This window comes from Bufo bufo, chromosome 2, assembly GCF_905171765.1.
Source record: "Bufo bufo chromosome 2, aBufBuf1.1, whole genome shotgun sequence".
In the NCBI taxonomy this organism is placed as follows: domain Eukaryota; kingdom Metazoa; phylum Chordata; class Amphibia; order Anura; family Bufonidae; genus Bufo; species Bufo bufo.
In genome coordinates this window covers 114,185,482-114,762,197 of record NC_053390.1, presented here as the reverse complement: position 1 = coordinate 114,762,197, position 576,716 = coordinate 114,185,482, and positions in this window count along the sequence as shown.

The window sequence follows — 576,716 nt, the reverse complement described above, 5'->3', positions numbered from 1 at the left end:
TTTGGCTGGTACTACAGTGAAGACACTCAGCCAATCACTTATTGAAAACACATTTGATTCTATCAAAACTGAGCTTTGCATTATTTATTACTCTTTCTGTTATTTTTAAACTTTACATTTACCATTATGCCAGTGGTTCTCAACCTTTCTAAAGCCGTGACCCCTTAATACAGTTCCTCCTGTTGTGGTGACCCCCAACCATTACATTTTTTTCCTTGCTACGTCATAACTAATTTTGCTACTGTTATGATGACCCACCAAAAACACGCACAGACACCAATACATCAAATGTTAATTCAAATACACAAGTATTCATTCATAACCACAGAACTTTAGCATAAATACAAAATATTTGTAAACCAAATAAATAACTTTAAAATAATAAACAACAAATACCCCCTAAAAAATAAATCAGTGGTGCGCACAGTACCCCCCCAAAAAATATAAAAATAAATCAGTGGTGCTCAGGGTACCCCTCAAATAAATAAATCAGTGGTGCTTCAAGTCCCCCCCAAATAAACAAATCAGAAGTGCTCAGGGTCCCCCAAATAAATAAATCAGCGGTGCTTCATGTCCCCCAAATAAATTAAGCCTTGCTCAGCCAAATAATTAAAATAAAATTAGCCAGGCTCAGTCAGGCTCAATTAAATCATTGGTGGCAGTGGTGCTCAGCGGCGGTGTCATTAACGAAAAAACTCGGACCTCAGCAGACAGGCGGGCCGACTTACCCGTCCAGACGTCAGGCTCCTTCAAGCACAGGCAGTGATAGGACATCACTTCCTGTGCACGAGGATAAGGGGCCGTTGTGCGGGCGACCCACAATAGGAAGCCTCAGGCGACCCCCCGGAAAGGGCCGATCGACCCCCAAAGCGGTCGCGACCCCTAGGTTGAGAACCGCTGCATTATGCAGATGACATCTAGGTGTAAACAGCCAGGTTCTCACCCTGCCCCCAATTAAAGGGGTGTCTCAGTTCAGCAAATTGCATCTGTCATGTATAGAAAGTTAATACAAGGCACTTACTAATGACCACCCTGCAATCCATTATTGTTGTCCATGCTTGCACACTATAGGAAAAGCTCTGGCCCTTCTGGTGGCTGGGACCGTGGGAGTACGCACAGGCCGGCATTTTTTCCTATAGCATGCAAGCATGGCCACCACTTCTGGATTACAGGGTGGTCATAACCATGGAACCAAGAAGTGTAGATTGAGATTAAAAAATTAATCAAGACAGCAAAGGAAGCCATATGGATAATAACAATACATTAGGAAGAGCCTTGTATTAACGTTATCTATTCTACATGATCAATTTTGGAAACTTGCTTGGAGCTTGTTATTACACTAAATGGTCTTTGTAGTGTCTTTCTTTACAACGAGGCAAGCAAACAGTATTAAGAGATTAGCTTCTGGATGCTGAAGCCGGAAGTCACTAATTAAACTACTGTAGGTGATGATGCAAATAAGAAATTATGAGTTATGAGTTGTTTCCCAAGAAGAATTAAACTTACAGATATATCAATGACGTTACTTAAGAAAATATTATGTACCGGTAAGCTTATTTGCTTTGTTGTACAGTACCTTTACTATCAGAAAATCTATCATTTATATTACAGAAAACTGTACAGCACCTGAAGGGTTTGACTGAGGTCATAAAATTGCTAGTCTATCCTTGGGATACATCAATATCTGATCAGCAGGGGTTTGGCTTTCGGCATCTCCACCGATCATCTGTGCGAAGAGCTCCCTGCAGTTGTGCCAGTGCTGCAGCCTCTTCGATGTTTACTTTTGGTCCATACACCAGAACTCCGTATCCTACGTAGCAGATGTTCTATGTACTTCAGAGTTGTCCCATTCAGGTTAATAGGATGCAGGGTGTTTTTGTGTAAGGACCAGGGGCATTACTAAGTTAAAGCATTCGGGGCCTGGGCCTCTGCCGTTTTGTCCCAGGCCCTGTGATGTCATGTGACCAGTAAAACAAGCAGTGGTTAAGAAGATGATGTCACCATCATGTGACCAGTGCAGGAGAGGAGGGCAGTGAAGAGGAGAAGTCCTGGGGGAGGAAGCTGTGGTGATGTCTGTACATGAGAAGAGGTAAGTGAAGGGAGAGACAGAGCAATGCTGGGAGTTGTGGTTATATAACTTGGACTGTATGTTAGGGCTGAAGGGAGGGAAGTTATTTACATGGGACTGAATGTTGGAGAGGGCTGGGGAGGGGGTAATGTTATTTACATGAGAATGTATGTTGATGGCAGCTGTGGGAGGGAGTGATGTTATTTACATGGGACTGAATGTTCGAGGGGGCTGGGGAGGGGGTAGTGTTATTTACATGGGACTGTATATTGGAGGGGGCTATAGACAGAGAGGGATGATATTTACATGGGACTGTATATTGGAGGTCTTGGTTATAGTCTATTAGCATTTCATTTCCATTGTGCTATTAAACTGTCTTTTGTGTCACTGAAAATGCACATATTTTATTCTGTTTTATTCTGTGCATTGATATTCATAACCAAATCCCACAGAAGCCCTCAGATGTAGAAATATTATCATTGCTCTCAGCATGGCGTCTATGTACTGTACAACTTACTTTGCCAAATGAAGTCTACACATGGTGACAGTTGGGAACGAGAATGTAATCAATGAGCGGTGGCAGAGTTTCAGAGAGAGTCATGCCTAGCACATGATAGCCTCCGAGGGAACGAGTATCTGAGAGACAGATCTGTCCACAGTGATCAAGTTCTGCCAGAATAAAAAGCGCAGCAACAGATGCCTCAGCAGAAGTGATAGGGCCAGGGAGAATCAATTACATGTCCTGTGGAGAGCTTGTCATGTATATTAGATAAAGCTTTAAATGGCTCTGCACAGGGAAAAGGTCACTATATTAAAGGCCTTTTGTAACCTTGTCTTAATGACGCGGGTGTTTGTTTTTAGATGAAAAGCGATATTCTTGCTGATGATGCTGGTTGACGGCTTTTATAATTCATTGAAAAACGAGAAAAGGATTAAACAGATAGGTACTTCTTAAATAATATGTAAATGAATGAAGTAATTATTGGCGGACAATAAGCATTTCTTTTATGCCATTTTCTCTGCAAGCTCATGGGTCCAAAATAGAGTCAACAGAATATAGGGGGTCATTTATTAAAGGGGTTATGTCTCTTCAGCAAATAGCATGTATCCTATAGAGATAGTTAATACAAGCCACCTACTAATGTATTGTGATTGTCCATATTGTCTCCTTTGCTGGCTAGATTCATTTTCCCATCACATTTATGCACTCCTTGTTTCTATGGTTATGACCACCCTGCAATCCAGCAGTGGTGGTCGTGTTTGCACACTGTAGAAAAAAGAGCCAGTCTATGCACACTCCCATGGTCCCGGCCACGAGAGAGGCCTCGCTGTTTTACATTTAGACCATTTTCTATGCCTAAACCAGGCGTAGAAAATGGTAAATGAGACGCCCACTTTTTTAGACCGTGGGTGAGCGGGGAAAAGTTGCAGAACCTTTGCGCCGCAATCTGTGCCAGAAATACGCCTAATGTAGGCGGATTTCTGGTTTGTAAATGGACTTCATAGTTAGAGATGAGCAAATTTCATATTTTTAAATTCGTTCACACTTCGTTTGTTGGTTAAAAGTTGAATTGCGTTATGGATTCCGTTACCGCGGACCATAACGCAATTCTATGATGGAATGCATAATGGAATGCATTTAGAGGCATTCCGTTATTCATTACGTCATAATAGAAGTTTATGGGCTGCAAAACGTATTCATCCCATTTCCGTTATGCAGGGGTGTTGGACCCCCATTGGTTTTGGCACCAACTTCCAGCACCGGAACTACTTTGAAACTGCTGATTGGTGGGAGAGCAGGGTGTCAGACATTCACAGATCAAATATTGATGACCTATCCTAAGGATATAGCTACAGAGTGGACACTCTCTTTAAGGCCACAATTAGGTATCCTAAAAGGGTGTTCAAAAGCCTTTAGAAAGCAAGCAAGCCATAGATACAGATAATGAAGTGTCAGGGATAGACTTAAGGGCCGTTTACACAGGCCGAGAATCATATAGATAATCGCTAATGATCGTTCATTGTAACACTCGTTAGCAATGATCTGGCGGTTTAAATGTACCGCCAATTACTGAATGAAAGAGTGATACGCTAATTCGTTGGATAATTGGATCGTCTGTGTGAAAACACAAATTCTCATTTCTCGACAGCAGATCGTGCTGTGTAAACATGATCTGCTGCTGGAAAACAACGAGTCGTTATGGGGAAGAGCGATGGCATTAGCAATCAGTCCTCCCCATCTCTGATGGAGATCGCTGCATGTAAATGCAGCAGCCTCCTATACTAGCGAGCAGCAGATTGTCAGGAAGATACGCTTCCCTCCCAACAATCTGCTGGTGCATTGTCCAGTGTAAAGGGACCTTAAGACTAGTGTTGAGCACTAATATTCAAAAAGGTAATTTTTACCTCGAACATCGCAACTTTGAGAATTCGCGAATATTTAGAATATAGTGCTATATATTCGTTATATTGAATATTTGTCATTTTTTCCATCTAAACACATGAGTTCTCTCTGCTTCTTGCTTTTGGGCCAATGAGTCATTGGAAAAAAACACAGAAATATAGTGGCAATTCTGGAGGAGCTGCTTAACCCCTAACACTGTAGCGTGTTTTTCATTGGGGGAGCACCCCTACCGCATGTGGACCACAGCAAACGACTATCCCCAGCAAAAAAATGCATACAATGGAGGATGTCGGCGCGGTCCATATGCACCACAAAGGCATCCTACACAAAACGGAGCATTGTGCGGATAAAAATATAATCATATAAATCACAGAAAAAATGCACCAAACGGATATGCCACTGACTATACTGGCTAGTCATAAATGCAGATATTAAAAGCTGAGACTTTTGCCAATATATTCCGCACAATGCTCCGTTTTGTGTAGGATGCCTTTGTGGTGCATATGGACCGCGCCGACATCCTCCATTGTATGCATTTTTTGCTGGGGATAGTCGTTTGCTGCGGTCCACATGCGGTGGAGCTGCTCCCCCAATGAAAAACACGCTACAGTGTTAGGGGTTGAGCAGCTCCTCCAGAATTGCCACTATATTTCTGTGTTTTTGTCTTGTTTTATATGTAGTGTATGTGCCTTTACCTGGCATTCAAACACTCTTTTGCACCTGGTAACCTCCATCACATGGTCTGATATGGGTGTGGCTTACAGTCTGGCTTTGTTCACATTGCACTAGTTGTCCTGCTATGCGGTTGTGTGGAAGCTTGGCTGTGAGCTGGATTACATCACCTTCAGACCTTTTTCACACCATAGTTAGCGTAGTGGTAGGAACCTTTGCCATGCTGAGTGACCGTGACGTGGTGCATGATGGGCTCCGATATTTTCCTGACAGGAATATATTGGCAAAAGTCTCAGCTTTTAATATCTGCATTTATGACTAGCCAGTATAGTCAGTGGCATATCCGTTTGGTGCAATGAGTCATTGGCCCACAAGCAACTTAAGCAGGGAGGAATCATGACTTCAGATGGAAAAAAATGACGAATATTCTGAAAAACAAATATATAGCACTATATTCAATATAGTGCTATATATTAGTTTTTTAGAATATTCGTAATTTTTTTCTCCATATGAAGTGAACAGTGTTCACTCCAGATGGAAAATTATTAAGAATATTCAAAAAAACTAATATATAGCACAATATTGAATATAGTGCTATATATTTGTTTTCTAGAATTTTCTTAATTTTTTTTCCCATCTGAAGTGAACAGTGTTTAGTGTTCCCTTCAAATGGTAAAAAATTAAGAATATTCAAAAAAACTAATATATAGCACTATATTCAATATAGTGCTAAATATTTGTTTTTGACCCACGTCTTGCCAATTTTTGAGTAAAAAAAAAGAATGTAGAATATAACAAATATTCAAATTTGTGAATATTCGACAAATATTCTACAAAATATTCGCAAAATATCACGAATTCGAATATGACCCCTGCCGCTCACTACTTAAGACTAAAGTCCACCCTATTACCATAATTCACGTAACATTTGAATGACACGGTCCTTGATACACTGGGTACACTGGGTCTTTTTCACTAGTTTTAAGCCAAGAATAAAGTTTGAGATCTAATAGCTCTTCTTTGCATTTTTATTCTGCAACATATGCTCAAACAGTTTTTTCTAATTTTACTTCATATGCCAGAAATAATATGAAAGGCCCACTGCTAAGGCCAGTAATTGGAGTATTCTTTTCCTATTGATTCTGGCATGTCGAGACAGGAAGTGCAGAGCAGCAGGGACCGCAGCAGCACCGGAATCCAATGTCAGGGAATGGGTAGAAGTGAGTATAGCTTCTGGCCCAATTTATTTTTTTAAATCTCCGCAGAACACCCTTTAAGAAATTGTTTTTCGAAAGTTACAAAATTTGTAAACTCATGTAAGATACTAAAAAAGATGTTGAATAATGACCCCTTTAATGTACATACTGTAAATGTATTTCCTGTAGCTGCTAGTGATTGTGCAGAGATGGAGATTGATACCATACTCCTTTCCTACAAATGATGTGAAGTTTTGCTGGCCTCACCACTAAAATAAGAAAATGGAAACTATTGCTATGATAGCCTCAGATCCTTCAGAGGCACCAAGGCTACCACAGAGAATAAACAGCTCCCCTGATCTCTGCGCAGAGATGCTGAAAGCTGCCTCAGATGCCATGGGGAAAACTGAGGAGTTAAATGTCTGCAATCGGGATTATGACTGATCGCACACAGTAGCTTCCAGTGTCTGCTGTATGGTGTCTGATAGCAGAATGTGTTGTTCACTTTCGGGGAGCCTTTCTGGGAGACCCCACACACACATCTCTGGAACACACATACCTACCTCACTCCAGTCTCTGCATGTCACTGGTTCATGTATTGCATAGGGTACACATCACTGCTAAGGCCAGTAATTGGCAGCAGCCATGTGACCTGCATCTGACAAAAAAAGGGGGGGGGGGGGGTGTCTGGCAGAAAGTTCCCCTTTCTCCCCCTGAAGGTGATCAACCCCTTTAATACAGATTGAAATTTCTAACCACCCAGATATTTGCAACACATATGTATTTCTCAGTGCAGGGCTGGATTACTACCTTACAGCTCATCCACTATCTCCTGCATCTCCTTGCTCCAATGTTCAAATATCTTATATAATATATCGAGGTAAGAGGTGGTAGTGCAGTGACCCACTAAGCCACTGCTAGTGATTGGATATGTCATATTAATGTTTTCTACAGTTTTCTACTTTGTTATAATCTGTAGGGTGAATAGGAGGGATAATTCCTGCCCCTTAGTTCCTGGGGAACTTAGTTTCTACGGAAGTGCGAAGCCTAACCCCTTGGGCTTGGTCTCTCCAGTAGAAATCCAGTTAGTCTAGGGTAGTTCAGTCTAAGGAAGGAGTGAGTGCAGAAGCAGCTAACTCCAGTCCTGCAAGCACCTTTAGGCAAGTTTGGGACACAGGATGAACTCCAGATAAATGCCAGAGTTGGTTTGCTGATAAGAACCTTTAAGAAGGCCGAGCAGCCAAAAAGCAGGGCATGCATGCATCAGACTGTAAGGGTAAATCATGTACAACCCAATTGCAAACAAGATCGGCCCCCATGTAAAATGTAAATAAATGTAAACAAAAACAAAATGCAATGATTTGCAACTCTCATAGACCCATATTTTATTCACAATGGATCATAATGTAGAACACATATGAGATGTTGAAAGTAAGACATTTTACCATTTGATGAAAAAAGTTACTCTTTTAGAACTTGATGGCAGCAACACATCTTAATGAAGTTGGGACAGGGCCATGTGTACCATTGTGTAGCACCCCCTTTTTTTATTAACAGTCTGTAAACGTCTAGGAAGTGAGGAGATCAATTGCTGGAGTTTTGACAGAGAAATGTCCCATTGTTGTCTGATATATGATTCTAGCTGTTTAACAGTCCTAGAGCTTCTTTGCACCAAATTTTTTCTATTGGTAAAAGGTCTGGACTGCAGGCGGGACAGTTCAGCACCCGGGCTCTTCTTCTGTGAAGCCATGTGCATCATCTTGCTGAAGTGTGCAAGGCCTTCCCTGAAAGAGACGTTGTCTAGATGGGAGCATAGGTTGTCCTAAAATTTCAAAAAATTTTGATTCATCTGACCGCAGGACAGTTCAGTTTTTTTCTTTCAAGTCCATTTTAAATTAGTTTTGACCCAGAGAAGGCAACAGCGTTTCTGGATCGTGTTGGTATATGGCTTCATATTTGCATGATATACAGTGGATCTAAAAAGTCTACACACCCCTGTTAAAATGTCAGGTTTCTGTGATTTAAAAAAATGAGACAAAGATAAATCATTTCAGAACTTTTTCCACCTTTAGTGTGACCTATAAACTGTACAACTCAATTGAAAAACAAACTGAAATCTTCTAGGTAGAGGGAATAAAAAATATAAAAATAAAATAATATGGTTGCATAAGTGTGCACACCCATAAACTAATACTTTGTTGAAGCACCTTTTGATTTGATTACAGCACTCCATCTTTTTGGGTATGAGTCTATCAGCATGGCACATTTTGACTTGGCAAGATTTGACCCACTCTTCTTTGCAAAAACACTCCAAATCTATCAGATTGTGAGGGCATCTCCTGTGCACAACCCTCTATAGATCACCCCACAGATTTTCAATCGGATTCAGGTCTGGGCTCTGGCTGGGCCATTCCAAAACTTTAATCTTCTTCTGGTGAAGCCATTCCTTTGTTGATTTGGATGTATGCTTTGGGTCGTTGTCCTGCTGAAAGATGAAGCGCCTTTTCATGTTCAGCTTTCTAGTAGAAGCCTAAAGGTTTTGTGCCAATATTGACTGGTATATGGAACTGTTCATAATTCCCTCTAGCTTAACTAAGGCCCCAGTTCCAGCTGAAGAAATACAGCCCCAAAGCATGATGCTGCCACCACCATGCTTCACTGTGGGTATGGTGTTCTTTTGGTAATGTGCAGTGTTGTTTTTGCGCCAAACATATCTTTTGGAATTATAGCCTTGGTTTCATCAGACCATAACACCTTTTCCCACATGCGTTTTGGGAGACTTCAGGTGTGTTTTTGCTAAATGTAGCCTGGCTTGGATGTTTTTCTTCGTAAGAAAAGGCTTTCGTCTTGCCACTCTACCCCATAGCCCAGACATATGAAGAATACGGGAGATTGTTGTCACATATACCACACAGCCAGTACTTGCCAGATATTCCTGCAGCTTCTTTAATGTTGCTGTAGGCCTCTTGGTAGCCTCCTAGACCAGTTTTCTTCTCGTCTTTTCATCAATTTTGGAGGGACGTCCAGTCTTTGGTAATGTCACTGTTGTGCCATATTTTCTCCACTTGATGATGACTGTCTTCACTGTGTTCCATGGTATATCTAATGCCTTGGAAATTCTTTTGTACCCTTCTCCTGACTGATACCTTTTAACAATGAGATTCCTCTGATGCTTTGGAAGCTCTCGGGGGACCATGGCTTTTGCTGTGGGATGCGACTAAGAAAATTTCAGGAAAGACCAACTAGAGCAGCTGAACTTTATTTGGGGTTAATCAGAGGCAGGTGTATGCTGACTCTTATTTAACATGATTTTAATGTGATTGCTTAATTCTGAACCCAGCTACCAACACAGTTATAAGAGGGTGCGCACACTTATGCAACCACCTTATTTTAGTTTTTTTTGTTTTCTTCCCTCCACCTAAAAGATTTCAGTTTGTTTTTCAATTGAGTTGTACAGTTTATAGGTCACATTAAAGGTAGAAAAAGTAGAATTTTTATATCCACTGCAACTTGAATTTATCTGTGTTCACATTTGTTATAGTGTTTCTGAGCCCACGCAGTAATTTCCAGTACAGAATCATTCCTGTTTTTAATACAGTGCCGCCTGACGGCCCATATATCACAAGCATCCAATATTGACTGCTGGTCTGCTCCCTTGTGCACATGGATTTCTCCAGATTCTCTGATGAATCTTTTGATGATATTATGTACTGTCAATGGTAGGATATTCAAAGTCTTCACAATTTTACGTTGAGGAACATTTTTCTGAAATTGTTCCACAATTTTTAGATGCAGATTTTTGCACCTTGGTGAACTTCTGCACATCTTTGCTTGTGAGAGACTACCTCTCTAACATGATCTTTTTATACCAAGTAATGTGACTTAGGCTACTTTCACTCTCGCGTTTTGGGCGGATCCGTCATGGATCTGCAAAAACTGATCTGTTACAATTATACAACCGCATGCATCCATCATGAATGGATCCGTTTGTATTATCTGTAAGGCTACTTTCACACTAGCGCTCGGGGCTCCGCTTGTGAGTTCCGTTTGAAGGGTCTCACAAGCGGCCCCGAACGGATATTATCTGTAAAGCTACTTTCACACCTGCGTTAGGTGCGGATCCGTCTGGTATCTGCACAGACGGATCCGCACCTATAATGCAAACGGTTAGATCCGTTCAGAACGGATCCGTTTGCATTACCATGAACAAAAAAAAAATTTTTTTTTTTTTTGTTCATGATAATGCAAACGGATCAGTTTTGACTTTGCATTGAAAGTCAATGGGGGACGGATCCGTTTGAAAATTGAGCCATATTGTGTCATCTTCAAACGGATCCGTCCCCATTGACTTAGGCTACTTTCACACTAGCGTTCGGGGCTCCGCTTGTGAGTTCCGTTTGAAGGCTCTCACAAGCGGCCCCGAACGGATCCGTCCAGCCCTAATGCATTCTGAGTGGATGCGGATCCGCTCTGAATGCATCAGTTTGGCACCGTTTGTCCTCCGCTCCGCTCAGCAGGCGGACACCTGAACACAGCTTGCAGCGTTCGGGTGTCCGCCTGGCCGTGCGGAGGCAAACGGATCCGTCCAGACTTACAATGTAAGTCAATGGGGACGGATCCGTTTGAAGTTGACACAATATGGCTCAATTTTCAAACGGATCCGTCCCCCATTGACTTTCAATGTAAAGTCAAAACGGATCCGTTTGCATTATCATGAACAAAAAAAAATAATTTTTTTTTTTTTTTTCGTTCATGGTAATGCAAACGGATCCGTTCTGAACGGATCTAAGCGTTTGCATTATAGGTGCGGATCCGTCTGTGCAGATACCAGACGGATCCGCACCTAACGCAGGTGTGAAAGTAGCCTTAGGCTACTTTCACACTAGCGTTCGGGTGTCCGCTCGTGTGCACCGTTTGAAGGGGCTCACGAGCGGCCCCGAACGCATCCGTCTGGCCCCAATGCATTCTCAGTGGAGGCGGATCCACTGAGAATGCATCCGCCTGCCAGCGCTCAGCCTCCGCTCCGCTCAGTGAGCGGACACCTGAACGCTGCTTGCAGCGTTCGGGTGTCCGCCTGGCCGTGCGGAGGCAAACGGATCCGTCCAGACTTACAATGTAAGTCAATGGGGGCGGATCTGCTTGAAGATGACACCATATGGCTCAATCTTCAAGCGGATCCGTTCCCCATTGACTTTCAATGTAAAGTCTGAACGGATCCGCTCAGACAACTTTCACACTTAGAAAATTTTCTAAGTTTTAATGCAGACGCATCCGTTCTGAACGGATGCGAACGTCTGCATTATCGGAGCGGATCCGTCTGATGAAACATCAGACGGATCCGCTCCGAACGCTAGTGTGAAAGTAGCCTTACATTGTAAGTCTGGACGGATCCGTTTGCCTCTGCACGGCCAGGCGGACACCCGAACGCTGCAAGCTGCGTTCAGGTGTCCGCCTGCTGAGCGGAGCGGAGGACAAACGGTGCCAAACTGATGCATTCTGAGCGGATCCGCATCCACTCAGAATACATTAGGGCTGGACGGATCCGTTCGGGGCCGCTTGTGAGAGCCTTCAAACGGAACTCACAAGCGGAGCCCCGAACGGTAGTGTGAAAGTAGCCTAAGTCAATGGGGACGGATCCGTTTGAAGTTGACACAGTATGGCTCAATTTTCAAATGGATCCGTCCCCCATTGACTTTCAATGTAAAGTCAAAACTGATCCGTTTGCATTATCATGAACAAAAAAAAAAAAAAAAAATTTTTTTTTTTGTTTTTGTTCATGGTAATGCAAACGGATCCGTTCTGAACGGATCTAAGCGTTTGCATAATAGATGCGGATCCGTCTGTGCAGATACCAGACGGATCCGCACCTAACGCAAGTGTGAAAGTAGCCTAACATAGCCAAGATGGATCCGTCATGAACTCTATTGAAAGTTTACTATTGAACTCTATTGAATGGATCCGTTTTCTATTGTGCCAGAGAAAACTGTTTGGCTCAGTTTCGTCAAGCGGTCAGCAAAACGCTGCAGGCAAAGTTTTGGTGTCCGCCTCCAGAGCGGAATGGAGATGGATCGGAGGCAAAGTGATGCATTCTGAGCGGATCCTTTTACATTCAGAATGCATTAGGGCAAAACTGATCCGTTTTAGACCGCTTGTCAGAGCCCATGATGGATCTCACAAACGGAAAGCCAAAACGAGAGTGTGAAAGTAGCCTTAGTTGCAAATTCCTCCTGCAGCTGTTTTTTATTAATACCACTTACTTCTCCAGCCTTGTGTTGCCCCTAACCCAGCTTTTTTTGAGATGTGTTACTGCCATAAAGCTCTAAATGAGTTTTTTTCATGGTAAAATATTTCACTTTTAACATCTGATCTGTGTTCTATGATCTATTGTGAATAAAATATGGGTCTATTAGATTTGCATGTCACTGCATTCTGTTTTTATCTACATTTATTTATATTTTACTTAGCGTACCAACTTTGTGTGAATTGGGGTTGTATAAGGCTTTGGACTTCACAGATGAAAGGCTTTGATTGGGATGAAAGGCTTCCACCCCCCAGTCATATTACTGTGGCAGCTTGCAAGTGTTGCTTTTGGGTTTGCAATTCACAGTAGGAATTACAAACATGCACTTTTATAAGTAAGTGCATCTCTAAAGAGAGCTCTGAAGATAAGCCATTATTCAGCCCAAAACCTACTGGAACTGTTAAAGGGGTTGTCCAGGTTCAGAGCTGAACCCAGACATAACCCCTTCTTCACCCCTCCAGCCCATTCGAGTTGAGCATCTGAGCGTTTCATGCTCCGATGCTCTGCCTTGCCCTGCATTGCGCAGGACAAGTGCTTTTTGTTTACATTTTTACATTGCTAGGTGAAGGCTTCCGCCTAGCAGTGTTTCCGGAGCAGAGCCTACCCATTAGTGCCGGTGACGTCACTGGAAACACTGCTAGGTGGAATCTTCCACCTAGCAGATCCTGGTATGCCACCAGATCTATACAGAGCAGGGCAAGGTAGAGCAATGGAGTATGAAATTCTCAGATGCTCAACTCATAGGGGCTGACTGGGTGAAGAAGGGGTTCATCTCTGAACCCAGACAACCCCTTTAAGGTTTGTGCATTATGACTAAGGATGCGCCAAGCATCTGAAATGCCTAACTGTGGTTTTCCTGTGTGTCTGTTTGTACCATGAAGATGTTGTAGAGCTCCAATAGAAACTCAAGAATTTTTATTCTACTTTTCTGGCTGTGATTTCTGTTTCTGCTCTTGCCTCTGTCTTGTTCCACACCATCCTGTGCTGGATCTGCACCCGATAGTGTATATTTTTGCTGTTAAGGTTTGTGCCTCCATCTTGCGAAAAATTGTCTGAACATTTTCTGTTTAGTAAAGACTTTAGCCCAGGTTTACTAATGTTTTGTGCACCAGAAATTTGTCTAAAAGTGCTGTAAAATGGTGCAATTTGGCACATCTAGGGCTTTACAGGAAAGGTGTGAGCGTAAGATACACCTTTTTGCACCAAAATTGTGCCATATTTTTGGCATAAAATCTGTCTCTGCACCAGATTTATCAACCTGAGCCACTGTTATAAATCTGGTCCAGGCCTAGACAGCCTGTCTAAGCTACCGCCATCTACAGGATTAGTAAATCCTTTGTGTCTATATTAAACTGTAACCTTTATCCTGTCTGTCTTCTATCTTTGTACCGCACCACTGAAACACCAAGGGTACTCCACCTTCCATCATACTGGATACTACAACCAGGGTGTGCCCTTGGGGGAAATGACAACCAGGTGCCTTCCCTCTTTACTGCACTGCCCTGGAAGTAAAGGAGAAGGACATTGCTACTGTGAGTCCCACCAACACCACTACCACTCCCATCCTCATCCCTCCACCCTCCACTGTGGCTTGTTACAGTACCCACCTGCTGTACTCTGCCTACCTTTATTAGAAAGTATTATTTTTTTTCCCACAGCTTTGTGAGTTTAATGACTGTCTCAAAACTGATCAACATCTTGTGTGGTATCCGAAAATACAACTTCTTGCCTTCACATGCCAAAAACTGAGAGCCAGGTACCAGATTTCTGTATTGTAGCTGTATCTCCCACACTTTCGCAACTGAGAACATACATTTTAATATTTCCTTTGCAGCTGTAACGCTCTATTAATTGCTAGTTTGGGCACAATACTTTCAGTTATGAGTATTTCCTTACATCTTACCACATTCCCATAACTGCTATGTATGAGCTTGGGAAAAATATGATAAGGAAGTAATTTATCATGCATATGATTCTATTCACTGAAATATGGATCATGTATGCCAAATCAAGCATGAACCAACCTGAACAGAATTACACAGAGAATTTAGCGCACTGAGACAAACACAGGTTTTTAGAGATGAGCTTAGGTGGAGCTTAACATAACATTAATCTTTAGTCTTTGACACTTCCCTTCACATTCTATTCTAAAAGTGACAAACCTTTACAGCAGACTGACATTGAGCTGTAAGAATCCTGTTCTCTAAAACAACCATTTTTGTAGTTCAGCCAAAATAATTATTTTTTAGCAATTATTTTAATTTTTTTGTGGCTCATTGGTTAGCACTTGACGTCTTCCAGCCCTTTCACCCTGGGTTCAAATCAGACAATATCTGCATGAGGTTTGCATTTTTCCTTCTGTTTTGCATGGTTCTCCACAGGTTCTCCTTTTCCCTCCAACACTAGTCTGAGGATAATCTATGTGTGATGTGTATGTTTTAAATAGGGGATATACACTCACCTAAAGAACTATTAGGAACACCTGTTCTATTTCTCATTAATGCAATTATCTAGTCAACCAATCACATGGCAGTTGCTTCAATGCATTTAGGGGGGTGGACCTGGTCAAGACAATCTCCTGAACTCCAAACTGAATGTCAGAATGGGAAAGAAAGGTGATTTAAGCAATTTTGAGCGTGGCATGGTTGTTGGTGCCAGACGGGCCGGTCTGAGTATTTCACAATCTGCTCAGTTACTGGGATTTTCACGCACAACCATTTCTAGGGTTTACAAAGAATGGTGTGAAAAGGGAAAAACATCCAGTATGCGGCAGTCCTGTGGGCAAAAATGCCTTGTGGATGCTAGAGGTCAGAGGGGAATGGGCCGACTGATTCAAGCTGATAGAAGAGCAACGTTGACTGAAATAACCACTCGTTACAACCAAGGTATGCAGCAAAGCTTTTGTGAAGCCACAACATGCACAACCTTAAGGCGGATGGGCTACAACAGCAGAAGACCCCACCGGGTACCACTCATCTCCACTACAAATAGGAAAAAGAGGCTACAATTTGCACGAGCTCACCAAAATTGGACTGCTGAAGACTGGAAAAATGTTGCCTGGTCTGATGAGTCTCGATTTCTGTTGAGACATTCAAATGGTAGAGTCCGAATTTGGCGTAAACAGAATGAGAACATGTATCCATCATGCCTTGTTACCACTGTGCAGGCTGGTGGTGGTGGTGTAATGGTGTGGGGGATGTTTTCTGGGTACACTTTAGGCCCCTTAGTGCCAATTGGGCATCGTTTAAATGCCACGGGCTACCTGAGCATTGTTTCTGACCATGTCCATCTCTTCATGACCACCATGTATCCATCCTCTGATGGCTACTTCCAGCAGGATAATGCACCATGTCACAAAGCTTGAATCATTTCAAATAGGTTTCTTGAACATGACAATGAGTTCACTGTACTAAAATGGCCCCCACAGTCACCAGATCTCAACCCAATAGAGCATCTTTGGGATGTGGTGGAACGGGAGCTTCGTGCCCTGGATGTGCATCCCTCAAATCTCCATCAACTGCAAGATGCTATCCTATCAATATGGACCAACATTTCTAAAGAATGCTATCAGCACCTTGTTGAATCAATGCCATGTAGAATTAAGACAGTTCTGAAGGCAAAAGGGGGTCCAACACCGTATTAGTATGGTGTTCCTAATAATTCTTTAGGTGAGTGTAGATTGAAACTGTGGAAACACTAAACTACAACATAAACTTTAGTTTGTAAAATATTTTATTGCAGAAAGAATAAAAAGTGGTTTTCTGAAAGTTTAATGTTGATGGCCTATGGTAAAGATTGGTCATCAATATCTGATCGATGGGCATCCCACTTCTCACCGCCACACCGATCACTTGTTTGAAAAGCGACATCACATTTATTGCTCACATGGTCTGGGCGCAGCTTAGCCATCAATATTTTCTACCCGGAAAACACCTTTAATAGATACATAATAAACTTACACAAACTGAAGCAATATAGTCTTAGAGTCTATAGTATTACAAGCACTATCAGACGTAACACAGAACATGCCAACATCACCAACATAAGGTCAGAATAATGTGTACAATGCACATTAGATCTACGTTGGCCGAATGTGCCGATTTAAGTGGGTTCGACTGATTATTTAATTTGTATGGGGTTTACCAACTTGACCTCAGCAGCAAGTGTCAGGGGATATATTGATTAGGCAAGTTAGATTTTAACTACCTGATTCTTTTTGTTTTCAGGGAATAAGTTGCTGCCTGAAGTCTGACAGCTTCTTTCACCTCTCTTCCCATTCACTCCATATCCATGCTTGGCCAAGCGTGCTTATGTATGGGAGAATCAGGAGTGATAGCAGTTGACTGAATAATGCCTCATTCACGCGTCAGTGTTTTGGTCAGTGATTTCCATCAGTGATTTTGAGCCAAAGCCAAGCGGAACAGGTGAAGATCTTTCCCTTATACCTTATGTCTGTGGAAGCTCCAATCCTGGTTTTGGCTCACCATCACTGATGGAAATCACTGACCAATTCACTGATGTGTGAATGAGGCTTAAGTGTTTAGCTGACAATTATCTTAAGTGTATGGCCTGCTTTATTATCCATCTGTTACAGGTTATGGTTTATTTTAGTGATACCACAATTTCAGTGATATGTTGATTTATTGATATGGTCATGATTTGCTGTTTTTAATATGTTTTAATCTGTGATGGTGATGTAGATTATGAGCCCTTTCAGAAACAGGGACTTTAGGGTATTTTCACACTAGCGTTATTCTTTTCCGGTATTGAAATCCGGTAAAGGGTCTCAATACCAGAAAAAAACGCATCAGTTTTGTCCTAATGCATTCTGAATGGAAAGCAATCAGTTTAGTATGCGTCAGGATCTCTTCCGTTCCGTCCCTTGTACGGTATTTGACCGGACAAAATCCTGGAAGAATACCGCACTTGCCGGATCCGGCAATAATTTCCATAGAGATGTATTAATGCTGGATCCGGTACCAAGTGTTCCGGAAATTGCCGCATCGCTGGATCCGGTTTTGCAGGGCTTTTGATCTTTGAAAAATTTAAATACCAGATCCGTTATTCCGGATGATACCGGATGAGGCGGATCCGGTATTTCACCCTTCCCGTTTGTATACAGCTTGCCGGAACTGCCTGCCAGAATCAAAAAACGCTAGTGTGAAAGTACCCTAAGTCAGTCTCTGTACAGCATTACAGAATGTGTTGGCACTATGTAAGCAGCAGGAAATGTATAAATTATATCTCAGATTTTTCCTCCCTTTACCACTCATGGAGTACTTCTTCATTTTGTCAAAATATTTGTCTATATTAGAGATGAGTGAGTTTCTTGAAATTCGCTTAGGGTCCAATTCGTTGAATCAGTCAAAAAATGTCATATGTTTATGAATCGATTCTACCCTAAACAAAAGTGTTCCAATTGGCTTTAAAATTTGCAAGTGACACTCTGAGGTCTTCTAGGACTCATATTATTTTCTCTTTAGTCTTGTTTTTTTTTTTGCTCGCCCCCCCCATTGACACCATGACAGCAATAGTAAATAATGTCAGAGTGACAATAACATATAGCTATGAGTAAACGCATGTTAGACGGAGTTAAGAAACAGTCTGTTTAAAAAAAAAACACGTCCTAGCATTTGTTATGCTTTTTAAAATTATAAACGTTCTGAAAATTGTTACTTATTGGGGGCAGATGCATGCCAGTGTTTAGACACACACGGTAGTATCAGAAAAAACTTTTCAAGTGCCCAAAAATTCTCCCTTTTTTTGGGAGCAGCAGAAGTGCAGTGCGGAACCTCACAAACAAGGCAGAAGATGTGCAGCCATTTAGAGATAGTAGTAGAAGCAGCATCAGCAGCAGCTACAGTCCCGTATGGAACTTCATAGACAGACAGTGGTGGTTACATTATTGGTATGGCAATAAATAGACACTGTCAACAATGGCAGATCTATTCATTGTCGTTAGTCTGAGATTTATGGAAATCATCAATGGATCCATGTGTCTACCGTATTTTGGGGGGAAAGTGCCCCTGCGTCTTATGGGGCGAATGCTGGCAATTTACATTGCAGTCTGCGATTGTATTAGTGAGGAGGGAGGAGGGGCTGTAGTAGGCGGGAAGGGCGGCGGGCAGTGCAGGCACTGTACTCTGTCCCCGCCGCTCAGTATGTACTGTATTATACGTAGTGTTAATCATTATATCTAAACGGAATAATGATGCGCTCCTCCTGCTCCCCCTGTGCTTACCGGTACACATGTCACGCTCCTGTAGTAAGCACTAGCAGCTAGCAGGCAGGCCTTTATTCATAAAGTAGGCGGAGCAGGCACGTGACCTCAGTGAGTTACGGCCGCCCGGCCTGCCTGCTAGCTGCTAGTGCTTACTACAGGAGCTTGACATGTGTACCGGTAAGCACAGGGGGAGCGCATCATTATTCAGTTTAGATATTATGATTAACACTACAAATAATACAGTACATACTGAGCGGCGGGGACAGAGTACAGTGCCTGCACTGCCCGCCGCTCTCCCCGCCTACTACAGTCCCTCCCTAGGAATCTGTGGATGGGATAATGATGATGGGGGGGGGGGTCTGTGGATGACATTATGATGGTGGGGGGATCTGTGGATGGCATTATGATGGTGGGGGGGTCTGTGGATGGCATTATAATGGGGGGATCTGTGGATGGGACTGTTATGGGGGGATCTGTGGATGACACATATAGCAGTGCCATCCACAGATCCACCACCCTATAACAGTGCCATCCACAGATCCCCCCCATCATAATGCCATCCACAGATCCCCCCACCATCATAATTCCATCCACAGACCCCCCATCATAATGCCATCCACAGCTCCCCCATAACAGTGCCATCCACAGATCCGCCACATAACAGTGCCATCCACAAATTCCCCACCCCATAACAGTGCATCATCCACAGATCCCCCATAATAGTGTCATGCACAGACCGCCATTAGTTCAAACCCACCAAAAGAACACCTTTTGGTTAAAAATAATTTTTTTTTTCCTCCTCAAAAACCTAGGTGCGTCTTATGGGCCGGTGCATCTTATAGGGCGAAAAATACGGTAATTCATTTTGACACTTTAATGTTTTGGACACTTGCACGGGATAAATTTGCCCGCTTGGGTGTGAAGATGCCACCTGCCTCACTGAATACCCTCTTTGACAGTATGCCAAAGGCTGGACAAGAGAGTACTTCAGTAGCAAAGTGGGCCAGTTCCAGCCAATCTGTGACCCAAGAAGTCCATGGGGTCATTTTTCTAAGACAACTAAAGATGCCCTTTTCGGAAAAAGAATTTGTTACCACGAAGCGCGAGGAAATTCGGCATTGTTTGGAATTACATTTTTCCAAAAATTCGGGCCGAATTCTACTTTGGATGCTTCGCTTCACTCAACATTGATGATGACAATGACAAGGACACTGTACTGGTTGTGGATGTGGCCTGGCTGCCACAAAGAAGTCCGTGAGAAGGAAGACAGTCTTGTTCCAAATGCTGGCCAGTTCCATTTTCCCACAGGATCCAGTGATTCCACCTCATGTGCTCCAATAGAGTCCTGGCATCTATGTTTGTAGGTTAATGCCCACTGCTTATTTTTATCCTGCCGATCTTACACACAACAGTGGCTTTGTCCTTTGGGCTCTTGGAGAAAAACCCACCATACGAAAGATACTTGCACAGAGCTAGCCTAGGTCTGGCACGTTTTGAGCCTGCGCCCACAGTATCAGCTGCATCACCAGTTCTCAAGCTGACCACAACAGAAGCAGATCTGGCCCTGACAGGTTCTGGCCGTATGTTGTATCCACTCTTAATTGCTGCTGCAGCCACTGCCCTCCTCCTCTGATGCCACGTGCACCCTGATCTGGCCCCAGGTCCTGTCCAACACACAGTCATCATCACCACTTTTGTTATTGTGGCCTCCTTGGATGCCTCTTGATTCTCTTCTCTGTATTAATCTCAATTGCCACTGTTGCCATGGCTGCCACTGCCCCTACCACCACCACTGTGTCTACAAGTGCCACTACTACTACCATGAACACAACTATGCATCAGGTTCAGGTCCCCCACTTCCGCCTAAACCTCCTCCTCATGGCAGTCCAAACGCTGATGCTTCTCACACAAGTGATCAACAGGAAGACTGGAGTATCTACCATAGCACTTGTTGCCTCTTCTTAGGAAAAAAAGGCATCTCTGTAGCATGGGGCACTGAAAACAGAGATGATGTAAGTAAAAAGCTTCTCTGGGGCTACAAGATGGAGACACAGGAGTAATGTGCTGAGCCCTAATTCACAGACATGGGTGTCAGACTCAGAGGTGACATCAACATCATCCTGCTGTGACTGGGATGGGAAGTGAGCCATCCAGTCCACAATATCATTAACTTTATCCTCAATAATAATATGTCACCTACCAGAAACGAGTGAGAATTATGGCCTGCTGCTGCTGCTACTACTACTACTACTACTACTAGCTGGACGGCTGGTGCTGCTACTGCTGCTTTTACTACTACAGCCATCCACATTCTGACACTCGGAAGGCATAGGTTTTTCAATTAAAAATCTCCCTCCCTTTCTACGAACACACTACACACTGGTATTGATAATTTACAGTGGGACCTTGAGTCCAATGCATTAAATTTAACGGCTATGTACACTGTTGGGGGCAATTTTGCAGAGCTGAGATGCTCTATTAGCAGGATCTGAATTTTCTGCCTCTTCCATCAGGCAGGGAGCTGATGGGCTCCTTATCTCTGCTCTCAGACTTTATAAACATTCATTAAAGCTCAATCCTTATCTTATTGATACGAATGTGGTTTAAATATGTGTTTAGAGGTAAGGGTTATTAGATGACTAGCGCAAAGTAAAAGTGAAAGTAGGATTCACGCAGCTAGGAAAACAGTTAACCCTTTCTGACAATTACCTCCAAATGTGTACATAGCCTTTAATGGGTATATTAACACAACAGTATAATGCTTTGAAATTAAATGCTTTATTAACCCAATAGTAGAATGCATTAAATGTATCTGGTATATTAATGCAACAGTATAATGTGTTACATTTATGTGGTATATTAACGCAACAATGTAATGTGTTAAATCTGCTACTTATGCAACCAGTATAACGCATTACACTTATATGGTATATTAACGCAACAGTATAATGCATTAAATTTAACAGGCATATTTACGCAATAGCATAATGCGTTGAACTTGTATATTAACTCAGCAGTACAATGCTGTGAGTTAAAGTAATACATTAGCGCTGTAATACAAGGTGTTGAACTCTGCACAATTTTAAATGGTAGCAAAATGGCAGCTTGTTCTTAGAAAAAAGGAGCATTTGCGCAGTGTAGCCAGGTAAATGTGTGGAGTGCCTGGGAGTGGAGAAGAAAAGGACGGGAGTAGTGGTAGTCGCAATGATGTGGCAGTAGTACTCACAGTAGCAGTCCTCACTCTGACACTCCTTGGGTCATGCAGTGATGAAAGGGACACATCCTGGGTTTGGAGGGGTCTCCTGTCTGCTCATGGTTGGGAGTTAGCATCGCTAATGTCAGTCAGCTACATAACGGTATTTCTGGTGGTAGAAACCCTTTAAATAGGGCGCTAGTGGAGTCATGTGACGTGGCCAGCATCACATGACTCCTGAGTTCCAATACAGCCGAGCGCCGAGTGATCAGCTCGGCACTCAGCCCAAGTGTGGTTACCACGGGAACGGGCGACACCATGCGTGCTGATGACACGAACACTCCTCGGCCGTCCCCGCCTCCTGGAACCACGCACAGAGCGCATCATGACAGTACCCCCCTTCCACGCGGGGCCATCTGACCCAAGGCCCCAAGCGACAGCTTCTCAGGATGTTCCACATGGAATTTCTTAACAAGTCTAGAGGCATGAACATCCTTAGAACGTTTCTTATTTGATTGTTTGATTGTTTTGAGCTTTTTCTAGGTTCGACTGAACCCGAGCCCAAACTGTGCACAGTTGTGACGAGACCTTATCCGCCTCGGGGTTAGATGAGGAGACGGATGACCCAGAATGAAAATGAGGATGGAAACCGTAATTACAAAAGAATGGGGAGACACCAGCGGAGGAATTAACATGGTTGTTTATCGCAAATTCTGCCAAAGGAAGGTACTTAAACCATAATTGTTGATCATCGGAGACGTATGACCTGAGAAACTGTTCCACAGACTGATTAAGTCGTTCCATATGCCCGTTACTCTCAGGATGATAGGCAGACGATGAGATTTGGCACCTCTGACAGAAGGCTCTCCAAAATCTAGACACAAACTGGACACCCCTATCAGATACAATGTTCTCGGGAATACCATGCAAACGTACGATTTGTTCTACAAATACAGAGGCCAGAGTCTTAGCATTAGGAAGCTTAGCAAGAGGAACAAAATGTACCATCTTGCTGAACCTATCGACCACTACCCAAACCACAGTTTTAACTTCCGCAGGTGGAAGATCCGTGATGAAATCCATAGAAATATGAGACTAGGGTCTACTGGAAATGGGTATGGGTCGCAGGGCCAGTTCTAGGGGTTTTAGACTTGGCACACACTTCGCTGGCCAACATATAGGACTTGACATCCTTGAATAGGGTGGGCCACCAGTAAGACCTTGATACCAGCTCTTTAGTACACTCGATACCAGGATGTCCACACAAAACAGAATCATGACACTCACTCAACAGCCGGAGATGGAATTGTTCGGGGACAAACAACTTATCTGTTGGTGTGGGTGCCGGGGCCAGATGTTGTTCTGCCTTAATAAGAGCCGTAAGATCTTGGGACACGGCTGCTAAAAATACATTAGCTGGCAATATGGTTTTAGGCGGTGCGTCCGTAGGCTGAAACGCACAAAAACTCTGAGATAGAGCATCTGCCTTCACGTTCTTACTTCCTGGCCTGAAAGTGATGGAGAAATTAAAATGTGTATAAAACAATGCCCATCTGGATTGACAGGAATTCAACCTCTTAGCAGACTCAAGAAACCCCCGTCTTGGTTGATTTACCGGAAGGTTTCTTGGAGCACTGGTTAATCCAATGGTCTGAGTCTCCACAATAGAAACAAGCCCCCCGTCGGTGACGCTGATCTCTACAAGTCATCCCGACCTGCATGGGTTCCTCAGAAGAGATATCGGCTCTGCTCATAGGACAGACCTCTGGCTGGACCACCTCCTGGGGAAAAAGCAAACTTTCCTGCAGTCTCTCCCTAACACGTCTGTCAAGTTGAACAGCGAGTATCATAGTCTCCTCCAATGTCTCAGAAAGCTGGTAGTTTACTAACAGGTCTTTAAGATTCTCGGACAAACGTGACCTGAACTAGCTTTTAAGGGCTGGTTCATTCCAGCCAGAGGGAACACACCATCTTCTGAACTGGGTGCAATACTCTTCTGCAGGTTGATCTCCCTGTACTAAAGCTTTAAGAGCGGTTTCAGCTACCATGGCCCTGTCAGGTTCATCATACAAGATTCCCAGAGCCTGAAAGAACCCCTCGACTGAACTGATAGCACTAGCGTCGGAAGGCAAGGAAAAAGCCCAATACTGGGGGTCCCCCTGTAATCGGGAGATAACTATGCCCACTCGTTGGCTCTCAGAGCCGGATGACAAAGAGTGTAATCTGAAATAAAGCTTACAGTTCTCTTTGAAAGAAAGAAAGAAACTTTTTACGGTCACCAGAAAATGGTTACGGAAGCTTAATCTGAGGCTCCATATGATGACTAGATGAATGCAGGGTGGAGGCACTCTGTCCTGACTCATGTAAATAGAGTTTCTCCCCCAATTCCTGAACCATCTGAGTCAAATTAGAAACATGCTCCGTCAGGGTAACCTAAGGATTCATGGTAACAGTGGTAATTTGGCCTGTTATTATGTCACACACACAGGGGGTGGGGAAGTGACCACTGAGCTCAACCCGCGCCCCTGTCCCTGCCTACTTGCCTCGTAAGTCCTAGTGACAAGGGACAACTGGTCGACAAGCCCTTAGCTAGGATAAGTGCAGGGAAGACAGACAAAAAATGCAACAGAAAGGTCAAACGAGCCGAGTCAGAAACTAAGTGAGCAGCAAGGTAGCAGAGGAGCAAGCGGAGGATCGTCAGGAGAAGCCAAAGTCAAAACCAGGAGGGAACACCAAGACCAAGGGATGAGACAGACGGGTAGTTCAACACGAGCAGGAGACAAACAAACCAGGTAAGCATAATCGCAGGAAGGACCTCAATAACAGGCAATCAGATTGTCTGTTTAAATAGGGCGCTAGTGGAGTCATGTGACGTGGCCAGCATCACATGACTCCTGAGTTCCAATACAGCTGAGCGCTGAGTGATCAGCTCGGTACTCAGCCCCAGTGTGGTTGCAGCATATAGCAGGAGGTGTGGTGGCCTCCTTATCATGCTATCAGAAATGTGATTTGAAGCTTCTAGGCCTTGAAGCAAAATCAGTTTTGGGGCCTTAGAAGTATTATGTAATTTATTTACTTGGTCTCATACTCCTCATATAGGGCAGAGATGTCTTTTGGGACCTTTTGAGGGCTCAGGTCAGACCACAATCTTTCCACCTCCTATAGTTACACCCCTGCCAGAACTTCACTAAGCATGGCATTTTATCATTCCCCATATCGTTTTAATATGTCCCTTATTTCATTTAGTTAAAGGGGTTTTCTGGGATTTTAATATTGATGATCTATCCTCTGGCACCCCTACCGATCAGCTAGTTGAAGAGAAGGCCGTGCTCCGTGCGATCGCTGCCTTCTCCAGGGGTGCACCACCAATGAGGCGAGGTTAGGCGATTGCTTCAGGCAGCACCAGGTAGGGACAAAAGGGGGGCAGCAGAAGGGCGGATTATCTGTTTCTGCAGTATAGTATTGGGAAGCACAGTGGGCACAGTATGTGATGCTGTATTAACCTGTATGTTTTGTAGTGCTGTATGTAATGTTTTCCAAGTATGTCTTTAACAGTAGGACTGGAGAGAAGAGGTTAGGTTGAGAACTTGGCATTGGGAGATTGGGATGCCATTTCGGTTTTTGCCTCAGGCAGTAGACAGGCTAGGTGCACCCCTGGCCTTCTCGTAATTCTTTAACTGCTCGCAGTCGACAAAAGCCATCCATTCCACTTCAATGGGATGGCTCCTTCCTATTCAAGTGAATGTGGTGGCTTATAATTACACATAATCACTGCTGCAATGTCGATGGTGAGCAGGTAAACAATGAAGGGAAGGCCGTGCTCACACAGAGTGCGGCCTTTTCTTCAACAAGCTGATCAGCGGGGGTGTGGGGTGTCGGACCCCTGCCAATCTTATATTGATGACCTATCTTGAGGATAGGTCATCAATATTAATATCCTGGAAAACCCCCTTAAATTAGAGCTCAGCTACTGTATACAAAAGTGTTGTTTTTGTGTTATTTGTGGCATATCAGCAAAAGCAAATTTTGCCCTGCTGTTACATGCACGCCTGATTTAGCTTACAAAGGAAAATGTCATTGTATCAGTGCCCCATATGGGAAAAGGTTGAGGCCAGTAAACTGCGTGTTATGTGCATCAATCTTGTATCCTGATTTTCACATGTTTGTATTTGTATCTCCATTTGCAAAACATCCTTCTGCCCTTTTTTTTTTACATATATGTACAAGTTCCACCACTTGGTGATCGTTTTCACGGGTGGTAACTAAGTTCACATCACGTTCATGTCACAAGAACAGAAAAATAAAGAAAAAAACAGATCTTGTAAAAAAAAAACTGATCCTGAGCATCAGTTATGCACATTTTGCATCCGTTTGAACCATTTCTGTCTGAGATTTGTTTTTTTAGACGACAAAAGTCCTTCTAAAATAACTGATTTTACACAGACATGGCTCAAACAGATGCAAAACGTGCATAATGGATGCCTACAATACAAGATACATTATTTTTCTGCTCTTCTGACGGATCAGAAGAATGGAAAACAAAACAGTGATGTGAAACCAGCCTAAGAAGGGTTTACTTCTTCTCAAGCACAACCACCCACTGACTTTGAAATGAATGAAAATAATAGAATCTTTATGCAGAACTACACACATACATTATAATTAGTAGCTCCATGGGGAAAGGAAACAGAATACTAATTGGGGCCTGTGCATTTACAATTAAGTAGAATGAGGAGCACCATGTAAGGAACCAGGTTTGCAATAGATGAAACTTTGTAGCCACCATTGAGGGACTGTTAAAGGGGATATTAATTATTGATATTTATGCAAATCTCACTAATTAATATTCATAAATAGGCGAGAGTCGTCTAGTGACGACTCCGCCTATTTATACCTAAATAAACATAAAACACTACTGATTGCCTTACACTAATCACTAATCTAGCTGCATGCGCCTTACTATCACTATACTACGGCGGCGACTACTAAAAACACCATACACTGCATTATGAACAATAAGGAATATTTATTACACAATACAATTATACACGTCTAGCAATACGCTAATATCTATACATATTCATGGATCAATGGATATGAATATATATACATATAGACGTACACACCGCAGTACAGAAACAGTACTACCATAAACACAATACAAGCCTAACTACACTACACAACACAATCCCACATTCCACCCCACACACTATCTATACAATACAATAATACATTCGCATACACACAAATATCAGTAACAACCCCACCCGTCTGTACTCACTGTCCCTACAGGGTAACAAGAGGGTTAATTACACAATATTGTTTGCAGAGCAGAAGCATGCTCTACAGAGACACCCAAGGCAGGGAACCAGGGTAACCACCAGGGGTTAATCAGGGCCACCAGGGTAAAGAGGTTAATGCAGGCAGGACAGGGGAACAGGGCACGGACATCAGGTGTACAAAGTGTCCGGGGACCAGGGGAGAGATACCAGGGGTAATGCCTGGCAGGGAAAGGGTTAATCAGGGGAGAGTAAGGGAACAGGGCACTGAAGGGGTTAACAGGGGACTGCTGGGGATGTTGGGACAACATGGGACAGGCAGTGTAGGGGTTACTGCTGGAGGTCTGCCAGGGTCTCAGCAGGGGTTAATGTGTGGCATAACAGGGGTACAGGGCCTCAGGGGTTAAGGAGGAAGCAGGACAGGGGAAATCGATACTTAGCCAGCAGCTGCTCCGTCCTTCTGCTTTCCTCCTCTGGGCTCAACTGCTCTGGGCTCAACTGCTCTGGGCTCTCTTCTCTTGTTCCGGGTGCGGGGCTCAGTGTGCCTGCGCTCTCTCTCTGGCTGGTCATTTCTTCAGAGCGCAGCACATCGCTGCCTGCGCTCTCCTGTCTGGAGGGGTCCCGTTCTGAGCACAGGATCCGCTCATCTTCAGGGGGGGGGAATCTGCCAGAGCGCAGTGCTGCTGGGGTATTTAAACCCTGCAGCGCTCGCGCCCGTTTTGCCGCCCTGCGCCAGCCCGCTCTCCCAGGCAGGGGATCCTTTGATCCTCCCGCCTGTGGAGATATCGCACATCTCTGGCGCTGTAATTACAGCGCCGGAGGTGAGCGGCACAGAGGGGCATGGGAACTCTGTTCCCATGTCCCTGTTAGGCATACCATCTCCAGTGCTGCCGGAGATGGTGACAAAGGGCAGAGGATCTTTTTGATCCTCTGTCCTTTGTAGAGGCCGACGCTGGACATAATTGTCCAACTGTCGGTCTCCTCCACCCACCCAGCAGGCGCATGTGAGCGGGATTCCGGCCATATATGCCCATAGATGCTTGGGGCACATCTATAAGCATATATGAACGGACATTATTCACATAGGGGCAGGAATAAGCCTTCCTATATAACTGTATAGGGGCACATATATATATGATAAGGGGGCATATATTAAGGGGGATTATCTAAGGGGCCACATTCATATATAAGGGGGCACAGATAAGGGGGCACAAGCCCCTACAATATAAGAGGGCACAAGCCCCTACAATATAAGAGGGCACAAGCCCCTACAATATAAGAGGGCACAAGCCCCTACAATATAAGGGGGCACATATTTCCCACAGGGGCCACCATGAGCCCCTGGGGATCACCATGGGCAGACGTGCGCAGATGCTGGGCACATCTGCGCACATCGTCCCATGATGCTATGGCTAATGTATGCACATATATACCATACATGCTTGCACGTGTTTGCAGGCATGCATGGATATATATGCATATGTCTCAACCGTTCCTCAACAATCCCCCTGTTGTCGGACTATATAATACGACAATATAATGGGGGAACGGGTTGAGATATATTTGCCCTCCTTCAACCCCATCTTTGGTGGAAGTTCAGGAAGAACTGTAGTGCACACAGATCTTTAGGTACTTAGACATCCCTCTTCCTCCGACCTGCCCTTCACCGTAACCTACTCCTCCGTGCACAGGATACACCGTCTTCTTCTTGACATCTTTAGAATACCACACACCCACAGTCTCTTTAACAGTCTTTTCGTGTCGGCCACCCCCACTTTGGAGTGACCACACCCCCACAGTCTCTCGGTAATTGCCGATCTTCAGGTGTCGTCCCCCCCCCCCAAATCTGGAGCGGGTTCACTCTTTGCAGTCTTTAACTGGCCTTTCTTTAACAGTCTCTTGGTGTCGGCCACCCCCACTTTGGAGTGACCACACCCCCACAGTCTCGGTAGTTCTGCCGATCTTCAGGTATGGCCCGCCTCCAAGGAATCTGGAGCGGGTTCACCCTCACAACCTCAGTCCCAACTTTCTTCAATCACCACTTTCGTCCAACATCTGTTTCCATCTTGATGGGTGCGGTTCTCCCGTGGACAGATTAATAGGTCTTTACAAGGCAGGTCAGAAGCGGCGATGTCACAGTACCTAAATTCTACTGCGGAGAACACCTCCGCCACACTACACATCCAGCCCTTCCCTTAAGAACTTCACCGTTCCAGGGTTCAAGGTGGCAAATGAATGATGCCTGTCCCTATCGTGACCTAACCTTATCCCCATTCACACAAAATACATGTCACATCCCTCCCAACACCACCAAATTCCATTAAATGTGTGTGTACCCATAGAGACTCATGCAACCTGGCATATCTCTACACCTCCAAAGACACAGGTAGGTCGCAGACCCCCGTGTCCATGGGAAACGACTATAGGATGCAAATGTGTACAGCCCAATTATATAGGCTGTCAAACATTTGTACCTAGAGTGTCTATAGGTACACAATCAACCAACAAACATAATCAATATATATACACAATACAATGTGCTATGGGGTTTCAGGGTAGTACAAGTTATACGTCCCAAACCCTCATAGGAAACAAAGTGTCCATCAAATATTTGGCTACAGGACAAAGTTGGAGTTATGTCCTAAGCCTCCTCCTCCGGATAGTTCTGTAAAGTTCTGTCTGGTTCTGGTGTATTTGGTCAATAAGTCCCTTGACCCTCCGACGATGACCAGAACCAGAAGAAGTTTCACTGGGTGAAACAAGTGATAAGTTCTTCCACCCGAACGTCTCCCAAGTCTTCCTCCAGAGCCTTAAATAATGCTCCCGCTGGATTGTGGCACAGTCTTCTCTAGAACACCTCTAGGCAGAGGTCGCTTAGTTGCCAAAATCCAGTGGGATCCTCTGGAGCTTCACAACAGTGTCAGGGGGAATAGCTGGTCTCTTCTGTGGCATCTCCTGAGTTTTTCTTCCGCTCCATATAAAATCACACCTATGGCAGAAGAAAATACCAGGCGCTCCCAGGGGAATTTCTCCTCTAACTGTGCAATTAAATGTGAAAATTCCCAGCACCAATACCTTTGACCCATGGGTAGAGAAAGGTATTGGGCTGCCCTTTATCTCACAGGACCCCTCGTTATCCCAACACTGGTGTCTGAACACCCTACCTTCAGAGGATAGCGTCCTCTGCTGCACATCCCTCTGCACCAACAGATAAGGATGGCCGCCCTACTAGGTTAGGATAACTGGAGTTCTGTGGACAAAGCACCATCTTGTTATTGATGGCACCGCATCCCTGTCCACTCATGTGTACCCAGGCCGATTTCCCCCTGTGATCCCATCTTGTGGAGGCCCGCAGAACCAATGGCATAGGCATGCCCTGGCTCCCCAGGACCCCACAACACAAGAACACAGTCCACATTCTGCTGCCAAACACTCTGCGTCCAATCCCTATCAGAGCTGTGCTACCTGACCGGACTAGAATTAAGTGCGCAGCACAACATTACACCAATGTTGTCTGTCCGCCCCAGTCCCCAGCGCAACACAGCCCTACCGAAAACCTTGAGCACAACAGCGCTATCTGTATCGATCCGAGACCCTGGCTGCCCAGAATAAAATCACATCATCCTTTGTGTAGGATTTCCCGTGTGAAATTATCTGCTCGCAAGCCTATACGTTCTCGATCCACAGTATAACACTGTTCCACTGCAAGGGGACACAGAATGAAACAGACAGCAGATGGGACTTACACCACTACATGAATCAGCATGGTGGAACACACTTGTAGACAAGGACTACCACCATCAACATCAAGAAAAACTTACAAACAGATAACAAAAACACACAACATGGACATACACAGGGAACAAACGGTGTAACAAATAGTACAGGGGTGTCAAATGTTGCCTAGCCTAGCTTGGCCATTCTGACCCCTCAGCAGCTGGTGATGCTGCCGAGAGGTAACCCCGTTATGGCCAGGCTGACTAGACCCTACTGCACAATTTGTTACCTGGCTGATACTGTTGGACACATTGCAATTACCTGCACAAGGGCAATTCCTTGCAATGTGTCCTTTGTTCCCACACCTGAAACACGTGACTTGGTTTCCTGTCCTGTGTGTTATGTTCCTATCTGTTTCGCAGTGTCTCGCTATGTGACCTAGGCCACCACATGCAAAACATCTGATGCTTGCTCTGCATGGCCCAGGTCCATCTACACTGCAGCCGTGCTCCCTTCTCCTGAATTGTTCCATCCTCAGGGACGCACTCTTCACCACAGTTGTTTTTCCCAAAGTCAGGGAAAAATCTCTGTTAGTCTGGACCAGCTTGACCTGATGATTAGACCGGTCACAGACTACTCTCCCCCCTTGTGGCCCTGCACAGGGCAACATTTTGGGAGATTCCGACCCTGGCTTTATGGAAAAAGAAAGGGCCGGCACCAACTTGGTGATAACCTGTTGCATGCCAGACATTAGCTGGGACCTTACAGCAACCTGAGCCTTCAATTTGGCTACCGTCACGTCAGTAGAGGCAGTCCGCTCCTTGGAGGCCTTGAGCTCAGTATAAGACTGAGTCAACTTAGCCTCAATTTCCTCCTTCTGCCTCTGCAGCTCTACTAACTGTGACTCTATCCTAGCCACCTGCGCTTCTCGGTCAACAGTAGACTGCACATTCTCCGCCAGCTGTGCCCGCAATGCCGAAACCTGGTCCGAATTACTGGTACAGCACTGGCAGTGAATGGCCGGAGGAATTGTCTCCGTTGACCGAGACACCAGCGCCACTTCCTTTGGCTTACAGGTGCTAGCCTCAAACGTATGAACGAGTTTGGCGAGCATCCGAAGCCGTTTGGTGGACTTATTCAACACCGTCCGTTTATTAACACATAGCTTGTCGTAACTACAAGCCTGTGCTAACAAATCGGACCACAGCATTTCTGCTGACTTGTAAGTGGTGGGGAGGATGGGGTTAAATGTGCTGTGTTTAGCTAGCTGGTGTAGTGTGGAGAAGTTCATACTCACGTTTTGATGAGAGGCCATCTTCCTTGGTGTTGTCCTTTGTTGTCCCTTGTATGCTGCGTGGAGGAGGTCCTGTAGTATCAGGAACGTCTTCTCCCGCTCAGCCGGACTTCTCTGTTCAGCTCCAACGGCGATGGTCCTCTCTTCAGTGACGTATGCGACGACTTCTCTCCAGTGTTCAGTGGGCGTGCAAGGCAATCAGAAAATCGTTAATACACAAATCAGAAAGATTTAAATTCTCTGCTGTAGAGATTGCTCTGTGTTTGGTTCTGATTGAACAAACCGCTTTACCTGTACGAACTATCAGGCAATGGACGCTCAGAATCCACTGACCGCGTCCCTCCTGTCTGACTAGTTCACAGGGTAAACGATTTATTTATTTTTTATTTTTTTTTTTCTCACCAAAATCAAACACAGAAAACAAATTCCTAGCAGTGGGCCTGGCTCGCCAATGTTAAAGGGGATATTAATTATTGATATTTATGCAAATCTCACTAATTAATATTCATAAATAGGCGAGAGTCGTCTAGTGACGACTCCGCCTATTTATACCTAAATAAACATAAAACACTACTGATTGCCTTACACTAATCACTAATCTAGCTGCATGCGCCTTACTATCACTATACTACGGCGGCGACTACTAAAAACACCATACACTGCATTATGAACAATAAGGAATATTTATTACACAATACAATTATACACGTCTAGCAATACGCTAATATCTATACATATTCATGGATCAATGGATATGAATATATATACATATAGACGTACACACCGCAGTACAGAAACAGTACTACCATAAACACAATACAAGCCTAACTACACTACACAACACAATCCCACATTCCACCCCACACACTATCTATACAATACAATAATACATTCGCATACACACAAATATCAGTAACAACCCCACCCGTCTGTACTCACTGTCCCTACAGGGTAACAAGAGGGTTAATTACACAATATTGTTTGCAGAGCAGAAGCATGCTCTACAGAGACACCCAAGGCAGGGAACCAGGGTAACCACCAGGGGTTAATCAGGGCCACCAGGGTAAAGAGGTTAATGCAGGCAGGACAGGGGAACAGGGCACGGACATCAGGTGTACAAAGTGTCCGGGGACCAGGGGAGAGATACCAGGGGTAATGCCTGGCAGGGAAAGGGTTAATCAGGGGAGAGTAAGGGAACAGGGCACTGAAGGGGTTAACAGGGGACTGCTGGGGATGTTGGGACAACATGGGACAGGCAGTGTAGGGGTTACTGCTGGAGGTCTGCCAGGGTCTCAGCAGGGGTTAATGTGTGGCATAACAGGGGTACAGGGCCTCAGGGGTTAAGGAGGAAGCAGGACAGGGGAAATCGATACTTAGCCAGCAGCTGCTCCGTCCTTCTGCTTTCCTCCTCTGGGCTCAACTGCTCTGGGCTCAACTGCTCTGGGCTCTCTTCTCTTGTTCCGGGTGCGGGGCTCAGTGTGCCTGCGCTCTCTCTCTGGCTGGTCATTTCTTCAGAGCGCAGCACATCGCTGCCTGCGCTCTCCTGTCTGGAGGGGTCCCGTTCTGAGCACAGGATCCGCTCATCTTCAGGGGGGGGGAATCTGCCAGAGCGCAGTGCTGCTGGGGTATTTAAACCCTGCAGCGCTCGCGCCCGTTTTGCCGCCCTGCGCCAGCCCGCTCTCCCAGGCAGGGGATCCTTTGATCCTCCCGCCTGTGGAGATATCGCACATCTCTGGCGCTGTAATTACAGCGCCGGAGGTGAGCGGCACAGAGGGGCATGGGAACTCTGTTCCCATGTCCCTGTTAGGCATACCATCTCCAGTGCTGCCGGAGATGGTGACAAAGGGCAGAGGATCTTTTTGATCCTCTGTCCTTTGTAGAGGCCGACGCTGGACATAATTGTCCAACTGTCGGTCTCCTCCACCCACCCAGCAGGCGCATGTGAGCGGGATTCCGGCCATATATGCCCATAGATGCTTGGGGCACATCTATAAGCATATATGAACGGACATTATTCACATAGGGGCAGGAATAAGCCTTCCTATATAACTGTATAGGGGCACATATATATATGATAAGGGGGCATATATTAAGGGGGATTATCTAAGGGGCCACATTCATATATAAGGGGGCACAGATAAGGGGGCACAAGCCCCTACAATATAAGAGGGCACAAGCCCCTACAATATAAGAGGGCACAAGCCCCTACAATATAAGAGGGCACAAGCCCCTACAATATAAGGGGGCACATATTTCCCACAGGGGCCACCATGAGCCCCTGGGGATCACCATGGGCAGACGTGCGCAGATGCTGGGCACATCTGCGCACATCGTCCCATGATGCTATGGCTAATGTATGCACATATATACCATACATGCTTGCACGTGTTTGCAGGCATGCATGGATATATATGCATATGTCTCAACCGTTCCTCAACAGGGACTAATTGGAGTTAAAGAGCATCTGTCAGCATGATCAACCCTAGTAAAGCCAGCATACTGCCTGGGAGGGTTGACTACACTGAGTGCAATGACTCCTCTATGGCAGCAATCCAATGTGTAGTTTTTGAGAACTTTGTACTTTTTATTTTATGCTTATGAAGTGCTTGGAGTACAAAGGGACCAGCCTAGCCCTTCAAAAAAAAACGCTACACCTCTGCTTTCACCCTTTGCCACTTCCTCTCCCCCACTGATTGGAGGTGCTGAGCTGCGATACCATGCATAGCCGCTGTACAATATACAGTGCTGTGCTTAGTGAGCTAAGAGAAGGCTGTGGCGGTACTGTGAGTGTTAGTGCCTTCTGAAACAGCTCATCGGCAGGAGTCCCGGGTGTCGGACCCTTACTGATAAGATACTGATGACCTATTCAGGGGATAGGTCATCAGTAGAAAAGTAGAGATGTCGCGAACATAAAATTTTCCGTTCGCGAACGGCAAACGCGAATTTCGCGAACGGGCGAACCGCAATGCGATTGATATAATCTGTATTAATCGCATTGCGATTACAACTTAGAACTGAGTTCCTAATGGTTGTATTGCTAGAATTGACGAATATAACGAATATAGCACTATATTCTCAATCTTCGTTATATTCTAGCAATACAACCATTAGGAACCCAGCTCTAAGTTGAATTCGCAATGCGATTGATATAACCTGCATTAATCGCATTGCGATTACAACTTAGTCAAATTTGTGACACTGCAGCTTCAGAATGAATCTAAGATGGATGCTGTCCTTGCTTTTTGATAGGAGGTGGGAGGGTCTGGGAGGGAGGGTATGCTGATTGGCTGGAATGTGTCTGCTGACTGTGAGGTACAGGGTCAAAGTTTGCTCGATGATGACGTATAGGGTGCGGACCGAACATTGCATATGTTCGCCCGCCGCGGCGAACGCAAACAAGCTATGTTCGCCCGGAACTGTTCGCCGGCGAATAGTTCGGGACATCTCTATAGAAAAGTCTCGGAAAACCTCTTCAATTGATTATAAAAAATAGAATATATTATGTCATTAAAAATATTTAAAAAAATATAAATAATAATAAGCAGTTATTTTTCATAAAATATATTTCATTGCACATACTTTACATAAAAGCAAAAAATTAATTAAAAGAAAAATCACTGAATAAAGTGGCCTTAATGGGAGGAAATGCTCAACCCCAAAAACTGTAGCGTGTTTATTAGCAGGGGAGCAATTTATCCTTAAAGGGAACCTGTCGACGGGATTTTGTGTATAGAGCTGAGGACATGGGTTGCCAGATGGCCACTAGCACATCCGCAATACCCAGTCCCCATAGCTCTGTGTGCTTTTATTGTGTAAATTAAACGATTTGATACATATGCCAATTGACCTGAAATGAGTCCTGTACGTGAGATGAGTTGGGGACAGGACTCATCTCAGGTTAATTTGCATATGTATCAAATCGTTTAATTTACACAATAAAAGCACACAGAGCTATGGGGACTGGGTATTGCGGATGTGCTAGCGGCAATCTAGCATCCCATGTCCTCAGCTCTATACCCAAAATCCCGGTGACAGGTTCCCTTTAAGTGATCCGTTACTAACTGCAATCCCCAGCAAAAATGCATACAATGGAGGATGCCGGCAGCGGACCACATGCACCACAAAAACATCCTACACAAGATGAAATAATGTGTGGATGAAAATATAAAAATACATAAATCACTGAAAAAAGGTGCACCACAATAATATGCGACTGTCCATACTGGCTAGAGTCATGCCCTGCTGTAGGCTGATAGCTGTAGGCATACTGGGAGTTGAGTTTTACAACAGCTGGAGAGCCGCAGTTTGCCCATCCCTGGGCTAGACCCTCACACTGATGTTAAAACCTGAGGCTTTATACAATATCTTCCAGTCAGGAACATATCGGAGCTCTGCGCACCCCGTCAAGGTATCTCAGTGTGGCGTGGGTCCTACCGCTAAACTACCTATCGTGTGTGAACACAGTCTGATAGGTGCTAAGGACCGACTCACAGCCAAGCTCCTACATACCTCCATATTAAGATCCCTAATACAATGGGAGGGAGGAGGAGGCTGCGAGCCCCACTTATAACAGGCCATGTGACACAGGCTACCAGGTGCACCAGAATGTAACCAATGACAAGCATTAGCACATTCAATACACGTAAAGAAAAATCACTGAATACAGTGGCCAAAATAGAAGGAAATGCTCAACCCCAAACACTGTAGGGTGTTTATAATCAGGGGAGCAATTCCTCCGCAAGTGATCCATTGCTAACGGCAATCCACAGCAAAAATGCATACAATGGAGGATGCCGGCAGCGGACCACATGCACCACAAAGGCATCCTACACAACATGGAATAATGTGTGGATGAGAATATAAAAATACATAAATCACTGATAAAAGGTGCACCACAATAATATGCGACTGACCATACTGGCTAGACCCTCACGCTGATGTTAAAACCTGAGGCTTTAGCCAATATCTTCCAGTCAGGAACACACCTTTTGCTGCACTGTACCCCTATGCTGTATTGTGCCCCCTGCCCTGTACTGTACACTCTATGCTGCACTGTGTGCCCCCTGCCCGTGAACTGTGCCCGCTATGCTGCAACGTGCCCCCTACCTTGTACTGTGTCGCCCTATGCTGCTCTGTGTCCCCCCTGCCCTGTACTGTTTCCCCTATGCTATATTGTGCCCCCGTCCTATACTGTACCTCCTATTCTGTATTGTGCCCCCTGCCCTATACTGTACCGCCTATGCTGTATTGTGCCCCCTGCCCTGTACTGTGCCCCCTATGCTGTACTGTGCCGCCTGCCCTGTACTGTGCCCCCTGTCCTATACTGTGCCCTATGCTCTGCCTCTATGCTCCATTATAATACCGTGTATGAGGCACATTACAGGAGCATAAGGGGATACCCCTGTACTATGCCTCCTAACCTCTACTATGCCCTCTTATAACCTATACTGTGCCTACTAACTGGTACTATGCCCTCATACCCTGCATTGTGCCCCCTTACCATAGCCTGTACAGTGCCCCTAATATTACCATGTACTGTGCCCTCTTATACTCTATACTATGCCCCTGGTCACATACTGTACTGTGTTCCCTTATACTATGTTATCCAGTCACTGTATGGCGGAGTTATCCAGTCACTGTATGGCGGCGTTATCCAGTCACTGTATGGCGGCATTATCCAGTCATTGTATGGCGGTGTTATCCAGTCACTGTATGGCGGTGCTATCCAGTCACTGTATGGCACTGTTATCCAGTCACTGCATGGCGGTGATATCCATTCATTGTGTGGTGGTGTTATCCAGTCACTGTATGGCACTGTTATCCAGTCACTGTACGGCGGTGTTATTCAGTCATTGTATGGCGGTTATCAAGTCACTGTATGGCGGTTATTTAGTCGCTGTATGGTGGTGTTATCCAGTCATGATGTGGAGCTATAAAGTTTGTGTTTTATCCAGTCATGGTATGAGTTATTATCCAATATGGTGGTATTATTTTGTCTCTATATGTTGGTGATTATATAGTCACTAAATCTATTATTATTCGGGGGCAGGGCTAATATCTTTACAGTATTTACTGTAGATTCCAGTACATGATACTGTGGAGTGAGCCATGTAGAATACAGTCCACACCACTGATCACCAGGACCAGGCTGTGCGCTCTGCCAGTACATTGCAGCCTCCCTTCTCTGCCTCTAGTGCTTGGCACTATCATGGCACACTAAGGCCGGTTTCACATCACATTTTGCCATTCGTATAATGTATACATAAAATGTATATGTTAACAAATGCCTCAGACTGACACCATACAGTGGCATCCGTCACCATAGAGTCCCATTGTAACAAAAAGTAATATTTATTATACGTTAACGTATAAAAAAAATTTTTTTAACAGACTTTGCAGGATACAAAAGCAAAGTGTGCTGCGCTTTGTATCCCTTTTTTCCAACGTATACATCAAACGGAATGCAAAAATGTGATGTGAACCCTCCCTTACATATGCACACATACGATGCCAGGATAGTCATGGAGGGGGAACATACAAAATTTTGCTGTGGGGCCCAGTCAGTTCTTGCTACGCCCCTGATATCTTTGGTAATGACTTGAACAATATAATATTCAGTAACTCCCTGTGTATTCTTGTTTTTACTTCCACTTCATTATTCCTTTTATCCTTTTAGCACTTTCCGTTCAGTTCATCCTTCACAGTCATATCTTTTACAACTTTCCAGAACTGTAAATAACCTATAATTAAGACTGATAATTGTAGTAAAGACTTTGAACACAACATAAGTTGCTTATCAGTTATATTGAAAGAAGATGGAACCAGGACCCAGACCTTGCACCTTCATGTGGAAATTTTAGACATCACTGTGACACATGTTTGGATAGAAAATCCACAAGGCATTGATTTAGCTGAAGTAAGGGAGTCTACCTTTGTTTCAGCTTGAAACCTGATCCTGTATATCTTGAAGATTACCTGCCATTTCACTTTTTTTTATCATAATTTAACATAACAGCATTCCTTTTGTTTCAAGTTTGCAGAAACTGATCTGTAACTGTACGTGCAGTGCCAACAGTTCAGGTGCGTGTAATCCATACCTTGGAATGTTCTCCTAAAGCTTTGTCCGTAGCATTCACATTGGTAAGGCCTAGGGCAACTAGACTTCACAACCTTACAGTACAATAAAGCATTACTGACAGATGCACCTAATATATAAAAGACTGAGAAATATACTCCAGATCAGCTATAACATTAAAACCAAGTGCATAACATTGCTGGTACCAGTTACCTGGTATACAGTGATTAGTACCTACTAAAAGTGGTCTATGGAAGTACAAGTATAATCCTGATAGGGTCATGGCCTCCCATGGCTCATTTATACATTTGGAGAACAAAGTCTAGTCCGTCTAGTCAAATCCCATAGAAAAGGTACTGTAGCATAAATTGCTTGGTTAATTCTGGCTCTCAAAGAAAGGTGTCAGAACATATAGTTCATCATACAGTAGTTGGCTTCTAATTCAGTCTGGTCATAGTGCTCATGATGAGCCTCATCCAAAAGTGCCTACACCGGGCACATGAGCATCAAAATTGGACCATAGAAAAATGGAAGAAGGTGGCCTGGTCTGAAGATTAAAATTTTCTATATTATGTGGATGACCAGGTGTGTGTGCATCACTCACCCGGGGAAGATAGGGCTCTAGGATGCACTATGGGTAGGTGGCAAGTAGTGTGATGCTCAGGGCAATGTTCTGCTGGGAAACCTTGGGTCCTGGTCATCATTTGAATGTACAGTATATAAACCAAGAAATCTCTAATAGGAAGATAGATAGATAGATAGATAGATAGATACCGTATTTTTCGCCCTATAAGACGCACCGGCCCATAAGACGCACCTAGGTTTTTGAGGAGGAAAATAAGAAAAAAAATTTTTTGAACCAATAGGTGTGCTTTTGGTGGGTTTTGAACTAATTGTGGTCTGTGGATGGCGCACTGTTATGGGGGATCTGTGGATGGCGAACTGTTATGGGGGATCTGTGGATGGCGAACTGTTATGGGGGATCTGTGGGTGACACTTATGGGGGATCTGTGGGTGACACTTATGGGGGATCTGTGGGTGACACTTATGGGGGATCTGTGGGTGACACTTATGGGGATCTGTGGGTGGCTCTTATTGGGGTCTCTGGATGGCACTGTTATGGGGATCTGTGTATGACACAGTTATGAGGGGATCTGTGGATGACACATATATAGCATCTTATGCTATGTGTCATCCACAGATCCCCTCCATAACAGTGTCCCTGTAGTGAATGACCCTCAATACAAGGGGTGGGGGTCGCATCTGCTTTTATAATGACAGCGGGGCCCGTGCAGTGACTGTATTCTACTACACGGGCCCCGCTCACTGTATAATCGTATCTGTATTCTGTAATAGTTAATTGTGTATATAATGTAATCGCATAATCAGCGCTACTTACAACTACAAGCGCTCGGTAGGTAGCAGAGAGGGGGGAGGAGGCAGGCCGGGAGGACGGGCGCTGGAAGTGAGTCACTATGTCATGCGCCCACTCCGCCTGCTTCATTCATAAAGTGGGCGGCGCAGGCGTGTGACGTAGTGAGTGACGCGCCGCCCGCCCGTCCTCCCGGCCTGCCTCCTCTCTGCTACCTACCGAGCGCTTGTAGTTGTAAGTAGCGCTGATTATGCGATTACATTATATACACAATTAACTATTACAGAATACAGATACGATTATACAGTGAGCGGGGCCCGTGTAGTAGAATACAGTCACTGCACGGGCCCCGCTGTCATTATAAATGCAGATGCCAGCCCCCAGCCCCTCCTCCCTCACAGCTGATACACCCGCCGCACGGCATCGCGGCGGGTGTATCCTTGAAAATATGGCAAAATCAGCAGCATTCGCCCCATAAGACGCACTGCTATTTCCCCCCCACTTTTGGGGGGGGGGGAAGTGCGTCTTATATGGCAAAAAATATGGTAGATAGAGTGGCATGGAATGGTTTGGACACCCCTGGTCAAAATTACTGTTTCTGTGAACAGTTAAGTAAGTTGAAGATTAAATGATGTCCAAAATGTATAAAGTTGGTTTTGTACAATTTTGCAAGGAACTCCTTTACGTTTTTCACTCTAAAAGTATTGGAACCTAAGAAAATTTGAGTCCTTCCATAATTTTGACCGAGTTAAATAGCCTTTTAGGGTAAAGGCTTATTCACTGTCATCATTAGGAAAGGCCAGGTGATGCAAATTTCAAAGATTTATAAATACCCAGACTCCTCTTACCTTGTCCCAAGAAACTGCAGCCATGGGTTATTTTTAGCAGCTGTCTAACACTCTGAAAATGAAAATGGTTGAGGCCCACAAATCAGAAGAAGGCAATAAGATAGCAAAGTGTTTTCAGGTTGCCATTTCTTCAGTCTGTAAGGTAATTACTTTTTGCTAGAAAGGCAAATCAGAACCACTGCTTGACTGCAAAAGACCTTCAGGAAAATTTAGCCACTCTGGTTGTGGTACATTGTTTTACTGTTCAGTGACACCTACACAAATATGGCCTTCATGGAACAATCATCAGAAGAAAACATATCCTGCATTCTCATGACAAATTCAGTGACAGAAGTTTGCAAAAGTAAATTTTAAAAACATGTCCTGTGGGCCGATGAGGATAAAATAGAACTCTTTGGCTACAATGAACAATGGTATGTTTGGAGAATAATGGGCGCAGAATTTCATGAAAAGAACACCTTTTCAACCATTAAGCATGGGGGTGGATCGATCATGCTTTTAGAATGTGTTGCAGCCAATGGCACGGGGGGACATTTCACAAGTAGAAATAGGAATGGATTCAATGAAATTCTAGCAAATTCTGGAAGTAAACATAACACCAACTATAAAAAAGTCTGAAAGAGAATGACTTCAACAAATGGATCCTACGCAGACTTCAAAATTCACAATAGACTATCTCAAAAGGCGCAAGCTGAAGGTTTTACCATAGCCGTAACAGTCCCCTGATCAGAACATCATTGAAAATCTGTGGATTTACCTCAAAATAGTAGTGCATGCAAGATGGCCCAGGAATCACACAGAACTGAAGCCTTTTGCAATGAAGAATGGATGGAAATCCCTCAAACAAGAACTGAAATACTTTTGGCTGGCTACCAAAAAGTGTTTACAAGCTGTGATACTTCCCAAATGAGGCACTACTAGGTACTAATCATGCATGGTGCCCAGAGTTTTGCTCCAAGCTCTTTTTATTTTTTTGTTATTTTTGAAAATGTAAAAGATGAAAATAAAAATTATTTTTGCTTAAAATACAAAGAGTATGTGTCATCTTTAACTTTATGCCTTTTAGAGATCATTTCATCTTTAACTTGCTTAACTGTTCGCAGCAACAGTAATTTTGACCAGGGGCGCCCAAAATTTTGCATGCCACTGTAGATAGATTGATTGATAATTCAGAATTATATACAGTTGCAAGAAAAAGTATGTGAACCCTTTGGAATGATTTCTGCACAAATTTGTCATAAAATGTGATCTGATCTTCATCTAAGTCAAAACAATAGACAATCACAGTCTGCTTAAACTAATAACACACAAAGAATTAAATGTTACCATGTTTTTATTAAAGCCAGCTGGATTTATCATAACTTACTCCAGAAACTGCAGCCATTTCATGGACAGTACCTCCGGGTGGACAGCACAAAAGACTTGGTCAACAAAGGGGCATTCTTTCTGAAATATAGAAAATGGGGCAGAATGCCATATAGCCATCTTAGAAAACACACTGATCAACATTAACCCCTTTAAGTAAATATCTTCTGCTACAAATATGGTTTGTGCTCTGTAATAAAAGCCCTACAATATACAATACATGTACATCAAGTTTCATACACTATTTTAGTCATGTACAATACCTATTTTCAAACATGATTGACTATACATGACTAATATATTAAGATACATACAGTCCTGATCAAAAGTTTAAGACCACTTGAAAAATGGCAAAAAATCATATTTAGCATGGCTGGATCTTAACAAGGTTCCAAGTAGAGCTTCAACATGCAACAAGAAGAGATGGGAGTGAGACAAAACATTTTTTGAGCATTTAATTTAATGAAAACAATTAATAAACTGAAACAGGCTGTTTTTCAGCTGATCAAAAGTTTAGGACCACACCTCCCAAAAATAACTAAACCCCCCCCCCCCCAAAAACAGAAATCCAACTTCCTAACATGAACTCAGTAATGAGTAGCTCCGCCGTTATTGTTTATCACTTCAAAAATTTGTTTCGGCATGCTTGATGCAAGCGTTTCCATGAGGTCAGTGGGAACATTTCTCCAAGTGGTGAAGACGGCTGCACGAAGGCCATCTACTGTCTGGAACTGTTGTCCATTTTTGTAAACTTCCCTTGCCATCCATCCCCAAAGGTTTTCAATTGGATTTAGATCAGGGGAACACACAGGATGGGCCAAAAGAGTGATGTGATTCTCCTGGAAGAAGTCCCTTATCCTGAGGGCATTGTTTACTGTAGCGTTGTCCTGTTGAAAAACCCAGTCGTTACCACACAGACGAGGGCCCTCAGTCATAAGGAATGCTCTCTGCAACATCTGGACATAGCCAGCGGACGTTTTACGCCCCTGCACTTCCTGAAGCTCCATTGTTCCACTGAAAGGAAAAAGCACTCCAGACCATTATGGCGCCCCCTCCACTGTGGCGCGTAGAAAACATCTCAGGTGGGATCTGCTTGTCATGCAAGTAACGTTGGAAACCATCAGGACCATCAAGGTAAAAAAAATTCTCATCAGAGAATAAAACTTTCTTCTACCTTTGAATGTCCCATGTTTGGTGCTCTCTTGCAAAGTCCAAACGAGCAGTTCTGTGGTGTTCAAGGAGACGAGGTCTTTGAAGACGCTTTTTGTTTTTGAAGCCCTTCAGTCTCAGATGCCGTCTGATGGTTATGAGGCTGCAGTCAGCACCAGTAAGGGCCTTAATTTGGGTCGAGGATCGTCCAGTGTCTTGACGGACAGCCAATTGGATCCTCCGACTCAGTGCTGATGAAATTTTTTTGGGTCTTCCACTTGACTTTTTTGTTCCATAACCCTCAGGATCATTTAAGAAATTCCAAATGACTATCTTACTGCGTCCCACCTCAGCAGCGATGGCGCGCTGTGAGAGACCCTTTGCCATCACAACGTGTGACTACCTGACAGAAAATGACAATCAATCCACATCTTTGACCAGATTTGGCCTTTTAAAGGCATGTGGTCCTAAAATTTGGATCAGCTGAAAAACAGCTTGTTTCAGTTTAATCGTTATTTTCAATTAATTGAATGCTCAAAAAATGTTTAGTCTCACTCTCATTTCTTCTTGTTGCATGTTGAAGCTCTACTTGGAACCTTGTTAAGATCCAACAATGTAAAATATGATTTTTTGCCATTTTTCAAATGGTCCTAAACTTTTAATCAGGACTGTATTAGACTTTATTTCTTAATATTTTTTATTTCTACAGATTACGTTGTGTTCTACTCTTAAGGCTGTATTACACCTGCAGATTTTTCTGTAGATAACCGCTGCAGATGATCGTTACCAATCATCTTGCAGTGTAATACTGCTGCTGATTTCCTGATGAACGAGCAAATGCTCGTTCATCAGCAATTGTGATTTTTAAGCACACTTAAAAATCATTGTTTGCAGGCGGCAGATCGTGCTCTCTAACTATGATCTGCCGCCGGCAAACTACTAGACAGAATGGGGACAAGCGATGGCATAGCAATTGCTCCTCCCATCAGTGCCATCTTAAGAGCATTATAGGCCCCCGGGCAATACAGTGCACTGGGGCCCTGTCTACACAATCACGCACTAGAATAAAAATGCAAATTATCAATAAGGCGATATTTATTGGGCATTTCCTCTTGTGGATTTTCCCCAGCAGTAGGATCAGGTAATGATACCATTGGTATTTCTGCTGGAATTGGAGTGCATGTAGATGTGGATGCTACATCTGGAGGAGCAGAACTACTGGCTGACGTTGCACCTGGATTGAGCCAAGATGTTAGTTTTGGAAGTTTGCACATTTTCTCTTTCTCCTCTGCAGCCTTTTTCCTCTTCTGTGCTCCACTCAAAACATTACGTTTCATTTCTGCACTAAAGGTTATTTTCACCAACACGTAATAAACTTTATTTTTCCTCACCTTTTTTACACTTCCTCGAACGAGTGGCAACTCTAAGATTGCTATATAAGGGGGACACATAAGATATTACAGTCAAAACTTGAGGGGCACTAATAACTTAAAGTGGATGTAAACCCAAACATTTTTTTTTTTTGTGATGTCACAATGTAGAGTACCCAGGCAGTACACACGCCACTCCAACATTAATACCCACCAGCACCAGCAGTACCCACACCAGCATTACCCACCAGCACCAGAGTGTGTGTACATTTATATATATATCTATATTTATTTCGTTTTTTTAGTTGTATGATTAAAGTGGATGTAAACCCCCAAGTATGCAGTATAGCACCCTATAGTATACAGCACCACACAGTATGCAGTATAGCACCCTATAGTATACAGCACCACACAGTATGCAGTATAGCACCCTATAGTATACAGCACCACACAGTATGCAGTATAGCACCCTATAGTATACAGCACCACACAGTATGCAGTATAGCACCCTATAGTATACAGCACCACACAGTATGCAGTATAGCACCCTATAGTATACAGCACCACACAGTATGCAGTATAGCACCCTATAGTATACAGCACCACACAGTATGCAGTATAGCACCCTATAGTATACAGCACCACACAGTATGCAGTATAGCACCCTATAGTATACAGCACCACACAGTATGCAGTATAGCACCCTATAGTATACAGCACCACACAGTATGCAGTATAGCACCCTATAGTATACAGCACCACACAGTATGCAGTATAGCACCCTATAGTATACAGCACCACACAGTATGCAGTATAGCACCCTATAGTATACAGCACCACACAGTATGCAGTATAGCACCCTATAGTATACAGCACCACACAGTATGCAGTTTAGCACCCCACACTATACAGTACCCCACAGTATATAGTAGAGCAGTATAGACCCCCACACTATACAGCACCTCACTGTATACAGCACCCCAAACTATACACGATACAGCCCCCCACACTATACAGTACAGCACTCTACACTATACCGCACCCACAGTATACAGCCCCCCACACTATACAGTACAGCAGTATAGCACTCCCCCCACTATACAGCCCCCCCCCCCCACACTATACAGGCCCCCCACACTATACAGGCCCCCCACACTATACAGCCCACCACACAGTATACAGGCCACCCCCCCCCCCCCACACACAGTATACAGCCCACCACACAATATACAGCCCATTACACAATATATAGCCCACCACACAATATACAGCCCACCACACAGTATACAGGCCCCCACACAGTATACAGCCCCCCACACAGTACACAGCACCCCACTATACAGTAGTTTACAGTATATTAAAATAACAACCCCATGTCACCTTTTTCTGATGTAATCTTTACACAGAAAAGCTCCACAGTTAACTTCTGCAACACTCCTGATAGGACCTGTGATGACTTCATAGCCATGTGACCAGTAATTGCTAGGTTACTGGTCACATGGTAATGATGTCATTAAGGTCCTAGATCAAAACTCATTAAGGTCCTAGAATTAAGATCATTAACACAGTACGATCATGATGCCTGTGTAGCCGACAGCCTGACACCCGGGGCAGTAGCTAGCAGGGCTCAAGAGGCAGCTGCCTTGGGCCCCCCCAGGAGCAACTGGGCCCAGGGCAGCTGCCCCTTTTGCCCCTTGGTAAAGACGGCCCTGGCGGCAACGCTGCTAAATGACGGTTGGGAAGTTGGCTGGTGGGTTCACTGGGCAGGCGGGCCCCCAGGCAAGTGGGGCCCCCGGGCAACTGCCCAGCGTGCCCATTCGAAAAGACGGCCCTGCCTCCCATGCAGCAGTCTCCTCCACTAGAGAGCGGGCGATTGCCTGGAGAGAATGCTTCCCTCACGACAATCGTTTGTTACATTGGGCTGTGTAATACAGGCTTTACTCCACGTGTTAAAAGAAACGTTTCCTTTGAATAAAGCTTTGGTGGAACATTTTCTGCTGTGTGTGATTTACCAGATGTGGGTCATTTAAACAGTACATAATTGATGTGATGTGTACCTGATGTATAGAATCAGTGAGAACCACATTTGAACAAGTATTAATAATTTTATTGTGAGAATTATATATTGCCTAATTAGAATAAGTAAGACTGGGAACTGATGTTGGTGAGAAGGCTAGCCTTGTACTTAAAGAGCTACTGTAATTCATGTCAGTGAGGTGTCTTTACAGGCCAGTCAGGTTCTATATGACACAAATCTCAGCCTGCCATATTTTATGGACTGTGCCTTTTGCGTAGTTTCCAAAAAGTTAGAAACACACACTGTTCTAGAATGTGATGAATGATTTGAGATTTTTTCACATAGTTGCCAAAAAAATCAATGTAAAGCATTACTATTATACAGTGGGATGCGAAAGTTTGGGCAACCTTGTTAATTGTCATGATTTTCCTGTATAAATCATTGGTTGTTACAATTAAAAATGTCAGTTAAATATATCCTATAGGAGACACACACAGTGATATTTGAGAAGTGAAATGAAGTTTATTGGATTTACAGAAAGTGTGCTATAATTGTTTAAACAAAATTAGGCAGGTGCATAAATTTGGGCACTGTTGTCATTTTATTGATTCCAAAACCTTTTGAACTAATTATTGGAACTCAAATTGGCTTGGTAAGCTCAGTGACCCCTGACCTACATACACAGGTGAATCCAATTATGAGAAAGAGTATTTAAGGGGGTCAATTGTAAGTTTCCCTCCTCTTTTAATTTTCTCTGAAGAGTAGCAACATGGGGGTCTCAAAACAACTCTCAAATGACATTAAGACAAAGATTGTTCACCATCAAGGTTTAGGGGAAGGATACAGAAAGCTGTCTCAGAGATTTCAGCTGTCTGTTTCCACAGTTAGGAACATATTGAGGAAATGGAAGACCACAGGCTCAGTTCAAGTTAAGGCTCGAAGTGGCAGACCAAGAAAAATCTCGGATAGACAGAAGCCACGAATGGTGAGAACAGTCAGAGTCAACCCACAGACCAGCACCAAAGACCTACAACATCATCTTGCTGCAGATGGAGTCACTGTGCATCGTTCAACCATTCGGCGCACTTTACACAAGGAGATGCTGTATGCGAGAGTGATGCAGAGGAAGCCTTTTCTCCGCCCACAGCACAAAAAGTGCCGCTTGAGGTGGGCTAAAGCACATTTGGACAAGCCAGCTTCATTTTGGAATAAGGTGCTTAGCACTTGTTGGCCCTTTTGCCTTCACTCTGCGCTCCAGCTCACCCCAAACCATCTCGATTGGGTTCAGGTCCAGTGACTGTGGAGGCCAGGTCATCTGGCGCAGCACCCCATCACTCTCCTTCATGGTCAAATAGCCCTTACTTTCAAAGTTTTCCCAATTTTTCGGCTGACTGACTGACCTTCATTTCTTAAAGTAATGATGGCCACTCGTTTTTCTTTACTTAGCTGCTTTTTTCTTGCCATAATACAAATTCTAACAGTCTATTCAGTAGGACTATCAGCTGTGTATCCACCTGACTTCTCCTCAACGCCACTGATGGTCCCAACCCCATTTATAAGGCAAGAAATCCCACTTATTAAACCTGACAGAGCACACCTATGAAGTGAAAACCATTTCAGGGGACTACCTCTTGAAGCTCATCAAGAGAATGCCAAGAGTGTGCAAAGCAGTAATCAAAGCAAAAGGTGGCTACTTTGAAGAACCTAGAATATGACATATTTTCAGTTGTTTCACACTTGTTTGTTATGTATATAATTCCACATGTGTTAATTCATAGTTTTGATGCCTTCAGTGTGAATCTACAATTTTCATAGTCATGAAAATAAAGAAAACTCTTTGAATGAGAAGGTGTGTCCAAACTTTTGGTCTGTACTGTATATGTTGCACTACAGAGGGCTTCATTATCTACCAAGGGCACTAAGAAAGGAATGGGAGCATACATATATACCTGGTACTACAGAGGGGGTATTATCTTCTGGGGGAATAATATATACCTGGTACTACAGGGAGATGGCATTATCTACTGGGGGCACCAAGGGGGAGACCATTATATATAGCTGGCACTAAAGAGGGTGGGCATTATCTACTGGGGGCACCAAGGAAGTGAGAGTAGTATTATTTATACTTGGCACTACAGAGAGGGACATCTGTTGGTGTCACGGATGTACTGAGACATACGAACATCCCCGTGACAGTGAGTGGCAGGAGACCTTTGAGACTGGCAACAAGTGGTTTGGTTTGACATGTTTACCTTGTGGATCAATAGACCTCTGTGTTGTTGTTGGTACTGGCCACCCCCTGAACTTCCTGGTGTTGTTATTGTGGTCATTTAACCATCCCTATTTATAGTTGTCTCTCCCACAATGCTGTGCAGTTTATTGCTTCAGTTGGACCTGTGGATAGCTGATGTTTGGATCTTGGCTGAGTTCCTGGTGCTTCCATAGCTTCTTGGAAGTTAAGTGTTACCTTTCCCTTTGTATTTTGGCTTTTCTGTGTGTTACATTTCTTTGTTGTTTTGTATTAGGCCTTAGGGAGACTCCTGTTCATCCTTCCTTTTGGAGGAACAGGATTCCTGTCATTAGTACCAGGGTCCTTTAGGGTTAGATAGGACTTTAGGTATTCCTGTGTATGAACTAACCTACATCTGGGGTCTGTTCATACTGGTAGTCAGTCAGGGCTTTGATAAGGGTTTTTACTAGGAGGTGTCCATCTTCCTTCCCTAGTTTTCAGGCCTTATTTCCTTTTCCCTTTCCCTCCTATGGTGGGTGTGGGGGTTTCCCTCCCACACTAGAGTGTGACAACTGGAGGCACTAAGGAAGGAGGGAGATTTATATATACCTGGAACTAAAGAAGGAGGCATTATATACTGGTACTAGGGGTGGCACTACAGGGGGCATTTTATTTATATATATATATATATATATATATATATATATATAAATAAAGAAGAAAAAAGTAAAACAGCAGCACATTTTCCAGGTTGCCAGGTGCAAATCCCACTCAAATTCCCGGACCAGGAACAGCAGAACAAAATCGATGAAATGAGGGCAGCACTCCGGTCTTGTAGTGAAAAAAGGTGAATTTTATTACACCCAACAGCAATGCAGCATTTCAGCTCTGTCAATGGAGCCTTTGTCAAGCTTGACAAAGGCTCCATTGAGAGAGCTGAAATGATGCATTGCTGTTGGGTGTAATAAAATTCACCTTTTTTTCACCACAAGACCGGAGTGCTGCCCTCATTTCATCGATTATATATATATACAGCCAGGTCCATAAATATTGGGACATCGACACAAGTCTAACAGTTTTGTCTCTATACACCACCACATGGGATTTGAAATGAAACAAACAAGATGTGCTTTAACTGCAGACTGTCAGCTTTAATTTGAGGGTATTTACATCCAAATCAGGTGAACGGTGTAGGAATTAGGAACAGTTTGCATATGTGCCTCCCACTTGTAATGGGACATAATAATAATCATAAATCAAACTTTCACTTTTTAATACTTGGTTGCAAATCCTTTGCAGTCAATTACAGCCTGAAGTCTGGAACGCATAGACATCACCAGACGCTGGGTTTCATCCCTGGTGATGCTCTGCCGGGCCTCTACTGCAACTGTCTTCAGTTTCTGCTTGTTCTTGGGACATTTTCTCCTCAATTTTGTCTTCAGCAAGTGAAATCCATGCTCAATCGGATTCAGGTCAGGTGATTGACTTGGCCATTGCATAACATTCCACTCCTTTCCCTTTAAAAAACTCTTTGGTTTCTTTTGCAGTATGCTTTGGGTCATTGTCCATCTGCACTGTGAAGCGCTGTCCAATGAGTTCTAAAGCATTTGGCTGAATATGAGCAGATAATATTGCCCGAAACACTTCAGAATTCATCCTGCTACTTTTGTCAGCAGTCACATCATCAATAAATACAAGAGAACCAGTTCCTTTGGCAGCCATACATGCCCACGCCATGACACTACCACCACCATGCTTCACTGATGAGGTGGTATGCTTAGGATCATGAGCAGTTCCTTTCCTTCTCCATACTCTTCTCTTCCCATGACTCTGATCTTGGTCTCATCTGTCCATAGGTGTCACGACTGTGACTGATCCAGACAGGTCTGGGAGGAGAAGGTCGCAGTGACTTGCTACTCGCGATAGCTTGTGAGTTTGCTCCGTGGTTCAGGGTATGTCATCTGGGTTTTGCCTTGTGAACCTTTTTGTCCTGACTGGGAGTTTGTAGGCATCCTTCTCAGGTGAGTCCTGTCTGCCACTCCCAGCTACTATATTAGTTTCACTTTCACTTGCAGTCATTGCCAGATATAGTCCTTACTTCCAGTTCTATTCTGACCTTTGAAGGAGATCGTTTGATGGTGTTGCTGTGGAGCTCTTGTCCGGCGTGGACTGTCGTGATTGGGATCGCCTTCTCTGCTCGTGACTGGATAAGTCTATCTCTGTTATAGTTTGTTTGTTGCTGTCTTCCCCTGCTGTTCTCCTAGACATGAGTGATGGTGACTAGTGCTCCCATCGGCCTTTCCCCACTCTAGGCTTTAGGGTGACTGAGGGTTTAGGCATCCTGCTCGCCGCACGGGTTCACACCCCGTCTAGGGTATCAGGGCAGACAGGTGCCAGCTTAGGGTTAGTCAGGGGTGGCCATTCTATTTCCCATCCGTAGATAAGGGTCCCCCTTCCCCTCCGTCTGGTGCGACACGACTGCTGCTGGGACATTTTTTTATTTTTTTTGCTTGCTGTTTTGCTTTGTATTTTTCTGTTCCACTATGGATCCGGTTACGGTTTTGGCGAAACAATTACATGGATTATCCCTTGAAGTGGCAGGATTAAAAGCAACAGTGCTGCAGCAGCAGCAGCCATCCTTGGGTTCCACCGTTGCTACGGGAAACCAAGGTACTCCTGAGCCAAAAGTGGCTTTACCTGATAGGTTCTCAGGAGGGAGAGACCAATTTGTAACCTTCAGAGAAGCTTGCAAATTGTTCTTCAGGTTACGCCCTAGATCCTCCGGCGGTGAGGAACAACGGGTGGGCATTGTAATTTCTCTCCTGCAAGGAGATCCGCAGGCTTGGGCTTTCTCCCTACCATCAGACTCTCTGGCCTTACGATCAGTGGAGGAGTTTTTTGAAGCCCTGGGTCTCGTATATGATGACCCGGACAGGGTCTCACTGGCTGAGTCTAAGCTACGTGGACTTCGGCAGGAGAACCGGTCTGCGGAACTATATTGTTCCGAATTCCGTAGGTGGTCTACTGATACGTTATGGAACGACTCGGCCCTTAGGAGTCAGTTCTGCCAGGGGTTGTCTGAAAAATTAAAAGACGCGCTGGCGGTATACGAGGTCCCTGGGTCTCTGGAGGCTGCTATGTCTCTGTCCATAAGAATAGACAGACGACTCAGGGAGAGACTATTAAATTTTACGGAGGCCTCTATAGGGCAGGGATCGGTTTGTTATGATCCAGTCGAACCAATACAAATAGGGGGCGCCACTAGACGGGTGAATCCTCCTAAGTTCCGCTGTAGGTCAGAGGTTTGTTTTCGTTGTGGGGGGAGGGGTCATTTTGTAAAGGTTTGTCCCTCAGAACCCAAGAGACCACAAACAAAGGAGCCGCCGGGAAAACTAGAGTCCCCAGATTGTGCGGAGGATAACAGTCTGGGCGTATTCGTTTCCTCCATACGCATGTCTCAGTTTTTGTTGTCCGCTACCGTTGAGGCGGGCAATAAGACTGAGATCTGTTCCGTCTTTTTGGACAGTGGGGCGGGGGTCAACTTGGTGGATTCACGGTTTGCTCAGGCTCTGGGTTTTACTCCAGAACCGATACGCAGAACTATTCCTGTTTTTGCCATCGACTCCTCCCCTCTTACTCAGAAAGAGTTAACTCAGATCATTCATAATATCCATCTGCAGGTAGGGGACTTCCATAAAGAGCATATCTCGTGTTATGTCCTGGACGGTCTTCCGGCTCCTATGGTATTGGGGCTTCCCTGGCTGGTGACTCACAATCCAGTGGTGGATTGGCAGGCCAGGGAGATTGTGGAGTGGAGTGAACATTGTAAGGACAACTGCTTGAGTAGTAGGTGCTCTACACTCTCTGTAACATCTTTACCTGCCTTTCTGTCAGATTTTATGGATGTGTTCTCTGAGAAGGGTTGTCAGGGGTTACCACCTCATCGTCCATATGATTGCCCGATTAATCTACTACCTGGGGCCAAACTACCTAAAACCCGGTTATACAATCTTTCCGGCCCGGAGAGGAAGGCTATGAAAGATTATATTTCGGAGAGTTTGGCTAAGGGACACATCAGACCCTCTTCTTCACCTGTGGCTGCAGGGTTCTTTTTCGTTAAAAAGAAAAATGGGGGCCTATGTCCTTGCCTGGATTTCCGGGAATTAAACCGGATAACTATCCGAGATCCCTATCCTCTTCCTCTCATTCCCGACCTCTTTAATCAGGTTGCTGGTGCTAAATGGTTCTCCAAAATGGATCTCAGAGGAGCCTATAACCTGGTTCGCATCAAAGAGGGGGATGAGTGGAAGACGGCTTTTAATACTCCGGAAGGGCATTATGAAAATCTGGTCATGCCATTTGGTCTTACTAATGCGCCTGCGGTATTCCAACATTTTGTCAACGATATTTTTAGTCACCTTATCGGGAGATTTGTTGTGATATATCTTGATGACATCCTGGTCTATTCCCCGGATCTGGATACACATAAGATCTATGCGAGCCAAGTGCTGCAGATATTAAGGGCCAACAAATTGTTTGCTAAGTTAGAAAAATGTGTGTTCGCCGTAAAAGAACTGCCATTTCTGGGGTATGTGTTGTCAGATTCAGGTTTCCGCATGGATCCAGAGAAAGTCCGGACGATTATAGACTGGGATCTGCCTGAGAACCTGAAGGCATTGCAACGCTTCCTGGGGTTTGCCAATTTTTATAGAAAGTTTATAAAAAACTATTCCTTGGTGGTCAAACCACTGACAGACATGACCCGAAAGGGATCCGATTTTTCCAAATGGTCACATGCAGCCAAAACTGCCTTTGCATCTCTGAAGGAGAGATTCACCTCGGCCCCTATTCTCGTACAGCCAGATGTCTCGCTTCCTTTTATTGTAGAGGTTGACGCATCAGAGGTGGGGGTGGGAGCGGTACTATCTCAGGGCCCGTCCCCTGGTGAATGGCGTCCGTGTGCTTTCTTTTCGAAGAAATTGTCTACTGCAGAAAGGAACTATGATATTGGCAACAGGGAACTTTTGGCTATTAAGTTCCCGTCATCCCGTCACGGTGATTACTGATCACAAAAACTTATTATATCTGGAGTCTGCTAAACGTCTCACCCCTAGACAGGCTCGGTGGTCGTTATTTTTTACTAGGTTTAATTTTGTAATAACCTATCGCCCGGGGGCAAAAAATACTAAGGCGGATGCATTGTCTCGAAGTTTTCCTGGAGGGGGTGATGTTGAGGTACCAGAGCCCATTTTGCAAAAGGGGTTGGTGGTCTCTGCATTACACTCAGGTTTGGAGGGGAGGGTGTTGGAAGCTCAGGGGGACGCCCCGGCCTCCTGCCCCTCGGGTAAACTGTTTGTGCCAGAAAATTTACGACTGGAGATACTAAAAGAACACCATAACTCCACACTGGCAGGACACCCAGGTAGTAGGGCAACCTCTGAGTTAGTGTCTCGTCGGTTCTGGTGGCCTAAATGGCGCCAGGAGGTGTTGAATTTTGTGTCTGCATGTGCTACCTGTGCTCGTTCTAAGGTAGATCATACTCGTCCGGCAGGGCGTCTTTTACCTCTGGCCATCCCTATCAGGCCTTGGACGCACCTGTCAATGGATTTCATTACGGATCTACCAGTATCAGCGGGGAAGACTGTTATCCTTGTAGTTGTTGACAGATTCAGTAAAATGGTGCACTTTATTGCTCTTGCCGCATTGCCTAATGCTAACACACTGGCTCAGGTTTTTATTGACCACATCGTGAAGCTTCACGGGGTCCCTTCCGATATTGTTTCGGATCGTGGTACCCAATTTGTTTCTAAATTTTGGAAAGCATTTTGTTCTCGTTTAGGGGTTCATCTGTCGTTTTCTTCATCTTTCCATCCACAGTCCAACGGTCAGACTGAACGTACCAATCAAAACCTAGAGACATATTTGAGATGCTTTGTTTCCGAAAATCAGGAGGAATGGTCATCTTATTTACCGTTAGCCGAGTTTGCCATTAATAATCGTCGTCAAGAATCCACCGATAAGTCACAATTTTTTGGTGCGTATGTTTTCCATCCTCAGTTTTGTACGTTTAGTGAGGGGGGGCCGTCTAGGATTCCCGAGGAGGAACGATTTGCGTCTTCACTTTCTTCAGTGTGGCAGAGTGTGCAAGAAAGTTTGAAGAGAATTGGTGGTAGATACAAACGTGCGGCTGATAGGAAGCGTTCTGAAGGTCCGGACCTTGGGGTGAATGACTTGGTGTGGTTGTCTACCAGAAATATCAAGTTGAAGGTTCCCTCGTGGAAATTAGGTCCGAGATTTATTGGTCCTTATAGGGTAATTAAGATCATTAACCCGGTGGCTTTTCGTCTGGAGCTACCTCAGACTCTAAGGATCCATAATGTCTTCCACAGATCTCTGCTTAAGAGATATGTAGAACCTCCTGAACCATTGCCACTACCGCCTCCACCGGTGGTTGTTGATGGCAGTCTTGAGTTTCAGGTAGAAAAGATTGTTGATTCACGATATGTTCGCCGCTCTCTTCAGTACCTGGTGCACTGAAAAGGTTATGGTTCCGAAGAGAGAATGTGGGTTCCAGCATCAGAGATAAAAGTGGACAGACTCATTCGGGCTTTTCATAGCTCCCATCCGGAGAGGCCTGGTCTTGAGGGTCCTGGGGCCCCTCGTAGAAAGGGGGGTACTGTCACGACTGTGACTGATCCAGACAGGTCTGGGAGGAGAAGGTCGCAGCGACTTGCTACTCGCGATAGCTTGTGAGTTTGCTCCGTGGTTCAGGGTATGTCATCTGGGTTTTGCCTTGTGAACCTTTTTTCTGAGGTGAGTCCTGTCTGCCACTCCCAGCTACTATATTAGTTTCACTTTCACTTGCAGTCATTGCCAGATATAGTCCTTACTTCCAGTTCTATTCTGACCTTTGAAGGAGATCGTTTGATGGTGTTGCTGTGGAGCTCTTGTCCGGCGTGGACTGTCGTGATTGGTATCGCCTTCTCTGCTCGTGACTGGATAAGTCTATCTCTGTTATAGTTTGTTTGTTGCTGTCTTCCCCTGATGTTCTCCTAGACATGAGTGATGGTGACTAGTGCTCCCATCGGCCTTTCCCCACTCTAGGCTTTAGGGTGACTGAGGGTTTAGGCATCCTGCTCGCCGCACGGGTTCACACCCCGTCTAGGGTATCAGGGCAGACAGGTGCCAGCTTAGGGTTAGTCAGGGGTGGCCATTCTATTTCCCATCCGTAGATAAGGGTCCCCCTTCCCCTCCGTCTGGTGCGACACGACTGCTGCTGGGGTAGCGGTCGTGACAATAGGATGTTGTTCCAGAACTCTGAAGGCTTTTTTAGATGTTGTTTGGCAAACTGTAATCTGGCCTTCCTGTTTTTGAGGCTCACCAATGGTTTACATCTTGTGGTGAACCCTCTGTATTCACTCTGGTGAAGTCTTCTCTTGATTTTTGACTTTGACACACATACACCTACCTCCTGGAGAGTGTTCTTGATCTGGCTAACTGTTGTGAAGGGTGTTTTCTTCAACAGGGAAATAATTCTTCAGTCATCCACCACAGTTGTTTTCCGTGGTCTTCTGGGTCTTTTGGTGTTCCTGAGCTCACCGTTGCATTCCTAATGCACAGGGGCGTCTTATGGGGCGAAAAATACGCTATATACACTCACCTAAAGAATTATTAGGAACACCATACTAATACGGTGTTGGACCCCCTTTTGCCTTCAGAACTGCCTTAATTCTACGTGGCATTGATTCAACAAGGTGCTTATAGCATTCTTTAGAAATGTTGGCCCATATTGATATAGCATAGGATAGCATCTTGCAGTTGATGGAGATTTGAGGGATGCACATCCAGGGCACGAAGCTCCTGTTCCTCCACATCCCAAAGATGATCTATTGGGTTGAGATGTGGTGACTGTGGGGGCCATTTTAGTACAGTGAACTCATTGTCATGTTCAAGAAACCAATTTGAAATGATTCGAGCTTTGTGACATGGTGCATTATCCTGCTGGAAGTAGCCATCAGAGGATGGATACATGTTCTCATTCTGTTTACGCCAAATTCGGACTCTACCATTTAAATGTCTCAACAGAAGTCGAGACTCATCAGACCAGGCAACATTTTTCCAGTCTTCAACAGTCCAATTTTGGTGAGCTCGTGCAAATTGTAGCCTCTTTTTCCTATTTGTAGTGGAGATGAGTGGTACCCGGTGGGGTCTTCTGCTGTTGTAGCCAATCCGCCTCAAGGTTGTGCATGTTGTAGCTTCACAAATGCTTTGCTGCATACCTCGGTTGTAACGAGTGGTTATTTCAGTCAACATTGCTCTTCTATTAGCTTGAATCAGTCGGCCCATTCTCCTCTGACCTCTAGCATCCACAAGGCATTTTTGCCCACAGGACTGCCGCATACTGGATGTTTTTCCCTTTTTACACCATTCTTTGTAAACCCTAGAAATGGTTGTGCGCGAAAATCCCAGTAACTGAGCAGATTGTGAAATACTCAGACCGGCCCGTCTGGCACCAACAACCATGCCAAGCTCAAAATTGCTTAAATTACCTTTCTTTCCCATTCTGACATTCAGTTTGGAGTTCAGGAGATTGTCTTGACCAGGACCACCCCCTAAATGCATTGAAGCAACTGCCATGTGATTGGTTGACTAGATAATTGCATTAATGAGAAATAGAACAGGTGTTCCTAATAATTCTTTAGGTGAGTGTATATCCTGGCACTACAGGAGGAGCATGGAGGAGCATTATGAACTGCCACTACAGAGAGCAATATATTTACACACACTACAGGAGGCATGAAGGAGCATTATAAACTAGCAATATAGTGGGGCATTCTATATACTGGCACTACTGGTGGAGTAATATATATATACTGGCACTACATGGGGGATTATATATATATTGGCACTACAGGAGGGCATGGAGTAACATTATATACTTGCACTATGGAGGGCATTATATACTGGCACTATGGGGGGGCATTATCTACTGGCATTACAGAAGGAGCATTATATATTGGAACTATGGAGGAAACATTATATATTGGCACTACACAGGGCATTATTATACAGGGTGCACTACAGTGGAGTTATAACTGCAGAGGAGCATTAGAACTACAGGGGGGCTGCAGGAGTGGCTTTCTAAATACTGGGGGCACTATGGTTATATTATTACTGCTAGAGGAACTTTAGGGGCATTATTATTATTATTACTGGGCACAATATGTATATGTAAGCATTGCTACTAGTAGCACTATTACTAACGATGGCAGTCTGAGAGCACTATTATTATGAGGGTACTATATGTAGTGAAACTCAAAAACACAAATGCAATAGCACTCTGCAACCAACACTCTGCCCTGCCTCTATGCTGGATGCTGAATGAGGCATTGGTGTACATTTTGGCCTCTGAGTGGTCCCTAACACTAGTTCCTACCTGTTTATGGGCCATGATAGCCACACAAAGTCCAGGGAGCGCAGGCACAGCATGCACGCCAGGCACAGGAACTAGTGTTAGGGACCACTCATAAAGGCGACCTTGACGTGGTGAGTGGCTTATTACGCTTTGGCCAAAATGTACACCAATGCCTCATTCAGCATCCAGCATAGAGGCAGGGCAGAGTGCTGGTTGCAGAGTGCTATTGCATTTGTGTTTTTTAGTTTGTATATGTATTTCGCCATAGCGATGTGCACCTGCATACAGGGTTGTGCTGACTGAATCCCCCACATTTTTTCTTTGTACTATATGTATGGCACTGTTATTTCTGACAGTATAATGTTTGTGGGCATGAGAGAGCACAGTGGGCACAGTATTAAGAGTTGCAGCAGGATGACAGTGACCTGTATAAATACTGGAGGAAAAAGCTTCAGTTTTGTCCCCATTCATTGTCAATGGGGACAAAACTGAGCTGAATGGAACAGAGTGCACCAGAATGCATTCCGTTTCGTTTGGTTGCGTTCCCATGCCAAACAGAAAAACGCTGCAAGCAACGTATTTTGAGTGCATCATGGGATGCGGAGCAAGACGGATCCGGCATGAAACACAATGTAAGTCACTGGTGCCAGATGCGTTTTCTCAGACAAAAGAAAACGGATGCTGCTGGTTGTATTTTCTTAACGGAAGCGTATTTTCTGATCCATGATGGATCCAGAAAAAACGCAGATGTGAAAGTAGCCTAATTAGTAAATACAGAGTCCTGGGTTTGTACAGTAACTGACCTAAGATAACATCTGCATGGAACTTGAATGTTCCCTCTGTGTTTGAGTGTACAGCTCTGCAGAATATGTTGGCACTATATCAATGAATGTAATAATCTTCTTTCCATGTTACAGAGAGAGAGAACCAATTCATGGTTCAGAACTTGCAGTATGCAATTTAAAGATAATTGGAGAAATCTTTTAACTTTGCAGCCCTGGTGTTTTATATTATTGTTTAGGGACCAAATTGGAACAGATCATACAGCAAATCTAGACTTAGACATATTTATGAAAAAAATATAGAATTCAGAAAACTATAAAACAAAACTGATGTTAAATTAAATGCGGCTAGGGCTGCTCAGATCATGCAGGCAGTCAGATAGTGTCCAGGAGTCCCACAGCCCCAGTCTGCCCATAGTCCTTCTGTCAGTCCTGCAGGAAATGCAAATAAAAATAGCCACAGATGTATAGCCACAGATGTAATGTATCTGTATAACACCACCTGCTATTTGTTATTTTTCTTATTTCTTTGGACCCCTAGCTGAGGTGGATGCACATGCTCAGTTCCATCTGCAACGTGTGCCTTCCCCCAGGGCCCTCTATCGCTTCCCAGGTTTGGTAGGAATGCCGAGTGGTGTAGTGCAGCCTAAATGTCTCTTTATGTGTCACGGTGCTCCTACTTGGATACTGCTGGACCCCAGGCTTTGGCTCTGAAGCAATAGAAAGGGGGAATAATTGAGGAATTTGAAAAAGATAGATTGAATCCAGACCTTGTATGTAGTTGAACAGCAGCTTTACCTGAATAAAACGTTCATCAAAACAATCTTCAAGCTTTGTCTTGGTCCCAGCAGGCTTTGGCATAAATTGGCAGGCTTCTCAATAACTCTGCTTGTTTTCTGTCTCTCTGCTGTACTGACAGGCTTGCTTAATAATCTGCTGTACTTCTTTTAGGGTACTTTCACACTAGCGGCAAGGAACTCCAGCAGCCTTTTCCGGCAGGTAAACAGCCTGTCGGATCCGTGCTGCCACTAGTGCACGCGTGCCCCCGGACTACCGCTCCGGCCCCATTTACTATAATGGGGGCGGGCTGGAGTTCGGCGGCAGCACGGCAAACATGCCAATAGGCTGGTGAAATAAAACTACGACATGTGGTAGTTTTATTCCGGTCGCCTCTCGGCATCTTTGCTGTGCTGCTGCCAGAATTCCGGCCCGCCCCTATTATAGTCAATGGTGCAGGAGTGGTAGCCAGGGGGCACGCGTCCACTAGCAGCAGCACGGATCCGATAGGCTGTTCACCCGCTGAAACAGCCTGACGGAGTTCCTTGCCGCTAGTGTGAAACTAGCCTAAGCTGCACTAAATTCTGCTTCTCTTGCTACTGTACTTTAGAACTGTCCTGGTATCTTTGGATGGGGTGCCGTCGGCTGTTATTCCCCTTCTGACACTCAGTAAAAACTCTGTAGGACTCTTCCTCTTGCTGATTTCTCTTATTGTGGCCGAAGAAGTATTCCTCTGGCCCCTATGACTTCCAGGCATCTTTCTTCATGGACAGCAGAGCTTAGGGTGCCCTGGCTGGCGTAGGCACACCTGAGCGTGCCCCTGTTCACACTCCTTGTGTCTCTCGAACTAGAACTAACTGGAAACTTGTGCCCCACCCTACTGGCAGGAAGCAGGACTAGCCCGCTTCTGCCCAAAGGCGGGAGAATAGAATGGTGAGTTCCATTCTCTCTAACCATAGCTCTGCCATTTGGTTTCACCTGCTGGTGAACCAGACACATTACATGAACATAACAGTTGCATAGCAATAATAACATTGCATGTAGAGGACCCGGACAGAAATACACAGGTGACATTCAGGTTAGCCCATTAGAGATAGTAGCAGGGTGCAGGAGTGGTAACACAACTCTGGGGTGTTACACATCCATCAACTGCCTCCTGAGCTGTGATTAGGAGAGAGCTGCAGAAGAAAGGACACGCCCCCTGAACTGCTGCAGAACCGGCTCAACCTCTGAGCTGCCAGCCTGATATACTGTAAATCTAGCTGAGAAATTGGAGCAATGAATGTGGAGATCTCTGGATCCATGTGAGGTACAGGGCTGGTTCTAGCTTTTTTAGAAAGAGATTGTTATGCACTATATGATGTCTGATTTTCATTTTTTTACATTAACCATGGGGGAACCCCTTTAATAGCAAATGTGTTACCTGGCCTACGTGGTAAAGTCCGGAGCCTCTACATAACTTAGGCGGATGAACTGCAAGTGTCTTCGTAAATGTCCCCTGTAGTTTCTAGTACTCTCACCTGGTGCTCCTCTCTTTATTTCACTAGTCACATCTGCGGCAGGGAACTGGTATTTCATAGATTTATAGACCAATGAAATGGCCTTTATACTACAGCTATGCAGCATGTCAGGCTGATTCTTGAGGCTGATCAAAGAGATTATATGTAAATCCATATGAGTTCATAGTTCACAGCAGCAAAAGATATTGTTCATTATCCATTGTTGTATTCCGTAATATTGTGACACCCATCAGAATGTATTCTATATTCCTCTACTGCTGCATAATCACACTGTTTACATACTGCTTAGAAGATTAAGTGCTCAGGTCAGGATTTCTTACATTTCCACTAAAATAAGAAGACGGTTTATCTCCAACTACAGTCATAAGAGTTGTATTAAATGCTCTGTCACACCTCTGCATAAATGTTTATTCTGTGACCGGTTTAGGATGTCAGCAACGCCATGGATTAGGATAATTAAATATTTTTCTGAGAAGAGGATTATTAAATGCATACAGTATTGACAATACGTGTGTATGTGTGTGCAACTAGATGATGAGACGGCATGGAATTATGCATACAGAATATACAGTTTTTTTTAAATGTAAGTTCGGTGACGTATGACTTATACAATATATATAACATGTACAATATTTTAGTCATTTGCCTGTGTGATACCCCCAAAGCATGGCATCTACCGTAGTATCCCGACTAACCACTCTCTCATGACCACAGTCAATAGTTAGCACAGGGGGCTGGGAGAAAATAGGGTAGGGTGGCTCCATTCATAAAGCATGATACATTTATGAAAGATTGCTCCTGGGCTTAGATGGAAGGGCACATGCTTGAACCAGCAATGGAATGTAGATAAGTAGAAAAACTGCTGGTAATGGCATAGAGCTAGGAGTTGTGCTACATTGGCCTTAATTACACATAACTCAGTTGTAAGGAGAAGGTTTTAATCTACACACTGTTCCAAATTTGCCTGGATCGTCTTCTCTAGCATTTGCACACCTATGGCCATTTGGAAGCGTTAGCAGCAGCCCTTACAAGTTAGGGACATAGTCATTGAGCGCAATAGAGTTGCAAAAAGAGCTGGGAAGCTAGAGTGGAGGTGGCAGCCCATCTCCTATGAAGTCATTCAGCAGTAGTGTTGATCATGAATATTCGAATTGCAAATTTTAATCGCGAATATTGGCACTTCGAGAATTCGCGAATATTTAGAATATCGCAAAATATATTCATAATCGCGAATATTAGATTTTTGAAAAAATACCAGTTCATGCGAATTTTTATGCAAATATTTTAGGCGAATTTTATGCGAATCAAGAAAATAATGCCTGGAGATCATGAATTCGCGAATTCTCAAATATATGGCGAATATTCGCCCAAATATTCGCGAAATATTCGCGAATTCGAATATTGCCCCTGCCACTCATCACTATTCAGCAGCACAATCCTCAGATACCAGTGTTCAAGGTAAAGCCTGAAAGCACCGAGGGACCAATACAGACTATGAACCAAAATATGCCGAGACTATGCCTACAGGGACCAGAAACAGAGACACTAGAGAGAAGACTCCCTTATCAGGAATGGAGAGGTAGGAGGTTCAACCTGGGGATTAGACAACTTCTGAAGTGCAACACTCACAGCTACAATTTTGGCAGGTTGCCCTCCAGATTAAAAAACAATATGGGCTATGCTCAGGTTGCTGGGACAGCAACTCTAAAAATGGGGGGAAAGTGTCTGCCAGCGTGTCTAAGTGCTGTATGTCAGCAAGATGGAGGTGGAACCAAAAATCAAGAGACAGTTGGCGGAGGACTCATTTGTGTGTCCTAGTCCTGTCCAAACCACAGACCCCTGTAAAATTAAACCGAGGTAGACCGAGGATTCACTGGAAGAAGCAGAGGCTCCACATTGGCAACTATGCCGGCCTGACGGGCCCCACAACAACAGTCTGGTCAAGAGACTAGGCTCCTACTTCTTGCTGGCTCATGATCTGCCAGAGTTGGAGCTGCAGGAACTTTGATCCGATGACAATTGGGACCACCATCAGGAAGGCCTGGAAAGCCTATATTGCCAGCTCTACCTGGAAGACCTGAAATCCTGCAGCTCTGCACCTGCTACGATCAGAAGCTCTACATGAGGAATGCGACTGCATGTGGGACCCAGCACAATGCATAGAATCTGGGACCAAGGTCGCAACTACTTGTGGGTCCATAACAGGCTGCTGAATCAATTGTAACAGGGCAACAGAGGCATAGAAGTGGAAAGGTCTAGAAAGTCATTGCTACACCAAGCCTGCTCAGACATTACAGGCTGGGGCTGAGTGGGAGGGGAGTTGAAGGCTCCTCAGGAGAGGAGGAAGTAGCATGCTGATTTGGACAGGGGAGCATAAGGCTGCAGACACAGAAGTTACTTGGCGTATATGCAACTCCAGGCTGGGAGCATGGGTTACTAGGCCCAAGGCAGCTGGGGGAAGAACCACAGTATGTGCAGCTGGAAGCACAGCACCCCCCCCCCCCCCCCCCACACACACACACAAACACCCCATACTCTGTTAGCTGCTGGCTCTACACTTGTGGAAAGAAGATGGTAGACTAGGATGGATTGTGAGTGGGGGCAAATGTACTATATGGTCCTCTGACCTCCTGCCATCACTGGAGGAGGGAGTGTACCACCAGGGAGAGAAGGCTCATGGAGCCCTGACAACAGGCGAGAGAGTATCATACACCTTCTGCCTGCACCGTAGAGCAGATTGTAGTAAAAGCACTTTCGTCAGCCGTATCTAGCAGGAAACCGGTGGGAGTCCTGATGAGGCACCAGAGAAAGAAGTTGAAGACTCAGTACCAGCCCCTTATATCAAGTTACTGGAGGAAGGGCGAATCTACCATTTAATCTTAATAAGAAAGGGGGAGGAGGTGGGGCTAACCAGCAGGATACACAAAACCAATAAAGGGATGGTGATTCTCATGCAAAGAGTCCTTTGCTACACAATGGTGTAAATCAAAAAAAGACACAATTCAGTCTTTGTTGTTAATAATAATGTTAATGATAATAATTTGTTCTTTGGGTTTTGTTGTTATAGCGTTAATAGTGTAGTAAACATGATGTTTTACTACTTTTAAAAAATGTAAACTTTTAAAATTTCTTTAAAGAGTTGTCTCACGTTGGCAAATGGCAAAGGCACTTACTAATGTATTTTTTAAAAAAAATGGGATGATGGCATGAGAAACGCAGTGATTCTGCATTGGTTTTTTGGTTTTGTTTTTATAGCATTGACCTGCAGTAAGTGACATAACTTTATTGTTTGAAGATCAGTACAATTATGCCAATATCATATTTATATATATTTTTTTTAATACATACCTATTTGTTTTTCAAATTTTGTACAATTTTTTTTGTGCTGCTGCATTCAAAGACCCCTAGCATTTTTATTTTTCCATCGTTGGAGCTGTGTGCATTGAAGTTTTTATTGGGATCATTTTTGACCACATTCTGTCCTTTTTTTTTTTTTTACTCTATTCACTACGTAGAATTTAAACAGTGATCAACATCTATAAACAAATCAACAAATAAACATGTAAGCAAATAAACCACTGTTTTATTACTTTACTTTTTTTCTATATCACTTTTCCTAACTTTATTTTTCTCACTAAAGAACATGAACATGTTATCCTCTGATCGCTCATATAATACACAGCAATTCACTCTATTCCACTAGATCACATGTATCAATTACTGTAAGGCCTCTTTCACACGAACGATACAGATTAGGTCCGGATGCGTTCAGGGAAACTATTTTGCAAGCAAGTTCAGTCAGTTTTGTCTGCGATTAAGTTCAGTTGTTGAGTTTTTTCCACGCGGGTGCAATGCGTTTTGATGCGTTTTTCACGCACGTGATAAAAAACTGCAGGTTTACAATCATCATCTCTTAGCAACCATCAGTGAAAAACGCAATACATTTGCACCTGCTTGCGGATGCAATGCGTTTTTCACGCAGCCCCATTCACTTCTATGGGGTCAGGGCTACGTGAAAAACGCTGAATATAGAACATGCTGCGAAATTTACGCAACGCAGAAGTGATGCGTCAAAAACAACGCTCATGTACACAGACCCATTGAAATGAATGGGTCAGGATTCAGTGCGGGTGCAATGCGTTCACTTCACGCATTGTACCCGCTCGGAGAACTCGCTCGTGTGAAAGGGGCATAAAACTGACATAATGTCTATTTGGCCATACATGGCAGGCTTTAGGGCCATAGTTAGGCCCATGGCTGTCATAGAAACCCCTCAGCATCCAGTGATCGTAATTGCAATGGGTTGGGGGTGTAGCTGGCCAGCTAGGACCTGTCCTAGGTTGCTAATATAGCTTATATGTTTATACAGCTAGACCTGCCAATAACCTTAATACAATTCCTATGTTTATGTGTTAAAGACAAAAGCAGAGTTATTTACAGTGATTTCATGTTTGGATGTCATTTAGTAGTTATATTTTGTTCTCACAGAAGCAGAAAAAGATAATATGCCTTTAAGAACATTATATAAAAGTAAGGTAAGCTCAATGACACAGCAGACACAACAGAAAGCATATAGCAAAACTGTTGTTGCTAAGCAGGAGTCTTGACCAATCCTAGCCAGTCCCATACTGCCCAGGAGTTTTGACCAATTACAGCCAGCCTCACATACAGCCTGTGTGGGAAATCCCCTAGCTGGAATCATTATTCACCAGAGAGAGGAGCTCAACAGACACCTAGTTCCAGTCAGAGTCCAGTTTTATGGAAGCAGAGAGGCCAAAATAGGTATTTAAAACAGTTATATAATGTTCCTACTGTTAATATAGTGATTAAAACTGTATACTGAACCAGTTATATGTGTGTTTTCTTACAGTTCCACCAATTGCAAACTACAAAGTTCCCAATCCAAATTTAAATTCCATATTGCAATACAAATTGCATACAACCATACCAGATCATACTCAACCAATCTGCAAATAGTTACTGCTAACTGCATACTGCAAATTGCTTAAATAACTTAAAGTGAGAGACAGATACTCAAGAGAGAAATATATCCACCATTTTATGTTGAACAACAAGATTGAACAGTTGAACCACTATCTTATGCATACCGCCATTTTATGATACTTTATTCAACACGTGTTTTGTACATGGGCTATCTGCTGCGGAGGCAGTAGTGTTATATATGAAGAAAAGTTGAAGTTAATAAAGAAGTTATTTCAAGCATTTGGTGTGCTCTTTAAACCTACCGTACTGTTTCCATAGAACTGCGCTGGAGGAATTACAGAGTACTAGACAGTCTGGTTAGACTAAAAGTCAGAGATATCAAAATTCTTATAATGCCACAGCACAAAAGGCCCTTCATAGTGCTGCGCCTGCCACAGTTGAACTATTACCCTCAGAGGGTGAAGTGATAGCGCTCCTCAACTTGCACAGTAAAGAGCGCATTAGAGCAGTGGATCGTCAGCATATACCGGCGCTCAGCAATTGTTCCCTGAGTGACCAAGCAAAGACACCTCAGCGGAGCTAGCATAGAGGCCATAGAACGTGTGCATTAGTCAAACTGCAGCCGACTCTTAAAGTGGCAGAACGGCAAAGGCAAAATAGTCAGAGAAAGAGCGCCAACCCTCCTGCGATCCCTAGAGAGAGAAAGAGACGCATGGTGGGAGGCCAAATTCCAGAGCTAGAGTGCCTGCACCGCTATCCACGGAGAGACCATGTACTGCAGCCAGCTAGTTTCCCGCCACTAGGCCCAAAGCCTGCAGCAGCGTATCCAAGTCAGCACATCGCAATCATCTCAAGTCATCACAGTGCATCGCAAGTCTGCACAGAGCATCTCAAGTCATCGCAGAGCATCGCAAGTCAGCGCAAGCATTGCAAAACATCAAGAAAAGACACATGTCCTTTATGACATTTGTTTCTGCTCTTCAGAATAAGGTCAAAGCTTTCCTTTTATTACTTATCATTGCACATAGGTTTTGGTATAAAGTGACATTTTCGTGTTCAGGAATAAAATACAAAGGACAGTTTGTAATACACAGACTCTATTGCATTTAAAGTGAAAGTCATTTATTGCCTGCATTTATCGCTGTTACATTTAAAATGAACGTTATTTATTTCTGCATTTGTCAGTATTGCATTTAAAGTGAAATGATTTGGATTATTAGTATTGATTGTTATAGCATTTAAAGTAAAATGTCTGAGCCTAGTATTACAATGCCACTGTTAGAGGATACAAAGAAGAGCAAGGGAACCTTTCTGAGGTAGAAGAGTCTGATGCAGCATTAGTCTTGCCTCAAGCAAATATAGCCTAAACAGATGAACTAAGAAATTCATAATGTGCCAGAAAACCGACCCCAAAGATGCTGGAAAATTTGGATCAAGAAGCAGCATTAAAAGAGAAAAAGTTCACCCGAATGTATGATAAGTGGAAATTATACATTAAAGAAATTCGTAAAAAGCTAAAGCAAGAAAGTATGAAAGAAAACTTGAGTGATATAGTAGAGACGGTAGAAGAATCTGAATCAGAGCTTATGGCAGCATATGTCAACCTGCAGTCGTTTACAACACCTTCCCAGGATATTGTAAGGGACATGGACACGTACTGCAGTCACTAAAGATTTAGTAAAGCTAATTAAAATGAAGTTAAAGCAAGAAGTAGAATGAACAAGCTTTTTAAGAGAGACTATGCAAGGTTCTTAGGTGGTACCGCAATCTTAAGTGTGACTTCCTTTGCTAGCAGAAGTGCCACCCACATATCAGAGTAGTCAAATACTTCAGCCAAAAGAAAGTAATTAGCTGAACAACTTGCTGTCAAGAGAGCAGAAATTGAAATGGAAGCTGCCATCGATGTGCAGAGGCAACTAATGGCTGAAAAGGATACACAACGCCATCAGATGGAAGCTGAAAAGCATGCACAACGCAATCAGATGGAATATGAAAAGGAGGCACAGCGCCATCAAATGGAAGCTGAAATGGAAGCACAGCGCCAACAGATGAAAAGTCTGGAAAGGCAGAAAGAAGTTAAGATTATAGAAGCCAGACTCAGAGTACACGAAAAGGATATGAGTCGGAGTAGTCATAGGTTCAAATCTGTACTAAGTGAAACAAACAGACTACTACTTTCCTTCATACGCCCAGGAGAATGGAAGGAAATCTCCAGCACTTAGTGAGGAAATAAGTCATTATCCTTCCATTCCTGCTCAGAAAGACAGAGAGGCCTAGTCCAGTGTTAGGAAAAAGGTGTGTGGATTTACCCTCTATCTCTACCAGAAAAGATAAAGAAAGGGACTCACCTAATTCAGAACTAAGCAAGAAAATAGAACCGGATAATTCTATTCCTAGATGCCACGGCAATGCTCAGGAGAATGTTACAACCATTGTCCCAGCAAGACCACAGAGAACAGTCCTAGCTAGACTTCCAGTTCCGGAACCCACTGTATATTCGGAAGAAGTACTGAAGTTCATAGAGTGGAAGGCAAGCTTTGAAATGATCATTGAGCATCATTGCTTCAGTCCAGTTGACAAGTTATTCTACCTTCAGAGATATGTTGGTGGAGAAGCCAAGGAAGTTCTTGAAGGTAACTTCTATAGAAAAGACGAAGACTACAAGCAAGCTTGGGAAAAATTGAAGGCAAGATATGGTCATCCTTTCTTAGTACAAAGAGCCTTTAGAGAGAAATTTAATAACTGGCTTAAAATAGGTCCTAAAGAATACTTCAGACTCCAAAAGTATGGTGACTTCCTGCAAGCATTCAGCAATGCCATCCCACATGTTCAAGGACTAGAAGTACTGAATGACTATCTAGAAAACCACAGAATGCTAACTAAGCTACCTGAAGAAGTGGCATCTAGATGGAATCGCTGTGTGACTGAACAGTTAGATCTAGGCAAGAAATTCCCAAGTTTTAAAGAGTTCTCTGAGTTCGTCAACATCATCTTACGTCTTAAAATCCTTAGAAGTAAGGTCTGCAAGAGAGATAAGACGTGCAAGAGCCACTAGCTTTGCAACCAACACAGCAGCTAAAGGTCCAGATACCTTAGAGACCAAGTTCAAAGTCACTATTGGGATCAGTAGAGAGACAGAACCGACAAATCTTCAGACTACCTTCAAGCATATTTTCTGTGGAGAGAACCACTCAATACACAAGTGCCAACAATTAACTACCTCCGCACCGCCTAACGCAGGATCGCGTTCCGGAGGTGGCAGCCCTGCGCAGAGTCACGCATATATGCGTCATCTCGCGAGACGCGAGAATTCCTGTGAACGCGCGGACACAGGCGCGCGCATTCACAGGATCGGAAGGTAAGCGAGTGGATCTCCAGCCTGCCAGCGGCGATCGTTCGCTGGCAGGCTGGAGATGTGATTTTTTTCAACCCCTAACAGGTATATTAGACGCTGTTTTGATAACAGCGTCTAATATACCTGCTACCTGGTCCTCTGGTGGTCCCTTTTGTTTGGATCGACCACCAGAGGACACAGGTAGCTCAGTAATAAGTAGCACCAAGCACCACACTACACTGCACCCCCCCGTCACTTATTAACCCCTTATTCACCCCTGATCACCCCATATAGACTCCCTGATCACCCCCCTGTCATTGATCACCCCCCTGTCATTGATCACCCTCCTGTAAGGCTCCATTCAGACGTCCGTATGATTTTTACGGATCCACTGATACATGGATCGGATCCGCAAAACACATACGGACGTCTGAATGGAGCCTTACAGGGGGGTGATCAATGACGGGGGTGATCACCCCATATAGACTCCCTGATCACCCCCCTGTCATTGATCACCCCCCTGTCATTGATCACCCCCCTGTAAGGCTGCATTCAGATGTCCGTATGTTTTTTACGGATCCACGGATACATGGATCGGATCCGCAAAACACATACAGACGTCTGAATGGAGCCTTACAGGGGGGTGATCACCCCATATAGACTCCCTGATCACCCCCCTGTCATTGATCACCCCCTTGTAAGGCTCCATTCAGACGTCCGTATGATTTTTATGGATCCGCGGATACATGGATCGGATCCGCAAAACACATACGGACGTCTGAATGGAGCCTTACAGGGGGGTGATCAATGACAGGGGGTGATCACCCCATATAGACTCCCTGATCACCCCCCTGTCATTGATCACCCCCCTGTCATTGATCACCCCCCTGTAAGGCTGCATTCAGATGTCCGTATGTTTTTTACGGATCCACGGATACATGGATAGGATCTGCAAAACACATACGGACATCTGAATGGAGCCTTATAGGGGGGTAAACAATGACAGGGGGGTGATCACCCCATATAAACTCCCTGATCACCCCCCTGTCATTGATCACCCCCTGTCATTGATCACCCCCCTGTAAGGCTGCATTCAGATGTCCGTATGTTTTTTACGGATCCACGGATACATGAATCGGATACGCAAAACACATACGGACATCTGAATGGAGCCTGGCAGGGGGGTGATCAATGACAGGGGGGTGATCACCCCATATAGACTCCCTGATCACCCCCCTGTCATTGATCACCCCCCTGTCATTGATCACCCCCCTGTCATTGATCATCCCCCTGTAAGGCTGCATTCAGATGTCCGTATGTTTTTTACGGATCCACGGATACATGGATCGGATCCGCAAAACACATACGGACATCTGAATGGAGCCTTATAGGGGGGTGATCAATGACAGGGGGGTGATCACCCCATATAGACTCCCTAATCACCCCCCTGTCATTGATCACCCCCCTGTAAGGCTGCATTCAGATGTCCGTATGTTTTTTACGGATCCACGGATACATGGATAGGATCTGCAAAACACATACGGACATCTGAATGGAGCCTTATAGGGGGGTAAACAATGACAGGGGGGTGATCACCCCATATAAACTCCCTGATCACCCCCCTGTCATTGATCACCCCCTGTCATTGATCACCCCCCTGTAAGGCTACATTCAGATGTCCGTATGTTTTTTACGGATCCACGGATACATGAATCGGATACGCAAAACACATACGGACATCTGAATGGAGCCTGGCAGGGGGGTGATCAATGACAGGGGGGTGATCACCCCATATAGACTCCCTGATCACCCCCCTGTCATTGATCACCCCCCTGTCATTGATCACCCCCCTGTCATTGATCATCCCCCTGTAAGGCTGCATTCAGATGTCCGTATGTTTTTTACGGATCCACGGATACATGGATCGGATACGCAAAACACATACGGACATCTGAATGGAGCCTGGCAGGGGGGTGATCAATGACAGGGGGGTGATCACCCCATATAGACTCCCTGATCACCCCCCTGTCATTGATCACCCCCCTGTCATTGATCACCCCCCTGTAAGGCTCCATTCAGACATTTTTTTTAGCCAAAGTTAGCGGACATTTTTTTTTTTCTTGCAAAGTTTTATATTCCACTAACTTGTGTCAAAAAATAAAATCTCACATGAACTCACCATACCCCTCACGGAATCCAAATGCGTAAAATTTTTTAGACATTTATATTCCAGACTTCTTCTCACGCTTTAGGGCCCCTAGAATGCCAGGGCAGTATAAATACCCCACATGTGACCCCATTTCGGAAAGAAGACACCCCAAGGTATTCGCTGAGAGGCATATTGAGTCCATGAAAGATTGAAATTTTTGTCCCAAGTTAGCGGACAGGGAGACTTTGTGAGAAAAAAAAAATTAATCAATTTCCGCTAACTTGTGCCAAAAAAAAAATAATTCTATGAACTCGCCATGCCCCTCATTGAATACCTTGGGGTGTCTTCTTTCAAAAATGGGGTCACATGTGGGGTATTTATACTGCCCTGGCATTTTAGGGGCCCTAATGCGTGAGAAGAAGTCTGGGATCCAAATGTCTAAAAATGCCCTCATAAAAGGAATGTGGGCCCCTTTGCGCATCTAGGCTGCAAAAAAGTGTCACACATCTGGTATCGCGGTACTCAGGAGAAGTTGGGCAATGTGTTTTGGGGTGTCATTTTACATATACCCATGCTGGGTGAGATAAATATCTTGGTCAAATGCCAACTTTGTATAAAAAATGGGAAAAGTTGTCTTTTGCCGAGATATTTATCTCACCGAGCATGAGTATATGTAAAAAGACACCCTAAAACACATTGTCCAACTTCTCCTGAATACGGCGATACCACATGTGTGACACTTTTTTTTCAGCCTAGGTGGGCAAAGGGGCCCACATTCCAAAGAGCACTTTTCGGATTTCACCGGCCATTTTTTACAGATTTTGATTTCAAACTACTTACCACACATTAGGGCCCCTAGAATGCCAGGGCAGTATAACTACCCCACAAGTGACCCCATTTTGGAAAGAAGACACCCCAAGGTATTCGCTGATGGGCATAGTGAGTTCATAGAAGTTTTTATTTTTTGTCACAAGTTAGTGGAATATGAGACTTTGTAAGAAAAAAAAATAAAAATCATCATTTTCCGCTAACTTGTGACAAAAAATAAAAAGTTCTGTGAACTCACTATGCCCATCAGCAAATACCTTGGGGTCATTTGTGGGGTGTTTGTACTGTCTGGCCATTGTAGAACCTCAGGAAACATGCAGGTGCTCAGAAAGTCAGAGCTGCTTCAAAAAGCGGAAATTCACATTTTTGTACCATAGTTTGTAAACGCTATAACTTTTACCCAAACCATTTTTTTTTTTTTACCCAAACATTTTTTTTTATCAAAGACATGTAGAACAATAAATTCAGAGAAAAATTTATATATGGATGTCGTTTTTTTTGCAAAATTTTACAACTGAAAGTGAAAAATGACATTATTTTGCAAAAAAAAATTAAATTTCGATTAATAACAAAAAAAGTAAAAATGTCAGCAGCAATGAAATACCACCAAATGAAAGCTCTATTAGTGAGAAGAAAAGGAGGTAAAATTCATTTGGGTGGTAAGTTGCATGACCGAGCAAGTAGGGTAGGTCAGAAGTGTAAAAAGTGGCCTGGTCATTAAGGGTGTTTAAGCTAGGCGGGGCTGAAGTGGTTAAAGGAGAAGTCCCCAGATGAAAAAAAAAGGTTTGTACTTGAGAACCAACTGTGTTTTGGTTGTCTAAGAAAAGGCCATGTTACTAAGGACTGTAAGAAAAAGGCCACATGCAGCATTTGCAAAGGACGCCATCCTACACCACTACATGAAGAACGTCCAAATAAAGATAAATCCTCAATACCTAAAGATACTAATGAAGGAAAGAAAGTATCAGTATTCTCTTGCAGAGTGAGGGAAGGAGAAAGCAACGGCACATCAATGGTTGTACCAGTTTGCATTTCAAATCCTAAAAGGAGGAACAAGGAGGTATACGCCTATGCGCAACTGAATGCCCAGAGTGACATCACCTTTATTGATCAAGGAATCTGCAAGAAATTACAAGTGACTACAGAACCAGTGAAGCTCAAACTGACCACAATGACGGGGAGAGACACATTAGTGAACAGTCAAAGGACTGAGAGTTAGAGGACTTCATTCAAACTTTACATTAGATCTACCTCCAGCTTATACAAATGACGATATACCTCTAGATCGAGATCGCATACCTACCTGTGAAAGGGAGCACCTATATGTCATATCTCATTAAATATCCCCGCTGAAGGAGTTTGGTGTTGGACTGTTAATTGGCTACTATTGTCCCGAAGCCTTGGTACCATGAAAGGTAATCACTGAAGGAAAGGGTGAACCCTAAGCTGTTCAAACTAATCTAGGATGGGGTGTTGGAGAAAAACAGCAAATCACAAACTCAAGACAGGTGACAGGATTGTGTCATAGAATATCTGTCCAAGAGTTACCAACTGTAAGTCCAGCAAAAGTAATCAAGATCCTTGAATCCAACTTTGCGGATATAAGTTCTAAAGAAAAGAGTGTATCCCAAGAAGACATAACGTTTGTACACACTCTAGAAGAAAGTATTAAGCAGAATCAACAAGGTTATCTTGAAATGCCCTTACCTTTTAGAGAACGACCTCGTCTGCTAAATAACAGAAATCTTGCCCTAGCAAGATTGAAATGTTTGAAGAAAAGGATGGGAAGAGATACCAAACTCAAGAATGATTATTTTAAATTCATGAAAGGTATCCTCGAAGAAGGACATGCAGAGAATGTTAATAACCAACCTAAAAAATGAGAAGTGTGGTACATCCCACATCAAGGTGTTTACCACTCAAGGAAACTAGATAAGATTAGAGTAGTATTTGATTGCTCAGCAAAGTACGATGGTGTTGCATTGAATGATCATCTACTAAAAGGACTAGATCTTACAAACACTCTGCCTGGAGTACTCTGTAGATTCAGAAAGTATCCCGTAGCGGTCATGTGTGATGTTGAAAAGATGTTCTACCAGTTTCATGTGAAGAATGAAGATAGAGACTTCCTGAGGTTTCTATGGTGGGAGGATGGAGATACAGATACAGAGCCAGCAATATACAGAATGAAAGTACACTTGTTTGGAGTAGCATTGTCTCCAGGTTGCGCCAATTATGGTATGAAGTACCTGGCCAATCATAATGAAAAGGATTGCCTATCAACAGCAAATTTTCAGAAGAAAAACTTTTATGTGGATGATGGTCTCATAAGCTTAGAGTCCACAGAATCTGCAATCAAACTAGTGAAAGAAAGCCAAGAGTTATGAGCAAGAAGAAACCTGTGCCTTCATAAATTCATCTCAAACAACAGAGAAGTACTGGAATCCATCAATGACTCTGAACATGCATCATCAATTAAGAATGTAGATCTCAATTATGATCATCTTCCAGGTTAGAACGTACTTGGATTGGGATGGAATGTATATAATGACAAGTTCTTCTTTAAAGTATCTATTGAAGAGAAAATTGCAACTAGACATACCATTCTTTCCACAGTGGCTTCTATATTTGATCCATTGGGATTCTTGGCCCTAGTTATCCTCAGAGCAAAATAAATACTACAAGAATTATGCAGACAGAAGTTAGGATGGGATGAACCCATACCTGAAAATTTGAGGCCAAGGTGGGAGAGTTGGATAAGAGACTTGCAAAACTTGAGAGAAGTTCGGATACCCAAATGTTTTGTACCTCATGATTTCGGAAAGTACAAGAAAATAGAACTTCATCACTTTTCTAGTTATGGTTATGGTCAGTGCTCCTACATCAGAGTAATAGGAGAAGAAAAGATATACTGTGCCCTGGTTATGGGAAAGGCCAGGGTTGCACCTACCAGTATTCAGACAATACCAAGACTTGAACTGACAGCAGCCATAGCTTCAGCATCAGTAAGCAAGTTTCTGAAGAAAAGAAGAATTGGAATTGAAAATAGATGAAGAATATTTTTGGACAGACTCACAAGTTGTCCGAGGATACATAAACAACGAAGCTCGAAGATTCCATATCTTCGTCGCCAACAGAGTTGAGAAAATTCGGGAAATAACAAATCCAGAACATTGGTATCACATTGACACAATGCATAACCCAGCAGATCATGCTTCAAGAGGCCTGAATGTAGCAGAATTGAAAAATTCAAATTGGTTCACAGGCCCAGAGTTTCTTTGAAAAAGGAAATAAAGCCCAGTAAAGGTTACACAGAATTGTATATGGGCGATTCAGAAGTAAAAGTTGTACAAACATGGAGAACTGCTGCCAAGTGTCAAGATAACATACTTGAAAGACTAGCCAGATATTCAAAATGGACTACGGTCATAAACGTAGTAGCTCAAATTCAACATTTGGCAAAGGGAATCAGAAAGAAGGAATCATTGAATGTAGAAGTAAAAATGAAAGCTGAAGAAAGTCATGACTCATTCAACAGAGATTCTACAGTGAAAAGTTGAGACTTAGTCAAGAACCTAAAAGGATTCCAAACAACCACCCATTGTACAAGCTTAATATTGTTCTGCAGGATGGTATACTGAAGGTGGGAGGGAGACTGGAAAATGCATAGTTACCTAGCAGAGTGAAGCATCCAGCAATTCTACCCAAAAACTCTACCTTCACAAGATTGACTACTGATCACTACCACAACAAATCCTTGCATTAAGGAAGTAGCTTTACCCAAAGCTGTTTGAGAGAAGGTGGTTACCAGATAGTGAAAGGAAGCAAAGTTATAGCAAAGTAGATAAGTAAATGTGTAGTCTGCAGAAAGGCACGTAGACCTACCGAAGTGCAAAGAATAGCAGATTTGTATAAACCCATCACCACCATTTCTTTATAGCGGAATGGATTGTTTTGGCCCATTCATCACCAAATAGAACCGCAAGGAGTACAAGAGATATGGACTAATATTTACATGTCTAAGTTCCAGAGCGATTCACCTGGAAATGTTAGAGGGTATGTCAACTGACACATTCATCAATGCCTTGAGATGTTTCATAGCCATTACAGGTACTGTCAGAGAGCTTAGATCTGACCAAGGATCTAATTTTGTCAGAGCAAAGAATGAATTGAAGAAAGCTCTAAAAGAGATCGATTAAGAAAAAGTAACTGAGTATTTGTTAGAGAAACAGTGTGATTTTCAAATGAATGCTCCACATGCAAGCCATACAGAAGGAGTTTGGGAAAGACAAATCAGAACTGTAAAAAAATTGTTAAGTTCAGTGTTAAAAAAGAATGCCGGAAGAATAGATGATGTTTCACTTAGGACCTTAGGACCCTGTTCTATGAAGTAATGTCTATTGTTAACAGTCGTCCACTTACAGTTGATAACATCAACGATCCAACAAGTTTGGACCCTTTAACTCCCAGCCTTCTACTTCACCTTAAGTCTGATTACATACAGCCACCATCTGGCAAGTTCACCGAAGAGGATTTATATGCCAAAAGGAGATGGCGAAGAGTTCAATATCTATCAGAACAGTTTTGGAATAGATGGAGGAAAGAGACAATCTGATGCTAAGAAGTAAACGGCAAACACCCAGAAGAAATGTCCAAGTTGGTGACATAGTGTTAGTGAAAGAAGAAGATTTACCTAGGAGTCAATGGAAATTGGCCAAAGTTCTAGTTCAAAAGGATGAAGACAAACTTGTAAGAAGAGTGTTGTTGCAAATAGGAGACTCAAAACTTGACAAAAAAGGAAAACGTCTCACTACGCCACTCAAGTTGGAACGTCCTATACAGAAGTTAGTTGTTCTACTTGAGAGTGATAAAAGACACTTGGAAGTTGAGAACCTGTTGGAAAATTCCTCAAATTCATGTTCAAGTCTTACCACTGAGAACATAGAATTATTGGTAATTTTGCTGGGAGTGTAGCTGGTCAGCTAAGACCTGTCCTAGGTTGCTAATATAGCTTATATGTTTATACAGCTAGACCTGCCAATAACCTAATACAATTCCGATGTTTGTGTATTAAAGACAAAAGCAGAGTTATTTACTGTGACTTCATGTTTGGATGTCATATAATAGTTATATTTTGTGTTCACAGAAGCAGAAAAAAATAATAGGCCTTTAAGAACATTATATAAAAGTAAGGTAAGCTCAATGACACAGCAGACACAACAGAAAGCATAGAGTTAAACTGTTGTTGCTAAGCAGGAGTCTTGACCAATCCTAGCCAGCCTCACACTGCCCAGGAGTTTTGGCCAATTACAGCCAGCCTCACACACAGCCTGTGTGGAAAATCCCCTAGCTGGAATCATTATTCACCACAGAGAGGAGCTGAACAGACACCCAGTTCCAGTCAGAGTCCAGTTTTATGGAAGCAGAGAGGCCAAAATAGGTATTTAAAACAGTTATATAATGTTCCTACTGTTAATATAGTGATTAAAACTGTATACTGAACCAGTTATATGTGTGTTTACTTACAGTTCCACCAATTGCAAACTACAAAGTTCACGATTCAAATTCCATATTGCAATCCAAATTGCATACAACCGTACAAGATCATACTAGTATTAGTTAGACCCCAGATATACCTCTCAGAGAGATTATAAAGTGCTTAAATAACTTAAAGTGAGAGTACAGATACTCAAGAGAGAAATATATCCACTATTTTATGTTGAATGACAAGTTTGAACAGTTGAACCACCATCTTATGCATACCGCCATTTTATGATACTTTATTCAACACGTGTTTTGTACATGGACTAGCTGCTGCGGAGGCGGCAGTGCTTTATATGAAGAAAGTTACAGTATATTAAGAAAGTTAATAAAGGAGTTATTTCAAGCATTTGGTGTGCTCTTTAAACCTACTGTTTCCATAGAACGGTGCAAAGGAATTACAGAGTACTAGACAGTCTGGTTAGACTAAAAGTCAGAGATATCAAAATTCTTCTAATGCTACAGCGCAAAAGGCACTTCATAGTGCTGCTACTGCCACAGGGGGAACATAGGGTAAGAGAGCCAGCCCCCTACCTCTCTCTAAATACTACAGCACGGATTATTAACTTATTGCATTTAGCAACATAACAGATAAAATGCTTTTTTGTTGCCTTATTCTGACACATGTAACTTTTATGGTAAGTGGGAAATTTTTTTTTTTTCTTTCTTTTAGCATTTTTTTATATCATGCCCCTAGTAGATTTTAACCAAGTATTGCAGTATATAGTGATTTTGCAGACAATCTATTACACCTTATAAGAGAGGCAGTAAGATGACACAGGCCTAGAATGCCTTCAATAGGCCCCCTGCTATCATGACAACCTTTGGGGTGGGAGCAATTGGGAGGCAGAGGGTTTTAATCAGGGACGGATTGGCCATAGACCTTACAGGGAAATTTCCCAGTGGGCCGTTGCCCATGGGACCACCCAAGCCCTCTTCTCTGCTGCTGGCCAGGTACATAATGAGCTCTCAGCAGTAATTAACCCTGTGAGAATCAGAAACTCATGTACCCCACCAGTGACCGCACATGCACTCTGAATTCAACTGCTGTGGCTCACATCTCACCTCCTAAACCCCCTGCTCCATATCTTAATCAGAGACAACTGGAGGAGGACAGAAAATGGCATCTAATGATGGTCATAACATAATGTCAGGAAAGGGAATTTTCATTATTTTCATTATGCAGTTCCATAAGAAATAAAAAAAACTGAGCATAATAAATTAAAGTGCTTTAGTATTGTCTTGGTTATCCCAGGGTGAGTTCAATCAATAGGCCCCATAACTGGTTGATGTTGACCCTCCGGAGAAGAAATAAGTGTTGCAGTAGCCAGGGCCATTAGAGCAACAACTTGTCTGGGCCACCTTTTGGAATAAAATTGTTTTCAATTTGAGCAAAAACTGATTCAGTGTGAACTACCGTAACCGTCCTGACTAAGCCGCTGAGGTGAAATGTGCGTCGAGGTCCTGCGCTTAGGGCTACTATATCTATCTGGGCTTGGTCATGTCTTCAGCTACGTCCCAGGACAGATGTGTCTATTAGGACACTATTATATACACTGTCATATACAGCATCCATATTAGGTCTATGTTTTTGATTAGGTCGCATATTTACCATCGTGTGTTGTGTTAAGATTAGGCTGTGGATATACTGCTACCACGCACTATATATACATGTTGTCTATGGTTACCAAGGACGTAGGCTGTGGATCTCACTAACATCCTGGAAATATTCCTTGATATAATTGTATTATATTATACAATCCCTCATTGGGGTGGCTATATATTATATATAATCTCTATGGCATACCGTATGTATATTGGGTGTTTGTGAGACACAGCATTTGACCTGGTACCCGGTTAGTGCTTATTAGCCTTGTGAGGATACATGACAGTCTAGTGGAATAATGCCCTTCTCTTTTCTGTATACTTTTTTCCATCTTGCCCTTTTTCTCTATATTTTTTTATATATAATAAAGTTGATATGAATTTGGATATACCATCTCCACTGGCTTTTTTGTTATGAACTACCGTAACCCCAAAACTGGCCATACATAATAAGACATTTTCTGGTTCTATAGATAAACAATACGTAACAAGGTGCATCAAGAAAAACAACTCAATATGGTTCAGTCCAGTAATTGCAGATTAAATAAATAGCAATACTGCAGGTCACATTGTATTATCACTTTCTAATGTGCGGTTAAGGATAAGCTGTGTTACCTCTGTTTTGTAATTTCTGGCTGGAACATTGAGAGTTAACCCATGGCCTTTTTGCCATCACTAGTTAGAGGCGTGCCACCACTAGGCAGGGGCGGGCCCAACCCTTTGGACTTGGCTTCTTTTGGTGAGTTACTTGAAGTGTGAACCTGAAGATGTGAGCAATAGGAGCAGCCTGCAGGAGACTAAATCCTGTGTGGAATTCCAGACAAGAGTTGGGGGCCTAAGAAAAACTTCAGGGATTTCTTCCAGAGTGAGTGCAGCTGATTTATATGCAAAAAGTTAAAAAGCCACACTTGCTGGTGTGTGGAAGACGCCTGTGGATGGAAGACTGTCTGTGGTAGCCAAACACACATTTTTGGCCTATAGACTTTAGGCTAGGTGAAAAGCCCTCAGGTCTCTAGTCATATGAGAGAGACAGATTATAAATGTGTTAAGGGACTACACCCCGCAGTGTAGAACCCCTTTTTTGGAAGAAAATGACACCAGCAGGCTGGATTAGAGTGAAGCATAGCAATATATAAACTGCACATCTGGAAGTGGCACCTGGAATGAATTCTCCTTGTTCAGCCAGGAATTTATTAAGACTGTTAAAGAAACTGTGCCTACACTTACTAGATAATGTATGTAGAAAAATGTATGTGTCCTGGATCCCTGCCCTGCATCCCATAACGGACTCAACACCAAGGGCAGGCTATCTTTCATTGGGCTGGAGACCTTCCCTAAGGTGTGCCACAAGGTATCTAGGTGTGCCCCTTCTCACTGCACAGCCCCAGGGGAGAGTGGAAGTAGGACCATCACCACTGTGGGTAATCCTCATCGTCTGCTACTGCTACCACTCCTGTTGCCCCATGCCCCTCCACCATGCACTTTCTTGCTCTGGGCCTGTTTCACATAGACCTCTGAGGAGGACTGAAGTGGTGGCGCCGGAAGCGGAGGAGGATGAAATTGATGAGGATAGCTAGTTCTTTAATTATTATAACTTATTTCCTGCCTTTAGGGAGCAGTACGATGCACTGCAAAAAGCACCTCATGCATATGGGAATCCAATGTGCCTAGGCCCATTTTGCGATATACAAAGGCGGAAATTTATCTAGACTGGTGCTTTATAAGCCAGTCTTGATCTTGTTTGCACTGGCGTAAGATACACCAAATTTATTTAGTGGTGCACACCACTTAAAAATATTGGCACATCTTAGGTGGCCCTTGATCCAGAAACTGAAATCTATCCTAGCTAGAAGATAAGCGAAGGTAGAAAATCGTCCCAAAGTCCTTGTGTATGAACTCTAAGCAAGACAGAAATTATCTTTTGTTGCCAAAGAAAAATAAATAAAACTTAGCTGAAATATTGCCAAATAAAAGAGAAAAAAAAAACCATGAGAACGTCTTTGTGATTTGGTGTCATTTTCTATAGAAAATTAACACTTTTATGGATTAGCACCACTCCCTACAGCATGTCTAGTATGTTCGGTGTTGACATATGTTCTCTTTGAACTGTCCTCGTCTTTCCTTGTGTGATTTTTACACTATTCATTTTGCATTTGTATTAACTGCTGCCTTCTCTAAAAACTTCCTGACATTTGTTTTGATAAAAGAAAACCCGTCTGTATGAGTCTACATTAATAATAAGCAGTATACAATTCCCATGCAATTATAGGCTTGGCACACAGCACTGAGAAATTGGCTGACACTGATAAATATTATATGTAAAAATTGCATAGCCTGGAGTTATTCAGAACTCTGTTGTTTATTATGCATTCAACGAGAAACGCCTAATGAAAAAAGATTCAATTTGTCAGCTCTACAAGTGAGTTGGTGTCAGGACAGTTGTTCTTGCTGATTCTGAGTAATATTTCTGTAATACGGGATTGTGTAGATCTATTTCAGTAACCTTTTTATTCTTCTCAGAGAAACAGAGTACAATTGCTTTCCATCAGTGTGTGGGCGTGATGTTTATAAGGTTTCAGATGACTTGCTAAAACTGAAAACTGGAAAGCAGCAATGCAGGAAAGGGAAAATAATATATGTTGTTTAGAAGACGCAATGTAAGCTGGTGGGTTTCATGCAATTCACATACACAAATAAAAATAGACATAATTTATACAAATATCTGGCAAAAATCTCTCTATTGTATACATTTGATATCATTTTATCTTATGATGTTTTCAGTTTTATAACATTATATGGAGTTTGTGAGGCTCCTTTTTAATTCACAAAAGCAAAGATTTGTTGGATTGATTATATCCATACTTTCAAACAGATAATTGATTTCTTTATCATTTACTAACAAGGCCTTAAAGTGGTTGTCTGGGGATATATCATTTCTAACAATCATACTTATCTGCTTCTGTCCTCCATCTTCCGGTCTGGGGTTTGTTTTTTCCTCCCTGGTATTGGCATGATCACCTGATTCTCTTCAGCCAACCTCTGATGTGTCTCTTGTGTATGCTCCGTTAACAGTGGGAGCTTTAGTTAGCTAGTGGAGTCGTAGTTGAGCAGATCTACACACAAGACCTACATGTGCAAGCTCCTGCAGACTAGGTCCAAGTCCAGAGAACCTTCTCTCTGAGATTTTAGTTGCCAGAGATGATACTTTATCATCTGAGTGCCCCTGAAAGAAAGTGACCAGCCATCTTAGAAAGTCCAGAACCATCAAGGCCATGCAAGATAACGTCTGCTTGTTTATGGCAAGCACTTTTTAGCCGGACTGGCCATCCAGATCTAGACCTGCACCCCGCAGCTCGGGAATTGCAGAAAGAGTTAACAAAAACAGAATAGCATAATGGAACATTCAGCAAATAGAATGGTTATTTGGAGAGACTACAACGTGTCCTTAGAAAGAGAGTCAAGGAGAACTACTAGTATCATCATTGTTGCTGCCCATACACAACTATTGGGAGAAGACTATGCTGTGATTTACTTTGGAACTGTGCCTTTTGCTGTTATGTGGACAACTACTCCCATTGTCGATTTAGTAAAGAAAGACTTTATTTATTGCAATCAACAGACTGATTATTGAATCCATTATCTGTCCGCTGGCCCCTCCTGCCTTGCACCCTGACAACTATCATCTAGGGCAGTGTGCCTCAACTTTAGTCATCTTTAACCTATTAAGCATGTTATATAATTTGTGTCAATGCATCAGGACTTATCAAAGGTATTCACTCTGTGGGATATTCTCAAATCATGATCGACAGGTGGGCCCTGAGGACTGAAGTTGAGGAACACAGATCTAGGGCACCCCAACTATCACTAGGCAGGAGCCCCAGAAGGTCAGGGAGTGCCCGAGGGAAGAAAGGGTGCACCCTCCATCTACCGTGCATGGCCCAGGGATAGCCAGGGTGAAGATTGCCATAATAAACGGTGAATACTACTACCACCATCATAGTCACTACTCCTCCCATCCTCGCCTCCACTCCGGGTCGCTGCTCATAGTGTTTATTGAGCATTATGCACTGAACAGGGGAGAAGGCAGAATCGGTAATAATGGTGTTCTGGATTAAAGTCCAGCACCAAGCAGTGTACATGTACAGCTCTTGGACATTATATAGTCAAAGGAATTGTTTATTTTGGACAATTCCTTTTTGTTAGAAAGGTTAACTGACAATACATTGTTCACAGAGTAAACTTAGCTAGAATTTGTAGCGGAAACTGGCAGCAAGTGTTCACTTTCCCTGCAGTGCCCCCACAGTGAAAAGTAGTATTACACTGTTCACACTGAACTCAATAGCAGTCTTGTTCATCTCATCATGAATGTTCTGTGGATTTTCTCTACAAAATACTGTGCTTAATAGTATTACTGTTGTGATGTTCTTTGAAATCAATAAAAAGGAATTGGAAAATAAATCAATGGCAGTCCATGTACTGTTTGAACATGTTGAGTCCTCCAGACAGATGGGTGATTATTTTTATAGGCCTTCCCTACTGTGGTTTATAGTTATGTTATATATTGCAATTAAGCCTTTGACCACCTTACTATTAAGCCTTTGGCCACCAAAAATATTGACATGAACCATGGTCACCACACAAGACTAACAGGGATATCACACCATTCACCAGTATATATGTACCATCACAGATATTAAGTTTTTATGACAGAGGCAACCGGTACTCTGTACACCACCCAGCAACCAAGTAATATGCTTTGCCTGCCACTCTAGCTTTGCTTCTGATTAGGGATGAGCGAACCCGTGGAAGTTAAGGTTCACAGGGTTCATCCGAACTTCAGGTCAAAGTTCGGGTTCAGGACCCGAACTTGACCCGAACTTGACCACGGACCCCATTAAAGTCAATGGGGACCCAAACTTCACTTTATTATTTTCCGTTATAACAGGGTTATAATGTAAAATAATAGCATTCTTAAGGCAGAATGCTAAATAAAATGGCCATTGAGGGGTTAAAAATAATAAAAAAAAACTCACCTCATCCACTTGATATCCTCTTCTTTCTTCTTTCTGCAGGACCTGCAAAAGGACCTGCGATAATGTCACCACGATCAAGTGGATGAGGTGAGTATTTTTTATTATTTTTAACCCCTCAATGGCCATTTTATTTAGCATTATGTCTTAAGAATGCTATTATTTTCCGTTATAACCGTGTTATAATGGAAAATAATAAAATCACGCGAACACCAAACCCGAACCCGAACTTCAGTGATAAAGTCCAGGTTCGGGTCCGGGTACCCGAACTCCCAAAGTTTGGTACAAACCTAAACTTTGCAGTTTGGGTTAGCTCAACCCTACTTCTGATCCCTGAACCATAGAGCACCAGCATTTAACTTTTAATCCAAAAACCAAAATTAACCACCAACACTATATAACTATTAAGCCATTTACAAGTCTAGACCCCAGGGATTTTACCATTGACCACTAAATCATTCTAAAATGAATCTCTCAAATGTCCTAGAAAATGATGGATATTATAAATAACCTACTATACTGTGTAATATTATTTATTTTATGCACTTATATAGCGCTACTATATTCCACAGCGCTTTATAGACATTAGCAACCAACTGTCCCCAATGGGGCTCACAATCTAAGGTCCCTATCAGTATGTCTTTGGAGTGTTGTACTTGGTCGTATTCGACCCTAGGACCCTAGCGCTGCAAGGCACCAGTGCTAACCACTGAGCCACCGTACTGCCCACTATATATATATGGCATTTTTTTATTGGCTGGTTATTATATGCGCACTGTATGGTAATGTTATGTTAACACTGTATGAGAAGACAGTGTGCGTCCGTGGGCTTCCCTGCCCATGCCTCCGAAACGCAAAAGATAGAACATGTCCTATCTTTTGCCATATGTTGCGGATCACAGACTCATTCAAATTAATGGGTACGTGCCACAATGCAGAGTTCACACGGCAGGTGCTCATGTTTGTGGTCTGCAACACGGGCACGGTGGCCATACAGTCTTGTGAATGGGGCCTAACTCTTTAGCCACATTTACAGGCCAGTCTACCGCTATGCATCCCCATAAGCATTCCCTTGTTCTGCACGGCCTTGACTTTAAACATAAACATAGTGACCTTGCAAGATACTATTTGGAGCACGCCTGCACTTTTCATTGGCAACAAACTATGTTAACTTAACATAGCTTTCATTTAGAAATCAAAGTTTGTTGTAAACATTTCTGCAACTGTCTCAATCACCTGATTGTAGTTTGCATAAATCCATGCACATGCTACAGAAAGAAACCTTGAATCAGTACATATTTTTAAGCCTATTTAGGGTTAGAATATAAAAAAGTGCGCATTTCATATTTTAAATAAAAATGCAAAAGGAATAATACAATTACAGTTTATTTTAAATAATTATAAAAATAACTTAAATAAAAGTAAATCATTTAGAAAACATCTTAAAAAATATGTAAAATGTAGCTACTGTATTACCCCTTAATCCAATATTCTACCATCAATACTGAATGTTAGCTATAACATAGAAGAAGCTAAAATGTATTTATTAATTTTACGGACTTATATAGCATTAATATATTCCGCAGTGCTTTACTGACGTCAGTGTGACATAATTTATTACATTTAACCCACTGTCTCCCTAGAATATCCTTAATCCCCATCATATGTTGACATATATTTTTTATGCTTTCATGCTTTTATGCTTTCAGGACTTTAATAAGAGCTTAGGCAAAACAGAGGATTTGGATAGTGCAAATGATGGGAAGGGCAAGATGAGGAAGACCAAACATTAGATCAAGTGGACTTTTGTGTTGTGCAGAAGGGTTGGTTGCATGGAGAAGTAGAGATTGGAATATAATAAGAGATTAGACAAAAGAGATTAGCGGGAAAGTGGAAATGATGGGAAGGGCAAGATAAGGTAGTTCAGACATTAAATGTGCAAGAATTTGGCTAGGAGTGTAGCAATATTTTCTGGCTATTATTGGGACCCAAAAATGTCAAGTCACTCTTCTGAAACAAAGATATATGTGATACAAAAAGGGTAGACTGGGTGGAAGTGTAAGGGCTAGGTGTGACATGGTCATGCTTTCTGTACTCTATTACCAACCCCCACTGAGTTTGCTGTGAAAGAATGAAAAGGGGAGACAGATAAGAGATAAGATAAGATAAGATGCCTTTATTGTCACTGTACAATACAATGTAATACAATGTACAATACAATGAAATTGTATTGGAGCAATCCTAGATGCCATGGACAGAGGAACAAGAACTGACATTTAAACTAAAGCATTACACTAGAAAAAAACAAAACATTGCACTAGAAAGCATTACTATTCACAGTGCACAGCATATACACTCACCTAAAGAATTATTAGGAACACCATACTAATACGGTGTTGGACCCCTTTTGCCTTCAGAACTGCCTTAATTCTACGTGGCATTGATTCCACAAGGTGCTGATAGCATTCTTTAGAAATGTTGGCCCATATTGATAGGATAGCATCTTGCAGTTGATGGAGATTTGAGGGATGCACATCCAGGGCACGAAGCTCCCGTTCCACCACATCCCAAAGATGCTCTATTGGGTTGAGATCTGGTGACTGTGGGGGCCATTTTAGTACAGTGAACTCATTGTCATGTTCAAGAAACCAATTTGAAATGATTAGAGCTCTGCGACATGGTGCATTATCCTGCTGGAAGTAGCCATCAGAGGATGGATACATGTTCTCATTCTGTTTACGCCAAATTCGGTGGCAAGCTGGCAGCATGCAATAATTTAAAGGTCATAGATATTCCTTCAATGCCAAGAGCTAAGTGCTGGTGTTACTACAGGTCCTTTGTGGCTAGACTTTGCCAGGTGAAGTCCATAACTTTTTTGTCTTGTCCTTTTGTGTCTGAATTGTTGGAAGCTGGTGTAACTGGAAACATTTTTTTTTTATATATACAATTATATTGCAAAAAGACCTCATCCGTAGTTTCAGCTGCTTCACATCTCGTATCTTCACAGCATAGACGATTGCCTTCAGATGTAACGAGATGTGCAGCACCTGAAACTACGGATACTGGAAGCCTGTGCTATTATTTCTCCTGCGGTGTTGCTATCAGTGTGTGAAGAGTGGGAGAAGAGGGTTGCATTGACAATCCAACACAATAGGCAGCACATTGAACACATTTTATAAGTGGTCAGAAACTTGTAAATAACTCATGAAAGAATAAAGTTACGTTAAAACCAAGCACACCATTGTTTTTCTTGTGAAATTCCCAATAAGTTTGATGTGTCACATGACCCTCTTCCTATTGAAAAAACAAAAGTTGGATTCAAAATGGCCAAATTCAAAATGGCCGCCATGGTCACCACCCATCTTGAAAAGTTTCCCCCCTCACATATACTAATGTGCCACAAACAGGAAGTTAATATCACCAACCATTCCCATTTTATTAAGGTGTATCCATATAACTGGCCCACCCTGTATAACAAATGTTCACAAGTTGTTATCACTCACTACCCTTTACCCCATGAGCCCAATTTTTTAAGAAGCCAATTGATATATTAATATTTTTGGATCTGAAAATGTTTTTACTGTCATTATGGAGAGCGCAGAGAAGGAATCCTTCCCAATCTGCTACATATGTAATACATTTACCTTCCCAAATGCAATGAGTCCCTGGGAAGTAATTTGAAATCATGCATAAGTAATTGTGGGTTAACTATAATAATCAGGTCTTAAAATATGTTCCACCTAGTAACATGTACTGTATCTCATCATTGGTATTGATTTTGTAAGATTATACATTTAGTTTTTATAGTCAGCGTTGGATGATAATCTAAAAATAGATTATTTTAGGGAAGTTTAAAGTCGTTATCTCCCTCAAATAATCTCCTTTTGTTATAAGGTTTTTCTGACATAAAGCTGTTCCTAGGGTGCCCTGCTGCTGCAATCTGTAGTGATCAGCGGAGATCTATGTAGAAACTCAGGAGTAGGTCTTCTATGTAACTGCATTGATCTCACAGGACAAATGAGGTATTACATCTTATTCATTGAAAGCAGACGTGAAGAGGCCTCCATAGTATAAAATACTTCTTTTACTCACCTTTATCTCTGGCTAATGAATGTCCTAAAGGGACACGTTCCTCTATTAGTAACATAGTAATATAGTTTGTAAGGCTGAAATAAAGATGTACATCCATCCAGTTAAGCCTGTTATCCAGTTATCCTGTTGATCCAGAGGAAGGCAAAAAGACCTCATGAAGTACAAGCCAATTTTCCTCATCTTAGGGAAAAATCTTCCTTCCCAACTTCAATTAAGCAATCAAAAAAACTTCCTGGATCAACGACCCCTGTCCAGAAAACTAAGAGCTATAATATTATTACCCTCCAGAAATACATCCAGGCCCCTCTTGAATTCCTTTATTGTACTCACCATCACCACCTCCTCAGGCAGAGAGTTCCATAGCCTCACTGCTCTTACCGTAAAGAATCCTCTTCTATGTTTGTGTACAAACCTTCTTTCCTCCAGATGCAGAGGATGTCCCCTCGTCATAGTCACAGTCCTGGGGATAAATAGATGATAGGATAGATCTCTGTACTGCCCCCTGATATATTTATACATAGTAATTAGATCTCCTCTCAGTCGTCTTTTTTCTAAAGTGAATAACCCTAATTTTGATAATCTTTCAGGGTACTGTAGTTGCCCCATTACAGTTATTACTTTAGTTGCCCTCCTCTGAACACTCTCCAGCTCTGCTATGTCTGCCTTGTTCACAGGAGCCCAGAACTGTACACAGTACTCCATGTGTGGTCTGACTAGTGATTTGTAAAGTGGCAGGACTATGTTCTCATCACGGGCATCTATGCCCCTTTTGATGCAACCCATTATCTTATTGGCCTTGGCAGCAGCTGCCTGACACTGGTTTCTACAGCTTAGTTTGCTGTAAACTAAAATTGCTAGGTCCTTTTTCATGTCAGTGTTAGGGCTCATGCACATGAACGTATTTCCTTTCCGCTTTCGTTCCATTTTTTTGGTGGACCGTATACGGAACCATTTTGTTTCCGTTTGTCCGCATGGCCGTTCCGCAAAAAAGTGGTGCATGTCCTATTATTGTCCGCAAATCACGGTCCGAGGCTCCATTCAAGTCAATGGGTCTGCAAAAAATACGGAACGTACACAGAACACATCGTTTCTGTATATGATCCGCAAAAAAAAGGGATCAAATACAGAAACTATATGGATATGTTTTGTGCAATAACGGAACGGAAGAGGACTTAAATCAGAGAAAAAAAACTCAGATATGGAACAACGGATCAGTGAAAAATGGACCGCAAAACAATAACTGTCGTGTGAATAAGCCCTTAAACAGTGTTTAGTATGTACGAACGACTTGTATTTAGCATTCCCATGTGCATAACCTTACATTTTTCAGTGTTAAACCTCATCTGCCACTTCTCTGCCCAAGCCTCCAATCTATCCAGATCTCTCTGTAGAAGTTTACTGTCCTCTTCCGTGTTAATAACTTTAGAAAGTTTAGTGTTGTCTGCAAAAATGTATATTTTACTGTGCAAGCCTTCTACAAGATCATTAATAAATCTATTGAAGAGAATAGGGCCCAATACTAACCCCTGAGGTACCCCACTAGTGACAGTGACCCAATCTGAGTGTGTACCGCTAATAACCACCCTCTGTTTTCTATCACTGAGCCAGTTACTTACCCACATAGACATTTTCCCCCAGTCCAAGCATTTTCAATTTATGTACTAACCTTTTATGTGGCACAGCATCAAAAGCTTTGGAGAAGTCAAGATAAATTACATCCATTGACTCACCCCGGTCAGGTCTAGAACTTATCGCCTCATAGAAACTGATTAAATTAGTTTGACAGGGCCGATCCCTCATGAAGCCATACACTTATTTTCATTCAGATACTCCAGGATGTTTGACCTTACAGCCTATAGTTTCCCGGCTCTGTTTTTGACACTTTTTTGAATATTAGCAGGGCGGGGATGACGGGTAGACCAGTGGAATCCACCTTGTTACCCATAAGAGGGGGAGCAATCATGGCTGCATCTGCCTTATAAGCTTCGTTTTCATCATAGTGACCTCGTGTACCGGGTCTCTCATGATCACGTCATCACGAGAGACCCGCTGCAGGAAAGGGCATGTCATGTGGACCACCTACACAGGTATGCGGAAAATCAGGCTACAGATCTAAAGAGGTCTGCGGCCTGCAGCACAGACTGCGGTGGGGAATGATAGTAAGGTAGTTATTTTTTTTTTTTTTTTTTGACTAAGCAATGGTATACTGGGGCACCAAGGAAGAGGGAGGAAGTATTATATACTGGCACTGGGGGGGGGGCAGCATTATATACTGGCACTAGAAGGAGGAGCATTATATACTGGCATTGGGGGGTCAGCATTATACAGTTGCAAGAAAAAGTATGTGAACCCTTTGGAATGATATAGATTTCTGCACAAATTGGTCATAAAATGTGATCTGATCTTCATCTAAGTCACAACAATAGACAATTACAGTCTGCTTAAACTAATAACACACAAAGAATTAAATGTTACCATGTTTTTATTGAACACACCATGTAAACATTCACAGTGCAGGTGGAAAAAGTATGTGAACCCTTGGATTTAATAACTGGTTGAACCTCCTTTGGCAGCAATAACTTCAACCAAACGTTTCCTGTAGTTGCAGATCAGATGTGCACAACGGTCAGGAGTAATTCTTGACCATTCCTCTTTACAGAACTGTTTCAGTTCAGCAATATTCTTGGGATGTCTGGTGTGAATCGCTTTCTTGAGGTCATGCCACAGCATCTCAATCGGGTTGAGGTCAGGACTCTGACTGGGCCACTCCAGAAGGCGTATTTTCTTCTGTTTAAGCCATTCTGTTGTTGATTTACTTCTATGGTTTGGGTCATTGTCCTGTTGCAACACCCATCTTCTGTTGAGCTTCAGCTGGTGGACAGATGGCCTTAAGTTCTCCTGCAAAATGTCTTGATAATTCATTTTTCCTTTGATGATAGCAATCCGTCCAGGCCCTGACGCAGCAAAGCAGCCCCAAACCATTATGCCCCCACCACCATACTTCACAGTTGGGATGAGGTTTTGATGTTGGTGTGCTGTGCCTCTTTTTCTCCACACATAGTTCTTCCAAACAACTCAACTTTGGTTTCATCTGTCCACAGAATATTTTGCCAGTAATGCTGTGGAACATCCAGATGCTCTTGTGCAAACTGTAAACGTGCAGCAATGTTTTTTTGGACAGCAGTGGCTTCCTCTGTGGTATCCTCCCATTAAATCCATTCTTGTTTTAGTGTTTTACGTATCGTAGATTCGCTAACAGGGATGTTAGCATATGCCAGAGACTTTTGTAAGTCTTTAGCTGACACTCTAGAATTCTTCTTCACCTCATTGAAATGTCTGAGCTGTGCTCTTGCAGTCATCTTTATAGGACGGCCACTCCTAGGGAGAGTAGCAGCAGTGCTGAACTTTCTCCATTTATAGACAATTTGTCTTACCGTGGACTGATGAACAGCAAGGCTTTTGGAGATACTTTTATAACCCTTTCCAGCTTTATGCAAGTCAACAATTCTTAATCATAGGTCTTCTGAGAGCTCTTTTGTGTGAGGCATTATTCACATCAGGCAATGCTTCTTGTGAAAAGCAAACCCAGAACTGGTGTGTGTTTTTTATAGGGCAGGGCAGCTGTAACCAACACCTCCAATCTCATCTCATTGATTGGACTCCAGTTGGCTGAAACCTCACTCCAATTAGCTCTTGGAGATGTCATTAGTCTAGGGGTCCACATACTTTTTCCACCTGCACTGTGAATGTTTACATGGTGTGTTCAATAAAAATATGGTAACATTTAAATCTTTGTGTGTTATTTGTTTAAGCAAACTGTGATTGTCTATTGTTGTGACTTAGATGAAGATCAGATCACATTTTATGACCAATTTGTGCAGAAATCCATATCATTCCAAAGGGTTCACATACTTTTTCTTGCAACTGTATACTGGCACTTGGGGGGGGGATTATATACTGGTACTTAGGGGCACTGTGCCAGAATATAATGCTGCCCCCACCCCCCGTGCCAGTATTAAATGCTGCCTCTCTAGTGGCAGCATTTTATACTGGCACTAAAGGGCAGCATTATATTAAGGCACTAAGGGGGAGAATGATATACTGTAACTAAGGGGGACAGCATTATATATTGGCACTTGGGGGGCATTATATACTGGTACTGGGGGGTGCACTGTATACTGGCTGTAGGGGGCATTATATATACTGGCTTTACAAGGGTACATTATACATACTGGCTTTACAAGGGTGCATTATATACTGACTGTACATGGGGTAGCATTATATACTGGCACTTGGGTGCAGCATTATACACTGGCTGTAGGAGGGGCATTATATACTGGCTATATGGGGGAAGCATTATATACTGGAACTACAAGGGGGATAGAGGAGTATTAGGTACTGGTGGCGGTACAGGGGGAGCATTATATATACTGGCTGTACATTGGGGAGCATTATATACTGGCTTTACAGGGGGCATGGAGGATAATTATATACTGGCTGCACAGGAAGGAGCATTATATATATTCCATCACTATGGGGGGGCCTATACATAATGGTAATATGGGGTAAGGAGGAAAATTATATACTGGCACTATAGGGGGTACACATACAGTATATTGGGGGGTGGAGGAACATTACATAATTGAACTACGGAGGGGAGCAATATATATACTACAGAGGAGTTATAACTGATGCATTATAAATTTTGGGGGCACTTTGGTGGAATTATTACTAGGGGGAACTGTGGTGGCATTATTATTATTATTATTATTGGGCACAATATGTAAGCATTGCTACTAATGGGAGCACTTTTAGGGAGTATTATCACTATTGGGGCACTATTACTAAAGAGGACAGTCTGGGAACACTGTTATTATAGGGGGACTATCTTTATGGAACTGTTATTTCTGACAGTATAGTGTTTGTTAGCATGGGAGAGCACAGCGGGTACAGTATTAAGAGTAGCAGCAGGATGACAGTGGTCTGTATAAATTTGGGGGCTGATTTGCAAACTCTATAACAGTCCCCCATGTGCCATATATTAATACTGTCTTCTTATGTGGCAAAGGGGGCAGCACACCCCTAACCAAAGATATCTGCCAGTGATGGTCTGGACCAAATGGAAAAGAAAAGGGAAGTGGAGAACTCAAATGCTTCTTTTAAATGTGTTTCAATCTATTTATTAGGAAGTAAGGTCACTTTTAATTGATTTGGGAGGGGGTGGCTCAATTTGCCTTCTCCACCTAGGACGCCTTGTCCGGGCCCTTAATATTGGTATCACATTTGCGCCAATCCTATGGAACACTCCCTGTCATTATAAAGTCCTTAAATATCATAAATAAGGGTCTGTCTATGACAGTACTTAATTCTCTTAGGATACAGGAGTGTATGCCATCTGGACCCAGTAATTTGTCTATTGTATTCTTGCTGCACTTCGTCTTGGGTCAGAGAGGCCACTTTTTAATTGGGAATTTACTTTGACACTTTGCATTTAACCTGACAGTTCATTTTCCTCAGTATACAGTGGATAAAAAATAATTTAATAGATTTGCTCTCATCGCTCTCAACAACTTCTCACTCAGCACTGTTTAAGGGACCCAAGCTTTCAGGTTTAAACTTTTTACCATTTACAGTATATAATTGAAGAACATTTTAGGGGTTAGTTTTACCCTCTTTGGCAATAAGTCTCTCTATCTCCAGCTTGGCTGCTTTTATCAGTTTTTTTTATATATTCTATTTTTTGCCTTATAGCTTTTCAATGCTTCCTTGCTATCTTCCTGTATTAGTTATTGAAATGCTTTATTTTTGTAATTTATTGCTCTCATTACATTTCTAACTAGCCACAGTGTTTTTCTTGTTCCTCACCCTTTTATTCCTATAAGGTATGTATCTCTCACAATGAGAGTTTATGTAACACTTGTAGGTAGAGAAATACAAGGACAGTGAACCCTAGCCTAGAACCGAACTCTCTTCCCCTACCTACTTGCAGTATAAGACCTACTTGGCAGAACCGCAACTGGATGACGGTCCCTACTCTAAATAAGTGCAAAGACGAACAAACACCAACAGACAAACAAACATCAAAGCAAAGTCATATGGAAATGGGTCACAACCAGATGGGCTACGCAGTAACAAACAAGAGACAGAGGATGCTCAGAACAAAAGCCAGGGTCAGAAGCAGAGAGGAATCAATAATGCATTAACAGGGAACAAGGAACCTAGCTAGTGAGCAAAACAAGACTGTCACTGGAAATGGTGTATGGCCAGGAAGGGATTTAAATAGGGTGCCTAGTCCCTGAATCAGAACCTGATAGGTCCATTGACTCAGTGCTCCATTAGTCAGAAACACTAGTACACAGTAATAGAGCAGCAGAGCTAATCAGCCCACTGTTAATCTCCCCAGAACACACCCGCTGCAGGGAGAAACAGAGCATTTCATACTGTAACTAAAGATGCAGTCGTGTCACCAGGGGGCGTTGCTCAGCAATGCGTCTTTCCAGGCGCATCCAGGCTGAGGCTGAGGATCACACCAATGGAGCCGACAGGTAACTTTATTATATTACTCCTTCCTTAGGAGGGGCCACCGGATCCTTAACTTAAGGAGCAGGTTTAGATGGAAACGCGAGATGAAAGTTCCTCTTTAAATTTGGGAAGTTAACATCCCGAGCAACAACCCATGTCCTTTTTTCAGCACCATATCCCTTCCAGTGGATAAGGTACTAAACAGAACCCTGAACTCTTCAAAAGTCAAGATTTTTTTTTACCTCGTACTCTAAATCGCCTTGAATTACAACTGGATCAAGAGGTTTAGTTGGAGGAATCACAGGAGCAATGTACTTCTTAAACAAAGATTTGTGGAACACATTATGTACCCTGAATGAAGAGGGTAGTTGAAGACGGAACAATACAGGGTTTATTATAGAGGTGATCGTATATATACCAATAAACTTATAAGTTTATACCCTGAGACGCAAAATTTTTGTAGAAAGTCAGACAATTTCTCCCAAAACAAAGTTCGGACCCAAAAACACTATTTATTGTCTTATTTATACTGGATGCTTTAATATTTTTCCAGGTTCCACTGAGCCTGGGCCCAAACTGTGCACAGATCATTAACAGTAGCATCCATCGCAGGACTCATGGAGCTTAACCCTTTCATGACCAAGGGTCATTGATGCCCCAGTGTCCAGGTCAAAATTTACAAATCTGACATGCGTTACTTTATGTGGTAATAGCTTTGGAACACTTTTACTTATCCACGCCATTCTGAGATTGTTTTCTCCTGACACATTGTACTTCATGATAGTCATATATTTGAGTCAATATATTTCACCTTTATTTATGAAAAAATCCCAAATTTACCAAAAATTTAGAAAAATTCACAATTTTCCAAATTTCAATTTCTCTGCTTCTAAAACAGAAAGTGATACCTAATAAAATATTTATTACTTAACATTCCCCATATGTCTACTTTATGTTGGCATCATTTTGGAAAAGTCATTTTATTTTTTTAGTACGTTAGAAGGCTTAGAAGTTTAGAAGCAATTCTTAGAATTTTCAAGAAAATTTCCAAAACCCACTTTTTAAGAACCAGTTCAGGTCTGAAGTCACTTTGTGGGGCTTACATAGTGGTAACCCCCATAAATGACCCCATTGTAGAAACTACACCCCTCAAGTTACTCAAAACTGATTTTACAAACTTTGTTAACCCTTTAGGCGTTCCACAAGAATTAAAGGAAAATGGAGATGAAATTTCTAAATTTCACTTTTTTGGCAGATTTTCCATTTTATATTTTTTTTCTTTAACACATTGAGGGTTAACAGCCAAACAAAACTCAATATTTATTACCCTGATTCCGCGGTTTACAGAAACACCCCACATGTGGTCGTAAACTGCTGTACGGGCACACGGCAGGGCGCAGAAAGAAAGGAATGCCATACGGTTTTTGGAAGGTAGATTGTGCTGGATTGGTTTTCTGAACGCCATATGTTTTTTATTTTTCTGCCGATCGTCTTGCGCAGGGGCTCGTTTTTTGCAGAAAGTGTTGAGGTTTTTATTGGTACCATTTTTGGGTACATAGGATTTTTTGATCATTCATTATTACACTTTATGGGGCAAGGTTTTGGAACAGTTTTCATTTATTTATTTTTACAGCGTTCATCTGATAAGTTAGGTCATGTGATAGTTTTATAGAAAAGATCGTTACGGACGTGGCAATACCTAATATGTATACTTTTTCTTATTTATTTAAGTTTTACACAATAATAGCATTTCTGAAACCCAAAAAATGATGTTTTAGTGTCTCTATAGTCTGAGAGCCATAGCTTTTTTATTTTTTGGGCGATTGTCTTAAATAGGGTATCATTTTTTGCGGAACGAGGTGACGGTTTGATTGGTACTGTTTTGGGGGTCATAAACCTTTTTGATCGCTTGCTGTTGCACTTTTTGTGATGTAAGGTGACAAAAATAGCTTTTTTGACACTTTTTTTAATTTTTATGGTGTTTATCGGACGGGGTCTATCATGTGATATATTTATAGAGACGGTTGTTACGGACGCGGTGACACCTAATATGTGTAGTTTATTTCATTCTTTCATTTTTTTTTATAGAAAAAGGCAATTTATTTTTTTAACCGGAAAATGCAAATGTGATCGCACACTACATCCAGCACTCTGCCCTCCATGCTGGACGAGACATTGGTTTATATTTTGGCCAAAGCATAGTAAGCCACTCACCGCGTCAAGGCTGTCTCATGAGTGGTCCCTAACTCTTGTTCCTACCTGTTCATGGGCCATGACAGCCACATAAAATCCAGGGAATGCAGGTCAGCATGCAAGCCAAGTACACTTTGCTTGTAACCCCGTCCGGTGCCATTACAGCTTTCATCGGATCCAGGGATGCAAGTACCAACATGCATGCTGAACCCACCATATACTTCTCCTGGAGCCAAATGGCTAATGGTAGGTTCTATACAAGCAGACTCAGTTTTATACTGACTTTAAAACCAGCCTCAAGGACAGATTAACTGGTCAGGTGTGCAATGACTCCAAGGAGATCGCCACGCCTCCAATATATACTACAAAGAAAAAAATAAGGGGTTGGGTCAGCACAACCTGCTGCAGGTGCAGATCACTATGGCGAAATACATATACAAACGGAAAATGCAAATGTGATCGCACACTACATCCAGCACTCTGCCCTCCATGCTGGACGAGACATTGGTTTATATTTTGGCCAAAGCATAGTAAGCCACTCACCGCGTCAAGGCTGTCTCATGAGTGGTCCCTAACTCTTGTTCCTACCTGTTCATGGGCCATGACAGCCACATAAAATCCAGGGAATGCAGGTCAGCATGCAAGCCAAGTACACTTTGCTTGTAACCCCGTCCGGTGCCATTACAGCTTTCATCGGATCCAGGGATGCAAGTACCAACATGCATGCTGAACCCACCATATACTTCTCCTGGAGCCAAATGGCTAATGGTAGGTTCTATACAAGCAGACTCAGTTTTATACTGACTTTAAAACCAGCCTCAAGGACAGATTAACTGGTCAGGTGTGCAATGACTCCAAGGAGATCGCCACGCCTCCAATATATACTACAAAGAAAAAAATAAGGGGTTGGGTCAGCACAACCTGCTGCAGGTGCAGATCACTATGGCGAAATACATATACAAACGGAAAATGCAAATGTGATCGCACACTACATCCAGCACTCTGCCCTCCATGCTGGACGAGACATTGGTTTATATTTTGGCCAAAGCATAGTAAGCCACTCACCGCGTCAAGGCTGTCTCATGAGTGGTCCCTAACTCTTGTTCCTACCTGTTCATGGGCCATGACAGCCACATAAAATCCAGGGAATGCAAGTCAGCATGCAAGCCAAGTACACTTTGCTTGTAACCCCGTCCGGTGCCATTACAGCTTTCATCGGATCCAGGGATGCAAGTACCAACATGCATGCTGAACCCACCATATACTTCTCCTGGAGCCAAATGGCTAATGGTAGGTTCTATACAAGCAGACTCAGTTTTATACTGACTTTAAAACCAGCCTCAAGGACAGATTAACTGGTCAGGTGTGCAATGACTCCAAGGAGATCGCCACGCCTCCAATATATACTACAAAGAAAAAAATAAGGGGTTGGGTCAGCACAACCTGCTGCAGGTGCAGATCACTATGGCGAAATACATATACAAACGGAAAATGCAAATGTGATCGCACACTACATCCAGCACTCTGCCCTCCATGCTGGACGAGACATTGGTTTATATTTTGGCCAAAGCATAGTAAGCCACTCACCGCGTCAAGGCTGTCTCATGAGTGGTCCCTAACTCTTGTTCCTACCTGTTCATGGGCCATGACAGCCACATAAAATCCAGGGAATGCAGGTCAGCATGCAAGCCAAGTACACTTTGCTTGTAACCCCGTCCGGTGCCATTACAGCTTTCATCGGATCCAGGGATGCAAGTACCAACATGCATGCTGAACCCACCATATACTTCTCCTGGAGCCAAATGGCTAATGGTAGGTTCTATACAAGCAGACTCAGTTTTATACTGACTTTAAAACCAGCCTCAAGGACAGATTAACTGGTCAGGTGTGCAATGACTCCAAGGAGATCGCCACGCCTCCAATATATACTACAAAGAAAAAAATAAGGGGTGGGTCAGCACAACCTGCTGCAGGTGCAGATCACTATGGCGAAATACATATACAAACGGAAAATGCAAATGTGATCGCACACTACATCCAGCACTCTGCCCTCCATGCTGGATGAGACATTGGTTTATATTTTGGCCAAAGCATAGTAAGCCACTCACCGCGTCAAGGCTGTCTCATGAGTGGTCCCTAACTCTTGTTCCTACCTGTTCATGGGCCATGACAGCCACATAAAATCCAGGGAATGCAGGTCAGCATGCAAGCCAAGTACACTTTGCTTGTAACCCCGTCCGGTGCCATTACAGCTTTCATCGGATCCAGGGATGCAAGTACCAACATGCATGCTGAACCCACCATATACTTCTCCTGGAGCCAAATGGCTAATGGTAGGTTCTATACAAGCAGACTCAGTTTTATACTGACTTTAAAACCAGCCTCAAGGACAGATTAACTGGTCAGGTGTGCAATGACTCCAAGGAGATCGCCACGCCTCCAATATATACTACAAAGAAAAAAATAAGGGGTTGGGTCAGCACAACCTGCTGCAGGTGCAGATCACTATGGCGAAATACATATACAAACGGAAAATGCAAATGTGATCGCACACTACATCCAGCACTCTGCCCTCCATGCTGGACGAGACATTGGTTTATATTTTGGCCAAAGCATAGTAAGCCACTCACCGCGTCAAGGCTGTCTCATGAGTGGTCCCTAACTCTTGTTCCTACCTGTTCATGGGCCATGACAGCCACATAAAATCCAGGGAATGCAGGTCAGCATGCAAGCCAAGTACACTTTGCTTGTAACCCCGTCCGGTGCCATTACAGCTTTCATCGGATCCAGGGATGCAAGTACCAACATGCATGCTGAACCCACCATATACTTCTCCTGGAGCCAAATGGCTAATGGTAGGTTCTATACAAGCAGACTCAGTTTTATACTGACTTTAAAACCAGCCTCAAGGACAGATTAACTGGTCAGGTGTGCATGACTCCAAGGAGATCGCCACGCCTCCAATATATACTACAAAGAAAAAAATAAGGGGTTGGGTCAGCACAACCTGCTGCAGGTGCAGATCACTATGGCGAAATACATATACAAACGGAAAATGCAAATGTGATCGCACACTACATCCAGCACTCTGCCCTCCATGCTGGACGAGACATTGGTTTATATTTTGGCCAAAGCATAGTAAGCCACTCACCGCGTCAAGGCTGTCTCATGAGTGGTCCCTAACTCTTGTTCCTACCTGTTCATGGGCCATGACAGCCACATAAAATCCAGGGAATGCAGGTCAGCATGCAAGCCAAGTACACTTTGCTTGTAACCCCGTCCGGTGCCATTACAGCTTTCATCGGATCCAGGGATGCAAGTACCAACATGCATGCTGAACCCACCATATACTTCTCCTGGAGCCAAATGGCTAATGGTAGGTTCTATACAAGCAGACTCAGTTTTATACTGACTTTAAAACCAGCCTCAAGGACAGATTAACTGGTCAGGTGTGCAATGACTCCAAGGAGATCGCCACGCCTCCAATATATACTACAAAGAAAAAAATGAGGGGTTGGGTCAGCACAACCTGCTGCAGGTGCAGATCACTATGGCGAAATACATATACAAACGGAAAATGCAAATGTGATCGCACACTACATCCAGCACTCTGCCCTCCATGCTGGATGAGACATTGGTTTATATTTTGGCCAAAGCATAGTAAGCCACTCACCGCGTCAAGGCTGTCTCATGAGTGGTCCCTAACTCTTGTTCCTACCTGTTCATGGGCCATGACAGCCACATAAAATCCAGGGAATGCAGGTCAGCATGCAAGCCAAGTACACTTTGCTTGTAACCCCGTCCGGTGCCATTACAGCTTTCATCGGATCCAGGGATGCAAGTACCAACATGCATGCTGAACCCACCATATACTTCTCCTGGAGCCAAATGGCTAATGGTAGGTTCTATACAAGCAGACTCAGTTTTATACTGACTTTAAAACCAGCCTCAAGGACAGATTAACTGGTCAGGTGTGCAATGACTCCAAGGAGATCGCCACGCCTCCAATATATACTACAAAGAAAAAAATAAGGCCCATGAACAGGTAGGAACAAGAGTTAGGGACCACTCATGAGACAGCCTTGACGCGGTGAGTGGCTTACTATGCTTTGGCCAAAATATAAACCAATGTCTCGTCCAGCATGGAGGGCAGAGTGCTGGATGTAGTGTGCGATCACATTTGCATTTTCCGTTTGTATATGTATTTCGCCATAGTGATGTGCACCTGCAGCAGGTTGTGCTGACCCAACCCCTTATTTTTTTCTTTGTAGTATATATTGGAGGCGTGGCGATCTCCTTGGAGTCATTGCACACCTGACCAGTTAATCTGTCCTTGAGGCTGGTTTTAAAGTCAGTATAAAACTGAGTCTGCTTGTATAGAACCTACCATTAGCCATTTGGCTCCAGGAGAAGTATATGGTGGGTTCAGCATGCATGTTGGTACTTGCATCCCTGGATCCGATGAAAGCTGTAATGGCACCGGACGGGGTTACAAGCAAAGTGTACTTGGCTTGCATGCTGACCTGCATTCCCTGGATTTTATGTGGCTGTCATGGCCCATGAACATTATTTTTTTAATTTACATTTTTTTTTTCATTTTTATTATTTTCACTTTCTTTTTTTATCAAGTCCCACTTGGATCATGAAGATCCAGTGAAGCTGATGGCTGTACTATACTTTGCAATGCTCTTGCATTGCAAAGTATAATACTATTAGATGCCCTGTAATGCCCTGTAGGTGGCAACAGCGGACGCTTTGCAAAAGGGCATGGCAACCATCGGGTGCCGCAATCACAGCGCTGCAGCCCCGATGGTTGAGAGAGGGAGCTCCCTCCCTCTATTAACCCCATAAATGCCGCAATCGCGGCATCTATGGGGTTACAGGAGAGTGTCAGCATAGAGCTGACACTCTCTGCAGATGGCGGCGGCTCAGTAATGTAGCCGCCGCGATCACAAACAGCAGGGGGATCGGGGGGTTCGGGGGCAGCGCTGGAAAGGGGGTGGGGGGATCGGGGGGGTATGGCCGCCAATATTGAGGGAGGCTGGGGCAGGAGGGGCGGGTGAGAATGAATGCATGGGGCGGGGAGGGGGCGGACCGCATCAGGGCAGCTGCCTGCCTCTAGAAGATGATCTGCAGACGGACACAAGGGGGGGGCTTGGAGGGGCACAGCCACAGATCGGGGGCACAGATGGGGGGGTATTATGAGGACCCTACCTGATTTCATGCTCTGATCTGCAGAGCGCAGATCAGAGCATGAAACCGGCATTTTTTTCACTGCCGCGATCCGATTGGTTAGTCTGCACAGACTAACCAATCGGATCGATTGTCGGCAAGGGGCCACTCTGATTGGTCCCTTGCCGGCATTACTGCACTGTATGCTGTCCGTGACAGCAGCAGGGCTCGGGCAGAAGCTTTAATCCAAGCGCTTTGCAGTGCTTGGATTAAAGAGCTGGTTTGACGTTTATACACGTGGTAGCTGCACGGGGTATGTGCAGCTATCACGTATATATACAGATTGCGGTCGGGAAGAAGTTAACCCAGAAACTGATGAAAAATGTGGATTAAATCTATAATTACAATAAAAAGGTGAGATGCCACTAGAGGAGCTGACATGAATGTTGATGGCAAACTCTGCTAGAGACAAAATCCTCTTGCACTTGTTTATCTTAAAATCTGCTCCAGTACCTGGTTGACTCTATCCGTTTGTCCATTTGTCTCAGAAAATAATGTGGATGAGAAGTACAGTTGGATTCCCAGTCGCTTACTAAATTCTCTCCAGAATCTCGAGACAAACTGAACTCCTCTATCTGAGACAATGGAGCTGGGTATCCCATATCATTTGAGAATATTGTTGACAAACAAGGTAGCTAATTTTTTAGCGTCAGGCAGTTTCTTTAACAAAATTAGGTGACACATTTTAGAGAACCTATCAATGACCACCCAATGACCTTCCAACCTTCTAGCCATCTTCTCCCCCAACAGCTTCACCTTTCCCATTGATAAACCGTAAAGACCACAGAAAAATCAGTCCTCTTCTCCAGGAACCCAAACCCCTCCTTCCTACACCAGCTCTTGAGCCATTTGTTAATCTCCCTAATCTCCCGCTGCCTTTCTTGAGTGGCTCATGGTACAGGTAGTATTTCAGAAAATACTTCCTTTGAGATCCTTGCCCTGAGCTTGCAACATTTTTAAATACACTCCACCTACCAGTGGCGTAGGGATCGCTATAGCAGCCATAGCAATGGCTATGGGGCCCTACGCCACTGGGGGCCAGGGCTGCCGGCTGAGGATTTAAAAAAATGTATGTGGCGAGTGGGTGGCGTTACGATCCCCCATCCCCCCCATCATTGGTGGCAGCGGCAGTTCTGATCGGAGTCCCAGCAGTGTAATGCTGGGGCTCCGATCGGTTACCATGGCAGCCAGGACGCTACTGAAGTCCTGTCTGCCATGGCCAGTTACTCTGCAGCAATATACTTACATGCGCTGTGGCCACCCGGCGCTTCTTCTTGTAACTCATCACAGGTCTGTGCGGCGCATTGCTATAAGACCTGTGAGTTACAAGAAGAAGGAGCGTCGGGCGGCACTGGGGGCTGATGGAGAGGGTACTGGGGGCTGGTGAGAGGCACTGGAGGCTGATGGAGATGCACTGACTGGGGGCTGATGGAGAGGCACTGGGGGGCCACTGGTGAGAGGCACTGGGAACTGATGGAGAGGCACTGGGGGCTGGTGAGAGGCACTGGGGGCTGGTGAGAGGCACTGGGGGCTGATAGAGAGGCACTGAGGGCTAATGGAGAGGCACTAGGGGCTGGTGAGAGGCACTGGGGGCTGATGGAGAGGCTACTGGGGGCTGCTATGAGGCTACTGGGGGCTGCTATAAGGCTACTGGGGGTTGCTATAAGGCTACTGGGGGTTGCTATAAGGCATGGGGCTCTTATCTGAGGTCTGATTGGGGGTCATTCATATTGGGGTCTGAGCTGAGGTGTTATCTGAGGTCTTATTGGGGTCTTATTAACATTGTGGATCTTATTGGAGCTGTTAGCTGAGGTCTGATTAACATTTGGGGCATGATTGGTGGTCTGACCTGAGGTATAATGAATTTTTTTTTTCCGGAGCAGCTTGGAGAAAAAAGGCCTCACAGCACCCCTGAGGCCAAGCCTGTCAGCACCCCTGAGGCCAAGCCTGCCAGCACCCCTGAGGCCAAGCCAGCCAGCACCCCTGAGGCCAAGCCACCCAGCACCCCTGAGGCCAAGCCACCCAGCACCCCTGAGGGCAAGCCAGCCAGCACCCCTGAAGCCAAGCCAGCCAGCACCCCTGAGGCTAAGCCAGCCAGCACCCCTGAGGCTAAGCCAGCCAGCACCCCTGAGTCTTCAGAACTGTAAGTAAATTATATATAAGGGGAGCTTATAATGTGAAAGAGACTAATTATGTCTGAACAGACATATAGCGCAAATTCCAGTTTTTGTTTATCTTTTATGTTGCACTGAATTTTCTGCAAAATATATATATATATACAGTACAGACCAAAAGTTTGGACACACCTTCTCATTTAAAGAGTTTTCTTTATTTTCATGACTATGAAGGCATCAAAACTATGAATTAACACATGTGGAATTATATACATAACAAACAAGTGTGAAACAACTGAAAATATGTCATATTCTAGGTTCTTCAAAGTAGCCACCTTTTACTTTGATTACTGCTTTGCACACTCTTGGCATTCTCTTGATGAGCTTCAAGAGGTAGTCCCCTGAAATGGTCTTCCAACAGTCTTGAAGGAGTTCCCAGAGATGCTTAGCACTTGTTGGCCCTTTTGCCTTCACTCTGCGGTCCAGCTCACCCCAAACCATCTCGATTGGGTTCAGGTCCGGTGACTGTGGAGGCCAGGTCATCTGGCGCAGCACCCCATCACTCTCCTTCATGGTCAAATAGCCCTTACTTTCAAAGTTTTCCCAATTTTTCGGCTGACTGACTGACCTTCATTTCTTAAAGTAATGATGGCCACTCGTTTTTCTTTACTTAGCTGCTTTTTTCTTGCCATAATACAAATTCTAACAGTCTATTCAGTAGGACTATCAGCTGTGTATCCACCTGACTTCTCCTCAACGCAACTGATGGTCCCAACCCCATTTATAAGGCAAGAAATACCACTTATTAAACCTGACAGGGCACACCTGTGAAGTGAAAACCATTGAAGCTCATCAAGAGAATGCCGAGAGTGTGCAAAGCAGTAATCAAAGCAAAAGGTGGCTACTTTGAAGAACCTAGAATATGACATATTTTCAGTTGTTTCACACTTGTATATAATTCCACATGTGTTAATTCATAGTTTTGATGCCTTCGGTGTGAATGTACAATTTTCATAGTCATGAAAATAAAGAAAACTCTTTGAATGAGAAGGTGTGTCCAAACTTTTGGTCTGTACTGTATATATATATATTTTTTTTTGGGGGGGGGGGGGGGGGTCGGGGTGGCAGTGGATATTAGGTGAGTTCCCACACTTTTTTTCCAAGGACTTGACCCCTGGAGTGGTCCTGCAGTCTGGGCGGCAGTTCTGACTAGTCCTACTTTAGTACACAGACATTTAGATTCATACATTTCCTACACTGGCACAAATGCATTGCCAGTGACCAACTGTCTGTGCTCAGTCCTACACGTAACTGTCGCAAGTGCATGAGGAGCTGCGGATGTGGCAGCGAGGTCCGAGAGGTATGTGGGGGTGGGAGATCCGGGGGGGGGGGGCATACATTTTTTTTGCTATGGGGCCCAGTCATTTATAGCTACGCCCCTGCCACCTACCTCTAACTTTGTCATTGGTTCCAATGTCGACCATAACCCTTGGGTTTTCGTCAACCCCTCCCAGTAATCTGTCAACCCGATCCGTGATATGTCGAACTCGAGTGACAGGAAGACAACACACCATTCATTGATCCCGGTCTTTGTGACAGATCGCCCTATCTGTATCCCTAATGATTGAGTCTCCCACTACCATCACCTCTCTGGCCTGCCAGCTATCCTGGTCCCCTGCTTATTGGAGCTGACATTCCCCGGGCTCGCAGAGGTATTGCTCTCCCTGAACTGACCCCCCCCCCCCCCTCATCTGCCAACCTTCCAAACTTGTTGGGGTGTATCAAATCATGGCTAGCCTCCCTGGTTCTATTCCCTCTACCCTGCTTTCTGACTGTTACCCAGCTAGCTACCTCACTTTCATTATCCTCCATACTGCCACCCTCCCCTTTTCTACCCCATAGAGTATCTGATCAGTGAGCAGAAAACTCTTTTCCATATTGTCAACGAATCTCAGTCTTGAAATTAGCTTATTTACATAGAGTTGGGATTCCAAACATGCAATTTGCTCACATTTTGTTCAAAAATATTCTCCCTTCACTGTTCCAGTACTGCTTACATTTCACAAGATGTGCACTTGCCTGCCTTGTCAATGATGGAGCACATACTTGGGGATTTCTGGGGATTACACCAGAAAAGAGAAAAAAGAAAAAAAAATAGAATAATACAGTGCAATGAGAATGATAGACAACTGAATTAATATACTCCCCTCCTAAAGTCTCTGAATCTAAAGTGACTTATCATAAAGGGGTATTCTCATCTGAGATATGCCTCATTGTTTGATAGGTGCGGGTCCCACCTACACCAAGAACGGAGACGGGAAGGTGGTGGCTGGAGGACCCCAGGTTATCCTGTGTCCAGCCACCACCAAGCGTTCCCCCCATAGTAATGAATAGGAGCGCACTTCACTTGTGCAGCCACTGCTCCCATTCATTTCTATAGGGCCGACGGAAATAGCCGAGCCATCACTCAGCTATTTTCGGCAGCCTCACAGAAATTAATGGAGGGAGGCTGCGCATGCGCGGTGCGCCCCCTACACAACTTTTGGGACTTCCGTTCTTGGTGTAGTTGCGCGGCTTCCAGATTAAAAAAAAACTTTAAGTCACACACTTAAAATAAACCCACACTTGCGAACAAACACTCGCACGCTCCTAAGCTCCCGTTTTCAGACTACTCCAAGCCAGACTGCTAATTTTTTTCTTCTCTAAATTCAAAGGTAGATTTTTCCACTTTTACTTTTAAGAATATGTTTTCATGAATCAGAAACCCTTTGATTGACCCTCTTTAAACATCTGATGCTAAAATGTGAGTTCTGAATAAAATATAATACAGTACCCTAACATACACTGCTCAAAAAAATAAAGGGAACACTTAAACAACACAATGTAACTCCAAGTCAATCACACTTCTGTGAAATCAAACTGTCCACTTAGGAAGCAACACTGAGTGACAATCAATTTCACATGCTGTTGTGCAAATAGATAGACAACAGGTGGAAATTATAGGCAATTAGCAAGACACCCCCAATAAAGGAGTGGTTCTGCAGGTGGTGACCACAGACCATTCCTCAGTTTCTATGCTTCCTGGCAGATGTTTTGGTCACTTTTGAATGCTGGCAGTGCTTTCACTCTAGTGGTAGCATGAGACGGAGTCTACAACCCACACAAGTGGCTCAGGTAGTGCAGCTTATCCAGGAAGGCACATCAATGCGAGCTGTGGCAAGAAGGTTTGCTGTGTCTGTCAGCGTAGTGTCCAGAGCATGGAGGCGCTACCAGGAGACAGGCCAGTACATCAGGAGACGTGGAGGAGGCCGTAAGAGGGGAACAACCCAGCAGCAGGACCGCTACCTCCGCCTTTGTGCAAGGACGAACAGGAGGAGCACTGCCAGAGCCCTGCAAAATGACCTCCAGCAGGCCACAAATGTGCATGTGTCTGCTCAAACGGTCAGAAACAGACTCCATGAGGGTGATATGAGGGCTCAATGTCCACAGGTGGGGGTTGTGCTTACAGCCCAACACTGTGCAGGACGTTTGGCATTTGCCAGAGAACACCAAGATTGGCAAATTTGCCACTGGCGCCCTGTGCTCTTCACAGATGAAAGCAGGTTAACACTGAGCACATGTGACAGACGTGACAGAGTCTGGAGACGCCGTGGAGAACGTTCTGCTGCCTGCAACATCCTCCAGCATGACCGGTGTGGCATTGGGTCAGTAATGGTGTGGGGTGGCATTTCTTTGGAGGGCCGCACAGCCCTCCATGTGCTCGCCAGAGGTAGCCTGTCTGCCATTAGGTACCGAGATGAGATCCTCAGACCCCTTGTGAGACCATATGCTGGTGCGGTTGGCCCTGGGTTCCTCCTAATGCAAGACAATGCTAGAACTCATGTGGCTGGAGTGTGTCAGCAGTTCCTGCAAGACGAAGGCATTGATGCTATGGACTGGCCCGCTCGTTCCCCAGACCTGAATCCAATTGAGCACATCTAGGACATCATGTCTCGCTCTATCCACCAACGTCACGTTGAACCACAGACTGTCCAGGAGTTGGCAGATGCTTTAGTCCAGGTCTGGGAGGAGATCCCTCAGGAGATCGTCCGCCACCTCATTAGGAGCATGCACAGGCGTTGTAGGGAGGTCATACAGGCACGTGGAGGCCACACACACTACTGAGCCTCATTTTGACTTGTTTTAAGGACATTACATCAAAGTTGGATCAGCCTGTAGTGTGTTTTTTCACTTTAATTTTAAGTGTGACTCCAAATCCAGACCTCCATGGGTTGAAAAATTTGATTTCCATTTTTTTATTTTTGTGTGATTTTGTTGTCAGCACATTCAACTATGTAAAGAACAAAGTATTTCAGAAGAATATTTAATTAATTCAGATATAGGATGTGTTATTTTTGTGTTCCATTTATTTTTTTGAGCAGTGTATTTCACAATGATTCTCAGTCTTCAGTATTGCATATGTAGAATAAAACAGGGGGTTTCTCTAAATAATTAGAGATCAGTTTAAATAAATTGTACTAAATGCCCCTTTGTGTTCTTATTATGGTTCTGTACGTGTGTGAAGAAATGCTTTTATTGTGGTTTACTGCACCTAAAGAAAATCAGTGCAAACAAGCTGGTATAGTCTTAGTACGGGGCGCCAGGGCAGTCTTGTACACACAATGATGGCCATTTATTAACATATAGATTATATTACAGTTTTCATTTTACCTCCAGTAAAGCCTCTCCAGGAATAAAATGTGTAAAAAGGAAAATGTTAACTTATTTAACCCTTCCTTTCACACTGCAATGTGGAAAGTTTCTAGACTCCCTTGTAAACAGGTAATAGGAACACTACGTAAGAACCAGACATAGGGTTCCTTCATAGATACTATTTTCACAAAAACTTTAAAAGCTGGTAAGCAGCACCATGCATTTCACATATTTTTTTACGATGTTTTCATGACTTTTCATAATGTTTTTGATGACTTTTTTATTCTGCAACTTTTAAACTTGTACTACAGAGAAGCTGTCGAAAATACATCACAAACCCAAATGCTGGGTGTATAGTGTTATGTCGTCTACAGTATATATTTAACTATAGACTTTAAAGTAAAATCTGGCAGTCGAATTTGTCACAAAATGAGTTGTGAAAAATGCCATTTTAATATTTTGTATTCCAAATTAATATCATATTATATTCCATTTGCACCAGAATGTATCAGTATTTGTGCATGGAAGTGAAAAGCGAATGTGGCTTGCTATACCGTATTTATGAATTCTCTAGAGCCCTACACAAACCCTGGTTTAGATAATGTGCCTTACTATAAACCATTGCTAATTGTAGGATAATATAGTTATTAGAGATGAGCGAATTTCATATTTTGGAATTCGTTCACGCTTCGTTTGGTGGTAAAAGCAGAATTGCGTTATGGATTTCGTTACCACGGGACATAGTGCAATTCTATGACGGAATGCTTAACGGAATTCCATTAGAGGCATTCCGTTATTCATTTTGTCATAATAGAAGTCTATGGGCTGCAAAACGGATCCGTCCCATTTTCGTTATGCAGCGGAGTCCTCTTCCGTCATAGAATTGCGTTATGGTCTGTGGTAACGGAATCCATACCGCAATTCTGCTTTTATCACCAAATGAAGCGTGAACGAATTTCAAAATATGAAATTCGTTCATTTCTAATAATTATGTATGTTGCATTAAATGACAAACGTACAGTATGCCAGTAAATTTGTTAGAACATGCTCCACCTTGCTATAGCACATGCTCATGCTCCAACACAAGATACAATTATGCAGTTTTTTATATATGTGACCATAGATTGCATCATCCAACATTAAAAGCGTTTTACAAGCTATTCAAAAATGTTCCTAAGTATGCTCCGTTGACGCTTCCAGCACCTGGCTCTCTGTCAGTCTTTGTTTACACGACTGCAGTGGGGAAGCGCCATAAACCTCATGTGATAGCAGCTAATCACTGGCCTCAGGGATCTTGTGTCGTATATTACCCAGACCAGTGATTGGCTGCAGCAGTCACATGAGGTATACAGGCACGTTACCTCTGCAGTAATCTTACATGGTTTTCAAGCGACAGTGGAGGCTACACTGTTCTCGACAGCAGTATACTTGTTATACTATGGGTACTTTCACACTTGGGTTAAAGTTTTCCGGTATTGAGTTCCGTCCTCGGGGCTCAATACCGGGAAAAAAAGGATCAGTTTTATCCTAATGCATTCTGAATGGAACGCATTCCATCCAGGATGCATCAGTTCAGTCCCTCTTACGTTTTTTGGATTGAGAAAATACCGCAGCATGCTGCAGTTTTCTCCCTGGCCAAAAATTATGATCACTTAGGCCTCATGCACACGGCCGTGTTCCGTGGCCGAGAGCGGTCCGTGGTAGCACGGCCAGGATTCCAGTTGAGAGCAGGAGCTCATGCCGCCTCTGCACTACAGTAATACACTCGTATAGTGTATTACTGTAGTGCAGCGGCGGCATGAAGCGCACGGCGTCATAGCAACCAATGATGCCGTGCGCTCCTGCTCTCAACAGGAATCCTGGCCGTGTTACCACGGACCGCTCTCGGCCGCGGAACACGGCCGTGTGCATGAGGCCTTACAGGAATGCCGTATCTGGCATTAATTTACATTGAAGTGTATTGGTGCCGGAACCTGCATTAAGTGTTCCAGAAAAACGGATCCGGTTTTCCGGTCTGCGCGCGCGCAGACTTTTAAAGATGCAAAAAAAAATTATACTGGATCCGTTTTTTCAGGATGACACCGGAAAGACGGATCCGGTATTGCAATGCATTTGCGTCCGGATTGCCGGATTCGGCAGGCAGTTCCGGTGACGGAACTGCCTGCTGGAATCCTCTGCTGCAAGTGTAAAAGTACGCTATCTTTTTGACTTTGGAGGTGGAATTGAAGTAGAACAATTGGTTCAATTATATGATATTTTTTAAGATGAAAAAAGATTGAGATTCCTCAGTGGTTGATGATAGTTTAAAAAATGTACAGAATCCTTTCACATCGTTAGTGAACGGTTATGGTGGAAGAATATGTCAATGAGGCTCTGGGCTGAGCAATCTCCCTGCCCTATATGCTGCTCATTGCCGAATACATGATAGATGGTTACTTTAAACTATAAACTTATGAGGTTTGTTTTTTGCTGTGTTGAAGTCTGGAGGAGCTGTAGATTAATGACATCTCCAAGTGTCATTATTTCGGGCTGTCAGTTCAGCTGACGTGTGTCAGTGACCCTATCACAGCATTTGTCTCATGCAACAATGAAACCATCACGCTTCTATGAGCCTGCGCTTTGCCTTACCATATGTGCTAGTGAAACATTGCCATCTGGATTACATAGGTTAAGCCCAAGGAAAACAAATGCATTCAGCAATTTATGCAAAGACAATGAAAAGCGATCCAAGGGCAAAGGATTGTGTGCAGAAGCTTCTATCACATTCAAATGTATCTATGAAGCCACTTTTTTTTTCGAGTTCTTCCACATCTCTCCTGTTTCCCCATGATAGACACATCAGAAGCTTCTCTTTCTACAATATAGTCCTTTCATGTTTGATTCTCCATCACTTTAGGCATACCATTCACAATGCAATATTTATTAGAAAGCATCCTTTCTTAAAAGGCTTGCAAAATCCGCATATAGTTACTGGAACATAGCAATACTACATACTACTTACATTTACATATTAAATCAAATAACTAACCATTTGAATAGTTGGGTTGAAGCATAAGTATCATGATAGCATAGCACATGATAGTTCCTGGAGCAAAGGGAGACAGAAAATAATGGCAGCTCTGAGCTGCCACAGGTTTCTGTTTGGGCGGGCAGACTGTCGGAGGATGAGGGATGCATAATATATGATGAGGGATGCATCTTCTGGCAGCACAGGGACTATCAAGTCCGGCGCAGAAAGCTCCAGTACTGATGTCTCCCCCTATATATCAATCTGCTTAGCTCCTCCTGTTCTATAACATGCTGCCAGCAGATTAGCCTGCATTTTCAATGTGAAACTTTAAAGGGGTTGTGCCATCTGGAAATGTATGGCATGTCCACAAGATAGGCAAAACATGTCTGATAGGTGCAGGACAGGTCCAAACTCTGGAACCTACTTCTAACTCAAGAACAAGACCCCATATATTGTGAATATGCCGTACATGTCCACAAAGGAATACCCTTTCAACGGGGTTCTCCAGGATTTAACAATTGATGATCAATAATTAGTATAGATTATCAATATTGTTGTTGCAAACGTTTAGGAAAAGTCCCCTTAAGTCAGGACTTCACCTCAAGTTATCTGTGAGTTCTGAAACATGAAGTAAGTTGTCCTCTAAGGAAACTGAGATTTTCTATCTGGGAAGAGACATTTACAGGGAGAGTGTTTAAGGATAGTGCCTGCTGTGCTCACAAGCGCCAGCTTTCAGATGTTTTAAACAGCAGAGGCCCAGGACTATTGTCTGCGATCAGCGGTAATGCCAATCGCAGATATTTAATCTCTCAGATGTCATATTCAAATGTGACCTTTAGGCTTGAGCAAATTGAGCTTCGGATGATAGATCCGAAGTCGATCCGCTCAAACACTTTGTTTAATACTGTACGAAGACCTGTCTCCTTACAGCATTAAATTGTATTGCCTTTGTGGAGACAGGACTCCAAACAGCATTAAAACTATGTGTTTGAACGAAACAACTTTGGATATAAGATCCGAAACTCGATTCGCTCAACACTAGTGACCTTGCCATCTGAGTCCCACCATACAGGCTCTGTAAACAAGGCCATCTGCTTAAAGGAGTTCTCTTTGAATGTTATCAACATGGCCTCCATGAGCCCTTCATAGAAAGTGAGTAGGATGGGTTTCCTACACTTCTACACCTCCCCATTCCTATTAGGCTGCTCAGCCATAACGGAAGATGTATTGTAGAGCAGAGTTCCTGCTCTATGATATGTAGCACTGGAGAAAAAGTACATAAGATATGCTGTCAGGTTGAACATTCGGGGAGCACATCTCATCAGTGTGAAATTACTGCAGCTCCCAGTGCAGTATTGTGATGTCCAGCCACCCTCAAACCTCCCTAAGCAGCTGTAGAAGGGGAGGCAATCCATCCTAGTCACATACCAAGACAGGTTGCTTGAGGACATTTGATAACACTCCTCGAGAACCCCTTTAAGGCCTCATGCAAATAAATCAGACTAGGATACATATGTTACAAATCTCATCGTGACTCAATCCTGTCGCGAATTTCAGCATTCATGTTAAACTGCATTAATGCCAATGAGAGATCCTTAGATAGATTTGCCTGCAGAATATATTTATACTGTATGCACAGAGAACAGAACTACAGCATCACGGGCTATTCTTTTATTTCTACTTCCTCGCACTAATTTAGGTATGTGGCTCAAGTTATCTTTGTACTAACACAAGATCCAGAAAAACCTTTCTTAATTACATTAATTTGAAAGCAATTACAAATCTACCATGTCAGAATCATGTTTTCAAGTAGAGAAGTAGGAAACATGAGTCACCAATCTAGGAGCTGCGGTGGTAAAGGAAGGAAACCTGCCCAGCAAGATAAAGTGATTAGCAATCAAATCCTATTAAGAGAATTACCTTCAAGACTTCCTGAACCCTCCCGCACTGCCTGAAACTTCCTTCTACCATTAAAGAAGAATACTTTGCTAAGTCAGAGATGGAGAATATTTTATTTGTATTTTGATACTAACAAATTCCTGGTTTCCTGATGGTCTGGTTTTTATAAAAATAGAAAAAAAGGCATCTGCAGCTGTCTTTCTTTAGACACCATTTTGGATGGGGGAAACATCAGACCACTTGTTTTTAATATGACATTTTAATTTTTAACGTGACTGTCAATGAATGAACTTATTCCAAGTTGTATTTTAATGTGTATCAAAGCTAAGGGCTTATTAGCATATTGACCAAGATTCATAATGAATTAATCTCCAGGAACTTTAGTTGGACACATCGCTGGACAAATAGCCCAATAGACACAAGAATACATTATTAAGGAACTAGATGCATATAAGACGAACGCCAACTTTTTTCTATTATTTTAGTTTTTAGAAGAACGAGGCAACCAATAAAATGGGATGGTTATGAGTAATGTTTTAAAATCATGTCAACCAAGTCTATATTACACATGGGCAGATATCAGCTGATTATCATCAGGATGCCCTCACCCAGGGAGATACAGTAATTAGTATGCAAAGGTCTACAAGAGACGGATTGTCAACTCTATCTCACATACTGTTCTGGAGAATGCTGGGAATTGTAGTTTCACAACAGCTGGAGTGCCGAAGGTTGCCCGCCTATACACAAGAAGCATTCTAGTGTAGAATATTTCCTTAATATGATGCAGGACTTAGGCCTCAATTTGGCTACTTGAGATGCCTAAAGCTCCATAGTATGGAGTGATAGGGACTGCTGTGAGGCTTTGTGCACATAGGACTAAAGCAGGCCACTCATTAGGGATATCAAGATATAAATTTTTATGAATGATTCGTCATTCATGGTTGGTCTGTAAGGGTTGTTGGATGAGAAAAAGATAATTTGCAATGACAAAATCATGAATCAATCTGTGATACGTGGTAAATGTCATGTCGCCTGGTCTGGGTTTCAATTGATAGGACTAAAGTTGAGCAAGCTTCGAAATACTCATTCCCCCAATGATTTGGTCGATTAGCAGCCAATTTCGAATCAGTCCAAAACCTGAATTGAAAAGGCCCCAATTTCATTGAAATTCATGTATGAAACTTGGGTTTTCCTAGATTTGTATCCAACCATTTTCAAGGTCTTTAATGTCAAGGCAGCAGTAGCAATGTCAAAGTGACAGTAACAAATAAGGCTAAGGCTAAATGGAAGGTAGCCAATGCTAACAAACAGCTTGTTACTGCACTGTCAGATTTTTTTAAAATAAATTACTTGCCTACTGCCCCATTGACTTTATACAATATGTCATGGCAGTAGGCTGTTAAATTTAATCTGACTTATAAAAGAATCAGATTACATTACACGTGGTAGTATACAGCTATGGTGACAGTGAAGACAACTGGCCTAAATACATTGATAAATCTCCTGCTTTGCATCTATTACAAAGCTGGGATGGAGAGGGGGAACATTATGCAGTTACCATTAGCTGTAATTATTTGTTTGCACTGAATTCTCCCTAAGGCTGGATGCATGCAATGCTTTACCTAGGGAAGAGAAAACGGAGTTCAGCTTTGGGTCCCCCTTTCCCTGGCCCTTGTAGCCGCCGCTTCGTCTGCATTCCATTGAAGGTACACCGCTGGCCATCAATATTTGATTAGCTGGGTACAACTCTCACTACTGTTTTGTCTCATTCAAGTGAGTTAGACTAAGATGAAATAATAGGCACAGACAATACCTAAAGTCATGAGTTGTGGCAAGAAAACAATACTTGCTGGAGCTCCAACAGCTAGTAATGGGAATGCTAAGAGTTGGACCTCCAACGATCTAATTTTGACGGTCCATCCTAAGGATAAGCCATCAATTTTGGTAATAATGTACACTATAGGGAGCCCATTATTTTCACCACGTGAACAAAGGTCATATTATTATCTCTTATTCATTATACACATTATTATGACCACTTCCTACTTTTGACTTCGGCAGCTCATGAAGGAAGACGTGTGGTGAGCTGGCTTGGTGGGTATATAAGGTGTGTGATAGGCTGTCTGCATACATATTTCTCGTTGCTGTCATGGGTGAAAGGAGTGATTTATAAGAGTTTCAGAAAGGCATGAATATTGGCTTTGGGGCCAAAGGTGGCAGTATTTATGAAATTGCGCTGTGGTAAAAGTGTATCTTGAGTGGACAAATGGCACAATTGTAAATAAGTAAGGTGGAAATTTCGGAGCTCCATATGCCACTGATGTGAAAGGCTATAGTGTTGCAGCTCACAGCCAAAATGAACCAGGGATCTAACAAACATGTGTCTTCAACAACAGTTCAGTAAAACCTACTGTGTCTGGGGATTTGAAGCAGAAGGATGGTCACTGCACCTCTGCTAACAAAGTTGCTTGGGAACAAAAAGGCTTTGATTTTCATGGCTATATCAGAGTTGGACCTCCACCGATTGGCGTGTCAAGTGAGAAAAAATAAGAGAAAAAACTCCCTGCAACCATTGTTGGAAGAACACTAGTGATGAGCGGCAGGGGTCATATTCGAATTTGCGATATTTCGCTAATATTTTGTAGAATATTCAGCGAATATTCGCAAATTTGAATATTCGTTATATTCTACATTATTTTACTTAAAAATTTGGCAATGTAATGATCGCGTAATAAGCGAATATTACGCAATCAATACAGGCGTGGGTCAAAAAGGAATATATAGCACTATATTCGATATAGTGCTATACAGTATATTCATTTTTTAGAATATTCGTCATTTTTTTCCATCTGAAGTTATGATTCCTCCCTGCTTAAGTTGCTTGTCAAGCAATTTAAGCAGGGAGGAATCATGACTTCAGATGGAAAAAAATTACAAATATTCTAAAAAACTAATATATAGAACTATATTGAATATAGTGCTATATATTCCTTTTGGACCCACGCCTCTATTGATTGCGTAATATTCACATATTATGCGATCATTACATTGCCGATTTTTCGAGTAAAAGAAAATGACGAATATTTAAAAAAACGAATATATAGCACTATATTCTAAATATTTGCAAATTCTCGAAGTTGCGATAAATATTTGGATTTCGAATATTCGCGCTCAACACTTAAGAACACAAGCTGGTGGTGACAGTGTTCTGGTCTAGGGAATGTTTTTGTGGCATTCTCTGGGACCACTCATCCATGTGGAAGACACCCTCAACCGATTTATGTAGGAGGGAATCTATCCTTGCACATCCAATGTACAGAGACCATGTACGGAGTCCACAAGCTTACCTATCGTTACACTGAAAACTGTTACGCCTCTGACCATTAAAGGGGTTGGCCCATTTGGGACATTGACAGCATATCCTAATGATATGACATCAATGTCCCAGATGGGCCAACCCCTTTGAAAGTTGGCTCCATATTAATTAATGTGTGCCTAGAATTTAAGATTTATTTGCACATATTTTTCAGCATAAATAGAAAATCACATGTGAAAAATATGGCTGATAATCTTGAGACAACTGATTTAAGTAACTATGTATTAATATACAGCATTTGCATCAGTGAGCTTGTGTCGCCCCATTACTACTACTTGTATATTCTGTCTGTAAGCTGAAACAGCAGTGAGAAAATGAGCAGCAGTCTAATAAGGCCACCAATAGCCCAAACAGCTGTTAGACTTCTGCCAGAGAATGAAAAAACCTGTTGCTTTAATTTAATTCTACTATACTTAAAAGAAACACGATTGTGTCTTGCTTATATATTTTTTCTGTACAGAAAGTCCTGCGTTTCACATTACCATGAAAAGATCCATTATTTTGCATGGCCCAATACTTTATGCGCTTCCTGGTAATATCCAGCGGCATTGTGAGAACACTTTAATGTTCTTAGTGTTAGATTACAAATCAACAATGATCTTCATACAGAATCACCCGCTCTTTGATATGTGTGCTCCAGATTACTCTTTAATATAATGGATAATATTGCATCTCTTAAAGGGGCATTGTACTAACTGTGTACATGAGTTTAATGGAAAAAAAATTCTTCTGATTATTCATGATTCTTCGTTTAGTAAAATAATGTAGATTTGTAGTGGTGCTAGGATGTAAAAAAGTGGCATATTTTCTTCAGATATTCTAGGTAATGCAGCATCTAATTGCACAATATCTTCCATTATGAGTTCCATTTTATATCCCATTTTTTGTTAATGTTATACTCGGTGTCCACTCTGTCATGTATCCGCTATTTTTGTCTGCAGAACTTTTCTTTATGCCCAAAATAATCGACACATGAAAGGATACAATATGTTCCTATCATATCTGTCATTTGATTCACATAGGATAAATAGATTTTTATTTTAATAGTCAGGTACTTTTGGATGTGGCAATGCTAATCATTTTTTTTTATTATTGTTTATTTTTAATATGGAAAAGGGGGTTTGTATTTTTAGATGTTTTTATATTTAGATTTTTTTTTTACCTTTTTAAAGTCCCCCTAGGGGACTTGAGCATGGGATTTGAAGCAGAAGGATGGTCACTGCACCTCTGCTAACAAAGTTGCTTGGGAACAAAAAGGCTTTGATTTTCATGGCTATATCAGAGTTGGCTTCTCCCATAGATTGCAATGATTTAACATTGCAGCCTACTGGAAATTCAAATGTTTCTGTGGAGACCTGCCGCATCACTCAGATCCTTTGGAGAACCCGAGACTTCCAAAGCATCCAAACAGCTGCCTCAATTACAGCACGGGGAGCCATTCAGGCCCCAGGAGCACTGTGCTTCCAGGATTTCATGGTCACAACTGGCCACTGCATTTAAGGGGTTAAAAGTCCATGATCAGCTTTATCGCTGATCATGGACAATGCCTGTTGATTAGGGATGAGCGAACCCGAACTGTATAGTTCGGGTTCGTACCGAATTTTGGGGTGTCCGTGACACGGACCCGAACATTTTCGTAAAAGTCCGGGTTCGGGTTCGGTGTTCGGCGCTTTCTTGGCGCTTTTTAAAAGGCTGCAAAGCAGCCAATCAACAAGCGTCATACTACTTGCCCCAAGAGGCCGTCACAGCCATGCCTACTATTGGCATGGCTGTGATTGGCCAGTGCAGCATGTGACCCAGCCTCTATATAAGCTTGGGTCACGTAGCGCTGCACGTCACTCTGCTGTTACAAGTGTAGGAAGAGGTTGCAGCTGCGACGTTAGGGCGAGATTAGGCAGTGATTAACTCCTCCAAAAGACTTCATTCAGTGATCGATCTACAGCTGTGGATCATTGAACTGCTGCTATTCAATTGTTCACTGTTTTTAGGCTGCCCAGAGCGTTTTTCATTCACTTTTTTCTGGGTTGATCGGCGGCCGTTTTGTGTCTTGTGGTGCGCCAGCACAAGCTGCCACCAAGTACATTTAACCATCAATAGTGTGGTTATTTTTTGGCTATATCCTACATCAGGGTCAAGCTGAGCCTGTCACGAAGTGCATTTAACCATCAATAGTGTGGTTATTTTTTGGCCATATACTACATCAGGGGCAAGCTGAGCCTGTCACAAAGTGCATTTAACCATCAATAGTGTGGTTGTTTTTTGGCCATATACTACATCAGGGGCAAGCTGAGCCTGTCACGAAGTGCATTTAACCATCAATAGTGTGGTTATTTTTTGGCTATATCCTACATCAGGGTCAAGCTGAGCCTGTCACAAAGTTATTCTCAATAACTTCACACACACGCTACTGTGCAATTCCAAGTCTAATTCTGTGTGTAAACGTATACCTGTCACCCAGCGCCTAAAAAATAGGCCTCAAATTTATATTCATTCAAATCTGTCATTATTGCTTTAGCTGTTCAAGTTATTTAGTGTCCGTCAAAGCACAGTTTTTGTTCTGGGTTGAAATACAATTCCCAATCTCTGTTATGGGACCTCTCTCCTCTGTCTGGGTGCCGGGGCCTAAAAATATCTGACAGTGGCCTGTTCCAGTGGTGGGTGACATGAAGCCTGATTCTCTGCTATGACATGAAGACTGATTCTCTGCTGACATGAAGCCTGAATCTCTGTTATGGGACCTCTCTCCTCTGTCTGGGTGTTGGGGCCTAAAAATATCTGACAGTGGCCTGTTCCAGTGGTGGGTGACATGAAGCCTGATTCTCTGCTATGACATGATGACTGATTCTCTGCTGAGTCGCTGACATGAAGCCTGAATCTCTGTTATGGGACCTCTCTCCTCTGTCTGGGTGCCGGGGCCTAAAAATATCTGACAGTGGCCTGTTCCAGTGGTGGGTGACATGAAGCCTGATTCTCTGCAATGACATGAAGACTGATTCTCTGCTGACATGAAGCCAGATTCTATGTTATGGGACCTCTCTACTCTGTCTGGGTGCGGGGCCTAAATTATATGACAATGGACTGTTCCAATGTTGGGTGACGTGAAGCATGATTCTCTGCTATGACATGAAGCCTGAATCTCTGCTATGGGACCTCTCTCCTCTGCCTGGGTGCCTGGGCCTAAATATCTGACAATGGACTGTTCCAGTGGTGGGTGACGTGAAGCCTGATTCTCTGCTATGACATGAAGCCTGATTCTCTGCTATGACATGAAGACTGATTCTCTGCTGACATGAAGCCAGATTCTATGTTATGGGACCTCTCTCCTCTGCCTGGGTTCCGGGGCCTAAATATCTGACAATGGACTGTTCCAGTTTTGGGTGACGTGAAGCCTGATTCTCTGCTATGACATGAAGACTGATTCTCTGCTGACATGAAGCCAGATTCTATGTTATGGGACCTCTCTACTCTGTCTGGGTGCGGGGCCTAAATTATATGACAATGGACTGTTCCAATGTTGGGTGACGTGAAGCATGATTCTCTGCTATGACATGAAGCCTGAATCTCTGCTATGGGACCTCTCTCCTCTGCCTGGGTGCCTGGGCCTAAATATCTGACAATGGACTGTTCCAGTGGTGGGTGACGTGAAGCCTGATTCTCTGCTATGACATGAAGCCTGATTCTCTGCTATGACATGAAGACTGATTCTCTGCTGACATGAAGCCAGATTCTATGTTATGGGACCTCTCTCCTCTGCCTGGGTTCCGGGGCCTAAATATCTGACAATGGACTGTTCCAGTTTTGGGTGACGTGAAGCCTGATTCTCTGCTATGACATGAAGACTGATTCTCTGCTGACATGAAGCCTGATTCTCTGCTATGGGACCTCTCTCCAATTGATATTGGTTAATTTGTATTTATTTTATTTTTATTTTTATTCATTTCCCTATCCACATTTGTTTGCAGGGGATTTAACTACATTTTGCTGCCTTTTGCAGTCCTCTAGCCCTTTCCTGGGCTGTTTTACAGCCTTTTTAGTGCCGAAAAGTTCGGGTCCCCATTGACTTCAATGGGGTTCGGGTTCGGGACGAAGTTCGGGTCGGGTTCGGATCCCGAACCCGAACATTTCCGGGAAGTTCGGCCGAACTTCTCGAACCCGAACATCCAGGTGTTCGCTCAACTCTACTGTTGATATCTGCTCTGTAAAACAGCAAAAACCCATCAGCTATGGCACACGCTTGGCTCCTGGGAAGGCGGGAACTAGAGATGAGCGAAAATATTTTACAAAATCAATCTGCCCAATGAGCACGCCTTCTCTATTTGCATAAGTCCTTCTGATTGGACAAATCGATAAATCTATAGAATCGTTTCGCTCATTTCTAGCAGGCGCCATCTTTTAAACCCAAATTTCTGCCATACATGTACAACGCTCTTCCTGAAGGAGTACAGCAGCACGTCACCTCAAGAAATCTGTATTATGGATAGTTCAGACAGTGCAGAACTGTGTCATGCATTTTTAAATCCATGTTATGTGTATAAGGCTAAATGCACACAACCGTATGTGTTTTGCGGTCCGCAAATTGCGGATCTGCAAAAAAAAACTAATGACATCCGTATGCCATCCGTTTTTTTGGTGTGGATCCATTGTAACAATGCCTAAAACGGACAAGAATAGGACATGTTCGATTTTTTTTGCGTTGCGGCGCTACGGAACGGACATAGTGATGCGGACAGCACACGGTGTGCTGTCCGCATTTTTTGCAGACCCATTGAAATGAATGGGTCCCCATCCTATCCGCAGAAAATACGGAACGGACACGGAAACAAACATGTTTAGAAAATTGTGTTGATTTTCACTGCTTTGCAAAATATTAAATCCACAGCACAATCCACATATAACACATATGGTACAGAACATATCTGGCCTCAACCGTAAGGACTGCTGCTGATAAATTAAGAATAAGAAACATGGTTAAATTCTGAATTGCATGGGAGTGCCCAGCTCGTGATTATCATACAGTAAGTCAAAAACATACACAAGTTAGTGGAGCTGAGCTGCAATACCCATGTTAAAGCGGTTGCAACCTTTGGCCTAATAAGTTTTTTTAAAGAGTCCCGAGAAAATAAGCAAATAACAGGGTATCCAGCAATCAGCTGTAATCTGTGGGGAGCAAGTGTCCTATACCCCTGAGGTGCCACCAGAGAGCAAACAAAGCATCACATACAGCCAATTGTAATGGATCGCTCTCTCAAGCAGGGCGGCAATGACAGATTCCTTCTTAGACAATGGGGTTCAAGTCCAAATGGCACTTCAGCACCAGCACAAACATAAACATAAACAAAACAAAAACTGCCCATCTGGGCTCTACCTTACATACAGTATGTTGTCTCTACCTCACCTTTAGAGCGCAGTTTACAAACAGGGTATCAGGTTCCAACACTCAGCAGGTAAGCTCATCAGGCACAGTCCCACACAGGGGAAAGATCCGACTTCACAAAGCATCGTGATCCCTCAGCCCTCCTGGCTGAGACCACACAGAGCCTCACAGGATTCCCCCTCTCTAGGGTCACTTCCTCTCCCTCAGACTCATACACTGAGAGTTGGTTTATCCCTCATTGATTACAGCCCACCTGACCTCACCTGTGTTCTCCTCAGCTAAAGGCAATACATGTACTGGAAGGGTGTGGACTAGCAGATCCCACTACCAAACCTACCCACCAGTCCAAATAAAATCCAGCCCAGAACCGAATCTGGGTGGGATATACATGCCTTCCAGCACTATACTGTACACATTACCACACAATATGGAGCAATTGTGTGTCCTAGTAATGCCCAGGTCGAGTGATGCTCCCTATAAGTGTTGTCTGCTCTAATCGATTAATGAAGATTCTAATTGAAGGGCTTCCCTCTCTTATGATAGTTGTGTTCTCACTAAAAAAACTTTTCCACTATCCACAAGATAGGTGTCCTCTATATGAATACAATGACGGTGCGCAAGTGTGACCAACACACCATTCTCTTCTATCGGAGTGCTAATGACAGTGCTCGCCTATGCATGGCAATCCCATAAAAGTAAATGGTGCATTGGTAATACATGCACATCATCAGTCTGGTCAAATAAGTGACTCTGAAACCCTTGTTCTTGTGATTGATGGAGATCCATCCATTGGGACCCCGATATGACACTCATTCCCTATCTTGTGGCTAAAGAATAAATGTTGTTAGCGGGAAACTTTAGCTGCCACAATAAGGTTTTTGAAAAAGAGTTTTCTAAATCAAGCAATCCTGTATTTGCAGGTACTTTCTAATTTTCAGAGAAACTTCCAGCAAATTTGATCTATCCAGGGAAGAAAATGGGCAGGGAAGTGGGCATTCCACCTCTGGTTGGGTGGGTCCCGACTTTACAAACAAGAATTTTGGCAACTATGGACAAGCATACCATTTTTGCAATTTGTGAAATTTAATTATTAGCAATTAAAATATTAGCATTTACAGTCTTCGCATTCACTACATGTTTTTCTAAACAGATATACTCTATCACCAGCTTTTTTAGCTTTTGTGCACTAAAGTATGTGATGAAATGTTCCGGTCAGCTGCTCCGTGTATGATACTGAAGACTTCTTACAGCTGTCATGTGGACCTGCAGAACATCTGATTTCCTGTTTAAGAGGAGGATATTGTACTGTACACAGTCACACACTATCTCCATGGTGGACGGTCTGCTGTACCTCCAGGATGTTCTCACAGACTGTCTACATTACTGTCTAGGGTCCATACATTAAACCAACGACATGACCATGTGACTGCTATGATGTAATAGCCTCTCCAGCTTCGATGAATCCAGGCATTATGTCTGTGGGAATGTTTTTCCTTTCTTATTAAACGAGTCTTTGTGTATGGCAGATTTGATGACAAAGTATTCGCAGACACACTTACGACAGTTAGAAATAAGACTTGTGCTCCTGCCTCTAATGAGGCTTGTAAATCAGGCTTCTATTTTATTCTTTTATTCATTAATGGTTACTACAATAAAGAAACAAAGGGAAGAAAATAAGACGGAAGGCACAAGATGTGAGCACATGTTAAGCTGATTCTTGCTCAGCGAGCTTTATAAGATGGTGATAAAGTTTGAAGCCTTGCATGACAAAATTAATGAGCATGGAGAGCGACTGCTTCCTGCCAGATGCTTCCTGGAATGAGGGCAATAGAGCTTAGAGATGTTAACATGTCTACAATTAACAGATCTTCTGAAAAGAAGAATGGCAGAGCCACAGCCATGTTTACTTCTGGGCAATTATATTTCAGAAGACATGACACCTTGAAGCCTAGGCTGGAAATTGTTAGTGATGATCGAGCATGCTCGGCCGAACACCAGTTAGGCTCGAGCATCTCGATGCTCGGCACATGGCGGTATTCGGCTGAATACCGCATGTGCTCGAGCACAATGCTCGAGTCACCTCCCCGCATGTTTCTTGGCTGCTATGCAGCCAATAAACGTGCAGGTAAGTACCACCCTTACTGTAATGCCGTAGCCATGTTGGCTGCTGGCATTACAGAGATTGGCTGGCCGGAAGGCGTCATCGGGTGCTATATAGCACCCAATGCTGCATGTTCGGCTCGTTCTTAGTCAGGGAAAGCTTTTCAGAGACCCAAAAGTCCTTTTAAGGACTATTGTGTATGGCAGCAGCAATCTATATTTTTAGCGCAACCTTCGCTAAATTTCTAAAACTTTACAGACCCAAAAGTCCTTCTAAGGACTATTGTGTGTGGCAGCAATATCTATTTTTAGCGAAAAAAATAAGGGGTTGGGTCAGCACAACCTGCCTGTAGGTGCACATCACTATGGCGAAATACATATACAAACGGAAAATGCAAATGTGATCGCACACTACATCCAGCACTCTGCCCTCCATGCTGGACGAGACATTGGTTTATATTTTGGCCTGCATCCTGCACTAAATAGCATACAATAGGCTGCTGCAGACAGCAACATTAGCTGCGCCACATATGCTGTGTAAAGTGTGCGCATCCAAAAAAAATCGGTGACATCCAGTGTAGTTTTTCCGTAGACAGTGTCCGCTGCTGACAGTGACATTAGCTGCGCCACATCTCCAGTGTAAAGTGTGCGCATCCCAAACATATCTGTGACATCCAGTGTCCTTTTTACGTAGACGGTGTCCGCTGCGGACAGTGACGTTAGGTGCGCCACATCTCCAGTGTAAAGTGTGCGCATCCAAAAAATATCTGTGACATTTAGTATACTTTTTCCGTAGACGGTGTCCGCTGCGGACAGGGACATTAGCCACATCTCCTGTGTAAAGAGTACGCATCCAAAAAATATCTGTGACATACAGTGTACTTTTTCAATAGACAGTGTCCACTTCTGACAGTGACATTACCAGGCACATCTGCAGTGTGCGCATTTAAAAAATATCTGTGACATCCAGTGTACTTTTTCCGTAGACGGCGTCCGCTGCGGACAGTGACATTAGCTGCACCACATCTCCAGTGTAAAGTGTGCGCTCTACGCCTTGGAGGTGCTGGCCTGCCCTGCCGCCAGCGTTTTGTCTATGCGGGTATTTAGTGCTGCTGGTGGCATAATAACAGATAAGCGTATCCGCCTGTCAACTGAAAATGCTGACAGGTTGACTCTTATAAAAATGAACAAGGCCTGGATTGGCGATGACTTCTCGACTCCACCAGAGGAAAGCTGATGAACATAAAGGCACTTTAAATGTGTTGTTTATAATGTACCGAATACACTGTTTTCAATGCACCCCTTCCACCACAAACAAGGGTATATGGTTGAATCTTCCTTTTCTCATCCTCCTCCTCCTCTTCCATCATATCAACATGCTTATTTGTCACATATATGCCCTCGCATATAATTTTTTTGAGGATAAGCTCACCAACAGGCCCTCACCTACAATGTTTTATAGGGTCAGCTCACTAGCAGGCTCTCGCAAATAATTTTTTAGAGGGTCAGCTCACCAGCAGGCCCGCACCTAAAATATTTTACAGGGTCAGCTCACCTGCAGGCACACACCATAAATATTTTACAGGGTCAGCTCACCAGCAAGCCCTCGCATATAATTTTTTACAGTGTCAGCTCACCAGCAGGCCTTCACCTACAATCTTTTACAGGGTCAGCTCACCTGAAGGCCCTCACATATAATTTTTTTGAGGGTTATTTTACCTGCAGGCCCTCACCTACAACTTTTTAGAGGGTCAGCTCACCAACAGGCCCTCACCTACAATCTTTTACATGGTCAGCTCACCAGCAGGCCCACAACTAAAATCTTTTACAGGGTCAGCTCACCAGCAGGCCCTCGCATATCATTTTTTAGAGGGTCAGCTCACCAGCAAGCCTTTACCTACAATCTTTTACAGGGTCAGCTCACCTGAAGGCCCTCGCATATAATGTTTTAGAGGGTCAGCTCACCTGCAGGCTCTCACCTACAGCATTTTAGAGGGTCAGCTCACCAGCAGGCTCTCACCTACAATCTTTTACAGGGTCAGCTCACCAGCAGGCCCTCACCTACAATCTTTTACAGTGTCAGCTCACCTGCAGGCCCTCGCATATAATTTTTTAGAGGGTCAGCTCACCAGCAGGCCCTCACCTTCAAGTCCATTCTCACTATCCAAGAGTCTGGTCAACACAATCCTCACCACCAGGGGTCGTGTAACTAGTTATCACGGAGGTGTCTCGTTCGTTATCGGAATTAACCAGACAAATTCGCTCCACCAACTAAGAACGTCCATGCACAACCACCCACAGAATCGAGAAAGAGCTATCAATCTGTCAATCCTTTCCATGTCCGGGCCGGGTGAGGTTTCCCGCGTTGAGTCAAATTAAGCCGCAGGCTCCACTCCTGGCTGTGCCCTTCCATCAATTCAAAGTTTTAGCTTTGCAACCATACTCCCCCCGGAACCCAAAGACTTTGGTTTCCCGGAAGCTGCTCGTCTGGTCATGGAAATAACGCCGCCGGATCGCCGGTCATCATCGTTTATGGTCGGAACTACGACAGTATCTGATCGTCTTCGAACCTCCAACTTTCGTTTTGATTAATGAAAACATTTTTGGCAAATGTTTTCGCTTTGGTTCGTTTTGCACCAGTCCAAGAATTCCATCTCTAGAGGCACAATACGGATGCCGCCGGCCGTCCCTCTTAACCATGGCCCCATTTCCAAAAACCAACAAATTAGAACCGGAGTCCTATTCCATTATTCCTAGCTGAAGTATTCAGGCGACCTGGCCTGCTTTGAACACTGTAAATTTTTTCAATGGTCAGCTAAGCAGCAGGCACTCTCCCATAATTTTTTAAATGTTCAGCTCAGCAGCAGGCCCTCAACCATAATGTTTTAGAGGGTCAGCTCAGCAGCAGACCCTCGCCTCTAAGGCTTTAGATGGTCAGATTAGCAGGCCCTTGCTACAAATGTTTTTGAGGGTCACCAGCAGGCCATCAATCATAATTTTCCAAGGGTGTGTATGATGCCCTCCTTTATGTGTAACAAAGGGTGTTTTGGAGTGCCGGTTCCTTGTAAGTTTTGGCAGCCCTTTCACTTAGTGCATAGGCTTTATGAGTGTTGGAGTCCCAATACATGAACAATTGTACCACAATGTGAATGAGGCCCTCCTATATGTGATATACAGGTTGTATCGGAGTGCCTGTTGCTTGTAATTTTTGGCACTTTATATACAAGTAAATATACAGGAAAGAATGTTTCATAACAATTTTTCCTCTAAAATCGACTCGGACAACATCATTTCCAGCAGCAACCTGGGAGTTCAAGATGCATCCAGACATCCTCCCCCATGCTGTTCCTGAACCATTTCTGTGGTGTTTCCATCAATTTCTGACCTTTTCATGTGAACCAGGCACCCTCCCCTCTTCAGAGTAGGGGGTGCCTGGTTTAATGCTCAGGTTCTGCCATTGACTTCCATTATACTTTGGTGCTCGATCAACACTAGAAATTGTCTTACTACAATTGTCTTACTACACAAGCCCACATCTCCGCAGCTATCTATTTATTTTTGAAGAATTATACTGGAAAATAGAGGAACTATAATATTGTTAGTGGCTTGTCCAATAGTTACTTCTAGGCAAATAGAAAGAAGCAAAAACTTTATTGGAGTGTAGAGATTTAGAATAACATAGAAACTGTGGTGATACGGCTCGCCTGGATCCTAAGGCTTGGCTGATATATAATCTACAAGGTAAGTATGTAGAAATCCAGTATGGAGTTTGAAATATTAAAAAAACAACACATGGGTAAACCCTTCTGGCTTACACTTTTCGAGTAGTCTATGCTGTTATTCAAAGTGTTGGCCTAAAAAGGTTGTCTCATCTCAGACAGTCACAGTATGCCCCTATTGTCTTATAGGTGGGTGTCACCGCCGGGACTTGCACCTATATCGAGAACAGAGCCCCAAAAGTGGTGGAGGGTGCACTGCGCATGCACAGCCGCCCTCCATTAATTTCTATAGGGCTGCCGAAAATAGCCGAGCGCTGGCTCGGCTATTTTCGTCGGGCCCATAGAAGTGAATGGGAGCGGTGGACGGTCATGTGCGGTGCACTCCCATTCAGTTCTATGGGGAGAGAGCTTGGTGGTGGCTGGACTACAGTGCTCTAGCCACCACCTTGCGGGGCTCCGTTCCTGATGTAAGTTGTACCCGCACCTATAAGACAATGGGGGCATACCCTAGCGATATGCCCCCATTGTCTGAGATGAGAATACCCCATTTAAGTTTTTTAATATTTACCACCAATAAAGTTTGAACATGTTTAACAGCAGAGTGCTTGATTTTTACATACTTACTATCCACATGGCTGTAATATGGCTTTGTACAACTCTTGAGACATATGGAGCCTTAATACAGTATCCGTAGACTTCTCTGAGGCCTTAGAGTATTTTTACATGGACAGATTTTCTGACCATGGCAAGAGCCAGTCAATAATATGCAGATTGATTGGCATTCTTCACTTTCACTTTCTAATGATTGTGAGAAGGGTGAACGAGTTATTATTAAAGGCAAACTGTAAACTGTTACATCAAAATCCGTATGTCTGCCTTTCCTGCCCCCCAGCTTTGAGTGACAGGTCCAGGCAGGGAACATGTAATCTTGCCTAGCCCTGTGGTCGAGCATATGAACTGCTGCTTCAGGAATCAGCGCATGCACAGTACAGCCCTGATGCTTGCAAGGAAGGGTGTTGTCTGTTCTACGCAACCCTGGCAAGCATCAGGGCTGTACTGTGAATGCTCTGATGCAAGTGTGACAACAAAAAGCAGCGATAAGGAGTGGGACTGTTGGTGCAACAGCAATGCTCTTGTGCACCAAGCAGCTAATTTGCATAGAACAAGTTCAAGGATTTCTCAAGAATGTGGGCACTGATTGTAATGGAGGAGCTAGCGTTTGAATCAAAAGACCTGGACACATCTGCGCTTGGGTTACTATGGAGTTATGTGGTGACAGATTCCCTTTAATATTCTTGCTCATATCCCTCTCCTCTCATACCCTTAAAGGGACAGTTCCTTCAAAATTTTTATTGCATAGTAGCAACTTGTATGTGACTATTCTATGTTATGTTTTTGTAAAAGATAGGTGTATGGTTTTCTGGAAATAATTTTTCTGGATGGTTTTCTGCATATAATTTTTGAAGTCACTCCGTGTATTTTATTTCCTGCTCTGGTTTTTAAACTTCCTTTTTGTTTGGACTTTTAGCACAGCAGACAGTCTTTTTTAACTTTTATTCAGACCAGCACTTCAACCGTAGAAAGCATCTGTAAACTGACAATAGACTACTGGTCTTGACTGTTGCAGAAGAACAGTATTTTGTATTTAATTTTTAATTAATTTTCAAAAGAAAAACAACAAAAAATTCTAAAATGTAAGTGATGTATGTGTCCCTTTAAGGCCTGTTTCCAACAGAAGATGTCAATACTGCAATTTAACTGATCCGTTTTGATTTTGCACATCAGGATGCATCCGTTCCATTAGGATGCGGTTGTGTGAAATGAAAATGGAAAATAACGGATCCGTCACTAAATACATTGAAATACATTTTTGGTTGCTCATTGCAATGATCAAGAACATAAATTATTACAAAAAGTTGTTTGGCATATGATCAGCCCTTATACAGGTTCTTCTCAAAAAATTAGCATATTGTGATAAAGTTCATTATTTTCTGTAATGTACTGATAAACATTAGACTTTCATATATTTTAGATTCATTACACACAACTGAAGTAGTTCAAGCCTTTTCTTGTTTTAATATTGATGATTTTGGCATACAGCTCATGAAAACCCAAAATTCCTATCTCAAAAAATTAGCATATCATGAAAAGGTTCTCTAAACGAGCTATTAACCTAATCATCTGAATCAACTAATTAACTCTAAACACCTGCAAAAGATTCCTGAGGCGTTTAAAAACTCCCAGCCTGGTTCATTACTCAAAACCGCAATCATGGGTAAGACTTCCAACCTGACTGCTGTCCAGAAGGCCATCATTGACACCCTCAAGCAAGAGGGTAAGACACAGAAATAAATTTCTGAACGAATAGGCTGTTCCCAGAGTGCTGTATCAAGGCACCTCAGTGGGAAGTCTGTGGGAAGGAAAAAGTGTGGCAGAAAACGCTGCACAACGAGAAGAGGTGACCGGACCCTGAGGAAGATTGTGGAGAAGGACCGATTCCAGACCTTGGGGGACCTGCGGAAGCAGTGGACTGAGTCTGGAGTAGAAACATCCAGAGTCACCGTGTACAGGCGTGTGCAGGAAATGGGCTACAGGTGCCGCATTTCCCAGGTCAAGCCACTTTTGAACCAGAAACAGCGGCAGAAGCGCCTGACCTGGGCTACAGAGAAGCAGCACTGGACTGTAGCTCAGTGGTCCAAAGTACTTTCTTCGGATGAAAGCATATTTTGCATGTCATTCGGAAATCAAGGTGCCAGAGTCTGGAGGAAGACTGGGGAGAGGGAAATGCCAAAATGCCTGAAGTCCAGTGTCAAGTACCCACAGTCAGTGATGGTCTGGGGTGCCATGTCAGCTGCTGGTGTTGGTCCACTGTGTTTTATCAAGGGCAGGGTCAATGCAGCTAGCTATCAGGAGATTTTGGAGCACTTCATGCTTCCATCTGCTGAAAAGCTTTATGGAGATGAAGATTTCATTTTTCAGCACGACCTGGCACCTGCTCACAGTGCCAAAACCACTGGTAAATGGTTTACTGACCATGGTATTACTGTGCTCAATTGGCCTGCCAACTCTCCTGACCTGAACCCCATAGAGAATCTGTGAGATATTGGGAAGAGAAAGTTGAGAGACGCAAGACCCAACACTCTGGATGAGCTTAAGGCCGCTATCGAAGCATCCTGGGCCTCCATAACACCTCAGCAGTGCCACAGGCTGATTGCCTCCATGCCACGCCGCATTGAAGCAGTCATTTCTGCAAAAGGATTCCCGACCAAGTATTGAGTGCATAACTGAACTTAATTATTTGAAGGTTGACTTTTTTTGTATTAAAAACACTTTTCTTTTATTGGTCGGATGAAATATGCTAATTTTTTGAGATAGGAATTTGGGGTTTTCATGAGCTGTATGCCAAAATCATCAATATTAAAACAAGAAAAGGCTTGAACTACTTCAGTTGTGTGTAATGAATCAAAAATATATGAAAGTCTAATGTTTATCAGTACATTACAGAAAATAATGAACTTTATCACAATATGCTAATTTTTTGAGAAGAACCTGTACTGTAATTTCACACAGGGTTTAGGCCTCTTGCCGTTTACGTTCTGTTTTTTGCGTTCCGTATACGGTCCGTATACGGTCCGTATACGGAAACAGTCATTTCAATGGGTCCACAAAAAAAACGGAATGTACTCCGTATGCATTACATTTCCGTATTTCCGTTTTTCCGTTCCTTTCAAAGATAGAACATGTCCTATTATTGTCCGCATAACAGACAAGGATAGTGCTGTTCTATCAGGGGCCAACTGTTCAGTTAAGGAAAAAACGGAATGCACACGGATGTCATCTGTATTTTTTGCGGATCCTTTTTTTGCAGACTGTAAAACACTGAAAAAGCCATACAGTCGTGTGCAATAGACCTTATACAAATTTTATTTCTATCTCATGCTAAATATGAGTCTGTCAGAAACAATGTATGCAATGACGCCCTTTCACGATAAATAACCTTTTAATACTGTGCCACATGAACCACCATATGATGCCCCATTTTCTATCCCATAGCCACCTGCTCACCGCTCCACCATGTGCATGAGGCCAAAGTTTGAAACAAAAAGTTGAATCCACACATTGCTAGCTGAAATACATCTCAGACTTCTGTTGATCCATGTTATGCAATCCTTGCTTTAAAAATGCCAGAATAATTATCTTAACTGGATATTGTCCATGTCATGTGTCTTTTGCTTCCTAGTTATCTTCCTTTACATTAACCACTGCAGCCCCAGGCAATGTAGCAACTGGCAAATAGTCCAATTTTGCTGCATAAGTGATGCAGAAACACTGAAATGTCCTGCAGCCCCCATAAATAATCCCTTTTGAATTAAAATGATTACTATTAGGGTGTAATATATTTGTGACGTGTGTCGAGTCCACAAGTGTGTATTTAGCTTTTACATTGGAAATGTTGCATAAGCTTTCATTTTACAGTAAGTTTAATGATAAGACATCATGATGATTATTATTTTAAAAATCTGAGCTTAATCTTCACAAAATACATTTTCTGAGAGGACACCCTAAATACCTCTTGTCTGCACACCCTGCTGAGTTTCCGTTCCGCAAAAAAAATAGAATAGGATAGGACTGTTCTATTAGGGGCCAGCTGTTCCGTTCTGCAAAATACGGAATGCACACGGACATCATCCATATTTTTTGCAGGTCCGTTTTTTGCAGACTGAAAAATACATACAGTCGTGTGCATGAGGCCTTAAGAGAATCGAAGTCTGCAAAGTGGACTTCAATCCGAATTTCAGGATAAATTTTATTCGCATCGAAGCCAAATTTCCTCGTGCTTCGTGGTAGTGATTTGATTTAACCCTAAATAGTTTAAAAAAATTTAAAATACTTACCTGATCCGTTTGCTCGCAAAGGGCCGGCCGCTGTCTTGCTTGAAGATCTCGCACAAAAACCTGTATATGTGCTAGATCTTCAAGCAAGATGGCGGCGTCTGGCCCGTTGCGAGCAAATGGATCAGGTATGATTTTAGTTTTATTTTATTTTATACTCTGTTATTTACAGCAGATGCCGCGGTCATATATGAACACAGCATCTGACTGGTACAATTACGGCGAGCAGCGCAATCGCCGTTCCCTGTCATTGCACGAAGCTATTTTTTAAAATAAAATTCAGCGAGGCAGCCAAATTGAATAATAACTGAAATGCGAACTCAGCCTTAGGGCTCATGTACATGACGGTATATATTTTTCGGTCTGCAAAAAACAGATCTGCAAAATATACGGATGACATCCATGTGCATTCCGTATTTTGCGGAAAGGAATGGATGGCCCCTAATAGAACAATACTATGCTTCTCCGTAATGCGGACAATAATAGGACGTGTTATATTTTTTTGCAAAACAGACATATGGAAATGGAATGCACACGGAGTAACTTTTGCTTTTTTTGCAGACCCATTGAAATGAATGGTTCCGCATATGGTCCGCAAAAAAAACGGAATGGACACGGAAAGAAAATATGTTCGTGTACATGAGCCCTTGAGAAGAGCATATAGGCTAGGTAGTTATAAGCCAAAGACTTAATACAGAGAATTACAGTGTGTTCCCAATAATTGCCTGCTCGTTACAGGTCGTGAGAGCTGCACTTACATGCTAGAGTCCAAAATAGGAGAGGATAATAAGGCGGCACTCACCCAGCAGTAGTATATAAGATAATCCTTCATTTCATCTGGGATGCGAGTTACAATTTGCTAGCAGAGTAGACAGGGGCAGACAGCGAATCTTCCATACATAGCGGCGACGGTCGTTTCGCGCAACAATGCGCCTTTTCAGGTCGCTGACGTAAGCGCGTGCAAACACGCTGCCTTTTAATAACCCACGGGAAGGTTGTCATGACGACGCATGACGTCCTATCACCCTTCTGGTGGACAATACAATAAAAGACGAATCGTCTATCATAAAAACAAACAATGCAACAGTAGGAACATCACAGAAAGACACTAAGATCATTGCGGTCATTCAATCCAAGTTCACCTAGGGCATTCATGCGCAGAATCCACCTAGCTTCTTTCTGTAATAATAATCTGTGCCTATCTCCTCCTGCAGGGGGATTGGGAACTAGTTCAATGCCAGCAAATTCAAGAGTTCTACAATTACCATTGTGTGTCTCCCTCATATGCTTTATAAATCTAGGGCAGCCCTTACCTGAGTATATGGAATTTATATGTTCTCTAATTCTCTCAAAGAGGCATCTGATAGTCTTACCTATATAGAAATGGCCGCAGTAACATGAGATCACATGCACTACAAAGGTGCTTCTGCAGGTAATAAAATCTATGATCCTATGTTGCATACCTCCAATATTGAGGATGGTCTTCTGGGAATTATACCTGCAAAAAGAGCAGTTACTACATTTATAATTGCCTTTGGGTCTTCTCTCATGTAACCAACTGTGGTTTGTGTCCTGAATGAAGCGGCTTCTCACCAATCTGTCCTGAATAGTGTGGCTCTTTCTAAAAAATCGAGTTCAGATCCTCTGAAGTTCAAAGTAAAAAACATACCCATATCATTACTAGCATTAAGGAAGGCAACAAACTCGGTGCATTGTTCTCTGGTACTAGACCAAACCATAAAGATGTCATCGACAAATCTTAAAAACTGTTTGATATTGCATAAATAGGGATTAGTGGTGGTAAACACACATCTGTCCTCCAATCTAGAAAGATAAAAATTTGCAAAAGTGCACGAGATGGTAAAACAAGGAGAGACCCGTGTGACACCTAACCCCTTTTCCTTTAACATATCTACCAACTTTAGTGATATAGAAGTGTCCTGTCTGGAATTTCTCACCAATAGTGACCTTACTGAAGTGTCCCAGTTTGAAGGAAGTGATATGAGATTTGAAGGTGTTGTTAAATCTACGTTCTGTCCCCCTATGCCTACTGGCAGTTCCGTCGAAATTTATTTTCATGTCCTCAGAGACGTAAAGGCTCTCATTTACCCTGTGGTTCCTGAGAACATTACCAGGGAGGAGAAATAAGCGTTAAGCTGGCTCAGGTCTCGGAGTGACATGGTGGTGAAACCTGCCGACAAAGGGGGCAATGTGGTACTCATGACTAAGGAGTACTACGTATCTGAAGCCCTCTGGCAACTGCAAGATGAAACAGTGTATGTGCTTTTGCGAGATAATCCCTTACCTACCATACAACAACAACTTTGGTCACTAGTGGGTACCACCACATTATGGGTGTCAGGTCCGAGCATTCCTAGATGAACAGGTTCCTGGAAAGTGGATTGGTCGTCGTGGGCCAGTTGAATGGCCCCCAAGGTCTCCATATCTGACTCCCTTAGACTTTTATCTTTGGGGTCATCTGAAGGCAATTGTCTATGCTGTGAAGATACGAGATGTGCAGCACCTGAAACTACGGATACTGGAAGTCTGTGCTAGTATTTCTCCTGCGGTGTTGCTATCAGTGTGTGAAGAGTGGGAGAAGAGGGTTGCATTGACAATCCAACACAGTGGGCAGCACATTGAACACATTTTATAAGTGGTCAGAAACTTGTAAATAACTCATGAAAGAATAAAGTTACGTTAAAACCAAGCACACCATTGTTTTTCTTGTGAAATTCCCAATAAGTTTGATGTGTCACATGACCCTCTTCCTATTGAAAAAACAAAAGTTGGATTTAAAATGGCCGACTTCAAAATGGCCACCATGGTCACCACCCATCTTGAAAAGTTTCCCCCCTCACATATACTAATGTGCCACAAACAGGAAGTTAATATCACCAACATTTCCCATTTTATTAAGGTGTATCCATATAAATGGCCCACCCTGTACACTGTGGTCTTAAGCTGTAAGTAAGGCTAAAGCTAACGGTCCTATGGGATCCACATTGAATATTAGATCCTGTTATAGACAAAACTTTGCTAATGTTGCAGCAGCAGTGATGCCAGCAGGGCTCCATATGACTAGCGTCACCATTGATTTTAGTCGTTTCTATTCTGTTCTATGTTTGCCGTTATACACCATATGCCATGAACAAAGAGTATTATTGTTTGTGGCTTTCCATAGGACTACATCTATACTGAGTTATCTGAGCTATCACCATGAGTGAAAGAAACAGTTACTATATTGTATGTGACAAATCCAGCTCTGAGTTATTCCTTTGAAGGTCAGCATTTTTAGTAGTTATTTAATGATTTGGGCTTTTAAATTCAGAACGTCACATTTCATTTGGTCTCAACTGTAAAATTGCTAATGGAAAATAAGTTCAGGACTCAAGTTTTTACGCTTTTATTCTTTTTAACACAGCATAGCAGATATTTCTTTATCGGTCAGTCATCTCAATGGTACAACCCTTTTTTAAAAGCACTGTTGAAGATGTTTTTTATGGGTGAAGCATGGTGGGTTGTGGGGAGAAGTGGAGTTGCTCAGTTTTGACTAGGAACCTTCTGAGAGAGCATTATAGAGGTTCTCTGGGCTCTTTAATATTGATGACCTACACTCAGAATAGGTCATCGATATATCAGATCGGCGGGGGTCCAACACCTGGCACCCCCTGCCAATCAGCTGTTTGAGGAGACAGCGCGTGCACGCGCCATCTCCCTTCTCTCTTCCTGCTCGCTGCTGTATGTCTATGGGACAGCAGCAGAATAGCAGAAAGATAGAAGAAAGGCGGCACGTGCACACTGCGCATGCCGTCTCCTCAAAAAGCTGATCGGCGGGGGTGTCGGGTGACAGACCCCCACCGATCTGATATTGGTTACCTATCCTGAGGATAGGTCATTATTACGAAAAAGCCCAGACAATACCTTGAAAGGGTTTGTACAGTATTAGAAAAATATGACTGTGTTCGTCTAGAAACCTGTCCATGGGATGTATCTAATATTGCAGCTCAGCTCCATTTAAGGGGATGTATTTATTGTGAGCTGCAATACCACACACAATCTAAGGACAATTATTGGGTTTGTTTTAGGAAAAAAACTGCCATATTTTTATAATTCTGTATGGTTTCTGTACTAACATTTCTAGTGGCAGATAGGCAGAAGCTGTATTAGCAGGGTCCGTGGCTGATCCTACTTTATAAATCAGTGGGATACTGTTAAATACTATAGGTAGAAGGTAAGGGGGTATCAATCCCTGCACTCCAGAATTCTGTTTTCAAAAAGTTACAAAAGGGGGCTTTTGCAACTTTTTTGGGGTCATTGGTGCAAAAACTTGCATTTTTACACCACTCACTGCAGTTTTGAGAGGTAGGTGAAAAGTGGGCATGGTGAACCACGTTAATGCATTTCACTACGGATTTATCATTTAAACTTTTTTGTAAAGTCCAAAAAAAATACTTCAGTAGGGTTTGGTACAGAAAACCAGGGTGGCATTTCTAGACAAAAGTGCCATTTGAAAAATGTGATGCAAAGTGCACCAGTGTAGGCTCAAAGAAAACTCATGAGGAATTCTCCCATATGTGTATTAGTTTTATAATAATGAGTAGTGTTGAGTGAATCGAAGCATACCATGTGTCACGACCATGGTATGGCCTTGACTCCTGAACTGCATGCAGTTGCCTGTGGTCTGGAGTTGTTGTCAATCACAGGTGAGGGCTGAAGTATTTTGCCTCACCTGTGGTTGCCGCTGGCAACATTAGGTTTGTGGCAGTAGAGCAGCTGGAGCTGGTTGCTAGGCTGCTCGCTGTCATTGCATGCGGTTGCACCTGGCAACCTGTCTTTTAGGTGTGCCTTGTGTTTGTTTGTTGTGCACAGGGTTTTTGTATGTGTGCACGTCCTCTTTAAGTGGCTGTCTTCCCTTCCCTGGTGTGAGAAGGGTTAATTCCCTTCCTAGTATGTGAGCACTGGGTGTGTCTATGTGGGTGTGGCCACTTTGGGCTATTTAGCCTCATTTGAGACCTGATGTCTGAGGGGTACTCCAGCCTTGTTTGTAAGCTGGAGGCACCCTCCTGGTCCCTTATACCAGCTGCCAGTGAGGGCCACCCTTGTGGTCATAAATGTTGTTATGTGATACACGATGTTATGAAGATGTGTTTGTGTTATGCTTATTTATTGCAGCGTATGGTTTCCTGGGTTCCTGTGTGGTGTGTGTTCTGTCTCTTGTATTGTTGTGGACAGCAGCACTTATACTTGGGTTCCAGGCTCTGTGTCTGTGGCAGGTAGGTGTGGTACTAGTTGCACTTACCTGCCATTGCCATATGTCTGTTTCTGTTCCCCTTTCTTTATAGCTTGGCCACTTTAGACTCCTGTTACTCTGTGTTCAGGAGGAACGGGCTGTCTACCCAGCTCCTAGCGCAGGGATCGGCGGAGGGTCAGTAGGGATCCGAGATTCCTGAGCATGAGCCCTCCTACCTTCAAGGGCGGCGCAGGCAGCTAGGAGTCAGGGTCAGATTAGGGAAGCTCTAGGAGGTGACCTGCTCCCTAATTCTGTGGTACTGGCCAAGTAGCGACCTTCCATCTTCTGATACCGCACGGCTGAGGGTTTTCCCCATCCTCAGCCGTAACACGATGTGGATTTTGATCCGAAGTTTAGGAAAAATTGGTTTGCTGCGAAGCCGAATTTCCTTGCGCTTCTTGGTAACAAATCAATTTTTCCTAAAATGGTGGCTAAAAATAAAAAAATTATACTCACCTCATCCACTTGGTCAAGGATAGGCCATTCAATCCATCTTGATGAAGAAAACCCGCCAAAGGATCTGCGGTGAGCGTGAAGACATCCCGTTGTGATTACTGATTACGTCACCACGCACCAGCATGATCACATGGTGACATCATCACGCTGGCCGCAGGTCCTTTGGTGGTTTTTCTTCATTAAAGATGGGAGTGGATGGCCTCTCTGATGCACTGCTGTTGCACAAAATGGCCACCGACGCCCGCCTAACTAACAGACGGATTAAAACTTTTTTTTCAGTCTCACTGGGCTCAGGGCAGGGCACAAAAATGTTGCATTGCACCCCCAAACTAAAAATGCTGTAGATTGCAGACTTCACACCAAGTGCAGATATCAGAGTATTTCCTAATCTCTCCCTCACAGCAGCAGCATCCTATCCCTACAACTAGTAAGAGCAGATTAACGTGCGGTGCTATGTGACTCCAGCTTATATAGAGGCTGGGTCACATGCTGCACTTGGCGATTCAAAGCCATGCCATTAGTAGGCATGGCTGTGATGGCTTCTAAGGGTACACAAGTTAAATCGCCGAACACTGAACCCAAACTTTTACAAAAATGTTCGGGCCTAGTTCTTAGGGATATTGGTAATGTATGACTATAAACATTCCCATACCTATGTCTTCATGTAATTTTTGTGAAACATCTTAAACCAGTGTCAGTGAACATTTGTGTTTAGTTGTGTATTCTACTAAAATAGTTCTAATCTTGACTGTTCCAGCTAAGAAATTTTCTATTATCTCATTGTGTGAATACAGGTTTACCAATTTGTGACCTGACCATGCATCTTGGTCCACAAAGCTGGATAGGTGGGGCAAAAAGTGCACAAGAATGCTACTCCCCAGATAATAGGACCGTATTCACACTTGAAGGTGCCACTCCTTCAAGCACATAAATTTCTGCCCTGCTGTGCATCAGAAACTGAAGTCTACGCCAGCTACAGGCTGGAGTAGACTTCAGACATAACTTCCACTTATCCCACATGCGACTTTGATTAGGTGGTACATATAGGTGTGCGTGCTCTTCCTCTCGTTTGTTGCTTGGTGCACACAGAGATACCTAGGAGCAGCACAATCTATGTGCAGGGTCTGCTCTCCTGAATGTAAATGCCCATATCAGAATAATGGCTAAGTCCATATATAATGTTAGCATCTATTGTGTTAGTGCATTATGTTGCGTGATTTTTTTCCTTATAAATGTAACCATGCACATCCACATATTTAGTTATCATTATGTGCAGGATGTTTTGTATTTATTTTTTTCTGTGAATTTTTATCCTCAGGATAGGCCATCAAAATCTCATCGCTATGGTGTAGAACACCCCTCCGCCCACCAATCAGTTGTTTTAGGATAGCAAGCTGGATATTGGTGCCAAAACTGCATAGTGCCGTTCATAGCTCCAGTAACCAGCTCTGTCCACTACACAATGGACTGTGGAGCTGTGTAAATCTGGCAAAGACTTCTAGCACAGGAGTTACCCCAAAGCAGCTGATTGTTGGGGGTACAGGTTATCAGACCTTTGTCAATCAGATATTGGTGGTCTATCCTGAACACATACTGGAATACCCCTTTAATAGAAAAAAGTAATAAAACAAATATACAGATAACTCTAGTGTGTGCAAATGTGCTTGCTATATGCCTTTGTAGACATACCATGCCACATTTCTAAGGTTGTGTTGAAATAATGCATTTTCTAGATGTACGAAGATTTCTAGTATTAGCTAGGCAAGTTACAATAAATCCACTGTGCATAGGCTATGGTGGATGCCTAGGTAGCAGTGCCAGTCCCATAGCATGTCCTATTCTTTTCATTATGTACAAGAACAGTCCTCTCTATTGATGTAAGAGAGAAAAATGTGAAGGTATCCGTATTTGTTAGGGTGAAGAGGACATGATGAAAAACATCAGACCCATGATTTCATGCATACATGGTTTTGCTGTTGTATCTCTGCCTGTGTGGGTTGTGTTTGTTGTTTTGATGTGGTTTATGCTCTTAGTTTTTATCTTATACTTAAATGCATAAAACAAGAACATGAGGTTGTGTGGAATGGTTTAGATTGAATTAGATAAATAAGAGTTAGCGTGCAGTTATCTTTAGTAATGTTAATGATGACTCTGTAGCTTGCAGCAATTTTCTGTTTGAATTACATAAATATGTGGCGTCATGTTGTATTGATTTGGTTAAATTGGATAAATATGGAGTAATGCACTGGTATTTATTTTGGCTGAATTCAATAAAGTTGGGATGTTAGTTTCTCTTAGTTGGTGGATGAGAAAGTAAGCAGTTGAAGAAGTCTTCAAGTGGAAAAAATCGTGTAAATTGATATCCACAATAAGTAAAATAACAAATACAGTCCAAAAAATTCAGTTATAGAGATAGGAGGATCATGCCTCACCTGTCATCATATGGAAGATTTCTACACACAGCCTCAGAGAAGACAGTAAGGCCTTTACAAGGATTTCCACGATGTCTATTGTACATGTGAACAATGTTATCAAGAAACAGATACTAACATAACGTTAGACACTCAGTTATAACACAAAAGCACTACCATCCTAGCTATTACTTTTAGCCTACGTTCATATCTTTGGCAGGTGATTCCAGTAGTTTGTTCTGGCAGAGGAACAGACTACCAGAGTTAATCAAAACAGTAGAAAAATCCAGCAGCAGGCTTAGGATAAAATCCAATTTCTTTATTTCTTCATTATAAAATCCATAGGCTGACCAGACAGACTGCTGGTATCCAGGGTAACAGGGGGGGGGGATACCACCTTTAACTCACCCTTGGCCCCTTTACCCAACCTTGACCCATAACAAAAGACACGACAACTGTATCACTTTATTGCTGGATGGTGATCGGCCACAGCTTCTTTATTAAAGCGGCAAACCTTAATAAACCATAATATCGGAACGGTATGCCAAAGGCTGGACTCCCAGCGGGCAAGTTAAACCGTAATCATCCGAGCTGTCTGCCAACCGCTGGACTCCCAGCGGGCAGTTACTCCATCTGCAACCACCATATCTCCGCTGTACTCAAATGCCGCCAGCTGTGACTTCTTTTTTTTTTTTTTTCACTTTATTGATAAACTCGACCAAAATTCGCAGCTCTCCAAAGCCGTAATCATCGGAGCAACATCCAAAACCGCTGGACTCCCAGCAGGGTCTCTTAAAAATAGAAAAACAAAACAGAATAACCAAGTACCCATAACTGAACAGAACCGTGCACTTCGACCCGCCTCCCAAGAATAACCGCAAAGGGAGGGAGGGAGGGCCAATCTGCTTCCACTTGCAAGAGGAAGTGACCAGGAGAGAGAGGAGGTATATGTGACCTTCAGGATTTCCTGCACCGCCCTCATCCTGTCTAAGGAGGTTCCCCAGTGATTAACCCTCAATGACCCTAATCTGCAACCTACTTAACCATTACTGAGACGGGGCCAGATTCCTAAATGCCCCTAAGGGGAAAAGGGGGGGGGGGGACCATCAGTCCCTAAGCACCCTCCCTATACAGTCAGGCGCTTTCCAGACTGCTGGTATCCAGGGTAACAGGGGGGGGGGGATACCACCTTTAACTCACCCTTGGCCCCTTTACCCAACCTTGACCCATAACAAAAGACACGACAACTGTATCACTTTATTGCTGGATGGTGATCGGCCACAGCTTCTTTATTAAAGCGGCAAACCTTAATAAACCATAATATCGGAACGGTATGCCAAAGGCTGGACTCCCAGCGGGCAAGTTAAACCGTGATCATCCGAGCTGTCTGCCAACCGCTGGACTCCCAGCGGGCAGTTACTCCATCTGCAACCACCATATCTCCGCTGTACTCAAATGCCGCCACGGAGGAGGCCCGTTCTCCCAACGGGGCTCCGACCACCACCCAGCATAACCGAGTCTGTTTTAGCTCACGTACAGGCCAGAAAAGGAATTGTCCAAATTAACACCCAAAAGGAAGACACCATCAGGTCCCATTAAAAACCAAGGCCAATAAGGCCCGTGATGAGAGCATAGTCCAACCACTTTTAAAATCAATAGTCAGACCCCACATAGAGTACTGTGTACAGCTCTGGGCTCAGAGGAGGGCAACTAAAGTAATGACTGGAATGGGGCAACTACAGTACCCTGGAAGATTGGCAAAATAAGGTTTATTCACTGTAGAAAAAAGACGACTAAGGCGAGATCTAATAACTGTGTATAAATATATCAGGGGTCAGTACAGAGATCACTCCCCTCATCTATTTATCCCCAGGACTGTGACAAGGGGAACATTCTCTGTGTCTGGAGGTAAGAATGTATTTTCACAACATAGAAGAGGATTATTTACGGTAAGAGCAGTGAGACTATGGGACACTCTGCCTGAGGAGGTGGGTGAGAAAGGGATAATCATATGTCAGGACACATGAGGTCCAGAGCTCTGGAATAGACAAAGGCGCATTACCACAGCGCGGGTCACCAGCATCACCGCGCCTCCGGCGGAACTCTATACCAACCACCTCTGGATGGAGTTATGACCACCAGAATTCCAGGATCCTTGTCCAAAAGACTTCCACCTCTCGAAAAACCAAAGTGCGCCCACCAGCCACTGTTCCTCTCTCCGCACCGCACAGAAGGTATACGAAAGCCAGCCATCGAACCGCTAAACGCCCCAAATCTGAAAGAAAAAACAATTAGCCCGAGCCACAACACGCAAAAGAGGATTGCACAACTAGACACAGAATAGTTATATTTCATCCAAAAAGTATTTTCTTTTTTGTTATTATTATTATTTTTATATTTATTTATTTTTTTTTTAAAAAAAACCAAGGTAAATTGTCAAACCATAGTGCACTTGGAAAGAGTAAACGGATGGCTCACTGTGAGTGATCACGCTAGGTGCTTTGGACGAAGAGAGCCACCCCTTGCTCTGGAGAAGGTAAGATACATGCATAAAATTAAAAAGCAACTAACAAAACAATATCCTTAATCGATGAATACTCGATTTTCCTGGAGACCTAGATGTTTCTCACAATTAAAGTCCCAGTGTAATAAGCCCATATCATATGGGTGAGTCCCAGTGGAGATGATAAAAGCTGTGTCCCAGTAGGAGTAATCAGAATTGTATCCTCAAAGCTCTATATAGAGAACAGGGTTGTGCCTATGCAGACTGGCATAGATAATAAATGCAACCAGATTTATTTTATTTTACCGTACCCGAACAAACCAGTCCGGGTACACACCCCCCCGGGCGCCACGAGCGCCAGCCCAAATCACCCACAAATTGTCAAATCGCCTGGGGAAAACCAAACCTAAAGGGAAAAACAATTGGAGCCCCACCATGCGTTAAGTCATTACAGAATACCAAACGAACCGAACAGCCGGATCGAAACCAGGCGGAGGGGAGGTACACACCCCTAATATTAACTGGATCGACAGGTATAGACGGACCCCAATCCCGAGTACTATTACCCCATACAAAAATTCTGGAATAACAACCCCCCGCGCAGTGCGGCCTTGAATGAAGAGACAAACACCTTGGAGAAAATATCAATCAGCCAGAACAGAAGGCTGAAGGTGACGGGACGTGACTATCCAAACTAAATACTCCCTAACTATACCGGTATCGCCTACCATACAATGAAACGATACATGCAAATAATGCTTGGAGGGTCACCATGCCGACCTGTGAAGTCCTGTCAAGAGGACCAGTCAGTGGGTCTGACCCGCATCACAACCTAGATCCGAACGGGGAATGAAAGGCTGCAGTTTAACAGTGTAACTCCATGAATGGTGTTATATCAAGGCTCCACCTGAGCGATGTCTACGAACGGACCTGGTTATCCGCTACTGGCTTACCATCTAGTTATACCTGCGACTACTGATTTCGCCATATCCACTCAACAAGGGGCAGCACTGCTTCGTACAAACCATGCGGCACCAGTATACTAATACCGCCCTAACGGCAACCAACCCAGCTGGACTAGAAGAAAGTCTCATGTACGGCTAACATCGTGTACATCTCCCCTGGATCCGACCCAACTGGATCCCACCGCACTGTAACTCCTGTAACACTGGACATGAGGAAAGTGCATCACCACCAAGCTGCCCGCCTGCACAGACATGTTAGAAGCTCAGCAGCAGTGCCCAGGTATCAACCATACCAACGGAACCTTGGGCCGGTGACCCGTACCGTAGACTGCAGAAAGAGAAAACCGTAATTGCGGCTGTGATGATATGAACTCACAACCATTTACATTAAAGGAAGGTCCATAGCCACAGGCTATAGAGCTGAATGCTAGAGGGACTACTACTACTGCGTCTCGCCTCCGTATATATGTACTAACCATGTCCTGTATGTCAATGTTGAAAGGCCAAATAAAACGCTTATATATATATATATATTTTTTTTTTTTTTATATATACACACGACCTAGTGCCCGCAGATAGGAGCATAACAGGCAGTACTACTTTTTATTTTATTTTATTTTATTTTCTAAATACTACACTCCATGCTGAAAGGGAAATTGGGAGAACACCCGGCAGGACTGATCTATCCTGAAAAACCTCCGCAAAAAAGGCCAGCCAATAAACAAGACACAAGATAGAAGCAAGGCTTCTCATGCAGGAGAATATAAACATACATAATAAATATATACATCGATCAAACCTGTTTAGTTATTTATATATGTATTTTTTTTTTTTTATTTTTTTTATTTTTTATACCTTTATCGTAATATATATATTCCATATTTTTTTTTTTTTTATCCATAAAATTACATTGTTAAATCATTTATTATTAGTATCATTTCATTCTTTTTAATCACGTTTTATTTTAATTTTATTTTTTTTATTTTTTTTTAATACCTATATATATATATACTCAGTTCCATTATTTTTTTTATTTTTTTTTTATAATACCCTTTGTTATTCATTTATATATTTTAATGCCTATAATACATTAATTCGGTTAGTAATTTTTTTTTTTTTATTTTTTTTTTAAAAACGTATAGACAGAAAAAACCTCCATATATGCTAATGATATCCCGTTGCTCAGGGCTGCACCTGAGTTGCCCAATTTCCAGGAAAATATGTGCGGGTAACCTACAGGCTCTGTAAATCCACCCTGAAGCCATTAAACGACCATCGAGATTGTTTTTTTTTTTGTATTTTAAATTTTTTATTTATTAAGGCAGGGACACCGCCTCTACCAGTGATTCTAACTCTGCACAAGAACCATCCTCCCCGCAGTACTCACCAGTCACAGAGAGGGACGGAACCTCCAAAGGAGCGGGTATGGGCTGCAGCGACCAGGCCGAGCCCTGGAGTGACGGTCAGGCAACAGCCTCGATACGGTGATTGTATAACCAGACTCCTCCGATGCGCCTGACATCCGTCCTAAAGACAATGATAAGCGCCACCTGAGGATCTGGAGCGCCCATTTCTCCCTGAAACCCAGGAACGGCGACAGGACTGGCGCATGTGGAATCCATTACGGCCATGCCTCCAGGCAACCTAAGGGAAGAGAAAACCGCACCTGTGCCTGCGTGAAGGGGAGGAAGGAGGGACGGGGGTGTCGCCATAATGGCTGCAAATAAGACCCAGAGAGCCTCATTGTACGGAAGGGGCTCTGATCGCAAAGCTGGGACAGTAGGAATACCCCTTAGAAGCTATAGGCACAGGTGCACCGAAATCGGACATGGCAAGCACGAGGGGTTAATCTATAATACTGGACAGGAGACTGGGGGAAGCTAAAACAAGCAGCACATATGAAAACTCGCCTGCCCAGCGGTGCCCAGTACGGGACCCGGTAAACGCTGCAGGGGAAGGGGGGCGGGGGTTAGGCGAAGCGACCTAGCTTGCGCCATGGGAGCTAAAGGAGGCCGTCCAAAGCAGCAGGGGGGGGGGTGAGGACCCCATATTGCCCTACATTACCGGGGAGACCAACAATCCCGCCCGGCTTGCTTAGCCCTAACGCCATGGAACAGAAGCTGGGAAGGGGGGGGGGGCGTTGACACAGCGCAGCACCACAGACATCACAGGATGGGTCGAAAGAAACGGCGCACACACGCGGGAAGCTGGGGGATAATAAAAGTCGGGGGGGGGGGGTTAGGAGGAACGGCGAGCAGACCGCCGGACCTTCGCTGAAGCGCTGGAGCTGCATGTATACCGCAGCAGCAGCTGCACAAAGCCCCAGAAGTAGGCACAGGGGAGGAGGATGGCAAGGTAGAGCTCAAGCTGCTCTAACAGAGCACAGCTAACCCTCCCCTCCTCATGTAACTCACCAGGAAGCAGCCAAAGGGCAGAACCACCTGTGGACTCCTGGTGTGGACAGAGCAAAGGGGTATGTACATACCAATCTGCTTCCACTTGCAAGAGGAAGTGACCAGGAGAGAGAGGAGGTATATGTGACCTTCAGGATTTCCTGCACCGCCCTCATCCTGTCTAAGGAGGTTCCCCAGTGATTAACCCTCAATGACCCTAATCTGCAACCTACTTAACCATTACTGAGACGGGGCCAGATTCCTAAATGCCCCTAAGGGGAAAAGGGGGGGGGGGACCATCAGTCCCTAAGCACCCTCCCTATACAGTCAGGCGCTTTCCAGGCAAGGTCTACGTGTTTCGACTGTATGTGTTAATCATGACGACATTGTATTATCACATACTCTGGTTTAAAAATTCTCTCTTACCATGAGGCAAGCCCCCAGCCAGGTGCCGAATAAAAATCAGCTCCAAGCTAGAGCTGCCTCCAATGGCTTTCTTAAAATGCATGTAAAATGCTACTCAATTATAACACAACAAAAAACAAAACGGGAGCGAGTCAGTACTCATAAATGAAATCATATCGATTATTCGTGTTCAGTGTAAAAATCCAAAAGGATTCCCTATTAAGCAGTCGCCTATTTATGGGGTGTTTTAATTTCCCACCAGCTGTTGCAAAACTACAACTCCCAACATTCTCTGACAGCCTACAGCTATCATCCTACAGAAGGGCATCGTGGGATTTGTAGTTTTACAACAGCTGGAGGGCAGCAGGATTAGAATCCCTGATTTATTTGTTCTAACAGTATGTCAGACAAGCCCTGCACAGGGGAGTGGCAGAGGCCTAAATGTTTCTGGTGCAGGCACAGGTCACAGCAGAGTAAGGGGGGCGTGGCAGCAGGAGTCGCAGCAAGAGGCCTGAGCTCCTGATGTCATTTAGCGGTCGTGTCTCTACCAGCAACCCAGCGGTTCTTGAATGGTTGACTCGGTCATTCACTTCGTCCCAAGTGACATCAGACAACCCCAGCCAAGAGTCGGTGGGTTCGTCAGACACAACCCTTAGTTGGCATGGCCCGGAAGCAGGCCCTGTGCCCTCACCTGTCCTCAACCTGCCTCTGCCCTTTTCTGTTCCCTCAGCCAAAGAAGTATTATATGCTGTGGGCTCAGCTCCACTATACAGCGAGGGTGAGCTACTAGAAGACAGTCAGAAGCTACTGGCCAGCCAAGATGTGGAGGAGACATCCTCCGCTTCCTCCGGTAGGCGGGCAAGTAGTGATGAGAAGAGCAGCGTGGGAGCTTGTGTTGCGAGCGGTCAGGCTCCTGACCCAGAGACCGTTCAGGAGGACATCAGTGACTTGCAGACAGTACTCGATGATGATGATGTAGCTGATCGCACTTGGGAGCCGAGTTACATCGGGAGAAGAGGGTGGCAGCTTGCCCGTGAGGCAGCGGTGGAGCCAGTAAGTCGCTAGTGTGGCTGGGAGTCAGCAGGGTGGCAGCAATGGGAGGTCGGTAGCCAAACGTGCCTGGGGTAGACCACCCACTTCACAGAAGCCTACCTGCCTGGAAAGTAGTGGAGCAGGGGTTCACGGAAGCAGCAGCGGTAGCAGTCAGTCAGTGCGGAATGTTGGGGGTAAAATCACCTACTCGGCGGTGTGGCACTCTTTTGCTAAGCCGCCGGAGGAGGTGAACATGGCCATTTGTAGAATCTGTGGGCAGAAGGTGAAACGTGGCCAGTGTGCCAATGTTGACACCACGGCCCTGCGTCAACATATGCAGCGTCACCATGAAGTGGCCTGGGAGAACCATGGCTCCCATGTGGTGGTCCAGCCTACCGCAGAAACCAGTGCCATGCACCCAGTTTCAGGCAGTCAAGGCTCCACCACCTCAGCTTAAGGGAGCTGTCTGTCCTTCCTATCATCTGCTGGTCCTGATTCTCCTTCTCCTACTCCTCGTCAATCATTCCATCAGCAATCGATCACTCAAGTGATTGCCAAGAGACAACAGTATGCGTGCACTTATCTGATGGTGCAGAAGTTGAATGTGCTCCTGGCCAATTTGCTGGTACTGCAGTCCCTCCCTTTCGAAGTGGTGGACTCTGCACCTTTCAGAGAACTGATGGCTTGTGCCAAGCTGAGGTGGAGACTCCCAAGCCGTCATTTATTTGCCAAAAAGGCAGTACCAGCCCTGCACACGTATGTAGAACAGAAGGTGGGCCAGTCCTTGAGCCTGTCGGTGTCTGCCAAAGTGCATGGCAGCACCGACGTGTGGAGCTGTAGCTACGGTCAGGGACAATACATGTCCTTTACGGCCCACTCGGTAAATGTGGTTCCAGCACAGTCACACCAGCAACTTGGCCAGGTGATGCCATTTCCGCCTCCATGTTCTCATGCCATTGGTCCTGCGACAATGTCCGCCTCTGCATCCTCATCCTCCACCTTGTCCTCAGCCTCCACTGCAGAAACAATTCACAGTGCCCCTCCAGCATACCACATGTGCAGGGCCTGGGTGAACAGAGTCACACAGAGGAGGAACTGCTTTGTGTCCTTCATCAAGAAATCGAATCCTGGCTTTCTCCTCAACAACTCAAAATCGGAACCATGGTGATCGACAACAGGAAGAATGTGGTGTCGGTGCTGTGTCAAGGAGGGTTGAGCCATGCGCTCTGCATGGCACATGTGTTCAATCTGGTTGTCAAGTCGTTCCTAAAGTCTTCCACCCATCTGCAAAAATCCTAAAAATGGCCAGGAAACCTTGCATGCACTTCAGCCACTCGTACATCACAAAGCAAACCCTCCTTGAGCTTCAGCAGCAGAACGGCATCCCCCAACATCGGCTGATATGCGACATTTCCACCCGTTGGAATTCCACCCTCCATATGTTGGACCGACTATACGAACAGAGAAAGGCCAAAAATGATTTTTTGATGATCCAAGTGGACAGGAGGACTCACCTGTGTAACTTCGATGTCAGTCAGTGGCAGCTCATACGTGACACCTGCCGTATGCTCAGGCCCTTTGAGGAGGCCACATTATTTGTCAGTTGCCAGGACTACGGGATGAACAATGTCATTCCACTGCTTCATGTCCTGGAACAGATGCTGTTAAATCTGGCTTGTCAGGGGACTGGAGACGTGGCACCTAGATCTTATAGCCACATGAGTCCTGTGGGGGCTGAACTAGAGGAGGAGGATATTGGAGCACAAGCAATGTGTAGTGAAATGGGTGGTTTTTCTACACAGGTGACAGGAGAGGAGGAGCAGGAGCAGCCAGAGGAGCTACAGGGTGATGAGGAAGACGAGGCAGAGGACCCAGACACACCATGGCAGTTTGCAGTGGAGATGGAGGCAGGGAGTCCCTCCGAGTCACTTGCACAAATGGCCTGATGCATGCTCACTTGCTTGCACAGTGACAGCTGAATTGTCACCATTTTGCAGAGGGATGACTTTTGGCTCTCCACCTTGTTGAACCCTCGCTACCAGTCCAAAATAGGGGCCTTTTTTACACCCACTGAGAGGGAGGACAAACTGAACTACTATAGAGACATCCTATGTAGTCAGTTGGCCGCTGCCTATCTGCGCCATCGTCCATCCTCTCGCATGTCTGACCGAGGGGGCTTTTGGCGCTCAGGTTCCTCTGCCATGGCTGCTGTGGCAGGTTGTAGGGGGGGGGGGGGGGGTAGGAGCAGTTCCAATTCCATCAGCAGCAACTTGATTCTAGAGTCGCTGATGAGCAGCTTTCTTCATCCGCCTAGGGAAGAAACTACTCACCAGCAGCAGCTAGACCTGGGGCAGGGCCTAAACCAGCAGGTGGTGGCATACTTGAACAGCACCCTGCCACCCCACATTGAAGATCCACTGGACTACTAGGCAGTCAAACTGGATTTGTGGCCGCAACTGGCAGAGTTTGCCCTTGAAAAGCTGTCCTGCCCGGGAAGTAATGTAGCATCAGAGCGGGTGTTTAGTGCAGCGAGGGCCATAGTTACCCCAAGAAGAACTCGCCTGTCCACCCAAAATATGGTGAGACTGAACTTTGTCAAGATGAATCAGGCGTGGATCAGCCAGGGTTTCCACCCACCAATGTCTAATGCATCAGACTAGATCATCCATGGTGCCACATCAACACTTTGACAAAAGAGACCAGTTTCTTTTGGCTATCTGCCTCAGTTACTGCTCTGATGCTGCCACCCACCTGATGACACACATCTGATGCCAAGTGCTCCTTATTTCATCCACCATCTTCAGCTGGTACTGGTATTGATACCCTCCTCCCCATTCTGTCACGGGGTCACTCTGTGGTCACCTGATGCTGCTGCCACCTCCACACTGTGTCATCTTGCCACTCTCTGGTCTCCTGATGATGCTGCTACCTCAACACTATGTCATATTGCCACTCGGTGGCCTGCTGATGCTGCTGCCACCTCCACACTGTCATTGTGCCACCCTGTGGCCTCCTCCTGATGCTGCAACTGCTCCCACCTCCACAGTTTGTTATTGTGCCACTCTGTGGTCTCCTCATGTTGCTGCTGCTGCCACCTTCACACTGTCATTGTGCCATCCTGTGGCCTCCTCCTGATGCTGCTGCTGCTTCCACACTCTGTAATTGTGCCACTCTGTGGCCTCCTGATGCTGCTTCCACCTCCACACTGTCATTGTGCCACCGTGTGGCCTCCTCCTGATGCTGCTGCTGCCACCTCCACACCCTGTCATTGTGCCACTCTGTGGTCTCATCATGGTGCTGCTGCTGCCACCCCCACACTATCATTGTGCCTGCCTGTGGCCTCCTGCTGATGCTGCTGCCACCTCCACACTCTGTCATTGTGCCACTCTGTGGTCTCCTCCTGATGCTGACACCACCTCCACACTGTCATTGTGCCACCCTTTGGCCTCCTCTTGATGTTGCTGCTGCCGCCGCCTATACGCTCTGTCATTGTGCCACTCTGTGGCCTCCTAATGCTGCCGCCACATGCACACTGTCATTGTGCCACCATGTGGCCTCCTCCTGATGCTGCTTCCGCCACCTCCACAATATGTAATTTTGCCACTCTGTGGCTTCCTGATGCTGCTGCTTCCACTTCCAAACTGTCATTGTGCTACCCTGTGCCCTCCTCCTGATGCTGCTGCCACCTCCACACTTTGTCATTGTGCCACTCTGTGGTCTCCTCCTGCTGCTGCTGCTTCCACCTCCACACTGTCATTATGCCACCCTGTGGCCTCCTCCTGATGCTGCTGCCACCTCTACACTCTGTAATTTTGCCACTCTGTGGCCTCCTGATGCTGCTGCTTCCGCCTCCACACTGTCATTTTTCCACCCTGTGGCCTCCTCCTGATGCTGCTGCTTCCATCTCCAGACTCTGTCATTGTGCCACTCTGTGGTCTCCTCCTGATGCTGCTTCTACTATTATACTGTCATTGTGCCACCCTTTGTCCTCATCCTGATGTTGCTGCTGCTGCCTATACACTCTGTATTTGTGCCAATCTGTGGCCTCCTGATGCTGCTGCTGCCACCACCGCACTCTGTGATTGTGCCACTCTGTGTTCTCCTCATGCTGCTGCTGCCACCTCTACACTGTCATTGTGCCCGCCTGTGGCCTCCTCCTGATGCTTCCGCCACCTCCACACTCTATCATTGTGCCACTCTGTGGCCTCCTGATGCTGCCGACACCTCCACACTGTCATTATGCCACCCTGTGGCCTTCTCCTGATGCTGCTGCCACCTCCACACTCTGTAATTTTGCCACTCTGTGGCCTCCTGATGCTGCTGCTTCCGCCTCCACACTGTCATTGTGCCACCCTGTGGCCTCCTCCTGATGTTTCTGCTTCCACCTCCAGACTCTGTCATTGTGCCACTCTGTGGTTTCCTCCTGATGCTGCTTCTACCTTTATACTGTCATTGTGCCACCCTTTGGCCTCATCCAGATGCTGCTGCTGCCACCTCCACACTCTGTCATTGTGCCACTCTGTGTTCTCCTCATGCTGCTGCTGCCACCTCCACACTGTCATTGTGCCCGCCTGTGGCCTCCTGCTAATGCTGCCTCCACCTCCACACTCTGTCATTGTGCCACTCTGTGGCCTCCTGATGCTTCCAACACCTCCACACTGTCATTATGCCTCCTGTGGCCTTCTCTTGATGATGCTGCTGCCACCACCGCCTCCACACTCTGTTTATTGTGCCACTGTGTGGCCTCCTGATACTGCTGCTTCCACCTCCACACTGTCTCTGTGCTACTCTGTGGCCTCCTCCTGATGTTGCTGCTGCCGCCGCCTCCACACTCGGTCATTGTGCCTTTCTGTGGCCTCCTGATGCGGCCGCCACCTTCACACTTTGTCATTGTGCGACCCTGTGGCATCCTCCTGATGCTGCTGCTGCCACCACCTCCACTGTAATTGTGCCACTCTGTGGGCTACTGATGCTGCTGCTTCTGCCTCCACACTGTCATTGTACCACCCTGTGGCCTACTCTTAATGCTGCTGCCGCCACATCCACACTCTGTCATTGTGCCACTCTGTGGCCTCCTGATGCTGTTTCTTCCACCTCCACACTGTCATTGTACCACCCTGTGGCCTCCTCCTGATGCTGCCGCCACCTCCACACTCTGTAATTGTGCCACTCTGTGGCCTCCTGATAGTGCTTCTTCCACCTCCACATTGTCATTGTGCCACTCTGTGGTCTCCTAATGTCACGGCGGACGTGCACAGTATAAAAGATAACACACCAACCAGGCTCTGGACGAGAGACAGGGGAAGGGTCACCTCCTAGTTTATCCCTGACCTCTTTCCCTGCACTGCTCAGCCCACAGGCAGACCTTGAAGGTAGGTGTGCTGTGTTCTCCAGCCTGGACTGACAAAACCCTGAATTCCCTGAGATCGTGAAGTGGGGAGATAGGAGCAGCCTGCTCGCACAGAACCTGGATGGGATAGATGACACCAACAACCAAACTAGTAACATAGTAACATAGTAACATAGTACATAAGGCCGAAAAAAGACATTTGTCCATCCAGTTCGGCCTGTCATCCTACAAGTTGATCCAGAGGAAGGCAAAAAAACCCTGTGAGGTAGAAGCCAATTTTCCTCACTTTAGGGGAATAAAAAATTCCTTCCCGACTCCAATCAGGCAATCAGAATAACTCCCTGGATCAACGACCCCTCTCTAGTAGCTATAGCCTGTAATATTATTACACTCCAGAAATACATCCAGGCCCCTCTTGAATTCCTTTATTGTACTCACCATCACCACCTCCTCAGGCAGAGAGTTCCATAGTCTCACTGCTCTTACCGTAAAGAACCCTTTTCTATGTTTGTGTACAAACCTTCTTTCCTCCAAACGCAGAGAATGTCCCCTCGTCACAGTCACAGTCCTGGGGATAAATAGATGATGGGATAGATCTCTGTACTGCCCCCTGATATATTTATACATAGTAATTAGATCTCCCCTCAGTCGTCTTTTTTCTAACGTGAATAACCCTAATTTTGATAATCTTTCAGGGTACTGTAGTTGCCCCATTCCAGTTATTACTTTAGTTGCCCTCCTCTGGACCCTCTCCAGCTCTGCTATGTCTGCCTTGTTTACAGGAGCCCAGAACTGTACACAGTACTCCATGTGTGGTCTGACCAGTGATTTGTAAAGTAGTAGGAATATGTTCTCATCACGGGCATCTATGCCCCTTTTGATGCAACCCATTATCTTATTGGCCTTGGCAGCAGCTGCCTGACACTGGTTTTTGCAGCTTAGTTTGCTGTTTATTAAAATTCCTAGATCCTTTTCCATGTCAGTGTTACCGAGTGTTTTACCATTTAGTATGTATGGGTGACTTGCATTATTCCTTCCCATGTGCATAACTTTACATTTCTCAGTGTTAAACCTCATCTGCCACTTATCTGCCCAAGCCTCCAATCTATCCAGATCCCTCTGTAGCAGTATACTGTCCTCTTCAGTGTTAACTAGAAATGAAACATCTTCTGAGAGCAGGAACTGACAGCCAACCTTCCCTCCAAACTTCTCAGACCAAAATGATCAGTATAATCCACTCAGAGCACTTAGCTGGAGACCATTTAAACTAATGACTCCACCCAGTGCACCTGATGAGAGGCGGATCCAGAACGGCACCAAAACAAATACTAAACTCGTGCTGCTATCCTGGCCGACCTCCGCACATCGTCAGAGTGGGGCATGACACCTCCTGGAGCTGCTTCCACCTTCACACTGTCCTGATGTTGCTGCTGCCGCCGCCTATGCACTCTGTCTTTGTGCCACTGTGTGGCCTCCTGATGCTGCTGCCACCTCCACATTGTCTTTGTGCCACCCTGTGGCCTCCTCCTGATGCTGCTGTTGCCGTGACCTCCACACTCTGTAATTTTGCCACTCTGTGGCCTCCTGATGCTGCTGCTTCTGCCTCCATACTGTCATTGTGCCACCCTGTGGCCTCCTCCCGATGCTGCTTCCGCCACATCCACACTCTGTCATTGTGCCACCCTGTAGCCTCCTGATGATGCTTCTGCCACCTCCACACTTTGTCATTGTGCCACTCTGTGGACTCTTCATGCTGCTGCTGCCACCTCCACACTGTAATTGTGCCACCCTGTGGCCTCTTCCTGATGCTGCTGCCCCCGCCACCTCCGCACTCTGTAATTGTGCCACTCTGTGGCCTCCTGATGCTGCTGCTTTGACCTCCATACTGTCAATGTGTCACTCTGTGGCCTCCTCCTGATGCTGCTTCCACCTCCAGACTCATTGGCTCACTCTGTGATATCCTCATGCTGCTTCCACCTCACCACTATGTCATAGGGCTACTCTGTGGACTTCTCATGCTGTTCCCACCCTCCCCACTTCATTACTGGACCACTATTTTGCCTTTCGTCCTGGCTGACATAATTCTTTATTTAACCTTTCTTCTGATCTGTCAGAAAGAAGGAAAAATGAGACGCACACATGAGCCTGTCTATGTAACAGCTGTAAGGCCTGCATGACATGGTTGCATCAGAATTGGCTTATGATTTGGTAGCCAAAAGCAGGAGTGGGTACAAAACACAGAAGACATGCAAATATTCCATTCACGTGTCATCTGTTTTGGATCAACTCCAGTTTTTTTGGGCTGTAGCAATACAGATGGATTACTGACAAAATGCTGACCGAGTGAAGGCGGATGCTCCACAGACAGGATCCGTTTTTTTGTGGGTTATTGTCCTGACGGATCAGAGGAAGGGCAAAATAATCAGTGACGTCCACACAAACTTACTGCTGGCACCATCTCCACTCTGTCGTGGGGGCTCTACTTGTATAAGCTTTTAATAGAACAGTCTTTGTTTCTAGTACACAGGCGCTTGCACCCTTGGTTTCTAACGCTGCTGTACCGCAGCGGTATCGCCACCGCTGCTAATCAAAAGTAACATGTATAATCTCTATTCAGGTGCTGCGCGATGCAGTCCCTGTACACCTTCACTATCTGTCAGTGCCCAAGAACACACAGTATACAGTAACTAAACACCTTCAGATTGGTAATTACCTGTATCTGAGTCTTTGTCTGTTCGACTGTATGTCCTGTGTCTTCTTTTTCTTTCGCTCTCACATCAAGGATGAAGGGGATTCGGGAGGCTGGACCCTATTGTTTTTACTAATACTGAGCTTGCCCAGGCCGGTGGCACAGCTCAGTTTGAAAAGTCTGCTTACTCGCGCTCACACGGAGCGCTGCGTGACGTCACAGTAAGAGCTACGGGTGGCTAGGAGAACCAAAGTTACTCCAACGCGTTTCGAATAATATGTTATTCTTTGAAGAGGCTGTGGCCCAGGGCGCGGTGAAACTGTGCCTGCTGCCAGAGCACAAGAAACACACTCATCCATGATACCTAGCTTCATGTCCCAGTTTGCAGGCAGCGCAGTGCATCACTCTCGAAGTCAGACCAGTGCGACCAGGTGGTCGGTTGGATTGCAGCAGATAATGCTGCCAGTCGGTTAAGCACCACCCTGTCTTCCACAAATTCCAGTCTCAGTAGCCAAGAGTGTGGTTAACAGAATCCTCACCCTGATCCTCCTTCCTCCCACCATGGAGAGTATTGGCAAACAAGTGATTCCACTCTCGGATATTCCGAGGTGCTCTTTTCATCGCCATTCCTTGATTTGGGCCTCTCAACAAGCCTGCTTGAAGAGGGACATGAGGAGATATTGTGCCCTGATTCCCAAACTCTTAAGCATCCACAGTCACAAGAAGATGACTGTGGGGTACGGCAATTAGTGTTTCACGAGGTGGATGATGATGATGAGACATAGTTGCCAATAAGTCAACCACAATTAGTGTCTCAAGAGGTTCATGATGAGGATGAGACACAGTTGTCAATAACTGAGGTTGTTGTTAGAGCATCAAATCAGGAGGATAACCAGAGTGAGGAAGTGGAAGACGATGTGGTGGACGATGAAGTCACTGACCCAACCTGGGAAGGTGGCAAGCTGAGCGAGGACAGCAGTACAGAGGGGGAGGGATCAGCAGCACCGCAACAGGCTGGAAGAGGCAGTGGGGTGGCAAAAGGGAGAAGGCGGGCCACACCAAACAGGCCCACAACTGTTCCCCGGAGCACCCCCTTGTGGCATTCTCCCTTGCCAAGGGGTAGGTGTTCCGCAGTCTGGCGCTTTTTTGAGGAAAGTGCAGACCCCATGACCCTCGCGTTGTACGCTTTTTGGCCAACACCTATTACTGGTTGTTCACCCTTCTTGACCCCTGCTACAAAGAGAACTTCTCATCTCTCTTTCCTGTGGTGGTGAGGACGAGCAAAATGGTGCAATACCAGAAGGTCCTTGGGGAAAAATTGCTCCAAAAATTTCCAGCTGACAACGCTGGTGGCAGAGTACGTAGTTCCTTGGCCAACCGAGGAGGGGAACACACAGCAGTTCCAACAGAGGCAGGGCAACACTCTCCAAGGCCTGGTACTGTTTTATGACACCCCGCCAGCACCCTCAATCTGATGTGTGGCCTAGTGTCACAAGGAGGGAAAAATTTTGGAAGATGGTGAAGGAGTACCTAGCAGACCGTGTCAACGTCCTCAGTGATCCCTCTGTGCCTTACAACTATTGGGTGTCCAAGTTGGACACGTGGCACGAACTGGCGCTCTACGCCTTGGAGGTGCTGGCCTGCTCCAACGCTAGCGTTTTGTCAGAGTATGTATTTAGTGCTGCTGGGGGCATAATAACTGATAAGTGCATCAACTGAAAATGCTGACCAGTTGACTCTTATAAAAATGAACAAGGCAAAACTAAGAAAACTTCTCACCTCTTTTACTGTGGTAGGAGTAGGCTAATTCCAGACTACAGCTATCTTTTCTGGGTCTGGCTTGACACCTTCAGAACAGACAACATGTCTCAGGTACTTGACTTCTGATTTTAGTAAGTAGCACTTAGATGGTTTGATTTTGAGTCCATGCTTGATGAGGACTTGGAAAACGTCTGCAAGATATTTTAAGTGATCTTCATAGGATTTCGAAAAGATGATTACATCATCCAGGTATAGCAAGACAGTTTCAAAGTTTTTGTGGCCTAAACATTGTTCCATTAGTCTTTGGAAAGTTCCAGGGGCATTGCAAAGTCCAAAGTGCATGTAGTTAAATTCAAATAGACCCATTGGGGTAGTAAATGCTGTTTTTTCACGATCTTCAGGAGCCATAGGTACCTGCCAGTACCCACTGGTTATTTCCAGGGTAGAAAAGTAAGCTGAGGATCCTAATGCCGTCAAGAACTCCTCGATTCTTGGTAAAGGATAGGCATCCTTGTGGGTGATTTGGTTAATCTTCCTTGTAGTCCACACAGAATCGAATGTTACCATCTTTCTTTTGGACAAGAACTAGAAGTGCAGCCCATGGACTATGGCTGTCTTTGATGATGTTTGAATCTTTCATCTCTTGGATCATCTGTTTCACAGATTGGTACATTGTCGGTGGTATAGGCCGGTAACTTTCCTTGATTGGGGGGTGTGAACCGCTAGAGATGGTGTGCTTGATTACACTGACTGCACCATAATCTGTAAGATGTTTACTGAAGGCATGATGATGCTCTTTCACAACTTTTAAGACTCCTTCAATTTGTTCCCCAACTGTAAGAGTATCTCCCATGTTAAGGTCTTTCCACCATAATGTATCTGAGGTATGGTTTTGTGGATTTAGCTTCTGAGCAGACTGTTCAGTGGTAGCTGCAGGTACACTGATAACATCTTGGAAAGTGACTTGTAGCAACTGAGCCACAGGGCAGTGCTTAGTCAAAGTTATACTGTTATCACTTAAATTTAGAAGACGAATAGGCACTTTACCTTGAGATACAGTAACTAGGCTTCTTGCAGCTCAGACTAAATGATGGTCTTCTAGGGTGATGGGTTCTACCAGGGCCTGGTAGTCTTGACCTTGAATCCCAAGAGCAGCTCGGCACCACAGGAGTGTTTCAGTATTTGGTTTAAGGATTACTGGTTGGTTACCTTGGATGTGGGCACAGCAAATCTCTCCTTTCTCATTGGCAAATTTCTGTTGTGCACTTAACACACGGATAGTCTGTTGTATAACCTTTTTGGAAGCAGGTGAAGGGTTAGGCATAGATTTGTGCAAAGCTTTCAGCATTTCAGTATAACAGTTCCTAAGGACGTTCATTCCTAGGACTACCAGAGGGTTGTTGTCTTCCCTGATCTTCACAACAATGATACCTTGTTGGGGTAGTGTAGTTCCTCCCATTAGGAGCGTTGGCTCCCAGTACCCATGCACTGGCATGGGTTTCCCGTTGCTGGCTATAAGACTCAGCCAGGATTCTGGTGGTTGTGTCAACTAGTTCTGGTCCTAGTATTTCTCAAATGCAGTCTGTTGAATAGTTGTAACTTGAGTCCAATAAGGCAACAAAGGGAACCCCATTTATTCAGAGAACCACTTCTGGATGGGATCCTACATATATGGGCATCCAGCAGGGATCTTCTGGACCTACTGGTTTACGTCCCGAGGTGCGGTCCTTGGCCTCGAGGGTCACCCTTCTAACTGCCAGCACATCATTTCTGTATGGCCTGGCTTATGACAGTATGTGCAAGTGAGTCGCCTCTGAGCATTGAAGCGGTCAGGAGGGCGTCCACCAGAATTTCTGGGATATGTGTCTTTATAATCAGGAGGGAAAAGCTTACTTGGTAATGGTGTCTCATCCTCCAGCACTAATGGTTTCTCCAGACTTTTGGTCAGGAAGTTGACTTGCTCTGTCAAGGCAGCAACTGCATCAAGACCGGAGCTTGAGTTGCTTGACTGACTATAGGATAACATTTTGAAGATGCAACTGGCTTATCCGTAGATATTTCAGCAGGCCTAGTAGGCTCTGATTGTGGGTTTCTTCCCAGAATACTGATGGCTAACTCTTTGAAGTCTAGGAAAGTAGAACTTGGTGTATGAGGTGGAGGTCCATATGGAGTAGGAGGTTGAGGAGGCGGTGGACTTAGCGCTGTAAGTGGAAGCGGTGGAGGAGGACGAGGTAGCCAACACTGGTTTTAATTTTTTAATTTTAATTTTTTAAATTAGGGTACATCCTAAAAGAGTGGGAAATATCAAAAATACAACAATGAGCAATTGCGCTGTAGTATAACAATGGTTGGGCAAGGCCGGTATACATCTCTATTCTGCACAAGGTACGGACAAGTCCTGTGGGATCCATGCCTGGTTTATTTTAACGAACATGAGCTTGTCCACATTGCCTGTGTACAGACGGCTGCGCTTGTCTGTGATAACGTTCCCTGCCCGATTTGGAGACCCAGAAGTTGAAGGGGATAGACCTGTCATTCAATATGTGTAGGCGTGTGAACACACACTGCTCCAGCATGTTGCTGAAATGCTGCCTCCTGCTAAGACGTTCAATGTCAGCTGGTGGTGCTGGTTGTTGTGGCGTGCTGACAAAGCTTTTCCACATTTTGGCCATGCTAACCCTGCCTTCTGAGGTACTAGTGGTGCCCCAGCTGCGTTGGCAACCTCTTCCTCCTCCTCTGCCTTCACCTTGTGCTTCCACTGTGGCCCCACTGTCAGGTGGGAATGCCACCAGCAGGGCGTCTACCAGCGTGCACTTGTACTCGAGCATCTTACGATCACACTCCAGTGACAGAATTAAGGACGGTACGTTGTCCTTGTAAAAGGGATCTAGCAGCGTGGCCACCCTGTAATCAGCACAAGTTAGAATGTGGGCAACTCGACGGTCTTTGCGGAGACACTACAGCAGGCATCCTCAAACTGCGGCCCTCCCGCTGTTCTAAAACTACAACTCCCACAATGTCCTGCTGTAGGCTGATACCTGTAGGCTGTTCTGGCATTCTGGGAGTTGTAGTTTTGCAACAGCTGGAGGGCCGGAGTTTGAGGATGCCTGCACTACAGCATGTAATCACTCATGTGTGCCAGGCTGCCCACAGGCAACGACAAGCTGTCCTCTGTGGGAGGTGTATCGTCTGTGTCCTCTGTATCCCCCCAGCCATGCACCAGTGATGGCCATGAGCTGGTTTGGGTGCCACACTGCTGTGAACACGGTTCCTCCTCCTCCATCTCCTCCTCCTCATCCTCCACCTCATCATCCTCCAGAACTGTGCCCTGGCTGGACGATTGTGTACCTGGCGTTTGTGGGTGCAGGAAACCACCCTCGGAGCCACTTGAAAATGACTTGCCTGAAACCCTATGAAATGATCCCTCTTCCTCCTCCTCCTGCTGTACCACATCCTTTTCCTTCATCGCCAGCAGCGTTTTTTCAAGGAAGCATAGAAGTGGGATAGTAACGCTGAGAACGGCGTTATCGGCACTGGCCATGTTGGTGGAGTACTCGAAACAGCGCAACAAGGAACACAGGTCTTGCATGGAGGCCCAGTCATTGGTGGTGAAGTGGTGCTGTTCCGCAGAGCGACTCACCCGTGCGTGCTGCAGCTGAAACTCCACTATCGCCTGCTGCTGCTTGCACAGTCTGGCTAGCATGTGCAAGGTGGAGTTCCACCTTGTGGGCATGTCGCATATGAGGCGGTAAGCGGTAAGGCCGAAGTTACGCTGCAGCGCTGACAGGCGAGCAGCAGCAGGGTGAGAACGCAGTAGCTCTGACATATCGGGGTAATTTTTAAGGAACCTTTGCACCACCAAATTCAGCACATGCGCCAGGCAAGGGATGTGCATCAAACCAGCTAGGGGACAGAGCTGCTACGAGATTTCGCCCATTATCGCACACCACCAGGCACCAACCACTCACTGAGGCTCACTGGCACCAACCACTCATCGGTCTGTTGTTCAAGGCCCGTCCACAGCTCCTGCGCGGTGTGGGGTTTGTCCCACAAACAGATAAGTTTTAAAACTGCCTGCTGTCGTTTACCCCTGGCTGTGCTGAAGTTGGTGGTGAAGGTGTTACGCTAACTGGATGAGGAGGTGGAAGAGGATGAGGAAGCAGAGTAGGAGGAGGAAGCAACAGGAGGCAAAGAGAAGCGCCCTGCAATCCTCGGTGGTGGAAGGACATGCTCCAAACTGCTATCCGCCTCAGGCCCAGCTGCCACTGCATTTACCCAGTGTGCTGTTAGGGAGATATAACGTCCCTGAACATGCTTACTGGTCCACGTATCCGTAGTTAGGTGCGCCTTGCCACAGGTGGCGTTGCGCAGTGCACACCTGATTTTGTCCCCCACTTGGTTGTGCAGGGAAGGGATGGCTTGCCTGGAAAAGTAGTGGCGGCTGGGTACGATGTACTGTGGGACAGCTAAGGCTTTTAATAACAGAATAGAACACCAGTATCTCACGCGTGTATTTCACACTGACAGATGCAGCAAAGGCTGCAAATTTAGTATTTTGCCCAAAATGGGTGTTTTATTAATATCAGAATAGAACACCAGTATCTAACGCATGTATTTCACACTGACAGATGCAGCCAAGGCCGCAAATTTTGTATTTTGCCCAACATGGGTGTTTTTTTAAACCCAGAATATTATTGCAGTATTTCAAGCTTGTATCTCACACTGACAGATGCAGCCAAGGCCGCAAATTTAGTATTTGGCCCAAAATGGGTGTTTTTTTTAACCCAGAATATTATTGCAGTATTTCTAGCTTGTATGTCACACTAACAAATGCAGCATAGGCCCCAGATCTAGGGTATTGCCCAAAATGGGTGCATTTTTAAACCCAGAATATTATTGCAGTATTTCTAGCTTGTATGTCACACTAACAAATGCAGCATAGGCCCCAGATGTAGGATATTGCCAAAAATTGGTGTTTTTTTTAACCCAGAAAATTATTGAAGTATTTCAAGCTTGTCTTTCACACTGACAGATGCTGCAATGGCACCAGATGTAGGATATTGCCAAAATGGGTGTTTTTTAAACCCAGAAAATAATTGAAGTATTTCAAGCTTGTCTTTCACACTGACAAATGCTGCAAAGGCACCAGATGTAGGGTATTGCCAAAAATGGGTGTTTTTTTTAAACCCAGAATATTATTGCAGTATTTTAAGCTTGTATCTCACACTGACAGATGCAGTCAAGGCCGCAAATTTAGTATTTGGCCCAAAATGGGTCTTGCAAAAAATTGGGTGTTTTTTTAAACCCAGATTATTATTGCAGTATTTCAAGCTTGTATTTGAATGTTACAAAAGCACATATGCTGTGCTGGTGCACTGAGCTTGCATAATATGGCCGCCGCCGCCCCCCTAACTAACAGACAGATAAAAGTTTATTTTTCTCTGTCACTGGGCTCAGAGCAGGGTAAAAAGATTGTGCACTGCACCCACAAAACTAAATCTATGTAGATCGCTGAGTTAACAAGCACTTCAGATTAAAGATTCTTTGCTATTCTCTCCCTTACAGCAGCATCATCCTATCCCTACACTAATCAGAGCAGAGTGACATGCAACGCTACGTGACTCTAGTTATATAGAGGCTGGGTCACATGCTGCACTGGCCAATCACAGCCAATCACATTAGTAGGCATGGGTTAGATGGCTTCTAAGGGCACAAGAGTAAAACGCTTGTTGATTGGCTGCTCTGCAGCCTTTCAAAAAGCGCCATTAAATTGCCGAACACCAAACTCGAACCCGAACTTTTACTGAAAAGTTCGGGTTCGGGTCAGCGGTCCAAAAATCCTAAAGTTCGGTATGAACCCGACCTTTACAGTTCGGGTTTGCTCAAACCTACCTGTAAACCGTTTTGGAGAACATTTATGTAAAGTAAAGCTGCCATTGAACTTCATCTCAAGGTCTCAAGTTATTCTTTTATCCCTCAATTATTCCCCCTATTTATTGCTTCGGAGCCAAAGCCTGGGGTCCAGCCGTATCCAGGTAGGAGCACCATGACACACATAAAGAGACATTTTAGGCCGCTCTATATCACTCGGCATTCCTACGTCTGGGTCGAGTTATAGAGGGCCTTAGGGGGAGGCGCCCGTTGCAGGCTCACACAATTTGATGTAAATGTGTGCTGAGAGCATCACAAGTAAAGTGTAGAAAAAAACTGCAATAATGCAATAAAAAACAATGCAATAAAAAATTCTATATTTGCCTTTTTTAGTGGTTGCAGAGTGCTGATTCATCTATGTTTACCTACAATCTGCTTACCATGATAATTCTTGCATCCAAGTATCTCTAGACAATTCCCTTACCTCGGTACATGCAAGACAGTTACCGCATACTTGCCTTCCTGGAGAGTGTCTGTTCATATGCAGAGGCCAATGTGAACAATCAGAGCTGCAGTGTAATAAATACTGAACAAACGGAGCAGCAGTCTTGGCTTCTCATGAGACAGGAGCTGGATCTCAGACTACCTCAGGCTGCCATTAGACAATGAGCTAAGCTGGAGGCACTGATCTACGGTATAACTTTGTTCTAATGTACAGCCAAACAACCATCACTGAAGAAAATACAATAAGTAGCTGTAGTAAAAATAGCTTTGGCTCAGTACGTTTATAGTTCTTTTTGTGCCCGTTGACATCTCTGCTGGTAGCTAATATGTATAAAGCTGAATAATTTCTTGACATTGTGAACAGGATCATTTATTCTGCTGGTAATTGTTCTGCTGTACAGTGAAGATCTGTAATAAATATATTCGGCATCATTTCATAGAGGCAGGATGATAATTTGATCTGCATCAGACATCAGCATTAGTGTCATTAGTGTACAGCAAACAAGATAGTTTATCTGATTTATAGAAGAGAAAACATCATTAGTGCATGCTTATCTTGTCCAACATCTGCTTGGAAATCATCAGTCATTGACATTTAACCTGAAAAAAATCTAATCAAATTTCATTTTAAAATGATCTCCTAAATTGAGTCTAGTTGTCTGGAGCAACTGTGGCAAACACGTAACCAGACTGTACAGGGTGGAGACTAGACCTGATTCAAATAAAATGGTAATTAATAAGAATTGTCCTTAATAATATAAAAAAAAGTTAGAAAATCACTTTACTGTGTTGCATCCTTTCCCTTTCCCTAACACCATAGATTTCTGGTGTTCTAGTTAGAGATGAGCGAAGTGTTGAAAAATTTTATTCCGCTGATTCGTCGAACTTCGACAAGAAATTCGAATCGTTAGGAATTAATCTGTCACGAATTGCAATAAATCAGGTATAGCCAGGCCCCACTACCTAATCATATTCATCCCAGTTGGTGGCCCAATCTCAGTGTGAAGGCTTGGAACTTAAACTGCAGGGAGAGTTTATCGCCGTGTGCATTACGTTCTAGTTCACCCACATTGATAGTAATCCATCCTGTAGGTACTGTGCCGTCAGTATTACAGGCGTAATTTATGTCCGTCTACATCAGTGTGCAGTGCACTAAGATTCATAGCTAATCCCTTCTGTTAAACTCTCACGGCTGAGGATGGGGAAAACCCTCAGCCGTGCGATGCCAGGAGATGGTAGGTCGCTACTTGGCCAGGACCACAGAATTAGGGAGCAGGTCACCTCCTATCGCATCCCTAATCTGACTCCTAGCTGCATGAGCCGACCTTGATGGTAGGAGGACTCATGCTCCGCAACCTTGAAGTCCCTGCTAGCCCTAAACTAAGAGCAGGGTAAGACGACCTGTTCCTTCTGGATATGGAGGAACAGGAGTGTCACTGGCCAAGCTGCATGCAAGGAGGAACACATACAACTTATGGCAATGGCAGGTACATGCCACAAACAGCTTGGGCAGATAAACCACTTAGTTGTGTATAAAATTCCTGGATGTTTATGTCCTCCTGCTTTGCCAGTTTATCCTTCTTGGGGCTCAGGTGGCCGTGAAATAGAGGTGCCATGTCTTCTCCCCCCTCGCTAATCAGATTTGTCAGCATCCACTCCAAAACATGAAGGAGGGGAATGACATAATTCATCCCGTAGTTCTGCCAACTGACAAATAAAGTAACCTCCTCAAAGGGCCTGAGCAAATGGCACATGTCACGCATTGGCTGCCACTGGCTAATGTGAAAGTTGCATCAGGGAGTAGACCCTTGCAGGGAGGTGGAAACGGCATTTTGCCTTTGCAGATCAAGGAGAGCGTGTCTGTAATTCAATCTAGGATGTGAATTTTTCCACAGAAATTTAGAGAACAGCCTTCTAACTGTATGAAAAAAAGAGACTGTAGATGTATCCGGGCCACTTGTATCAAATATAAGAACTTAGGTAGTATATAAGTCGTGAAGTATTGTTTCCTGCCAATCCAAGAAAAAAGAGTAATTTAGTAGTGACTAGCTGTGCGCATATTGAATTGAGTAACGGGCGATAATTCAGGTCGTATACCTTTGAGAGTTCATCCGATACCTTCATGCCCAGATATGTAATTGAAGTGGTTTGCCAGGGGAAGGGAGTTGAGACTTTCAGACTCTCCACCTCTTCAGTGTCTAATGTAATATTAAGAACCTCAGATTTCCCAAAATTAATCTTAAAGTTAGATAACCGACCAAATTCCTGGAAAAGATCTTATATATGAGGAAAAACTATAGTGGGATTAGTGAGGAATATTAAAAGATCATCCGCGTAAGCAGCTACTGTGTGGGTTCCCGACTGGGCTTTTAAACCTTTTATGTGTGGATGTTGTCTTATAGCCTGTATTAGGGTTTCCATACACAGAAAAAATAAGCTTGGCGACAGAGGGCAGTCTTGTCGAGTGCCATTCACTATAGTAAAGGTAGGCGACAGCGAGTTATTAACCTTGACCCTTGCCGAGGGGAGGGAGTATAGCGAAAAAATAGCGTTAATAAAGGGAGAGGGAAATCCAAAGTTAAGTAAGGCTTCTTTCATGAAAGTCCAATCAATTCTGTCAAAAGTCTTCTCGGCTTCTGTACCGAGAAGAATCATGTGAATTCCATTGGACTTGGCATAATGCATAGCATTTAAAACCCTATTGGCATTGTCCTTGCCTTCCCTGGAGGGAACAAAAGAATATGCAACCTCTGCGCTGGTCATGAGCCAGCTAAATAGGCTCTGAGGGCCTTAAGTCCTTCCCGACTGTGCAATGGATTAAACAAAGGCACACATCTACACCAGTCAGAAATTAGTGAGGACCACATCCAGTTAGAGAAAGAGATGCCCATCAGACAACTGATCAAGCGATCTAAGCAGGCAACCACTCCCTCAGAGAAAATAAAAGTAGGGTCCCTATAGACCAAAGAATATTTGCACAAGTTGTATGTTTACAGCACGCTCAGCTTATTTGGGTCTTGGGCAGATTTTTTTCAACGGCTGTACTGGCTACTTCTCCCCTGTAGTTGACCAAGTACCCGGAGGCATAGGCAATGCCGAAAGGCTATCCTCCATCGGAACCGGCATCCAGGAGAGCACTTACACACTGCCTGTAGGTCCTCTGGTGTCCGGATGACCAGTTGTTTGTTGTTTTTTAGGATTGAAATCCCAAACGGATAAAGCCATCTGTATAGTAAACCATGAGCTTTAAGGTGTTCCAATAAAGGTTTAAGGGTCCTTCTCTTAGCTAAGGTCGTAGGAGAAAGATCCTGATAAAGATGGATCGGGGCCGATTCCAGCAAGTTTTCACCTTTTTCCTGCGCTTGGTGGAGAATTGCAGATGTGTCTGCAAAGTTCAACAATTTGCAGATAATGTCCCTGGGAGGGTCAGATGGACCCGGTTTGGGGCGTTATGCTCTATGGATACGTTTAATCACAATAGCAGCAGCTCTATCTTGACCCAGGATGTCAGCAAAAATGGAGGCAGATATTCAGGGAAGATCTTCCGCTACATGTTTCTCAGGTAATCCCTTAAAACTCAGGTTATTCCAGCGGTTGCAGTTTTCTAGATCCTCTATTTGATTAAAGGCTTTGTTCAGCTAACGCTGTTGTTCCATAAACTTAGACCTTAATGAGCCGCCAAATGTCAGCAGTGCCGAGCTCTGATCCTCCAAAGCCTCTACACGGCCCCCAAGATGGCGGATGTCCGCCCCTATATCTTTCAGCTCTTTCATAATGGGCCGCATTGCTAATGTAATGGTTTGCTTTAAAAAGGCCCGGGTGATGGGCTCTACATCTCTCACCCCTCATGATGCGCTGTCCACATCAGACTCCTCTGCAGCGTCTGAGTCCAAAGCGTCAGTGTCTGGCGCCATCTTGGACGTCATAGGGCCAGCCGTGAGATCCTTCTTTGTCAAATACTTTTCCATTTCCACTTGCTGCTTCAGAGGTCTTGGTGTTCCAGCAGGCTCCTTGCTCCTATCCCTGCCGACTTTCCCCATGGCAGAAGCGATGAAAGCTGATAAAAAGCCAGGTAAGGCGCCAAGTGAGAGAGGAGCTCTGGACTAAGCTTCCTCCTCCATGTGCTCACAGACTCCACCCCCAACTTTTTGTACTTAAGGATGTATGGACAGATAATAAAGCCTCCAGATTTATATGTTCCCAGTGGCTTATGATCCAGCCAGGTACCCTCCATCGTTGGTTTTTGATACATACTGTGTACAAAGCGGTCTCTCAAAGATCTGCCCTTTCTGAAAGTTACTGCGGGGTATGGGCCTATTACTTCTTCTAAATCTTGATCCATGAGAAGAATTCCCCACTGTTTTCATAAGATGTTCATGACCCATTCATTTTGATGTATTCCCTATCATTCAAATAATTCCACTCCCTTCATGCCCCTCTCTCCCTAGATTGTAACAGAGAGTCCCTATCATGTGAAAGTGAGTGTTTATATGCTCCTCTCAGAACCTCCTCATGATATCCCGTCTCTAGGATTCTGGCTTTTAGGTCCTTAACCTGGTTGATAAATCTGGGAACACTGTAACAGTACCTCCTCAGTCTCATATATTGTCCCTTTGGGATCCCCCTCTTGAGTGGCAATGGGTGATGGCTTTCCCACCGTAAGAAGCTGTTTGTCGCCATGGGTTTGCCATACACTTTACTCTGCAAACCACCTTCCTGTTTGTTAATTACCACATCAAGTAAGGGGATCATCATCTCATCTGCCTCCAATGGGAATTTGAGTACCACCTCATTCTTATTCAGGGACTCCAAAAATTCTCTGAATGACTCCTTTGTCCCATTCTACAGCACCAAGATGTCATCAATAAATCGACCCCAAAAGGAGATTTTAGATGTTCAACTGGTCTCCCCTTTCTGGAATACCATTGAATCTTGTACTCTTGGGTTTCAGATGACTAAAGGGGTCCTGTCCCCACTATTTCTCCCCTCCCTTTAGCTTGGATTCTAGAGTCCTAATACCCATGAGTAGAGATGGCCTTGCGGTCTGCCCGGCGGTCGTTTCGCGGCGAACTTCGCTCGTTCGCAGTTCGCCGAATGGGCAAACATATGGCGATCTCCGCCGGCACCATATTCTTTTACATTGTAAAGAACTTTGACCCATGACACATCCATCAGGTGGTACAAGACAGCCAATTGAGTTGTTTCGGCACATGGACACACCCCCTACCTATCTACCATTTTACATTCAGTGTTTTGCCAGTGTAGGGAGAGGTTGCTGTGTGGAGCAGGGACAGACTGTTAAAGACACCAAACAATAGCTAATAGTGCTACAAAAGTCCTTTAAAGGACTGGTATAGGTGTGCTATCGATAGGTGTGACTTACTGAGAGATGTGATATACTTCTAATATACTTTATAACATAGAAAGTATATTATAGTGCATTTATATTGTGCAGCAGTTGTGTGCGGTTCTGCAGCGATACTGCAGCTATACAGAGGGGCAAACCCTCTTGGAACAAATAATTTCAACTGGTGTAATATAACAAGTTGCCACCCCAAAAAACTGATTGAGGCAGGGGTGTGATATACCAATAATATACTTTCCATATAGTGCATTTGGGTAGTGCAGCATTTGTGTGCGGTTCTGCTGCATTACCGCAGCTACACAGAGTGACAAACGCTATTGGAACAAATAATTTCAACTGGTGTGATATACCAGTTGCCCCCCAAAAAAACTGATTGAGGCAGGGGTATGATATACCTATAATATACTTTCTATATAGTGCATTTGAGTAGTGCAGCATTTGCGTGCGCTTCTGCTGCGTTAATGCAGCTACACAGAGTGACAAACGCTATTGGAACAAATAATTTCAACTGGTGTGATATACCAGTTGCCCCCCAAAAAACTGATTATAGCAGGGGTGTGATATACCAATATTATATTTTCTATATAGTGCATTTGGGAAGTGTAGCATTTGTTTGCGGTTCTGCTGTGTTACCGAAGCTACACAGGCCTGCTCTGCTAACTCCGTGTGGTTTTGCGCAGCCTTCTTTGCCTCAGGTTCTGAGGTTGTGCGCAGCCACACACGATGCAGCGCATGCGCAGTGCATCAGGAAACAGCTGTTGTGCTCTAAGTGTTCGCGCAGGTATTTCCAGCACAGCGCGATCATGATGACATGCATAGCAGGCGACAGCGTCATGCGCTCCAATGAACTGGTGGGCGTATTTATTTTGATACCATTGGTTGGCGGAGCGTCTTGCCCTGAAACTGATAGGACGGCAACACCTGTTAATCGGTACATTCTGTATTTAAACCTCCAGGTGGCAGAGGTCACTCATGGCTGCCCATTTACCCCTGAAGAAGCCAGAATAGTGGCGAAACATGTCGGGGGGCAGTTCTAGTTTTTAAATGCTGCGCACTACTCCACTGTTATTAGGCAATTAGTAGTCCGGCTGGATCACTTTGCTAGTTTGTTGTAACAATCAGTTAGACACAGTATTCACTGCTGTGTGTCAAGTCCGTATGCAGTGTTAGTTGCCAAACAATACGTTTAGCACTGTAGTGGGATGACACACCAAGTCCCCCACCACGCTATATGGTTGTCTTACAACCCCATTTATTTGACGATAACACCGCAGACAGGGTACGGCAGGATTCTGCCCCTCTAGTCATAAGGGTGAGAGATTGTGCACATCTCTTCGCCCCTTATAACTGACCAACAGATACACTCACCAGTGGAGTGGTGACTGTGTTTTTAACATTTTTTGTTTTTGTCTGTGATTAATTAAATAGTGCACCACGCACACATGTGGTGTTAGGTTTTATCATTTATTATAATAAAAGTGAAGTATTAATTTTCACCTGGGTCAAGAAAGGTTCTATTGCCTGTTTAGGCATTTGTAAATAAACATATACCAGTTGCCCCCCAAAAAAACTGATTGAGGCAGGGGTATGATATACCTATAATATACTTTCTATATAGTGCATTTGGGTAGTGCAGCATTTGTGTGCGCTTCTGCTGCCTTACCGCAACTACAGAGTGACAAACGCTATTGGAACAAATAATTTCAACTGGTGTGATATACCAGTTGCCCCCCCAAAAAACTGATTAAAGCAGGGGTGTGATATACCAATAATATACTTTCTATATAGTGCATTTAGGTAGTACAGCATTAGTTTGCTGTTCTGCTGCGTTACCGCAGCTACACAGAGTGACAAATGCTATTGGAACAAATAATTTCAACTGGTGTGATATACCAGTTGCCCCCCAAAAAACTGATTGAGGCAGGGGTGTAATATACCAATAATATATTTTCTATATAGGGCATTTGGGTAGTGCAGCATTTGTGTGTGCTTCTGCTGCGTTACCGCAACTACACAGTGTGACAAACGCTATTGGAGCAAAAAATTTCAACTGGTGTGATATATCAGTTGCCCCCCAAAAAAGTTATTGAGGCAGGGGTGTGATATACCAATAATATATTTTCTATATAGTGCATTTGGGTAGTGCAGCATTTGTTTGCGGTGCTGCTGCGTTACTGCAGCTACACAGAGTGGCAAACGCTATTGGAACAAATAATTTCAACTGGTGTGATATACCAGTTTCCCCCCAAAAAAATGATTAAAGCAGGGGTGTGATATACCAATAATATATTTTCTATATAGTGCATTTGGGTAGTGCAGCATTTGTTTGCGGTTCTGCTGCGTTACCGCAGCTACACTGAATGACAAACGCTATTGGAACAAATAATTTCAACTGGTGTGATATACCAGTTGCCCCCCAAAAAAACTGATTGAGGCAGGGGTGTGATATACCAATAATATACTTTCTATACAGTGCATTGGGGTATTGCAATATTTGTTTGCGTTTCTGCTGCGTTACTGCAGCTACACAGAGTGACAAAACGTTATTGGAACAAATAATTTCAACTGGTGTAATATACCAGTTGCCCCCCAAAAAAACAGATTAAAGCAGGGGTGTGATATACCAATAATATACTTTCTAGATAGTGCATTTGGGTAGTGCAGCATTTGTTTGCGGTGCTGCTGCGTTACTGCAGCTACACTGAGTGGCAAACGCTATTGGAACAAATAATTTCAACTGGTGTGATATACCAGTTGCCCCTCAAAAAAACTGATTGAGGCAGGGGTGTGATATACCAATAATATACTTTCAATATAGTGCATTTGGGTAGTGCAGCATTTGTGTGCGCCTTTTCTCCGTTATTGCAGCTACACTAAGTGACAAATGCTATTGGAACAAATCATTTCAACTGGTGTGATATACCAGTTTCCCTCCAAAAAACTGATTAAAGCAGGGGTGTGATAAACCAATAATATATTTTCTATATAGTGCATTTGGGTAGTGCAGCATTTGTTTGCGGTTCTGCTGCGTTACCGCAGCTACACTGAGTAACAAACGCCATTGGAACAAATAATTTCAACTGGTGTGATATATCAGTTGCCCCCCAAAAAAGTTATTGAGGCAGGGGTGTGATATACCAATAATATATTTTCTATATAGTGCATTTGGGTAGTGCAGCATTTGTTTGCGGTGCTGCTGCGTTACTGCAGCTACACAGAGTGGCAAACGCTATTGGAACAAATAATTTCAACTGGTGTGATATACCAGTTTCCCCCCAAAAAAATGATTAAAGCAGGGGTGTGATATACCAATAATATATTTTCTATATAGTGCATTTGGGTAGTGCAGCATTTGTTTGCGGTTCTGCTGCGTTACCGCAGCTACACTGAATGACAAACGCTATTGGAACAAATAATTTCAACTGGTGTGATATACCAGTTGCCCCCCAAAAAAACTGATTGAGGCAGGGGTGTGATATACCAATAATATACTTTCTATACAGTGCATTGGGGTATTGCAATATTTGTTTGCGTTTCTGCTGCGTTACTGCAGCTACACAGAGTGACAAAACGTTATTGGAACAAATAATTTCAACTGGTGTAATATACCAGTTGCCCCCCAAAAAAACAGATTAAAGCAGGGGTGTGATATACCAATAATATACTTTCTAGATAGTGCATTTGGGTAGTGCAGCATTTGTTTGCGGTGCTGCTGCGTTACTGCAGCTACACTGAGTGGCAAACGCTATTGGAACAAATAATTTCAACTGGTGTGATATACCAGTTGCCCCTCAAAAAAACTGATTGAGGCAGGGGTGTGATATACCAATAATATACTTTCAATATAGTGCATTTGGGTAGTGCAGCATTTGTGTGCGCCTTTTCTCCGTTATTGCAGCTACACTAAGTGACAAATGCTATTGGAACAAATCATTTCAACTGGTGTGATATACCAGTTTCCCTCCAAAAAACTGATTAAAGCAGGGGTGTGATAAACCAATAATATATTTTCTATATAGTGCATTTGGGTAGTGCAGCATTTGTTTGCGGTTCTGCTGCGTTACCGCAGCTACACTGAGTAACAAACGCCATTGGAACAAATAATTTCAACTGGTGTGATATACCAGTTGCCCCCCAAAAAAACTGATTGAGGCAGGGGTGTGATATACCTTCTTTCACACATACTGCTCTTCTATAGGGACATTGTCACAGGGTCATTTTGAAAATGACAGGCAGAGGAAGAGGCAGGCCATTTGCAGGGGTGGTAGAGGTCGGGCAGGTTCTCAAGGCCGGAGCCTAAGAGGGAAGTTGCAGAAGGTGCGTGCGATTAAGTCAAAGGACGCACCAGACTTGGTTGAGTGGCTCACTCAGCCTTCCGCTTCTGCACCCTCCTCATCCTCTCTATCTGCACCCTATTCACTCTCTGCTGTGTGCAACCCCAAAGACACCACTACCACTACCATATCCCCTCCGCTTGAGTCAGAGGAATTATTTTCCCATTCATTCCAAGACCTTACCGATGTGCAGCCATTCTTGGCATCGGATCAGGAAGAGGAGGTATCAATGGTCGCCACCCAGCAGTCTGACAACAGTACCCAGATCTGCCCAAGGAGGGTGGTCCCCGCTGTTGCTGCCTACTCCGAGATCTCTAATGTCAGTGGTAGTGAAGGTGACAATGATGACGTGTCAATGGACGTCACGTGGGTGCCCACAAGAGAGGAAGAGGAGGGAAGTTCATAGGAAGAGACAGAGCAGCAGATAGGGAGGAGAAAGAGGAGAAGCAGGCAGAACTTACAGTGCACAGGAGGCAAAAAGCAGACTGCTAATGTATCTGGAATGAGCCATACACCATGCACAGTCACATCTGGCGCTCCCAGGACTCCGGCACATGGCTCCTCAGTGTGGGATTTTTTTAACGTGTCCGCTGCTGACAATAGTGTTGACATCTGCAGCCTGTGCTGTCAAAGCATAAGTCGCGGTAAGCCCAACACTCACCTAGGGACGACCGCCTTAAGAAGGCACCTGGCCTTCCATCACAGAGCCCAGTGGGAGCAACACCGTCAGAACCCACAAAGCCACACTCCCATTTCTCCACGTCCTGCATCTTCTCCTTCTCCTCTCTCCTCCCATTTGTCCTCCACTCCACTTTCCACGGTGCCGTTGTCACGATCATCTGTCAAAAAGCAGGCTTCCATAGTCCAAATGTTTGAGCTTAAAAAGATAATGACACCAGGTAACCCTCTTGCCCAACGGCTGACTGCTGGCTTGTCGGAACTGCTAGCCTGCCAACTACTGCCATATAAACTGGTGGACTCAGAGGCCGTTAGAAAATTTGTGGCCATTGGCACAATGCAATGGAAGGTCCCTGGAAGGAAATATTTCTCCCAGAAGGACATCCCGGAGCTATATGGCCACGTTCAGCGACAAGTGAATGTATCTCTGACACACAGTGTCGGTGCCAAGATACATCTGACCACAGACACGTGGTCTAGCAAACACGGGCAGGGAAGGTACATAACTTTTACTGCCCACTGTATGAACCCTCTGACAGCCGTCAAGCATGTAACCCGTTGCACCCGTGTGGATTTGGTGTTACCGCCACAGATTGCATGCAGGTCTGCCTTTTCTTCTCCTCCTCCTACTCCATCCTCCGTCTCCTCCTCGGCTGACTCGTCCTTTTCCACTGCTACCGCCTCTTCCGCTGCACCCTCCAAGCTCCCCAGAACCTATTCGACGCGCCACTTGAGATGTTGTCATGCTGTTTTGCGGCTGTTATGCCTGGAAGCCAAGAGCCACACCGGTCCTGCACTCCTTTCAACTCTGCGGTCACAGGTGATCAGTGGCTAACCCCGCTCAATTTGACAGTTGGTAAAGTGGTGTGGGACAACGGTGCCAATCTGTGGGGCGCGCTGAAATAGGGCAAAATGACATACATGCCGTGCATGGCACACGTCCTGAACTTAGTCATGCAGCGATTCGTTGCCAAATACCCCGGGTCCAGGACACCTTGCCGAAAATTTTTGGCCATTTTAGAAGATCTTACACGCCCATGTCTCGCCTTGCTGATGTTCTGCGGCGACACCACCTGCCCGTCAGACGTCTGATTTGTTACTGCCCGACGCTCTGGAACTCCACCTTGTATATGCTTGATAGGCTGCTCCAGCAGAAATGTGCAGTTAACGACTACCTGTGCAAACTCTGTGGCAGGACAGGTTCTGGGGAGCTTGGTTTCTTTTCACCACGCCAGTGGCTGCTCATGGGCGACGCATACAGACTTCTGCGGCCATTTGATAAGATCACCAAACTGGTCAGTCGCAGCCAGGGCGCCATCAGTGACATTGTACCTTACGCCTTCTTTCTGGAGCGTGCATTGCATTGTGTCATTGATCAAGCCATCGAGGAGCAGGAAGATGAGGAAGTCGCAATGCTGGATGAATTCCCAGGGGGGGTTACTCCATCTGAGACAAGTCAGTAGGAGTCTGAAGAGGAGTCAGAAGAGGATGATGGCTGGGGGGAGGAGTAGGAGCAAGAAGAGCAGGCTTTGAGGGGGACTTTAAACTTTTCGGGGATCCCTGGTATTGTCCATGGCTGGGGGGAGGAGACCAAGGACGACATTCTCCTGGGCGATGAGTAGGAGCCAGAGCGCTCCACCGCTTCCAATTTAGTGCAAATTAGGGCCTTCATGCTCCAGTGTTTGAAGAGGGACCCCTGTATAAAAAGCATAAAGGGCAAGGACCAGTACTGGGTGACAACGTACTTAGACCCCCGGTACAAACACAAAATGGCAGACACATGTTACCAGCATCACAGAGGGCTGTCAAAATGCAGCATTTCCAGGCCTTGCTGCGAGAGATGCTGCATTCTGCTGTTGCGGGCGCTGGCAGAGAAATTTTCACCCACAGCAAAAGAGTTGCGGGAACCAATCCTACTGCTCCTGCAATAAGAGGGAGGTTTGAAGATGTGTTGGTCACTTCGGATATGAAATCATTCTTGCAGCTAACCCATCGAGAGCCGCCCTCCGGATCCAGCCTCAGGGAACACCTAGACCGACAGGTGTCTGACTACATCGGGTTAACGGCCGATGTGGACTCTCTAAGAAGCGAGGAACCCCTGGACTACTGGGTGTGCAGGCTTGTCCTGTGGCCAGAGCTGGCAAAATTTCCCATGGAACTCTTGGCTTGCCCCTCATCGAGTGTCCTGTCCGAAAGGACGTTCAGCGCAGCAGGGGGGATCGTGACCATTAAGCGCACTCACCTAGCTCACGACCTGTGACAACCACGTGTAATTGAATTTCCTCATGCCAGCCCACACATATCCGCCACCATTCAGAACAAAGAATGGTCCTTGTCTTATGTATATACAGCGGCATAAAAGGCCTTTTCTGTCAGGTGAATGCCTAATTTTTGGGGCCTCTACTCCAGTGGACTACAGTAACATTTTTATCCAGTGACCGCCTAATGTACCTCCAGACACATCATCGCAAGTTCTTTTCTGTCAGGTGAATGCATAATTTTGGGGGCCTGTACTCCACTGGCCTACAGTAAAATTGTTATTCAGTGAACGCCTAATGTACCTCCAGCCACATAATCACTTGTTCTTTTCTGTACGGTGAATGCCTAATGTTTGGGGCTTGTACTCCACTGGCCTGTAGCAAAATTGTTATGCACTGAACGCCTAATATACCTCCAGCCACATAATCACTTGTTCTTTTCTGTCAAGTGAATGCCTAATTTTTGAGGCCCGTACTTCCGTGGCCTAAAATAAAAATTTTCTACGCTCCAACAGGGCACATTTCTGAGAATTTCCCTTTAAGACGCATAAAAATGGCCCCTGATTAAAATACATATTTTTGGGGGGAATTTTGCCATTGATCCCCCTCTGGTATGTCACTGTCCATGTTGTGGGACTATTTCTGCACTTCTAGCAAATATGGCTGCAAATATGACCTTAAGGTTTTTCAGGTTCGCCTGCCATTAAAGTCAATGGGACCCGCGGCGAACGCGCGGTTCGCGAGCATTTGATCGTGAACTCGCGGTTGCGAAATGTCCTGGTCGATGTTCGTCCATCACTACACTTCTGCATTATTCCTCAGAAACAGATATTTTTTTATTCAACAGTAATTTCTTATCTGTCACAAATACATATACGAATACTTGGCTAGGTCACTGGCTCATGCAGCTTTGTGTATATGTTGTGTTTTTCCCCCATAAGGGCCCCTACACACATAAATTTGGTCTGGTGTGTTTTGACCAGGAAAAAATAAAATAGAAACTGCTTGTGTTTTTTTTTTCCATACCGCATGCGGTTTTTATGGCATTTTTTGCAAAACAAATGTGTGAATGGCATTTTTTGTTCAGGTGATCACATGCACTCTCTGCTTTACATATTGTCCATATAGTTTCAGCTAACACCGAGAGCTGGTGTTTTTGAGCAAAAACGCCACTAAACCACAAAAATGCAGAAAGATGCTATAAAATAAAAATAAAATTTCAGCCTAAAGGATGGCTGGACCATTGTACAAAACAAGCTGGAGCTGTGGCAGAGAAAGGAGAAGTGCATCATGAGTTTGGTTGGATACAGGAAGTGCTACATACAGGATGGAAAGAAACCAGAGTGATATGTGAACAACTACATCAGTATATATGTTTAAAACCCCGATAATCCTGGAAAACCATTTTAAGCTTCAATACAAGGGAAAAAAGACGCTTCAACTAGTTTTAGATATATTTAGAAATGCCAGTAAAGCCTCCTAACAAATATTCGGAATATCAAGACCCAATGTACAGTACGTAGCTCTATACCATACAGTTGCTTATATTATCCATTGGCTACTACTGTAAAAAAAATAAAGTATGCTGTATGATATGCAATTTTTTTGTAGCCAACCTTATAGGAAGATGCAGCAGGCTACACTTTCCTATGCAGTAAAAAAGGTATTTTGGCATTTGTCTGGCTGATACATCTGGCAGCACCCACATCAGTATCAATCTAAGTTCCCTATCTCAGAGACACACAAGGGCTGATTACATGGGAATACAATTAACCCATTCGTATATTTTTGAGAGGTAAAAGAAAACCAGAGACCCTGGAGGAAAGCAATGCAAACATGTAATTAACATATTTACTGGAATACACGCCCAATGGTATCTCAAATAAAAAAACAAAAACAAAATCAGCATTTTCATGTTCTGGAAATTATACTGTACTATTATATGGTGCAAGGAGTCTATGCAGGTTTTGTAAAAGCAATTAGGGAATTGCTGCTCTTTCTGAGGCTTGCTCTACTAAGTGGCTTCTTATTAAGTGGAGTTAAAAAATAAGGAGTTCTAGAGCTGTGTGTGGTTTTGTGGGAGTGATTGCAGGTGGCTGAGTGTGGATTGCAGCAGAGATCATTGAAAGTTAAGTGTTTGTATTTTTGTACTTGCATTTAAAATCGTTTTTTTTTTTTTCTCTGCTTAATTAAGGCGAGTGCCTGGGGCAACCAGGTGCTATAAATTGAGCCACTTATACTCTTCAGAGCCTGCTCTTTCTGAGGCTTGCTCTACTAAGTGGCTTCTTATTAAGTGGAGTTAAAAAATAAGGAGTTCTAGAGCTGTGTGTGGTTTTGTGGGAGTGATTGCAGGTGGCTGAGTGTGGATTGCAGCAGAGATCATTGAAAGTTAAGTGTTTGTATTTTTGTACTTGCATTTAAAATCGTTTTTTTTTTTTTTTCTCTGCTTAATTAAGGCGAGTGCCTGGGGCAACCAGGTGCTATAAATTGAGCCACTTATACTCTTCAGAGCCTGCTCTTTCTGAGGCTTGCTCTACTAAGTGGCTTCTTATTAAGTGGAGTTAAAAAATAAGGAGTTCTAGAGCTGTGTGTGGTTTTGTGGGAGTGATGGCAGGTGGCTGAGTGTGGATTGCAGCAGAGATCATTGAAAGTTAAGTGTTTGTATTTTTGTACTTGCATTTAAAATCGTTTTTTTTTTTTTTCTCTGCTTAATTAAGGCGAGTGCCTGGGGCAACCAGGTGCTATAAATTGAGCCACTTATACTCTTCAGAGCCTGCTCTTTCTGAGGCTTGCTCTACTAAGTGGCTTCTTATTAAGTGGAGTTAAAAAATAAGGAGTTCTAGAGCTGTGTGTGGTTTTGTGGGAGTGATGGCAGGTGGCTGAGTGTGGATTGCAGCAGAGATCATTGAAAGTTAAGTGTTTGTATTTTTGTACTTGCATTTAAAATCGTTTTTTTTTTTTTCTCTGCTTAATTAAGGCGAGTGCCTGGGGCAACCAGGTGCTATAAATTGAGCCACTTATACTCTTCAGAGCCTGCTCTTTCTGAGGCTTGCTCTACTAAGTGGCTTCTTATTAAGTGGAGTTAAAAAATAAGGAGTTTAAGAAAAGGAGTTTGGAAACTAAGGTTGGATATAATTTCCTTGTGTGTTGTTGGCTTAATTTTACGTGGTCCTTCAACTACAGCAGACAGGGTCTAAATCTAAATCATTTATACTGTTTTACTTTTTTACTGTTGTAATCCCCATTTAGTATGTGTTGCACAATTTACAACGCAGTCCAGTGCACATCTTGCATGATGTATGCAGTCCTGGAACAGCCGTTCGAGGGTGTATATCTTTGTTGATGTGAGCAAATTACCCGTTTGATGTGAGCAAATTACCCGTTTGGAATCGCAGATCGAGTCTCTAAATGGGCAAGTTGCAACACTGAGAGGCATTGATAATTTGCAAAAGAGTTTGCTTCTCACCGAGCAAGCACTCTTTGGGGTAGATGAGGGGGAGGGTGACAGAGAGGAGGCTGAGGAAAGTGAGGTAGCTAGCTGGGTAAAAGTTAGAAAGCGGGGTAGAGGGAAGAGTGCCAGGGAGGCTAGCCCTGATCTGACACACCCCAACAAGTTTGCACGTTTGGCAGATGAGGGGGATGTCAGTCCGGGGACGGCACTGCTGCAGCCAGACACTTCCTCTGCCAGTCAGGGGAATGTCAGCTCCAGTAAGCAGGGAACCAGGAGAGCAGGGCAGGCCAGACAGGTGCTGGTAGTGGGAGACTCCATTATTAGGGGAACAGATAGGGAAATCTGTCACAAAGACCGTGATCGCCGAACAGTGTGCTGTCTTCCTGGCGCTAGAGTTCGACACATCGCGGATCGGGTTGACAGATTACTGGGAGGGGCTGGAGACGATCCAGCGGTCATGGTCCATATCGGAACCAATGACAAAGTTAGAGGTAGGTGGAGAGTCCTTAAAAATGATTTCAGGGATTTAGGTCAAAAGCTGAGGGCAAGGACCTCTAAGGTAGTATTTTCCGAAATACTGCCTGTACCACGAGCCACACAAGAAAGGCAATGGGAGATTAGGGAGATTAACAAGTGGCTCAAGAACTGGTGTAGGATGGAGGGGTTTGGGTTCCTGGAGAACTGGGCCGATTTTTCTATCTGCAACAGGCTCTATCGTAGGGACGGGCTGCACCTCAATGGGGAAGGGGCAGCTGTGCTGGGGAGAAAGATGGCTAGAAGGTTGGAGGAGTGTTTAAACTAGGGACTGGGGGGGAGGGTAATTACGTTATAGGAGGGGAAGATAGTGCAGATAGAGACCGGGGGCAAGGTAATAAGAATGGGGGAGGAATGGAAGGAGGGACTAGAACAATTCAGAAGGAAAGGTGTAGGGTAAAAAATATACATAAACCTCTCAAATGTATGTATACTAATGCCAGAAGCCTGACTAATAAAACTGGTGAACTGGAATTAGTGATGTGTGAGGAGGACTATGACATAGTGGGAATAACTGAGACATGGCTGGATGATAGCTATGACTGGGCGGTTAATGTACAGGGTTACAGTCTGTTTAGAAAGGATCATCAAAACCGGAGAGGGGGAGGGGTCTGCCTTTATATAAAGTCCTGTCTAAAGCCCACAGTCCGAGAAGATATAAGTGAGGGACATGAACATGTGGAGTCACTATGGGTAGAGATACATGGAGCTAAAAACAACAATAAATTACTAATAGGAGTTTACTATAAACCACCTAATATACCAGAGTCCACAGAAAATCTACTACTAAACGAGATAGACGAGGCGGCAAATCATAATGAGGTGGTTATTATGGGGGACTTCAACTACCCAGATATAGACTGGGAAACTGAAACTTGTATATCTCATAAGGGAAACAGGTTCGTGGCTATAACCAAAGACAATTACCTCTCCCAACTGGTTCAGGACCTGACTAGAGGGACGGCCATACTGGACTTAGTATTAACCAATAGACCTGACAGAACAACAGACGTGCAGGTCGGGGGACACCTGGGAAATAGTGACCATAAAGTAATAACCTTCCAATTATCATTCAAAAGAGCGTTTCTACAGGGAGGAACAAAAATACCAAACTTCAAAAAAGCTAAATTTAGCCAACTAAGAGAGGCCATAGGCCAAACTAACTGGGACAAAGTCCTCACAAATACAGACACAAAATGGGATATCTTTAAAAACATCCTAAAAACTCATTGTCAGAGGTACATACCGTATGGTAATAAAAGGTTAAGGAACAAAAAGAAACCAATGTGGATAAATAGAACTGTAAAGAAAGCAATAAATGACAAAAAGAAAGCATATAAAACACTAAAACAGGAGGGTTGCACGGAAGCACTGAAAAACTATAAGGAAAAAAATAGAACATGTAAAAAACAAATAAAAGCGGCCAAACTAGAGACCGAGAGATTAATTGCCAAAGAGAGTAAAACCAACCCTAAAATGTTCTTCAATTATATAAATGTTAAAAAGTATAAAGCTGAAGGTGTTGGCCCTTTAAAGAGTAATGAGGGGGGAGTCGCAGAGAGCGACGAGGAGAAAGCAAAGCTGTTAAATATTTGTTTCTCCAATGTATTCACTGAGGAAAATAAATTGTCAGATGACATGCAGAATGCAAAAATAAATTCCCCATTAAAAGTGTCCTGTCTGACCCAGGAAGAAGTACATCAGCGGCTTAAAAAGATTAAAATAGACAAATCGCCAGGACCGGATGGCATACACCCCCGTATCCTAAAGGAATTAAGTAATGTCATAGCCAGACCCTTATTTCTGATATTTGCAGACTCTATACTGACAGGGAATGTCCCACAGGATTGGCGCGTGGCATATGTGGTGCCAATATTCAAAAAGGGGCCAAAAACAGAGCCTGGAAACTATAGGCCGGTAAGTTTAACATCTGTTGTGGGTAAACTGTTTGAAGGTTTTCTGAGAGATGCTATATTAGAGCATCTCAACGGAAATAAGCAAATAACGCCATATCAGCATGGCTTCGTGAGGGATCGGTCATGTCAAACTAATTTAATCAGTTTCTATGAGGAGGTAAGTTCTAGACTTGACAGCGGCGAATCAATGGATGTCGTATATCTGGACTTCTCCAAAGCATTTGACACTGTACCGCATAAAAGGTTAGTATATAAAATGAGAATGCTCGGACTCGGAGAAAACATCTGTATGTGGGTAAGTAACTGGCTGAGTGATAGAAAACAGAGGGTGGTTATTAACGGTACACATTCAGATTGGGTCACTGTCACTAGTGGGGTACCTCAGGGGTCAGTATTGGGCCCTATTCTCTTCAATATATTTATTAATGATCTTGTAGAAGGCTTGCATAGTAAAGTATCAATTTTCGCAGATGACACTAAACTGTGTAAAGTAATTTACACTGAAGAGGACAGTATACTACTACAGAGGGATCTGGATAGATTGGAGGCTTGGGCAGATAAGTGGCAGATGAGGTTTAACACTGATAAATGTAAGGTTATGCACATGGGAAGGAAAAATGCAAGTCACCCGTACATACTAAATGGTAAAACACTCGGTAACACTGACATGGAAAAGGATCTAGGAATTTTAATAAACAGCAAACTAAACAGCAAAAACCAGTGTCAGGCAGCTGCTGCCAAGGCCAACAAGATAATGGGTTGCATCAAAAGGGGCATAGATTCCCGTGATATGAACATAGTCCTACCACTTTACAAATCGCTAGTCAGACCACACATGGAGTACTGTGTACAGTTCTGGGCTCCTGTAAACAAGGCAGACATAGCAGAGCTAGAGAGGGTTCAGAGGAGGGCAACTAAAGTAATAACTGGAATGGGGCAACTACAGTACCCTGAAAGATTATCAAAATTAGGGTTATTCACTTTAGAAAAAAGATGACTGAGGGGAGATCTAATTAATATGTATAAATATATCAGGGGTCAGTACAGAGATCTATCCCATCAGCTATTTATCCCCAGGACTGTGACGAGGGGACATCCTCTGCGTCTGGAGGAAAGAAGGTTTGTACACAAACATAGAAGAGGATTCTTTACGGTAAGAGCAGTGAGACTATGGAACTCTCTGCCTGAGGAGGTGGTGATGGTGAGTACAATAAAGGAATTCAAGAGGGGCCTGGATGTGTTTCTAGAGCGTAATAATATTACAGGCTATAGCTACTAGAGAGGGGTCGTTGATCCAGGGAGTTATTCTGATTGGAGTCGGGAAGAAATTTTTTATTCCCCTAACGTGGAGAAAATTGGCTTCTACCTCACAGGGTTTTTTGCCTTCCTCTGGATCAACTTGCAGGATAACAGGCCGAACTGGATGGACAAATGTCTTTTTTCGGCCTTATGTACTATGTTACTATGTTACTATGTTACTATGTAATAGTTCTATATCAGTTTTCTGGAGTAGAAAAGTTGCAAATTTTTACATTTCCAATCCAATTCCCATTTTATACAAAAATTTGGCACGTATCTGCCTTATCCACACCATTGTGTAACGGGGTGCCGAAGTCGCACTCTGTCTCCCATCAGCCGCAGGCCTGCTACTTAGCTTCGGGAGCGAGGATCTGTGTTTGACCTCGTTCTCAGGGCGGCTTTGCTAGCTGGGAGGCTCCCTGCTCCTAGGTCTGCCTTGAGCGCCGAACTGATCACTCGGTGTTTGACTGGTCGGTCTGTCGGTCATGTGACGCTGGCCACGTCACATGACCCTCACTCCTCACTATAAATACAGGCAGCCTGTTGGCCACAGGTTGCCTGTTAATTTAGGTTCCTGGCAGTTGTTGGATACCTGTGTACTTACCTGATCCTGTTCCCTGACGATCCTTTGCCTGCTCCTCCTGTACTGCGCATCCTTCCTGGTATATTGACCTCGGCTTCCACCTGACTATTCTTTGCGGACTCCTTTGGTACTTCTCGACTCTCCTGGTATTTATGACCCCGGCTTCTCCTGACCTTTCTTTGCTTATCCCTCTGTACTGCGTTGTCCTCTTGGTTTTGACCTGGTCCGTTCACTATCCGTTATTTGTCTTGTCTGTCCTTCCCGCACGTATCCTAAGTTATGGACTGCCGTCCAGTTGTCCCCTGTCATCAGGACTCGTGAGGCAAGTAGGCAGGGCCAGGGGTGAGGGTGGAGCGCAGTGGTCACTATCCTCCCCCCTGTGTGTGTGTGTACATGACCGTTACACATTGCCAATGTTCTAAAAATAATGGGCAGAGGCTAGGCCGTGGGAGCTCTCTGCCAACACATTTACCAATATGTGTGTCAGCAAACTGGCCCACATTACACCACATTTTTATATCAGTCTCTTGTTGGCGTAAATTCCATTTTCTGTCAAATGGACTTCGCAAATATGCACCAAGATGATTGTGAGGTCTTTAAGACTCCTATAAGAAATGCTAGTCTTAATAAATTCCCCCAGTTGACTCATGTTTGATGTATGATCGCTATGTAGCAAAGCGTTGGATTTGTTTAAATGCAAATGTCATCAAAAAACTTTATTAACCATGTTAAAAGTAAGTGCCCTCCTAAACTTAGCAACTTGCAACAATAGCATATACTTAATTTGGTATTGGTTCAGTTTGATCAATATTTTTTGGAAGGAGAACATCTAGAAGGGGATAAAAACTTTTTCACATTAAAAACACCTAACAATTCTGTTCCACAAGCAAATGTATCCAAAGCCTCAGATGCTGCAGAGATTATCTCTTCCCTCCTTTGGAATTATGGTATATACGTTAACAAATCTGGGATTGATGGATCTATATGGGTTCTCAGTCAGGTTAGAATTATTTTTGATGCACTGAAAAGATAGTATGGTAAATAACTCAAAATATTAGTTGTATGGTAAATAACTCAACATCTCAACATTTTATGCCACTGTAGCCAATTAGAAATATTAAACTTTTAAAAGTTTTAAAAAGAAGCCTCCATATAACTTTTAATTACATTAAATACACTTAAAACTTCATTTGTTTAGTTTAATTAAGCTAAAGAAATGCTGAATCATTCTCAAAACAGCAAGAGAACACTTTTCAAAGAAAACAGTCTTCTCTCTTGCTAAGCACTGGGATACTTAAAGTCCTCAGCAAGGAAATGAAGCATGCAAGTTTCTGATTACAATTGATAGTTCTGCTTCTATGAAGCTGAGCCTAAGGTCAGTATCAGCAGTAAGAAAACAGATCAATTAGATTTTCTGAATCTGAATGAAACTACAATTTAAATACAAAATCCGAATATGAAACAAAATGTTATAAAATATCCACACTTTTAAATTCAAAATGATATGCAAAGCATACAACATTCTATGCCTCTAGATATAATAATTTACATATATTGTACCCAGAAATCCAACTATTTTCTAGTCAACAATAGTTGTCACATGTATCAACTGGTCTCCATAATACATTTTATTTTTTTTTTTAATGAAGGTGTTTGTCTTGAAAGAATTTCTTGCAGCTGTGTTGTTGCGTTAGCTGTTTACTTGCTTTGCTACATAAGCATGTTTAAAGTGCCAGAATAGATAGGATAGCCCCTCTTTTCTTTTTTTGTCAGGCAAGCTCATTTGCATATCTTTGGCTTTCTGGGAAAGATGTTCAAATTAGCTTTTCTTCTAAAACAGAAATGAATGCAAATTTTTTTTCATGCCATCTGTATTAACATATTTGATTTGCATATACTCTTCCTAGAAACCAAGAGTAGTGTCACCTGGCATACTCATGCTTATATTTTCATTTCTATAATGATAAAAAGCACCCCAAAGAATATCCCACATGGCAACTCAACAAATAAGACAAATCTCTGTTGAAACAATCTTGTTCTCTTGACTTTCTAGAAAGAAATCTAGCTTGCATGTTTCATTGAGATACTGTAGGTGTAAGCTTTGTAGGATGTTGTAATTCCCTTCTCTCACTTTCAGTTGAAGGTTGCTTTGGATGTGTTTTTTGTCTGAAGTTGATTCAAAATAGTGAAATAAAGTTGCTGAAGGTGTTGTATGTCTTTGCTATACTGATTTTGTATCTTCAGGTGAATAGGAAGGAGCTGTCCCATTGAAGTGGGACAGCAGGAGCTATACTTACTTGCTGCTGCACACACAGCAATGAGCACTGCATTATTTTCACACAGGAGATTAGCAGAGATGTTTCAAACATGCTTATGTAGAAAAGCTAAAAAAAAATAGACAAGCCAGTCTCACAACTGCAATTAGCTTGTTCAGGACAAAAGCCCTTAATCAGAGAAAAGCAGATAAGAACAACATTTCTAGTTGCAAGGCCTTATAGGGAACCTATGGGTGGGTTCTATTTCTATTATGTAGACCAGTTGATATCCGTGACATCTCTTGTAGGCTAGACAATGCTCCTCTGGATTTCGGGGTAAAATATATGCAAATTATTATGTCTAACATCTGCCGGCATCAGGTACGTAGGAAAGCTAATTTAAATATCTTTTCCAGAAACCAAGAGGGGCTTTGGCTGGTCTACAATACTGTGCACAATTATGCAGTGTACCAGGTGTATTGCCTGGCCTACAATACTGCACACATGTGCTTGGCATAGTAAGGACATCATCTGGCCTACAATACTGCATACACAGCGTACCATGGGCTCTCCATAATGAGAAAGAGTACCACTTAGACAATGCATACAGTATGTATTGTTAAGAAACCCATATTTGTGTACTAGGCTTGTTCTCTCTCGTTAATTTGCATGGAAGGAATCTCAAAAAATTGGGGTTTGACTGAATCAGAACTTTTTGAGAAGTTCGGACTGAATCCTGAACCAGTTTGTTCATCCTTAATTGGAGGCTGTCTGTGTGGCTATACAAATAATAATAGGTAATAAAGTCCTGTGATGACAGCAGCATTGTCACTGACGCAAGCAGTGTGCATGGATGTACTAAAACGGGAGAGGAGTGGCAGATGTAATGTGAACTAGCAGGCTTATAGAAACAGTGACCATGGTTGGTGGCAACTCTGCTGTATCTATATAAAGAAAATTATAACTTCCTGAAAAAATATTTTTGTAGAACCTAGGGAAATATGAACATGAAGATCTAAGAGCACTGTGACCTTTTATACTTGACTGTATGTCTTTCCCTTAGGATTGGTCATCAATGTGTGATCAGTGGTCGTCCAACCCCCCTGGTCATGAATAGGATTGAGTTGCAATATCAGACATAGCCAAGATCATTGAAATTCTTTTCAAATTGTCATATATTTCATTGGTACAGTTAGAGTCAGACCCCACTGATCACATAATGATGACCTATCTTTAACCCTTTCATGACCAAGGGTCATTGATGCCCCAGTGTCCAGGTCAAAATTTACAAATCTGACATGCGTCACTTTATGTGGTAATAGCTTTGGAACACTTTTACTTATCCACGCCATTCTGAGATTGTTTTCTCGTGACACATTGTACTTCATGATAGTCATATATTTGAGTCAATATATTTCACCTTTATTTATGAAAAAATCCCAAATTTACCAAAAATTTTGAAAAATTCACAATTTTCCAAATTTCAATTTCTCTGCTTCTAAAACAGAAAGTCATACCTAATAAAATATTTATTACTTAACATTCCCCATAAGTCTACTTTATGTTGGCATCATTTTGGAAATGTAATTTAATTTTTTTAGGACGTTAGAAGGCTTAGAATTTTATAAGCAATTCTTACAATTTTTAAGAAAATTTCCAAAACCCACTTTTTAAGGGCCAGTTCAGGTCTGAAGTCACTTTGTGGGGCCTACATAGTGGAAACCCCCATAACTGACCCCATTGTATAAACTACACCTCTCAAGTTACTCAAAACTGCTTTTACAAACTTTGTTAACCCTTTAGACGTTCCACAAGAATTAAAGGAAAATGGAGATGAAATTTCTAAATTTCACTTTTTTGGCAGATTTTCCATTTTATAATTTTTTTTTCATTTTACACATTGAGGGTTAACAGCCAAACAAAACTCAATATTTATTACCCTGATTCCGCGGTTTACATAAACACCCCACATGTGGTCGTAAACTGCTGTACGGGCACACGGCAGGGCGCAGAAGGAAAGGAATGCCATACGGTTTTTGGAAGGCAGATTTTGCTGGATTGGTTTTCTGAACGCCATATGTTTTTTATTTTTCTGCCGATCGTCTTGTGCAGGGGCTCGTTTTTTGCAGAAAGTGTTGAGGTTTTTATTGGTACCATTTTTGGGTACATAGGATTTTTTATCATTCATTTTTAAACTTTATGGGGCAAGGTGACCCAAAAATGGGCTGTTTTGGAACAGTTTTCATTTATTTATTTTTACAGCGTTCATCTGAGGAGTTAGGTCATGTGATAGTTTTATAGAGAAGATCGTTCTGGACGTGGCAATACCTAATATGTATACTTTTTCTTATTTATTTAAGTTTTACACAATAATAGCATTTCTGAAACCAAAAAAATGATGTTTTAGTGTCTCTATAGTCTGAGAGCCATAGCTTTTTTATTATTTGGGCGATTGTCTTAAATAGGGTATCATTTTTTGCGGGACAAGGTGACGGTTTGATAGGTACTATTTTGGGGGTCATAAGCCTTTTTGATCGCTTTTTGTGATGTAAGGTGACAAAAATAGGTTTTTTGGCACCGTTTTTTTAATTTTATTTTTATGGTGTTTATCGGACGGGGTCTATCATGTGATATATTTATAGAGACAGTCGTTACGGACGCGGTGACACCTAATATGTGTATTTTATTTTTATTTTTTTTCATTTTTTTATAGGAAAAGGCAATTTCTTTTTTTAATTAACATTTTTATTTCTTTTTTTATTTCTTTTTACTTTTATTATTTTCACTTTTTTTATCAGTTCCCTCTTGGATCTTGAAGATCCAGTGGGGCTGATAGTTGTACTATACTTTGCAATGCTCTTGCATTCCAAAGTATAATACTTCCAGATGTCCTGTAGGTGGCAGCACTGGACGCCTTTGCCATGGCAACCGGACGCTTTTGCAAAGCGTCTGGTTGCCATGGCAACCATCAGGTGCTGCAATCACAGCGCTGCAGCCCCGATGGTTGAGAGAGGGAGCTCCCTCCCTCTATTAACCCCATGGATGCCGCAACCGCAGCATTTATGGGGTTACAGGAGAGTGTCAGCATAGAGCTGACACTCTCTGCTAATGGCAGTGGCTCAGTAATGGAGCCGCCGCCATCACACACAGCAGGGGGATCGGGGGCAGCAGGGATCGGGGGCAGCGCTGGAAAGGGGGGGGATCGGGGGGTACGGCCGTAATATTGAGGGAGGCTGGGGCAGGAGGGGCGGGTGAGACTGAATGCATGGGGCGGGGAGGGGGCAGACCGCATCAGGGCAGCTGCCTCTTGGAGATGAGCTGCAGGCGGACACAAGGGGGGGCACAGCCACAGATTGTGGGCACAGATTACTATTAGGTATTACGAGGACCCTACCTGATTTCATGCTCTGATCTGCAGAGCGCAGATCAGAGCATGAAACCGGCATTTTTTTCACTGCCGCGATCCAATTGGTTAGTCTGCACAGACTAACCAATCGGATCGATTGTCGGCAAGGGGCCACTCTGATTGGTCCTTTGCCGGCATTTCTGAACTGTATGCTGCCGGCATTTCTGAACTGTATGCAGCGCTTGGATTAAAGAGCTGCCAGAACGTTTATATACGTGGTAGCTGCACGGGGTATGTGCAGCTATCACGTATATATACAGATTGCGGTCGGGAAGGGGTTAAGAATAGGATGGAGAAAACTTGAAATCTGTGGCTAATCACTTTTTACTCAAGCCTTTGTAATAAATTTCCATTGTGTCATGTGTTTCTAAAATACCAGTATTCCTAGTTCTCTCTTTTACAATAGAAAACTTTGAGGGCTAAAATAAATCTGTGTTATTGATTCTCAAATGGGCATTATGAGAATATTTGTTTTATATTTGATATACACTCACCTAAAGAATTATTAGGAACACCTGTTCTATTTCTCATTAATGCAATTATCTAGTCAACCAATCACATGGCAGTTGCTTCAATGCATTTAGGGGTGTGGTCCTGGTCAAGTCAATCTCCTGAACTCCAAACTGAATGTCAGAATGGGAAAGAAAGGTGATTTAAGCAATTTTGAGCGTGGCATGGTTGTTGGTGCCAGACGGGCCGGTCTGAGTATTTCACAATCTGCTCAGTTACTGGGATTTTCACGCACAACTATTTCTAGGGTTTACAAAGAATGGTGTGAAAAGGGAAAAACATCCAGTATGCGGCAGTCCTGTGGGCAAAAATGCCTTGTGGATGCTAGAGGTCAGAGGAGAATGGGCCGACTGATTCAAGCTGATAGAAGAGCAACGTTGACTGAAATAACTACTCGTTACAACCAAGGTATGCAGCAAAGCATTTGTGAAGCCACAACACGCACAACCTTGAGGCGGATGGGCTACAACAGCAGAAGACCCCACTGGGTACCACTCATCTCCACTACAAATAGGAAAAAGAGGCTACAATTTGCACGAGCTAACCAAAATTGGACTGTTGAAGACTGGAAAAATGTTGCCTGGTCTGATGAGTCTCGATTTTGGCGTAAACAGATGAGAACATGTATCCATCATGCTTTGTTACCACTGTGCAGGCTGGTGGTGGTGGTGTAATGGTGTGGGGGGTGTTTTCTGGGCACACTTTAGGCCCCTTAGTGCCAATTGGGCATCGTTTAAATGCCACGGGGTACCTGAGCATTGTTTCTGACCCTGTCCATCCCTTCATGACCCCCATGTACCCATCCTCTGATGGCTACTTCCAGCAGGATAATGCACCATGTCACAAAGCTCATTCAATCATTTCAAATTGGTTTCTTGAACATGACAATGAGTTCACTGTACTAAAATGGCCCCCACAGTCACCAGATCTCAACCCAATAGAGCATCTTTGGGATGTGGTGGAACGGGAGCTTCGTGCCCTGGATGTGCATCCCTCAAATCTCCATCAACTGCAAGATGCTATCCTATCAATATTGGCCAACATTTCTAAAGAATGCTATCAGCACCTTGTTGAATCAATGCTACATAGAATTAAGGCAGTTCTGAAGGCAAAAGGGGGTCCAACACCGTATTAGTATGGTGTTCCTAATAATTCTTTAGGTGAGTGTATGTCACTGATTATCTGCAAATTCTATTTTCTTCAATCTCTTATTACTATCCCTCTATCTTTCTGGTCCCAGAAACGTAGACCTCATGCTCACTATTACTAATGGTTAATCAATATATATAAATGTTTGATCCCAAGTGGTCTGTTGTATACAGTATAAAGCTTCTGGCCCTAGTGGTTATTGGTACAAATGATGTTACTCATCTCATACAGTTCCAGCAGCTGGTCTCCCCAAAGATCCAGGCCTGCCAGGTAACTTAACTTACTCCCTGCTCCATAAAAATATAGAAGACCACATGGTTCATGGTCATATGGCTGCTTTCCCTTCTCCAAGGTTCCCTACTCAAGGTTATACAAATTAAGGAGGAGAATTATCAAAAGTGGTGTAAAGGAAAAACTGGGTTAATTGCCCATGACAACCAATCAATTTCCACCTTTCATTCTTCAGAGCTTCTTTGAAAAATGAAAGGTGAAATCTGATTGGTTGCTATGGGCAATTAACAGTTTTCTTTTACATCAGTTTTGACAAATTACCCCCTAAGTTATTTAAGTTTCATGTTAAGTTGTATGACCCTATTAGAGCCATTAAATCCTTCTCTTCTGAAGTCCTGGATAACAAAGAGCTGTCAATACAATACAATAGCCAAGGGATTCCTAACTGCATAAGTGATGTTCTGTTGGAGCCTCAGCCCACTTCTGCTGTGGGATTGTTAGTGTTCTGATGTCAAGGCAACCATCATTCCTGGATGACATTAGTACTGGTGGCCTGTTTGAAGTGGACTGGGGCCATTCCATAGATTAAGGTATTTAATAGAGATAAGCTAACCCATTCTAAATGAATTTGAATCATTACAAATTTTACAAAAATGTTATCTGCTAAATGAATCAGAAGTTTGGGCGATTTGTTTCAGATGAATCATGTCAAAACAAGACCTAGCCCATTTTACTGTGAATTTTGGCAGGGAAAACCATGAGGGAGGAAGAAGATGGAGGAACACATGACATGGGAGGAAGTGATGGGGAAGACTTGCCCTGATTGGCTTAGGAGCTGACAGACATCCTGGATCAGCCAATTAGTGTCAGGATTCAGGAAGGTAATTTTCTGAGAACATCATAGAATGCCATTCTGTGTTCAGCATGTAACCTGGACGGATCTGTTGTGGCAGTGTCTGACAAAAAAAACAATTGCTAACACAAGCCAGTAAAATAGCTGTACTAAGGACACTTTAGGGAGACAATAGGGAGATACAATTAGTCTGATTTTATGGAATTTGATCAGGGAAAACTTTAAGGGAGTGAGAGACTGGTCATCCAGTTGTGTGTTTAATATATATGCTGACAGCTAGTTCTGCACTACAAAACCCCCTGAAGAAAAAAAAAAATACATTTTTGTTCAGTATATGAACCGATTTTCTACATTGCAAAGCCTTATTGCCCACACCTCAGTAGCATACATTCTGCTCCAAATGCTGAGCAATTTTGTGTTTTTTTTCTAAATACCAGATTAAAATTACTGTTTGTAATTGGGAATATCAGTGCACTATACTCATGTTACTAAACACATATTACAGCAAGATAACGGGTAGTTATAGCAAAAACACTGCAAAAACAAAATTTTTATACTTATGTTATTGAATGTGCTGCATATTGTTGCATGGGTAGTTAAGGGGAAATCAATACTGCAATAACGCCATTTTTATACCGTGTTATTTAATGCATTGCATATTGCTCCAAGATAATGGCTAGTTATAACAAAAGCAAAACTCCAATAACACAATTTTTATACTCGTGTTATTAAACTCATTACATATTTTTATAAGATCACAGGTAGTTACAGCAAAAGCAAAACTGCAATAAATCAATTTTTATACCTCTGTTTTTGAACACATTTTATTTTGAATGCAAAAATTGTATTACTGCATCATACTGCAGTTTAACGACATTTCACTAGAAAAATTGCATTCTTTTATCCGTTTTAGTGAACACATAGTTCAAAGACATTTTACCACAAACATTGCATTGTTATACCAATGTTAACAAACATATTACTGCATCAGACCATATAGTTTAGACATTTTAATGCAAAAATTACATTGTTATACCTGTGTTAGTGAATGCATAGTTCAAAGTCATTTTACCACAAACATTGCATTGTTATGCCCATGTTAGTGAATTAATAATTCAGAGACATTTTACCGCAAACATTGTATTGTTATACCTGTGTTAGTAAACACATTACTGCATCAAACCATGGAGGCCAAAGACATTTCACAGCAAAAATTACATTGTTATACCGATGTTAGTGAAATAATTTTTCCACAAAAATTCCATTGTTATACCCGTGTTAGTGAACACATACTTCAAAGTCATTTTACTGCAAACAATGCATTGTTGTACCTGTATTAGTGAATGCATTGCTACATTTTACTGCAAAAGCTGCATTACCAAATTGTCAAGTATGCAGTATATTTGTAGAAGGGGAGAGACATTTATATGCACCTCTGTCTTTAACTTACTGGAAAAAAAAAATACTTGCATCTTTGCTAGTACCATTTAATAAGCTGTGTACCAGTGACTTTTCATTTATAGTCCTCATAATAAAATGTCTGGAAAATGGAACAGTGGAAAACGAAAGACTCAGGACCCATCATCTGAGAGTCAGAATGTGGGTAGTACTAGTAATAGTAGTAATAGTAATAGTAGGCTGCCATTCTCCCTGGCTTCCAAAAAGTGCAACATTATTTTTGAAAACAAGATGAGATTGTGGACTGGATGGCTCACTCCTCATCTCAGTCACAGCAGGATTATATGGATGTCATTTCTGAGTCTGACACTATGACTTGCATCCAGAGGTCACAGCATTACTTCTGTTCCTCCTCCATGCAATCCATAAAGAAGCCTTTCCATTGTATACTCTCTGTCTTCACTGCACCCTTTGATTTGTGTAGAATCAATTCAGACTTGCATCACATTTTTAAAACATTTGACATATTGAACCTGAAACAAGTTTCAAGAAATGTACTCATCTCTACAAATTACCTTTATCTGGCTGTGGTTCCTGTGCATTGTACCTTTGACCTTGACTCTTGATTGACCCTAACTTTGACCATGGCCTTGCTCCTGGCTATTTCTCCTGCCTCACCACTTTGGATTGTTTGTCTGATACCTATTGTTCTACTTCTGGCCTTAACCCTTGGCTCCATTCCTGTGTTCCTATCTTGTTGCATCTAGACTGCTTTCCAGTTTACAACCATTGGCTCCATTCCTGAATACATTACTACTTAATCAGCACTACTGCAAAGTGCCAACAATTAGAGACTATGACCTAACAACACATATCTTCTTGCAGGGGCTAATGGTAAAGAATGAGGACATCCTTAGATGCAACACCCCAGTCTTGCCAGTGCCAAACTGCTTGTGGTTTAGAAAATCCACATCTGGGGCACGATAGGTTACACGTGGAATGGCTTAGTTCTTGAGGTCATAAAGTCTAAAACAATACTTGTGATCAGTGGTATATGACCTTTAGCATTCTTTCTTACTGAGTGTCATAGAAAGTACTTGGCCCCTGTTGGTCAGGCTGACAGGTCATTGCCCCACATAGCTCTACAAGTGAGAACAAGCAACATGAACATGTGAAATTGAAAAATAATCACATCTGCTTTTGGCCCATGCAAAAATTGCTGATGGTCAGCAAACAGATATCTTAGGTCCATTTGTAGTCAGGCCACGTCATAATTAGTAAATCTAAAAGAGAAATGTCCATGAGTTCATTGCTATGTTTGCCTAGTAGCTGTTCCCTTCAAGACCCTGTGATTGCTGCATAGTTCTCAGACAGCCTAAAATCTGTCATAAAGCAAAATGTGTTTGCTGAAGGATCATCATGACAATTGTAGAGAACTGGAAATTCCCCAAAGACCCACATGTTATTATTGGAATGCTCATGTTCCTGTTCATGCAGTTCCCTTATATATTTGTGCAGAATACCTGAAAGGTCAGAAAACTGATTATGTTGCATTTAATGGATTCTCTGGTTCAGGGTTGACCCCGGATATAAGCTCTTCTTCATTTTTTTTACTACATATGAGTTGAGCATTGGCACATTTCCTTGCTCCGATGCTCCCCCTTGTCATGCTGTATCACGCTGCACAAGCCTATGTGTGTATACTGCTGGTCACGTACAGGGCTTCACATCATTATGCTAAGCGGAGACTTCTGCCAGCAGTGAGCCCGGTAATGTCACCCTCAAGGACAGATTGGGAACATAAAGTGGCCCCAATTTGTAGGCGAGTCTGAATTGACAAAAGGCAGAGCAACAAAAGTAGGCATGGCCAACATAAGTCACAAGCAGGCAGAACAACAGAAGTAGGTTGGGCCACCAATACCACAGTACAGCCCTAAATACCGCCCCAGAAAAACCAAATATCACAGTGCAGCATAAACAATGCCCTGTGACCATCAGGATGGTGATACAGTTGAATTCAGGAGGGACCTGCGGCTGCTGGCCAAGTGCAAATGTACCTGTCATTAATTAATGCTGTGAGCATCAGATCGTTATATACCTGGCCAGCGTCTGTCAGGAGGACTCAGGTGGGCCCCTGGGCATCAGCCCACCGGGAAATTTTCCTGTAGGGTATATGGCCAATTGCCCCTGGTCCCCGACACAAATAGGTTATCTATAGTGATGCCCTGGGCTGTTTTGGAGGTGGGTACTAGGCAAAACAACCTACCCATCTGTGCCGTTGAGGGCACCGGGCTCACTGCTAAGCAAAAGACTCCGTTTAGCATAATGACGTGAAGCCCGGTATGTCACCAGCAGCATACAAAAACAGGCTTGCAATGAGCGATGCAGCGTTAAAAGGGGGAGCATTGAGCAAGGAAATACACCAATGCTCCACTCACATATAGTAAAAGAATAAAGAAGAGCTTATATCCGGGTTCAGCCCTGAACCCGGAGAACCAATTTAACTATATGTGATACATGTTCATGCGCGGATTCCTATTCTTCCATCACACTGGGTGAGCCATATGGCAATTTTAACAGGATTATAACCATAATGATGGTTACATGAAAAACAATGTAAACTACTGTATGAATATGTATGGGTTACGTGTAGGAATATAACTCTTTGAATCTATTAATCATGATAACTGAGCTGGATGAAACTATGTGTATATTGCTTTCACCTTCCACACAATAAGCAATGTCATACTACACATCGCTGTATTTCACATTCCATGCAGGAATACAAAAATCAAATTTCCTCTTGCCAATCTATGGAGACAAAGCTCAGGGATTCAGCCCATCTAGAGTGAGCCGTCCCCATGATATCAGATAATGACAATAATACACAGGAAAATGACAAATGTAATTGCATATTCATTTTACTAAATTCCCTGCTGAATTTATCAAGGAAGGTGAGAGACATCTGCTGGAAATTAAACAATGTACTTAGATAAAAGAGCTGAGCATTGTTTACTGGCATAGAGAGCTGCTAGAAAGTATAATGTTACATGGGAACATCAAGGGAAAAGTGTGTCTATTCTGTAATATATTTATACTGGGTCTGTTTTTAAATGGTGCATTTACTATGAAGATAAAATACAATATATGATGATAAAAAGTTCCTGGCGATAATGAATTTGGGATACTTTACTCACACAAAATTAAATTAACCTTAAAATGAATTTCCACCCTTGAATACCAATTTGCCTTCTCAAAAGGTCCACAATTTAGTGCTAATTAATTTCTTAATAAAACATTAATCTCCTGCATGAACATTAAGTTAAATAATAACAATCTGGCTGCCTCCAGCCGCCACTAGGGGGAGACTGGAAGTTGATGCATGCTACTAGAAATTAGCTAATTGCTTCTACATGAATTAAATTAATAATTAATTTTCCAAAAGCTTCAGTTTTCACTGAATTGAACACTTTTGAGATGGGATGTGTCCACCACTTTACAGATAAGAAAGCATAGAAGATGAAGAAGGGTCACATAAGCTAGGCCTGGCTTGCTCATAATGTCATGCACGCAGCCTCAGCCAATCAGGAGGGACTATAGGTGTGATGCACTGATGACAAGGCAGAGCCGCTTTATAACATCCCAACCAGGAATTTCATGTGTTTTCTGGGGTTATACAAAGGAGACATAAGATGTTTGACAGAGAGAAATATTAAAGCAGAACACAGATAGCTTAGTCTTAGGGCTCATGCACACAACCGTTGGGTGTTTTGCAGTCCGCAAATTGCAGACACGGATACAGGCCATGTGCATTCCACATTTTGCAGAAAGGAAGGGCCAGACTTTAACTGAACTGTGCTATCCTTGTCCGTAATGTGGAAAATAATAGGATATTAAATATTTTTTTTTGCAGATTAGCCATGTGGACATACAGACACAAAATGCACACAGAGTCATTTCCATTTTTTTGCGGTGCCATTGAGGTGAATGGTTACGCATACGGAACACAAAACAAAATGGGATATTTGTGTACATGAGCCCTTAGTGAGTCTGTTTCACAGTGAGGAGCATACAATAAATAGTTACATTTACACAGGGGTGCACCTAGCCTTTCTGCTGCCTGAGGCGAAAACTGAAACGCGCGGCTCAGGCAGCGCGATAATGATGATACCGGCCTCTGATAGACTACAGGAACTAAAGCCTATTAGAGTAAAAAGTGGGCCAGGGAGACATCCCTGCCGTTGCAGCAGTCAACTGTATTGCTGTCCTGGGTACAGCAATGCAGTTGAATATGTAGAGATAAGCGTTTCCACAATGAAAGCGCTCATTGCCCATGGCCATTCCGCTGCCACCTCTTGTCCCTACCTGGTGCTGCCTGAGGTGATCGCCTCACCTGGCCTCATTGGGTTTACAATTAATTGATAGAGAGATTCTAGAGAGAGATAGGAGTCAGACTCAATCAGTGTGTCATTGTATTACTAAAGGCCCCTATTGCCCGACGTTCGTTAGTACTAATCTACCTGTGTAAAGGTGGTGCCAATTACCCGATGAATGAACAAAACGTTTGTTCATCAGGTAATAGGATAGTTTGTGTGGACACCTAAATCATCATTTGCCGGCAGCAGACTGTGCCATCCTAACAGCAGTCTGCTGCCGGAAAACAATTATTCTGCATGGGGACGAGTGAAGGCTGTAGCGATGATCAGTAACTTCTTTATAATGTCCTATATGGTGCCTCTAAGTGATCTGCTGTCTCCATGTGCAGTTTATGGGACACACCATTAAAGGGGCTCTGCAGTTTGTTTATACTGATGATCTATTCTCTGGATAGATCATCAGCATCTGATCGGTGGGGTCCTGACACCCCGGGACCTCCGCCGATCAGCTGTTTGAGAAAGCAGCGGCACTCCAGCAGCGCCGCGGCCTTCTCACTGTTTACCGTTGGCCCAGTGATGTCACGACCAGTGTCAACTGGCCAGGGCGGGGCTAAGCTCCGTTCTCTTGAATGCTGGTCAGATGCTGATGATCTATCCAGAGGATAGATCATCAGTTAAAACAAACTGCAGAACCTCTTTAAGCTGATACAGGGAGAGAGCTGCATCAGAAAGGAAAATCCTCCTGAGAAAGAACCCTCCCCTGATGAAGAACATTCCCCCTGAGCTGTAATAGGGAGAGAGCAACAGCAGACCGGACACACTACTTAGAACGGACACACCTCCTGAGCTGTCAGTCTATAATAATTCTAGCAAAGCATTTGGAGCAATGAATGGGGATATCTCTGAATCTATCTGAGGTACAGGGCTGGTTCTAGCTTTGTTAGCAAGGTATTGTCATGTAGTATATGATGTATGATTTTAATTTTTTTACATTCATAGTTTTTTTAGGTTTACCGAGCTGCTAAGTATAAAGCCTTAATCATGGCATGTGCAATGTTTTGGTATTCACTGTAAATATACCAAAAGTGTTCCTACAGAGCATATTCTTCAGCTTTGGGAATTAATCATACATTAAAGGGGTTTTCCCTTTAATCATCAGTATGGGGAAAATAACTTGCATATAATATGTGTAATGAAATGTATTCATTTACCAGTATGAAATGAAAGCAGACGGGGAGGATGTCCACCCTTATTAACTTCATTACAATTATATTAATAAAGAACAAGAAGATATTACTCACAGAAGGTATAAACTGACATTCAGTATCCCATATAAATGCTATTTCAGGAGAAGGAAAAGTGAAAAATGCAAGTTGGTGCCAGAGATGAAAGCAATAGTCTATTTCTAAGTGGGTATAGATATAGAGTTGACTTATAATAACAACTGCAATTTATCTGAAAAGACAATTAAAAGTATAAACTGATCATTAACTATAATATTAAAGAGAACCTATCACCAAATGTTATATTTAATTTAAGAATAGCCCTTAACTGATATAAGCATTTTAATTAGATAGTCGGCAACAGCAGTCAGTATCTGTAGAATTAGAAAATGATTTCTTTACCGTTGTGTGCCGCCATCTTGAGGATGACTAATCCACATCCTGTGCAGAATACACACTTTGTACATTTGGAAGGAGAAGAAAACGGCCATTCATTGGACCAGAACAACTCAACTTGTCAAGTTGTCCAGTAACTATTATTCAGTTGCATATACAGCAGCTTTCGAGAAGTTGTCACCTGAGACAGGGGGAGGTTTGATTCCCTCTATGCATGCGACTCACAAGAGATCCCCTCACCTTGCATCCCATTAGATTCAGCTATAGTTTCCCTTAGCACATTGTTTCTTGCAGACTATTGTACCACCAGCCCAGAAACAATTTTTTCCAGACGCTATTTACTTTATATTGACCCATAATATATTTTGTTTCAAAGGTACCATCTACAGACAAACTCTGGGTACCGCTATGGGGACATGGTTTGCCCCGAGCTATGCAAATCTGTATATGGGTCATTTGGACACATGATATAATGTACAAATGTTACATTCATGACTTGTCATTCAGGATGGGAGAGAGTATAATGCTTTGGATTTTGTGGTCCACCTAAACAGTAATGGAGTAGCGCAAAGCCTTGAATGAGTTAGTCATGCACCAGACTACCCCAGGAGGGAGCATATGTTATGTTGAGGTCCAGCAGTGGCAGCTGATCACAGAAAAATGTTGCATACTTAGGCCTTTCAAACAGGCCACCACTGCAGCATCAACATTGTCATCCTCCTGATATTTATCTTAGAGCAGACGCTCACGCTGATTCCACAAACAAGGGCAGAAGAAGAAAAGTTTCTGCATGTTGCTGGTTGCCCTGTAGATGTTGGGGCCAATATAGACAAAGTCCACTAGAAGATGACGTGTAAGAAGAGGATGTGGATGAGAAGCTACCAGTGAAGAAGGAGGAGTCATCAGTGGAGAAGCAAAGGTTGATGATGATGACATTGGCCTGTTTTTTTCATGAACCAGACTAGGCTGACACATATCAGCAAATGGAGACACACTCAGGTTCAGTCCTAACTAGAATGTGGCCTTAATCTGACACATACTGTGTTTCCTGACCCTATGGACCTGTGGGCAGTTTGAAACAGGTCCACTTTGCTCTCGTGTCTTGCCCAAACTCCAGTGTCATCTCATAGACAAACATGTCCTCTGCCAGTGTACAAAACATAACGTTTGGTAAAATGAATGTTGCATGGATAATTAGGGATTTTTACACACCTCTAGCTAAGGTTAGATCTGCCATTGCTGATGGTGGCTATTGATCGCTGGCTGTATTATGCCACTGCCGCTGTCTGCCTGCCTACCATCATGTTTCGTATAGTATGGCTGCTGCCACCACCACTGCAACTGCTACTCTTTCTGCTACCATTACCATTACATCTACATAGCTGCCACTACTACTACTACTACTACTAGTACTACTACCTCTGAACAGCCACACACATTTACTGCCTTTAACGGTCACGTCCACACACACACAGGGGGAAGGGTAGTGACCACTGCGCTCCACCCTCACCCCTGGCCCTGCCTACTTGCCTCACGAGTCCTGATGACAGGGGACAACTGAACGGCAGTCCCTAACTTCCTAAGAGAGTAGTCAGGTGGGAGCCGAGGTCACAATACCAGGATGTATGCGCAGTACAGGAGGAGCAGGCAGAGGATCGTCAGGGAACAGGATCAGGTAAATATTCAGTAGTCCAACAAATAGCCAGGAACCTAGAAATTAACAGGCAACCTGTAGCCAGCAGGCTGCCTGTATTTATAGTGGGGAGTGAGGGTCATGTGACGTGGCCAGCGTCACATGACCGACAGACCAACCAGTCGAGCACCGAGTAATCAGCTCGGCGCTCAAGGCAGACTAGGAGCAGGGAGCCACCCAGCTAGTAAAGCCGCCCTGGGAATGAGGTCAAACACAGAACCTCATTACAAAAGCTAAGCAACAGTTCTGCGGGCAATGGGGGACCGAGTGCACCTTCGGAACCCCGTGACAGTACCCCCCCTTTTACGAGGGGCCACCGGACCCAAGACTTCAGGCGATGGCTTTTCAGGGTGTTCTAAATGAAATTTACGAACCAGTTTAGGAGCATGAACCTCCCTGGCAGTGTACAAAACATAACGTTTGTTAAAATGAATGTGGCATGGATAATTAGGGATTTTTACACACCTCTAGCTAAGGTTAGATCTGCCATTGCCCAAGATCTCTCTTCAGGTCCATACCCCTTCCAGTGAATCAGATACTGCAAGGAGTTACGCACCTTCCTGACATCCACTATTTTAGACATGACATACTCGACAGCATCATTAACAAGAACCGGCGGAGGCGAGGCTTTCGATGGTACTACCGGTTCAAAATATTTCTTAAGTAGAGATTTATGGAACACATTATGAATGTGGAATGACTCGGGCAGCTCCAACCTAAATGATACCAGGTTAATCACTTCCGTGATCTTATATGGTCCAATAAAACGAGGAGTAAATTTTCTAGAAGCTACCTTGAGAGATAGATTCTTGGAGGACAACCATACTTTATCCCCAACCTGAAAGTTCACCCCCCTGGAACGTCTCCTATCGGCCTTGAGTTTTTGAGAACTGTGAGCCTTTTCTAGGTTCGATTGAACCCGGGCCCAAACTGTGCACAGTTCGGTGGAGAGTTTATCAGCTTCAGGGTTAGAGGAGGAGACGGACGACCCAGAATTAAAACGGGGATGAAAACCATGGTTACAAAAGAAAGGGGAGACCCCAGCAGAAGAATTGACACGGTTATTCAGAGCAAATTCAGCCAACGGAAGGAATTTGACCCATAATTGCTGGTCATCAGCAACATACAACCTCAGGAATTGTTCCACAGACTGATTAAGGCGTTCAGTCTGCCCATTACTCTCAGGATGGTAGGCGGAAGAAAAAGACAACGAAATTTTACATCTTTGACAGAAGGCCCTCCAGAATTTGGACACAAACTGCACACCCCTGTCCGAAACAATATTTTCCGGGATGCCATGTAAACGAACAATCTTTCTCACAAAAATAGACGCCGGGTTTTAGCATTCGGAAGTTTAGACAGGGGAATGAAATGAACCATCTTGCTAAACCTATCGACCACTACCCAAACCACAGTCTTACCCTCCGCCAGTGGTAGGTCAGTTATAAAGTCCATCGAGATATGGGACCAGGGTCTACTGGGAATGGGTAGGGGTCGTAGGTTACCAGCAGGGTGAGTCCTAGGTGTCTTAGACCTGGCACAAACCTCACAGGCTGACACGTAGGACTTGACATCCCTGGTCAGAGTGGGCCACCAATAAGATCTAGAAACCAGATCCTTAGTGCCCATCAATACCCGGATGTCCACAAAAGGCAGAATCGTGACACTCACCCAACAGCTGGAGACGAAATTGTACGGGAACAAACAACTTATCTGTTGGGGTGGATGCCGGTGCCAGATGTTGTTCAGCCTTAATGCGAGCCAAGATATCCTGGGTTAGAGCCGCTAAGAAGATGTTTGCTGGTAGGATGGATTCAGGCGGCGTCTCAGTGGGTTGAAAAGCATGGACGCTCCGAGATAATGCGTCTGCCTTCACATTTTTACTTCCCGGCCTGAACGTAATGGAGAAATCAAAACGGGTAAAAAACAGAGCCCATCGGGCATGTCAGGGATTCAACCTCTTAGCGAACTCGAGAAACATTAGGTTTTTATGGTCAGTGACAACAGTTACTCGATGCCTTGCCCCCTCCAAAAAATTTCACCACTCCTCAAATGCCCATTTAATGGCCAACAGCTCCCTATTCCCTATGTCGTAGTTTCTCTCCGTGGGAGAGAATTTCCTAGAGAAGAAGGCACACGGTCTCAGGTTAGTGAGGCTAGCAGGACCTTGTGAAAGGACTGCTCCTGCGCCGTCCTCGGACGCATCCACCTCCACAATAAAGGGTCTCTCCTGATCAGGCTGGATCAGAATGGGAGCGCTACTAAATGCCTTTTTTAATGTTTCAAATGAAGAAATGGCCTTGGTAGACCAATTCTCCAAATCCGCCCCTTTTTTAGTAAGGTCGGTCAATGGCTTAGCAATTACAGAAAAATTCATGATAAATTTACGGTAGTAATTTGCGAAACCCAAAAACCGTTGTAAAGCCTTTAAGGATGAAGGCCTTACCCATTCCTTAATTGCTAAAACCTTACCAGGATCCATCTTAAAGGCGTGAGGAGTCAAAACATGCCCTAGAAACAGTATCTCCTGTACACCAAAGACACATTTCTCTTGCTTAGCGGATAGCTGGTTCTCCCTCAACACCTCTAATACTTGTTTGACATGGGACACATGAGATTCGAAATCAGGAGAGAATATCAAAATGTCGTCAAGATAGACAATAATAAATTTACCTAAGAACTCCCTAAGAATATCGTTCATTAAGTTTTGGAACACAGCTGGGGCATTGCTGAGTCCAAAAGGCATCACCTGATATTCAAAGTGTCCTATCGGAGTATTGAACGCTGTCTTCCATTCGTCTCCCTCCTTGATTCGGATTAGATTGTATGCCCCTTTCAGGTCAATCTTGGAAAACCAGGTTGCCCCCAAAACCTGGTTAAATAAATCCGGAATCAATGGGAGAGAGTATCTATTTTGGACAGTGATTTTATTTAATCTCCGGTAATCAATACAAGGCCTAAGACCACCATCCTTCTTTTTAACAAAGAAAAACCCTGCTCCCATAGGAGAGACTGAAGGTCTAATATGCCCTTTAGCAAGGCTCTCCTTAATATAATCTTCAATAGCCTTGCGTTCGGGCCCTGAAAGATTATAAATTCGACCTTTAGGAAATTCGGCACCCTCAATTAGCTCTATGGCGCAATCATAAGGTCTATGGGGGGGTAGAACCTCTGGAGTAAGGGACGAGAACACATCAGAATATTCCTTAATAACAGAGCCCAGCCTGGACCACGGACAAGCATGAGTCACACTTAGGTCCCCATTTCACCAACTCTCCTTTGGACCAATCAATGGTGGGGTTATGTAAAGGGAGCCAAGGCAACCCTAGTACCACCTCAACCGGTAGGTTCTCCAGGACTAGAAGAGAACATCTCTCAGAGTGGCACACACCCACGGACAGAGAAATTTCAGAGGTACATGACCTCACCGTACCACCAATCAGGGGAGTAGCATCAATAGCCATGACATGGATAGGTGTAGGTAAGGCAAACATTGGAATACCCAATTTACAAGCAAACTCAAAGTCAATAAAGCTGGCCGCTGAACCGGAGTCAATAAAGGCCTTACCCGGCCACTTATTAACCCCCAGAGAAATTGTTATGGGTACCAAAAGCTTACCTTTAGAAAAATCAGGGTGTACCTGGTCTTTAGGTTGTCTTGCCTTAGAAGACTTGTCAGAGAGGTCCCTCTTAGGACACTTGTTGATCCAATGGCCAGGATCTCCACAGTAGAAGCACTCTCCGCGTCTGCGACGAAGATTACCCCGGGTCATGCCAACCTGCATGGGTTCCTCGGTGGAGACCTCAGTGTTGTCCCTGGAAAAGGTCTCTGGCTGGACCACCATCTGAGAACAGAACTGTTGTTCTTGTCGTCTCTCTCTAACTCGTCTGTCAAGTCGGACAACTAGGGTCATCATCTCGTCTAAGGTCTCAGGAATTTGGTAATTGACCAATAGATCTTTTAAATTATCAGATAGACCAGACCTAAACTGACTCTTCAGGGCTGGTTCATTCCATCCTGAGGGGACACACCACCGTCTGAATTGGGTGCAATACTCCTCCGCAGGGAGATGGCCCTGATCCAGTGCCCTAAGAGCTGTCTCGGCTACCAGGGCCCTGTCTGGTTCGTCATAGAGGGTACCCAGGGCCTGAAAAAAAAACCTCCACAGAAGTTAGACAACTGGCCCCAGGAGGTAACGAAAATGCCAGTCCTGGGGATCACCCTGTAGTAGAGAAATGATAATCCCCATGCGTTGGCTCTTGGGACCGGAGGACACGGGGCGCAAACGGAAGTAGAGTTTGCAATTCTCCTTAAAGGAGAGAAACCTCTTCCGGTCTCCAGAAAAGGGTTCTGGGAGCTTGATCTGGGGTTCAAAATATGGACTGGAGGACAGAGGAGTGGAAGAACCTTGCCCTAACTCACAAGAACTGAGTTTCTCTCCTAGCTCCTGCACCCTCTGTGTCAAGTTAGAGACATGGTCAGTCAGGGTAGTAAGAGGATTCATGATACAGTGGTTATTGGGCCTGTTAATCTGTAACGGTCACGTCCACACACACACAGGGGGAAGGGTAGTGACCACTGCGCTCCACCCTCACCCCTGGCCCTGCCTACTTGCCTCACGAGTCCTGATGACAGGGGACAACTGGACGGCAGTCCCTAACTTAGGATATGTGCAGGGAAGACAGACAAGACAAAATACGGAACATGAACGGACCGGGTCAGAACCAAGAGAGCTACGCAGTACAACGGATAAAGCAAAGAATGGTCAGGAGAAGCCGGGGTCAAATACCAGGAGAGTAGCGAAGTACAAGAGGAGTCCTAAAAGAGTAGTCAGGTGGGAGCCGAGGTCACAATACCAGGATGTATGCGCAGTACAGGAGGAGCAGGCAGAGGATCGTCAGGGAACAGGATCAGGTAAATATTCAGTAGTCCAACAAATAGCCAGGAACCTAGAAATTAACAGGCAACCTGTAGCCAGCAGGCTGCCTGTATTTATAGTGGGGAGTGAGGGTCATGTGACGTGGCCAGCGTCACATGACCGACAGACCAACCAGTCGAGCACCGAGTGATCAGCTCGGCGCTCAAGGCAGACTAGGAGCAGGGAGCCACCCAGCTAGTAAAGCCGCCCTGGGAATGAGGGCAAACACAGAACCTCATTCCAAAAGCTAAGCAACAGTTCTGCGGGCAATGGGGGACCGAGTGCACCTTCGGAACCCTGTGACACTGCCTTTTCTGTTACATGCTGTGCTGCTGCTGCTGCCGCTACCATTGCAGCCACATGACACTATTACCCTATCCTTTCCTTATTCACACTGTACTACTGCTGCTCCCAATTAAAAGAGAGAATTTTTCCAGGCTTGTTCAGAACAAGCCACTGTTTCTTCTGACACACTAACACTTGTTTGTGTATAAACAGGAGCAGGCAGCTGTTCCTGATTAAAGCATAATTTTTGGAAAGATTGTTTTGGAATAATAGCACTGTTTAAACACCATCTACCCAAATAAGGAACCATTTTTGGAATGTTTTTTTTATTTTAAAAGAATAACAAATGCAATGGTGCAGTGCTTTTATACAGGTTGTTTGCTAAAACCATCAACCATGCGATTATCCTATATGTCAATGTCACTTTGACATTTTTTGCGTTTGCTCTAATTGTATTAAAGAGCTTAAAAGTGAAGAGGAGGAGAACAAAAGTTTAAAAAAAATTGAAAAAAAGACGTCAAAGTGTCATATTCATATACCAATTTTCCGGGCAATTGGAGCATTTTTGATTAGAGTAGAGTCGATTCAGACAGATAAATCAGCTCATCTCTAATACATAGTATATTTTGTATACAGATCGCTTTTATGACTAGAGATGAGAGAATTTCTCAACAATTCGATTCGGCCGGTTAGCCAAATTTTTTCCCCAAAATTTGGTTTGATCCGAATTTGTTTGTGGCGAATCGCATTAAAAAACATCTATTTCCTGGCTGCAGAGAGCCTTTATAGTGGTGTAGAACACTGTGCTTTGCAGTAACACGCATAGGGAGTCTGCTGTGGTAGTAAAACAATACTTTGAGTCATTATGACATGCAGATGACAGGTGTCACTCTTAGAATTACTGCACACTTCACTTATTTGGGCAGTTACAGTGCCAAAACTGACCAAATAAGTCAAGTGTAAACTCAGCCTTACAGGTCAATGTTAGTGTCAAGAAGAAGCGCACTTCTTTTACATCGTCGGCAGCTGATTCCACATAGATGTCTACAGAACCTGTTCTATTATACACTTATACAAGTAGAGCCCCCATGACAGAGTGAAGTGGTTGTCAGCAGTAAGTTTGTGTTTACGTCACTGATTATTTTGCCCTTCCTCTGATCCATCAGAACAATAACCCTCAAAAACCGGATCCCGTCTGTGGAGCATCCGCCTTCACTCGGTCAGCATTTGGTCAATAATCCATCAGTATTGCTAAAGCCAAAAAAACAGGAGTGGATCCAAAACAGAGATGACACGTGAATGGAATATTTGCATGTCTTCTGTGTTTTGCACCCACTTCTGCTTTTGGCTACCAAATCATAAGCAAATTCTGATGCAAAATAGGGACCATGTCATGCAGGCCTTACAGCTGTCACATAGACAGGATTAGTTGTGCGTCTCATTTTTCCTTCCTTCTGACAGATCAGAAGAAGGGTCAAATAAATGATGATGTCAGCCAGGCTGAAAGCCAAAATAGTAGCCCAGTCATGAAGTGGGAAGGGTGGGAACAGCATGAGAAGTTCACAGAGTGGCCCTATGACATAGTGGTGAGGTGGAAGCAGCATGGGGAGACCACAGAGTGACCCAATGATAGAGTCTGGAGGTGGTAGCAGCATCAGGAGGAGGCAACAGAGTGGCACAATTACAGTGTGGAGGTGGCAGCAGCAGCATCAGGAGGCCACAGAGTGGCACAATGACAGTGTGGAGGTGCAGCGGCAGCATCAGAAGACCACAGAGTGGCAAGGTGACATAGTGTGGAGGTGGAAGCAGCATCAGAAGACCACAGAGTGACCCGGTGACAGAGTGGGGAGGTGGATGGCAATACCAGTACCAGCTGAAGATGGTGGGTGAAAGAAGGAGCACTTGGCATCAGATGTGTGGCATCAATCGGGTGACAGCATCAGAATAGTAGCTGATGCAGGTAAACAGAAGAAACTGGACTCTTTTGTCAAAGTGTTGGTGTGGCACCATGGATGATCTAGTCTGATGCATCAGGCATTGGTGGCTGGAAATCCTGGCGTATCCAGGCCTGATTCATCTTGACAAAGGCCAGTATCTCCACATTTTGGGTGGACAGGCGAGTTCTTCTTGGGGTAACTATGGCGCCACTTCTCCAGTTCCCTGACCAGCCAGATTTACCAGAATCTGTTCCAGGATATAAAGCAGTGGAATGACGTTGTTCATCCCATAGTCCTGGCGACTGACAAATAACGTGGTATCCTTAAAGGGCATGAGCAAGCGACAGGTGTCCCGCATGAGCTGTCACTGGCTAACATTTAAGTTTCACAGGGGAGTACCTTTGTCCACCTGTATCATCAAGAAATCAATTATGGCCTTTCTCTGTTCGTATAGTTGGTCCAACATATGGAGGGTGGAATTCCAACGGGTGGAAACCTGGGGGATGCTTTTCTGCCGCTGCAGCTCAAGGAGGGTGTGCTTGGCGGTGTACGAGTGGATGAAGTGGATGCAAAGTGTCCTGGCCATTTTACTATGTCTTGTATATGGGTGGAAGACTTCAGGAACCGCTTGACAACCAGATTGAACACGTGCGCCATGCAGGGCACATGGCTCAGCCCTCCTTGACGCAGCGCCGACACCATATTCCTCCAGTTGTCGGTCACCATGGTTCCGATTTTTAGTTGTCGCGGAGAAAGCCAGGATTCGATTTCTTGACTAACGACACAGAGAAGTTCCTCCCTGTGTGACTCGGTTCTCCCAGGCAAACGAGGTGTAGAACAGTGTGACACCGCCATGCCCTGCACATGTGGTATGGGGCACTGTGAATTGTCCCTACAGTGGAGGCTGAGGACACGGTGGAGGATGAGGAGGCGGACATTGACGCAGGACCAATGGCGTGAGGACGTGGAGGCGGAAGTGGTGTCACCTGGCCAAGTTGCTGGTGTGGCTGTGCAGGAACCACATTCACCCAGTGGGCCATAAAGGACATGTATTGTCCCTGACCGTAGTTACAGCTCCACACGTTAGCGCTGCCGTGCACTTTGGCAGACACCGACAGGCTCAAGAACTGGCCCATCTTTTGTTTTACATACAGTACGTGTGCAGGGCTGGTACTGCCTTTTTGGCAAAGAGATGACGGTTTAGGACTCTCCGGCTCGGCACAAGCCATCAGTTCTCTCAAAGGTGCAGAGTCCACCAATTGGAAAGGGAAGGACTGCAGCACCAGCAACTTGGCCAGGACCACATTCAGCTTCTGCTCCGTTGGATGAGTGCACGCATACTTTTGTCTCTTGGGATTCGCTTCGGTTTATCGATTGCTGACGGAATGACTGACGAGGAGTAGGAGGAGGAGCAGGAGCATCAGGACCAGCAGATGATGGGAAGGACAGACAGCTCCCTTTGGCTGAGGTGGTGGAGCCTTGACTGCCTGAAATCGGGTACGTGCAACTGGGTGATGCAGCAGTTGCTGCAGCAGTCTGGACCACCACATCGATTCGGAACCACGGTTCTCCCAGGGCACTTTATGGTGATGCTCCATATGTTGACGCAGGGCCGTGGTGCCAACATTGGCACCCTGGCCATGCTTAACCTTCTGCCCACAGATTCTACAAATGGCCATGTTCACCTCCTCCGGCGGCTTAGCAAAAAACTGCCACACCGCCGAGTAGGTGATTTTACCCCCAACACTCCACACTGACTGACTACTACCGCCGCTGCTTCCGTGAACCCCTACACCACTACTTTCCAGGCAGGTAAGCTCCTGTGAAACTTGTGGTCTACCCCGGGCACGTTTGGCTCCCGACCTCCCACTGCTGCCACCCTGCTGACTCCCGGCCATGCTAGCAACTTGCTGGCTCCGCCGCTGCCTCATGGGCAAGATGCCACCCTCTTCTCCCGATTATGATGAAGCCCCTAATTCACCCGGCGCCCAAGTGCGATCAGCTACATCATCATCATCGAATACTGTCTGCACGTCACTGATGTCCTCCTCAACAGTCTCTGGATCAGGAGCCTGACCGCTCGCAACACCAGCTCCCACGCCACTCTCCTCCTCACTACTGGGGAAGCGGTGGATGTCTCCTCCACATCTTGCTGACTGTCCTCCAGTAGCGCGTCCTCACTGAATAGTGGAGCTGAGCCCACAGCATATAATATTTCTCTGGCTGAGGGAACAGAAAAGGACAGAGGCAGGTTGAGGACAGATGAGGGCACAGGGCCTGTTCCTGGGCCATGCCAACGAAGGGTTGTGTCTGACGAACCCACTGACTCTTGGCTGGGGGTGTCTGATGTCACTTGGGATGAAGTGGATGACCAAGTCAACCATTCAAAAACCGCTGGGCTGCTGGTCAAGACATGACCACTAAATGACACCGGGAGCTCAAGCCTCTTGCTGCGACTCCTGCTGCCACACCCTCTTACTCTGCTGTGACCTGTGCCTGCGCCAGAAACATTTAGGCCTTTGCCATTCCCCTGTGCAGGGCCTGACACTTCTCTGTTTGACATACTGTTAGATCAAATAAATAAATAAAAAGGAAATGAAAACACCCCTAAAAAAGTCTGTAATTTTCTCACTTCACCACACAACGGCTCATAAGCCCTTTATTTTGCCACTAATACACGCCAAAAAGGGCTGCAATTTTTTCACCACACAACAGCGAATCTCTACTTATGACTATGTGAAATGTATACTGTATAATGTATACTGTATACTTTGAAACACAATCCACTGTATGAGGGATCACCTGGTCAATTCTTATTGTCTTGCAGTGTTCATTTTACCACTTGCAGCACCCTTTTCACTTCTGTCACTGACAATTACACCACTAGATATCAATACAAAAGTGCTCAAAACTGAAATTTAGTAGGGTCCTTATTCAGGCAAAGCTATCTGTCAAAAATGTGACAACATTCAACAAAATCCTTGGCATACATTACAGAGGCTTTAGGTTGCATTTACACTATGCTTTTATTTCTAGCAGGGAATCCATTTTTTTCTAGAGAAACTGGATCCCTTTCTAAAACGTATGCAAATTAGTTCAAGAAAAAAGTTTAATAAAAGAAACATCACATCTTTGTAGTAATAAAATGTGTAACTTTTGTTTGCTTTATCTATCTGTTTTACGATCTCAGATACTCTAAGAGTGTAGATATCGAAATTTTTAGTAGTGTTTGTAAGAAGATAGTGTTTGTTAATTTTGCTACAGAAAACACACAAAGTATAATTGTAACTAATAACCTTTCTAGTCTTCATTTTTCTCCCAATCCTTTATAAATGTGGACTACAAGTCCTGTACATTAGAGTCATGCATAGCTGAAAGCTCATAGCCACAAGTCCTCAGCAGACTGGATTGCACTCAATCAATACCACTTTACAGTGCTCAATTAATCCTAGCATATATAGCAGTATATTTAAAACTGGCGTACTGTGTCTAATTAAAACTGCCATTGAGTGTTTACTTGATGACCATACAATATTTACTAAATACTTTATGGCATATTGAATAGATGTGCAAGAAAAGTCTCATAGCAGGGTCTTCTATCATCACTCAATTCCACAAACAGGGATCCCCAGTGGAGATGAGCAAATTGGTTCTAAACAGATCAAATTTTGTAAAAAATTCAGATTCTAGACAAATGGAAATCTTTTTCAATTCGATTAGGAGGAATCTCTCAAAATGCCATCACCATTTTACAATTCAGAAGACAGAAAGAAGGCATCTGCCACCAAAAAGGGATAATTTGCACACCGTGGTTTAATCTAAAATTAAAATAGTGCGGTGTGTTTTTAAACAGGCTGTTTGTTACAACTGACTACTACCGTATGTCTTTATCCACAGACATACAGTATATGTTGCTGTCACTTTGACATGACTAATGCTGTCTTGGTGTTAAAGAGCTTGAAAGGGGTTCCAAGAAATATCAGATTATCATACACAACTTTTCAGGGCAATCTGAGCACTTTCAGTCAGGTCAATTTATATTCGTACCTGAATCGAGTCTGGTGATCAATTTGTTTGAATAGTATCTTAAATGAATTTCAAATGAATGTCCCCAGTTTTGTTCCTATTAGTTCCTATTAATTCATTAGATATTAGAAGCTGTTAGACAAGAAAACTTATAAAATATTAAGTCTAAAGTGGGAAAACTGCTTTAAAACTACCATGTTATGCTCAGTTAACACCTCCATACAATGCTTGATTTATACTTTATATTATGTAGTAATCTATTAGTGCCAGCATATAACAATCAAATAATGCAACAATACAGTGCTTAACACTGCCATACAATGTTCCTTTGATACTGCCATACATTGTCCACCTAACACTGCCATGCCCTGTCCAACTGCTACTATACCACAGTATGAACACAACAATGAATCCCCAACTAATAATGACAGACTGAGGTGAGATACTGGGGATAACTTTTTCTAAATGTTCATTCTGGATATGGATAAAGTGACTTTTTGAAATGTTGTACATATGTAAATACTATATAACGGTGCATAAGAATGTGAATCTAAGGAAATATGAATAAATTTATAAAAGTAATCACTTTCAAATATTGGAAGCTAGTTTTTATTTTGACCAGGTTAATACACACTGTATATATCCAGCTTTAAAGTCATACCAGCCTATAGCACTGGCTTAGTTTATATATATATATATATATATATATATATATATATATATCAGGGGCGTTGCTAGGTTAAAACATTCGGGCCTGGGCCCCTGACATTTTGTCCCAGGCCCCAAATGTCCTGCCTGCCAGCTAAAAACAATTGAATCTAATGCACTGGAAATGCTGAAGGACCTGTGATGACATCACAGGTCATGTGAAAAGTAAAACAGGCAGTGGTTGAGAAGGACCTGCGATTTTGTCACCATCATGTGACCAGTGCAGGAGAGGATGGCAGTGAAGAGAAGAAGTCTTGGGGGAAGAGGCTGTGGTGATGTCTGCTACATGAGGAGAGGTAAGTGAACATAGTAACATAGAACATAAGGCCGAAAAAAGACATTTGTCCATCCAGTTCGGCCTGTTATCCTGCAAGTTGATCCAGAGGAAGGCAAAAAAAAAACTGTGAGGTAGAAGCCAATTTTCCTCACTTTAGGGGACTAAAAAATTCCTTCCCGACTCCAATCAGGCAATCAGAATAACTCCCTGGATCAACGACCCCTCTCTAGTAGCTATAGCCTGTAATATTATTACACTCCAGAAATACATCCAGGCCCCTCTCTTTTATTGTACTCACCATCACCACCTCCTCAGGCAGAGAGTTCCATAGGCTCACTGCTCTTACCGTAAAGAATCCTCTTCTAGGTTTGTGTACAAACCTTCTTTCCTCCAGACGCAGAGGATGTCCCCTCGTCACAGTCACAGTCCTGGGGATAAATAGATGATGGGATAGATCTCTGTACTGACCCCTGATATATTTATACATAGTAATTTGATCTCCCCTCAGTCGTCTTTTTTCTAACGTGAATAACCCTAATTTTGATAATCTTTCAGGGTACTGTAGTTGCCCCATTCCAGTTATTACTTTAGTTGCCCTCCTCTGGACCCTCTCCAGCTCTGCTATGTCTGCCTTATTCACTGGAGCCCAGAACTGTACACAGTACTCCATGTGTGGTCTGACTAAGTGAAGGGAGAGGCAGAGCAATGTTGGTTATTTAACTGGGACTGTACGTTATGGCTGAAGGAAGGGATGTTATGTACATGGAACTGTGTGTTGGAGGTGGTTGGGGAGGGAGTCATGTTGTTTACATGGGACTGTATTGATGGCGGCTGTGGGAGGGAGTAATGTTACTTACATGGGACTGAATGTTGGAGGGGGCTGGGGCAGGGTGATGTTATTTACATAAGACTGTATGTTGATGGCGGCTGTGGGAGGGAGTGATATTATTTACATGGGACTGAATGTTGGAGGGGGCTGGGGCAGGGTGATGTTATTTACATGGGACTGTATGTTGAAGGTGGCTGTGGGAGGGGATTATGTAATTTATATGGGATTGTATGTTGGAGGTGGCTGTGGGAGGGAGTGATATTATTTACATGGGACTGTATGTTGGAGGGGGCTGGGGGAGGCAGCTATATTATTTACATGGGACTGTATGTTGATAGCGGCTGTGGGAGGGAGTGATGTTATTTACATGGGACTGAATGTTACAGGGGTCTGAGGGAGGGAGGGATGTTATTTACAGGGGACTGTATGTTGAGGGGGTGATGTTTACATGGGACTGTATGTTGAAGGTGACTGGAGAGGAGGCGATATTATTTACTTGGAACTGTATTTTGGAGGGGGCTGTAGATAGAGAAGAATGTTATTTACATGGAACTGTATATTGGAGGGGCTGAAGGGAGGGGTTATTTACATAGGACTGTATTTTGGAGGGGACAGGAGAGATGGTGTGATGTTATTTACATGGGACTTGCAAATCCAGGGGAAATTATAGGCATTCTCATTACTACTGGGGGCTCTATAGGAGGGACTTATAGATCCGTCTTATTTCTACTAAGAGCACTATGGGAGGCTTATTACTACTGAGGGGTCTGTAGATAGCTTTATTACCACTTGGGGAACAATAGGAGGCCTTGTTTTTTACTGGGGGCACTGTGAGGGCATTATTAATACTTGAGGGCTTTTCTACTAATGGGGGCACTCTTAGGGAGCGTTATCACGGTTGGGGGCACTGTAGGGGGAAGTATTACTAATGAGGTCATTCTAGAAGGGAATTACTATTGGTGGGACTTTTACTATGGGGGGGGCACTAATTTTTCTACAGGATAGTATTTGGGGGTATTTGGAGCACAGCGAGCAGCAGGATAACACTGTGGGGACTCCAGGTTGCTCAAGATGTCTGTGGGTCATACTCTGCAGAAACGAGATGGCTGAAAGAAGTTGTACAGACCAAATGGAGAAGATGATGACAGAGAAGATCTACATCGGAGGAGACGTCACCTGGGAGGCACTGGATGTGGCAGGTATGTGCTGCTGTATAGCAAGTATAGCAAAATGCAGGGGGGGCGGTCGACTCAGAGAACTGAGCCATAGTCATTGGGGCTTGGGCCCCGGATCTCTTTTGAGACCCTAGCAATGCCCCTGAGATATAGATATATTTATAGTACAGTAGTACTATAGTGGTTATTGTGCACCTTAGCCTTGACTCCTGGTTTCCATCAAGAATAATTAAGACATCACACAAAGGAGAATACCCAGCATCTGGTGGATAGTGATTGCTGTGTCTAATTCACTTTAAAACTAATTAGAGAAACAGATAAAGAAAGTCGGATAACAATAATTAACCTAGCCATTGCTGGTAATTGTATAGTCTTTGGAAAACAGAGAAAGGGCTGCCAGTATAAGTAATACAAGTCTAGCATTTTCATCTGGAATAAGAGCTGGCAAATGTGCAATATGTTCAGGATACTAAGAGGATGAAGATAATATTGTATAATCCAGACACACACTGAAAATTACATGAACGGTAATGCATACATCTTTTATACCATTCATTTAAAAACATAGAGCATTGAACTTTGTGGCCTCATTACTGTGATTACCAAGAATCTAGGAAGCACGTGGCTAAGGTTACATAGGGGGTAATGGACTGATATAACGTAGGGATATAGATAAGGAAAACTTAATTAGATTTTTTTCCGTTTAACTTTGAAAACGATGTTAAATATATGCAATAAAACATGAACAAGCAGCTGGGACCAGCACCAAACACCTGGAGAAGCTGCAGCCATCTTACCCCCACCCCAGATGCACTGTACAGCAATGAATATACAGCTCAATATTCATCCCCATGACCTTAGCTTTAATCATTTGTTAGACTTTGTGTAAAGGCTTTATTACACCTCTTGCAGTGGCAGTGTAATACTGCCGCCAATTGCCCAATGAACGCACAAATGCTCGTTCATTGGGCAATTGTGATTTTTAAGCATGATTAAAAATCATTGTTGCCGGCAGCAGATTGTGCTGTCTAATCACGATCTGCCGCCGGCAAACCGCTAGACAGCATGGGGACGAGCATTTGCATAATGATCGCTCCTCCCCATGCTGCGGAGGAGATTGCTGCATGCAATAGCAGCAGTCCGCTAGCTAGCAGGCGATTGCCGGGAGGGTACGCTTCCATCCCGACAATCACTTGCTCAAGTGGCCTGTGTAATACAGGCTTTAGATTACCACTAGTACAGCCACAATTTATGTTTTTCATTTAACCACCTCAGCCCCCAGTGCTTAAACACCCTGAAAGACCAGGCCACTTTTTACACTTCTGACCTACACTACTTTCACCATTTATTGCTCGGTCATGCAACTTACCACCCAAATGAATTTTGCCTCCTTTTCTTCTCACTAATAGAGCTTTCATTTGGTGGTATTTCATTGCTGCTGACATTTTTACTTTTTTTGTTATTAATCGAAATTTAACGATTTTTTTTGCAAAAAAATGACATTTTTCACTTTCAGTTGTAAAATTTTGCAAAAAAAACAAGATCCATATATAAATTTTGCTCTAAATTTATTGTCCTACATGTCTTTGATAAAAAAAAAATGTTTGGGTAAAAAAAAAATGGTTTGGGTAAAAGTTATAGCGTTTACAAACTATGGTACAAAAATGTGAATTTCCGCTTTTTGAAGCAGCTCTGACTTTCTGAGCACCTGTCATGTTTCCTGAGGTTCTACAATGGCCAGACAGTACAAACACCCCACAAATGACCCCATTTCGGAAAGTACACACCCTAAGGTATTCACTGATGGGCATAGTGAGTTCATAGAACTTTTTATTTTTTGTCACAAGTTAGCGGAAAATGATGATTTTTTTTTTTGATTTTTTTTTATTACAAAGTCTCATATTCCACTAACTTGTGACAAAAAATAAAAAGTTCTATGAACTCACTATGCCCATCAGCGAATACCTTGGGGTCTCTTCTTTCCAAAATGGGGTCACTTGTGGGGTAGTTCTACTGCCCTGGCATTCTAGGGGCCCAAATGTGTGGTAAGGAGTTTGAAATCAAATTCTGTAAAAAATGACGAGTGAAATCCGAAAGGTGCTCTTTGGAATATGGGCCCCTTTGCCCACCTAGGCTGCAAAAAAGTGTCACACATCTGGTATCTCCGTATTCAGTAGAAGTTGGGGAATGTGTTTTGGGGTGTCTTTTTACATATACCCATGCTGGGTGAGAGAAATATCTTGGTCAAATGCCAACTTTGTATAAAAAAATGGGAAAAGTTGTCTTTTGCCAAGATATTTCTCTCACCCAGCATGGGTATATGTAAAATGACACCCCAAAACACATTCCCCAACTTCTACTGAGTACGGAGATACCAGATGTGTGACACTTTTTTGCAGCCTAGGTGGGCAAAGGGGCCCATATTCCAAAGAGCACCTTTCGGATTTCACTCGTCATTTTTTACAGAATTTGATTTCAAACTCCTTACCACACATTTGGGCCCCTAGAATGCCAGGGCAGTATAACTACCCCACAAGTGACCCCATTTTGGAAAGAAGAGACCCCAAGGTATTCACTGATGGGCATGGCGAGTTCATGGAAGTTTTTATTTTTTGTCACAAGTTAGTGGAATATGAGACTTTGTATGAAAAAAAAAAAAAAAAAAAAAATCATCATTTTCCACTAACTTGTGACAAAAAAAAAAAAATTCTAGGAACTCGCCATGCCCCTCACGAAATACCTTGGGGTGTCTTCTTTCCAAAATGGGGTCACTTGTGGGGTAGTTATACTGCCCTGGCATTCTAGGGGCCCAAATGTGTGGTAAGGAGTTTGAAATCAAATTCTGTAAAAAATGACGAGTGAAATCCGAAAGGTGCTCTTTGGAATATGGGCCCCTTTGCCCACCTAGGCTGCAAAAAAGTGTCACACATCTGGTATCTCCTTATTCAGTAGAAGTTGGGGAATGTGTTTTGGGGTGTCTTTTTACATATACCCATGCTGGGTGAGATAAATATCTTGGTCAAATGCCAACTTTGTATAAAAAAATGGGAAAAGTTGTCTTTTGCCAAGATATTTCTCTCACCCAGCATGGGTATATGTAAAATGACACCCCAAAACACATTCCCCAACTTCTACTGAGTACGGAGATACCAGATGTGTGACACTTTTTTGCAGCCTAGGTGGGCAAAGGGGCCCATATTCCAAAGAGCACCTTTCGGATTTCACTCGTCATTTTTTACAGAATTTGATTTCAAACTCCTTACCACACATTTGGGCCCCTAGAATGCCAGGGCAGTATAACTACCCCACAAGTGACCCCATTTTGGAAAGAAGAGACCCCAAGGTATTCACTGATGGGCATGGCGAGTTCATGGAAGTTTTTATTTTTTGTCACAAGTTAGTGGAATATGAGACTTTGTATGAAAAAAAAAAAAAAAAAAAAAAATCATCATTTTCCACTAACTTGTGACAAAAAAAAAAAAATTCTAGGAACTCGCCATGCCCCTCACGAAATACCTTGGGGTGTCTTCTTTCCAAAATGGGGTCACTTGTGGGGTAGTTATACTGCCCTGGCATTCTAGGGGCCCAAATGTGTGGTAAGGAGTTTGAAATCAAATTCTGTAAAAAATGACGAGTGAAATCCGAAAGGTGCTCTTTGGAATATGGGCCCCTTTGCCCACCTAGGCTGCAAAAAAGTGTCACACATCTGGTATCTCCTTATTCAGTAGAAGTTGGGGAATGTGTTTTGGGGTGTCTTTTTACATATACCCATGCTGGGTGAGATAAATATCTTGGTCAAATGCCAACTTTGTATAAAAAAATGGGAAAAGTTGTCTTTTGCCAAGATATTTCTCTCACCCAGCATGGGTATATGTAAAATGACACCCCAAAACACATTCCTCAACTTCTCCTGAATACGGAGATACCAGATGTGTGACACTTTTTTGCAGCCTAGGTGGGCAAAGGGGCCCATATTCCAAAGAGCACCTTTCGGATTTCACTCGTCATTTCTTACAGAATTTGATTTCAAACTCCTTACCACACATTTGGGCCCCTAGAATGCCAGGGCAGTATAACTACCCCACAAGTGACCCCATTTTGGAAAGAAGACATCCCAAGGTATTCGCTGATGGGCATAGTGAGTTCATGGAAGTTTTTATTTTTTGTCACAAAATAGTGGAATATGAGACTTTGTATGTAAAAAAAAAACAAAAAAAAAAAACATAATTTTCCACTAACTTGTGACAAAAAATAAAAAATTCTAGGAACTCGCCATGCCCCTCACGGAATACCTTGGGGGGTCTTCTTTCCAAAATAGGGTCACTTGTGGGGTAGTTATACTGCCCTGGCATTTTCCAGGGGCCCTAATGTGTGGTAAGTAGGTAAATGACCTGTGAAATCCGAAAGGTGCTCTTTGGAATGTGGGCCCCTTTGCCCACCTAGGCTGCAAAAAAGTGTCACACATCTGGTATCGCCGTACTCGGGAGAAGTTGAGGAATGTGTTTTGTGGTGTCATTTTACATATACCCATGCTGGGTGAGAGAAATATCTTGGCAAAAGACAACTTTTCCCATTTTTTTATACAAAGTTGGCATTTGACCAAGATATTTATCTCACCCAGCATGGGTATATGTAAAATGACACCCCAAAACACATTCACCAACTTCTACTGAATACGGAGATACCACATGTGTGACACTTTTTTGCAGCCTAGGTGGGAAAAGGGGCCCAAATTCCTTTTAGGAGGGCATTTTTAGACATTTGGATACCAGACTTCTTCTCACGCTTTGGGGCCCCTAAAATGCCAGGGCAGTATAAATACCCCACATGTGACCCCATTTTGGAAAGAAGACACCCCAAGGTATTCAATGAGGGGCATGGCGAGTTCATAGAAAAAAAAAATTTTTGGCACAAGTTAGCGGAAATTGATTTTTTTATTTTTTTTTCTCACAAAGTCTCCCTTTCCGCTAACTTGGGACAAAAATTTCAATCTTTCATGGACTCAATATGCCCCTCAGCGAATACCTTGGGGTGTCTTCTTTCCAAAATGGTGTTATTTGTGGGGTGTTTGTACTGCCCTGGCATTTGAGGGTCTCCGCAATCATTACATGTATGCCCAGCATTAGGAGTTTCTGCTATTCTCCTTATATTGAGCATACAGGTAATGAGATTTTTTTTTTCCGTTCAGCCTCTGGGCTGAAAGAAAAAAATGAACGGCACAGATTTCTTCATTCGCATCAATCAATGTGGATGAAAAAATCTCTGCCAAAAAAAGAAAAAGGAGGGGAAAGGCGTCTGCCAGGACATAGGAGCTCCGCCCAACATCCATGCCCACTTAGCTCGTATGCCCTGGCAAACCCGATTTCTCCATTCACATCAATCGATGTGGATGAATAAATCATTGCCGGGATTTTTTTTTTTATATATACAAAGTGTTTGCCAAAGTATATGAACACCGCCACCTCCTCAGCTCATATGCCTCGGCAAACGTATCTTTTACTGCAGAGGAGAAATCTCGTCTTGCAGCGCCGCATACACCGACTTGCGTGTAATCTGACAGCAGCACAATGCTTCTGTCCGAATGCACATCAGTGCTGCAGCTAGTCGATCGGTTGGTCCACCTGAAAGGTAAAAAAAAACAAAACAAAAAAGAAAAAACCAGGCCGCAAAGCAATAACTTTATTAACTTTAGAACAGAACATATTAACTTTTTTTAACTTTTGTAACTTTTTTACTTACCGGTAATTTTTTTTTTGTTTAGTTTTTTTTACCTTTATAGAACAAACCTCTCCTTCCCCATGGGACAATGTGCAAAGCGCAAATCGCCCAAAGATGTGGCGAAGTACGTTATGCACTTTATCCCAGGTGAAAGGAGAGGTTTGCAGCAGCTGTGAGTAAAAGGGCCCTAATAGCCCTGTGTGCCTGTCCTGTGAGATGCAATCCCTATGCTAGGTGTACCTGTGTGTGGTACTTCCGGAAACACTCACCTAAGCATAGGGCAGGGTGGTCAGGGCAGTCAGGACAGAAATAGCGGGTGTCACGCCTTATTCCACTCCTGCTACAGACACGACATTTTTTTCGGGGTGGCGGTTGGGTTGAGGTACCAGCAACGACACTGGGGAAATGTCGCTCGTGTAGACGGCTAACTACACTGGTGGATGGGGCCACGGAACCTCCTGGGTAAAGGAGGTTCGCGATGATCTCTTCCTGGAATTTGAGGAAGGATCCTGTTCTCCCAGCCTTACTGTAGAGAACAAAACTATTGTACAGCGCCAATTGAATTAAATATACAGACACCTTCTTATACCAGCGTCTGGTTCTGCGGGAAACTAAATAGGGAGCCAACATCTGGTCATTGAAGTCCACCCCTCCCATGAGCGCATTATAGTCGTGGACTGAGAGGGGCTTTTCAATGACACGGGTTGCCCTTTCAATTTGGATTGTCGTGTCTGCGTGAATGGAGGAGAGCATGTAAACGTCACGCTTGTCTCTCCATTTCACCGCGAGCAGTTCTTCGTTACACAAGGCAGCCCTCTCCCCCCTTGCAAGACGGGTGGTTACAAGCCGTTGGGGGAAGCCCACGCGACTAGTTCGCGCGGTGCCACAGGCGCAAATCCGTTCTAGAAACAAATGCCTAAAGAGGGCCACACTTGTGTAAAAATTGTCCACATAAAGATGGTACCCCTTGCCGAATAAGGGTGACACCAAGTCCCAGACTGTCTTCCCACTGCTCCCCAGGTAGTCAGGGCAACCGACCGGCTCCAGGGTCTGATCTTTTCCCTCATAGATCCGAAATTTGTGGGTATAGCCTGTGGCCCTTTCACAGAGCTTATACAATTTGACCCCATACCGGGCACGCTTGCTTGGGATGTATTGTTTGAAGCCAAGGCGCCCGGTAAAATGTATTAGGGACTCGTCTACGCAGATGTTTTGCTCAGGGGTATACAAATCTGCAAATTTCTGGTTGAAATGGTCTATGAGGGGCCGAATTTTGTGGAGCCGGTCAAAAGCTGGGTGGCCTCTGGGACGGGAGGTGGTGTTGTCGCTAAAATGCAGAAAACGCAGGATGGTCTCAAATCGTGTCCTGGACATAGCAGCAGAGAACATGGGCATGTGATGAATTGGGTTCGTGGACCAATATGACCGCAATTCATGCTTTTTTGTCAGGCCCATGTTGAGGAGAAGGCCCAGAAAAATTTTAAGTTCGGAAACTTGGACTGGTTTCCACCGGAAAGGCTGGGCATAATAGCTTTCCGGGTTTGCGGTTATAAATTGTGTGGCATATTGGTTGGTCTCTGCCACGACTAAGTCCAAGAGCTCCGCAGTCAAGAACAGCTCAAAAAATCCCAGGGCCGAAGCGATTTGAGCCGTCTCAACCCGAACTCCAGACTGGGCGGTGAAAGGGGGAACTACAGGTGCGGCTGAAGTTGGTGACTGCCAATCAGGGTTTGCCAGCACCTCAGGGACTCTAGGGGGTCTACGGGCCTGTCTGCGCGGTGGCTGCGACGGGGTAACTACTGCACGTGCCACCGTACCAGCTTCAACTGCCCTTCTGGTGCTCGCTACTTCACCAGGTTGTACGGCAGTGCTGGTACTAGGTCCAGGAAGGGCTGCGCTGCTGGTGTATGCCTCACCACGTGATCCGGCAGCGACAGCCCCACTCTGCTGCTCTTGAAGCGGATCCTGCGTAACCTGTGGTCTAGCGACACGGGGCCGGGTACGCCTGGTGCTGCCAGGGACCTCAACCTCCTCGTCCGAACTTTGGGTCAGAGAGCCACTGCTTTCTACAGGTTCATATTCTGACCCGCTAGATTCGTCAGATGAGGGTTCCCACTCCTCATCCGACTGGGTCAGAATCCTGTAGGCCTCTTCAGAAGAATACCCCCTGTTTGACATTTTGGACTACTAAATTTAGGGGTATTCCCTGAGACTACCCAAGAAAAAAAGCAAACCTGTCTTACAAAGGGGAGGCTAGCGAAGTACCGGAGGCCGCTGCGGTTGATAAAAAATATCAAAACTGATTTTTTTATCGCCGCAGTGCGTGTAAAGTGAATGTGCAGTGATCAAAAAATAATAATTTTTTGTCACTGCGGTGGGGCGGGCGTGGGTGAACGCACGTGTGGGCGACCGATCAGGCCTGATCGGGCAAACACTGCGTTTTGGGTGGAGGGCGAACTAAAGTGACACTAATACTATTATAGATCTGACCGTGATCAGTTTTGATCACTTACAGATACTATAAAAGTACAAATGCTGATTAGCGATACGCTAATCAGCGAATAAAAGTGACTGCGGTGCGGTGGGGTGGGCGCTAACTGACGCTAACTACCTAACCAAGGGGCCTAAACTATCCCTAAAACCTAACAGCCAATACCAGTGAAAAAAAAAAAGTGACAGTTTACACTGATCACTTTTTTTCCTTTCACTAGTGATTGACAGGGGCGATCAAAGGGGTGATCAAAGGGTTAATTGGGGTGCAGGGGGGTGATCTGGGGCTAAGGTGTGCTGTTTGGTGTACTCACTGTGAAGTCTGCTCCTGTGCTGGATCCAACCGACGAAAAGGACCAGCACAGGAGCAGAGAAGCCATATAACAGATCATATTTACTAATATGATCTGTTATCTGGTTTGTGATTCGATTTTTTAAAAATCAGCAACCTGCCAGCGACGATCATTGGCTGGCAGGTTGCTGATGCAACTCTCTTCGAACTTTTGCCGGCCCGCATGCGCGGGCCGGCTGAGACCGAAATCTCGCGTCTCGCGAGAGGACGCGCCGGCGCGTCCACTCGGAATGAAACAACCACCTCCAGGACGCGTCTGTGCGTACAGCGGTCCGGAGGTGGTTAAAGTGGTTGTCTAAGATAAGAAAACAAAAACAGCAGCACATTTGCCATGGGTGGTAATGGGGATGAGTTGCAATACCAGACACAGCCCATGGACAATAGTGGCACGGTTTCTGAGCAGTCATGGTATTCAGCCAACAGTAATGGCCATTTCGCCGTGTTCTCCCGCGAACACATGCGGGCTGCCATTTTAGATCACAAGTCCGGCGATGCACAGGTAAGTCCTTACCTGTGCCTGTGCCGCGAGCCGGTCTGAAACAAATGCGGTCACCGGGAGCAGGCAGTTCCGTGACTTGTGATTTAAGATGGCAGCTCGCATGTGTTCGGGGGCGAACACGGCTAACTGGCCATCACTGTCAGCCAGTTCCCTCCAGTTCTCCAGATCCGGTTGTTAAAATTACAGCCAATAGACATTGGGTAGAGTTAGAGGTGTGGGCCAGCTCTGTAAAAAAAAACAGGCTTTTTAAAGGTTGGGCAGTATGTGTGTGTAGTGTATATATGGTGTATTTATGTGTATGTGTGTTGCATATATGGTGTTTGTATGTATATATGTGTCGTGATGCAGCATGTCCACCGTTGAGTAGGGAACCTGTTGTTCAAAATTTCAATTCCACCCCTGTTTCTGAGGAACAAAACTGTTAATTTCAAATAACCCCTTCAATGCTTTACTGTTCATTTTCAAGACATATTTGCTGTAGTGGAATGATAATATATTATTTACTACATGTTCATTTTATTGTAACTACTTGCAACTGTTTTAGGTCATCCAGTTTATGACTCGGCAAGGACTCTCCTGAACATTCTTGCAAAGAAGGCAGCTACATGCTAATCGTGCAGCTGCAGTAGTGGGAATCCGGGTTGCCCCAGACAAGGCAGGGGCAGTTTATTAACATGCTTGCCTTCCCAATCATTGTGTACACGGCTCTCAATTAGTGCCATGTATACAGATCAGGAAGCAGCCATGACGCTTCCTGCTCCTATCCCAGTAATCAGGTAATCTCTGGGTATCGAGTAACTGCAGGATCTGCTGGGTCCTGAGGATAATGTCAGTTACAGTTACATGGGAAATTAGTAGTGTTGGGCGAGCATGCTCGGCTGAACACCTTTTTCACTCGAGCATCGCGATGCTTGGCACATCGCGGTGTTCGGTCTAATACTGCGTGTGCTCGAGCATGATGCCCGAGACTCCTCCCCGCACGTTTGTTGGCTGCTACGCAGCCAATAAACATGCAGGAAAGTACTTCCACTCACTGTAATGCCGTAGCCATGTTGGTTACTGGAATTACAGTGATTGGCTGACCGGAACGAGTCATCGGGTGCTATACAGCACCCGATGACACGTGGTTCGGCTCAGACTTAGTCAGGGCAAGCTGCAGCAGAAGGGACAGATAGTGTAGGGAGAGGAATTGTGCTTTTATTTTAGGAAGTTTTGAGTGTTGAAAGGTGTTAGAGACCCAACAGTCCTTTTAAGGACTATTGTTTTATCTGGCTACAAAATATATTAGCGCAAAGTGCGCTAAATTGCGTGCAATTGTGTGGCTGCTGGTGACAGCAGCGACATTACCTGCGCTAAATCTCCTGTATAACATTAGTCGCTGGTGACAGCAGCGACATTACCTGCACTACATCACCTGTATAACGTTTGCGCATCCCAAATAGCTGTGACATTCCCTGTAATTCTTTATTAGCCGCTGGTGACAGCAGCGACATTACCTGCACTACATCTCCTGTATAACGTTAGCCCATGGTGACAGCAGCGATATTACCTGCACTACCTGTATAACGTTTGCGCATCCCAAATAACTGTGACATTCCCTGTAATTCTTTATTAGCCGCTGGTGACAGCAGTGACATTACCTGCGCTACATCTCCTGTATAACGTTAGCCCATGGTGACAGCAGCGATATTACCTGCGCTACATCTCCTGTATAACATTTGCGCATCCCAAATAGCTGTGACATTCCCTGTAATTCTTTTATTAGCCGCTGGTGACAGCGACATTACCTGCGCTACATCTCCTGTATAACGTTTGCGCATCCTAAATATCAGTGACATTCAGTTTAATTTATTTGCGCATACACTTACAAAACCTGTGCTACTGTACGTGTGATATACTTGCAAGCATATATACCATTTAATATGCAGAAGGCGAGCAGTAAGGGACGGGAAAGTGGCCGTGCTGCTGATGGTGCATGCAGAGGCCATGGCCCTGGGTGCGGTGAAACGGTGCCTGCTGCCAGAGCACAAGAAACACACTAATCCACGATACCTAGCTTCATGTCCCAGTTGCAGGACACCACTCTTAAAGTCAGACCAGTGCGACCAGGTGGTCGGTTGGATTGCTGCAGATTATGCTTCCAGTCGGTTAAGCACCACCTTGTCTTTCACAAAGTCCAGTCTCAGTAGCCAAGAGTCTGGTCAACAGAATCCTCACCCTGAACCTCCTTCCTTCCACCATGGAGAGTCTTGCCAAACTAGTGATCCCACACTCACAGCGTGATTCACGAGTCTCCTCCTCAGATCAGCAGCACACCCTCACCCCTAATTTTTTAGATGGTCAGATTAGCAGCAGACCCTCACCCCTATTTTTTTAGAAGGTCATCTCAGCAGCAGACCCTCACACCTAATGTTTTAGATGGTCAGCTCAGCAGCACACCCTCACCCCTAATGTTTTAGATGGTCAGCTCAGCAGCAGGCCCTCACCCCTAATTTTTTAAAAGGTCATATCACCAGCAGACCCTCACCCCTAATTTTTTAGATGGTCAGCTCAGCAGCAGACCCTCACGCCTAATTTTTTAGATGGTCATCTCAGCAGCAGACCCTCACCCCTAATGTTTTAGAAGGTCAGCTCAGCAGCAGATCCTCAACCCTAATGTTAAAGATGGTCAGATCAGCAGCAGACCTTAACCCCTAATTTTTTTAGATGGTCAGCTCTGCAGCAGACCCTCACCCCTAATGTTTTAGATGGTGAGATCAGCAGCAGACCCTCACCCCTAATTTTTTTGATGGTCAGATCAGCAGCAGACACTCACCTCAAATTTTTTAGATGGTCAGATCAGCAGCAGACCATCACCCCTAATTTTTAAATGGTCAGCTCACCAGCAGACCCTCACCCCTAATGTTTTAGATGGTGAGATCAGCAGCAGACTCTCACCCCTAATTTATTTGATGGTCAGATCAGCAGCAGACACTCACACCTAATGTTTTAGATTGTCAGATCAGCAGCAGGCCATCACCCCTAATTTTTAAATGGTCAGCTCACCAGCAGACCCTCACCCCTAATGTTTTAGATGGTGAGATCAGCAGCAGACCCTCACCCCTAATTTATTTGATGGTCAGATCAGCAGCAGACACTCACACCTAATGTTTTAGATGGTCAGCTCAGCAGCAGACCCTCACCCCTAATGTTTTAGATTGTCAGATCAGCAGCAGACCCTAACCCCAAATTTTTTAAATGGTCAGCTCAGCAAAAGACACTCACCCTTCATTTTTTAGAGGGTCAGCTCAGCAGCAGACCATCACCCCTAATTTTTAAATGGTCAGCTCACCAGCAGACCCTCACCCCTAATGTTTTAGATGGTGAGATCAGCAGCAGACCCTCACCCCTAATTTTTTGGATGGTCAGATCAGAAGCAGACCTTCACCCCTATTTTTTTTAGATGGTCAGATAAGCAGCAGACCCTCACCTCTAATATTTTAGATGGTGAGATCAGCAGCAGACCCTCACCTCAAATTTTTTGGATGGTTAGCTCAACAGCAGACCCTCATACCTATTTTTTTTGACAGTCAGCTCAGCAGCAGACCCCCACCTCTAATTTTTTAGATGGTTAGCTCAGCAGCAGACCATAACCCCTAATGTTTTAGTTGGTCAGATCAGCAGCAGACCCTCACACCTAATTTTTTAGATGGTCAGCTCAGCAGCAGAACCTCACCCCTCATGTTATAGATGGTCAGATCAGCAGTAGACCCTCACCCCTAATTTTTTAGTTGGTCAGCTCAGCATCAGACCCTCACCAGTAATTTTTTAAGATGGTCAGCTCAGCAGCAGACCATCACCCCTAATGTTTTAGATGGTGAGATCAGCAGCAGACCCTCACCCCTAATTTTTGGGATCGTCAGCTCAACAGCAGACCCTCACCTCTAATTTTTTTAATGGTCAGCTCAGCAGCAGACCATCACCCCTAATTTTTAAATGGTCAGCTCAGCAGCAGACCCTCACCCCTAATGTTTTAGATGGTCAGATAAGCAGCAGACCCTCACCCCTAATGTTTTAGATGGTCAGCTCAGCAGCAAACCCTCACCCCTAATGTTTTAGATGGTCAAACCAGCAGCAGACCCTCACCCCAAATTTTTTAGATGGCCAGCTCAGCAGCAGACCCTCACCCCTAATGTTTTAGATGGTCAGATCAGCAGCAGACCCTCACCCCAAATTCTTTAGATGGCCAGCTCAGCAGCAGACCCTCACCCCTAATGTTTTAGATGGTCATACCAGCAGCAGACCCTCGCACCTAATGTTATAGATGGTTAGATCAGCAGAAGACACTCATCCTTCATTTTTTAGATGGTCAGCTCAGCAGCAGACCCTCACCCCTATTGTTTTAGATGGTCAGATCAGCAGCAGACCCTCATCCCTAATGTTTTAAATGGTCAGATTAGCAGCAGACGCTCACCCATAATTTCTTAGATGCTCAGCAGCAGACACTCACACCTAATGTTTTAGATGGTCAGCTCAGCAGCACACCCTCACCCCTAATGTTTTAGAAGGTCATCTCAGTAGCAGACCCTCACCCCTAATTTTTTAGATGGTCAGCTCAGCAGCAGACCCTCACCCCTAATTTTTTTAGATGGTCATCTCAGCAGCAGACCCTCACCCCTAATGTTTTAGAAGGTCAGATCAGCAGCAGACCCTCACCCCTAATATTTTAGATGGTCAGCTCAGCAGCAGACCCTCACCCCTAATGTTTTAGATGGTAAGCTCAGCAGCAGACCATCACCCCTAATGTTTTAGATGGTCAGATCAGCAGCGGACCCTTACCCCTAATGTTTTAGATGGTCATATCAGCAGCAGACCCTCACCTCTAATGTTATAGATGGTTAGATCAGCAGCAGACCCTCACCCCTAATTTTTTAGATGGTCAGCTCAGCAGAAGACTCTCACCCTTCATTTTTTAGATGGTCAGCTCAGCAGCAGACCCTTACCCCCATTGTTTTAGATTGACAGATCAGCAGCAGACCCTCAACCCTAATGTTTTAGATAGTCAGATTAGCAGCAGACCCTCACCCCTATTTTTTAGAGGGTCAGCTCAGCAGCACACCCTCATCCCTAATTTTTTAGAAGGTCATCTCAGCAGCAGACCCTCACCCCTAATTTTTAAGAAGGTCAGATCACCAGCAGACCCTCACCCCTAATTTTTTGGATGGTCAGCTAAGCAGCACACCCTCACCCCTAATGTTTTAGAAGGTCAGCTCAGCAGCAGACCCTCACCCCTAATGTTTTAGATGGTGAGACCAGCAGCAGACCCTCACTCCTAATGTTATAGATGGTCATCCCAGCAGCAGACCCTCACCCCTAATTTTTTAGAAGGTTAGATCACCAGCAGACCCTCACCCCTAATTTTTTTTGGATGGTCAGCTAAGCAGCACACCCTCACCCCTAATGTTTTAGAAGGTCAGCTCAGCAGCAGACACTCACTCCTAATGTTTTAGATGGTCAGACCAGCAGCAGACCCTCTCTCCTAATGTTATAGATGGTCATCTCAGCAGCAGACCCTCACCCCTAATGTTTTGGATGGTCAGACCAGCAGCAGACCCTCACCCCTGTTGTTTTAGATTCTCAGGTCAGCAGCAGACCCTCATCGCTAATGTTTTAGATGGTCACATTAGCAGCAGACCCTCACCCCTATTTTTTAGAGGGTCAGCTCAGCAGCAGACCCTCACACTTAATGTTTTAGATGGTCAGCTCAGCAGCACACCCTCGCCCCTAATTTTTTAGAAGGTCATCTCAGCAGCAGACCCTCACCCCTAATTTTTAAGGTCAGATCACCAGCAGACCCTCACCCCTAATTTTTTGGATGGTCAGCTAAGCAGCACACCCTCACCCCTATTGTTTTAGAAGGTCAGCTCAGCAGCAGACCCTCACCCCTAATGTTTTAGATGGTCAGACCAGCAGCAGACCCTAACTCCTAATGTTATAGATGGTCATCTCAGCAGCAGACCCTCACCCCTAATTTTTTAGAAGGTCAGATCACCAGCAGACCCTCATCCCTAATTTTTTGGATGCTTAGCTAAGCATCACACCCTCACCCCTAATGTTTTAGAAGGTCAGCTCAGCAGCAGACACTCACTCCTAATGTTTTAGATGGTCATCTCAGCAGCAGACGCTCACTACAAATTTTTTAGATGGTCAGCTCAGCAGAAGACTCTCACCCTTCATTTTTTAGATGGTCAGATCAGCAGCAGACCCTCACCCCTATTGTTTTAGATGGTCAGACCAGCAGCAGACCCTCAACCCTGTTGTTTTAGATTCTCAGGTCAGCAGCAGACCCTCATCGCTAATGTTTTAGATGGTCAGATTAGCAGCTGGTGACAGCAGCAGACCCTGGTGTCAGCTGGTGTCAGATCAGCAGCAGACCCTCAACCCTAATGTTTTAGATGGTCAGATTAGCAGCAGACCCTCACACCTAATGTTTTAGATGGTCAGCTCAGCAGCAGACCCGCACACCTAATGTTTTAGATGGTGAGATCAGCAGCAGACCCTCACCCCTAATTTTTTGGGATGGTCAGCTCAACAGCAGACCCTCACCTCAATTTTTTTAAATGGTCAACTCAGCAGCAGACCCTTACCCCTAATGTTTTATATGGTCAGCTCAGCAGCAGACCCTCACCCCTAATGTTTTAGATGGTAAGATCAGCAGCAGACCCTCACCCCTAATTTTTTGGGATGGTCAGCTCAACAGCAGACCCTCACCTCAATTTTTTTAAATGGTCAACTCAGCAGCAGACCCTTACCCCTAATGTTTTATATGGTCAGCTCAGCAGCAGACCCTCACCCCTAATGTTTTAGATGGTAAGATCAGCAGCAGACCCTCACCTCTAATTTTTTAGATGATCAGCTCAGCAGCAGACCATCACCACTAATGTTTTAGATGGTCATCTCAGCAGCAGACCCTCACCCTTAATTTTTTAGGTGGGCAGCTCAGCAGCAGACCTTAACTCCTAATGTTTTAGATGGTCAGATCAGCAGCAGACCCTCACCCCTAATGTTTTAGAAGGTCAGATCAGAAGCAGACCCTCACCTGTAATGTTTTAGATGGTCAGATCAGCAGCAGACCGTCACCCCTAATTTTTTAGATGGTCAGCTCAGCAGCATACTCTCAACCCTAATTTTATAGATGGTCAACTCAGCAGTAGTGTTGAGCGCGAATATTCGAATATCGAATTTTTTTTGCGAATATCGGCAATTCTTTAATTCGCGAATATTTTGAATATAGCACTATAAATTCGCTATTTCGAATATTCATTATTATTATTTTTTTTTTATTGTTCAATTTTTTTCTTCCCCACTTCCCAAAAGTAGTTCTTACCTGTCCTGAGGATTCCTGGCTTCCTGGCTGATCCAATCAGTGCCCGTTGCCGCTTCTGCCGACTTTCGTGCTCATGGAGCGTCCCCATCACCATAGGAACGCCTCCATACTAGAATGTACTGTCGGATGTGAGAATTAAGTTGAAATCGCAATGTGATTACTTCAAGTTATATTAATCAAATTGCGATTTCAACTTAGAACTGCTATATTCCATATTCGTTAACTTCGTTAATTCTAGCAAGCAGACCCATTAGAAACACAGCTCTAAGTTGAAATCGCAATTCGATTATTATAACTTGAAGTAATCGCATTGCGATTTCAACTTAGACCTGGTTTACTATGGTTGGCTTGGTAGAATTAGCGAAGATGACGAATATGACGAATGTATTCGTCATATTCCTCAAAACGAAGATAACGAAGTATTCTCCATCTTCGTTTTAGCTCCATATTCGTCAACTTCGCTAATTCTAGCAATCAAATAGGAAAGTTGACTATAGAGACAGCTGTGTTTAATTCGCTATGCGATTATATTACTTTACTTTTTTTTTTAATAAATAGAATAATTATAATAATTATCAAGTATTATAATTTATTTATTTGAAAAAAAAGCAAAGTAATATTATCGCATAGCGAATTAAAAACGTAGCTGTCTCTAGTCAACTTTCCTATTTGATTGCTAGAATTAGCGAAGTTGACGAAAATGGAGCTAAAACGAAGATGGAGAATACTTCGTTATCTTCGTTTTGAGAAATATGACGAATACATTCGTCATATTCGTCATCTTCGCTAATTCTAGATATCAAACCAATAGGAAATTTACCTTAAGTTAAAATCGCAATACGCGATTATTTAAATCGCATATTAATCGCGATAACTAGAATAATGACGAATATTCGATTTCGACGAATATGAGACGAATATTCAAGCGAATATTCACAAATTTTTTAGAAATCGAATATGGCACCTCCTGCTCATCACTACTCAGCAGCAGACCCTTACTCCTAATGTTTTAGAATTTCAGATTAGCAGCACTCCCTCACCCCTAATTTTGTTCCATGGTCAGATCAGCAGCAGACCCTCACCCCTAATTTTCTAGATGTTTTAGATGGTCATCTCAGCAGCAGACCCTCACCCCTAATTTTTAGATGGTCAGCTCAGCAGCAGACCCTCACCCCTATTGTTTTAGATGGTCAGATCAGCAGCAGACCCTCACCCCTAATGTTTTAGATGGTCAGATTAGCAGCAGACACTCACCCCTAAATTTTTAGATGGTCAGCTCAGCAGCAGGCCCTTAACCCTAATGTTTTAGATGGTCAGCACAGCAGCAGAACCTCACCCCTAATTTTTTAGATGTCAGCTCAGCAGCACACCCTGACCCCTAATTTTGTAGATGGTCAGCTCAGCAGCAGACCCTCACTCCTAATGTTTTAGATGGTTAGATCAGCAGCAGACCCTCAGCCCTAATTTTTTAGATGGTCAGATAAGCAGCAGGCCCTCTCCACTAATGTTTTAGAGGGTCACCAGCAGGCCCTTGCTCCTAATGTTTTTGAGGTTACCAGCAGGCCAGAAATCATAATTTTTCAAAGGTGTGTATGATGCCCTCCTTTATGTGTAATAAAGGGTGTATTAAGTGCCGGTTACTTGTAATTTTTGGCAGCCTTTTCACTTAGTACATAGGCTTTATGAGTGTAGGAGTCCCACTACCTGAACAATTGTACCACAATGTGAATGAGGCCCTCCTTTATGTGATATACAGGTTGTATCGGAGTACCCCTTCCTTGTAATTTTTGGCAGCACTTGCACTTTATATACAAGTAAATATACAGGAAAGAATGTTTCCTAACAATTTTTCCTCTAAAATCGATTTTATCTTCGGTTTGGTGCGTATTATTATCAGTCTTTAAAATTGGCGTACTACTTGGACAACATCATTTCCAGTAGCGACCCGGGAGTCTAAGATGCATCCAGACATCCTCCCCATGCTGTTGCTGAACCATTTCAGTGGTGTTTTCATCACTTTCTGACCTTTTCCTATGAACCAGACACCCTCCCCTCTTCAGAGCAGGGGGTACCTGGTTTAATACTCTGGTTCTCCCATTGACTTTTATTGTGCTCGGGTGCTCTGCCGAGCACCCGGGCATCGCAAAGTGTTCTACTTGAGCACCCAAACACTTTGGTGGTCGATCAACACTAGAAATTAGCAATAAAAAAAAGCTACATTAACATGTCCCCCAAAGCTCTATTCTAAAGGTTGCCAAAACCATTTAATAGCTGTTGGCCAAATCCCTCCCGGCATGTTTGTTTCACCCAATCTATATGTGTATTCATTCAAAAGAAGGGGGAAAAGCTGCTGCCAGACACTTCTGTCGTTGGCTTATCTCCTGGTAGAATAAAAGGGTTGGGAGAGAGTTGGGAGCTCAAGATATACACAAGGTTATCAGCGAAATGTGTTGCTCTTCGAGAGTTTGGCTGACAATAAACTGATGTGTCATGTTAATGAAGATGACCCCTTGGGCCTTAATCACAGACTGAAGCAGAACTCACCAGTACTTAATGATGGAGAATTCTCGTACAAGCCATTCTAATTGAGAAAGCCAGTTGGATGACTAGCAAAACTTCTTCAAGAAAAAAAAAATACAAGAAGTCCAGTTGCTCTGACTTATTACTACTGATATACAGTCCTGATCAAAATTTTAAGACCACTTGAAAAATGGTAAAAAATCATATTTTACATTGTTGGATCTTAACAAGGTTCCAAGTAGAGCTTCAACATGCAACAAGAAGAAATGAGAGTGAGACAAAACATTTTTTGAGCATTCAATTAATTGAAAATAACGATTAAACTGAAACAGGCTGTTTTTCAGCTGATCCAAATTTTACAGCCACACTAAGTAAAACAGTGTCAGCGAGCACTAGCTGCCGCTGACACACAAAATTACCAGGCCAGGAACCTCGGCGACACATACCTTCCGTCAATGACGGACCCTTGCACCTTCCTACAATATATACACTACACTGATGTACACATGGCATTCCTTGTTTCACATCTGATCTGTCAATTCAGATCTATTTCAGTTCAGTTTATTTCATTGAAAACAGACAGATCCATATAGCAGCATAATATATTTAGGTGGTTGTAAGTTTTCATGTATGGAGATATGGCTAGATATTGCTTTATCACACTTTCCTGCTCATGGTCATATCTGCTTGCACACCAAAGAGAACTGCAATAATAACACAGGAAAGAGCCTGGTGGCTTCTTTATGTAATTAATGGCTGTTTCACTTGCCAAGCACATGCCTGGCTCTTAATCTTACTACTATGGGACAGCTTTACAACACTGTTTCCAAAGTACCTCATTGATAGCACGATCATGCTCACACCTCACCCCAGAGCACTCTTATGTACTGTACGTGACCAGGAATATGACTGCTCAAGCTAAACATCTGTAACCCTTTACTCCTTTCATCTTGATCACATAAATAAATACCCAAATTATGTTATTGGACCCTTATAAGCTTTCATATCCCAAAAGCATCTAATATATTGAAACATCTACTTGTATCAAAATTGTGAAGCTGTTATACAATTTTAAAGGCATTTTCACAGCCCAAAACTTGGAAAGGGACTCAAACAATTTTAGGATGAAGTGCCATAAAATTGCTAAAGGGAATTGAAAAAGAAAAAAAATATCTGTAAAATGGTTGATTGGAGCTGCTTTGAAACCCTCACTCTTTTAAGTTTTATTTTTTAGATGCAGTTCAAAAGATTTGCTGTTTAATCTTCCCTCGCTGTCATCTGGCCAGGAGGCTTAGCCTTTTATATCAGACAGCTGCTTTGACTTCTAACATATGCTGCCTCTGTGACATTACGCTAGGAAAATGTGATTAGATTTAGTTTACCATGCAAATTTTTAAAAGACTATATGTACATGTAACACACCTCCTTATAATTCAGTGTACAATACCTATAGCAATGTCTTGATATAATTTACTAAAATGTATGCACTGTGCAAGCAAACCCTACAATTCCAATAACCCCTAAATTATTCTAGGTACTTCTTGGACTGCATTATTCCTCATATATCGCAAACTAGTCATTATGTCTCTTATATAAGTATATAGGGAAGGAGGAAATGTCCCAGCTTGTCTCCCACTCAGACCACCAATGTTGAGAAGGTTACTCTAAAAAAATGTTGTGTGACCCTGGCAGTGTCTAAACTCTGCCTGTTCCAGGGCACAGAGCACATAAGTGCTCCTCTAGACACTTTTAGGCAACTTCAAATTCCATTACAAATTTATCTTAGGTCACGTTTTCTCAAGACGAATTTACAGAACAACTCAAGGAGGGTTTTATTATACAATTAAAGACAGTGTGAGGGTCTCTTTATGTCTTAGAGAGGAATGGTAGATAATTGATTCTGATGACTTCTGTGCTTGATACACACTCGATACTAGTGATACAAATTAAAGTTAACATTCTTCTTTGATTACGACATCATAGATCAAAGGTCTAGTCTGAAAGGCAGACTTTTTTTTGCAAAACAAGAGTTCACTTATTTAACAAAGTTGGAAACCAAAGTGAAAGTCTTGCTTCACTTTTCCAAATTATGTAAAATTAGGATGTGGTTTAATGAGCCCAATGCTTTGAATGTCCAAAGACAGATAGAAGATAAAGATATTGTTTTACCTATTTCTTATGATAAGATGTGGGGTTTTATAGATGTTCCCAAGTAGATAGGGTTGGATTCAAACACAGTATAAGTGGTTTGTCTCATCATGCACTTATTAACAAACTTTAAAAGCTCTAACGGACAGTAGGTATGCAACCACTGTGCCAACTAACCGATTTCACTTTGGACTATACATAAGGGCATTATCCTCGCTGCACCCTTTAATCCTTATAACAGGGATCTGTACTTCCCTGTAGGGGAGCCACCAGTCTACCACCTCTTAGAATAGTCCCAGCGTAGTTGGTAGCTTACCCACAGGTGTCACAGACTCCAGTGTGAAGCACCATAGAAGTAGACAATAGTCATAGTCAGGAAACAGGACAAGCTTAGGACAGGCAGCTGAGGGTCAGAGTTGGTAAACAGGCAGAGTTTGGGCAGACAAACAGAAAGGAACACCTTCAGTAGGACTTGCAAGCTAAAATATCAAAAGCTCAGACCCCTTCTCCTGAGGAAGGCTTCTTTAATACACATAGACAAGTGCGTGCTGGCCCTTTAAGAGTCAGCAGGAGTGCGCACACCCTAATTAGAGAGGAAGAGGGCTTGGCAGCAGGAGTGGGAATGGCTCCCAGGACACTGGTGTCTGGACCTGCTACCAGCAGCAAGAGAAGACAAGGTTGGTCCAAGCAACCAGGAAGAAGAGGAACTGGCTTGTGGGCAAAAGTAGGCACAGGCCATTAGCATAAAAAAATCTCAGTGCAGCATAACTTGTATATGAACAGCTCCAGCCCTGGCTGTAAGAGACACACAATCCACTAACTCTCTATCCCAACCCCAATAATCAAACCTTTCTACCTAGTTGTTCAATCTACTTAACTACTGTAAATATATCTTCTTCCCAATCCCTACACTGTATCTGTAAGACCCTAAATTGGCTGGCTTGTATGTCTAATTGCTGTGTCTGTGACAGACGTATCCTATCACATCAGTGGCTGAGCTTAGAATGGCATCTCTCCTTGGGAGCTAACATAGTGCCCCGATAGACCAGCCAGTATCCTCCAATATGCCGACTGGCTGTCAGGATGACTTCAAGGCATTGTGGGTAAGTCCGCTGTAATGATCACGCGATCGTCTGACTTTGTCTTACCTGTCCTGTCACCAATGTAATGAATTTGAAATGTAAAATGGTGGGTGCAGTTATGCACAATTAATCCAAATTGAATCATCAAAAATTCTGATTAATTCCGAAGAAGAATTTTTGTGAAATTCATAATGAATCCAATTTGTTTACAATCGGTTCGCTCATCTCTAGTAAATTTTCCTGCAGTATATATTGCAGTCTGTTCTACCATTTGTATTACCTTTATTCCACTGTACATTGTTATCTATCTGTCTGCTTATATATGTAAATTTAATATATTACTCAGTGTGGCAGATTGTCCTGAGCATGCGCCGACAGTGCGCAAACTTAATTCCCACTTGGCCAAGATGCTGGCGGCGCAGTTGCTGCTGTGCCATTTAGTCGCTGGAAGATTCCTAGCCGGCATTATTTCTCCCAAAAAGCCATCCCTTCCTTGTACTCTCACGTGGAAGACAACGTGGACAGCTCCCTGCAATTCTCTCTGTGCGGCAAAGTTAAATCCACGGTGGACACAACTCTTACAGGCAGGGACAGTACAAGTCTTTCACGCCCCACTGGGTCAATGTTTTTTTCTGGCAGCAGTGAGGCAGCACCCTGGCAACGAGGCTAGGTCTTTTTGACCCCACCACAATTTTCTCAACCTGGCTCTTACACCAGGCACCTATCCTCCTCCTCCGTCATGGACATGGTCTTGTCTCCAACAGCAGATAAACGCAGGGTCGCTGCTACTGCAAGAAGAAGAGGAGCAAGAGGACGATGATGAGGATGGCCCCAGCCAAGACACCCATTTTTCTCAGTGGATGGCGGAGCCGGAAAGAAGTGGCTACTCGGGCGCGCTGGCCAGACAGACTGGAACAGTGGCCCAAACTGGCATAGCACCCTTTCTATCTTCTTTCATGCCAAACCTTCAGTGTCATCTCTGAGAGGGTTTTCAGTGCCGCAGGCGGCGTGGTGACACCCAAACGGACCAAGTTGTCTTTCTCCAGTGTCCAAAACAACACTTTTGTCAAAATGAACCAAGCCTGGATTCAGGAGGATTTTCACACTACTCCTGCTGATTCCGATCTATATATATAGACCTCACCCAACTCGCTTTGCTGGCGGTGCCCCATCTTACTACTGTTGATGTCTGTCTGCCTATTATCACTTTCTGTATGGCTGCTGCTGCGCCCTGCAACATGCTACTAATGCCTCTCAATTATCAGTTTACGTGTATTCAGTTTCCACCTGGTTGAAATTTAAAAATTCTGTATGTCATTGCTTACAGATGAAAGAAAATAAGAAATTTTGTGGTGGGGGGTGGTTAAATTTCTTTTACGTACATAATTACTTTTACGTACATAATTACTTTATTAATACAGACATTTTCTCACAGTCCAGGCAATGCTGGGGCCTGCATCATGCCGCTAATGCCTGAGGGCCAGTTTCCGTGTACCCACTTTCCACATGGTTGAAATGTAAAAAAAAAAATTTGGGGTTTTTTCTTTTTTTGGGGGGGGACGGGGGGGGGTTAACTTTCTTTAAGGCCCAGCATAAGTGTACGTGATTACTGCATCAATACTGCCATTTTCTCACAGTCCAGGCAATGTTGGGGCCTGCATCATGCCACTAATGCCCGAAGGCCAGTTTCCGTGTACTCACTTTCCACATGGTTGAAATGTATTTTTTATTTATTTTGGGGGAGGGGGGAAATTTCTTTAAGGCGCAGCATAAATGTACATGATTACTGCATCAATACTGCTGTTTTCTCACAGTCTAGGTAGGCTGAATGCGATCAATAGATCTCCACTCTTGCTGTCTGTCTGCTTACCTACCATCATGTTGTGTACGGCTGCTGCATGCTGCAGCCTATATCATGCCCCTTTCCAACCATCACATTCTGCATCATGCCACTTGCCAACCATCACATTCTGCATCATGCCCCTTTCCAACCATCACATTCTGCATCATGCCACTTGCCAACCATCACATTCTGCACCATGCCACTTGCCAACCACCACGTTCTCCCAAGACACTTGTTTATTTATTTATTTTTTATTTATGTGTGTTTAACCCTATCCAGACTGCCCGCTGACTATATACGTCCTATCTGCACATACCCCGTGCAGATAGCACATATATAAACGGTCAGGCAGCACTTAAAGCTCCTGCAATCTAGCAGGAGTAGGTCAGGCCCTGGCTGTCAGACACAGAGGGGACCCTGAGGAGAAGGCACGAGCGGTGTATTAGCACTCTTGCCTTCTCTGGTGCCGGGAGGAGATTGCTGCAGTAGGGAAAGCAGGAAGCGGCCATTTGTCTCACAGCAGGAGCAGAGCTGCAGAGTCTATAGAGACCCAGATCAGCTCTGCCTGTGTGTAATGCCTCCACAGAGGGCTGTTTTTCCCTATAGCCGGGTTTCCTGTGGATGCCCCAGTTACAGTGAAAACAGTGCAATTTAACAAAAATAATCTGTGTCCTTCAGTGCCCTCTTGGGGGACATATTATATGACAAAAATAAATTAAAATATAAGAAAAAAAAATGTTTCAAATGCCATCGCTAGCAGAAACCGTCGCCATAGTTGCCCCGTTCACTCAAACCTATACATGATATATATATATCAAAATGATTGTCACAAAATAGGGAACCCATTTTTGCGTCAGTTTTAACATTTAAGAAATAAAAAGCTATAATAAAAAAATTACTTTTTAATAAGAATTAACTGTTTTCCCCAAATTAAACCTAATAAAAATAAAAAAAATCTGTAAAAATAAAACATGCTAATAAAAATTCCGAAGTGTCAAGTAAAAAACATTGCAAAAATTGGAGACAATTGGAGCAAATTCAGCAAACCAGACCCGAAACGAATCTCGACTAGTTTGCTCATTTCTAGTTTTGTAGATATCCGCAGAGACTAATATTGTCTCACTGTACAACCCATTTGTAGAATATGCTGCCTGTCTGGTTCCTGTGCTCATATACTACCCTGTTGTGCTACCCTTACAAGTCTCTTTATAGAAAATGAGGTGATCCCCAGGGGTGTGGCACCCGAAACGCAGAAAACTGCAGATTTTTCTGGGGAAGCTTTGCCAGACAGACATGTCATCCTACGCAGAGGAAATGTAGTGTTTCATACTGTAGATGGCATGGACCAGCCTCAGCAAAAGCCTTTGCATGTTAGCAGCTCTCCACTGTGACTCACAGAGGAGGATCCCAAGCGGAGAACCTCTCTGAAGGACATCCATATGGACAAACCTTTAAATTAAGGAACATGAATGAGGTAACGCATTTATAGAATTAAACTAGATTAAATTTACATGTTTTAGCATTTAGATTTGCCATCTGTTCATCCAACTTTACCTATCAAAATAAGGAGGAATAAGTATTGAATAGATGCTGAAAGTGCCCCCCAAATGACTCGTATCATGATGGAAATAGCTGAGTGCCATATTCATCTGTCTACGTCATCCCCATATACATTAAATCGGGAGCCAAGGTACATGCATGACCACTACTCCATTCAAATTCCTCCTCACTGTGGTCATACAGTGAGAAGGATTGGGGAGATCAGGACCCTTATTTGAGTGGTTGGGCCCCAAGCAGTCAGACACTAATCACATATCCTGTGGATAGTTGATAAATGTCCTTTGTGGGACAAATCCTTTAAGCATAATTGATTTGATTTACAGCATTCACACAGGGCTTAGAACTGTATGCGGAGACATAGGTGGTAGAAGCCAGATGGTTCTCTGGGAGACACATACTTGCAAAATTTTTCCTGAGAAGCATTACTACTAAATCTCCATATGCTGCTGGTCTCCTTAACTGTTTCAGCCCTGGGTGAGTTTTTGTTTTAGTATTTTGTTTTTCACTCTCTGCTTTCTTTGAGCCATAACTTTTTAAATTTTTTACATAGCATTATGAGGGCTTGCGGGAAAAGTTGTACTTTCTAATGGCACCATTTGATTTGGCACATGATATAGTGGGAAGCTGGAGAAAAATTCCAAATGGGGTGGAATTGGAAAAAACACTCCTCCGTAGTTTTATGGGTTTTGTTTTTACAGTGCTCCCTATGTGGTAAAACTGATCTGTAACTTTCATTATATGGGTAAGTACAATTACAGCTATACGACATTTATATAGTTGTGTTTTAATATAGAATTTTTATATTTTTTTAAATGTTTTTTTACTTTTTTTTTTACCTTTTTTGAGTCCCCTTAGGGACTTGAATATGAGATCTTCAGATTGTTTCTCACTTACACTGCAATGAATTACCATTGCAATGTATGGGAGATTCCGCTATGTTCCTATGAAGCCCTGCCACCTGTAGACCTCCATAGGAACTACAGCTGTAATAGCCTGCCTTACTTCAGAGAGACCCAAGCTATTACAGAGAATGAATGGCTTCCCCGATCTCTACGTTGGAAAGACCTTTCAGGCCCTGGGTGCGCAGTTCTCTTGTGAAAGCTGCCTCAGGTGCCGTGGCATCTGAGGGGTTAAATGTCTGTGATCGGTGTCATCACCGATAGTAGACATTAGCTCTGGGTATCAGGCCTCCTCCCATGAGGATCGAGCACTCTATTTAGAGAACCGACCAGCGCCATACACGTACGGCACTGGTCAGGAAGGGGTTGAAGAGAGCCAGTACCCCACTGTACCCAAGCTGCTCAAAGGCATCTCACTCAGTCAACCATAATCATATCCTGTACTGATGAGGGGAAAACAACCCAAAACAGCTAAGGATGAATGTATGGCTTGACTATTTTTCCTAGTCATGTTCCAAACCATGGTAAAGAGTTGGATGTTGACTTCCAATAGGTGGCACTAGCAAAATGGTTCTCTTTCTATGGGAAATATCTATTTGCATTCTTCTTCCCATGGAGCATTATCAGTAAGTCTTCATATGCAGTGAACTGCTGGGGAGTGTGTTTGGAGGATGGGACTGTTAGTTGTGGTTTTGAGGGTGGTGGTAGTTCTCTCAGATCACGGGGGAGATCTCCACTCTTGCACTCCCTAGGGCCGTGCAATGACTGGCCTTTCTTCCCTTGTGGCACACCCTGGTATTGGGGCTCCTGCCTGGAGTTTATTGGGGTGCCCTTGATGTTGGGTGTTTTGCTGGATCCAAGGCAGTAAACAATGATCAGATCCATTTTTTGCAATAAATACTGCCCCTTTTTACTCTCTTTAAGTTCATGATAGGTATTGTAGTACAAATAGCAACAAAAAGGCACCGTTCCACAGTATGTCACACTGCAATATTCTCTCAATAGCAGCATATGGACAGCAACATTGATGGTGGTTATAGTAATAGTACTCCCTCCAGAGGTGCACCTTGCTTTTCTGATGCCTGAGGCGAAAGCTGAAATGCCCCCCCCCCCATGCCAATATTTTAACCTTGCCGGCTCAGGCAGTGCAATAATGAAGACACCAGCCTCTGATAAGCTTCAGTCCTAGTTCTGCAGCGGACCAGACCGCAGGGGCAGTATGTGAGTGCACGGTGGGCTGATGGGAGTAGTAGTCGTACTCACGGTTTTGCAGCTCCCTGGGTCGGCGTGCAGTGTTGAGGAAGACAGCACTAAATCCTCCGGGGCACTCTCGGTTGTAGGGAACACCAGCCAGATGGAAGTTGAGGTGCCCTTGATGGTAGTGGATACGCTTAGGTTGATTTGGTGGCTGGGTCCCTGTGTTGCTCGTGAATAGTGTTCGGCGCAAATATTAATCGCGAATATCGGCACTTTGAGAATTCGCGAATATCTAGAATATAGTGATATATATTTGTATTTTCGAATATTCTAGATTTTTTTCCATCTGAACCCATGATCCCTCCTTGCTTCTTGCTTGTGGGCCAATGAGAAGGCTGCAATGTCTTTGTCTGAGCTTAGCAACATCCCTAGCAACCAATAGGAAAGTTGCCTACCCCTTACTATATAAGAACCTCCCCAGCAGCCATTTTCTACAGTTTTTTAAAGTTCTGAGAGAGACAGCAGTGTCATTGCTGTGCTCTGTGCTTTGCTATGTCATTACATTAGATAGATAGTTAGATAGCTTTTATTTATATATATATATATATATATATATATATATATATTACAGATAGTTAGTCAGTGTAGGTTATATCCTGATAGAGTGTAGCTGGTGCAGTGTGTTAGGTAGTGTGATAGGTTCTGCTGTCCATACATACAGGTGAAACTAAAAAAATTTGAATATCGTGCAGTTCATTTATTTCACTAATCCAACTTAAAAGGTGAAACTAACATATGAGATTTTATTGTGAATAAAAACTGAATGCAATGATGTGGAGATGGCAAATGTCAATATTTTATTTGTAATAGAACGTAGATGACAGATCAAACGTTTAATCCGAGTAAATGTATCATTTTAAAGGAAAAATACGTTGATTCCAATTTTCACGGTGTCAACAAATCCCCAAAAAGTTGGGACAAGTAGCAATAAGAGGCTGGAAAAAGTAAATTTGAGCATAACGAAGAGCTGGAAGACCAATTAACACTAATTAGGTCAATTGGCAACATGATTGGGTATAAAAAGAGCTTCTCAGAGTGGCAGTGTCTCTCAGAAGCCAAGATGGGTAGAGGATCTCCAATTCCCACAATGTTGCGCAGAAAGATAGTGGAGCAATATCAGAAAGGTGTTACCCAGCGAAAAATTGCAAAGATTTTGCATCTATCATCATCAACTGTGCATAACATCATCCGAAGATTTTGAGAATCTGGAACAATCTCTGTGCCTAAGGGTCAAGGCCGTAAAACCATACTGGATGCCCGTGATCTCCGGGCCCTTAAACGACACTGCACCACAAACAGGAATGCTACTGTAATCACAGAATGGGCTTTCCAGAAACCATTGTCAGTGAACACAGTCCACCGTGCCATCCGCCGTTGCCAGCTGAAACTCTACAGTGCAAAGAAGAAGCCATTTCTAAGCAAGATCCACAAGCTCAGGCGTTTTCACTGGGCCAGGGATCATTTAAAATGGAGTGTGGCAAAATGGAAGACTGTTCTGTGGTCAGACAAGTCACGATTCGAAGTTCTTTTTGAAAATCTGGGACGCCATGTCATCCGGACCAAAGAGGACAAGGACAACCCAAGTTGTTATCAACGCTCAGTTCAGAAGCCTGCATCTCTGATGGTATGGGGTTGCATGAGTGCGTGTGGCATGGGCAGCTTGCATGTCTAGAAAGGCACCATCAATGCAGAAAAATATATTCAGGTTCTAGAACAACATATGCTCCCATCCAGACGTCATCTCTTTCAGGGAAGACCCTGCATTTTTCAACAAGATAATGCCAGACCACATTCTGCATCAATCACAACATCATGGCTGCGTAGGAGAAGGATCCGGGTACTGAAATGGCCAGTCTGCAGTCCAGATCTTTCACTTATAGAGAACATTTGGCGCATCATAAAGAGGAAGGTGCAACAATGAAGGCCCAAGACGATTGAACAGTTAGAGGCCTGTATTAGACAAGAATGGGAGAGCATTCCTATTTCTAAACTTGAGAAACTGGTCTCCTCGGTCCCCAGACGTCTGTTGTGTGTTGTAAGATGAAGGGGAGATGCCACACAGTGGTGAAAATGGCCTTGTCCCAACTTTTTGGGGATTTGTTGACACCATGAAATTCTGATTCAACATATTTTTCCCTTAAAATGGTACATTTTCTCAGTTTAAACTTTTGTTCCGTGATTTATGTTCTATTCTGAATAAAATATTAGAAGTTGGCATCTCCACATCATTGCATTCAGTTTTTATTCACGATTTGTATTGTGTCCCAACTTTTTTGGAATCCGGTTTGTAATTCCACATGTGTTCATTCATAGTTTTGATGCCTTCATAGTCATGAAAATAAAGAAAACTCTTTGAATGAGAAGGTGTGTCCAAACTTTTGGTCTGTACTGTATATTGGAGCACTCTATCTTCATATAAAGCCATTTTTTATGTCCTGCCGTGCCAACCATTTTCCCCAGTCTCAGGAAACATCTAGCAGCTTGGAAAATGTAGCAAAAGTGACCCACGCCTGTATTGCGCGTGCATTATGCGATTACATTGCCGATTTTCGCAATCAAGAAAATAATCACGAATTCTCGAATTTGCGAATATATGCCGAATATTCTACAAAATATTTGCGAAATATCGCAAATTCGAATATTGCCCATGCCGCTCATCACTATTCGTGATGCCAGCACCGTAATGTGCAATTAGGAGATATATAGTTGAATGATGAGAGAGGAAGTAGTTGAACAAAACAGGATCTTTACTTGTAAATTGTAGTCTTACAATAAGTATCATCCAATAACAGAACTTTGTCATAAATACAGCCTTTCAATAATAGTTTGGATCCTCTGTAAGTTCTATTCTTCAATTCAGCAATATTCAGTGATTCAATAATTCAGCAACCTAAAGGCAGTCTCCCTCATGGCAGGCAAACTCTCTGCTCCATTCTTTGAAAAGTTTCCACTAGATACAGAAATTATTCTCTTAAACCACGGAAAGGTCCCTAGAAGGGGTATTACAGTAAAGGATCAATAAGTCCTAGTCTTGGACTACAAAGGTTGAAGTAGCTTCACTCCCTGGGCTAGACCCAGGAGGACAGAGACAAGTCTGTCGCCTCTCCTCTCCTCCTAACTCCTCACTCCTAATCTCTCTCTAACTTCCTGTGGCTGACCTATATAAATGGTGCTAAAGTGACACCAAGAGGTGGATATGTGTAGTGCACTGAACAAGCCTGAAATGGGAATTTAACAGCATTGACAAAGGAAAATACAATAAATAGTGGTCTAAGTTTTAGACTTTCTCAGGAGTACTTTTGTAGCATGGCTACTTTCTGGGCACTTGTAGGCTCAAAGACAAGGGTCCTCTAAGCTTGGGCCTAGTTGTTCAGGAGGATAAACAGACATGTCTTCTTTCCTTCAGGTTGCTTTAGACTAGACTCCCTCAATACTAACAAATCAGGGGGCAGACCTAGTCCATATCCTGCCAACCTACCTGTAACACAATATGCCAAGTTGTTATATACATATATAACAAATCCCAACATTTAACTGAAGAAACATTGCATTAACTTTGTCAGTAACAATTAACCCTTTACAGTAGTCCTCCTGGGATACTGCACATACACAGCTGTTCTCCTTAAATAGAGTCAGTACTCACTCCCCCAAGCTGCCATATAACAATATCAGTATAAATAATATCAATATGGACAGTTGTGGTGATGTCCAACAATGGTCAATAAGTCAGTACATTCTCCACCATTGTCTTCTTCTGCAGTGGTAGCACCGAGCAGAGATAATTTACTAGTGTAACCTGATTAAAACATGAAAGGGTCTACATACAGGACTGAGCAATGCCCTGAATTATCTAGAATCTTATCTCATACTATACAGTGACATGGAATGACATGTGCAGTCGTCAGGCGCATGGCAAGGGGTCCCTTAAAGTACATGTTTTTCGTGACGCCAGTTGCAGTAAAGCAACAATGGGACAGAGTCCCTTAAAGAAATGGTGTTGGTGGTACCCAGGTGTAGGAATGCCAGAGTGGTTTAGGGTGGCCTACATTGTCCCTTAAAGTGTTGTGCATGTGTCACGGTGCTCCTTACTGGATATGCTGGATCCCAGGCGTTGCTCTCCAAAAGCAGAAAAATAGGGGGAATAGTTGAGGGATTTGAAGAAATAACTGAGTCCAGACCTTGTGACGAAGTTGAAAACAGCTTTACTTGAATAAATGTTTCTCCAAAAGCTCACAGACTTTATCTTGGTTCCAGCAGGCAAACTCCTCTTTGCTACATCTGTTGCTTTCTGACTCTGCTGTGCTGACAGGGTAGCTGTATAATTTAGCTTTCTCTGGGTTCTGCAACTTCTCTCTGTAGTCTGGCTCTAGACTGGTCCAGGGAACTTTACTCCTGGCTTCAGAGGCTTCAAGCTGTGGCCTTCATATCCAGCAGAGCTAAAGGTGCTCTAGCTGGCTTGGGCATAGCACGTCCAACAGGGACATGCACCTGCTTCCTTCCCCTAGCAGGGGGTAAGCTAGACTAACTCTCACTGGTCCCTACCCTTCCTGCAGGAAGTGGGACTAGCCCACTTCTCCACACAGGGGAGGGGGTTAGGATGGAATGAAAAGCTCCATTCTATATACCTGTAACTCTGCCATGTTTGCTGCCACCTGCTGGTGAACCAGGCACATTACATTTGAACACAACAGTTGCAAAATAGGAAGTGCACATTATAGAGGACCTGGAAATGAATACATAGGATGACACTATATTAGTCCATTAAAGATAGTAGCAGGGTGCAGAAGTGGTAATACCACTGTGGGGCGTTACATATGGACAGCCGAGACACCCTCTGCCATTACACTTAAGACATCTTCAGCAGAATATTGACATTTTATGGACCACGAAAGAGTAATGTGTGTGGTATTTCCGTGCAATATCTCATACCGAGAACTAATTCAATAGTGTACTAATGTTTATTATGAACAAAGAGAAAGATTTTTGAACCAAAGCGTACATCTACTGCGACCTGAATATAAAATACTAATATGCTGTTATAATTAAGGGCAGGCAGGGACTCACAAGAGCCCCAAACGTCCTTTCAAAAGTAAATTGGGTATTCTAAACCATCTGGACAGATCAATAAAGATGGAGAGGCCGAGCATAGTGCGTCAATATTATACTGTCAGAAATTATATAATGTTCTGTGCTGGTAGAAAACAATGCTCACACTGCAGTTTAATGAATATATTTTTAGCCAGACTCTTGAATGGAAATTTGGTAAAGTGAGTAATCCTTCCACATCTCCAATAACATTGGAAAATTTAACTAGAAACCATGCTGGAATAGCACGGCGAGTATTGTGCATTGATATACTGTATGTATGTGTGCTGATATTTATGCTACTATGATTTTTTTTATAATTTGGTTTTTGCTTATTTTTATGGAATGGTGTATGTGTTGCTTTATTTTCTTTGTTCACATGGTTATGAATTCATAATGATATTGCACCTGAAATCTATTGCTGTATATGTTATTATAGTGCCTATTATATATTGTGATTATATCGCCTATTATATTGATGTTATATTGCAATAACATTTTAAGTTTCATGTTTTTCAAATCTGTGCATCACCTACAGGGTTTTTAATTGGATAGTCATGACTTTTGGGAGCTGTTCACACTGCATCTTTTGCAAGCAGAATTTGGCACAGATTCTGCACCAAACAGTCACCTGTCAGCTGATGCGCAAAAACCACCTCCCATTGTTTGTAGTTTCTTGTGGCTACGGTTTATTGCCACGACTGCACCAAGAAAGGACACGTCCTTTATAGCAGTTGTAGCCATAAACTGTAGACTCTCATTAAAAACGAGAGGTGTTTTCCAAGCAGCTGCCTGGTGCCTTTTTGATTGAGAATTAATTCTACCTGCAAAAGATGCCATGTGGACGGCCCCTTAAAGTAATTTTAAGTGATTGTGAAGTCTTTTCATAGCAATAGTATTTTATAAGTCAGATTTTCAATATTTTTAACAAAAGCTACTTGTCTGCTGTTGTATAAAATATATACGAAATTCTTCCTGTAGTACATATTACCTCTATGGGAGAATATCTCTATAATACAGCATCCAATGGAACATTGCTAATCACCACTCCTCCTTCATAAGCAGTCGCACTTGTGAATGGACTTCTCAGCAGGACGAAAAGATGCTCAAGATGAACGAATGCAGCACCGAGACGTCTCAGTAAAATGAATCCACTTCATTTAAGGCATATAAAACACCATGTGATCGATACACAACTGAAATCCTAATCGCCAATTGGAATAAATCCTTTCAGGTGCTCGATAGATGTGAATAATCTAGCATGAAAGTACAATATTTAAAATTAATAAAAACAGATCAGATAAATCCAGTCTTTGGTTTAGGCCTTCAGCAAATCAAGTTTCAACATAAACATTCAATACGATTCTAGATTAGTTCATTATTAACATGATCGCTGCCTCCAGGGGCGGATTGGCCATAGACCTTACAGGGAACTTTCCCGGTGGGCTCATGCCAGTGGAAGTTTGTAAGGATGTATTTTGTACTGATGGCAGTATTTTATGATGGACTGTGGTATTTGGCTCTGTTGGGGAGGTATAATGTGTTACAATATGGTATTGCTGGCCCTGCTTTCCATCAATTTGGACCCGACTACAAAACAGGGCCACTTTTAGTATTTTTTCCAGGGCCACTTTAAGTTCCCAGTCTGCCCCTGGCCGCCTCTGTTTGGTCTCAGCACTAATTTAATACCCTGGAATGATAACGCAGAAAAACATATGGACTTCCCTGAAATGTCTAGCTAGAGTGGAAATATTCACCTTGTCAATCAAAACGTCTGACATATGTTGGCGCATGCAGACTTTACAGGGCATCTGACAGTTTTGTACCTATGACACTGGCTGACCTGTTACATGTGCACTTGGAAGCTGAAGGCATCTGTGTTGGGCCCATGTTTATATGTACTCGCATTGCTGAGAAAACTGATGTTTTAATGTAAGTAACTGGGGCGTTGCCATTACACCTTGAGGCTCTGCTCTCTCTATAACTGCTGCCCCCTCTGCACTTTGATTGACAGGACCAGACAGTGTAAACCTCTTCACTGGTAGTGTTGAACGAATCTAAGTATCCGAAGTGGACTTCATTTATGTCATCATGCACCGCGCAGGATTTCGCACTGGATCTTCAATCAAGATGGCCGTGGCGGCCTCTGCGCGATCAAATGGATGAGGTAAGTATTTTTTTTTTCTCACCAGATTAATCCCTGAAAGCCACAATGTGCATCTCAGATGCCGCAATCAGCAATGAATGCGGCATCTGAGGGGTTCAATGACCGGGGGCGACGCAATCTCTGTTTCCCATCATTGCGCCCGCTAATTACAAGGAAATGCACTTTGTGACGAAGTAATTTTTCGCAAAGCAAATTTTTTGTAAAATTTGATGAAGCAGCCGAATCGATTTTTAAAGAACTTTGCTTATCTCTACTCATCACAACTGGCCCTGTCAATCAAAGTGGAGAGGGTGCGACATTTGCAGAGAGAGCAGATCCTCTAGGTGTAAGGCCTCATGCACACGACCGTATATATTTTACGGTCTGCAAAAAACGGATCCACAAACAAATACGGATGACGTCCCTGTGCATTTCGTATTTTGCGGAACGGAACAGCTGACCCCAAATAGAACAGTACTATCCTTGTCCGTAATGTGGACAATAATAGGACACGTTCTATATTTTTGCAGAACGGAAATACGGACATACGGAAATGGAATGCACACGGAGTCCGGGACGGACACGGAAAGAAAATACGTTTGTGTGCATGAGGCCTAACAGCAACACCCCCGTTGCTCCTAGAGACTTATTTGCATAGGTTAAAACATAATTTTTCTCGGCAATGCGGGCACATATGAACATGGGGCCAACACAGATGCCTTCAGCTGCCCAAGCACACATGTAACAGGTCAGCCAGTGTCATAGGTACAAATCTGCAGACAGATGCCCTTTAAAACTTGCACATTTCCCTTGTTATGTAGAATCCTAGACTTGAATTTAAACATCTAAAGAGAAGATGAGGAAATTGAAAACCTTTCTAATCACCCAGGATCAAATTACTGTAAGTAGCACCATAATTGGAGTGGGTCAAACGGTAGCAGCAGAGATAAGAGAAAATAATTTCAGTCCATATTATACTTCAAAAGATTCCAAACACATGCTCAGAGAGATGACATCAACTGGTCGCAGCCTTATAATTTCATTGTCTATTGTCCTCAAGCATGCCGAATACGTCTCACCAAAACAGGTCCAGGGGGTATAATTCTGTTTAAGTGGTGAGAAATGACTTGCAGTTTACTTCAGTCAGACATCTTAATAACATTACAAATTATAATATTTGTGTACACCGCCATTGAATGTCTGACCACGATCACGTAACATCCATTAGGTCACTTCAAAGAAAATATCTACAAGCTTGCAAATTAAAGTCCTTGCTAAATTATGACTACAGCCGAGAGTGACAGAACGTCACATACCTCAGATTCCCCATGTTCTCTCAAGTCCTCATTTAAGGATTACGGTTAAGACTAATAAACAAATTGAAATAGGAAAGAAGGAATATACTGAGATATGTCACAGCTAATTCTTGTAATAGCATTCCCAGCTAGCTGCGGTTTATCAAGGTTTAATGCTTTCACTTCAAAGTTAAGCTCGAGGGAATATATCAATTCATAGAAAATATGAAAATAATCCTGCTGCCATAGAATTACCTGTCTGGATTCAGAGTTTATTCTGCACAGTATTAGGGTCCATTCACACGCCCGTGTGTGTTTAGTGGATCCACGGATCCGTGGATCCGCAAAACACGGACATCAGCGATGTGCGTTTCGCATTTTGCGGACCGCACATCGCCGGCATTCTCATAGAAAATGCCTTTTCTTGTCCGCAATTGCGGACAAGAATAGGACGTGTTCTATTTTTTTTCGGATCGGAATTGCGGACCCAGAAGTGCGGATCCGCAATTCCAGATCCGGGCAGCACATAGAAAAGAATGGGTCTGCAATTCCGTTCCGCAAAATGCGGAACGAAATTGCGGACGTGTGAATGGACCCTTAAAGGGGTTTTCCAGGCTCTTGATATTGATGACCTATCCTCAGTATAGGACATCAATATCTGATTGGGGGGGTCCAACTCCTGTCACCACCACCGATCAGCTGTTCCTTGGAGCCTCCAACATCAGAAGCCTCACTTTCAATGAAGTCTGAAGCACAGCTCCATTCAAAGTTGAGTAGCTGTGCGGGGTTTCTGCAGCTCAGCTCCCATTGAAGTGGACGTGAGCTGAACTAGTTCTTATGCAGAAGGATGATAGGTGGTGGTGAAAGGTGTTGTACCCCCATCGATCGGATACTGATAACCTATTCTGATGTGTTTCTTTTGCATTTGATTTGACACAAATTAACAATATCAGATAACACAAAATGGCAATTGCTAAATAAAACAAACATGTAACAGACTATTAGTCATTTAACTTCTGTACAAGAAAAGTATGGGGGTGTTACAGAGTCCCCTCTGCCACAAGTATAAATGATATATGACAGTGGTGCCCAACCATTTTTCGTCTGGGGGCCGCACTAGACTTGGTATAAATTTTACGGGCCAGAACCAGGTAGCTTTGCCAGAAAGAAATGCAAACGCTGTGAGGGGGCACGTGTGAGCATTACTACTGTGAAGAGGGCACATATCTGGCGTAACTACTGTGAGGGGGCACATATCAGGGTATAACTACTGTGAGGAGGGCACATATCAGGGCATAACTACTGTGAAGAGGGCACATATCAGGGCATAACTACTGTGAGGAGGGCACATATCATGGCATAACTACTGTGAGGAGAGCACATAAAGGGCATAACTACTGTGAAGAGGGCACATATCAGTGCATAACTACTGTGAGGGGTCACTAGTGAGCATCACTACTGTGAAGAGGGAACATATCAGGGCATAACTACTGTGAGGGGGCACATATCTGGGCATAACTACTTTGAGGGGGCACATATCAGGGTATAACTACTGTGAGGAGGGCACATATCAGGGCATAACTACTGTGAAGAGGTCACATATCTGGCATAACTACTGTGAGGGGGCACATATCTGGGCATAACTACTGTGAGGGGGCACATATCAGGGTATAACTACTGTGAGGAGGGCACATATCAGGGCTTAACTACTGTGAGGAGGGCACATATCTGGGCATAACTACTGTGAGGGGGCACATATCTGGGCATAACTACTGTGAGGGGGCACATATCTGGGCATAACTACTGTGAGGGTGCATGTGTGATCATTACGTCTGTGAAGAGGGCACATATCTTGGCATTATTACTGTGAGGGGGCACATATCTGGGCATAACTACTGTGAGGGGGCATGTGTGAGCATTACTACTGTGAATAGGGCACATATCTTGGCATTATTACTGTGAGGGGGCATGTGATGTATATATGTGTGTAATGTATGTAGTGCAGTATGTGATCACACACTGCACTACATACATTACACACATGTATACATCACATACTGCGCTGTCACCTTCTTCTGCAGGTCTACCTTGATGTCTGGTCTTTAGGCTTCAGTCAGATCCCCCACCGCCATTTTTTTCAGCATTAAAGCGCAATAAAAACTATACAAATGTCGTATAGCAGTAATTGTACTGACCTGGAGAATGAATAGCACATGTCATTTTTACCACATGTGAAGGCTGTAAAAACAAAACCCATAAAACTGTGGTGGAATTGCATTTTTTTTCCTAATTCCACCCCATTTTTCCAGCTTCTTACTACATTCAATGTAACATTAAATGGTGCCATTACAATTTTTTTTTTTTCTTAAAAAAACAAGTCATATGGCTATGTGAACAGAAAAATAAAACAAGTTATGGCTCCGGGAAAGTAGGGTGCAAAAAATGAAAATGCAAAAATGGAAACATCGCTCGATCAGGAAAGGGTTAAGCAAGTTGAAGATGAAATGATCTCCAAAAGCCATAAAGTTAAAGATGACACATACCCTTTGTACTTAGGCAAATACAATTTGTATTTTCATCTTTTACATTATCTAAATAATAAAAAAAGAAAAGGGGCCAAAGCAAAACTTTAGGCTCCGTGCAAGGTTAGTACCTAGTAGCACCCCCTTTGGCAAGTATCACAACTTGTAAGTATTTTTTGTAATCAGAGGTAGAAAAATAGTGACTCAGAACTAAGGCTACTTTCACACTGGCGTTTCACGGATCCATTTGAAATGCATTTGAAATGGATCCGTCAATAAAATCACTAAACGGAGACAAATGGAAGCCGTCTGTAATGCGGATCCGTTTGTCACGTTCGTTTCCATTTTTGCATCCGTTTAGCGGATCCGTTTTGTATTGAGTAGCATCTCAAAGTGTCCCCCCACTTCATGTATTCATATCCCCAGGTTGTCATTAGCTAGAAGAATTTAAATGCTCCGTTACTAATCTCTCCGGAGCCGTCTTGTTGAAATTCCAAGTCGGTCCGGTTTCAGCTTTGATCACGGACCACACCTTTTGGACTCTTGTACACGACTACATGCACTAAAAGATGTATAGTGTTCGTTAGCAGGCCATATGTCCCTATATTGAGAACGAAGCCCCGAAAGTGGAGGAGGGCGCACTGCGCATGCGCAGCCGCCCTCCATTCATTTCTATGGGAGAGGTGGTGATTAGCGCTTGTGGTGGACGGACCCCGGGAAATCTGTGGTCCTCCAGCAACAGTGCCCCCCGCTCCGTTCTCGATATAGGTGCTGGTCCCAGCGATGGAACCCACACCTATCAGACAATGGGGGCATATCCTAGCGATATGCCCCCATTGTCTAATGTGAATACCCCTTTAATAGCTGTATGTCCCTTGCGTGTCCCTTGTGGTAATCACACTAGTTATGTTAGAGCGTCATCGGGAAATCATTCATCAAACGGTAAAATTACAATTTGTTAATGAATTCATGATGATGCTGATGGACCGTGACTCCCACAAGGGCTCATATGAAAGGGCACAAGATTGAACAATGAACAAGCATTTGCTTGTTTATGTGCCAATCATAGGGTCTACGATCAATAAAGAGCCAAAAGATAGCTCATTATTGATGGTCATGTTCACGGTTCATCCACCTTTGGCACTAATGCTGTTTTGAAAAAAAAACTACCAAGGGCGTTATAATAAACGCACAGTAGTGAGACTAGGGTCGTTTTAATTTCACCGCAGCTGTAGTGGTGCGTTCTCTAGCATGATCTTAAACTCATGCAACTGCTCGGGCGTCATTGAGTCCATCAAACTGATTATGCTTAGCCCATAATGGTAGTTAGGGCTGGGTTCAATAGTCGACTCCGCCTCCTCCCAGTGGCAAATCAAGTCAGCACTAAACTCCTTCTGATGTTCGGCAAAACCTTCCAGAGTGTCGGAAAAGACCTCTACAAGGTTCACATAATCAGTTCGATTTGGCCTACCGGATCTCTGCCTGCTCACTAGGGCTCTCAAATTTGGGCGGAAACCAAAGAGCCTCTGTTGAGTGGAGGGATCCTGTAGGGGACCTGGATTGTCCTGAGCCGATGCATGAGGGACAGGAGGGCTGGCGCTGGCAATCCGTTCCGCTTCCGCCTCAGGAGGTTATTCAGGCTCCCGAGTGCTGCTGGCAGTTCTGTAGTAAAAAAAAAAAAAAGGAAAGTAAAAAATTGTCCTTTAAATACAACATCCATGTTCTATGCTATGTCTACCTTATACCATAGGGGGCTGGCCAAAACAGGGGAGCCAAACGCTCTGTTGTCTCAGATAGCCCCTTACACTCAGACGGAGAAAACAGTTGTCCCTCTGACTGTAGGGGGCTGGCCAAAACAGTGTAGCCAAACGCTCCGCTGTCTCAGACAGCCCCTTACACTCAGATGGAGAGAACAGTTGTCCCTCTGACTGTAGGGGGCTGGCCAAAACAGGGGAGCCTAACGTTCCGCTGTCTCAGACAGCCCCTTACACTCAGACGGAGAAAACAGCTGTCCCTTTGACTGTAGGGGGCTGGCCAAAACAGGGGACCCAAACGCTCCGCTGTCTCAGACAGCCCTTTATACTCAGAAGGAGAGAACAGTTGTCCCTCTGACTGTAGGGGGTTGGCCAAAACAGGCGAGCCAAATGCTCTGCTGTCTCAGACAGCCCCTTTAAATAAATTATTTTTACAGTCCTTAAAAATATTTACCTTCTTGGTGCCATTGTGTGTCGCAGGAACCCCAGGGCCTCTATATAGATGTATGTGGTCCCTGAGGTTCCTCCGGAGCCACTCGGGGCCTGAACCTCCTTGCTATAATCCCTCTTGAAGCGGTCTCGGATAGATCGCCAACGCGTGGTAACCTGTTTGACTGTAGAAAGAAACATAAAGATAAAATTTTGCATGATGTAAGGTAAAGAACAATATGAATGTAGTAAAATACATATTGTTGTACTTACTACATTTCTCCTGAGCCGCTGCATTTAGATCCCCCAGGTCTCAAAAAGTTCAGAACATATGTCCCTCCAGAGCCGCTGAGTCCGATGATGATCAGCGTGGTGGCGGTAGAAGTGGTCCCATAAAGATGGACACGCCTCCACCAGTTGGATGAGGAGCTCGTTATCAATGGTAGGGACCCCGAGCTCCTCATCTTCTCTGGTGGAGCCTCTGGAACCCCGAAAGAAAAAGAAATACAAAATTAACTGAAAATCTGAATACAAAATGCAAATTAGAACTACTTAATGAAGACTTACACGTCTACGACCGCCACGCTCATTCCCACGGATTCTGGAGGCAACTGGGGGATCCTCGCTGGCGGCTCTAGGTGCAGGTTGCTGAAACAAAAACAAAAAATGGTTTAACCATAATGTATTTTAAAAAATAAATAAAATATATATATATATATATAAAGAAAAATGGCGGCACTGGCTGCAGAGAAGAGATGCGGGTGCACGTCCCAAGGGGAATAGACTGATGTCCCCAATAAATAGGTCCAGAAAAAAGAGCGGCACTCCAATGGATAAAAGCAAGTGAACCCTTTATTCACCCAAGTGGTGCAACGTTTCGGCTCTGGTCACGAGCCTTCCTCAAGCAAAGACACAACTCAAATGGCAGTGATTATATAAGAAAATACAAATCATGTGATCACAACCCAGTGGGTGTGTTTAACAAATCATAACAATAGTATACAGTGAATACACATGGTATCATATGGTGCAGAAAAATATACTGATCATCATTGGAGAAAGACATGATCTTGCGTGCTAAATATATGAAATATATATGGATCAAGTGCATAAAGCTTAATCAAATAATGTATCCACATTTATTATACATGAGTGTAAGGAGGGGGAGGAGCAAGGAAGTGGTATCCCTGCCTGAACTGCGTTAATTGCAGATACATCCGCAAGGGAAGGTATTTTATACATCCCAATACTGGCGTGTCCTACAGTATTTTATTTCATTTAACCTGTGACTCTAACCATGTCATCTATGTGTTGTTTTGCCCATGTAATTTGCTTTATGTGGGCGAGACATCAACTGAATTGAAGACTCGCCTCAATAATCACCGCCCTAGTATACGTAAAAAACGGCTGGATTTGCCAGTGTCGAAACATTTCACTGAGGCCACACACAAAGAAGGTGATTTGAGGTGCTGGATCCTGGATCACATACCCCAGCCTCGGCGAGGTGGGGACAGATCCAGGATACTCAAGCGCAGAGAACTCAGCTGGATCCACAAGTTGGACAGCTTGAAACCCAAGGGTCTAAACGTTGATTACAACTTTGGGGATACTCTGTGAGGGTTGGTTTGCCCCCTATGTCTTGCTGGATGTCGTTTCGCCAAATTGTGTACATACTCAGAGAGTTATACAACTCATCATATTCCTACTCTAACTTTTTTTTCTTTCTTTTTTTAGATCACTTACACCCAGCACTTTGGGGTATGGAACATATGGTCGGAGTGTACGCAACATACCACGGAAGGGGTTCATTCTATTATATCATGTATTTCAAGTTTTGTTCAGTTCTGTTGTTGCCATGCATGGCAGGCACCGCGTGATGGCATTATAGTTTTGCTGACACTTTACAAAACCCTTTTTCTCCATATATTTTTAATTTCTTTGAGATTGGGAGTTGAACCATATACACTTTGCAGCATCTGTGCACCAATTTGAGGAGATCCCTCTCGGGCTGGATGGGAGCTTGGAATCCCCGGCGATACCCCTGCAGGTACTGCGGTTATCGTGGCTGCGGTGGATTTTCTGCCGGGGTGGGGCATGTAGGCACCCTGAATCTTGGGGTTCCTTGTGCCCTCCTCAAGCCCCCTTTGCCTGTTTTCTGTTCTTGGTTGGATGCGGTATGCAGAGTGATTGTTTATGGGCAGGTCTCCAGTCACAAAGATGGCGCCTTTAGCCTAACTCTTTACTGAGCATGCGCATGGGACAATACATTGTGTCTTATTGGAATGACGCCCGAAGTGACGTAGGTGTGTCGGCCAACTTTGATGACGCATAGCGCTTCCTGCTTGCTGAATACTTGCTATTGGTGCGGTGCCATGCCTGCGCAGAATGACATCTACAACGCCGACTCTACGGCGCTGAATGAGCCTCCTTGCTGGATGGGTATGTTTGCGATACCACTTCCTTGCTCCTCCCCCTCCTTACACTCATGTATAATAAATGTGGATACATTATTTGATTAAGCTTTATGCACTTGATCCATATATATTTCATATATTTAGCACGCAAGATCATGTCTTTCTCCAATGATGATCAGTATATTTTTCTGCACCATATGATACCATGTGTATTCACTGTATACTATTGTTATGATTTGTTAAACACACCCACTGGGTTGTGATCACATGATTTGTATTTTCTTATATAATCACTGCCATTTGAGTTGTATCTTTGCTTGAGGAAGGCTCGTGACCAGAGCCGAAACGTTGCACTACTTGGGTGAATAAAGAGTTCACTTGCTTTTATCCATTGGAGTGCCGCTCTTTTTTCTGGACCTATATATATATATATATATATATATATATATATATATACTTACTTCTTGACAGCCCCAGTCTGGGCTTGGTCCACCTCCCCTGGACGATGGCGAGGCCACCACTGTTGAGCAGGCCCCGGCAGGTGAGCCGGCCAGAGCTGGAGAGCCATCCGATGATCATGAAGAAGCCTATAATAAGAGCACATACTGATTAATGCAACGAATCAAACAGTACAAACTCCAAGCGTTGATTTTACACTTACTGGCCTCTGAATACGACGGCGCCTTCTGGGTGGGTGTCTCCAATCAATGGTTTGCTTTTTTGATGACATCTGTACGCAACATAATACCAGACAAAATGCAGATAACGTTAAAGGAACTTGTTTAGAGCACGGTTTCCAGATATATCAACAATATTAAATACATATTTTATACAAGATAAATTGGTGCTTGCCCACCACAGAACTTTCTATAAAATGTTGTTGTTTTTTTGATGACCCTAATAAAAAATAAAAATAAAAAATAATTTATTCCACAGGTGCCATAATCCCCCGAAGTGCCATAATCCCCCCCAGAGCCAGCAGCCCCCCACAGTGCCGGCAGCGCCCCATAGTGCCATCAGTCCCCCACAGTGCCAGAAGCCCACCCAGTGCCAGAAGCCCCCCCAGTGCCAGCAGACCCCTACAGTTCCAGCAGACCCCCACCACAGTGCCATCAGCCCCCCCAGTGCCAGCAGACCCCCACCCCAGTGCCATCAGCCACCCCTAGATCCAGTAGCCCCCATAAATCCAGCCCCCCCAGTGCCAGCAGCCTCCACAGTTCCAGCCACACACACCCCCAGTGCCAGCAGCCCCCACAGTTCCAGCCACCCCCCCAGTGCCCACAGCCCCCAACAGTTCCAGCCACAGACACCCCAGTGCCAGCAGCCCCCCAGTGCCAGAAGCCCCCCAGTATAGCCCCTATAAAGCCAGCCCCCCCAGTTCCATCAGCCCCCACAGTTCCAGGCATACCCCCCCAGTGCCAGCAGCTCCCCCAGTGCCAGCAGCCCCCACAGTTCCATCCAACCCCCTCACAGTGCCATCAGCCCCCCCAGTTCTATCAGCCACCCCCAGAGCCAGTAACCCCCATAAAGCCAGCCCCCCCAGTGCAAGCAATCCCCACAGTTCCAGCCAACACCCCCCAGTGCCAGCAGCCCCCACATTTCCAGCTACACCCCCCCCCCCCAGTGCCATCAGCCCTCCGCCAGTGCCAGCAGCCCCCCACCCCAGTACCATCAGCCACCCCCAGAGCCAGTAGCTCCCATAAAGCCAGCCCCCCAGTGCCAGCAGCCCCACAGTTTCAGCCACACCACCAACCCCAGTGCCAGCAGCCCCCACAGTTCCAGCCACACCCCCCCAGTGCCATCAGCCCTACCCCAGTGCCAGCATGCCCCCCACCCCAGTGCCATCAGCCACCCCCCAAAGCCAGTAGCCCCCATAAAGCCAGCCCCCCCCAGTGCCAGCAGCCCCCACAGTTCCAGCCACACACCCCCAGTGCCAGCAGCCCCCCAGTGATAGATAGATAGATAGATAGATAGATAGATAGATAGATAGAAAAAAAGAAAGAAAGACAAACAGACAAAACTTCCAATACTTACTAGTGTTCAGCAAGTCGATTATCCAAGATGGCCGACGATGATTGGAGGGAAAGGAAATTACTGGGTATGCGCAGAGACGTGAACGTTCTGAAATGGATGCGTCTCAAAGCGGAGCCAGTACAAACGGATCCGTCCGCATTGACTTCAATTGTGAGTCCGGACGGATTCGTTTGGCTCCGCATCGTCAGACGGGCATCAAAACGCAGCAAGCAAGGTTTTGGTGTCCGCATCCAAAGCGGAACGGTGACCAAACGCAGCCCAACTGATACATTCTGAGCGGATCCTTATCCATTCAGAATGCATTAGGGCTTAACTGATACGTTTTGAAATGGATCTCACAAACGGAATTCAAAACGCCAGTGTGAAAGTAGCCTAATTCAACGAAAAATGGATCGGTGTGCACCCCACGACTCATCCTATGTTGTGATTAAAAAGCTATTGAATAAAGAGTAGGTAGGGGGGCACTCAAATATCCGTTCCTACATGGACCATTAGAACACCATTTCGTTCAAAATATGAGGCGAATTTATCATTAAGAAATATATAGTTAAAAAATATAGCTCAAAATGTGGGGCAAATTTATTATTAAAAATAACTGAAATAAAATACTAGGCAGGTACAATATAAATAAATGGTGGTTTAAACAACCAGGATCTGATTGTATCACAGATACATACACCATAAAACTAAGACATAAAACATACAACATGGAATAAAATAAAAATAAGCTGTGTAAAAATTGGTGACCCCAACATTGACATTTGCAAGCCGGACAAACCATCTTTGTATCTGCCTTCTTGAAAACCATTGATCCTACTACTCCTGTAAAGACCAGACAAGCTGCAATAAGCCGACTCTTATAATTCAAGTAAACCCGCTCGTAAGGATCCAATAATCCTCCACTACTGACATCACTTGGGACGCCACGTGGGACATACGAACTCGGAATCCAGCTACCAAACGCTTGAGATTGTCTTCAGGAGTGGTAAAGTAACGAATACTTATTCTTATGGTACTATAACTTGGTTATCAGGCACATATACAATTTCATGATACATATGAGATACCTTGTGGGCAATTATTTATTCTGGTTTTCTCCCGTATTGGATTTAATTCAGTGTGATTAATAAGAATCTACCCAATGCATTCAAGTGTGTTACCTATTAATATCTGCATATGCGCAGAACTATTGATTGGTTGGACTACTAAGTTAAGTTTGACTAACAGACGCTACATTTTTTTTCTGGATGAAACCTAAAGGACTAATACTCTAGATCGGACAAGTCCCTCTCTGATCATATTTTATGATTGGTACCCAGCTCATCTAGAATTGCGCATTTTTGAACAGCTTATTTTTATTTTATTCCATGTTGTATGTCGTATGTTTTATGTTTTATGTCTTAGTTTTATGGTGTATGTATCTGTGATACAAACAGATCCTGGTTGTTTAAACCACCATTTATTTATATTGTACCTGCTTAGTATTTTATTTCAGTTATTTTTAATAATAAATTCGCCCCACATTTTGTACTATATTTTTTAACTATATATTTTTTAATAATAAATCCACCTCATATTTTGAACGAAATGGTGTTCTAATGGTCCATGTAAGAACGGATATTTGAGTGCCCCCCTACCTATTCTTTATTCAATAGCCATTTTTTGTAATCAGCCAAGAGTCTTTCAATTCTTGTTTGAGAAATTTTCATTAATTTTTCCTTGCAAAAGTCTTCCAGTTCTGTGAGATTCCTGGGTCATCTTGCATGCACTGCTCTTTTGAGGTCTATCCACAGATTTTCAATGATGTTCAAATCAGGGAATTGTTACGGGTATGATAAAACCTTCAGCTTGCACTTTTTGAGGTAGTCTACTGTAGATTTTGAGGTGTGTTTAGGATCATTATCCATTTGTAGAAGTCATTCTCTTTTAAACTTCAGCTTTTTTTTACAGTTGGTGCTAGGTTTGCTTCCAGAATTTGCCGGAATTTCATTGAATCCATTATTCCCTTTATCCATGAAATGTTCCCTGTGCCATTGGCTGCACTACAACCCCAAAGCATAATTGATCCACCCATGCTGAAAGGCCAGAGGGGTGTCCTTTTCATGAAATTTTGTGCCCATTTTTCTCCAAACACACCTTTGCTCATTGTGGCCAAAGAGTTCTATTTTAACTTCATTGACTTGTTTCCAAAAATGCATCAGGCTTGTTTAACCGCCTCCGGACCGCCTAACGTAGGATCGCGTTCCAGAGGCGGCTCACTCAGGCAGAGTCACGCATCTACGTGCCATCTCGCGAGACGCGAGATTTCCTGTGAACGCGCGCACACAGGCGTGCGCGTTCACAGGAACTGCAGGTAAGCGAGTGGATCTACAGCCTGCCAGCGGCGATCATTCGCTGGCAGGCTGGAGATGCGATTTTTTAAACCCCTAACAGGTATATTAGACGCTGTTTTGATAACAGCGTCTAATATACCTGCTACCTGGTCCTTTGGTGGTCCCTTTTTCTTGGATCGACCACCAGAGGACACAGGCAGCTCTGTAATAAGTAGCACCAAGCACCACACTACACTACACCCCCCCCGTCACTTATTATCCCCTTATTAACCCCTGATCACCCCATATAGACTCCCTGATCACCCCCCTGTCATTTATCACCCCCCTGTCATTGATCACCCCCCTGTAAGGATCCATTCAGATGTCCCTATGTGTTTTACGGATCCACGGATCCATGGATCGGATCCGCAAAACACATACGGACGTCTGAATGGAGCCTTACAGGGGTGTGATCAATGACAGGGGGGTGATCACCCCATATAGACTCCCTGATCACCCCCTTGTCATTGATCACCCCCCTGTCATTGATCACCCCCCTGTAAGGCTCCATTCAGACGTCCGTATGTGTTATACGGATCCACGGATCGGATCCGCAAAACACATACGGACGTCTGAATGGAGCCTTACAGGGGGGTGATCAATGACAGGGGGGTGATCACCCCATATAGACTCCCTGATCACCCCCCTGTCATTGATCACCCCCTGTAAGGCTCCATTCAGAGGTCCGTATGTGTTTTGCGGATCCACAGATCCATGGATCGGATCCGCAAAACACATACAGACGTCTGAATGGAGCCTTACGGGGGGGTGATCACCCCATATAGACTCCCTGATCACCCCCTGTGATTGATCACCCCCCTGTAAGGCTCCATTCAGACGTCCATATGTGTTTTGCGGATCCGATCCATGGATCCGCAAAACACATACGGACCTCTGAATGGAGTCTTACAGGGGGTGATCAATGACAGGGGGGTAATCAGGGAGTCTATATGGGGTGATCACCCCCCTGTCATTGATCACCCCCCTGTAAGGCTCCATTCAGACGACCGTATGTGTTTTGCGGATCCATGGATCCGCAAAACACGGACACCGCGGATCCGCAAAACACATACGGACATCTGAATGGAGCCTTACAGGGGGGTGATCAATGACAGGGTGGTGATCACCCCATATAGACTTCCTGATCACCCCCCTGTCATTGATCACCCCCCTGTAAGGCTCCATTCAGACATTTTTTTGGCACAAGTTAGCGGAAATTGATTTATTTTTTTTTTTTTTCTTACAAAGTCTCATATTCCACTAACTTGTGACAAAAAATAAAATCTCACATGAACTCACCATACCCCTCACGGAATCCAAATGCATAAATTATTTTAGACATTAATATTCCAGATTTCTTCTCATGCTTTAGGGCCCCTAAAATGCCAGGGCAGTATAAATACCCCACATGTGACCCCATTTCGGAAAGAAGACACCCCAAGGTATTCGCTGAGGGGCATATTGAGTCCATGAAAGATTGAACTTTTTGTCCCAAGTTAGCAGAAAGGGAGACTTTGTGAGAAAAAAAAAATAAAAAAATCTTCTATGAACTCGCCATTCCCCTCATTGAATATCTTGGGGTATCTTCTTTCCAAAATAGGGTCACATGTGGGGTATTTATACTGCCCTGGAATTTTAGGGGCCCTAAAGCGTGAGAAGAAGTCTGGGATCCAAATGTCTAAAAATGCCCTCCTAAAAGGAATTTGGGCCCCTTTGCGCATCTGGGCTGCAAAAAATTGTCACACATGTGGTAGCGCCGTACTCAGGAGAAGTTGGGCAATGTGTTTTGGGGTGTCATTTTACATATACCCATGCTGGGTGAGATAAATATCTCGGTCAAATGCCAACTTTGTATAAAAAATGGGAAAAGTTGTCTTTTAGAGAGATATTTCTCTCACCCAGCATGGGTATATGTAAAAAGACACCCCAAAACACATTGCCCAACTTCTCCTGAGTACGGCAATACCACATGTGTGACACTTTTTTGCAGCCTAGATGCGCAAAGGGGCCCAAATTCCTTTTAGGAGGGCATTTTAGACATTAGGATTTCACAGGGCATTTTTTACACATTTTGATTTCAAACTACTTCTCACGCATTAGGTCCTCTAAAATGCCAGGGCAGTATAAATACCCCACAAGTGACCCCATTTTGGAAAGAAGACACCCCAAGGTATTCCGTGAGGGGCATGGCGAGTTCCTAGAATTTTTTATTTTTTGTCACAAGTTAGCGGAAAATGTTGATTTTTTATTTATTTTCTTACAAAGTCTCATATTCCACTAACTTGTGACATAAAATAAAAACTTCCATGAACTCACTATGCCCATCACGAAATACCTTGGGGTGTCTTCTTTCCAAAATGGGGTCACTTGTGGGGTAGTTATACTGCCCTGGCATTTTAGGGGCCCTAATGCGTGAGAAGTAGTTTGAAATCAAAATGTGTAAAAAATGCCCTGTGAAATCCTAAAGGTGCCCTTTGCCCACCTAGGCTGCAAAAAAGTGTCACACATGTGGTATCGCCATACTCAGGAGAAGTTGGGCAATGTGTTTTGGGGTGTCTTTTTTTATTTACCCATGCTGGGTGAGAGAAATATCTCTCTAAAAGACAACTTTTCCCATTTTTTTATACAAAGTTGTCATTTGACCGAGATATTTATCTCACCCAGCATAGGCATGTGTAAAAAGACACCCCAAAACACATTGCCCTACTTCTCCTGAGTATGGAGATACCACATGTGTGACACTTTTTTGCAGCCTAGGTGGGCAAAGGGGCCCACATTCCAAAGAGCACCTTTAGGATTTCACAGGGCATTTTTTACATTACATTTAAATGCCAGGGCAGTATTACTACCCCACAAGTGACCCCATTTTGGAAAGAAGACACTCCAAGGTATTTCATGATGGGCATGGTGAGTTCATGGAAGTTTTTATTTTTTGTCACTAGTTAGTGGAGACTTTGTAAGAAAAAAAAAACAAAAAAAAAATCAGCATTTTCCGCTAACTTGTGACAAAAAATAAAAAGTTCTATGAACTCACTATGCCCATCAGCGAATACCTTAGGGTGTCTACTTTCCGAAATGGGGTCATTTGTGGGGTTTTTCTACTGTCTGGGCATTGTAGAACCTCAGGAAACATGACAGGTGCTCAGAAAGTCAAAGCTGCTTCAAAATGCGGAAATTCACTTTTTTGTACCATAGATTGTAAACGCTATAACTTTTACCCAAACCATTTATTTTTTTTACCCAAACATTTTTTTTTATCAAAAACATGTAGAACAATAAATTTAGAGAAAAATGTATATAGAAATGTAGTTTTAAAAAAAAAAATTTACAACTGAAAGTGAAAAATTTCATTTTTATGCAAAAATTTTGGTAAATTTCGATTAATAACAAAAAAAAAGTAAAAATGTCAGCAGCAATGAAATACCACCAAATGAAAGCTCTATTAGTCAGAAGAAAAGGAGGTAAAATTCATTTGGGTGGTAAGTTGTATGACCAAGCAATAAACCGTGAAAGTAGTGTAGTGCAGAATTGTAAAAAGTGGTCTGGTCATTAAGGGTGTTTAAGCTAGGGGAGCTGAGGTGGTTAAATATTCCTGTGCAAACTTCTGACACAGAATTTTTTGGTGAGAACGCAGGAGAGGTTTTCTTCTGACGATACTTCTATGAAGGCCATATTTGTGCAGGTGTCGCTAAACAGTAGAACTGTGTACCAAAACTCCAGATTCTGCTAAATCTTCCTGAAGGTATTTTGCAGTCAAGCGGGGGCTTTGATTTGCTTTTCTAGCAATCCTAAGAGCAGCTGTCTATAAAATTTTTCTTGGTCTGTTACATCTTCTCTTGACCTCCACTGTTCCTGTTAACTGCCATTTCCTAATTACATTTTGAATTGAGAAAATGCCAACCTGAAAATCCTTTACTATCTTCTTATAGCCTTCTCCTGCTTTGTGGAAGTCAGCCACTTTAATTTTCAGAGTGTTAAGTAGCTGCTTAACCCCTTAAGGACGCAGGGCGTACCGGTACGCCCTATTTCCCGAGTCCTTAAGGACTCAGGGCGTACCGGTACGTCCTAACTTTAAATGAAGATTCCGGCGCTGCGGGGGTTAATGGGAACGGGATGCCGGCTGAAATCATTCAGCCGGCATCCTGTCACAACGCCAGGGGGGGTCATGTGACCCCCCCTATCGGCGATCGCCGCAAACCGCAGGTCAATTCAGACCTGCGGTTTGCTGCACTTTGTTGCAGTTTCTGATCCCCGCGGTCCCTGACCGCGGGGATCAGAAACTTTAGTGTCCCTAAAACATAGATTTTACACCCCCCCTGCACCCCTGCATGATTTTTTGCCGGCGGGTGGTGCAGGGGGGGTAGTTGCTCGTGGTGCGGCAGGCGGGATCGCGATCCCCCGCCCGCCTCCTCTTGAACATTCGTTGGCATCTAGTGGGTATACCAGGGTGTCAGCACATTGCTGACACTCTGGTATAAACGGCTGACATCTGTGCAGATGTCACCCGTTTAACCCTTTCCATACCGTGGTCCGTACGGCCTTTGCAGCCCCCCGATGGAGAGGGAGAGAGCCCCCAAACAGCCCCCCGACAGCCCCGTCCTTACCCTTCGCCATCTGCGAAGTTCTGACCAGTACTGAGGGAAGGTTCCCATGGCAACAGGACGCCGTCTCAGGCATCCTGCTGTCCATGGTGCTGAACAGATCTGTGCTAAAGGCAGAGATCTGTTCAGACAAAGTGTAAGTAAAATACAGTACAGTACACTATATATTGTACTGTACTGTATTATACAGACATCAGACCCACTGGATCTTCAAGAACCAAGTGGGTCTGGGTCAAATAAAAAGTGAAAAAAAGTGAAAAAAAGTAAAAATCAAAAAACACATTTATCACTGATTAAAAATGAAAAAAAAAAAAATTCCCTACACATGTTTGGTATCGCCGCGTCTGTAACGACCTGATCTATAAAACGGTCATGTTACTTTCCCTGCACGGTGAACGCCATAAAAATAAAAAAATAAAAACTATTAGGAAATTGAAATTTTGCCCACCTTACTTCCCAGGGTGTGGCAGTGCCATCGGGTCCCCATGCAGCTGTAGGGGGGACCCGATGGCATGGAAGGCAGCGCCATGCCTAAGGAAGGCATCGCGCTGCCTTCCGGTGATGAGCGTGTGAGATCCAGCCCCCTGCATCTCACAGGCCGGAAGCTGTATGAGTAATACTCACAGTATTACTCATACAGCCAATGCATTCCAATACAGAAGTATTGGAATGCATTGTAAAGGATTAGACCCGCAAAAGTTCAAGTCCCAAAGTGGGACAAAAAATAAAGTGAAAAAAAAAGTTGAAAAAATAAAGTTTTCCCCCCAAAAAATTAAAAGTTTCAAGTAAAAATAAACAAAAACGTAATTTTCCCCAAATAAAGTAAAAAAAAATGGTAAAAAAAAAGGGGGGGGGAAGTATACATATTAGGTATCGCCGGGTCCGTATCGACCGGCTCTATAAACATATCACATGACCTAATTCCTCAGATGAACACCGTAAAAAATAAAAACTGTGCTAAATAAACTATTTTTTTGTCACCTTACATCACAAAAAGTACAACAGCAAGCGATCAAAAAGGTGTTTGCCCACCAAAATGGTACCTATCTAACCATCACCTCATCCCGCAAAAAATGAGCCCCTTCCTGAGACAATCGCCCAAAAAATAAAAAAAACTATGGCTCAAAAAATGGAGACAGTAAAACATCATTTTTTTTGTTTTAAAAAAGTTGTTATTGTGTAAAACTTACATAAATAAAAAAATGTATACATATTTTTTTACATGATTTTTTTTGCTTCAAAAATGAAATCATTGTGTAAAACTTACATAAATAAAAAAAAAGTATACATATTAGGCATCGCCGGGTCCATATCGACCGGCTCTATAAAAATATCACATGACCTAACCACTCAGATGAAAACCGTAAAAAAAATTAAATAAAAACTGTGCTAAATAAACCATTTTTTTCACCTTACATCACAAAAAGTGTAATAGCAAGCAATAAAAAAGTTACACGAACCCCAAAATAGTGCCAATAAAACCGTCATCTCATCCCGCAAAAATCATACCCTACCCAAGGTAATCGCCCAAAAACTTATGGCTCTCAGACTATGGAAACACTAAAACATGATTTTTTTTGCTTCAAAAAAGAAATCATTGTGTAAAACTTACATAAATAAAAAAAAGTATACATATTAGGTATTGACGCATCCGTGACAACCTGGTCTATAAAAATATCACATGACCTAACCTGTCAGATGAATGTTGTAAATAGCAAAAAATAAAAACGGTGCCAAAACAGCTATTTCTTGTTATCTTGCCTCACAAAAAGTGTAATATAGAGCAACCAAAAATCATATGTACCCTAATAACTAGGACCAACAATACTGCCACCCTATCCCGTAGTTTCTAAAATGGGGACACTTTTTTGGAGTTTCTACTCTAGTAGTGCATCAGGGGGGCTTCAAATGGGACATGGTGTCAAAAAAAACAGTCCAGCAAAATCTGCCTTCCAAAAACCGTATGGTATTCCTTTCCTTCTGCGCCCTGCCGTGTGCCTATACAGCGGTTTACGACCACATATGGGGTGTTTATGTAAACTACAGAATCTGGGCCATAAATATTGAGTTTGGTTTGGCTGTTAACCCTTGCTTTGTAACTGGAAAAAAATTATCAAAATGGAAAATCTGCCAAAAAAGTGAAATTTTGAAATTGTATCTCTATTTTCCATTCATTCTTGTGGAACACCTAAAGGGTTAACTACATTTGTAAAATCAGTTTTGAATACCTTGAGGTGTGTAGTTTCTTAGATGGGGTCACTTTTATGGAGTTTCTACTCTAAGAGTGCATCAGGGGGACTTCAAATGGGACATTTGAGGGCAAAACCTGCCTTCCAAAAACCGTATGGCATTCCTTTCCTTCTGCACCCTGCCGTGTGCCCGTACAGCGGTTTATGACCACATATGGGGTGTTTCTGTAAACTACAGAATCTGGGCCATAAATATTGAGTTTGGTTTGCTTTGAAACTGGAAAGAAAATTATTAAAATGGAAAATCTGCCAAAAAAGTGAAATTTTGAAATTGTATCTCTATTTTCCATTAATTCTTGTGGAACACCTAAAGGGTTAACAAAGTTTGTAAAATCAGTTTTGAATACCTTGAGGGGTGTAATTTATAGAATGGGGTCATTTTTGGTGGTTTCTATTATATAAGCCTCGCAAAGTGACTTCAGACCTGTACTGGTCCCTAAAAATTGGTTTTTTGAAAATTTCAGAAATATTTCAAGATTTGCTTCTAAACTTCTAAGCCTTGTAACATCCCCAAAAAATAAAATATTGTTCCCAAAATGATACAAACATGAAGTAGATATATGGGGAATGTAAAGTAATAACTATTTTTGGAGGTATTACTATGTATTATAGAAGTAGAGAAATTAAAACTTGGAAATTTGCCATTTTCTACAAATGTTTGGTAAATTTGGTATTTTTTTATAAATAATTTTTTTTTTTTTTTACTTCAGTACAATATGTGACGAAAAAACAATCTCAGAATGGCCTGGATAAGTCAAAGCGTTTTAAAGTTATCACCACTTAAAGTGACACTGGTCAGATTTGCAAAAAATGGCCGGGACTTTAACTGCCTCACGTCCGCCCATAGACTATAAACGTCCTATGGGTGGACGTCTATTTCTGACAGCACGTTTTAAAACGTCCTGTCAGAAATAGCAGCTGCACGCTAATCGTGCAGCTGCTGATCGGGTTGCCCGCTGTCAGTGACAGCAGGGCAACCCTAAGACAAGGCAGGGACAGTTCCCAGGTGTCCCTGCCTTCACGATCGCTGCAGACACAGCGCTCACCGAGCGCTGTGTCTGCAGAGAAGGAAGCACTGTGCGCTTCCTGTTCCGGCCCGGCGGTCATGTGACCGCCGTGACCGGAGTGTGCAGGAGCTGTGTGAGGTTTCTCAGAGACCTCGATCAGCCCTGCTGTGAGGCTGTACAGCGCTGGATTGCTGCTGTACAGCCTCTATAGGGGTGCATTTGTCCTGTAACTGGGGCTACTATGTCAGCCCCAGTTACAGGAGAAATCAACTGTGAAAAAAAAAATAAAAAGTGAAGCAAATGTCCCCCAGAGGTCTTGTATGACCTTATGGGGGACGAAAAGTGTAAAAAAATAAAATAAAAGGTTGAAAAAATAAAATAAGGTTTCACATGTAAAAAAAAAAAAAGTTCCCAAGTTAGGAATAAAAAAAAAAATTAAAAATAGAAAAAATAAAATAAAATAGACATATTTGGTATTGCCGCGTCCGTAAAAACCAGCTCTATAAAAATATCACATGACCTAACCCCTCGGGTGAACACCGTAAAAAAAAAAAAAATGTCAAAACAAGCAATTTTTGTCACCTTGCATCACAAAAGGTGCAACACCAAGTGATCAAAAACGCGTATGTCCCACTAAATAGTACCAATAAAACCGTCACCTCATCCCGCAAAAAATGAGCCCCTACATAAGAAAATCTCTCAAAAAATAAAAAAACTATAGCTCTTAGAACATGGAGACACTAAAACATCATTTTTTTGGTTTCAAAAATGCTATTATTGTGTTAAAGTGAAACAAATAAAAAAAAGTATACATATTAGGTATTGCCGCGTCCGTAAAAACCAGCTCTATAAAAATATCACATGACCTAACCCCTCGGGTGAACACCGTAAAAAAAAAAAAAAAAAACTGTGTCAAAACAAGCAATTTTTGTCACCTTGCATCACAAAAGGTGCAACACCAAGTGATCAAAAATGCGTATGTCCCACAAAATAGTACCAATAAAACTGTTACCTCATCCCGCAAAAAATGAGCCCCTACATAAGAAAATCTCTCAAAAAATAAAAAAAACTATAGCTCTCAGAACATGGACACATTAAAACATAATTTTTTTGTTTCAAAAATGCTATTATTGTGTAAAACTTTAATAAATGAGAAAAAGTATACATATTAGGTATTGCCACGTCCATAACAATCTGCTCTATAAGAATGTCACTTGACTGAGCCCCTCAGGTGGACGCTGTAAAAATAAATAAATAGAAACTGTGCTAAAACAACCAATTTTTTGGTCACCTTGCCCCATAAAGTGTTATAATGAATGTTCAAAAAATCATATGTACCCAAAAATAGTACTAATAAAACTGGCACCTTATCCCCTAGTTTCCAAAATGGGGTCACTTCTTGGGAGTTTCTACTGTAAGGGTGCATCAGGGGGCTTCAAATGGGACATGGCATCTAAAAACCATGTGGAGTTCCTTTTCTTCTGCGCCCTGCCGTGTGCCCATACAGCAGTTTATGACCACATGTGGGGTGTTTCTGTAAACCGCAGAATCTGGGTAATAAATATTTAGTTTTGTTTGGCTGTTAACCTTCGATGTGTTAAAGAAAAAATTTTATTAAAATGGAAAATCTGCCAAAAAAGTGAAATTTAAAAATTTGATCTCCATTTTCCTTTAATTCTTGTGGAACGCATAAAGGGTTAACAAAGTTTGTAAAATCGGTTTTGAATACCTTGAGGGGTGTAGTTTCTACAATGGGGTCATTTACGGGGGTATCCACTATGTAGGCCCCACAAAGTGACTTCAGACCTGAACTGGTCCTTATAAAGTGGGTTTTGGCAATTTTCTTATAAATTTGAAGAATTGCTTCTAAACTTCTAACCCTTCTAACGTCCTAAAAAAATAAAATGACATTTCCAAAATGATGCCAAAATAAAGTAGACATATGGGGAATGTTAAATAATAAATATGTTATGAGGTATCACTTTCTGTTTTAAAAGCAGAGAAATTGACATTTAGAAAATTGCGAATTTTTCAAATTTTGGGGTAAATTTGGGATTTTTTCATAAATAAAGGTGAAATATTTTGACTCAAATTTATGACTATCATGAAGTACAATGTGTCACGAGAAAACAATCTCTGAATGACTTGGATAAATAAAGGCGTTCCAAAGTTATTACCACATAAAGTGAGATATGTCAGTTTTGCAAAATTTGGCCTGGTCAGGAAGGGGGCAAATGGCCCAGATGGGAAGTGGTTAACCACCTCCGGACCGCCTAACGCAGATTCGGTTTCCGGAGGTGGCAGCCCTGCGCAGAGTCACGCATATATGCGTCATCTCGCGCGAGCCGGGTTTTTCTGTGAACGCGCGCACACAGGCGCGCGCGCTCACAGGAACGGAAGGTAAGAGAGTTGATCTCCAGCCTGCCAGCGGCGATCGTTCGCTGGCAGGCTGGAGATGTGATTTTTTTTAACCCCTAACAGGTATATTAGACGCTGTTTTGATAACAGCGTCTAATATACCTGCTACCTGGTCCTCTGGTGGTCCCCTTTGTTTGGATCGACCACCAGAGGAGGTCAGCTCAGTAAAGTAGCACCAAGCACCACTACACTACACTACACCCCCCCCCCCCCCGTCACTTAATAACCCCTTATTAGCCCCTGATCACCCCTGATCACCCCATATAGACTCCCTGATCACCCCCCTGTCATTGATTACCCCCCTGTCATTGATCACACCCCTGTAAAGCTCCATTCAGATGTCCGCATGATTTTTACGGATCCACTGATAGATGGATCGGATCCGCAAAACGCATACGGACGTCTGAATAAAGCCTTACAGGGGCGTGATCAATGACTGTGGTGATCACCCCATATAGACTCCCTGATCACCCCTCTGTCATTGATCACACCCCTGTAAAGCTACATTCAGATGTCCGCATGATTTTTACGGATCCACTGATAGATGGATCAGATCCGCAAAACGCATACGGACATCTGAATGGAGCCTTACAGGGGCGTGATCAATGACTGTTATGATCACCCCATATAGACTCCCTGATCACTCCCCTGTCATTGATTACCCCCCTGTAAGATCCATTCAGATGTCCGCATGATTTTTACGGATCCACTGATAGATGGATCGGATCCGCAAAACGCATACGGACGTCTGAATAAAGCCTTACAGGGGCGTGATCAATGACTGTGGTGATCACCCCATATAGACTCCCTGATCACCCCCCTGTCATTGATTACCCTCCTGTAAGATCCATTCAGATGTCCGCATGATTTTTACGGATCCCCTGATAGATGGATCGGATCCGCAAAACGCATACGGACGTCTGAATAAAGCCTTACAGGGGCGTGATCAATGACTGTGGTGATCACCCCATATAGACTCCCTGATCACCCCCCTGTCATTGATTACCCCCCTGTCATTGATCACACCCCTGTAAAGCTCCATTCAGATGTCCGCATGATTTTTACGGATCCACTGATAGATGGATCGGATCCGCAAAACGCATACGGACATCTGAATGGAGCCTTACAGGGGCGTGATCAATGACTGTGGTGATCACCCCATATAGACTCCCTGATCACCCCCCTGTCATTGATCACCCCCCCTGTCATTGATCACCCCCCCTGTCATTGATCACCCCCCCTGTCAGGCTGCATTCAGATGTCTGTATGATTTTTACGGATCCACGGATACATGGATCGGATCCGCAAAACACATACGGACATCTGAATGGAGCCTTATAGGGGGTGATCAATGACAGGGGGGTGATCACCCCATATAGACTCCCTGATCACCCCCCTGTCATTGATCACCCCCCTGTAAGGCTCCATTCAGACATTTTTTTGGCCCAAGTTAGCGGAAATTATTTTTTTTTCTTACAAAGTCTCATATTCCACTAACTTGTGTCAAAAAATAAAATCTCACATGAACTCACCATACCCCTCACGAAATCCAAATGCGTAAAAATTTTTAGACATTTATATTCCAGACTTCTTCTCACGCTTTAGGGCCCCTAGAATGCCAGGGCAGTATAAATACCTAACATGTGACCCCATTTCGGAAAGAAGACACCCCAAGGTATTCCGTGAGGGGCATATTGAGTCCATGAAAGATTGAAATTTTTGTCCCAAGTTAGCGGAAAGGGAGACTTTGTGAGAAAAAAATAAATAAAATCAATTTCCGCTAACTTGTGCCCAAAAAAAAAAATTTCGATGAACTCGCCATGCCCCTCATTGAATACCTTGGGGTGTCTTCTTTCCAAAATGGGGTCACATGTGGGGTATTTATACTGCCCTGGCATTCTAGGGGCCCTAAAGCGTGAGAAGAAGTCTGGGATCCAAATGTCTAAAAATGCCCGCATAAAAGGAATGTGGGCCCCTTTGCGCATCTAGGCTGCAAAAAAGTGCCACACATGTGGTATCTCCGTACTCAGGAGAAGTTGGGGAATGTGTTTTGGGGTGTCATTTTACATATACCCATGCTGGGTGAGAGAAATATCTTGGCAAAAGACAACTTTTCCCATTTTTTTTATACAAAGTTGGCATTTGACCAAGATATTTATCTCACCCAGCATGGGTATATGTAAAATGACACCCCAAAACACATTCCCCAACTTCTCCTGAATACGGCGATACCAGATGTGTGACACTTTTTTGCAGCCTAGGTGGGCAAAGGGGCCCACATTCCAAAGAGCACCTTTTGGATTTCACAGGTCATTTACCTACTTACAACACATTAGGGCCCCTGGAAAATGCCAGGGCAGTATAACTACCCCACAAGTGACCCCATTTTGGAAAGAAGACACCCCAAGGTACTCTGTGAGGGGCATGGCAAGTTCCTAGAATTTTTTATTTTTTGTCACAAGTTAGTGGAAAATGATGATTTTTTTTATTATTTTTTTTCCCTTACAAGGTCTCATATTCCACTAACTTGTGACAAAAAATAAAAACTTCCATGAACTCACTATGCCCATCAGCGAATACCTTGGGGTGTCTTCTTTCCAAAATGGGGTCACTTGTGGGGTAGTTATACTGCCCTGGCATTCTAGGGGCCCAAATGTGTGGTAAGGAGTTTGAAATCAAATTCTGTAAAAAATGGCCGGTGAAATCCGAAAGGTGCTCTTTGGAATATGGGCCCCTTTGCCCACCTAGGCTGCAAAAAAGTGTCACACATCTGGTATCTCCGTATTCAGGAGAAGTTGGGGAATGTGTTTTGGGGTGTCATTTTACATATACCCATGCTGGGTGAGAGAAATATTTTGGCAAAAGACAACTTTTCCCATTTTTTTATACAAAGTTGGCATTTGACCAAGATATTTATCTCACCCAGCATGGGTATATGTAAAATGACACCCCAAAACACATTCCCCAACTTCTCCTGAATACGGCGATACCAGATGTGTGACACTTTTTTGCAGCCTAGGTGGGCAAAGGGGCCCACATTCCAAAGAGCACCTTTTGGATTTCACAGGTCATTTACCTACTTACAACACATTAGGGCCCCTGGAAAATGCCAGGGCAGTATAACTACCCCACAAGTGACCCCATTTTGGAAAGAAGACACCCCAAGGTACTCTGTGAGGGGCATGGCAAGTTCCTAGAATTTTTTATTTTTTGTCACAAGTTAGTGGAAAATGATGATTTTTTTTATTATTTTTTTTCCCTTACAAGGTCTCATATTCCACTAACTTGTGACAAAAAATAAAAACTTCCATGAACTCACTATGCCCATCAGCGAATACCTTGGGGTGTCTTCTTTCCAAAATGGGGTCACTTGTGGGGTAGTTATACTGCCCTGGCATTCTAGGGGCCCAAATGTGTGGTAAGGAGTTTGAAATCAAATTCTGTAAAAAATGGCCGGTGAAATCCGAAAGGTGCTCTTTGGAATATGGGCCCCTTTGCCCACCTAGGCTGCAAAAAAGTGTCACACATCTGGTATCTCCGTATTCAGGAGAAGTTGGGGAATGTGTTTTGGGGTGTCATTTTACATATACCCATGCTGGGTGAGAGAAATATTTTGGCAAAAGACAACTTTTCCCATTTTTTTATACAAAGTTGGCATTTGACCAAGATATTTATCTCACCCAGCATGGGTATATGTAAAATGACACCCCAAAACACATTCCCCAACTTCTCCTTAATACGGCGATACCAGATGTGTGACACTTTTTTGCAGCCTAGGTGGGCAAAGGGGCCCACATTCCAAAGAGCACCTTTCGGATTTCACAGGTCATTTACCTACTTACAACACATTAGGGCCCCTGGAAAATGCCAGGGCAGTATAACTACCCCACAAGTGACCCCATTTTGGAAAGAAGACACCCCAAGGTACTCCGTGAGGGGCATGGCAAGTTCCTAGAATTTTTTATTTTTTGTCACAAGTTAGTGGAAAATGATGATTTTTTTTATTATTTTTTTTCCCTTACAAGGTCTCATATTCCACTAACTTGTGACAAAAAATAAAAACTTCCATGAACTCACTATGCCCATCAGCGAATACCTTGGGGTGTCTTCTTTCCGAAATGGGGTCACATGTGGGGTATTTATACTGCCCTGGCATTTTAGGGGCCCTAAAGCATGAGAAGAAGTCTGGAATATTAATGTCTAAAATAATTTATGCATTTGGATTCCGTGAGGGGTATGGTGAGTTCATGTGAGATTTTATTTTTTGTCACAAGTTATTGTAATATGAGACTTTGTAAGAACAAAAAAAAAAAAATCATCATTTTCCGCTAACTTGTGACAAAAAATAAAAAGTTCTATGAACTCACTATGCCCATCAGTGAATACCTTAGGGTGTCTACTTTCCGAAATGGGGTCATTTGTGGGGTGTTTGTACTGTCTGGCCATTGTAGAACCTCAGGAAACATGACAGGTGCTCAGAAAGTCAGAGCTGCTTCAAAAAGCGGAAATTCACATTTTTGTACCATAGTTTGTAAACACTATAACTTTTACCCAAACCATTTTTTTTTACCCAAACATTTTTTTTTTATCAAAGACATGTAGAACAATAAATTTAGAGCAAAATTTATATATGGATGTCGTTTTTTTTGCAAAATTTTACAACTGATCATTTTTTTGCAAAAAAATCGTTAAATTTCGATTAATAACAAAAAAAGTAAAAATGTCAGCAGCAATGAAATACCACCAAATGAAAGCTCTATTAGTGAGAAGAAAAGGAGGTAAAATTCATTTGGGTGGTAAGTTGCATGACCGAGCAATAAACGGTGAAAGTAGTGTAGGTCAGAAGTGTAAAAAGTGGCCTGGTCTTTCAGGGTGTTTAAGCACTGGGGGCTGAGGTGTAGTGATGTCGCGAACATAAAATTTTCAGTTCGCGAACAGCGAACGAGAACTTCCGCAAATGTTCGCGAACTGGCGAACCGGGCGAACCGCCATAGACTTCAATAGACAGGCGAATTTTAAAACCCACAGGGACTCTTTCTGGCCACAATAGTGATGAGAAAGTTGTTTCAAGGGGTCTAACACCTGGACTGTGGCATGCCGGAGGGGGATCTATGGCAAAACTCCCATGGAAAATTACGTAGTGGACGCAGAGTCGGGTTTTAATCCATAAAGGGCATAAATCAACTAACATTCCTAAATTGTTTGGAATAACGTGCTTTAAAACATCCAGTGTGTGTATACGATCAGGTATGATGTTGTATCGATCAGGTAGTGTAAGGGTTACGCCCGCATCACAGACATTGACAGACCAAACTCCCCTTTTAATGCACCGCAAACAGTTCATTTGCACAACCGCAAACTCCCCATTTGCACAAGGTTGGATACCAAGCTAGCCACGTCCCGGTGATGTCATTGAAGGTTTCTTCCTCCACCCAGCCACGTACAACACCAAGGGTCCCCGAAAGGTCAATTGAATTGATTTTTCGAACGGGGAGATGGTTAAAAAAACGCTGGCTCCCTCCCCTTTGTTTTTATCCACGGTGACTGCGTCTGCGCCGTGCAATTTACTGTCACACCCGATATGAGTGGTATTTTCTGTAGTACTATTCTCATCAGTTTAATCCCTCTAACGTCCCCAATCTGGGTGCCATTTATTGAATAGATTTTTCGAACGGGGAGATGGTATCAGTGGTTGGCACTGGCAGTGGGCACACTACAGTCAGTAGAAGCGGGCCTGACACACACTGGCAGCAGGCAAGCAACTGAAATTACACTAAAGTGTAAAAATTAAATGCCTTATTTATCGGCAAGCTACTGTGCCACCCGGTATGAGTGGTTGGCACTGGCAGTGGGCACACTACAGTCAGTGGAAGAGGGCCTGACACACACTGGCAGCAGGCAAGCAACTGAATTTAGACTACTGTCTAAAAATTAAATGCCTTATTTATCGGCAAGCTACTGTGCCACCCGGTATCAGTGGTTGGCACTGGCAGTGGGCACACTACAGTCAGTGGAAGCGGGCCTGACACACACTGGCAGCAGGCAAGCAACTGAATTTAGACTACTGTCTAAAAATTAAATGCCTTATTTATCGGCAAGCTACTGTGCCACCCGGTATCAGTGGTTGGCACTGGCAGTGGGCACACTACAGTCAGTTGAAGTCGGCCTGACACACACTAGCAGCAGGCAAGCAGCTGAAATTACACTAAAGTGTAAAAATTAAATGCCTTTTTTATGCAAAGTCCTGTGCCAGCCGGTATGAGTGGTGGGCACTGGCAGTGGGCACACTACAGTCAGTGGAAGTCAGCCTGACACACACTGGCAGGCAACTAACCTTAGATTAAAGTGTAAAAATTAAGTGCCTATTTTTTAAGCAAAGTCCTGTGCCACTCGGTATGACAGGGGTGGGCACTGGCAGTGGGCACACTACAGTCAGTTGAAGTCGGCCTGACACACACTAGCAGCAGGCAAGCAGCTGAAATTACATTAAAGTGTAAAAATTAAATGCCTTTTTTAAGCAAAGTCCTGTGCCAGCCGGTATGAGTGGTGGGCACTGGCAGTGGGCACACTACAGTCAGTGGAAGTCAGCCTGACACACACTGGCAGGCAACTAACCTTAGATTAAAGTGTAAAAATTAAGTGCCTATTTTTTAAGCAAAGTCCTGTGCCACTCGGTATGACAGGGGTGGGCACTGGCAGTGGGCACACTACAGTCAGTGGAAGTCAGCCTGACACACACTGGCAGGCAACTAACCTTAGATTAAAGTGTAAAAATTAAGTGCCTATTTTTTAAGCAAAGTCCTGTGCCACTCGGTATGACAGGGGTGGGCACTGGCAGTGGGCACACTACAGTCAGTTGAAGTCGGCCTGACACACACTAGCAGCAGGCAAGCAGCTGAAATTACATTAAAGTGTAAAAATTAAATGCCTTTTTTAAGCAAAGTCCTGTGCCAGCCGGTATGAGTGGTGGGCACTGGCAGTGGGCACACTACAGTCAGTGGAAGTCAGCCTGACACACACTGGCAGGCAACTAACCTTAGATTAAAGTGTAAAAATTAAGTGCCTATTTTTTAAGCAAAGTCCTGTGCCACTCGGGATGACAGGGGTGGGCACTGGCAGTGGGCACACTACAGTCAGTTGAAGTCGGCCTGACACACACTGGCAGGCAACTAACCTTAGATTAAAGTGTAAAAATGAAGTGCCTTTTTTTTAAGCAAAGTCCTGTGCCACACGGGATGACAGGGGTGGGCACTGGCAGTGGGCACACTACAGTCAGTTGAAGTCGGCCTGACACACACTAGCAGCAGGCAAGCAGCTGAAATTACACTAAAGTGTAAAAATTAAATGCCTTTTTTATGCAAAGTCCTGTGCCAGCCGGTATGAGTGGTGGGCACTGGCAGTGGGCACACTACAGTCAGTGGAAGTCAGCCTGACACACACTGGCAGGCAACTAACCTTAGATTAAAGTGTAAAAATTAAGTGCCTATTTTTTAAGCAAAGTCCTGTGCCACTCGGTATGACAGGGGTGGGCACTGGCAGTGGGCACACTACAGTCAGTTGAAGTCGGCCTGACACACACTAGCAGCAGGCAAGCAGCTGAAATTACACTAAAGTGTAAAAATTAAATGCCTTTTTTATGCAAAGTCCTGTGCCAGCCGGTATGAGTGGTGGGCACTGGCAGTGGGCACACTACAGTCAGTGGAAGTCAGCCTGACACACACTGGCAGGCAACTAACCTTAGATTAAAGTGTAAAAATTAAGTGCCTATTTTTTAAGCAAAGTCCTGTGCCACTCGGGATGACAGGGGTGGGCACTGGCAGTGGGCACACTACAGTCAGTTGAAGTCGGCCTGACACACACTGGCAGGCAACTAACCTTAGATTAAAGTGTAAAAATGAAGTGCCTTTTTTTTAAGCAAAGTCCTGTGCCACACGGGATGACAGGGGTGGGCACTGGCAGTGGGCACACTACAGTCAGTTGAAGTCGGCCTGACACACACTAGCAGCAGGCAAGCAGCTGAAATTACACTAAAGTGTAAAAATTAAATGCCTTTTTTATGCAAAGTCCTGTGCCAGCCGGTATGAGTGGTGGGCACTGGCAGTGGGCACACTACAGTCAGTGGAAGTCAGCCTGACACACACTGGCAGGCAACTAACCTTAGATTAAAGTGTAAAAATTAAGTGCCTTTTTTTTAAGCAAAGTCCTGTGCCACACGGGATGACAGGGGTGGGCACTGGCAGTGGGCACACTACAGTCAGTTGAAGTCGGCCTGACACACACTAGCAGCAGGCAAGCAGCTGAAATTACACTAAAGTGTAAAAATTAAATGCCTTTTTTATGCAAAGTCCTGTGCCAGCCGGTATGAGTGGTGGGCACTGGCAGTGGGCACACTACAGTCAGTGGAAGTCAGCCTGACACACACTGGCAGGCAACTAACCTTAGATTAAAGTGTAAAAATTAAGTGCCTTTTTTTAAGCAAAGTCCTGTGCCACACGGAATGACAGGGGTGAGCACTGGCAGTGGGCACACTACAGTCTGTGGGCCTGCAGCTCCTCACACACAGGCAGGCCAGGCAACTGCAATATGTATATAAAGGAAAAAAAAAAAGCAGACTAATGTTGCAGCCCTAAAAAGGGCTTTTTGGGGTGCTGTCAGGACGCTGTCCTTACAGCAGAGATCAGATGAGTCTTTCAGGACTGGAGTGGACACTGAATTCACTAGCCTAGCTATCGATTTCCCAATTAAATCAGCAGCAGTTACAGTCTCCCTCCTCTCACTAAGACTGCAGCTTCAGAATGAATCTAAAATGGATGCTGTGCAGGAGGTGGGAGGGTCTGGGAGGGAGGGTATGCTGCTGATTGGCTGGAATGTGTCTGCTGACTGTGAGGTACAGGGTCAAAGTTTGCTCAATGATGATGTATAGGGGGCGGACCGAACATCGCATGTGTTCGCCCGGCAGAGGCGAACGCGAACAAGCTATGTTCGCCGGGAACTGTTCGCCGTCGGATAGTTCGGGCCATCTCTACTGAGGTGGTTAAGGTGAAATAGGGCTGAGTCCTTAAAGGGTTAAAAGTGCCCTGTCTGACCCAGTAAGAAGTACAGCGGCATTCTAAAAAGATTAAAATAGACAAATCGCCAGGACCAGATAGCATACACCCCCGTATCCTAAGAGAATTAAGTAATGTCATAGCCAGACCCTTATTTCTGATATTTAAGGACACAGAATTGGTGCATAGCAAATGTGGTGCCAATATTCAAAAAGGGTCCAAAAACAGAGCCCGGAAACTATAGGTGGGTAAGTATAAGATCCTTTGTGGGTAAACTGTTTGAAGCAAATAACGCCATATCAGCATGACTTCATGAGGGATCAGTTATGTCAAACTAATTTATTCAGTTTCTATTAGGAGGTAAGTTCTAGACTTGACAGCAGCAAACCAATAGATGTCGTTAGTGTTGATCGAGCACCATAGTGCTCGGGTGCTCGGGCCGAACACATCGGGATGATCGGGAGCACCCGAGTATAATGGAAGTCAATGGGAGAACCCGAGCATTAAACCAGGCACCCCCTGCTCTGAAAAGGGGAAGGTGCCTGGTTCATAAGAAAAGGTCAGAAATTGATGGAAACACCACCAAAATGGTTCGAGAACATCATGAGGAGAATTTCTGGATGCCTCTTGGACTCCTAGGACGCTGCTGGGAACGATGTTGTCCGAGTAGTGCGGCATTTTTACAGACTGACAATAATACGCACAAAACCAAAGATAAAATTGATTTTAGAAAAAAAATTGTTAGGAAACATTCTTTCCTGTATATTTACTTGTATATAAAGTGATAGCGCTGCCAAAAATTAAGGAAGAGGCACTCCGATACAACCTGTATATCACATAAAGGAGTGCCTCATTCACATTGTGGTACAATTGTTCATGTAGTGGGACTCCTACATTATGCACTAAGTGAAAGGGATGCCAGAAATTACAAGGAACCGGCACTACAATGCACCCTTTGTTACACATAAAGGAGGGCATCATACACAGCCTTGAAAAATTATGATTGATGGCCTGCTGGTGACCCTCAGAAACATTTGGAGCAAGGGCCTGCTGATCTGACCATCTAAAACATTATGGGCGAGGGTCTGCTGCCGCTTTGGTGACTCTAGATAACCTGGGGCCGATCGTTCATCCCTGTGATGGCGACGATCCATTTGGATGTCTGGCCTATCAAATTATGGCCTGAACAAACTATGGTGATTACGGGTTACGGGGAATCAGGGTTCGATTCCGAAGAGGGAGCCTGAGAAACAGCTACGGCTACCACATCCAAGCAAGGCAGCATGCGCGCAAATAACCTATTAGGTATAATTAGGTGAGGGCCTGCAGGTGATCTGATCCTGTAAAAGATTGTAGGTGCGGGCCTGCTGGTGAGCTAACCCTGTAAAAGATTGTAGGTGCGGGCCTGCTGGTGAGCTGACCCTGTAAAAGATTGCAGGTGAAGGCCTGCAGCTGAGCTGACCCTGTAAAACATTATATACGAAGGGCATATATACGAGGGCATTATATGCGACGAATAAGCATGTGTTCATATGATGGAAGAGGAGAAGGAGGATGAGAAAAGAAAGATTCAACCATATACTCTTGTTTGTGGTGGAAGGGGTGCATGAGAATACAGTGTATTCAGTACATTATAAACAACACATTTAAAGTGCCTTTATGTTCATCAGCTTCTCTCTGGTGAAGTTGAGAACTCATGGTCAATCCAGGCCTTGTTCATTTTTATAAGAGTCAACTTGTCAGCATTTTCAGTTGACAGGTGGCTACGCTTATCTGTTATAATGCCACCAGCTGCACTAAACACCCGCCCAGACAAAACACTGGCGGCAGGGCAGACCAGCACCTCCAAGGCGTAGAGCGCCAGTTCGTTCCATGTGTCCAGCTTGGTCACACAGTAGTTGTAAGGCACTGAGGAATCATTGAGAATAACATTTAGAATAACTTAACCCCAAAATAATCAGTTTTTTAGATTTATTTGTGATTTAAAGTAGATCTGACTGATAACAGGCTGTCTTTCATGGGGTCAAAGCATCACATTCAGACAGTCCTGCTGGACTGTCCTCAGGACATGTTGCCTGTACTTTATTACATTTGTGTATGGTACGTTATCATTTAAATTAAGTTTCACTAACATAATGAAATAAGCAATGACTACACCTTTTAAATGAACTCTTATTATTTTGTTGTTTTACCTGGAAAGTCATTCTACTCTGCAGATCAAAATAGGTATTTACTTGTTGTGCAGGTGCACACTTTGTTGCGGCAGAATCTATAGGAACATAAGGTCAGGGCCGGGGTCAGCACCCACCATACCTGGGCAAGTGCCGGAGCCCTCTGCTCCTGAGGGGGCTCCAAGGCTGCACCACCAATTAGGCTAGTTGAGGCGATCACCTCGGGCAACACAGCCTTGGAGATAAGCAGGAGGTGGCGGAGGTGGCAGCAGGGCCGTGTGAAATGTGCGCTTCCACTGTGGAAGTGCTCATCTCTCTACATTCATCTCTATTGCCATCCTCAGTAGTGTTGATCACGAATATTCGAATTTCAAATTTTTATCGCGAATATAGGTACTTCGAAAATTCGCGAATATTTCGAATATAGTGATATATATTCGTAATTTGGAATATTCAATTTTTTTTTAAATCAGTACACATGATCCCTCCCTGCTTCTAGCTTGTGGGCCAATGAGAAGGCTGCAGTATATTTGACTTTAGGAGTAGTGTTGTTTGCGAATTTTCGTAATGTGAATTTTTCAACTTACAACTATTAGACAAAGAAGATTATAGCACTATATTAGCTAAATTGCTCTATATTCGTTTTTTTGAATATTTGCTATATTGCTATATATTCTTGTTTTAGAATATTACGAATATTCGAAAAAATGAAGTTATAGCAATTTAGCTAATATAGTGCTATAATCTTCTTTGTCTTCGCATTATGAAAATTCGCATATTACATGATCATTACCTTGCCGATTTTTTGAGTAAAAAAAATCGTAGAATATAACGAATATTCGAATTTGCGAATATTCGACGAATATTCTACTAAATCGTGAAATATCGCGAATTCGAATATGACCCCTGCCGCTCATCACTAATCCTCAGGACAGTGATACAGTTGGATCAGTGGCGTAGGGATCTCCATAGCAACCATAGCAGTGGCTATGGGGCCCTACGCCACTGGGGGCCCGTCCGGGCCGCCTTCTGTTGATATATATATATTTTTTGTTAGACACACTACACACAGGCAGCCAGGCCTGTAGTGTGCGGGGCGCGGGCGCTCCGCGGCTCGGGCCTGGCTGGGGAGAAGAGAAGGAGTCAGTAGGCGGTGGAGGGGGTCGGAACGGGGGGCGTACCTGAGGGACGGAGGCGGAGCCAGGCACCAGTGGCCGCAGCGGAGGAAATTGGAATGGAATCCTAAGTTCTGGAATCCATTGTGAGCTGCCTGCAGGGCAGGCTAGGGGAGGGCCGAGGACGGGCGCCAGGCACAATTAGTGGGCGGTCCGTCCGTGGCCCAGGCCAGCTGAGGAGTGGGGAGGAGTCAGGAGCAGTACCAATGCCAGCAGTAGATAAGGAGGTAGGTAGATAAGTAGATAAGTAGATGCCAGCAGTGATAAGGAGGGGCACACTCTTTTGGGGGGCACACGCTAGTTCCTTATATGACAGACTAAGGGTACTTTTACACTTGCGGCAGGACGGATCCGGCAGGCTGTTCAGCCTGTCGGATCCGTCCTGCCGCTATTTCGCTGGACCGCTGCTCCGTCCCCATTGACTATAATATATAATATATAATATAATAATATAATAATGGGGATGGGGGCGGAGCTCCGGCTCAGCACTGCGTGGTGAGAGGCTACCGGACAAAAAAGTCGGACTTGCAGTACTTTTCGGCCGCCAGCCTTTCACCGCACACTGCCACGCTGCACCGGAGCTCCGTCCCCGTTCCCATTATAGTCAATGGGGATGGAGTGGTGGCAAGGCGAAATAGCGGCAGGACGGATCCAACAGGTTGAACAGCCTGTCGGATCCGTCCTGCCGCAAGTGTGAAACTACCCTAAGTTCTGCTCCTTATTGAAGGTTGCTGTACTCGCAGTAGATGGTTCCACTGTGGGCGGGCTCAGGGCTGGTGGTCTGGTGGTGGCAGAGGCACTACTGTGGCAGGCACCAGGCTAGTCTGGACTGGGAGTCTGATCGGACTTTTCTCTCTCATCTAACTGAAGACGCATGGTAAGGCCCCATTCACACGTCCGTAAGTGTTTTGCGGATCAACGGGACCGTGGATCCGCAAAACACTGACATCAGTAATGTGCGATCTGTAATTTGCGGACCGCACATTGCCGACACTGCATAGAATATGCCTACTTTTCTCCGCAGTTGCAGACAAGAGTAGGACATGTTCTATTTTTTTTTTTATACTTATTTGTTTTTCCTCTGACTTTTCTATGCTCATGGCGGTGGGAGATGTAGGATGGGTGTTTGGGTGGGAGCTCTGGAAGGGGTGGTGGGAGGCCCGGTAGATATGTGGGGGCTGGGGAGGGGGCCCATAAAATCTTTTTGCTATGGGGCCCATGCATTTCTAGCTACGCCCCTGAGTTGGATGCTGTGGTGGGGCAAGGGAGAGGCATCTCCCTTCCCTGTTCCTTAGATAGGCTGCAGACATTAGGCCTGAAGCCTATAATGGGATGGCGCAGTCGGTGCGGTTACGTCGTCATTGTCGTCTGAGCCTAGCTGCGTACAACGCGGGACAAAGGCCAGAAGAGGCCTGCATCGCATCACTGCCAGAAGCATGGAGGTAAGTATTAGTGTTCTTTTATTTTTATTAGGCACAATGCTGTTGGGCGCACTAGGGGGAGGGGGGGGAGAGGAGAACTATGGGGACACTATATAGCACATTTCGGGGGGCACTATGAAGAAGGGAAGGACAGAAGCACTATGGGGTCATCTACTAGGAGCACTAAGAAGGGGTATTTTATACTGGTACCTTATGGGTACACTATGAGGGCATCTACTCATGGCACTATATAGGGGAATTTTATACTGCCACATTATGGTATTATGGGGGGCACTATGGGGGCATTAGCTCAACTGGGGAACTAAGAGGTGTGATTTTTTTGTACTGGCACATAGAACGGGGGCATTCTTGTACTAGTTCACATTATTTGGGGCATTTTTTTACACTGGTACACATTATAAGGGGGCATTTTTTGTACTGGCACTCATTTTAAGGGGGCATTTGTTGTACTGGCTAACATTAAGGGGCATTTTTCTACTGTCACATTAAAAGGAGAATTATTACTACTGGGGGCATTATGGTGAGCTTTATTATTGAATAAAAAGCGTTCAAAAAGGCGTTTGTATAAAAAATTATAAAAACTACAGCTCACCCCTGTTTTCTTATATAGATATATAATTATAATACATGCAGTTTCATTGCCGTGTCCAGCGTGCAAATTGCCACAAAGGGGCCCACTGAGACTTTGTCGCTCACATGAACCTGGAGCTAAGGTAAGTGTTGTGCTGTCGTTGCTGGTACTGTGGGCCTATGGCTGACTTTAAGGCACCATGGTTCATACTAAAGTCACTGCACCAAAGGAGTTTGCCAACAAAAAAAGAAAAAAATCACCTGTTGTCATTATTTGCATTATGACTGTAGGTAAGGACAGACAAGGACAGCCCTAAGGCTAGAACTCAGCCCACTTTCCTTACCTTGCTGTACAAGCCCCAGATAGGTAGACCGTAACTGGCCAACGGTCCCTATGCTATTTAAGTGCAGAGACAAACAACAAAGACAGGCAAACACAATTCCAGAGATGTACATAACTGGGGCAGAACCAAACAGGCTATGCAGTACCAAACAAGAGACAGAGAGTGATCAGAACTCAAGCCGAGATCAGTCAGAAGATAAGCTGGGCTCAGAAGAATAAGCAATATAAAAAGCACAGGAACAAGGCTGGGGATCGCGCCGCTGGAGCCCGGACAGGTAAGTACCAATATGTTACAATTTGGAACATAAAGAATGAATATCATTTTTGTAAGCTAAATTTTTTGTAAGCTAAAATGCTTAGACCTATGGGTAGTCAGAAGAAATATTTCAATTTAATTGATCATGATTTATTTAACTGATTAAGGAAATTGCCCAGTTTATACATTGGTAGCTCCAATTTGGCACAGGTTGTTCATATTTCTATCTATTGCGCATAATCATTGAAAACTAATTCTCACATTGTGGTCTTGAAGAATAAGTGTTCAGATGTGAAACAATTGTAGTTTTTAGTGGCATAAGGCAATCAATACTGGGGTCATGTCAACTTGACTTTTCTCAGGAGGTCATGCCTTTGAGTCTATACTTGATTAGTCTGTAACCTGACCACAGCTAAACAGGCTGAACAGTAACAGGACTTGATTATTGTTTTTCGGGCTTCTGGTAAGATACTATTCATAGCACAGAGCTAAGAATGGCTCGACTAGGAAACAGAATATTTTGAGAGGTCGTCAGATAATTACATCACTTCTACTTGGATAAAAGTGTGGCTGGTATACATGGTATGAAAGAAAAATAAATTGAGGTTGAAGGCATAGTGGCTACTACAGGGCTGGCCTCTCAGAACCCAACAAGATTACCATATCAAAGGCACATGAACAGTCACGATATTAAAGCACACAGAGGCCCTATGGGTCCACCTTATAGACTTGCAAATATGATATGGCATGCATATGACAAATAGAGAATTTCTTGCCCATGTGGATCCATAAAAAGGTTTTACAAATTTGCCAATATGGTAGAGGAAGCTCACCAATTAAACTGGAGCCCAGCCCACTGACCACCCCACAGAATTATCATAACCAAAGTAACAAAAAATAATGGCTGGATCACAGTAATTTGCATACAATTGCACTATTTAATATATAATATAAAACACAATACATTAAAATATGCCTACAGGTACAACTAAAAACACAATTCATATCATCCATTCTATAAACCAGGTCCATTTAAATGCAGAGCTCACACATATATCAATATAAAAATAAAAATTATAAAAAATGTGGTTTCCTTATTAGTTTAATCCCTCTGGACGTGTGGTTATTGTTGTTAATTGATATTTAGTTGCATTCACACAGTTCTCTTAATAAGTTATGGACTTGTAGAGCTTTCTCTCGATCTGTTGTAGTATTACATGTGCAGTGCTGGTTCGCAATTGGCTCGCTTATTGTGCACATATATGGCATATATCATTAGTCCACAGTTAGTTTATGTATATATTACTCACAGTCTTATTGCGATTTTCTGCTGCTTTACCTCCAGTCAGACTTGGATCGTGGTGATTTAGTTGTATCGCTCCTTACTGAGCGTCTTTTCACGCATGCGTGTTGGACTTGCCGGGACGCCAAGCTGATAGCTGGAGTTGCGCTATATTACAGTTCTTTGTGAATGACATTCCAAACTGTCCGGTAAGAAACCGCCACCAGACGCGTTTCGGTACTAGTAGTACCTTCCTCAGTGGTAAAAAAACAATGAATGTCTGTTGGGACTAGAGATGAGCGAATCGAAGCTGATGATGTCGAATTCATTCCGAATTTCAGGAAAAATTCGATTCAGAACGAATGCGACGTTCCTTGCGCTTCGTAGTAACGAATTGCAATTTTTCCTAACATGGCAGCTAGCCGGTTACAATGGCGGCTACACGTGTGAGGACATGGGGCAAGGAACTCTTGGAAGGTGGGATGACCCATAATGCCATAATCAGCAGCCAGCCATCCCGGTGATGTCACAGCCCTATAAATACGGCGGCCATCTTAGAGTTTGCCATTCACTTTGGTACTTTGTTCAGGGACAGACGTGTATGCAGGCGCCAGGGAGAGTAAAAAAATAACTAATTGTTAAAAAAAAAGAGGAAAGAAGCGATTTACAAGTGCAGGGAAAGTATAGTGAGAGGAATCATTTCACAGGCAGGGAGAGACGTGTGCAGATGCTGGGGAGAGTGATAGGAAAATCCTCATTGTGAAAAAAAGCGATTTACAAGTGCAGAGAAACATTACATGCATTACAGATAGTCTCATAATACAGCTCTGTCATTCCAGCAATTAGTTATTGGGGTGCAAGTGCTATGTTGAAAGCCTTTAGTGGCTTTTATCTGTGGAAAAAGATAAATATATACGAAGGTCACTTTTGCTGTTAACTGCGCTGATATCATTTAGTGGCCTATTTCAATACAATACGAGAAATATTTACGCTGGTCACTTCTGTTGTTATTTGTGCTAAAAGCGTTTATTGCCATATTTCTAGAGAAAAAGAGAAAAATAGACTAAGTTCATATTTGCTGTTATTCTTCTTGACACTAACATGGACCTGTAAGGCTGAGTTCATACTTGAGTTATTTGGTCAGTTTTGGCGAATTTAAGTATACTTTCTTATCATTTTAATCAAGTTTTGGTTCAATTTAATATTAAATATTAAATAAATTTACTAATAAAAATTACATGTTGCCTAAGACAGGAGAGAAACCAGTCTTCTGTTTATTCAACGACGTGGTGTTGTGATGGGGAAAGCATGCAAAGAAAACAATTACTCTCCACCTGGAGTTGAATCCTGCCAAGATTGCCTAAAGTGCGGAATTGGCTGCTCATCGACCAAGACTCTTCTGGTGGCAAACTGCCTGGCATGAACAGGCCTCCAGTAGCTGCAGACAATGAGAAGACAAAGGTTCAAGATAGCTTGGAGCCCGGATGAGTCGTAAAGTTAGTCAAGATTTAAACCACCAACCATGCCCCGGTCTCATCGTCCGGTGAAAACCTCACAGGTTTCCAGTCATCATGGAACTGTAAAGGAGGGCATCCTTATTATATTTAATTAATGTAATAATAAAATATTTAATACATTTACTATTAAAATTTAAATTTTGTCTACAACAGGACCGGATCAAGATAGAAACAACCAGGTTTATAAAAATTACTAGCAGAAGGACCCGGCTTTGCACAGGTATGCTTCATGTATTTAATTTTATGTTTCCATGTGTCGTAAAAGGATATCAACAGTTTTCTCCATAACAGTGACCTCTACAGTACCCGCCCCTTTAAAAATGACCTCCACAGTGCCCGCTCCTTTAACAGTGATCACCACAGTGCCCGCCCATTTAACAGTGACCTCCACAGTGGCCGCCCCTTTAACATTGACCTCCATAGTGGCCGCCCCTTTAACATTGACCTCCAGAGTGCCCACCCCTTTAACAGTAACCTCTACAGTGCCCACCCCTTTAATAGTGACCTCATCTTTAACAGTGACCTGCACAGTGCCTGCCCCTTTAACAGTAACCTATACAGTGTCCGCCCCTTTAACAGTAACCTCCACAGTGCCCGCCTTTTTAACAGTGACCTCCACAATGCCCGCCACTTTAACAGTGTCCGCAACTTTAACAGTGACCTCCACAGGGCCTGCCCCTTTAACATAGCCCCCCTTTTAACAGTGACCTTCATAGTGGCTGCCCCTTTAACAGTGACTTTCACAGTTCCCACCCCTTTAACAGTAACCTCCACAGTGCCCGCCCCTTTAAAATTGACCACCCCTTTAACAGTGACCTTCATAGTGGCCGCCCCTTTAACAGTGACTTCCACAGTGCCCGCCCCTTTAACAGTGACCTCCACAGTGCCCGCCCCTTTAATATTGACCACCCCTTTAACATTGACCTTCCCAGTGCCCGCCCCTTTAACAGTGACTTCCACAGTGCCCGCCCTTTTAACAGAGACCTCCACAGTGACCGCCCCTTTAACAGTCACCTCCATAGTGCCTGCCCCTTTAACAGTGACCGCCCCTTTAACAGTGAACTCCACAGTGCTCACCCCTTTAACTGTGACCTCCACAGTGTCCGCCCCTTTAACAGTGACCTCCACAGGGCCTGCCGCTTTAACATTGACCACCCCTTTGACAGTGACCTTCATACTGGCCATCCCTTTAACTGTGACCTCCACAGTACCCTCCCCTTTAACAGTGACTTCCACTGTGCCCGCCCCTTTAACAGTGACCTCAACAATGCCTACCCCTTTAACAGTGACCTCCACAGTGCTCGCCCCTTTAACAGTGGCCTCCACATTGCCCGTCCCTTTAATATTGCCTGCCCTTTAACAGTAACCGTCACAGTGCTCACCCCTTTAACAGTGACCTCCACAGTGCCCGTCCCTTTAACAGTGACCTCCACAGTACCTGCCCCTTCAACAGTGTCTTCCACAGTGCCCTCCCCTTTAACATTGACCACCCCTTTAACAGTGACCTTCATAGTGGCCGCCCCTTTAACAGTGACCTTCACAGTGCCTGCCCCTTTAACAGTGACTTCCACAGTGCCCGCCCCTTTAACATTGACCACCCCTATAACAGTGACCTTCATAGTGGCCGCCCCCTTAACAGTGACCCCCTTTAACAGTGACCATTATAGTGGCCGCCCCTTTAACAGTAACTTCCACAGTGCCTGCCCCTTTAACAGTGACCTCTGCAGTGCCTGCCCCTTTAACAGTGACCTCAACAAGGCCTACCCCTTTAACAGTGACCTCCACAGTGCTCGCCCCTTTAACAGTGACCTCCACATTGCCCATCCCTTTAATATTGCCTGCCCTTTAACAGTAACCGACACAGTACTCAACCCTTTAACAGTGACCTCCACAGTGCCCGCCCCTTTAACAGCGACCTCCACAGTACCTGCCCCTTCAACAGTGTCTTCCACAGTACCTGCCCCTTCAACAGTGTCTTCCACAGTGCCCTCTCCTTTAACATTGACCACCCCTTTAACAGTGACCTTCATAGTGGCCGCCCCTTTAACAGTGACCTTCACAGTGCCCGCCCCTTTAACAGTGAACTCCACAGTGCCCGCCCCTTTAACAGTGAACTTCACAGTGCCAGTCCATTTAACAGTGGCCCCTGCCCCCCATGCATATAGCAGTGTAGTTGTTCCGTCATACGTCATATGACTGAATATTTAAGGAACTGCAAACTGCTAAAACCTGTGATCAGTTGTTATGGTAACCTGGAGTAGGACCTGCGAGCTTCTATTGGCTAATAAGGGACAGATGACCATGTAAATGGCAGTTCGGATTTAAGTGAAAGGCTTGCTGGCTTCTATTGACTAATGCAGGTCATTTTATGGGAATATCTCAGGAACGGTTCGTCCTAGAGAGCTGAGACCCGGTCTAAAACCTTCCCGGACACCTGATGTACCTGTGTGCCAAATTTGGTGAAGATCGGTCCAGTCGTTTGTTCACACATAAAGAACGTCTAGACAGACACAGAAACAAATTTTTATATATATATAAGAGACACATCAAGTGGCACAACATATATTTGCATTGCTATTAATACTACATGTAACGATCGCATTTGTGTATGCTGATCATATTAATAAATATGGTTATGCCATACTTACCCCCGAATTTATAGGTGTCAATACAAACTGTACATTTAATTGCTGAATCTGCTTCAATGCCTCCCTTATTTTGATAGTGTTAGTGAATGCTATACCATCTGTAACGGATCTCCTAGCACCCCGACCGGGTACCTCCATTGATGAGTGCTCCTAGTGCTTCCCGAGGACTCCAAGCACTCCGCTCTACACCAAAACCACCACAGGAACCAGGAACAGGAACAGCTCTTACAAGAGCTAATAGTATAGCCAGGGGAGTATAGCAAATCTTCAGCGTATAGCAATCCCCAGTGTCGATCAGTTACCCAAACACCAGCCTCAACATGATGAAGGGTAAAACAGGAACTCTTTATTGAACACACAGCATTGACTTATATACACATGACATACTGAGGACATGACATAGCAGCCAATCCTGTACAGTTTAAACACAAAACTAACCCTATTCAACAAACACAATGGCATTGTCTGTGACGCAATTAACAAACACAGGTTTGTACACAAACATAGAAGAGGATTCTTTACGGTAAGAGCAGTGAGACTATGGAACTCTCTGCCTGAGGAGGTGGTGATGGTGAGTACAATAAAGGAATTCAAGAGGGGCCTGGATGTATTTCTAGAGTGTAATAATATTACAGGCTATAGCTACTAGAGAGGGGTCGTTGATCCAGGGAGTTATTCTGATTGCATGATTGGAGTCGGGAAGAAATTTTTTATTTCCCTAAAGTGGAGAAAATTGGCTTCTACCTCACAGGGTTTTTTGCCTTCCTCTGGATCAACTTGCAGGATAACAGGCCGAACTGGATGGACAAATGTCTTTTTTCGGCCTTATGTACTATGTTACTATGTTACTATGTTACTATCAGTCAGAGCATTGAAGATGGGTCGTGGCTGGGTCTTCCAACATGACAATGACCCGAAGCACACAGCTAGGATAACCAAGGAGTGGCTCTGTAAGAAGCATATCAAGGTTATGGAGTGGCCTAGCCAGTCTCCAGACCTAAATCCAATAGAACATCTTTGGAGGGAGCTGAAACTCTGTGTTACTCAGCGACAGCCCCGAAACCTGACAGATCTAGAGGAGATCTGTGTGGAGGAGTGGGCCAACATCCCTGCTGCAGTGTGTGCAAACCTGGTCAAGAACTACAGGAAACGTTTGGCCTCTGTAATTGCAAACAAAGGCTTCTGTACCAAATATTAACATTGATTTTCTCAGGTGTTCAAATACTTATGTTCAGCAGTGCAAGATAAATAAATTCTTTAAAAATCATACGTACATGTGATTTCCTGATTTTTTTTATTTTATTCTGTCTCTCAGAGTGGGAATGCACCTACAATGTGAATTTCAGACCCCTCTGTGATTTCTAAGTGGGAGAACTTTCAAAATCACAGGGTGTTCAAATATTTCTGTTCTTCACTGTATACTAACACCTACGAAGTAGGTAGCACTTATGGCATGAAAGATGGTATAGCATTCACTAACGCTATTGATGCAGATTCAGCAGTTAAATGGACAGTGTGTATTGACACCTATAAATTAGGGGATAAGTATGGCATAACAATATTTATTAATATGATCAGCATACACAAATGCGATTGTTACATGTAGTATTTATAGCAATGCAAATATATGATGTGCCACTTGAAGATACAATATGTACTGTTATTTATAAACCAGGGTGTTTCTACCTTGATCCGATCCAGAGATTGAAATTGACCCAGAATGGTTTAAAAAACGGTTGTTTGGTCCCAACAGACAATCATTGCTTTTTTACCACTGAGGAAGGTACTACTAGTATCAAAACGTGTCTTTTGGCGGCTCCTTACCGGACAGTGTGGAATGTCATTCACGAACTCTAATATAGCGCAACTCAAGCTATCAGCTTGGCGTCCCGGCAAGTCCAACATGCATGCGTGAAAAGACGCTCAGTAAGGAGCGATACAACTAAATCATCACAATCCAAGGCTGACCGGAGGTAAAGCAGCGGAAAATTGCAATAAGACGTGAGTAATATACCTCCACATTGCCCATCCCTTTAATATTGCCTGCCCTTTAACAGTAACCGACACAGTACTCAACCCTTTAACAGTGACCTCCACAGTGCCCGCCCCTTTAACAGCGACCTCCACAGTACCTGCCCCTTCAACAGTGTCTTCCACAGTACCTGCCCCTTCAACAGTGTCTTCCACAGTGCCCTCTCCTTTAACATTGACCACCCCTTTAACAGTGACCTTCATAGTGGCCGCCCCTTTAACAGTGACCTTCACAGTGCCCGCCCCTTTAACAGTGAACTCCACAGTGCCCGCCCCTTTAACAGTGAACTTCACAGTGCCAGTCCATTTAACAGTGGCCCCTGCCCCCCATGCATATAGCAGTGTAGTTGTTCCGTCATACGTCATATGACTGAATATTTAAGGAACTGCAAACTGCTAAAACCTGTGATCAGTTGTTATGGTAACCTGGAGTAGGACCTGCGAGCTTCTATTGGCTAATAAGGGACAGATGACCATGTAAATGGCAGTTCGGATTTAAGTGAAAGGCTTGCTGGCTTCTATTGACTAATGCAGGTCATTTTATGGGAATATCTCAGGAACGGTTCGTCCTAGAGAGCTGAGACCCGGTCTAAAACCTTCCCGGACACCTGATGTACCTGTGTGCCAAATTTGGTGAAGATCGGTCCAGTCGTTTGTTCACACATAAAGAACGTCTAGACAGACACAGAAACAAATTTTTATATATATATAAGAGACACATCAAGTGGCACAACATATATTTGCATTGCTATTAATACTACATGTAACGATCGCATTTGTGTATGCTGATCATATTAATAAATATGGTTATGCCATACTTACCCCCGAATTTATAGGTGTCAATACAAACTGTACATTTAATTGCTGAATCTGCTTCAATGCCTCCCTTATTTTGATAGTGTTAGTGAATGCTATACCATCTGTAACGGATCTCCTAGCACCCCGACCGGGTACCTCCATTGATGAGTGCTCCTAGTGCTTCCCGAGGACTCCAAGCACTCCGCTCTACACCAAAACCACCACAGGAACCAGGAACAGGAACAGCTCTTACAAGAGCTAATAGTATAGCCAGGGGAGTATAGCAAATCTTCAGCGTATAGCAATCCCCAGTGTCGATCAGTTACCCAAACACCAGCCTCAACATGATGAAGGGTAAAACAGGAACTCTTTATTGAACACACAGCATTGACTTATATACACATGACATACTGAGGACATGACATAGCAGCCAATCCTGTACAGTTTAAACACAAAACTAACCCTATTCAACAAACACAATGGCATTGTCTGTGACGCAATTAACAAACACAGGTTTGTACACAAACATAGAAGAGGATTCTTTACGGTAAGAGCAGTGAGACTATGGAACTCTCTGCCTGAGGAGGTGGTGATGGTGAGTACAATAAAGGAATTCAAGAGGGGCCTGGATGTATTTCTAGAGTGTAATAATATTACAGGCTATAGCTACTAGAGAGGGGTCGTTGATCCAGGGAGTTATTCTGATTGCATGATTGGAGTCGGGAAGAAATTTTTTATTTCCCTAAAGTGGAGAAAATTGGCTTCTACCTCACAGGGTTTTTTGCCTTCCTCTGGATCAACTTGCAGGATAACAGGCCGAACTGGATGGACAAATGTCTTTTTTCGGCCTTATGTACTATGTTACTATGTTACTATGTTACTATCAGTCAGAGCATTGAAGATGGGTCGTGGCTGGGTCTTCCAACATGACAATGACCCGAAGCACACAGCCAGGATAACCAAGGAGTGGCTCTGTAAGAAGCATATCAAGGTTATGGAGTGGCCTAGCCAGTCTCCAGACCTAAATCCAATAGAACATCTTTGGAGGGAGCTGAAACTCTGTGTTACTCAGCGACAGCCCCGAAACCTGACAGATCTAGAGGAGATCTGTGTGGAGGAGTGGGCCAACATCCCTGCTGCAGTGTGTGCAAACCTGGTCAAGAACTACAGGAAACGTTTGGCCTCTGTAATTGCAAACAAAGGCTTCTGTACCAAATATTAACATTGATTTTCTCAGGTGTTCAAATACTTATGTTCAGCAGTGCAAGATAAATAAATTCTTTAAAAATCATACGTACATGTGATTTCCTGATTTTTTTTATTTTATTCTGTCTCTCAGAGTGGGAATGCACCTACAATGTGAATTTCAGACCCCTCTGTGATTTCTAAGTGGGAGAACTTTCAAAATCACAGGGTGTTCAAATATTTCTGTTCTTCACTGTATACTAACACCTACGAAGTAGGTAGCACTTATGGCATGAAAGATGGTATAGCATTCACTAACGCTATTGATGCAGATTCAGCAGTTAAATGGACAGTGTGTATTGACACCTATAAATTAGGGGATAAGTATGGCATAACAATATTTATTAATATGATCAGCATACACAAATGCGATCGTTACATGTAGTATTTATAGCAATGCAAATATATGATGTGCCACTTGAAGATACAATATGTACTGTTATTTATAAACCAGGGTGTTTCTACCTTGATCCGATCCAGAGATTGAAATTGACCCAGAATGGTTTAAAAAACGGTTGTTTGTTCCCAACAGACAATCATTGCTTTTTTACCACTGAGGAAGGTACTACTAGTATCAAAACGTGTCTTTTGGCGGCTCCTTACCGGACAGTGTGGAATGTCATTCACGAACTCTAATATAGCGCAACTCAAGCTATCAGCTTGGCGTCCCGGCAAGTCCAACACGCATGCGTGAAAAGACGCTCAGTAAGGAGCGATACAACTAAATCACCACAATCCAAGTCTGACTGGAGGTAAAGCAGCGGAAAATTGCAATAAGACGTGAGTAATATACACAGCAAGTGCTGTGTAAACTAACTGTGGACTTATGATGTATGCCATATATGCGCACAATAAGCGAGCCAATTGCGAACCAGCACTGCACATGTAATACTACAACAGATCGAGAGAAAGCTCTACAAGTGCATAACTTATTAAGAGACCTGTGTGAATGCAACTAAATATAAATTAACAACAGTAACCACACGTCCACACGTTAGGGAAGAAACTAATATGAAACCGCATTTTTTATTATTTTTATTTTTATATTGATATATGCGTGAGCTCCACATTTAAAGGGACCTGGTTTATAGAATGGATGATATGAATTGTGTTTTTTTGTTGTACATGTAGGCATATATTAATGTATTGTGTTTTATATATTATATATTAAATAGTGGAATTGTATGCAAATTACTGTGAGCCACTTTGGATCCATAAAATAGCCATAGTACAAAAAGCTTTTATAGTAATCTTATGGCATTCAGCACAAGGTCTTGTTCTTCCAAATCCAAGGGTCAAGGAGCCTAACAAAGTACATAGAATTCCTGGCAGACTAGTCCCTAATGTATTACAACCTTTGTTGTTATTCTTCTCTAAAAGCTAAAAAAAAAAACAGTTTAGAAGAGTTGCACACTTCTATATAGCCTAAAAAAACATGAGAATAGATATTTTTGAGATGGACATATGTTACATGGGTTTGCCAGGTGGCGGGCCTAGTAAAGCAGAAGACGTCATAACAACTGCAACATGTCAACGTACTCATGTTTCACTGTGTTTAGAAGCAAGCTGGGCATGTTATGTGGGAAAGAGTAAACGATGAGCACATATGATATGAGGATGAGTGCCTCCTTCTTTGGTTGCGGTTTTAGTGTCAGAAATTATTGATACTCAGGTCATCAATTGTCTATGGAATAGTATATTCTCATATGGCCTTCTGTCTTACTTCTCTCTGTCCTCCCTAACTTACATTTAGAACATCCCTCAAAATTATATAGAACGGTTTTTGAAGAGTACTAGATATTTTTCTTCTCCCAATCTGTCTCATCTTGTTAATATTTTCACTATTTAAATGAAATATCTACATAAGAAACCCCATGATAGTTAATTGCAAAGTAATGACCTTGGCATGCTGCCATGTGCAGGCACAGAGATACAATCTGGGATGGTTTCATAATTAAGATGTTATTTATTAGGATGTGCCTGTAGTGTCCCTTATCTCTTTCCCACGTTATACTTCATATATTAAGCCAAGATGCCTTCAAGGTTGTTGACTTGTATATTCTGACCATGTGAAATAATTAGAGATGTTCTTAATCATTTAAAATTAATCAAATTTGACGCGAATTGTGTAAAAGTTAGAGTTGCATCCAAATTTCTGGTTATTCGATTCAGATGCTTTTTGGAGATAGAGAAAATTAATTGAAAAAAAATTGAGAGACAAGATAGAGAAAAAAAAAATCAAGTTCTAGGAGATTTGAGAGAGTAATACATAAAATTTCAGTCCTTGAAGCACTTTTGATTGGGGTAGAATCGATTTGGTCCCGAGGGGCAACATGGTGGCTCAATGGTTAGCACTGGTGCCTTGCAGTGCTGGGCTACTAGGTTCAAATCAGACCAAGGACAACATCTGCATGGATTGTGTATGTTCTCCCTGTGTTTGGTGGGTTTCCTCCGGGTTCTCTGGTTTCCTCCCACACTCCGAAGACATACTGATAAGGAACTTAGATTGTGAGCCCCATTGGGGACAGCATAATGCTAATGTCTGTAAATCGCTGCGGAATATGTCAGCGCTATATAAGTGCATAAAATAAATAGACCCCAATTGAATCGGTAGAACAATTTGGCGGAAATGAATCCAAATTCAATTTTGACCAATTGTTTCATCTCTAGAAATAATGTTACACGATACACTCTAAATTACTACATAAATTTACTACATAAATTGTACAGGTTGTGTCACCATCCTTAAATATAATAGATTACTGGAAATGGATCATTGATTCAGTTATTGTGACTGCCAAAATGACATTTCCCCAAATAACATGAGGAAAATCGGTTTCCTCATAGGGGGTTGTTCTGATCTCCTCTGGATAAACATTGCATGCGATAAGATTTAACTAGATTGATTAAAGTTGTAACACCTAAATGGGAGCAGTGCTGCAGTAACCAGACATGACCACCACACAGTGTATGGCGCTGTGGTACTCCTGTGCCTGGTTCCTGCGCTGCAGCTCTTGAAAATAACCAATAGACAACGGTGCCGGGAGTCGGATCCCTGCCAATCTATATTGATGATCAATCCAGAGGATAGGTCTCAACAGATACAAAATATTTTTAATACTGAAAAATTACTTATTTTCACGTTCTCTGCGTTTATTAATGTTTTCCATGGGATTACCCCTTTTAATACCGTAGTGTGAATAAGTGATTTTCTGTCAGCATTTTGAAGGTCACATTTGTGACGTTAAGTGAATTTACCATTTACAACTTTGCCCCTCACTGTTTTATATCATATTATCCGCGGGGCAGCGCTAGTTATTCTCAATAGGCTATGTGTGCTTATAGTGTCAATTTTGCTTAAATTACTTTTATGCATAAGCCTAAAAATGGAATTATTGTGAATTATAGTAAATTACTCTCCATGAGTTTCTCGAATATTTTACCTTCAGATTTTGCTAACAAAGGTGCTGTGTTTAGTAGCTTTACTGTGCACATAGAGGTCACTGTGCGCTTCTGTGTGCAGCCTGTTGTGAGTGACATCATGCACAAATATTTTCCTAAAAATTGTGAAGCAGAAGATGATTTGCATTTAAGAAAATGCAGTCTATCTGTGGAATTTGCATTAAGAAAATATCACTTCTCTACAACCAGTATAAGTGCTGTGAACATTAAAGTTTTGCACTAAGCAAAGAAAAAGTATGTTTTGTGAACAATTTCTTTTTTGCACTTAAAGGGACTCAGTGGGCCCTGCAAACTCACCTTAATTACTCATATTTCCCTGTAATAGAAAGTCTGCAATATACACTTTTTCTAAGTGCATGATCGACTGCTTTGGAACCCAGTCACCTGACACTCAGGGACAGACTGGCCATATACCCTACAGGGAAATTTCCCAGTGGGTCAATGCCCAGGGGGCCACCCGAGTCCTCCTCATGGCCGCTAACCTGGTACATAACGATCTGATGCTCTCAGCATTAATTAATACTATAAGTAGAGATGAGCGAATCGAAGCCCACGAAGTGGAATTTGATCCGAATTTCAGGATAAATTCCATTCACCTAGAAGCCGATTTCCCTCGTGCTTCATGTCAGCGAATCGATTTAACCTGAAATAGTATAAAAAAACTAAAAAATGTACCTCCTCCATTTTCTCGCAACAGGCCACCAGCCTCCATCTTGCTCGAAGATCTCGGCTGAAATCCCAAGCGGCTCGAGATTACATCATCATGCCGACGTCACCACATCAGCCGGCGTGATGACGTAATCTCACGCCGCACAGGATCTTCAAGCAACATGGCGGCGACCGGCCCATCGCGAGCAAATGGAGGCGGTAAGTTTGATAAAAATAAATTTAGGCCAGCAGCAGCAAGTGCCCTCCTGAATTCAACTGTATCTCCGTCATCAGTATGGTGATAGGGCAGTATTTTGTTCTGTACTGTGGTATTTGGTTCTGCTGGACGGTGTTTTGTGCTGCACTGCAGTAATATAGGCCCCATCTACCTCTGTTGCCACTGCCTACTTGTGGCTTGTGTTGTCCTGCCTACAGCTGATTTGGACTCGACTACAACTTGGGGCCACTTTTAGGGTTTTTTCTTCCAGGGCCACTTTAAATTCCCAGTCTGCCCCTAGTGGCACTCCTCTTTTCAAAATCCTGAATCTGTCAATGCAACACCCTTTAACAGGTTTCCATTCTGTTCTGTTGATGGGGATGTCACCCCTGCAGCCTAGGAGGGGGTAAGTTCTGTGAATGGGGCCAGAACTATTTGTCTTCCTAGTGCAAACTCCTTAATCCAACTCATCTGCACCTGTACCAGGGAGATGAATAGCTCTGGCCCTGCACACAGCATTGCCCTTGCCTTGGGCTACAGTCCTCCCTGGAAACCTGGTAAAGGATGTGATTTCGGGGGATGCAAGATTTTCAAAAGCGCACAATCCATGCAACTTCTTGGCAATAAGTATATTATTATATTATTCTACAGGCTAGAGATGAGTATTTATAATAAGTTTGGCCTGCTGGGTCCCAGAAAGAACCCTTTAAATTGTACCTATCATAGCAAATGTAATAGTTAAAGGGGTCTCCGGTCATTTCACCTAATCAGTATTTAGTAGTAACTAGGGATGAGCAAACTTGTGTTTTCAAGTTCGGCGTACAAGGTTCGGGTTATCTAAGAATTCTGTTATGGATGCCGCTACCACGGACCAAAACGTATGGTCCGTGGTAGCGGAATCCGTGATGGAATTCCTAGATAACCCAAACCTTGTACGCCGAACTTGAAAACACAAGTTCGCTCATCCCTAGTAATAACCTGTGGAAGGAAGATCTTTTACATAGTACTTATCCATCCCCGGCTCTTCTGATCTTGCCACAGATGAAGAGGAAAAGAAGCGGCCACATCCGATCAGGACCTGAGCCAGGGACGAGTAAGTACTCTGTAAGAGTGGTTATTACCAATTTATAATATGAGGCATCACCATGTCACCCCATTTTGCGACTTTTAAAATGCCATTGTGAATTTTTTTGTTGCAACTTGCATTTTTACGCCACCTTCACCAGGCTTCTGAAGAGATCGTATATCAAGGGCAGGGTGTGGACCGGGCACATTTATCATCATTTATGTCAGAAACTAGCATAAATAATGACTGAAATCAATGGCAGCTACAAATTTATCAAGACCGGTGTGTGCCCTCAGGGCCACGTTGCCAATAGCCCCACAACATTATAGACTCAGTGTACCTCTGTTCAAGACTCAATGTACATGACTCTGCTGTGTGCATGGGGCTTGATCATGAAAAAAATTGGCCTGATCATGAAAACTAATTTGGCCAAGAGATCTATTTCAGCCTTTAAGAAGAATTGAGTGCTCAGAATGACAGTCACTTCCTATCTGCTCCATGATAGTATTTCCAATTACCAGACAATACATTGCAATGCAGCGAGCAATTTTGTAGGTTTTTCCACTTACTTGTATAGTGATAAGCAGGTTTTGTTATTTGCTACTTGCTTGCTGCAAAAGAACAGCAGGATTTGCCTTCATAGAATTTTTTATCCAAGCCCTGAGAATATCTGGAGTCAACTGTAGAAGATGAAAGGAGGACATAAGACGGAATGCATTCAACAGTAATGCAATATTTATTGGTACGATTTCAACTTGTACAAACGAAGTACAGTTTCAAAGACAACGCCTCAAGGGTTAATTTATAATTCATAACTCGCCATCATTTATTTATAACGCCAGCAATAATCCGAAATTTCTTACAAAATAGGATAACCCTTACCATAAGAGGATTGAAACGTGCTGCATGTTATCTCAAGACGATTGCAGTGGCACAAAACAATTGTTTAAAGTTAATGACATTCACGTAGTCCCAGCCAGATAGAGATATCACACAGCCATCAGTTATACAGTCTATAAAAAGTACGCACCCCCTGTCGCTTTTTTGTTTTATTAAAATAACACTGAATAAGTGGATTTACATACTTCTCACTGTCAGCGTGAATATAAATCTCAATGAGGCATTCTACATTTATTATAATTATTAGACTGGTGCCACACATAGGTTTTTTTTTCCCTGCGTTTTTGAGGGTTTTTTCAGGTTTTCAGGCCAAAAATGCTAGTTCCAGTTGTTCCATGGAAGTCCTTTTTTGCCCTAATAATACCTGGACCAAATCTATGAGTGAAGGAGCCCTTAATTGTTGAATGGGACACATTTAGATGATGACAATGCTTAGTAGCTAAATTCAGTACAGTATGTAGGAAAAGTCTTGGCAAGAGTTGTGACAGCTGATGTTACTGTGGATTTCAGACTACTCCTTTGTTCCAGTGGCAATATGGTGGCAGCAGCAATGTGAGTTTCACGGTGGGAGCAGTGAACATTTGCATTGCCTGGTGATCACTGTTTTTACTATATTTATGTATCTAATAGCGTTGTATGGACAGTTAAGGGTTAACACCTTGGCTCATCCTGTTAGGTTGCACTCTGGTTGGAGTCTGTCTGTGCTACTGTGAAAACCTACATGTACAAGCTCCTAAGAGCTAGGCCTGAGCTGAGAGAACCTGCTCAACCAGGGAAGCTACTTCACCATCAAAAATGCTCCAGAAAGAAGAAAGATTAGAAGGTCCAGAATCTGGAGTCAGTTAGCAAGGTATTGTGCTCGTTTATGGCAGAGAGACCTTTATGCTGTGAGAGAATGTAAGCCGTCTACCGGGGTGGGCTCCCCAGGATACAGCGAAGTTACAGACAAGAAAAGCGACACTGACACCAGCTTTATATGCAAGAACAGAAACTTTACTTTAACAATAGTAATAACACAACAATATGAATAAACACAGACTAAGCTATGCCCCTGGCTCCCAGTCATTGTCCGTGTCCGAGGGACAGGCCTAACCCGGTGGCGTACACAGCAGAGCCTGCTAGTCGTGCTGTGCTGCTAAAGAGGACTCACCTAGCCGGTGGCAACGCAGCAGAGCCTGCAAGTCAAAATACTGTGCCTCAGAACAGTTCTGTCCGGCCTAGCAAAACCTATAACCCTAACTATCTAACTATGTTCAGGCCTAGGCTTAGTCTCTGTTACTTCAGGCGCCACTCAGTATAAGACAATGAGTACCCAGGTGTACTGACCTGCGTCCGTTCTGAGCCCGAAGATGCCGCTTACTCGAGATGGCCACCAAACTCTCAGGAACCGTGCGGCATTGCTTGGTAATCAGACTTCTGCTCACATGCTGTACACTGTCTCCCTGGAACAATCTCTCTTTTAAGAGCCGGATCCAAGTAAGGGACAACAACTAGTCTCCTTCCTCTGCGTGCCTGTTCACTCCTGGACACCCGGAAGCCAAGATGGAATCGGATTCAGTCTCTCACAGAACATTGCTTCCACCATGTCAGATCAGCACTTCCTGGTTCACTCAGAAGCAGCATACATGAGTCATCATCTGCTTTGCATATGTAGATCCCAGAGTGTGCTGACTGTGCTGCAAAACAGTGGCCTCTAGAGCCCGGAATGCCAAATGACAGCTCCAATACAATTTAAACATAAACATTATACCGGCAGAGCTTTTCCACAATCTCACAAGGAAACATTGCTTTCACCCTAGAAGATAGTTTGGACAGCCGTATCATTATTCTGTACCCCTCAGCCTGGAAACTGTAGAAATATTTAATAAGAACCTCATTGGCTGTCTCAGATTCTGCAGAGAGACTTTCGAGAGACAGAAAGAAGGAGTACTACAACCCCCATCATTTCCACCCATACACTATTATTGGAAAAGGATTGCACTGTGTTGTATGCCTTGAAACTGTGCCATGTTATTGTCAAACGTACTAATCCTCCTACTCTGCTAGAGAGACATGTTTCTTGATTCCAAATGGACTGGTTACTGACTTCAATATTCAGTGGGTCATTGCATTCTCACTCCTGCCTTGCACTCAGACCAACACCTAACATCAAGGGCACCTCAACTACCATCAGATAGGAGCCCCAACATCAGGTTTTGTCCCCAGGGAATAAAGGGTGCATCCTCCAGTCACTGTACGGTCCCAGGGAGGAGAGCGCTAGAGAGAGAAATTGCCAATGTGAGTACAACTACCACTCACATCCTCCATTCCCCTTCCTATTGGGCCACTCCAGTTCTATGGTTTTTCAAGCCAGCTGTATACCTATAATGTTGCTGATATTGATACGAATGTGCTGTTGATTTGCCACAGAGATTTCCTGCTGGGGATTTTGTTATGAATCTGCAGTGCATCCAAAGCAAGATCTATTCTGCATGCGTTACATGTGGATTTTAATACTGATTTGATGCAGGTTTCACTATCTGCATTGCAGAGAATAATATCCAAGGTGAAAATTCATGGCCCTGAACTTTACATTGATTGCTACACGTGCTTGGGGGTTTTAAAACTCAATTCACATGTATTATACTGTATTTTGAGCTGATTTCAGATGTATAGTCTGCCCTACAAACCTGCTATAATGCTGTGACCATAGAGTATAACTGTATTGAGGTCATTATTTTCAAAGGACTGTCACAGTGACAGGTTCTGTATTAGCTCAGACAGACCTCTAACACAACTAATTTGTGTGATATATCTCACACAGCCATCTAAACCAACCACCTGTCCTGGTCTAAAGCTGTTGAGTGTCATCTGATGCCACCTTGAGTCCAACAAGTAAGTCCCACAACCTACACGGATGACAAATGGTGATTACCAATTAGTAGAAGGAAGAAGCAGAGAAGAGGGTTGTGATGAATACCGCACCTCACGTCGAGCTCACGAGTTACGGTATAGTCACTGGTAACCAAGACGTGACGTTACGCCCTCCTGGGGGAGCAGGTAAGGTAAGATTAGTACAGTTTACACAGTTGCCTCCTGTCCTTGCAGGCACAGAGAGGCAGAGGGTTAGAGACTTTCGCTCACAACCCTGACAAGCTGAGAGAGTCTTTTCACTGCCCCAGTGAAACAGCGCGTTCTCAGCCCGAGAAGACTGCCACCAGTTTCTTGTTTGATTTAAGCCCGGTCTGCTAATGGGATTATATAGGGTGATAAAACAACCTGCGGTAGCGTATAACTATGCCGAAACACGGACGTGGAGATTCGTGATCGAGATACAGGACAGCACAAGATTAAATTAGATATTTAGTCGCCTTAAGGGCTCACTAGACAGTACACAATATAATAGAGAATATACAGTATACAGTGGTCCGATGTGAAGAATACATGTGGTATGATACAAACAGGATTAAACAGAGCAAAAGTCAGTTTACCAGATGGATGAGTCCTTCGGGTTGATGAATAATGGTTCCTGTAATCCTGGGTCGTCACATGGGAGGCAGTGATGTCAGCAGTTTTAAAGGTCCCTCCAAACACGATGCTCAGCATGACCCCCCTTCAGAGAAAAGACGCTGGACTCTGCCTGCATAGGTCTTTTCACCTATAGTCAGCCACGCCCCTCCCTGCCTCTGGTAGGGGTCCCCCCTCCCTCCTGGTCCTGGCAGCCAAACGACCCACAAAACCCATTAGGGCCCATAGCTCCAGACCAGAAGGTCACAGGGAGATGGTTCTTGGACCAACGGGTCCGTCTGGGTTCCGGCTACAGGTAGAGTCCACACATGGTAAAGTTTCTGTAGGGAAATCTCCGTATCTACCCTCCCTGGCATCCTACCACCCAACTACGAGCAGGAGCCAGTCCATCTTGGCCACAGGGTTGCAAATATATATCTGGTTTATGCCTGCGATGGACGGGCGATTCATAATTCCTTATGAATCGCCGGTTCCATGATGTCTGATAGTTGCTATTGTTCTGAGGATTGTATATAGGAAACCCAGGTTGTCCCCCTCAGTTTTTCCCCGCACCCACACCCCTAGATCTGATACCTGGATAAAATCCCAAGGTTTCACCAGATGTGGGACACATGCCTGTAAGACATGTAACTTTGCTCAACCAACTAAGGTTTTTGATAATGCTATGCACGCAGAAAGATTTTCTATTAAAAGTTATATTAACTGTAATACGGAGGGGGTGGTTTATGTAATCAAATGCATCACTTGTGATATTATGTATGTTGGCAGTACGAGCAGGAAATTTAAAGCTAGACTTCGTGAGCATTTGAATTATATTACCAACCCCCATGCTACGGGTGTTTCTAATGCGGCTAATCATTTTATTAATAAGCACAATAGGAGGACGGATAGTTTCCGTACCTATGCTTTTAAAAAAAGTGTCCATGCACCTAGAGGTGGTGATTACAAGCATAAAATAGCATATTGAATCCTGAAACTAAACACCCAGGTTGGGACTATGGGACTTAAAGGGTTTCTGTCACCTGAAAAATGGGTATTAAGCTGGCTGACATTAGCGATGTGCTAATGTCAGCTGAACATAACTATATTAGTGCCATCTCACTGCCTGCCGCCGTTATTGAGAAAAACAAACTTTTATAATATGCTAAATAGCCTCGCGCTGTTCAGTATTCGGCGCAGGCGTAATGAGGAAGCTGGCAGCCGGCGAGCGACCTTCACTCACTGCGCCGGCGTGAGATTTACACTGCAGACAGGGCCGGAGTTAGGAGACCAATGATGCCTGCCCCTGTCAATCTAGTGTAGCAGGGCTTGGCCAGAGGTGGGAGAACGGAGCCTCCTATAGGCTAATTAGCATATTTAAAAAGTTTGTTTTTCTCAATACCGGCAGCAGGCAGTGAGATGGCACTAATATAGTTATGTTCAGCTGACATTAGCACATCACTAATATCAGGCAGCTTAATACCCATTTTTCAGGTGACAGAAACCCTTTATTTAAAAAAATGTACTTATGTATTTATATCAACATTAGGTCAATAAATCAATATATGTAATAATAGTGACATGAGTTGAGGCAGGTGCAGTATTTACTTAACCACTTCCCGTCCGCCCATAGGATATAAACGTCCTATGGGTGGACGTCTATTTCTGAAAGCACGTTTTAGAACGTCCTTTCAGAAATAGCAGCTGCACGCTAATCGTGCAGCTGCTGATCGGGTTGCCCGCTGTCAGTGACAGCAGGGCAACCCTAAGACAAGGCAGTGACAGTGTCCAGGTGTCCCTGCCTTGTAGATCGCTGCAGACACAGCGCTCACCGAGTGCTGTGTCTGCAGAGAAGGAAGCGCTATGCGCTTCCTGTTCCGGCCCGGCGGTCATGTGACCGCCGTGACCGGAGAGTGCAGGAGCTGTGTGAGGTCTCTCAGAGACCTCGATCAGCCCTGCTCTGAGGCTGTACAGCGCTGGATTGCTGCTGTACAGCCTCTCTAGGGGTGTATTTGTCCTGTAACTGGGGCTACTATGTCAGCCCCAGTTACAGGAGAAATCAACAGTAAAAAAAAAAAAAAAAAAAAAGTGAAGCAAATGTCCCCCAGAGGTCTTGTATGACCTTATGGGGACGAAAAGTGTAAAATAAAAAAAATAAAAATAAAAGGTTGAAAATAAAAAAAAATAAAAAAGTTTCACATGTAAAAAAAAAAAGTCCCCAAGTAAGGAATGAAAAAAAAAAGTTAAAAATAGAAAAAATAGAAAAAAGTATACATATTAGGTATTGCCGCGTCCGTAAAAACCAGCTCTATAAAAATATCACATGACCTAACCCCTCGGGTGAACACCGTAAAAGAAAAAAAAAAAAACTGTGTCAAAACAAGCAATTTTTGTCACGTTGCATCACAAAAGGTGCAACACCAAGTGATCAAAAACACGTATGTCCCAAAAAATAGTACCAATAAAACCGTCACCTCATCCCGCAAAAAATGAGCCCCTACATAAGAAAATCTCTCAAAAAATAAAAAAACTATAGCTCTTAGAACATGGAGACACTAAAACATCATTTTTTTGGTTTCAAAAATGCTATTATTGTGTTAAAGTGAAACAAATAAAAAAAAGTATACATATTAGGTATTGCCGCGTCCGTAAAAACCAGCTCTATAAAAATATCACATGACCTAACCCCTCGGGTGAACACCGTAAAAAAAAAAACGGTGTCAAAACAAGCAATTTTTGTCACCTTGCATCACAAAAGGTGCAACACCAAGTGATCAAAAACGCGTATGTTTCACAAAATAGTACCAATAAAACAGTCACCTCATCCCGCAAAAAATGAGCCCCTACATAAGAAAATCTCTCAAAAAATAAAAAAAACTATAGCTCTCAGAACATGGACACATTAAAACATAATTTTTTTGTTTCAAAAATGCTATTATTGTGTAAAACTTTAATAAATGAGAAAAAGTATACATATTAGGTATCGCCACGTCCGTAACAATCTGCTCTATAAAAATGTCACTTGACTTAACCCCTCAGGTGGACGCTGTAAAAATAAATAAATAGAAACTGTGCTAAAACAACCAATTTTTTGGTCACCTTGCCCCATAAAGTGTTATAATGAATGATCAAAAAATCATATGTACCCAAAAATAGTACTAATAAAACTGGCACCTTATCCCCTAGTTTCCAAAATGGGGTCACTTCTTGGGAGTTTCTACTGTAAGGGTGCATCAGGGGGCTTCAAATGGGACATGGCATCTAAAAACCATGTGGAGTTCCTTTTCTTCTGCACCCTGCCGTGTGCCCATACAGCAGTTTATGACCACATGTGGGGTGTTTCTGTAAACCGCAGAATCTGGGTAATAAATATTTAGTTTTGTTTGGCTGTTAACCATCGATGTGTTAAAGAAAAAAAATAGATTAAAATGGAAAATCTGCCAAAAAAGGAAAATTTAAAAATTTGATCTCCATTTTCCTTTAATTCATGTGGAACGCCTAAAGGGTTAACAAAGTTTGTAAAATCGGTTTTGAATACCTTGAGGGGTGTAGTTTCTACAATGGGGTCATTTATGGGGGTATCCACTATGTAGGCCCCACAAAGTGACTTCAGACCTGAACTGGTCCTTAAAAAGTGGGTTTTGGCAATTTTCTTAAAAATTTGAAGAATTGCTTCTAAACTTCTAAGCCTTCTAACGTCCTAAAAAAATAAAATGACATTTCCAAAATGATGCCAACATAAAGTAGACATATGGGGAATGTTAAATAATAAATATTTTATGAGGTATCACTTTCTGTTTTAAAAGCAGAGAAATTGAAATTTAGAAAATTTAAAATTTTTCACATTTTTGGGTAAATTTGGGATTTTTTCATAAATAAAGGTGAAATATTTTGACTCAAATTTATGACTATCATGAAGTACAATGTGTCACGAGAAAACAATCTCTGAATGACTTGGATAAATAAAGGCGTTCCAAAGTTATTACCACATAAAGTGAGATATGTCAGTTTTGCAAAATTTGGCCTGGTCAGGAAGGGGGCAAATGGCCCAGATGGCATGTGGTTAATAATTTTTTTTATTTTTATTTTTTTTGATCCACAAATTCATCATGTACAAGTGAAGGATCAGGAAGCAAAGCTATGTTGACCACTTGGACTAGCTACCATTGACCTATAACTCAAAATAAAATAAATTTTAAGATGTTTTAACTATTTTTGTATAATGGTGTAGGGTGTCTGTTCACACTATGCGGTTTTTGGATTCGGTATGCTTGACCAGGGGAGGCGCTGTTCCTTATGTGTCATCAGGTATATACAGTGATCCCTCAAGATACAATGGCCTCAGGATACAATATTTTCAACATACAATGGTCTTTTCTGACCCATCGTAAGTTAAAACCAGACTCAACATACAATGCCTCAGACTCAGATCCAACCAATCAAGACCACGTCTCTAGTGAAATAGCTGGATTAGTTGCTAGTTAGCAGCTGTTCCTGACTGTTATATGTAAGGACTTGTTCTATCAGTCTTAGTTATCTGCTTATTTTTATTAAATCTTCATTTTCTCTTATCTTGGATGACATTTTGGAGCTTTGGAACCGATTACTCAACTTACAATTAGGGATGAGCGAACCCGAACTGTATAGTTCGGGTTCGTACCGAATTTTAGGGTGTCCGCGACACGGACCTGAACCCGAACATTTTCGTAAAAGTCCGGGTTTGGGTTCGGTGTTCGGCGCTTTCTTGGCGCTTTTTGAAAGGGGCTGCAAAGCAGCCAATCAACAAGCGTCATACTACTTGCCCCAAGAGGCCATCACAGCCATGCCTACTATTGGCATGGCTGTGATTGGCCAGTGCAGCATGTGACCCAGCCTCTATATAAGCTTGGGTCACGTAGCGCTGCACGTCACTCTGCTGATACAAGCGTAGGGAGAGGTTGCAGCTGCGACGTTAGGGCGAGATTAGGCAGATTAACTCCTCCAAAAGACTTCATTCAGTGATCGATCTCCAGCTGTGGATCATTGAAGTGCTGATATTTAATTGCTCACTTTTTTTAGGCTGCCCAGAGCGTTTTTCAGTCACTTTTTTCTGGGGTGATCGGCGGCCATTTTGTGGCTTTTGGTGCGCCAGCACAAGCGAGCACCAAGTGCATTTAACCATCAATAGTGTGGTTATTTTTTGCTATATCCTACATCAGGGTCAAGCTTTCATCAAGTGCATTTAACCATCAATAGTGTGGTTATTTTTTGGCCATATACTACATCAGGTGCAGGCTGAGCCTGTGTCACCCAAGTGCATTTAACCATTAATAGTGTGGTTATTTTTTGGCCATATACTACATCAGGGGCAAGTTGAGCCTGTCACCCAGCGCCTAAAAAATAGGCCTGACATTTTTATTCCTCCAAATCAGTACTGTTTTAGCTGGTCAAGTTATTTTTAGTGACCGTAAAAGCACAGTTTTTGTTCTGGGTTGAAAAACAATTCCCAAATTTGCCATTCTCAAAATTAGTAGTTTCTGCTATATCAGGCCTACTTTAAATCTATCCCTAAAAGGGTATATTAGATTCAAGGTGCTGATAGGGTCATTCTGAAAAACTTAACACACACGCTACAGTGCAGATACAAATCTAATTCTGTGATTAAACGTATACCTGTCACACAGCGCCTAAAAAATAGGCCTCACATTTATATTCAGCTAAATCTGTCATTACTGGTGTGCCTGTATTAGTGTAATACGGTACCTAAATAGATAGCCAGACAGTGTTAGGTGTCTGTAAAAAAAGGCCTGAATTTTAATTCAATACATTGGCCCGAATAATATTTTTCTTATTGTGGTGAACGGTAACAATGAGGAAAACATCTAGTAAGGGACGCGGACGTGGACATGGTCGTGGTGGTGTTAGTGGACCCTCTGGTGCTGGGAGAGGACGTGGCCGTTCTGCCACAGCCACACGTCCTAGTGTACCAACTACCTCAGGTCCCAGTAGCCGCCAGAATTTACAGGGATATTTGGTGGGGCCCAATGCCGTTCTAAGGATGGTAAGGCCTGAGCAGGTACAGGCATTAGTCAATTGGGTGGCCGACAGTGCATCCAGCACGTTCACATTATCTCCCACCCAGTCTTCTGCAGAAAGCGCACAGATGGCGCATGAAAACCAAGCCCATAAGTCTGTCACATCAACCCCATGCATATCAGGGAAACTGTCTGAGCCTCAAGTTATGCAGCAGTCTCTTATGCTGTTTGAAGACTCTGCTGCCAGGGTTTCCCAAGGGCATCCACCTAGCCCTTCCCCAGGGGTGGAAGAGATAGAATGCACTAACGCACAACCACTTATGTTTCCTGATGATGAGGACATGGGAATACCACCTCAGCACGTCTCTGATGATGACGAAACACAGGTGCCAACTGCTGCATCTTTCTGCAGTGTGCAGACTGAACAGGAGGTCAGGGATCAAGACTGGGTGGAAGACGATGCAGGGGACGATGAGGTCCTAGACCCCACATGGAAGAAAGGTCGTGCCACTGACTTTCACAGTTCGGAGGAAGAGGCAGTGGTGAGACCGAGCCAACAGCGTAGCAAAAGACAAAGAGGGAGCAGTGGGCAAAATCAGAACACCCGCCGCCAAGAGACTCCGCCTGCTACTGACCGCCGCCATCTGGGACCGAGCACCCCAAAGGCAGCTTCAAGGAGTTCCCTGGCATGGCACTTCTTCAAACAATGTGCTGACGACAAGACCCGAGTGGTTTGCACGCTGTGCCATCAGAGCCTGAAGCGAGGCATTAACGTTCTGAACCTTAGCACAACCTGCATGACCAGGCACCTGCATGCAAAGCATGAACTGCAGTGGAGTAAACACCTTAAAAACAAGGAACTCACTCAGGCTCCCCCTGCTACCTCTTCTGCTGCTGCCGCCTCGGCCTCTTCTGCTGCTGCCGCCGCCTCGGCCTCTTCCTCCGCCTCTGGAGGGACGTTGGCACTTGCCGCCCAGCAAACATGGGATGTACCACCAACACCACCACCTGCGTCACCAAGCATCTCAACCATGTCACACGGCAGCGTTCAGCTCTCCATATCACAAACATTTGAGAGAAAGCGTAAATTCCCACCTAGCCACCCTCGATCCCTGGCCCTCAATGCCAGCATTTCTAAACTACTGGCCTATGAAATGCTGTCATTTAGGCTGGTGGAGACAGACAGCTTCAAACAGCTCATGTCGCTTGCTGTCCCACAGTATGTTGTTCCCAGCCGGCACTACTTCTCCAAGAGAGCCGTGCCTTCCCTGCACAACCAAGTATCCGATAAAATCAAGTGTGCACTGCGCAACGCCATCTGTGGCAAGGTCCACCTAACCACAGATACGTGGACCAGTAAGCATGGCCAGGGACGCTATATCTCCCTAACTGCACACTGGGTAAATGTAGTGGCGGCTGGGCCCCAGGCGGAGAGCTGTTTGGCGCACGTCCTTCTGCCGCCAAGGATCGCAGGGCAACATTCTTTGCCTCCTGTCTCCTCCTCCTCCTACTCAGCTTCCTCCTCCTCTTCTTCCACCTGCTCATCCAGTCAGCCACACACCTTCACCACCAACTTCAGCACAGCCCGGGGTAAACGTCAGCAGGCCGTTCTGAAACTCATATGTTTGGGGGACAGGCCCCACACCGCACAGGAGTTGTGGCGGGGTATAGAACAACAGACCGACGAGTGGTTCCTGCTGGTGAGCCTCAAGCCCGGCCTGGTGGTGTGCGATAATGGGCGAAATCTCGTTGCAGCTCTGGGACTAGCCGGTTTGACGCACATCCCTTGCCTGGCGCATGTGCTGAATTTGGTGGTGCAGAAGTTCATTCGCAACTACCCCGACATGTCAGAGCTGCTGCATAAAGTGCGGGCCGTCTGTTCGCGCTTCCGGCGTTCACACCCTGCCGCTGCTCGCCTGTCTGCGCTACAGCGTAACTTCGGCCTTCCCGCTCACCGCCTTAATATGCGACGTGCCCACCAGGTGGAACTCCACCTTGCACATGCTGGACAGACTGTGCGAGCAGCAGCAGGCCATAGTGGAGTTTCAGCTGCAGCACGCACGGGTCAGTCGCACTGCGGAACAGCACCACTTCACCACCAATGACTGGGCCTCCATGCAAGACCTGTGTGCCCTGTTGCGCTGTTTCGAGTACTCCACCAACATGGCCAGTGGCGATGACGCCGTTATCAGCGTTACAATACCACTTCTATGTCTCCTTGAGAAAACACTTAGGGCGATGATGCAAGAGGAGGTGGCCCAGGAGGAAGAGGAGGAAGAGGGGTCATTTTTAGCACTTTCAGGCCAGTCTCTTCGAAGTGACTCAGAGGGAGGTTTTTTGCAACAGCAGAGGCCAGGTACAAATGTGGCCAGACAGGGCCCACTACTGGAGGACGAGGAGGAGGTGGAGGAGAATGAGGATGAAGCATGTTCACAGCGGGGTGGCACCCAAAGCAGCTCGGGCCCATCACTGGTGCGTGGCTGGGGGGAAACACAGGACGATGACGATATGCCTCCCACAGAGGACAGCTTGTCCTTACCTCTGGGCAGCCTGGCACACATGAGCGACTACATGCTGCAGTGCCTGCGCAACGACAGCAGAGTTGCCCACATTTTAACGTGTGCGAACTACTGGGTTGCCACCCTGCTGGATCCCCGGTACAAAGACAATGTGCCCACCTTACTTCCTACACTGGAGCGTGATAGGAAGATGCGCGTGTACAAGCGCACGTTGGTAGACGCGCTACTGAGAGCATTCCCAAATGTCACAGGGGAACCAGTGGAAGCCCAAGGCGAAGGCAGAGGAGGAGCAAGAGGTCGCCAACGCAGCTGTGTCACGGCCAGCTCCTCTGAGGGCAGGGTTAGCATGGCAGAGATGTGGAAAAGTTTTGTTACCACGCCACAGCTAACTGCACCACCACCTGATATGGAACGTGTTAGCAGGAGGCAACATTTCAATAACATGGTGGAACAGTACCTGTGCACACCCCTCCACGTACTGACTGATGGTTCGGCCCCATTCAACTTCTGGGTCTCCAAATTGTCCACGTGGCCAGAGCTAGCCTTTTATGCCTTGGAGGTGCTGGCCTGCCCGGCGGCCAGCGTTTTGTCTGAACGTGTATTCAGCACGGCAGGGGGCGTCATTACAGACAAACGCAGCCGCCTGTCTACAGCCAATGTGGACAAGCTGACGTTCATAAAAATGAACCAGGCATGGATCCCACAGGACCTGTCCATCCCTTGTGCAGATTAGACATTAACTACCTCCCCTTAACAATATATTATTGTACTCCAGGGCACTTCCTCATTCAATCCTATTTTTATTTTCATTTTACCATTATATTGCGGGGCAACCCAAAGTTGAATGAACCTCTCCTCTGTCTGGGTGCCGGGGCCTAAATATGTGACAGTGGCCTGTTCCAGTGGTGGGTGACGTGAAGCCTGATTCTGTGCTGACATGAAGCCAGATTCTCTGTTACGGGACCTCTCTCCTCTGCCTGGGTGCCTGGGCCTAAATATGTGACAGTGGCCTGTTCCAGTGGTGGGTGACGTGAAGCCTGATTCTGTGCTGACATGAAGCCAGATTCTCTGTTATGGAACCTCTCTCCTCTGCCTGGGTGCCGGGGCCTAAATATGTGACAGTGGCCTGTTCCAGTGGTGGGTGACGTGAAGCCTGATTCTCTGCTATGACATGAAGACTGATTCTGTGCTGACATGAAGCCAGATTCTCTGTTACGGGACCTCTCTCCTCTGCCTGGGTGCCTGGGCCTAAATATGTGACAGTGGCCTTTTCCAGTGGTGGGTGACGTGAAGCCTGATTCTCTGCTATGACATGAAGACTGATTCTGTGCTGACATGAAGCCAGATTCTCTGTTACGGGACCTCTCTCCTCTGTCTGGGTGCCGGGGCCTAAATATGTGACAGTGGCCTGTTCCAGTGGTGGGTGACGTGAAGCCTGATTCTCTGCTATGACATGAAGACTGATTCTCTGCTGACATGAAGCCAGATTCTCTGCTATGGCATGAAGAGACTGATTCTCTGCTGACGTGAAGCCAGATTCTCTGCTATGGGACCTCTGTCCAATTGATATTGGTTAATTTTTATTTTTTTTATTTTAATTCATTTCCCTATCCACATTTGTTTGCAGGGGATTTACCTACATGTTGCTGCCTTTTGCAGCCCTCTAGCTCTTTCCTGGGCTGTTTTACAGCCTTTTTAGTGCCGAAAAGTTTGGGTCCCCATTGACTTCAATGGGGTTCGGGTTCGGGACGAAGTTCGGGTCGGGTTCGGATCCCGAACTTGAACTTTTCCGGGAAGTTCGGCCGAACTTCTCGAACCCGAACATCCAGGTGTTCGCTCAACTCTACTTACAATGGTTTCAACATACAGTGGTCCTCCTGGAACCAATTAATATTGTATCTTGAGGGACCACTGTATTCCTTTCTGTGATATTTTGATGGATTCTGCTGCATGCATGCTTTGGTGAAATGTATTTTAGTATTCAACATTTAAATGTGGGTGAAGCTTGGTGAATTTAAACATGACAAGTGGTCTATGGTGTGCAGTCCAGGCTGGGGGGTGTTGTCTCCGCCCTCCAATTTTTTCCCCCTCCACTTATCCTCCCAATGGGGGATGGAGACTATTTAACCCCAGTAGCCAGACAAAACATCAGGTTATGATTAAGAACTCATGTTAACCAGGTGGTGGATTGAGTTGATGTCTGTATAGCTGTATTTTAACCGAAGACAAATAAAGATAACGGCAACATGTACAACCCTGGATGCTGGAACTTCTTTTCTGTGTTTGCACCAAGGACTCGTCCAGTCTGTTTCGCGCAGTGGGATCGTATGGTGAGCTGGAATGTAATCTGTTTATCGACTACACTATATCAGGATGTAACCTACACTGACGATCTCCCACTAACTATCTGTATTACAGTGAGGAACAGAAGTATTTGAACACCCTGCGATTTTGCAAGTTCTCCCACTTAGAAATCATGGAGGGGTCTGAAATTCACATTGTAGGTGCATTCCCACTCTGAGAAACAGAATAAAAATAAAAAAAATTCTGGAAATCACATTGCATGATTTTCAAAGAATTTATTTGTCTTGCACTGCTGAACATAAGTATTTGAACACCTGAGAAACAGCAAGAATTCTGTCTCTCAAAGACCTGTTACTATGCCGTTAAAAAGTCCACCTCTACTCCACTCATTAATCTAATTTAGTAGCACCTGTCTGAGCTCTTTAACCTCTTAAGGACACAGGGCGTACAGGTACGCCCTGATGTCCTGGTACTTAAAGACCGTGTAGGCGATAGCAGCAAACCGCAGATCGACCGTGTAGGCGATAGCAGCAAACCGCAGATCAATTCAGACCTGCGGTTTGCTGCGTTTCTGGGTTATTTGGGTCTCTGGGGACCCGATAACCCGGAACATGATGGTGATCGGTGGTGTGATAATACACCATCAATCACCATCCTGCGATCCTGAGAGGCTCTGATTGGTCAGTGGGCGGGCGGTAGGTTCAAATTAGAGCAGCACTCCTCTCCTCCTCCTTTTCAGTCCGGAAGCCCGAGGAGAGAGGAGCGCTGCACGTCGTCGGATCTCAGAACCCCCATCTGTCCAGGCATCACCCCATCTGTGCCCAGCACCGCATCTGTGCAATCAAGTACTTAGGGAAAGGCTAGGGAAAGGTTGGGTTAGGCAGGGATATAAAGGGAAAGTTAGTGCAAGTAAAAAAAAAAAAAAACTGTTTGTGATTGCATCACCCTAAATCGGGTGTCTGGGGTCCACAGCACAGCTGTGTGACCCTAGACCCCACAGGGGTGCTGCAGTCTATGTACCTGGAAGGGAGGTCGCGGTTGATGAGTCTCTCATTGCGTTCAAGGGGAGACTCATTTTCCGCCAGTATGTTCCCTCAAAGCGGACGAGGTATGGCGTGAAGCTGTACAAACTTTGTGAGAGTACCTCAGGGTACACTTACAAGTTTCGTGTGTACGAGGGACGAGATTCCCGTATTGAACCCCCAGAATGTCTTCCCACTCTGGGTATTAGCGGGAAACTTGTGTGGGACCTTATGCACCCACTGCTAGATAAAGGTTACCACCTGTACGTGGATAACTTTTATACTAGTATCCCCTTGTTCCAGTCCCTCGCCGCCAGATTCACGTCCGCTTGTGGGACCGTGCAGAAAAATCAACGCGGCCTCCTTCCCCACCCCCTCCAGGTACCTATCCCAAGGGGTGAGACCTGTGCCCTTACCAGTGAAAACCTGTTGCTGGTCAGATATAAGGACAAGAGGGATGTCCTTGTACTGTCCACAATTCATGGTAACGGCATCACCCCTGTCCCTGTGCGAGGTACCGCGGCAACGGTTCTCAAGCCCGATTGTATCGTCGACTACAATCGGTATATGGGAGGAGTTGATCTCTCTGATCAAGTCCTCAAGCCATATAAAGCCATGCGCAAAACTCGGGCATGGTACAAAAAAGTTGCGGTCTACTTGGTGCAGGTTCCCTTGTACAACTCTTTTGTGCTGTCCCAGAGCGCTGGCAACACAGGGAAATTCCTGCAGTTCTATGAGGCAGTCCTCAAGGCCCTGATCTTTTTGGACTGGGAAAGAGCAGGCCGGAGTACCTCGGGAACTGGAGGCGCCCGGATCGTCCCTGGCCAACACTTTCCAGGTGTGGTCCCCCATACTGGAAAGAAGGGACGGACCCAAAAAAAGTGCAGAGTGTGTCGCAGGAGGGGGATACGGAAGGACACCACTACTCAGTGTGACACGTGGCCCGATCATCTGGGCCTCTGCATTGACGGTTTCTTCAGGGCGTACCACACTTCCATGGAGTACAAAATTTATATCCAAATTTAGCCACTGACAATCGGATAAAAATCTGGTTCTCAGACTTGAGACACTAAAACAACAAAAAAAAAATCTAAAATATTATTTTGAAAAACTAAAATAAATAAAAAAAAGTAGACATACTGTATTAGGTATGTCCGCGTCCGTAAGAATCTGCTCTATAAAAATACACCCGCCCTAACCCCTCAGATGAACACGGTAAAAAGAAAAAAAAAACAGTGCAAAAAAAGGTATTTTTTTGTCAGCTTACATCACAAAAATTGTAATAGCAAGTGATCAAAAAGTCATATGCCCCCCAAAATAGTGCCAATAAAACCGTCCTCTAATCCCGCAAAAAAAATTTTGGCTAATTTTTCATTTTAATCAGTTTTTTTCCAATAGCAAAGTAAGGGTTAACAGCCAAACAAAACTTATTATTTATTACCCTCATACCGCAGTTTACAGAAACACCCCATATGTGGTCGTAAACTGCTGTATGACCAAACCGCAGGGCGCAGAAGGAAAGGAACGCCGTATGGTTTCTGGAAGGCAGAATTTGATGGCCTTTTTTTTTGGGCACCATTTGAAGCCCTCCTGAAGCACCCCTAGAGTAAAAACTCCATAAAAGCGACCGCATCTAAGAAACTACACCCCTCAAGGTATCCAAAACTGATTTTACAAACGTCGTTAACCCTTTAGGTGTTCAACAAGAGTTATTGGCAAATGGAGATGAAATTTCAGAATTTCTATTTCTGGTAACCTTGCCTCACAAAAATGTAATATAGATAAACCAAAAATCATATGTACCCTAAAAATAGTCCCAACAAAACTGCCACCTTATCCCGTAGTTTCCAAAATGGGTTCACTTTTATGGAGTTTCTACTCTAGGGGTGCATCAGGGGGGATTCAAATGGGACATGATGTAAATAAACCAGTCCAGCAAAATCTGCCTTCCAAAAACCACACGGCGCTTCTTTCCCTCTACGCCCTACCGCGTGCCCGTACATTAGTTTACGGCCACATATGGGGTTTTCCTGCAAACTACAGAATCGGGGCAATAAATATAGCATTTTGTTTGACTGTTAACCCTTGCTTTGTTACTGGAAAAAATGGATTAAAATGGAAAATTTGCACAAAAATTTAAATTCTCAAATTTCATCTTCATTTGCCAATAACTCCTGTGCAACACCTAAAGGGTTAACAAAGTTTGTAAAATCAGTTTTGAATACCTTAAGGGGTGTAGTTTCTTAGATGGGGTCACTTTTATGGAGTTTCCACTCTAGGGGTGCATCAGGGGGGCTTTAAATGGGACATGGTGTAAATAAACCAGTCCAGCAAAATCTACCTTCCAAAAACCACACGGCGCCCCTTTCCCTCTACGTCCTACCGTGTGCCCATACAGTAGTTTACGGCCACATATGGGGTGTTTCTGCAAACTACAGAATCGGGGCAATAAATATAGCATTTTTTTTGGCTGTTAACCCTTGCTTTGTTACTGGAAAAAAATTATTAAAATGGAAAATTTGCCAAAAAATCGAAATTCTGAAATTCTATCTCCATTTGCCATTAACTCTTATGAAACACCTAAAGGGTTAACAACATTCGTAAAATCAGTTTTAAATACCTTTAGGGGTGTAGTTTCTAGAATGGGGTCATTTTTAGGTGGTTTCGGTTTTTTGAAAATTTCAGAAAAATTTCAAGATTTGCTTCTAAACTTCTAAGCCTTGTAACATCCCAAAAAATAAAATATCATTCCCAAAATGATCCAAACATGAAGTAGACATATGTGGAATGTAAAGTAATAACTATTTTTGGAGGTATTCCTATGTATTATAGAAGTAGAGAAATTTAAACTTGGAAATTTGCAATTATTTACAAATTTTTGGTAAATTTGTTATTTTTTTATAAATAAAAATAATAATTTTTTACTTCATTTTACCAGTGTCATGAAGTACAATATGTGACGAGAAAAAATCTCAGAATGGCTTGGATAAGTCAAAGCGTTTTAAAGTTATCACCACTTAAAGTGACACTGATCAGATTTTCAAAAAATGGCCTGGTCCTTAAGGTGAAAATGATCACGGTCCCTAAGGGGTTAAAGACCCCTGTCCACCCCACTCTCAGTCTTACGCCAACTACTACCATGGGCAAGACCAAAGAGCTGTCAAAAGACACCAGAGACAAAATTGTGGACCTCGAAAAGGCTGGAAAGGACTACTGGGCAATTGCCAAGCAGCTTGGTGAAAATAGATCAACTGTTGGAGCAATTGTTAGAAAATGGAGGAGGCTAAAGACGACTGTCAGTTTCCCTCGGACTGGGGCTCCATGCAAGATCTCACCTCGTGGGGTATCACTGATGATAAGAAAGGTGAGGAATCAGCCCAGAACTACAAGGGAGGAGCTGGTCAATGACATGAAGAGAGCTGGGACCACAGTTTCTAATGTCACTGTCGGTAGAACACTATGCCGTCATGGTTTCAAATCATGCAATGCACGAAAGGTTCCCCTGCTCAAGTCATCACATGTCCAGGCCGCCTGAAGTTTGTCAATGACCATCTGGATGATCCAAAGGAGGAATGTGAGAAAGTCATGTGGTCAGATGAGACCAAAGTAAAACTTTTTGGTCTAAACTTCACTCGTCGGGTTTGGAGGAAATAGAAGGATGAGTTGCATCCCTACTGTGAAGCATGGGGGTGGTAACATCCTGCTTTGGGGGTGCTTTTCTGCGAAGGGGACATGACGACTGCATTGTATTAAGGAGAGGATGAATGGGGCCATTTATTGTGAGATTTTGAGCAGCAACCTCCTTCCCTCAGTCAGAGCATTGAAGATGGGTCATGGCTGGGTCTACCAACATGACAACGACCCGAAGCACACAGCCAGGATAACCAAGAAGTGGCTCTGTAAGAAGCATATCAAGGTTCTAGAGTGGCCTAGCCAGTCTCCAGACCTAAATCCAATCAAACATCTTTGGAGGGAGCTGAAACTCTGTGTTGCTCAGCGACAGCCACGAAACCTGACAGATCTAGGGGAGATCTGTGTGGAGGAGTGGGCCAAAATCCCTATTGCAGCGTGTGCACACCTGGTCAAGAACTACAGGAAACGTTTGACCTCTGTAATTGCAAACAAAGGCTTCTGTACCAAATATTAACACAGATTTTCTCAGGTGTTCAAATACCGTATGTCCAGCAGTGAAAGACATATAAATTCTTTAAAAATCATACAATGTGGACACAAGAGATACTGTCTCTTCCGCTCTGAAGGAATTCTATAACATTAATGCTGGCTCAGCCAGCCCCAGTACTGTATGGGAAAATCATGAAAGCCTACACAAGGGGCATTTATACTGTATTAAACTGATTAGTGCCCACAAAACTAATAGCAGGTCCTTTCATGTTGAGCTCTCTAATAGAGTCCAAGTTACAGAGGCTGTATATATAGCTAATCCAACAGAGGCAAATGCTGCAAGTTGGTTAGAAGCGCAGAAATTATTAAAAGAGCACCAAACTCATAGGGCGGGAGAGAAACAGTTCTTCACGCAACAAAAATACTATATGGAAGGAGAGAAGGTTGGTCACCTCTTAGCCACAGTCATCAGGGAGCAGGAAGGCCCCTCATGTATTCCTAATATCACGGATACGCAAGGGAATCTGGTGGGGGGTGATGAGAGGGTGCTGGGCGTGTTTCATGCACACTTTGCGGAGGTATACAGGTCCAGGCTCCAGGTTATGGCGGGAGAGAGGGATAACTATCTGCAGTCGGTCCAAATGCCATATTTGACAGAGGACCATAGGAAGATGCTAGACGGAGACCTTCAGCTAGAGGAATTAGAATTGGCAGTGAGGTCTATGCCCAATGATAAGGCGCCAGGGGGAGATGGATTGCCAGGAGAGTTTTACAAAAAACATCAGGAGGTCCTCCTTCCGCACCTTTTATCTGCGTTCCAGGACTCTTATAAGACTGGAGTGCTGCCGAGTTCCATGAGAGAAGCTATAGTTGTAGTTCTTCGAAAAACCCGGCAAAGACCCTACTAAAGTAGATTCGTATAGGCCCATCTCCCTTCTCACAGTAGATGTCAAAATATTGGCTAAGACTTTGGCTAATAGATTAGTATCGGTCATCTCACATATTATTCATGAAGACCAGTGCGGGTTTCTGCCAGGAAAGGCTACTTCCTTTAATTTGCGCCGGCTGTTTCTTAATCTACAGATACAGACATTATCAGTAGGGGAATGTCCGGCGGTGGTCTCGCTTGACGCTGCCAAAGCCTTTGACAGTGTTGAGTGGGACTACCTGTGTGCGGTCATATCGAAATTGGGGTTTGGCCCAGTGTATATCAAATGGGTACAACTACTATATAGCCAGCCAAGAGCCGGCCTCAGGCTAAATGGGAAACTTTCGCCAGTGATGGCATTGGAGAGGGGCACTAGGCAGGGCTGTCCTCTGTCGCCCCTCCTCTTCGCCATTGCAATTGAACCGTTGGCCTGTATGATGCGGTCTACTCCCTTGATTAGGGGCATGGGGAGAGGGGAGGTGGAGGCAAGAATTTCGCTATACGCGGATGACATGCTTCTGTATATTGGAGATCTGGCCTCATTGATAGACCCAGTTATATCCTTAATATCGGACTTTGGCAGACAGTCGAGTTTATATATAAACTGGGATAAATCTGTCATCCTTCCGCTATCCCCTCTGCCTCAGTCTCTATGTTTGGATCACATTAAACTTAAAGTAGTATCGTCATTTAAGTACCTTGGTGTTGAGGTTTCCACTAGGCCCCAGGCATATATTGCGGATAACTTGATACCATTACTGGCCAAATTTAAAATGAAAACAGATATATGGAATAAACTTCCTCTGTCGGTGATAGGCAGGGGGAATCTTATCAAAATGATTTTTATGCCGCAACTATTATATATTCTTCACAATTCGCAATTTGGGTGGCCCAGCACCACTTCTACAAAATACAGCGGATTTTCCGGTCTTTGGTATGGAGGGCCAAGCGCAGTAGGATCCGGTACGAAACCCTACAGAGAGGCAAAGACATGGGTGGCTTGGCTCTGCCAACCCCTATCTCTACTTTTTAGCAGCTCAACTACAGCATTTTAAAGGTTGGGGGAATATAGTATGGGCAGGGAGAAGTGGAGAATTGGTTAAGTGGGTCGCTGGTTGCAATCCCCCAATAATGGTATTAGAAAAGGGTGTGGCAGTGACAGTGAGGGATCTCCCAATTTTTTTATTAATGCGAACTGTGTGGACTAAGTCTAGGGAGGTTTTAAATGTGGCGGGATTACTCGACCTGTCGCCGATATGGAATAATCCTAAACTGAAGGAGTTGTCTCAGTTGTCAGGTTTCCAAGGATGGGAGCGCAAGGGGTTGTGGAATGTGGGTCAATTGTACTCCCAGGGAGTTTTAAAGCAATTTGAACAATTGTGTACAGAGTTTGAGTTGAACTCCAGACAATTTTACAAATACTTACAGCTTAGACATGCCTTAAGCTCACAAGTAAAAATTGGACCGATGGTCCTCGCCTCCCATCGGGTGTTGTCCAATCTAATGATGGTGGGGACCTCCAGAGGAGGGATCTCTAGAGCCTACGGGGCAATGCAGGAAAGGAATCTGGAAAAATATCCACTACTAATTGAGAGCAAGTGGGAGAAAGATGTGGGCCCAATCTCGGATGCTCAGTGGGTGGAGGTATTGGAGTTAACTCCAACCCTGTCTATGAGTGAGGCGGCTAGATTGTCCCAGATTTTTCTTTTGCATAGAGTATACAGGTCGCCACTCTTTTTGAAGATGATAGGGTGTCGCCCTGACTCGTTGTGTCCGAAATGCAGGACGGATGACGCTGGGCTGTTCCACATGATCTGGCAATGCAACACTCTGCATAGGTACTGGTCTAAGATAATAAAACTGATTAACAAAATATACTGCGCTACATATACACTAGATGCAAAAATGTGCATACTCGGATTATTTGACTCTGAGTCTTTGCAACCTCCCATTAAGATAGGTATCAACAGAATCCTGTATCAAGCTCGGAAAACCATCGCTGCTAAATGGATTCAGTCGTCTCCTCCTAGTTTTGCAGAATTTGTAGCTAGGATGAATGTGGTTATAAGGCTAGAGAGGGGAACATATTTGAAGAGAAACTGTCTGTCGAAATTCGACTCCGTATGGGGACCATGGATAGACAAATCAGGGGTGTGCAGTCAATGGCTGTCCTTGCACTGTAGTAGCTGGATTGTTCTAGGTCGTTCTTAAAGCAGGGGTGGCGCTTATGTGCTTGCAACTAATAATGTATGATTGTTGGTCAAAGAAAGGTGTACAGGGAGTGTGCCGATATCTCCTTATTCTTGATTACAGGGGCCAAGATCATCATCCGTACATGTCTCTCATTGTAAAATATGGGGAGAGTTCATTGTTATTTCTCTTACCTTCGCTATTGAACCATTGTTATCATTTTGGCTAGTCTGTCTATGGGCTTGGTATTGCGGGTCTGCCGACGTCTCCATTGTCTCCGCTATTGAATTCATTACTGTGATCTGTGTAATTGCACATATTCTAATGTATCTGACTAATATGTTAGATTTGCTGCTCTTCTCCTATAATGTTGGGGTTATGGGGGTTTTTGTTATTGTATTTATTGAATACATTTGTATTTACTTTTACTTCAATAAAAATTATCTGATTAAAAAAAATAAATCATACAATGTGATTTCCAGAATTTTTGGGGGAATGCACCTACAATGTAAATTTCAGACCAAGCCATGATTTCTAAGTGGGAGAACTTGCAAAATCGCAGGGTGTTCAAATACTTCTGTTCCTCACTGTATATATATATATATGAGCTAACTAACTATCTAATGTAATTGGATAAGGAATAGGATCCAGGTGAAGCACAGAGCACAGCAATGTCACTGCTCTCTCTCTCTCAGAACTGCAAAAAAACTTCAGAAAATGGCTGCTGGGGAGTTTCTTATACAGTAAGGGGTAGGCAACTTTCCTATTGGTTGCGAGGGATGTTGCTAAGCTCTGACAAAGATATTGTAGCCTTCTCATTGGAAAAAAATCACAGAATGAAGTGGCCTAAATGGGAGGAAGTGCTCAAAACCCCAAACACTGTAGCGTCTTTATACCCAGGGGAGCAATCCCTCCGCATGTGATCCCCAGCAAAAATGCATACAATGGAGGATGCCGGCAGCGGACCACATGCACCACAAACACATCCTACACAACATGGAATAATGTGTGGATGAGAATATAAAAATCCATAAATCACTGGAAAAGGTGCACCACAATAATATGCTACTGACAATACTGGCCAAACCCTCATGCTGATGTTAAAAACTGAGACTTTGGCCAATATATTCCAGTCAGGAACATACCGGAGCCAAAGGCAAGGTTTCTCATTGTGGCATGGGTCCTACCGCTAACCTACCTACAGTAGCGTTGCGTGGGGGGGGGGGGGCCGCTGGAGCAAAAAATCTTAAATCACTGTGTTTTTCTCCCTCTGCCGCACACTGCACAGCGCCGCAGAGTGAGAAGCGGTTTAGAAGCGCGCGGCAGGACGGACAGCACTTCACTAAGTTCACTGATAGGCTCCGCCCACCAGTGGGAAAGACAGGTGGGAAAGACAGTGCGGAGCCACAGCAAGAAGAAGAAGATGACTGCCGCAAACAGCTGCACTGTTGCTTCAGGACTAACTCCAGACACCCCAGGGAGCCTGAATGAGCGACACTGACTGTGAGTGACAGTCAGTCACAGTATCACACTGTCACTCCCTGAATGTTAGGTGTGGGGTGGGCAGGCGGTATATGAATAATGAAGGGGTAATACAGTGAAGGGCCATGAGAGCCAGGCCAAGCAGGTGGCAGTCAGGGTGCTGGTGAAGGATGACCAGAGACACAGACAATACTGTCTCTGGGATGCCATCTGCCCATCTCTGCTGTCCATATACCAGGTCTACCCTGGTATATGGATAGCAGAGATGGGCAGGAGGCATCCCAGAGGCAGTACTGTCTACTGTCTCCAGTTAGGCCCCCACAGTAATAATCCTTTGTATTAATCCATTGTTAGTCCTCATTAGGCCCCATGCCCCGGCCAGGCCTCACTGAGAATCTCAGAGGGCAATTTAATTGTATTACTTTCAGTAGTGCTGGTTAGGTTGATGTATCGGATTAAAAAATCGGATCCGCAGACACATATCCGATGTGCCGCATTATAAAGACCGGAATGTCTCTGCAGCCAGCCTGCAGTTGTACATGCAGGAGACGTGTCCCATTTACAAGTCAAGGGTATAGAAAGGGTTTATTTGCCGCCTAGGGGGGGAGATCATAGAAGGAAACTCCTTAACAGGGAGGCCTTCTGGATCTTCCAGCTAGGATCTCGCCAGCCCTTCGGGCTCAATAAACGCCATGATCTCATCTTACAATATTGACATGAGATCGTGGCGTTTTCTTTTCTTTTCCTTTGTGTATATGTATTGACCCTATGACTATTGCTCTCTTTGAATTTCGATTTTCACCCATTACCATGATTATTGTTTTAATGGTAGCATTTATACCTCAGTCTCTTTCTCACGTCTGCTTTGATTTTACTTCGCTGGAATAAAAAGCTATTATACTTCACCTGAAGTGAGCCGGATTTCTTTTCTTTGTTCCTAAGGTTGATGTATGCATGGAGCCAAAAGGGGAATTAGCAATGGATTAATTAACCCCCGTGCACCCCTGACAGGGCCTGCTGACGTAATAGTGAAATATAGCCACGCCAGCAACCCAACGGTCATTTAACCCCTCATATGCTGTGGTCAATAGCAACTACGGCATCTGAGCAGTTACACAGGTTTTGTTTTGCCACATGTGAAAATATCCGAACAATTAAAGGTTTAAATAAAAAATGTTTTTCCTGCTTGTTGAATGCTATAACAGAAAAAAAACTGAAAGAAAAATGTGTGATTCAACGGCGCAGGAGGGCATGGTGATGTGTTTGTGACTGTCTGCGCCAGGACGCCACAAGCGGTGATGGAGTGCAGAAGAGAGGTGAGTATTTTTTTTATTTTTATGTAAGTACCCTAAGGCAGGCCATACTATTATATATAGAAAAAATGGGGCCATTATTAAAATAATTATACAGAGGGTCCATAATATTAATACTACAGAGGGGGCATTATAATACAGAGGGACCATTATAATAATACAGAGGGGCTATTCTGTATTATTAAAATGGCACCTCTGTATTATAAAGGCCCCTACTGTAGTATTATAATTTATTATAGACCCTCTGTATAATTATTAAATATAATGACCCCTCTGTATTATAATGGCCTCCACTGTAGTACTGTATTATTATTATTATTATTATTATTATTATTATTATTATTATTATTATCATGGACCCTCTGTATAATTATTAAATAAAGGGCCATTTTATGTAATAATTATACAGAGGGTCCATAATAATAATACTACAGTGGGTCAATTATAATACAGAGGGTCCGTTATAATAATAATACAACGGGAGCCATTATAATAATAATAATAATAATACTACAGAGGGGGCCATTATAATAATAATAATACAGGGGGACTATAATATAAAGGGAGAATAATATTATGCAGGACTATCTGTCTGGTACTAGCTCAGTATTGGAGGTAGCAGCAGGATGACAGTGTTGAGGTACCAGGAGGGGAAGGATGATAGTAAAGTGAGGAATCTGAAAAGAAATGCAGAAACGCGGCTGAAAGAAGGTGTCATGGCGGTCTAATCTCCGAATGAAGCTGCTAAGGAAAGTCTACATGACAGGAGATATCACTGGATGTATGAGGTATGTGCTGCTGTATTCTACTGTATATATCATAGCAATGTATGTAATGTCCATCCACATATCTGTCTACGGTAGGGTTTGGGGGTGATGGATATAGAATTTGGCCCACACTGCCTCAGCCCGGCCCCAGACTTCAGGTCACACTGTGCGTGTTCTGAATACTGGGGCCTCACACCCATCTACTACATTATCTGTACTCAAAGAGGTATCACTGGTGTTACATAGGACTGCGGGTGACATCTACTACATTATCTGTAAAAAAAAAAAAGGGCCTTAGGTCATATATAGGGTAAATGCTTTATGGCTCTCAGCAACCTCAGAATGCAAAGCTATCATATACCAACTGTAAAATATATGGGGGTCTAGTGTACCTCTGTATGCCTGCAATTTCATATGAGAGTTTGGGGACATGTTGTAATTATGGTGATACTTCCACTGGCAGCATTGATTTCAAGTAATAATACAGTACAGACCAAAAGTTTGGACACACCTTCTCATTCAAAGAGTTTTCTTTATTTTCATGACTATGAAAATTGTAGATGCACACTGAAGGTATCAAAACTATGAATTAACACATGTGGAATTATATACATAACAAACAAGTATGAAACAACTGAAAATATGTCATATTCTAGGTTCTTCAAGAGAATGCCAAGAGTGTGCAAAGCAGTAATCAAAGCAAAAGGTGGCTACTTTGAAGAACCTAGAATATGACATATTTTCTGTTGTTTCACACTTGTTTGTTATGTATATAATTCCACATGTGTTAATTCATAGTTTTGATGCCTTCATAGTCATGAAAATAAAGAAAACTCTTTGAATGAGAAGGTGTGTCCAAACTTTTGGTCTGTACTGTACATAAAGGCAGCAGGTGGCTCAGTGGTTAGCACTGGTGCCTCGCAAGGTGCCTACCAAGGACAACAACTGCATAGAGTTTGCATGGGTTTCCTCTGGGTACTCCAGTTTTCTCCCACACTCCAAAGACATACTGATAGGGACCTTAGATTGTGAGCCCTATTGGGGACAGTTTAATGCTAATGTATGTAAAGCGCTGCGGAATATAGGAGCGCTATATAAGTGCATTAAAAAAAATAAGTAATATGACGCCATGAGGAGGCAGCATACAATGACACATGAGTGCCATAGCTCTTTGATAGAGAGTAGTAATGACTCCGCATGCTACCTTCCAGCCTTCGTGCACAAGCCCAAAATATACAGTTGCAAGAAAAAGTATGTGAACCCTTTGGAATGATATGGATTTCTGCACAAATTGGTCATAAAATGTGATCTGATCTTCATCTAAGTCACAACAATAGACAATCACAGTCTGCTTAAACTAATAACACACAAAGAATTAAATGTTACCATGTTTTTATTGAACACACCATGTAAACATTCACAGTGCAGGTGGAAAAAGTATGTGAACCCCTAGACTAATGACATCTCCAAGAGCTAATTGGAGTGAGGTGTCAGCCAACTGGAGTCCAATCAATGAGATGAGATTGGAGCTGTTGGTTACAGCTGCCCTGCCCTATAGAAAACACACACCGGTTCTGGGTTTGCTTTTCACAAGAAGCATTGCCTGATGTGAATGATGCCTTGCACAAAAGTGCTCTCAGAAGACCTACGTTTAAGAATTGTTGACTTGCATAAAGCTGGAAAGGGTATAAAAGTATCTCCAAAAGCCTTGCTGTTCATCAGTCCACGGTAAGACAAATTGTCTATAAATGGAGAAAGTTCAGCACTGCTGCTACTCTCCCTAGGAGTGGCCGTCCTGTAAAGAGGACTGCAAGAGCACAGCGCAGACTGCTCAATGAGGTGAAGAAGAATCCTAGAGTGTCAGCTAAAGACTTATAAAAGTCTTTGGCATATGCTAACATCCCTGTTAGCGAATCTACGATACGTAAAACACTAAACAAGAATGGATTTCATGGGAGGATACCACAGACCAAGCCACTGCTGTCCAAAAAAAACCATTGCTGCACGTTTACAGTTTGCGCAAGAGCACCTGGATGTTCCACAGCAGTACTGGCAAAATATTCTGTGGACAGATGAAACCAAAGTTGAGTTGTTTGGAAGAAACACACAACACTATGTGTGGAGAAAAAGAGGCACAGCACAACAACATCAAAACCTCATCCCAACTGTGAAGTATGGTGGTGGGGGCATCATGGTTTGGGGCTGCTTTGCTGAGTCAGGGCCTGGACGGATTGCTATCATCAAAGGAAAAATGAATTCCCAAGTTTATCAAGACATTTTTCAGGAGAACTTAGGGCCATCTGTCCACCAGCTGAAGCTCAACAGAAGATGGGTGTTGCAACAGGACAACGACCCAAAGCATAGAAGTAAATCAACAACAGAATGGCTTAAACAGAAGAAAATACGCCTTCTGAAGTGGGCCAGTCAGAATCCTGACCTCAACCCAATTAAGATGCTGCGGCATGACCTCAAGAAAGCGATTCACACCAGACATCCCAAGAATATTGCTGAACTGAAACAGTTCTGTAAAGAGGAATGGTCAAGAATTACTCCTGACCGTTGTGCACGTCTGATCTGCAACTACAGGAAACGTTTGGTTGAAGTTATTGCTGCCAAAGGAGGTTCAACCAGTTATGAAATCCAAGGGTTCACATACTTTTTCCACCTGCACTGTGAATGTTTACATGGTGTGTTCAATAAAAACATGGTAACATTTAATTCTTTGTGTGTTATTAGTTTAAGCAGTCTGTGATTGTATATTATTGTGACTTAGATGAAGATCAGATCACATTTTATGACCAATTTGTGCAGAAATCCATATCATTCCAAAGGGTTCACATACTTTTTCTTGCAACTGTATATTTTGCCGAGGATAAGCCAACAAGGAACCTTCTATTAATGTTCAAATTCTCAAAGCAAACTTTGTAGAAAACTGGATAAAGAAAATATAATTCACATTTGTTCAAATCCTAAGTCTGGTTGTATAAAAACTAAGGCAGACAAAAAAGCAACTGATCAGATTCCAGCTTCGATTTTCCAACATGCTACAGTAGAAAGATGAAAGCTGGAATCTACTCAGCTGCCATGGGCGAAACGGCAACTTTTTTTTGACTGACCTAGTTTTATGCGCTATATTAATACCTAATGTACTGATGGTCCATTAAGACCAGGACACTAGCTCAGCCACTTTCTAGCTCTAGTAGTGGTCCCACATTTAGAAGTTGCAGGTTATTATAAAGGCAAATACAATTATCAGAAATAATAAACATTTATCGACAGTAACAAAGCTTCAAAGTGACAGCTCAAAATATACAGCTCTACCACAGCCGCAACCAAACAGTATGGGTGGCCTCCCAAACTTGCACATCAGGAAGGATTATAGTGAAGCAATCCAGCTGCTGCCTGGCACATGGGAATGGAATGGAGGGTGCTCCTGATGTGCTAACCTCATAGAAAGTGTTTTGCTGATATCAGACACAGAATGAGGAAACTCGTTTTTATTATTTTAGTGCTTTAGGTTTTATATCTACTTTATATTTGCTGTAAGATATTAGTACAATTGGCCTAAGGTGGCAAACTGGACAACTGCCTAAGGACCCCGAAATTTCATCTACCTGGATTTATCAGCAACCCCTTCACTGCACTAAACCACCAGGTAATTTAAAAGTTAACTCTACTCCATCCGTAGCCCCTTCTCTGCCTTTGTTCACAAAGGAACTTACAAGTGACCCTTTCACTGCCTTAGACCACCTAAGATTTTGAAGTGATGAAAAAGCTGTCTAGAATTGATAAGTAAGGGTTTGCCTGTTGTCATTTTTTATTTAAAAAAATCACCCTGAATATTAGATTGGAATAAGTCCCCTGTCATCCTTGTTTGACAATGTACTTCAAGTGTCCGTACAACTTGTTACTGCTCATTTTCTATTAAAGGGGTTGTTTCACTTTAGCAAATAGCATATATTGTGGTTATTATACCATTAAATGTAATCTGCAGGCAGCATGTAATAGAGCCGGAGGAGCTAAGCAGATTGATATATAGTTTTATGAATAAACGATTTGGTAAATCTTGTAATTTATTTATTTACATCTCTGCTCTTTCTGGACTTTAGACCAGTGACTCTGTGCATCTCTGTATAAACTTACACATGGAATGGTATGAATCACTGATAACACTTCCTCCCTGTACACAGTCAAAAAAAGCAGATATAAATAAAGTATAAGTATAAATATTACTGAATCTTTATTCCACAAAGCTATATATCAATCTGCTCCGCTCCTCCTGCTCTATAACATGCTGCCTGCAGATTGCTCTGCATTTCATGGTGACAGCTCATTTTTGAGAATACAAAATTCTGAGAAAAACAAATGGCTGATTATTTTTCTTTATAAAATCTAGTTCTGTACACAACATTCCCGGTCAGACAGGAGAAAGCTTTTTCTCTTTGTTTCCTCCGTAAATACAATTTTCCATCCATAAAGTAAAATTTATTATGACAAATCCACATAACGGTGAGTTCACACTAGCGTTAGGGATTCCGTTATGGCTTTCCGTTATAACATGGTTATAACGGAAAATAACGGAATCCATAAGATGGAAGGATGGATCCGTTCTCCTGCCCATAAACTTGTATTATGATAGAATGCAAAACGGAAGCCTTTAAAAGGCATTCCGTTTGCTCTCCATCCTAATAGAAGTCTATGGGAATCAAAATCAGGACTTTGTTTTCCGTCTTGCATAACGGGACCCAGACGGATCCGTTATGCTTTCCCATAAACTTCTATTAGGACAGAAAGCTAATGGAATGCCTTTTAAAGGCTTCCGTTTTGCATTCTGTCTGGGCATTCCGTTATTTTCCGTTATAACGGAAAGCCATAACGGAATCCCTAACGCTAGTGTGAACCCACCCTAATACATGGATTTTACATCTCAGTGTTAGAGCACAGTGTTCCGGCGATAATTCACAGCCCAGCAAACAGAAATCACAATGGAGAGATTATGTGAACCAGCCATTCATTTCATGTCAGACTTCTCATTTTTCACATTACCTTTGTTTCAAGTAAAATCTCGGAACCTACATTGTAGACTATAATAAAATAAAAATAAAGAATTTTGGGGATTTTAAACTTTGCGATGGCTGTGAAAGGTCATATCTTAAGTGAATATGCCCCTTGTCCTAGGAGTTGCCATATAATTACAAGACTTTATGGAGGAGATTTATCAATTCAAAACTAGTGCAAAGCAAAACTGGCTTAGTTGCCCATAGGAAACAGATTCCACCTTTCATTTCTCAGAGCTCCTGTGAGAATTGAAAGGACTAATTTGGTTGGTATAGGCAGCTAAGCCAGTTTTGCTTAGCAGTAGTTTTGATAAATTTAAAGTACGGAGTAGAATCCCATAATCTTTCTGTGGATCCATACGCCACATTCTGGAAATGCCCCATAGGCTGATTTTAATTAGTTTCAGTATAAAGCTGTGGCCTGCTCTCACTACATTCATTGGTAGCTGTCTGGCACAAGGAAAGGCGTGGCGTGGGCTCGGCATGCATGTGGGTACCTGCATCCCTTGGAAGTAATGGAGGCCATTTTGGCACCAAAAATGGTAAAAGGCAGAGTGGACCCAGCATGCATGTGGATCCAACACTTCCTGAACTTTATGGCGGCCATTATGGCGCATACCAGGTAAAATTTAGTGTTAGGACCAGTCTTACAGAGATCGCCTTGACGTCCCGCAGACGGGCTCAGATGGTTTTGTACAAAATGCATTGGCCAAGCATCTCACTTTATAAATAAGCGTAGCATTAGCACTATAATATTTTTTGTGACTATGGCATTATTGTACTTTATCTGGTTTGCAGGGTGATGCTGCATTCCCCCCCTTTTATTCTGTGGATCCATACACCATATTCTGGAAATGAAACCGTACAATGCAGAGCACATTGAGCTTGCCAGAGCTCCCCAGAGGTTTAGGTAGTGGCGGATTGGCCATAGACCTTACAGGGAAACTTTCCAGTGGACAATGCCCAGGGGACCGCCCAAGCCCCCCACTCTGCGGTTAGTCAGTACATAATGAGTTATCAGTGATATTTAACACTGTGAGAATCAGGTACTCATGTACCCAGCCAGCGACTGCACATGTCCTCCTGAATTCAACTGCTGTGGCCCACACCTCACCTCCTAAGACTCTTGCTCCGTATTTTAATTAGAGACAGGAGGAGGACAGAAAATGGCATCTATTGATGGCCACCATAGAGGGACAGCTTTCGGGGCAACATATGCACTATGGTATATGGTTCTGATGGGACAGTATTTTGAGCTTTGGTATTGCTGACCCTGCCTACTTGTGTTGCCCCGCCTTACATCAATTTGGATCCACCAACATGGGGCCACATTTATTTATTTATTTTTCCAGGGCCACTTTAGGTTCCCAGTCCACCCATGGGTTTAGGTCCTCTTTTAGCTTTGTAATCAGAGACAGCTCTTTTTAAAATGCACCAGGGCGATCAGCTGATTGCCCTTGGTCATAACCCTGAAGATGAATGGCTGTCTTTGTAATACTTGGAAGGTTCGAGCCCACCCATACTAGAGACGCTATGTAGGTTCTGGCTCATAGAGGGGATCCCAAGCAGGAGAATGGCCTCTGTGCCATCCGTATTTGCTATTAAGGAAGCTCTTTAGTGGATATGAAGTTCAATCATTGTATAATAAAAAGCTACAACTTTCTTATATACTGTATTATTCTATACATTTATTAAGGGTACTTTCACATTAGCGGCAGGGGAGTCCGGCAGGCTGTTCCGACGGCTGAACAGCCTGTCGGATCCGTCCTGCCGCTAGTTCATGTGTGCCCCCGAACTGCCGCTCCGTCCCTATTGACTATAATGGGGCAGGGCGGAGTTCCAGCGGCGGCACGGCAGCACACGGCAAGAGGCAGCCGGACTAAAAGTACGACATGCAGTACTTTTAGTCCGGCTGCCTCTCGCCGCCGGAACTTTGCCCCCACCCCCATTGACTAGTCAATGGGGACGGAGCGGCAGTCCGGGGGCACATGCAAATTAGCGGCAGGACGGATCCGACAGGCTGTTCACCCGCCGGAATAGCCTGCCGGACTCCCCTGTGTGAAACTAGCCTAAGACCATCTTTTTACAGGCCAGTCTGAATCTATCCCCCACTGGCATCAGATGAGCCTTGGCTATTAAGAGTTGTCTGTCTCTAATTGTGGCACATCTGTGTAGGTTTGTAGACCAGAACTAAGATCTATGCCAGCCTGTGAAAATTTCTGGTACAGTATAATCTACTCCGGTTTCCTGGCCAGCTATGCCTGGTCTTGCACTGCCCACCTCCAGCTCTGGCAACTTTATGAAAACTTTGCAGTTTTTTTTACACCATTTTTCTGTTGTACAGGGTGTGATAAACATTGTCCTTTTTGTCTTAATTCCTCCCCAATTTCAAAATCTCTGCTTGCTGTCAAAGAGAGTTTGTTCCAAACTAGCCTTCCTCTTGAAACTAAACAGGTCAGCAACCTCTCTACCATCATGACAGCATCTTGCTTTAAATGTATAAATCTGGATTCCAGGCTGCTTAGCTCCCAGAGGATTGCCTAGACCAAATACAACACCACTGTGGCTGTATGGTCAGCAGTGGGGACATGACAGTAATGCACAGCTGCATTGCCTTTTTTTTAAAGGGAATCTGTCACCATAATCTTGGAGTGTTATCTGCAATACTACATGAGTAATACTACCCACCCCTGCAGTCAGCTCTCAAAGCTGAACTGAAATACACAGTCCATATTGCAGCGCTGTGCAGAGGAATCCTGTGCGCATGCGGAGCAGTCCTGACAATGTATCTCAGTGCTGATGTGGGGGAAAAGGGGGCAATATGATAAAAAAAAATTATAAATAGTGATCTGGACTTATCTGCTATAGTATTTATGTAGTATTGCCAATAATGGTCCCTTTAACTGTGGATACCAGAGAAATCTCCAATATACAATGCACCGGTGTACCCTAACAACTCCCATAATAATAGTCGACCGACTCACGTATTACCATATAGCTATATGATCAGAAGTAAAAAAAACTCTTTGTTTAAAAAATTGCTGAAAAAAACACTAACTAACAAACCCAAATTAGATGCAGCATAGCTTTACAGTGCAAAGGTACGATTTTAGGTCTTTTCTATATAACTGTATTTCTGAAACAATATAATTTAGTTTTACTAAACAAAATACTGTGAACAAAATTCTGCATTTGTTCTTCAGGAAGACATTAATTGTTAATTAATACAGTCATATGGACTCTGACTTTGCTTCACCGGCTTAGTTTGTAAGCCATATGGCCTCATTTTAAGGTGGTGCTATATAAAGGATACAAGGTGACCTAGTTTCCCACCTTTCCCCAACTGACATTGCACAATGAAAGAATCATATGTCATGTAGAGAACAATGCAAACTACTAGGGTAAAATAATGCTTGTGTTAGGGATTTAGATGTGTGCTATGCCACAAGGGCATACAGTATATCACATTCTATCTATCTATCTATCTATCTATCTATCTATCTATCTATCTATCTATCTATCTATCTTGTATTATCTATAAATCTATCTATCTTTCTATATATCTATCTATCTGGTATTATCTATCTATTTATCTATCTAGCTATCTATCTATTATGTAACTATCTACTGTATTCTCCAACCATCTAATTTGTACGGAGGTCTGCTGACTCTCACTTGATACCAGATACCAGATGAAATAAGGATTGGGCTGTTTTATTTCAACATGCCCAATCTTATTGTTTTTGGGAAGATAAGCAGCTGGTAGAATTGTCTGATGACAGCTAAAGCCCCCTCTCTTCGTGTAGAACATATACATGCACGTTCAGCCAAGTCGAGCAGACAGAAGACCTACAACCTGAAGAATGAGTTAACAAGTTAGATGTAGAATGGTGTATGTAACGGAACGCCTAACACCCCGACCGGATACCTCCGTTGATAGATGGTCCTAGTGCTTTCCGAGGACTCCAAGCACTCCACTTGACACCGTACGCACTGCAGACCCCACGAACCACCGAAGCTTGGTTGAGATCTCACCGTCTCCTACCCACCCTGGACCTACGACAAGGCTCCAGGCTCCAGTGGGTGAACCTCTCCTACATCCAGAGAGCAGGAACAAGCTCTTACAAGAGCTAGTAGTAAAGCCAGGGGAGTATAGCAAATCTCCCAGCGTATAGCAATCCCCAGCGTCGATCAGTTACCCAAACACCAGCCTCAACATGATGAAGGATAAAACAGGAACACTTTATTGAGGGCTACCCGCCCGTATTTATGCAGGTCCCCATCTGGTGGACACGCCCCTAGGGGACCAGAATGAAGACTGTGACACAGGACAGATATGCAGCACTGCAGGATACACAGAGACAATACATGCCCACAATGCATCATGGTTTCCTCCTCTCTGCCCTGGAGACACCCGAGGAGTAATCCAATTATCTCTCAAGACAAAGGGAAATCACCAATACACATGTGGGGACAACAGAACAGAAATCACCATTTAAACATACAATGTCACAACCCTTTTCAATACACAGACATTTAACATCCCAAAATGGCACGAATTAGACCAGGAGTTCAAGTTAGTTCAAGTCCTTTGTGAACAAATGAGGCCTGGCTGATGAGAGGGCCCATAATCCTGGGGCAAGAGGCCAGCAGCCAGGCCCCTCCAAAACCCAGTGGCGAGGTTGGTTTCGCCACACAGTGTAGAAGAAGAATGTAGGCAGATATTCCATATATCAGGGGTGCACAACCTGCTGCCCGGGGGCCACATTTGGCCCTCGATACCATTCTGTGCGGCCCCCAACCATCTGGTAACAGACATGTATGTCTATGTCTTGTGGCTTGCTCACATGTATCTTTCATGTATTCTCCCATTATATGGGAGTCCTGGAAGTGTAACTACACATTTTAGGTTCATACTGTATGTTTAATATGCCTTAATATGCCATAAACACAATATTTCCGTTCGGCCCTTGGAATTGGTTCATTGTGGCAATGTGGCCCCAAACCAGAAAAGGTTGTGCACCTCTGCCATATATGGATCAAGTCAACCACTTTGGGTCACAGCTAAACTTGGGTATCAAGATACATAGGTGGAGATCAATACGCATAGCTGGAGATCATGAGGAGAATTTAAAATTTGTGCCAACTTTAGCAAATGTTTCACCACGTTTGACAAATTTGGTGCATTTTTACGTCTAACACGTCTGTCTTTAGCTCTTACGGCATTTTCTATGCCACCTCTTTAATCTCCCAGCGTATAGCACTTCACACTAGCGTTTTTCTTTTCCGGCGCTGAGTTCCGTCCTAGGGGCTCAATTCCGGAAAAGAACTGATCAGTTTTATCCCCATGCATTCTGAATGGAGAGTAATCCGTTCAGGATGCATCAGGATGTCTTCAGTTTAGTCTTTTTGACTGATCAGGCTTTTCAGAAAACCGTAGCATGTTGTATTTTTACCTCCGGCCAAAAATCCTGAACACTTCGGCCTTTTTCCCATTGACTTGCATTAACGCCGGATCCGGCGCCGTGTGTTCCGTCAAACCGGATCCGGCTTTTGCATGTTAAACCCAAAAAATGTGAAAACAAAGTTAAAGTCCATAAATGGCGGATCCGTTTTTTCGATTGCATTTTTTCATTGTGATCAAAATCCGGTGTCGGAATTGAATGCCGGATTCAAACAACGCTAGTGTGAAAGTAGCCTAAGGCTACTTTCACACTAGCGTTCGGGGCTCCGCTTGTGAGTTCCGTTTGAAGGGGCTCACAAGCGGCCCCGAACGGATCCGTCCAGCCCTAATGCATTCTGAATGGATGCGGATCCGCTCAGAATGCATCAGTCTGGCTCCGTTTGTCCTCCGCTCCGCTCAGCAGGCGGACACCTGAACGCAGCTTGCAGCGTTCAGGTGTCCGCCTGGCCGTGCGGAGGCAAACGGATCCGTCCAGACTTACAATGTAAGTCAATGGGGACGGATCCGTTTGAAGTTGACACAGTATGGCTCAATTTTTAAACGGATCCGTCTCCCATTGACTTTCAATGTAAAGTCAAAACGGATCCGTTTGCATTATCATGAACATTGTTCATGGTAATGCAAACGGATCCGTTCTGAACGGATCTAAACGTTTGCATTATAGGTGCGGATCCGTCTGGGCAGATACCAGACGGATCCGACCTAAACGCAGGTGTGAAAGTAGCCTAAGAGTGCAATGATTTTTCTTACTTTTTAAAAAGTTACAAATCTGACTGACAGCTTGATAGGCTAACCACTACCACTTCCTACCCACTTTTCACAAATGCAGGGATTGGTAAAAATGAAATATGCTTTAAATGTTACCATCAAAACAATCTCATTCTGATCAATGAAGCTGATTTTCAATTTTCTGGAAATAAAAACCCAGCTGAATATGAATATACCCTTTTTTCATTCCTAGCATTCAGAAAGCCATAATTATTTTTATGTTTTAGCCTTATGTGCCTGCGTTTTCTATTCACCAAGTCGTAGCTTTTGTTAGGCACTGTTACGAGGTGTATATACATGATACCAAATTTTATATACTGCGGGTCAGGGGAAAAGCGACAAAAGAATGCTCAACTTTGGTCTCACATGAGAACCACACACCCATTGAAGTCTATGGGCCTATGAAACCACTGACAGAACACAGGCGACATCTGTGGTTTTCACTGACCACTGGACAGAGATACTCTAGAAATACCCTTTTCAGCCTAGCAGTGCATATAGAATACAGATGGCACACAGAGGGCATCAACAGGGTGAAACGCTGCCTTGTCATGTACATTATCAAGGACACAGATGTGTGAAAGAAGCCTAAAGGCCTAGTTCACACATCAGTGTCTGGTCAGTGATTTGTCAGTGGTTATTAGCCAAAACCAGTAAAGCCTAAACAGATATATGGTATAATCGAATGATTTACTCCTGTTCTGTGTTTTAGACCTGCCCCTGGCTTTGGCTCACAATGACTGACCAAAACACTGACTCTATGAATAAGGACTTAGGTCTCTTTCACATGTCCCTGCCTGTGACAATGTTTATGATAAGACAGTCTGTGTTTAATCTGTGACAATGTCCATGAAGGGTCCATATTTGATCTGTATGTCTGTTTTTTGCCCTCTGTTAGGCTACTTTCACACTAGCGTTAGGAGCGGATCCGTCTGATGTTTCATCAGACGGATCCGCTCCTAAAATGCAGACGTTCGCATCCGTTCAGAACGGATCCATCTGCATTAAAACTTAGAAAATTTTCTAAGCATGAAAGTAGCCTGAGCGGATCCGTTCAGACTTTACATTGTAAGTCAATGGGGAACGGATCCGCTTGAAGATTGAGCCATATGGTGTCATCTTCAAGCGGATCCGTCCCCATTGACTTACATTGTAAGGCTAAGTTCACACGAACGTGCGTGACCCGTGGCCGTATTGCGGCCCGCAAATCGCGGGCCGCAATACACGGCCACAGTTCCGTGTGAATTCCGCATCACGGATGCGGACCCATTCACTTCAATGGGTCCGCTAATCCGGAATCGCGGAACGGCCGCACGGGACGGGACCCCTCGGAAGCACTACGGAGTGCCTCCTGGGGTTACGTCCCGTTGTTCCGTTCCGCTAAAAGATAGAACAAGTCCTATCATTTCGCGGAACGGCCGGATCGCGGACCCATTAAAGTGAATGGGTCCGCGATCCGATGCGGCTGACCTACGGCCGGCGAACAAACATTGCGGCCCGCTATTTGCGGGCCGCTTCACAGGCACGGGTCACACACGTTCGTGTGAACCCGGCCTAAGTCTGGACGGATCCGCTCGCCTCCGCACGGCCAGGCGGACACCCGAACGCTGCAAGCAGCGTTCAGGTGTCCGCTCACTGAGCGGAGCGGAGGCTGAGCGCTGGCAGGCGGATGCATTCTCAGTGGATCCGCCTCCATAGAGAATGCATCAGGGCCGGGCGGCTGCGTTCAGGACCGCTCGTGAGCCCCTTCAAACGGAGCGCACGAGCGGACACCTGAACGCTAGTGTGAAAGTAGCCTTAGGCATATCTCCTACAATGGTGAGACAAAACCACTGATGGATGAAAAAGGGCGTAGTCTGGGCAGGGCCATAGACCCCCACTAGGGTTGCCACTCAGCCAGTATCTCACTGGCCAAGCAGGTATTTTAGTGCCCCTGCCGGTGACGGTAATTATTTTTCTATAAGGATTGTTACTAATGAGCGCGTCCATTGTGGAGCACTCTTTAGTACAACCTTTATCTCCCCTCATCTCCCCAACCCCATTTTGTGTTAAGAAGAAAAAAAAACTCACCTCCTCCATTTGATCGTGCCATGGTGAACACTTGCTGCTGACTGGAGGTGCAGGACAGGACGGTGTTCACCGTGGTACCAGCAAATAGATGAGGTGAGTTTTTAGGTTTTTTTTGCACAATGAAGAGAAAGGGACATTACTGGGGGGCACTAATGGGGCATTACCATTTCTAGGGAGAACTAAAGGGGCACTAATAATTCTGGGAGGCACTAATTGGGCATTAATATTACTGAGGGGCACTAATGGGCGGCATTATTAATTCTGGGGAGCACTAACTGGGGCATTACTATTACTGAGGGCACTAATGGGTGCATTACTAAATCTGGGGGTCACTAATTAAGGCATTAATATTACTGGTGGCATTACTATTTCTCGGGGCACTATTAATTCTGGGGGGCGCTTATGGAGGGAATATTAATTTTGAGGACCACTAATTGGGGAATTAATATTACTGAGGGTCACTAAAGGGGGCATTATTAATTCTGGGGGCATAAATGGAGGCATTACTATTACTGGGGGCACTAATGGAGGCATTAATTCAGGGGGGTGCTAATGGGGCATTAATATTACTGGGGCACTAATGGGGGCATTATTAATTCTGTGGGGCACTAATGGAAGCTTTACTATTACTGGAGGGACTAATGGCGGCATTATCAATTCTGGGTGGCACTAATGGAGGCATTACCATTAATGGGGGAACTAATGGGGGCACGATCAATTCTGGGGGGCACTAATGGAAGCATTAATATTACTAGGGGGCACTAATGGGGGCATTATTAATACTGGAAGCCACATTATGACATAGCGACTTAACACCGCCGCGTCCCCACAACCACACCCCTTTGGGGATTGGCTTAACTTGGCCAGTATTTTTTTGTTGGGAAAGGTGCCAACCCTAGCCCCCACACATTCATCATAATTTACACTATAACCTGGCAAAATGATGATCGCAATCTACGCCAGATACAAGCTGCTGTAGATTTCAGTTTGGCACACAGACGGCTATAGAAGGCATTTAATTTATGACGAGGCCTGCACCTCACCATACATTACATGTCTCCTCCGGCGGTGGCACAGGCCCTGTCAAGACTGTTCTTGATAAATAAGATCCATAGACTTCAATAGGTGTATTTGGTCCACATCACAGAACACAGGAGTGTATGGATACTTGTGCTGTCCATGGAGAACGTGATTGACATGATTTAAAATTTTAATAAAACTAAAAATTTTAAAAAAATAAAACTATAAACATATATATAAATTTAAAAAATAAAAACTGTGAAATGAAAGCTGGGCCATGTACAGAGGGAACACAAATGCAATTCATTTTGTTTGTTCATTGATAAATTAAGAGTTATTGATTTTCCTCAGATCGTCCTCAAGTTGTATATGACTTTTTATAAGCCAAACCCTCCAGCATAAATCCATTATGCATGTGCCATATACGGTGCACCTGCCACCCATTCATCAGAGCATAGATGGCCCCATTCTGTAAATGTATGAATGACAGGAATAATAACCCATGAGTAAAGACTTCATGGCATCTGAATGAAGCCCTACATTATGATGAGGAGCATGCAGCTGCGGAGAGTTGTCATGGCTGCTTTAATGAACATTTACTCATTGATTCTTGGACAATGTGCTCTTATGTGGTTACCATTTGAATATCTGCTCTGAAGACCCTTTAGAAACAGAAGTGGATTTTTAATTAGATCACAGTCGAGCTTTATCTTGATGACTTTTTATGTACTGCATAGAATATTGAAAAATGTCAACTTCTCTAGCACTTCACATATTCGCAGTCTTTAGGCTCTGTTTAGGATTGATACATGGATGCTGGACTGTAGTGCACTCATTAAGAGAATGTGAATCCAAAGGAAGAGTTCATTTCCTGTATTTAATGAGGTAGTCCTTGTTGTTGCCCCCTCCCCACAAGAAGCAGATTATGGGGACGTCTCCATACTGTCACGGACGTCCCCATGACAGGTGGCAGGAGATCGGTGAGACTGGAAACACGTGGTTTGATCTGACAGGTTTTCCTTGTGGATCAATAGGCGTCTGTGTTGTTTCTGGTATGGCCACACCCCTTGCCTCCAGGTGTTGCTAATGTGGTCATTTAACCTTCCTTATTTATTGGTTGTTTCTCCCACAATGTTGTGCAGTTTATATCTTCAGTTTCAGTTGTGGATAGCTGGTGTGTGGCTCTCGGCAGAGTTCCTGGTGCTTCCATAGCCCCTTTGAAGTTAAGTCTTTCCTTTCCCTTTTTGTATTTTGTTTGGGTTCTGTGTGCTGTATTTTCCTATTGTTTGTATTAGGCCTGAAGGAGATTCGTCCTTACTTTTGGAGGAACGGGTAGTATCGTCCCTGCCATTAGTACCAGAGTCCTATAGGACTCTAGGTATTCCTGCGTATGAACACACCTACCTCTGGGGTCTGTTCATACTGGTAGTCAGTCAGGATTTTGGCTAGGGTTTTTACTACTAGGAGGTGTCCATATTACTTCCCTAGTTCTAAGGTCTGATTCCCTGTTCCCCCCCGCTTACCTCTTATGCTCGGTGTGGTGTTTCCCTTCCACACTGAAGTGTGACACATACTTACCTCACATTATTATCCTATTATCTTTAACGCTTTCATTTTTATCTGTCTCATATAACTACCATCTCTTTCATATCTATCTGCCAGTCTGTCTACAGTGTCTCTTGAAAGTCTGTGAACTCTTCATAATTGTTTATAAGTTTGACCAAAATATTGTCACAGAGGTCCTGCTGGATCTGATATTTATGACCTAGCCTGAGGATAGGTCATCAATAGTAAAAGCCCGGAAAACCCCTTTAATGTTCACACGAATCCACCATCAGGAGGACAGTGAATAGCAATGGTGTGTATGGCAGGATTGTCAAAAAAGAACATCGCTGCCCATCTGCAGTTCGCTAAACATCACCTGGACAAGCCAGAAGGCTCTATCTATCTATCTATCTATCTATCTATCTATCTATCTATCTATCTGTGTTATCGGATATTTCTTTAAGCAATGATCTTGTTCACAGTAAAAAGTAAAAATTTCTCCATACATGTAGCATATAAAGTTAACATACTGTATCCCCATTCAATGTTGCTCTCCCATTCAGCTGCGGTAGTTGCTGCGGTTCATCCCATTCCCAGACCCTTTTTTCATATATCTAATCTATCTATTTAAGACAAATTGAAGTGTAGATAGCAGCACTCCTATGTAGACCAGGTGCTAAGCCCACCACAAAAAAAAAGTTATTTTGTGAAAGCAATGCTCTTGTTCACAGTAAAAATTTCTCCATACATGTAAGGCGATTTTCACATCTACGTTTTTGCTGGATCTGTCATGGATCAGCAAAAATGCATCCGTCATGATAATACAACCGTCTCCATCTGTTCTGAACGGATTCGGTTGTATTATCTCTAAAATTGCCGTCTCTAAAGCCATTGTAAGTCAATGGGGGACGGATCCGTTTTCTTTTGCCTGCAGCTCTTTTGTGTGCGTCATGGGAACGCAATGAAACGTAACGGAATGCATTCTGGTGAACTCCATTCCCTCCAGTTCAGTTTTGTCCTCATTGACAATGAATGGGGCCAAAACGGAAGCATTTTTCTCCGCTATTGAGACCTTATGACCGATTTCAATAGCGGAAAGAGAAAGCGCAGGTGTGAAAGCAGCCTTTAATATAAAGTTAACATACAGTATCCCGTTCCCAGACCCTTTTTCGTGTATGTTATCTAATCTATCTCATATTATCTATCTATTTTATTTCGTTGTGCAGTTTAACATTTTACAGCTATGTAAACCTGCATCAGAGTATTTCTATATACAGGACCTACCTTCGTGAAGTTGGAGGCCCTATATACCTTCAGGCGAGCAGGGCTGTGGGATTCCTTTTTTGCGTTCCTGCTTCTCCGGGGTCATCTGTGGTCTATCTCTGAGACATTCGTGGTCGGTCTTGACTGAAGACCCCGGCATGCTGCAGTGCGGCCGTCTCGAAGTAGGAGCACTCTCACCGTGATAAGTTCCTCCGTTAACTTCTTCAGTAAGGTCCCCAGCCTGACAAGTCCCTCCGTTCTCTCCCTGCAGACGAGACTTCTTCCATTGCGGGAACTGTCAGGTGCTAGGGGGCTATCTCGTTTGATATCTAGCGGTGCGGCTGGGTAGGCCGTAATCGTGTGGACTGACCGTGAGATGCAGGACGGTATGCCCAGCACCTGACTTGTTGGCAGGCCTACCCCGCATGCCTGATACGATTGGGGTACATTTGACTCTCCGTTGGATAAACTCCTAGTGTAACTGGACATTTAGATTAAGAGTGGCCCTACTCGTTTGTGGCTCTAGGCCCTAGGTTCCTTTTACGTTTCTTATGTACTGAGCCTGTTGCTAGTCTTTATGTATACAGTTCTTATGTCTCCCCACTCAAGCATATTGGGTAATATCGTCTGTTGAATACTCAGGTATCTGGTATCTGGGAGAGTGGGTTACTAGGCAGCTCTACTATGGATGGTAGATGAAACCTGGGTTATATAGTTAAATGTGCTATTGGTTAAGATATCCTTTCATTAGTACTGGAATTTCTATTGGAGGTTTGCCTTCTAGCCTATACTCCCAGTTCCGGAGACGATTAGATTTAGGAATGCCTCCAAAGTACCGTAAATCAGGTGGACTGTTGTCGCCGAAAAGTGGATCGGGGGGGAGTCCACAGGCTCGATTAGACAAATTTCTGAAGTCACCTCCACCTAAAACCAGAGGAGGTGTACAGAGGGTTGCTGCACAGGCGGATTCGGGCTCGAATACTATGGACCGTTTAGAACAGGGCCCATTAACGTCTAGTTCACCTCAGAGTGAAGGCTTTGAGAATATTAATAAGAAACTTGAGGATATACTGGGTGTGGTAAATTTAACTAGTGTTTCTGTCGCAGAACTGTCCTCCTCCCTCGCAGTAGTACAGGCAGATGTCACGATTATAAGAGACGAAGTGTCAAAGTTGAGATCAAAAGTTAAGGAAATGGAAACGGTAGTTAATTCTGTTACCTTAGAGAATGGCCTATTAAAAAAGAGACTAGAAGAAGTAGACGAGGTTAACTTCGGGTTAAAAAAGAAAGTGGTAGAGATGGAGGATAGGTCCCGTAGGTATAATCTGCGACTGGTAGGGGTTCCAGAAGGGGTAGAGCAGGATAATCCTTCAAATTTTATTGAAAAATGGCTCCTTGAAAACTTAGGGCCAGTATGTGATCCAGCCTCCTTTTGTGTGGAAAGGGCTTATAGAATACCGTTTAAAAAAAAAACTCCAGGGGCCCCACCTAGGTCTATTTTGGTAAAACTCTTGTGCTCTAGGGACCGAGATTGGGTTCTTAGACGCAAAAGAGAAGCAGCAGACATCTACTTGGAAGGCAATCTGATATCAATATTCCCCGATTTTTCACGGGAAACTCAACTTAGAAGGAGATCCTTTATCGATGTTAAAAAAAGATTGATGGTTGCCAAAATTAAGTACTCGATGTTATACCCTGCCAAGTTGAGGGTGGTCCATAATGACTCCGTCAGGTTTTTTTCTACACAGGTGGAGGTGGTGCAATGGCTGGATTCAAAGGGCTTATGAGAGAAGATGGCAGGTGGCGAGGGGGGAGGTCAATGAGGGGTGATGGTGGGGGGGAGGTTTGGAGGAAAGAAAGAGGTTGATGGGCATTGTGAAATGCATTGTCAACCAAGTAGGGTTTTTTTTCTTTTGGGTTGGGGATAGGGGAGGGATTGGCTGCCGTCACTTGCTTCGTGGTTATGCGTGCCCCCCCCTTGCAGATGGGGGACTTGGAATTACTTCATCTCTAGGACGTGCCGTGTAATATTCTATTCTGGAATGTGAGAGGGCTGGGAGACAGAGTGAAGCGTACGGTGGTGTTTGATTGTGTGGTTCGTCATCTTCCTGCAATTGTTGTCCTATTAGAGACCCATGTAACATTAGATAGGATCTACACATTGAAGAGGAAATGGGCTTCCCTTGAGTACCATGCTTGCTATTCTTCATATGCAAGAGGTGTTAGCGTATATATTCACCGTGGGATAGAGTTTCAACCTTTAGATAGTTTGATTGACAACGAAGGGAGATATGTATTCCTTTATGGGGTTTGGAAAGGGCAGGAGATGATTTTGGCGTTCATTTATATCCCTCCACCATTTAAATCAACGGTCTTTTCACACTTGGTTAAATATATAGCCACAAAAAACCAATGCCCACTATTTGTGGCAGGCGATTTTAATGCAGTACTTGACCCTGAGCTAGATCGGTTTTCTTCGTTCTCAGGACACAGTCGGACGCGATCCCCTTTGATTACTATTTGCCAGGAGTTGGCGCTAGTTGATATCTGGCGTCACCTATATGGCAATAGAAAAATCTTTTCTTGCTTTAGCCAGTCATTTGGGTCAATGTCCCGTATTGATCTGGCTTTTGCAAGCCAGGATTTGTGTCGTCGTGTTGTCAGAATGAAGTATGAACCGCATGGAATATCAGATCATTCCCCAGTCTTGATTGGGTTCGTGGAGGCCCTGCCAACACATAGAGCCTTTAAATTGAATCCGCACTGGTTTGATGTGATCGGGGAACAAGGACAAATAGACCAGGATATACAGGAATTTTGGGGCTTCAATTTGGGCTCTGCACATATTCATTATGTGTGGGACTCTTTGAAGGCCCATATAAGAGGATTATATTTTACTAAAATCAATAGGTTTAGAGTTGAACAGCGGCGAAGGGAACAACAACTGACTGATTCAGTAAGGAGCCTACGCGCTGCCTTAATTGCCTGCCACAAGGACCAATACATTGATCAATTAAAGGAGGCCAATTCACAGCTTAAGACACTGTTATATAGAAAAGCACAACATAAGCTTTTATTCCAGGGCCAAAAGCGCTTTTGTGAATCTGGTAAAACAGGCAGGTTCCTGGCACGATTGGTGGCTAACCAGAGCGAGGCTACCAGTATAAGGGAAATCAGGAATGCACTAGGAAATAGTGTGAGGTCCGTAGAGGAGATCAGCAATGAATTTGTGAAATTTTATTCTACTCTCTATAAGTCTGATTCTATTTTCAGTCGCAGCGATATGGACCAATACCTTCAACAATTGGAGCTTCCTAGTTTATCGGCACAAGATAGAGAGATGTTGGATTCCCCTATCCTTTTTGAGGAATTGCAGGCGATACTTCCACTCCTTAAGTATAATTCATCCCCTGGTCCAGATGGATTGCCGTTTGAACTGTACAGGTACCACGCTAAATCACTCCTTCCGATCCTGCTTCTAGTTTTGAATGAATCCTGTAGGCTCGGCTCTTTACCACCATCATTCAGAGAGGCAGTAATTATCCTGGTGTTAAAAAAGGAGAAGGATCCATGCGATATGGGGTCATATAGACCTATATCGCTCCTTAATACGGATTATAAGATTCTCGCTAAAATGTTGGCTAATCGTTTGAAGAGGGTTATAGCTTCCCTGGTACACCCTAATCAGACGGGTTTTATCCCGGGTCGCCAAATACAGATGAGCCTATATAGGGTGTATCTGAACCTTTCTGTTGGGGGTGGTATAGACCACTCCGTCCTGTCATTAGATGCCGCAAAGGCATTTGACAGGATGGAGTGGCCTATTTTGTGGGCTACTATGTCTCGGTTTGGCCTGGGGAATTCATTTTTGGAAATGACCCAAATGTTATATGAACAGCCGCTCGCAACTATTAATATTAATGGTTTGAGTTCTCCTCCTGTGATGAGGTAATAGAGAAATATGGTAAATTATCAGGTTATATGATTAACTGGACAAAGTCATCGCTCCTCCCGCTGAACCGGAAGGCTGTAGATGAAGGGAGGGGGATCAGTGTTCTGGCCCCCAAGGATACGTTGGAATATTTGGGAGTTAAGATTGGGGTACCCATAAATAGGTTTTACGAGCTGAATCTGGCCCCGGTATTGAATAAAGTTAAGATTAAGATAAGCGCTTGTCAGAAATTGATGTTGGCTCAGACAGATCGAATAGCATTGATTAAGATGATTATCTTGCCTATCGTCTTGTTCCCGATATGTGCCTCCCCAATCTGGATTGACGATATATTTTTTCATAGATTGGAGACTCTGATAAACGATCTAATTTGGGGAAGGAAGAGGGTGCGTATAAAGCAGAGATACTTATGGTTGTCGGAGGAAGATGGTGGGTTGTCACTTCCTTTTTTTCAAGGTTATTATTTATGCGCACAGATACAGCGTTGTTGCTTTTTGAAAGAAAGTTTACTCCTACGCTATTTGACTAAAGTGATGGATAAACCAATAGAGAATATTTTTGCATGTTTGGAGACTGGGTATATGGGATTGGAGAAGTCCTTGCCGATCCCTTGTTCACTACAGAGGGTATGGAATAAGCTGAAGGATATTCTTAAAGTTTCTAGTCCCTTTGCCTTTACTCCTCTGTGGGAGAACAAGGGGCTGGCGGAATTCTTCAAAATTACAGATTTTGGTTATTGGTCACGTAAGGGTATTAATAAAGTGTCTCACCTTTTTTATTCGGGTCATTTTAAATCGCTTTGGGAATTTGGTGTCACTTATAGCTCACCACTAGACGTGTTTATGTATACACGTTTAAAACACACTTTTGTAGCCTCTAGGAATAGGGACTTCATTTTTCCACAAGAGAATTTATTTTTCGATTATTGTGATGCTCATAAGTATGAGAAGGTGAAGATCTCTGCATTGTACGCTAAACTCCGAACGGCATTGGCAACTGTTACTCCTTTTAATAGTCCTACTAAGTGGGAGCAAGAGTTGAATTGCTCTCCACTACAGTGGTCCTCCATCTATAAGAATGTGAAGAAGGCGTCGGTTTCCAATGCCCATAGATTAATCCAATTTAAGATTTTGCATCGATTATATTATACCCCAAAAATCCAAGGAAAATTCAGTCAAAATAAAGCTAGGGAGTGTTGTTGCCCTAAATGTGGATGTGTTAATGCGGACTATATACATTTGCTTTGGGGCTGTAGTAAAATCAGAAAATATTGGGACCAAGTGTTCTCTTCCCTACAAAAGGAGTCCGCGTCGAATTATAACCCGGACATTTTGACAGTGATTTTGGGATACTATCTCTCAGAAATGGAAACCCCCCTCCGGGTCAGACAGATCTGGATGAGGGGTCTGATGGTCGCCAAAGCTATGTTGGTTAAGTATTGGGGCTCTGTCTCCCCGCCCTCGGTAAGCGAGTGGAGTTTATACCTTCAACAAATTAGAGTATATGAGGATATCGCAAGAAAGTAGGGGGTGTCACGCAAGACCACTTAGGTATATTTAATGTTGTTCTATAGCTGATTGAATGGATTGGACGGCAGCCAATATGGGGGGGGTATTATTAGTATAATTATTATTATATTGGGTGTAAACTTATATTGATCGGTACAAGTTTGCCACAATGATGTTTATAATTGTTGTGTTATGTATATTGACTTGATCAATATTGGATTTTGTACTAATTTGTGGTTAAAAAAAAAAAAAAAAAAAAAATGGCCCATATTGATAGGATAGCATCTTGCAGTTGATGGAGATTTGAGGGATGCACATCCAGGGCACGAAGCTCCCGTTCCACCACATCCCAAAGATGCTCTATTGGGTTGAGATCTGGTGACTGTGGGGGCCATTTTAGTACAGTGAACTCATTGTCATGTTCAAGAAACCAATTTGAAATGATTCGAGCTTTGTGACATGGTGCATTATCCTGCTGGAAGTAGCCATCAGAGGGATGGGTACATGGTGGTCATGAAGAGATGGACATGGTCAGAAACAATGCTCAGGTAGCCCGTGGCATTTAAACGATGCCCAATTGGCACTAAGGGGCCTAAAGTGTGCCCAGAAAACATCCCCCACACCATTACACCACCACCACCAGCCAGCACAGTGGTAACAAGGCATGATGGATACATGTTCTCATTCTGTTTACGCCAAATTCGGACTCTACAATTTGAATGTCTCAACAGAAATCGAGACTCATCAGACCAGGCAACATTTTTCCAGTCTTCAACAGTCCAATTTTGGTGAGCTTGTGCAAATTGTAGCATCTTTTTCCTATTTGTAGTGGAGATGAGTGGTACCCGGTGGGGTCTTCTGCTGTTGTAGCCCATCCGCCTCAAGGTTGTGCGTGTTGTGGCTTCACAAATGCTTTGCTGCATACCTCGTTTGTAACGAGTGGTTATTTCAGCCCATTCTCCTCGGACCTCTAGCAACCACAAGGCATTTTTGCCCACAGGACTGCCACATACTGGATGCTTTTCCCTTTTCACACCATTCTTTGTAAACCCTAGAAATGGTTGTGCGTGAAAATCCCAGTAACTGAGCAGATTGTGAAATACCCAGACCGGCCCGTCTGGCACCAACAACCATGCCACGCTCAAAATTGCTTAAATCACCTTTCTTTCCCATTCTGACATTCAGTTTGGAGTTCAGGAGATTGTCTTGACCAGGAGCACCCCCCTAAATGCATTGAAGCAACTGCCATGTGATTGGTTGACTAGATAATTGCATTAATGAGAAATAGAACAGGTGTTCCTAATAATTCTTTAGATGAGTGTATATATATATATATATATATATATATATATATATGTGTGCTGTACAAGCTGAATAATGTATGTGACTAGGAACATGTCTATGCTTTAGTTTCCCACCATTTCTGCTCTTGCTAGAAAACAAATGCTTTATTGTGTTCTGCTAAGTGGAAAAAATAAATTCCAAAAGAAAAAAAAAAAAGGTAAACTATACAGACTTAGATTTCCATGTCTGAGATCAGAGATTAGAAACTTGTCTGAACCCATTTATATTGCACAATGTTGGTGGTTCAAAGCATTCGAATCTGCCATCACTTTCATTAAAATCCTGTTACTGCAGGCAGTCATTGTACGATCACTGTACCCATATGATTTGACCTTTTAGATATAAAATTTTAATCCTATATTTCAGGGCTTTCAGATTTATAATATGCATTTTTCTTATCTCCGCATCAGAAGCTATTGCAATGGCGAGTGTATAGAGTTCACAATGTAATGGTACATTCATGTGGAAATTTGCTGCAGAAATTTCTGCAGCTGTTCCATTCATGTTAATGGGACTTGCATAAGGCCCCTTTCACACGAGCGCATTTTGCGCGCGGGTGTAATGCGTGACGTGAACGCATTGCACCTGCACTGAATCCTGACCCATTCATTTTAATAGGTCTGTGTGCATTTTTTTTCACGCATCAGTTCTGCATTGCGTGAAAAACGCAGCATGTACTATATTCAGTGTTTTTAACGTAGCCCTGGCCCCATAGAAGTGAATGGATCTTCAGTGAAAAACACATCGCATCCGGAAGCAGTTGCGGATGCAATGCGTTTTTCACTGATGGTTGCTAAGAGATGTTGTTTGTAAAACTTCAGTTTTTTATCACGTGCGTGAAAAATGCGTCAAAGAGCAATGCACACGCACAGTAAAAACAGACCAACTGAACGCAATGGAAGACAAAACTGACTGAACTTTCTTGCAAAATGGTGCGAGTTTCACTGAACGCACCCTGAAAGCATCCGGACCTAATCCGTATCGTTCGTGTTAAAGAGGCCTAAATCTATTTGCTTGTTACCAAAATAAGGGGATATCTCACAAAAAGTATTACTGCATTATACATGTAGTAAAAAAAAAAAAAAAATATATATATATATATATATATATATATATATATATATATATATATAGTGGATATAAAAAGTCTACACACCCCTGTTATAATGTCAGGTTTCGGTGATGTAAAAAAATGAGACAAAGATAACTCATTTCAGAACTTTTTCCACCTTTAATGTGACCTATAAACTGTACCACTCAATTGAAAAACAAACTAAAATCTTTTAGGTGGAGGGAAGAAAAAATATAAAACTAAAATGATATAGTTGCATAAGTGTGCACACCCTTAAACTAATACTTTGTTGAAGCACCTTTTGATTTGATTACAGCACTCAGTCTTTTTGGGTATGAGTCTATCAGCATGGCACATTTTGACTTGGCAAGATTTGCCCACTCTTCTTTGAAAAAATACTCCAAATCTGTCAGATTGCGAGGGCATCTCCTGTGCACAGCCCTCTTCAGATCACCCCACAGATTTTCAATCGGATTCAGGTCTGGGCTCTGGCTGGGCCATTCCAAAACTTTAATCTTCTTCTGGTGAAGCCATTCCTTTGTTGATTTGGATGTATGCTTTGGGTCTTTGTCATGCTGAAAGATGAAGTTCCTCTTCATGTTCAGCTTTCTAGCAGAAGCCTCAAGGTTTTGTGCCAATATTGACTGGTATTTGGAACTGTTCATAATTCCCTCTAGCTTAACTTGTAACGGATCACCTGGCACCCCGACTGAGTACCTCCGTTGACAGATGCGCCTAGCGTTTCCTGAGGTTTCCAAGCACTCTGGCAGACACCACAATCACCGAACCGAAGCAGCATATAAATCCTCTTCAAGCATATGAATGCTGTAGGCAGTTGAATAGGAAACCATACGAATAGGTTTACACTCCTAGCAGTCAAACTGGGACAGCATGCAATCAATCCTCCCCCAAGAATGAGACGACACTTCACCTTGAGGGTTAAAACAGGAACTCACTTTATTTAGACACAGCACACTTACTTTAAACCCAACAGCCTCATTTACATACAATCCACAAACATAGTACTGCCCACAGGGTTTTGAAATACAACCAATCATATGTATCTACAGTATTTAAACCTTCCCAGCAATTGGACACAAAATCCCCTTGCCTCTGTCTGTAACGCAATAAACAAAACACAATGAGCATTGTCTAAGATGTAATTAACCAACACAATAAGCATTGTCTGAGACGCAATCCACAAAATACAATTACCAAACGTAATGGACTAACTTGAACCCTGGCATGCACATATACAATTTAACCGAACACATAATAACATACATAGTATTTAAGACAGCCTGAATGCAATCTGCTACACAGTCTTAAAGGGGCATTGTTCCTAAAAGTCATACCATGTCCACGGATGGCCATTAAAGGGCCAGTAGCAGCAATATAAAATACCACATGCCCAAATATTGCATTCAAACGTACCAATTCACCAGGGGCCATAGTCAGCAGGTAGGAGGCGGGCAGCCAGGCCTCTCCAATGCCCAGTGGCGAGGCGGGTTCCGCCACATAACTAATGCCCTAGTTCCAGCTGAAGAAAAACAGCCCCAAAGCATGATGCTGCTACCACCATGCTTTACTGTGGGGATGGTGTTCTTTTGGTGATGCGCAGTGTTGTTTTTGCGCCAAACATATCTTTTGGAATTATGGCCAAAAAGTTCAACCTTGGTTTCATCAGACCATAACACCTTTTCCCACATGATTTTGGGAGACGTCAGATGTGTTTTTCCAAAATGCAGCCTGGCTTGGATGTTTTTCTTCGTAAGAAAAGGCTTTCGTCTTGCCACTCTACCCCATAGCCCAGACATATGAAGAATACGGGAAATTGTTGTCACATGTACCACACAGCCAGTACTTGTCAGATATTCCTGCAGCTCCTTTAATGTTGCTGTAGGCCTCATGGTAGCCTCCCAGACCAGTTTTCTTCTCGTCTTTTCATCCATTTTGGAGGGACGTCCAGTTCTTGGTAATGTCACTGTTGTGCCATATTTTCTCCACTTGATGATGACTGTCTTCACTGTGTTCCATGGTATATCTAATGCCTTGGAAATTCTTTTGTACCCTTCTGACTGATATCTTTTAACAATGAGATCCCTCTGATGCTTTGGAAGCTCTCTGCGGACCATGGCTTTTGCTGTGGGATGCGACTAAGAAAATTTCTGGAAAGACCAACTAGAGCAGCTGAACTTTATTTGGGGTTAATCAGAGGCACTTTAAATCATGGCAGGTGTATGCTGACTCCTATTTAACAGGATTCTGAATATGATTGCTTAATTCTGAACACAGCTACATCCCCAGTTATAAGAGGGTGTGCACATTTATGCAACTACATTATTAAAAAAAAAATTGTTTTCTTCCCTCCACCTAGAAGATTTCAGTTCGTTTTTAAATTGAGTGGTACAGTTTATAGGTCACATTAAAGGTGGAAAATGTTCTGAAATGATTTATCTTTGTCTCATTTTTTTACAGCACAGAAACCTGACATTTTAACAGGGGTGTGTAGACTTTTTATATCATATATATATATAGGCGAAAAAATTTGTGAAAAAATTCCACGGCACCTCCAAGGCGTAAAATAGTAGAAAACTTCACCAGACCCGCAACGTTTAGATCCGCTTCCTGGGATCTTTCTCAAGCAGTGACAAGATATATATATATCTCATGTACAAATTCCTCCCTGAGCCCAAGAGGAGCGAGTGGAGGATGGGAGTGGTAATAGCTCTGGCAATAACAGTTGAACACACAGATCACAGTGGCATTTCTCACACCGATGTTCACTTGGGGCATGCAAGCACACCCTTTCTTCCCTCAGGGCACACCTTGATGTTGGGACTCCTGCCTTGTAGTAGTTAGGGTGCTCTTGATGTTAAGCGTTTTAGCAAGGTGCAAGGCAGGCGTGGGGAAAATGTGGCTAGCATATGGTGGAGTCAGTAACCAGGCCAGGTATAGTGAGTAAATACGTCTCTCTTTACTGAAGTGCAGAATAGCAGTAGTAGTAGATCTGACAGTATCAAGGAATAATTCACGGAGCAGTTATTTTTCAATAGCAATGTATGGATAATTATTTGGGCTTAGGCCTAGCTCTGAGAAGCTTGTACAATATAAGTCCTCTCTCTTGCTCAGCTAAGCACATTACACCACTTACTAACCAGTTGGTGGACCTGGGTCCATCTCTCAGCAACCTAAAAGGTGTTGAGTCAAGGTGTTAATCCTGACTTATCCATACAATGCTTTTGGGTGTATAAATACAGTAAATCAGAAAACATTTTGCGTTCTTGCCATGCAGTTCCTCTGCAGAACAAGATGCATGTATTCAAACAGAACAGAGCTGGCTCTTTTCTCTTGAATTTTTCTCCTGCAAGAGAACGGTAAAGGGATTCTGTCACCACCTAGTTCCCTTGCTGACTGTTTTCATAGAGACATAGCTGTGGTTCACCTAATTAAAGTGCAGTTTTTTTCTTTTGATAATCCAAGGCTATGCATAACAATTTCTCAACTCAGATACATCTGGGCATTTTGCTTAAATGTTACCAAACATTTCACAAAGAACTCTAGTGAATTAGAGTCTGTTCTTTTGGTACATAGCTTAAACGTTACGTAACATCTCCGGTATAGGTGTTTAACCAGAGAAGGGTTGTGCAACAGCACAATTTGGATATGGGAATTTGGAAAACAAAGGAGCCATTGTATATTGAGAGTCTCTGACGAAGGCTCTATGGGGCCAACTACACACATACACAAACATGGCCAGTCTTGTACCCCAATCTATCATGGCATTTTCTCCTTACTGGTCAGCATTGAGGGGTGGGCAGAATCCACGTCCTTTGAGGTGTCATAAGGGAACTTCTTTTCTGCTTGATCAGTAGCTTCAGCAGCTGACATTGGCTTTTCGTTGGCTACTATAAAGATAGCTCTGGCAGATGAGGTAGACAGTGGCGGATTACAATAGGGACGTTCGGGTCAGCAGCCCCGGGCCCAGCATCGCTGGGGAGCCCGAATGCCCACATACTGCAGAGGGGCACGGGAGCGCATAGTTCTCTGCCCTGATGCTGATCACCGCCATAGGCTTCAACCCGCCTTCCTCTGCGAGCAAGCGCCTGACCCCGGACATAGGTGAGTATTTAGCTTTTAATTTTTTTCCCCATTTTATTTCCTTTTTTTTTTTCATGTGCCTACTTTGGGGGACATGTGGGGTTGAGGCTTCTGTATGGGGGCAAATTATTATGGGAAGACTACTATGGGGAGGCAAATTACTATGTGGGGCAGTGTGGGGGAAACTACTGTGTTGGGGCAGTGTGGGGGAAATTACTATGTGGGGGCAGTCTGGGGGAAACTACTGTTTGGTGGAAACTGCAGTGTGGGGTAAATTACTGTGTGGGGGCAGTGTGGGGGAAATTACTATGTGGGGGCATCTGTAAAGAATAAATCAAGGCAACTGGACTTACTGTAGATTTCTTGAAAACTTTTCAACGAGCTTTCTCAATTCTGAAAGAAATTCACACAGAATTGAGAAAGCTCGTTGGAAGAATGAGTGAAACGTTTTCAAGAAATCTACAGTAAGTCCAGTTGCCTTGATTTATTCTTTACAGATGTACCATGACCTGGATAAATGAGAACCTTCACAGACATATGTGGGGGCAGTGTGGGGTAAATTACTGTGTGGGGGCAGTGTGGGGGAAATTACTATGTGGGGGCAGTGTGGGAGGAAAGTACTATGTAGGGCAGTGTGGGGAAAACTACTGTGTGGGGGCAGTGTGGTGGAAATTACTATTTGTGGGAAATTGCTGTGTGATGGAAACTACTGTGTTGGGCGGTGTGGTTGAAATTACTATGTGTGGTCAAATTACTATATGGGGCAGTGTGGGGGAAATTACTATATGGGGCAGTGTGGGGGAAATTACTATATGGGGCAGTGTGGGGGAAATTACTGTGTGGGGGCAAACTACTATGGGGTGATTACTATGTGGGGCCAGTGTGGGGGAAATTACTATATGGGGGCGTTGCTTTTGGGGAAGCACTGAAGGGGCAATTATATTATTTTTGGGGACACTATACAGTGATTATTGCCTGAAGCACAATATAGGGTGTTATTATTATTACTGGCAACACTCTAGGGGACATTATAACTGCTGCAGACACTATAGGGACATTTGGGGTAATTTATCAAACTGGTGTAAACTAGAACTGGCTTAGTTGCCCATAGCAGCCAATCAGATTCCATCATTCATTTTTGACAGGTCTTTTGGAAATCCAGTTCTACTTTACACTAGTTTGATAAATGGCCCCAATTATGTCTATTAAGGTCACAATTTTTTCAGTTTGGTACCTGGGACATTGGGGAGCACAACGGGCACAGTATTGGTAGTGGCAGCAGGATGACACTGTGGTGACACCAGGATGGGGAGGTTGATGGAAAAATTGAGAAATCTAACGTGTCTGTGTTACAAACTCTGTAGAGACGAGATGTAGCTGAAAGAATTTTCATGGTGGTCTGGGTCAAATGGAGGAGAAGAGGAAAGAGAAGGTCTACATGACAGGAGATGTCACTGGATGTAAGAGGTATGTGGTGCTGTATTCTCCTCCATGTCTTTTTTATTATAATTATATGTATTTAAAATTTGGCAACCAAATTTTTCAGTTTAGAACCCAATTTGGGGTATTTTTTTAGTCTGAAGATGTCATATGGCCTAGTTAGAGACTGTGGCGCTCACAAAGCACCGCAGCCTCTTAATAAAAAAAAAACTAAACTAAAATGAAGGGAGGGTCCCAAGTTGGGTAGACACCCCCGGGCCTATCATGCACTTAATCCGCCCCTGGAAGTAGAGCTATGTGTCACGGCCATGGCTATGACCGTGACTCCTCTACCGCATGCGGTTGCCTGCGGTTTGGTTCTGGTGTTCAACCACAGGTGAGGGCCGCTTGTGTGCTGCCTCACTTGTGGTTGCCGCGGGCAACACGTTGTAGTTTTGGTATTGCCGCTGTAGAGCAGCCTGAGCTGGTGCTAGGCAGCTGGCGGCGATCTTCATGCGGTTACACCTAGCAACCTCTATGTTAGGTGTGTTTGTGTATGTTATGCACGTTGTATGTCTGTGTACACTCTGAGTTATGTGTGCTGTGCACTGACATCTTTCCTGCACTGTGGTTGCCCGTGGCAACGTTTGGTGATGTGTACATGTGGTGGCAGTGTCCCGGCCTCCGGGCTGACTCCCAGGACACGAGTGCCACCCATGTCGTTGCCTGCGGCAACAGCCACAGTGTGTGTGTTGTTTGGACACTTCTCCTTTTAAGTGTGTGTTTCCCTTCTTTGGTGCTGGAAGGGTTAACTCCCTTCCCAGTGTGTGTGTGTGTCTCACTGGGTGTGTCCGACTGTGGGGTGTGGCTTATTGGCCTATATAGCCTCACTGTTTTCCCAGTGCTGCAGGTTGCTTCAGCCATGTTTAGCTGGAGCAGCCTCATGTATTTTCTACCTGCCAGTGAGAGCCACCCCTGTGGTCATAACCATAATGTCACATTTAAGTTTATGTCTAGTTATGTGTGATGTCTATTTGATGTTTCCTTGTGATTTTGTGCAGCTATGGATCTGGGTCCCTGTGTGGGGATGCGTTGTAATCTGCACCCTGCCAGCACAGGGATCCAGTCAGCAAGGCTGTGGCAGGTAGGTGGAACTCCTTGTTCACCTGCCATATCCATAGAGCTGTTTATGTTTCCCCTTTTCCAGCAGCTTGGCCATTGAGACTCCTGCTCCTCCGTGCCTAGGAGGAGTGGGTTGTCTTACCCTGCTCCTTAGCCCAGGGACCGGACGGAGGGTAAGTCAGGGCTCCTAGGTTCCTGCGCATGGGTCCTCCTACCTTTAAGGTCGGCCCATGCAGATAGGAGTTAGGGTCAGGTTAGGGATGCTGTAGGAGGTGACCTGCTCCCTAATCCTGTTGTCCTGGCCTAGCAGCCATAACATCATCTGGCATCGCACGGCTGAGGATTTCCCCCATCCTCAGCCGTGACACTATGACTGGTTAAGCAAATACACTTTTCGTGGTGAGCGCAGGATGATGCATCACCTCCATCTATTTGCTCTGCTGTTTGGAGATTCTCCAGGATGTGATACAGGATAAAAGAAGCCTTACCCAGCAGTAAAGTAAATCCCTGGGCTGATGATCATCGTATTGCCAGCTCCCATAGTGATGGTGGAAGGCATGGGCTTGGCTGAAACAGTAGGACATCAAACTTCGGCCTCCAGACAGGAAGTTGCCCAACCAGGGTTTAAGAGCATCTTATGGACCCACTGAGGCTTTTGATGGGCCATTTCCAGCAGCTGGACTAACAGCAAATCCAAGCCTTGCCTTAGCTGTAGATTTAGCAAAAGCAATGGGCCTTGGCATACTAGGTCCACTTGCAAGGGGAAGAGCACGAGGGGCGATTCCTCTACCAATGTCAGAGTGAATGATGGACCATAGAAACATAGATTGTGACGGCAGATAAGAACCATTTGGCCCATCTAGTCTGCCCAATATACTGAGTACTATGGATAGCCCCTGGCCCTATCTTATATGAAGGATGGCCTTATGCCTATCCCATGCATGCTTAAACTCCTTCACTGTATTTGCAGCTACCACTTCTGCAGGAAGGCTATTCCATGCATCCACTACTCTCAAAATAAAGTAAAACTATGTCCTCTTGTAGCAGTTTTTCTTCTTTTAAATATTCTCTCCTCTTTTACCTTGTTGATTCCCTTTATGTATTTAAAAGTTTCTATCATATCCCCTCTGCCTCGTCTTTCTTCCAAGCTATACATGTTAAGGTCCTTTAATCTTTCCTGGTAAGTTTTATCCTGCAATCCATGTACTAGTTTAGTAGCTCTTCTCTGAACTCCCTCCAAAGTATCAATATCCTTCTGGAGATATGGTCTCCAGTACTGAGCACAATACTCCAAATGAGGTCTCACTAGTGCTCTGTAGAGCGGCATGAGCACCTCCCTCTTTCTACTGGTAATTCCTCTCCCTATACACCCAAGCATTCTGCTAGCTTTTCCTGCTTCTCTATGACATTGTCTGCCTACCTTTAAGTCTTCTGAAATAATTATCCCTAAATCCCTTTCCTCAAATACTGAGGTTAGGACTGTATCACTGATTTTATATTCTGCTCTTGGGTTTTTACGCCCCAGGTGCATTATCTTGCACTTATCAACATTAAATTTTAGTTGCCAGATTTTTGACCAGTGTCTCAGCTCTGCGGTCTGCAGCCTGGGGATGAAGATCCCTCTCACTTGACCCAGAGCAATGTTCACTCTCACTGTCCCGTTTCCAACAGCAGTTTCCAATGGAGGTGACTGATCACCGCAAAGAAGGGTTCCCATTTCTTGTTTTGACAGCAGGGCAACTTGTTCTCCATCCCCTTCACCTGTTTGTTCTTCGGGGCAGCAGATCTTTCGGCAACAGGCTGTCTGGTTCCAGTTCTGAGGAAGCAGTTCTTGCGAACTGGAGCTGAACAGGGTTTGGATGATGGTACCGAACACACCAAGGAGCGATATGCAGACACATCTTGTCTGCTCCAGGTAGCATATACTCTACACTTTTGAGCTGGAAGTGAGGAGCTCAAAGACTTGTGTCCTTCCTGGCTCCATGCCAGGCATACTCTGCAATTCTCCAGCGGGCAGAATCAACAGGAATGGCACCACACAATTCTGAGGTTTTAACTTCAGGTAGGCCGTTGTGCAGCCTGTGGCATCACTCAGTTCAGGAACAGCAATCAGGGTCAAAGATGGCACTTGCAATAAGTCCTTATAGCACATTGGAGCCGTTAGTTTCATAGAAGACACACTAATCCAACTTCAGCACAATAAAGTTGAGGGGATGGGAGTGTTGGCTAAAACCTCTAAAAAGCGCTGTGCAGTGTTGCGCTATCAAGAGGAAGAAAATCGCCACATCGGAGTGTGGTTTTATGGACTTTTTACCATCCTGCTTGCTGTCAGTGAATAGACAGCGTTTCTTGCTAAAAGATGGCCACCGGCCGCCTGGAGTAAAGTTTCCCGCGTTGCTGAGGACCTTCTTGGGCGGATCCCTTCAAGGACACAGAGAATACCGCCCCTCTTCATCATCGCACCGCCGCGGCCCTGCTTCTTCTACGTCATCGGGTGCTCAGGACGTCCGGAATCTCGCGAGACTTGGCCTGCGCAAGCCCGGCGATACCGGTAAGAACTTGTAACCGGAGGGAAGGGGATTGTTCCGGCCCCTTTAGTCACCAGCGGCCACATCGCAATAAGCTACCATGTCAAAACCGGGAGTGCCTGAGCAGCCGGCCCCGGGAGAGCTTGCGGCTCCTAATCATCCTACAGCCCCCAGCATGATGCCCTTTACCATGCCTTACTATTTCGGGGCCCCATGGTTTCCCCGCTATAAAGGAGAGACCCATACCCTAAGGGACTTTAAAGAAAAGTTGCTGGCATTATTCAAACTGTACCCCATAAATGCCGACCAGCAAATGGAAATCCTGCTAGCGCAGCTGGAGGGAGCTGCCCGTAGAGAAGTGTTATCCTGGCCTGCTACTGAGCGGAGTACTCTAGAACAGATATTCACCCGCCTCAGAGCCACTTTTGAAACTAGGACTGCCTCAGAGATAAAGATGCACTTCTTTGGCAAGAAACAGAAGTCCGGTGAGTCCCTCCGTGACTATGCCCTATCACTTCAGGAGGCTTTAGGGGCTGTAATTCAGATAGATCCCAAAGAGGCTGATAACCAGGACCAGACCTTGAGGGAACAATTTATCAACGGGGTGTCTAGTGAACAAATAAGGACCCAATTAAAGATGCTGTCCGCCCAGCACCCTAACAGTGCCTTTCTGGACTTTAAAGAACTGGCTATAAAAATTCTGGGGTCCGCAGTATCTCCGGAGTTGAGCACCCCACCTGAGTCATCAGCCTGCAGGCCAAAACCGCTTATCACTAACCGAGCTGAGGCCGGCCAAGCTGTTCAAGTGTCAGCTACCGATACTATTGCCATGCTGACAGAGCAAGTAAATCACCTCACTAAAAGTCTAGAGAAGGTGTGCAGAAAAATAGAGGAATGGGAAAAACCCATAATGACAGAAGAAGAATTCCTGTCACCTCCTAGGCCGTTCCCACCTCCTTACCAAGAGACTCACCCCAGGGATCCTGGGAGGCGTAATAGAGGTCGCAAGAAGCCCGTGTGTACATTCTGCAAAAAGCTGGGACACACAGAATCCACGTGCTGGCAGTTAAACGGGCAACCCCTGAGGCTGAGGACCACCCCTCGGGAGGTAGAACACTAGGTCCAGAGGATCCAAATTGGATGCCACGTTATGTAGGATCCCATCCTAAAATCAATATAGAGATCAACGGGGTCCCCTTTGAAGCCCTATTAGATACTGGGTCTCAGGTCACTACTATTCAGCTGCCTGCATTTGAAAAGTTCTGGGACACCAATCAGTTGACCCAACCGCCTGAATCCTGGGTGGAAATTATCGCCAGCAATGGCAAACCAGTAAAGATTCATGGATACTGGGAACCCACCCTGCAGGTGGGAGAAGTAACCCTGCCTCAACAGGGAGTGATCGTAGTACAGGCCGGTGACAGAGGAGGACATCCTGTCATTCTAGGCAACAATGTCTTCAAAACACCAGACTTTGCCCACTGCTTCCTCTGCATCCAGGAGGGTGATTCAAAAGACTATTACTGTGTTAAGTGCCCAGCAGAGGTTTGCTAATGGGAAAGGAGAAATTTGTACTGCCAGGATTAGTGATATTAAGCCTGTGACTTTGCCTCCTAATTCTCAAACTCTTTTATGGTGTCGTGCTGTCCTGGGAGTCCAAGGCCGAGATTATCCAGCCCTGGTAGAACCAATCCAGATGGAGGATTACCCTTATGTGAGAGCTGCCAAGTGCCTGGTGACCGTCTCCCAAGGTAAAGTACCTGTCCGTCTGATTAACCTGAGTGATCATCCTGTTGCGCTTACTAAGCATTGCCGTGTTGCCCAGCTGTCCCAGGTGTCCTTCCAAGACATCATTCGTCTTCCAGTGACAGAAAAGCCGCCAGCTGCAGTCAGCGGATGTTCGCCGGTGACCCAGCCACAAGTGCCCTGGTGGGAAGAGCTCCATGTAGGGGACGAGACTCCCCCCAACATCAACAAGAAGGGATTCTACAGCTTGTCAAGGAGCACCACCAGGCCTTCAGTAAGCATGCTACTGACTATGGAGAGGTTAGTGCCATACAACACACCATACCTACTGGCTCTCATCCTCCTATCAAGGAGAGATACAGATCCTTACCACCTACTTCATATCAGACTGTAAAAGAAATGATCCAAGAGATGAAACACTCTAATGTAATCCGGGACAGCCGTAGCCCGTGGGCTGCACCCCTGGTCCTTGTAAAGAAAAAGGATGGTGGTATCCGTTTCTGTGTGGATTATAGGAAAATTAATCAAATAACCCACAAAGATGCATACCCACTGCCCCGCATTGAGGAGTCACTAACTGCTCTGGGCTCCTCTGCCTATTTCTCCACATTGGACTTGACCAGTGGCTACTGGCAAGTACCCATGGCCCCTGCAGATAGGGAAAAGACTGCTTTCACTACTCCCATGGGCCTGTTCGAATTCAATTGTATGCCGTTCGGGCTATGTAATGCCCCAGGAACTTTCCAGAGACTAATGGAACGGTGTTTGGGTCACAAAAACTTTGAAACAGTGCTGCTGTATCTAGATGACGTCATTGTGTACTCAAAAACATATGAAGACCATCTGAAACATTTGGCAGAAGTATTTGAAATCCTTATCAAATATGGCTTGAAGGTAAAGCCATCCAAGTGTCACCTGCTCAAACCTGCAGTAAGATACCTGGGGCATGTAGTAAGCGGAGAGGGAGTGCAACCTGACCCTGATAAATTAGCAGCTGTCCGTAATTGGCCGGTTCCTACTACCGTCAAAGAGGTGAGGAGTTTCCTTGGTTTTGCCGGCTACTATAGACGTTTTATCCCCCATTTTGCTCAAATAGCTGATCCTATCCAGGAACTCTTGAGGGGGTAACCCAAAAAGAGTCCTAGAACTCCTGTGCCCATTGAGTGGAATGAGGAAAGAGAGATAGCGTTCCAATTGCTAAAAAAGAAACTGACCGAGCCTCCCGTGTTAGGTTACCCAGATTATAGCAAGCCTTTCCATCTTTATACCGATGCTAGCAAGCGAGGCCTGGGAGCTGTGTTGGCCCAGATCCAAGAGGGAAAAGAAAGAGTGATAGCTTATGCAAGCCGCTCCCTGAAAGGAGCTGAGAAAAATGACCAGAATTATAGTTCCTTCAAACTAGAGTTCCTGGCATTAGTGTGGGCGGTGACAGTAAAAATTCAAGGATTATCTAGCCGCCACCCCGTTCATTGCATTCACTGACAATAACCCTCTGGCACCTTGGAGCAGAGATGGGCCTCTCGCCTTGCCAACTATAATTTCTCAGTAAAGTATCGTGCTGGACGTACTAATGATAATGCTGATGCTTTATCCAGGCTTCCCACAGAGACAGCTCCTGATGATGTGCGAGATGCTTGGGAAGATGTAGAGATGCCGGCTTTCTATAACAAATTTGCTCAACAGGATCAGGCTCGAGCTACCAATAACAGAGCTGCAGTTCCTTCACCCTCCAGTAGGCCTGATCCTAAAGAAGAAAGGTGGGTGAAACTACAGTCTGAAAGTAGAGTGCTGGGTGAGTTGTTGGACTTCATTACTAGTGGCAGAGCCCCTGAGAGGATTCGGCGGAAGAGTGCAGATCCTGAGCTCATCAAACTGTGGAGACAGCGCCATCAACTCTTCATACAAAAGGGCCTATTGCTACGGAGAAGCCTAGACCCAGTGTCCAACGAGAGAGTGCACCAGATTCTCATACCCCGACGAGATGCAGGTATGGTGTTGGAGATGTACCACAATCAATCCGGTCACTTTGGGGTCCAAAAGACTGAGGCTACTATCCGCCAGCGGTTTTACTGGGTGGGCATGAGAGAAGACATGGAGAAGTGGTGTCGAGAGTGTGTAGCCTGTGCCTTAAAACGGAGTGAGCACCATGATCAGAGGGCACCACTGAGACCCATTGTAAGTACCCGTCCTCTTGAACTTGTCGCCATCGACCATGTGAAACTGGAGCCTAGTCGCTCAGGGTATGCTTATGCCATGACTATTATTGACCATTTCACAAAGTTTGTTGTAGCAGTGCCTGTGAGAGACCAGACAGCCAAGACTACAGCCGAAATGTTCTGGAAGCACTTCCTCCTGCCCTATGGATGTCCAGAAAAGATCCTCACCGATCAAGGACCTGCTTTTGAGTCCCATCTGTTCCATGAACTGTGCTGCTTACACAACTGTAAGAAGATCCGGACAACGGCCTACCATCCTCAAGGTAACGGATTATGTGAAAAAATGAATCAGACCTTGATAGAGATGCTGAGGGCCGTGCCTCCTGAGAACAGAGGAGATTGGCCCAGTCTGTTGCCACAGCTCATGTTCACATACAATCATACCATACATTGTTCCACCGGGTATACCCCTTTTTACTTGATGTTTGGGCGCCAAGGGACATTGCCTGCTGATCATTCATTGGACATACACGTACCTGATTGCATTAACCTATTGCCTAACACCGACTGGGTTGCTGAACATCAAAGGCGATTGAATACAGCCAAAGCCATTGTTCAGGAGCGTATGGACTATGCTAGGGACCGACAGCAGAGAGACTATGATCAAGCAGCCCATGCAGAACCCTTGACAATAGGGGCTGTGGTATGGTTAAAGAATAACCGCCGTACCAGTAAATTGGACAGTAAATGGGAGCGAAGTCCCTATGTTGTCACGGCAATCCCAAATGTTGGAACTCACACTTATGAGATCACCCGGGAAGACAAGGGATCCCAAATTGTACACCGAAACCGGTTAAAGCTCTGCCTGACACCAGAACCTAGTGCCGAGAGTTCTGGATCTGAATATCCTGTGTCAGAGTCAGCAATACAGCCCGAGGATCCTATGCAGGCTGTTAGTAATCTGAGGTATGACGCTGATCCCATGCATTGGCTTCTGACCCCTTGGTTGAACTTGCTGGTGCCTGCTCCGGCACCTACTGTAGCTTCACCTCCGGAAGAGCTGGTTCAAGATGCCCCGGATCCAGTTCCCCCTCTAGTGGATCTAATTGTTCCAGTTGTTCCAGTTGTTCCTGACCAAGATCTCCCTGATGGAGACCCTCCTGTTGCTCCTCTCTCTTCTACCTCGTTGCTAAGGGAAGAGGAGACCCCTGTTTTGAGAAGGTCTACCCGGATGACCAGGGGACGCCCGCCAGTCCGTTTAGGAGACTTTGATTATTCTGGTGGTGTCTCCTCCCAAACAGTTGCCACTGGCAATACCTTACTTGACATTTGTGCGCAAGAATGGACTCCTCCACGTGAGCCCTTGCCTGTGATACACCCACAGGAAACTCCTGGGTAGTTCCGTTTTTATACTGTTTTATCTATTGTGCTGTTCTATTATGGACTTATTCATTGTCATGGACTATCCTGGTTATAATGTTACGCTGTGCCAGGTCAGCGCCCCAGTTCCATTCACTATCCTGAGAGAAGAGAACGACGCCCCTTGTCACCACCCTTCACCTTTGCCAATTGGACCTGATATGAACGTAAATGCAGATGAATTACATAAATGTATGCCTGCATGTCTCTATTTTCTGTTTCAGGTAGAGATTCCAGTTGGGCGAGCCCTGATGGAGTACGAGGTCGTACTCAGCTTAAAGCAGTGGGGTATGTAGTGTACGGGGACTGTAATGCCCGTCACTACAAAAGGGTCACTTGGTGTGCTGTCGTCCCCCCCTTATTTATGGGGAAGTTGGTATATGTCATCTTTATAAATTGTCATGTAATGTTATGTATTTCCCTGTTACTGTGACACTTGCATGTACAGGCCTGCTAGGGGTGTCATTCCAGCTTCTAGTCACTAGAGGGAGCTAGAGAGCCCTAGTTATATAAGGCCCAGACAGGGAAGCAAAAGTCAGTCTAGTTTGGAGCTCAGAAGTTTCTAGAGCCTGAGGAAGCTGAGAGGGAGACAGAGGCAAAGCTCAGAGAAGCAAGAGGTACTCAAGATAACAGAGGAGGTACTTTATAAAGCTAAAACCAAGGATTGTCACGGAACCATGAACCAGACGTACAACAAGAGATAAGTGAAAATAAGAAGGCTTTATTGAAAATAAAGCTGTAAAGCAAAAGTCCAAACGGATGGTGAAACCGAGCAGAGTCTTTGCGAAGCCAGAGGTCAGGAACCAGAAGGGTAGTCAGACGAAGCCAGGATCAGGAACCAGCAGGGTAGTCAGACGAAGCCAGGATCAGGAACCAGCAGGGTAGTCAGACGAAGCCAGGATCAGGAACCAGCAGGGTAGTCAGACGAAGCCAGGATCAGGAACCAGAAACAGCAGCAGTCTTAGAAGCATGTGAACACAAGAGGACCAAGCAAGGAACTGAAGCCACAGACCTCCTATAGATATGAGCTAGGCATCCAGCTCCTCCCAGGGGAAGGAGGAGCCGCAGGGTGGAAGGCTACAAGAAACCAAGATGGCCGCCAGCACATGTCAAACGAAGGAGAGCAGCAAGCAGGTAAGACCATGACAGTACCTCCCCCTCAAGGGCCCCTCCTCCGCGGAGCACAAAACGGTTTCTGAGGGAAGCGTGCGTGGAAGGCTCGGAGCAAGGCAGGAGCATGGACATCTGCGGAGGGAACCCAGGAACGCTCCTCTGGACCATAACCACGCCAATGGACCAAAAACTGCAACCGACCGCGGACCAGGCGTGAGTCCAGGATATTGCTCACCTCATATTCCTCACGATTGCCCACTTGGACCGGACGAGGCCGAGGAACCGAGGAAGTGAAACGATTACACACCAGTGGCTTCAACAGGGAGACATGAAACACGTTGGAGATCCGCATGCCAGGAGGAAGCGCAAGGGCATAGGCTACCGGGTTTACCCTGCGAAGCACTCGGAAGGGACCAACAAAGCGAGGCGCCAGCTTGGGAGTGGGCACTCGAAGGTTGAGGTTGCGGGTGGACAACCATACACGGTCTCCGACCTGGTAGGAAGGAGCAGGCGCTCGTCTGCGATCAGCCTGGAGTCTCTGGCGCTGCGCAGAGACCTCAAGGGACTTCTGGATCTGTACCCAAGAAGCACGTAGGACGGAAAGGTGATCCTCCACAGCCGGAATATCCTGGGGAGAGAATACCTCCGGTAACACGGCAGGTTGGAACCCATAATTGGCCATGAAGGGAGACGTCCCAGAGGAAGAGTTCACCGCCGTGTTCCTGGCAAACTCAGCCCAAGGCAGGAGGTCAACCCAATTGTCTTGGTGATCGGAGACATAGCAACGAAGGAATTGCTCCAAGGCCTGATTGGATCGTTCTGCGGCCCCATTGGACTGAGGGTGGTAGGCCGAGGAGAAGGAGAGATGAATCCCCAACTGGGAGCAAAAGGCGCGCCAGAACCTGGACACAAACTGACTCCCCCGATCCGACACAATCTCCTTAGGCAAACCGTGCAACCGGAAGACCTCCCTGGCAAAAATCGTGGCCAACTCTTGTGCAGAGGGTAACTTCTTGAGAGGAACACAGTGGCACATTTTGGAAAACCGATCCACAATCATGAGAATGACCGTATGGCCTCGGGATGCAGGGAGGTCCACAATGAAATCCATCCCCAGGTGTGACCATGGGCGCTCCCCGGTGGCTATGGGTTGCAGAAGGCCCAACGGAAGGTGCCGAGTGGACTTACTCTGGGCACAAACGGAGCATGCCGCTACATATGCGGCGATGTCGGAACGTAGGGAAGGCCACCAGAACAGACGTGAAACAGCCCAGGACAGCTGATTCTTTCCAGGATGCCCCGCGGTCTTGGAGTTATGGTAGGTTCGCAACAACCGAGTGCGCAACTCCTCAGGCACAAAACATCTGCCGTTGGGTCTCCCAGAGGGAGCACCAGATTGAGCCGCCAAAATCTGCTCACCCAGGGGAGAGGTCAGGCTGGTGCGAATGGCGGCCAGGATCTGATTCGGAGGTATGACCGAAGTCGGAATCGACTCCTCCCTGGACAGCTCGGAGTACTGCCGTGATAAGGCATCCGCCCTGATGTTCTTGGAACCGGGTAGGTAGGAGACCATGTAATTAAAACGTGACAAGAACAGAGCCCATCTGGCCTGACGTGGTGTCAATCTCTTGGCCTCAGAAAGGTAGGTCAGATTCTTGTGGTCCGTCAGGATGAGAACCGGAACCACCGAACCCTCGAGCAAGTGCCTCCATTCTTTAAGGGCCTGCACGATGGCCAATAACTCCCTGTCACCAATCTGATAGTTGCACTCCGCGGAAGACAGTTTCCGGGAGTAAAACCCACAAGGAAGCAGAGGACCCTCTGGTGTTCTACGCTGAGACAGAAGGGCGCCTACTCCCGTCTCAGACGCGTCCACCTCGAGGACAAAGGGCAACCCAGGGTTGGGATGCGACAGAATCGGAGCCGACACAAAGGCGGACTTTAGGGCCTCAAAAGCTCGGATGGCCTCGAGCGGCCAGACCTGGGAATTACTGCCCTTCCTGGTCAGATCCGTGAGAGGCTTGGCCAGCATGGAAAAGTCCCTGATGAACTTCCGATAATAATTGGCGAAGCCCAAAAAGCGCTGCAGGGAACGAAGACCACTGGGCTGGGGCCACTGTAAGACAGCCGAAACCTTCTCAGGATCCATGGAGAACCCCTCAGCGGAAATGATGTAACCTAAGAAGGTTACCTGGGATCGGTGAAATTCGCATTTCTCAAGCTTACCGAACAGCTTGTTCTCTCGTAACCGTTGCAACACTCGTCTGACATCCAGAATGTGGGCCTCCATGGATTCAGAATATACCAAGATGTCATCCAAATAGACTACCACACACTGCTGCAACAGGTCACGGAAAACATCGTTGATGAATTCCTGAAAGACTGCGGGCGCATTGCACAACCCAAAGGGCATAACCAAGGATTCGTAATGACCGGTCCTGGTGTTAAACGCGGTCTTCCACTCATCGCCCGCCTTGATCCTTACCAGGTTATATGCCGCCCTCAGGTCGAGTTTGGTAAAGACCGTGGCCCCTTTAAGGCGATCGAACAGCTCGGAAATCAAGGGTATCGGGTAAGCGTTCTTGATCGTGATGCGATTGAGACCCCTGTAATCGATGCAAGGCCTCAACTCACCGCCCTTCTTTTTCACAAAGAAAAATCCAGCCCCTGCCGGGGACGAAGATTTGCGAATGTGTCCGCGTGAAAGCGCCTCCCTCACGTACTCCTCCATGGCCTCATTCTCCGCTACCGACAGTGGATAGACTTTGCCACGAGGAGGAACGGCACCAGATTGTAACTCTATGGCACAATCGTATGGGCGGTGCGGAGGTAGGGCAACCGCGCGCACCTTATCGAATACATCCCGGTACTCCTCGTATTCAGGAGGCAACAGAGAGTCCGAGGAAGTACACAGCAACTTGACAGACCCATGGATGCAACTAGCCCCACACTGCGGTGACCACGAGAGGATCTCGACCGATCTCCAATCGAAAGTCGGATTATGCTTCTGGAGCCAGGGGTACCCCAAGACCACCGAGTAGTGTGGAGACGAAATAACCTGGAGGCAGACCGACTCTCTGTGAACGGCACCAATGGCTATCCCCACTGGAAGGGTCTCATGAGTCACGTGTGGCGGCAGAAGGGGTCTGCCGTCTATCGCCTCAAGAGCCAGTGGGGAACCTCGAGCCTGCAGAGGAATGGAATTGGCGGCAGCGAACACACTATCAATGAACAAACCACCAGCACCAGAGTCCACCAACGCCTGGGTCGTCACCGAGCCCCCGACCCAGGAGAGGACAACAGTGATCAGTGGTTTGTCAACACGGGAAACCGGGGACGAGGAGACTCCACCCAAGATCTGCCCCCGACAGGATCTCAGGGTACGAGCGTTTCCCGGACGGTTCGGACATGCCAACCGAAAATGCCCACCGAGACCACAGTACATGCATCGGCCCTCGCGTCTCCGGAGTGCCCTCTCCCCCTCGGACAGGCGAGCAAACCTCAGCTGCATGGGTTCACCCCCAGACAAGTCATCCCCAGGAGGCGTGGGAGGAAAGGGAGGCACGGGTGGGACAGCAAACGTAGGCACCAATCTGTTAGAAGACCTCCGCAGGTTCTCCTTAAAGGAAGGTCTCTCCCTGAGTCTGGTGTCAATCAAAATCAGGAAAGAAATAAGAGACTCGAGCTCAACTGGTAGGTCCTTAGCTGCAACCTCATCCTTCAAGGCATCCGAGAGACCATGAGAGAAAGCAGCGACCAGAGCCTCATTATTCCAGCCCACCTCTGCTGCCAGGGTACGAAACTCAATGGCGTATTCAGCTACGGATCGTGAACCCTGTCTGATGGACATAAGGAGCTTCGCAGCAGAGGCAGCACGAGCCGGCACATCGAATACCTTCCGAAGAGAAGCAACAAAACCGGAAAACTCGGCAACCACCGGATTGTTGTTCTCCCATAAAGGGCTGGCCCAGGCCAAGGCCTTGTCCGAGAGCAGCGAGATCAAGAAGCCCACCTTTGATCTCTCAGTAGGAAAGGCATGTGGCAGCAACTCGAAATAAATGCCCACCTGGTTAAGGAAACCTCGGCACTGAGTTGGCTCTCCCCCAAAGCGCTGTGGAAGAGGGGCAGAACCGGTCATACCCCGAAACACTGCAGGCGCAACAACAGGTGTCGGGGTAGACTCTGGCGCAACAACCGGAGCGGCAGTAGGAGCGAGCCCAGGAGCGACAACCGACCCATCGGCAACGGGAGCGAAATGAGCCGTGCGTTCAAGCAGGGTTTGCAACGCCACAGCGAACCGACCCAACAGGTGATCCTGCTGATCAAGTCTGGCAACCAGCGTGGGTAGCGAGGATGGCCCTGTACCGTCAGAATTCATGGCTTGGTCCTAATGTCACGGAACCATGAACCAGACGTACAACAAGAGATAAGTGAAAATAAGAAGGCTTTATTGAAAATAAAGCTGTAAAGCAAAAGTCCAAACGGATGGTGAAACCGAGCAGAGTCTTTGCGAAGCCAGAGGTCAGGAACCAGAAGGGTAGTCAGACGAAGCCAGGATCAGGAACCAGCAGGGTAGTCAGACGAAGCCAGGATCAGGAACCAGCAGGGTAGTCAGACGAAGCCAGGATCAGGAACCAGCAGGGTAGTCAGACGAAGCCAGGATCAGGAACCAGAAACAGCAGCAGTCTTAGAAGCATGTGAACACAAGAGGACCAAGCAAGGAACTGAAGCCACAGACCTCCTATAGATATGAGCTAGGCATCCAGCTCCTCCCAGGGGAAGGAGGAGCCGCAGGGTGGAAGGCTACAAGAAACCAAGATGGCCGCCAGCACATGTCAAACGAAGGAGAGCAGCAAGCAGGTAAGACCATGACAAGGATATACGCCAGAGTTAAGGTATTGGGCCTTGGAGAAGATTTGCTATGTTCCAGGATCAGTCAGAGATAGAGTGCAAGCTCCTGTACTGCAAGTCCTGTGTGTTTAACACTCTGTAGTCACCTTGCTCAATCTGTATTGCCTGCATCGACCGTATTGAAAAATCAACTGTATGCAAAGGAACTGTGCTTCCGTTAATGTCTCTATGAAAACTACTAAAGTTGGAGTTCTGTTTTAACATCACGGTGTTCCTCATTTATTCCTGCTATCAGCAAACGGCGTGCCACCGTTTAATTGGCACTGGCGTCACAAACATTTTCCTACCATCACCTGCCTATGCAGAGAGTCAGCCGTCTCAGGTTAGTGTCATTGCACTACTACACCCAGGAACACATTTCTACACACAACTTGAGTACGCTGCACCTCGTGCCCCTGGTGTTGATGAGTTTTGGGGTGCAAGGCAGGTAGACAAGACTGGCTGTGAAAAGCAATGTTGTACTATAGCGATACAGGTGTTGGTGCATGCAAGAATGAGGCCAGATTTGTACCGAACAGTTCTTTAATGAAGGTGGCAGCAAAATGCAAAAACATGCACTCACAGTAGTTGTCACAGTTCAGATAATGAATGGACTGGCAGATCTTACACAGGCTGCAATTTCCACAATTCTCACAGTTCCACAAGCTGCAAAGGTGGTAGACAGGCCTAGATGTTTCCCTCTCTGAGTCAGTCTTCTAGAATCTGTACTTTCTCTCTCTGATTCAGCCACATGGGTGCAATATCTCCTGCAGCTATTTGCACTACACACTTTCTTTGCACAACTATGGGGTGGCCCCCCTATGACAGACTAAGTTCTGTTCCTTTTTCAAGTTGTTGTACATACAGTAAATGGTACAATAGGTTTCCTTGGAGGGATGTAGTTTCCTCATGCAGATGGCCAGTCTGTCTCACAAGTATGCCAGAGTTCTAGTTCTCCTAGGCAAGGTGCTATGGAGTCTAGCAGCTATAATAAGATTTAACTCCACAGACTTTAAGCATGTACCTCTTCTCACACAGGCTGACACACTCCAAAATGACTCAGTTGCTTCCTCAGAGGGCTGGTTAAGGCTCGATCTTAGGCTACCTTCACACTCGCGTTTTGTGCGGATCCGTCATGGACGGATCTGTTCAGATAATACAACCTTCTGCTTCCGTTCGGAACGGATCCATTTGTATTATCTTTAACATAGCCAAGGCGGATGAACACCACTGAAAGTCAATGGAGAACGGATCCGTTTTCTAGTGGGCCAGATTGTGTCAGTGAAAACAGATCCGTCCCCATTGACTTACATTGTGTGCCAGGACGGATCCGTTTGGCTCAGTTTCATCAGACGGACACCAAAATGCTGCAAGCAGCGTTTTGGTGTCCGTCTCTAAAGCAGAATGGAGACTGAACTGATGCATTCTGAGCGGATCCTTTTCCATTCAGAATGCATTAGAATCCAAACTGATCTGTTTTGGACCGCTTGTGAGAGCCCTGAACGGATCTCACAAAAGGAAAGCCAAAACGCGAGTGTGAAAGTAGACTTAAACTGACTGGATTATTATTTTTTTCCCCCCAGAACGGCTTCTGCTCTTTCTCTTGCCTTCTCACAGCTGTTTGCATTAGCTAATCTGAAGGCCCTTTACATGGGCACACAGATTATAACTAAGGAGTGTTCATAGTAATGCTTGTTAGCAATGATCGAGCAGTGTTAATGTACCACTGATTACCCGATGAACAAGCGAAGCGCTCTTTCATCGGGTAATCCCATCATTTGTGCGCATGCAAAAGTGATTGTTTACCCGCAGCAGATCGTGCGGCATAAACGCGACCTCCTGCCGGCAAACGAGTCAGTATGGGGAAGAGTGATACTCTAGAGGAGATCGCTGCATGTAAATGTACTGGTCTCCTCCGCCAGCGATCAGCAGATTGTCAAGAAGGAGCACTTCCTTCCCAACTATCTGCTGTAATATCGTCCCATGTAAAGGGACCTTAAGCCACTCCTTATGGGGAGGTTGTAATCAGCCCCACATAGCAAATCAGTCTCTAAGGCTGAGTTCACACGGGCGAGTATTCCGTGCGGATGCGATGCGGGAGGTGAACGCATTGCACCGGCACTGAATCTGGACCCATTCATTTCTATGGGGCTGTTCACATGAGCGGTGATTTTCACGCATCACTTGTGCGTTGCGTGAAAATCGCAGAATGCTCTATATTCTGCGTTTTTCACGCAACGCAGGCCCCATAGAAGTGAATGGGGTTGCGTGAAAATCGCAAGCATCCGCAAGCAAGTGCGGATGCGGTGCGATTTTCACGCACGGTTGCTAGGAGACGATCGGAGTGGAGACTCGATCATTATTATTTTCCCTTATAACATGGTTATAAGGGAAAATAATAGCATTCTGAATACAGAATGCATAGTACAATAGCGCTGGAGGGGTTAAAAAAAAAATACAAAAAAATTTAACTCACCTTAGTCCACTTGATCGCGCTGCCGGCATCTCCTTCTGTCTCCTTCTTTGCTGATTGTAGGAACAGGACCTGTGGTGACGTCACTCTGGTCATCACATGGTCCGTCACATGATCTTTTACCATGGTGATGGATCATGTGATGGACCATGTGACGACCGGAGTGACGTCACCACAGGTCCTGTTCCAACAATCAGCAAAGAAGGAGACAGAAGGAGATGCCGGCAGCGTGATCAAGTGGACTAAGGTGAGTTAAATTATTATTATTATTATTATTATTTTAGCCCCTCCAGCACTATTGTACTATGCATTCTGTATTCAGAATGCTATTATTTTCCCTTATAACCATGTTATAAGGGAAAATAATACAATCTACAGAACACCGATCCCAAGCCCGAACTTCTGTGAAGAAGTTCGGGTTTGGGTACCAAACATGCACGATTTTTCTCACGCGAGTGCAAAACGCATTACAATGTTTTGCACTCGCGCGTGTTCCCGCAACGTACCCGCACATTTTCCCGCAACGCCTGTGTGAACTCAGCCTAAGGCCCATTAACCCTTTTGCAGGAAAGAATCAATACTATAATTCTCACACCTTTAAACCCTTTTACCCTACAGCAGTGCCCCCCCCCCCCCCTCCTGTTTATTTCTCTGGTCCACTTTCTCCTGCATTAAGAAGTGGACTACCATGCTCAATTACTTCCCTGCTCGCTTTCCCTCCCCTCAGTGCCGGCATAGTGATCTCATAGTGCAGCAGGTGACGCGGCCAAGACATCTTTCATTTATTCATCCCTACTTTTAAATCCATTGAAATATATAGCTATAGCTCTCTCTATTTGAGGGACTATTTTCTATCCAGGTGAGGAAGGGGTTAACAACAGAGGTTAACAGCTACATGCACTACTTTTTGTGCTGTGGGGAAGCATGGAGAGAAACCCCATGGAAGCACCCCATAGTGCTTCCGTGGGGTTCCGTGCCTCCGTCCCGCACCGGACTTTCCGGATTGTGGACCCATTCAAGTGAATGGATCCTCGTCCGTGATGCGGTGCAAAAATGGCTGGGGCCCATATATTGCAGACCTGCTGTTTGCGGGCCACAATACGGGCCTGGCTGGGACATGGGCGTGTGCATGAGCCCTTATATATTCAGCATTTGGTCAGTATTTGGAAGCCAAAACCAGGAGTGGAAGCTGCAGAGGAAAAGTACAGTGGAAAGATTTGTGCCTCCTCTGTGTTTTGTAGCCACTGATGAAAAATGCTGACCAAATACTGACCGTGGGAAAATGACGTTAGGATGCTATTCCATGTTCACAGCCAAGTGATGGGCACCGTAAATGACCGATCTGCGCATGTGCTTGCCATGGTTTTGTGTTGCAAGTACAGGTGCAGCTTGGAAATTAGCAGTAATGTGGGGTGGTACCCTTGGCTTGGACACACGTGTAATAACATCTACCCAGCATCTAATTAATTCATTCATTAATAAAACACTGACATAATCTCTGAGTAGCAATTTAATCTGCCTGGTGCTACTGCTGCTTTATTAATTTCATTCCACTAACAAGATGATATTAGGCGAGCCCAAAGACGAAGATGCTGCACCATTATGGAATTGCTGCATTCATCACAATTTGACCTATCCCACCTATCCCAACTCCAAGTTCATCTGGGTACAGCCGGCCCCACCTCTTGGATTGTGGTTTATGGAAGAAATGAATAGACATTCCTGACGTCCTCTGCACAGAATAGAACAAAACACTTTGGGTTGTGTGTCAGAAATGCTTTCATTCCTATCACTGCTGAGATCCAAGCCAAGGATAGCTATTCTGTTCAGTGGGCAGATATTTATGACTTCGTCAATGACTGGGAAGTGGACTTGTTTGTTTGTCTTCTTTGCCATCCACTTTATTCCTGCCTCTGGAATGGTTCAAATGCCATTGGGATGATGTGTTACCCAATACATAGAGAATCCTTTATCTCACAAGCAGGAGTTAAAAATGATTGTTTCACACAAGGATAAAAAAGGATTTCTGGCAGGGGTTTTTTCAAATTGTTATCACGTCTCCAAGCTAAATGTGTCAGCAAAATGTGAAAAATATTGTGTGGAGGAAGAAAGCCCCATACAGGCTGGATAATGATAGATAACAGATGAATAATGAGGCTCGTTAGAACTTTAGGTAGTTCTATGTTGTACAGATCATTCCCAGGACTGGAGAGTCTATATAATAAAATATAATATCTAATAAATATAATATCTAATAAAATATAATATATATAATAAATGCTGTATTATGGTATACTATAATAAAAGGGACCTCATGGGGCTAAAGTGTTTAAATAAATGTCAAGATACACAAGGCATAAGAATGAGTCAAAGGAACTCCCTCCTGGTTTATATTATGAACTGGTAGGCGTCGAATGAGGCTGTTAAAAGCCACTGTAGGTATTACGCCTAGATAATAATGCCTGAGTAATAAGGCACCTGATGGAACATGCATGGCAGATTGTGCAAGGGCACAGGAGGCAAATGATCATAGGCCTCCACCACAAATTTCCCAGAAAGAAATAAACAAGATGCAAAGGCAACAATACGAACATTTTAGGGTGGATTCACATTGAGCTCTTTGGAGGAGGTTTTTCAACCAAAAGAAGAAGTATAATGGCCACACATTCAGGTTTCCTGATGCAGTTTTGGAAGCTTTATTGAATTCACTCCTGATTTTGGCTTCTAGAACTGCATCAAGAAACCTGACCATGTATGTGGCCGTAGTCTTAGTCCTTCCTTTATATTTCTTATTCACTTTGTATCCACTCCGGGCTTTGTCTGAAAACCTGCAAGAAAATCTCCTCCAAAATAAAAAAAAGTGTGAACCTACCCTTAGGATGATAATAGGTATAGAGATCATTATGCAACTTTTATTACTAAGGGTTCCGACTCAAAACACTGTTTTCTTTGCAAGTATCTCAGAGTCATGCGATTGGTCCTACACACTGATCGACAGCCTGCTCTGTCTGCTTAGTCATCTAGAGTTAGCTGTCAGTCCCTGATAGGACACATGACTCCTAAGCCTAGAAAGAGCAGGGATTAATAAATTACAAGTTAAACTGAATCTTTTCGCATAAAACTATGGGAGAGATTTATCAAAGACTGGCCGGTCTTTAAAATCTCCTTTGGTGCTGGACGATGTGCCTAATTTATGACAATGCGCAGGGCTCCTCCTTATACACTGCTCAAAAAAATAAAGGGAACACAAAAATAACACATCCTAGATCTGAATTAATTAAATATTCTTCTGAAATACTTTGTTCTTTACATAGTTGAATGTGCTGACAACAAAATCACACAAAAATAAAAAAAAATGGAAATCTAATTTTTCAACCCATGGAGGTCTGGATTTGGAGTCACACTCAAAATTAAAGTGGAAAAACACACTACAGGCTGATCCAACTTTGATGTAATGTCCTTAAAACAAGTCAAAATGAGGCTCAGTAGTGTGTGTGGCCTCCACGTGCCTGTATGACCTCCATACAACGCCTGTGCATGCTCCTGATGAGGTGGCGGACGGTCTCCTGAGGGATCTCCTCCCAGACCTGGACTAAAGCATCTGCCAACTCCTGGACAGTCTGTGGTGCAACGTGACGTTGGTGGATAGAGCGAGACATGATGTCCCAGATGTGCTCAATTGGATTCAGGTCTGGGGAACGGGCGGGCCAGTCCATAGCATCAATGCCTTCGTCTTGCAGGAACTGCTGACACACTCCAGCCACATGAGGTCTAGCATTGTCTTGCATTAGGAGGAACCCAGGGCCAACCGCACCAGCATATGGTCTCACAAGGGGTCTGAGGATCTCATCTCGGTACCTAATGGCAGTCAGGCTACCTCTGGCGAGCACATGGAGGGCTGTGCGGCCCTCCAAAGAAATGCCACCCCACACCATTACTGACCCAATGCCAAACCGGTCATGCTGGAGGATGTTGCAGGCAGCAGAACATTCTCCAACGGCGTCTCCAGACTCTATCACGTCTGTCACATGTGCTCAGTGTGAACCTGCTTTCATCTGTGAAGAGCACAGGGCGCCAGTGGCGAATTTGCCAATCTTGGTGTTCTCTGGCAAATGCCAAACGTCCTGCACGGTGTTGGGCTGTAAGCACAACCCCCACCTGTGGATGTCGGGCCCTCATATCACCCTCATGGAGTCTGTTTCTGACCGTTTGAGCAGACACATGCACATTTGTGGCTTGCTGGAGGTCATTTTGCAGGGCTCTGGCATTGTTCCTCCTGTTCCTCCTTGCACAAAGGTGGAGGTAGCGGTCCTGCTGCTGGGTTGTTGCCCTCCTACGGCCTCCTCCACATCTCCTGATGTACTGGCCTGTCTCCTGGTAGCGCCTCCATGCTCTGGACACTACGCTGACAGACACAGCAAACCTTCTTGCCACAGCTCGCATTGATGTGCCATCCTGGATAAGCTGCACTACCTGAGCCACTTGTGTGGGTTGTAGACTCCGTCTCATGCTACCACTAGAGTGAAAGCACCGCCAGCATTCAGAAGTGACCAAAACATCAGCCAGGAAGCATAGGAACTGTGAAGTGGTCTGTGGTCACCACCTGCAGAACCACTCCTTTATTGGGGGTGTCTTGCTAATTGCCTATAATTTCCACCTGTTGTCTATCCCATTTGCACAACAGCATGTGAAATTGATTGTCACTCAGTGTTGCTTCCTAAGTGGACAGTTTGATTTCACAGAAGTGTGATTGACTTGGAGTTACATTGTGTTCCCTTTATTTTTTTGAGCAGTGTATATTAGGTGCCTCATCCTGCAGGCTGTGTGCCAGAACGAAATCTACGGCAGCCCGGAGCTTCCATACATTTCTGTCTTCATTTAGCGCAAATATAAAAAAAAAGTGTTGGGCCTGCTGGCCCTGCCCACTACGTGGGGACACCATTGACAAAGAAACTAGTCACAAGTGGGGTTTAAAAAGTTGCAAACAGTGTTTGCACCCTTTTACTCTACTAAAGTGGTCATGAAGATGATAAACCTACCCTGTATATCAGTCTGCTCAGCTCCTCCTGCTCTATAACATGATGGCTGCAGATTGCACTGCATTTTCATGGTGACAGGTTCACTTTAAGAGTGGTTACTTTCCTGTCAGGAGCTCTAGGTGGGTGGATTCATAGCTGGCCATTATGGTTGATACAGTAGTGATTTCAACCTTAGAATACACTTAACGCAATGTAATAGCACAGAAGATCAGAAGATCTTTACTCCCACACTTGATTATTTTATTTCACTTGTCTCTTTGTGCCAAGGAATATAACTGTACATTTTGCGGTCACTTTTTGACATCTTTCTAAGACCCTGAAACATAGGGTGGAGTCACAACTGCATAGGCTTAATAAATTAAATCATATCTAATGAATGTCAAGCTCCTCTGACACCCCTTCAATAGCTTCCATTCAGTGGCTCAAAGTTTAACTTCTTCTCTTATTAGCCAAATGCACACTGCCACTCAGATTCTTGTGACACCAATTATTTCTGGGTAAATCCATGCGAAGTGAACACTGGATGCTGAATCCACACCAGAGACAGGATGGAAAGACTTAGGCGTGAGAACAATGAGAGGCACGGCTTCTGCTGGCAGGAGGCTAATAAGCAGATGACAATTTCAGAGTATTTGGTCAAGGAGAATCTCTTTAGGCCATGTTAGGACCTCCATGTCATGCCAGGGATTCACACAATGATAGAGGTTGTTTGTGCCCTGGAGACAAAAAGTCCATTCCCTGGAGATGTTCACAATGACATAATGATCATCAATAGTGTCTTTTATATGTGACAAGAAAATGCTTCCTGTGAGCAGCACCAAGGTGTCGCTGTGAACAAAGCACTGAAAGTCTAGGAAATCTCTAGTATATGTAACACATTTCAATACATACACTGTGGTGCACTTTCATATGTTTCTCTGTAACACATGGTGGCATTGGTTGCCTATAGCCCTGATGGCCCAGTCCGCAAATCATCTTACACATTGGTGTGATTCAATGTCTATGAGCTTCATTGTCGTTGTATGCAAGACAACAGGCAATTGACTATGAAGAAAATCAGGATGTGATGCTTCAGACATCACACGTCAAGGATTTCATAATGTAGTCCTAGCCTGGTTGATCATCCTAGAAGCATGTTTAATTAAAAAATAGGGATCAAATAACCAAAGTGAAAAGCCACAGCTTCACGGACAATCAGTGAGAACAATAGATGTATGGATAGGTCCTCTACACCAACACTGCTGATCATCATGCAGCAAGAGAAGCACATGGGCTCCTTCACTCTCACCATGGACCCCCCCTGATTTAACATACAGTTAGCATACATTTATGCTGTTGTGAATAATTTTGTTACGAATATGTCACTTGAACAAATTTGTCTTACGGCTACTCCTAAAGGTGTTCTTTTCTCCCATCGAGCACATCTCGGACATCATTGGTTGACTTGACAATTGCAAAAGGAGGTGCCAGCAGTGGATCTTGATGATTTGTGTGCAGTGCATTCAGCGTGGTAGAATATTCCTCAGACAACCATTAATAACCTCATTGATAGCATGTCAATGCATTTAAGTGATCATACTCGATATGGAAAAAAATCAAGATATTTTGAATATTTGGTTTTAATTTTTTTATCATTTGCATATCATTCCATGACTTTTCCATTTTAGTGTTGCAATTTCATTGTTGAGGAGAGTATATTACAAAGTTTCTTATGGTCGCTTGTACTATTGATTTATGCAAAGTTGTGTGAACAGTCAATGGCCATTAAGTGAAATACACCTAGTGGCAGCTGGTGTAAATTAACATAAATTTAACTTAAACATTGCTGCAGACCAAGTAACCTCTTTCATGGCAGGGATATTACCTAGTGGCAGAGACCTCTTTCAACAGGATAATATGCCCTGCCACCTTCAAAAACTGTTCAGGGATGGTTTAAGAAATATGAATAAGGCCTTTGCACACGAATGTATTTTCATTCAGTTTCTGTTCCGTCTTTTTCGCAGACCATATACGGAACCATTCATTTCAATGGGTCCGCAAAAAAAAAACGGAAGGTACTCCGTGTGCATTCCGTTTCCATATTTCCGTATATCCGTTCCGCTAAAAGATAGAACTTGTCCTATTCTTGTCCGCATTACGGACAAGGATAGTACTGTTCTATGAAGGGCCAAATGTTCCGTTCCGCAAAATATGGAATGCACACGAATGTCATCTGTATTTTTTGCGGATCCGTTTTTTGTGGACCGCAAAATACATACGGTCGTGTGCAAGAGGCCTAAGAGTTCAAGAATTCCCCAGATCTCAGTCTAATCCATGGAGGCCTTACAGGACTTAAAGAGGTTATCACATGATTTTAATGTAAAAATAAATCAGATATCATATAGTACATGAAAATCTCTTTCTAACAAAGTTAGAACCAGCCCTGTACCTCACATGCATCCAGAGCTCTCTTATCAGTGCTCCAATTGCTCTGCTAGATTCTCTACAGGCTGGCAGCTCAAAGGGAGTGTCTTTTCTCAGGGGGTGTGCCCTTCCTTAGGAGGCGTGTTCTTTCTGCTGCAGCTCTCTCCCTGTAATTGTCACAACTGTTAACGGGTGTTGCCAATTGAAGGACGGAACTGAACTTATGCGGACAGCCATCCATCTCAGCAATTGGAAGGAGAAATAAGGAACAGTGCAAACAGCAGGTGGCGCTATAGATACATTCTATTGAATAACTTAGTGGCTATGCTAAATTTCTAATTACATGCTGTGAGAAATGGACAATTCTCAGAACTTTTATTATCTGTGTATGTTTTTATATCTGCCGTGTGATCTCATATATGTTCATGCCATTCTGTGATTGTACATGCCGTTCCATATGGGCCTGCAGTTGGAATACGCATCACCACGGGCCCTTTGCAAGTGGTAATGAACTTGGTTCCAGGAAATGCAGCCACTCAGACAGCCTGGAACAGAAGCTTTTCAAATACAGTGCCAGAGGATGAAGAAAATATCTCATAAGCAATAACTCATCTTTGGTACAACTCACGTATTAATAATTGTGATCATTGTATTCCGCGTGATGTGGGCATCGTAGGGGGGTCTACACATCCCATCCCTGATAGCCAGCATGCCCACATAATCAGTATCTCATCTTCTGGGACAACCACACCGGTCATGTGTGGTATCAAAATGATCAGCCGGATATAATATACATTATTAAAACATGTTGGGTTCTGAATAACCATTAGTGTGGACGGGAAGCCATGTTTTAATAATATTTCATGGCTGCCAGCTGAGTAAGAGAGGTGGAGCATGCACAGGTAATGAGGGCCATCCCAGAAGGCTGGGACACAATAGGAAGGAGACTTCTCTCAGCTCCACCCTCTGCCGAATGGGGATAAAAAAAGAACTATTGGTAACATTTCTTTGAAACAATTTGGGGATTCGATCAACATTGGGTTGTGCTCCACTTTCCTCCTGTCCCCAGAAACCAGAAGGAACTGACCACACAATTCGTTGAGTAAGAACCTTTCTGCTTTTTATCCTTTTTTTTTTATTCTGCTTTGTGCACATTTATGTATGTCTTATTTCTTTTAACTTTTTGTAACTAAGTACTGTGCCTTTTTAGTACATTAAAGCATATATTTAATGGTTTTGCCTTGCGCCCTGAACGAGCCCAGTACCCTCCATTTTCTTAAGCCTATGAGTGCGGTTTGCGTGTATTTGCTATACGTGTGGCCTGTGCCAATGTGAACCTGCTTGCGAGTGGGGCACTGTGGGGTTTGTATAAGCCCATAATTAATCAGTGTATTGATTTAAATGTCATAGATGGTGGCAGCGTGTTGGGGTGCATGAGAGGCTGTGTCAGGGTTTGATCAAGGCTTAATCTGAGGCCTGTGTGTAGGGGCGCAAGAGATTGAGTGCGTGAAATAGATCGACCCTTGGCAGTTGCACCTGGGTCACGTGACGAGGCGGTTCCCGCACGTGACACATGCAATTACAAACGTTTTCAGATTCAAGTGCTGGTTTGAAAAATGTAAAATATTTTTCATGGAACAACACCTTTGAAGGATCTACTGCTATTATGTTGATGCCATGATACCACACCTTCAGAGGTCCTCGCTTCAATTTGTCAGAGCTGTCTTGTCAGTAGTAGGGAACTCACTTTTATGGTTGAGGCTACATAGAGAGAGCGATTAGTTCATTACAATGCATCTATTTTCGGTCATCTAATTTGTGATACCAGGAATGGGGTCAGTGCAGTTTGGCCTCATATGGAGTAGCGTTTTGCTTACTCAGCTGATAAGTCAGTGCCTTCAACATGACGTGAACTTTACTGCCCTTCAAACTCTTGCATTTGGCAGCCATTTGCCTTCAAGTTGTTGTAGCTGTCATAAGTGCACACAAATTGCACTGAAATACACATATATGAAATACACATACAGTCGTGGCCAAAAGTTTTGAGAATGACACAAATATTCGTTTTCACAAAGTTTGCTGCTAAACTGCTTTTAGATCTTTGTTTCAGTTGTTTCTGTGATGTAGTGAAATATAATTACACGCACTTCATACGTTTCAAAGGCTTTTATCGACAATTACATGACATTTATGCAAAGAGTCAGTATTTGCAGTGTTGGCCCTTCTTTTTCAGGACCTCTGCAATTCGACTGGGCATGCTCTCAATCAGCTTCTGGGCCAGTTCCTGACTGATAGCAACCCATTCTTTCATAATCACTTCTTGGAGTTTGTCAGAATTAGTGGGTTTTTGTTTGTCCACCCGCCTCTTGAGGATTGACCACAAGTTCTCAATGGGATTAAGATCTGGGGAGTTTCCAGGCCATGGACCCAAAATGTCAATGTTTTGGTCCCCGAGCCACTTAGTTATCACTTTTGCCTTATGACACGGTGCTCCATCGTGCTGGAAAATGCATTGTTCTTCACCAAACTGTTGTTGGATTGTTGGAAGAAGTTGCTGTTGGAGGGTGTTTTGGTACCATTCTTTATTCATGGCTGTGTTTTTGGGCAAAATTGTGAGTGAGCCCACTCCCTTGGATGAGAAGCAACCCCACACATGAATGGTCTCAGGATGCTTTACTGTTGGCATGACACAGGACTAATAGTAGCGCTCACCTTTTCTTCTCCGGACAAGCCTTTTTCCAGATGCCCCAAACAATCGGAAAGAGGCTTTATTGGAGAATATGACTTTGCCCCAGTCCTCAGCAGTCCATTCACCATACTTTCTGCAGAAGATCAATCTGTCCCTGATGTTTTTTTTTGAGAGAAGTGGCTTCTTTGCTGCCCTTCTTGACACCAGGCCATCTTCCAAAAGTCTTCGCCTCACTGTGCGTGCAGATGCGCTCACACCTGCCTGCTGCCATTCCTGAGCAAGCTCTGCACTGTTGGCACTCCGATCCCGCAGCTGAATCCTCTTTAGGAGACGATCCTGGCGCTTGCTGGACTTTCTTGGAAGCCCTGAAGCCTTCTTAACAAGAATTGAACCTCTTTCCTTGAAGTTCTTGATGATCCTATAAATTGTTGATTGAGGTGCAATCTTAGTAGCCACAATATCCTTGCCTGTGAAGCCATTTTTATGCAACGCAATGATGGCTGCACGCGTTTCTTTGCAGGTCACCATGGTTAACAATGGAAGAACAATGATTTCAAGCATCACCCTCCTTTTAACATGTCAAGTCTGCCATTTTAACCCAATCAGCCTGACATAATGATCTCCAGCCTTGTGCTCGTCAACATTCTCACCTGAGTTAACAAGACGATTACTGAAATGATCTCAGCAGGTCCTTTAATGACAGCAATGAAATGCAGTGGAAAGTTTTTATTGGGATTAAATTAATTTTCATGGCAAAGAAGGACTATGCAATTCATCTGATCACTCTTCATAACATTCTGGAGTATATGCAAATTGCTATTATAAAAACTTAAGCAGCAACTTTTCAAATTTCCAATATTTATGTCATTCTCAAAACTTTAGGCCACGACTGTATATTAGTCATGATTGGCTTTTTTAATGTGTTTCCTTAGTAGTTTTGTATTTTAATTGTTTGTATCAGCCCTGGAGAAGTATTATTACATCTTTATAGTATACAGTGTAATTCACAGTGTAACACTGTGCTCCAAATATTTGCTAGACCCTCCTCATGTCATTATTTGCTTCTCCTTCTTCCTTTGATCTTCCATTTCTGCAAAGGAGCTCTAAGACTGTACTAAAATGGGAAAAAAATGTTCCCAAGATAACCTCCTGCAAGGCTTATAATTAAGAGCCTGGTGTTAATGGCCTGCTACAAATGCACAGAGCAGTTAAACAAACCTGTTTTATTATTTTACAACAATGTTGCATTTTCATTCCCTCCCAGTAGTAGCAGAGCATTGTATAATTTTAGGATTTTATGCCACCAGGAAACCTAAAGCTCACATTTTCATCCTATCCTGCCAATAAATCCCACAAACTAAAACACTCAGGGTGTTGCCTCATGTTCAGGTTTTTGATGGGGTTTTTGAAGCCCATCAAAAAAATCAGGAGTGAATCATAAAAGCAGAGAAAAATTAAGGACAAACACTACTACTCATCCTTTTTCAGCATTAAAACTGCATCAAAACTCCTGCATGCTTAAAGGGCATCTGTCAGCAGATTTGTACCTATGAAACTGGCTCACCTGTTACATGTGAACTTGGCAGCTGAAGGCATCTGTGTTGTTTCCATGTTCATATGTGTCCATATTGATGAGAAAAATGAAGTTTTAATATATTCAAATGAACCTCGAGGAGCAACTGGGGTGTTGCCATTACAAAGCTGGTCAAAGCTTTTTTAGCAACAAAAACATGTAAAAATGAAGCGTAAAAGTCCGTCTGTAAATGGTTTGTTTCACCTTGACAGCCCATTTCCAGAGGACCTATCAGGTCTAGAGATTAGCGAATTTCATATTTTGAAATTCGTTCACACTTTGGTGGTAAAAGCAAAATTGCATAATGGATTCCGTTACCACGGACCATAACGCAATTCTATGACGGAATGCATAAAGGAATGCCTTTAGAGGTACTCCGTTATTCTCCTCTCCTGCATAACAGAAAAGGGATGAATCCGTTATGCAGGCCATAGACTTTTATTATGACGGGATGAATAACGGAATGTCTCTAAAGGCATTCCGTTATGCATTCCGTCATAGAATTGCGTTATGGTCCGTGGTAAAGGAATCCATAACACAATTCTGCTTTTACCACCAAACAAAGCGTAAACGAATTTCATAACATGAAATTCGCTCATCTCTAATCAGGTCATACGGACATTATAGAAAAGAGATTTGCTCTTTGTTTTTGAAAACTTTAATGATATCTTTGTGCTGTCTGGGTAAATTCAGATGATAAACTCCCTGAAGTTATCTTCATTTAAAAGTCATTTTAAATCTTAGTTACCACGCAATGGTGTTACTATACTGCTCCATCATGGTTTTGCTTAATTATTTTACTTTATTTTTTTCAAAAAATTGTTGCAAAAACTGCAAGGTTAAAAAACTATTGCATTTTTGCAATGATTTTCCATAAAGTGCTAAAAATGTTGCATCAAAACTGTGAAACTGTGTTGTGATCCAACGTTAATACTGCCAATAGGAATAGGAATGGTGATTCACAAACTGAAGTCAGCTGTAAATTTAAGTTGAACCTTTACTAGACAATCTACATAGTCTGGGGTTACTGAATACAACATACTTCCACACCTGGCTATACTTTCCCGGTATCTGTTTGAGATAAGTGGTAAAAAGTAGTAAAAAAAAAAGCTTGTGGCTATTAGCTATAAAAGTCACCAGTCCCCACTATAAATATATATAAATATATATATATATATATATATATATATATATATATATATAACTACAGTACAGACCAAAAGTTTGGACACACCTTCTCATTCAAAGAGTTTTCTTTATTTTTATGACTATGAAGGCATCAAAACTATGAATTAACACATGTGGAATTATATACATAACAAACAAGTTATGTATTACAGTAGGGATGGTTGGCACTCCACTTCTTTAAAGTATGGTGTTCAGTGATGGAGTAAAAACCCAGTAGACTCAGAATTTAGAGGATCACGGCAAGGTCTGTGACGGAGCGTAACGTGGCCGTAATCTCTATATGTGCATCTTAAGGATGGAATAAATATTAAGGATGGAATAATTTCGAGTGCTGTGGCCCACCATATATACAACAGGGCAAGTGTGCATGTTTAAGGAAAGAAGAAAAGAATCTTCTGCCAGATAGCTCTGACCCAATCTGCCCTCTGTAGTATAATGCCCCCGTATATATTGCTCTCCCCCTATAGTATAATGCCCTCATATATATAACGCTCCCCCCATAGTATCCCCAGTAGTGCATATATATATATATATATATATATATATATATATATATAGTACAGACCAAAAGTTTGGACACACCTTCTCATTCAAAGAGTTTTCTTTATTTTCATGACTATGAAGGCATCAAAACTATGAATTAACACATGTGGAATTATATACATAACAAACAAGTGTGAAACAACTGAAAATATGTCATATTCTAGGTTCTTCAAAGTAGCCACCTTTTGCTTTGATTACTGCTTTGCACACTCTTAGCATTCTCTTGATGAGCTTCAAGAGGTAGTCCCCTGAAATGGTCTTCCAACAGTCTTGAAGGAGTTCCCAGAGATGCTTAGCACTTGTTGGCCCTTTTGCCTTCACTCTGCGGTCCAGCTCACCCCAAACCATCTCGATTGGGTTCAGGTCCGGTGACTGTGGAGGCCAGGTCATCTGGCGCAGCACCCTATCACTCTCCTTCATGGTCAAATAGCCCTTACTTTCAAAGTTTTCCCAATTTTTCGGCTGACTGACTGACCTTCATTTCTTAAAGTAATGATGGCCACTCGTTTTTCTTTACTTAGCTGCTTTTTTCTTGCCATAATACAAATTCTAACAGTCTATTCAGTAGGACTATCAGCTGTGTATCCACCTGACTTCTCCTCAACGCAACTGATGGTCCCAACCCCATTTATAAGGCAAGAAATACCACTTATTAAACCTGACAGGGCACACCTGTGAAGTGAAAACCATTTCAGGGGACTACCTTTTGAAGCTCATCAAGAGAATGCCAAGAGTGTGCAAAGCAGTAATCAAAGTAAAAGGTGGCTACTTTGAAGAACCTCGAATATGACATATTTTCAGTTGTTTCACACTTGTTTGTTATGTATATAATTCCACATGTGTGAATTCATAGTTTTGATACCTTCAGTGTGAATCTACAATTTTCATAGTCATGAAAATAAAGAAAACTCTTTGAATGAGAAGGTGTGTCCAAACTTTTGGTCTGTACTGTATATACTGTGTCCCATTCTCCGCCACCGTGTGAAATGCAGGCCACAGGCCTCTTGCTGACCTGAGTCGTCCTGGAGCAAGCAGTTATGATGACATCACCGTGACTTATCTCTGGAATGAGACCACAAAGTGACCCAGAGCCTATCTGACATTGGTGGCATATCCTAGCTATATTTTACCAATGTCTCAGGTGAGACAACCCCTTTTAACTCCAAAAACAGTTTTTACATACAATATTACAGCAAATTACGCCGGCTTTTAATTTGTGTTTGCTGTTTATAACTTAAATGTAATTAATCAATGAACTGATTATACTTACATCAGGCAACTAATGCCTCAGTTTTCCTTTACGTACAAACATTTTTTTTCTTCCATAAATATACTTTGTAGTAATATTAAATTAAAATTTCACAAACCATTTACTCTCCATTTCTGAGAACCCTATAATTATTCAGGAGCACACCTTGTACTGAGGGTGGCTACTTTAGTGTTCATGCTGTTTTTCCCATTTATGACGCATCATTAATTATAACAGTACGACTTATATGAGTATATGAAAATATTTTATTAGGATGGTATTATAGGAAGCCTTAATATTGCCATGTCAACTGAACTTATAGTAATAGGTTCCTATTGTATTATATAACTTGATCTTTCATTATTCCTTATTAACTTTTTAAGTCATATGTGATTACCCTTATACATTTAATGAATTTAGGAAGTATATCATTTCTAGCAATTTTGCAGTGATGCTAAAAAAAACTCCAAAGATCTTAAATTCTGATTTTTTTTTAAATCTGGGTATAAAAAAAATATAAATAATATTATGAAGGAGAATTTCTTGCTATTTGTAAAAATAAATTCCATTTTATTTCTTTATTGCATTCATTCTTGTAAAGACTTGTTCATGTCTTCATCTTTTATACCAATTTACGAAGGTATAGGAAGCACAGCAGTGTGCTGCAGAGAAACATACAGATGATTAAAATATGGAAGAAGGATTATCATTATGTTTACTCATGCTTTCAGAAAACCTATCCTTGTCATGTTCCAAGGCTTTTTAAAAAATCAAACATTGACTCATAAAGAACCCTTGCCAATAGGTGGCATCAAGATGGTTCTATTTCTCCGGAGATTCCTCTTTCCATAAAAGATCAGTTATAGAATATTCTCCAGCCAGGCAGAGTAAAATGTAGAGTAAAAAAAAGTAGAGTAAAATCCAATCTGGCTGGCATCTAAATCGGTCTACTCTGTAGGCTTCCAGTAAAGAATTCCCCCAAATTTTGGGGAGAACTCTATATGTATTTAGATAACTGGGGAGAAATCAAATTTAGTTGGCAGTGGGTAATTAAAGGGGTTATCTGGGAATTTAATGGCCTAACCTCAGGATCGGACTTTAATATCCGTACAGTGGTGTTCTGACACCCAGCACCCCATCAATAAGCTGTGTGGGGTAGTCGTCATCATCTGAAAGTATAAAGCTCCATAAACTATGTAGTTTCCAGTGCCAGCATACTGCATCTTAGCTCTCATTCACTTCTGATGGACAGTACCCTAAGATGGCCACTACACTGTGGACAAAGCACTTCTGCTTCCTGCTTTACCGTTTTCTTTCCGGTGCTGGTGGCTGCCCAAAACACCTTATCAGTAGGACTGCTGTGTGTTGGACCCCCACCAATCCAACACCTAGCAGTCTTACTGATCCCCTAAGTAACTGCTAGTTTTCAAGATCCATGAAGTCAACACAACAATCCATTATTAATGACCCCAATGATGAGGAATGCCATGGCATGAGTGCTATTATTCAAGACTGATCATCCATGTAATGCTCTGTATGGTACCTCCTAAATGTGTGGATTCACCTCTTAGTACTTGATGCTCCCATTGAAATTTATAATGTCATGGTACCTAACAGGATTATAGGGAATTCCCACCTTTGAAATCCCAGTAACACAAAAAAGACTTTTTAACTCCATGGGATTTATTTTGCCTGTAAATAGGATCTTATGTGCGCTTACAAAAGAATTGTTAGAAGGGATTGAAAGTGTATTAAATCTGCAGGACCCACGGCTAAGCCAGAAGCCTTGATCTCTAATAAAACAATGTTTGGGTTCCCTTGCCCTAGGAATGTCACTGAGGATGACAAATGCATTAATGTAATACATTTATGCATGGAGTTCCTTTACACACTGCTAAAATCTATCCAGTTTTTATGAATGTAATTAAAATTTTAACTCATGAAAATGCAGAGAGGATGTTGAAAAACTCTATAATTAAATGGCAAAGATTTAAAGTATTTTATTCTTAAAATCCTCATAACTAACAGAGGTTTCCTGGTTATAAATGACTATAATGAAAGAATCATACTTACCTGCTCCCCACAGCTCCAGTCCTGGACTCTGGCTTACGCTCATCCATCTTCTGGTCCCTGGCTTGTTTTCGTCTGGCCAGGTATAGACATGGTCACCAGCACTGCTGCATCCAAAGACTGACTTCTGTGGTGATGTGTCTCCAAGTGGTACGTCACTGCTGAAGCCAATGATAGGCTGCAACAGTGCAGGTGACCACCATATCTATACTCAGCTAAAAGAAAACAAGTCAGGTACCAGAAGATGGATAAGTGAGAGCCAGTGTTCAGGACTGGAGCTGTGGAGATCAGGTAAGTATGATTCTTTCAATAGGTGAGGCAGGCTATGGGGGCGTAAGTAAAAAGTCATTTATTACTGACAAAACCCCTTTAAAGTGGTTTTCCTACTATAGAAAGTAATAAGATAACTCTAGGATATGCCATGATCGATGGTGTTCCTACCTTTGGAACCCCCAGGTATCCTTAGAATGAAGGGGCCACAGAGATAGTTAGGGAGTTATTATGACCCTTGATTGATTTTACCCACTACTGCTACTCCTGGCCACCCTGTGTGCAGGAAATTGCAACATAACCAAATTTACTTGTTTTGAGCTGTTTTGTACTTACAAAGAAGTTAAAACTAGCTGATCGGTCATCATGGATGCACAGACGTGCTGCAAAAACCGCAGTACATGAAAATGAGGAGAGAGTCCAACGTCCATGAACTTAAAGCTTTATTTCAAATCACATAAAACCCAAAAGAAGAAAACATGAAATGTTGACGCGTTTTGACCTGCCACGTGGTCTAAGTCATAAATTGTATTGTAGTTACCTCCATAGTAGACAGTTGAAAGATCTACTGTGTGAGAGAACTGCTGAATGTACTTTTGTCCTATTATTCCCTGGGGGTTGGATGCCTACAGATAACATTATAACATAGCATTAAATGATAGGAATATTCTTTAAACATGAACATAGCTGTCTCACTAACAAGCAAATCCACTAGTAATCCAGTGTGTTTTGTTGCCTAAAACATACAATGTATCTTTTTTTAGATTTTGGACTTGTTAAAGTGTGCATACAGGCAGGCCTGGTGGGCCACATGTGCCAGATACTGAACATAGGAGGGTATCACATTATCAGCAGGAGGTAATAATACAATTTTGATGATATTATTATTATTATTATTATTATTATTATTATTATTATTAGTATGTGCACATCCTAGTTGAGCAGTAGACTGTGAAAATAATATTTATAAAGAGTGTGACCACCAAGCAGTAACAGCTATGCAGGGGTAGGTCAGGATGATTAATGGACCAAGGGACTACAAATACATGTATCACGTCTGATACAGCTGAAAGGAAAAGCTACCGATTCCTAAATGGGGCAAAAAGGATCGCAAACCAAAGCAGGAAAACCTGGACCAGAATCCATTCCCACAACTAGGTCATGGAGCAATCCCTTGAAACCGAGCGAGTAGCCACCCGCTGCGACCTTCTGACCCCAGGCACAACAGGGTCAGCGATAGATCGTGGCACCCTCGTAACAACATTTAAGCACATGAGAAACTAGGGATTTGTATGTATAACTTTGTGGGGCAAGGGGACCAAACAGATGGTGAAGGCAAGTTAACCTTCATCGTTGGGCAAGATATACAGTAAGCTCATATGTTGGTAGACCTTCTCCTTGGTAAGCATTGTCCAGTGGCTAATATATACTTATCATTCATCATTACAATGATAAATTATAACCCCAACACTCTCAACAGTTATTATTGTATTGATGAAAATAAAAAAGGATTGGTTTGGACTACTGGTCAAAGCATAACCTTGCTCTATTACTGTAAGTCTAAAAATTAAACACATGGCAGCCTTTGTGTAGTTTGAGACATCTAGTAGACATCTTTGTAAACTGAAGAGGCTACATTGGCTGCCAGGCTGTAATAGCAGCAGGACTTAGTTCTGACAGTCCTATTCCCTACCAATAAGTAAAAGGTCTATTGTAAGCTAGGGGAGAAAAAACACTACTATCAGTCTGGGGTAAAATTTTCTATGAAGATAGCTGTATGTGCCATCCAAAGTTTTGTTCTTGACTTAACTACATTCTGATGTGTTAGGGGCTATGTACACCTTCTGGGCCATTTTTAATTGCATTTTACTCACTTTGAGTTAAAAAAACGGTCTTTATTAAAAATATTCAGTTCTATCACAAAGGGTTTCTCTAGCTGTGTGACTATCACTTTCACTTTGTGTCCTCATCTAATAAACCTTATCTCTAAATGACTAGGGTTATAAACACTCATATAAGTTTTCACCTTGCTAAACTGCTGACAGTACTTGGTAGGGGTGGGAGACAGCAGTACAAACATAACTTTTGTGGAACTTTTTTCATCAGGAGTAGTGAGAATATTACTTTTTTCAGTCAATTTATTCTCTCTCAAGTGCTTAGGAAGTGGGGTATAACTGTGTTAACTGGGCTTTCTGCTCTCTGCATTGAGCAGCTTCACAGCCTCTCCACTTCCACTTTGCTCTGCCTGAGTGACAGCTGTAGCATCCAAACAGGCGACCACTACAGTTATCACTCAGAGCGGAGGGGCTGTAAGGCAACTCAGTGTAGAGTCATCACAGTGAACCTCTACCTCCTGGGCACTTGAAAGGACAGATTTGACTTTGCAGAATAAAAGTTCATATTTACACAACTTCTGATGAAAAAAACTCTACTTCTATCCCCATCTACCACCTAGTGCTGTCAGCAGTTTAGTGTGGCCAAAACTACTGACTGTCTTTAGTATTATTTCCTATTGGAAAGAAAAACTAAAACTAAAAAGTAATCTTTGCATATATATTCCATCTAACACCTTGCAGTAAAAGAGTGTGAATTAATCAGTTTGATTAGGACATTTCAGGACATGTATTGTATTTATTATGTTCATTGTTTACTGTGATGTCTTACATATTGTTTTATTTAGAATTTATTTGCTTTCAACTATGAAATATGCCAAGAGTGATAAATAAAATAAACAAAACTTTGCAAATTCAAGTATATTTCATGGCAAACTCAATGAAATTCTACAAGGTAACAAATGATCACATATTTGTGGGTGCATGCCAGATTACACTTAAATAGCTTTGTGTATTCTGGGAAATACAGATACCAATTTGGAAACAAAAGTCACATGCATGTCTGCTCTTTCTGGGGAGGTTTGGGCATATCACTGCCATGCTTAATCTTGAAAGAGTGAAAGTACACTGGTATGAAACACATCATAGTTTGTGGTCAGTGCTGGTTCCTTCTTTCCCTTATACGCTTCATCTAATGCAGCCTACACTTCCCATTATGTCCCTGGCTATTTAGAGAGTCTCTACACACTGCACTTAAACTGCTCTGAGTCCTACCTAAAGGCAGATAGTGGTAGATCAGTTACAAAGTTGATGTCCCCTCACACTGCAGGATATCAGTCAGTGTCAGACCTGAGTTCCTGGGGCCCACCAGAGGAAATTATTGTTGAGGCCCAACCTCTATATCATCAATAACGTCTAATAGGTTTTGAATCAAAGAAATAGACCCTAGTGGCAAGTGGTTGGCTTCAAAAACAGCTCCAAATCAGAACTTTCTCCTGTTTAGGGTCCACCATAGCATGAGAGCCTGGGCCCACCAGAGGATCTTCTGGTACTCTGATGGGCCAGTCCTGATCTCAGTCTATTCTTTTGTGATGCATCCTCAACCTATCTCCCCTGCCTTCTGCGTGTGAGAAATTTCCCCTTGGCAGTTCTGTGTGTGGCCTTGGGCCTAATTCAAAACTCCACTCGAGGATGGTGCGGTAAGCGGTGTCAGTGAACTTGAATAAATTTTATGTCAACAGGGTCACAACACTTGACCGTTACAGACAGAAAAAGGTAAAAGGTTTGGTGGTTACAGAAATGAGTCACTGTACTTTCATACAATTTAATTTATTAGAGACTGGTGTAAATAAAAAATGTCAATCACTTCATTTAAAAAAAGCTACCTACATATACCTGAAAAAAAGATGTAAAGTTGTGGTCACTAGGGGTCTCTCTTCACTTAACTTGCAGTCCACTGCCTGACGGTTTACAGGAAATGGGGACATGTTAGATCTAGCTGAGCTCCTGAACCTGATGGAACTGCTTCTACACTGCCTCTGAAGAGCATATACGCTCCTGTGTGTCTGTATGTGCTGAGCTCCATAGAAGAAAACAAACATAGTGGGAAACAAGGGAAGTGAGGTCACTGCATACAGTACTGGCAGATCCCAAAGAAGAGAAACTCCCCACTGCTTGTGAGAGAAATGCATATAGCTGTACAAGGGAAACAGTGTATAATATGGCTGAGAAAGACTTTAGGGAAGCCCCAAAAGACCTGATTCTCCAGAGTTAAGATTCTACACTGAAGCATAGCCATTATGCAAACTTTTTTAAAAACTCAGGTATACTTTAAAGGCACACAGCTTGGAGGTTAATGAATAGAACAGAACAGTATCTCATTGTGGAAACACAGTGTACCGGTTTTTGTTTAAAAAGCTCCAAAAATGTCTATCCTTGGACCAGAATTATCTTCCAGTCTGAACCCCTTGCCATCTACAGGATAAGTAAATCTGGGCCACTATCTTCAGAGCCCAACCAGAATCACTGCATTTCCTGCTGTCAAAATGATATATAAGGACTAAACAGAAAAATGGTGAAATGTTTTTAAGTTTAAAAAAAAACTATTAATACACCCTAACTGATTTAGTATTATATGTCTAGTTTCAATTTTTGGGAAAATAAAACGAGTCTTAGGGAATGTACTTTAAAAAATACTTTATGACTTTAACTTTTCATCACAAGATTTAAGACTCCCTTCTAACTTGAGATTACTTCACTGTTTGATCCCAGGCCAACAGATAAGTAAACATTGTGTGGGACACAGAATATTTAAGAGTTGCTATTACAATGCCCCGAGAAGAAAGTTGCCAAGTTACAAGCTATTACGCCTTAATTTTAAACATTTTTTTCTACTATTTCTAATCCTGAGCCAAGACTAACAGTAATTCATCCCATATGTGATTTTAGTGCTTATATATTGATCCTCGTATTATTTGCCATGAATTTATATTTCTGGACAAGGAAAATGATACCTAATGTGAATTACACAATTGACGTAGTCATTGCCTAATATGAAACTGCATCTATTTTTGTGAGTGCTCTTACATATCTATGTATGTTCACAGTATTTTCACACTGAAAAAAACATTATGCCCTCCAAAAATATCAGTACTTTATTTTATGTAAGCATACAGGTATTTCTACACAGGGCAGATTATTGAAAGGAGAACAAAAAGAAAAATCTTCTGTTGATTTTGCCACGGATCTGCTGAAAAATATTCGATAAAACCATTGCAAAATCCACTTTACCTGCAGATGTTGATGCAAAGAGTGAAATCCGCAGCAGAAATCTGCAACATAACTTAATGTGCTACAGCTAAAGAACCTGTTTACATGGTAACTTATGAAGAAAGCTCCACACCAATGCCGGCGGTGGCCACATGATCCTCCTGGCAGGCTGTTCCAGCAGAGGAGCAGCCTGCTAGAAGACATTGTATGCAGCATAGCCAGATTCTACCTGACCCTCCGGAGCCCATTGACTATAATGGAATTTGGCGGGGATTCTTCCTATGCCGGTACAGCACGCTGGAAGAATTTACCGCAAGCGTGGAACTAGCTTACTTAGTCTTGACGAATATTTTTAAGTCAGATGCTATTATACAAGAATAGGTTCCCCTTTGGCTAGTTTCACACTTGTGCTTAGTATCTAGCAGGCTGTTCCGGCAGGGAATAGCCTCATGGATCTCTCTGCATTCCAGCATTGCCGCAACAGCCTGCCGGATCTCTCTGCATTCCGGCATAGCCGGAACAACCTGCAAGATACTAAGTGCTAGTGTGAAACTAGCCTTTTGCTCCCTTTAATGGTTTCCTGAATCATAGCATTCTTGTACAGAGTCTATGTCTCTGTTTAGGTTATGGCTTCACCGTAAAAAAAAAACGTCTGAGATTGTAATATATCTTCCATGACAGCCTTGTGTTGGCTTCTCCTATGACCTTGTGCACAAGACTAACACATAAATACATAGATTGTTATTCATTACAGGCGCCTCTCCTTCAAAAGAAGAATCCCACTCCAAGGATGATTGCACAAAAGGCTCCTCCAGAGGGAGTCACCTACCGTACACAATCACCGTCTGATGACTCTTCCTCTGTAGTGTGCTATTTATGCCTTTGTATATTCTTTTGTCGGTAGGGTGTATTATAAACAAGTGACGCCCGTTAATACAACACATTCTTATAATGCTCTGTAATAATACAGCTTTGCTGCACCACTATGTCAACATAAAGCTATACATATGTATGTATATACTGTCGCCTGACTCATACTGTATACCCTGTTGCACTCTCTCAGAAGCTGACCTGGAATGTTCCCACACATAATGTATGATTTACTTGTTTTCTGCTATCTTATAGATATTTACTACATACTGCTTCCCTTTGGGGAATTTTGACTGAAGGATGAAATTCATTTAGAAACTATGCAGCATTAGATCACCACATGTTCTTCCATAAAGAAGTCTATTTAATCTTCGCTCCAAGGCAGAAGGGAGTTTAACATGCAGCAGACGGGGGATTCTTCCTCCGTGTGGTAATGTATAATACCACAACTACAGAGAGAAAGAGAAAAAAACAATACAATTAAGATAAAACTGAAAGGCTTTACTTGGATTTGTCTTATGAGAAATACTTAGCATTTTTTAAACCAGCACCTGGATCTGAATACTTTTGCTTTTACATGTAATCAAAAAATGTGTATAGCCACTGAGTTACTCATAAAAATATGTGTATAGTGCCACCTGCTGTTTGTACTTTTCCTTATTTCTCTGTCCACTTCATGAACATCACTGAGTTGGACGCACATGCTCAGTTTCATCCTTCAACTGCCACAAGCTGTACCTACTGTTAGAAGGTGTGACAGTTACAGGTAGAGAGCTGCAGCAAAAAGGACAAGCCCCTGAGCTGTCATAGGGGGAGAGCTGCATCTGAAAGCACACATCCCCTTAGAAAGGACATGCCCAGTGAGCTGACAGCTTGAAATAAATCTAACAGAGCGACTGAAGCAATGAATGGGGAGTTCTCTGGATCCATGTGAGGTACAGGACTGGTTCTCACTTTGTTAGAAAGAGATTGTCGTGTTCTATATGATGTCTAATTTTCTTTTTTTAATTACTCATGAAAAACCCCTTTTAGGGTTTTACAGGACCAGTATTTTAATTGATCAATAACAGATCAGTGGGAGCCACAGCTCTTTGAAGGGGCCACAGGGCTTGTCCGTGTGCAGTGCAGTGGTGGTTCAGGGTATTGCAGCCTCGTGAATTGGATGAAGCTGTAGCACCCTGCATTACTACATGCATATAGATGGACCATTGTAAAGAATGAAGCTGCAGTGCTAACACAATCCCTGTGTGTAGGTAGTGGGGGTGAGAATCCAACCTCCACCAATCTGATATTAAAGGGGTTGTCTCATCATATACAATGGGGGCATATCGCTAGGATATGCCCCCATTGTCTTATAGGTGCAGATTCCACCACTGGGACCCGCACCTACATCGAGAACGGAGCCCCGCGAGTGAAGGAGGGCGCACTGCGCATGCACAGTTGCCCTCCATTCATTTTCTATGGGGCCAGGGAAAATAACAGAGTGCTGGCTTGGCTATTTCCGTCGGCCCTAATGAAATTAATGGGAGCGGGGGCCGCGCATGCGTGGTACGCTCGCATTCACTACTATGGGGAGTCGGATTGGTGGTGGCCGGACCAGAGTCCTCAAGCCACCACCTAGCGGGGCTCCGTTCTCGATATAGGTGTAGGTCCCAGCGGTGGGACTCGCACCTATAAGACAATGGGGGCATATCTGATAAAAGATAGTTCCAGCACCAATAATATAGTTGTGTTGCTCTTTTCTTTATTTTGTGGTAACCAAATAACACATAGGGACAAAACTTCAGAGAAGTGAAAGGATTTGTCCCTATGTGTTTTTCGGTTACCACGAAATAAAGAAAAGAGCAACACAACTATATTATTGGTGCTGGAACTATCTTTTATCATCTATGACCTGAGGACTAACCTGTTTTGTCCCGTGCACGTGGGGTTGAGATTATAAGGTGAGCTGGAAATTTCCTAGCGATATGCCCCCATTGTCTATGATGAGACAACCCCTTTAATGGCCTATCCTAAGGATAGGCATCAATGTGTTATTTACTGAAAGCCCCTTTAATGAATTATTGTGTCATTACCAAGATATTCCTCAGCAGATGTGGAACACAGCAGCCATGATATTAATCTGTTGCAGATTTACACAATCACTGTAGTTTATCACCATGATCATGTGCACAAATCTATAGATGGAAAACTCAAATATCTAGGATGTCACTCGCATAAATCCTAACCCCTTCTGTCTGTAGTACAAAGGCATTAAGTTCTATGACCTATTCCGCTTGGACTTATTTTTACTGTCTGATTTATGCACATCACTGTGACTTTGTTTTGACCTTTCTCTTCTGCCTATGACGATGACCTTGCTCTGTTTATTGAATCCATGCCGACTGCCCCACCCTTGACTTGTTTTATTGACTTTGATAGTTTTGCTCCTAGCTATGAGCTTGTCATCTTCAAAATTGTCAGAAACTCTCTAATGAAATTTACTTTCGAGCTTCAAATTGACAGACTCATCTGTGCAAAGTTATACTTTCCAATTTTATTCCAGATATGAAGCCATAGTATTCTCCTACAAGTTACATCTAACCTACATGGAGATGTCATTAATAAGACAGTAAAGGAGGCTATTAATATAATCCTCTGTCAGAGGGAAAAGAAGTTCCTCCCATGCTTTTCTTCTACATGAAGAAAACCTACTTACAGTACCTACCTAGCATTAACCACTGCAACACTGGAGCCTAGTGGACATTGATGTCTCTTATGATCAGATTAGTGCAGGCAAACTCAGGCATAGAGTTTAAACATGGACCTAAAACTATCTCGCCAGATTGATGAGCCCTTGACAGCTGAAGATCATGGTCTTGGTCCCATCGGTGTCTGTACCCACATTCCCAAGGCATTTGCAGTTTTGCAAAAAAGAATTAAGCCTCTAGGAGTAACAAGATGCTTTTTTGACTTTCTGCCACAGTTGCCAACATTTTTTATGGACAAACCATCAGCCTCAAAAAAATCCTGTACGCATCTATTTTTTTCACGGACACCGGAAAAAAGTTATCTATTTTTAAGGACTATCCAGCGCCCCCACCAGTTTCATTGACACATCATTGACATCATCATGCCTACTTGGCCCTGAAGTCTCTAAAAGTCCCGCCCCTGATGAATACTTTTTAGGGGCCAGCACAGTTGCAGTAAACACAGGGGTTCACCGGCAGGGGCCCTAGCATGAAGAGGTGTGAGCAGAGCCTCTGAGAGGCTCCTAGGCCTCATTTGCATATTACTGCAAATATCTCAGGAATGCGGACTCTGATGGGACCAAGACCATGATCTCCAGCTGTTAAAGGGAACCTGTCACCTCTACTATGCTACCCTCACTGAGCATTTCTAAATGTTCATTGTGTTACCCTAAACATATAAATTACACTTTTAATTTAATTTGCAGACAAATTCAATAAGTATTATGCATTTTTGTACTTCCCGCCTTTTATGCAAATTAACATAAACGAGTCATATCTTACTTGTGTGACCAGAGAAGAGTCATATTTTCAAGCTCTGACTCATCTCAGGGTAATTTGCATATGTATCAAATCGTTTTTTTTCAACCAAAATAAAAGCACACAGAGCTATGGGGACTGGGTATTGCGGATGTGCTAGCGGCCATCTAGCAACCCATGTCCTCAGCTCTATACCCAAAATCCAGGTGACAGGTTCCCTTTAAGGGCTCATCTCTCTGTGAGACAGTTTTAGATCCATGCTTTTGAGGATAATGTCCTTTAAAGGGTTTTTTCTGGGATTTGTATTTTTATGGACTTGACGGTGTTTGAAGGGGCTGCTGCACTGTCTGAATGAGCATTGCAACTTTTACACAGTACAACAAACACAGCACCGTACATTGTATAGCAGCAGTTCTTGATATTGCAGTAGCTGAGTCCAATTTACTTGACTGGGACTAAGCTGCAAAAAAGCAACATAAGTGATGGATGGGATCTCAAAGCCTGAAGAAGAGGCCACAACGCTTAACTGAACATAGCGGCCCATTCCAACAGCTGATCAGCTGGAAGTCGCCCTCTTACCCACAATCATATATTGATGACTTATCCTGGGGATAAGTCATCAAAACCAAAGTCCCAAAAACCTAAGCTTCAGTAAAACTAGTATTTCATTAATTTAAACTCCTGCTCATTCTGGGCTTTGAAGTCAAGGAGGCGGTCCTATCAGTGATTTACAGCAGTGTATATACAGTCATAGAGGGACGGCTGTCAATCACTGATACGACCTCCTCATTGACTTCAAAGTCCAGAATGAGCAGGAGTTTATATGAATGAAATAGAAGTTTGAATTAAGAGAATATAGACGGTCGGCACCACCTCTCCGTCAGTTCTGCGGACACACGGGTCAATGGGTAACAGATACAAAACAAAAGAGTAAAATAATCTACAACACTTACCAATCTTCATTCAATCCATTTGTTGAGATATCAAAAGTGCACAGTGCATAGGGAAAAATCGCATATAGCAAATGACCACCGGCCTACGGCTGTTTCGCTGAATCTTTTCTCACAAAACTATATAACAATATCTGCTCAGCTCCTCCTGCTATATAACATGCTGCCTGAAGATTATTTTGCAGGTTCCCTTTAATGGCCAATTTAATTTCTTTAAAATAAGACATGTAAATTAAATCAAAATTGTATACCTGAGGAAATTTTGAGGAATTTACTGAAAATAATTTGATATTGTCCACAAAGTTTACTCTTGGCCTTTGACAAGGGAGTCAATTATAAGCCAAGAATTTAAAGGACTTCTATCATCAGGAACATCGTTATTAAACTGGCGGCAGTAGTCACATCACCCTGCCTGGCCCTGTCGATCAACATGAGGAGGGCGCGGCTGAAGGAGGGAGAATGGAGCCTTTAGGAGTAGTGGGAACACCCTAATTTCTACTAGAGGCTCATTTGCATAAAATAAAAGTTCATTTTTTTCACAAAAACTAAGGCACCAGGGGCATAGCTATAGGGGAAGCAGGGGAAGCGGCTGCTTTGGGGCCCATCCAGGAGGAGGAGGACTAAACATTTTGTCAGGGCCCCCTCAACAGTATTACACAATGAAATTATATACAGTGACAGTATAGACAGTGTATAAAACCGATGGAACAGCTGCCGGGCCTGGTCTGAGAGAGCGATCTTTACTAGCCACAGGAATGGGGGCGGCATGAAAGGAAGGGGTTGCGAAAAAATTACTGGTTGAGGGGGGCCCCATTCAAAAATTTGCTGTGGGGCTCAGTCATTTCTAGCTACGCCACTGTAAGGCACCTAGAAAAAACGGGACAAAGACTGTTAGCTTCATCTGACATTAGCAAATGTCTACAGTCAGCCAGTTTAATGCAATAACCACGTACCTGATTATAGAAGCCCTTTAAACATAACTAAAGAGATGAGATGATAAAATAAGTCGTCTTACTAAAGTAAGTCGTATTACTTACTACAAGATGAACCGATCTCAAACATCTATTCCTGAATAAGACACACAGGTTCTTCTCTGATATTAATTCTAAATCTCTTAAAGAGGTTGTTGCATGAAGCCCTTTCACGTGTCAGACATTTATTTGAAGTCCTGGCATGTAATACTACAATTTCCCAGCAATGGCCGCTGCAGGAGAAATGTGTGGCTGGTTGAAGTTCCCCTGGTGGTTACAACTGATTGCTGGGATTTTTAAAGAGGTTGTCCAGGCTGCAGAATATTGATGGCATATCCTCAGGACAGGTCATCCGTATCAGATTGTTGGGGGCCTGACTTCAAGCATGGCTACCAATCAGCTGTTTGAATATCTGCAACCCGGACAACCCCATTACAGCCAGAACCTGCACTTACAACCCCTCTTATTCTATCAGTTTGGGAAAATGCCCTTATTCACACGACCATATGTAATTTGCAGTCTGCATTGGAACTTATTCTATCTTCTTGCAGAATACAATGGGTTTGCAACAAAAAAAAACTGATGCAACTCGGATGTCTCCTATACTTTGTGGTCTGCACAATACATACAGCCATGAGAATGAGTAAATTATTTTTGTCCCTAAAGTTAAGCTTCAGTACTTGAGGCTCACAGCTATAACTGCAGGGCCATGCCTAAAGATGAATTGGGGAAATTAGATAAAAGCCGCTTTGGTCAGCCCTTGTGATCTCTTCTACGTCATCCGTCTATTTGGCAGAGGCTACGGTCGATGAATACAAAAACAGGATGTGCCGCCACTTATACGGTGTCGCGATGACATGAACACGTTATTAGGCTTAAAAACTAATTTAAAACCAAGATTAGTATGACTGTGACAAGTAGAAAACTGTGACACTGACCAATATGTTTATCTGCCAACGCACCGTGATAACTTCAATCCTAAGAGGAAGTTTAGTATGGATGAGCGATTCAAGAAGAAAGTGCGTATTTCATTGACAGTAGAGTCCTAATTAACTGGTTACCATAGAGACCAATCCGTAGTCATCATTACATCAGTGAGGGGGATATTCATGCCCTAAGGTCTCAGAGCAAAAAAAACAAAACATGCTATTAGGAAATCAAATACATACAGTCATATAATCCATAAAAAGAAAATTGTTCTATTTTTAACGTTTTGACTAATTAACATATAAACAATATAATATATTGTTAGCGATAAAAAGGCAAACATTGTTAATTCCATAATTTGCATTAATGCGAAAAAATAATAAGGCTCAGTAAATCATTCTATGCCAATAATATTACATTTGTAGTGGGTGCTGTCTCTGCCACAACATTCACATCTGCGTTTTTGCTGGATCCGTCATGACAATACAACCGCCTGCATTCGTTCTGAACGGATCCAATTGTATTATCTCTAAAATGGACATGACGGATCCGGCACTAAAACCATTGTAAGTCAATGGGCGCCGGATCCATTTTCTTCTGTGTCCAGGAAAACGGATCCAGCACCACTGACTTACATTGTGTGTCATGCCGGAGCTGTCTTTCTCCACATCCCAGGACGCACTCAGAAACGCTGCTTGCAGAGTTTTTCCATCCGGTATGGGAACGTAACCAAAAGGAACGGAAAGCATTCTGGTGCACTCCGTTCAGTTCAGTTTTGTCCTCATTGACAATAAATGGGGACAAAACGGAACGTTTTCCTCTGATATTGAGCTACTATGATGGATCTCAATACCGGAAAGGAAAAATGCAGATGTGAAAGTAGTCTAAGTGAATGCACCCTAATAAAGTTTAGCATGTCCGCAAAGTTTTTTTTGCTGATCCATAGACTTCAATAGGGCCATGTCCAGATTTTCACTGACAAGTATAGGACATGTTTAATTTTTTTGCTGAGCCATGCAATGGAAGAAAAGGGCCCATGAAAATTAATGGGACAGCATCTAATCCGCCAAAAAAACAATCCGCATTTTTGCTTACGGCTGTCTGAATGAGCCCTTTTTAGCGCATTTTGACGCGTTTTTGATGCAGTTTTGCCGCTTTTTTTTTTTTTAACTAATGAGTGTTTACTTCAACACAAAACTGTATTTTCAGCTCGTGGGTTTTGGTGCAGACCTGTGCCAAAAACCACACAGAAAATGCACAAAAAACACACCGACACATTCAGAACGTCTTTTGACACTTCTCATTTACTTCAGCACAGATTCTACCCTAAGAAACGGAATGCTTCTTCTCTTTGTCAGAAGCTGCTTCCCATTGAAATGAATGGTAGGTTGCTTTGGGCATTTTTGGAGCTAATTTTGAGGCATAAATGCGACAAAATCAGCAGCCAAAAACTTAGTTTGAATTGGCCCAACAGTCCCTTCATGTGCAATGTCCTGGGAGCCCTGCCCGGAAGGATCCCAAACCCCTTGTCTCTGCTCTGTGTGGCAGCTCCAGCTGTCTCCTGGTTGGATGCAAGAGCCATCAGTCAGGGCAGAGGGGAATGGTTGAGAAGCCATCAGTGCTGAGAGCCCTGGACACTGTACATGAAGTGACCGTCCCCGCGGAACATGTAATCCCAGCACCAGCGGCATTAAAACTTCTCTGAGGTCATGCAAGAAACTAAAGCAAAGTTTACAAAAGCTTTACTTCTCACCTATCTACCTCTGTCATCAGTTTTGAGGGGTCAAATCTCCTGATAGATTCCAGTTAAGACTCACTTATCTCATGTGGTGATGTGTACAGTATAAGTGCTGGGAGGTATGTATATCCCACCCAGATACCTCAGCTGGGTGAGATAACTGAAATCCAGAAAGCTGCAGTGGTTTCAGCAAAGTGCAGTTTGCTGAGACAGTTTTGTCTAGATGTTGTTCTAGGCTGGATTTTATGTGGACTGGGAGATAGGTTTGGTAGTGGAATCTGCCAGTCCACACCCTTCCAGTAGATGTATTGTCTTTTGCCAGAGGTGATCGCAGGTGAGGCCTGTTGCTGTAATCAAGGAGGGATAAAACAACCCTCTGTGTATGACTTGGAGGGAGAAAGGCTAAGGAAGCCTGAGATAGAGGGGAGCCTGAGAGACTCTGTGTGGTCTCAGCCAGGAGGGCTGAGGGGTCACGAGGCTTTGTAAAGCCTGAAGTTTTGGGGGCCCAGCGATGCCTACAGAAAGAGGGTTGCACGGTCAGTTGGAAGGACTTCTGGACCATCTCCCCCAAGGGTGTTGGTGTGGTCACAGCCTGGAGGCTGCTGGACCGTATATGGCTGAGGAAGCCAGATCTAATCCTGTTTGTGAACGGCGCTCTATAGATGAGGTAGAGACAACACGTGTATTAGGTAGAGCCCAGACGGGCAGGTGTTTATTTTCGATGTTTATGTGTGTGATGGTGCTGAAGTGCCAAAATAAAGCACCTTTTGGAATTGAACTCCATTGTCAGAGGAGAAGTCTGTGATTGTGACTCCCTGAGAGAGGGCGATCCCTTACACTCACTAAAAATCTGATGATAAAATGGGATAAAAGGAATAAGGTATCCCAGTCACTGTCCATCTTACAAAATATGCATCTTAAATGTGGTTTTGTCACTAGTTGCTAAGATTCCTGTTGTAATTTCTGTTACAGAAAAATTTTGAATTCACTCCTGGTTTTGGCTTCCAAAACTTCATCAGGAAACCTGACTGTGTGGTTGTGTCCTAATGGAGCGGAACAACGGAAATAAACTACGATAATGTGAACTCAGCCTTATCTACTTGTACAATGACCTGTGCACAGGTCACAGAGCATGCCTAGAAAACTCTGACCATTGTGTCTATGGCCCATGGGGCTGAAGTAAAGCATACTTTTAAAGGAGTTGTCTGGGTCCAGAGCTGAACACGGACATATTCCCATCTTCATCCTCAAAGCCCCTCTGAGATGAGCAGTGGAGCATTTCATGCTCCGATGCTCTCCCTTGCCCTGTGCTGCATCGAGCAGGGTAAAGGCCTTTTTGTTTAAATTTTTCACTGCTAGGCGGAGGCTTCCACCTAGCAATGTTCCCGGTGATGTCACTGGCACTGATGGGCGGGCTTTAGCGCTGCCCTAGCCATTTTACAGGCTAGGGCAGTGCTAAACCCATTAATCACCGGATCTTTAGGAAAAGTCCTTGCCCTGCGCTTATGTCAGACAACCCCTTTAAATGCTGTTAAGAACAGCTCAGGCAAGATAGCCACCCCCATAATCATGTTCAGGGAATAGAATAAAAAAGCTACAATCAGAAAATAAAAACAAAAAAAAAAAGCTATCTGTTTTTAACTGGCAGGAAAATATAGGCGACACATTACCTTTAAGAAAGTATACAGCCTACCTATTATGAATGGAAGAACATGTCCCATGTGACATAAATTAAGGGTGAATATAGCAGAGAGAACATATTTCCAGTATATTCGCGCAAGCTACAACTGAGACTCATTAGCAATCTTCAAACCAATAGAGAAGACAGTGCAGAAGAGTTCCCTTCATGACTGGAACAGATTGCCATAAAATAATTTCAGCTGTCTCCATTGTTCCCAGAGATAACACATCATATCCTTAAACTCAAACAGATTTCATGCAGTGCCGGGCTGAAGCCTTGACCTCTGCTCTGAGATTGGAATTAATGAGCTGTAAAGTATCTCCCAGCGTTCCTCCCATATCCGACTCTAACTGAAATTAATAACACCCCAGGTCGCGAAAAATAAATTGGCACGCATAGCGCTCCTAATGCTTAAAAATGCGTATCTGATCATCCTTTGTCTACATATAGGAAACAGAGGTTTCAGACAGACTGCATTTAACTTCACACAATTCATGATACATAAAGGAATGGCATTAGTTATTATCTGAAGAGAAATAAAACATAATAATATATGTACTGTAGGTCTATACTCCTATACATTTTGTTTAATTAAAAGATCTAGGACTGGAAATAAGATGGGATCATGGGCCCTTAAAGGGGTTTTGAAAGAATTAGGGAGAGGTTTAGCCAATCCCCCATTTGGCCGGATCTGTAATGGAAAGATTACTTACCTGCTTCCCGACGCTGGCTCCTTCTCCTCCATACCTGTGATTCTCCACAGACTCCCTCAATATCAATATCTAGTTTGACATCACCGCGGCGGAGACCGTATCCCCTTGTGTCATGTGACCATTTATCATGGAAGAGCAGGAAGTTGGCACGTGGAAGAAGGTAAGTAATCTTTCTTTTATCGCTCCGGCTGAATGGGGGGGATTGCTAACTCCACCACCACCACCCATTCTTGTACAACTCCTTTAAAGAAGTCCTTATTTCTTCCAGCATAAAAAAAATCCAAAAATTTCCTAAACCTAGTCTTCATATTAGTCCAAATTCAGTATTCTGTAAGAGTGAATGGCAATGGCTAGGAATCAATTTATAAATTGCTAGGAAGAGTAAACATTTTTTGTTCTGGAGAATACAATCATTTACAGACTTGGCAGAAGAGCTAACAGATCTATAAAGGAAATTACTCACCTTTGACTATACGCTACATTTGAAGGAGAAAGGACAGTGCGCACCAACACTAAAACCTCACCCCATCTGTGGGGTGGTGGAGGGAGCATCCTGGTTTGGGGCTGCTGAGCTGCCTCAGGGCCTTGACACCTTAGGATCATTGAGGGAACAATGAATTCTAGGGTGAATGAAAACATTTTACAGGAGAATTTAAAGGCAGCAGTCCAGGCTGAATAGACGTTGGGGGATGCAAACAAGACATTGAACCAAAGGACAAAAGTAAATCTTTAATGGGGCCCCCCTGACCTCAAGAGAGCTGTGCACACAAGGCATCCCTGAAATATTGATGAACTGAAAATCATTCGTAGGGAGAAATAGTCCAAAATTGCTCCTCAACGTTCTGAAAATGTATGTTTTTAGTGAGATTGTATTTGTGTATAAATGTGACTTAGACAACAATCAGATAACATTTTATTAGTAATCAATGAAGAAATCCAAGTAATTTCAAGGGATTCACTTACTTGTTAATGCGACTGTAGAATAGGCAGAACCTATAGAAAGATAGGAATGGGTTATTCGCTTTGCACCTAAGTGACACTTAAGTCATCAGTCACTTGGGAAGTTTGTTTTGGATAGATTTAACACAGAGAAGCTCTGAGCAAGCAACAAGAGTGTAGAAAAAAAGGAAGCAGAGCGGAGACTATGTTATACGCCTATTTAAACACTATTCACAACCCAGATCAAAATGCAAATAAAACCAGCATACAGTATATACCAAGCACAGAAAAAAGATCCACTGTTTATGGAATGCTACTCTGCGGTTTGTATAGAAATGCAGTGCATTGACTTCAGAGTCAGTCTAAGTTATTTAACGTCATTACTTGCTATGGGTCACTTGCTATGCGCACAGAAAACTCAGGTACTCTAGATATTATTACATAGAAGTGATGATATTGGGCTTGTCTGCAAAAGGTGTGATGTGAAAATTGTAAATATCGTGTCTAGAGTGTCCATAGTACTGTGCTGATTCACTTCTTAATATCTCTTGATAGCAGTTGGAACTCAAAATCCCCCTGATCCATAGATTTAAAAGGGAATTCCTGTAGTATACACAGATGGAGGATCTTTGGGAAAGGCCATTAAAGGGGTTGTCCGGGTTCAGAGCTGAACCCGAACAAACCTCTATTTTCACCCAGGCAGCCCCCCTGACATGAGCATTGGTGCAGTTCATGCTCCGATGCTCTCCTTTGCGCTGCTCTAAATCGCGCAGGGCAAAGGCTCTTTCTTTTACAAAAACACACTGCCGGGGGGAGGCTTCCGCCCGGCAGTGTGTTCGGTGAGGTCACCGGCTCTGATGGGCGGGCTTTAGCGCTGCCCTAGCCATTTTACTGTCTAGAGCAGCGCTAAAGCCCGCCCATCAGTGCCGGTGACGTCACTGGACTCCCTGAGCAGCCGGAAGAAGAGGCTTCCGCGCTCCTGCAAGGGACCCGGGACGTCACCGAGTCTAAGAAAACTTCACTTCCGGCAAAGAATTTCCTATAAGAAAACAGGGCTTCAGAAACATGTGGAAAAGGTAGGACATGGATGTATGGTATATGTATGTATGTCTGTCTTGTACTAATGGAGCAAAGTCCTCAATCCCGGACAACCCCTTTAAGGGGGACATTTGAGACTACATCATACCTCCAGAAGAGGCTGACTCATGGTGGTGATGATACTCATCACGAATACGAATATATAGCACTATATTCTAAATATTCGCGAATTCTCGAAGTGCCGATATTCGCGATTAAAATTCGTGATTCGAATATTCACGCTCAACACTAATACTCACCTGGTCCCTGCTGCAGGATTTTGTTTCCGTGGCTCCCGGACCAGCACCTCAGCTCCCCTCTGTGCAGATATCAACATCCGTTGATGGGGGGAAACATGTGACCACTGCAGCCGATCACAGGCCACAGTGTTGACCTGCTCCCCTTGAGTCATGTGTCTCTGTGTAACTTGTGATGCAAGGTCACCATTGTGGACTATGATTGGCTGCATCCGTCACGTGTCCTCCCATGGTGATGAATGTTTATATCAGCGCAGAGGGGAGTGGAAGTCACACAGACCAAATCCATCTGCTAGGTCCAGGGGAGTTTCCTCACCACAGTAGGTTGGCCACTTTTGGAGTTTTGGTTTAGTCTCGGATAACCACTTTAATATCAGATTAGAGAGGTTCAACTCTCAGCTCCCCACTGATCAGTTGATTAAATCCCCTTCATTGTTTACCAGGCCAGCGGCATACTTTAATCAGTGGCAGTGACTGAGATCCAGAGACTGCCGGCAGGTGTTTAGGGAGTCAGAACCCTTTCAATATTGAAATCCTGGAAACCTCATTTAGAACACAACTTTCTGGCTGCCTAGTACTGCCAGTAGAGGGAGCTTTAGTAGTTTTCTGTGTAATGTTTTATAGTATGCAGTAAACGCCTAAGCTTAATGTAGTGGTGGCTACAGACAGCAAGAATGATATGTCAATTCAGTAATGTGGTGCTTTTTATCAGAAAAAAGAGACTGCTATAAGGCTATATTAAGGAATAAATCAGCATTCATTTAGAAAAACCAAATGGTATTGAAGGGAGGACACTTCACTTTAAGGGGATATTATTTGCATAATCACAATTCGTCCCTTTTTGCCTTTATGAGAAGATGATCATAAGATGTCCCTTTGCAACCCACAGTGGTCAACTTTAATCTGTGGGGAAGTCCACAGCAAGTGCTCATTTTTCCTGCAGCACAAAGGCTTCATTCACACGTCCGCAACGTGTTTTGCGGATCCACGGAGCCGCGGATCCGCAAAACATGGAAAGCGGCAATGTGCGTTCCGCATTTTGCGGACCGCACATTGCCGGTATTAATAGAATATGCCTGTTCTTGTCCGCAATTGCGGACAAGAATAGAACATGTTCTATTTTTTTGTGGAACGGAAGTGCGGTTCCGCAATTCCGTGTCCGGGCAGCATGATGTGCTGCCCCATAAAAATGAATTGGTCCGCAATTCCGTTCCGCAAAATGCAGAACGAAATTGCGGACGTGTGAATGGAGCCTAACACAGGGTCAATTTAAGAGTATCAGGCAAAGATACTAAACTTTGTGGTTTATCTTATTAGAGAAAAATGCCTTTTTCTCCACGTCAGCCACTTCTTCTCTGATGAATCAGTCTAAGTTCACTGGATCAAATCTGTATACAAGAAGTCCATACACAGAGATGTGGCTGCTGCACCTAGAAACGGTTTTACCTCACTCAGTGCTGGATTCACAGCTACACTGCTCAGTATTGCAATGTCAATTTTGTGCATGAGATATATTGATAGAGAGCAGGATCTCCTGTTTTTTGTCTGTGTTCATAATAGCAGCTAGTCACTATCCCTCTTGGAGCAGAGCTGGTGGCCACCTCACCTGGCAGAGTAGGGATAGGGGGATCTAGAAATAGGTGCAGGTGTAAGAAGTGGATCCTTCATCTATCAGACATTTATGACATACCCTGTGAATATGCCATAAATGTCCGTCATTGTAAATGTGGTTTATTTTCAGTAAATTGATTTTCAGGGACCTTAATAACACTTTCCTTTGATAAAAAACTGTAAGATGAGTTATCAGAAATGTCTGCTAAGAAACATGAACTTCCATGTATCATGAAATGAGTGACATGTAGTCTTTATGGTGATAGTGTGCTAAGGTCATAGTCTGAGACTCTAATTTTATTTTAATGGCTGTTTTAAAAATGAAAGATTCTCCAACAGATTGGATTTTTCTCTCATAGGCCTTACCCATGGGATCATTTCACATTGCATGATTGAAGGTTGAATAGACATTATTTTATCTGGCTATCGTGTTTCCAGTTGTCTATTATTCTCAATAGGTCCAATATGAAAAATATTTAATTCCAAGAAAAGATTTATAGATTGACCTGTAAATTGGCCAGCTATTAATGCAATACTTTAAAAGTCTGTGAAGTTAATTTCCAATGATAAAGGTATCCAGCCTCTTGCTTTTACCTTTTTTTCTTTGATTACATTCATTTAAATGTAAATAAAATGACAAAAAATGCAATTATAAATATATGACCTATGGGGATTTCCAGTACTTAGATATTGTGACAAGAGTTGAGCGAACACCTGGATGTTCGGGTTCGAGAAGTTCGGCCGAACTTCCCGGAAATGTTCGGGTTCGGGATCCGAACCCGACCCGAACTTCGTCCCGAACCCGAACCCCATTGAAGTCAATGGGGACCCGAACTTTTGGGCACTAAAAAGGCTGTAAAACAGTCCAGGAAAGAGCTAGAGGGCTGCAAAAGGCAGCAACATGTAGGTAAATCCCCTGCAAACAAATGTGGATAGGGAAATGAATTAAAATAAAAATTAAAAAAATTAAAATGACCCAATATCAATTGGACAGAGGTCCCATACAGGGAGTGCAGAATTATTAGGCAAGTTGTATTTTTGAGGATTAATTTTATTATTGAACAACAACCATGTTCTCAATGAACCCAAAAAACTCATTAATATCAAAGCTGAATATTTTTGGAAGTAGCTTTTAGTTTGTTTTTAGTTTTAGCTATTTTAGGGGGATATCTGTGTGTGCAGGTGACTATTACTGTGCATAATTATTCGGCAACTTAACAAAAAACAAATATATACCCATTTAAATTATTTATTTTTACCAGTGAAACCAATATAACATCTCAACATTCACAAATATACATTTCTGACATTCAAAAACAAAACAAAAACAAATCAGTGACCAATATAGCCACCTTTCTTTGCAAGGACACTCAAAAGCCTGCCATCCATGGATTCTGTCAGTGTTTTGATCTGTTCACCATCAACATTGCGTGCAGCAGCAACCACAGCCTCCCAGACACTGTTCAGAGAGGTGTACTGTTTTCCCTCCTTGTAAATCTCACATTTGATGATGGACCACAGGTTCTCAATGGGGTTCAGATCAGGTGAACAAGGAGGCCATGTCATTAGATTTTCTTCTTTTATACCCTTTCTTGCCAGCCACGCTGTGGAGTACTTGGACGCGTGTGATGGAGCATTGTCCTGCATGAAAATCATGTTTTTCTTGAAGGATGCAGACTTCTTCCTGTACCACTGCTTGAAGAAGGTGTCTTCCAGAAACTGGCAGTAGGACTGGGAGTTGAGCTTGACTCCATCCTCAACCCGAAAAGGCCCCACAAGCTCATCTTTGATGATACCAGCCCAAACCAGTACTCCACCTCCACCTTGCTGGCGTCTGAGTCGGACTGGAGCTCTCTGCTCTTTACCAATCCAGCCACGGGCCCATCTATCTGGCCCATCAAGACTCACTCTCATTTCATCAGTCCATAAAACCTTAGAAAAATCAGTCTTGAGATATTTCTTGGCCCAGTCTTGACGTTTTAGCTTGTGTGTCTTGTTCAGTGGTGGTCGTCTTTCAGCCTTTCTTACCTTGGCCATGTCTCTGAGTATTGCACACCTTGTGCTTTTGGGCACTCCAGTGATGTTGCAGCTCTGAAATATGGCCAAACTGGTGGCAAGTGGCATCTTGGCAGCTGCACGCTTGACTTTTCTCAGTTCATGGGCAGTTATTTTGCGCCTTGGTTTTTCCACACGCTTCTTGCGACCCTGTTGACTATTTTGAATGAAACGCTTGATTGTTCGATGATCACGCTTCAGAAGCTTTGCAATTTTAAGAGTGCTGCATCCCTCTGCAAGATATCTCACTATTTTTGACTTTTCTGAGCCTGTCAAGTCCTTCTTTTGACCCATTTTGCCAAAGGAAAGGAAGTTGCCTAATAATTATGCACACCTAATATAGGGTGTTGATCTCATTAGACCACACCCCTTCTCATTACAGAGATGCACATCACCTAATATGCTTAATTGGTAGTAGGCTTTCAAGCCTATACAGCTTGGAATAAGACAACATGCATAAAGAGGATGATGTGGTCAAAATACTCATTTGCCTAATAATTCTGCACGCAGTGTAGCAGAGAATCTGGCTTCACATCAGCAGAGAATCAGTCTCTTCATGCCAAAGCAAAGAATCTGGCTTCATGTCAGCAGAGAATCAGTCTCTTCATGCCATAGCAGAGAATCTGGCTTTATGTCACCCACCACTGGAAGAGGCCACTGTCACATATTTAGGCCCAGGCACCCAGGCAGAGGAGAGAGGTCCCGTAACAGAGAATCTGGCCTTATGTCAGCGCAGAATCTGTCTTCATGTCATAGCAGAGAATCATGCTTCACGTCACCCACCACTGGAACAGGCCACTGTCACACATTTAGGCCCAGGCACCCAGGCAGAGGAGAGAGGTCCCGTAACAGAGAATCTGGCCTTATGTCAGCACAGAATCTGTCTTCATGTCATAGCAGAGAATCAGGCTTCACGTCACCCACCCCTGGAACAGGCCACTGTCACATATTTAGGCCCAGGCACCCAGGCAGAGGAGAGAGGTCCCGTAACAGAGAATCTGGCCTTATGTCAGCGCAGAATCTGTCTTCATGTCATAGCAGAGAATCAGGCTTCACGTCACCCACCACTGGAACAGGCCACTGTCACACATTTAGGCCCAGGCACCCAGGCAGAGGAGAGAGGTCCCGTAACAGAGAATCTGGCCTTATGTCAGCGCAGAATCTGTCTTCATGTCATAGCAGAGAATCAGGCTTCACGTCACCCACCACTGGAACAGGCCACTGTCACACATTTAGGCCCAGGCACCCAGGCAGAGGAGAGAGGTCCCGTAACAGAGAATCTGGTCTTATGTCAGTGCAGAATCTGTCTTCATGTCATAGCAGAGAATCAGGCTTCACGTCACCCACCACTGGAACAGGCCACTGTCACACATTTAGGCCCAGGCACCCAGGCAGAGGAGAGAGGTCCCGTAACAGAGAATCTGGCCTTATGTCAGCGCAGAATCTGTCTTCATGTCATAGCAGAGAATCAGGCTTCACGTCACCCACCACTGGAACAGGCCACTGTCACACATTTAGGCCCAGGCACCCAGGCAGAGGAGAGAGGTCCCGTAACGGAGAATCTGGCCTTATGTCAGCGCAGAATCTGTCTTCATGTCATAGCAGAGAATCAGGCTTCACGTCACCCACCACTGGAACAGGCCACTGTCACACATTTAGGCCCAGGCACCCAGGCAGAGGAGAGAGGTCCCGTAACAGAGAATCTGGCCTTATGTCAGCGCAGAATCTGTCTTCATGTCATAGCAGAGAATCAGGCTTCACGTCACCCACCACTGGAACAGGCCACTGTCACACATTTAGGCCCAGGCACCCAGGCAGAGGAGAGAGGTCCCGTAACAGAGAATCTGGTCTTATGTCAGTGCAGAATCTGTCTTCATGTCATAGCAGAGAATCAGGCTTCACGTCACCCACCACTGGAACAGGCCACTGTCACACATTTAGGCCCAGGCACCCAGGCAGAGGAGAGAGGTCCCGTAACAGAGAATCTGGCCTTATGTCAGCGCAGAATCTGTCTTCATGTCATAGCAGAGAATCAGGCTTCACGTCACCCACCACTGGAACAGGCCACTGTCACACATTTAGGCCCAGGCACCCAGGCAGAGGAGAGAGGTCCCGTAACGGAGAATCTGGCCTTATGTCAGCGCAGAATCTGTCTTCATGTCATAGCAGAGAATCAGGCTTCACGTCACCCACCACTGGAACAGGCCACTGTCACACATTTAGGCCCAGGCACCCAGGCAGAGGAGAGAGGTCCCGTAACAGAGAATCTGGCCTTATGTCAGCGCAGAATCTGTCTTCATGTCATAGCAGAGAATCAGGCTTCACGTCACCCACCACTGGAACAGGCCACTGTCACACATTTAGGCCCAGGCACCCAGGCAGAGGAGAGAGGTCCCGTAACAGAGAATCTGGCCTTATGTCAGCGCAGAATCTGTCTTCATGTCATAGCAGAGAATCAGGCTTCACGTCACCCACCACTGGAACAGGCCACTGTCACACATTTAGGCCCAGGCACCCAGGCAGAGGAGAGAGGTCCCGTAACAGAGAATCTGGCCTTAATTCAGCGCAGAATCTGTCTTCATGTCATAGCAGAGAATCAGGCTTCACGTCACCCACCACTGGAACAGGCCACTGTCACACATTTAGGCCCAGGCACCCAGGCAGAGGAGAGAGGTCCCGTAACAGAGAATCTGGCCTTATGTCAGCGCAGAATCTGTCTTCATGTCATAGCAGAGAATCAGGCTTCACGTCACCCACCACTGGAACAGGCCACTGTCACACATTTAGGCCCAGGCACCCAGGCAGAGGAGAGAGGTCCCGTAACAGAGAATCTGGCCTTATGTCAGTGCAGAATCTGTCTTCATGTCATAGCAGAGAATCAGGCTTCACGTCACCCACCACTGGAACAGGCCACTGTCACACATTTAGGCCCAGGCACCCAGACAGAGGAGAGAGGTCCCGTAACAGAGAATCTGGCCTTATGTCAGCGCAGAATCTGTCTTCATGTCATAGCAGAGAATCAGGCTTCACGTCACCCACCACTGGAACAGGCCACTGTCACACATTTAGGCCCAGGCACCCAGGCAGAGGAGAGAGGTCCCGTAACGGAGAATCTGGCCTTATGTCAGCGCAGAATCTGTCTTCATGTCATAGCAGAGAATCAGGCTTCACGTCACCCACCACTGGAACAGGCCACTGTCACACATTTAGACCCAGGCACCCAGGCAGAGGAGAGAGGTCCCGTAACAGAGAATCTGGCCTTATGTCAGCGCAGAATCTGTCTTCATGTCATAGCAGAGAATCAGGCTTCACGTCACCCACCACTGGAACAGGCCACTGTCACACATTTAGGCCCAGGCACCCAGGCAGAGGAGAGAGGTCCCGTAACAGAGAATCTGGCCTTATGTCAGCGCAGAATCTGTCTTCATGTCATAGCAGAGAATCAGGCTTCACGTCACCCACCACTGGAACAGGCCACTGTCACACATTTAGGCCCAGGCACCCAGGCAGAGGAGAGAGGTCCCGTAACAGAGAATCTGGCCTTAATTCAGCGCAGAATCTGTCTTCATGTCATAGCAGAGAATCAGGCTTCACGTCACCCACCACTGGAACAGGCCACTGTCACACATTTAGGCCCAGGCAGAGGAGAGAGGTCCCGTAACAGAGAATCTGGCCTTATGTCAGCACAGAATCTGTCTTCATGTCATAGCAGAGAATCTGGCTTCACGTCACCCACCACTGGAACAGGCCACTGTAACATATTTAGGCCCAGGCACCCAGGCAGAGGAGAGAGGTCGCGTAACAGAGAATCTGGCTTCATGTCAGCACAGAATAAGTCTTCATGTCATAGCAGAGAATCAGGCTTCACGTCACCCACCACTGGAACAAACCACTGTCACACATTTAGGCCCAGGCACCCAGGCAGAGGAGAGAGGTCCCGTAACAGAGAATCTGGCCTTATGTCAGCACAGAATCTGTCTTCATGTCATAGCAGAGAATCAGGCTTCACGTCACCCACCACTGGAACAGGCCACTGTCACATATTTAGGCCCAGGCACCCAGGCAGAGGAGAGAAGTCCTGTAACAGAGAATCTGGCCTTATGTCAGCGCAGAATCTGTCTTCATGTCATAGCAGAGAATCTGGCTTCACGTCACCCACCACTGGAACAGGCCACTGTCACACATTTAGGCCCAGGCACCCAGGCAGAGGAGAGAGGTCCCGTAACAGAGAATCTGGCCTTATGTCAGCACAGAATCTGTCTTCATGTCATAGCAGAGAATCAGGCTTCACGTCACCCACCACTGGAACAGGCCACTGTCACATATTTAGGCCCAGGCACCCAGGCAGAGGAAAGAGGTCCCGTAACAGAGAATCTGGCCTTATGTCAGCGCAGAATCTGTCTTCATGTCATAGCAGAGAATCAGGCTTCACGTCACCCACCACTGGAACAGGCCACTGTCACACATTTAGGCCCAGGAACCCAGGCAGAGGAGAGAGGTCCCGTAACAGAGAATCTGGCCTTATGTCAGCGCAGAATCTGTCTTCATGTCATAGCAGAGAATCAGGCTTCACGTCACCCACCACTGGAACAGGCCACTGTCACACATTTAGGCCCAGGCACCCAGGCAGAGGAGAGAGGTCCCGTAACAGAGAATCTGGCCTTATGTCAGCGCAGAATCTGTCTTCATGTCATAGCAGAGAATCAGGCTTCACGTAACCCACCACTGGAACAGGCCACTGTCACACATTTAGGCCCAGGCACCCAGGCAGAGGAGAGAGGTCCCGTAACAGAGAATCTGGCCTTATGTCAGCGCAGAATCTGTCTTCATGTCATAGCAGAGAACCAGGCTTCACATCACCCACCACTGGAACAGGCCACTGTCACACATTTAGGCCCAGGCACCCAGGCAGAGGAGAGAGGTCCCGTAACAGAGAATCTGGCCTTATGTCAGCGCAGAATCTGTCTTCATGTCATAGCAGAGAATCAGGCTTCACGTCACCCACCACTGGAACAGGCCACTGTCACACATTTAGGCCCAGGCAACCAGGCAGAGGAGAGAGGTCCCGTAACAGAGAATCTGGCCTTATGTCAGCGCAGAATCTGTCTTCATGTCATAGCAGAGAATCAGGCTTCACGTCACCCACCACTGGAACAGGCCACTGTCACACATTTAGGCCCAGGCACCCAGGCAGAGGAGAGAGGTCCCGTAACAGAGAATCTGGCCTTATGTCAGCGCAGAATCTGTGTTCATGTCATAGCAGAGAATCAGGCTTCACGTAACCCACCACTGGAACAGGCCACTGTCACACATTTAGGCCCAGGCACCCAGGCAGAGGAGAGAGGTCCCGTAACAGAGAATCTGGCCTTATGTCAGCGCAGAATCTGTCTTCATGTCATAGCAGAGAATCAGGCTTCACATCACCCACCACTGGAACAGGCCACTGTCACACATTTAGGCCCAGGCACCCAGGCAGAGGAGAGAGGTCCCGTAACAGAGAATCTGGCCTTATGTCAGCGCAGAATCTGTCTTCATGTCATAGCAGAGAATCAGGCTTCACGTCACCCACCACTGGAACAGGCCACTGTCACACATTTAGGCCCAGGCACCCAGGCAGAGGAGAGAGGTCGCGTAACAGAGAATCTGGCCTTATGTCAGCACAGAATCTGTCTTCATGTCATAGCAGAGAATCTGGCTTCACGTCACCCACCACTGGAACAGGCCACTGTCACATATTTAGGCCCAGGCACCCAGGCAGAGGAGAGAGGTCGCGTAACAGAGAATCTGGCTTCATGTCAGCACAGAATAAGTCTTCATGTCATAGCAGAGAATCAGGCTTCACGTCACCCACCACTGGAACAGGCCACTGTCACACATTTAGGCCCCGGCACCCAGACAGAGGAGAGGTTCATTCAACTTTGGGTTGCCCCGCAATATAATGGTAAAATCAAATTAAAAATAGTATTGAATGAGGAAGTGCCCTGGAGTAGAATAATATATTGTTAAGGGGAGGTAGTTAATATCTAATCTGCACAAGGGATGGACAGGTCCCGTGGGATCCATGCCTGGTTCATTTTTATGAACGTTAGCTTGTGCACATTGGCTGTAGACAGGCGGCTGCGTTTGTCTGTAATGACGCCCCCTGCCGTGCTGAATACACGTTCAGACAAAACGCTGGCCGCCGGGCAGGCCAGCACCTCCAAGGCATAAAAGGCTAGCTCTGGCCACGTGGACAATTTGGAGACCCAGAAGTTGAATGGGGCCGAACCATCAGTCAGTACGTGGAGGGGTGTGCACAGGTACTGTTCCACCATGTTAGTGAAATGTTGCCTCCTGCTAACACGTTCCGTATCAGGTGGTGGTGCAGTTAGCTGTGGCGTGGTGACAAAACTTTTCCACATCTCTGCCATGCTAACCCTGCCCTCAGAGGAGCTGGCCGTGACACAGCTGCGTTGGCGACCTCTTGCTCCTCCTCTGCCTTCGCCTTGGGCTTCCACTGGTTCCCCTGTGACATTTGGGAATGCTCTCAGTAGCGCGTCTACCAACGTGCGCTTGTACTCGCGCATCTTCCGATCACGCTCCAGTGTAGGAAGTAAGGTGGGCACATTGTCTTTGTACTGGGGATCCAGCAGGGTGGCAACCCAGTAGTCCGCACACGTTAAAATGTGGGCAACTCTGCTGTCGTTGCGCAGGCACTGAAGCATGTAGTCGCTCATGTGTGCCAGGCTGCCCAGAGGTAAGGACAAGCTGTCCTCTGTGGGAGGCGTATCGTCATCGTCCTGTGTTTCCCCCCAGCCACGCACCAGTGATGGGCCCGAGCTGCTTTGGGTGCCACCCCGCTGTGAACATGCTTCATCCTCATCCTCCTCCACCTACTCCTCATCCTCGTCCTCCTCGTCCGCCAGTAGTGGGCCCTGTCTGGCCACATTTGTACCTGGCCTCTGGTGTTGCAAAAAACCTCCCTCTGAGTCACTTCGAAGAGACTGGCCTGAAAGTGCTAAAAATGACCCCTCTTCCTCCTCTTCCTCCTGGGCCACCTCCTCTTCCATCATCGCCCTAAGTGTTTTCTCAAGGAGACATAGGAGTGGTATTGTAACGCTGATAACGGCGTCATCGCCACTGGCCATGTTGGTGGATTACTCGAAACAGCGCAACAGGGCACACAGGTCTCGCATGGAGGCCCAGTCATTGGTGGTGAAGTGGGGCTGATCCGCAGTGCGACTGACCCGTGCATGCTGCAGCTGAAACTCCACTATGGCCTGCTGCTGCTCGCACAGTCTGTCCAGCATATGCAAGGTGGAGTTCCACCTGGTGGGTACGTCGCATATGAGGCGGTGAGCGGGAAGGCCGAAGTTACTCTGTAGCGCAGACAGGCGAGCAGCGGCAGGGTGTGAACGCCGGAAGCGCGAACAGACGGCCCGCACTTTATGCAGCAGCTCTGACATGTCGGGGTAGTTGCGAATGAACTTCTGCACCACCAAATTCAGCACATGCGCCAGGCAAGGGATGTGCGTCAAACCGGCTAGTCCCACAGCTGCAACGAGATTTCACCCATTATCGCACACCACCAGGCCGGGCTTGAGGCTCACCGGCAGGAACCACTCGTCGGTCTGTTGTTCTATACCCCGCCACAACTCCTGTGCGGTGTGGGGCCTGTCCCCCAAACATATGAGTTTCAGAACGGCCTGCTGACGTTTACCCCGGGCTGTGCTGAAGTTGGTGGTGAAGGTGTGTGGCTGACTGGATGAGCAGGTGGAAGAAGAGGAGGAGGAAGCTGAGTAGGAGGAGGAGGAGACAGGAGGCAAGGAATGTTGCCCTGCGATCCTTGGCGGCGTAAGGACGTGCGCCAAACAGCTCTCCGCCTGGGGCCCAGCTGCCACTGCATTTACCCAGTGTGCAGTTAGGGAGATATAGAGTCCCTGGCCGTGATTTCTGGTCCACGTATCTGTGGTTAGGTGGACCTTGCCACAGATGGCGTTGCGCAGTGCACACTTGATTTTATCGGACACTTGGTTGTGCAGGGAAGGCACGGCTCTCTTGGAGAAGTAGTGCCGGCTGGGAACAACATACTGTGGGACAGCAAGCGACATGAGCTGTTTGAAGCTGTGTGTGTCCACCAGCCTAAATGACAGCATTTCATAGGCCAGTAGTTTAGGAATGCTGGCATTCAGGGCCAGGGATCGAGGGTGGCTAGGTGGGAATTTACGCTTTCTCTCAAATGTTTGTGAGATGGAGAGCTGAACGCTGCCGTGTGACATGGTTGAGATGCTTGGTGACGCAGGTGGTGGTGTTGGTGGTACATCCCATGTTTGCTGGGCGGCAGGTGCCAATGTTCCTCCAGAGGCGGAGGAAGAGGCCGTGGCGGCGGCAGCAGCAGAAGAGGCCGAGGCGGCAGCAGCAGAAGAGGTAGCAGGGGGAGCCTGAGTGACTTCCTTGTTTTTAAGGTGTTTACTCCACTGCAGTTCATGCTTTGCATGCAGGTGCCTGGTCATGCAGGTTGTGCTAAGGTTCAGAACGTTAATGCCTCGCTTCAGGCTCTGATGGCACAGCGTGCAAACCACTCGGGTCTTGTTGTCAGCACATTGTTTGAAGAAGTGCCAAGCCAGGGAACTCCTTGAAGCTGCCTTTGGGGTGCTCGGTCCCAGATGGCAGCGGTCAGTAGCAGGCGGAGTCTCTTAGCGGCGGGTGTTCTGATTTTGCCCACTGCTCCCTCTTTTGCTACGCTGTTGGCTCGGTCTCACCACTGCCTCTTCCTCCGAACTGTGAAAGTCAGTGGCACGACCTTCATTCCATGTGGGGTCTAGGACCTCATCGTCCCCTGCATCGTCTTCCACCCAGTCTTGATCCCTGACCTCCTGTTCAGTCTGCACACTGCAGAAAGACGCAGCAGTTGGCACCTGTGTTTCGTCATCATCAAAGACGTGCTGAGGTGGTATTCCCATGTCCTCATCATCAGGAAATATAAGTGGTTGTGCGTTAGTGCATTCTATCTCTTCCACCCCTGGGGAAGGGCTAGGTGGATGCCTTTGGGAAACCCTGGCAGCAGAGTCTTCAAACAGCATAAGAGACTGCTGCATAACTTGAGGCTCAGACAGTTTCCCTGATATGCATGGGGGTGATGTGACAGACCGATGGGCTTGGTTTTCATGCGCCATCTGTGCGCTTTCTGCAGAAGACTGGGTGGGAGATAATGTGAACGTGCTGGATCCACTGTCGGCCACCCAATTGACTAATGCCTGTACCTGCTCAGGCCTTACCATCCTTAGAACGGCATTGGGCCCCACCAAATATCGCTGTAAATTCTGCTGGCTACTGGGACCTGAGGTAGTTGGTTCACTAGGATGTGTGGCTGTGGCAGAACGGCCACGTCCTCTCCCAGCACCAGAGGGTCCACTAACACCACCACGACCATGTCCACGTCCGCGTCCGCGTCCCTTATTAGATGTTTTCCTCATTGTTCCCGTTCACCACAATTTTGAGAATGGCAAATTTGGGAATGCTTTTTCAACCCAGAACAAAAGTGTGCTTTTACGGTCACTACAAATAACTTGACCAGCTAAAACAGTACAGATTTGGTTGAATAGAAATGTCAGGCCTGTTTTTTTTTGCGCTGTGTGACAGGTATAGGTTTAATCACAGAATCAGACTTCTATCTGCACGGTAGCGTGTGTCTTAGGTTTTTCTGAATGACACTATCAGCACCTTCAATGTAAGATATCCTTTTTGGGCTAGATTTCAAGTAGGCCTCATATACCAGAAACTAGTTATTTTGAGAATGGCAAATTTGGGAATAGTTTTTCAACCCTGAACAAAAAGTCTGCTTTTACGGTCACTACAAATAACTTGACCAGCTAAAACAGTACAGATTTGGTTGAATAGAAATTTCAGGCCTGTTTTTTTTTGCGCTGTGTGACAGGTATAGGTTTAATCACAGAATCAGACTTCTATCTGCACGGTAGCGTGTGTCTTAGGTTTTTCTGAATGACACTATCAGCACCTTCAATGTAAGATATCCTTTTTGGGATAGATTTCAAGTAGGCCTCATATACCAGAAACTAGTTATTTTGAGAATGGCAAATTTGGGAATAGTTTTTCAACCCAGAACAAAAAGTCTGCTTTTACGGTCACTACAAATAACTTGACCAGCTAAAACAGTACAGATTTGTTTGAATAGAAATGTCAGGCCTGTTTTTATTTGCGCTGTGTGACAGGTATAGGTTTAATCACAGAATCAGACTTCTATCTGCACGGTAGCGTGTGTCTTAGGTTTTTCTGAATGACACTATCAGCACCTTCAATGTAAGATATCCTTTTTGGGATAGATTTCAAGTAGGCCTCATATACCAGAAACTAGTTATTTTGAGAATGGCAAATTTGGGAATAGTTTTTCAACCCTGAACAAAAAGTCTGCTTTTACGGTCACTACAAATAACTTGACCAGCTAAAACAGTACAGATTTGGTTGAATAGAAATGTCAGGCCTGTTTTTTTTTGCGCTGTGTGACAGGTATAGGTTTAATCACAGAATCAGACTTCTATCTGCACGGTAGCGTGTGTCTTAGGTTTTTCTGAATGACACTATCAGCACCTTCAATGTAAGATATCCTTTTTGGGATAGATTTCAAGTAGGCCTCATATACCAGAAACTAGTTATTTTGAGAATGGCAAATTTGGGAATAGTTTTTCAACCCAGAACACAAAGTCTGCTTTTACGGTCACTACAAATAACTTGACCAGCTAAAACAGTACAGATTTGTTTGAATAGAAATGTCAGGCCTGTTTTTTTTTGCGCTGTGTGACAGGTATAGGTTTAATCACAGAATCAGACTTCTATCTGCACGGTAGCGTGTGTCTTAGGTTTTTCTGAATGACACTATCAGCACCTTCAATGTAAGATATCCTTTTTGGGATAGATTTCAAGTAGGCCTCATATACCAGAAACTAGTTATTTTGAGAATGGCAAATTTGGGAATAGTTTTTCAACCCAGAACAAAAAGTCTGCTTTTACGGTCACTACAAATAACTTGACCAGCTAAAACAGTACAGATTTAGTTGAATAGAAATGTCAGGCCTGTTTTTTTTTGCGCTGTGTGGCAGGTATAGGTTTAATCACAGAATCAAACTTCTATCTGCACGGTAGCGTGTGTCTTAGGTTTTTCTGAATGACACTATCAGCACCTTCAATGTAAGATATCCTTTTTGGGATAGATTTCATGTAGGCCTCATATACCAGAAACTAGTTATTTTGAGAATGGCAAATTTGGGAATAGTTTTTCAACCCTGAACAAAAAGTCTGCTTTTACGGTCACTACAAATAACTTGACCAGCTAAAACAGTACAGATTTGGTTGAATAGAAATTTCAGGCCTGTTTTTTTTTGCGCTGTGTGACAGGTATAGGTTTAATCACAGAATCAGACTTCTATCTGCACGGTAGCGTGTGTCTTAGGTTTTTCTGAATGACACTATCAGCACCTTCAATGTAAGATATCCTTTTTGGGATAGATTTCAAGTAGGCCTCATATACCAGAAACTAGTTATTTTGAGAATGGCAAATTTGGGAATAGTTTTTCAACCCAGAACAAAAAGTCTGCTTTTACGGTCACTACAAATAACTTGACCAGCTAAAACAGTACAGATTTGGTTGAATAGAAATGTCAGGCCTGTTTTTTTTTGCGCTGTGTGGCAGGTATAGGTTTAATCACAGAATCACACTTCTATCTGCACGGTAGCGTGTGTCTTAGGTTTTTCTGAATGACACTATCAGCACCTTCAATGTAAGATATCCTTTTTGGGATAGATTTCAAATAGGCCTCATATACCAGAAACTAGTTATTTTGAGAATGGCAAATTTGGGAATAGTTTTTCAACCCAGAACAAAAAGTCTGCTTTTACGGTCACTACAAATAACTTGACCAGCTAAAACAGTACAGATTTGGTTGAATAGAAATGTCAGGTCTATTTTTTAGGCGCTGGGTGACAGGCTCAACTTGCCCCTGATGTAGTATTTGGCCAAAAAATAACCACACTATTGATGGTTTTAATGCACTTGCGTGACACAGGCTCAGCCTGCACCAGATGTAGTATATGGCCAAAAAATAACCAGACTGTTGATGGTTAAATGCACTTCGGTGACACAGGCTCAGCCTGCAGCTGATGTAGTATATGGCCAAAAAATAACCAGACTGTTGATGGTTAAATGCACTTCGGTGACACAGGCTCAGCCTGCAGCTGATGTAGGATATAGCACAAAATAACCACACTATTGATGGTTAAATACACTTGGTGATAGCTTGTGCTGGCGCACCACAAGTTACAAAATGGCCGCCGATCACCCCAGAAAAAAAGTGATCTAAAAACGCTCTGGGCAGCCTCAAAAAAGTGAGCAAGTCTGTATTAGCACTTCAATGATCTACAGCTGCAGATCGATCACAGAATGAAGTCTTTTGGAGGAGTTAATCTGCCTAATCTCGCCCTAACGTCGCAGCTGCAACCTCTCCCTATGCTTGAATCAGCAGAGTGACGTGCAGCGCAACGTGACCCAAGCTTATATAGAGGCTGGGTCACATGCTGCACTGGCCAATCACAGCCATGCCAATAGTAGGCAAGGCTGTGATGGCCTCTTGCGGCAAGTAGTATGACGCTTGTTGATTGGCTGCTTTGCAGCCTTTCAAAAAGCGCCAAGAAAGCGCCGAACACCGAACCCGAACCCAGACTTTTACGAAAATGTTCGGGTTCGGGTCCGTGTCACGGACACCCCAAAATTCGGTACGAACCCGAACTATACAGTTCGGGTTCGCTCATCCCTAATTGTGACTCATCATCAGTATAGGTCATCAATATCACCTTTACTGATCAGCTATTTTGGACAGCCACCAGGACAGAAACTATACAGTGGATGGAAGTTTTCGGTTCTGATGTACTGTAGCTCGGGTCCCATTCACATGAAAAGTGGAATGAATTCTGTGCTTCCGCCTCCATCCACCATATAGTTTCCAGCAGCGACGATTGCCCAAAACACCTGATCAGTGGGGGTGCCGGGCGTAAGACCTACACTTATCCGAAACTGATGGCTAGAGGTAAGTGAATTTCTTGAAATTTGTTCTGGGTCCGATTCTAATGAATAGGTTGGAAGATTTGATTCGGGTACATATAAATTTGACCTGTATCAAAAGTACTCAGATTGCCCTGAAATGTGTGTGCGATACTCTAAGGTCTCCAAGGACTCTCTATTTCTCCCTTATTTTTCTCAGTTTTTTTAAATTTTTTATAATTGGTTTAATTTTATCTAGCCTTTCAAGCTTATTAACGCAAATGCAACATTAGTAGGGCTCATTCAGACGGCCGTATGCTGTCTGTAATACTGCGGATAATTTTTTTTGCGGATAAGATGCTGACCCATTCGCATCTATGGGGCACTTTTCTTCCATTGCACAGCTCAGCAAAAAAAAAGTAAACATGTCCTATACTTGTCAGTGAAAATCAGGACATGACCCTATTGAAGTCTATAGATCAGCAAAAAAACTGAATGCAATCCGTTTTTTTGCGAACATGTCCGCAAAAAAACTGATCTGCATTTTTCAAAGAAAGCATACGGCCGTCTGAATGAGCCCTTACGGTGACATATATACCGTAGCTATGTGTAAACGCTTTGTTGATGGTGTTAACAAATAGCCTGTTTAATAACACACTGCAGGATTTTTTATGCTTTTAAAAACTTACAAAATGTTCCAAAAATTGTCCCTTACTGGGGGCAGATGTAGTGTCCCCACTAGCTAAGCGTGGGCACTACACGAGGGTCAATTGGGGTGTGCGTTACTTCTCCTCACTAGGGACAGGGATGTTATCTCTTATTGTGCATTTTATGTAAATTGTAAAGTATTGTTTTTTATATGTAATGTTTTTCCCTGTATTATGAAGTATCAGGCCTAGTCTCTGTCGTTAGTCATCCTAGACACTAGAGGGAGCTAGAGTAGCCCTGGTATAAGTATTCAGGCCCAGACAGGAGTTGGGGGTTCAGAGTCAGGAGTCTGCAGAGACAAGTGGTAAGGCACCAGCTAGTGATAAGCTGTGGGCCTTCTCCTGACATGCAGCTAGACAGCCCAGGCTGTTAGTTGTTACCAGGGGGCTAGCAGAGGGATCCTAGCCTACCTGTGGATCAAGAGAGCCTTAGTTAGCTCTGAAGACGCCCCAGTAGCAAGATAGCACCTCCTGGGAGAAAACCAGCAGTTACCCTCCAGTCAAGTCAGGACAATACCAGGTCACATAAGTACCATGATGGACAGAGGTTATATAGAATACAGCAAGTGCCGATATTGGAGAAAGAACCGATATACCAAGGATAAAAGCCAGCATTTAGGCATCCGGGCCTTGGCATCCAGCCAGCTAGAATAGCTGAAGGGGATAGAGCAGGGTTGCACTGTAAAGCAATCATCATTGTGTTCCTCCAAGTATCTTGCCTGTTTATTTCCTGCCGCCATCTGGAGTCTACCTGTTTGTGAAGTATTGTCTGAGGAACTGCATTACAATCATTTATCAACTGAACTGTATGTACAAAGTTTGAACCGTGTTCTTCAAGTAAAAATACGTTTGGTTTATCTACTGATTCCTCAATTATTCCACCTGTCACTACACGGTGTGCCACCGTCCAATTGGCACTGGCGTCACGTACCTCAAAGGGACCTTGCCCCAGGCACATAAAACACCTGCAACATCCAGGGCACCTCATCCACCACCAGGCCTGGTCCCTAAATACAGAGTGTGCCCCAGAGGACTCCTGTGCCAGCCTCTCCTTCACTGCTGTATGCCTGCCCAGGGTTTCCCTACAGAACTGTGAGTAACCCTCGCTTGCCATTAACCGTGACCTCACAATCGCAATACCCTGCAGGTCTGGCGTGCCGCATAAATTGGCGTCACGAACAGGATACGGAACATTCCTGCGCCATTGCGGATATAAAACTGTGTGCTGAAGACTACCTTAAAGTGACAAGCCCTAATTGTTTTATTGATAATTGCTGGGCCCAAAGGACTGTCCTAAGTAGCGGTGTGAAAATAGTGTTTTCTGGACTGTTTGCTGCTTATTTAAGCCACCGCTTGCTGTCAGTGAATAGACAGCTTTTTTGCTAAAAATGGCCGCTGAGTTTGCTTGAGTTTACTGCTGCGTCATCTTCATCCTGAATTGGCGGTAAAAGTTGGCGCCTTTTTGCTGAGAAGAGCGGGAAAAGGCTCAAAGTCGGCGCCACCGCCCTGTCTGGACATTTGCATGTCTGCCGAAATGGACTCCGCCTCCCCCATACTGGAGTACTTGGGGGGGCGGCCCCCCAGTGCAATGGGAGGATCTGGTTAAACTTATTGGCGCCACCCTGTCGCTCTCCAGAGAAGGATCGAGCATGTTGGAGAGTGAAGACTGCTCTGCTGAGATGTCTGCGCCTGATTTGCTAGCAACAAATAATGTTGGTGTGGAGCCTGAGGACGCTCCACCGGCCTACTCTCCGGGACCGGAGAGACCCGCCTGCCCGCCACTGGGGAAAGAACCGGAGAACTACTATGGCTCCTGGAGAGACTTCTTTCAGCCCTCATTCAAGTGGTCAGCACTAATGGCAGAGGTCCGGGAGGCCGCTATCAAGAGGAATACTAAAACTAAAATATACTATGAAGAACTGACCAAGTCCATTCACGAACAGCACACTCATACCCAACCCCGCCTGGAAAGGAGAAAGGGGTTGGTGGTGTCCTTTGATAAGACCCGTGGCTACGGGTTCATACAAGACTACATTACTGGCAGAGACTTATATGTCAATCGGAGGTCCGTCAAGCGGGATTACCTCCCCGAGCATCTACATAACCTCCGCGAGGGAGAGGAAGTAGAATTCACCCCTGCCGAGAGCCTGCGAGGCCCATATGCTACTGCCGTGACCTGTCCCAAGAAAGAACCGGAGGACTGGGAGGCAGATGAGGACTACTCTGGCTGCGAGTGCAAACCTGTGCGCTCTCCAGAACCGGCCCATCACGCTTTCCAAGAGCGGGGCTCTTTCATTGGTCCTAATGTATTTTGGCAGCCAACTGTGTTAGAGAAATGGGTGAGTCCCTATCCGTCCCCCGAGCTGCCTCGCCGGGAGAAGACGATCCAAGACATGGAGAATCTAAAAGGACTCCGCGTTACCCTAGAGAATATCCGGAAGGGTAGGAGACCTGATGCGCCACCGGAACCTGCAGCGGCCGCGTTCGATGCATCCTACACTGTACCTGCGCCGGCGGCGACAGAAGAGGACAGCGATTCTGAGACCGAGAGCCTGGGTGATCAGATCGTCCGTCTGGAAGCAAAGTTGCGGGAGCTGCGCAAGATTGCCACCGCCAGGATCCAGACGCCGCCTAAGGAGGAAGAGGTAAGGGTGCCTGTCTCCACCCGTAGGCCACCTTCTACTACCACCGCTCCGTCAAGGCCCCCAAGAAGGCCCTCTAACCTTGTGACTTGCTGCGCAGAGTCAGTTATCCCAAAGCCCACCGGACCGCTTGCGGCGGCGGTATCTAATCCAGCACAGCCTACCATAATCATGCCTGGACCGGTGCGGTCCACAACTGTCCTTACCCCTAGGCCTATGGGGCCAATACCTATTAGGGGTCCCTTCATGCTGCAGCTGCCCCCTAATACTGTAATGTGGGCACATCCGCCTGTGGAGGATTACTACAGGCCTTATTTGCCAGCAGAGCCGGGTGATTATGATAAGCCCCTGTGAATTAGCCTGCTAGGCCTTTGATTTGCTTTGCCAAGGGATTATTTCTGAAAATTTAACCCTTTCAGGACAGGAGTCCTTTGTTTTTGGTCCTTTGTTGCTGCTGCCAGTTTACCCACGGCTCAGTGGTAGTGGTCACCCACTGAAATAAGAATGTCAGCAAAGCCATGTTTGTTTCCAGGACCTCCTGCCTGCTTCCACAATCCCACACCAAGTTGTGCCTGTCCCTTTGTTGCACCTTAACCCTTTAACCCCCTTTTCAGGTTGATCAGTGGTATTACAGCACTTGTTTTATATTATGTCATTTGATTGTGCAACTGAATTCTAAGGAAACGTGCCCAGTGATAGACTCAAAAGTACCTGAGCCTCTGTGATTTGCTACCTTGCCTTGCTGGTGAAAGACACTCACACTATATAAGCACAAGAACCTGGGCACGGACTCATATATGTTCTTTGAGCCTCCAAGAACTTTTAAATTGTTTTATCTTTTCTTGCTGTTCTATTAAGGACAATTTGCACATATGGACTATCCTGGTAGTAATGCTACGCTGTGCCAGGTCAGCGCCCCTGTTCCCTCATATGATCCTGAGAGAAGAGAATGACGCCCCTTTTCACCGTTACTTGTTCCTAGCCAGTGGACTGCCTGATTTGTGCATGTAATGTGCTTCTGCAAATGTAGATGTGTTTTCCTGCTTTGCTGTTTGGTCTCTTTTTCAGGTGCAGTATCCAGCTGGGCAGGGCCCCTCCATGTTGCGCCGAGGTCGGGCAACGTTAAAGCGTGGGGCTATGTAGTGTCCCCACTAGCTAAGCGTGGGCACTACACGAGGGTCAATTGGGGTGTGCGTTACTTCTCCTCACTAGGGACAGGGATGTTATCTCTTATTGTGCATTTTATGTAAATTGTAAAGTATTGTTTTTTATATGTAATGTTTTTCCCTGTATTATGAAGTATCAGGCCTAGTCTCTGTCGTTAGTCATCCTAGACACTAGAGGGAGCTAGAGTAGCCCTGGTATAAGTATTCAGGCACCAGCTAGTGATAAGCTGTGGGCCTTCTCCTGACACGCAGCTAGACAGCCCAGGCTGTTAGTTGTTACCAGGGGGCTAGCAGAGGGATCCTAGCCTACCTGTGGATCAAGAGAGCCTTAGTTAGCTCTGAAGATGCCCCAGTAGCAGGATAGCACCTCCTTGGAGAAAACCAGCAGTTACCCTCCAGTCAAGTCAGGACAATACCAGGTCAGATAAGTACCATGATGGACAGAGGTTATATAGAATACAGCAAGTGCCGATATTGGAGAAAGAACCGATATACCAAGGATAAAAGCCAGCATTTAGGCATCCGGGCCTTGGCATCCAGCCAGCTAGAATAGCTGAAGGGGATAGAGCAGGGTTGCACTGTAAAGCAATCATCATTGTGTTCCTCCAAGTATCTTGCCTGTTTATTTCCTGCCGCCATCTGGAGTCTACCTGTTTGTGAAGTATTGTCTGAGGAACTGCATTACAATCATTTATCAACTGAACTGTATGTACAAAGTTTGAACCGTGTTCTTCAAGTAAAAATACGTTTGGTTTATCTACTGATTCCTCAATTATTCCACCTGTCACTACACGGTGTGCCACCGTCCAATTGGCACTGGCGTCACGTACCTCAAAGGGACCTTGCCCCAGGCACATAAAACACCTGCAACATCCAGGGCACCTCATCCACCACCAGGCCTGGTCCCTAAATACAGAGTGTGCCCCAGAGGACTCCTGTGCCAGCCTCTCCTTCACTGCTGTATGCCTGCCCAGGGTTTCCCTACAGAACTGTGAGTAATCCTCGCTTGCCATTAACCGTGACCTCACAATCGCAATACCCTGCAGGTCTGGCGTGCCGCACAGATGCCTGCCGGTGTTTATACATGTGTTAGTATTGGAAAATGCAGTTGCTTATTCCAAACATGTGTTCTTAAAATTATGCCTCAAGGGAAGGAACATGCCTGCCTATGTTTATATACACAAATTAGTATTGGAAAAAGCAGTGGCTTTGTAGTGCAACAGTGTTAGGGTAGTAGTATCAGCAGCAGTAGTAGTAGCACAGTATGAAACCTGATGGACAAGGCAGGAAATGTGCAACTGTATAGGGCTAATAGTAGTGGCAGTAGAAGCTACAACAGCAACAGTACACTATGAAACCTGATAGACAAGGCAGTAGATGTGTGGCTATGTAGGGGTAGGGGTAGTTGTAGTGGCAGTAGATGTGTGGCTATGTAGGGGTAGTTGTAGTGGCAGTAGATGTGTGGCTATGTAGGGGTAGGGGTAGTTGTAGTGGCAATAAATGTGTGGCTATGTAGGGGTAGGGGTAGTTGTAGTGGCAGTAGATGTGTGGCTATGTAGGGGTAGGGGTAGTTGTAGTGGCAATAAATGTGTGGCTATGTAGGGGTAGGGGTAGTTGTAGTGGCAGTAGATGTGTGGCTATGTAGGGGTAGGGGTAGTTGTAGTGGCAGTAGATGTGTGGCTATGTAGGGGTAGGGGTAGTTGTAGTGGCAGTAGGGAGAGCAGCAGCTGTGGCTGAATCAGTATCAATACAGTATGAAACATAATGGACAGGCAGATAGTGGCAGTGGCATGATTGACAATAAATAGCCTCTGTTGGCAATGGCAGATCTATTCACTGGCATCAGTCAGAGGTGAGTGACAAACCTCATAGATCCACGCCTCATTCATTTTCACAAATGTGTACACTTGAGAAGAACAATTTTGTCTGCTTTGGCATGACAATGCCACCTGCTGAACTGAATACCCTCGCTGACACTACTCTAAAGACACCAATAGAAAATGGGCCAATTCCAGGCACTGTGCAAATATGTCTCCCCAAAAGTCCATGAAGTCAGGGAACAGGGCATTTGCTGGAGAAAGGGCAGAGTATAATAATATGTAAACAATAAATCCTGTGAGATATAAATCCTAGTTTCCCATTAGCATTAGACATCTTCGGCAGCCGGACACCACCTGACACCTGCAGGCCCCATTCACTATAATGGGGACTGGTGGAGATCCGGCCGCAACCTGGCAAACATGCAGAGCAGCAATTTTCATTCGGCCGATTCTCTGCATATTTGCCGGGTCATGGCCGGATCTCTGCCAGTCCCCATTATAGTAAATGGGTTGGACGGTGATGCGGTATCTTCCAGCTTTGCTGGAATGCAGAGAGATCTGGCAGGCTGTTCCCTGCAAGAACAGCCTGCCAGATTTAAAAGCATCAGTGTGAAACTCGCCTAAAGCCTGAAATACACCAGGCAATTGTCGGAATCATTGCTAACAAACCAGTGGCATAACTAGAAATGACTGGGCCCCACAGCAAATTTTAGAATGGGGCCCCCTTTTCCAGTAATTTCTTCGCATCCCTTTCCTTTCATGTCAGCCCCATTCCTGTGGCTAGTAAAGATCACTCTCTCAGACCAGGCCCGGCAGCTGCTCTATCCATTTCCTGCACTGTAAAAACTGTAACTGTATATAATTTCATTGTAGATAATAACAGATCGCAGCAGTTTATCTTGAACTAAAGATGCTTTTAATGCTGAGTACATAGGAATCATGAGGCAGTACGTGTGCAGGGCCGGCGCCACCAGTAAGGCGACCTAGGCAATCGCCTAGGGCGCCATTTAGCAGGGGGCGCCCGTTGCGGTTTAAAAAAAAGAGCGGCTGAGGCTGAGCGCTCTAAAGAATCTCCGGCCGTCAGCTCAGTGCTGCGCAGCCTGCCTGCGCCTGCTGTCTGTGTCTGCTCTGTGCTGTCTGACATGTCGGAGGAGAATCGGGGCAGAGGCTGAGCCGCTGCCGCCTGCCTCAGTGAAGCCGTGGGGGTGGGGCGGGGGCGCACCGGCGCAGCAGGCGGACCAGAGAGACAGTATGTCAGACTGTCACTGACAGTTACAATGACAGTCTGACACCGCTGTGCTGTCTGTCTCTCTGGTGGTCTGAGTGACTATAACTGCTGCTAGCTTACCTGGCTGCTGGCTTCAGGCTGCTGAGGGTGGGGAGCGGAGGCGGAGCTCTGCCGCCCTGGCCTGAATGATCTTGATCTGAACCCCCTGACCCCTCCCTGACCCCTCTCACCCTTGAGCACGTGACGCAGAGAGAGGGGTGGAGCGAAAGAGGAAGAGAAGGCCGCACACTGAGCAGCAAGCAGCCGAGCAGCCAGCCACGGCCACCACGGTCCACCAATTAGCCTCCCCCGACCCCCAGTGCGACAGCAGCGGCAGTGCCTTCTCCTTCTGGGTCAGAACAGAAGTGGGCTCCTACCTGGATTGGAGTGCAGCCTGCAGGTGCAGCTGCTTTCTTCTTCCCCAGGACCCCAGGGCAACATTAGTGAATGATGTATGTACCGTGTTTTTCTCCAGTCCCCAGAGCCAGACCAAGAGCCAGACTGCAGCCAGAGACCAGCTCATCTTATTGTCCTGGTGGTAAGTAGTCAGTAGACAATGTGCAATGTTTATTATTTACTGTATTTTTTGCCTTATAAGACGCACTTTTTCCCTCCAAAAAGTGGGGGGGAAATGGCCGTTCGTCTTATAAAGCGGATTGCGGATATTTCGCTGGCCGCTATGCTGCACAGCGCGGCCAGCGAAGTATCAGTGTGGAGGGAGGAGGCGGGGACACTCATGGCGGGGCCCGGTGCAGTGACTCTACTCTAATACACCAGGCTCCGCAGCTGTTAAGTACATTCAATCCGAATGGGTCCGCAATTATTGTACTGTACTTACTGTAGTACCGTCCTTATGTATAGCATTAAGACGGCGCAGACCGGCAGCTTCCTCGGGCATATGTGATGTCATGATATGGGCAGATCATCTGATGGGAGGGGGGGGGGCAATTTTTATCTTGCCTAGGGTGGCAAAAATCCTTGCACCGGCCCTGTACTTGTGTTAACGTTTTCGGCAAGAAGGCCTTCATCAGACACTGAAAGTGCAATGAAACAAATACAATCAAACAACAAACAAAGAAAAATGACAATACAATGACTGACATAACACAAAAGAAGGCTGTGAATACCAAAAAAGACTATGCTCCTAATTGTTCTAATTGTCCTAATAGTATCATAATGGTTACCACAAGTGTTATGCTGAATACACATTGTCTTGGTAGTGACCACTGGAAAATTATGGTAAAACTATAACAAAAGGACCTGGGCACTGATTACATCTCCTGGTGCATCTGATAAAGAATTAAAGTAAAATTACAGACAAAATAACACGGGCAAAGATGAATCTGCATATAATAAATAGTGTCCTGGTCAATGAGGAAAAAGGTACAGAGGTTTCATAGGTGCGCAGGAGAAGATAATGAATACAATGAACCAGGTTTGACAAAAATTGCTTAATATAGCTGACCATTAGATCCTCCCTATGGATCAATGGACACTCCATCCTAAATATACAATAGGATGTGGAGGCCATAACCTCCTGTTGGACTTACCTGTGCCGCAGTAGGTATCAGGGGAGAAAAATAGTAGCACACCGAGGAAAGAGGTGCTTAATCGCACCAGTGGTAAGAGGGTGTGTGCTGCCACCCGCCCAGTACATAGAAAATTTTGAAAAGAGCGGTTTCCAGGGGCGGCACTAACCTGGAGCGCATGCTGGACCAGCCGGGCGGTGGAACGCATCGGGACCGGAAGTTGCGTTCCACAGGCCGGAAATCAATCCGGCCGTGGAGCGGAAACTGTAACTGAGCAACGGGGCTAGCAGGCTGGATGTCAGAGAGAACAGTGGGTTAAAGCGAAACCTAAAAAGGGACGGTAGTGAAAGGGAATTGTAAGACAAGAATGTGACACAAAAAGGCCAATGATAAAGAAAACGTAAGGCACAATAAGAAGGTAAAATGATAAAATGATGAAGATAAAATGAAGTAGGAGAACTGTGAAGGGGAAAACAGAAAAATATGAAGAAGCAGTGAAGGATATAGGGGAAACTAAAAGGGGAGAAAAGAGGACAAAAGATGTGGCAGATCAACATAAAAGAATACCCTTGTGCGGCACGTCGTCCCAAAGGGAGATCAGGGGGCCTAGAACCAAAAGAGATATACTGTATATCAGTAATGTACAAATATCACAACAGTCCAAACCATAAAGATTGTAAAACAAAGCCAATAAATGTAATAAAGGACAGCTAGCCCTAACCAATGTATGTATCAAAATATGTATCAGAACAAAATTGTCAATTAAAGAAGATTTTGTACCTCATACTCCCTATTCATGCCTATAGGGGTAAGACTTTGTAATGTACAATCAGGTCCATAAATATTGGGACATCGACACAATTCTAACATTTTTGGCTCTATACACCACCACAATGGATTTGAAATGAAACAAACAAGATGTGCTTTAACTGCAGACTGTCAGCTTTAATTTGAGGGTATTTACAAATCAGGGGAACGGTGTAGGAATTACAACAGTTTGCATATGTGCCTCCCACTTGTTAAGGGACTAAAAGTAATGGGACAATTGGCTTCTCAGCTGTTCCATGGCCAGGTGTGTGTTATTCCCTCATTATCCCAATTACAATGAGCAGATAAAAGGTCCAGAGTTAATTTCAAGTCTGCTATTTGCATTTGGAATCTGTTGCTGTCAACTCTCAAGATGAGATCCAAAGAGCTGTCACTATCAGTGAAGCAAGCCATCATTAGGCTGAAAAAACAAAACAAACCCATCAGAGAGATAGCAAAAACATTAGGCGTGGCCAAAATAACTGTTTGGAACATTCTGAAAAAAAAGGAACTCACTGGTGAGCTCAGCAACACCAAAAGACCCGGAAGACCACGGGTGGATGACCAAAGAATTCTTTCCCTGGTGAAGAAAACACTCGTTTCAACAGTTGGCCAGATCAAGAACACTCTACAGGAGGTAGGAGCATAGGCGTGCGCAGCCTATTGCATTAGGGTGTGCACCCTAAAGCACAAACACACACGCCCCGCGCACGTGTGTATGTATATATATTATATACATACACACACAGGCCGGGCCTCACCCTAGTGTTGGCGTGACTCCGCCTCTGCGCCTAGGAACAATATATAGGGGGGGCACATAAGATACCACAGTCAAAAATGGGGGGGCACTAATAATTTTCATCACTTAATCATACTACTGAAAAAAACAAAATAAGTATATATAAATAGGATTACAAAATACGAGAGTATTGCGTTATGCAGGGATACCTTTTTATTGTACTATCCTAATACTTAAAAGACAAGCTTTCAAGAGTTTTCCTTTCTTGATCTGTATTGCTGCAGACCTGAGAAAGAGAGAAACACTCTCTAAAACTTTTCTTTAGAGTTTAAAGCAGTTTCAGCACTGTAATAAAAATAATTTACTTACAAAAGAAGCTGTTCAGTCGTCTGCTGTGCTGTCCTCTGCTTGCTTCCGAGGATCTTCCCCTCCTTTCAGTCTCTCTGAAACAGGTGCACTGTTATGGGGGATCTGTGGATGACACACTGTTATGGGGGATCTGTGGATGACACAGTGTTATGGGGGATCTGTGGATAACACATTGTTATGGGGGATCTGTGGATGACACACTGTTAGGCCTCATGCACACGACAGTTGTTTTTTGCGTCCGCAAATTGTGCGTCCGCCAAAAAAAACGGATGCGGCATCCGTTTTTTTTGGGAGAATCCGTTTTTTTCCACATATCCCTTCCACAAATGCCTATCCTTGTCCGCAAATGTGAAAAAAGTAGGACATGCACAATTTTTTTTGCTGAAGGGAAACACGGACAACGGACACGGAACACAAACGGATGAACTATCAGCATTTTTTTGCTTACTTATTGAAATGAATGGGTCCCCATCCTATCCGCAAAAAAAACGGAACGGAGGCCGAGAAAAACAACTGTCGTGTGCATGAGGCCTTATGGGGATCTGTGGATGACATACTGTTATGGGGGACCTGTGGATGACATATGACTGAGGAGGTCTATCAGGGGATATTATACAGGGGGTAATATAACCAAGGAGTATCAGGGTACATTATACAGGGGTAAAATAACTGAGGAGGGCTATCAAGTACATTATACAGGGGTAATATAAGTTATATTACCCCTGTATAATGTCCCCTGATAGCCCTCCTCAGTTATGTTACCCCTGTATAATAATGTCCCCTGATATCCCTTAGTTATATTGCAGTAAGCCGGATTGGGACAGATGCACACTGGCGCAAAATTAATAGTTTTTAGTTCGTGACGCCAATTGCAGCTTGCGCAGGTACTGTAACAGGGCCCTTTAAGATGTAATAGCTCACGTACCAGGTGAGGAATGCCAGAGGGGGATAATGTCTCTGTGTAATAGGTATTGTGTCAACGGTGTCTCCTACCTTGGTACGGCTGGACTCCTGGATCCTGGCTCACATGCAATAAAGTGAGTGTTGTTAGTAAGAGTAATTGAGGAATGAATGAGATCCAGACAGGAAATATAATCCAACTTGTCTTTACTTAATGAGTGGCAGCTTGAATCCATACAAGTATACAGCAATAGTCTTTGGTCCTAGCAGGTATTGGCAATATGTGGCAGGAATTACTATATATTCTGCTTCTTGACATATGCCTAAAGGATCTGGCAGGTATTTATCTTCTGCTCTGTCTGTGGTCTGCTTGCTTTGGGCCTGACTAGCTGAAGGAGGTATTTGGCTTCTCCTGGTCTTTGAACACTCACAGTTCTGCTCGCAGGGAATTGCTTCCTGGAGATCTGTAGATCTGGAGGTGGCTGCTTGCTTGTCACCAGCACTGAGGTAGATGGCTCAGGGAAGGATGATCCTGGGCCTCAACCGAGGCTGGATCCTAGGTTGGGATCCCTGTGTCTGGGAACTCCTGCTAACACAGCCTTCCCCTAGCTGGGGTGGCTGGTACACTAACTAGAACTTTCCTTCTCCTCCCCATGAGGCAGGATGTGGGAACCTTCCACTCCTCCTCAAAGAGGGGGGGAGCTAGGCTGGAATAAACTATTCCAGTCTAGCAATACTAAACTGGTAAGATCCTGTTACATACTGCTGCCACCTGCTGGTGTACATGGAAATTACAGCATGGTATATCAAACAGGCCTGGAAAATACATATAATAGGAAATGCAGTGTTATATTACACAAGATGACAATACATATGCACCTGACATGATGCAGCAGGGAGACAGAAGTTTAGTGACATACTTCAGGATGTTACAATATTACCCCTGTATAATAATGTCCCTTGATCCCCCTTAGTTATATTACCCTGTATAATAATGTACACTGATACCCTTTAGTCATATTACCCCGCCCTGTATAATTTAACCTGATACCCCTCAGTTATATTACATAACTGAGGGGTATCAGGGTACATTATACAGGGGTAATATAACTGAGTAGGGCTATCAGGGGACATTATACAGGGGGTAAAATAACTAAGGGGTATCTATCAGGGTACATAATACAGGGGTAAGATAACTGAGGAGGGCTATCAGGGACATAATACAGGGGTGATGGGTAAGATAAGTTATATTACCCCTGTATAATGTCTGATAATCGCCTAGCCCTCCTCAGTTATATTACCCCTCATGTACCCTGATACCCCTAGTTATATTACCCCCTGTATAATTTACCCTGATACCCCTCAGATATATTATATAACTGAGGGGTATCAGGGTAATACAGGGGACAACAGAGGAGGTGTAGCACTGTGGGACAGGGGGTTATAAAGGTACATACTTCTTTTTTTTATATGCCCTCAGCCCTCACCTCACCAACTTGAAGGTGCGCGAGGCACACACAGATGAGATGCGACGTGATGTGACGTCAACTCAGCCTGCGCCACACAGCACGCACCGTACTGCTCCCTCTCTGCCTCCGCTGGGTCCAGGACTCCACCCCCCTATGTAAATACTAGCCGCTGCCCACCGCCCGCCCACAGCCAGGTATTGTAAATTAATTTACAGTGTGGCGGGGCGGCGGCAGCTAGCATAACATACAGGGGAATCATCGGGGGGCAGTGAGCACGGAGGTGACTATTAGGGTGTGCCCAGGCACACCCGGCACACCCCGTGCGCATGACTATGGGTAGGAGTATGTATGTCAAAGTCAACAATCAAGAGAAGACTTTACCAGAGTGAATACAGAGGGTTCACCACAAGATGTAAACCATTGGTGAGCCTTAAAAACAGGAAGGCCAGATTTGAGTTTGCCAAACGACATCTAAAAAAGTCTTCACAGTTCTGGAACAACATCCTATGGACAGATGAGACCAAGATCAACTTGTACCAGAGTGATGGGAAGAGAAGAGTATGGAGAAGGAAAGGAACTGCTCATGATCCTAAGTATACCACCTCATCAGTGAAGCATGGTGGTGGTAGTGTCATGGCGTGGGCATGTATGGCTGCCAATGGAACAGGTTCTCTTGTATTTATTGATGATGTGACTGCTGACAAAAGCAGCAGGATGAATTCTGAAGTGTTTCGGGCAATATTATCTGCTCATATTCCGCCAAATGCTTCAGAACTAGGGATGAGCGAACCCGAACTGTATAGTTCCGGTTCGTACCGAATTTTGGGGTGTCCGTGACACAGACCCGAACCCGAACATTTTCGTAAAAGTCTGGGTTCGGGTTCGGTGTTTGGCGCTTTCTTGGCGCTTTTTGAAAGGCTGCAAAGCAGCCAATCAACAAGCGTCATACTACTTGGCCCAAGAGGCCATCACAGCCATGCCTACTATTGGCATGGCTGTGATTGGCCAGTGCACCATGTGACCCAGCCTCTATTTAAGCTGGAGTCACGTAGCGCCGCACGTCACTCTGCTATGATCAGTATAGGGAGAGGTTGCAGCTGCGACGTTAGGGCGAGATTAGGCAGATTAACTCCTCCAAAAGACTTCATTCTGTGATCGATCTGCAGCTGTGGATCATTGAAGTGCTATTATTGACTTGCTCACTTTTTTGAGGCTGCCCAGAGCGTTTTTAGATCACTTTTTTTCTGGGGTGATCGGCGGCCATTTTGTGACTTGTGGTGCGCCAGCATGAGCTATCACCAAGTGTATTTAACCATCGATAGTGTGGTTATTTTGTGCTATATCCTACATCAGCTGCAGGCTGAGCCTGTGTCACCGAAGTGCATTTAACCATCAACAGTCTGGTTATTTTTTGGCCATATACTACATCAGCTGCAGGTTGAGCCTGTGTCACCCAAGTGCATTTAACCATCAACAGTCTGATTATTTTTTGGCCATATACTACATCTGGTGCAGGCTGAGCCTGTGTCACCCAAGTGCATTTAACCATCAACAGTCTGATTATTTTTTGGCCAAATACTACATCTGGTGCAGGCTGAGCCTGTGTCACCCAAGTGCATTTAACCATCAACAGTGCGGTTATTTTTTGGCCATATATTACATCAGGGGCAAGTTGAGCCTGTCACCCAGCGCCTAAAAAATAGACCTGACATTTCTATTCAACCAAATCTGTACTGTTTTAGCTGGTCAAGTTATTTGTATTGACCGTAAAAGCACACTTTTTTTTCTGGGTTGAAAAAGCATTCCCAAATTTGCCATTCTCAAAACAACTAGTTTCTGGTATTTGAGGCCTACTTGAAATCTATCCCAAAAAGAAAATCTTACATTGAAGGTATTGATAGTGTCATTCAGAAAAACCTAAGACACACGCTAGCGTGCTGATAGAAGTGTGATTCTGTGATTAAACCTATACCTGTCACACAGCGCAAAGAAAAACAGGTCTCACATCTCTATTCAACCAAATCTGCACTGTTGTAGCTGGTCAAGTTATTTGTAGTGACCGTAAAAGCAGACTTTTTGTTCTGGGTTGAAAAAGCATTCCCAAATTTGCCATTCTCAAAATAACTAGTTTCTGGTATTTGAGGCCTACTTGAAATCTATCCCAAAAAGAAAATCTAAGATTGAAGGTATTGATAGTGTCATTCAGAAAAACCTAAGACACACGCTAGCGTGCTGATAGACGTGTGATTCTGTGATTAAACCTATACCTGTCACACAGCGCAAAAAAAAACAGGTCTCACATCTCTATTCAACCAAATCTGCACTGTTGTAGCTGGTCAAGTTATTTGTAGTGACCGTAAAAGCAGACTTTTTGTTCTGGGTTGAAAAAGCATTCCCAAATTTGCCATTCTCAAAATAACTAGTTTCTGGTATTTGAGGCCTACTTGAAATCTATCCCAAAAAGAAAATCTTACATTGAAGGTATTGATAGTGTCATTCAGAAAAACCTAAGACACACGCTAGCGTGCTGATAGAAGTGTGATTCTGTGATTAAACCTATACCTGTCACACAGCGCAAAAAAAAAACAGGTCTCACATCTCTATTCAACCAAATCTGCACTGTTGTAGCTGGTCAAGTTATTTGTAGTGACCGTAAAAGCAGACTTTTTGTTCTGGGTTGAAAAGCATTCCCAAATTTGCCATTCTCAAAATAACTAGTTTCTGGATATTTGAGGCCTACTTGAAATCTATCCCAAAAAGAAAATCTTAGATTGAAGGTATTGATAGTGTCATTCAGAAAAACCTAAGACACACGCTAGTGTGCTGATAGAAGTGTGATTCTGTGATTAAACCTATACCTGTCACACAGCGCAAAAAAAAACAGGTCTCACATCTCTATTCAACCAAATCTGCACTGTTGTAGCTGGTCAAGTTATTTGTAGTGACCGTAAAAGCAGACTTTTTGTTCTGGGTTGAAAAAGCATTCCCAAATTTGCCATTCTCAAAATTGTGGTGAACGGGAACAATGAGGAAAACATCTAATAAGGGACGCGGACGCGGACGTGGACATGGTCGTGGTGGTGTTAGTGGACCCTCTGGTGCTGGGAGAGGACGTGGCCGTTCTGCCACAGCCACACGTCCTAGTGAACCAACTACCTCAGGTCCCAGTAGCCAGCAGAATTTACAGCGATATTTGGTGGGGCCCAATGCCGTTCTAAGGATGGTAAGGCCTGAGCAGGTACAGGCATTAGTCAATTGGGTGGCCGACAGCGGATCCAGCACGTTCACATTATCTCCCACCCAGTCTTCTGCAGAAAGCGCACAGATGGCGCATGAAAACCAAGCCCATCGGTCTGTCACATCACCCCCATGCATATCAGGGAAACTGTCTGAGCCTCAAGTTATGCAGCAGTCTCTTATGCTGTTTGAAGACTCTGCTGCCAGGGTTTCCCAAGGGCATCCACCTAGCCCTTCCCCAGGGGTGGAAGAGATAGAATGCACTAACGCACAACCACTTATTTTTCCTGATGATGAGGACATGGGAATACCACCTCAGCACGTCTCTGATAATGACGAAACACAGGTGCCAACTGCTGCGTCTTTCTGCAGTGTGCAGACTGAACAGGAGGTCAGGGATCAAGACTGGGTGGAAGACGATGCAGGGGACGATGAGGTCCTAGACCCCACATGGAATGAAGGTCGTGCCACTGACTTTCACAGTTCGGAGGAAGAGGCAGTGGTGAGACCGAGCCAACAGCGTAGCAAAAGAGGGAGCAGTGGGCAAAATCAGAACACCCGCCGCCAAGAGACTCCGCCTGCTACTGACCGCCGCCATCTGGGACCGAGCACCCCAAAGGCAGCTTCAAGGAGTTCCCTGGCATGGCACTTCTTCAAACAATGTGCTGACGACAAGACCCGAGTGGTTTGCACGCTGTGCCATCAGAGCCTGAAGCGAGGCATTAACGTTCTGAACCTTAGCACAACCTGCATGACCAGGCACCTGCATGCAAAGCATGAACTGCAGTGGAGTAAACACCTTAAAAACAAGGAAGTCACTCAGGCTCCCCCTGCTACCTCTTCTGCTGCTGCCGCCTCGGCCTCTTCTGCTGCTGCGGCCGCCTCGGCCTCTTCTGCTGCTGCTGCTGCCGCCTCGGCCTCTTCCTCCACCTCTGGAGGAACGTTGGCACCTGCCGCCCAGCAAACATGGGATGTACCACCAACACCACCACCTGCGTCACCAAGCATCTCAACCATGTCACACGGCAGCGTTCAGCTCTCCATCTCACAAACATTTGAGAGAAAGCGTAAATTACCACCTAGCCACCCTCGATCCCTGGCCCTGAATGCCAGCATTTCTAAACTACTGGCCTATGAAATGCTGTCATTTAGGCTGGTGGACACACACAGCTTCAAACAGCTCATGTCACTTGCTGTCCCACAGTATGTTGTTCCCAGCCGCCACTACTTCTCCAAGAGAGCTGTGCCTTCCCTGCACAGACAAGTGTCCGATAAAATCAAGTGTGCACTGCGCAACGCCATCTGTGGCAAGGTCCACCTAACCACAGATACGTGGACCAGTAAGCACGGCCAGGGACCCTATATCTCCCTAACTGCACACTGGGTAAATGTAGTGGCGGCTGGGCCCCAGGCGGAGAGCTGTTTGGCGCACGTCCTTCCCCCGCCAAGGATCGCAGGGCAACATTCTTTGCCTCCTGTCTCCTCCTCCTCCTACTCAGCTTCCTCCTCCTCTTCTTCCACCTGCTCATCCAGTCAGCCACACACCTTCACCACCAACTTCAGCACAGCACGGGGTAAACGTCAGCAGGCCATTCTGAAACTCATATGTTTGGGGGACAGGCCCCACACCGCACAGGAGTTGTGGCGGGGTATAGAACAACAGACCGACGAGTGGTTGCTGCCGGTGAGCCTCAAGCCCGGCCTGGTGGTGTGCGATAATGGGCGAAATCTCATTGCAGCTGTGGGACTAGCCGGTTTGACGCACATCCCTTGCCTGGCGCATGTGCTGAATTTGGTGGTGCAGAAGTTCATTCGCAACTACCCCGACATGTCAGAGCTGCTGCATAAAGTGCGGGCCGTCTGTTCGCGCTTCCGGCGTTCACACCCTGCCGCTGCTTGCATGTCTGCGCTACAGCGTAACTTCGGCCTTCCCGCTCACCGGCTCATATGTGACGTGCCCACCAGGTGGAACTCCACCTTGCATATGCTGGACAGACTGTGCGAGCAGCAGCAGGCCATAGTGGAGTTTCAGCTGCAGCACGCACGGGTCAGTCGCACTGTGGATCAGACCCACTTCACCACATATGACTGGGCCTCCAAGCGAGACCTGTGTGCCCTGTTGCGCTGTTTCGAGTACTCCACCAACATGGCCAGTGGCGATGACGCCGTTATCAGCGTTACAATACCACTTCTATGTCTCCTTGAGAAAACACTTAGGGCGATGATGGAGGAGGAGGTGGCCCAGGAGGAAGAGGAGGAAGAGGGGTCATTTTTAGAACTTTCAGGCCAGTCTCTTCGAAGTGACTCAGAGGGAGGTTTTTTGCAACACCAGAGGCCAGGTACAAATGTGGCTAGACAGGGCCCACTACTGGAGGACGAGGAGGACGAGGATGAGGAGGAGGTGGAGGAGGATGAGGATGAAGCATGTTCACAGCGGGGTGGCACCCAAAGCAGCTCGGGCCCATCACTGGTGCGTGGCTGGGGGGAAACACAGGACGATGACGATACGCCTCCCACAGAGGACAGCTTGTCCTTACCTCTGGCCAGCCTGGCACACATGAGCGACTACATGCTGCAGTGCCTGCGCAACGACAGCAGAGTTGCCCACATTTTAACGTGTGCGGACTACTGGGTTGCCACCCTGCTGGATCCCCGGTACAAAGACAATGTGCCCACCTTACTTCCTACACTGGAGCGTGATAGGAAGATGCGCGAGTACAAGCGCACGTTGGTAGACGCGCTACTGAGAGCATTCCCAAATGTCACAGGGGGAACCAGTGGAAGCCCAAGGCGAAGGCAGAGGAGGAGCAAGAGGTCGCCAACGCAGCTGTGTCACGGCCAGCTCCTCTGAGGGCAGGGTTAGCATGGCAGAGATGTGGAAAAGTTTTGTCACCACGCCACAGCTAACTGCACCACCACCTGATACGGAACGCGTTAGCAGGAGGCAACATTTCACTAACATGGTGGAACAGTACCTGTGCACACCCCTCCACGTACTGACTGATGGTTCGGCCCCATTCAACTTCTGGGTCTCCAAATTGTCCACGTGGCCAGAGCTAGCCTTTTATGCCTTGGAGGTGCTGGCCTGCCCGGCGGCCAGCGTTTTTTCTGAACATGTATTCAGCACGGCAGGGGGGGTCATTACAGACAAACGCAGCCGCCTGTCTACAGCCAATGTGGACAAGCTGACGTTCATAAAAATGAACCAGGCATGGATCCCACAGGACCTGTCCATCCCTTGTGCAGATTAGATATTAACTACCTCCCCTTAACAATATATTATTCTACTCCAGGGCACTTCCTCATTCAATACTATTTTTAATTTCATTTTACCATTATATTGTGGGGCAACCCAAAGTTGAATGAACCTCTCCTCTGTCTGGGTGCCGGGGCCTAAATGTGTGACAGTGGCCTGTTCCAGTGGTGGGTGACGTGAATCCTGATTCTCTGCTATGACATGAAGACTTATTCTGTGCTGACATGAAGCCAGATTCTCTGTTACGCGACCTCTCTCCTCTGCCTGGGTGCCTGGGCCTAAATATGTGACAGTGGCCTGTTCCAGTGGTGGGTGACGTGAAGCCTGATTCTCTGCTATGACATGAAGACAGATTCTGCGCTGACATAAGGCCAGATTCTCTGTTACGGGACCGCTCTCCTCTGTCTGGGTGCCGGGGCCTAAATGTGTGACAGTGGCCTGTTCCAGTGGTGGGTGACGTGAAGCCTGATTCTCTGCTATGACATGAAGACAGATTCTGTGCTGACATAAGGCCAGATTCTCTGTTACGCGACCTCTCTCCTCTGCCTGGGTGCCTGGGCCTAAATGTGTGACAGTGGCCTGTTCCAGTGGTGGGTGACGTGAAGCCTGATTCTCTGCTATGACATGAAGACAGATTCTGCGCTGACATAAGGCCAGATTCTCTGTTACGGGACCGCTCTCCTCTGTCTGGGTGCCGGGGCCTAAATGTGTGACAGTGGCCTGTTCCAGTGGTGGGTGACGTGAAGCCTGATTCTCTGCTATGACATGAAGACAGATTCTGTGCTGACATAAGGCCAGATTCTCTGTTACGCGACCTCTCTCCTCTGCCTGGGTGCCTGGGCCTAAATATGTGACAGTGGCCTGTTCCAGTGGTGGGTGATGTGAAGCCTGATTCTCTGCTATGACATGAAGACAGATTCTGTGCTGACATAAGGCCAGATTCTCTGTTACGCGACCTCTCCTCTGCCTGGGTGCCTGGGCCTAAATGTGTGTCAGTGGCCTGGTCCAGTGGTGGGTGACGTGAAGCCTGATTCTCTGCTATGACATGAAGACAGATTCTGCGCTGACATAAGGCCAGATTCTCTGTTACGGGACCGCTCTCCTCTGTCTGGGTGCCGGGGCCTAAATGTGTGACAGTGGCCTGTTCCAGTGGTGGGTGACGTGAAGCCTGATTCTCTGCTATGACATGAAGACAGATTCTGTGCTGACATAAGGCCAGATTCTCTGTTACGGGACCGCTCTCCTCTGTCTGGGTGCCGGGGCCTAAATGTGTGACAGTGGCCTGTTCCAGTGGTGGGTGACGTGAAGCCAGATTCTCTGCTATGACATGAAGACAGATTCTGTGCTGACATAAGGCCAGATTCTCTGTTACGGGACCGCTCTCCTCTGTCTGTGTGCCGGGGCCTAAATGTGTGACAGTGGCCTGTTCCAGTGGTGGGTGACGTGAAGCCTGATTCTCTGCTATGACATGAAGACAGATTCTGTGCTGACATAAGGCAAGATTCTCTGTTACGGGACCGCTCTCCTCTGTCTGGGTGCCGGGGCCTAAATGTGTGACAGTGGCCTGTTCCAGTGGTGGGTGACGTGAAGCCTGATTCTCTGCTATGACATGAAGACTGATTCTGTGCTGACATGAAGCCAGATTCTCTGCTATGGCATGATGAGACTGATTCTGTGCTGACATGAAGCCAGATTCTTTGCTATGGCATGAAGAGATTGATTTTCTGCTGACGTGAAGCCAGATTCTCTGCTATGGGACCTCTGTCCAATTGATATTGGTTCATTTTTTTATTTTTATTTTTTATTTTAATTAATTTCCCTATCCACATTTGTTTGCAGGGGATTTACCTACATGTTGCTGCCTTTTGCAGCCCTCTAGCTCTTTCCTGGGCTGTTTTACAGCCTTTTTAGTTCCCAAAAGTTCGGGTCCCCATTGACTTCAATGGGGTTCGGGTTCGGGACGAAGTTCGGTTCGGGTTCGGATCCCGAACCCGAACATTTCCGGGAAGTTCGGCCGAACTTCTCGAACCCGAACATCCAGGTGTTCGCTCAACTCTATTCAGAACTCATTGGACGGCGCTTCACAGTGCAGATGAACAATGACCCAAAGCATACTGCAAAATCAACCAAAGAGGGAAAGAAGTGGAATGTTATGCAATGGCCAAGTCAATCACCTGACCTGAATCCGATTGAGCATGCATTTCACTTGCTGAAGACAAAACTGAAGGGAAAATGCCCCAAGAACAAGCAGGAACTGAAGACAGTTGCAGTAGAGGCCTGGCAGAGCATCACCAGGGATGAGACCCAGCGTCTGGTGATGTCTATGCGTTCCAGACTTCAGGCTGTAATTGACTGTAAAGGATTTGCAACCAAGTATTGAAAAGTGAAAGTTTGATTTATGATTATTATTCTGTCCCATTACTTTTGGCCCCTTAACAAGTGGGAGGCACATATGAAAACTGTTGTAATTCTTACACCGTTCACCTGATTTGGATGTAAATACCCTAAAATTAAAGCTGACAGTCTGCAGTTAAAGCCCATCTTGTTAGTTTTATTTCAAATCCATTGTGGTAGTGTATAGAGCTAAAATTTTTAGAATTGTGTCGTTGTCCCAATATTTATGGACCTGACTGTATGTATCCAATACGCCTCCCTAAGTCTGAGTGTTTTAATTCTGTTACTACCCCTTCTTAGAGGTGGAACTTGTTCAATGATCTGGAATTTCAGTTGAGCTATGGAATGTCTGGCTTCTTAAAAATGAGAAGGGATCGGCAAGAGTAGGTTTTGGCGTCTAATGGTGGATTTATGTTGACAGATTCTGTCTTTCACCTTTTGGGAGGTTTTCCCTACATACGCTAAGCCGCACGGGCATTTAATGAGGTACACAACATAATATTAGTCGCAGGTGAAAAATCCACGGATATCAATCCATTTTCCTGTGTGTGGGTGAGTTATAACAGAACCTTTTTGTATGTTGGAGCATTGGAAACAATGGAGACATGGAAATGTGCCTCTCCTCTGGGTCTGTAGGAACAGTTGTTTAGGTAAGCGGGTGCCAGGACCTTCATCTGCTCTTACCAGAACATCTCACAGGTTTTTTGGCCTGCTGTTGCAGGGTAGTATAGGATTACTAAATTCCTCTATTTTTGGACAGGCATTTTTTAGTAGTGGCCAATGACTACGGATAATATTGAGAACTTTCTCCGGTCTAGGATAAAAGGTATGGACAAAGGGAATACGTTTAGACACATTAGTATGTTTTTGTTTGTTTTGCACTGGGATTGTCAAGGTGTGTGATGGATAACCACGGTCCTTGAACCATTGTCTGATTTCCTCAATCCATTGCCCTCAGGTTAAAGGATCTTCAACTATGGTCTGTATCCTTTTAAGCTGTGAGTTTGGGAGGGACTTATTTGTGGTTGGAGGATGGAAACTGGTGAAGTGGAGTAAGTTGTTCCTGTCTGTTGGTTTACGGTGCAAATCTGTGGTGAATTTGCCTGAGGGTTTTTTAATAGCTACTGTTGGAAGACTCGTCAAAATGGATAGTGAATTGTAATTCGAGAAAGATGGAATTCAGGAAATTATGAAAGATAAGTAAATTTTCTTGTGGTCCTCTCCAGATACAAAAGATATCGTCAATGTATATTTTCCAAATGACAATGTGGGCCCTAAAGAAACGGTTGGTGTAAACATGGGTCTCTTCAAAGTCTGCCATATAGCAGTTCGCGTAGGGCGGGGCCACGTTGGACCCCATCATGGTCCCTTGTTTTTGTAAGTAGAAGACATTTTGAAACATAAAAAAGTTGTTGCAAAGTACCGTCTCAAGGAGATCGAGACACAAGGCAATCACCTCTTTATGTAACTCGGTATTCGTCAACATTTTTTTCACAGCTTGAATACCCTTGTCATGAATGATGTATAGAGGTATACAAGCTGGCCACATCCCAGATCACTAAGATTGTATCTGGTGGTAAAGGGTCAATTTGTCTAATTGTTTGGAGAAAAGATGTTGTGTCAAGTAGGAAAAACTTTGTTTCTTTGTGAGGATCTTTTCGAAAAAATATGGACAGAGGGGATAAAATAGAATCTGTAGGTAGACGCTACTATGGAGCGTCCTGGTAGGTTATGTAAATCTTTGTGAATATTAGGTACAGTATAGAATACAGGTATTATTGGGTATGGTTGTGTTAGAAAATCAAATGTGGAGTTGTCAATGACCTTCGTAGAGAGATAGTGTCGGAGGATATTGTTGATGTGGGTGGTGATGGTAGAGGATGGGTTATTGGTGAGTTTCTGATAGACTGTAGTATCATTAAGTTGGCGTTGTATTTCAGAAACATATTGTGCCTTGTCCATAATGACCAACGCGCCACCCTTGTCTGCAGGCTTGAGGACTAATTCTTTGGATTTCCTAAAGGAATTGAGTGCCTGTCTTTCTATGTTGGTGAGATTATTATAATATTTGTACTTCCCACCATTATGACACTATTAGGACAATTTGTATTCAGCATAACACTTGTGGTAATTAGGAGCATAGTCTTTTTTGGTATTCACAGCCTTCTTTTGTGTTATGTCAGTCATTGTATTGTCATTTTTCTTTGTTTGTTGTTTGATTGTATTTGTTTCATTGCACTTTCAGTGTCTGATGAAGGCCTGCGTGTCGAAAACCTTAACACTCGTACTGCCGCATGATTCCTATGTACTCAGCATTAAAAGCATCTTTGGTTCAAGATAAACTGCTGTGATCTGTTATTATCTGTAATTGGGGTGGGAACCCTATACACAGCAAACATCAAGCAGTGTGCGACAAAGCTTTGAGAACCGTATAATTTCATTGTGTAATAGTGTTGACGGGGTCCTGACAATAAAATCTTTTAGTTCTCATCCTGGGTGGGCCCCTTCTTAGCTTCGGCCCCAAAGCAGCTGCTTCCCCTGCTTCCCCTATAGCTATGTCCCTGTGACCAGTCTAAACACCTGTAACATCCAATATGGACTAAAATCTGTATGTCTACAAAAAGATCATTTACCAGATGGTAAGGCCCCCATATATATTAATGCATTGTCAGCTGAACCCACTGAGGACAGCAGGTTTGGCCGACACTCTAATGCATATGGGGAGCTCCATACTTTATCCTGGCAGATGATGTTGAGGGAGATAAGAAGCCACCAGAAGTGTTTGGCAGTAGCTTTCTCCATTCTCCCCATAGCATACATTTACAGATTCAACTGAGCCAAATGTGTACATATGTGGGAGCCAGGAGAGAATTGGGAGAGATAGCTGTTGGCCGAACGATTGGCTGACAGTTATTGAATGTGTATGCCCAGCTTTAGTCCTGTGTCACACTGCTGGCAGGCTGTTCTGGAAGGCTGTTCCAGCGTAGAATGGCAGGAATCGACTAGACAAAAACCGTGCAAGCAGCTGTATTTGTCCAGCTGTTTCTCGCCATATTTTCCAGATCGTGGGCAGATTACCGCTGGTCCTCATTATACTTAATGGGGCCAGATGGCATTCTGGCAGTGTCCCGCAATGCCGGATATTGCAGGCTGCTCCTGGCCGGAACAGCCTGCTGGATTGGCAAACGGAAGTGTAAAACAACCCTTAAGTCAACTGCTATTAAACCAAATTCCATCAAACATATATGGCCACCTTAAGCCTTTTGACTATCATAATTTAAATCATGATTTATTTTTTTGCAATCACTATGATAGCGAGTAATAATTTATAGTTAGGGTGGTGACACATGTAGCTTTTTGTGACTGTTTTTGATGCAGTTTTTTGAGCCAAGGCCAGACTTGTATTGGAAGGGAATGAGAAATAAAGAACGGATGTATACGTCTCCTCACTGCTAGATCCACTTCTGGCTTTGACTGAAAACCTGCCACAGAAAAGCTGTGTGCGACTCCACCGTTACAATAATTCCCATTGGAAAGGTGTTTTTCTACTCATCTACAATTTCAAAGGACTACACCCAAAATAGAAACAGCTTTCAGCTCTTGCCAAAAGGTACATCTTGCTTGAACCAAGACAAAATGTTATCCGACTCCAACGCTAGATGTCTCATCTTCAGCATGACAACAAGCAAATGCATCTCTTGAGAGTTAAATGATGAGCTATGTCTGCTGTTATGACCTGCTTGACTATGTGCCACCTCAAGACCAGCTCTACAAGGTTACCAGCTTTGCTTTTGTATAAACATACAGATTGCTTCGTCACGGGTCACTTGTGTGGGCTAGCCACTCGAAAACACCATTTAAACAACATCAGTCACAGCTGTTAGAGTAGATGGGTGAAAATCATTACAGGTAAAACCTGCTTGATGCACCTGCTGGTGTGGTGGTGGTCTCAATAGAACCGATGACATAATTAAACAATGCTTAATGTGACCCTAGTTTTAGTGTGTAATGACCGCTGATAGATGTGGTCTCCAAAATGTTTCAGTTTGTATTGGTTTAGTTGTAAACTAACATGATAATAGCTTCCACACCTCACTCATAAGGGTACGGCTACATGGTCAGGTTTCCTGATGCAGTTTTGGAAGCCAAAATCCGGATCGGATCATAAAAGGTGAGAAAGTATAGAAGATAGATACTACTTCTCCTCTTTTTTTGAATTCACTCCTGGTTTTGGAGTGAAAACTGCACCAGGAAACCTGACCATGTGGCCATACCCTAATTGATAGTGGCATAAGAAAAAATATGTGGAAAGTCACCATATTTCCAGACACACACACAAAAACTATTGTGTGGTTTCGCTCTGGTAGTTAGGCCTAGCGGATGCAGTATAGAGGCAAAGTACACAGTTCTTGAATCAAACAGCGGTGTTTATTCATACATTGGTGTATAACAAAATGCAGATAAGGTGTATCACAAAACGCAGGTGGCTTGGTGTTTGTTCACACACAAGGAAAGTCCATTAACAATAAAAAGTCACCTTTTCTCCTGGGTGTTAATTCACACCCTGTTAGCAGTTCAGCCTCATCAAGTCCACAGGCGTCTAAGTCCTCCAGCTCGGCTCAAAACACAAATCCCAGCACAGCCCTCAGTTCACAGCCAGGGCCGGACTGGCCTACCGGGATACCGGGAAATTTCCCGGTGGGCCGCCCTGGGGCCGCTTTAAGATGTGCCTGCACTTATTCTGCGGCCGGCGGGCCGAATCCGAAAGCTAGCCTCAGTCTGATGCATTGTAGTGGTGGCCGCACTGGCAGGTGGGTGGAGCTGAGCCGGCCAGCACAGCAGGCCGGCCTCCGTGGGAGCGGCACTGCTCCCTCCGACCACCTGGTGTCGCTGTGAGCGGCAGCCCGTGATCCTCCTGGCCCGGCCTGGCTGGCTGTCCTGACTGTGTGTGGCCGCCCCTCTCTTCCTAAGTGGCCTCAGGCTCCCGCCGCCTTACCAGATTCAAATATGCCGGGCCCAGGCCGCAGACCGGAAGCAGAGCCCGACCCCTGTGTATGCCGTCGCCGCCGATGTAAACAGCCCTGGGGGTAAGAAGGGGCCAGGCTGTGCCCACATGTGACTGTGCAGTCTGTCAGGGTTATGTAGTGTATATTATTTACATACAGTCTTATAATTTATAAGACTGTATGCACACTAATATACACTACATAACCCTGACAGCCTGCACAGTCACATGTGGGCACAGCCCTGGCATCCAATACATGTCACAGAGAGCTATACTGTGCAGTATAGCTTATAATGCACAGTATAGCTCTCTGTGATATGTATTGGATGCCAGGGCTGTGCCCACATGTGACTGTGCAGGCTGTCAGGGTTATGTAGTGTATATTAGTGTACATACAGTCTCCAGTTTGCAGGAGACTGTATCAGCTGGGCAGATCCGCTTCTAAGATCTGGGCTCCATGGGCCCTCTGTGGCCCTCACATGCTTCTTTATGCATCACAGCAAGGAGATTGGGGCAGTTGACAGCAGGGCTCTGGCTGGAGGTAGCACTTTGTGAAAGGTTGTCACACAGGTTGTCAGGGGCTGGGAGTGGAGAACATCTTGGTGTGTAACCTGGTGTCACTGTGCTGTACAAAGGATCTGCTGGGCATGGTGCCTCCACAGAGGGCAGGGAATCAGATTGACTGAGGAGGACTTGTACTTTGGAGAAGAATATGTGGCTTCATGTGACAGAGCAGATGAATCGCACAGAAGAGTGTGTGGATGAGGATACGTCGTGTCTCCAGGAGCTCTGCCGCTGACATCTCCAAGTGACAGACACTGCTGGACCCCCCTGGCACCCTGCACACAATATAAATGCACAGTATAGCTTTCCCTGATATGTATTGGATGCCAGGGCCATGCCCACATGTGGCGAGTGGCGGTGCATTATACACAGCAGCACGGTGTCCGGTACTCACACAAAGACGTGGTAGACAAATGCCCAGCCCCGGGGTCTCTCCAGCACGTTGCACAGGTAGTTATGCAGCCTCCGGTACTTCACGTTCCTCCGGCAGCTCTGGCTGCTGTTGTACGACAGCGGCTTCCCCAATAAGCTCATGCAAGCTCTCTGCTTCCCCCGGCGGCTCTCCTGCAAGCCCCCTCCGGTCCCACACCGCTGCCCCTGCCAGTGTCACTGGTGCCCAGGAAAAGCAGCCCGTCCCCTCTACTGGAGTTTAACAGCACCCTGTTGCCCCGACCCGTAGTAACGGTCCCTGCCCCTACCTTTACCTCCAGAGCTGCTTTTTATCCAGAGCCTCCCACATCACCTCCACTATGGTTGCGGGACATGGCATCACCGGCGTGGGCACAGAGGGCTCCGGGTGCATGCACAGAGCAGACCTGGGGACAGGGTGGCAGCACTTCCTGGCTTCAGACTGTCAGATCTGATCACAAGTTGGCACCAGCCATAAATACAGGAAGGCTCTGTGTGCAGGGTGCCAGGGGGGTCCAGCAGTGTCTATCACTTGGAGATGTCAGCGGCAGAGCTCCTGGAGACACGACGTATCCTCATCCACACACTCTTCTGTGCGATTCCTCTGCTCTGTCACATGAAGCCACATATTCTTCTCCAAAGTACAAGCCCTCCTCAGTCCATCTGATTCCCTGCCCTCTGTGGAGACACCATGCCCAGCAGATCCTTGGTACAGCACAGTGACACCAGGTTACACACCAAGATGTTCTCCCCTTCCAGCCCCTGACAACCTGTGTGACAACCTTTCACAAAGTGCTACCTCCAGCCAGAGCCCTGCTGTCAACTGCCCCAATCATCTCCTTGCTGTGATGCATAAAGAAGCATGTGAGGGCTACAGAGGGCCCATGGAGCCCATATCCTAGAAGCTGATCTGCCCAGCTGATGCCACTCCTGGAGAGTCCCTTGCTGCTCTCTGTACAGGAGGGGACAGTGATCACACAGCTCTCTGCATCCAGCAGGCTGCTCAGCCTCCACACAGGCAGCTCCCAGCAGTCTACTGTGCCTTCATACATAGAAGCCTGGAGGTCACTTCCAGGCAGCTGAAACTCCATGCATGATGGTCAGAGTGGCTGTGAGAAGCTTGGAGCCCACCACCTCCAGGCAGCTGCACTTCAACAACTTTTCCAGGAGAATCCAGCAACTCTGTGACAGCAGGAAGGGGTTGCCAGTCACTCATTTGTCCCTGTGCAGCCTGCAGCTCCAGTCCTTCTCCTGGTGCTGCTGCTGACATACATTCAAGGGGGACAGAAGGGGAAGGGGGGGTAAGGAAGAGGGGGAAGGCCAGGTACTTACAGGAGGACTATATCTGAGTATAAATTAAAGGGGTTGTCCGGGTTCAGAGCTGAACCCGGACGTCCCTCCATTTTCCCCCCGGCAGCCCCCCTGCAGTTCATGCTCCGATGCTCTCCTTTGCCCTGCGCTAAATCGCGCAGGGCAAAGGCATTTTTTGAAGATCTGGTGACGTACCGGGGCTCTCCATGGGGCTGCCAGGAAGCCCAGTGACGTCACCGTCACTGATGGCCGGGATTTAGCGCTGCCCTAGCCAGTAAAACGGTAATATGAACAATGGGGTTCTACAAAAGAGCTATCGTGGGGCAAAGTTCATATTCGTGTTTACACACGTGTTTACAATGAATGCTTTCCCCTTTTATAAACAAGTAAATAATGACGTAACGCTTTGGGGCTGGTATGCAACTTTTTCCAGGGCTGGTTTTTATCCCCAGTCCGGCCCTGTTCACAGCACACAGACTCCTGAGCTCCACTGTCAGAGGAGTAGTCACCCACCCAGCACTTTGACTACTCCCAGTAAGAGCCGTCCCGGATCATCTATGACAGACATGCTAACTCTCTAGGTGTCAATTAACAATAGCTGCTGCTGACACATAAAATACCCTTGGTGACACATACCTTCCATCCACGATGATTCCAGGTACCTTCTTACACTATATATAACATTGATTTATACACACAAAAAATAGTTATCATGCAATTAACACTCAATCAGGGTTAACAGACAAAGTAAAAAAAAAAGGAAAGCCTCTGGTATAGTTGTAAAGAGCATTTAAGGGATATTCCCATCTCAAGTTATTCAGAACTGAGATCGGAATACCTGGCCTTAGCAAATTTCTTAAAATTTGATTTGGGTTTCCATAGCTTATGAGCTATGGGAATTACAGAAACAGAATACCACAGACTGCTTGGCTGTTTTCGCAACCCTACCCACCTCTGGCCACTGCATAGGATAGATATTCGATCTCAGCCATGAATGGTTGACATGTGAATAACCCTTAAACATAGCGCCCATATATGTCTATAGAACACTACTGTATCTCAATATAACTCCAATTATTTTTAACAGAAAGAAATTGTAGCATAGCACTTGCTATGAAGTAGACATGTGTGAATTGATTCATAAGAATTGATTTGTCTCATCAAGTAGAGTTCTGGACCTAACACGGGGTGTCCCTAAAGCTGAGGACACTCTCCCTGCTACTTGATTGACAGGGCTAGACATCTCAGCCTGTCCCTGACAATCTCATGCCTACTTTGCTGCTCTGAGTATTGGCGCAAGTGCAGACTATGCTTCCGCTACTGGAGCAGCGGCCGTGCCTACACGGCTACACATCTGGGTGGTGGGTCATTAACAGTCACTGTGCTGGAAGTGGAAGGAGAGCCTCTCGTTTACCCTGCTACTTGGAGCAATGGTGCAGATGTGAGATTGTCTGGGCCGGCTGAGATGTCTATCCCTGTCAGTTGAACGGTAGTAGAGGCATCCTCAGCTTCAGGGACTCCACATAACTGGTGCAGAACTTTTCTTGTTGAGATGAACTGATTTGCTCATCTCTGCTATGGACTTATTTTATCCCCTAAAAGTATTTTGTTTCTAGAGATTAACCTCATAATATATTGCTGCACAGAGGATCATAAGGTGACCTACAGCGTCCCTATAGATTAAGCCTCAGGGTCTCCATGTCCCTCCAATCAGCCTCATGTACTGTACATGGCTCTGTTGCATACGTGAGGGCTAATTGTGATTAGTGCTTTAGTATACAAAATCCCACAGGTTTAATGTATCTGTACCTAGATCCAGGGATATTAACATTATTGATATTTATTATAATTAGGTCACATATAGGACATGCCCATGCACACGAGTACCATGTTTTATAGAAGGTTCGCAGCTATACACCTACAACTAGCTTATAAATCCCACGTATCACCCAAAAGGTGAAGCAGTAAGTCATAAGATGTGTCTCTTAATCTGGTAAGGAAAAGGAAATTATATTTTTCCAGACAACCATGACCAAGAAATCCTTGAATCACTTGTTAGGTCAAGTTAAGAGCTCTAATGAAAAGAAGTGAAGACTGAAACTGCTGTCTGTGAAGCCTAAAGCAAACATAACTGGTGGCCTATGTTTTGAACAATGTTGTCAGCTGACGCACAATGCATTTTACTCACCGTGTTTTAATGTCCCTAACCTCTTCTTTTCCTGCAGACAAAGTTTCATGCTGAGAAGATGCAATACATAGGAGAGCTTTGGGTTGGACAGCCCAGGATTTGTCTTGTTATTTTAGCTGGGAAAGTTTATGAAGTCTGTGTGAGCTCTTGCACAAATTTGCATGTTTCTTGCTGATTTTAGAAAATAACATTGAAACAGTCTTATCCCTTCGTTTTCAAGGACAACAATCATGAAAGGGCAATTTTAGCACCTTACATCTTGTACCAATTTGCTTTTGTCATGGTTTTTCCATTGCTTTGTACCCATGGGAAATATATTTTTGGGATGTTTTAACATTAAAGGGGTTATCCAACCCCTATAATGCCTCGGCCCCTCATACTGGTCATACTTACCCCACTCCCCGGCACCTGCCCTGCTTCAGATGCCTGCAAGGCTGTCGCTGCATCTCCCCGTTGAGCAGATCAAAACATCCGGAGACAGTGGGGGAAGAGCCAATAGCAGGCTGCGACGGGAACAGGCCTCCCTACCGTAACCCGCAATGCTAGGGAGGGTCGTTCCCGTCGAAGCCTGCTATTGGCTGCCCCCCAACAGCGGCGACCGTGTGGGAATTAGAAGCAAAGCGGGTGCTGGGGAACGGGATAAGTATGACCAGTATGAGGGTCCCTGGCATTTTGGGGGGCATTATAGGGGTTGGATAACCCCTTTAAGAATGGTAATCGATATTAAAGATGGAACCCCCCCTAAAATCAATTTTTTTTCTGTCTTTAGCTCAGGATTCACATCAATGTTGGTACTCACATAGAAACATAGAATGTGTCGGCAGATAAGAAGTAGAACCATCTAGTCTGCCCAACTTTGCTCTGTAGTGTTTGAGTTTTTATGAATTTATAATATGAAAGTCAATGTCCTATGCATGTAAACTATGGATATGGTGGGGAACAATACCAGAGGAACATGCAAATAAAATAAAAAAATTTACCATACTCCATCATTTTATCTGCAGATAGCACAGGATTCACCATATCACAGCTTATCTACTTCCTCTTGACCTCTGCACAGGTCACAGAGCATGCCTTGAATACTCTTTCTCTATAGAAGTCAATGAAATCCCCTCCTCAGCAGCCCGACAGGAAAGGGGTGCTGTGGATAGGAGGATGGGAGCGGTAGTAATGGTAGATGTGGGGCTACTCCCTGTGACAGTGGTCCTGGTCCAGCTCTCCACTGGGCCATGCAGTGAGAAGTGGGTTCACTTGTTCTCCCTGGATACACCCTGTTAATTGTTAAAAATATATATTATTGCATTGTACTCATTATGAGGTAAAAATACTTTTTTAAATTGGTCTTTATAAAAAATATGGAGTCCTTTTTTTTTGTACAGAGCTGAGATGGTCTACTAGCAGGATCTGAATTTTCTCTCTATTCTGTCAGGCTCCTTATCTCTCCTCTCAGACCTTATGAACACTCATGAAAGATCAGTCCTTATCTTACTCATAAGAATGTGGCTTAAATAAGTGTTCATGACATCTTAGTAATTTAGAGATAAGGGTTATTAGATGACAGGCACAAAGTGAAAGTGAAAGTAGGATTCACATAGCTAAAAAAAAACAGTTAACCCTTTGTGACACTTTGTGAAAGGATTGAAAAAATTGAAAAAAATTATTTTTATCCCAAATTGAGTAAAATGCAATCATTAAAAAAATTGCCCTGAAAGTGTACATAGTCTTTAAAGAGTTTGAAATGAGTTGTATACAGTCCTAGGAGACCCATGAATGTCATTCACTACTTTTTGATTTGAGTTGAATGTATTCGGACCTGAATCAAATTGTCCGACCAACTAGGCTGAATAGAATCAAATTTCAAGAAATTTACTCATCACTGATCATAACATTTAGCTAGCCCTACAAGGGATTGTGCTTGTCTTAACAGTGAATTTCCTGCTGTCAGATGCTATTTTAATTTCTGTTTTAAATGGGTTTTCAGGCCTTTTCCAAGTGATGGCCGAGATAGGCCATCACTAGCTGATTAGCATGGGTCCAACACCCTGCAGCCCCGACGATCAGCTGTTCGGTGTAGCTCTGACGCCAAAAGCCAGTGCCAGAACTACACAGCACCATCAGCATTATAGTGGACAGTGCTCGTGACTGAAGAGCTGCTCCCATTGAAGTCAGGTTTCCTTTGCCGTCTTTGTTACTGATGATTCTTGTCATAAGACTATGAAACCAATAGATGGCGCTGTTCTTGAGTAGTGTAGATAACGAGTTTTCCATGCAAATGGTTTTTCAGCTGAAAAACAAGGCAGATTCTGCTCATTTGCATGTTTTTCCCATATATCCATGTTTATGCAAATGAGTTTTTACATGACAAAACTGTATAGAAAGGTTATTGAATATTATGTTAGGACAATCTCAGTCAGATGAAGGCTGGTTTGGAATGTCTCATAGTGCACAAGGCTGCCATTGTAAGGTATGCTGACTCAGCCTGTCATCTGTCTCATGGATAGATTGATGGGTTGCATATACCAGGCTTTTGGCATAATCAAATGTTCGCGAACCGCAAGTTCGCGGCAGGTCCCATTTATTTTAATGGAAGGCGAACCTGAAAAACCTTCAGCTCATATTTGCAGCCAAGAAATAATTACTAGAAGTGCACAAATAGTCACACAACATGGACAGTGACATACCAGATGTATTATTCTAATTTGCAATCTCCATTCATTATTTTTTTAAATGCGAAATATCAGCAATATAATTTTCGCATGCGCACACCAGTTGTAATTATTTTTTGCAATACCGTTTGTCACTGTGTGTAGCAGAGGGAACGCAGCAAAACTGCAAACAAATGCTGCTGTACCCAAATGCACTATATAGAAAATATATTATTTGGTATATAACACCCCGATTCTATCCGTTTTTTGGGGGGGGGCAACTAGTATATCACACCAGTTATAATTATTTTTTCTAATTGCATTTGTCACTATAATATGCTTTCTATGTTAGAAAGTATATAATAAGTGTATTACACCCCTCTGTACTGCACACCTATCAATAGTACACCTATACCAGTCCTTAAACGGACGTTTGTGGACATATTTGATAGCGTTTTTGCCCCTAACAGTCTGTCCCTGCTCCACACAGCAACCTTTCCCTACACTGACAAAAGACTGAATGTAAAATGGCGGCCAGATCGGGTCTATTTATAAGGTAGGGGGTATGTCCATGTGCTGAAACTTTTCAATTGGCTGTCCTGTACCACCTGATGGATGTGTCATGGGTCAAAGTTCTTTACAATGTAAAAGAATATGGCGGGCGCGAATATCGCTATGTGTTCGCATGTTAGGCGAATCGCGAACAAGCAAAAATCACCGCGAACCGATCGCCGGGCAAACCGCAAGGCCATCACTATTGTCTGTTTTTTTATTGTATGTCATAGATAATAGGAGTCCAAGACGCATCCAGCCATCCTCTTAATGCTGTTTCCAAACCATTTTGATAAGGTGTCCATCCATTTCTAACCTTTTTTTTGTGAACCAGACACCCTCTTCTCTTCCGAGCAGGGGGTGCCTGGGGTTCTCCCATTGAGTTCCATTGTGCTCGGTTGCTCGGTAGAACACATGAGCATACCGATGTGTTCGGCCAGAGCACCCGAGCACACAAGCACTTTGGTGCTCGATCAACACTATTTTGTCACACTTAAAAAAAAAAGTTTGGTACTGGAGAAACCATCTTGTTGCTCTTCATAGAAAACATGCTAATAATTTTGCCTCCTTGCCAACATTGCAGTTGGTAAATTTGGGACAAGTAAGCATCCATCCACCATTGTGCCACCAACCTCATCCAGGAAAGCACACTTATGGTGGGTCTTACATAAGCCCCTTCCATTTTGGCCCAGGACAGCCTGAATTTGCCAGGACTGTCTTTGAAAACAAGGAAATTCTGGACTGTTGATAACTATTGACAACAATGATTTTGTAGTTATGAAACCTTTATAAAGGCTAATGGCTTCACCCCTCTGGGTAACCGTGTAACAGAAAATGCAACCCCTTTAGAATATGACTGACAAAGGTAAAAGTATGCACACGGGTACGGCAAAAAAAGATTTAAAAGTACAGGCAAGTTTTCACTCTTTGGTAGAGATATGCTGCAATTGGACAAGTTTTTAAATGAAAACTGATAAAATTAATTTTCGGGTACAATATTGACTATTAGTATGGGCCGAAGCCGAGACGCCATTCTGAGCTCAGCCACTGATGTGAAATGACATGTCTGTCACAGACACAGCAGCTAGACACAGAAAATAACTTAATAACTCATAGCCAGGCTATGAGCTGAGCGCTGCGATTGGCCAGTGCTACAGCATAGGAGAAGGAGACCGCGGCAGGTTCCACTGGGTGGAGCCTAACTATGACTATACCGGAGGCTATAACCGAAGAACGGAGCGGCGCCCGGGGATAAGAGTAAGTGCAGGGGGATCCCTGGGCGCCGCTCTACATGGCTGTATAGTCAGTTTACATACTTGATTCTGGTGAAAGGTCTTCTTTAAGGTCTTACAAGGACAATATTAGTTAAAGGGAAGATATATTCAGTTAGACAGATATAATTGCTTGATAGAAAGACAGCGTTCCTTCCCAGCAATCATCTGCTCGCTAGCGGAGGAGACCGCTCCTATTACATACAGAGATCTTCTCCACAGCGTGGAGAGGAGCGATCATTATGCCATTACTCATCCCCACGCTGTCTAGCTGTTTGCCGACAGTAGATCGTGAGTAGACAGCACGATCTGCTGCCGGCAAATGATTTTTAAACGTACTGAAAGATCCTGACTGCCCAATGAACGAGCTCATTAATCAGGTAATCAGAGGCAGTATTAGACTGCCAGATCATCACTAAGGAGTGTTCATACGAACGTTTGTTACAGGGGCATAGCTATAGGAGAAGCAGGGGAAGCGGCTGCTTTGGGGCCCAAACTCAGAAGGAACCCAACCAGGATGAGAACTAAAATATTTTCTTGTCAGGGCCCCCTCAACACTATAACACAATGAAATTCTATACAGTGACAGTTTATAAAGTGTAGGAAGTGGATGGAGCAGCCATCGGGCCTGGTCTGAGAGAGCGATCTTTACTAGCCACAGCAATGGGGGTGGCATAAAAGGAAGGGGTTGCAAAGAAATTACTGGGGAAAGGGGGCCCCATTTGCTGTGGGGCCAAGTCATTTCTAGTTACGCCACTAACTGGTCATACATGTTCAATGAAACCAGGTGATAGATGAACAGTGTTTCTGGGAACATTCTTTTAAAGAAAGATCTTTCATACACAAATGTACATGGCCACTTTAAGAGCCATTTACATAACAAAATACTCAGGGCAATAATCGGGAATGCACCATTTGTTTACGATAATTGCCTGTTTGTTCAGCTGTATTTACTGTATGGGAATGAGCAATCATTACTACGATCGTTCATGCCCACATAGATTTATTGTCTGTCTACACAGGGTAGGGTGCTGCCTACAAATAGCAAGATTATTTTCTGAATAAAAGATGTGATCCCCCAATGAACTACCTTGTTTGCTTGTTAGTCAGGTGATCAGCAGGATTTTTAGGGTGCCCATACATGCTCGGGTCTCTGATGCAGTACCTGATGCAGTTTTGAAGCTAAAACTAGATGTCGACCATAAATGGATCATTAAGAGAGACAGAGATCATCTGGATTTAGCTTAAAAACTGCATCAACAATTGCAATGACAATTTATCTATCTTGTATTTTCAGGAACTTAAAGGGGTTGTGTCACTTCAGCAAATAGCATTTATTATGTAGAGAAAGTTAATACAAGCCACTTACTAATGTATTGTTATTATCCATCCAGCATCCAGCAATCCAGCAGCGGTGGCCGTGCTTGCACACTATAGGAAAAAGCACCAGCCTATGTGAGCTACCACCCGGCCACCAGAGAGGCTGGCACTTTTTCCTATAGTGTGCAAGCACGACTACCGCTGATTGCAGGGTGGTCGCAACCATGGAAACGAGCAGTGTATAATGTGATGGAAAAATTAATAAGTCAGTACATTAATAAGTGCCTTGTATTAACTTCCTATACCTGATGAATGCCAGTTGCTGAATGTGATAGGTCATACAGGCAACATTGAAGGGTGTCCGAAGATTTCTCTTTGAGGTGGCTTGTTCATATATTATGTGAATGGACGTTCATGTGAATTAATGGAACATACAAACACATAGCAGGTGTTTTCAGGGCACTTTTGAAGCTGGAGTCAGCATCAGTATAAAAAGGGTCATGTCATGATTTCATAATCCAATAATAATACTTAATTATTATCCATTAGTTATACTATATGCATTTTGATTAGTGTAACCTTATAAAGGTGTCACAGATGAGGTATGGGACGGAACACCACACCGACAACAGGAGGGAAAAGCCACTAGGCTACAACACTAGGGAAAGGGAAAGGGTCACCTCCTATAGAACCCTACTCCTTGCCCTGACGCTGTCACGAGGGTGTCAAGAGCCACGCCTGACTCCGTTATACCCGGGGTCAGGAAGTCACAGCGGGTTGCTGCGCGCTCTGTCTAAAGACAGTGCTGTTTATTAATGGTAGCTTTCTGGGTTTGCCTTGCAATCCTTTTTGGCTCACTCAGGGATCCATAGCTTCTCCTCCTCAGCTGTTTATTGTCCAGCAATCCCAACCTCCTTATATTTCCATCTCTCACTTCTCTGGTTGCCAGATATCGAGCTTCCTGACTGGACTTCTATACTGACCCACTGGAGCTGTGTAGCTGTGATTCCTGGTTGTTGTTCCAGAAAGTTACCCTCCGGATCCCTGTTGGGCCTTGGTGGTCTGCTGTTGTCGCCCACCTGGGATTATATGTTTGTCTGTATTGTCTGTCCTCTCCTTGGTGTTTTCCTCTTAGTGTCAGTGGTGCGGACTAGTGATCCCACCGCACCGTTCACTACATGGGGCTCATCATAGGGAAAGCCAGGGTTTAGGCACGTGATCGGCGTACGGGTGAGGAACCCATCTAGGGACGTCAGGGCAGTCAGGTGCCAGCTGCAAGGTGAGTCAGGGGTCACCATCTTTCCCTCTCCCTTGGACAGGGCCTTCCCATTTCCCTCCCTTTGCGTGATGCCGGTCATTACATTATATCTGGCCCTTATTTTGTGTAGGTAAAAAAAAAACAAAAAAACTTTTTCTTTCTACCTACTTAGAATCCAGTATGGATCCAATTGCTGCTTTGTCAAAGCAACTTCAAGGCCTGTCTTTGGAGGTGGCAGGATTGAAGGCGTCGGTCCTCCAGCAACAGCAGCAATTGCTACAGACCGCAAGCCCAGCTGTTGCTACAGGTAACCAGGTTGTTGCGGAACCCAAGGTTGCTCGTCCTGACAGATTTTCTGGGGGAAGGGACAAATTTGTGATGTTCCGTGAGGCCTGTAAATTATATTTTAAACTGCGCCCTTACTCCTCTGGTAATAAAGAACAGCGGGTGGGGGTTGTTATTTCCCTGCTTCAGGGGGACCCGCAATCCTGGGCGTTCTCTTTACCCACTGATTCCCAGGCTCTCCGGTCAGTGGATGAATTTTTTGGGGCCTTGGGTCTCATATATGATGACCCTGACCGAATCGCACTGGCTGAATCAAAGTTACGGAGATTCCTACAGGGAGAGCGGCCAGTAGAGGAGTATTGCTCAGAGTTCCGTAAGTGGGCTACGGATACCCAGTGGAACGACCCGGCTCTCAGGAGTCAGTTCTGCTCTGGGTTATCCGAAAGGATTAAGGATGCGCTTGCGCTATATGAGACTCCCTTTTCCCTTGATGCGGTTATGTCCCTTTCTATCAGGATAGATAGACGTCTTAGGGACAGATTGAAAAATCCGGAGCAACTGGTAACCCCTCCCAAGCAGCAGTTAGTCTGTACGGACTTAGACGAGCCTATGCAGCTAGGAGGAACTACTCGTCAGGTCCATCCTCCTGAGGCTCGCCGTAGGGGTGGGGTTTGTTTTTTCTGTGGGGAGAGGGGTCATTTTATTAATGTCTGTCCTTCCTTTCTCAAAAACAAAAGACCGTCGGAAAACTACTAACCCCAGGCTGTGTGGAGGATGTCAGCCGGGGGGGTATACGTTTCCTCCATACGAACATCGCAATTTGTGTTGCCAGTGGTTGTTGTTTTTGGCGTTAAGACGGAGACTATTTCTTTTTTCCTAGACAGTGGAGCAGGAGTAAATTTGATAGATGCCCATTTTGCCCACACCATGGGTTTGTCTCTCTGTACGCTACAGAGACCTATTCCCATATTCGCTATTGATTCTGCTCCTCTGTCTCAGAGAAACCTCACTCACATTGTCCATAACTTACACCTTCGAGTAGGGGACCACCATAACGAGTTGCTTTCATGTTATGTTCTGGAGGGGCCCCCCACTTCGGGGGTGTTGGGTCTTCCCTGGTTGGTAGCGCACAATCCAGTGGTGGATTGGCAGGCCAGGGAGATATTGGAGTGGAGTGAGCAGTGCAGAGAAAATTGCTTAAATAGCAATTGCTTAGTCGCCTCCATAGCTACCCTACCTACATTTGTTTCGGACTTTGAGGACGTTTTTTCTGAAAAGGGTTGTCAGAAGTTACAACCTCACCGTCCTTATGATTGCCCGGTTAACCTGATTCCCGGTGCAAAATTACCCAAGACCAGGTTATATAATCTTTCGGGTCCAGAGAGACAAGCCATGAAAGATTATATCTCCGAGAGCTTGGCTAAGGGACACATCAGACCCTCTTCTTCACCCGTGGCTGCAGGGTTTTTCTTCGTTAAAAAGAAAGATGGGGGCCTGCGTCCTTGCCTAGATTTTCGCGAACTAAACCGGATAACCATCCGAGACCCATACCCTCTTCCTCTCATCCCTGACCTGTTTAATCAGATTGCGGGTGCTAGGTGGTTCTCCAAACTTGATCTTAGGGGGGCCTACAATCTGATTCGTATTAAGGAAGGGGATGAGTGGAAGACAGCTTTTAACACCCCTGAGGGGCATTATGAAAATCTAGTCATGCCTTTCGGTCTGACCAATGCTCCTGCTGTCTTCCAACATTTCGTTAATGACATTTTTAGTCATCTTATCGGCAGGTTTGTGGTGATATACCTAGATGATATTTTAATTTATTCGTCGGATCTGAAAACACATGAGGTGCATGTCAGACAGGTACTGCAGGTCCTACGGACAAATAAATGATATGCTAAAATTGAAAAGTGTGTCTTCGCCGTTCAGGAAATACAGTTCCTAGGTTATTTATTATCTGCTTCAGGTTTCCGTATGGATCCTAGGAAGGTCCAGGCAATTTTAGATTGGGATCTTTCTGAGAACATCAAAGCACTGCAACGGTTCTTGGGCTTCGCAAATTTCTATAGAAAGTTCATTAAAAATTATTGGGTGATTGTAAAACCCCTTACTGACATGACTAGGAAGGGGACTGATTTTTCTCAATGGTCTGACGCCGCTAAAATTGCTTTTTCCTCTCTAAAAGAGAGCTTTACCTCGGCACCTGTACTAATCCAACCTGATGTCTCCCAGCCTTTTATTGTTGAAGTAGATGCGTCAGAGGTGGGAGTGGGGGCTGTGCTGTCTCAGGGTCAGTCCCCTGGCAAATGGCGTCCTTGTGCTTTCTTTTCTAAAAAACTATCTGCAGCAGAGAAGAACTATGATATTGGCAATAGGGAACTATTAGCTATTAAACTAGCGTTTGAAGAATGGCATCACTTTTTAGAGGGGGCAATCCACCCCGTCACTGTGATCATGGACCACAAAAACCTTCTGTACCTCGAATCAGCTAAGCGTCTCACCCCTAGACAAGCTAGGTGGTCGCTATTTTTTACCAGGTTTAACTTTGTGATTACCTATCGTCCTGGGGCAAAAAATACCAAGGCAGATGCACTATCTCGTTGTTTCCCTGGAGAGGGTAATGTGAGTGATCCGGTACCCATTCTACAAAGAGGAGTGGTTGTCTCTGCGGTACACTCTGTTCTGGAGGGGAAGGTGTTAGAGGCCCAGGGGGACGCCCCGGTCTCTTGCCCCTCAGAGAAATTGTTTGTACCGTTAAACCTGCGTCTCAAATTATTAAAGGAACATCATAATTCGGCACTTGCTGGGCACCCGGGTAGTAAAGCAACCTTGGAGCTATTGTCTCATCGTTTTTGGTGGCCAAGGTTGCGTCAGGATGTAATGGATTTTGTGTCTTCCTGTTCTACTTGTGCGCGCGCGAAAGTCTCTCATACACGTCCTGCAGGGTCTTTATTGCCACTTGTCATTCCCAATAGGCCATGGACACATCTGTCAATGGATTTTATCACTGACTTACCTTTGTCTGCGGGTAAAACAGTTATCTTGGTAGTAGTGGACAGGTTTAGCAAAATGGTACACTTCATTGCGTTACCCGCACTACCTAATGCTAAGACTCTTGCTCAGGTATTCATCAGTGAAATCGTGAAGCTTCACGGGGTCCCTTCCGATGTTGTTTCGGATCGGGGAACCCAGTTTATTTCTAAATTTTGGAAAGCTTTTTGTTCCCGTTTGGGGGTACACTTGTCCTTTTCCTCAGCTTTCCATCCTCAGTCGAATGGACAGACTGAGCGTACCAACCAAAACCTTGAGACATATCTAAGATGTTTTGTGTCTGAAAACCAAGAGGTGTGGTCATCATATTTACCGTTAGCCGAGTTTGCCATAAATAATCGCCGTCAGGAATCTACTGGCAAGTCACCATTTCTTGGTGCATATGGTTTTCATCCCCAATTCTGTACTCTCAAAGAGGGGGGGTCTTCTGGGGTTCCCGAAGAGGAACGGTTTTCGTCATCTCTCTCTTCTGTATGGCAGAAAGTGCAAGCTAATTTGAAAAATATGGGAGGTAAATATAAATGCATGGCTGATAAGAGACGGTCGCCAGGTCCGGACCTAGGAGTGAATGACTATGTGTGGTTGTCTACTAGGAATATTAAATTAAAGGTTCCCTCTTGGAAACTGGGTCCTAGGTTCATTGGCCCTTACAAAATAGTAGCCATCATTAACCCCGTGGCTTTTCACCTGGAGCTACCTCAGACTTTTAAAATCCATAACGTCTTACATAAGTCGTTACTCAAGAAGTATGTTCCACCTCTAGAACCGTCACCGCTGCCACCTCCTCCTGTTGTTGTGGATGGTAATCTAGAGTTTCAAATATCCAAAATGGTTGATTCTCGTCGGGTCCGCCGCTCTCTTCAATATCTGGTGCATTGGAGGGGTTACGGTCCCGAGGAAAGAATGTGGGTTCCAGCGTCTGAGGTAAACGCCGACAGGTTAGTTCGGGCTTTTCATGCCTCTCATCCTGAGAGACCTAGTCCTGAGTGTCCGGAGGCCCCTCGTAGAGAGGGGGGTACTGTTACGAGGGTGTCAAGAGCCACGCCTGACTCCGTTATACCCGGGGTCAGGAAGTCGCAGCGGGTGGCTGCGTGCTCTGTCTAAAGACAGTGCTGTTTATTAATGGTAGCTTTCTGGGTTTGCCTTGCAATCCTTTTTGGCTCACTCAGGGATCCGTAGCTTCTCCTCCTCAGCTGTTTCTTGTCCAGCAATCCCAACCTCCTTATATTCCCATCTCTCACTTCTCTGGTTGCCAGATATAGAGCTTCCTGCCTGGACTTCTATACTGACCCACTGGAGCTGTGTAGCTGTGTTCCCTGGTTGTTGTTCCAGAAAGTTACCCTCCGGATCCCTGTTGGGCCTTGGTGGTCTGCTGTTGTCGCCCACCTGGGATTATATGTTTGTCTGTATTGTCTGTCCTCTCCTTGGTGTTTTCCTCTTAGTGTCAGTGGTGCGGACTAGTGATCCCACCGCCCCGTTCACTACATAGGGCTCATCATAGGGAAAGCCACGGTTTAGGCACGTGATCGGCGTACGGGTGAGGAACCCGTCTAGGGACGTCAGGTCAGTCAGGTGCCAGCTGCAAGGTGAGTCAGGGGTCACCATCTTTCCCTCTCCCTTGGACAGGGCCTTCCCATTTCCCTCCCTTTGCGTGACGCCGGTCATTACAGACGCATATCCATATGGGCACACGTTAAAGGTAGGAATGCCCATATACCGGAATCTGGAGGACCTGGAGACCCTAAAGAGCCCTATGGGTATTGGCAGGGCTTGAGACGACCCGTTCCTTCCTAGATTAACAGATGGTGTCTCCCTGAGGCCTATTAACAACAGACACGAGGAGGAACCACAAAACACAAAGGAACAAGACACTTAACTTCTGTAGTGAGATGGACGAGCACAAACTCCAGAGAGGACAACACACCAGCTCTTCCAAAACCAAATGAAGCTATCAACCGCATAGCCAGAAGGGTGAGGTCAGACTATATAGGGGAGGTGTAATGACTACTAAGCTACACATGAAACAAGGGGTATGGTCATTAACAACAACAACACTGAAGCAAGAGTAATCAAAGAGGCTGTTAGATCCCTTCACGTGTAGCCAGTCTCTTCGATCTTCTGGCATCTGTCACGGGAGGGACCGTGACAAAAGGGCATCAATCAGCAGATTTTAAGCTATGAAAATGGCTGACCTGTTACATGTGCGCTCGGCAGCTGAAGGTATCTGTGTTGGTCCCATGTTCATATGTGCCCGCATTGCTAAGAAAAATGATGTTTTACTATATGCAAATGATTCTCTAGGAGCAACGGGGGCGTTGCCGTTACACCTAGAGACTCTGCTCTCTCTTGAACTGCCGCACCCTCTGCACTTTGATAACGTTTTCACTGCCTGGCCCTGTCACTTATTCTGTGTGGGCACCTTGCTTCCAAGGATGTACACCCTCGGATAGAGCCAAAAATGTGCCTCGGATAGAGGCACATTACACCCTCGGATAGAGCCAAAAATCTATTCGATTTTTACCTTTTCTTACTGATTCTCTTCTCTCCAAGCAAAAATGGTTTTCACATTGCAAAAAAAATTCTTGAATTTAATAGTCCTAACGACAATTACTTCTCTGGAGCTTTGAAGCAGAAATTATATAATGAGTGTTTGCTAAGCCTCCCCTGTGATCCTCCACGCAATGACATCCTGACCATAAAGGTTAGAACGAAGCTAAAACAAAGATTTACAGGAAGGACACATTTGTCACAGCTCGCTAATTTCAAGTAATTCTGTCTTTCCTGTTCCAATTGGGGATTTCTTCCTGCTTTTATAAAAAGTTCTTCACAACACATTCTAACCAGCTGTCACCTCAGCTTCTACACGTAAAACCATGTTGAATCAGATCAGGTGATCCTGAAATGATAACGCGAAACCGCAGGCCCTGAAATTTACTCACTGATATCTTGCAGCACATACTAATGATAAATCCAGCTCTCATAGTTTTTCCGTTGTCATATTATTTGTATGAATATCAAATTATGATGTCAGAACCTAACATTTATACAGAGATTATATCAATAGCTACATAGTCCCCGCTCATCTCCTCCTGCTGGACTGCTCTGTGACAGATTACTTCTGCAGACAGCCCCTTCCCCTGGGTCTACTACTTACTGACTGCTCCCTCTCTCTTTATGGCCTCATGCACACGGCCATGGTTTTGGTCCGCATTTCTGGGGGCTCGGATGCGGAACCATTCACTTCAATGGGGCCGCAAAAGATGCGGACAGCACTTCGTGTCCCCACAAAAAAATAGAACATGTTCTACTCTTGTAGGCGTTTCTATTATCGGCGGCCCATTCTGCAATTTAGTAAGATAGTAACATAATTTATGAGGCCGAAAAAAGAAATCTGTCTATCCAGTTCGGCCTGTTATCCTGCAAGTTAATCCAGAGAAAGGCAAAAAAAAACTGTGAGGTAGAAGCCAATTTTCCCCACTTAAGGGGAAAGAAATTCCTTCCCGACTCCAATCAGGCAATCAGAATATCTCCCTGGATCAACGACCCCTCTCTACTAGCCATAGCCTGTAATATTATTACACTCCAGAAATACATCCAGGCCCCTCTTGAACTCTTTTAGCGGACTCACCATCACCACCTCCTCAGGCAGAGAGTTCCATAGTCTCACTGCTCTTACCGTAAAGAATCCTTTTCTATGTTTGTGTACAAACCTTCTTTCCTCCAGACGCAGAGGATGTCCCCTCGTCACAGTCACAGTCCTGGGGATAAATAGATGATGGGATAGATCTCTGTACTGACCCCTGATATATTTATACATACACTAAGGAAAAATATAAATGCAACACTTTCGGTTTTGCTCCCATTTTGCATGAGCTGAACTCAAAGATCTGAAACATTTTCTACATACTCAAAAGACCCATTACTCTCAAATATTGTTCACAAATCTGTCTAAATCTGTGTTAGTGAGCACTTCTCCTTCGCCGAGATAATCCATCCCACCTCACAGGTGTGGCATATCAAGGTGCTGACAGCATGAATATTCCACAGGTGTGCCTTAGACTGCCCACAATAAAAGGACACTCTAAAATGTGCACAGTTTTGCCTTACTGGGGAGGGGAAGGGCAGAAAAACAGTCAGTATCTGGTGTGGCCACCATTTGCCTCACGCAGTGCAACACATGGCCTGTGGAATGTTGGTCCACTCCTCTTCAATAGCTGTGTGAAGTTGCAGAATATTGGCAGGAACTGGAACAGGCTGTCGTATACGCCAATCCAGAGCATCCCAAACATGCTTAATGGATGACATGTCCGGTGTGTATGCTGGCCATGCAAGAACGGGATGTTTTCAGCTTCCAGGAATTGTGTACAGATCCTTGCAATATGAGGACATGCATTATCTTGCTGCAACATGAGGTGATGGTCGTGGATGAATGGCACAACAATGGGCGTCAGGAACTCGTCACGATATATCTGTGCATTAAAAATGCCATCAATAAAATGCACCTGTGTTCGTTGTCCATAACATACACCTGCCAATACCATAACCCCACCGCCACCATGGGTCACTCGATCCACAACGTTGACGTCAGCAAACCGCTCACCCACACAACGGCACACATGCTGTCTGCCATCTGCGCTGAACAGTAAAAACTTATCCGTGAACATATCGCTTTTCCAATGTGCTAGACGCCATTACATGTGAGCATTTACCCACTCGACGAACTGCAGTTGGATGCAGACCCTGATGAGGACGATGAGCATGCAGATGAGCTTCCCTGAGACGGTTTATGAAAGCTTGTGCAGAAATTATTTGGTTATGCAAACCGTTTGTTGCTGCAGCTGTCCGGGTGGCTGGTCTCAGATGATCATGGAGGTGAGCATGCTGGATGTGGAGGTCCTGGGCTGGTGTCGTCTGCGGTTGTGAGGCCAGTTGGATGTACTGCCAAATTCTCTGAAATGAACATTCATTGCACGGGCAACAGCTCTGGTAGAGATTCCTGCAGTCAGCATGCCAATTGCATGCTCCCTCAAACATTGCGACATCTGTGGCATTGTGCTGTGTGATCAAACTGCACATTTCAGAGTGGCCTTTTATTGTGGGCAGTTTATAGCACACCTGTGCAATATTCATGCTGTTTAATCAGCTCCTTGATATGCCACACCTGTGAGGTGGGATGGATTATCTCGGCAAAGGAGAAGTGCTCATTAACACAGATTTAGACAGATTTGTGAACAATATTTGAGAGTAATGGGTCTTTTGTGTATGTAGAAAATGTTTCAGATCTTTGAGTTCAGCTCATGCAAAATGGGAGCAAAACCGAAAGTGTTGCATTTATATCTTTGCTCAGTGTAGTTATTAGATCTCCCCTCAGTCACCTTTTTTTAAAAGTGAATAACCGTAATTTTTTAAATCTTTCATGGTACTGTAGTCCCCCCATTCCAGTTATTATTTTAGTTGCCCTCCTCTGAACCATCTCCAGCTCTGCCTTGTTCACAGGAGCCCAGAACTGTACACAGTACTCCATGTGTGGTCTGACTAGTGATTTGTAAAGTGGCAGGACTATGTTCTCATCACAGGCATCTATGCCCCTTTTGATGCAACCCATTATCTTATTGGCCTTGGCAGCAGCTGCCTGACACTGGTTTCTACTGCTTAGTTTGCTGTTCACTAAAATTCCTAGGTCCTTTTCCATGTCAATGTTACCCAGTGTCCTCTTCCGTGTTAATTACTTTACACAGTTTAGTGTCATCTGCAAGATTTTCTATTTTACTGTGCAAGCCTTCTACAAGATCATTAATAAATACAGTGGATATAAAACGTCTACACACCCCTGTTAAAATGTCAGGTTTCTGTGATGTAAAAAAAATGAGACAAAGATAAATCATTTCAGAACTTTTTCCACGTTTAATATGACCTATTAACTGTACAACTCAATTGAAAAACAAACTGAAATCTTTTAAGTAGAGGGAAGAAAAAATATAAAAATAAAATAATATGGTTGCATAAGTGTGCACACCCTTAAACTAATACTTTGTTGAAGCACCTTTTGATTTTATTACAGCACTCAGTCTTTTTGGGTATGAGTCTATCAGCATGGCACATTTTGACTTGGCAAGATTTGCCCACTCTTCTTGGCAAAAACACTCCAAATCTGTCAGATTGCGAGGGCATCTCCTGTGCACAGCCCTCTTCAGATCACCCCACAGATTTTCAATCAGATTCAGGTCTGGGCTCTGGCTGGGCCATTCCAAAACTTTAATCTTCTTCTGGTGAAGCCATTCCTTTGTTGATTTTGATGTATGGTTTGGGTCGTTGTCATGCTGAAAGATGAAGTTCCTCTTCATGTTCAGCTTTCTAGCAGAAGCCTGAAGGTTTTGTGCCAATATTGACTGGTATTTGGAACTGTTCATAATTCCCTCTAGTTCAACTAAGGCCCCAGTTCCAGCTGAAGAAAAACAGCCCCAAAGCATGATGCTGCCACCACCATGCTTCACTGTGGGTATGGTGTTCTTTTGGTGATGTGTAGTGATGTTTTTCCGCCAAACATATCTTTTGGAATTATGGCCAAAAAGTTCAACCTTGGTTTCATCAGACCATAACACCTTTTCCCACATGGTTTTGGGAGACTTCAGATGTGTTTTTGCAAAATGTAGCCTGGCTTGGATGTTTTTCTTCGTAAGAAAAGGCTTTCGTCTTGCCACTCTACCCCATAGCCCAGACATATGAAGAATACAGGAGATTGCTGTCACATGTACCACACAGCCAGTACTTGCCAGATATTCCAGCAGCTCCTTTAATGTTGCTGTAGGCCTCTTGGTAGCCTCCCAGACCAGTTTTCTTCTCGTCTTTTCATCAATTTTGGAGGGACGTCCAGTTGGTAATGTCACTGTTGTGCCATATTTTCTCCACCTGATGATGACTGTCTCCACTGTGTCCCATGGTATATCTAATGCCTTGGAAATTCTTTTGTACCCTCCTCTTGACTGATACCTTTTAACAATGAGATCCCTCTGATGCTTTGGAAGCTCTCTGTGGACCATAGCTTTTGATTCAGGAAAGACCAACTAGAGCAGCTGAACTTTATTTGGGGTTAATCAGAGGCACTTTAAATGATGGCAGGTGTATGCTGACTCCTATTTAACATGATTTTGAATGTGATTTCTTAATTCTGAACACAGCTACATCCCCAGTTTTAAGAGGGTGTGCACACTTATGCAACCACATTATTTAAGTTTTTTTGTTTTCTTCCCTTCACCTAAAAGATTTTAGTTTGTTTTTCAATTGAGTTGTACAGTTTATAGGTCACACTAAAGGTGGAAAAAGTTCTGAAATGATTTATCTTTGTCTCATTTTTTTACAGCACAGAAACCTGACATTTTTAACAGGGGTCTGTAGACATTTTATATCCACTGTATATATATATATACAGTACAGACCAAAAGTTTGGACACACCTTCTCATTCAAAGAGTTTTCTCTGATTTCATGACTATGAAAATTGTAGATTCACACTGAAGGCATCAAATCTATGAATTAACACATGTGGAATTATATACATAACAAACAAGTGTGAAACAACTGAAAATATGTAATATTCTAGGTTCTTCAAAGTAGCCACCTTTTGCTTTGATTACTGCTTTGCACACTCTTGGCATTCTCTTGATGAGCTTCAAGAGGTAGACCCCTGAAATGGTTTTCACTTCACAGGTGTGCCCTGTCAGGTTTAATAAGTGGGATTTCTTGCCTTATAAATGGGGTTGGGACCATCAGTTGCGTTGAGGAGAAGTCAGGTGGATACACAGCTGATAGTCCTACTGAATAGACTGTTAGAATTTGTATTATGGCAAGAAAAAAGCAGCTAAGTAAAGAAAAACGAGTGGCCATCATTACTTTAAGAAATGAAGGTCAGTCAGTCAACCGAAAAATTGGGAAAACTTTGAAAGTAAGGGCTATTTGACCATGAAGGAGAGTGATGGGGTGCTGCGCCAGATGACCTGGCCTCCACAGTCACCGGAACTGAACCCAATCGAGATGGTTTGGGGTGAGCTGGACCGCAGAGTGAAGGCAAAAGGGCCAACAAGTGCTAAGCATCTCTTTGAACTCCTTCAAGACTGTTGGAAGACCATTTCAGGGGTCTACCTCTTAAAGCTCATCAAGAGAATGCCAAGAGTGTGCAAAGCAGTAATCAAAGCAAAAGGTGGCTACTTTAAAGAACCTAGAATATGACATATTTTCAGTTGTTTCACACTTGTTTGTTATGTATATAATTCCACATGTGTTAATTCATAGTTTTGATGCCTTCATAGTCATGAAAATAAAGAAAACTCTTTGAATGAGAAGGTGTGTCCAAACTTTTGGTCTGTACTGTATATATATATATATATATATATATAGTTATTATTATTAATACTGTTGTTATACAATATTAACACCAGCCAGGTAAATGTGCTCATGGACAGAATGGCAAATATGGACTCAAGCTTACCAACACCACACAGGAACCAACTTGGTTGTGTAAAAAAAAAAATTACTTTAAAAGGGTTTTCCAGGATTTTTTTTACTGATGACCTACAGTATCTTATGGATAGGTCATCAGTATCTAATCGGTGGGGATGTTTTGAGAAGGCAGCGGTGCTTCTGTGAGCGCTGCAGCCTTCTGGCAGATCACCAAGCACAGCGTTGTACATTAGATAGCAGCTGTGCACTCACCCCCATTCAGTTCTATAGGGCTGAGCTGCTCCTAGGCCACTTGACCGATGAACATGATGTCACTAGCCTAGGAAAAGAAGAGAGAAGGCCATGATGCTCACAGGAGCGTCACTGCCTTCTCAAGTAGCTGAACGGCAGGGATCCCGAGTGTCGGAGCCCCAGCGATCAGATACTGATGACCTATCCAGAGGATAGGTCATTAGTAAGAAAATCTTGGAAAACCCCTTTAATTTAACGTCATGCAACATTTTGGCCTAGATTAGCCTTTTCAAGCATACAGCTATCACAGGTCAAAATGTTGCATGGTGTCGGATTTAAGGGACATCTTTTTGCATATCTAAATTGGTTTCTATGTTCTGTTGCCAAGCTTCCTTGGAAGTCTGTATGGTGTATGGCAGTATAAATCTGGTAGACCAAGTCCACCAAGCAATGGCACTAGAGTGACACTAACATGGGTACTGTTTCTACAGTGCCGTTTTGGAGAATGGTATATGCAGAGAGCCCCTGAGGATGGGAGTGATAGTGGCCCTGATGATAATGTTGTGTCACGATGTACTTCTCTCAGGCCGTTGCTCTCTGGGGATCGTTTCAGTGAAAATGTAGATTAAATAATCAAACCAGAAGTAAACGTATAACAGTCTCTCTTTACTTAGAACTTGTGGCATATCCAGCAGCAATACATACAAAGTGCAGTCTCTCTGACACCAGTTGAGGAGGTACGGTTGCTGGTTGACTGGCAATAGGTTGGCACTAGCAAGCACTTGCGTATATAGGTGTCCACTGTAGTACAGGCTTAATGTTTGTCTGGCCTAGTGATGGTTTATGTAGGTGGTGGTGCCTGAGCTGTAACCCCTCACCTTGCAGCAGTGTATTTAATGCTGATTGTAGCTATTCACTGTGCTGACTTTTTCTCGAGGATTTACTTGAAGCTGTCTTTGGCTGTTATTCTTGCAGGAGAAGGATATCTGGTCTCTGAACTTGCCTCACAGGGGAAAAAGATACAGTTCTAGGAATGGGAGCTCTGCACGCACTTACTCACTCCCCTGCTATCAGAACTGAACTCTCTGTCCTCTCCTCTGTCTGTCTCACTAGACTGGAACTCCCGCTCATGGCAGAAAGTAGTGTAGGACCAGACCACTCCTACAAAGAGGGGAGGAACAGGGTTGTTCGCCATGTTCAGTCCAACCATTGCCATCCATTCCTCCTTTGCTGTAATAAATGGCAAATATGTAAAAATACATAACATTATATATAAAACATTAACAATTGCAGATACCTCCAGGTCTGGGGTACTGCATATATGGTGATTGCCATAGGAGGCATCTGGTATAGGTATGCACTTGTGTTGATGTTCATTTGCAGATGGCAGTTCTTAAAAGGTATTACCACTTTAAAAAATATTATGGTATATAATTGGGCTATACAACATCACTGATTGAGGTCGACTACTGGGAAAAGTGTCTCTTTAGCTTATTCTTTGAGTAGTGTGGGTCCTAGCTGTCGTCTGTGCATGTGAGTGGTGCTGTGTTGTAGGTCACTGCACAACCGGTAGCCAGGGGTATCATGGTGCACATAAACTCTAAGATGGCAGGGTTCTGTCGGTGCTGCTGCTACTTTATCCAGTGGCAGTCAGTACCATTACCACCGATCAGTAAGTGATGACATTTCCTAGTGACCTGACAGCACTTAACATTTTCAGAAGACCCCTTTAAAGGAGTTCAGGATAGGCGATCACTAGCTGATCGGCGTGCGTCCGACACCCACCACCCTCACTGATCAGCTGTTCAGCAATAGCTCCAGCTCTGGCAGCAGACAGCTCAGTCTACTCTCTAGTCAACTGAGCTCACCGCTGTAGCGCTGTTCCCATTGACTTGTGATGGCCTATTCTGAGGTTAGGCCACCACTTAATAAAAGGTGGGCAACTCCTTTCCAATATGACTAATGGGTATTATTATGTTATTCAACAAACCGATCCCATCACTCAAATTCAACTCCATTCCACTTCATTTACATAGACTAATACATCACCCAAAGCAATTAAAGACTTATTCTGTCTTCTCTAACAACATCCAAGTCGAAAATATCAATGAACGAGGCAAACTGCCAAGCATAAATTGACCACCTGTCTGCCCTGTCATACAGTTTGAGAAACACAATTGCATTGTGGGAGACTGAAACCCTTTGAGAAGCCATCAAGTATTTGACGCATGTGGTAATTCAGTATGAATCTTGTTGAGGAGAAGCACTTTTGGGAAGAGCTGGGAAAGGACGGCATTATTTATTGTAATTGGCTACAAAATGTTTATGTGTTTTATGCTCAGCAGTAAATGTTTTATTTTTCTTTGCTCGGCTGGGTCCTTGCAATTTGTCTTTTGTTCTAGCACATTCTTCCTCTACCTATTGTCTGAGGATCCTTTGTTTCGCTTGCATCTTAATTATCTGAAATCCTACAGATGTCATAACAGCCCTTTGATTACAAAACCAAACGCTGACAAATTTCTTTCTTTTCTTCTTGCTTCTCTAAACTGTCAAAACAAACTGTTCAGGACAACCAAAAACTGCATCAAAGGCTTGTGTTCTGTACTTCACTGGAGCCTATTATTTGTGGAACAAGGATATTGTGTACTTCGCCTGCTGGTCTCAATAAATATACTGCCTTTGTGTCCTGGCGACGGACATTATTCTCGTTATGAATGCCAAATGCTTATTTGCAGGCAAATGTTAATAAAAAGTTAGAAAAAAAAAAATGTACAAGCTAAAGAGGGCCTGTTACCACTCCTGTCGGAGTAACTACTTACATTCTCTGCGCCATAACAATTCTGGAGCATCCATTCTTATCGCTATTATTCCTACTTGACGTTTATGAATAAGGGTTCAGTTTGGTGTTACCAGTTGGAGATGTGTCCCCCGCACAGTCTGGCACTGGAAGCACTGATTGGATAGTGTCACAGTGTGCAGGATAAACCACCAGCTGGTAACACCAAGTTGGACCTTTATTCATAAACCTCTAATAGGAATAATAGAAGACATAGAGTCATAAGAATACATTTTTCAGAATTGTCATTTCATGTGGCATACAGTTAGTTACTAAAAACGGACATGTCAGGAGGGGTGACAGGTTCTATTTAAACCTGCTTGGGAGATTCCGAAATCTTCTGTGATAGGCTACATCTTTGTGGGACTGGTTTTATAGAAATTGCTCCTCTGAGCAAAAGGAAAGGTAATGCCCCACCCCTATTTGCCATTTTTAGACAGTCTCATAGTGTTAAAATACTACTACCATTTACAGACTATAAAATGCCAAATAATACATAACACCAAAATAATACGCCATTGAAGAGCACACAAACCGCCATATAGTTCTTACATTCAATTCTTAAAGGGCATCTGTCAGCAGATTTGTTCCTATGACACTGGCTGACCTGTTACATGTGCGCTTGGCAGATGAAGGCATCTGTGTTGGTCCCATGTTCATACGTGCCGGCATTGCTGAGAAAAATGATGTTTTATTATATACGAATTAGTCTCTACGAGCAACGAGGGCGTTCCCGTTACACCTAGAGGCTCTGCTTTCTCTGTAAATGCTGCGTCCTCTGCACGTTGATTAACAGGGCCAGGAAGTTTAAACGCCATCACACCTGACCCTGTCAATCAAAGTGGAGAGGCCACAGCGGTTGCAGAGAGAGCTGAGCTTCTAGGTGTAACGGCAACGCCCCCATTGCTCCCAGAGGGTCATTTGCATATATAAAAACATAATTTTGTTTTAGCAATGCGGGCACATATGAACATGGGACCAACACAGATGACTTCAGCTGCCAAGAGCACATGTAACAGGTCAGCCAGTGTCATAGGTACAGATCTTCTGACAGATGTCCTTTAAGAATTGAATGTAGACTATATGGCAGTTTGTGCGCTCCTTAATGGCACATTATTTTGGTGTTACGTATTATTTGTAGGGCATTCAGGGCAAGTTTGAATATTTTATGTATATAGCATACAATTACTGTGCAACTGTATGTATAGCAGACAGTACATATATAGTAACAACAATGCAAAGCCAAGGAGCCTCCATGTTGCTCTATATATCCTTCCTTTTCATTCTTTCTGCCTAAATATTGGTGCTGAATATTAGATGATATTTTCCTGCTAATGTTCCAATAGCATTTGTTACAAAGTTTAGATTCTAATCTTGACCGGATCAATGGTTTCCACCTCTCAGGGCTGAGTGCTATGGGAACCATCCGAAGAAAAACAGGTTAATTCAGTTGTTAGGGATTTACAAGGATTTGCAGTAATTCGCTTCAGCCGGGAAGAGAGAAAGATTGTTTAGGAATCAGCAGCCTCAATTACCTCTGCATCAGTAACTTTGTCAATAACCGTGAATTAATGGACATGCTGGCTTAAACGCCACTTTTTCTCTGTTACAGTACCGCTAATAGCCATGTTTACCAAGGACCCAAATCCTTAAATGAACTACTTTTAATATGTGCAGTAATGACGGGTTATGCATAGGAAACACACAGACATTAGATCCTACTATAACCTGTAGCACTTGAAGTATTGTCTGAGGAGATGGGGCTAGCTTTAAATCTCGATTGCAGTAGCAAATTGCTGATGCATGAATAATGGTGAAAAATGAAAGGGAGTCTGTTACCAGGAAATTCACTGTAAGGTCCCATGCACACGGCCGCGTGTATTGTGCAGTCTGCACAATGCGGATCCTCAAAATACGGACAATGTACGTGTTGCATCCGTATTTTTTGAGGACCTATTAACTTTCATGAGTCAACTGGTGACAGAAGGGAGGACCATGCATGTTGTATTTCATCTCTATTTTTTGTTTGCATGTTTTCTCTCATACAACTAAGGGCTCATGCACACAACCATATGTATTTTGTGGTCCGCAAAAAACGGATCGGCAAAAAATACGAATGACGTCCGTGTGCATGAACGGAACGGCTGGCTCCTAATAGAACAGTCCTATCTTTGTCCGTGATGCGGACAATAATAGGACATGTTCTATTTTTTTTTTGCCGAATGGACATACGGAAATGGAATGCACATGGAGTAACTTCCATTTTTTTTTCTGGACCCATCGAAATGAATGGTTACACATATGTAATGGTCACATGTTTGTGTGCATGAGCCCTTAGGCTAGTTTAACACCTCTGATGTGAATTCCGTACAGAAAACACAGCAGTTTGTGTCCGGCCGATCTTCCGCATCGTCTGGCAGAATGCGTATGGATCTCCGCCGGACCCCATTATACTTAATGGGGCCAGCGGGCATTTTATCTGTATCCAGCAGCGCCAGACCTCCCTCCATCACCACATCTTTTTCACAGACTGCTACCTGTGCCCTTCTCCACCACTCAGCAGTCCCCCATGCCTCCCACTGCCCCTCGTACTGCCCTCCCAAGCTCCTGCTTCCTCACAGTGTGCCCTCATTACCAACTACTCCTTATAGATTGCTGTACAGTTTTGATGCCTCTAAGGAAGTACAGATATGTAAATGTTTTAGAGAAAGGGGACCCCCTTTAGAGCTAAGCGGCACTATCACATATGGCTCCTGCCTTCCTGGACTTAACGCAGCCATTTATTAGATAGTCATCCATTCCTATCAATGGACACCATGTAATTGTACTGTTCCCAGCATGCCACACAAAGCTTTTTCCACCAATAACAGATACATACTAGGGGATGGAGAATCCAGACTCGTGGTGCCCAGCTGGTCCGCACAGCAACTTCATTCAGAAGGGAAATATGTGTGTATGTGGTCAGTATGTGCAAAGAAGAGTCTACAAAGATAATGGATGGAAACGCACACTCCTTCTGTCTGCTGCAGTTGGGCCTAGGGGCTCTAGGTAGCTCAGTCTTAAATTCAGAAGGATTAGTATTCTGTGGATGTGTCTGTTTGTATTAGTTTTGGCTCTGTTCATATAGGGATTTTGTTAGAGATGAGAGAATTGATTCTAAACAAATCAAATTTATCTGGAATTTCCCAAAAATTCAATATGGAGGAATCTCTGAAAATGGTGGCCACTGTTTTACAGGAGAGAAAACAAAGAAGAAGGCATCTGCCATCAAAAAGGGAGTTTGTGGACTATGTTTGAATTAAAAAATAAAATTGGACAGTGCAGTGTGTTATTCAACAGGCTGTTTGCTACCACGTGCTTACCCATAGCCATAGATGTCCCTGTCACTTTGACATTACTAATAATGTCTTGGCATTAAAGAGCTGGAAAATGGGTTACATAAGTCCTAGGAGAGCATCATACAGGACGTTCAAGGCAACTGGGGCACTTTGAATTCAGATCAAATTAATTTGCACCCGAACTTAATCTGCTGATTTGTAAGAAACGGACCTGTAGCGAGTTTCAAGAAATTCCCTTGTTGTTTTCCATTCTTAGAATGACTTTGGTACATAAGCTGAATGCATCCATAAGGTCCTAATAAACTAAAATAGGCAAAATAGTCTCCTTCTGGATGCTGCATGGTTGGGGCGGTACAGTATGCACTGACATGCCTTATTTTCTGCTGTACTGAAACAATGCCTTTTTTAGTATAAGTTTCTCTTACATCAGGTCCTACAGGTAACAAAAGCAATGGTACATTATACATCTGCATACGGCGGGGGTTTATGTGCTGCAAACAAAAATTAAATAGCATGATGTGAACGGAGCCTTAGTAATATATTGTAGCTTTACATTTTTTGTGAGGTGTTTTTCATGTCATTTTCACTTATAGTTATATACCATTGTGGGACACACATTTTTCTTCTACAACAACCAAGTCAATCTCCCACAAATCAAGTATCGAAGTAGAAGGCGTTATTGAAACCTCCATGTCCATGATGACATTTATGACAAGATGGTCAGCGGTTCATCCGTGAAGATATCCATGAAGAATCTCTGCTTGATCTGTGTGTCCCTTTTTCTCCGTCCGTGTCTTCTGTATTTCACTGACACTGGAGGGCTGAAAATTAATTTCCAAAACATATTCTAGCAACAGTTTATGAATGGAGTCCATGTTGTGTCCGTGTTTTTCACAGACCCATAGACTGAAATGTGCATGAGGGATTCGTAGTGACAAACAATATAGTTCATGCTTCTGTGGTGTTACCACGGACCCACAGTCTGTGAAAAACCACTGTGTGAATACGTAGCGAACCCCGGGGAAGCCAGTGCAGAGCATGGGAATGGTAGTGGTCCTATAAAGTGTTCTGTCACAATGTACTCCCTCAGGCTTTTTCTCTCTGGGGATGGGTGCAGTGGAAATGCAGTGTTGAAAAATGAAGCCAGAAGTAAATGTAGAACAGTCTTTTTTACTAAATGCTAAGTACAACTTCCAAGTTTATTTCTCTCTCTGGCACCAGTAAGGATTATGGAGGCATGTTGGATGGCTGCAGTTTAACAATAGTGTAGTACTGGACTGTAGTATTTTGGGTGATGGGTGTCTTAGCCGTAGTCACTCACATTACTGCAGTGTCTGTAGATGCTGGTTGTAGCAGTTCACTCTGCTGTCTACCTTCTCAAGGATCTACTTGAGGACTTGATATAGCTGATCTCTATGGAGAACCTCTGCAGTAAGCTTCCTCTCTCCTCAACAGGAACTTCCCACTCCTGGCAGGAAGTAGGACCAGCCCTCTCCTACGAAGAGGGGAGGAACAGGGTGATTAGCATTGTTCCTGGTTAAACATTGCCATCCATAATCTTATTGGAAGGTGCGGCCAAACATAAAAACAATATATAACTCAATACATAATACCAAACTATATACGATTGTAGTACCCCCAGGTACACATACACACAGTAAAGACAACCGGAACATGTGCTTTCCATGGAGACCACAGACTGACGTATTTGATTCATTGACGTATGGAAGAGACCTAATAAGAAAAGTGACATTGGAAACAGGTTTATTACACCCACAAGTTTACATTAGTGTATGCAATAAACGTTTTCCCGATGCAAGCCATGATTGTGGATATTATACTACAGCAATCAGTACATTCTTTCTTATTTCATATGACATTAGAGATTACAAAACTGCCTTTCTACCTCTCACTGTTCCTCTAATGGCACTAAGTATTTATAGATCTGGAGATATCCCGGCTTTATTTAACATTACTCATAAACTGGAAGTCGTAAACCTGGAGAGGGCATAAAAGGTGATAGCGCTTTAGACTGTCAGATTCTGTGGGAAAAAGTATTTGCTCCATCTACTTCATGCTTGTAAATGTCAACTCACTCATAATTATCTTCATCTTCATTATGTTAGTAAAATCGTTTCATTCTTTCATTCGTAATGTATGTTTGATATGTATGTGGTCTGTGAGTGAAATATGAGCACTTGACGTAATTAACTAAACTTTGGGAAATGTAAAGTGTCGGTATTGCATCAAAGCCTGCTGCACACTTGCTTTGAAATGATGTATTCTGCACTCACGTCATACACTCCCCACTACAGGAAAGGCCCCTGTTTCCATGTAAGTGTATCAAATAGAAATCATACGTGAGTAAGCACTTGAATCAGATAACTTAGGCTTCCTTCCCATATGTCTGGCAATCCGGATATGTGTCTCTTCTGCATGGTCAGAAACGCCACAGGGAAACAGATCCAAGATTTGATCTTATGCTCTCGTATGGGAGCAGTTTTGACACCAAGTATATCAGTTTTGATGTTTGATGTCTCCCAGATTTTGACAACAGAACACTGTATGCATCGTTCTTCTGTCCAGGTATCAACTCTGGATCGTGCACAAAGTCACTACTTTTTCATCCTAAACCACTTCCCGCCACGCTAACGCCGAAAGGCGTCATTTCTGCGGCGCTCCCAGGTCACACTAACGCCGATTGGCGTCATCTCGCGTGAGCCGAGATTTCCTGTGAACGCGCGCACACAGGCGCGCGCGCTCACAGGAACGGAAGGTAAGAGAGTTGATCTCCAGCCTGCCAGCGGCGATCGTTCGCTGGCAGGCTGGAGATGTGATTTTTTTAACGCCTAACAGGTATATTAGACGCTGTTTTGATAACAGCGTCTAATATACCTGCTACCTGGTCCTCTGGTGGTCCCCTTTGTTTGGATCGACCACCAGAGGACACAGGTAGCTCAGTAATATGTTGCACCAAGCACCACTACACTACACCCCCCCCCTGTCACTTATTAACCCCTTATTCACCCTTGATCACCCCTGATCACCCCATATAGACTCTCTGATCACCCCCCTGTCATTGATTACCCCCCTGTCATTGATCACGCCCCTGTAAAGCTCCATTCAGATGTCCGCATGATTTTTGCGGATCCACTGATAGATGGATCGGATCCGCAAAACGCATACGGACGTCTGAATAGAGCCTTACAGGGGCGTGATCAATGACTGTGGTGATCACCCCATATAGACTCCTTGATCACCCCCCTGTCATTGATTACCCCCCTGTCATTGATCACCCCCCTGTAAAGCTCCATTCAGATGTCCGCATGATTTTTACGGATCCACTGATAGATGGATCGGATCCGCAAAACGCATACGGACGTCTGAATGGAGCCTTACAGGGGCGTGATCAATGACTGTGGTGATCACCCCATATAGACTCCCTGATCACCCCCCTGTCATTGATTACACCCCTGTCATTGATCAACCCCCTGTAAAGCTCCATTCAGATGTCCGCATGATTTTTACGGATCCACAGATAGATGGATCGGATCCGCAAAACGCATACGGACGTCTGAATGGAGCCTTACAGGGGCGTGATCAATGACTGTGGTGATCACCCCATATAGACTCCCTGATCACCCCCCTGTCATTGATTACACCCCTGTCATTGATCAACCCCCTGTAAAGCTCCATTCAGATGTCCGCATGATTTTTACGGATCCACTGATAGATGGATCGGATCCGCAAAACGCATACGGACGTCTGAATGGAGCCTTACAGGGGCGTGATCAATGACTGTGGTGATCACCCCATATAGACTCCCTGATCACCCCCCTGTCATTGATTACACCCCTGTCATTGATCAACCCCCTGTAAAGCTCCATTCAGATGTCCACATGATTTTTACGGATCCACTGATAGATGGATCGGATCCGCAAAACACATACAGGCGTCTCCCTGGAGCCTTCCAGGGGGGGTGATCACCCCATATAGACTCCCTGATCACCCCCCTGTCATTGATCACCCCCCCCCCTGTCATTGATCACCCCCCTGTCAGGCTGCATTCAGATGTCCGTATGATTTTTACGGATCCACGGATACATGGATCGGATCCGCAAAACACATACAGGCGTCTCCCTGGAGCCTTCCAGGGGGGGTGATCACCCCATATAGACTCTCTGATCACCCCCCTGTCATTGATCACCCCCCTGTCATTGATCACCCCTCTGTAAGGCTCCATTCAGACATTTTTTTGGCCCAAGTTAGCGGACTTATTATTTTTTTTTCTTACAAAGTCTCATATTCCACTAACTTGTGTCAAAAAATAAAATCTCACATGAACTCACCATACCCCTCACGGAATCCAAATGCGTAAAATTTTTTAGACATTTATATTCCAGACTTCTTCTCACGCTTTAGGGCCCCTAGAATGCCAGGGCAGTATAAATACCCCACATGTGACCCCATTTCGGAAAGAAGACACCCCAAGGTATTCCGTGAGGGGCATATTGAGTCCATGAAAGATTGAAATTTTTGTCCCAAGTTAGCGGAAAGGGAGACTTTGTGAGAAAAAAATAAAAAATATCAATTTCCGCTAACTTGTGCCAAAAAAAAAAATATTCTATGAACTCGCCATGCCCCTCATTGAATACCTTGGGGTGTCTTCTTTCCAAAATGGGGTCACATGTGGGGTATTTATACTGCCCTGGCATTCTAGGGGCCCCAAAGCGTGAGAAGAAGTCTGGTATCCAAATGTCTAAAAATGCCCTCCTAAAAGGAATTTGGGCACCTTTGCGCATCTAGGCTGCAAAAAAGTGTCACACATCTGGTATCGCCGTACTCAGGAGAAGTTGGGGAATGTGTTTTGGGGTGTCATTTTACATATACCCATGCTGGGTGAAAGAAATATCTTGGTCAAATGCCAACTTTGTATAAAAAAAATGGTAAAAGTTGTCTTTTGCCAAGATATTTCTCTCACCCAGCATGGGTATATGTAAAATGACACCCCAAAACACATTCCCCAACTTCTCCTGAATACGGCGATACCACATGTGTGACACTTTTTTGCAGCCTAGGTGGGCAAAGGGGCCCATATTCCAAAGAGCACCTTTAGGATTTCACAGGTCATTTACCTACTTACCACACATTAGGGCCCCTGGAAAATGCCAGGGCAGTATAACTACCCCACAAGTGACCCCATTTTGGAAAGAAGACACCCCAAGGTATTCCGTGAGGGGCATGGCGAGTTCCTAGAATTATTTATTTTTTGTCACAAGTTAGTGGAAAATGATGATTTTTTTTTTTTTTTTTTTCTTACAAAGTCTCATATTCCACTAACTTGTGACAAAAAATAAAAACTTCCATGAACTCACTATGCCCATCAGCGAATACCTTGGGGTGTCTTCTTTCCAAAATGGGGTCACTTGTGGGGTAGTTATACTGCCCTGGCATTCTAGGGGCCCAAATGTGTGGTAAGGAGTTTGAAATCAAATTCTGTAAAAAATGACCAGTGAAATCCGAAAGGTGCTCTTTGGAATATGGGCCCCTTTGCCCACCTAGGCTGCAAAAAGGTGTCACACATCTGGTATCTCCGTATTCAGGAGAAGTTGGGGAATGTGTTTTGGGGTGTCATTTTACATATACCCATGCTGGGTGAGAGAAATATCTTGGCAAAAGACAACTTTTACCTTTTTTTATACAAAGTTGGCATTTGACCAAGATATTTCTCTCACCCAGCATGGGTATATGTAAAATGACACCCCAAAACACATTCCCCAACTTCTCCTGAATACGGAGATACCACATGTGTGACACTTTTTTGCAGCCTAGGTGGGCAAAGGGGCCCATATTCCAAAGAGCACCTTTCGGATTTCACTGGCCATTTTTTACAGAATTTGATTTCAAACTCCTTACCACACATTTGGGCCCTAGAATGCCAGGGCAGTATAACTACCCCACAAGTGACCCCATTTTGGAAAGAAGACATCCCAAGGTATTCGCTGATGGGCATAGTGAGTTCATGAAAGTTTTTATTTTTTGTCACAAGTTAGTGGAAAATGATGATTTTTTTTATTTTTATTTTTTTCTTACAAAGTCTCATATTCCACTAACTTGTGACAAAAAATAAAAACTTCCATGAACTCACTATGCCCATCAGCGAAAACCTTGGGGTGTCTTCTTTGCAAAATGGGGTCACTTGTGGGGTAGTTATACTGCCCTGGCATTCTAGGGGCCCAAATGTGTGGTAAGGAGTTTGAAATCAAATTCTGTAAAAAATGACCAGTAAAATCCGAAAGGTGCTCTTTGGAATATGGGCCCCTTTGCCCACCTAGGCTGCAAAAAAGTGTCACACATCTGGTATCTCCGTATTCAGCAGAAGTTGGGGAATGTGTTTTGGGGTGTCATTTTACATATACCCATGCTGGGTGAGAGAAATAGCTTGGCAAAAGACAACTTTTACCATTTTTTTATACAAAGTTGTCTTTTGCCAAGATATTTCTCTCACCCAGCATGGGTATATGTAAAATGACACCCCAAAACACATTCCCCAACTTCTCCTGAGTACGGAGATACCAGATGTGTGACACTTTTTTGCAGCCTAGGTGGGCAAAGGGGCCCACATTCCAAAGAGCACCTTTCGGATTTCACCAGCCATTTTTTACAGAATTTGATTTCAAACTCCTTACCACACATTTGGGCCCCTAGAATGCCAGGGCAGTATAACTACCCCACAAGGGACCCCATTTTGGAAAGAAGACATCCCAAGGTATTCGCTGATGGGCATAGTGAGTTCATGGAAGTTTTTATTTTTTGTCACAAGTTAGTGGAATATGAGACTTTGTAAGAAAAGAAAAAAAAAAGAAAAAATCATCATTTTCCGCTAACTTGTGACAAAAAATAAAAAGTTCTATGAACTCACTATGCCCATCAGCGAATACCTTAGGGTGTCTACTTTCCGAAATGGGGTCATTTGTGGGGTGTTTGTACTGTCTGGGCATTGTAGGACCTCAGGAAACATGACAGGTGCTCAGAAAGTCAGAGCTGCTTCAAAAAGCGGAAATTCACATTTTTGTACCATAGTTTGTAAACGCTATAACTTTTACCCAAACCATTTTTTTTTTTTACCCAAACATTTTTTTTTTATCAAAGACATGTAGAACAATAAATTTAGAGCAAAATTTATATATGGATGTCGTTTTTTTTGCAAAATTTTACAACTGAAAGTGAAAAATGTCATTTTTTTGCAAAAAAATCGTTAAATTTCGATTAATAACAAAAAAAGTAAAAATGTCAGCAGCAATGAAATACCACCAAATGAAAGCTCTATTAGTGAGAAGAAAAGGAGGTAAAATTCATTTGAGTGGTAAGTTGCATGACCGAGCAATAAACCGCTAAAGTTGTGGAGTGCCGATTTGTAAAAAAGGACCTGGTCTTTAGGGGGGTATAAACCTGTGGTCCTTAAGTGGTTAATAATCACATATCAATACATATATAACAAAACGACAAAGAAAGCTCCCCTCGCAACGCGTTTCAGACCTTGTGGTCTTTTTTCACAGCCATCCAGTCTGAAATGCGTTGCAGGAGGATCTTTCTCTGCCATTTACTATATAAATAATAACTAAAGAACTTTAACTAAAGTACCACTGGATCTCAATTGGACTGATTGGACTATTCACATATAGTATCTTAGTAGATGTTGGGTTACGGCATGCCTGGAGTGGTCAGCTGGCTTTTGATTTCTAGTTTGTTACAATTTTTTCATCAATTTATAAAGGCGGTTGCTGACCACCGATGTTCCCCTGCTCACCACCGCGGTGAGCACTGTCCTCCCTGGCAACCTCTGTTATTGTCCACATCCAGCCGTGCAGCATGCTTTCCAGTCTGTTCCCTGTAGCACATTTGTTTAAGAGCTACAGGGAACAGGCTGGAAGGCATGCTGCACGGCACTTCCTGTGACTTAAGGACCTGTGCTGACCTTCTGACCATCCTTCCGGCTCCTATATAAGTGGTCCAGCCCTCTTAGCGTCAAAGGTCCTGGTGTCCTACTAAGCAGGGGCGTAAACAGAAATCATTGGGTTCCTATAGCAAGAATCTAAATTAGGCCCCCATGACCCATTCATAGCCACTCCCACTACCCGTTCCTGGCCAGTATATAAAGCAGTGTACTGATATGTCAGGTACAATTAATATTCAATGCAGTGTGTGCAGCTACTGTATATATATATATATATATGTAATATATAAAGCTGAGTGTATGTGTGTGTGTATTGTGGGGATTCGCTCTGGTAGTTAGGACTAGCGGATACAGTATAGAGGCAAAGTACACAGTTCTTGAATCAAACAGCTGTGTTTATTCACACATTGGTGTATAACAAAATGCAGATAAGCTGTATCACAAAACGCAGGTAGCTTGGTGTTTGTTCACACACAAGGAAAGTCCATAAACAATAAAAGTCACCTTTTCTCCTGGGTGTTAATTCACACCTTGTTAGCAGTTCAGCCTCATCAAGTCCATAGGTGGCCTGTTCGCCTTTAGAGGGTCCTGAGTCCTCCAGCCCAGCTCAAACCTCAAATCCCAGCACAGCCATCAGACTCGTGAGCTCCACTGTCAGAGGGAGGTAAATCAACGCATCTGGCAGTGCTGGCTGGTTTTTCTGCCTGGCAAAACCCGGCCTGGAACATGGGGAGTAGTCACCCACCAAGCACTTTGACTACTCCCAGTAAGAGCCATCCCGGATCAGCTATGACAGCCATTCTAACTCTCAAGGTGTCAATTAGCAATAGCTGCTGCTGACACATAAAATACCGGCTATTACTTCACCGAGGCCAGGAACCTCGGTGACACATACCTTCCATCCACGATGATTCCAGGTACCTTCTTACATATCCCCCCTTTGTTCAACCCTGAGGGGGTGAACACCTTCCATACAGTATACCTGGGACAGGGCATCCGCGTTTCCCTGCAACCGGCCTGCCCTGTGTTCCACGGAGAACTTGAAGTTCTGTAAGGACAGGAACCACCTGGTGACTCAGGCATTTCTCTCTTTGGCCTGGCTCATCCACTTGAGAGGGGAGTGGTCAGTCACCAGGCGGAACTTTATCCCCAACAAATAGCGGAGAGACTCGAGTGCCCACTTGATAGCCAGGCACTCTGTCTCCACTATACTATACCTGGTTTCGGCTGGGGTGAGCTTGCGGCTTAAAAAGAAAACGGGATGCTCCTCCCTATTGACTTCCTGAGAGAGTACCGCACCGAGGTCTACTTTGGAGTCATCTGTTTGTACCACGAACTCCCTATAGAAGTCGGGCGTCACCAAAACCGGTGACCCGCACAGGGCTGACTTCAATGTGGAAAATGCCTCTTCCGTCCGCTTATCCCAGCGAACTATCACTGATTTTCGTCCCTTCAAGAGCTCTGTCAAGGGTGCGGCTATCGTGGCAAAGTGGGGAACAAATCTCATGTAATAGCCTATCATTCCTAGGAACGACTTTACTTGTTTAGTGGTGACAGGTCAGGGCCAATTTCTTATCGCCTCTATTTTGTTTACTTGGGGTTTGATCACTCTGCGCCCGATGACATACCCCAGGTATTTTGTCTCCTCTAACCTTATTGCACATTTTTTGGGGGTAGCAGTTAGTCCAGCTTTTCGAAGGGAGTCTACTACAGCCTGCACTTTGGGCAGGTGACTTTCCCAGTCAGTACTGTGGATGACAATATCGTCCAGGTAAGCTGAAGCGTACCGACGATGTGGTTGCAGCACAATATCCATTAGCATTTGGAAAGTGGCGGGGGCGCTGTGAGGAATATAGATTATTATTTACTGTCAGCCATGTTCCCACACCAAACATCTGCTGAATGGTAGCAGAGGTAGTGAGCTCCACAGGGGGGGCCCTGCTTCAAAGTCCAGCCAACTGGCAGAGAACCTCTTGCAGGCCACCTTTGTTTACAATTTCACACATCCATTCAGCCAGCCAGGAACCCAGCTAATGAAACAGGAAAGACCTCTCTGCAGGGGTCTAGGCCATTCCCCAGTTCATTCAAATTTATCAGACAGCATGGGCCACTGTATATATTCTTTGTGTGTATAGTGTTATTTCTAGTGAGCTCTTAAGGCAATTTAATATATAATTTAATCTTGTGCTGTCTTGTATCTCGATCTCGAATCCCCACGTCCGTGTTTCGGCCTAGTAATACGCTACCGCAGGTTGGTGTCTTACCCTATATAATCCCCAACAAGTACACCAACAACCGGACTTCAGAGGCCCGGAAACCTGACGGCTGGAGAGGGGGTAAGATACACTCTGCCCCTGCCCCTAGGCCCAAGTAGGCACTGGCCCCGGCTTCACTTTCGACGTCGGTGGGGGAACTCCGACTTTTCCACCCCTGTAAACAGCCAGGACACTTCAAGCCCATGTGTCTCCAGCGCCCGAGGGACCCGTCCCAGTCATCGACCCGGAAGCAGTCCACTGTGTTGTGTGTGGGTGGGGGTGGTGGGAGGTCCCTTGACAAATTTCAACCGGTCACCGTGGGCCAGGCCGTGACCATGGGACTAAACTGGTGGCACCCCATGATTTATTGCCGGAAGATCCCTTAGTGTCTCCGGGATTGGAGAAGTAGAACCGGTGCTGCCTGTCGCCAAGATCTATTTGGACTGGGGCGCCGGTCGAGGAGTAAGGGAGGTGGTGGTATCCTGAAATATCCCTGCCAGTGTTTTGCTGGGGACGGACCTGGGGCGGCTTGTGTCTAAGTACATGGCCGCTGACACCCCGAGGTCCGATCCCCCAGAATGTGATGTGATGTCATGTCCACCCCTGTTGATACTGTTAATGTACCTAACATGCCTGTTGATGGGGATGTGGGGGTGGGAGATGTAATGTCTGCCTCTCCTCTCAGTGGGGAGGGGATCATTCACGCCAGCTGTGCTGAGGCCCTAGGGTGTGGCCAGCAAGCATGCTGGAGCCTGTTGTCCTCAGGTGTGGTGACTGAGGGGACAAGCAAGGGGCAGACAGCTGCGGAGGAGGATGAAAATAAGGTCAGGGCTGTCCCAGGAGAATTAGGGCTCCCAGGTAAAGCCTCAGTACATTGTTCCTCCACAACTGGGATGTCAGAGGGCCAGATTAGTCAGTCTGGACTGGCGACTTGGTCGGAAGCCGAGGGGAAGCAGGCACTACCAGCGGTGGCAGCGGCCATAGCTGCTGTCACGTGCAGTGGGAGTGCTGGGGCCCTAGGGGCCCCTCAGGGGACTGATGGCTTTCCCCCTTCCGACCAAGTGGCTGCCGAGTCAGATGGAGGCCAGGAGACAGGTCCCGGGGATCTGAAAGAGGACGTGGCAGTCTATCTATTCTGGCCACGTCCAGTCAGGAGTTTCATGCAGGGTTAGTGGCTGACGCCAGCCTGACCGCTCTCAAGGAGCAGGTGTCACAGCCCCCTCGGACTTAGACCTCGAGTGGATGGTCTGGGACCAAGGATGGCTGTACCGGGTCACGGTCCAGCAGGGCTCACTGGAGGTGTGGCCTAGGGACCGACAGCTAGTGGTACCCTATCAGTTCAGGACAGAGTTGTTGCGTGTTGCGCATGAGATTCCAATGGCTGGACACCTAGGGGTCGCTAAGACACAGGCCAGATTAGCCAAGCATTTCTACTGGCCAAAGATGGGGGCCGATGTGGTTGCCTACTGCCGTTCATTTGACACATGCGAGCTGGTGGGGAAGGTGAGGCCGCGCCCCAAAGCCCCCCTGGCAATGCTGCCCATAATCGAGGAGCCTTTCAGAAGGGTGGCTGTGGATCTGATTGGACCACTGTCCATTCCCAGCAGTTCAGGGAAACGCTTCATATTGACGGTAGTAGATTATGCCATCCGGTACCCGGAAGCGGTATCCTTATCCTCCATTCAGGCCAACAAGGTGGCCACTGCCTTGCTGGAGATTTTCTCCAGAGTGGGATTTCCCCAGGAAATGCTCATCAGCTGGGGGACCCAGTTCATGTTGCAATTGATGGAGTCCCTCTGTAGGCAAACACAGGTGAAACATCTGGTTCTTGTACGGGCGGCATGTGCGGGGGCCCCTGGCTCTGGTGAAAGAGGCCTGGGAGGGAGATGTAGCCACCCCTGGAGTGTCGGTTATCGAGTATGTCATGCGCTTCCGAAACAAGATGCAGGCCTTGTCGCAGCTGGTGCACAATATGGAGCGGGCATAGGCCGACCAGAAGTGATGGTACGACCAGAACGCTTGTCAGAGGACCTGCCAGGTGGGTCAAAAGGTATGGGTACTGATCCCTGTACCTCAGGACAAGCTTCAGGTGACCTAGGAAGGCCCGTACCTTGTGCATCAGTGCCTCAACGCCATGATGTACCTGGTGACCCTGGACCACGCCCGGGGAAGGCAGAAGGCCTTCCACATGAACATGATGAAGGCACATCAGGAGAGGGAGGAGTGTGCCCTTCCTGTCTGCAGCCTTTCAGAAGAGGGGGAGGAAGAAACTCTCCTGGACATGTTCGCCCAGGTGAAGGTGGGTTAGTCAATCGAGGGTGTGGAGATGGGCCAACAGCTCTTGAAGGACCAACGGTCCCAGCTATGGGCCACCCTTCACCCTTTCCGGGAGTTGTTCAGCAACAAGCCCGGAAGGACAGAGTTGGCCGTCCATCACGTGGACACCAGGGATTACCCCCCAATCCGGCGTTCAGCATATTGGGTTTTCTTGGAGGTGCAGCAGCACATGCGCCAGGAGATTGATGAGATGCTGAAGCTGGGGGTCAGCCAGGCATCAAACAGCGCTTGGGCATCGCCTGTGGTCCTCGTCCCAAAGAAGGACCGGACCACCCATCATGGATCTGAGCCATGGGTATTGGCAGATTCCCCTTACCCGTAAGGCGCGGGAACGCTCTGCCTTTATTACCCCCTTTGGATTGTATGAGTCCACTGTGATGCTGTTCGGCATGAAGGATGCCACTGCCACGTTTCAGCGGATTATCAACACGCTGCTTAAGGGACTTGAAGAGTATGCAGCCGCGTACCTGGATGACATAGCATCTTCAGTCCCATATGGGAGGATCACCTAGAGCACCTGACGCAGGTGCTCGGGCGGATCCACCAGGCAGGCTTGACCATCAAGCTGGAAAAGTGCCAGCTGGACATGAGCGAGGTCCACTACCTGTGGCACTGGGTAGGCAGGGGGACACTGAAGCCAGAGCCTGGAAAAGTGGATGCCATCGCACCCTGGCCCACCCCCAGGAACCAAGAAACAGGTGATGTCCTTCCTGGGCACCGCTGGGTACTATAGGAGGTTCGTCCCCCACTATAGTAGCCTGGCGAATCTGTTGATGGACCTCACCAAGAAGAAGCTGCCCTCCGCAGTCGATTGGACAAACAACTGCAAGACGGCCTTCTGGGTGATAAAGGCCCCTCTTGAGCTTCCCTGTACTACAAGTGGCCGTTTATAGTACAGACAGACGCCAGTGATTTTGGCCTCGGTGCAGTACTCAGCCAGATCGACACTACGGGCCAGGAACACCCCGTTTTGTACCTGAGACGGAAGCTCCTGCCGAGGGAGGAGGCGTACTCCACAATGGAGGAGTGCCTGGCCATTATCTGGGCACTGCAACGGTTGCAGCCGTACTTATACGGGCGCCGCTTCACTGTGGAGATGGACCACAACCCGCTCAGCTGGTTAAACACCATCTCAGGGACGAATGGAAGGCTGCTACGCTGGAGCATCGTGCTCCAGCCGTACCACTTTGCCATTCACCACCAGAGAAGGTGTGGATGGGTGCACGGGGAAACACAGGAATGTGCTGCCCCCTGGCGCCCTCTAAAAGGGGGAGGTGTGAGGAATATGGATTATTATTTACTGCCATGTTCCCACACCAACCATCTGATGAAAGGTAGCAGAGGTAGTGCGCTCTAAAGGTAGGCCCTGCTTCAAAGCTCAGCCAACTGGCAGAATACTTCTTGCAGGCCACCTTTGTTTACAATTTCACACATCCATTCAGCCAGCCAGGAACCCAGCTAATGGAACAGGAAAGACCTCTCTGCAGGGGTCTAGACCATTCCCCAGTTCAATCAAATTTATCATACAGCATGGAACCGGTGATTTATAAGGAATTATGAATCGCCCATCCATCACAGACATAAACCAGATACATATTTGTGTCCCTGTGGCCACGATGAACAGGCCCGTGGTCATAGTCTGGCGGCGGGATGCCAGGGAGGGGAGATATACATTTCTCCCCACAGAAACTACATAACGGTACCAGGTTTGGACCCTGCTTGTAGCCGGAACCCAGGCGGGTCCGTTGGTCCCAGAACCATCTCCCTGTGAACTTCTGGTCTGGAGCTATGAACCCTAAAGTGTTTTGTGGGTCATTTGCTGCCAGCCCAGAAGAGGGGGAGTGGACCCTTCCCAGAGGTGGGAAGAGGAGGGGCCGGCTACAGTTTAACCACCTCCCGTCCGCACGTTGACTAAAAACGTTCGGGAGGTGGTTCTATCTCTCTGAATGGACGTTCCAGAACGTTCATTCAGAGATCACAGCTGCACGCTAATCGTGCAGCTGCAGATTGGGTTGCCTGCTGTCGGTGACAGAAGGGCAACCCTTAAAGAAGGCAGGGACAGTTCCCTATCTTCTCTCCGAGCACTGTGTATACAGTGCAGGAAGCGCTATGCGCTTCCTGTTCCGGCCCGGTGGTCATGTGACCGCTGGGACCGGAGAGTGCAGGAGCCATCGGGTTTTTCACAGACCTCGATTAGCCCTGCACTGAGGCTGTACAGCGCTGTATAGTGCTGTACAGCCTCTCCGGGTGGTGTATTTCCCCTGTAACTGGGGCTACTATGTTAGCCCTAGTTACAGGAGAAATCAATAGTGAAAAAAAAATATGTTAAGTTAAATGTCCCCCAGAGGTCCCCCCTTATGGGGGATGAAAAGCGTAAAATGTTAAAAATAGAAAAAATAAAATAAAATAGACATATTTAGTATTGCCGCGTCCGTGACAGTCGGCTCTATAAATATATCACATGATCCACCCAGTCCGATAAATACCATAAAAAAATTTAAAAAACAGTGTCAAAAAAAGCTATTTTTGTCACCTTACATCACAAAAAGTTCAACACCAAGTGACCAAAAAGGCATATATCCCACAAAATTGTACCAATAAAACCGTCACCTAATTCCACAAAAAATTAGCCCCTACATGAGAAAATCGCTCAAAAAATAAAAAAAACTATAGCTCTCAGAACATGGACACATTAAAACATAATTTTTTTGTTTCAAAAATGCTATTATTGTGTTAAAGTGAAATAACTAAAAAAAAAGTATACATATTAGGTATCACCACATCCATAACAACCAGCTCTATAAAAATATCACATGATCTAACCCCTCGGGTGAACACCGTAAAAAAATAAAAATAAAAACTGTGTCAAAAAAAGCCATTTTTATCACCTTACATCACAAAAAGTTCAACACCAAGTGACCAAAAAGGCGTATGTCCCACAAAATGGTACCCATAAAACAGTCACCTCATTCCGCAAAAAAATGAGACCCTACTAAGAAAATCGCTCAAAAAATTAAAAAAAAACTATAGCTCTCAGAACATGGACACATTAAAACATATTTTTTTTGTTTCAAAAATGCTATTATTGTGTTAAAGTGAAATAAAAAAAAAAGTATACATATTAGGTATTGCCGCATCTGTAACAACCAGCTCTATAAAAATATCCCATTACCTAACCTCTCGGGTGAACACCGTGAAAAAAATAAATAAAAATAAACCGGCAAAAAAAAACATTTTTGTCACCTTACATCACAAAAAGTGCAACACCAAGTGATCAAAAAAGCGTATGTCTCACAAAATGGTACTAATAAATCCGTCACCTCATTTCGCCAAAAATTAGCCCCTAAATAAGAAAATCGCTCAAAAAAAAAAAAATATATAGCTCTCAGAACATGGACACATTAAAACAATATTTTTTTTTAAAATGATATTATTGTGTAAAGCTTAAATAAATAAGAAAAAGTATACCTATTAGGTATTGCCACGTCCGTAATGATCTGCTCTATAAAAATATCACATGACCTAACCCCTCAGGTGAACGCTGTAAAAATAAATAAATAAAAACTGTGCTAAAACAACCAATTTTTTGGTCACCTTGCCCCATAAAGTGTTATAATGAATGATCAAAAAATTATATGTACCCAAAAATAGTACCAATAAAACTGGTCACCTTATCCCGTAGTTTCCAAAATGGGGTCACTTTTTAATCCCGTTAGCGGACCGGGCTTATGTCAAACACCACAAGAAACTGGTGGCAGTCTTCCCGGGCTGAGAACGCGCTGTTTCACTGGGGCAGTGAAAAGGCTCTCTCAGCTTGTTGCCTCTCTGTGCCCGTGTGGACAGGAGGAGTCTGTAAAAACTGCACCAAGACTGACCTTACCTGCTCCTCCAGGAGGGCGTAACATCACGCCTTGGTAACCAGTGACCATACCGGGTCTTGTGAGCTCACAGGCGCCATGCAGACCAAAGGGTAACACCTTATACTGGTACAGCCCCTCCGGTGTGATGAAGGCCGTTTTCTCTTTGGCAGCCTCTGTTAAGGGTACCTGCCAGGACCCTTTGGTGAGGTCCAAAACAGAAAAATACCAGGCTTGTCCTAACCTCTCAATCAGCTCATCTACCCGGGGAATGGGATATGCGTCGAACTTAGAAACCTTAGGTTTCATTTTCGAAAATCGTTACAAAACCGCAACGTCCCGTCCGGTATGGGTATCAGTACTATAGGGCTGGCCCACTCACTTCTAGACTCCTTGATGATGTCTAGTTGCACCATTAGTTGTACTTCCTCAGAGATGGCCTGTCGAGCCTCGGGTACCCGGTATGGTTTCAACCGAATTTTGGCCTGAGGTACAGTGACAATGTCATGCTGGATTATGGATGTGTGTCCAGGGAGGTCTGAGAACACATTCGTGTTCCTGCTGACAAACTCCCTGGCCTCCTGAGTCTGTTTAGAGGAGAGGCTGTCAGCAGTCTTCACTGTGGCAACCACTTCCCTTACATCAGACTTAGGGGCCAGAACCTCTCCCGCGGGCTATAATCAGTACTGGTCTCCCTATACTTCCACGGTTTGAGTAAATTCACATGTTACACCTGCTCCGGCTTCTGCCACCCTAGCTGGTGTACCTTGTAGTTTACTTCTCCAACCTTTTCGAGTACCTCATAGGGTCCCTGCAACCTAGCCAGTAACTTATTGTCCACTGTCAGTACCAGAACTAAAACCCGATCTCCCGGGTTAAAAATCCGGACCAGAGCCTGCCGACTTTGAGCCCGCTGAGCTGCCTCTATATGTTTCTTTACCAGCGGAAACACGGTTTCCATACGTTCCTGCATCTGGGTGACGTATTCAACAACACTTTTTTATGGTGTGGGTTGTTGCTCCCACGTCTATTTGGCTATGTCCAACAGACCACGTGGATGTCTGCTAAATAGTAGTTCAAAGGGCGAGAACCCAGTAGAGGCCTGGGGCACTTCTTGAACAGCGAACATAAGATAGGTCAGAAGGAGATCCCAGTCCTTTCCATCTTTAGCTACTACTCGTTTTAACATAGTTTTTAATGTTTGATTTAACCTTTCTACTAGGCTGTCAGTTTGCGGGTGATAGACGGATGTCCGTATCTGTTTGATATTCAGCAACTTACAGAGCTCCTGCATGACCTTGGAGATAAAAGGAGTCCTCTGGTCAGTCAGAACCTCTTTGGGTATCCCCACTCGGAAAAACATCTCCATTAACTCTTTTGCTATGAGTTTGGCCGATGTATGTCGCAGTGGCACCGCCTCCGGGTACCGAGTGGTGTAGTCTAGGACTACCAAGATGTGTTGGTGCCCCCTGGCGGACTTCGGTACTGGGTCTACGAGATCCATAGCAATTCTCTCAAATGGTACCTCGATAATCGAGAGAGGCACTAAGGGACTGCGGAACAGGTGCTGAAGGCTAGTGGTTTGGCAGGTCGGGCAAGACTTACAATAGTCATCCACCTCTCTAAAGACACTGGGCCAGTAAAACCGTTGTAATATCTGATCCTGTGTCTTCTGCAGTCCCAGATGACCCCCAAGAACATGTTGGTGGGCTAACTCTAACACGAGTTTTCGATAGGCCCCAGCAACCGCCAACTGTCCAACAGGTTCACCCCGCAACTGGTTTACCGGATATAGCATATTCTGATGGACCGCAAAATGGGAAAACATCGACTCAGCACCAGGTAGTTGGGGTACACCATCAAGTATTACCACATTCCCCCAGGCCCGGGATAGGGTTGGGTCTCGGCGTTGGGCTGTACTGAAATTCTCCCTGGAGACGTTAAGGTCTGCCAACCCAGGACCTGGTGGTAACTCCTCCACGTCTTCCACCATTACCCTATGCGGGGTTGTCTACCCCTCTTCCACTGAAGTGGCGGTCACCCCTACTGCTGGCCCTTCGGCTGAGGTTCCCAGGGTTCTGGCCGTCCCCCTGAACAAGGCCAATCTCCTGGGCTTATTCCTGTCTCAGGGTTATCCGTAACTCTCACAACCGGCCATAGGGCAGGGAAACCTGGAAAGTCTCTCCCTATTATGAGTTTATAGTGGAGATTTGAGGCGACTGCCATTCGTGGGTCCACCTGCCGGCCACAGTGGTTAGAAAAAACCAGCGCGGTGGGGTAGTCTTTCAAGTCTCCATGAATGCACATCACCCCAACTTTCCGGCCAGTATATTCAGCGGACTGCACCAGGGTAGCCCTTACCAGGGTCACCAAGCTCCCCGAGTCCAGCAGCGCCTCCGCTTGAGTGTCTCCCACATCCACCTGACATAAGTGGTCTAGAGCCTCTGGGGTACCTGTGGCACATAGTTTTCTAGCATATAGCGATTGTCGGTAACCACAATTAGTGTCCATGGGCTCAACCCCATGAGGGCACTCATCCCTGGTGTGGCCAGGTTCCTGACACCGTCAGAAGATTAACTGGGTCTGGCCCATAGGGGGAACCTACCGGGGGGCTTCATTGGCTCATACCGGTGGGCCTGGGGTGGGGAGTTCTGGAGTTTGCCTGCCCTCCTCCCAAAAGAACCCCCCTTGAGATTCTTGGTGGCCTCATAGCGTTCCACCAGGTCCACCATTTCCAGGAGATACCTGGTCAATCCAGTGCTGGAAAGGGGGTGGCAGCGCCCTCCAGAATATGTCAGCCAATAGTCTATCCAGCATAGCCATGGGACTCAGCACATCAGGCTGTAGCCACTTTTGCAAAAGGTGGAGTAAGTCATAATACTGGGGTCTTGCGGGCTCAGCCGGCTTAAACCCACACGGGTGTACCCGTTGGGCCCGGACCAACACTCGCGTTGGTACAGGTTGGTCTCTCGCTGCTGCAAATTAGCCTCCATGAGGGCCTTTACAACAGCCTCCATTTTGTCGTGGGGCATAGGTTGAAATACAGCTGGTTTAATGTACGACATACAACTGTGCCCAAAAATATATCGGCGTTCACGCCAGCCTCACTGCATTTTCCCGCATCCTCCACCAATTGTGGGGATTCGCTTTGGTAGTTAGGACTAGCGGATGCAGTATAGAGGCAAAGTACACAGTTCTTGAATCAAACAGCTGTGTTTATTCACACATTGGTGTATAACAAAATGCAGATAAGCTGTATCACAAAACGCAGGTGGCTTGGTGTTTGTTCACACAAATGGAAAGTCTATAAACAATAAAAGTTACCTTTTCTCCTGTGTGTTAATTCACACCCTGTTAACAGTTCAGCCTCATAAAGTCCATAGGCGGCCTGTTCGCCTTTAGAGGGGCCTGAGTCCTCCATCCCGGCTCAAGCCTCAATTCCCAGCACAACCCTCAGTTCACAGCACACAGACTCCTGAGCTCCACTGTCAGAAGGTGGTAAATCCACACACCTGGCAATGCTGGCTGGTTTTTATAGTGTTGATATCTTATAACGACACACACAAACATTAAATGAAATAGATTAAATATACCCGAGCAAAGCCAGGTCCTTCAGCTAGTATTTATATATATATAGTAAATAATATAACAGGGCACTCAAGAAACCGTGACCATGTGGTTCATACAGTTAAATACTTTATTTATAGTTATGATCAAAATGCTGGTATTGGATAGTATTATCAAAAAGATGATTGATATTTGGCAGCAAAAATAAAATGATTCGATTAACACAATAGGTACATCAATTTGTGCAATATACTGATAATAATGCAATATAGTAATATGACTTGCAATTATAGATCAATAGTCCCAAAAATATGTTGAATAAGTTGATCGATCATTGGGTCAAATCATAATTGTTGCACCTGGGTGTCGATATGTAAAATCAGGTGTATAATAACAAATGTATAACAATCAAATGTATAAAAATCAAGTCTTTGTGTCCACCCTCGGTATCGGCAGCGTCCCACCGAAACGAGGCAAGTAGCGGCGTCCCGCTACGTAATTACTTGCAAGTTTTAAACTAGTTACCTTGTCTCTGACCACAGACTGTTGGATTTCCTCTCCCTTGATGTGCGCAGCACAATGTATCAAGAGGCTTTTCCTCGACGGCTCTGTAGTTGTATTTCACGTCACTGCCAGGGTCTCCGGCTTACGGCCTCTGAGTGAAGGATTCCGCAATGATATTATACCGGAGATTTTGCAGCAGTGTTGTATCAGAGGTTTCTCGTCGGGAACGATGTCCAGGTATAGTCTGTCAAATGGTCGATTTAAGGTGCTTGGATCTTTCAATATAAATAAGCAGGGGGTGTAGCAGGGGGTGTAGATTGGTGCTACACCCCCTGCTTATTTACATTTGATTGTTATACATTTGTTATTATACACCTGATTTTACATATCGACACCCAGGTGCAACAATTATGATTTGACCCAATGATCGATCAACTTATTAAACATATTTTTGGGACTATTGATCTATAATTGCAAGTCATATTACTATATTGCATTATTATCAGTATATTGCACAAATTGATGTACCTATTGTGTTAATCGAATCATTTTATTTTTGCTGCCAAATATCAATCATCTTTTTGATAATACTATCCAATACCAGCATTTTGATCATAACTATAAATAAAGTATTTAACTGTATGAACCACATGGTCACGGTTTCTTGAGTGCCCTGTTATATTATTTACTATATACCTTTTTGATTGAGTGATTGGTCTCAATTATACAGGAGCACCAGTTTGGGGTCTATTTTTCCTAGTGCGACATCCTACTTGATTACCGATTTATATATATATATATATATACACACACAGGTGAAACTCGAAAAATTTGAATATCGTGCAAAAGTCCATTTATTTCAGTAATGCAAATTAAAAGGAATTGCATAATGCAGCTTAAAATTAGAATTTTGTGAAAAGGTTCAATATTCTAGGCTCAAAGTGTCACATTCTAGTCAGCTAATTAATCCAAACCCCCTGAGTATGGCTGTAAGCCATAATCATCCAAATTATAACAAATAAAGGCTTGAAATATCTCGCTTTGCGTGTAATGAGTCTATCTCATATGTTAGTTTCACCTTTTAGGTTGCATTACCGAAATAAATGAACTTTGCACGATATTCGAATTTTTCGAGTTTCACCTGTATATACAGATATGTGAGATGAGTAAAAATAGGGAATAGGGCAAATAAGGAGAAAGGGGTAGAACCTTCTCTTACCACTCCATTCTATACTCAGTGGAGAGCTCATTTTACAGTACTTCTCCATGCTGTTGGGGGTTGAAGGACCCATGATGATGCTCTGTGCAGTTCCTTTACAGATGTACAGGAGCTGTGATGATGATGGTGTAATCACATGTCGTGGCAGATATTCCTATCTGACCTGGGAACTACACCATGCTCTGTGCAGTTCCTTTAGTAGATGTACAGGACCTGTTAAGACATCATCACAGGTCCTTTAGCTTTCTCCACTGATGATAGGGATAATATACTGGGGCTGAACAGTAATGAGTGTAAATAGGGGGTGGGGCCTCTGGTTCATTGCAGGACCCTTTTATCCATGGGCCCCATAGCATCTGCGTGATCTGCCTCTATTGGAGGTGTGCCACTGCTGCTAAAGATGCTTTCGTACGTGCTTGTGTTCCTGAACTCCTGATCCGTGCTTGTCTTCTGGATTCAGCTGCCTGTCTGATCCTTGCCTGCTCAGTCTCAACTCTCCTGTTGCTGACCCAGATTGCATGACTTTTACCTGTGCCGTCTATCGTGACCCATTGCTTGTATGACTTTGCCTCTGCCTAATCCTTTGGTCCTGCTCTGTCACCCCTGGTTACGACTCAGCCTGTTGACTACATCTGTATCTCTGGTACCTTGCACTGGGACTCCCTGGGCCAGCTGCTTTGTGTGCCAACCCACCTCAAGAGGTAGCGATCTGGTGTTCTCCTCAGGAAAGTCTATCCCCCCATCATGGGTACTGTGAAAAATGAGGATTTCACTTAGACCACGCCCTTAGATGAGGTTGGTCACGTGGGTCCACACTTGCTGGTTCGTTGGACACAACTGATATACACTGTATGGATAATAGTGTTGGGACTCATCTCTTAATCATTGAATTCAGGAATAAAGGTGTATAAAATCCAGCCCATAGCCATACAGTCTGCCATCACAAACAATTTTGAAAGAATGGGTTGTTCTAAAGAGCACATTGAATTAGAGCATGGTATTGTAATAGGATGCCACCATTACCTCATTACATTTTTTCCCTCCAAGATATCCCACCATCAAGTGTGAGTGATATTATTGTAAATTGGAACTGTTAAGGAACCACAGCAACAAAACCATGAAGAAGCAGACCACGTAAAAACACAGATGGGGTGCTGAGTTGCCAATGTGCTGCTGACTGTAGAGCTCCAAACCTCCTAACATTAACACAAAAACTGTGTGCTGGGAGCTTGATGACATGAGTTTCCGTGGCCAAGCAGCTGGATGCCAGCTGGACCAAGCACAATGCTGGATGGAGTGGTGTAAAGCATGCCGACACTGGACTCTGGAGCGGTGGAAACATTTTTACCTAGCAGGCTCATGGACTAGTCTGGGGTTGGCAAATCCCAGAAGAACATTACCTGCCTAATTGAATTGTGCCAACTGTAAAGTTTGGTGGAGGAGAGATAGTGTAATGGGAGTTGTTTTTCTGGAGTTGGTCTAGGCCCCTTAGTTCCAGTGAAGGGAACTCTTAAAGGGATTGTGCAAGAATTTAGTGGCTAAGGCAATACCCCCCCCCCTCCCCCACTTGGCTAGGGAAGATTACTTACCTGCTTCCTGGCAGTGACTACCCACTCCTTATCCTCCAAGAATGTGATGCTCCTCTGGGTTTTTTCTCTGCCAATATCTGGTTTGACATCGCCTCAGCCAATCACTGGCGGTGACCACCTTCCTTTATGTCATGACCAATGGTCACATGATGCAAGGGAATCTGTTCTCTGCTGAAGCCAGTGATTGGCTTGGGTGATATCAAACCAGATGTTTACAGTGGGGGAGCCCAGCAGAGCATCGCAGGCCAGAAGGAGCATAAATACCTCCGCAAAGCAGGTAAGTAATCTTCCCTTTACAGGTCCAGCCAAGTTGGGGAGGAAGAGGGTTGCCAAAAATCCCCCATTCTTGCACAACCCCTTGAATGATTCAGTGTAACAAGACATTTTAGACATTTTGGAGAATTGTATGCTTCCAACCATGTGAGGACAATTTGGGGAAGGCTTTTTTCTTTTCCAGCATAACTGTGCCCCAGTACACAAAGCAAGGTAATCCATAAAGGCATGGTTGAGCGAGTTTGGTGTGGAAGAACTTGACTTGCTCACCCACAACCCAGGCATTAACCCCATCAAACATCTTTGAGATGAACTACAACAGAGATTGGGAGCCAAGCCCTTTTGTCCAACATCAGTATCTGAACTCACCAATTCTAGTCTGAAAAAATGGCCAAAAATTCCCCAAAACACAGCCCAAAATCTTGTAGAAAAATCTCCCAGAAAAGTGGAAGCAGTTTTAGCTGCAAAGGGGAGACCGATTCCAGATTAATGCCTATGGCTATAGAATGGGAAGTCATAGAAGCTGTTGTTGGTGTAATGGTTAAGTGTCCAAATACTTTTGTCGATATAGTGTATGATAACCCAGTCTAACATATATATATAAATAATGGTGGGAATGGGATTCCTTTACCTGGATCCTGTTGTCTTAAGCTGAAGGTTCATTTACACACCAAACACAACATCCATTGATAAGGCCACTATGTTACATATTGACTTTTTTTATGGGTATCATGGCTTGAAAAAGTTCACCTTTTTCTGTCAATGTGTTCCCATACATTAAAAGGGTTTTCAGAGATTATAATATTTATGGCCTATCCTAAAGTTCCATTGAAACTGGCCGAAGATCAGGCCAATTATCAGAAGCAAATATTTGTACGAACACTTTTTCCTGATAATTGGCTCATGTAAATTCTTGCTCTATTGGTCCTTAGAATAGGTCATCAATATCATATTTTGGGGGTCTAACTCCCAGCACCCCCCTAATAAGCTGACTGAAGAGGACCTGATGCTACAACAGGGGCCAGGACTCATTCATTGATTACCAGGCACAGTGCCATATTGGTAGTGGCTGTGTGAACAGATAATCCATCACTTCAATAATGAATGGCTTAGCATGGGGTCATATTTGTATACAGCAATTAACAGCTGACCCTCATTAGAGAAGAAGCTAATAAAACCATACAATCCATGTGAATAATACCACCAGCACCAGTCTAACCAGTTCCTCTAGAAAAGCCACCTTGTGCAAAAAGGGTTGACTATACGAAACTATGCCTTTGTTCTTCCAGATTTAGATAAAGACAAATAACTCCATAAGCAAATAAGGGAGACACCGTTGATCTTCCAAAGCAATTTACAGTTTGCTCTCAGAGAGTGGTACGAGCTCGGCGGCAGTTCCAATCACTCTTCACTGCAAGCCTCTAAATTCTGGGCTTATTACATAGATGGCTTTACATCAAACAGGGCAGCAGTTCTCAGCAATTTCCATAATTGGTGTGTAATTATCTATATGATAAAAAGGACACTGTAGAGAAAAGTAGCAGGTGAAGAAGCACGTTGCACACTCCGGTCTTGTTATTGCTGAGTTCAGCAGCTTTATGTCTTACTGAGGACAACAAAAGAGATCAGTGAAAGAGGATTGTCACCCAGAATACACCGTGCAATCGCTCTAGATAGAAGACACGTGACAGCGGCACGTCTGCACACACTCACTGCTAGGCTCTCTTCGGCGTGTAAGGTTGGCTATACATGGGAGATACCTGTCAGCTAATATGTTCTTTCAGCTGGCAGCTGTCTCACCCAACCCCCACCCATGTACATGCATGGCTTGCATGTGCGCACTTGGCTGAGTGTGTGTGTGTGTTCTACATGCAGACAGGGGACTGAAAGGGGTTGACTCTCATCCCAGACAACAGGGGCATATCACTAGGATATGTCCCCATTGTCTGATAGTTATGAGTCCCACCACTGGGACCTGCACCTACATTGAGAATGGAGCCCATTTTCTATGGGGCCGCTGAAAATAGCCGAGCACTGGCTCGGCAATTTCCGTCGGGCCCATAGAAGTGAATGGGAGCGGTAGCCGGTCATGCGCGGTGCACTCCCATTCACTTCTATGGGGAGAGCGCTTGGTGGTGGGGCTGGATCGGAGACCTCCAGCCACCACCTTGTGAGGCTCCGTTTTTCGATATAGGTGCGGGTCCCAGCGGTGGGACCCATACCTATAAGACAATGGGGGCATATCCTAGTGATATGCCCCCATTGTCTGAGATGAGACAACCCCTTTAAGCAGTCATCAGACATCTCTGACAGCAGTTTATCTCCACGATAACAATAGGATTGAGCATCCATCAGCCCAATCCTTATCTCACCTGCATCTGCTGTCGGGGGAGAGTTGGTAGACCTTCATACTAATTTGATGGTCGGCAGATAAATACATACATGATAGATAGATAGATAGATAGATAGATAGATAGATAGATAGATAGATAGATAGATAGATACAAAAATGGAAAATCATAGCAGCACCATCAGTAGTAAAGTAGTAAACGGAGTGCCAGCAGTCAGATGCATACCAATATCAGCGATAAATAGGAAAAGACGAACCGCAGCACTTCCAGTTGGTGAAAAATGTGTGTCCTTTATTCACCCAAGCAGCGACATTTCAGTCCTCTTACTGGGACTATTCTCAAGCTGCCTGAGAATAGTCCCAGTAAGAAGACTGAAACATCGCTGCTTGGGTGAATAAAGGACACACATTTTTCACCAATTGGAAGTGCTGCGGTTCGTCTTTTCCTAGATAGATACATGGATAGATAGACAGGATTGGGCATGTTGAAATACATCAGTCCAATCCTTATCTCACCTGAATCTGTTGTAGGAGAATAGATAGATATGTTTTTTTGGTAAGTCAGCTATGTACTCTTTATTATTTCTCATGTGATGGACTTAATGCACATTTTGTGTTCTCAATTAGAAAATCGCAGGAAGTTATCACATTTGCTTCTTCGCTGATATGGTTGTGTGTCCGGCGTTCCTTTTCCCATAGTCCAGCGTTACGTCGCCCGTGAGGCATGTGGTGCAGTGACCTCATCTGACTCTTCTCCTGTGGCTGATGGTATGGGAACAAGACTGCCAGAGAAAAGGACATTCATGTAGAGCTTGGAGTCCAGCTTCCCAGGAGTCTGAAAGAAATGGGATTTCGTTTTTCATGGCCCACTAGAGTAAGTTAAATGGTCAGAAGTAAAAGGGCACTGACCTGTGTATTTCCTGGAGGCCGTAGCGGTGCCCTGGCTTCATCTTGGCTCTTCTCAGCACAGCTCAGGGATCATAAAGAAGTAAAGGTCACTGACCCGGGGGCATACAAATTCAGACAAAAAAGTAAAACAGTTGGCGCATTTACCATTCCCTTTATTTATATCACACTGCAGAGATGAATAGTGACCTTTGGTCAAATTTTTCTGTAATTGCTTTTTTCCTTACCCAAGATTAATAGAGGGAATTGTAATGGTCATACATTAATCGTAAAACAAATATGCTATCAAAGTCCATTAATAAAACAAACTATAGTGAATGATATGTCGTATAGCTGCCTGAACTGACCCTGCCATGGCACAGTCATATCGCTTGTAAGCTTTTATAAATAGGAAAACATTTCCTCTCCTATCAGTCAGTCAGTGGCGTAGCTAGAAATGACTGGGCACCACAGCAAATTTTTGAATGGGGCCCCCTTCCTCCAGTAACTTTTTCGCAACCCCTTCCTTTCATACCACCCCCATTCCTGTGGCTAGTAAAGATCTCTCTATCAGACCAGGCCTGGCAGCTGTTCCATCCGTTTTCTACACTGTCTATACTGTAACTGTATATCATTTCATTGTGTAATACTGTTGAGGGGGCCCTGACAGAATCTTTTAGTCCTCCTCCTCCTGGATGGGCCCCTTCTGGGTCAGGGCCCCAAAGCAGCCACTTCCCCTGCTTCCCCTATAGTTACGCCCCTGCAGTCAGTACACTTGTGAATAACACAATACAACTTAGGGCACTTTCACACTAGCGTTTTTCTTTTCCAGCATTGAGTTCTGTCAAAGGGGCTCAAAACCGGAAAAGAACTGATCAGTTTTATCCCAATGCATTCTGAATGGAGAGCAATCCGTTCAGGATGCATCAGTTCAGTCCCTCTTACGTTTTTTGGCCAGAGAAAATTCCGCAGCATGCTGCAGTTTTCTCTCCGGCCCAAAACCCTGAACACTTGCCGGAATGCCGGATCCGGCATTAATTTCCATTGAGTGTTCCGGGAAAAAGGTTCCAGATTTCCGGTCTGCGCATGTAAATTTTTTTTATAAATACCAGATCCGTTTTTCCGGATGACACCGGAGAGACGGATCCGGTATTTCAATGCATTTGTCAAACGGATCCGCATCCGGATCCATCTGACAAATGCCATCCGTTTGCGTCTGGATTGCCGGCGACAGAACTGACTGTCGGAATCCTCTGCCGCAAGTGTGAAAGTACCCTTAGCTTTCAATAGGAAACCAATGCAAGGCAAGTTTGTTTCAGCATCTTCATCATGAAATCAAAGATTACGCTAATACTTAAAGAGAAACTGTCTGCTCCTAATACGCCTTTTTAGTAAAAATGCGTTCCAATTCCCATATGCTGCAGCTTCTTTTTTAAAACCCTACATTGTCTTGTTTCTCTATTATTCCTCCTGAAATATATGAACAACTAGGTGTTGTTCCTGCCTTTGTTAAAGGGGGTCTCCACCTTGTGAGAAACTAATAAAAACAAGTGCCAATGTTAGAAAACAAAAGACCAAAGATACACTACCCACCTCTTCTTTTCCACCTTGATCCACCAAGTGCAGAAGCTCCAGTGGTCCTCCTGCTCATTGCTTACAGGAGGCCAGCATGTGACCACAGCGGTCCCGTGCCATATTATTGGCATTGTGGTTCCCATTGCTGAGTGGTGATGCCAGTAATACAGCACTTGATTGATGTGACCACTGAATGGCTGCAGTGGTGACTTGAACAGGAGGACACACCGGAGCTTCTGCACTGGAATGCTGGGGAAAGCATAAGCTAGCACTGTTTTTTCTTATATTTTCACAAGGTGGAAACCCCTTGTGACCCACACGCTGTCCAATCAGTGTCAGAGTATGTAGGGAAATGCCCATTGGAAATAGCAATAGTAACACCTGGTTGTCATTGCATTCACACATTTTCAGGGGCAAAAAAAGAGAAACATTGATTTGAAATGCAGAGTTTTTAAAGCATGCCATACACATGAAAAGTTAATCAGCTGTATTGTGGCTGGTCAGTCATCCTTGGGATCGATCATACAAACGATCCCACCAGCAACATGCCAGACTAACCTGGCTGACCTGGGAGGCACCTTTAAAAAAAATAACTACCCGGTCCTTCAGCACAATGGCAAATGATAAACCTAATTTGATTGATCATGCCATACATATGGAATTCCAGCCGACAATACAGCAGCTTGCATAGGAGGTACAAGGCAGAGAGGATCGGAGTGGTAGTTCTTGTGAGAAGACAGTGTTTCTCATGGTGGCTGTGGTGTTGCTCCAGTGGGCAGTGCAGAGTGAAGAGGGGGGTGCACATCTATGTTCCCTGCTTTTATAAGCTGGAAAAGACTAGGCCTGGACCAGGGAACCTTCATCCTTGAGATTAAAATCTGCCAGAAAAGCTACTGAACTGAGAGACTACCCCTGAGAGAAAGAGAACAGACATTCATAAGTTAAACATTTCAAGGCCGCACTGGATTCAGACAGTAAGGTACCACACGTTTATGGAAATAGACTTTACTGCTTGCAGAAAGGGTTATTTGCCTATGGCACCCACCACACTTCTGAGATGGACTGGCCATCTGATCTAAGATTTTCACACTACAGACTGGTAATTGCAGAAAGTGTTATTGCATATAGGAATTGCACTCCTGTGATTATTCGGGAAGATTGCAATGTGTACTGTGACACAGTGATAGGTTTGGTCTGGGAAAACAGGTATTTTCCTCTCAGCATGTGCTGCTGGGCTGATTTACAGCCAGATGAGGTCAAATACCGGACCAGATTTTAAATGCCGGTCCAGGTTTTGGCTGTCCTTAAATAGGCAGCTGGACTCAGAAGCCAGGTCTCTGTGTTAGGATCTGGGAGCCTTGTGTCTGGATGAAGGCTTGCTACCTGTTTGGCGTGAAAACAGGTTGGTGCTGCTATTAGCAATGAATCTTTGAGGCAGAATTGCCGCATGGTGTGAATTACCACCAACACCGCAAGGTGACTTTTTGTTTGAATATGACTGCTTGTTTTGTCACTTGCCTAAAGTGTGAATAAAACACTGAACTGTTTGAGCCAAAGAACTTGTAGTTGCCTCTATACTGAGTCCGCTAATCCTGTCTACCAGAGCGAGTCCCCACAGTACCTAGAGAGAAACTCAAAGTGGACTACTACCATCATTGCTAATCTCTATGCATGGCTATGGGAAATGCTGACTCTGTAGTATACCTCAGAACTGTGTCTATTGCTCCTATATGTACTGCAGCTCCTATCATCTAGTCAGTAACAAGAGACTTTTATTTATTGTAACCAGCAAGCCTGGTGTTTGTCTCCACCATCATCTGCCAGCCTCTGTTTGTCATCTTGCTCTCCTGCCTTGCACCCTGCCAACAATCTGCAGTACCCCACAAAGAATACTGAAAAGGGTTAACTATTGCAATGTTATTATGTTAAAAGTTATGATTTACTATGTTGTGTATGTACCTAATGGCACTGTATGGACAACCTGATTGTTAACATGTTAGCAAAATGTGTTGGATTTGCCAGAGTCACAGACCAGGTCAGCCCCTTGGTTAGCAAGTCAGTGTAGAGTGTGGCTAGCTGAGCTACAGTAAAGACCTACAGCAACTCTACTTCCAGAGTACTACAGGTAGAAGGAAATTAGAAGGTCTAGAACCCAGAAGGCCATGCATTTTATTCAGAGAGCAAGGTATTATGCTCATTTATGGCGGAAAGACTTATATTGCTTAAGCACACTACCACACTTTGAGACGGACTGTCATCCATATCTTATATATGTCCCACTTTGTCCAGGAACTCCAGACACACCTAACAAGAACCTCATTGCTTGCCTGCTGTTATGCTGAGAGACTGCAAAATGACTTTAGAGAGAGAGAGAGAGAGAATACTACAATTTCCATCATTGTTGCTGTCCATGTGTTGCAATTGGAAATTAATTGCACTGTGAAATGCTTTGGAACTGTGCCTTTTTACTGCTAGGTGTACTACTATTCCCACTTACACTTCAGTAAAGAGAGACTTTTTTATTGAAACCAATGGGCCTGGTTATTGTCTCCACCATACATCTGCCGAACCTCCCCATACTCCTGCCCTGCAGCCCGCCAAAACATTAAGGGCACCCAACTATCACAAGGCAGGAGCCCCGATACTAGAGTGTTCCCCGAGGAAAGGAAGGTGAAGTGAATGGAGCTGAGCGTGATACCAAGCACAGCTGCTAGACAGTGTCCAGCGCTGTGCTTGTTGAACCTCGAGAATGCAGCGGTGCGAGCGTCGGTGCCTTCTCAAAACAGCTGATCGGTGGGGGTCCCGCATGTCTGACCACCACCGAGCAGATACTGATGACCTGTCCAGAGGATAGGTCTTCAGTATAAAAATCTGGGAAAACCCTTTTAACTCCCTGAGCTGTCTGTTTCCTGCTACTGAGTTGATTCAGCTGCTTGCTTTAGCTTAGCTCACCTGACTACACACTGACTTGCCAAAAAAGAAAGAGGGGTTGGGCCTGCCCCTGCCCAACAACTATCTCCAGGAAGGAAAAGTTAACAGCAGTGCTGTGCTCTTCATAGCTGAGGACCTAGGTTTAAATTTAGGGCTCATTCAGGTGACCGTATCTGTTTAGCGGTCCGCAAATTGCGGATCCACAAAACACGAATGCTGGTCTTGTGCGTTCTGTATTTTGAGGAACGGAACGGCCAGCCCTATGACAGAAATGCCTATTATAGTCTGCAATTGCGGACAAGAATAGGACATGTTCTATCTTTTTGCGGGGCCATGGAAGTGTGCTGTCTGCATCTTTTGTGGCCCTATTGAAATGAATGGGTCCACATCCGATCTGCAAAATTGTGGAACGGATGTGGACACAAATATACGGTCATCTGAATAAGCCCTAAGGACAATATCTGCATGGAGTTTGTATGTTCTCCCCGTGTTTGTGTGGGTACTTCGGTTTCCTCCCACACTCCAAAGACATATTGATAGGGAACTTAGATTGTGAGCCTGAATACAATGCATTTATCTTCTCTGCTGGGTGCTCTGCACTTTCCTCTTCAGTAGGTCTTTCCCTCAGGGGCTGGCACATATGCTGACTCTTTGCTGCTTTTAATCCACAGGGTGAGAGGTTTCCCTGTATAGCTCTGCTCCCTTGCTGGTTACGCATCCATAGCTTACACTAGACTAAAATCTTCCTTCCCACCAGAGGAAAGGGTGGTTCCAGCCCTCCCTAGCAACAGTAGCTGAGAAACTCCCACTTTCTCTATATATGCAGCCTTTGGGTCATACAATGCACAAAATACGGTAAATTAAAGGGTTTTTCTCACTTCAGGAAATGCATTTATCATGTATCAAGTTAATTCAAGGCACTTACAAATGTAATGTGAATTTTACCATTCTCGTTTCCAGTGGTTATGACCACCGCTGCAGCACAGATACAAGTTGGCTGGAATGGGAATGCATGCCTATGCGTGCTCTCACTGTCCCAACCACCAGAGATGCCGGTGCATTTTCCTCTAGTGTGTGGAAAAATGAATCCAGCCAGCAAAGGAGACAACATGGACAATCACAATACATTAGTAAGTGCTTTGTATTGACTTTCTCTACGTGATAAATGCCATTTGCTGAAGTGAGACAACCACTAACACTTCCAGTGGGACACTGCACATCATGTTGCCTCAAGCTCATGCTACAGCTAAAGCCTCGACCAAGCAATACTTAAGGATTTAACAAAGAAATTTAGAAAATAGGCATTGCCTGTAAATTGGCAGAAGGTTTGATTTTAAAGTAAGTTTTTTATTCTTTCCAATGTGCTCCTTTTTTCCTGAGTTTTTAAATAGTAATCATATAGATAAATCTATGAGATAAGATCAGATGCATTGGCGTACCTCTATATGTGTGTGGAAGCTCTGAGCATATTTCATCAAAATTAAAATAATTTTTCAGAGTATCAGTTGCAAGGTAAGCTTTACATTTTAGGTACAATGATGTGATTTATGTAAAATCCCTTTATACTGCATTTTAGTCTTTCTGATCTCATGCATATGTCTGGTTTCCCCATACAGTTAGGTCCATATATATATTTGGACAGAGACAACATTTTTCTAGTCTTTGTTCTGTACATTACCACAATGGATTTTGAGCAAAACAATTCAGATGCAGTTGAAGTTCAGACTTTCAGCTTTAATTCAGTCGGTTGAACAAAATGATTGCATAAAAATGTGAGGAACTAAAGCATTTTTTAAACTCAATCCCTTCATTTCAGGGGCTCAAAAGTAATTGGACAAACTAAATAATTGTAAATAAAATGTTGATTTCTAATACTTGGTTGAAAACCCTTTGTAGGCAATGACTACCTGATGTCTTGAAGTCATGGACATCACCAGACTCTGTGTTTCCTCCTTTTTAATGCTTGGCCTTTATTGCAGCGGTTTTTAGTTGCTGTTTGTTTGTGGGCCTTTCTGTCTGAAGTTAGTCTTTAAGTGAAATGCTCTATTGGGTTCAGATCCGGTGACTGACTTGGCCATTCAAGAATATTCCACTTCTTTGCTTTAATAAACTCCTGGGTTGCTTTGGCTTTATGTTTTGGGTCATTGTCCATCTGTATTATGAAATGCCGACCATTCAGATTTGAGAACACAGTATGTCTCTGAAAACCCCAGAATTCATCCGGCTGCTTCTGTCCTGTGTCACATCATCAATAAACACTAGGGACCCAGTGCCACTGGCAGTCATGCCTGGGGCGCAAGTTTTGGCTTGCCCCAGGTGCTGGCAACCCACGCTACGCCACTGGAACTAACGGTATGTATGTGGAAAAGACGGTGAGTGCATGGGAGAAATAGCACCATATGGGCAGCTCTGGGATCTGTAGTATATCTTGTATGCTGTTCAGTTCCATTAGCTATCAGCTAAACACCCTAAATTGGCCCCTTGATGTGCCCATAATGCATAACTTATATTTTGATTATTTTAAGGTATAAAAAATAATGGAAATAAAAGTTATATATTAAGGGCATATCAAGGGGCTAATTTAGGATATTTAGCTAATAGCTATGAAATGACCCTTATCCTTATGTGACTAGGAAATAATGTTGTATACTGAAAACATGTCCCAACTCAGGTTACACGTGAGTTCTGCTTCAGCTTTATTTATGTAATAAGGAGAACCGGTCACATGAAATAATATGTCTAAACTGCAGGCAGCACATTATAGAACAGGAGTGGAGACATTGTGATTGTCAGCGAGACGATGCATGGGTGACACATCATCGCTATTGGCTGCAGCAGTTGCGTAATCCAGCGTCAAACCAGATGCTAATGCGGAGAGACCCGGGACCTGCAGAAATGGCGGAGCAGCAACATAGCCGGAACCCAACAGCAGGCATCAGGAAAGCATGATCACCACCACAGGTCGCTCACCCTGTGGGGGCTGTCAAAAAGGTCACAAAGGTGAACAACCTATTTAATTTAGCTCCAATAATGTTTAGGATGCCCCATGGGGATTATGGTCTAGTTGTAATGTGTACATTTCCCTATGTGCACTGATAAACTGAACTATGTTTTCGCACATGCACAATAATAATAAAAATAAAAAACAAACAAACACAAGACTGCATCCTTTTTATGGCTGGATATGCTTTTGGGGGGGGGTTTAATAGAGCAGCATAATAGGTAATAAAATCCTCCTTTAAAGAGGCGTCTGTGAAGTTAAGTATTCTCCCTACCTAGTCTGTGTGTCATTTTATCACAACTGAGCCCCGGCCTTAGCCAGAATGAAATATGTGTGTTTAGCGGTATACCATGGGGTTGGTAACCCTAATTATACATCATTAAGTTGTCAGCATGAAACTTATGTGTAGAGTATGGGATGCCTAAGGTCACAGATTACTTATGGCCATTATGGCTGACTTAACCAGCTCCAGTTTCAGAAGTAGGACACCATTGTTTTGTCTTGATTTGTAGCTTAGTTGCCATTTGCATTTACTCTCCTGGTGCTTTAATAACTACATTCACGGAGCCAACATCCTTGTTCTGAAATGGCATTGTAGATTGGAGCACAGAGGGTTACTAACAGTAACAGCATGCCGATTCATTCTCAACCCATGACCTGTATGTATATACATAAAAAGCATGGTATTAACCATCAACTTATTGTACACAGCAGAGTCCTTTTATTTAATTGTATGCAGTGGAAATTTATTTTTATTGTATATTTTTGGCAGGTAAACCAGCAGCTATAAAATGGAAAGGATGTAATTGCTATGATTATTATATTTTAATAAGTTCCCCATTAATGGGACATAAAGTCTCTATTAACATCTCACTTCAGACATCCGACATACATCACAAAATACAGGGGCATCTCAATAAATTAGAACATCATCTCAAATTTATTTCAGTAATTCAATTCAAAAAGTGAAACTCATACATTCTATAGATTCATTACACACAGAGTGATCTATTTCAAGCATTATTTCCTTTAATGTTGATGATTATGGCTTACAGCTAATGAAAATCAAAAAGTCAGTCTCTCTGAAAAATAGTTTCACTTTTTGAATTGAATTACTGAAATAAATTAAATTTTTGATGATATTCCATTTTTTCGATGACATATACTCCTGATGGATTCCTCTGATATACTGCTGCATATGTCACCCATAGTTCCTCATTTTGAAAAATAATGTTTGCCATGCGGCATATTTCTTTTGTAGAACCTGACTGTATAGGAGAATGAGCGGGCTGTGCCTTCTATATAGTGAAAAACATGGATATTATTGACTACCAGAGCAGCAGACCGGATGGGAGGTGTGAGGGGAGAGAACAGGAGGGGTAGTAGTGTAAGGAGGATGGTGGTGTTATGGTGGAAGCTGTTCTGCTGTAGGGCTCCCTTGGGCCATGCACACTGAAGAGGGGGCGCAACTGTTTTTCCGGGGCACACCTTGGTAGGTGTCTTCTACCTGTTGGAAGGTGCAGTGCCCTTAATGTTGATGTTATTGAGGTGCAGGGCCGGAAACGGTAGAGAGGGATTGAGGTGGCTGGTGTAGTTCAATAAATAACAAGTCTTTACTGAAGAACCAGTTTTGCACAATCAACCATATGAAGTGGAGACACAGTTCTTAAACCATTGCAAACAGTGTTTCCAAGAGCACTTTTAAAGCAAGCAACATTTAACTTCCCAATTCAGCTAAGGTGTGCAATTCTCACAAAAATAAATGTCTACAATGCCCACAGCAGAGTTTAGACCTTAAGACAAAGATACAATCTGTCCCACTGATATAAATGGGGAGCCAGAGGCCATTATAATCCAGCCAAAGGCTGCGGAGCCATAAACGTTCGTTACCTCCAAAGTCTGCTTTCACGCACAAACCTTATTTTCTTGGCTGCTCAACCTTCTTAGTGATGCTGACTTTAACTACCTATGGGGAATGTTGCTTGATATCCCGTCAGGATCCCCATATTCCAACTATAGCTGCCACAGGACTGACTATGTTTTAGCTGCTCACACCTCAGCTACCAGCGCTAGACTTACTAACTAGTCACAGGAAAGAGCCAAGCCCAGGTTTAGGGCCCGCTCTTTCCTGGATACTATCTTTTGGGGGTGAGAGGTAACCCTGTAAATCAACCCTTGGGTACACACAAACAATAGAAGAAAAATCTGCAATAAAATAGGACAAAACATCAGGACATGGTCTTTAACCCTTCAGCAGTGACACAGTGGGTAACTACACCAGCCTTTCTCCTTTGTCATCTGTTGGACCCATTGGAGTCTGTGGACACATATGGCATATGCCTCTGCACCACGCGCACTGAACACAGGGTGAAAAGAGCCTTAGAAGTCACTGAGATGTTCTACCACAGCCAACATCTGGACGTGGTGTACCAAAAACTCCACCAATAACCTAAAAATATGGCAGAAACACCAGCAAAAACTATGTGAAACCAGCCTTGCCATGTCTAAACTGACCAGTCCAGTCCACATTCTTACAATATAACCAAAGGACTTTGGTTGGATTGTCATGGATGCCACATAAAGTATCTACTGTTGCACAACCATAACAAACTGCAATTTGTGTACTTCTTCAAATGCAGGGAATCAACTATGTGTGATGTCCATGTTCTCCATGGACAGCACATGCAATCATTGATTTTAGGGTGTTTATTCACACATCTTTGTGAAAAAACAATGGAGACATGAACTACTTTAGTCCTTTTTGCAGACCAAATGGGCCTGTAGATGTCTATGGGTTTGTGAAAACCATGGACTGAACATGGATGTTGTAAAAGCAGGGGTGGACCACCAATGAGGCCAGGTGAGGCGATCGCCTCAGGCAGCACCAGGTAGGAGCAAGAGAGGGGCAGCTGAAGGGCCATTGGCTGAGGGGAAGGGGTTAGGAAATTGGCATTAGGGAAGGAGGGGCGCCATTTTGATTTTTGCCTCAGGCAGCAGAAAGGCTAGGTGCACCTCTATGTAAAAGGGTTAATATTATTATTAATATCAATATTGAATTTTAATTATTAAAGTGTAACTGCCGTTTCATTTTTTATACCCTGCTGTATAAATGCTTTTGTGCTTTAACATTTAATCTATTTCAGTTTTATCTGATCACTCTCACAAATATGTCCTACTTTCCTATTCTGCAGCCTCTTCTGTGCAGCCGTTTCCTCTGTATTATAAACTAGAGACAGGGAGAGCACTGGGAAGAGGAGCACAGCCCTGAGTACCTGGGCTTAGGCAGAAAGTGTAGGGGAGGGCTGATTTAGATGCTGCTTTCTCCTGAATGGTAACAGCTAGAAACATTCAACTGGTCTTGTTTGACATTCCAGGCTTTCATACAAGACCAGAATGACAGCTTAAGTCCAAGCAACAGAGGAGAAATCACTGTTAGAAAGAGAGTCGGGAATAATCGAGGGTAAAACCAGCTTTTACTTTCACTTTCAGCTTCATTCACAGAATCATACCAAACTAGAGATATGAGCAGTTAAAGCAGCCCCCTCCCTGTCAGTGTGGAGGAGAATGAGGGAGCAGCTGCAGAGCTGACAGGAGAAATGTGACATTATCATCAATATCTAAATGGTTAGATAGGTCATAGAGCAGGACAAGGTACTTCAAAACACTGAGGTAAAGAGCTGCCTCATCCTCCTCTCTACTCTGCTTGTCAGGGTCTATCATCCTGAATACAGTTTAATATGGTCATCAGCTGAATCTCTGTAGGAATGGAGTTCATGAGCAGATGTGGCTGAGGAGCAGCAGCTTATGTATGCAGTCATTACGACAGCCCCACATTACCACAGTCTGTCCTGTCCATTCTCTCTGTACTTCATGTCTCCTCATGAACTCCTTTACTACAGACATTCAGCGGAAGATCTTCTCATCTGTATTCAGGATCATAATCCCTGACAAATAAGAGATGACGATGAGGCAGCTCTTTACCTCAGTGTTGTGAAGTAACTTGTCCCGCTGTGTGATTAGGACAGGCTTTGTGTGCACTAATAGGACGGCGGCCATTTTATTTCTCCTAATCATTGCTCCGTAGACAAAACAAGCTATTATAACTAATGAAAGGTCTTTTGGAAAATATTTACAATAAAGTAATATTTACCTATTTTCATTTTCTTAATTCCCAGAGAACCCCTTTAATATTAATAACTCCTGGCTGGCTCGCCAAATGTAAAAGGATAATTGGGGGTGCTTGACTCCGCCTTCCTATTAACCTACTTTTTTCTTGCATCCTGACATGTGTGCGTACTAAGACGGAGACTCTAAACACTGTATGCTGTATACACAGTCAATGTTTAAGGGCTTATTGCAGGGCAATGGTTATTTAGGCAAGGAAAGGGTTTATATAATGCAGGGCTTGAATGGTAAAGTAGGCAAAGGGTTAATATACTTTTTTTTACAGGAAAATTAGGCAGGGAAATGGTTAATGGTTAATTTAGGGAATGTGATGGAAGGATTATTTGCAGGGCTATAAAAGGTTCAATGAAGATAGCTAGGAAAGGGTTAATTCTCTCCAAAAGTGCCAGGGAAAGGGTTAATGAATAATGCTCCCTGCTATTGGCTGCAATGTCCAAAAACCCCGCCCCATCGCCAGATTTTTTGATCCTTGCAACAGGGAGATGCAGCTGCGGCTGTGCAGGGATCCACAGGGAGGTAACTTCTGTCAATCCTCCTCCCCCTCCTGGGCAGAACAGCAAAGGCAAGGATACTTACCTGCTCGGTTCTGGCTCCTTCAGGACCCCTGCTGTTAAAATCAACTTTGACACCGCTGCAACCAATGAATGGCCTCAGAAGTGACCTGCCCCCCTTGCATCACCTGACCAACTGACCTGATGCAAAGGGAGTAGGTCACTGCTGCAGTCAGTCACTGGCTGCAGGAGCTTCAAAGTGGATGTAGACAGCAGGGGACCTCTGCAAGGCAGCAAGGCTGGGGATCAAAAGACCCAGAACCTAGTGGTGGGGAGCAACTAAGTATGCTTCCCATTGCAGGTCTGCCCAGGAGTGGAGGGGCTTGCAAAAACACCCCAAAAAGGTGGCCAACCCATTTGACTGCAAATTCAGCTAAAAATGTTAGACAAAATAGTTCGGCATGCTGCACTATTTTATCTGATAAAATCCTGGGTCCCATGATGGAAAACAGACAGACCATATTATAGTCAATGTGGTCCACATCCATCATGCAATGTAACAGGCATGTCCCTATAACATGTTCACTAAAATACAATAATGCCTACCGCACACTGTACACGAGGACACCCCAAAGATAACATAAGTGGAAAGGTCTTTGCACTAAAATAAAACTACTACGGAGTTCAAAGGCAAGTTAAAAACCAGTTCCCAACAAGAAGTCAGAGTGTTATTGGATATAGGGGAAGGGGTGGATGTTCAACAGCCATGTACATGCCAACCATTCAAGATAAGGGTGGCTGCTTATTATGTCAAGTTGTAGCTGGCCAGCTAAGACCTGTCCTAGGTTACTAATATAGCTTTATACAGCTAAACCTGCCAATAACGTTAATACAGTTCGTATGTTTGTGTGTTAAAGACAAAAGAAGAGTTATTTACAGTGACTTCATGTTTGGATGTCATATAACTGTTATATATTGTGTTCACAGAAGCAGAAAAGATAATATGCCTTTAAGATTCATTATATGGATGTGAGGTAAGCTCAATGACACGGCAGAAACAACAGAAAGCATAGAGTTAAATTGTTGTTGCTGGGCAGAAGTCTATACCAATCACAGCCAGCCTCACACACAGCAGGAGTCTAGACCAATCACAGCCAGCCTCATACACAGCTTGTGTGGGAAATTCCCCTAGCAGGAGCTGCTAGAATCATTATTTACCAGAGAGAGGTGCTGAACAGACGCACACTCCACTAAGAGCTGTGTTTTAGTGAAGCAGAGAGGCCAAAATAGATATTTAAAACAGTTATATAATGTTCCTACTGTTAATATAGTGATTAGAACTGTATACTGAACTAGTTATATGCGTGTTTACTTACAGTTCCACCATACATACGAACTACTGAACCATACAATCATACAATTGCAAACTACAAAGTTCACAATCCAAATTCAAATACCATATTGCAATCCAAATTGCATACAACCATACCAGATCATACTCAACCAATCTGCAAATAGTTACTGCTAACTGCATACTGCAAATTGTGACCAAATTCAGTTGTGAACTATTGGTTGACCTCAGATATACCTCTCAGAGAGACCATAAAGTGCTTAAATAACTTATAATGAGAGTACAGATACTCAAGAGAGAAATAAATCCACCATTTTATGTTGAATGACAAGATTGAATAGTTGAACCACCATCTTGTGCATGCCATTTTATGAATCTTTATGCAACAAATGTTATGTACATGGACTATCTGCTGCGGAGGCGCCAGTGTTATATATGAAGAAAAGTTGAAGTTAATAAAGAAGTTATTTCAAGCATTTGGTGTGCTCTTTAAACCTACTGCTTCCATAGAACGGCGCTGGAGGAATTACAGTCTGGTTAGACTAAAAGTCAGAGATATCAAAATTCTTCTATTGCCACAGCGCAAAAGGCACTTCATAGTGCTGCACCTGCCACACAAGTGCACATAACTAAAGTGCAAGTCATATGGTAGCATGCAGCGCACCATGTTAGCCAGCAGCCTATTGGACCATACTATAGAAGAGTTGTTCACTTTGATCTTGCACTTTTGAGCCCCCCCCCCCCCCCCCCCCTCTGTAACTTGTCAGCATTCCTGTCGGCATCTGTATTCTTTTTTAACCTGCGCTCGAACTTAGGGCTAAGTATGCATGGCCTTTCCAGTGATTTACTCAGATAAGGACTGCAGTGAAGTTACTCTCTTTACAGAACATGATGAGTAGCGCCTCTACAAAATTTACTTCTTCAGATAGTTCACTATTAAGTCTTGACATTACCCAATTATTGATGATATTGTCACACAATGTAAGGATACACTCCATTGACAAAAGGAATAGTAACACCCAGTTCTCAGTTGTCATATATTTCTGGGAGAAATAACAGAGGAATGGCCCAATGCAGAGTTTTAAGTAATTTAATGTCTTTTACTTAGTAGAAAATCTTACAACAGGAAAAAGTCAATATAAGGGTATATCCACACGAAACCAAAACTCTATGGATTTTCTGCAGCTGAAAATTCACTTCAAATCTGCCAGAGTTCCACAGCAGCAAAATCCTTACATAACGGTATGACTTTTTTTCTTTTTGCGGAATTTGCCATGGGAATGCGGCTGAGGGTTGCAAAGGGTGAAATACACAGCAGAAATCTGCAACATAAACTGACATGCTGCAGATTTAAAATCAAATACTGTATGTGCAATGGACCGCCCCCAGGGTGTAATAACCGGTGTCATGCACAGGGAGGGAAAAGGGAAAGCCCTGCCCAAGGGAGAGGGAAAGGTGGTGACCCCTGACTCACCTTGCAGCTGGTCCCTAGACGGGTTCCTCACCCGTGCGGCGATCACGTGCCTAAACCCTGGCTTTCCCTAAAATGAGCCCTAGATAGTGAACGGGCCGGTGGGATCGCTAGTCCGCACCACTGACACTAAGTGGGAAACACCAGGGAGAGGACAGACAATACAGACAAACACATACACCCAGGTGGGCGACCACAGCAGACCACAAAGGTCCAACAGGGTTTCGGAGGGTAGCGTTCTGGACCAACAACCAGAGAACGCAGCAACACAGCTCCAGAGGGTCAGAATAGATGTCCAGGCAGGAAGCTCTATATCTGGCAACCAGAGAAGTGTGAGAGGGGAATATAAGGAGGTTGGGAGTGCTGGACAAGGAATAGCTGAGGAGAAGGAGCTACGGATCCCTGAGTGAGCCAAAAGGGTTTGCAAAGCAAACCCAGAAAGCTACCATAAGGAAACAGCCCTATCTTACATAGAGCGCGCAGCCAACCGCTGTGACTTCCTGACCCCGGGTATAACGGAGTCAGGCGTGGTTCTTGACACCCTCGTGACAGTACCCCCCTCTCTACGAGGGGCCTCCGGACACTCAGGACAAGGTCTCTCAGGATGAGAGGCATGAAAAACCCAAACTAGCCTGTCAGCGTTTACCTCAGACGCAGGAACCCACATTCTTTCCTCGGGACCGCAACCTCTCCAATGCACCAGATATTGAAGAGAGCGGTGGACCCGACGAGAATTAACAATTTTGGATATCTGAAATTCTAGATTACCATCCAAAACAACAGGAGGGGGTGGCAGCGGTGACGGTTCTAGAGGTGGAACATATTTCTTGAGTAACGACTTATGAAAGACATTATGGATTTTAAAAGTCTGAGGTAACTCCAGGCGAAAAGCCACGGGGTTAACGATGGCTACAATTTTGTAAGGACCAATAAACCTAGGACCCAGTTTCCAAGAGGGAACCTTCAATTTAATATTCCTAGTAGACAACCACACATAGTCATTCACTCCTAGGTCCGGACCTGGCGACCGTCTCTTATCAGCCATGCATTTGTATTTACCTCCCATATTTTTCAAGTTAGCTTGCACCTTCTGCCATACCGATGAAAGAGATGACGAAAACCGTTCCTCTTCGGGAACCCCAGAAGACCCCCCCTCTTTGAAAGTACAGAATTGGGGATGAAAACCATATGCACCAAGAAATGGTGACTTGCCAGTGGATTCCTGACGACGATTATTTATGGCAAACTCAGCTAACGGTAAATATGATGACCACAACTCTTGGTTTTCAGACACAAAGCATCTTAGATATGTCTCCAGGTTTTGGTTGGTACGCTCAGTCTGTCCATTTGACTGAGGATGGAAAGCTGAGGAAAAGGACAAGTGTACCTCCAAACGGGAACAAAAAGCTTTCCAAAATTTAGAAATAAACTGGGTACCCCGATCCGAAACAACATCGGAGGGGACCCCGTGAAGCTTCACGATTTCACTGACGAATACCTGAGCAAGAGTCTTAGCATTAGGTAGTGCGGGTAACGCAATGAAGTGTACCATTTTGCTAAACCTTTCCACTACTACCAAAATAACTGTTTTACCCACAGACAAAGGTAAGTCAGTGATAGAATCCATTGACAGGTGTGTCCATGGTCTATTGGGAATGACGAGTGGTAATAGAGACCCTGCAGGACGTGTATGTGAATCTTTTGCGCGTGCACAGGTAGAACAAGAAGACACAAAATCCAATACATCCTGACGCAACCTTGGTCACCAAAAACGACGAGACAATAGCTCCAAGGTTGCTTTACTACCCGGGTGCCCAGCAAGTGCCGAATTATGATGTTCCTTTAATAATTCGAAACGCAGGTTCAACGGTACAAACAATTTCTCTGAGGGGCAAGAGACCGGGGCGTCCCCCTGGGCCTCTAACACCTTCCCCTCCAGAACAGAGTGTACCGCAGAAACAACCACTCCTCTTTGAAGAATGGGCACCGGATCACTCACATTACCCCTCCAGGGAAACAACGAGATAGTGCATCAGCCTTGGTATTCTTTGCCCCAGGACGATAGGTAATCACAAAGTTAAACCTGGTAAAAAATAGCTACCACCTAGCTTGTCTAGGGGTGAGACGCTTAGCTGATTCGAGGTACAGAAGATTTTTGTGGTCCGTAATCACAGTGACGGGGTGTTCTGCCCCCTCTAAAAAGTGACGCCATTCTTCAAACGCTAGTTTAATAGCTAATAGTTCCCTATTGCCAATATCGTAGTTCTTTTCTGCTGCAGATAATTTTTTAGAAAAGAAAGCACAAGGACGCCATTTGCCAGGAGACGGACCCTGAGACAGCACCGCCCCCACTCCCACCTCTGACGCATCGACTTCAACAATAAAAGGCTGAGAGACATGAGGTTGGACTAGTACAGGTGCTGAGATAAACCTCTCTTTTAGAGAGGAAAAAGCAACTTTAGCGGCGTCAGACCATTTAGAAAAATCAGTCCCCTTCTTAGTCATGTCAGTAAGGGGTTTTACAATAAGTGAATAATTTTTAATGAATTTCCTATAGAAATTTGCGAAGCCCAAGAACCGTTGCAGTGCTTTGAGGTTCTCAGGAAGATCCCAATCTAAAATTGCCTGGACCTTCCTAGGATCCATACGGAAACCTGAAGCAGATAAAAAATAACCTAGGAATTGTATCTCCTGAACGGCGAAGACACATTTTTCAATTTCAGCATATAATTTATTCGTCCGTAGGACCTGCAGTACTTGTCTGACATGCACCTCATGTGTTCTCAGATCAGACGAATAAATTAAAATATCATCTAGGTATATTACCACAAACCTGACGATTAGATGACTAAAAATGTCATTAACGAAATGTTGAAAGACGGCAGGAGCATTGGTCAGACCGAAAGGCATAACTAGATTTTCATAATGCCCCTCAGGGGTGTTAAAAGCTGTCTTCCACTCATCCCCCTCCTTAATACGAATCAGATTGTAGGCCCCCCTAAGATCAAGTTTGGAGAACCACCTAGCACCCGCAATCTGGTTAAACAGGTCAGGAATGAGAGGAAGAGGGTATGGGTCTCGAATGGTTATCCGAATTAATTCGCGAAAATCTAGGCAAGGACGCAGGCCCCCATCTTTCTTTTTAACGAAGAAAAACCCTGCAGCCACGGGTGAAGAAGAGGGTCTGATGTGTCCCTTAGCCAAGCTCTCGGAGATATAATCTTTCATGGCTTGTCTCTCTGGACCTGAAAGATTATATAACCTGGTCTTGGGTAATTTTGCGCCGGGAATAAGGTTAACCGGGCAATCATAAGGATGATGAGGTGGTAATTTCTGACAACCCTTTTCAGAAAAAACGTCCTCAAAATCCTAAATAAATGTAGGTAGGGTAGTTATGGAGGCGACTAAGCAATTGCTATTTAAGCAATTTTCTCTGCACTGCTCACTCCACTCCAATATCTCCCTGGCCTGCCAATCCACCACTGGATTGTGCGCTACCAACCAGGGAAGACCCAGCACTACCGGAGTGGGAAGCCCCTCCAGAACATAACATGAAAGCATCTCGTTATGGTGGTCCCCTACCCGAAGGTGTAAATTATGAACAATGTGGGTGAGGTTTCTCTGAGACAGAGGAGCAGAATCAATAGTGAATATGGGAATAGGTCTCTGTAGACAAACCCATAGTGCGGGCAAAATGGGCATCTATCAAATTTACCCCTGCTCCACTGTCTAGAAAGAAAGAAATAGTCTCTGTCTTATCACCAAAAACAATAACCGCTGGTAACACAAATTGCGATGTACGTATGGAGGAAACGTATACCCCCCGGCTGACATCCTCCACACAGCCTGGGGTTAGTTAGTTTTCCGACGGTCTTTTGTTTCTGAGGAAAGAAGAACAGACATTAATGAAATTACCCCTCTCCCCACAAAAAAAAAAAAACCCCACGCCTACGGCGAGCCTCAGGAGGACGGACCTGACGAGTAGTTCCTCGTAGCTGCATAGGCTCGTCTAAGTCCGTACAGACTAACTGCTGCTTGGGAGGGGTTACCAATGGCTCCGGTTTTTTCAACCTGTCCCTAAGGCGTCTATCTATTCGGATAGAAAGGGACATAACCGCATCAAGGGAAAAGGGGGCCTCATATAATGCAAGCGCATCCTTAACCCTTTCGGATAACCCAGAGCAGAACTGACTCCTGAGAGCCGGGTCGTTCCATTGGGTATCCATAGCCCACCTACGGAAGTCAGAGCAATACTCCTCTACCGGCCGCTCTCCTTGTAGGAGTTTCCGTAATCTTGATTCAGCCAGTGCGACTCGGTCAGGGCCGTCATATATGAGACCCAAGGCCCCGAAAAACTCATCCACTGACCGAAGAGCCTGGGAATAAGTAGGTAAAGAGAATGCCCAGGACTGCGGGTCCCCCTGCAGCAGGGAAATAACAACCCACACCCGCTGTTCTTCATTACCAGAGGAGTAAGGGCGCAGTTTAAAATATAATTTACAGGCCTCACGGAATGTCAAAAACTTGTCCCTTCCCCCAGAAAATCTGTCAGGGAGAGGGACCTTGGGTTCCGCAACAACCTGGTTACCAGTAGCAACCGCTGGGCTTGCGGTCAGTTGTAATTGCTGCTGTTGCTGGAGGACCGACGCCTTCAATCCTGCCACCTCCAAAGACAGGCCATGAAATTGTTTGGACAGAGCAGCAATTTGATCCATACTGGATTCTAAGTAGGTAAAAAAATATATATTTTTTTTTTTTACCTACACAAAATAAGGGCCACATATAATGTAATGACCGGTGTCACGCACAGGGAGGGAAAAGGGAAAGCCCTGCCCAAGGGAGAGGGAAAGGTGGTGACCCCTGACTCACCTTGCGGCTGGCACCTGACTGCCCTAACGTCCCTAGACGGGTTCCTCACCCGTGCGGCGATCACGTGCCTAAACCCTGGCTTTCCCTAAAATGAGCCCTGGGATCGCTAGTCCGCACCACTGACACTAAGTGGGAAACACCAGGGAGAGGACAGACAATACAGACAAACACATACACCCAGGTGGGCGACCACAGCAGACCACAAAGGTCCAACAGGGATCCGGAGGGTAGCGTTCTGGACCAACAACCAGAGAACGCAGCAACACAGCTCCAGAGGGTCAGAATAGATGTCCAGGCTGGAAGCTCTATATCTGGCAACCAGAGAAGTGTGAGAGGGGAATATAAGGAGGTTGGGAGTGCTGGACAAGGAACAGCTGAGGAGAAGGAGCTACGGATCCCTGAGTGAGCCAAAAGGGTTTGCAAAGCAAACCCAGAAAGCTACTATAAGGAAACAGCCCTATCTTACATAGAGCGCGCAGCCAACCGCTGCGACTTCCTGACCCCGGGTATAACGGAGTCAGGCGTGGTTCTTGACACCCTCGTGACACAGGGCCGATCGTGTCCCAGGTTTACAGGAATGCCAAGTGGCGTAGTGCGGCCTTATAGTTTCTGTGTGTGTCACGGTGCTCCTACCTGGTCGAGTCGAGTCCAGACTTTGTGAAAGTTCAACAGCTTTACTTGAATAAACTTGCATCCAGACAATATTCCATATTTCTCTTGGTTCCATCAGGTTTTAGGATAAACTGGCAAGTAAACTTGAATATTCTGCTTTACACTTCTGCTGGGCTAATCTCTAGCTTCGGTCTGATTACTGGACTCTGTAGAAGTTCTAGTACCTTTGGAGTGGGGTGCCTATGGCTTTTGACCCCTTGTGATAATTTGTCTCTTAATCTGTAAGGAGTCAGGGTGCTATGAGCTGCTTCCCTGGGGAGACGTCTGCTGCAGGAGGGGGGCCATCCCTTCACTGCTCTATCTTGGCACGTCTGCTTGAAACACTAGACTAGAACAACTGAACTAAAACTTCCTGCAGCCCCTCTCTTGGTAATAATAATAATAATAATAATAATAATAATAATAATGATATTTTTATAGCGCTTTTCTCCCTGGGGACTCAAAGCGCTGTGACCCTGCATTCTGCAGTCTCAAAGGCTCGGGAAAAGAGGTGGGTTTTTAGCCTTATCTTAAAGCTGTCCACAGAAGGGGCCTCTCGCACTGATTGTGGGAGTGAGTTCCACAGAGTAGGGGCTGCATAGGAAAACACCTGTGCACAAAATGATTTTAAGTGGATCCTGGGAATAACCAAATTAATCTTATTGGCGGAGCGGAGGGCCCGTGTAGGGGCATAAAGTTCCAATAGGTCCGCTATATGCTTGGGTCCCCTGTGGTTTAGTGCCTTGAATGTCATCAGGCAGATCTTAAAATTAATTCTCCATTTTACTGACAACCAGTGAAGAGTTTGCAGTAATGGGGAGATGTGTGAGCCAAGTGGGGCATTGGCTAGGAGTCTGGCTGCTGCATTCTGTACTAGTTGTAATGGGAGCAGAACTTTATCCGGGGATCCGATGAATAGGGTATTGCAGTAGTCCAGGCGGGAGGATACAAATGCATGAATTAGTGTAGGCAGGTCTTCTACTGGGATAAGGTGTTTAATTCTCGCTATATTTCTCAGATGGAAGAAAGAGGATTTTACAACCGCTGATACCTGCGGAGTGTTAGCTTTCCATCCAGGATCACCCCCAGGTTTTGCACAGAGTCTTTATATTGCACTGTATCTCCCCCAATTGCTAGTTTAAATTGTGAGGACTTTTGGACTATATCCACCATGTGAGGACCGCCTACTACCAACACCTCTGTTTTGTCCGAGTTCAGCCTCAGCCAGCTGGTGTTCATCCAGTTTTGTAATTCCACTAGACAGGCATTGATGGATGCTGATGGGTCTTGAATGCCAGGCTTGAAGGACAGATACAGTTGTGTGTCGTCTGCGTAACAATGGTAACCTAGGCCATAGTTCTGGACAATTTTGCCCACTGGAAGCATGTAGACTGCAAAGAGTAACGGCGATAACACCGACCCCTGTGGGACTCCATAAGTAAGTGGTACAGGATTAGAGTAGAGGGTGCCCAGGCACACTTGCTGTGACCTGTCAGATAGGAAGGATTGAAACCAGCTGAGAACAGCACCCCCTAGGCCACAGTAATTCTTCAATCGATGGATTAATATTTCATGATCCACGGTATCGAAAGCTGCAGACAAGTCGAGAAGAATCAGAATTGAGCACTCCCCTTTGTCTCTTGCTGTAAGTAGATCGTTCATTACTCGGACTAGTGCCGTTTCAGTGATGTGCCTTTTCCTGAATCCTGACTGAAAGGTATCAAATATGTTGTTATCTGTAAGCCTGGCTTCTAGCTGTTTGGCGACTGCCTTCTCTATAACTTTTGATAGGAATTGTAAGTTTGCCACAGGTCTGTAGTTGGCCACAGAATCAGGATCCAGTGATGGTTTCTTCAAGAGGGGTTATATGATTGCTTTCTTTAGTTCCTCTGGGAATAGTCCCCTTTGCAAGGAGCACTGGGTTATTTTGTGTAGTGCTGGTCTGATCAGTTCTGGGCACTGCATTAAGGGACCAGTTGGGCCAGGATCCAGGTCACAGGTAGTAGGGCGGATACTTTGGATGAGAACACCAAAATATTCTTCGTTCAGAGTGTCAAAGACTTCCCATGGTCGTAAGGCAATAGGCACATGCGAGGACCAAGGGTCAATTGATGCTGGTATAATGCTTGCCCGGATGGTAGACACTTTGTCCGCGAAGAAGGCAGATAATTCTTCACATCTTTCCCTGGAGAATGTGGCTGGGGGTTTTAGGCACGAAGGATTGCAGAGTGTTTCGACTGTGTAAAAGAGTTGAGCAGCTCTGTTCTTGGCCATTTTTTTTTTTGGTAGGAAGCAGGACTAGCCCACTTTTGCCCAAAACGTGTAGAATGGAATGGTAAGTTCCATTCTATCTAAAGATTACTCTGCCATATTCCCTGCCACCTGCTGGTGAACCAGGCACATTACATGAACATAACAGTTTCATAGCAACATTATGAATGCACAGTATAGGAGGACCTGGAATAAATACACAGATGACATTAGTGTTAGTCTATTAGAGACAGTAGCAGGGTGTGGGAATGGTAGTGCCACTCTGGGGTACTACATATGTGAAGTTATATTGCAGAATTTGTTCAGGAAATCTTCCGCAGGGTAGGGACAAGGGGCAGACTGGACATAGACCCCACAGGGAAATTCCCAAGTCCTTATTTCTGCCGCTGGCTGGGTAATGAGCTCTCAAGGGTGATAAATACTGTGAGAATCAGGTACTCATATACATACCTACCAACTGTCCTGGATCCGACGGGACAGTCCTGGATTTCAGTGGCTGTCCCGTGGTCCCGGAACAGCTGATGTATGTCCTGCTCTCAGCTGATTGCAGTGGTGAAGCAGGGAGCCATCCATTCCCTGCTTCATCATTCCTCTCAGCTGCCGGCGTTGTCAGCAGCAACATGATATGCTGTTACACATTGCGCTGCTGGCTGTGTAGGAGGAATGGAATAATCAGCCTCGACTCATCCTACACAGCAGCATGTCAGAGGTGTGAGCATCGGAGGAACCAGGTGAGTATTTACTGTTTATTTTTTTCACTTACTGTGAAGGGGTACATTTCGGCATTACTACTCTGAGGGGGCACATCTTGGCATATCTACTGTGGAGGGGGCATATCTTGATAATTACCGTTGCATGCTGCAGTTTTTCGTCCGGCCGTATCTCTGCATTTTTGCCGGGTAGTGGACAAATCTGCCCTGGTCCCAGCAGTGCACAGTATCGTCTGGTATACACGGATCCGGAAGGCTGTTCCCGGCAAGAACAGCCTGACGGATCTGTTTACCTCCAATGTGAAACAGGCCTATGCCCCCTGCTCCATAGCTTAATCAGAGACAACTGGAGGAGGACCCTCAAATCAAAAGGTGTTCCCTGAGGGGAAGAAAGGGAAGCACCCCTCCCATCACTGCATGGCCAAGGGAGCGCTGGAGTGAGGACCACTATTGTGAGCAACCACTACCCCCAGCATTGCTGCTCTGTTCCTCTACCCTGCTTCCTTCTGGGACCCATTGCATATGCATGTGAGGTACTGTATATTTCATTTTCATGTATAAAGTACTGAATATTTCATATTTGATGTTTAGCACATTGTTTCGCTGAAATAGATTTGCAATAATAACACTTCCTTCGGGGTTATTATTAGTGATTATTACTTGCTGTGATGATTCCTGTCACAGTGCACTGTAATTTATGTATTTATGGGCCGCCCTCATCTTAACAGAAATTGGCCAAGTGAGATTAATCTTAGCTGACCTTCTGAATGAGTAATGAACAGAGACAAAGGTCTGGCAATGAAACCAATATGACTCCCACAGTAACCCAAGATTATGCATCACTTCAAACACTTCTATGAAGTGGACAGGGAGGGCTTTACTGCTGATTTCTTCACTCCATCATCCTTGAAGTATTGATATTCTGAATAGTAATGGGGCATTTAACAACCTGATCCTGTTTTGTTGCCTGATGATTTGCAATCCTCATAAACTATTTGTTGAACTGAGAAGCTGAAGAAATAGGTGCCTGTTCAGCAAAGTTTTAATTATTTAATATGCATTGATTTTCATCTCATCTACAATATTTCATACTTTTACAGGCATCGAAAAGGACAAAAAATATAACTGAACTCTATAAGATCTTGTAATTTTTCATTTTTGAGTTTTTGCTTTTTTCTCTCAGAACTATAACTTTTTTATTTTTCCATTCACATAGCCATATGAGGGCTTGTTTTTTGCGGGATAAGTTGTACTTTCTAATGGTACCATTTATTACTGAATATAATGTAATATGAAGCTAAAAAAAATTCCAAATGGAATTGGAGAAAAGGGAATTCTGCCACAGTTTTATGTGTTTAGTTTTTGCAGCATTCCCTATGCGAAAAACTGACCTGCTACCTTAATTTTCCGGGTCACTAAAATTACAGCGAGGCACCATTTATATAGTTTTTATTGTGTTTTAATATATTAAAAAATTATACATTTTTAAAATTATGTTGAGCTGTGTGTGGGCTAATTTTTAGCAAGGTGGCCTGTAGTTTTTATTGATACCATTTTGGCGTGTATGATTTTATGATCACTTTTTATTCATTTTTTTGGGGGGGGAGGGAAGTGACAAAAAATGGCGAATCAGCTGTTTTGATTTTTTTTAGTAGTTACAGCATTCACCGTATGGAATAAATGCATTTTTATTTTAATAGTTTGGGCATTTTAGGATATGGCAATGCTAATGAGCTTGTTTTTATTTTTATTTTTTTTAATATGATGAAAGGGGGTTATTTACATTTTTTATTTTTTTATGCAGTTTTTGTCACAATTGACCTTGGCATCTAAAGGGGGTAAATGTCCATGATCGGTGTTATTGCCAACCATAGACACAAGCCTCAGGTCACTGCTGTGTTAAACAGCAGAAGCCTGATGGCTATGGTGGATATGGCAATATGGTTATGGGTTGGGGATAAGCAAAAGTCCTATTCTCAAAGTATCAGTCATAGACTGGAATCACACATGCAATTTTAGTGGCAGTTTTTGCTGCAGTTTTTTTTGGCTTCAAAGGAAAATGTGGATTTAACCTCTTCCCAAAATCCAATATACATGTATATGTATCTATACATATTTGATATCGCTGCATCTTTAACAACCTGCACCCTAAAGAAAGGTGAACTGAAATGTTTGTTTATAACATATAGTTATAAAAAAAAAAGAAACATCTATTTTCAGTGTGAAAACAGTGCTGACAATTTTCTACACATATTTTTATATAAATGTTGGATTGTCGTACTTGGATGATACTTCTTGGGGTCAGAAGATCCTTTTATCTTCATTCAGCAGGACCTGCGCTGACATCACCGCGCTCACTACGTGGTAAGTACGATTACGTCATCAAAGGTCCTTTTGCAGGTCCTGAAATAAGAAGAAAGAAGACATGCCGGCTGCGCGAACAAGAGGATGAGGTGAGTTTTGTTTTGTTTTTTTAACCCCTCCAGCCCTATTGTACTATGCATTCTGTATTAAGAATGCTATTATTTTCCTTTATAACCATGTTATAAGGGAAAATAATACAGTAAATTGACTTTTATCAATTTACTAACATCATCTCTTAGCAACCATGCGTGAAAATTGCATTGCATCCGCACTTGCTTGCGGATGCTTGCGATTGTCACGCATCCCCATTCATTTCTATAGGGCCTGCGTTGAGTGAAAAACACAGAAAATAGAACATGCTGCGATTTTCACGCAACGCACAAGTGATGCCTGAAAATCACCGCTCATCTGAACAGCCCCATTGAAATGAATGGGTCCGGATTCAGTGAGGGTGCTATGCGTTCACGTCACGCATTGCACCTGCGCTGAAAACTCGCTCGTTTGAAAGTGGCCTTAGGTTCAACGGTACCTAATAGGTAAAGGGGTGTGCAATCACCTAAAAAGCAGCTTTCTATTGTTTATTTCATTGCTTGTAATGAATTAAATGGAGCAAATGAATTTCAGGGATCACAATTAGTGGTGAGTTGTAGGAAGGCCATAGGGGGGACCCTTTCTAAAGTAAGATGCCTATATTCTTTTCCTGCACAAGGGCACTCCACTGTCTGTGTCCACCCTGATTCATATCACTAGCATACAATTGTCAATATAACTATACAATATGTGACAAGCCAGTAAACATTAACCTACAACTAAACTGCTAACTCTACAGTTCTCAGCGCTTATGCTATAGTTTAAAAAAATATCACAGAAAACAGATAATAATGCACTAACACAACAGTTGCAAGCATCATATATGTACTAAGCCCTCATTCTGATATGATAAAATCCGAGACTCTCAGCCAATATATTTTGATCAAAACACATCTGTGCCCGCCTACACGTGCCAAGGTGGTCTCAGTCAGGCAGATCCTACTCTAAACCTACCTGTGCCTATGCTATATGCACAGCTTCTGCTCTCCTGAATGTAGATGCCCAACGGCATAGGTAGGTTTAGCGTAGGACCTACCTGAGACCACCTTGGCACGTGTAGGCGGGCACAGATGTGTTTTGATCAAAATATATTGGCTGATAGTCTTGGATTTTATCATATCAGAATCAGGGCTTAGTCCATATATGATGCTTGCAACTGTTGTGTTAAAGCATTTTCTGTTTTCTGTGATTTTGTTCATAAATGTAGCCATGGACATCCTCATATTTATATATCATATCGTGCAGGATGTTTTTTATCTTTGTTTTTCTCTTTTCTCTGTGATTTTTGTTTAGCTTATGTCATAGTTACCTGACACCACTGAGAAAAACTGCTATATGTAGTAATGCTTTAAAAAAAGGTATATTTTTTGGGTGCTTCGAGGAAATAATGTTGAGGGAGGATAACATCTGGGAATGAAACAAGCTGCACTGTGATTCCCATCAGCAGCTATGATCTTACAATCCTGTGGTTTTTTCCTTGTGACTACAAACACAGGTCACCGGATAGAAGACAGTAGGGGGCCGGAAATTATTCATGCTGAGAAGAAACTTTGTCATTGAATCAATGTACTAGTAACACATGACAAATCTGCTGTATACAAATAACCTAATGCCTTTTCCACTGATTTACAATAAAAATTTCTGGAAGTATATAATTATTAATTCATCTTATGATGCTAAAAATGTACCTCCAATTATAAACAATTTCCAATACATGAATTGTACAAGTAAAAGTAAGAAACTTAGTAAAAAAAAATTATTATAAAAAATTTCTCTTTCTCCACTTAACAGATCTCCTGTTCTTTCCACCTGTCTCCTGCGCTCTCAGTTCACTGCTATAATCCATCTTAAGAGAAGCACAGAGGAAATGTTTAGCCGAAGGATCAGGTTAAAGCTGCTGCTCATAGAAGTCTATGGATAGGTTAGGGGTGGGGAAAACAGTGTAGCTGCAGGAAAACAGAGGCAGAGAGACAAAACAGAGACGTGCTGGAATCACAACCACACTGCTCATTACTGCTGTATAATGTCCGTCATGCGGCTTCTGTGTGTGTGAGATAGAGATGGGGGAGCAGGATCTCCTGTTCTCTGTGTGTGCTATGTATGGTTGATATTATAGCAGTTAGTTTCCTGTTCCCTTCTCTACCTCATTCTCCCTCAATGGATGTTTATTGGCAGCAGCTGTAACCTGATCCCTCAGTGAAGCTGAAAAGATAGGTAGATAGACAGATAAAAAAAATAACAGAGTAAAAGGCTGAGTTCACATTTCTGTTATTTGGTCCATTATATCCATCAGTAAGGCTCCATTCACACGTCCGCAACGTGTTTTGCAGATACACGGAGCCGCGGATCCGCAAAACACGGAAAGCGGCAATGTGCGTTCCGCATTTTGCGGGCACTAATAGAATATGCCTGTTCTTGTCCGCAATTGCGGACAAGAATAGGACATGTTCTATTTTTTTGCGGAACGGAAGTGCGGACCCGGAAGTGCGGATCCGCAATTCCGTGTCCGGACAGCACATCATGCTGCCCCATAGGAATGAATGGGTCCGCAATTCCGTTCCGCAAAATGCAGAACGAAATTGCGGACGTGTGAATGGAGCCTTATTGTGAGCCAAAACCAGCAGTGAAGGATACACAGAGATCAGGTGTAATGATTTGATTTGCACCTATTTGGGTCCATTCACACGTCCGTAGTGCATTGCGGATCCGTAATACACCCGGCCGGCACCCCCATATAAAATGCCTATTCTTGTCCGCAATTGCGGACAAGAATAGGACAGGTTCTATTTTTTTCCGGAGCCGCGGACCAGAAGATCGGCGGCGCGCTCCAGAAATGCAGATGCGGACAGCACACTGTGTGCTGTCCGCATCCATTCCGTCCCCATAGAGAATAAATTATTACGGACGTGTGAATGGAGCCTTCTGTGTTTTTGACTCATACCTGGTTTTGACTCACAATATCTGATCAAAATAACTGACCAAATAACTGAAGTGTGGACTCAGCCTAACCAGTTAGGTCAGAGTGACTAGCACTCTAGTTCTCCAAACATTTTATATTTTTTCAGTACTACCGGTATGTTTATATTCAGTACTCATTTATATGAGTTGTCTCACAAAAAGAACCTTATCCATATGCCCTATGCCCTGGGAATATGGACGAATGGACAGTGGTGCTCATTCATTTGAATGGCTGGTATATAATGCAATATTTCTCAGTAAGGCCCCTTTCACACAATCGAGTTTTTCCGCACGGGTGCAATGCGTGAGGTGAACGCATTGCACCCACACTGAATCCGGACCCATTCATTTCTATGGGGCTGTGCACATGAGCAGTGATTTTCACGCATCACTTGTGCGTTGCGTGAAAATCGTGGCAAGCTCTATATTGTGCGTTTTTCATGCAACGCAGGCCCCATAGAAGTGAATGGGGCTGTGTGAAAATCGCAAGCGTCCGCAAGCAAGTGCGGATGCAGTGCGATTTTCACACATGGTTGCTAGGAGACGATCGGGATAGGGACCCGATCTTTATTATTTTCTTTTATAACATGGTTATAAGGGAAAATAATAGCATTCTTAATACAGAATGCTTAGTAAATTAGAGATGGAGGGTTTAAAAAAATAATAATAATAATAATTAAACTCACCTCATCCACTTGTTTGCGCAGCCCGACTCGCCTTCTTTCTTCTTCTTTGATGACCTGGGAGGAAAAGGACCTTTGGTGACGTCACTACGCTCATCACATGGTCCATCACCATGATGATGGACCATGTGATGGACCGTGTGATGAGCCGATCACATGGTCTTCTTCTGTGAAGAAGTCCAGGTTCGGGTCTGGGTACCAAACATGCCGATTTTTCTCACACGAGTGCAAAACGCATTAAAACGCTTTGCACTTGCATGGAAAAATCGCACATTTTCCTGCATCCTATCCGACCCTCACACGCGACGCCCGTGTGAAAGAGGCCTTAGTGGCTGCTGCAAGGAAAATGCATAACCATAGATGTGAACATCCCTAGCAATCATATTTGATCACTGGGATCAGCTGCCGTTTATTCAGAATTTAATAATTAAGTTGTAATGTATGACATTCACTAGACATCAAAATGAGATTTTTAATTTATTTTAAAGGGATTGTTCATCTTCCAGGGTCTTTAGGCTGATTTTGAAGCAAGAGAAATATCACATATAGGTTTGTTGAAGTTATCATGCAAAAGGCAGCTGTGTTTAAAACATATGTTTCCCTTAAAGGGGTTGTTCATCTCCTCTTGGCTACATGTGCGAAGGGAAGCACACTTACCAGATTTTGACAGCAGGAGACCCGAACACTGCAGTGACATAGGGTAAACAAAAGAGCGAGGACCCAGAGGCAGAATTCAGGTAAGTAAGCTTCCCTCTGCAGGTCTGGCCACAAGGGGATGAAAAACTGCCAAAAGACCTTCAGAGGATGAACAAAACCTTTACTGGGAAGTAATCTTGATTATTGCTATCAAGGTTACTTTTAATACTCAATATAAAATATATGTTTTAAACATAACTGTCTTTTACATGATAACATGGACAGTATATGAGATTTATGCTGCTTCAAGATCCCTTGAGATGAAATCCATCAGAAGGAATTAAAAGGAATTACTGAAGATAGAATGAGTAATAATTAGCTATTTTCTTGATTACCCAATTGCCCCAAAACCATTTTATTTCCACACTAATTGTGTTTTTTATATTAAAAAATATAGAAACTCCAGCAATTGAGTTGCAAGAAAGGATTTTTTTAATTGGTATTTGCGGCTTTGTACAATGTGACGTTTCGGCCACACATTGGCCTTCATCAGACTACAGCAAAAGAAAAAAACACAAAAATAAATAGTGTAATCAAATATTACATACAAATATTTTTATAATATACCATGGCAAGTGAAGAGAAATGAAAGGATGAAAAAAGCAAAAACAACAGGTAAAAAACAGGTAAAAAAAGGTAAAAAAAAAACAGAGACGCATTGTATGTAATAAATGGGATCCAGGAGGTTCTGTTATCACATCCACATGTCAGTCAATAACCAGACATAAATCATATCCGCATATCCGTCAATAATCAGACATAAATCCTGGGTGCAGGCACTTCGGTCGGGTCCCATAATAGGGCTACCTCCGCTGAAATCATGTTAAGGGGTATATTGTCCATATGAAAGGAAGTCCATAACACACATGAATAATCCGTGAACATCAGCAGCATTACAGGAGCAGAACCATAACCAAGCATTATCATTATATTGTGATTCAGTCACCAGATGGACTTCAAGCCCAATATCTCCATATTAATGGAGCATAGATGTATGGAATAAACAGAACAGGATCCATGGGTAGGCAAAGGGGGGGAGGATGAGGGATAGGTGGATTTGTATGTAGTTTGGCTTTTAGTTGTATACAGCATGGTGTACAGGGAAGACCTCATTAAGATCTCCAGCCCCCTGGACTTATCTATGAGAGGGTATATAGCAGGTTTCAATCGTTGTTTATGCAGGGTGGAAGTATTTTCTACCTTGTGCCGCTTGTTTGAATGGATATCCAGGATGCGGGCGTCAGGATAAGAGTGCAGTCGCACTAACTGGAAAGCGCCTCTATGGGAGAGGACGCGCGCCCTTATTCAAGGGAGCACGTCCGGTGTCAGGGGGTGTTGCGCATGCGCAGAATACACCGATGCGTGTCAAGCCTCGCTTTAGTTGTAAATGATATCCGGTACAGGGTACGCTGATGCGTCTAAAGCCTCGCTTTAGTTGTGAGTGTTGCGCATGCGCAGAATACACCGATGCGTGTCAAGCCTCGCTTTAGTTGTGAATGATATCCACTGCAGAGTACGCTGATGTGTCTCAAGCCTCGCTTTAGTTGTAAGTGATATCTAGAGTGCACCTGGGCCTAGCGCTTTGTACAGAGCGAAGGGAAATAAAGGGGTAGAGGATGATAGCAAATGAGATGTCTAGAAGTTATAGACAAGACGTAGACAGGGAAGGATATAAGGGAAGAATAGAATATATGAACATAGGGCATACGGACATAAGACATAAAACCTATAACATATGACATAAAACATGTAACATACCATTATGGAAAAAGGATACTATGGATGGCCCCAGGGTGTGAAGGGCAGTATTATTAATTCATCTAGAAGAGAATGACATGATAAAAAAGACGATGGTGGAAATTACGTCTACACATGTTTACACATACATAAATCTAAAGTATAAGAGTACACAAACCCCAAACGGACCTGTCATGTATAGAGTATCATAAGAGAGTCTATGGATACAAAGTAATGGGTAGTGTGAAAGACAGTGACAGGAATGACATATGTTAGAAAAAAGGGGAGAAGATATTTATTGCTGTTTCATTTCTGTTATTCTGGTGGGTGTCACTATCATTCTGATCCAATCAATTTCCTAGATACTATGGTCACTAAACTATCTACCGATTCCCTTACTACAGATTTGTACTGAAAATCAACAGATCGTAATAATCTGTTGCACTTCTCTAGTTTTCATTCCTCAAACACTAAAAAGTCACTTCCGCATTCCCAATTTGAACGTATACGTCGCATAGTCAAAACAGCCCCTCTTCAACAAACCAGAATAACAGAAATGAAACAGCGATTCCTAGCGCGAGGCTATCCACAACACCTTCTCCATGAAACAGTTAAATCTAGATCAGACAAACAGACAGAAGTAACTAATAGGATACCCTTTGTTCATACCTTCCACCCAAGTGCCAATAAGATAATCAATAGTATCAGGAACCATTGGCCCCTTCTACAAAAGGCCTATCCAGACATTGCCGAGTTTAAAAATCCTATACTGTCTTGTACACGCCGTCCTAAGAATCTACGGGACCTAATTGTGAAGGCTGACATAGGCCCCTCCAAGACCACCCTGAGACAGACCTTTATACAGAAACAAAAGACAGGAACATTTCCCTGTATACACTGCCTTCAGTGCTCGAATGTATTAAAAAGACCCCAATTCTATCATCCCCAGTCAGGTAAAAGCTTCCCTATTCGCGGCTTTTTTACGTGTGAAACCAATTTTGTGGTATACCTATTAAAATGTCCTTGTGGTAAGGTATACGTAGGAGAGACAACTCAAAAGATACGTGATCGTGTATGCCAACACAAATCGAATATCAGACGGAAAAACCTACTACTCCCAGTACCAGCACACTTCGAGTCAGCAGGTCATAATCTATCACAATTAAAATATCAAGTAATTGAACAGGTGACACTGAGTAGGAGGGGTGGCGATAGAATAAAACTGTTAAAATCTAGGGAAGCATACTGGATTCACACTCTTGATAGCCTGGAACCCAAGGGACTAAATAGGGAATATGAAATTCACAGCCTCATCTAATTCCTCAATTACACATAATATAATGAACTGAGAAATAATATAATGAATTACACGCATCGGTGTATTCTGCGCATGCGCAACACCCCCTGACACCGGACGCGCTCCCTTGAATAAGGGCGCGCGTCCTCTCCCATACAGGCGCTTTCCAGTTAGTGCGAATTCACTCTTATCCTGATGCCCGCATCCTGGATATCCATTCAAACAAGCGGCACAAGGTAGAAAATACTTCCACCCTGCATAAACAACGATTGAAACCTGCTATATACCCTCTCATAGATAAGTCCAGGGGGCTGGAGATCTTAATGAGGTCTTCCCTGTACACCATGCTGTATACAACTAAAAGCCAAACTACATACAAATCCACCTATCCCTCATCCTCCCCCCCTTTGCCTACCCATGGATCCTGTTCTGTTTATTCCATACATCTATGCTCCATTAATATGGAGATATTGGGCTTGAAGTCCATCTGGTGACTGAATCACAATATAATGATAATGCTTGGTTATGGTTCTGCTCCTGTAATGCTGCTGATGTTCACGGATTATTCATGTGTGTTATGGACTTCCTTTCATATGGACAATATACCCCTTAACATGATTTCAGCTGAGGTAGCCCTATTATGGGACCCGACCGAAGTGCCTGCACCCAGGATTTATGTCTGATTATTGACGGATATGCGGATATGATTTATGTCTGGTTATTGACTGACATGTGGATGTGATAACAGAACCTCCTGGATCCCATTCATTACATACAATGCGTCTCTGTTTTTTTTTTACCTGCTTTTTACCTGTTGTTTTTGATTTTTTCATCCTTTCATTTCTCTTCACTTGCCATGGTATATTATAAAAATATTTGCATGTAATATTTGATTAAACTATTCATTTTTTGTGTTTTTTTCTTTTGCTGTAGTCTGATGAAGGCCAATGTGTGGCCGAAACGTCACATTGTACACAGCCGCAAATACCAATAAAAACTCCTTTCTTGCAACTCAATTGCTGGAGTTTCTATATTTTTACAAAGACGGGGTGGGAACCCGACTTCCAGCGGCAAACGGATGGCAGAGTGCCACGAAGATTTGCATATATATGTGTTTTTTATATTGTTATATCAGAATGAATTTACCTATATACTTAGCTATACACCTGGTAATATTCACACAAACCGACACCTGGTTTTACACCCGTATATTCTTGAGCAGTGATGGCCAGTTCGCAGTGTTCGCCGACGAACACATGCGATCTGCCATCTTTATTCCCAAGCCCGGCGATGCAGAGGTAAGTCCTACCTGTGCCTGCTCCGCGAGCCACTCTGAAACACATGCGGTCCTCGGGAGGAGGCAGTTCCGAGAACAGCCCGATGAAGGCTGTTCTCGGAACTGCCTTCTCAGGGTGACCGCATGTGTTTCAGAGCGGCTCGCGGCGCAGGCAGAGGTAAGGACTTACTTCTGCATCGCCGGGCTTGGGAATAAAGATGGCAGATCGAATGTGTTCGTCGGCGAACACTGCGAACTGGCCATCACTGTTCTTGAGTCCATTTTGGAGAAACAAACGACTATTAAGGGGTCTGCACACAGTGCATTTTCGTGTGCAGAAAATTTGCAAGAAATTTGCACCAAAACCACAAAAACAAGTCCATAAATCTGCGCTATTTATCATGGTTTTGGTACAGTTTTCAATATTTTATGAGAGCGCAATATTTTAAGACTCTTACATCTCATGACTTGTCTATTTTAGTAATCTTTGGTATTTGTACATGCGTCACTTCATCCAATGACTAGCCTCAGCAGTGGCATGTTCCCAAGCAGCACATGACCCAACATTCACGTGCTGCTTGAGGATGGAACAACACTGAGCTTAGTCATTGGCTGGAGCAGCACATGTGACCCCATCCATTCAGAAGGCCACAGGATGGGAACCAGAAGACCCCTGAAGGGAAAAAGGAACCCAGGGAGCTATACCAGAGCAGCGGGAAGCAGATGAGTATAATATATTTTAAACAGGTACACCTGGTAAGGATTGTACAGTATATAGTACATACAATAGTATATAGTTTAAAAAGTTTTTAAAAAGTTTAAAAAAAGTCCAAAAAACTAGACAACCTCTTTAAGGTTTTCAGCTATAAGGTCATTGTATTGGTCAATGTAAGGGAGTATGAGCACTGCAAAAGGTGTTGTAGAAGAATATATGGGTATAGTAAACAGCTCAAAGATCTAACTAAGGAAACAAATACAAGAGTTAAAGGCTGGGACCTTCTCAGCAGATCAGTAGCACCCACAGAGATTCTTGCTGTGACTCCACACGGCAAGTATTTTATTTTCAGCCCCTCTGTTTGGCACTTTGGAAGACTACTTAGTAAGCCAATTGGATAGTAGACTTTAATCTACTGTACATTAGGAATGTATAAAGTTGGTTTTAGAAGATGGCAGACTTGGAAATTGCCAAGGACCCCATTTTTGGGGGCTTGCATGGAATGGATCGCTGTAAAAAGCAGCAGAGGGACATACAGTTGCAAGAAAAAGTATGTGAACCCTTTGGAATGATATGGATTTATGCACAAATTGGTCATAAAATGTGATCTGATCTTCATCTAAGTCACAACAATAGACAATCACAGTCTGCTTAAACTAATAACACACAAAGATTTAAATGTTACCATGTCTTTATTGAACACATCATGTAAACATTCACAGTGCAGGTGGAAAAAGTATGTGAACGCCTAGACTAATGACATCTCCAAGAGCTAATTGGAGTGAGGTGTCAGCCAACTGGAGTCCAATCAATGACATAAGATTGGAGGTGTTGGTTACAGCTGCCCTGCCCTATAAAAAACACACACCAGTTCTGGGTTTGCTTTTCACAAGAAGCATTGCCTGATGTGAATGATGCCTTGCACAAAAGAGCTCTCAGAAGACCTACGATTAAGAATTGTTGACTTGCATAAAGCTGGAAAGGGTTATAAAAGTATCTCCAAAAGCCTTGCTGTTCATCAGTCCACAGTAAGACAAATTGTCTATAAATGGAGAAAGATCAGCACTGCTGCTACTCTTCCTAGGAGTGGCCATCCTGTAAAGATGACTGCAAGAGCACAACAGAGACTGCTCAATGAGGTGAAGAAGAATCCTAGAGTGTCAGCTAAAGACTTACAAAAGTCTCTGGCATATGCTAACATCCCTGTTAGCGAATCTACAATACGTAAAACACTAAACAAGAATTAATTTCATGGGAGGATACCACAGAGGAAGCCACTGCTGTCCAAAAAAAACATTGCTGCACGTTTACAGTTTTCACAAGAGCACCTGGATGTTCCACAGCATTACTGGCAAAATATTCTGTGGACAGATGAAACCAAAGTTGAGTTGTTTGGAAGAAACACACAACACTATGTGTTGAGAAAAAGAGGCACAGCACACAAACATCATCCCAACTGTGAAGTATGGTGGTGGGGGCATCATGGTTTGGGGCTGCTTTGCTGCATCAGGGCCTGGATGGATTGCTATCATCAAAGGAAAAAGTTTATCAAGACATTTTGCAGGAGAACTTAAGGCCATCTGTCCACCAGCTGAAGCTCAACAGAAGATGGGTGTTGCAACAGGACAACGACCCAAAGCATAGAAGTAAATCAACAACAGAATGGCTTAAACAGAAGAAAATACGCCTTCTGGAGTGGCCCAGTCAGAGTCCTGACCTCAACCCGATTGAGATTCTGTGGCATGACCTCAAGAAAGCGATTCACACCAGACATCCCAAGAATATTGCTGAACTGAAACAGTTCTGTAAAGAGGAATGGTCAAGAATTACCCCTGACCGTTGTGCACATCTGATCTGCAACTACAGGAAACGTTTGGTTGAAGTTATTGCTGCCAAAGGAGGTTCAACCAGTTATTAAATCCAAGGGTTCACATACTTTTTCCACCTGCACTGTGAATGTTTACATGGTGTGTTCAATAAAAACATGGTAACATTTAATTCTTTGCGTGTTATTAGTTTAAGCAGACTGTGATTGTCTATTGTTGTGACTTAGATGAAGATCAGATCACATTTTATGACCAATTTGTGCAGAAATCCATATAATTCCAAAGGGTTCACATACTTTTTCTTGCAACTGTATATTGGAGACTGCATGTCAGACATTTGCATAATTCACATTCACCCAGCTGCAGAGGCCATGAACTCAGGCAGTTGTTATTTTCATCCAATATATTCATTGGCCATTAGACAGAATAGTTGTTATACGTTCCAAAATAATTGATGTCCTGGGAATATGTAAACATTTCCCTCTTAGTGGAGATCTAGTGTAAAAAGAATTCAGTAATGCAAAGATGACATAGTTATCTAATCACTGCGGGATCTAAAATATGTTAACATCTCTTTGAACTCAATGTGCTTGTTCTCTTTGTTTTGGAGAGAAAGTATAGAGTTCACTTTCCTTGCTGTGCCCTGTCTGCAGTTGGACAAAAAGCTAGTTAAGGCCCACTCCTTTGGCTAAGCCATTAATACCTGGTCATCAATGGCAAACTATAGTGTTTAGAGACGAAAGCAGGTTCTGGCTTGGTACCAATGATAGCAGGATCAGAGTTGGCATGAGGGCTGGAGAGCACCCACAACCCTCCATAGGGTGTCATGGTGTGGGGCGCCATTAGCTACTATGGCTATTCCCATCTGGTATTTGCATAGGAAACATTGACCAGCTTTTGGTATGTCTTAGGGCATTGGCAAATCAGTCCTACTGCCATTTATGACCCAGGTTTTCCTACAAGATAGTGTCCATGCACACACTGGCTGTACTACATAATGAGCTCTTCAGGGTATCCAACAGCTTCTTTGGCCAGCTTGATCACCACATCTCTTGATAATGTCTGGGACTGGTTGTGGAGACAGTTCTCCCAGGCACAGCAGCCTACAAACACCCAGAACTAAGGGTCCAAGCTGAAAGAGCTTGGAATCACATACTGCAGCGAGCCCCTGATGAGCCAGTGCAGAGGATGGGAGTGGTAGTGGCTCTGATAAGACGTTATGTCACGATGCGCTCCCTCAGACTGTTGCTCCCTGAAGATCAGTGGAGTGAAAATGTTGTTTCAGGCCAGAAGTAAATGTATAACAGTCTCTTTTTACTAAGTGCAAAATATAACACACATCCAATAGCAGCAAATTCAAAGTGTAGTTTCTGGCACCAGATGAGGAGGTATGGTGACAGGTTGGATGACGATGTTTTGGCACTTGTGGGAATAGGGGTCCTCTGTAAGGTTCAGACTTGAGCTTTATCTGGCCTAGTGGTGGTATAGGTGCAGCTGTATTTTGCCGATTACTCTGCTTGTCTTGTATCTCAGGTACTTTCTTGCAGCTGAATTTTACTGGTCTCTCTGGAGTGTTGGTCTTACATGAAAATGATCTGTCATTCCCAGGAGTAGGAGCTCTAGCATGACCTTCCTCTCACTTTCTGGACAGGAATTACCCCTTCTGGCATGGAGCAGGTCCTGCCCACTCCTACCAAGAGGTGAGGAACATGGTGGTTATCCCTGTTCCTGCCAACCATACCTCTAATACTACTACTACACACAGCCAAAACAATAAAAAATATACATAACATTACAATACACAATAAAACAACAATTGCAGATACCTCCAGGTCTGGGGTACTGCAATACTACAGGAGAATATCCGTTATCTGTATGACTGGGGGAGATGCCACCCAGTATTAATGTGATCTTACCTCAGCATATGCCCTGCTGCAGAACCCAAAATAAAGGGGCACCACCTTGGTTGTGTGATCACTGACTAAGCACCACTAGAAGTTTATACTTGGTCAGTCTCCGCTCAATTGTATTAAGTTTCTAAGTGTTCTTTTCTCATTTTGTATATTAAAGGCAAATTTACAAAGCGAGCGTCCCCCTTCTCAATGCGCCTGCGCCGGGTGTAGATGTGACGTTATCGGCGCAGGCGCATTGAGGATGGAGCGGCCGAGCGAGCGTCCGCCTCTCAGTGCGCCTGCGCCGACTGAAGACAGGTACGGCGCAGGTGCCAGATTTTGAATGCAAACAGGGCCAGCAGAGAGAGATCCCGTCCGCTGGCCCTGTCAATCAACATGCGGAGGGGGCGTCTTTAGGATAGGAGGATGCAGCTGCTACCAGCAAGTAGCCGCCCTACTTGCTGGTAGCAAGGTAATTTGCATATTTTAAAAGTATGTTTTTAACATAATCTGCTGAACCAAAATGATTAATTACAGTATGTATGCATAAATCGCAGTATAGGGATTATAATTAACCACAAAAAAAAATAAAAAAAATTTAGTGGGGTAACAGAAGCCCTTTAAGTGTATTAGGAAGCAACAGGACAGTGATAAAAGCAAAAAATTCTCATTGGGGTTCACTACTTAAGTAATTGAATGCTACACACATGAAAAGAATTAACACTTTGACTTCCCTTGCTCCAATGGATCATGGATATGAAATCAACCATATCAACCTCTGCAAAAGCTTAGATATGTTCTCTGCTATGTCTTGTAAAAGTACTTACTTGAGTTTCCATTGGGTACCCCAACTTTGCCCCCTTCTCCAAAAGCTTACTGTGATTGTAGATACCTGAGGTACTGAATTTAGATATTGAGAACTGCTGGGGACAGGTACCAATTTGAGTGAAAAATGGCAGCTACAGGGAGTGCAGAATTATTAGGCAAGTTGTATTTTTGAGGATTAATTTTATTATTGAACAACAACCATGTTCTCAATGAACCCAAAAAACTCATTAATATCAAAGCTGAATATTTTTGGAAGTAGTTTTTAGTTTGTTTTTAGTTTTAGCTATTTTAGGGGGATATCTGTGTGTGCAGGTGACTATTACTGTGCATAATTATTAGGCAACTTAACAAAAAACTAATATATACCCATTTCAATTATTTCTTTTTACCAGTGAAACCAATATAACATCTCAACATTCACAAATATACATTTCTGACATTCAAAAACAAAACAAAAACAAATCAGTGACCAATATAGCCACCTTTCTTTGCAAGGACACTCAAAAGCCTGCCATCCATGGATTCTGTCAGTGCTTTGATCTGTTCACCATCAACATTGCGTGCAGCAGCAACCACAGCCTCCCAGACACTGTTCAGAGAGGTGTACTGTTTTCCCTCCTTGTAAATCTCACATTTGATGATGGACCACAGGTTCTCAATGGGGTTCAGATCAGGTGAACAAGGAGGCCATGTCATTAGATTTTCTTCTTTTATACCCTTTCTTGCCAGCCACGCTGTGGAGTACTTGGACGCGTGTGATGGAGCATTGTCCTGCATGAAAATCATGTTTTTCTTGAAGGATGCAGACTTCTTCCTGTACCACTGCTTGAAGAAGGTGTCTTCCAGAAACTGGCAGTAGGACTGGGAGTTGAGCTTGACTCCATCCTCAACCCGAAAAGGCCCCACGAGCTCATCTTTGATGATATCAGCCCAAACCAGTACTCCACCTCCACCTTGCTGGCGTCTGAGTCGGATTGGAGCTCTCTGCCCTTTACCAAACCAGCCACGGGCCCATCCATCTGGCCCATCAAGACTCACTCTCATTTCATCAGTCCATAAAACCTTAGAAAAATCAGTCTTGAGATATTTCTTGGCCCAGTCTTGACGTTTCAGCTTGTGTGTCTTGTTCAGTGGTGGTCGTCTTTCAGCCTTTCTTACCTTGGCCATGTCTCTGAGTATTGCACACCTTGTGCTTTTGGGCACTCCAGTGATGTTGCAGCTCTGAAATATGGCCAAACTGGTGGCAAGTGGCATCTTGGCAGCTGCACGCTTGACTTTTCTCAGTTCATGGGCAGTTATTTTGCGCCTTGGTTTTTCCACACGCTTCTTGCGACCCTGTTGACTATTTTGAATGAAACGCTTGATTGTTCGATGATCACGCTTCAGAAGCTTTGCAATTTTTAGAGTGCTGCATCCCTCTGCAAGATATCTCACTATTTTTGACTTTTCTGTGCCTGTCAAGTCCTTCTTTTGACCCATTTTGCCAAAGGAAAGGAAGTTGCCTGATAATTATGCACACCTAATATAGGGTGTTGATGTCATTAGACCACACCCCTTCTCATTACAGAGATGCACATCACCTAATATGCTTAATTGGTAGTAGGCTTTCGAGCCTATACAGCTTGGGGTAAGACAACATGCATAAAGAGGATGATGTGGTCAAAATACTCATTTGCCTAATAATTCTGCACTCCCTGTATACACTTGAGTTAACTCTTGTTCGACTGACAGCTATCTCTCTTCATATCCCTCTATATAAATGCATGCTCAGTTGCGTGCAAGCTCGCATTGCTCAGTTTGGCCAACCATGCATATGTTGTCAATGGGAGTGGGTGAGAAGCTGTTTCCATACACCTCTGATGGGTGGCTTATCGCCACAAGAATATAGGGATCCAGCATGTTGAAATCCCTGACATCTGTCGCTTGGCATGAGTAAGGTGGTCCATATACACATTAGATGGTTACCAATAACACTAAAATTGATGGGGTTGGCTCACATACATCTAATGTGTATGATCAACTTGAGTTTGCCACGGAGCTCAATATCTCTAGAAACAGTGTATTAAAGGGGATTTTCCAAAGGGCTAGGGTAAAATTGACTTAGAATGAGATGATGAAGATGAACAATATTATTCTAACAAATCAATTCATCTCGTAAGCAGAGCTTCTTAACCTGTGGTGGGGCTGTGCCTGCAAGTGAAGAAGTGTCCACCTGCCTATAGATTGACAGTGTCGGACATTTAGCTCAGCTCTGACAATTTTCTGCCTGCACCGCTGCTCCAATTAGCAATGCAAGAGCACAGGCTCTGCTTCGGCTTTGAAGCAACATCTTAACAAGCGCAAGTGCTCTCCTGAAGCCGAAGCAGAGCCTGTGCTTTCGCATTTTTAATTGAAGCAGCGGTAAAGGCAGGAAATTGTCAGGTCCAGGCTAAATGTCTTCACCTGTAAGCTGCCAACCCCTCACCCCCCAGGCCGCATTCGCATCTGTGCCAAGAAGATCTGGCTGACCGACCAGCACAAATGCCAGCTGTCAGTCGGACCACAAACCGCTGCATGCAATGATTTTTGTCTGGCCAAAATCTGGCATTTATGCTGGAATGTGGCCAGATCACCGCCGGATCTCATTAAAGTTAATAGGGATCTGTCGTTGATCAGTAGGACCTGGCAATGCCAGATGCAGTGAACATTTACCAGTCATGTGAACGTGGCCTTAGAATCAATTCACTCGTGTCTAATCTACATGTATAATACTTCAAGTATCCCACATCTTTCAGTTTGTAGACAACATAAATGCTGAAAAGCAGGGGCGGACTGGGAACTTAAAGTGGCCCTGGAAAAAATACTGAAAGTGGCCCCTTTTTGTAGTCGGGTTCAAGTTGATGGAAGGCAGGGCCAACACAAGTAGGCAGGCCAGCAATACCATATTGTAGCACATTGTACCACCCCAGCAGAGCCAAATACCACAGTCCGTCACAAAATAGATCCCGAAGAACATCCACTGGCTGGCCATGAGGAGGGCTCAGGCAGCGTCCTGGGCATTGGCCTACCGGGAAATTTCCCTGTAAGGTCTATAGCCAATCCGCCCCTGCTAAAAAGTCAATTTTGATAATAAAACACTGCACTTGAATTAAAAAAGGCCATTCTATTCTGATATATTTGAAGCTGACATGTGACATGTCAAGTAGGAATTTCAAGGTGGAAATATATATACTTTCGAATTGTTCATATTCAAGGTTATGCCAAGTAGGAGTCTGCTGCTCCCATATGTTTAGCATGCTTAGCATAAAGCCTAATTTACGTCTTTAATTATGTCATCGATACAAATGATAATGCGATTACATTCAGACACCAGTGAGGTTTATGTTACAATGTAACTTTGTTATTGATATTATTATCCAGGACACCTATAGCGTGGAGAGGCCCTGTGCGAATTACACCGTACTGCACTCATCCTCTGCTGCCAAAAGGCAGGAAATATAATAACGCAGCTGTATTATTCTACTCCAATTCCATTTCCAATACATTTCTCACCATGTGATCGTCGCCAAGTCATCTCCAATATGATTTTCATCTTATTTTACCCCATTTGTTTGTTTTAATACATTTTTGATGGTCCACCTACGTACCTATTTTTTGTCTTTTTTTTCTTCTGTTTCTTTTGTTTGTAATAAATATGATTGAATATGTCTAATTCAGCTACAGGGGTGCAATACTTTTCTTTTGGCTTTCTCTTTATATTTCTCTATATCACTGTAGTGTTCTTCTCAAAATATGGCACTACAAATTTCCCACTGCAGGGTGTAGTCCTTTGCAAATCTGCAGTCTGCCTCCAAAGTATGTCCAGGCTCCTAAAGCCGTATATCTCCCAGACAAATTTGCTGTGGGGTTTCCCACACACTCTCGTCTCAAATGGCTGTTTTGCAACAAAAAAATTATCCTCATTTGCTCCCTCAGAGGCTGGTTCAAGACTCTGTTGCACAAGCTGGCTGGTTCTTCTACCCAGCACTGTTCTCTCACTATTCTGCTCCTACTCTTCAGTCTATTCCTCCCTATGGGGAGGGTGGAACAGTCCCACCTAGAAACCGTAAATAAGTGGGCTGGTTAAGCCCTTATGCAGCCTGTGAAATAAACATCATGTAGAAAATACATTTTAACCCTTTTTGCAGTGGGCTACCAGCACACTGCACGTGTGATATTGTATAATACTTGCAATCAGCGGAAAACATTACCCTTAGGGTCCCATTACAGCGATCCCTCAGCCCCATATAGTGGAGGTGATCGCTGCATGTAAATGCAGCGCTTTACTTCCACTGAGCGAGCAGCCGACTATCGGGAAGGAACACTTCCTTCCTAATGATCTACTGCTGCTTGGTGTGTGTAAATGCACCTTTAGGCCTTATTCACACTTCAGTTTATGAGCCAAAAGCAGAAGTGGAGGTAAGCTATATGGGAAAGATCTGCACCCATTTTGGGTTTAGAGGCGCACCTGGTTTTGGCCCAAAACCAATGATGAAAATCACTGACCGAACACTAACTATGCGAATAAGGCATCAGTTAAATTGCAAATTGCAGATTTCAGTCACAGATTTTACTGTGTCTTAACACTGAACCCTAACACATGCAGACGTCAAACAAGAACTCATGCATTGTCTTCTAAGGGTTCATGCACACGAACGTATTTTCTTTCCGTGTCCATTCCGTGTTTTTATTTGCCGACCCTATGCGGAACCATTAATTTCAATGGATCCGCAAACAGAAATGGAAGTTACTCCATGCGCATTCCATTTCCTATTATTGTCTGCATTACGGACAAGAATAGTACTGTTTAATTAGGGGCCAGCTGTTCCGTTCCGCAAAATACGGCATGCACACGGACGCCATCCGTATATTTTGCGGATCCGTTTTTTGCTGGACAGTAAAATACATATGGTCGTGTGCATGAGCCCTTAGGTTTATGTATGCAGAAGGAGGAAGTCCATCTCTTCTTCGCCAACAGACATGGCTTTTTAATATTCTGATTTCAGACATGCAATGTAGTGAAATGGGTAGCGGGTTATAAAGAAATATAACTAGTAAGCACATTAGATGACTTTGGAACTATATCCTTGTATTCTGGCACTTTTATGGCTTTAATAAAGTATACAAAAAAAAATCATGGAATAGAACAGAGGTGCTAAAAACTGCAACTTTATTAGGTGTGCACTAAAAAAAAGGGGGGGGGGGATCAAAATCCTTTTAGGAAACCCTTCTAAAAGGCAGAATCAACGTGAGCTGTGCTCAGAGGACTTTAATAAATAGGTCTTGAGCGCCACTATTTGTGATATTGAATGGCATCGTTTTCATTTAAAAAATAACAGTAATTTGCTTTCTAAAACGTGCACTGTGTTGTTGCTGAGGTGACATCTTCGATGACATTGATAATAATTCATTTTTTCTGCCAAAGGCGTTATATCCTATAATTATCATTGACCAACAAACCAGGATAGTTAATAAACCCACCAGGGTTTGACATAAGCTGATAATGATTGTGGCTTCCCCTCTGAGCACAGACAAGGAGAGGATTTCCAAGCAGGTAAGGAAGGAAGAAGTCAACCAAACAAACAAGATGTCTGCAGGAAGTTTGGTTTGGTTGGCTGTGGATTAGTACATCTGCTAATAGACGTATTAACAGAAGGGAAATATCAGATTTGTTTTACTTTAGTCTTTCAGTTATTTCTACAGACCTTTGCAATACACCTGCTTTGATTGTGTTCCCATGTTGTGGTCAAATTGTGTTCTTTTGCATTTTAGCCTGAATACCTACACCTTACATATAGTTATATGGCGCAGCAGCACACATGCTTGGTCATTACTTCATACAACGCCATTGGGGACATACTGGTTGTGAGGGATGGCAGATTGGAGCATCCTAGTATAGAGATTGTTGGGAGTCCTGATAGTCGGACCTCAACCAAGCCAACATTTAACACCTAAACTGTTAACAGCTGGAATACCTCTTTAAAGAGGACCTTTCACCCCTCCTGACATGCCTGTTTTAATAGCTACATGCATTCCCCATGTAATAACCATTCTGGAGCATCTATTCTTATGACTCTATGTTGTGCCATTCCTTTCAACTAGAAGCTATGAATGAATTGCTAGCAGTCTGCAGTAAGGGTACAGAGGGGTGGTAACCAGTTGGGGGGGTGTATCCCTTGTAGGAAGGCGCAAGGGACGGTCGTTGACAGAAGGTATGTGTCATCGAGGTTCCTGGCCTCGGTGGAGTAAGAGCCAGTTTTCACATGTCAGCAGCAGTTGCTGTTTGACACCTTGCTATTTAGTATAGCTGTAATAGCTGATCCGGGACGGCTCTTACTGGGAGTAGCCAAAGTGCTGGATGGGTGGCTACTCCCCACGTTCCAGGCAGGGTTTTGAGAGGCCTATAAAAAACAGCCAGCAGTGTCAGGTAGTGGTGATGATCTCTCTCTGACATTGGAGCTCTGGCAATCTCTGTGGAATCTGAGCCTTCTTCCAGGCTGGAGGCCTTAATCCGGGAGGACTGCTCTGTCCTGTGCTATGCTGACCGGGTGTGGATTAACACCCAGGATAAAAGATGACTGTTTTTGCTGTATGAACTGTATAGCTGGGAACGAACACCAGAACTGCAAATGGACTGTCGTACTGTTTTGTTGCCATAAGTGTGAATAAAATACTGAAGTTTTTGAGTTACAAACTGGTCTTTGCCTCTATACTGAGTCCGCTTGTCCTGTCTACCAGAGTGAATCCCCACACCCTGCAAAGTCTAACACTATCCAGTCAGTGCTGCCATTGTCAGTCTGTGCAGGTACACCCCCCACCTGGTTACCTCCCCTCTGTACCCTTACTGCAGACTGCTAGCAATTTATTCATAACTTCTAGCAGGGATAATAAAGGAATGGCACATCATAGAGCCATAAGAATAGAATTGTTATTACATGGGGAATGCATTAAGCAATTAAAACAGGCATGTCAGGAGCGGTGACAGGTCCTCTTTAAGTGCCTGATAAAATTTAAAACACTACAAATATCAGGTCTGGCATAAACCTGGAAGCATCGGATGAATATGCCCGAGATCCAGACCTCTGCCCAAGGTCCAGAGAGGTTGACACTAAGCCTTAGCACAATGTTAAACCGACATGGAGTTAGAATAATATGACATATTACGGTACCTACGGGATCAGAATCATAAAGATTTGTGACCTGCTGCTTTCTATTTCTCAGGCATCTTTGAACATAGGCACTTTTTGTCATTGACATATTAATGGTTATAGACTTTGGTATCCCTCCCTGCCTGCAGACTGATGGCAATATAAATGCTGAGTTCATGCCACATAGCAGCAAGTATTTTTTGCGAACACTTATAGAGCGCACAAAGAAAGCTTTCTTTAAAATGACAGGAACCTGGCATTTTCCCTGTGACATATACAGTCACACAAAGAGCGCAGGAACAGGTTCACATAAGGTTAGTGCACTGGGCACAGAAAGCAGTGATCTGACACCAAAATGCTCTGCTGCAATTTGGAGCTAAATATCCAGTCTTTCCCACACTTTCTACAACACAATATAGTGATAGATAGATAGATAGATAGATAGATAGATAGATAGATAGATAGATAGATAGATAGATAGATAGATAGATAGATAGACAGACAGATAATCAATTTCATCCTTTCAAAAAAAATCATATATGGGGGCAATGAATTATGTGCAATCTTCAAACCACCAAAATTTAAAGGGGTTATCCCATGAGTAATGTAAAAAATAAAAATCAGACATCATATAGTACAGGACAATCTCTTCCTAACAAAGCTAGAACCAGCCCTGTACCTCAGATGGATCCAGAGTTCTCCCCATTCATTGCTCTGCTACATTTAAATCAAGCAGACAGCTCAGGGGAGTGTCTTTTCTTCTGCAGCTCTCTCCTTATCACAGCTCAGGAGGCAGTTGAAAGATGAAACTGAGCATGTGCGGCCTTTTCAGTGAGCCGGACAAAGAAATAAGAAAAAACAAACAGCAGGTGGCGCTATACAGATATATTTTATTGAATGGCAGTCCAAAATTTTTTATGAGAAGAAAGGGATGCAAATGAGCTCTTATCAAGCTCTGTCTCTAATTCCACCAGATGTAAGGCAATATTCGAACCTTTAAATAGGCCTTGAGGCAGAGCTTGTTAAGAGCTCATTTGCATCCCTTTATTCCCAGAATTCCTGAGGAGCATGTATGGCCTTTAAGTCAGATCCAGGTGCTGGGTTAAGAACTGTAGAATATTTTTCATGGGACAACCCCTTTAAAGAGGTTTTGCCATTTCAGACATGTCTTACATTTCTACAGGGTAACCCGTAAATGACTGATAGGTATCACCTCTGGGGTCCACACTTGTAGCAAGAACGTAGGTACCCCAACAGTTGTTCCACTTGAAGGACTGTTTGCTAGCTAAAGTGGAGAAAGAATGTGGATTTTTAACTGTATTTTAAAAGCTTGCACCATTTTTGCCATGGTTTTGCAGTTTCAATGTGTTGCATCTGTAACACCCCAGAGTTGTGTTACTACACGCCTCTACCCCGCGACTATCTTCTAAGAGCCTGTATATTGTCATCATGATATAATTTATGTCTTCACAAATGTGCATCTAAAACCATGTTAAACACAATTGTTCCTGTAATTTTCCTGGTTACCAGTAGGTGGCAGCAACACTTTGGCAAGGTACAATGGATTATTCCAGCTTAGCTCCCCCTCTGTGAGAGAAGTGGGCTGTTCCCACATACTGCATCATGGGTGGAGAAGGAAGTTAGAGTGAGTGTAGCCCACCCCCTGCTAGGGGTAGGGTGTGTGTGTGTGTGAGGAGATCCCCTGCATAGGGAAGACAGCAAGGATCTTGTCTTGGCTGAGACTTGATCATATTCCCACACTGGGCACCTTTAGCCTCCCCTGAGAAATCATCTGTGAGTTAAGTCCAGAAGCCATTCGTCCTCAGCTAGTCTGTCCCCATACAGCAGAAGTTACAGAAAAGTGCAGAAGGTTAGAGATGGCCTTGCGGTTCGCCCGGTGGTCGGTTTGCGGCGAACTTTTTCGCGTTCGCGATGCGCAGAACATGCGAACATATGGCGATATTCGCGCCCACCATATTCTGTTACATTGTGAAGAATTTTGACCCATGACACATCCATCAGGTGGTGCAGGACAGCCAATTGAAAAGTTTCAGTAAATAGACATACCCCCTACCTTCTAAATAAACCCAATCTGGGCGCCATTTTACATTCAGTCTTTTGCCAGTGTAGGGAGAGGTTGCTGTGTGGAGCAGGGACAGACTGTTAGGGACACAAATTGCTAGCTAATAGAGCCACAAAAGTCCTTTTAAGGACTGGTATAGGTGTGCTATCGATAGCTGTGACATACTGAGGGGTGTAATATACTTATAATATACTTTCTAACATAGAAAGTATATTATAGTGCAATTGTATTGTGCAGCAGTTGTGTGCGGTTTTGCTGCGTCACCGCATCTACACAGAGTGACAAACACTATTTGAAGAAATAATTTCTACTGGTGTGATTTACCAGTTGCCCCCCAAAGAAACTGATTGAAGCAGGGATTTAATATACCAATAATATACGCTCTGTATAGTGCATTTAGGTAGCACAGCATTTGTCTGTGGTTTTGATGCGTCACCGCAGCTACACAGAGGTAAAAACACTATTTGAAGAAATAATTTCTACTGGTGTGATTTACCAGTTGCGCCACAAAAAAACTGATTGAAGCAGGCATTTTATATACCAATAATATACGTTCTATATATAGTGCATTCAGGTAGTGCAGCATTTGTCTGCGGTTTTGCTGCATAACCGCATCTACACAGAGTGAAAAACACTATTAGAACCAATAATTTCTACTGGTGTGATTTACCAGTTCCCCCCCCCCCAAAAAAAAAACTAATTGAGAAAGGGGTGTGATATACCTTCTTCCACAAATACTGCTCTTCTATAGGGACTTTTGTCACAGGGTCATTTTGAAAATGACAGGCAGAGGAAGAGGCAGGCCATTCCGCAGGGTTGGTAGGGTTCGGGTAGGTGCACCAGGCCGGAGCCTAAGTGGGAAGTTGCAGAAGGTGCGTGCGATTACGTCAAAGGACGCACCAGATTTGGTTGAGTGGCTCACTCAGCCTTCCGCTTCTGCACCCTCCTCATCCTCTCTATCTGCACCCTCTTCACTCTTTGTTGTGTCCACACCGAAAGACACCACGACCACCACCATATCCCCTCTGCTCGAGTCAAAGGAATTATTTTCCCATACATTCCAAGACCTTACCGATGCGCAGCCATTCTTGGCATCGGATCAGGAAGAGGAGGAATCAACGGTCGCCACACAGCAGTCTGATGACAGTACCCAGATCAGACCAAGGAGGGTGGTCCCCGCTGTTGCTGCCTACTCCAAGATCTCTAATGTCAGTGGTGGTGAAGGTGACGAATCCGATGATGACGTGTCGATGGGTGTCACGTGGGTGCCCACAAGAGAGGAAGAGGAGGGGAGTTAAGAGGGAGAGCTGGAGAAGCAGATAGGGAGGAGAAGCAGGCAGAACTTAGAGTGCACAGAAGGCAAAAAGCAGACTGCTAATGTATCTGGAATGAAACATCCACCATGCACAGTCACATCTGGCGCTCCCAGGACGCATGGCTCCGCAGTGTGGGCTTTTTTTTTTATGTATCCGCTGCTGACAATAGTGTTGCCATCTGCAGCCTGTGCTGTAAACGCATAAGTCACGGTAAGCCCAACACTCACCAAGGGACGACCGCCTTAAGAAGGCACCTGTCCTCCCATCACCAAGCCCAGTGGGAGAAACACCATCAGAACCCACAAAGCCACACTCCCGGCGCTCACCGTCCTGCCTCTTCTCCTTCTCCTCTCTCCTCCTAGCTATCCAGACTTTAGAAAGGTCATAGGTATAGGTATAGCTTGAGAAAGACTTGTATGTCGAAACGTTGCTGTTATTCTCGGTGTGAATAAACACTAAATTCTTGGATTGAAGATCAAGAGTGCCGTGACCTTTCTAAAGTCTGTTTATGTTTTTGGGGGGTCCCTGAGGCCGGGACCTGACGTCACGAGTAGGGATGAGCGAACCCGAACTGTATAGTTCGGGTTCGTACCGAATTTTGGGGTGTCCGTGACACGATCCCGAACCCGAACATTTTCGTAAAAGTCCGGGTTCGGGTTCGGTGTTCGGCGCTTTCTTGGCGCTTTTTGAAAGGCTGCAAAGCAGCCAATCAACAAGCGTCATACTACTTGCCCCAACAGGCCATCACAGCCATGCCTACTATTGGCATGGCTGTGATTGGCCAGTGCAGCATGTGACCCAGCCTCTATATAAGCTTGGGTCACGTAGCGCTGCACGTCACTCTGCTGTTACAAGTGTAGGGAGAGGTTGCAGCTGCGACGTTAGGGCGAGATTAGGCAGTGATTAACTCCTCCAAAACACTTAAGACAGTGATCGATCTACAGCTGTGGATCATTGAACTGCTGCTATTCAATTGCTCACTGTTTTTAGGCTGCCCAGAGCCTTTTTCAGTCACTTTTTTCTGGGGTGATCGCGGCCATTTTGTGGCTTGTGGTGCGCCAGCACAAGCTGCCACCAAGTCCATTTAACCATCAATAGTGTGGTTATTTTTTGCTATATCCTACATCAGGGGCAAGCTGTCACCAAGTCCATTTAACCATCAATAGTGTGGTTATTTTTGGGCTATATCCTACATCAAGGGCAAGCTGCCACCAAGTCCATTTAACCATCAATAGTGTGGTTATTTAAATCTATCCCTAAAAGGGTATATTAGATTCAAGGTGCTGATAGGGTCATTCTCAATAACTTCACACACACGCTACAGTGCAGATCCAAGTCTAATTCTGTCCGTAAACGTATACCTGTCACCCAGCGCCTAAATAATAGGCCTCAAATTTATATTCAGCTAAATCTGTGGCTATTGCTGTAGCTGCTCAAGTTATTTTGTGTCCGTCAAAGCACAGTTTTTGTTCTGGGTTGAAATACAATTCCCAACCTAGCAATTTTCTAAATTTGTGGTTTCTGCTGTATCAGGCCTACTTTAAATCTATCCCTAAAAGGGTATATTAGATTCAAGGTGCTGATAGGGTCATTCTCAATAACTTCACACACACGCTATTGTGCATATCCAAGTCTAATTCTGTCCATAAACGTATACCTGTCACCCAGCGCCTAAATAATAGGCCTCAAATTTATATTCAGCTAAATCTGTGGCTATTGCTGTAGCTGCTCAAGTTATTTTGTGTCCGTCAAAGCACAGTTTTTGTTCTGGGTTGAAATACAATTCCCAACCTAGCAGTTTTCTAAATTTGTGGTTTCTGCTGTATCAGGCCTACTTTAAATCTATCCCTAAAAGGGTATATTAGATTCCAGTGGTGGGTGACGTGAAGCATGATTCTCTGCTATGACATGAAGACTGATTCTCTGCTGACATGAAGCCAGATTCTCTGCTATGGGATCTCTCTCCTCTGCCTGGGTGCCTGGGCCTAAATATGTGACAATGGACTGTTCCAGTGGTGGGTGACGTGAAGCATGATTCTCTGCTATGACATGAAGACTGATTCTCTGCTGACATGAAGTCTGAATCTCTGTTATGGGACCTCTCTCCTCTGTCTGGGTGCCGGGGCCTAAATTATATGACAATGGATTGTTCCAATGTTGGGTGACGTGAATTATGATTCTCTGCTATGACATGAAGACTGATTCTCTGTTATGGGACCTCTCTCCTCTGTCTGGGTGCCGGGGCCTAAAAATATCTGACAGTGGCCTGTTCCAGTGGTGGGTGACATGAAGCCTGATTCTCTGCTATGACATGAAGACTGATTCTCTGCTGAGTCGCTGACATGAAGCCAGATTCTATGTTATGGGACCTCTCTCCTCTGTCTGGGTGCCGGGGCCTAAATTATATGACAATGGACTGTTCCAATGTTGGGTGACGTGAAGCATGATTCTCTGCTATGACATGAAGACTGATTCTCTGCTGACATGAAGCCAGATTCTATGTTATGGGACCTCTCTCCTCTGTCTGGGTGCCGGGGCCTAAAAATATCTGACAGTGGCCTGTTCCAGTGGTGGTTGACATGAAGCCTGATTCTCTGCTATGACATGAAGACTGATTCTCTGCTGACATGAAGCCAGATTCTCTGTTATGGGACATCTCTCCTCTGCCTGGGTGCCGGGGCCTAAATATCTGACAATGGACTGGTCCAGTTTTGGGTGACGTGAAGCCTGATTCTCTGCTATGACATGAAGACTGATTCTCTGCTGACATGAAGCCTGATTCTCTGCTATGGGACCTCTCTCCAATTGATATTGGTTAATTTTTATTTATTTTATTTTTATTTTAATTCATTTCCCTATCCATATTTGTTTGCAGGGGATTTAACTACATTTTTCTGCCTTTTGCAGCCCTCTAGCCCTTTCCTGGGCTGTTTTACAGCCTTTTCAGTGCCGAAAAGTTCGGGTCCCCATTGACTTCAATGGGGTTCGGGACGAAGTTCGGGTCGGGTTCGGGATCCGAACCCGACCCGAACTTCGTCCCGAACCCCATTGAAGTAGATTCGCTAACAGGGATGTTAGCATATGCCAGAGACTTTTGTAAGTCTTTAGCTGACACTCTAGGATTCTTCTTCACCTCATTCAGCAGTCTGCTCTGTGCTCTTGCAGTCATCTTTACAGGACGGCCACTCCTAGCAAGAGTAGCAGCAGTGCTGAACTTTCTCCATTTATAGACAATATGTCTTACCGTGGACTGATGAACAGCAAGGCTTTTGGAGATACTTTTATAACCCTTTCCAGCTTTATGCAAGTCAACAATTCTTAATCGTAGGTCTTCTGAGAGCTATTTTATGTAAGGCATCATTCACATCAGGCAATGCTTCTTGTGAAAAGCAAACCCAGAACTGGTGTGTGTTTTTTATAGGGCAGGGCAGCTGTAACCAACACCTCCAATCTCATCTCATTGATTGGACTCCAGTTGGCTGACACCTCACTCCAATTAGCTCTTGGAGATGTCATTAGTTTAGGGGTTCACATATTTTTTCCACCTGCACTGTGAATGTTTACATGGTGTGTTCAATAAAAACATGGTAACATTTAATTCTTTGTGTGTTATTAGTTTAAGCAGACTGCGATTGTCTATTGTTGTGACTTAGATGAAGATCAGATCACATTTTATGACCAATTTGTGCAGAAATCCATATCATTCCAAAGGGTTCACATACTTTTTCTTGCAACTGTATTTATCCTGTGACCGCCTAATGTACCTCCAGCCACAGAATCCAAAGTTCTTTGCTGTCAGGTGAACGCCTATTGGCTAATTTTTGGGGCCTGTACTGGCCGACAGTTACATATTTATCCTGTGACCGCCTAATATACCTCCATTCACAGAATCCTACAAAGTTGTGTGCTGTCAGGTGAATGCCTATTGCCTAATTTTTGGGGCCTGTACTGGAGTGGCAAGTTCTCACAACAATACTTAAGGCACCAATCACTAATATTTCATGAGACCTTATAAAATGTGAAGTTGTGTGTACCGCGAAAAAATAAATCGCATAATTTCTATAAGGTATGTACCTCTCACAATTAGATTTTAGGATGCTTTCCAAAATATCCCATTTTGTGGCGGTATTTTTATTTTTGAGGACTTTGTGCCAGTTAGTTACGCCTATGGCCTCTCTTAGTGGCAAAATTTAAATTTTTTGAAGTTTGGTATTTTTGTTCCTCCCTGTAGAAACGCTCGTTTGAAGGATAATTGGAAGGTTATTACTTTATGGTCACTATTTCCCAGGTGTCCCCCAACCTGCACGTCTGTTGTTCTGTCAGGTTTGTTGGTTAATACTAAGTCCAGTATGGCCGTCCCTCCAGTCGGGTCCTGAACCAGTTGGGAAAGGTAATTGTCCTTGGTTATTGCCAAGACCCTGTTTACTTTATGAGATGTACAGCTTTCAGTTTCCCAGTCTATATCTGGGTAGTTGAAGTCCCCCATAATAACCTGATTACATTATGATTTACCGCCTCGTCTATCTCGTTTAGTAGATATGCCTCATAAATGCCCAGTAAAAACCTTATATAGTTGAATCATTTGAATGCAAATACATATTTCAAAGATATGATTCCTATTGAACTGTCAAAAAATAGAGCCAATAACCATAACAACAACGCTAATGGCTCTATTTCTCAACACTGCTATATTTAAGAAGTATGGTTTTCTCATCTCTATTTTACCTAAAAACTTCATGATACGAAAGGCACCACAATCAAATGCATTAACAAATGATTTCTTTATTAAATTCATAAAACAGTGTTGCAAATATCACAAAACATGTCACGTAGAATTTGTAGTCGGTCCATATGGTGCAATGAATTAATTCCACTACAGGTTGTAAATTTACATCTAAGGAAAGGAATAGCAGAGACGTTTGGATAATAGGGGTATGTGGTAATGTATTCTCCCTGGAGACCCCTTTACAAGGCTCTATCATATTTTATGGCTGGAGAAGTGTTTGCTTTGCTTTTCTGAAAGGTTTGTTAAAAGGCTTGTTAGAACTTGTGAAGCCCCTGTGCTATTTATTATCTTCATTGCCTGGTTATAGGTCTCTGTGGTCCCTTATGACATTCCCAAGCAAACTTATGCTCGCAGCAATTTGTAATATTTTTTTTTGTTTTCTGGACTTTTAAGTCACTACATGTATTCTACTTGCTTATCTAGCTTTAACATCCTCCCTGGACTTTTAGTACAGCAGAGAGTCTAACTTAACTCTCTCCAGCAGACCAGAAGTCAGACCAGGGAGTGAGGGGGACCACACTTCCGTATGTTTTCCCAGTAGTATGTCTAGTCAGGGATTATATTATATACAGTACCGTATCTCACAAAATCGAGTACACCCCTCACATTTTTGTCAATATTTAATCTTTTCATGGGACAACACTGAAGATATGACACATATCACTTCTATTGCCAGCGGTTTAGACATTAATGGCTGTGTGTTGAGTTATTTTGAGGGCGCACCAAATGTACACTGTTATACAAGCTGTACACTGACTACTTACATTGTATCAAAGTGTCATATCTTCAGTGTTGTCCCATGGAAAAAAAATATGATAAAATATTTGCAAAAATGTGAGGGGTGTACTCCCTTTTGTGAGATACAGTGTATGCACTTCTCTTCTGTTCGCATGTTTATCTTGGTCTATGAAGCAGAGCTGTCATTCTGTCAGTCATTCCACTCATACATCTACTATTCTAATGAGAATCACCTTGCAGCAGTGTTGTAAACTGAGATTACTTTCCTCTCCTATTAACTGCTTCCCGACCGCCTAACGCAGGATTGCGTTCCGGCGGCGGTGGATTCATTCCTCCTGGACGCGCCGGCGCGTCATCTCACAAGACGCGAGACTACGATAACAGCCGGCCCGCGCATGCGCATCGCGGGCCGGCAAAAGTTAAAGGACAAGTTTGTCATTAGCCTGCCAGCCAATGATCGTCGCTGGCAGGCTGATGATTTTCAAAAAAACTAATCGCAAGCCAGTTAACACATTATATTTATAAATATAATGTGTTAAATGGCTTCTGTGCTCCTCTGCTGGTTCTTTTCGTCGGTTGGTCCCAGCAGAGGAGCACACATCACAGTGAGTACACACCAAACACTTCACTTAGCCCCAGATCACCCCCCATCACCCCAATTAACCCCTTGATCACCCCTTGATCGCCCCTGTCAATCACCTAGTGAAAGGGAAAAAAGTGATCAGTGTAAACTGTCACTTTTTTTTCCCACTGGTATTGACTGTTAGGTTTTAGGATAGTTTAGGCCCCTTGGTTAGGTAGTTAGCGATCGTTTAGCGCCCAGCCCACCGCACCGCAGTCACTGATTCGCTGATTAGCGTATCGCTAATCAGCATTTGTACTTTTATAGTATCTGTAAGTGATCAGAACTGATCACATTCAGATCTATAATAGTATTAGTGTCACCTTAGTTCGCCCGCCACCCAAAACGCAGTGTTTGCCCGATCAGGCCTGATCGGTCGCCCACACCCGCCCCGCCGCAGTGACAAAAAAATATATATTTTTTTTGATCACTGCACAATCACTTTACAAGCGCTGCGGCGATAAAAAAAATCAGTTTTGATATTTTTTATCAATCGCAGCGGCCTCCGGTACTTCGCTAGCCTCCCATTTGTAAGACTGGCTTTTTTCTTGGGTAGTCTCAGGGAATACCCCCTAAATTTAGTTGACCAAATGGCAAACAAGGGGTATTCTTCTGAAGAGGCCTACAGGATTCTGACCCAGTCGGATGAGGAATGGGAACCCTCATCTGACGAATCTAGCGGGTCAGAATAAGAACCTGTAGAAAGCAGTGGCAGTCTGACCCAAAGTTCGGACGAGGAGGTTGAGGTCCCTGAAAGCACCAGGCATACCAGGCCCCGTGTTGCTAAACCACAGGTTGCGCAGGATCTGCTTCAAGGGCAGCAGAGTGGGGCTAGCGCTGTCGGATTACGTGGTGAGGCATACACCAGCAGCGCGTCCATCCTGGACCTAGTATCAGCACTGCCGTACAACATGGTGAAGTGGCGAGCACCAGAAGGGCAGTTGAAGCTGGTACGGTGGCACGTGCATTAGTTCCCCCATCGCAGCCACCGCACAGACAGGCCCGTAGAGCCCCTAGAGTCCCTGAGGTGCTGGCAAACCCTGATTGGCAGCCCCCAACTTCAGCCGCACCAATAGTTCCCCCTTTCACCACCCAGTCTGGAGTTTGGGTTGAGACAGCTCAGATCGGTTCGGCACTGGGATTTTTTGAGCTGTTCTTGACTGCGGAGCTCTTGGACTTAGTTGTGGCAGAAACAAATCGGTATGCCACTCAATTTATAGCTGCCAACCCGGGAAGCTTTTATGCCCAGTCTTTCCGGTGGAAACCCGTCCAAGTTTCCGAAATTATTCTGGGCCTTCTCAACATGGGCCTGACAAAAAAGCATGAATTGCGGTCATATTGGTCCACGAACCCAATTCATCACATGCCCATGTACTCTGCTGCCATGTCCAGGACACGATTTGAGACCATCCTGCGTTTCCTGCACTTTAGCGACAACAGCACCTCTCGTCCCAGAGGCCAACCAGCTTTTGACTGGCTCCACAAAATTCGGCCCATCATAGACCACTTCAACACCAAATTTTCAGATTTGTATACCCCTGAGCAAAACATCTGCGTAGACGAGTCCCTTATACATTTTACCGGGCGCCTTGGCTTCAAACAATACATCCCAAGCAAGCGCGCCCGGTATGGGGTCAAATTGTATAAGCTGTGTGAAAGGGCCACAGGCTATACCCACAAATTTCGGATCTATGAGGGTAAAGATCAGACCCTGGAGCCGGTCGGTTGCCCTGACTACCTGGGGAGCAGTGGGAAGACAGTCTGGGACTTGGTGTCACCCTTATTTGGCAAGGGGTACCATCTTTATGTGGACAATTTTTACACAAGTGTGCCCCTCTTCAGGCATTTGTTCCTAGAACAGATTGGCTGCTGTGGCACCGCGCGACCTAGTCGCCGGGGCTTCCCCCAATGGCTCGTTACCACCCGTCTTGCAAGGGGGGGAGAGGGCTGCCTTGTGTAACGAAGAACTGCTTGCGGTGAAATGGAGAGACAAGCGTGACGTTTACATGCTCTCCTCCATTCACGCAGACACGACAATACAAATAGAACGGGAAACCAGTGTCATTGAAAAGCCCCTCTCAGTCCACGACTATAACCTTCACATGGGAGGGGTGGACTTCAATGACCATATGTTGGCTCCTTATTTAGTTTCCCGACGCACCAGACGCTGGTATAAGAAGGTGTCTGTATATTTGATTCAATTGGCTGCATATAATAGTTTTGTTC